At 36.7% G+C, this 491,193-nt stretch overlaps 21 protein-coding genes, 3 long non-coding RNA genes and 3 pseudogenes across 45 annotated transcripts; 13 read left to right on the top strand and 14 right to left on the bottom strand.

Moving 5' to 3' along the window:
* Window positions 1-1,700: 1,700 nt before the first annotated feature.
* Window positions 1,701-2,674, bottom strand: LOC113095761 (acetyl-coenzyme A synthetase 2-like, mitochondrial; annotated as a pseudogene).
* Window positions 2,675-4,971: 2,297 nt separating this feature from the next.
* LOC113095760 (protein-cysteine N-palmitoyltransferase HHAT-like) lies at window positions 4,972-34,943 on the top strand. Its single transcript, XM_026261128.1, has 10 exons — window positions 4,972-5,065; window positions 7,661-7,728; window positions 7,964-8,009; window positions 10,827-11,086; window positions 11,172-11,334; window positions 12,562-12,712; window positions 18,339-18,374; window positions 26,351-26,546; window positions 26,670-26,805; window positions 34,809-34,943. The coding sequence occupies exons 1-10, from the start codon at window positions 4,993-4,995 to the stop codon at window positions 34,886-34,888; spliced, it is 1,209 nt and encodes a 402-aa protein (XP_026116913.1). The 5' UTR covers window positions 4,972-4,992; the 3' UTR covers window positions 34,889-34,943.
* A 4,732-nt stretch (window positions 34,944-39,675) lies between these two features.
* LOC113095767 (potassium voltage-gated channel subfamily H member 1-like) lies at window positions 39,676-82,848 on the bottom strand. Its single transcript, XM_026261134.1, has 12 exons — window positions 82,623-82,848; window positions 77,840-77,963; window positions 77,073-77,179; window positions 76,770-76,898; window positions 76,556-76,674; window positions 74,828-75,220; window positions 62,643-63,072; window positions 54,267-54,466; window positions 52,662-52,914; window positions 49,696-49,892; window positions 41,586-42,441; window positions 39,676-41,299 (listed from the first exon to the last, which is right to left on the bottom strand). Exons 1-11 carry the CDS (start codon window positions 82,693-82,695, stop codon window positions 41,596-41,598), a joined length of 2,871 nt encoding a protein of 956 aa, XP_026116919.1. The 5' UTR covers window positions 82,696-82,848; the 3' UTR covers window positions 39,676-41,299; window positions 41,586-41,595.
* Window positions 82,849-85,987: 3,139 nt separating this feature from the next.
* LOC113095747 (phospholipase B1, membrane-associated-like) lies at window positions 85,988-101,695 on the top strand. Its single transcript, XM_026261108.1, has 42 exons — window positions 85,988-86,123; window positions 86,482-86,541; window positions 86,644-86,707; window positions 87,032-87,066; window positions 88,957-89,008; window positions 89,095-89,146; window positions 89,228-89,284; window positions 89,394-89,462; window positions 89,546-89,598; window positions 89,687-89,768; window positions 89,895-89,999; window positions 90,374-90,442; window positions 90,718-90,786; window positions 91,089-91,178; window positions 91,259-91,319; window positions 91,411-91,469; window positions 91,962-92,035; window positions 92,188-92,231; window positions 92,623-92,731; window positions 93,680-93,731; window positions 93,979-94,059; window positions 94,169-94,234; window positions 94,773-94,873; window positions 94,997-95,078; window positions 95,286-95,390; window positions 95,491-95,586; window positions 95,937-96,008; window positions 96,087-96,164; window positions 96,265-96,325; window positions 98,490-98,548; window positions 98,629-98,696; window positions 98,783-98,826; window positions 98,966-99,065; window positions 99,146-99,197; window positions 99,610-99,690; window positions 99,907-99,972; window positions 100,313-100,407; window positions 100,508-100,589; window positions 100,693-100,797; window positions 101,002-101,097; window positions 101,184-101,258; window positions 101,348-101,695. Exons 1-42 carry the CDS (start codon window positions 86,045-86,047, stop codon window positions 101,600-101,602), a joined length of 3,255 nt encoding a protein of 1,084 aa, XP_026116893.1. The 5' UTR covers window positions 85,988-86,044; the 3' UTR covers window positions 101,603-101,695.
* Window positions 101,696-102,178: 483 nt separating this feature from the next.
* On the top strand, window positions 102,179-103,516 carry LOC113095784 (phospholipase B1, membrane-associated-like). The gene is made up of 6 exons (XM_026261160.1): window positions 102,179-102,200; window positions 102,301-102,382; window positions 102,486-102,590; window positions 102,795-102,890; window positions 102,977-103,051; window positions 103,141-103,516. The coding sequence occupies exons 2-6, from the start codon at window positions 102,356-102,358 to the stop codon at window positions 103,393-103,395; spliced, it is 558 nt and encodes a 185-aa protein (XP_026116945.1). The 5' UTR covers window positions 102,179-102,200; window positions 102,301-102,355; the 3' UTR covers window positions 103,396-103,516.
* Window positions 103,517-104,435: 919 nt separating this feature from the next.
* LOC113095793 (serine/threonine-protein phosphatase PP1-beta catalytic subunit-like) lies at window positions 104,436-111,730 on the top strand. Its single transcript, XM_026261168.1, has 8 exons — window positions 104,436-104,560; window positions 108,402-108,533; window positions 108,854-109,084; window positions 109,213-109,317; window positions 109,453-109,524; window positions 109,928-110,079; window positions 110,206-110,340; window positions 110,418-111,730. Exons 1-8 carry the CDS (start codon window positions 104,440-104,442, stop codon window positions 110,520-110,522), a joined length of 1,053 nt encoding a protein of 350 aa, XP_026116953.1. The 5' UTR covers window positions 104,436-104,439; the 3' UTR covers window positions 110,523-111,730.
* Window positions 111,731-112,492: 762 nt separating this feature from the next.
* Window positions 112,493-114,128, bottom strand: LOC113095792 (uncharacterized). Of its 2 annotated transcripts, none has more exons than XR_003288414.1 (3): window positions 114,074-114,128; window positions 112,945-113,068; window positions 112,493-112,869 (listed from the first exon to the last, which is right to left on the bottom strand). It is a non-coding gene; the product is annotated as an uncharacterized LOC113095792 (long non-coding RNA). The 2 variants fall into 2 exon arrangements; XR_003288413.1 differs by having other exon boundaries at window positions 112,945-113,071; window positions 114,074-114,116.
* Window positions 114,129-114,317: 189 nt separating this feature from the next.
* LOC113095764 (rab3 GTPase-activating protein non-catalytic subunit-like) lies at window positions 114,318-126,717 on the top strand. Of its 2 annotated transcripts, none has more exons than XM_026261132.1 (35): window positions 114,318-114,637; window positions 115,490-115,563; window positions 115,782-115,899; window positions 115,988-116,069; window positions 116,334-116,381; window positions 117,097-117,172; window positions 117,337-117,438; window positions 117,594-117,693; window positions 117,818-117,916; window positions 118,263-118,411; window positions 118,532-118,611; window positions 118,732-118,821; window positions 118,940-119,079; window positions 119,628-119,823; window positions 119,914-120,057; window positions 120,163-120,245; window positions 120,413-120,477; window positions 120,561-120,651; window positions 120,744-120,865; window positions 120,956-121,160; window positions 121,450-121,547; window positions 121,643-121,748; window positions 121,835-121,995; window positions 122,088-122,262; window positions 122,594-122,734; window positions 123,199-123,305; window positions 123,542-123,608; window positions 123,718-123,788; window positions 123,871-123,906; window positions 124,034-124,108; window positions 124,285-124,500; window positions 124,744-124,833; window positions 125,062-125,262; window positions 125,595-125,759; window positions 125,839-126,717. In XM_026261132.1, exons 1-35 carry the CDS (start codon window positions 114,331-114,333, stop codon window positions 125,989-125,991), a joined length of 4,233 nt encoding a protein of 1,410 aa, XP_026116917.1. In that variant the 5' UTR covers window positions 114,318-114,330; the 3' UTR covers window positions 125,992-126,717. The 2 variants fall into 2 exon arrangements, with proteins under 2 accessions (XP_026116917.1, XP_026116916.1); XM_026261131.1 differs by having other exon boundaries at window positions 124,034-124,153.
* A 792-nt stretch (window positions 126,718-127,509) lies between these two features.
* Window positions 127,510-135,718, bottom strand: LOC113095766 (isoleucine--tRNA ligase, mitochondrial-like). Its single transcript, XM_026261133.1, has 23 exons — window positions 135,548-135,718; window positions 135,237-135,359; window positions 134,246-134,399; window positions 133,934-134,082; window positions 133,485-133,534; window positions 133,261-133,370; window positions 133,056-133,146; window positions 132,852-132,967; window positions 132,597-132,766; window positions 132,420-132,510; window positions 132,140-132,291; window positions 131,732-131,892; window positions 131,555-131,657; window positions 131,336-131,429; window positions 131,083-131,191; window positions 130,911-131,013; window positions 130,708-130,833; window positions 130,095-130,226; window positions 129,893-129,999; window positions 129,639-129,784; window positions 129,359-129,549; window positions 128,707-128,851; window positions 127,510-128,463 (listed from the first exon to the last, which is right to left on the bottom strand). Exons 1-23 carry the CDS (start codon window positions 135,716-135,718, stop codon window positions 128,318-128,320), a joined length of 2,940 nt encoding a protein of 979 aa, XP_026116918.1. The 3' UTR covers window positions 127,510-128,317.
* Window positions 135,719-137,439: 1,721 nt separating this feature from the next.
* LOC113095776 (uncharacterized) lies at window positions 137,440-138,721 on the top strand. The gene is made up of 2 exons (XR_003288411.1): window positions 137,440-137,594; window positions 138,198-138,721. It is a non-coding gene; the product is annotated as an uncharacterized LOC113095776 (long non-coding RNA).
* A 10,789-nt stretch (window positions 138,722-149,510) lies between these two features.
* Window positions 149,511-155,616, top strand: LOC113095786 (reticulon-4-interacting protein 1 homolog, mitochondrial-like; annotated as a pseudogene).
* A 52-nt stretch (window positions 155,617-155,668) lies between these two features.
* Window positions 155,669-202,927, bottom strand: LOC113095785 (beta/gamma crystallin domain-containing protein 1). 2 transcript variants are annotated; one of them, XM_026261161.1, is made up of 22 exons: window positions 202,241-202,927; window positions 179,864-180,011; window positions 172,925-174,096; window positions 167,006-171,107; window positions 166,161-166,199; window positions 165,843-165,961; window positions 165,576-165,750; window positions 165,299-165,438; window positions 164,523-164,649; window positions 164,399-164,434; window positions 163,449-163,627; window positions 163,124-163,250; window positions 162,771-162,916; window positions 161,994-162,120; window positions 161,836-161,865; window positions 161,391-161,503; window positions 161,135-161,267; window positions 160,358-160,497; window positions 160,084-160,207; window positions 159,252-159,410; window positions 158,774-158,936; window positions 155,669-157,147 (listed from the first exon to the last, which is right to left on the bottom strand). In XM_026261161.1, exons 1-22 carry the CDS (start codon window positions 202,531-202,533, stop codon window positions 157,059-157,061), a joined length of 7,881 nt encoding a protein of 2,626 aa, XP_026116946.1. In that variant the 5' UTR covers window positions 202,534-202,927; the 3' UTR covers window positions 155,669-157,058. The 2 variants fall into 2 exon arrangements, with proteins under 2 accessions (XP_026116946.1, XP_026116947.1); XM_026261162.1 differs by lacking the exons at window positions 179,864-180,011; window positions 202,241-202,927 and adding an exon at window positions 175,346-175,778 and having other exon boundaries at window positions 155,671-157,147.
* Window positions 187,477-189,053, top strand: LOC113095787 (uncharacterized). Its single transcript, XR_003288412.1, has 3 exons — window positions 187,477-187,545; window positions 187,643-187,743; window positions 188,964-189,053. It is a non-coding gene; the product is annotated as an uncharacterized LOC113095787 (long non-coding RNA).
* A 979-nt stretch (window positions 202,928-203,906) lies between the features above and the next one.
* Window positions 203,907-225,631, bottom strand: LOC113095762 (chloride intracellular channel protein 4). Its single transcript, XM_026261129.1, has 6 exons — window positions 225,257-225,631; window positions 209,785-209,894; window positions 208,469-208,594; window positions 207,805-207,911; window positions 206,531-206,712; window positions 203,907-205,983 (listed from the first exon to the last, which is right to left on the bottom strand). The coding sequence occupies exons 1-6, from the start codon at window positions 225,323-225,325 to the stop codon at window positions 205,819-205,821; spliced, it is 759 nt and encodes a 252-aa protein (XP_026116914.1). The 5' UTR covers window positions 225,326-225,631; the 3' UTR covers window positions 203,907-205,818.
* Window positions 225,632-226,811: 1,180 nt separating this feature from the next.
* Window positions 226,812-239,221, bottom strand: LOC113095737 (serine/arginine repetitive matrix protein 1-like). 3 transcript variants are annotated; one of them, XM_026261092.1, is made up of 17 exons: window positions 239,106-239,221; window positions 238,314-238,403; window positions 237,643-237,765; window positions 235,033-235,203; window positions 234,781-234,875; window positions 234,461-234,649; window positions 234,056-234,247; window positions 233,830-233,946; window positions 233,076-233,251; window positions 232,816-232,890; window positions 232,407-232,493; window positions 232,080-232,221; window positions 231,062-231,154; window positions 230,234-230,974; window positions 229,965-230,148; window positions 229,563-229,739; window positions 226,812-227,623 (listed from the first exon to the last, which is right to left on the bottom strand). In XM_026261092.1, exons 1-17 carry the CDS (start codon window positions 239,124-239,126, stop codon window positions 227,513-227,515), a joined length of 2,784 nt encoding a protein of 927 aa, XP_026116877.1. In that variant the 5' UTR covers window positions 239,127-239,221; the 3' UTR covers window positions 226,812-227,512. The 3 variants fall into 3 exon arrangements, with proteins under 3 accessions (XP_026116877.1, XP_026116878.1, XP_026116879.1); XM_026261093.1 differs by having other exon boundaries at window positions 226,812-227,616; XM_026261094.1 differs by lacking the exons at window positions 237,643-237,765; window positions 238,314-238,403; window positions 239,106-239,221 and adding an exon at window positions 237,210-237,567.
* Window positions 239,222-239,717: 496 nt separating this feature from the next.
* On the bottom strand, window positions 239,718-246,102 carry LOC113095743 (L-threonine 3-dehydrogenase, mitochondrial). 2 transcript variants are annotated; one of them, XM_026261104.1, is made up of 9 exons: window positions 245,673-246,102; window positions 245,349-245,493; window positions 244,603-244,645; window positions 244,287-244,357; window positions 243,437-243,586; window positions 243,098-243,270; window positions 242,366-242,456; window positions 241,968-242,237; window positions 239,718-241,268 (listed from the first exon to the last, which is right to left on the bottom strand). In XM_026261104.1, exons 2-9 carry the CDS (start codon window positions 245,482-245,484, stop codon window positions 241,123-241,125), a joined length of 1,080 nt encoding a protein of 359 aa, XP_026116889.1. In that variant the 5' UTR covers window positions 245,485-245,493; window positions 245,673-246,102; the 3' UTR covers window positions 239,718-241,122. The 2 variants fall into 2 exon arrangements, with proteins under 2 accessions (XP_026116889.1, XP_026116890.1); XM_026261105.1 differs by lacking the exons at window positions 245,349-245,493; window positions 245,673-246,102 and adding an exon at window positions 245,132-245,319.
* A 149-nt stretch (window positions 246,103-246,251) lies between these two features.
* Window positions 246,252-255,142, bottom strand: LOC113095742 (myotubularin-related protein 9-like). Of its 4 annotated transcripts, XM_026261099.1 has the most exons (11): window positions 254,588-255,137; window positions 253,834-253,860; window positions 253,085-253,193; window positions 252,563-252,688; window positions 251,697-251,870; window positions 251,278-251,495; window positions 251,012-251,173; window positions 250,325-250,466; window positions 249,946-250,166; window positions 247,690-247,841; window positions 246,257-247,493 (listed from the first exon to the last, which is right to left on the bottom strand). In XM_026261099.1, exons 1-11 carry the CDS (start codon window positions 254,770-254,772, stop codon window positions 247,312-247,314), a joined length of 1,698 nt encoding a protein of 565 aa, XP_026116884.1. In that variant the 5' UTR covers window positions 254,773-255,137; the 3' UTR covers window positions 246,257-247,311. The 4 variants fall into 4 exon arrangements, with proteins under 4 accessions (XP_026116888.1, XP_026116884.1, XP_026116886.1 ...); XM_026261103.1 differs by lacking the exon at window positions 251,012-251,173 and having other exon boundaries at window positions 246,252-247,493; window positions 254,588-255,142; XM_026261101.1 differs by lacking the exon at window positions 253,834-253,860 and having other exon boundaries at window positions 246,258-247,493; window positions 254,557-255,132.
* A 3,742-nt stretch (window positions 255,143-258,884) lies between these two features.
* LOC113095756 (protein FAM167B-like) lies at window positions 258,885-261,645 on the top strand. The gene is made up of 2 exons (XM_026261124.1): window positions 258,885-259,391; window positions 259,978-261,645. The coding sequence occupies exons 1-2, from the start codon at window positions 258,969-258,971 to the stop codon at window positions 260,239-260,241; spliced, it is 687 nt and encodes a 228-aa protein (XP_026116909.1). The 5' UTR covers window positions 258,885-258,968; the 3' UTR covers window positions 260,242-261,645.
* A 2,501-nt stretch (window positions 261,646-264,146) lies between these two features.
* Window positions 264,147-284,750, top strand: LOC113095739 (tyrosine-protein kinase Lck). 2 transcript variants are annotated; one of them, XM_026261095.1, is made up of 14 exons: window positions 264,147-264,450; window positions 267,090-267,193; window positions 268,864-268,927; window positions 269,013-269,103; window positions 269,321-269,422; window positions 269,852-269,955; window positions 270,297-270,446; window positions 270,594-270,746; window positions 273,919-274,014; window positions 274,440-274,540; window positions 274,795-274,957; window positions 275,083-275,195; window positions 275,288-275,498; window positions 275,808-276,287. In XM_026261095.1, exons 2-14 carry the CDS (start codon window positions 267,095-267,097, stop codon window positions 275,915-275,917), a joined length of 1,557 nt encoding a protein of 518 aa, XP_026116880.1. In that variant the 5' UTR covers window positions 264,147-264,450; window positions 267,090-267,094; the 3' UTR covers window positions 275,918-276,287. The 2 variants fall into 2 exon arrangements, with proteins under 2 accessions (XP_026116880.1, XP_026116881.1); XM_026261096.1 differs by lacking the exons at window positions 273,919-274,014; window positions 274,440-274,540; window positions 274,795-274,957; ... (1 more) ...; window positions 275,288-275,498; window positions 275,808-276,287 and adding exons at window positions 277,331-277,510; window positions 280,559-280,635; window positions 283,159-283,312; window positions 283,454-283,585; window positions 283,721-284,750 and having other exon boundaries at window positions 264,149-264,450.
* A 1,657-nt stretch (window positions 284,751-286,407) lies between these two features.
* LOC113095774 (transmembrane protein 54) lies at window positions 286,408-291,012 on the bottom strand. Its single transcript, XM_026261146.1, has 6 exons — window positions 290,829-291,012; window positions 288,679-288,875; window positions 288,417-288,476; window positions 288,065-288,256; window positions 287,158-287,286; window positions 286,408-286,905 (listed from the first exon to the last, which is right to left on the bottom strand). The coding sequence occupies exons 1-6, from the start codon at window positions 290,839-290,841 to the stop codon at window positions 286,780-286,782; spliced, it is 717 nt and encodes a 238-aa protein (XP_026116931.1). The 5' UTR covers window positions 290,842-291,012; the 3' UTR covers window positions 286,408-286,779.
* Window positions 291,013-291,587: 575 nt separating this feature from the next.
* LOC113095791 (uncharacterized) lies at window positions 291,588-293,843 on the top strand. 2 transcript variants are annotated; one of them, XM_026261166.1, is made up of 7 exons: window positions 291,588-291,921; window positions 292,000-292,171; window positions 292,245-292,341; window positions 292,413-292,498; window positions 292,574-292,659; window positions 292,739-293,666; window positions 293,742-293,843. In XM_026261166.1, exons 1-7 carry the CDS (start codon window positions 291,684-291,686, stop codon window positions 293,758-293,760), a joined length of 1,626 nt encoding a protein of 541 aa, XP_026116951.1. In that variant the 5' UTR covers window positions 291,588-291,683; the 3' UTR covers window positions 293,761-293,843. The 2 variants fall into 2 exon arrangements, with proteins under 2 accessions (XP_026116951.1, XP_026116950.1); XM_026261165.1 differs by having other exon boundaries at window positions 293,739-293,843.
* Window positions 293,844-295,373: 1,530 nt separating this feature from the next.
* Window positions 295,374-305,527, top strand: LOC113095777 (polyadenylate-binding protein 4-like; annotated as a pseudogene).
* An 810-nt stretch (window positions 305,528-306,337) lies between these two features.
* LOC113095734 (peptidyl-prolyl cis-trans isomerase E) lies at window positions 306,338-308,879 on the top strand. Its single transcript, XM_026261087.1, has 10 exons — window positions 306,338-306,431; window positions 306,644-306,742; window positions 306,875-306,918; window positions 307,050-307,076; window positions 307,173-307,254; window positions 307,379-307,482; window positions 307,642-307,765; window positions 307,934-308,119; window positions 308,262-308,404; window positions 308,734-308,879. Exons 1-10 carry the CDS (start codon window positions 306,401-306,403, stop codon window positions 308,800-308,802), a joined length of 909 nt encoding a protein of 302 aa, XP_026116872.1. The 5' UTR covers window positions 306,338-306,400; the 3' UTR covers window positions 308,803-308,879.
* A 330-nt stretch (window positions 308,880-309,209) lies between these two features.
* LOC113095733 (kelch repeat and BTB domain-containing protein 11-like) lies at window positions 309,210-314,734 on the bottom strand. 4 transcript variants are annotated; one of them, XM_026261084.1, is made up of 2 exons: window positions 314,144-314,734; window positions 309,210-313,600 (listed from the first exon to the last, which is right to left on the bottom strand). In XM_026261084.1, the coding sequence occupies exon 2, from the start codon at window positions 313,270-313,272 to the stop codon at window positions 311,158-311,160; it is 2,115 nt and encodes a 704-aa protein (XP_026116869.1). In that variant the 5' UTR covers window positions 313,273-313,600; window positions 314,144-314,734; the 3' UTR covers window positions 309,210-311,157. The 4 variants fall into 4 exon arrangements, with proteins under 4 accessions (XP_026116869.1, XP_026116868.1, XP_026116870.1 ...); XM_026261083.1 differs by having other exon boundaries at window positions 309,210-313,597; XM_026261085.1 differs by lacking the exon at window positions 314,144-314,734 and adding an exon at window positions 313,698-314,116.
* Window positions 314,735-315,690: 956 nt separating this feature from the next.
* On the bottom strand, window positions 315,691-352,860 carry arhgef10 (Rho guanine nucleotide exchange factor (GEF) 10). 5 transcript variants are annotated; one of them, XM_026261140.1, is made up of 29 exons: window positions 352,694-352,860; window positions 345,482-345,585; window positions 342,476-342,817; window positions 341,424-341,711; window positions 340,896-340,932; window positions 340,505-340,605; window positions 340,181-340,237; window positions 339,562-339,749; window positions 338,595-338,711; window positions 337,345-337,456; window positions 337,129-337,238; window positions 336,489-336,566; window positions 336,156-336,335; window positions 335,680-335,796; window positions 335,397-335,489; window positions 334,920-335,090; window positions 334,100-334,245; window positions 333,749-333,939; window positions 331,166-331,281; window positions 330,923-331,050; window positions 329,780-329,880; window positions 329,323-329,441; window positions 329,156-329,242; window positions 328,511-328,722; window positions 328,217-328,374; window positions 325,884-326,026; window positions 323,583-323,757; window positions 318,205-318,327; window positions 315,691-317,529 (listed from the first exon to the last, which is right to left on the bottom strand). In XM_026261140.1, exons 2-29 carry the CDS (start codon window positions 345,531-345,533, stop codon window positions 317,036-317,038), a joined length of 4,236 nt encoding a protein of 1,411 aa, XP_026116925.1. In that variant the 5' UTR covers window positions 345,534-345,585; window positions 352,694-352,860; the 3' UTR covers window positions 315,691-317,035. The 5 variants fall into 5 exon arrangements, with proteins under 5 accessions (XP_026116925.1, XP_026116926.1, XP_026116927.1 ...); XM_026261141.1 differs by having other exon boundaries at window positions 317,036-317,529; window positions 340,505-340,593; XM_026261142.1 differs by lacking the exon at window positions 338,595-338,711 and having other exon boundaries at window positions 317,036-317,529.
* A 3,438-nt stretch (window positions 352,861-356,298) lies between these two features.
* LOC113095775 (protein CLN8-like) lies at window positions 356,299-360,722 on the bottom strand. Its single transcript, XM_026261147.1, has 4 exons — window positions 360,553-360,722; window positions 359,995-360,266; window positions 358,425-358,784; window positions 356,299-356,770 (listed from the first exon to the last, which is right to left on the bottom strand). Exons 2-4 carry the CDS (start codon window positions 360,130-360,132, stop codon window positions 356,450-356,452), a joined length of 819 nt encoding a protein of 272 aa, XP_026116932.1. The 5' UTR covers window positions 360,133-360,266; window positions 360,553-360,722; the 3' UTR covers window positions 356,299-356,449.
* Window positions 360,723-361,865: 1,143 nt separating this feature from the next.
* LOC113095751 (disks large-associated protein 2-like) lies at window positions 361,866-461,712 on the bottom strand. Of its 4 annotated transcripts, XM_026261113.1 has the most exons (16): window positions 461,185-461,700; window positions 432,318-432,350; window positions 407,626-407,697; window positions 404,577-405,763; window positions 392,023-392,216; window positions 386,296-386,364; window positions 385,545-385,704; window positions 384,530-384,749; window positions 376,563-376,622; window positions 374,085-374,237; window positions 373,220-373,458; window positions 369,335-369,420; window positions 368,757-369,211; window positions 366,536-366,627; window positions 365,689-365,841; window positions 361,866-365,324 (listed from the first exon to the last, which is right to left on the bottom strand). In XM_026261113.1, exons 3-16 carry the CDS (start codon window positions 407,627-407,629, stop codon window positions 365,124-365,126), a joined length of 3,273 nt encoding a protein of 1,090 aa, XP_026116898.1. In that variant the 5' UTR covers window positions 407,630-407,697; window positions 432,318-432,350; window positions 461,185-461,700; the 3' UTR covers window positions 361,866-365,123. The 4 variants fall into 4 exon arrangements, with proteins under 4 accessions (XP_026116898.1, XP_026116896.1, XP_026116897.1 ...); XM_026261111.1 differs by lacking the exons at window positions 361,866-365,324; window positions 365,689-365,841; window positions 366,536-366,627; ... (3 more) ...; window positions 374,085-374,237; window positions 376,563-376,622 and adding an exon at window positions 378,997-382,294 and having other exon boundaries at window positions 461,185-461,712; XM_026261112.1 differs by lacking the exons at window positions 361,866-365,324; window positions 365,689-365,841; window positions 366,536-366,627; ... (3 more) ...; window positions 374,085-374,237; window positions 376,563-376,622 and adding an exon at window positions 378,997-382,294 and having other exon boundaries at window positions 385,545-385,677; window positions 461,185-461,712.
* Window positions 461,713-491,193: the final 29,481 nt, after the last annotated feature.

Below are 491,193 nucleotides of genomic sequence, written 5' to 3'. Positions count from 1 at the left end.
TTTAAGACGTGTTGCCCCTTTAAGATGTGTTGCCCTTTTAAGTCTTATCGCCATTTTACCATTGCGCAGCAGTTGAAGAGAAGAGACATTTAGCCGATCCAATACAAGCATAATATGTGTGCGTGCATCCTAAAAGTGAGTTGTTCTTGGTAAATTATGTTTAGTATTGAGATTAAGTTATAATCTTGCAGGCATTTGCAGATATGATAATTATTTTCGATAGATTGTGCGTGCATAACCAGCGTTTGTTTACAAGCACGTTATGTATATCTGCCGTGATATTTTACAATTGCTTTATCTCTACTGTTCTCATGTTCTACATTGAGATAGATTGTCTTTAGTTAATCGGTCTGCTGTAAATTGCAAGTATAAGTGTGTTAATGAGGATTATGTGGTAAAATTACCTATTCAGATGCTAATATGCCAATCCATTGAGCTGTAGCATTTCACTTATATTCAGTAATATTGCTAGTAATGTTAATTTGTTGGGTTTAAAATCTGTATTATTCACCTTTTTGTATTTGTTATTTTTATACAGACCACACCTGTTATATGCTAAATGGGAAAGTAAAGTCCTCAAAGAAAGAACTGTTGTTGACTGAGTTCCTGGGCTCTGACCGGCCTACCAGTGCAAGTGATCCCTTCCACAGTCTTTTGATAACTCACATTCCAAATCCTACAAACATATTATTATGCCATATTGTGTCTGAAGAAACTGTTAATCAGGATCTTGGGTCATAAATGAGAAACAGAAATGTCTAAACTGTGAGACCAGGAACAAAAACAGTATCACTTTCATACTAATGCACATCAATGTCTTTTGACTTCCTGTTCACCCATGAAAGCAGAAAGTGACATGCACATGTGCACTTCTAAAGGTGTCATTTTTACACACATGACTGCTTGTGCAATCGAACTTCTTCTTCACAAAATCTTTACATTTCTGCCATAAAAGATGAGAAATAGTTCATTTTCGAGGTTCGGTGTGCAGGCTAGATGAGAGAAAACAGCCTGCCAGGAATATTCAATCTTTATTTCAAGCACTAAAGAGTTGGAGGCACACATTCCATCACAGGACCCTCAAAACCTGCCTTTGTTCTCCATAAGAAAGCGCATGTGAAGGAACTCCCCCCAAACTCTTCAGTAGTGTGCATGTTATCTGTGTCAATCCCAGCAAGGCCAGGATTTCTAATCTATTACAATATTATGGAGAATGGTATGAAAACTGATATTCAATTTGAGATTACATTTCGCAGTGTTATTAAATTATTAATGTTTTTAAAGATTAATTTGAGGTGAGCATTACATGACTGCAAAGGTAATCTAAATGAAAACCTACAATCCTAGTCTTAGGCAGAATTCATAAGGGAAATAATGCTATTAGATCTCAATCCAGCTGGAACAACAACTTGCATTGTTGATACTGTTTATAGAAACTATTTAAAACATTTTCATTAACTTAAAAATAAATTAAATGTAAATATTAGTTGAAGAAAATAGACAAATGAAAAAATTACTGACAGAAAGCAGACATACTAAAATCACTAAAACTTAAATTTTATATTTAAGCTAAACAGAAAATACTGAAAAACGTAAACTAATCAAAAGGAAAAGTGCATAAAAAAATTACTAAAACATTATAGATAAAAAGCTAATTATACAAAATAGATACTGTAATATGAATACATACAACTAAATAAATCATATAGTATTATATAAATAATTGTAAAATGTAACTGCTACATTTTTACTATTGGCAATGACAACAAGTATGTAATCAGGAGGCAGTACTGACTAACTGATTATTACCAGTCACTAGTCGAATAAATTATTTAGTGGCAAATCTAAAATAACAGCATCATGAAAGTAGTTCCTAGTTATTTTAAAGAGACACACACTGCTTGCTATGACCCCTGTGTGTTGAAAATTACAATGTAAGTCTGGGGGTGGATGAGGTTGGGGGTGTGATAAAGAGCCACATGTGAATTTCTCAGGACCTACAAATGTACCTGTATGTGATCCTTTCTTCTGTGCCAGGTTCATCTTTCTCCCAAATCAAGGCTACTCTGTCTGGATCCTTTGCCACGTGTACATCCAAACAGTTCACTGTCGATCAATGCAATATAAAATTACTACTAGCTCACTGTAGACAAGATAGAAAGTTGCTATTTGTGGATTTATAAAGCAGCGTGAGAAAATGTATTACCATCTCAGCTAAAATAAAACCTTTTTGTTCTGATAGATAAAAATATTTGATCTAGCATATCGGCCAGTGGAGGTTTATCAGCGATCAACACGATAAAGTATTAAAGAAGAAAGGTGCCACTCACCAGAGACGTTCAGCTGCCCTCCAAGAAACCAGTTGATTTTCCCGCTGGTGAGATCGCAGTCCGTCACTTGATCGAAAGGTTTGGTCCATGTCAGCCTTTCCCTGGCGATGGATCCCCAGAACGTTTCTGGATCTTTGACTGACAGTTCATATAAATCTGAGTAGGTCTTTCCAGCGAGATGCGAGCTGAGGTCCGGTTGAACCGTGCTGATGCTGGACAGAGACCTGGCGTGACACCGTGAGATCAACACAACACGTTTACTTTTGCGCACACATTCTGGTTCCTAAATATTACATTTCCCCTGGCCAAAGCTTCAGCAAACTTATGCACATACGTCCAGCCATTATTCCGCCCAGTCCTGTGCTTGAGGTGAAGTTTGCTCAGGTTTCCACAGCGCGTGGCCCCGTAACCGTTCCTCACAAGAGAGGGAGGAGGACACTTGTTGACAAAGGAGCCCGCGTGAAGAAAAACTCAAACCGCATCCTAAATCAGCTTCTTATAACCCAACCATGCTATGAACTGAACCACAGGCGCTGCTTTGGCTTTCACCGCCGATTCCAAACTCTTTATTGATCGGGATTTTTGGATGTTACGTAAAATTGGATTGTTACAGTCATAATGCACTTACACAACTATCAGAAAATTTACAGACTTTCAACGGTTTCAGATTAAGACGCGACAATATGTTTTGTTTTACATATTCCCTGTGAAAATAAAATCGTTTCAAAGCAGCCACATATGTTGCATATCATCACGTGAACAGTCTTTCTGTCACAAGTGGTAAAGTGATAAATTTATAATCGCGCTTGAATCAAACGGTTTCACTTTTCGGTTTCTAAAATTGGATCATAAGTGCGACACGTTGTTCTCAATCTCAACTACCCCAAACTCTTTCTGCCCCCTAGTGGAGGAGGGGATAGATAGATAGATAGATAGATAGATAGATAGATAGATAGATAGATAGATAGATAGATAGATAGATAGATAGATAGATAGATAGATAGATAGATAGATAGATTAGATAGATAGATACAAGGATAGTGCACCAGTTTGTGTGTGTGTGTGTGTGTGTGAGAGAGAGAGAGAGAGAGAGAGAGAGAGAGAGAGAGAGAGAGACTGTGGTATCATATTCTAAGATGTTGTAAGTTCCATTACTGTGATGTTCATTAATTATTATTAGTGTTATCATTTTTTTCTATATATGTACACAAAGCTTTGGCAATATTGTATCATTTACATTCATGCCAATAAAGCATTATTGAATTTAATTTAATTTAATTGAAGAGAATGTGGGGCAATGAGCTGCACTGTATAGACACACCGTCTGAAAATCTTGTTCTTTTGGGTCTCTGAGCAGATCAAAATGTGCTGCTCAGTGTGGACTGAGAAAAGCGATAATGTTTATTTAAATTTGTGGTATTTACGGGTTTCCCCGGTTCACCTGTAAATAATTTATATGTAAGCAAATCGTGGGCGTGTTTGTTTACATTTATTCTTAACCTAAGATAATGAGCGATTTATTCACTGAATTAAGTAACTTACTGAGCCATTGTTCATTAAAGTTAAAACAACGGTTTTCCAGTGGTAACGAAAAGTTAATGTATTTTGATCAATTATTAAGCTACATCTTACCGTAATTTGCAGTAAAATGCCCGCCAAAAGTAATTAAGCCACTCGCGGGTGTTAAAATACTGTGAAAGGACATAGAGGTCGGGTTAGCCAATCAGGCTGCAGGGGCGTGGCAAATCTAGGAAGCATAGGGCGGAAGCTTCACTGCGGCGTTGAGCGTTTAGCTGGCACAATAGTTTTTTTTTTTTTTTTTATTAAATGAAAATAATTACAAACATACAAGGCATTAACCAGTTAAGCATATTCTCGTATATTACAGTAAAGATTGAGCAGAATCAGCAATAACAATACCATACAAACATACCTAAGATTATAGATACAGCTACAAAACAAAACAAAAGCAGTAAAAAATAAAATAAAATAAAAAATAATAATAAAAAAAAAAACCTGGCACAAGAGTTTATGTTGATTCAAAAACTGAAACAAGTATGCAAATATTATAGTTCGGCCAATTGTTGCAATATGATCATTCAATGAGGAAGCTTTTGTAAAGAAATCATTTCATATGTTTAATGACGTGAATGACTGTCTTGAGCATATTAAAAAAAGTCTTGATGCACTTCACGTCCTGATTGAACTAAAATTGATTGTCATTAAAACATACCCCAAGCTCCTCATATTTCTTTGATATATAATATTTATATATAATTGATATATTCCTTAATATGTAATTAAGGATTTGTAGAATGCGTTGTGAAATGGTGATAAAGTAGCCTAATTCATAAAACGTATTTGTTGAATTTATTCATATTAAAGAGAATGGCATCTTTGATATGTTAATAATCTGTAAATTAGAATATGCATGATTTTTATCTATGAGACCGCGTTGGTAAAATCCTCTAAAATGCAGTTTAAGCTTACTTTTAATCCAGTATCTTATGCTGCTTAATTTGGAAATCAAGTTGTCTGCAGAACAAGAACATGATGACCACTGACACATTGCAGGTTGAAGACTAACTAGTAAGTGTGTAACATCTTAACCTGCCAGTTTCATGGCTCCAAATAGGAGCTGGTATCTCTACCTCGATGGGAGATGACGGCATACTGGATTCTTTCCTTCTCCTCCCATCTCTGTTCTTTCTACCAGTTGCACAGGTTTTCTAAAGGTGAGCTGCTGTCTGCCCAGAATAAAATGCAATTCTCCAGCTTATAAGTAATGATATAGTAATGTAAAATCAATTTCACAGTATTTAAAGATTCAAATCCCAAACCTAACATACTTAAAGAATAAACTAAACAAAATTTCAACAGAACAAAATACATATTGCATAACCATTAGACAGCCACCATCCCACAAATTTGGCAGCTAGACATAAACCGTTCGATCAAATTTGCTTGATCATTTATTTGGATGAAAATATCCAAAAGTAATATAAAATAGATGTTTTTGCTGCATTTTTTGTGCACTTATGGGCTTTACTCTATGACGTGTTCGTTTAAAAAGGGCTGCTGTGGTGTGGTGTAACATTCCTGTCGTGTTAAATGCTGACTCTAAGGGCTCTGAAAAGGTTGTGCTGTCATTTTGAGGGACGCTGGGATCTCAGGTCAGCAAAAGGCAACACGGAGCACCATTTTTATCTGTTTCAACCAAAACATGCCAGTCAAGAAAGTACAAAAATAAAGCTTCAAAATGGGTCCTCATGCACAGAGAAAACACTGCATAAATAGTAACAGTGGGTGAAAGTCCTGATATATTTAAACCTACATTTTTTTTTTAGCAAGCACACAAACAGCATTTTTATACAACACCATCTAGTCGACTAAGTTGCATTGTCTCCGATAAATCATTTTGAATAAAGCTGAACTGAATTCTTAAGATCTTAGGCCAAACATGAACTTGATATATTTGTGAATAGTAAATTGAAAGAAATCAGTCAATCAGTGTTCTTAAGTTTTATTCACAGGTTGAACATGGCAAACTGGTTCATTTTTATCTTTAATATTGCCTTTTGTTTCTAATTGCTTGGCTAGGTCTGACATTTTTTGATCTTGAAGATACTTTAAACACCATTAATCACATTATCTCTGACGTCATTCAATATACAAAATGTAACTCCTGGCCAGTGTCACTTGAGATCTATATCAGTCTATGATCTATACTCACAGCAAACATGCACGTGAAAACTTTGTACCGTCTTTGTGTTCCAACACAGTGCAACCATCAGATGGCACTGTGTTCTCACTTCTATTTCCGTGTACAATTTTATTTCCAGTAAAAGTGTGCGTGTTTATGATAGTGTGGATAAATCCCTGCCTGCCAGTGCACCCTGCAGGAAAACCGTCTGTCGAAGTGATGAGAGGTCCGTCCTGAGAAACTGGTTGAAGAAAGAGAGGAGTGGAGAGAGAGAGAGGGGCGGGGTGGAGAAAACAATACCAAACTCACACTGCATTGCAGAGGAGAAAGAATAGAGTTAATGCATGTGTGCAGAGAATATGCAAGTGATCTTAACCTTCATCTAAAACTTCCAACTACGAGATCCAATCTTCTGAATTTTTTCATCCATTTTGCAACACGTGCCTTGGAGTTCTTGTGTTCTTTGTAGTGACACAGCTGATTTGAAGGGATTTTCTCCTGAAAATGAAAATTCTGTCATCATTTCAAACCTGTATGACTTGCTTTCTTCTGTGGGAAAACCAAGGAGAGGTTTAGCAGAATGTCAGAGCTGCTTTAACCCTGAGTTCGCTTTTATTGTAATAACTTGGATGTTCTGCCAAACTTTCCTTTGAAAACCATGCAGGTTTGCTGGTTGCAAAAATAGTAATTTTGGGTGAACTATCTCTTCACAAGATATGGTGCTTTGAAAACTGTCATGCGATATAGTCTCTGTATCATTGAATTCACCCCCTCAACAACTGCATTAAAAAAAACATAGATATATGGAGAGGCCTAACTCTAAAAGTGTGATTTCTATGCCAGAAAAGTCATATAAGTTAATAAAATCATAAACTTTATAGACATGTATGTGTGTGTGTATATATATATATACATACAGGTGCTGGTCATATAATTAGAATATCATCAAAAAGTTTATTTATTTCACTAATTCCATTCAAAAAGTATATTATAAAACCTTTGTATATTATATTAATTAATTACAAATAGATTTATTTTAATTTTGATGATTATAACTGACAACTAAAGAAAATCACAAAATCAGTGTCTCAGAAAATTAGAATATTGTGAAAAGGTTCAATATTGAAGACACCTGATGCCACACTCTAATCAGCTAATTAACTCAAAACACGTGCAAAGGCCTTTAAATGGTCTCTCAGTCTAGTTCTGTAGACTACACAATCATGGGAAAGACTGCTGTCTTGACAGTTGTCCAAAAGACAACCATTGACACCTTGCACAAGGAGGGCAAGATACAAAAGGTCATTGCAAAAGAGGCTGGCTGTTCACAGAGCTCTGTGTCCAAGCATATTAATAGAGAGGCGAAGGGAAGGAAAAGATGTGGTAAAAAAAAAAAATGTTTAATCTTTTAAAGTCTTTAATGTTTATTATGTGTTGTATAGTTATTTTGAATTAGATTTTGGGAACCCCAAAATACATTCGCCAAATAAACTTCAACAAGGTGTATACTCACTTGGCCAGTAAACACAATTCAGATTTTTGTTAGCCAAAATAGTCCTGTGTGTGGACTTTGTTTACCTCCTGAATAGTGTGTGGGAAATGTGTTTACTTTTTGTGTGATTGACAGAGCATGAGGTCATCCTGGACAGAGAGGTGCAGCTGGAGAGAGGATTCCTTATATGGGGATTCAAGAAGGTGAGAGAACACATGGTGATTGTATTAGTGACTTTAATAAGGCTGACACATTTGGCTGATGTACAGTACCCCACCAACCCCAATTTTCTGTTTCCCTCTCAATCAATTTCCTTTAATACAGAAATGCAAACACACACACACACACACACACACACACACACACACACACACACACACACACACACATTGTGTGTATGCATTTGTATATGTGTGTGTTTTTCTGTCTGTTTTTTAGGATCCTACTGACTTTGAGTATTTTTTTCCTTTAAAAATGCATGAAAGTGTCCAATTTAAAGGGTTTGTTCACCCAAAAATTGAAAGTCTGTCCTCATTTACTCACTTTCATTTTGTTGTTTTTTTCTTCACTTTTCACTTTTCAAGTCGTTATGGCTTTTTTTATTTCTTTCTTGGAAATATTTAAATGATGTGCTGGTTGCTTTTTCTAGCCTGAGTCATGGCTAGATTTTTCAGGCTTAAAAAAGGATGCAAAACCACATAAATGTATCATAAAACTGTCAAAAAAATTACCATATGACTCATGCACTATATTCTAAGGGCTGCTATCATATGTGAGAGACGTCCCAGGAGAGGAGGGATGTCTGCAGTTTTCTTCATTTAAATTTAGATTTTAACAAGTGTATGTTATTTAAATATCTCTGTGTAGCTTTAATTTGATTTAATTTTCAGTTTGATTTGTAATAGTTTTAGTACTTAAGCTTAATTTATTTTCATTGAATTGCCCAGATAACATTTCTAATTGTCAAGTTTTCCATGTAATATTTATATTGTTTTTAATTTCCATAACAAAATGTTATTATTTTATTCATAATAACAAAAAAAATGTTGAATAGTTTGAACTTTTTTTTTTTTTTTTTTGCAATCACAAATGGTTGATTTGGTTGTGAAAACCATTATGAATGATTTATGCATAAATCACACTGATTCATTCAACTAACTTATGTTAAAAGCTCTCAGGAGGTATAAATTATTAGTGAATAGCTTCAATTTTGGCCTGTTAGTCACACAAATTTGTTTTATGACTTCAGGACGCTTGACATATAGAACATGAATCACTTGGAGCAGTTCTGTGCCCTTTTTATGAACATTAAAAACTTAAATTGCCATTTATTGTAATTGCATGGAAAAGAGTGACCAGCACAATCTTCAGGATTTCTCCTTTTGTGTTCCACAAAGTAAGACATATGGCTTTGGTGAATGATGACAGAAATGATTGGGTATTTGGATGAACCACCTGTATCCCTTTAAAGCCATCTGTATTGATGGGGTGGGGTGTGAAGGACAGAATGAGGGATTTGTCTGGTTCAAGATCAAGTCCAGCAGAGTCTGTGCTGTCTCCAAGACTATCAGAGCACATCTGCAGAGCTCCGCCGAGAGAATGGAGATGAGACTGAAACAAGCCTGCATTAAATGTCACCATTCTCTTCACACAAGCACAGTTGCATACACTCGCATGCAAACATTCAAAGTCAAACATTTACATGCACAACAGTGCTTGTGTATTTCCTTTTTTCCCCACACAATAGATGTTATAACAGCACAACAAAAAGAGCCAGCTGTCTCCCAGAAGGTCTTGTTTTTTTTTTCTTTATCTGCTTAGTCACTTAACACAGTGAATGATTGATTGACAGCTGTCATTAGATATCTAACTGAAGGGGTTAAGCAACGAGTTCAGCAAGCTCATGCAGATGGAGAGGAGGAAAGAGACCGAGGGAATATTGATCTGAGTGACAAATGAGTTCCCTCTTTGCCTCGAGTTTCTCCTTGATTAATTGTGACACAGGGCCAAAGCTGCCCCTCTTAATTAAACCTTCATTATATTATTATTTATTACTCAAAGCAATCATTAACACACCCATCTGAAGAACAAACAACTGTAATTTCATCTATTGTGATTATTCACTTTTAATGATCTTTTTTTTCCCAGTTCATCTCTGTTTACCTCCGTTTCTTTTGAGCTGTGAAAAACCCTCAGCAAGACAGCAATACCCATGCAGCCACCGCTGAGATCGCCATAATGACAAACAAAGAAAAAACTAGCCAGCATCAGCCAGCGACTAATTTCAGAACGCTGCCCTGTCAATTAGTGTAATTCAGAGGTAGTTATAGCTTTATTTTTGAGTGGTGATAATGATTTTTTAAAGTGGCTGCTGCTGTGTCTCCTGGCTGGATGCCAGCTGTCATCTTCTGAGCATGCTCAGTAGATCATGAGAGTTTGGTTACGCCACAGAGGATCAGTAGATGCTGGTCTGAGGTGGAGTGTTCTGGAAAGATGGAGCTGTGGTTTACAGCGGTGATTCATCACTTACACAGTAGCCTAGCGAACACTACTCTGTCGCTGTAATATTGTTAAGAAGCTGTCGTTGCCCTTGTTATGACATACAAAGAACTAACTGGACACATTTGGACACTTAAGTTGCACTTAAAATCTCAGAGTAACATTGCATTGGATATAACATATCAAACATTGTAATTCAGAAGTTGTAAGCTTCAAAAAGTATCATACACCATAACAGTTTCATAAAACTGCCTTAAAAGTAAAAGTTATTGTTTAAGTTCTTTATAGTTTTATAAATATTTGAAGTGTGTCCTTTCTGTCTCACTGATGACACTAAGCATAACTGGAAAAATAATGACCGTTTTGAAACCAGAAGCCCACAGAACCCATGAAGGTTGTAATCCTGAGTAAACTAAATGTATTTTTACTTGGGGGCTTTGGCAGAATTAGCAGAGGGTGACCGGGTGCTATTTGGGGAATGGGATCTGAATACATTGGAGCAAACTTTTTTCGTGCCTTCTGTTTGTGATTTTCTTTTTCTATGAATTTTGTAGATTGTGGTCCTGCTTCAACAGTTCTGACAAGATTGTGTCGCCCTCTATTTCGTTAATTTTTGAGGGGACACCAATGGCACTCCAGACTGACCTTATAATAATATTAATAATATATTACAAATTATTAAATAAAAAGTGACAAAACAAAGTCTCCCTGATGCTACCTAAGAGGCACATTCATCCATTATTGCAGGTTTGCAGGTTAATTTAAATGTTTTTCCCACCCCTGTGTTTCTATTTGTCTCTAGCGTGGTTGGTACACACCTCTGAGGACCAGTACTACCTCTTGATCTTCAGTACTGCTGTTTGTAGTTTGCGCTGCATCAGCTTTTGTCTGGAGTTGTGCTGGCATCCTCTGCAGGCTGGAGGACCAAACCACTGCCCCCTTTTAGAGGTTAAAGGACTGAAGACACTCATTTTTCAGTTCTACAAGCTCACTGCTTTCTGTTTCTATCACCCTCTGTTTTACAATGGACCCATTGTGACCTACAGAGACTTCAGTGAACAGGTAGAAGAAAATGAAATTCATTAAAAGGCTGCTGGGTCTCTTCTTTATCCAGATGTACTGGGAATATCTTTCTGTATCTCTGCAGATAGACAAGCCGGTGTGTAAAGTCTCTGCGGTGTTTGTGTTGAGCGGAATACTGCGCGTGTGTGTCTGGTGGTGTTTAGCCAAATTCATGATCCACGTCATGTACATGCACGCCATCCAGAGCAACGAAAGCTACTTGGAGATGCTGCCGCCCTGGGCACTGGGTAAGTTTGTAGTTGCAAATGAATTCATGAACTTTCATAGTATATACTGAATTTGATGAAGAACGTCTTTAGAGATGCACGTTTGTAGTATGAATGCATTTCCAGACATACTACATCTGCCATGTTGGCCTTGTACTTTTGAAGGTTTTTTTTGTGTGTGTGTGTGTGTGTTTTTTTAACGTGCTAACAACCACCACAAATACAATCTACTTGGGTGTCAAATAAGTACACATTCAAAAGCTTAGGGTTGGTAAGATTTGTTGGGATATTTTGAAAGAAGTCTTTTAGGTTTCATTTATTTGATGAAAAATGCAGTATAAACTGTAACATTGTGAAATATTAGAATAATATGAAATAAAAGAATAATATGAAAAAATATTTTAACATGGCATTTATTTATGTCATTGCAAAGCTGAATTTTCAGGAGCTGTCTTCAGTGTCACTTAAATGAAACATTTATTATTATTATCAGTGTTTAAAAAAAAACTTAATATTTTTGTGGAAACTGTGATACACTTTATGTCTTCCCATTTATGTCTTTCAGAATCGATACAGTTTGTCACCGCATAACTTCTGTTTTCTTTGATGCGTAAGTATTTATTACAATATTATCTTGCACTGATGTTCACAGCAAACACACACACACACACACACTTTCAGCTGTGTGCAGCATCTTAACTTCTGCACCTGCTGTCTATTGATCTGTGGAAGTTGCTGATTTGTGCTGCATGAACTTTGATTCAAAAACACAGACTCTGCAAGAGAGAGCAGTGTGGAAAGGGTCTATACAGCAGGAACATCAAGCCATTATCACCACTTTGTACCTAATTTGTACAGAAAGGGCTTGCAGAAATTCTGTCCTATTTTTTTTTACAAGCTTTTAGCTCTGTAACAGTGGGATATAGGAAAACAGACCCTATTTTCAGTTTCCACTGATACACAAAAAGAAAGAAGTGAAGAGGGAGAAATAACCAGAGAGGATGAGGATGATATAACTAAATTATGAAACAGTTCAGAATTAAACTGAAATATGATTTGAATCATCATATCTGACGTTCTTCTCAGCCAGAGTGGGATGAAGAGACGAAATGAGGTTCACAAAACTGTTGCATCTGATGTATTGTCATTCCTGTATTTTTAAAGGGCAAATGTCTGTGTGAGATCAAGCACATAGTTGCTTTACTTTTTAATGTTATCTACCACTCTCTCTCTCTTTTTCACCTGCAGGTGGTTTGGCTCTTGCATTGGTCCAGTTTTTCTATGTCAACTATCTGGTTTTGTTTGGAGTGGTGTCTCTGCTTGTCAGATTGGATGGGCTTGAGCCGCCCAAGTTACCACGCTGTGTCAGCATCATGTACAGCTTCACTGGGATGTGGGGGTAAATATACACACACTTCTGTGTTCTGTCAAACTTCAAACTTTCTGACTTTTGACTTTAAAGAGCTGGATTGGAATGATTTTGAAGCGATTCTGTCATCACCTGCAGTACTTCTGTGTAACTGCAGGGGGCAGATCTGTACTGCATTCACTATAATTGATTCAGCCATGAAACGAGTGGCACGAGGCTATAAGACTCACTTACACCCATCTACAAGCACATTACAGGAGCATAACAAGATCCATGCTTTCTGTTTAGTGTCTCAAACATCTTGCCTCAAACATATGGAATTGAGCGTCCGGCTTCTGTGATGAAGTTTAGCATTTCGATGTCTCATGAGACAATGTAGAACAGGCTGATACATGCAGGCTTCCCGCAAGATGATTGGATTTTAATGTAAAAGCTTGAAAGCTTGATAAAGATTCACAGCATTTCTACTTCAATAGTCTGGAATGGTCTCCTAGGCAACCACCAGTCTGGAAACAGCAGAGTTTTAGATTTCCTGATATTTTTTTTGTTTCTGTTTTTTTCATCACATTCTTTAAACTAAGGTAGAATATGCAAATTTGTACTAATGTATTTGCTTACTTTCATAAATCCATAATGCAGTGTACAAAGGACTCAAATCAAATAATTATAACAATAACTACTGAAATACCACTAAAAAAGTAGGGTCTGTAAGTTTTTTTATTTTTTATGCAGTACCAAGGCTGCATTTATTTGATCAGAAATACAGTAAAAATTACTAAAATTACATTACTATTGTGTCACATTATTACAATTTGAAATAACTATTTTTATTTTGAATGTGTATTAAAATGTGATTTATTCCTGTGACCATAAAGATGAGTTTCAGCAGCCATTACCCCAGTGTCACATGATCCTTCAGAAATATTCCTAATATGATGATTTTCTGTATTTCTTGTTATTATCAATGTTGAAAATAGTTATGTTTCTTAATGTTTTTGTGGAAACCGTTTGACTTAAGTCTTTTTTCATGAATAGAAAGTTCAATGAAATAGAAATCTTTTGTAGAATATTGTATTTATATATAAATATATATGTATGAATGTAATTTTGTATTCTATACTATAATATTAACCATCACTGCCAAAAAAAAAAAAATTAAACATCATGACACAAACATTCTGAAAGCCTATTTTTAGATTCCATGTTCATTTAAAATTATTTTAAATGGTCTTAATTTATTTTACAGTAGTAAAAACAACAACTAACTGTAATAACTTAATGATCTACCTCACTATACCAGTGATTATCAGTTAATTTTCATTCAACGTCACATAGATAGAGTGACACTATCTTCTGTTTCCTGTGTAATCGTGCATGTTTTGTGTATATCAGCAGATCTGCACTGCAGACAGCTGCTGAAGCTCTGAGAGCCAGGAAGGTTAAACACCAGTGTGTCTGTGTCTGTGTCTAAGTGGTGTTGAAGGTGATGGAGTTTAGAGTGTGATAAATGAGAGCTGTAAGGAAACAGACGCATCTCAGAGACTTTAGCAGGACCTGCTGTAAGACCCCGTCTGGCTTCAATCCCACACAGAGAGACAGAACTCGGCTCCTCTGGACCCGACGGAGCGCAAGCACACACACTTTTTCTAACAGATCAGCATAGCCTTAACACACTTGCACACACTGATATACTTCTAAACCCCACTCACATGCTCTCCTCTGTGTTTAATGGCCCGGTACCAACGGCTTCAACATACCACTTGGAGACACTACCCCTAAGACAGCAAAGTCTCTGATTACAGTGCAGCTGTCCTACAGGGAGTTGACGAGATTGAGAACAACAGAGAAAGAGAGGCTGAGATGTTGCACTTGGCTGTAGTTAAATCTGGAGATTGCTTTGTCTGTGTGCGTGCATGTGTCTGCACACATGTGCATGAATGTGTGAGTATTGCTGTGTGTGCAATGCATGTGTGTGATTTAGTGTGGTCACTATCATTGTCTGAGTTTACAATGGTAGAAAGGTTTATGGGTTGTTATAAAACACTGTTTGTTTAGTCTAGCACCGACACACACACACTCTGCCTATAGCTATCTGATCACTCTCAAAGGATCTATTGTATTCATTGGTCAATGGCACAAGGCTATTATTTAAAATTTGGCATTAAATCTAAATTTGTTGTCTTAATGCATGTTTTTGGTTTTATTCTGAACAATTAAAACTGAGAATTTTTTTAAATAACATTTCTTTGACTTTGTACTTGTTTACTTTGACCTAAGCCAAAATGTCATAACTGTTTGATTGCCATTTAATTTGAAAGTGAAATTTATTTTGAGAATTTTTTGAGGGAAGGTATAAAGTCAAACATGTCAGGATTATACATCTGTCCTGATACCATGATGACGAAAAAAAGTATCATTAAAAGAAATCCTTCAGTAGTTTAGCACAATTAAAACAGGAATGATGTCACATAGAGAACATTGCAGACTATATGTCAAGGACAATAAGTCTCTTTAAATGTCTAATAATTTGACCTTCAGTATTTATGACAAGCCTATTTCATGTGGTGTGACTTGCTAAAAACATTTATGAATTAACAATTCAAAACAAAAAAAATTATATATGTAATTGTGTGTGTATATATATATATATAATGTGCTTCTTGCATTGGGAAAATATATTTTTAAATGTTTTTACACACTCTCACGTATTTTAAGTGTAGGGAAATATGCCGTTACTTGAATTAAATGGTTTTTTTTTTCTTGAAAAATTAATATTAATTTTTCATACCAAAACCATATGAAACCAACATGAATACTCCATTTCTGAAAACCTAATCTCTAGATCTCTACAAAAACAGCATTTCAAAAGATTTTTTTTCCTTCTTTTTTCTTTATTGTGGATCTTTATTGTTATTGATCCTTATAGCAAGCTAATAAATTATGTTTTCTGTCCTTTGTCCCTAAACAGCTCTCAACGATTTTATTATTTTCATTAGAACATTATTTACAATGTTTATTGACACATTTTCCTCATGGGGACAATTAGCTTGTCTTTTACAGCCCTTTTTACTACCCTTGTGAGGACATTGGGTCTCCACAATGTAGGCAAAACCTGGCTCACTCTCTCACACACACACATATACACACAGAGAGAACGAGGCCAGGCTTAAGCTGATCTCTGTTCTGTTCATCAGCTCACTAATAGTTTAGTGGAATCATGAGGAAAACACTGTCTGAGCTGTGAGAAGTGTTTCGTTTCCTTTAGGCCTGCTTTGTCAGATGATGTCTGAAGTTGAGAGGCCCTATCTGAAGGAAACGGCAGGGTATTGAGTGAATCTGTTCCTATGTGTATCTCACCTTCAGCTTCATGACTCACCATCATTCATGAGACCATGCATCTAGTGGAGTGTGTGTGTGTATTTATGTTCACTCTTAGCAGAACGTTTACTATACTTGTACTGTATTTTAACTTTAATAATGATTTAATGATAATAATACATGACATGAGTTGGTTAAATAATTCTGGTTTGGTGTTCATATAGAACTTGAGCCCAAATGATTCTAATGAGGAAACTTAAAACAGTAATTGTATTATTCATCTGTAAAATTATGTAAAACAAATGCATTGGCCAAACATTTGTGTTTTTTATTTTTGGACTTAACTACTAGAGACAAGCACAACTGCATGTCTCCACATAATGTTTTATTAATATAAAGTGAAATTACTTCTGCTTTATCTGTTCTCCTAGCCTTCCCGGATGACTTTATTTCCCCAGAGCTGAAGCAGATTTCATCAATAGTTGCTAATGAATGCTGGGAATTGCTGGAATGAATCAACAATCCTGGACAAACTGATTTAGGGGTCATTATGTAGATGTAGGCACTAAAGATTTTGATAGTTTCTGTTGGCTCATGAAAACTTCATGTCAGGGCTTTCTGTCATGTTAGCAGCCATCTGCTTGCACGTGTCTGTTTCTCCTCATACAGGCCTGTTTTTAGAAGCAAGCAGTTCCAGATCTTTACTGCTGTCTCTGGGGTCTGGGTGTATTTGGACAGACTGGACTATGAAAGCTTTATGGCCTGTTGGTGTCCAATTCAGATTGTGTGTTTGCTCTAATTGGATGAGATGATGGAGATATCCATGTTACTGTCCACTTACCCATCCATTTAAACCTTAATCCATTTTTCACTGTGACTTGTAAAGGGAAAATCTTGACCTGTCTTTCCATTCACCCAACAGCCGATCGATAGCAAATAGCATTTTGTCAGTTCGAATGAAGAGGGATGAAATGTGGATAGATGGATGACTAGAAGTAAAGTGAGGATAACAATAGTGATGATCTGAGGACATCTGTTTGCACCTGCTCAGAGGAACAGGAAGAAGAAAGAATCCTGCAGAGAAACCAATTGAGTCACAAATGACCAACTCAATATTTTTGCTGTCACGATGGTTTGATACGAGCTACATGTCAAAGGGCACTTTATATTGTTTGTTAGAAAATTACAGAGAAAATTGGAGATCCAGACCTGATTTTCTTGTTTTTTCTACATATCCAGATTTTATATATAAATAAATATATATACATATATATATATATATATATATATATATATATATATATATATATGTATGTATGTATATGTGTGTGTGTGTGTATATATATGTATGTATGTATATGTGTGTGTGTGTGTGTGTGTGTATATATATATATATATATATATATATATATATGTATGTATATATATATATAAATTTCATGAATTTCAGCCGTTCAACATGATTTATTTTATTTTTACATTTTTATTTTTGATATTGTATATTTATTATTTATATTTATGTTTTATACTTTAAAAAAAACTTTTATTTATTTTACACACACACACACACACACACACGCACACACACACACACACACACATATATATATATATATATATATATATATATATATATATATATATATTTTTTTTTATAAGGATCGTGAATTCATTCATAATTCATAAATGTTATGTTTTAACATATAATTGTAAATTCTAATATTTTATTCATATTTTATATTTATTTTTGAAACTACAGTGTTTTGTTTTTTAATTTAGAAGAAAAGAGCTATCTAGTGACCAGAATATCATATAGACTTGCGGATGCACTCTGGCCAGTAGAAATCCTCTTGCAGCCTTCCAAAAGCTACCACATGGCAACATCCTGACAACCACCTGACCTGTGACATTGTGGTTGCAGGTGTTGCATGGGCAAGTTTGTTCTCTTCTCTCCCTCACATTTCCTTTAGAAAATGAGCAAATACAGTTTCTATTGACTGCATGAATATTGTGTATGCCTACCAGATCAGTAAGTTTGTTTTTGTGTGTCCTAAACCTGCCACAAAGTCCAGCGTTAGACTGCAGCTCAACTAGACAAATGGCAAAAAAAAATTGCAATCAGCCACTTTGAGAAAATGTCTCCCCTAATGCCAGCGTTTGTCCCAAGAGATTCATTAAAATGGTTTCTTCAAGCATCTCATGTATGCAGATTCTCATTTCTTTTTGTCTGTTCTGATTAAACACGTTTGTGTTGTGTTGTGTTCTGAAATGTGTGTGTTACCTCAAACCATCTGTGTTTAACCCCTGATCTCATTCATTACTGTCTTTTGCTTTTCAGACACTTTGACATGGGGCTTGACAAATGGCTCATCAGGTATGATTCCTCTGTTTCTTCTTATTTTGTATGGGTTTGTGAGAAAGAGGGGGATGTTTTGCACTGTTATGGACACGGTTATCTCTTGTCGCAGATTGAAAAGCACATGCATAATAATCATAATCAAAAACCATAATCACTAGAACAATTACACACGTTTCAGATCACCATTCTGGCACAATAAACTGGCAGTCTTGCATCTATTTTCTTTTGTTCTCGCTAGATTTGAATATTTTTTGTGTTTTTTTTTTCCTACTCCCTCTACTTCTGTGATTTGATTTACACTCTGACAATAGGCGGAATATGATGAATATTGCAATTTTGGATGGATTTAGCCTTGCTAAAAACAATTTTAGAGTTGAGGCACTTGAAATACAGCTGCTGAATGTTTCCACAAAATACCTGATACCTCAGAATAGCTGTTTTTCAGTAAAATGTTTTTAATGTCTGTTGAATAGGAATGTAGTTGCATATATTCCCCAATACATATGTGTGTAACATTACAGAATTTATTATGCAATATATTATATATAAACAAAACCCTCTTGAGGTCCTGGTCTGCTCAACTGTTGCATTTCCTGACACAGTTATTCATATTCTAATGTCCTCCAGCTGTATGGAGAGATCATTGTGGAGGTTTTGGAGAGAGAGCTCGGGGTGTGTTTTCGTCCTGGGTTTGGTATTGTCAGTCTTTGGCAGGGCTGCGATCTCCACAGACAAAAGATGTTTGATCAGGGTTGTATTAGCATGTATTTAGCACGATGAGCATCTTATTCTATCTCATGCTGGAAACTCGCCAGTTTGTGTGAATATGTACTTTGGAAATGTAATGTTACGTGTGATGTTTCCCGGGTCAATAACACAAACCAAAAAGCCCATAAATTATTTAATATTTCTTATTTATTTTTAGAACATCAAGGCAAATGACAAGACACTATGTGTCTTATGCAGATTTCCATGATGTTTACAAAGAAAGACAGTCCAAGAAAATGAGTTCATATTATCAGCCTGAGACCAATTCTGGCCCATCACAGCACGCAGAAAATATTCATGCACAATGTGCATCACACATCTATAATAGGGATGCGTGTTATATTTTGAATAATTTTTATTTTTATTTTAGGACATTATGAAATGTTTTATATTTTTCTCAAGTTCTGTGATTTTTGGTTTAATTTTTCTGGATTTATTTTTAATGATTTAATTAAATTTTGATAATAAAAACGGATGCTTGCTCTTGGTAGATTTAGATATTTTTCTTCACTTATTTTCTGCTAATTTAAGTTCTGCTAATTTCTTCTATTTTCACTTTTATATTAAGTCTTCTCATATTCACCTAAAGTCATTTTTTTTAATCCCTAATAATTTGTCAAAATCAGTGCTAAATGTAATCTTTAGCAAATTTCAAAATGCATATCGATTTTTCTACTTTACATTCTGTTGCAATTCCTAAATTCATGTAACATTGAACTTTTTAGTGTTTTATTTGTAATATATTAAGACAAAATAGTAAATACGTTTTTTTTTATTATTTTTTTTATTACCGGCTATAACATTAAAATAATTATTGCTTTATAAGTATCAATCAAAATCTCTATAGTAGTACATCTTTACACAATAAATGTTCAGCATTATGTTCAAAATAAATACATTCAAAAACCCATCTTTTAGGGTGGGTGACAGGAAACTATATTAAAACTAAATATATTTCACTATATTATAATTTTTTGCCCCAAAATTTTATTTACTAATTTGATTGATTTAACTATAAAGTTTTATTATCTATATAAATATCCATAGGTCCTAGTTTGGCATATAGAAGAACTGTGAGAAGACTCATTTTCAGACAGATGGGAATACAGCACAGAGAGCTGCATTATATATTTCCCGCCAAAATGGGAATGTCCCATTAGTCCCTGAATCCCACCAATCAGAAGCTGAGAGTAAACACTCCCATACTTTTCAAGCGGGAACACTGTGTTTGAATTTGAGTATGTTGAGTAACCCCTTCATTGTGAACAGAAAACCAAAAACATTTCCATCTCCTCCTGACCAAATCTTCTCCATCTTTCTCTCTGTTAAAATGTGTAGTGATTGCAGTGTGGCAAAGAGAGTTGATCTGCATAATTGGAGTGTGAATGTGGGCTGTGTGTGTGTGTGTGTACATGTTTTTCTATCTCTGTGAGGACTTAAACCCAAATGGTGTTGGGTGATAAAATATACAGTTGATACAATATAAAAATCATTACGCCTATGGAGAGTCCCCACAGTGATGGTAAACCAGATGTGTGTGTGTGTGTGTGTGTGTGTGAGAGAGAGAGAGAGAGTAAAGTGCATTTGGAGAGATCTTAATGTGTTTTTAAATGTGCAGTAATTGTGAAGAGCTGAGTTTTGGAGTGTGGAGGAGATGTGGGAGAGAATGGTTGGTGTGACTCACCGCTGATCTTAAAGCATCCACAGACACATGCCGCGCACCCCTCCTGTCGCACTATTGTCTGCTTGAACGCCTCGCTTTCAGCCTGTTGAGTGTCATCTCCTGTCTATTGAAATGTGCTCACAACAATCAAATCACAGGCACAGTTCATATGAGCTTATATAAGGGTGAGAGAGGGCTCAGATTATACTGCGGTGGCCACTGAAACAGAACAAGACCTTATTGTTTCTGTTCATAATGAAAATGTGCTCATAAACACTTTTCTCAGCAGGGCAACGTCTACACTTGGGCTTTAAAAAGCACATGAACAAAAGAAACAGAAACCAAAAGATCCAGTAGGATTGCAAGGTAAATCTGTACTAAAGTACTATGGTGACCATGTAACTACAGATTTCATTGACTGCCTTACCAGATGATAATGTGTTCAGTTCAGGAATCATGACATGAATTAAAAGTTAATGTGATTCATTAAATGGGTTCTAAGTTTGACATTAGAATGGTTTCATTATGAAATTTATTTGTTAATCACATCCAAATGGGATGTTTAGCAAAAGAAACATTACTTGCACTTTTTTTTTGTGACAGAACATAATTATCATGAAATCCTAATAAATCTGAAATTATTTATTTTTGTAGAAAAAATAATATAAAGACTATGAGACCATTTTATTAAATATATAATTAAGTAAAGTTTGGGGGAACATGTTATATTATTTATTGCAGATTTGCATTTCCCAGGTGTACACTCTAAAAACTGCTGGGTTGAAAACAACCCAATTTGGGTTATTTTGACAACCCAGCGCTGGGTCAAAAAGGGACGAACCCAGCGCTGGGTTGTTTTAACCCAACCAGTTGGGTTATCATATTTAACCCAGCCTGCTGGGTTGCCTTTTTTTATGGTTTAAAATGACTATATTGCAGGGTTTAAAAAAACAGAGCGGGTGTTTTTTTATCACTATTTCAGAAGGAAAACTACTGTATTTAGAAAATGTTCGATATCATTTCGCATGTGCTTGATAAGGCAGCGTTTGTGAGCTCAGCACGGCTCTGCAGCCGTTACCGGAGAAACCTACCTCTCCCGCTCTTAGCGCCTCCTGCTGGCAGAAAATAAACTCGCAGAGTGCAGCCATATGGGGAAACAATGCATTTCTAGATTAAAATTAACCCAAATTGAGCTAGGCATTAAACCTACAAATGTTATTCATTTTAAATATCACTTTTACACACAAATAATAATTACCAAAAGGAAAATATTTATTAAAAACAAGAGAAAAAAGTCAAAAAGTAACATGTTAGAAGAAATGCAGAAAAGGATGGCATTAACAGCTACAGAGTTCATAAACAAAGCATTGAACATTTGATGAATATAACTTAAGATCAAATTGGACTTTGTTCAATTGTATATATTGTATAAAAATATACGAAAACACATACAATAAATTTACAATTAGTTAGGTTTTTTCCCAACTATTCTGGCATGACAGTACACAAATAAATCACAACATTAACTTTGATATTATAGCATTTAACAGACGCATGTGTGTGTGTGTGTGTGTGTGTGTGTGTGAAAGAATGTGAGCAGGTGTATGAATGACAGAGTGTAAACTCTTCTACTAAACAACACAGAAAAAGCATTTAACTTTTTTTTTTTTTTTTTACAAATTATACACTTACAGTTTGTTTCATAGTCCATGCATACAGATCATGCATCACGGTCAATTTTCATGATCTCTTTAGCATAACTGATGTTATCATGAAGAAACCCCATCAGCACAGCATGTGACATCTTCTACATCATCCAGGGCAGCGTCCTCCTTTAAAACCACTGCTGTTTAGGGGAAAGAAGATTCTCCTCTCTGACCAGGATTCATCCAGTCACCGCCTGCTCTTTATCAGTGGCCTAAGAGAAACACATTTGAAAAAATTAAACATTTAATTAAACTATCCATTTTCAGGTAGAGGTGTATTCACATCCGTAAGGATAGGTAAATAATCGGTTTTAAAGTTTCAACACTTTGTGCGGTTGTTTAATGTCTCAGTCCACCACAGCGCTCCAGGAGGCTATAATGGCAGCACTAGTGTGAGGACATGCAATACTGTTTGATATATAAATATCAGAATTTACTTCTACAATAACTCTATATTTATGAAGCTTGAAAATACTGATTATCTAAACTATAAATGGATTAACAAATATTATGAGAAAACTAAAAATATATTAATTTATGTTTTAAAGACAGACAAAAGTCTTATAGGTTTGGAATGACTTGAGGGCAAGTAAATGATTTTTTGTGTGAACTTCACCTCTAAGAGCGAAGACCAAGAATAATGACTCTCCAAATCAGACAACTCCAAAGTTGGTTTGAGTTCTGCAATGAAAAACACAGACATCAATGGTTTTAATGAAATGAGCACGTAATCACACTGTTGTTGCATCAAAATGTGAAGTAAACTGGCAGGAGACAACAGAAAAATTTATTTTCTAAAAATAACTTACAGAAAATCTCAAAGGAATGATGCTCTCCCATGTCTCTTGCTTTTAACATCTACAAAAACAAAAAACAAACATTATTTTACTCTTAGTAAAAAAACAACAACTGATAACATGAAATTATGAAGTTTACTTGCCTTAAACGATCTTTCCCTCTCTTCAGAAGAAGCTGAGAAAACCACCTCCTCACACAAGCAGACTTGTGTGTCCTTAACTCCAGTTAGTTTGAGTTCTGCAATGGTTTCAATAAAATATTAACATATACATACATACATATACATACATACATATATATATATATATATATATATATATATATATATATATATATATATATATATATATATATATATATATATAAAATCACACTGTTTTTGCATCAAAATGTGAAGTTAACAGGCAGGACACAACAGAAACATTAATTTTCTAAAAAAAAAGTAATAATAATTTAACTTACATCAGTCTCAAAAGAATGAAGTTATCTTGCCTCTGGATTTCAACATCTAAAAAAAACACACACATTATTTTAGTCTTAGTAAAAATAAAGATAACTTGATGTTATTCTTTAGTTTACTCTCCTTAAACCGTCTGTCCCTCTCTTCAGAAGAACACCTCCTCCTCATCCTCACACAGGTCTGTGACTCCTCACACAAACAGCTTCTGTGCCTTTAACTCTCAGCGCGAGGACAATGAAGACAGGAGCTGGACAAGTCTGAAATATTACATGTAAAACATACTTTTAACAGTTACCACTTCAACAGCCTCAAAATAATTATGCTAGTCTTTACTACACAATGCCGTTTCCTTTAGGAGACAAACATACATTCAGTTTAACCGCGAAAAAAAAGACAAATTCACATGAGCGTAACCGTGACCATAACCGTCTGTTTACGCCTCAAAGAGAACAGATAATGTAAAATCTTATGTAAATATGACAAAATACATTCACAGACGTTATATTAAAAGTACATCCTCCGTTCAGAAACGTTACATGAGGCAGTTAAGACCTCCGTGTCCGAGGCGAAAACCGCGTCCGTTTTATATATATATATATATATATATATATATATATATATATATATATATATATATATATATATATAACGCTAAGCTCCTTTGTTTCCGCCTTTCATAAAACCTTCCGCCTTTCATACAACCGGGTAAACAATAAAAGATAACTTTACATTTTGAATATTTAACGTTACTTACCATAGTCTTTCACTCGCTTCTCGCTTCTATCACGCTGAGAAAATGGCGGCTGCTCGCACTGGAGACGTACGATTTTGACGTGACGTGCGTGCTCTCCTTCACGTCCGCGTCCTCAACCCACCCCGCTGGGTTAAAAAAGAGAGTTATTTTCAACCCAAACTTGGGTTAAAACATCCCAAAGTCCTATCCAACGGCCTCAACCCAGCAGTTGGGTTGAAAAAACAACCCAGCGTTTTTTAGAGTGTATTGATAGTGCTTGTGAAACAGAATGTATCCGAGCGCTGCTGCAGAAATACAGCTCTTTCAGATGTCTATAAACCATATGTATTATGCATAATGTTATTTTGTATATATATATATATATATATATATATATATATATGTGTGTGTGTGTGTATATGTGTGTGTGTGTGTGTGTGTGTGTGTGTACATAAGCATACACATAATATTAATTGTAAGTGTCAGTTCATCCGTCATTGCTCATTGCTGTTCAGGTGTTTAGGTGTCGTCCAAAGTATTTATTTAGTCAAAATGCTGAGGTGCCAAAGGCATCTATCGCACCAAATTCTTATTTTGGTATCAGCCCAACCCCACTGAAGAGTCGAATCATTTGCATGATGTCAAAACTTTTTTTTTTTATATTATATTGATATATGACTAACAGATTATTTAAGATTTTAACTGTTAGATAAGTCGTCTGTTCACAGGTTTTTGAGCTTTTAGAGTGATGAGTTATATACATGCATTGGGATATTATTGCAAACTCAGAGACACATTTGCCTTCACACTCTAGTTTTTAGTTTTGTCATCAAATCTAAAGGGGCGGTCACACTGCACTTTCTGTTCCATTGACTTCTACTGGTACACATGCACGTTTTTCACATCTCATTGTGTTCCAAAGTTCAAGTTTAGTAAACTTTAACCTGTGAATTCATATCACATGAAGATGTGTGACGAACAGAATATTGATGCATCACAGTGTGACCTCATAGCTTTGCCAGATCCTAATTCGTCGGTCACCGACGTGATGTCGAGAGTGACCGACTGAACGGGAACTCTTTTTTTTTTTTTTTGCATAATTTTGCTTCCTTCCGATTAGATGACAGTGTGCCCTAATGAGCCCTATCAATAAACCATCAGTAACACCAGACAAAAACCCATCGATCCTATTAGGCATCCTATGGGGAGAAACAGACACATGAATGTTGAAGAATAAAAATAGAAGAGCAGAGATTTTTTTTTTAAGTGAGATAAACTAAAGCACAGTTGATCGTCTTTTCTTGATCTCTACACACGCTGTCAGCTGGAGCTGTGGTCAGGGGCTGATCTTATCCTCTTCACTATCTCCCTCACACACACACACACACACACACACACACACACACACAGATGAGTCAAGTCCTCCACTATCCCAACAGCCTCATTAGAACAGATTGGTGCTCTCTCAGCCCTGAAATGGAAACTCTACCATACTGCCGTGGAGAGAGATCGGGTTCAGTCCAGAATTCTCTCTCTCTGCTGTATGTTATCACTGTGAAGTGAACGGTGGCCGTTTTACAGACAGTATATCATCTGAAGACACTTTTTTCCTCTTTTTTTTTTCAAACATTTATCTAACAGACAGTCATGGTCCATGCGATAGAAATGGCTTAATAAACAATGTCTTAATCCAATTGTAAAAATGCTAAAAGTTGTTTTGTAGGATGTAAAATATTATCTAAATATTAACATTGCAACAAAAAAAAAATTGTCACATTACGCTTAAAAGAAAACAGCAACTCTTGTGTTCCACACACAGTTGTCATATTTTTTTGCTGAGCGTGTGTATTTGTATGTTTTTAGGTACGTGCCACTGGGAGTCTCTCGTCACGGTGTGTTCCGGAAACTCATCTCCACGGCGCTTGCGTTTGGGTTTGTGTGTTTCTGGCATGGTTGCCATGACTACCTGCAGTACTGGGCCTTGCTGAACTGGATAGGGGTGTTGGTGGAGAACGTTCTCGCACTCCTCGTCTCCTCTCGTTCTCTTCATCACATTATTGTGAGTTTACACAAACCCTCTCCTCTTAAGTTATCAGCATTGAATAAAGTTCAGTGTAAGAGCACTAATAAATCCCACATAACACGTCATAAAAAATACCTTGCTCTTTTGATCTCATCGTAGGTAAGCCGTCTGTCACCTCGGATGCAGAGGCGTGGCCTAGCACTTATCTCCGCCCTCTCCACTGCTTTTCTGATTCTGTCCAATCTGGGAGGGATCCATGTGGGCAGAATCTTCTGGAAGAGGCTGTTTGTCCAAGGTGGGTCGTTTAAATATATGGTCTTTCTTACATACCCTTGTGAAAAAGAAGTACACTGTAGCATACTTAAAAAAAAAAAAAAAATTAAATATATATATATATATATATATATTATATATATATATATATATATATATATATATATATATATATATATATATATATATATATATATATATATATATATATATATATATATATATATATATATATATATTTATATATATATTAAATATATTATTTGGTGTTTATTGAATAATGTTTTCAGACACTGAATTTCTGAATGATTTGCTGAAAACTTGTCCACCATCAGGCCATCCAAGATGTTTGTTTGTTTAATGGAATATATCTGGAGATATTTAGCATTGCATCCTCCTTAGTAAAACTCTTTAACACTTTTCAAAAGTGTTTTAAAGAAACATGAAAGTGACACTTAATTGTACTTAATATTTTTTGTTGCATTGATCTTATATTATCTGCAAGTACTTAAAAAAAAGTGCACATTCAGTACAATTAATACCACGACTGAGGTGCTCTTGAGCAAGGCACGAACCCCAAATTTTCCCCCGGGCGCTACTGTAATAAATGCCTGCCCACTGCTCCAGGTGTGTGTGTGTGTTCACTGCTGTGTGTGTGCACTTTGGAAGGGTAAAATACAGAGCACGAATTCAGAGAATGGTTCACCATACTCGGCTGTATGTCACGTCACTTTCACTGTCACTGTCACTTTTTTTAAGCACTTTTTTAGGGAAGAGAGACATTCAAATGTCATCAGTCAGATTTGTTTCCCTCTATCCATAACTGCTGACAAGTCAACCACAGCTGCTGACAGCGTGTTTTTAAACTCTCTGGGAATGTGAAAGTTTTCAACCCTTTATCTTTTTGTGGGTCATGTTGAGGCAGCAATTCAGAAAGAAAGCTGTAATGATTTGGTTCTGTAATGTAATGATGTGAGACTGCGTGTCATTTCATCCCAGATCAGACACAAACGTGAGGAAATTAATTCATTCTGAAGTGCTCCGAACACATTTTGTGTTGAAGGAAACCGAGTCTCTGTTTTGTGGTGCATATGAGATGTTACAAATGATTTTGTAAGATTGTTTGTAGGATTATAATTATATTTTTAAAAAAAATTGTGATTGAAAATCAAACTTAAACAATTGTAGAATTTTGATGAAAACTAAAACCAAGAAATGTTATACTTTAATATAAAATTAAGGTCAATTGTAATATAAAATAATAGATATTCAAGATTCTGCACCATTTCTTGGTCACTTATCAAAAAGAGTCTTCACAAACTGCTTCAGGATCTTGCTGGTAGCTCCTAAGCAACATTTAATGTCAAATGAAGCACCAGTGGTCATCTGGGCATTTATCAATGAAGAGTTATAGAGAGAGAGAGATCAAATAAAGGCAGGTGAATGTCTGTCTGGAAATTTCTAGAAGCTGATATTCATCCATTTGCCACCGGGTAGCATAAACACCACAGAGTCTTAACAACGGTCACCATGGTATCATTCATTCTTGGCATCTCTGAGAGGTGGCCATGCTGATCACAAGCACCCCCTACAGCAGCTGTCATTCAGACGCTGAAGGAGAGGTTTTGTGCCGCTCAGGAGCTGCGGGGTACAGTAAAGCTCAGAGAGAGACCTGCTGGGCACAGAGACTCACAGGATCCTGAAGTTATTCATTCATTTATACATTTAATTCTAAATGTTTATTATAGGAACCATATCCTACTACTTTAGTTACATTTAATTTGTTTCCTTAAGTCAGTTTTGTTAGTAAATTTGTAATAATTGACTAGTTTACATCTGGTTTACATTAAATGTAAAGTACATGACAATTTAAATTTTAAAGCCCAAGACTAGTTGTCAACTGAAGCTAAGCAGGGCTGAGCCTGGTCAAATGGGAGACCTGGGAGAACTAGGTTGGTGTTGGAAGAGGTTCTAGTGAGGACAGCAGGGGGTGCTCACCTGTGGTCTGTGTGGGTCCTAGTGCCCCAGTATAGTGATGAGGACACTATACTGTCAACAAGCACCGTCCTTCAGATGAGACGTTAAACCGAGGTCCTGACTCTATGTGGTCATTAAAAATCCCATGACACTTCTTGTAAAGATTAGGGGTGTAACTCCGGGTTTCCGGGCCAGATTCCCTCCACTGGGCATTGTTAATCACTGCCTCCTAATAATCCCCATTCACTTGATTGGCTCTATGCCTCTCTCTCCTCTCCACCTGTAGCTGGTGTGAGGTTGTCCTGTGGCTGCTGTCACATCATCAGTGGATGCTGCACACTCGCGGTGTTTGAGAAGAGATCGCCAAGAGATTTGGGTGTACAGCAATACACAATAAAGTGCTATACAAATGCATCATTCATTCATTCGTAATCAGTTTCTGATTAACTTGCTCAATGCACTATGTGATTTTTGCCCTGATTTTCTGCTGATTTACTGTCTGGAGAAGTTGACGCTAGTCAGAGCCAGTCTGCAGTTTTGAATTGATAGATTTCATAGAAAATTACACGTACAATGGCGTGTCATGTGTCTCCTAGTAACAAGGCACACGTTTCTGCATGAGTTTGTTAATAATAACACAAATAGTGTTCGATCCTCAGTCATTTAGTCTATGAAAGCCTGATTTTTTTCTCTGTGACTATTACAAAGTCAGTAAGTATATGATTCCCAGTATTTTAAGATCTGTTCAGTTTTTAAAAGTAGTGTATTCCAGCCTCAACAGTTTCTATATATACTACAACAGTTCTTACTGGTTCTCGAATCTGATTGGATGTGAGCATTTTCCAGGTGTGCGATATTTTATTGAAATATTATTTTTATATATATTGGCTTATTGGTCAGTTATGTTAATCAAACTTTTCTTTTACTTTTTTAACATTCAATTTGAAGTTTCAAATAGTTCAGGTCTTACATTTCAGTTCCGTAGCATGTCACCAAATTAAACAATAATATAGAAAAAAGAATATTATGAATTTTACCTGTTTAGAATTTCAAACTTTTTCTGTTTTGGATTTGTTGTGCTCTATATGCAAGTTTGAGAAACAGATAGATAGATAGATAGATAGATAGATAGATAGATAGATAGATAGATAGATAGATAGATAGATAGATAGATAGATAGATAGATAGATAGATAGATAGATAGATAGATAGATAGATAGATAGATAGAGAAAATAGTTAAACATTTTATAATACCAGTTTTTGGCAATAACTTTAAAATAATTTTCACCTCATTGGTACAAGCCAATGTGGCTACATTTATTAACTATGTCCTATGTGTCTTTTCACACATAGAAGGTCCGTGTTTATTTGAATTTTTGTTTTTAAGCAAGTGTTTTGGAAGAGTGTCCTTTTGATATAATAATATTCTGTTCTCCGTCTTGCCTCTGTAAGTGTGTGTTGACGTGTATCTGATCCGTATTTAATGCAGGTGGGTTTGGTGTGACGCAGGTTGAGTCATGTTGAGAGGGTTTGTGTGTCACTGGATGAGGACAAAGTTCAGAAAGCAGATCTGTAGTCTTTTACTCAAAATAAGACACAACTCACGCACTGCCTCTGAGCCTCTTTTCCATCTCACTTTTTTGTAGCCTTTCTGTTCATTGCAGTTTTGTGCCTGTTGTTGGAAAATGCATTAATTGGCTGTGACTCCAGCACCTGAAGGACAATGAGGTGAAACCAAATGTAATCAGCACCCTCCTTTTTTTCATTTACTCTCATTTTCTTTCTGCTCCATCCTTCTTTTCTTGTCCCTGATGCAACAAGGCAGGTCCTTTTAATGATCCCACCAGAGACAAACACACACACCTGTCTGGTGGGGCTATTAGTGCACATGCTTAGGGGGAACTGTGATTTTGAGTGTTTCCTTATGTACAGTATATAAAACATTGACTAATAATAATGTGGATATATATATATATATATATATATATATATAATACCTCAACAGTAATGTGAAAATAACATTCAATAACAGTTATGCATGTTTATGCATCTGTTTTTATCAAAAGCCACAAATGAGAGTAACACAAAGAGAAGCAATTAATCCAAGGGATAATGTAATCCAAATATTACTGCCATAACACAAATCCATAAGCACTTGAAAGGAGCAGATATATAAGTGTATTAAGTGAAGCGCTCCGGGAAAAGATGTGTCTTCAGGCGTTTTGAGGATTATAATAGATCCTGCTGTTCAGGTGAAGGTTTGGAGGTTATTGTATAAAAGTTTTAAAAAGTGAACTTGTGCCACATTTTGAGGGCACCACTGCACAATTGTTCATTAACTGACTGCAGGGGGCAAAAGAGAATGTAAATGAGTGAACACATCCCTGTAGTCTAATAAAATTTCACGTTATATCTGTTAATCTGTGTGAAGATATAAATCAGAGCTCACATGGGGGTAATTATCACTGGATGCTGCAGGGAACTTCTAGTAAGCATAGCTAGCTATTCTGTACAGGAAAGCACCAGGCTTCAGTGTTTTGTGTATTTAAGTGTTGAAATTTCAGGGCTCTTGACTGAGATTAAAATTATATTGAATGTGGCCAAAAACCATCACCAATGCTTTGTAATGCTGCACCAGTCATAAGTCAAGTCAAGTCACCTTTATTTGTATAGCGCTTTAAACAAAATACATTGAGTCAAAGCAACTGAACAACATTCATTAGGAAAACAGTGTGTCAATGACAGTTAAAGGCAGTTCATCATTGAATTCAGTGATGTCATCTCTGTTCAGTTAAATAGTGTCTGTGCATTTATTTGCAATCAAAGTCAACGATATCGCTGTAGATGAAGTGACCCCAACTAAGCAAGCCAGAGGTGACGGCGGCAAGGAACCGAAACTCCATCGGTGACAGAATGGAGAAAAAACCTTGGGAGAAACCAGGCTCAGTTGGGGGGCCAGTTCTCCTCTGACCAGACAGGTTGCAGCAAAGTCAGATGTGCAGAAGAATCATCTGTTTCCTGTGGTCTCGTCCTGGTGGTCCTCTGAGTCAAGGTCTTTTTCAGCGGATCTGTATCTGGGGCTCTAGTTGTCCTGGTCTCTGCTGTCTTTCAGGGCGGTAGAGGTCCTTTCTAGGAGCTGATCCACCATCTGGTCTGGATACGTACTGGATCCGGATGACTGCAGTGATCCTTTGATCTGGATACAGACTGGATATGGTGGCTACGCTGACCTCGGAATAAGAGAGAAACAGATATTATTAGCGTAAATGCCATTCTTCTAATGATGTAGCAAGCACATCGGGTGGTATGGCGAGTGTTCCCGGTTTGGGAAGTGTTCCAGTTTAGAGAACGTAGCGGACGTAGAGGATTATAATGTAAAAGGAGCTCATTCAAATACTGAGGTGCTAAACCATTCAGGGCTTTATAAGTAATAAGCAATATTTTAAAATCTATACGATGTTTGATAGGGAGCCAGTGCAGTGTTGACAGGACCGGGCTAATATGGTCATACATACTTCCTGGTTCTAGTAAGAACTCTTACTGCTGCATTTTGGACTAGCTGTTTGTTTACTAATCATGCAGAACAACCACCCAATAAAGCTTTACAATTATCTAACCTTGAGGTCATAAATGCATGGATTAACATTTCTGCATTTGACATTGAGAGCATATAGATATATTTTAGAGATGGAAAAAATGCAGTTTTACAAATACAGTATTGTTCAAAATAATAGCAGTACAATGTGACTAACCAGAATAATCAAGGTTTTTAGTATATTTTTTATTGCTACGTGGCAAACAAGTTACCAGTAGGTTCAGTAGATTGTCAGAAAACAAACAAGACCCAGCATTCATGATATGCACGCTCTTAAGGCTGTGCAATTGGGCAATTAGTTGAAAGGGGTGTGTTCAAAAAAATAGCAGTGTCTACCTTTGACTGTACAAACTCAAAACTATTTTGTACAAACATTTTTTTTTTCCTGGGATTTAGCAATCCTGTGAATCTCTAAACTAATATTTAGTTGTATGACCACAGTTTTTTAAAACTGCATGACATCTGTGTGGCATGGAGTCAACCAACTTGTGGCACCTCTCAGCTGTTATTCCACTCCATGATTCTTTAACAACATTCCACAATTCATTCACATTTCTTGGTTTTGCTTCAGAAACAGCATTTTTGATATCACCCCACAAGTTCTCAATTGGATTAAGGTCTGGAGATTGGGCTGGCCACTCCATAACATTAATTTTGTTGGTTTGGAACCAAGACTTTGCCCGTTTACTAGTGTGTTTTGGGTCATTGTCTTGTTGAAACAACCATTTCAAGGGCATGTCCTCTTCAGCATAGGGCAACATGACCTCTTCAAGTATTTTAACATATGCAAACTGATCCATGATCCCTGGTATGCGATAAATAGGCCCAACACCATAGTAGGAGAAACATGCCCATATCATGATGCTTGCACCTCCATGCTTCACTGTCTTCACTGTGTACTGTGGCTTGAATTCAGAGTTTGGGGGTCGTCTCACAAACTGCCTGTGGCCCTTGGACCCAAAAAGAACAATTTTACTCTCATCAGTCCACAAAATGTTCCTCCATTTCTCTTTAGGCCAGTTGATGTGTTCTTTGGCAAATTGTAACCTCTTCTGCACATGCCTTTTTTTTAACAGAGGGACTTTGCGGGGGATTCTTGAAAATAGATTAGCTTCACACAGACGTCTTCTAACTGTCACAGTACTTACAGGTAACTCCAGACTGTCTTTGATCATCCTGGAGGTGATCATTGGCTGAGCCTTTGCCATTCTGGTTATTCTTCTATCCATTTTGATGGTTGTCTTCCGTTTTCTTCCACGTCTCTCTGGTTTTGCTCTCCATTTTAAGGCATTGGAGATCATTTTAGCTGAACAGCCTATCATTTTTTGCACCTCTTTATAGGTTTTCCCCTCTCTAATCAACTTTTTAATCAAAGTACGCTGTTCTTCTGAACAATGTCTTGAACGACCCATTTTCCTCAGCTTTCAAATGCATGTTCAACAAGTGTTGGCTTCATCCTTAAATAGGGGCCACCTGATTCACACCTGTTTCTTCACAAAATTGATGACCTCAGTGATTGAATGCCACACTGCTATTTTTTTTAACACATCCCTTTCAACTAATTCAACTAATTGCCCAATTGCACAGCCTTAAGAGCGTGCATATCATGAATGCTGGGTCTCATTTGTTTTCTGACAATCTACTGAACCTACTGGTAACTTGTTTGCCACGTAGCAATAAAAAAATATACGAAAAACCTTGATTATTCTGGTTAGTCACATTGTACTGCTATTATTTTGAACAATACTGTAACAACATTGACAAGCAACCAAATAATGAGTTAATAAACTGAAAAGCCTTCATGTATACATTTCAAACAATCCACAGTTGAACTGAATTGTTGAAAGGGATGGTTTTGATCTGAAGATATCAGATAAATAGAAAAAATAGAAAATAATGTGAACTCGAATCCGATTCTTCAAAAATGCTTTGCACACATGTACAGTGCTGTAATGCATATGTTTACATATATCTTACATGTATGTGTAAGAATTGGTCAGTGGAGGATATTTGTCATCCAGGCAAATGCATCAATTAGGATTCAGTATAGAATCTGAAAATGTATTGGATTCATTTGGATTGGCAAAAATTTGTCAAGTAAAACACATCAAGATAATATATCAACATAACTTTTCTGTACTAAAGAATAAACACAGCGTGAGTCGTAATGTCTGATTTGTGAACAAACGACTCATAAATGGAACTTTTAAATGAATTTCCACTTAAATTAACCCTTGGAATCACACAAAAACAACACACACAAAAAGGGAATCGTTAAGAGCCATTACTGATTTGACAGCCGACACTCTCAAAGAATTGTGAGTTGTTTATGAGTCATGTCTGATTTATATGGGAACCATTGCTGTGACATTAGGTTCATGAAACTTACAGTATGCTTTCTTCATAGCTTTTATTGTGTATTTTAAATCTCTCTTCTCTGTTTCTTCAACAGGCTGGTCATCTGTAGCCGTTCCAGTGGTTGCTTTTCTCTATTGCTTTGCTCAAGTTGGTATTGAGTGGGACATGAGATGACAACACGCCTCAGAGCAGAATGATGGGAAGACAACGTTTCTCGCAGAAAACACAGTGATATTTAAAGTTTTACCATCATTTGGACCAGTCGCAATGTGGCTAACCAACATTCCTATCAACTTCTACAATATCATGTGTTTGTATAGTAGTTATGTTGTATTTGGAGTTTGTGCGTGTGTGGAAATGAAATGGTGTGAGTTTGATGGTTAATCCTGTCGCTGCTTTATTTATGAGTTTGTCTGAACACTGATGGTGCCAGGATACAGCCTGACCATTGCTCATTCTCATTCATTTTGTCCCTCTGATCTTCCTTGTCCTGATCTCTCCATCTCAACTCATTTTTTATATCCATCATTCTCTCTTTCTTGAGTCTACCTACTTCTATCTTCTTACTAACAGCACAAGGTGCTCTATGTGCTTAATTAGATCAGTGATCTTCTAGCCTGGAGTTTCTCCTTTATTAGAGAGAGGTAAGACGTGTGTGTTTCGGTGGTAGGGAGATTACACTTTAAAGAGCTTTATCTGTGCTACGTACCTTTATCAGCATCAGCTAAATCATTCATAATCCCTTCACAAAAACCTCTCTCTCTGTTTTAAGTTTAGTGTGCTATTACTGGCAAGATAAAACTGCAAATTTGCAAAACCATACAAATAAAAACTGGAAAATTACTATTTCAAAATGAAAGCAATGAGAAATGGGGTAATGCAAAATAATAGTGCAAATTAAAAATAGGTCTAAATTAAATATTTCTGTAATTCAGTTATTATTAATAATATATATTAATGAAAGTAATGAAATGTGCACTTAGTATTTTTATTATTACATATCAATTATATTATATCTCTCTCTCTCTGTTTCTTCTCTATGATATGATGTTATTTTAGAAGATGGTGTGGCAGAGGTCATTACCCTTTCTCTGAGTCATACTGAAATTGCTTACTGTCATCACTTTACACAGGTCCTTGATGTGCATGTGTGTGTTTTTCTCAACACCGGTCACTCTGCTATTAATGAATGTTGATTCATTGTTATGTAACATTACACAATCTTAAAATTGTAGGTAATGCAGTTCAAAATGTAACAAGTTCAGTCTTTCTCTCTGCTTAAAGTCAGCATGAATTGCCATTTACACCCTGTAATGTGGTGTATTTTTTTGTGAAATTGAATAGTTAATGAGAGAAAATATATGGTGGGAGTTGGATTGGACGATGTAAAGTGGACATTACTTACTATAATGGAGCTAGAAATTAAAGCAATTTTGCTAAAGCAGTGTGTAAATAGCTATTGGTCCTCATCAAATAGTCTGTTTTAAATAGTATGGACAATTTTATGTTTTGAATTGCATTAAATTGGGCCAGATTTGATTTCATGCTGACTTTAAAGGTAATGTGCTTTCATAAGTATCTTTAATGTGCTCAAACAAAGAGAAATAGATAAATTGACAGCAAGATAGAACAAGTGAAAATATGTATAGAAAATATTTTATTCTCATAAATAATATTTTACAGCAATTTTACAAATTTTATCTTTGTGCTTTACAGTAGTAGCAATTTCCATGTGAAGAAATGATTTAAGTGAGGATGTTTCAGTCAGTGGATAATGACTATGATGTCTGCTGAGTACATCTGAAATAGGTTTAATTAGGGCTGTTTTTATAGAACGACCCTTAGAATGACCTTCAGATGTGTCTGTTCTTCCAAACCCTTCAGTGTGATAGAACTGCACAGCTTCATTTGAACTTCACTATCAGTATTAAGGACTTAAAAATACTCCCTGTTCTCCAGATTTCTGTACTGTGCATGTCAAGATTTGTATTCAAACACTTACATGCACCAACACACATGAATATATGTGTGTGTGCAATAGCGTGTTTGGGTGAATCACACAGAATCTGTCCTAAACATTTATTTCACCCCAAATTCAAAAGAAAAAAAAATATTTTGCATAAAATATGTGCTTATGTTCAGGTTTTGTATTTTTTTTTTTCAATCAATTCTCAGTGCTCTAATGCAAAAATATATATATATATATTTTTTTTTTTTTTTTTTTTTTTTACAAATTGTTAAAATTCATATAATAGTTTTTATTGTACCAAAATAATTTTTACATTTTTTTTCTGTAATTCAATTTTTTCCAATTTGTATACAATTATGTAATACAGTTATCAATTCAATCTTGTGATGCAAGAATAAATATAATTGCTTGATAATATTTCAAATTAAATATCAGATTTTATGTTTAATTACATTAATTTATATTTTCTTTTAATATCATGATAAAATGTTTTTTAAATGGCATCATTTACATTATACAAAACATAATTTTTTCTTTAGATTTTGGTATTAAATGGGGAATTTCCTCATTTTTCAGGGTATTTCCTCATTTTGTCATGGACTGGTCTCTAGTCTTCAATCATGTAGTGGACCTGGAACTTTGGTTCTCAAGTCTGAAAAGCTATGCAAACACCCTTAAGCCAGTCTAAGATCTGCAAGGATTCATTTCCTCCTACTAAATGCAAATTTGAACTCGCTCACCAAGAGTCTGCTAACAGGAGGGAATCCATTAGCTCTATGGGGTAAGAGGCAAGAGATTAAATGCTCGTGCAGTAGAGGTGGATTTTCTTTATAATGGTAATTTATTCCATTTTTCTTTGTATTTGCCATGCATGTCTTAACCATATTTTAAGTTTAAATCAAGCCATGCTGCTGGCGTATATGATCACATCAGTCACGATCAGATTGTAACTAATCTCCGCAAGTAAACCATGCTAGTGTCTAAAAGAGGATTATTTCTCCTTAAAGGAATCAACTCTGTACAATCCTCATTCTCATTCTCTCTCACGGTGAAAAAGTGCATTCTCTGATTATTATGACTCTTATTGCTGTGTTGCAGAGGCATGCGGTGACATCAGGGCTGTGTTTGTTATATTATGTTGTTAACTCTGTGGTTCAGGTGAAACATTACATCTGGGCTAGAAAAGCGTGGTGGGAATAATCTGTGTGAAATACAGCAGCAATGATTATTGCTTCAGAATCAGCTCAGGCTGATGCGTTACATTCCAGTTTACTTGGATTTGCATTTGAGTATGTTATTATTGTTACTGTAACATTCATATGTCTTATTTAAAAATCAGTTCTGGGTTTCACAGGCCAGGGTACAAATGCTAACCCTTTTCCAATTTCTGCTCAGTGTTTGGAGTATAAGCAAAAGACCCATAATATTGAAGCTAATTGAGATTATTGTAAAACATGCTCTAAAACATAAAACAACCTTAATGCGAATTATACCATTTAATATTGTTTCTCTGATGTCTTGCTGACAGAATGAGATAATCATATCTCTCATATATATATATATATATATATATATATATATATATATATATATATATATATAATTTTTAAGAATCTAGGATGTTTTCGCCATACAAAATCTCCATACTGTACAAAAAGTAATTTTTTTTGTAACCGAAATAAATCTTCATGTACTTCGAACAGAGTTTGGAGCTTCTTTTCTTTCTTTCTCCAACAAAGTCTATTTTCCTCACACAAAGGGGTTTATATTAAATGCATGATATGTCTGATATGACCTTGGTTGCGTTTTGGTTAAGTCATTCTTCTGAGTCCAGTTTTTCTCTCGCTCTGCTCTCAGGTAGTGGAGAAGCAGGTGACACTTCTCCTGTGGACCTGATAATGAACTCTCGAACCTGAGAATAATACACAGCATGCTAACATGTTCCATAACCACTCACAGTATGTTCATAACAACAACTCGCAACATGCTCATCTGAGTTTGTCAATCTCTCACTAGAGATGTGTGTCTCAGAAAATATACATACAAGTTCATATATTCTATGATGTAGACAAAGATAATCAGGTTTGTTGGTGGTGTTCTGAATAGAAGGGCCAATGCATGAGAGTCAATCTCTGTGTTCCCCCCTGGATCTCATGGAAATCAAGGTGGAGCTGATATGGAGGAGGGACACTGAAAAAAAAAGAGTGAAATAAACAGCTATTTATATCTAAGCAAAGTGATTAACTGAACAGTCTCCTCCCAGACTTGCATTAGGAGCTTTATTTAATATAATAATAGAGGAGACTGGGACTAGCTGTCAACAACTTCAGTGAATATTTCTCAAGGTTGTTTTATTTTTACAAGGCCATTTCTTTATAGACACATACCTTACAGTTTTGGTTACTGATTTCACAGTTGACAGAGTGGGTATTAAATATATATATATATATATATTAGGCTGTTGACACCAAAGCCCAGTCTCTCCTATTGAACAACTGAAAGATTAGGATTTGTGCAGACATCACACCAGGCCTGGTGAGGTAATAATGCCACATCTTTAGTATTTAATATGTAAAAGCATCCAGGAAAGGGGTCGGAATGAGCTCTCTTAAACCATCAATTTTCTTCATTCATGAGTTTCTTTGTGATTAGATGTTTGCTGTAATTCTGAAAGTTCTTCACAGCTGTGTTATGTACTGTGGTGTTGTGACAAATCATGTGTATTGATTACATCCATCAATTCATTTTGTAAAACACAGCTAAACTGCACTAGCTATCTGAATAATAATAGTGCACCCATGGTAATATGTTTTCTGGAAGACCCAATTGTTCACTAGGTCTTCCACTGTTGTTTTATAAAGCTTGGGTACTGCAGTCCAACAAGTCACTCATGAACTGAGGAGAAGATCCTTTCACATGACTTGCATCAACATCTACGAATTGAAGCTCATGCTACAGTGTTAACCTCACGCTGCAACCCAATGCTCAAAGTGACGAAACATGCTCTATAGAGCAGTTTGTCCGTTTAGGGCTACTGTAGAAACATGGTGGCGACTTCCATATAAGGGGACCCGCGGTGTATGTAGAGAGAAATAGCTCAATCTAAGGTAATAAAAACATAACGGTTCATTAAGAAAGATCTTTATACACCTCTGAAAACATAGTTATGTATATTATATTGTATTTCTGTAAATAGATAGTTGCAAATATTACACACTGCACCTTGAATGAATTAAAAATAAAAGCTCAAATCAATCCTTTTGAATGCTAAAAGTTAATTAAGGCATCACAACATTTATAATGTATAGTATGTAAAATAGATATTATGGTGGTAACCTTCATTTTCGAAGAAAATGTCCCCAAAAAAAAAAAAAAAACGGAAAAGTCCTGTACTTTGTGTTTACACTATTTTACTTCGTACTGCCTCACAAACGAAGGTCAGTACAGTGCTGCAGTTGTGCAAAGATTGCTTCTGAAAGAGGAATCAATGCCAACGCTTTGTGCACAAACATCCTGACTCCAGACAAAGTAAGCATCACGCATTATATTTAGTTTGAACTTCATAGCTCTCTGTAAGGCTAATGTTGCTAAAGCTAACATTGTCTCTGCCTGTTTTCACTAACGCTGCCTTCACAAGCTACCAGAATGATCCTGAATAGGAATGTGGTAGTTAAAAATTGTGTTTGGAAGCAATGTGAGGTCGATCACCACCAGTTATAACATAATAACAGTGATATGCCCGCGAGCATGAGCTCTTGAAGCTCTGCTCCGCACTTGTCTGAAAAGGGAGGTGGGAGCACCAGCTCATTTTCATTTAAAGTGGATATACACATAAACTGCACGTTTTTGCTCATACCCTAAAAGTGGAAATTTCAACAAGCAATAAAAAATTATCTGTTGGGTATTTTGAGATAAAACCTCACATACACATTCTGGGGACATCAGAGAACAATTTAAAATATTGTATCAGTGCATTTTATGGCACCTTTAAATATTCAACATTGGCTGATATATATCCAATAAATCTGTAAGCCGATATATAGTGCATCCCTAAAACTGTACAATGCCATTGTTGTTTGGTTTTATTTTTGATTCTGTTGAGATGTGCATTGATGCAAGTCATGGCAAAGGACCTTAACAGCTGTCACACTTTAAAACCCCTGTAGAGCTCATTAGTTTCTCCAGTAACGCGTACAACTCTTGGGATAGTAGTGATTTGTCATTGTACAAACACGTTTGTCTAAAGTAATTCACCAAAGCTGCCTGGGGTTTTTATGGTTCCATAGCTTCTCCAGTCTTTTGTCAAGCAACTTATCTCCACACCACCATGTGTTTGGGTAAGACGCTTAGCTCTGTGATTCCTGATAAAGGCTCGTGTTTGAGGGCGAGTTGACCAATAGGAAGGAGCGCAACAGATCCCTATACCAGGAAGACTGTAGAGCACAAACAGCAGTGTGTGTGTGTCTGTGTGTGTGAGTGAGTGACAGAGAGAGGGGAAGACTTGCTACATGAGTGGGATCTTGAAGGGCCCGAACTTGAAGTTGGGGACGGTGCATTGCCATGACAACCATCAGTCGGAGTAGGCCCTGCGGCAAGAGCTCTCACTGTCTGTCAGCCTTGCAGGACGAAAACAGAGAGCAGTTCGACATAAAGAGTGTCTGCGTGACAACTAACACAACTTCACTTTGGTATCACAGATGCTCTGCCATGGGATAAGACATCCTCTTTTTCGTTCCAGTGTCTTATTTCATCCTTTCCCTCACTCATTCTCTCTCACACACACACTCTCTCAGAGAGTCTGTCATGCTTTTTGCTAGCACAATGGGTTCCATTTTTTCGTTTTTTATCCTTTCACAAAGAAAGTCTCTCAGTCATTTCCCTTTCGAGATGAAAGATGCTTACCTCATTTTCTTTAAGGGAACATGTCCTCCTTGTCTGTGTCTGGTGATGTAGGCCGTGAGATCTGGAAGAGTGACATGGGAGAGGTCGGAGTCTTTCTGCTCCTTAGCAACCTCAACACCTCAGCAACCTGTGTCTCCAAGGCAACCATTCGGTTACCGAGTGCAGACAGCTCCTCTTTAAGTTCAGTCCGGAGTTCCAGGAGCGAGGCGTGCAGCGTGTGTTCGGGAATTGGTGGGATCGGGGGAGATTTTCCGTCGGGCTGGACCGGGCTTCGGTCTACAGGGGTGAGGGCACCACCTTCGTCCAGCCGGAGGTCGCTTTTGGTGATGCCACTGTCACAGGAATCGGTCTTCTTCAGTCCACTGGGCTCCGAAATCTTTCTAGAATCGCTTCGCTCTGGCAAAGTCTCCATTGATTCTGCTTTAGGAACGTTTCCCCAGCTTTCTGGCTTTGCCATGCTCTCCCTAAACCTCGCCCATCCTCGTGCACGTGGCTCTGCTGTCCGAGGGACATTTGGGGCAGGGGCGCTAAGCTTGGCCTGGTCAAATGGACCCATGGTACGGTTTTTGCTCTGGTGGGACGGGATAGGTGTGGCAGGGATCTCGGTTACCGTGATGATGCTTGTGGTGGCAACTACATCTTGGCTGATGACTTCGTGGTGGATTTGGCCCTTCTCGAGATCAGAGTCATTGGTATTGGGACGCCCAGCGGCGAGACGTGCTTCCTTCTGCTGGCGGAATCGCTGGAACAGACGGCGGACGGGATGATCAGGGGGGAGGTTCAGCGGGGCCTCATTCTTCCTCCTCAGCCTTTCCTCTTCCTCACGCTTCACATCACTGATCTTTCTGAACACAAGCTGAAAAGTCACAGAGAATTAGTTAGACATATGCATGCACTCAGGCAACCATTAAACAAGCACATCAAAACAGAAGAATTTTATGCTATAATTTAGATTCTTTTGTCCAAACAACCTGCGTTGCATTCAGTGTATGCATCTTTCAGTTTGTGCATTCCCTGGGAAATAAACCTATGTGTTGCTAGCACTGTGCTCTACAATTCGAATTACAGAAAGGCTCCAGCATAACACAATTATAAAGCATAACATTTAATAAAATATATAAAATCTAAAATATTAGATATTAAATATTAGATGTTAATAGTCCAAGGTCTGGCAGTGCAAGATTATGCAATATATAGACTTCAGCGGGTCTAGACCACTTACAACCACTCCGGGTGTATTGTTTATAGAGACCACACTCACTGTCCTGGAGACCCTGCTTTCGGTGTCATGAATTTTGCAAGATATTCTAAGTTCTAAGTTATTTATTGGAGCTCATGTATATTTCAGAGTTCAAGACTTTTCTTGAGCAGATTCCCAAAGTGTTTGCCTAAAATCTCAGTGTGTGTGTGGGGGGTCTGGAGGGAAGCGTTTATATGCTGCACACTGGTCAGAGATTGAAGGCATGTATTTCTCTCACACACGTACTGGCATTCAGTTTTGACTGGCTGATGGGATGTTTTAATAATTACAATGGTAAAAACGCTTATTAAAAGAAGACGGTCTGTGTGTGTTTGAAATTACTGGGAACAGAAAAACCCACACATGCTGATGATAGTGCTTTAGTGCTGTGGAAGCTTGATTATTATGCGCCATGAACAATTTCGCAATTTTATTTACCTTCATGTGTTTATTGTTATTGTTTAATATAATTAAACTGATACATTTCATCTGAAAAGAAAAGTTGAAGACCTATAATCATTTTTTTTTCTGTGAAGGTTTTGAAAAGGCTGTGTAAATGTTGTGTATGTGTGAACAGGCCATCAAAGGGTGTTTGTGAAAAGTTATAAACATCAAAATTAAAGAAATAAACATTTGAAATATATCAGTCTGTGTGTATTGAATGAATATAATATACAAGTTTCACTTTCTGAATGGAATTAGTGAAATAAATCAACTCTTTGATGATATTCTAATTATATGACCAGCACCTATATATTACAAATTGATTTTAAATATCGATTTTTGACTTCATATATCAGAGTTCTGACTTTATATCCCCAGTTTGACATCTCCCAATTCTGTCTTTATATCTCACAGTATATATCTCATCTTACAATTGAACCTGATTTCCTATTTTAACCTTAATCTCAATTAAATTTATTTTCATAATGATGCTGATCATTTTTTTTTTGTTTTAAAAAGTACATCAATGAATGTATAACAGGAGTGGGAGCATATTTGTTTCACTTTTGTGATTTCACTAGAATAAATAGCAAGCCGGTTAAAGGGAGGTTGAGCACATGTCTGAGAGCACCGTCCTGCAAATGGTGGCTATGCACACAATCCCATTATTTTCCATATTTGAGTTTAGACACCAAAAAATGATCCTTAAGCGATGTGTATTACTGCGAGAAACTGAGCATATTAGGCATTTGGCCATGATGTCTCGCATAAAAATTGTTTCATTTGGGCTTTAATGTGCTCAGATTTGTAATATTGCCACTTTTCATCCGAATGTAATGTTTCTTTGTAATTAAACTCTAAATAACTCATCGTGTTTGGCAGCAGGTGGAGAAATATATTACCTCCGCTCCCTCTGAGAATCCAGGCTAAAAACTCAGTCAGACAGATAGACAGCCTCAGTAGATTGCCGTTTCTGAATGACGTCAAGGGCCTTGTTTCTCTCTGCTTTACAGAGATGATGGACAGTAATAACTACACCACTGCCTTCCCATTCAGCCGTTCACATTCTGGACACAGACACACACAGGCCCTTCCACTAACCGTAAATAAATACACCCACAGTATCATTACACACGTTTGTATCCAGCTTTAGCGCAGACAATAATACCAAAGGTCATTTGGGGGGGAATTATCTCTTTAAATAATACTTCAATCAACAGCATCTGTGATGTCATTTTTATATCCACAAAATCATCTCTCAGTTTGTTAGAGTAGAAAAAAAATAATAATAATTTGATTATTTAAAGCAATAAAAATATAAAAAAATGTATATGGAGCATACTTCATCCTCAGGTATTACATTAATACACAAAATCATATATATTTCATATAATTTTGCTTTAGCAAACCTAAAAGCTTCATATTTGTGTTGTTAAACCCACTGGTAACAAGTTCCTTATAGACTTCTATTGTAAGTGCATCACTTTTGCTGTGCTGAAAATCATTTTAATAATCCTAATTTAGTGTTCTCAGTCAATAACAAGTCTTTAAAAAAAATGCATGTAAATCTCTCATTATACTTTAATATCACCAAATATTGGAATCATTTTTAGTCAGGTAGCGTTCTTTCAGCTAGCACAGGTTTTGTGTTTCTTTTTGCTTATGAACCTCAGTTTACCTACAATAAATTGTTAAGACTTTTTTTGTTTTTTTTTTTGGTAGTTGTTTTGCATGGTTCATTAACTAGAACTAGAAAAGAAAAGAAAACATGGGAGTGAAACACACTTTATTCTTTTCACAAATGATATTCTGACACTTAAAATTGTATTTATATTAAAAATATTCTTTTAAATCACAACAAACCTCAGCGCTCAAGCTGACAGAAACAGAGGGCTGCCATTGTTTCTGGTGTTTTATAAACCCTTGCCCTTGAAAGATACACAAGGCAGAGAAAGGACAGACATGCAGAGAAGGATTACGGAGCAAAAGCTAAAGCATTACACAAAGGTGTGTGTGTCTGCATGTAGAAGGAGGGTGGTATTATTTGCTCACGCAGAGATTTCTAATGGTGTATTGTTATAATCCTTCTGTTGCCATGCGTCCCTCGCACTCCCACGCATGCACAGCCCTCTTGTGTATTCTGCTATTGCTTTTCTTCCCCTAAGTTTATCATCATCAAACAGGGAAACTCATTCTGCAGCTCTCAAAGTGTTCAAAATGTGTGTGTGGTGTTGAAGGTGTTAGTCTGCAGATAGAACGGTAAAAAGGAGGGGACAGTGAGAGAAAGTGAGGCAAGAGGGAGCACTCCCATCCCCACTGTTTCATAATTCAAACTAAAAGCTGACTGTGTGCACAATGAAGCAGAAACAAAATCCCATAACACTGTAATACTCTGAAATGAAAGCATACACATACCTATCTTACTTTCTCTACCTCTACCATACACTGTTCTGATTTACTTTTCTCTTATAGCGATCGCTTAACCTACAGTCTACAGTAAGTTACAATTTCATGTTTAATTCATGCATGAATTAAGACAATATGCCATTGTTTATCATTTAAATATGCTGCATACTTTGTATTTCAGTGACTGCTCTTTAAATTTGACTTCGCTGTTTGTTATGATGTTATGAAGTTTGATGAACAACATCACATTGTGTATTTAAAGGGTTAGTTCACCCAATAATCAAAATGATGTCATTAATAACTCACCCTCATGTCTTTCCAGGTTTTTATGATTATCCCTGTAATTTTATTGTAGTTGAGTGTGATAATCATCAGATAAGTCACGTTTTTTACAAAAAATATATTGCGGCAACTGTTTTTTAACATTAAAAATAAATGTTTCTTTAGCACCTTTAGCATGTTTTCTAAAGGGTCATGTAAGACTTAATACTGGAGTAATAGCTGCTGAAAATTCACCTTTGCCATCTCAGGAATAAATAAACATTTTAAATATACTCAAATAGAATTTTTTTTTTTTAAATTACAATCATTTGTCACAATATTTCTGTTTTGACTGTATTTTTGGTCAAATAAACAAGGCCTTGTTGAGCATAAGATACTTTCAAAAACATTAGAAGTCATTACAGTGACATATACGCGCTAATATTAATAACACTGTGTATCTTGTGCTTTTACTGTGTGCCTCATGCTGACTGAATGGTTTTGTCACTGATCTAAGATCAGATTTACCACACTCATCACGACCTCAGAGAATCTGATCCCTCAGCGACGACTGATTCACTCACACCTGCCGAACACACACACAGATCACAGGGTCATGAAGGGACATATTGAGTAAATGACCGTGTCAAACCAGTGACCTTTTACCACTGGTGAATTTTGACAGCAATTCAATCTCAGCAACAAACACAGGCATTCCTCTTTGCATGCATGTTGATGCATCTTGAAGGGTGAGAGAATGTCTTTTGTACAGGTTTGTGTGCATGAATTTGTGTTTTACCCATTACAGCTGCATAAACGGTAACCTTAATCAAAGCTAAGATAACTCTTGACACAGCAGCGTTGAGATGAAGAGGATTTTGCAGTGTTACCCTGGCAACCACAAACACGCATAGAAACAAATTGGATGAACCATTTAAGCACTTATTTATGCAGCTGTGACCGAAGACTTGTTCAGATTTCACATAGAAAGATTGCAACACTGGCACTATCCACGCTGTTGTGTAATAACTCAGAAGATTGTTAATTTACATGAACGTACTTTATCAGAATATTTTCATTTTAGGAACTTTTACTCCACTACATTCCAAAGCTTAATATATAATTATTTATTCTGGTACATTTCATATATATATATATATATTTGTTCCTTGTTATTTAAACTGAGGGAAATCAAAACACTCTCCTAAACTCAACGCAATTTGTGAACAAATTCAACACACTGTTTTGAGTTGATTCTTTTCAGTGAACCTGATGAATCAGTTCACAACAAGCACTGAATGATTCATTGGCGATTTTGACTGATCTGATTACAGCTGTTTGAGCAATTAAGTTAAGTATGACTGCACAAAATTAATAAACAATGGTCTATCAACCATCACATTTACTTTAGATTTTTATAATACTATTTTTAATGTACTGAAGTAAAATATTACTCATAAAATAAGCATTATAATTAAAATGTAAAATTTAGAATTTTTACTAAAGTCAAATTCAAAAGGAGTACTTTCCTTGGAATATTTGTACTTTAATTTCATTTCATGATTTGTGTTCTTAAATGTTGATTACCACAGTAAATATGAAACATTTTGATTCATGCTTTGAAAAGAGAGTAAGAGTAGTGCGAACTGTTTTTGTACTATTTTTGACTTTGTTTAATGACAAGAATCATTATCAAACAAATGTTGTTGATTCATTTGTTAATTTAATTTGAGCTTAAATTGAACCCAGAATATTTCTTTAAGGTTTTGGAAGAAGTGACTTTCCTGAACACTCTCAACATTGTATTTTGGGAGTTGTGTCTTTAGGAATGAGGACACACGCATACATTAAATGCAGGAAAATGCAATATGCACTATGTATGTCGCTGCTGCTGATGCTGTATCTAGGCCAAAATGGCCTATTTGACCACTGTATAAAGTCTACTTTTGAAAACGGAATTTGTCCATAAATAAAACATATGTAGTCTTTCTATGACATTTCTTTCCATGTTTAACAAGTTTTTCTATCTGGGTCACAATCAAATGACATCATGATTAACTCATGGAGACATGAGCTTATTAAAGGCTCCCTCTTGGCATTAAGATAACCATAATTTGCGTCTTCACATTTCAATGTATTGTTTAAGAGAATGGACTGTTATAGCTAACAAAACCATCGTGTTGAGGTAAAGATCCAGCTATTTTTCGAACAAGTGATGCAAACATGACAAAAGTCTTTTACAAACAAGTGTAGGCGTGAAGAGCTCATAAGAGAGACAATTCACTGAAGCTCTCACCTCTGCCATTATCGGTGAAAAGCTGTTAAACACTATATATTTATGTAGCAGATGGATTATGTAAATGAATTTAGTCCTGGCTCCAATATGAAAGTGTTTGCTGAGTTATAGTTAAATTTAACCCATATGGATATATATAACTGTACAGTGTAAGCTGTTCCAATAAAGAGGCAGACACTCGCTGAGCTATTATTAGCCTTCGCCTCAGACCCAGTTCCCTGAGAAATCAAGCAGGGCAGAGATCCAAAATTTAGACACACTGAGGGTCATTTTTTTCACACTGACAGCTGTCTTTATTATGAACTAGGAAATCATTTATGGGTAGGATAATTGCTACACTTCAAGATCTGGTTTAAGGAGTGTTACAGTTCATTTGAATGTGATTTGATATGAAAAATGAGAACGCGAGTCAACGTTTTTCTCCAAAAAGAAAAAAAAAATGGGGGACAGTCAGGAATGTGGCCTGGCAGTTGATGTGTGCAATCTCTGGTTTGTATACAGGCAAACATTTTCTTTCATTTCCTGTCACATCTACCCTATCCTCTCCAATTAAAGCCCATAGAAAAAAAGAAAAGAAAAACAGGGATTAGAAAGAACCTGCATTTCCTTTATTCCCTTAATCCACTTTTCTGTCATTTCTAGCCAATTAAACAAGTCAGTTTAGTGTTGCTTGTGTTTCTGATCAGACCATTTCTCTCTTTTTCTGTCTCCATTTGTCTTTCTTTCTGATTGAATGGTAAAGCAGCTCTACTGATCTCTTTCGTTTTCTGAGGCACCCTCATGTCATTCCAAACTTGTATGACTTTCTTTCTTTGGAGGAGCATAAAAGAAGATATTTCGAAGAATGTTGGTAAGCAAGCAGTTTTGGTTCCCATTGCCTTCCACAGTATAGACAACAAATACAATGAAAGTCTATGGGAACTGAAACTATATGATTAAGAACGTTCTTCAAAATAACTTTCTTTTGTGTTTTGCAGAAAAAAAGAAAGTCCTACAGGTTTGGAACAACATGAGGGTGAACAATTTAGATTTTTGGGTGAACTGTCCTTTTAAGTTGCTATAATGCCACCTACTATGTTGAAATATCATCCAGATGTTTACTGGATTAAATACAATGCTATTGTATGTTTAGTATTAAAAATAAAATAAATAAAAAGATTTCAATACCTAAAGCCCAAAGTGTAGATATTAAACTGCCTAAATCATCTGGATTTACTCTGATTTACTAAATAAAAAGTTTTCACTATATGCTGTGATGTATGTGAGTATGTTGATAAAGAGCTTTAGGAGCTGTATTTATATTTTCCCATGAATTCAGCATGCTACAATCTACTTCAGGCTGTGCTCATGCTGTGCACCTGTTAATGTGGGTGCTGAGATATTCTGCTTGCATATGCAGTTTGACATGGGCCAGTGGAAAATGAAAGCGTACTGAAAGAAAACGGCAGACAGTATTTACTCACCCGTTTGCGCAGGTTGTACGTAAGCAGGAGGTTTCGTGAAAAGTGGTTGGAGAAGGCGGTGTAGAATTCTAAGACTTTCTGAAGCGCGTCCCGTTTGATCACATGCAGGTCACAGTATGTTAGCGCTCTCACATTAGCACACGCCTGAGCTAGAGTCACCTCCTTCCAGAACACGTCCCCAAACACATCACCTTTACCTGAGGAGAAACACACAGACACAAACAGGCCTGATTGGTACATTTATGTCTAAATAATGTGACACTGAACACTGGTGTAATTCAGATTTGCAATAAAATATAGAAAACAGTTATTTTAAATGAAAATAATATTTCACAGTATTACAGTTTTGGCATTTTTTTTTTTTTTAATGCAGCCTTGGGTCTTACCACCTGGTAATGTATTATGAACTTGTTTTCATTGAATATAAGTGCACAATGTCTTCCATTTTCATTAGTTTGAAAATTAAACCATGTTAAGTTAATTTATTTCTTATTTCCTTACACTTTTTCTACAGCAAAAATACTGCAAATGATACAAATATTCAGTTTTGTCTCTCCTCTCTGTCTCAGATTGCAGTAGAAAGATCATGTTAACTGATTTCATTGGTGTTAAATTCAACTTGTGTAAAATTCCATCAAAAACACACGTCAGATCAGATGATTTAAGCAGTTGAAAGCATTGTTAAAATCTGACAAAACAACATTCTCACATAAAAACACACTTCATTATGACTCACTTAGGATATAGCTCTACTGTATCATAAGCATTTCTGACAGAGGAGAAATGAGATGATCCACTCCAATCCATTACTGAAATGAACAAATGTACTAGGATGAACAGGGTTACAGAGCCAAAATGTCAGCTCGGATCAATTTTTGTACGGTTCTTTTGTGTCTCAGTAAATGTTCTAGAATCCAGACTCTTTTCCGTGGGTGGAGAGAGATATGTCAACACCTTTAGTAATATCTAAAGTATTGCATTTGATTATGCAACATCAAGAATCAGTGGTGGTTGATATTCATTGATGCATCTTGATAAAGAATCCTGAATTTTTTTTTAGCACAGTTTCCACTAAAATAGTAAACATTGATAATAACATGAAATGTTTCTTTGGCACTAAATCTGATGATCTCTGAAGGATCATGTGACACTGACTGAAGACTGGAGTAATTGCTGCTGAAAATACAGCTATGCCATTGCATGAATAAATTAGTTCATAAAATATATATAATGAAATACAGTCATTCTGGAGCTGTGCTAATTTTACAATATTGCAGTCTTAATGTAGTTTTGATCAAATAAATGCATTCCTTTGTGAGCATAAGAGACGTTTAAACATTTTACCAACCCCAAACTTTTAAATGGTAGTGTGTGCAAGATATGGGAAGAGTTTATGTATAATAACTTAATAACAATTTAGCAATTTTCTGCCAAACATCATCTTCTGTGCTCCACAGAATAAAGTAAGTCATAACATATGGGTGACTAAATATATAAGGGATAAATTATTAAAGAATTTTCATTTTAAATACATTTATCTGTATAACATTAGACAATCAAAGACATATAAAAAAAATAAAAGAAAGCATACTGGTGCAGTGTGTGAAACTGAATGATTGTTTTGGACTGCACTCAGTATCACTTCTTTTCTTTTTACTTTTAAGTGAGAGTGAATGAACAGAGGGAGTCTATAGTGTATGCTGTATAGCAGCAGTGCCATTATAGTTATTTAGGTTACAGTGTAACACACCACTCTAATGAGCCTTCAGATGCATGCATACTGACCTCTGACCCAAAGTTTTGCTCAATCCACCCACTCGAGATACAAGTGGTCAGATCGATAAACCTTTTTATTCTGTCTTCATAGTCTGATCTGTGTGTGTGTGTGTTCAAATTCTAGAAGCAAGAGAGAACATTTGTGACCTTTCAGACTGATCCTAAATCATTTCATAGCCGTGGCAGACAGTTATATTTAGCAAAGCATTGTTAGTTAACAGGAAAATACAGACATTAGATGCTCAGCTGGCTTCACGAGGCAAAGCAGCCTAATCTTGTGTTGTGAGACAGACAGATGTTAGAAATAACAGATACTACAATACATCATGGGCTGTATACATCCATGAGTCACATGTCTGACCTAAGATCACTGTTTGCCATTTTTATTTCTTTTTTAGGGATGATGGGTTGATACTAAAAAAGGATAAACTAATACTAATCTCAGCAGTGACGACAGGCGGGACAATGAAATCAGATCCTACAGTAATATCAGATCTATGCATTTAAAGCTTTCTGTGGTATAAACCCTCATAGTTCAGTGTGCGACAGATATTACTGCCAGAAAAGGATGAACTGATACTTATATTACTTTTCAAATATCTTTTTATTGTTACTTTTTAATCTCAGTTTAGGCAATATTTGCATAATTTAACATGCTTTATGTTCAAAATTTCAAATTTTCCTCTACATTTTATTTTATTATTGTTCTCTGAATGCTTTTCGCACAGAGGAAGAGAAAGAGTAGGACACATTATTCAAAGAAGATACAGGGTGCAGGATGTGGGAATAAACAAAAGGGAGAGTGATAGCACAGTGCGGAGGAGTGGGTGTCATAGTCTGTGTGTCAGTCGAGATATATGATCACATAGAAGCTCTGTGGATGCAAATAATCTTCCCATTGGGAACTAAACCCAAGACAGAGGGATGCTTCTTCTTCATGTCAGTGAGTCTGTAGAGGAAATTAGTTTTGAATACAGTAACAGCTGAAGCAGGCCTAAGCCATGTGGTGTCAAAATTCTCTAACAGTTTGCACCGCTGCTACAAATATACCAAATAAAATAATCGAAAACTACTTGACCTCACTAATCCAGTCAGATGTTGGACGGCTAGTCAACAATAATGATCCATACCTAGTCAATATTCATTCATTCAGACCTGGATCTATTTCCCTGTCTCTGTTTTCCTCTCACCTAGAATGGCAACCACCTCGTCGTCTTGGATGACCTCCAGTGACCCTGACACCACAAAACAGAGGCTGTCCACGCTTTCGCCCGCATGGTAAATAAGATCTCCTGGAGCGCAGTGGATGGTCTGGAACTCCATGGCTAAAGCTCGCAAACAGCCGTCACTGGCTAAACGGAAAGCAGGATGTTCCTTAAAAACCTTCCTGTTCAGGTGCACACATATATCAGCACGCATGTCTTTAGGACAGATCTGTAAAACCTGTAATAGGAGAGAAATAACAGACATAAGTGGTTACTCTGCTGTAACTTCCTTGATCTTAAATGAGCTCAATGTACTATGAAAACACACTGTAACTTTCATACTTACAAATGGCAACAAACAAGAGACTAGATTAAAAGCAACAGCATCTCTTCAATATCTAATTTAACAATTTCTTAGCTGCATACATACAATTCTATCAAATTTGTTGACTATCAAATGAATGTCAAAATTTAAATTAGTTAATGAAACTCTAGACAGGCCTTTTTACTCTATATCACAAGCTGATAGGCCTTTGTTGATCTGTTGAGATTTAAGTAGCCTAGTTCAGTGTTCGCTGTAAGATGGTCCTGTCAGAATTCCTCTGAAACCCTCCACCTCCCCCAGTTCCACCTGTTTAGATATATTATGTTATTTATGTATACCTATTCTTGAAGTAGCGGCAAACCATAAACCCTCGCAGCAGCATGTATGTGGAGTTACGGTTAGCTGCTTGCTAGCAGTAGTCTGTTACATTTCAGTACATAAAATTTCAAATACCACATAAACAGGGTAAGGAAAGATGACTGATAGGACAAAAGGCGAATGATTTGCAGATCCTGAGCATCGGGGAACAGTTGGGGGTTCGTTGGGTGTCTTGTTTAAGGGCACCTAAGTCGTGGTATGGCCGGCCCGAGACTCAAACCCACAACCCTAGGGTTAGGATTCAAACTCTGTAACCAATATTATTAAATTAATAAAAATTAGCATTTTTCTTTTTTTATAAACACTCTCTCACACCATCAAATGTATGTTTACTGTCATGCCAGTGAAGCATACTGAGAGGCCGACACAGAGAGACAGAGGTACAGGACACCTGTGCCGGCATGCATGTTTGCATCGGAGCGCATTAGTGTGTGACATGTCCCTGAGCTGCCATTTCCAGCAGCCGCTCACTTTTCCAGAGCATCTCCCTTTCTGCATGTGGTTGTCACGGGGAAGAACAGTGTGAGTCTGTGTGATGAGACAGCTAAATCACGAGAAAAAAAGAGAGAGAAGAGGAGGCATCTGGAGCATACTGAAAATGTCCTCCCAACGGGGACTTCATATCCACAGAGTCATGCTGTTTCCCCCCTGTGGTTTAAGCATAAACGACAGGACGAGTCGAAACACATAGCGTGAGAAAGCATCTTGCTAAAGAATCACACTAATGTTTAAAAATACTTAGCCAGACACACTCACATAAACATTTCAGAGCAGGAGTGAATAACACACACACACACACACACACACAAACAGACAGGAGGATGGCTACTGAAGGGTGTCCAGAGTTGCATGCTGGGTAATTGGAATTGGGCGTACTGGGTGTTCACCTTTTCGGTGTCAATACCGTGGGACATGGACCACGTGGAGGCGATGTAATCCATAACCCTCTCGCTCAGGCCTTTGGGCACCTGGTACAGCTTCAGGAAGTCCCGCACACTGTTCAGCATCTCATGATAGCGGTTCGTGTTAGCATACATCTGCTGGAAGATAGTTGTCACATTACCGAAGATGGTAGCATAGAGGAGAGCTGTGGGGAAGGGAAAGAGAGGGAGAAAGAAACATTGAATTAAATGACAACACAGAGGAACAGAATGATGTAAATAAATCACAAACAATGTATTATGTACTGTATATACTTAATGTTCCAAAAAATCAATTATTATTTAAATATTTTACTATAAAATATATATATATATTATTTTTTTTGCATAAGAGACTTCTTTCAAACATTATTTACAAAATCTTAACAGTACAAACTTTTGAGTAGTACTGTATATATACAGTAGACATACTGTGTTTAGCTAGCAGTTAGAAAAGCTACATGGAAAAAATATTATTTCATAAGTTACCAGCTCCAGAAGAGAGGGAGACCGAGATGACGATAATAATAAATGACAAAGTGAATTGTTAATGAGTGAAAGCACAGGACAGAAAGAAGAAGATTCAATAAAGGCAAGAGATTGTCTCGTTTAAACTGATTTAGCCTGCCTGTAATGGCTGTGCACACAGAAGAAAATCTAATTACGCATGTATGGACTCTAGGTGTGTGTGTGTGTGTGTGTGAATCCCTTCCTAAATACCTTCAGATAAGAATTATGAGCTGCCATTACTCTACATGCCTGTCTCATGAACACAGGATACACTGCCAAGATATATTTAAGGGATAATTCACATAAAAATCTTCTGTCATCATGTACTCAGCCTCATGTCAGTCAGAACCTGTATGCTGTTATTTTTTTTTCTGTACAACAGTGTGCAGTGACCATGCCTGTGACTGTCTGTGGTGCATATGATTCATGCTCTACTCTCTATTCCAAATCTTAAAGACACTTCTTAAAGTTTTGTATGAGAAAAAGAAAGTCATTATTTCATTCTGATGATACGGAGATTTGTGCACACAAACTTTATTGAAGATGTTGATTTAAAAAAAAAAAAGGTTCAACGCTTCTCAGTATTTGTCAACTACCCAACTGCAGTTTCCTGGGACCCCAGCTATTATTATTGAAGTGTAATATGTGAGAGAGCAGTGATGTACAGATATGCATTGTGACAGTCATTGCTGATCTGGGGACAGATTTGGCTCTAGGGTGACAAGAACATGGAACAGAGCTGACAGGGACTGTCCTACTGAACACAAGCACACAGACAAACACACACACACACACACACACACGCACGCACACACACACACACACACACACACACAAACAAACACATACACAAACAAACACACACACAAGACACACGTTCTAGAAAATCTGACACCTCACATAGGACACAAACACATACAGATGTATCAATGTGTGAGGTCACAGAGTGGGCATTTGTTCACCCTGCGAACTTTAACTGCTTTCACAGTTCAATGTGAACTGTCCTGTCGAATCAAGCACACACACACACACACACACACACACACACACACACACACACTAGCTCACATCTGTTTTTTCATTACAGCGATGGGTGAATGTTTATTAACAAATGAGCAAATAGGTGAGCCAGGCAGCTCATTACACTCCCTCCTCTTACATTAACAAAGCTGATGTACACTCTTTAATCGTGTGAGTGTGATAGAGAGAGAGAGAGACTGTGTGTGTTAGTATTTCTTGAGGGAGTCTTTATTTTGTTCTTTGACATTGAATGGATTGTCTAGGCAGCTCCTGAAGTTTTCAAATGTGCTGTCAATTGGATTCAACCATCATTTAATCAAATAAACTAAATTTCCCCCAATCACATTTTTAGTATATTCAATTTAGAAAATGTTATATCTATAATATGTTTAAATATATTTATATTTAATTTAATTGACAGATTTATTGATTTATTATTGATTCTATACCTTTTGGTATAGAAAAGAATCACCCTCTTTAAAATAACCACATTTTGTTGCTTTGCAGCCAGAAATGAAGACGGACACAATTTCTGTTTTATCAAGCTGTATTTACTCAGCGCTTATAGCATCCAAGTAAAAAATATATGATATAACACCAACATATCAGAAAAAAATAAAAAAACTGAATCACTGAGTTGGAGAAAAGACCCCCCCCCCCCACACACACACTCCTAAAAACGACTTTTAAACTCAATCAGGTGTAACTAATCACCTTCTCATTGGCACACAAAGCCATTTGACTTTCAACTGTAGTCAGCCGGTCATTTTGACCATATCTCAGCATTAAAAGAGCTTTCCTGGAGCATCTCAGTTCTTGGTAGTGCAACTGAAACAAACAATCAACTATGGGTGGCAAGGCACTGTAAGAAGATCTCCAGGATTAATTTGTGGACAGACACAAGTCAGGAGATGAATACAAAAAAAATCCTAGAAGCACAGAGAAGTCTATTATTAAGAAGTGGAAGGTATTTGGTACAACACAGACTCTCACCAGATCAAGACGTCGCTTCAAACTGGATAAAAAAAAGAGAAGGAAACTGGTCAGAGAGGTGACCAAGAGGCTTACAGCAACTCTGAAGCAGCTGCACGAATTTATGCCAAACAGTAATCATTGTGTGAAAAAATGGATGGGACAAAATTCCATCAAATTCTTGAGGAAAATCTGCTGCCCTCTGCCAGAAAGTTGTCACTGGGAAAAATGTTTACCTTCCAACATGACAATGACCCAAAGCACACAGAAAAACTGACCTCACAGTGGTTGAAAGAGAAAAAAAGGTTAACATCCTTGCATGCCCTAGACAGAGCCCAGACAGATCTGTGGAATAAGTGCAGGGTGATTCTTTCCTAAACCCAATGTATATATAGAAGGATATATAGCATTAATAAGAAAATTTAACAGAACAAAATAACATATCACTGGGATCAGACCGCTGACTGAGAACCAGATCAGTTCAAATCTGTTTTCAACTGATTCAACACTGACTCAACCAAATCAATTGAGAAGATTTGACTCAAAAGAATGTTTCATTCACAAATTAGACATGGCTACTTCTGTAATAAAAGCATTCATCAATATGGAAATAAGATCTGTTGTAGTTTTTCAGTGAATATTGTTTAATGAATATTGATCATTTTGTCCAACGAAGACTATGAAGCCTTTGAAATTGTGTGGACTTTTTATAATACTTTTATTGTGTTTTGTTATTTTAAAGCTTGACAGCCACAGTCTTTATTCACTTTTAGAATGACATGAGGTGTAAGTAAATGGTGACAGAATTTACATTTTTGGATGATGTATCCCTTTAAGGTTTACAGTGTGGAGAGAGTTTTTACTGTTTTTTATCTTGTGCAGATCTCAAGGCAGTACAGTTTTATGTAATCTTTCACTATGATAGTGAAAATTGTAATTGAATATGTTACCGGACACTAAAATGGTCACTAAAGCTATGTGACTGACACATTAAAGTGCCTCCTTTCACTTTCTGTCCCTCTTTCTTTCACTCTCTCATTTACAGTTCCCCTTAGCACAACTAAAGCTGAGGTTTCATAAATGTAACATCTTTTCTAAAAATAGTCACATTCAGGTTATTCTGTTCCTTCTGAAGTACACGACACCTCAAATGAGGAAATGGCATATCAAGCATGCGATTTAGTGTGGAAACAATGTATGGACTCTAGGTGAACCACATTAATCTTACTTGCATTCATATAAGAGCCTTAAATCCACCAAACACCAGTTTCCATGTGCTCGGTTTAAAACGTGCAAGCACACACGTGCGAGTTCAAGTCTTTGAAAGAGGAGCAAAATCAACACTAAACCCCAGGGGGGCTGTCCTGCGACTGTACTGTAAAGCAGGACTCATTAGTGGAAACGTATACATTTTTCTCAAAGTTTTATAGATCTCATGTTTGTACATTTTCTCTGTTCATTAGAAAAGTGCAGTGGCAATTGTCTCGGCATGGCACAATCACAACACTGTTTCACAAAAACACGCGCACATCACACCGTCTGCTTGAGCTGGGCTGCTGCCAGAGATAGAGAGAGAGAATGAGCGGTAGAACAAGGAAAAACATGGGGTGGATGGAGATAAGCCTGTGTTAGTGTAATTTGATTAGAGCAGACGATTAACTGTACTGTCAGCAGAATACTTGGGCTCTTCCCTCCATCTCTTCCCTCCATCTCTTCCCCTCTCTTTCTCTTTATCATCCCATTGCTTTGCCAATACATTATATACATTTCTTTATATAAAGTCAGTTTGTGAACTTCATGATCTCTCGAATTAACTGGAAAATACCAGTGCTTTAATGGTAGAATTATAATAGTGTTAAAAGCTTTAGTCTTGAAATGCTCTATCATTTTACTGTGGTGACAATCAGCACTTGTGTTTTTTCAGTCAGCTTCACACAAAAACACACACACACACCTGAACAACGTCAACATCTTCAGGATGACTAAGGCTACAGGCAGGTGAGGGTTAGAACTGAACTCTGCAGGACTGTGGCTCTCTAGGGCTGAACTTTCCTACCCTTGCCTTAGGGTGTACCTTTCATGTAAAAAAGAAAGCTTTAATATTAATCTTTTCATAAGTAATTCAAATGTAATTATCTAGTCTTCAGTAATTCAAAAGAAAATATCTCATTATTGAAATCTCTTGTCTTCCAGTCAGCCATTACTAACTCATCCATTGCCATGATTGATAGCATCATTTAATCTGTTCGTTCAGAAGCACCAATTATCCTCATTAGGTACCACACTCATAAATAAGAGCCACAGCACATCTTGTGGCTAAATGGACAGTTTATTTGTGCTCAACTAGTATTGCAATTTAATACATATCATATTCATTATATGTATATATAATGATATATATATACACACCCTCAGAAGAAAAGGTACAAAATCTGTCACTGGGGCGCTACCCTTTCAACGGGCAAACTTTTGTAGCTAAACAGTCCATATCCATATCGGTACCTTAAAGGTTCATATAAATACCTGAAGTGTACTTATTAGTACCTAAAAGTGTACCTGGTACAATTTGTAGTTTTTCAAAAGGTACCACACCAGTGACAGATTTTGTACCTTTTTTGTACCAGATTTTGTAGAGTGCATAATATACATATACATATACATATATATATATATATATAATTTCTGTTGCGATCTGTTATGTGTTCAGGGTGTATGTGTGTCTTTTTTTATCTGTGGTGTTTGTTCTTTGGTTATGTCTGAAAATGAGAAAGGGGTAAAAGAGAGAGAATGAAAAAGGGAAAGAAAGTGCATCTGATCAGATGAAACGAGTCCTTTTCAAAAGATTCCCCGTGGCTGTGACTCCATTACAGGAGCATGTGACAGAATATTTTATATCTTGACATCTCTGCTTCCGATTGAACTTGCATCATTGCCTACAAAGGGCCATGTGACGGCAGGGTGAGCGAAAGCTCTTTCTGCTCTACGTTTGCAAACACTGTAAATCTGTTTCATTGTCAGTTGAAAGATTATAGGATGCCAGGGAATTTGGCCAAATTGATTAAGCACCAAATCTACTGGAAAACAAGCACTAGAAAAAATACAAATAAAGGACAGATCAGCCATTCAGGTACTTCATACTAGAGGTCTACACGGAGGACCAGAGACCTGAGGACCCGGGTCCCGACCTGGGATCCGTAGGTTCAGGGTTATATTTTAAATGGTCTGCCGGGTCCCAATCTATTACTTCAGGTCCTAGGTCTGTTTGACATTGTGTGTAATAACCGAGTTGATCGGCCTCGGAGAACACCCAGCCGTTATCAGAGTCAGTCTGTGCTGTGCGTGTGTTGTAAAATTAGGATGAGAAAAGTGTGAGTCGGTAATTTAAAATAATGTGGGGGGGGGGGGGGTACACGATGCAATGACTTTACCTTTGACAACTGGCTTTTTATTTAGAAGGCGGGACTTATTCCGTCATAATGCGCGAGCTTTGCAGTTTCTCCAATTTTAATAATAATATTATGAATGAACCGTCTTGTTGTTATATCTAAATTTTTGGGCTCAGAGAGCACAGAGAGGATCGCAAATAAGTAAAGCAAACGTCAGCAGCCATGGCACTGGACGAGCAATCGCTATTATAATCCAAATGGGCTAACAGTCTAAATTATTCTGCAAGTTGACTCGAGATACAAAAAATGCAAAACTGCAAAGTCGCATTTGTCATCGTCAGCGTGACAACAAGTGGAGGAGGAATACACTAACATTTCACAGTGTTGAGATGAATTTGCATATACCTGCCTCATAAACACATCTAATATGTATGAAGTCATTAGCTGACAAAAACTCTGCTGAAAGCTGCTTTATTTTTGTCACTGGGTCTCAAAGACCTCTGCATGTGTACATCAGCACACGTACACAGGCCAGCTTCAGAAAGGTATATGGGAGAAAACCATTCATGTATGTCTCTACCCTTTTAGTCTGTCAGAGTCGGATTTACATTTCCTATCAATCGTTAAACTAGTGCCCCAAGTTAGTGGTTGCCATGGCAACAGAACAGGCATTCCAGCACCTGCTGCCAGCAACCCATGAAATCAGCATCTGCACTTCTGGTTTTGTTTCAAAAGAAGAGCCTTATTTTGCTCACAAGTTCTCTAGATTGTGGAATAAAGCCCTTGAGAATTATGCAAACGGTGCTCCAATTAAGTGTTTACACTATGATTTAAACTGTTACTATGAAACATCAGCGGACTTCAGAAATTCTGAAATGCACTTTAAGTTCACATAGCCTTGAATTACATTTTCATTAACTGTTGTTAAATGAGCATAAAACATGACTTATAGACTATTTTGTAATGCAACGTGACATGAGCTACAAGAACAGTTTGCCACTTGAACTGATACTTCATAGCTCAAAAGAAATGCCTGCGAGCTTAATTGCTTCATGTATTTAAATCAAATTAAAATTAAATGAAAATTACATTTATGCATTTAGCAGACGCTTTTATCAAAAGCAACTTACAGTGCATTCAGGCTATCAATTTTTTACCTATCATGTGTTCCCGGGGAATCGAACCCCCAACCGCTTGATGGCACAGTGCTCTACCAATTGAGCTACAGGAACACTTTGTATTTACATTTAAAAAAAAATTATTTATGTGTAATTATGTGATATTATTTCCTTGCAGATAATCTGTACGTCATAATTATAGAAATAATATGATTCCACAGAAATCAAACTGACCCCTCAACATTTTTCCAGTCTGGATATTGCGAATTATTAAAATTCCATACTACTGTGTCTAAATATTTGATAACACTTTATAAATAAGGTCCCTTTAGTTAATGGGAAATAAATTAACATTATATAACAATAATACTGTATAGTTTATTTAAAGTGAATCGCAACATTGATTATACGGTACAGTATGAAAAATGGATATTCATTTTAACATTTGCTAATGATTACATTTAAATGATCAGTGTTTTTAAAGACTTACTATGTGAAGTTGAATGATGGTGAAAGTCATTTAAATGAACATATACAAGAAATTAGCATGTACAATGAATGATCCAAATCAATCTAGACTATCCTTTCTTGTGACGAAATGGCCTCATACTACTTTAAAAAGTTTTAGGTATTTAATTTCAATTGTTCTGCCAATCTCACACACAAATAATTCTAGATCCCAACTCTGAACCTAGAAATGTTCTGTACTGTATGATTGTTTGCCCAGAAACAAATGTATGTTTACTCAGAAAATAAGCCTCTTATGAGGGAGTTCCACCATATAAATAACAGCGTGTTGGCAGCTGGTCATGTTTAATAGCACATATAATGGAACTGACTCATTTTCCTGTGAGTGGTGAATCACAGCTCAATGGCAGTGTGATCTGCGAGAGTCCCGCCATGGATGACCCCGCAGGCATCATCTCTAGAGTCAACGCTCCATTATGTCTTTGTAACTAATCACTGATCACTAACAGATCCAAATGAAAGGTAGCTGCCTAAGTCACAAATTAATCAAAACACAATCGAGGGGGTAATGTGATCAGAAATGGGGGGCAACATGCTTTTTGACCTGTAGCTAAAAACTTTTTCTATATTAGCCCGTTTCAAAAAAAGTTTCAAATGTTGTCAAGCAGATTTTGCACCCAAATGTCACAGAAAAAAAAGCATGCTTACATTTGCAAGGAATAAACATGCATGCAAATAATCAAAAAATGTAGAAAGTTCTGTCAGCTGGCCTAAAACACTGTTATTGCAGAGGCCTGAACTTGCTTGCTGACTTAGTTGTACAGTTTTTTTCACTCTAGTGTGGAAATAAATAAAGCTTTTCAACTCACATCCAATCATCATCATGGCCACGGCGAAGATCTTCTCCCCATCTGTGGTGGGAGCAATGTTTCCAAAGCCAATACTGGTCAGGCTGGTCATGGTGAAGTACAGAGACGTAATGTAGACAGAATCTTTTGTAGGTCCCCCTTCCCATCTTCCTGTCCCGCTGGCGTTGAAGCGATAGGGTGACCCGATGGTCTCACCCAGCATATAAAGCCAGCTGTCCGTACGTATTGTGTTATGATCCTCATCAATCACCTCATAGTCTCCAATACTGTACCAGATGCAGGCCAGCCAATGGGCCGCCAGCCCAAACACACAAACTAGCAGAACCAAAACAGCCGCACCGTATTCAATGTAGTGATCTAGTTTGCGAGCCACCCGGCCCAGACGCAACAACCGAACCACCTTCAGCGAACTAAACAAGCTACTGATACCCTGAAGGAGAGACAGAGAGATAGAGAGAGTTATACATACAGCATAATCATTCAAACGTGTGTTGATATGATTTTGTCCATCCATCCATCAAATATAAACATTATAGCCCGAAGTAATTCTACAAACACTTTTATTTGAGTCTTAACAAAGTGCATCGTCTGTCTTAGCACAGATTCTCTGCATTTATAAATATGCACAGGTGTCTGCCAAGCCAGCCGTCTGAAATCAACAATACAGAGAGCTGCAACAGCACCTGAGCAGCCAGAAAATAGAACTCCTCAGATCTGAACAAACATGCCGGAATAGATTTAAAAATAACCTAAGTGGACAATCTTAAACGTGTACTTCTGTGTTGTCAAAGCATGGCTTTTCTCTATTTTCTTTCCCCTATTATTTATTGTCACCAGAGTTACTGCAATCATTATTCTGAGAAACAGAACAGGAGATGAGCCACCACTAGTTGTACTGATGACTGAATTTTGAAATGTGGTTGAATTATTCCTTTATATATTATATATTCTTTACTGGGTGAACTATGAGTGCATGTTCATAAATAAAACCGCTTTCTTGAGTGCACTGCACGCCAATCAAACATACTATACACAAGAACATCAATACACATTACACTAGAGACTTGCTTTAGGAGAATGGCCACAACAATAATATTAAATATGTATAATATCGGTTTTAAATATTCAAGCCAAAATAAATGTATAGTATTTGTGCTGCTGCTTTGTGATATTACAGTAATTCCAGTCAGTGTGCATGAAATCTTTATTAAAGGGATAGTTATTACAAAAATGAAAATTCTGTCAATATTTACTCACCCTCATGTCATCCCAAACCTGTATGCTGTTGTTTACTTTAGAGTTTACATGCATTATTATTTTAAGTTCAGAAATTACCAAAAACCATTTGACTTCAGATGACCTGTAATAAATAATATGGACTACTTTTATGGTGCTTTTTGGTCTATGTCATGCTTAACAGATGATTTCACCATTAAGTATGTATAAAACGGAGTGGCGGGAAAAGAAAAATTATATTTGTGTTCCACTGACAGCAAGAGATTGCAAATAGGGTTGGAACAACAAGAGAGTGAGTAAATATCTTTATTTCCTTTTTTCTTTTTTCTTTTATTTGTTTATATCTGAGTGAAATATTCCTTTAAACATCCTTACAAACCAATCAACATATCCATTGAGTTACAAACACTGTCACACACACACACACAGACGATAGTTTAATACACACCAAACAAATGACAAAAATTCATAAAAAGATTGGGTAGAATGATTTGATTAGAAACATGATATAATAAACCAAGGTGTAATACTGTTTTGGTTTACATCAATGTCTTATTGATGCCCTGAGGCACAGTATATATCAAATACCGAGTTTTGAGATGAAAGGCCTACTTGAGTGACAGCTCGATGATTCCAGTTCTTCATTGGCCCACAACAAACACAGGCAGTGCAAGGGACATGCAAAAAGAAAGAGGGATGAGGAGGAAAAAACAAAAGAGAATGACAATGGTCAACAGAAGAATATGTGAACAGTTACTGCAAACAAAAGCATGGCGCTTTGAATCAAGAGTGAAAAAGCAGAGCCTGGACTGTTAGTGAGATCACAAGCATCGCAGACATTAATAATCAAGCTTCCCCTGCAAAGGCAATGCGAAACAATGACAGATGTCTCTGTGAAATCAGACAAGGGTTATGCAACGTAAGATAATTATGCAAACGAAAGTTTTGAAATGAAACACCTGAGGAGGATTTTGATTATTACAAACCACACAGCTCTCCCTGTGGGCCATAACAATATGCACCTGTTCCAGCTAACGGAACAGAGCAATGTGTGTGTTCATGTAAGCCTGGTCCTTGTGTTTGTCCTTTGAGAGAAAGAAATAGTGCTTGCATTTCAATTTGCATTATCTTATTCTAAAAGTATATCCTGTGCGTCATTTGCCAATGGAAATGGACAATGGACAGTATGTAATACGATAAAATGATAAGATAATATGCCATAGTGTTTTTGGCATAGTTTGAGACATTGTTAACTTAAAGGTACAGGTTGTAGGACCTGCCACTAGAGGGCACACTACCAAAACAATAACAATCGTGTGGTTTGATGACGCTAAGAAGGAGCGTGGAATGATGGGATTTGTTGTGTTTTACCCAACCGCTGACGGCCATCAATTAGACGAAAAGATAAATCATGGATTTAACACGAGTTTAATGATTTACGTGAGTAGATTACATACAAAGTCAATGCAAAGATGTGATCAGACTATGGATCAGACACGTCCTTGCGTGGGTCTAGAGATGTGATCCCCCGTGTTTGGCGTGTATGCCCCATAGTGCTAATCTTGTTGATCGTTATAATACAATACGTTTTCTGTAAAGATACGAATCAAAACAACTCACCTGTCGAGTACACACATTGAGATCGGCATCTCTTTCTAGTTGAAGTTTGTCATGAAGCTACTTCCGCATTTGTCCACAACACTGTTGTTGTGTGGTTTCTACGTCAGTAAAGGCGGTAACAAAGGGTAACTAACGTCATTGACAGGCGACTGCACTGCCCCGTGTCACCGTTTAGAATGGGAATTTTCTCATAATTTACAAGTAGTTGAAAACATTAGAGATATTGTTAGTAATCAGCTGGACAGAATAAATAACACTAGTCTAGTGGTTTTTGGGATATTTTACTGCTAATATTTTACAAATTGTACCTTTAAACATAGATGCACACTTCCCATCCAAGCAATTTCAGCATACAATGATCTGGAAAGCACTAATGCTGCCTTTAGGATATGTTGAAATAATGATGTATTTATGAACAATCATTAATGGCACCACAATATCATAATAACCCATGAGAAGCTGTGGATTTTCTTAAAGCGTTGGTGGCATGTTAATTAAAGAATTATGCTCAATTAATTTTGTTCATAATAAGATTGTGATAATGACTATTCTGCTCATTGAGGCATTTTATGAGGTGATAGACTTGTTTGGCAAAACTACATTTCCCATCATTCCCTATGGCAGCACAAAAACACAAAATACATGAACTATCATTTAAAAGTTTAGGGTCAGTTACATTTATTTATTTAGAAAGAAAGAAATTCATAGTTTGTATTCAGTAAAGATGCATAAAATTGATCAACAGTGAGGGTAAGGATATTTTATATTGTTACAAAATAATATATTTCAATTAAATTCTGTTCTTTTATACTTTCTATTCATCTAAGAATCCTGAAAAAAAATGTATCATGGTTTGTACAAAAGTATTAAGCAACTGTTTTTAACATTGACAATAATAAGAAATGTTTCTTAAGCATATTAGAATGATTTCTGAATTATCATGTGACACTGAAGACTGTAATAATGACTACTGAAAATTCAGCTTTGCCATCTCAGAAATAAATGACATTTCAAAAATATATTAAAACAGAACTCCGTTTTTTGTATTTATTTCACATATTACTGTTTTAAAGGTATTTTAATCAAATAAATACAGCCTTAGTGAGCATAGAGCCTTCTTTCAATAACATGACAAATCAACCCCAAAGCCTTGATCAATAGTGTTGATCAGTTATAATCAAATGTAAATTTTTGCATTTCATTTTCTTAAGCTAATGCAAAACATCCTCTTTTTGTCTTTATCAGGAAATGAAAACTATAAAAAAGTTCAACTGATACAAAATTGTCCAATGCTCCTTTTTTATTCTAACCACCCAAATGTTGTATTTGCCTTTTTTTTATGCTTTCTTGCTGTAAAGTAACAAACGTCTTGTTAAGGTTCACCTTAATCTAGTGTGTGTCCTGCACGCTTTCAAATACAACTCAAGAAAGCAAATACCAGACAGCGAGCATTATTCTCAATCAGAAGGTTGTCACCTCAAGATCTAATTCGCCTTGTGTTGCATAATCTCTAAAGGATGCTGTTATTTGTGTTGGTGCTCTGCTCTTTGGGCTGGTTCTGCTGAGCCCAAAGTCCGGCAGTGTGCACAGACTGATCTGATGAGCTTGATGTAGCTGATCACGGTAAACTGCCGCTGACAGCCCCTCTGGAAAGCCATATGCCCAGGGGCAAGATGAAAGCTCGGATCCTGCATATGTGCAAGTGTTTTTGTGCACAGCACAAGGGAAGTGGGGAGGAAGAATGTCTGAGTGGATGAATGTGCTGATATCATATTCATTTGTAACTTGACTTACAGTGTGCAAGTGTGTGTGTGTTTCACAGGGAATCACAGCAAATATATATATATATATATATATATATATATATATATATATATATATATATATATATATATATATATATATATATATAACCTATTTAAATTGTTAAATTGTTAAATTATTTACTCAACCTCATATTGTTCCAAAAATCTATGACTTTCTTTTCAGATTTAAAAACATATTTCACCTGGTTTTATCCAAAAAATTTAAGTCAGTGTGGTTCAAAACAACACGAAAGCAACAAAAGCAACAGATATGTGCTGTATTTTATTTATCATCAGCTAATTTTAAATTCAAAGACCGCAAGTGTAGAGAGCGCGGCTGGTAAACACTGGTAAGAAAAGTTAGTCTCACTACTTTTAGTGTAGATGATTGTTTGTTAATCGTCTGCTACCTTTCAGTTCCATTTGCAGCTGTTAGCGATGCTAAAAATGCATCTCAAACAGTTAGAATATCATGGAAAAGGTCTTTATGTTTGTAATTTAATTCAAAAAAGCAAACTTTCTTATATTCTAGGTTCATTGCACACAATATTAAAATTTTAATTCTTAGGAAGCTTAGGAAAATAAAAAATTCAGTTTCTCAAAAAAAGTTAATATTCAATTTTGAGCTTGATTAGTTTGATTAATTTTGAGTATAAATACTGGGTACCTCTTGGGCTAGTTTAGAACATGAAACCACAATTATGGGAAAGACTACTGACTTGACAGTTGTCCAAAAGACAATCATCAACATTCCTTAAGCAACAGAAGGTAATTCCTGAAAGGACTGGCTGTTCACAGAGTGCTGTATCAAAATATATTCATAGAAAGTTGACTGGAATGAAAAAGTGTGGTAAAAAAAGGTGCACAAGCAACAGGAATGACCACAGCCTTGGGTTTGTCAGAAAAAGCTGATCCAAGGTCAAGGTCAAGGTATCTTTATTTCATACTGGTAGGTAAATTTGTTTTGCAGATAAAAGAAGAATTCGGTCATCCAAAATAAAACATAGAAAACATAAAACAGACATAAAACAGGCTGCACCATGACACATACAGTACACATCCTCTATCCAAATTAACTATCAAATACTAAAACATCCATCTTACTATCTTACACATATTATTTGAAATTTCAATTGCCACTGGAACAAAAGTATTTCTCTACCGTCTAATCGTCCATCTCAAGGCCACAAACAGACGACCAGAGGGAAGTAACTGAAAGTCATTTCTTAAGGGATGCCACCGATCATTCAAGACAACACTTGTTGCCTTGATACAGCTTGATATAGCTTACAGCTGATTTGTTGATCCATTGATTTACTCCAATTATCCTACTCGCCCATTTAACAATTTGGTTTAAGGAGTTCTTATTCTTCACTGACTGGCTTCCACACGGCAAAATATATATATATATATATATATATATATATATATATATATAAATGCCTACATGTCATAATGGATAGTCATCACATGTATCAGAATTAGTCTATCTATTTGCTCGCACACGAGCAGCTCTGTTTCATCTTGGAGACGCGTTCTGTCTTTGCACATGCCAAATTCCACCATGTAAATAGCAAATCCGTCATGGCACGAGCGTAACTGGCTCTTAAAGAGAATGGAAGATGAGAATCTGATTGGTTTATTGCACGTAACACCCAAAAAACACCCATTACTCATTAAGAGAATATGGAAAACCCGTTTAGACCATGCGCCCGGGCGCGCCAACCGATTCTCCATCATTAAAATAGCAAAAGTGGATCTGGACATGCCCTGAGTGCACCTGCGCCGTGCGCTTTACACTTTGCGTTTAGATCGATAAAATAGGGCCCTATGACTGTGCCAAGATATTTATAACTCTCTGCACGATCCACAAACTGTTCTTTGATAGTAGTAGTGACGTGATCAACAGTGTGTGTTCTAAAATCAATGATCATGTCTTTTGTTTTAGTAATATTAAACTTTAGATAAGAATCATCACACCAGGTCACAAAATCATCCACAACTGGACCGTGACCAGACTTTTCCCCCGTAGCAGGCTCACTATCACTGTGTCATCAGCAAACTTAATAAATATCCTGTTTTCATGTAAGCTTAGATACATATTGTTGTGCAAAATATATAGTAATGGTGAAATAACACAGCCTTGAGGGGATCCTGTGGATAAACATAATACATCTGAAAAGTTACCATTCACTTTTTTTTACCCACTGCATTCTGTTAGTTAAAAAGTCCAGTATCCATCCCACTAAGTTGTGGTTCAACTTGTAATACTCTAGCAATCTTCTGGCTAGAATATGAGTTTTACTCAATATCTCAGACTTCACCAATTTCTCAAATGATTTCATTACTAAGGAGGTGAGGGCAACTGGTCTCAGATCATTTAACACTTTAGGGTTATTGCATTTGGGAACAGGAGTAATAGTAGACTTTCCACAGGCTAGGTACCTTCTGTTCTCGTAGTGACCAATTAAAAATATCAGAAAATATTGAAGGTAATTGCTTTTGACAGTGCTTTAATATTCTCCCACATATGTAATCTGGAACAGGACTCTTATTCATTTTAGTGGAGAGAAAGATTTCCTGCACTACTGCCTGTTCTAAGACTATGTGGTAATCATCCTTACACAGGCATCGCAATTCTTCTACTTCATCTTTAAAATCAAAACTTTCAAATCTTGAATAAAACCTATTAAGAGCATTTGAAAGGAGATCATTTGATCAAAAACCATCAATACACAAAGTGCTCTTTTTCACATTATGCTGTAATCACAAAATTTTCTTCATACCACACCAGGCTGAGCCTAAATTATTGTCTGCCAAATTATTTTCTAACTTAACTTTGTATAATTGATTAGCTTTAAGGATCTCCATTCTAACCTCCTTCCTCGCTATTGCCCTCTCTAAACCTTGCCCCTGCTTGTAGGCTAGCTTTTTGTTCTGCAAACTTGTTTTGACTGATTTTGACATCAATGGTTTAGTATTTGGGAAAACCTTAAATTTATATGCAAGCACAATCATAACATCACAAAAAGTTATATAGGAACATACAACATAAGTCAGTTGGTCAATATGTTCACAAGAGTCTTTGAACACCTCCCAATCCGTACAATCGAAGCACCCTTGCAGACGGGCGATAAAGTCTTCAGACCACATTATGACTTCTCTCATCTGAGGTTTGTCTCTCTTGAATAAGGGTCTATATATAGGAAGAAGCTGCACACAATTGTGGTCAGCGGATCTTAGTGCTGACAATGGTACAGACTTATATGCCCCCTTTATATTCCCATAACAGAGATCCAGCATGTTATTTTGACTTCTTGGGCATGTGATGTATTGATAGAACTTTGGCGAGGTCTTTTTAAGTGACACATGATTAAAATCTCCCAAAAATAAAATTTGCCACCTCTGGTGAAATATTCTGAAGTCCTTGAACAACATCAGATAGAGTGTTCGATGCAATGACATCGTTAGCTTTAGGATGAATGTACACAACGGTTATAAAAAATTTAGGAAATTCCCAAATAAAATGGATGAAGGGAAACTGACAATAATTCAGTGTCGGGTGTACAGATTTTCTCCCGAATAGTCACCGCAGTACAATAGCGCTTGTTGAAATAGAGGCACAAACCCCCACCGCGAGATTTACCTGTGATTTCTGCACTCCTGTCCAAGCAAAATGCAATGCCAAAACTATCAATACACAGGCCATTATCCAAGACCTCCTCGGTTAGCCAGGATTCTGTGAGTGCTATGACACAACTGTTTCTGTATTCCTGAAGAAAACGAACATTTCCATGAATTCAAGAACTTGGTAAGCTTCACAAGGAGTGGACTGAAGCTGGAGTCAGCACATCAAGAGTCACCACACTCAGACGTCTTCAGGAAAAGGGCTACAGTTGTCACATTCCTAGAACCAAGCCACTCCTGAACCAGAAAATACAGAAGCATTTCACATCGTTCTTCACAAAAGAACTGGACTGTTGCTCAGTGGTGCACAGTCCTCTTTTCAGATGAAAGTAAATTTAGCATTTCATTTGGAAATCAAGGTCTGGAGTCTGGAGGAGGACTGGAGAGGCACAGAATCCAAAGTCCAGTGTGAAGTTTCTGAAGTCAGAGATGATTTGGGTCGCGTGACCTCTGCTGATGTTGCTCCATTGTATTTTATCAAGTCCAAAGTCAATGCAGCCATCTACCAGGAGATTTTGGAGCAATTTATGCTTCCATCTGCTGACAAGCTTTATGGAGATGCTGATTTCCTTTTCCAGTAGGACTTATACACCTGCCCACATTGCCAAAACCACTTCCAAGTGGTTTGATGACCATGATATTACTGTGCTTGATTGGCCAGTCAACTCACCTGACCTGAACCTCACAGAGAATCTATTGAGAAAAAGAAAAGAAGTAACATCTGACAAACAATACAGAGGAGCTGAAGGCCACTATCAAAGCAACCTGGGCTTCAATAACGCCTCAGCAGTGCCACAGGCTGATCACATCCATGCCAGGACACACTGAAGCAGTAATTCGTGCAAAAGGAGCCCCAACCAAGTATTGAGTGCATAATTAAACCTGCTTTGGAGATCTTGAACATTTCTGTTTTGTAAATCTTTTTTTGATTGATCTTTGAGAAAATATTCACATTTTTTGAGATACTGATTTTTTTTTCTTCTAAGCTGTAAGTCATAACCATCAGAATTAAAACAAACAACTCTTGAAATATTTCAGTTTGTGTGCAATGAATCTAGAATATAAGAAAGTTTGCTTTTTTAAATGAAATAAAAAAAATAAAGATATTTTCCATGGTATTCAAATTTTTTTAGATTCACCTGTATATATGATCTATACATGTCATATAGCCTATAACACACACTCACACATTTATTTATTTATTTTAACATTTTGGGAGGAATAAAACATACTGTATGTGGTTTCAACAACCTGATGCATTTACACTTGTCCAGTTTCGTCTGGAAAGCAGACCACCTTCTGAAGTGGTTTGACACTTTGAAACGAAAACGCCTTTTTAAAATGTTGAACCAATTTTAATTTTCAGGTGAACTATCCCTTGAAGTACAATTAATAGTTAAATGCTGTGGAATGCAGGTGTGGAGTGTGACGGCAGTTAACATTGGGGGGGAGATTGTGGTTATCCTCTGTGCAGTGACGGAAATTGATTGTGAGTTCAATTAAATGCAGACGGACAGCTCAGTTTAAATCGTTATACGGTCAGCGATTGATCCAGACCAAAAGCATCATCCAGTACACCAACTCCAACCTCACCAGCACAGAGAATCACGCACCATCGATTCAGTCAGTTCCCAACTTTACTATACTATCACCCATATCCAGCAAGCAAAAGAGACGGACACACAGAGAATTAAAGTGAGGTGCACAAATAAAGATCTAACTTCAACTCAAAAGCACTCAAATGCTTTAAATAAAAAATCTAAGTGTAAATATGATAGCATGGAAATGAACTCTTAACCCGAGATCAATGAAAGGGTTTGTGTGCTTCACTCTCACACCCCCCGATCAATATTAATTAGCACCAAAGATTTGCTCCATTACAAGCTCAAATACTATCCCTCACACAAAGTACTCAGACAAATTATCAGTTTGATGTTTCAGGGCTCTTATACTGCCACTTGTAAAAATACACACAGGTTTAATAGCCATTCTCTACAGGTGTTTTGAGGTAAATATAGAACAATCAAGTCTCATCACAAAGAGTGCCTACTATATGTATAAATACTATTGGATTTAGCTTTATTTATTTTTTTCCTGTCTTTCCCCTTGGTGCAATTAAAATAATATCTAAAGATAGTTACGAGCAGACCCTAAATATAGATCTCCACTAGACTAGTGAGTTGTAACATTAATGCTAGCTAGGTTTCTCTGTAATGAGAGCCAGCAAAGCAGTTTTTCTGTTTTTAATTGCATCATTCATGTCTATTACCAGGCCCACATCGGACAAAAATGTTTTCCACTTCACCTGTCCTTAAAGGGGGGGTGAAATGCTCGTTTTCACTCAATATCCTGTTAATCTTGAGTACCTATAGAGTAGTACTGCATCCTTCATAACTCCAAAAAGTCTTTAGTTTTATTATATTCATAAGAGAAAGATAGTCTGTACCGATTTTTCCCGGAAAAACACGACCGGCGGGAGGCGTGACGTGTGGGCGGAGCTAAAGAATCACGAGCGCGAGTAAGCTTTTGCATTGAGAGCGTTTGGAAGCTGTGAAATTACCGTGAGGGAAAAAAAAACATCATCCAAAACAAACCATGGCTAACAGTCAGATTCAGCCATTTATTTATTATCCAGAATCAGATCCCGAGGCTGAAACTGAACGAGAGCAGCAGCAGCAACGACTCGCTCCGAGCGGGGCTCGAACCCGGGTCTCCGGCATGGGAGGGGACGCACTAACAAGAAGGCAGAGATATTTTAAGCAGTTTTACTCACCGCATGCGGTTCCAACACACGATCGTGACCCTTTTTCGTTGGGACTGCATCATCCTTAAGAAATAAACGATACGCAAATCCGGCGTCAAACTGGGCCTTGTTTGTAAAACAAGCATTTTAGAAATGCAGGGAACAAACACAAACACTTGCACAACTCTGTTGATGCTCTTTAACAATAAACTCCGTCCACTGGTCCCTTAATGCTGTTTCTCTTTTGGTAATCTGTGCAGGGTTGTCTTGCCCTGGCAACCAAAAACACACTCCTTTTGTGACATTTCGCGACGCTCTCGCTCTGATCAGTGATTGTCTGTGCTCAGCCTCTCAGTGCTCTGCTATACGGGAGCGTGCGCTCTTCCGGCAGAAGTGCCCTCAGGACCCTTATAAGGAAATTCCGCTCCATCTAACGTCACACAGAGCCATACTCGAAAAAAACTTTCCGAAACTTGTGACAAACCGGAAGGAGTATTTTTTTATTTTTGGAACAGAAATACTCCTTCAAACGTACAACTTAATTTTTTTTAACTTTGTCCATGTTTAGCATGGGAATCCAACTCTTTAACAGTGTAAAAAACTCAGTATGCATGAAATAGCATTTCACCCCCCCTTTAACATGTTTTTGATTGTAAAATATTTTGTCTGTTCTGATAATGCATTCATGTCCCCATGCTAGGTGATGCTAATATCCAGGTTGCAACTGCACTGTAATGCTATTATACTATGTGGTACTATAGAGTAACAAAATAACACATTTCACCTTGGCTATATTTGTAATATCTAAAAAATTATCTTTGTTCCCTTGCAAACTCCTTAACTTGGCACATCTTACAGAAAGTATATATTCCTCTCTCTGAAATTATTGTAGTCTGCTGCTTTATTTTAACACTTCCTATTTATACTAATTTTCTTACTTTAAACATTGTAATAAACTTCAGCAAACTGGAAAACCAGAATAAAAACAATGCCATAACACACATTTTCGATCTGATAATAGATTATGAATCGTTTTTCATGTGTGTGTGTGTGTGTGTGTGTGTGTGTGTGTAAATAAACTTGATTGTACTTGCCTCATCCACGTTCTCAAAGGCGTTGATGACATCATAAGGCAGACAGGACAACAGGTCAATCACAAACCAGGTTTTCAAGTAATTCATGCGAATCAGTTTCGGGTCTGATATCACTTCCCCGGCTGGGCCCACGAATGTGGTGTGGAAATTCAGTACAATGTCTACCAAAAAGATCACATCCACAATGCTGTCCACAACCAGCCAGGTGATGTTGTTCTGCTTGGTTTTGAAAGAGACATTGTAGGGGACCATGATGGCGGTGTAGAAGGTGAGAATGAGGATGACCCAGTCCCAGGTGGTCTTAAAGGCACAGTAGTGCAGGATGATGTGAGGAGGGGTCTTGGGCGTCTCTTGTTTGTACTGGGGCAGGATTTCTGAGCCCAGCTGGAGAACCTGTGTGAGAGAGAGAGAGAGAGAGAGAGAGAGAGAGACAGAGAGAGAGAAGCAGGGGATGGCTGTTTATCTGAGTGGAGAGGAAGAGCAATGACCCGTCTCGGCTTACAGGAGACTCACCTCAAAGAAAAATCCCATCCTGTTAAACATCTCATCTTGTCTGTTTAACAGACATAGACGAAGCCTTGTCACTGACTACAATAGATTTTTAATAGACATTTTTGATAAACCATCCTAGAATAAATGTATATTACCATTACATATGAATGAAGAATGAATGGACACATACACTGCAAAAAATTAATAGATAGATAGATAGATAGATAGATAGATAGATAGATAGATAGATAGATAGATAGATAGATAGATAGATAGATAGATAGATAGATAGATAGATAGATAGATAGAAAGATAGATAGATAGATTACCTTGAGGAATTAGTTTCACAAAACTAAAAATACTTTCAATTAAATAAATAATGTGTTGAATAAAAATCTTAATTTATATGTATTTGTACTGTAAAATTTAGGTCCAGATACCACAAAGAAAAATTCCCAAACACTTAAGTTTATGAATTTATTTTAAATAAATGTATATCAATATATGAACTTAATTCATATTAAATAATTTAAATACATGTTAAATTTATTTAATTTAACCATTTACATGTGACCATTATTATTATTATTATTATTATTATTTACATATAATTTATTAGTACATGACTCTGGAATACAGAACATTTTAAATAACTCTTATTTATTTATGTAGTCATCTGAAACACTGGACTGTACATTCTCCCTTTACATATTTATTGCAAATGATTAGCTGGAGCAGATTATATACAGTGTATGCAGTCAGTTTATGTTGTTCATATTATATTGTTATTTTTTGTCTACTGTCACCATGGATTAAATAACTAATACAGAACTAATGTAGCAGCTCCATTGCATGACAGCTTTTATGTGATATTGGTATAATTAGTTAGGCCTAAAATAGAATGAAACAAAATGTATCATTTGTTACAGATTAATTCATTATGGGGCACATTTGGCACCACTTTTAAATTTCTGGGTCTTTTCACATTTGGTGGCACTTTTGTCACAGTCCTGTTAATTCCTGACCTTGGTTGTAAAACTATTCAAAAACACCCCATATATCGTATTAATCTCCCTGCAGGAGGACTGGAAACATACAGTGTGAAGGGATAGCCTTCCTGGTGTTAGTTTGATCTTTGACACGGATGGAAGCAAACACTTGCTGATGCACACCAGAATCACTCACAGGCATGAAATGAAATGTATCAGACTGACTCACACACAGAGAGAGACGTACCTCAGCAAGGCGCGAGTGTTTATGTACATTCTCTCCTTTATGTACAGTGGGCTGCAGTTGTTGCAAGACCCCTCTACTGCTAGTCAGAGCCCTAGTCAGACGAGCAAACTTCCCCCATCCTGAACACAGAGATTAAACATTCACTCTTACTTGCACTGATATACAGTACACTAACATGTAATATATTAATAAAATACATCTGCATAAAATGTACCTTTGGAGGAGTCATCTTCAATTGGTTGTTTGAATGCTGTGATGTCACTAAATGTACACAGGAAGAGCACAACCTTCTCCTGTTCATTTCGTATAGGCGCTATTTTCACAAAAAACCAAACCGGCGTTCCTGAAAAAACAAAACCATGCACATTTGAACTTGCTGTAAATCTGTATTTAACATTGCCTGTTTTACTCATTAAGATATTAGCATAACAAATGTATGCACCGGGACTCCTGTGTTTCTGCTCCCAGTTCTTACAGCTCAGTTGTGTGTGTGTGTGTGTGTGTGTACAGTGCTCACTGTTTTTCTTGTACATCAAGATCTCAAATGAGTTCATTTCATAGTTCTCAAAAGTCAGCCGAACTTTCTCACATGTGTCCTTATCTGAGAGCTCTCCATACATGAAGCTGAGAAAGAAAAGAAATGTAAATCACAGTCAGATACAGACAGTTTTCAAGCAGTCTTTGAGAATTTCATTTGACTTTATTTTAAAGGTTGACAAAAAAAAAAAGAATTATGTCATCATTAACTCATGTTATTCTAAATCCATTGACTTTGAGTCCATTGAGTATATATTACATTTGAAAAATAAATATTTAGTAGCAGTTTAAATGTCTTTACTGTCACTTTTAATGTTTTAATGCATCCTTACTAGTATATATATATATATATATATATATATATATATATATATATATATATATATATATATATATATATAATTAAATTATTTTACACTCTTACGTCCCCACATTCAACTCTACATAGTCCATAGTGTAGTACAATATACTCTGCTGTATTATATTGCATATTGTAAGACAATATTTTACTGAACGTATACTGAGTTGTATTGTGGGCATACTTCATTACAAACAATATTATACTATATTGTATATTGTGCTGTCTAATGCGGTATTTAATACTATAAATGGTAAATTGCATGTCTACTGAATTCAAGCGCCTTTCTACAAGAACTTGCAATTCTCTCTCTGCCATCCTCTCTCTTAGAAAGAAAATATGATCAATATGATGAGAAATAAAAACCATCTCTGCATGAAGTCTGATACCTGCAAGTGCTGCTTTTCTGCATGACCTCAGCACGGTGGTAGCCGGACAGCTTACAAAAGCCATCATTACTGTAAACGATGGGCCAGTCTACGATCTGGGCATTTCCCAACACAAAGTTTGTGTCTGTGGAAAGAGCACAGGAGGGTATGGGGAGGAAACAGGTGAGAGGAACCAGGCACAAGGTCAATGGTAAGAAACCTAGAGGTCATCTCTGGTAATGGATGGGTGGACATTGTCACACCAGCTGAAAGCCACTGATCTGACATGTTTTTTAAAACACTGAGTATTTCAGCTTCTTAATTTATCAGCCGGTACCTGAGATGGTTATGCACAGTAGTGTTGCTTCAGCACATGAACCACCCTCAGATTATCCTACAACCCCATTCAAACTAAAAAAACAAGTTTATCTCTATGTTTCTTCTGAGATCTTCTTTTCCAGATACAGTTCCCTGCCTTATAGGGTTTTTTATTGTAAAGTTGAGCAAAAAGAAACATGGTAGTCCTGCAAAGTGGCTGAAACGGGTGGATTTTGAAATTCCTAGTTGCGCGGGTAGTAGCGTGGATGAAAAATATGTGCAATATTTGTATGTCTAAATTACCATTAAACATACGCAACAACGATATGACATTTGACCCATCATGTCACCACCACTGCGACAGTGCTGCGCAGCTTTTCCACAGCTGGATTTGTAATTCAAGAATGGAGAACGCAACTTAAACCTGGGACTATGGACGATATCCTTTTCCTGCACAGTAACCTTAAGGGAAAACAAAGTGCACTTTGGTTTCATTAGCACATCAATGACACTGTCGTGATGTTGAGAGAGGTGCGAGATAAAAAATAAAGCACTTTAATTGGAATGATTTTGGCGTGTGTGATTTATCGCGGGCGCGGATCAGGTAACGGGTCAAATATTAAAGGGTCTGGGCGGGTGCGGATTTAATTTTTATATTATCATGGGTGACGGGTCGGATCTGGTGCTGAACTTTGCAGGTACGGGCGGGCACTGGTCTCCAAAAATGGACCCGTGCAGGATTCTAATCCATATTGGATGAAGAATTGAAAAGATCTGGCTGCAAAAAGTTTGTTTAAATATAATTTACATGGTTTCTCTTAAATTACTGGAAGTCAGGGTTCATAGGTTTGTGTTTGCAAGTCTAGGAAATAATAATTGCTGAATTTGCCAAAGTTTGCTGGGTTGTAGTATCAAATCTTTTCAAAATATTCAACAATTTTGTTTGAGATACTTATAAGCTAGTAAATGAGAATTGCTTGATCACACCTGTGTATTCCACCTAAACTATCACTGTTACATCAGTTTTGAAGCAAAAATAAATAAATAAATAAATTCCCACCAAAACAAATTGTTGTGGTTGGTCATACACATGTTTCCCGTCCCTGTTTGGTTTTTGGACAGTATAAGCTTAAATTTTAAATTTTAAATAATGAAAGATTATGTTTTACATTACACTATGTTCAAAATTTGGGGTCATAAATTAAAAAGTTTAATCAGCAAGGACACATTCAATTGATCAGAAGTCACACAAAAAATATGGTACAAAATGTTACAAAACAAAATTAACTTTCTATTAAGAAGTTGTGACAGTATCCACAAAAGTATTAAGCACAACCATTTTTAGCATTGGTAATAATAGTAAAAGTTTATTGAGCACCAAATCAGCAAATTAGAATAATTTCTGAAGGATCATGTGATACTGAGATAATGGTTGCTAAAAATAAAAACACATATTACTGGTTTGACAGCATTTTAGATCAAATGCAGCTTTGGTGATCAAAATAGACTTCTTACAAAAACAGTTTAAAAATCTAACTGACCCCAAACTTTTGAACAGTAATGTACAAAATGGGGAAGTTGTGGCCTAATGGTTAGAGGGTTGGACTCCCAATCGAAGGGTTGTGGGTTCTAGTCTCGGGCCGGACGGAATTGTGGGTGGGGGGAGTGCATGAATAGCTCTCTCTCCACCTTCAATACCACGACTTAGGTGCCCTTGAGCAAGGCATCGAACCCCCAACTGCTCCCCGGGCGCCGCAGCATAAATGGCTGCCCACTGCTCCGGGTGTGTGCTCACAGTGTGTGTGTGTGTTCACTGCTCTGTGTGTGTGTATTTCGGATGGGTTAAATGCAGAGCACAAATTCTGAGTATGGGTCACCATACTTGGCTGAATGTCACTTCACTTTCACTTTCACTTACATAGTACCCAAAATTATTCTCTGACACCCATAAAACTGTGAGAGAGTAACTAAAACACACAACCCGATACCTTTAACATCTTCACAAAACTTTCAGGCACTCTGCTATGTCTCTTATAAATCTTTTCATTGTCCAAATGCACAACAGGTGTCTTTGCACACAGAGTCAGTTTGTGTTCTTCTGGAGAATCACAGCCATTTTTAGTTATACCTGAACTTTTAGTCCTGTGTGTGTCTTCCAAATGTCTGTGTTGAAAACTCTCTGTACCAGCGTCATCTGTAATAGGCTTCATCTCTGTAACCTTGCTTTAACCTTTCATCTGATGTCTGTCAATGTTAGTGTGTTAGTGGCTAGTGTGTTAAGCAGGCTATCAGGCTGATTAGCTGACAATAGTGATTTAACGGCTGCTGAGTAAGCCAGTAGCACTTTTAACAAAGTGTATCTCAAAGATTGAGCAAGCTCACGGTAACACTATACAACCTGTAATCTGATATAAAAGAATTAGAAACTAAAGTCTGTCACGAATGAGGTACAGTGAAGACCTTTCCAGTATTTAAAAGCAAGAAATTGCCTTTATATAAGCATTGTCCTCATGTAATATGTACATTGTAAACAGTATCATGACTTTTATCAGTCTCACAGCCTTTATTTGCATATTTACATACAGTAGGGTTCATAAAATTAAGGATTTTGTGTGATCAGTCACAGATTTGTTTTTTTGTTTACATAAAAATAGTATGAAAACTCATTTCACATTAATTTTTTTTAATTATAATTAATTATATTTTATTAATTATATTTCCTGTTAATATTCCTGTTTATTTCAAGGTTTACTTTTTTTTTCAAGATTTATAATCCCAGACTTCTGACCACCACTGTATGCTCTTTAAATTCAGATTTTTTTTTCTTTTTTTTTCATAATAAAATATCTCCTTTACCTCATTCAGACATAACATAAATTGCAAAATCTTTCACTTTGATTGCACACATGATGGAAACACAGACAGACATTTAATCTTTCTATGGCTAATGAGATGAGCAAATGTGGAAGGACAGCATCAGAATCAGAAGTGAAGGAAAACTCAGATCTATGATATCAATTGATTTAAGAGCATGGTGGTGGATTTGCCACAAAGCACAGTTCTCCTCTACTGAGCATAAACACGGGAAGTTCACTCCACACACTGAAACAAACACACACACACATGTGGACTCACACGCACCACAATGGAGGAAAAACGTTCCATGCCAACATTTGTTATTTTACAGCAAGTGCTGTCAGCGCTGAATGAGGCAACATCTGCATAATTTTCACCATAACTAAGCAGCTTTGAAATATCAACAGCACTGTTAAACCACTTTAACACTAAACCACAAAAGAGTTTAATAAAGCTTTACATATAAATTCAGACTATTAAATTAAATGAACAAAAATTGTTATAGAACATTATTAAATGTCGAAAGGGAACTAGAAAGGGAGGGGGGAGGGAAGGAAAGAGAAAGCAAAAGATAGAGAAAGAGAGATAATGGAGGGATGGAATAGGTTAAAGCACAAGCGTTCTGCTCGGTGAAGGTTTATACCTGTGTGTCTATGTGATAATGTCCAAACTGGAAGTTAAAGAAAACAGAAATAGAGTTAAAATAATACACAAACACCATAGAGGAAGAGGAATTCATCCTCCTGTTCTTCTCCAAGACGGCTAGTGACCCTACATGACCAAGCAGGTCATACAGACATCAATGTTTTCAAAGGTTAATAGAAGTCCTAATGAAAACGTACATCTTTTTGATATTTTTAAAGCTGAGAGATCTCTCTACTAGGGTTCAATGCTCAAAAAGATAGACAGAGGTGGTTTCAAGTAGACATCTGGTGTTCGATTAGTTTAAAATGGCCATATGCATGCAGCAAAACTGCATGAATAAGAAAAGCAGGACTAATGGATAAACATCAATAAAAGGGATCTTGGATTCTATTTTAAGGACCTTACAGAGGGTGCAAGAACACAGTCTGATCTCACAGATAGTGCTGGTGAAGATCCTCAGCCACTTTTCAACCTTTCAGCACTCTTAAATATTAATTGCTATGAAATATTAATTTAACCTAAAGTTGTTCTCTATCCCACAATGCATGCTGATGGAAGGATGTATGAGAACAACTTAAATGGTGAAAGAGCAGCAGTTGCTGTCACACAGCGAATACAGAATAGTTCCTGCAGCCCATATAAGTATTTTTTTCAGAATTATTATAATACAACAATACATTTATAAAATCTAGAAAATAATTGCATTGATAAAACGTAAATTCAAGTAAGAAAAAAAACAAATAAATTATCTACTATAAAACATTCACTAGAATGCACCTGCATGGGGTTTACCAGACACCTTTAACTAGTTTGTGTAGTTGTTGAAGTATATAGTCAAAAAAATGCTGTCTTTCTGTAAATGTTTCCTCTAAGTTAAGTCTCTTGCGTACCTAAAGTTTTTTCTTTCTTTTCTTTATCTGCGACACTACCGCTGATATCTACTCGTTTTTAAGTGCGCTGCTTTGGATGTGGCGGTGCGTCTTACCGTTAGACCTTCGGACAATATTTTCCAGAAAAGTGTTTTGTGGGGCCACTAGTCCTCTGCGTCCCCCGGCCATCACGGCGGGTCCTGCGCTCCTATGAGAGGCCGGCCGTCAGCATAAAGTCCCCGCACACGTCTCCGGTGTGTCTGTCGTCCACATGCCGCTGCCGCATCCAGTGATGTGTGGACCCGGGGCTCTCCTCACGCTCTCATCTCTCCTCCACCCCATTGAGCCTCCGCCATCGGCTTAAACTGGCGACACAGCGCCATCTATTGGCGTGTGAGGCAGCAGGTGTTCCGAGGTGAATCAATGGATGGCGCTGAATCGTCACAGTAGACGTTTGCAGTGCTACTAACACTAAGTGCTACTAAAGTCTACTAATTCCAGTCTTTTATCGTCATCTACTGGTGGATGTGTATTATTTCTCCTTTCGTCTTCGTAATCTACTGTAGGAAGAGATTGTCCACGTCCAAAAATAGTTCATTTAAGAATTTTATTTAATGAGATGTAATGTCTCCATTTTCATTTTTTATTATAAGTGCATTTTTTCCCCTGTCATTATGGGGAGTCTCTCAGTCATAAAAGCAGAATGGTACCTGTACCTACTCTATAAATTAATTGTTCCTAACTCTCTCTTGTTTGTCCCAACTGGTGGATTTTTGGAAGATGAGTAGGCCAGACTTCAAATTCAAACCCATGTTGTACAAGAACCCAATTTGCTGCTGATTTGGATGACAACCACAACATTTTCAAACAACACTTGACAGAGTTAACTCTTTGGAGATTTGCGTTTTATGATATTTATTGTTTTCATGATAGATTTTCCTGTTATGGGACCGAACTTAAATAAACTGATACTCCTTTGAAATGTAATACAATTTCAATTACATTTTAAAAGTAAAAAAAAAAATGTCTTGCGAATTACATACATATTTCTAAACTTTTACATTTATGACTGATTATAGAATCACATTATGGTGTGTTGTTAAATGTATAATTTGTTCCAACTGATTAATTCAACAGCTTGTCATATAATCACAATTTAGTTCACATTCTGAGACAAAACATTCATACTTTTGCAATAAGGCTTAACAGGAATCCAAACTGGCACCTTAGTGCAGTCACAAGAAAAATAACTATTGCTACTTTAATCATATATTAACCATAACCAAATATAGTGGTTAAACTCATTATTATAAAGCACTGCATAGTGCTTATCATTTGGAAGTTTCTGAAAATTTACATTCAGCATTTCAGATTTTTTTACATTTCAGCCATCAATAATCTCATTCATGTCAATCATTTTGAGTTGTAGATGCATGTGCATTGTTACACAAATGAGTTATCGTCTATCTGCCAGTGTTTAGTAACCTCAGGGTGATATGTTTATCTTGTCAATCACAGAAGAAGTCTTCATAAATTTTAATTACTTTACTCATTCTCAGCATTTCTAATCATATCTAATCAGATTCAATACCTGCACTCCTGAATCTCCAAATACAAACACTAATTATTCACTTTGGCACTGGGATAATTAGCATGGAAATTAAAGTTTTCAGTCAAAACTAATTTAAGATAAAATAAAATGTTCTGTTCAATTTACAGGTGCATCTCATTAAATTATAACATTGTGGAAAAGTTCATTTGTTTCACTAATTCAACTCACATTGTGGAACTCATGCATTAAATAAATACAATGCACACAGATTGAAGTAGTTTGGTTCTTTTAATTTTAATGATTTTGGCTAACATTTAACAAAAACCCTCCAATTCGCTATCTCAACAAAGCAGAGTACTTTGTAAGACTAATAAGACAAACATTTTTCATGTTGGCCTTCTGGAAAGTATTCATTTACTAAACATGTACTCAATACTTGGTAGGGACTGATTTTGCTTTAATTACTTCCTCAATTCAGCATGGCATGGAGATTTATACATTTAGCAGACGCAGTGCATTCAGGCTATCAATTTTTTTTTTACATGTGTTCCCAGGGAGTCGAGCCCCCAACCTTGCGCGTGATAGTGCAACGCTCTACCAATTGAGCAACAGGAACACTAGTTGATCAGTTTGTGGCACTGCTGAGGTGGTGTGGAAGCCCAGGTTTATTTGACAGTGGCCTTCAGCTCATCTGCATCTCTTGTTCCTCATTTTCCTCTTGACAATACCCCATAGCTTCTCAGTGGGGCTCAGGTCTGGTGAGTTTGCTGTTCAGTCAAGCACACCAACACCATGGTCATTTAACCAACTTTTGGTGCTTTTGGCAGTGTGGGCAGGTGCCAAATCCTGCTGGAAAATTAAATCAGCATCTTCAAAAAGCTGGTCAGCAGAAGGAAGCATGAAGTGCTCCAAAATCTCTTGCTAAAAAGGTGCAGTGATTTTGGTTTTCAAAAAACACAATGGACCAACAACAGCAGATGACATTGCACCCCAAATCATCACTTACTGTGGAAACTTAACTCTGGACTTCAAGCAACTTGGGCTATGAGCTTCTCCACCCTTCCTCCAGACTCTAGGACCTTGGTTTCCAAATGAAATACAGAATTTGCTTTCATCTGAAAAGAGGACTTTGGACCAGTCCAGTTCTTCTTCTCCTTAGCCCAGGTAAGAGTCCTCTGATGTTGTCTGTGGTTCAGCAAATTCTTTGACACTTCTGTGTGTGGTGGCTCTTGATGCCTTGACCCCAGCCTCAGTCCATTCCTTGTGAAGTTCTCTCAAATTCTTGAATCAATTTTGCTTGACAATCCTCATAAGTCTGTGGTTCTCTCAGTTGGTTGTGCATCTTTTTCTTCCACACTTTTTCCTTCCACTCAACTCTCTGTTAACATGCTTAGATACAGCACTCTGTGAACAGCCAGCTTTTTTGTCAATGAATGTTTGTAGCTTACCCTCCTTGTGAAGGCTTTTTTGTTAAATGTGAGCCAAAATCATCACAATTAAAAGAACCAAAGACTTAAACTACTTCAGTCTGTATGCACTGAATTTATTTAATACACAAGTTTTACAATATAATTTAAGTCTTAAGGGTGTGTGAATTCCCAGCATACTTTGGATTAATAAATGATGTGGTTATTATAAGATTATTGTTTTGCTGTTTGCAGACTTTTTTACGTAATTAATATAAAATGTATGGCCAGTCTCAAAGAAGAAGAAAAATTAGATGCCTTGTAAGACCAGTGTAAGCAATTTATGCAACCAGCCACAGGACTATAGACCTAGCCAATATCTCACCAATAAACACCTTGATAAGATCAATAAAAAATAAATTCCATGCCATCTACCTTGAAACATGCAAACTAACAGGAGGCGTGTCTGAGTGATTGAGGAGGATTACAGTCATATATTAGAGCAGGTGTCGCTAAACGTTTCAGCAGTTTAGTTTCAGAACTGCTCTCTACACCACGTTTCTCCAGACAGATTTCCATCATGGGAATAAAAGATAAAACTTTCTCTTCCTGTGCACAGATTATGATCCTGGCACTTCTAGCATGCAGGTGTTCAGCAGGTATTTAATCATTTTTGATATTCCACCACTCTGCTTCCAATTTAATGCATAAAGCTTCCTTAGATTATTTTCCTGACATTTACATGACTGGTTTGATAGCACTTTAGAAATGATTTCCCTTTTTAGCCCACTGAGAGGTTAATAATTACTCTGTCATGGAGCAGATGTGAGACTGTATGCGTTATACACTTTCTATTTGTCTTCTTAGTCTTTTAATTCTAAATCATCTAGTGCAATGTAGGTAATGCATTCACAGAAATTTATTTGTCACTCCAAAGTTGTGCTTCCATGTCAATACACTGAGTCAAGTTTGTTGATGTGTGCTAGTGTTGTATCAGGGTTTATTTTGTTTCTGCAGTTAAATCTGGTCCCCTGTATTGTGCTGCTTCATCTGCTTCACCCAGCACTCCAGTTTCTGGTAAATGAATCTAAAAGAATCTTGTGAATAAGACATAGAGAAAAGAAATTAACATCTATACTTGATTTCATTGTATAAACTGTCCTATCATCCTTATCATAGTCCATTCTCTGAGGCCAGCTGACGTGTCTGTGATATCTGCACTGGTTTTGTCTGATGTGGAGAGGTATGGCCAAATTATCAGAAGTGCATTAAAATATCAGTTAAGCTTCACTGGAGTTAAGGAAGAAATGTAAGGTCGGAAAACATAACTAACATAGACCAGCACATTAGTTTAACTCAAGTTAATTTATACCTCAATTCAGGTCATGTTCTTATTTTAATAGAGAGTTTTGTTTTTCCATATTCAACAGAATTATTTAATAATCAGAACATGCATATTATAATTAGCATAGCATTCATTCACATTTTTAGAGTTAATTAATTAATTTCCTTACTTCACTATTATTATGCCACTCAAAATGATTAAGCTTTGTGTTTTTTATGCCAGATCTGATGAAATTAGAGCCCTGAACATGCTATCTGGTAAGGCTTCAATCTTATTCTATAGAAATAAACAGACACATAATACCATTCCCTGCATTTAGTATTGTGCTCCAACTGCATTAGAATGTCATTGTTGAATCTGCACGGCTTTTACTTACCCCTTTTTTATTAAGTTAAAAGTTAACACATTGATTTAGCTCACAAAGACCAATTACATGTTTCTGTGTGATTGTCAGACTTGATTAAACCAGATCTTTGTATAAAGGTTCTGGAAAGATTACAGTTTTTCTCAGTCACTTTGGTGCATTTTTCAAAACAGAAATGAAATTCTCAAAACTACTTGTACAACCTCCAAATCATCTAGCCATTAATACACATCATAAAACCAGTTTCTCATTCTTTTGAACAAGTTGCGATTGCTTTTGTACATTCATGCAATTGATTATGCATGTTTATCGGCAGTTTCCTACATTATCAGTTGCTCATGTCATGTTGCTCAAAATGTATTGCATAGTTTTCTGTGCAACAGTCTTACCCTTCAAAACATCTAGTCTTTAGTTCATCATATAAGTCATTAAATGCAAAATGGTTAATCTAGTTGTCAAAAACTGCCTAGCACACTTTTTATATTTATTTTTACACATTATTATTAGACTTTTTGTACATTTGGCATGAATTGTCCAAGTGAATCTTTACTAATGAAGAGAATGTAGATGATAAACCAATGATAAACCCTTTCTCTGAAATAGCTCAAAGGTTCATCTCATGAATCTTCAGTTGAAAAGCTTATACTGTGTAGACAGAGGACAACACAAGAGTTACACATTCTGAAAATGGACTTATTTTCATATTTGTGTCCATATTTGTTTTTCCTTTTCTATATCACAATGACATTGTAAAGGTTTTTTTTTTTGGTCAGACTTTGTAAAAGTGTAACTGGGAATTCTATCCAGTCTCTTTCAGTCAATATCCCACATACAGTAATGTGTAAATGTGTACGTTTGAAATGGATATGGCATACATAAGCATATGGCATATTGTTCAATACAGAGGTTTACATCAGATCATCCCTCCAGAGTAAACTGTTATATTGACAACATGACTAAGCAATTTGACTGTCTTATCCGTACACTATGACACAAGGACTTGTCATTCTGATGGCACTGATATGTTCATTGACACAGATATTTATTTTTGAGAGATGAACTAAGGATTTTGAGCAGGAGACTGGCTTTTGCTGGTAATCCATGGTGTTTTGCTATTTGTACGGGTTGTTTTGAGAAATGCACTTTATGTTTTGCAAATTGTGAGTTTGATTCAAGAAATGTACCAAAGCGACTGAGAAAAACTGTAAGCCTAAGACCTTGAAATGAAAGTCATGGCCAGAGGAAAGATATCTGAACAAACAACACTCAGATGTTTCAAATGTTAATTTTCTGAGATAAACGATACATGACATGACAAGAAAAAAAAGGATATGTATATACCATTGATATATATATAGAGAGAGAGAGAGGGGGGGGGGGGAGAATTATTATTTTTTTTTTACAAGAAGGAAATCCTTCAAAAATGTCCCTAATCTCAATCAAATGTGATAATATTGTCTTATCTTGCACACTTAAGTACTTTGTTTTGGGTTTTGCATCAGTTGGCCTGATACAATTGATGTGTTAACTACTGTTTTCGATAGAGTTATCGACAGTCGGCTTCTCTGATCTCTATCTTTATTTCTCCTCTTGCAACATTGTTAAGTGTTTCAGCCAATTCTGTTAAAGTTGATTTTGAGGAGTTAAGATATATATATATATATATATATATATATATATATATATATATATATATATATATATATATATATATATATATATATACACACACACACAGTCATTTTTAAATACAAAATAACATCTTTTCACTTTTCTGCCTTAGAAATAATGTTCACCTTTAATCCGGATGTGTCAACTGTTCTACCTGAACAAAGGTATCATAGAAAGAAATTAATATTCACTATTTGATTACAGACACTACATTTTCTGTATGTTTACAATGACTATCTTTGTGTGACAGAAGCTTGATTGATAAAGCAGAGTACATTATGGAGTCACTCAGCCCTGCTCAGGTAAACACAGTCAGGCCTTTCCTTAAGTTAGATCCGGTGTTGTGCTGAATTCATTAAAGAGGTCTTGCCCTGTCATTTCAGTGGAAGTTGCTCTTGCTCTTCATACCAGTCGATGAGCTCTCTGTGTGTACAGACCAGGTCAGACATTTGTCTACAAATCCTATCAATCTCTATTAAATACTACATGGGACTTAGGAAATAATCAAAATACAGCTTTAATTCTGTATTATTCTGTACTGGTCCTTAGGACTTCAGTGCAACCATTGATGCAACAGTGAATAGAGTGGAACAGACACTGGACTCTCTTCATAAGAAGGTGAAGACAGTCAATATCCGTCAGACAACAGCTTGAATCATTAATAGAAATTCTTTATTACAAGAGCTTTCATTTTTCTCTAGTTGAAACTTACACTAGTTCATGTTGTTGTTTGGAGTGGACTTTCACGTGAGCGGTCAGTATCAGAAAACATTCTTCAAAGCCTATTTCTGATCATATTCTACAATGAACAGTTTAATTTAAATGGTGTCTACGTATTTTAGAGTGTGTCAGTTCAACTGTGAGGAAGGATACGATGAAAACAGACGCAGGTTGGATACAATAGTGCTCATGGCTTCATTGCAGGTACAGTAAATGTAATTTGTATTAAAAACACAAACACACACATACTGACACCTTTATACATGTGTGACTGTGCTAAATCTGTGCTAAAATAGTTTGGCATTGTCAAACATGATGCTTATTCAACAGGAATCAATCAGTGCTCTTCTAGAGAGAAGAGGCTGGTTCAGTGACCGAGAAGATTTCAGCGTATTGCTTCAGTCCAGTCCAGTGCACACGGATCTGTCAAACTCAGTGAGTCTTTAACACCCAGAGATCATTTGAAACAGGCCACTAGATAGATAGATAGATAGATAGATAGATAGATAGATAGATAGATAGATAGATAGATAGATAGATAGATAGATAGATAGATAGATAGATAGATAGATAGATAGATAGATAGATAGATAGATAGATAGATAGATAGATAACCTTTCTAATGCTTCACTTAGTCAGACTTGTAAGGAGACTTAAAAGTATTATTAGTTTTTTAATCAATCTGCTCTTCTAAAACCATAGATACTGTATGACTCACGCTGTGCAACAGAAACAAGCCTGCTATAGCAAGTTTATACGGATCATTTGAAATGTTATTATGCAAAGTTGTACTTTTCTCTTGTTTTCAGATGAAAGCTTCAATGTCTGACTCCTCACGTGACATAAGCATGCTGACTTTACAACTCTGGAATAATTTGGTAAGTTAATATTAATGGAGTCAACACGTGTACGTTGTTCCTATAGACAAGGTAGAGGTGAAGTCCTGGACACTTTCAAGTTATAAAAGTTCAAAGTGTTAAAAGGCCCTGGGGTGACTGATAACAAGTAGACTGATAATCAGCTCCCGTGATAACATCTAATCTGAAACCTATTCAGCACAGAAACCCATCTAGAACCACCTATCTAATCTTGCCTTTATATGTCGAAGAGCTGGAGCCTTCTTTCTGACCAATCCTAATTATTCTCTTTCCAGCTGCAGCCAATGACAGACAAGACTGAGATGGATGGGCGGGGCATATTCACCATTCCGTGCCCCTCCGAGGTGAGGGAGATATTTGATTTATGATCTACTTAGCAAGCATAATGCGAGTTGCTGAATCAGAGTGGGTTCATAAATATGCCTTTATCTCCCCGATCTGGTGAAAACTATGTTTTATGCAAGTTTTTGCAGTGAAGTGTATTTCTATTCCATTTCATTTATGTAGCACTCATGTTGTCCTATATATTTGCACGGTCGAGACATACAATGTTCATAATGTGTATGTTCAAGTCTGGATGATTTTCTTTTTCTAAACAGACATAAACATTCACATATGCTTTACTGAACCTGTTGTTCTGTCCCAGGAAAAGCCGTTTTTGCGAACGCAGAAAAACTCGTACTCACCTGAGTTCAGTATCTCTCAAACAGAGGACCACTCTCCACTTCTCAACAACGTGAGTCCATTCTTACCATAAATTCGCCCTGTTGCTTTGACTTACAGTATGTCTCACTTGTGCTGCATCTGACCTTTCAGGTGATGGGGAGTGAGCTCACCTGTGAGGACCGGTCTCCATCTCCCAGCATACCTACCTCAGGTAAGTTAAACAGGGACCTTACACTTGTAGCACACCCTGGCTGGAAACTCTAGGAGTTTTTTAAGCTTGTTTCTCTCTGTCTCTTCTGTAGTCCATGCCTTACGGCCAGCAGACATCAAAGTGGTGGCAGCGATGGGTGATTCTTTGACGGTGAGGTGACAAACATCAAACTTTTAATTTATTGATGATATTTGCTAATACTGATCCTTTTCTTAAATATGCTCAACCATTGTGATTTTTTTTATGTTTTAAGAGAAGTCTCTTATGCTCACCAAGGCTGCATTTATTTTATGAAAAATACAGTGAGAACAGTGATATTGTAAAAAGTTTTTACAGTTTAAAATAACTGTTCTATTTGAATATATTGGTGATGGCAAAGATAATTTGTCAGCAGTCATTACTCCCTTTGAGATTGTCACCTGATCATATAGAAATTATTCTAATATGCTGATTTGGTGCTCCTTTGGTACTTATTATTTTTGTGGAAACCATTTTTTTCTGGATTCTAGATGTATTCATCTATTTTTTTTTTCAGACACTTTATTTAAAGTAGTAATATTTTGTAAAATAATGCATCTTTACTGACCATTTTAATGCATGGTTGCTAAATAAAAGTATTGACCTCTCCCTCCAAAAAATCAGGCAGCCAATGGGGTGGGTGCTGCACAAAACAATCTCCTGGGAGTGCTCACACAGTATCGCGGCCTGTCGTGGAGGTGAGTGTTTACCCTGATCGCTCTGTAAACCCTCTGTTAATTGCACACATATGTTGCTGGATTAGTTTTATCCATATGCTTTACAGGATTCAATTCTTATCCAAATGATCTCATGAAGCACAAGACAGATATATTCAATTTTTTGTTCTCAGCATCGGTGGAGATGAGAACCTAACAACTATAACCACTTTACCAAGTATGTGCAATGTGCATGTTCCTGTCATGCTCTTATTATTATGTACTGTAGATTTATGATTAATCATTAATCAGGAATATAATCAACTCAGAAATAATTGTAGTCATTAAGTGTTTTAAACCATATAATAGCTGATCATGACGCAAGAGTTTATAGAGTAAAAAGCAGCTTTTTAATCTCTATTATGTACTACATAACTTGAAGCAGTCCAAGGGTGAAGTTAGAAGAGATATTATACTTATTATAAGATATTATTGACTATTATTCTTGCAAGCCAAATATGTTTACCCTTACCAAGCTCTTTATCTTTTTCACTTTCATGGATTAGATTAAAATGGGAATCAGATTTAGAGTGATTGTGTGTATAAGATAATGTTTGTTTGTCATTTAGATATATTGAGAGAGTTTAACCCTTCACTCACTGGCTATTCATTGGGAAAAGGAAGTGAGAATTCTGAACGGAGTTTTCTGAACCAAGCAGTACCAGGAGCCAAATCTGAGTGAGTAGCTTTCTCATCTTATAAACCAGTGACTGAATAAATGATTGATTATGAAGCATTGTTTTTTTTTGTTTTTTTTTTTACATTAATACACACACATATGTACTGTACTAATAACTAATATAAATTGATATCAATGGGGGCCAAGCTGATTTATTTTTAGTAGTCATTATACTCCAGTCTTCAGTGTCATATGGTCCTTCACAAAAAAAAAAATGCTGATCTGATGCTCAAGACACAGTACTTATTATTATTATTATTATTAGTAGTAGTGTTTTTATAGAAACCCTGATAATTGTTTTCAGCACGCTTTAGTAAATAGAAGTTTCAAAAGAACAGCATTTATTAGAAAAAATTGTAATTGTCTTTACTGTCAATTTTGATCAATTAAATGAATCCTTCCTGAATAAAGTATTTCTATCATGTATAACTCTCAGAAGATTGCAGTTTGATAATGAATATGACATAATATGATGTTAATGTATGCTGCTGCTGAATTGCTGCTGCAGTTGGTTATTGCTGTTGTTGTAGATTATTGCAAAGCAAGTACAGAAACTTTCTACTGGCAATACATGTGCCGATATGGTGCTGAGAGTATTTGAAACATACTGCTTCTGCACAGATAGCATTTAAAATAACCCATAGCAGATCTAGACAGGTGGAGCTGGGGAAGGTGGAGTGTTTAAGAGGAAATCTGAAAGCACGCTGCTAAAAGTTCTAGTCTAGCAAATACTAACCAGACATATAAATGTAAAGCATTAAGCTCATTGGCTGCGTATGCAACATGAACCAATCAGTTTGTGCCAAGTAGTTTAAAGCTGTGAATATCACGTTATTGACCCACCACCCTGTGCCATCTAGAGTTTCATGACAGAACTTGTCATTCATTTCTTTAAAAAAAAAATGTAATACTGTAAAATTACTAAAATGTGATTTTTCATTTTGCAGTGATATGGTCACACAAGCTCATGCTGTCATCAAAAGAATGAAAGACGACAAGGTTAGTCATTCTCAAAATCTCAAACATACACACTTTTGCTTTTCTTTCGTCGTTGAAAAAGTTTTCATAATGTTTTAATGATATTTCCATTCCTCATATTTTCGTGAAGTTATTGTTTAGTTTGTATTTTTAGTTGTGTTTCTATTGTTTTGAGAGATATTTATTCTCCAAAAGTAGTCAAAATCTGACACATTGTGCTGAATCTGATCCTCATTCAGACTGTCTGAAAATTTCTGTCTCTTTTCAGGGAATTGATTTCCAGAATGACTGGAAGATTATCACAGTCTTCATTGGAGGAAATGACATGTGTGCCCACTGCTCTGATACTGTACGCTGATATTAATAGAGCTTGTTTTATTTATTATCAGAGTTTCTGTAATAGACCTGCAATTAATGTCTCTATCTTTATCACTCTCTCTCTTTCTCTCTTTCCTCAGCGGTACTATTCTCCTGATAACATTGTGAAGTATATTCGTGAGGGTCTGGACATATTGCATAATGAGGTGAGGCAGTTTTAGCTAAGGTTTTTAAAAATCAGGTATTCAAATCTTGAAATGAAGTTTTAAGATTTTGAAAAATGTGAAACAAATAAACCAAAAAAAAAAAGAATATACTGTGATGTGTCCCAATATTGACGATTTTTTTTTTTTTTGAGGATATTTATGTCTGTGAAATCTAGTGTCTGAAAAATAAAAACTTAATCAAAAAAAAAAAATTTAATAAATTAAGATTCTGCACTATTTCATTAATCGGGTATGCAAATTTCATTCATTTTGTTATGATGGAAAATATAATTTGTAAAGAAAAAATGGTATCGAATCAGGAAAAATAAAACAATTATAGATAAAATAGATTGGTTTCAGACTTTTGGAGCCCACTATATATTTCTCTTTATATATCTTATTTATTTTAAACCTATTTAATGTTTTTATGATAGGACTGCACTGTAGCAAAAACAATGGTCAAAACCAGATTATTGGTAACCAAACGCCATTGTAAATCCCTGCTGCCTTATGGAGTTAATCATGTCTCCTTCTCCAGGTCCCTCGTGCCCTGGTGAACCTAGTGGAGGTTCTGGATCTAATGCCACTGCGCCGTCTCCATCAGGACCCCACTCTTGGATGCCCTACCTGGCTGGTCAAGTGTGTTTTGCCTTATATACTGGTTCTCCTGATTTCGGCTTGATTCAGGTCGAAGAACTGAATTCTAAAGTTTTTGGTACATGCTAGTCTTGCATTATATTGCTTTGTGTTTTATTTTATCAGCATGCTGTGTCGCTGTGTTCTGAAACCTAAAGATGAATCTCATGAATTCCAGAAGTTGCAGGAGTTCAACCAAGCCTATCAGGTACACAAATTTTGACATGAAAATGAATTCATTTTTGTGTAAACATCTGTATATAAATATTTATTGTGAGTGCTATTTATTATTGATATTACAAAGCAATTGTACACATTAATATGTTTATATTATTGATATTAATTTGATTCTAAAATGCAGCTGTGCTAAAGTGCATATTAATATTTAATGTATGCTGTTGTGTTTTATTCTCAGCGTGGTATGAGCGAGCTGGTGGAGTCTGGGAGATATGACACACATGATAACTTCACCGTGGTCATACAGCCATTCTTCAGAAATGTGTTTCTCCCTGTGTTGGAGGTGCACAGCAATCTTACATCATTTAGTACACGAGCTATCCTTTCATGAACTATTTGTAGGCTACTCATTATCTTTGACATTTTTTCCTATGCTCTTTTAGGATGGGAGGCCTGACCGTTCCTATTTCTCTCCGGACTGTTTTCATCTCAGTCAGAAAGCTCACACGCACATGGCTCGGGCTCTCTGGAATAACTTGGTGAGCATATGAGTTCAAATGATTAGATACGTTAACATATAAGCCTGATAATATTTTATTAATATATTGTATGTAATTAGTTTTACAAGCATGTTGTATGCTCGAGTGATTTTATTATTTAAATTTGAAATATTTTATTTACTGTGAATGACTGAATGCTGTTCAGCAGTATCCACTTTGTAGAGGTGTAATTGAATTGTGTTCATTTAACATACAATTCAACAGGAAAAAGTACATTTCCATAGATTTTCTTAATATGTTTTAATTTCACCGCATCTAAACTCTCAAAAAGGATTTCCAATTTCATTCATTTGTTCTCTCTCTCTCTCTCTCTCTCCCACATACTGTAGATGGAGCCTTTAGGTAATAAGACAAATAGTGAGGATTTTAATCCAGCTGTCCCTCTTAAGTGCCCAGAAAAAGTGAGTTAAATCTCTGCGATCCTTCTGTAAACTCTATAATTCTGTCTCATTGTAATACATTCTCATATATTTCATTAGTTGTCACCCTATTTGAGGACTTATCACAACAGCAATTACACATACAACACACCTCCTCCTACTCCTCCACCCACAACTGTAAGTCACATAAATATATTACATACAGTATTAATGAAATACAATGCAACCTTAAAGTGATCAAAATTCATTATGAACTGGTTTCTCCCTTTCAATTCAGAATTGGGGAAGTGATTTCACATGTGTGGACACAGCATCCTCTGACACTGTGCCAACATCTGGTAAGAAAGAGAGAGGAGAGAAATTAGTTTGCTAAAATTTTGCCATAACAAATCTTTGTTTTATCTTTTACAGCAAGTATTACAGCATTAAAGTAATTAAAATTCAAATGTTTTTACTAAATTTTATTTTGGTGTTTAATTAACAGAGATATATTATATGTAAACAACACACACAAACGGTAAATGCATATTCTGTCAATGAAATTGCAAAATGTTAAAATGTTGCTTGGATTTTAAGAAATTAAATGCTGTAATACTTAAAAAAATATTAAGGAGGACAAAATTTGTGATAGATACAAATTACTAGAAAAATTAGATATACTGTACTTATGATGTACATACTGTAGGTTTATGGATAGAGACAAAGACTTAAGACAGCAAGTCTTTCAGATATCTTGCCGTTGTTTGTTATCGTTTTAGGTACAAGAAGCGCTGCATTGATGCTTTGTTGTTGTGTTTAGGTGTCCAGGTAATCACGGTTGAGATATAGTTTAGATACAGGACTGTTATGTATTAACAAAACCCCACATATGCTTCCGTCTATCTGCTGCTGCTCTCTGTTTTTGTTTTGGTTTGTTTTGCCATTTTGGATTATACCTTTTGGACATTGTGTTCAATTTTATCACCCTTTATCAGAGGATTACATTCTACGTGTTTCATGGAATGAGTGAATGCTGATCTCTGTCTGTCTGAAATTCTTTTACTCCGTCATGTAGCTGGGTTTCAGGGGTCTGTGCTGGAGTGATTTGCCTCTTACCTCAAGGAGAGAACTTTTTCTATTAATTTAGGTGAATGTTTCTCATCTTGTGCACAAATCTCTGATGGTGTTCCGCAGGGTTCCATTTGGGGTCCTTTTCTTTTTGAATTATATGCTTCTGCTAAGTCATATTATTCAGAGACACAACTTATCTTATCAGTTCTACGCTGACGACACTAAGCTTTATCTTCCTGTTAAAGATAACAGCTGTTCTGTTTCCATTTTTTTTTTTTTTTTGATTGTCTGTGTGACATAACAAGCTGAATGCATATGATTTTTTTTTTTTACAGCATAACAATGACAAAACTGAAACAATTATCTTTGGCCCATCAGTTCTGACCTCTGAAATTGTCAATCCCCTTGGTCCCATCTCTTCCAATGTACAAGTCTGTGTCAAATACCTTGCTGTTACATTTGGTCCCACCTGTGCTTTAGCATGATTAGCACTGTTGTCAAAAGCAATTTCTTTCAGTTAAGATCTATTTCTAGACTCAAGATGATGATTCCTAAGCAGGAACTGAAAACCATTATTTATTTTTTTCTAACATCAGAAATGGACTACTGTAATTCTCTCTACCTGGGTTTGCCTAAATCAGCTTAAGATCGCTTACAAATGGTTTAAAATGTGAGCACATTACACCTGTGCTGTTCTGTACAGTTCTGTGCTGTTTTTAAAATGTTGCTCCTTGTTTTTAAAGCTTTGCATGGACTTGCACCTCATTAACATTTATGATCTTCTCTGTATACTGCTTCAAGACCCATTTGATCATTTAGTCAATTACTACTCTCAGTTCCTCGTTCTCATTTTAAAGTTAAAGGTGATAAGGCTTCCTTGGTGGCTGCCCCTAGTGTTCCTCTCAATATTAGGTCTACTCTTTCTATTTCTATGTTCAAATCATCTTTGAAGATGATTATTATGTGTGTTTTAATTCTTCCTGAGAGTGTAAATTCTCATTTGTCAGTTTGTTTGTGTTTACTGTCTAGATTTATTATGTTTTAATCCTGTTGTATATTTCTTGTGGAACACTTTCAACACCTGTTGTTTTCAAATGTGCTCTATAAATCCATAAACTAAACTAAACTATAATATTTTACTAATATATTGCATGTAATGAGATTTGCAAATTTTTTACAAATATTTTATATATTATTTATTTTATTTTAATATGTCTGTTTATTTTATTTTGTGTAAATGACTAAATGTTTAAATAAAGATTAATAACAGATAAAAAAAAAATACAAGAAAGAGGAGCAATAGTGAATATGTACATAGGATGATTGATATAGACGAGCAGGCAAGACTCCTGCCATGATATATAATTCTTTTAGGTTGAAGTAGCACTGCACAGTTGCTTTGTTGTTGTATTTGGGCATCCAGGTAGTCACATAATCACATTTCTTTCTCAGTTCACAGGCTGCGTCCAGGTGACATTAAAGTGGTAGCATCTTTGGGAGATTCACTTACTGTAAGTGTGTGTGCATATTTGTGTATGTTACGATGTTTTGTCATGCTGTAATTACAATTCTCTTTCTCTGATTCTGTCAGGCCGGCTTAGGTGCAAAAGCTGAAAACCTTCTGGAATTGTTGGATGAGGAGCGAGGAGTTGCATGGAGGTCAGTTTGTGTCAGTCTACCGTATGCCTATAGAATTCTTTTGTTCTGCATGTTTTCTAAGTGTCTGTGTTTCATTTGATTGACAGCATTGGTGGGGATGAAACTTTGGAGACTGTTACCACATTGCCAAGTGTGTATAAGCTTACGCAACCCTTCATGTCATTTTATTGGTTGTTATTAGCAGTATAGTTATACTTTTAATATACTTTGTTATACTTTGTTTAATAACATGATGATCATGAGTGCCTTGTGTCATTATTTGGTATCAGACATTCTTAAGAAGTTCAATCCAGATGTTTTCGGCTTCTCAAAGGGGAAAAGTAAGCGGCCAAATGGCCTCAATATGGCAGTGACTGGTGCCAAAGCAAGGTAAGCAACCCACATAGATATATACATACAAACACAATTACAGTATCCTCTCAGCTAATGATTTCATCATCTCTCTTCAGTAATATACCAGAACAAGTGAGGGATCTTATCACAACTTTAAAGGATAGCACGGTCAGTATGCTTATTTAATCTATTAAAGTCACAGAAAAAAAACAAAATAGTGGTTTGCTAGTAAATTTGACAAACAATTACAAAGAAATGACAAGTCACCCATTGAATTAAATGTGAAATTTTAGAGTAGAAAAACTGAAATAGCATTTTCTTGAAATATGTACTCCAATAATCTTCATTTTAATCACAACTTTGAAAAAAAAAGTTTTTACAGTGTTGCTCTGAATCATTTTGTGATGGATAAATAAAAAATACATACAAATGACAATGTTTGCTGTCTTCTGTCATTTATAAAGTTATTGTAAAATATGCATGTGCCAACTCTTTGCTACACAAAGCTAATTCCACCAATTATTGTAGGGCAATAAAGAATTTGACTTATTCAAAGATTTTTGTTTTTTGTTTTTTTCAGGAAGTGGACTTTGAGAAGGATTGGAAACTGGTGACACTGTTCATTGGGGGAAATGACCTTTGCCAGTACTGTCATGACCGGGTGAGCGGATGATTCTTAATAAAAGCTCTCAGCTCCACATCACAAATAGTTTCTTCTTGCATAAGCAGCAGTGACCTTCAAGCAGCTAAAATCCATTCTGATACTAAAAGACAAGACACGGTGTCTTAAAAATGTTGTTTTTCGTATCTAAGACCAGTAAATAACAAATACATTTTGCTGGGGGAAAAAATGTGTGTTGTGTTTTTCTCTACTCAGGCTTCTCTGTCTCCTTCTAAGTACATCAGTCACATCAGAGACAGTCTGGACGTACTGTACAATGAGGTGAGAGAGATGCATTTACTATAAGAAACTATAAGAAATTTAATTTTTATTAGTAGGAAATCATTCATTTTGCATAAAAAATTAAGAGCTTTTGCAGTGAAATCATTTTCATGACAATTACACATTTTCACTTATATTTTATTTATATGTGAAATTATTTAACAAGATTATAAATCGTATAGAATGAGATTTAGAACATCTAAAATAGCAGTAAGTTTTCTTTGAGGGGTATGCTTAGGGTAAGGGGATAGAAAGTATAAATCCATTACACATATGGAATGTTCCTATAAAATGTATGAAAACCCAGTGTGTGTGTGTGTGTGTGTGTGTGTGTGTGCAGGTTCCCAGAGTGCTGGTAAATTTTGTGGGAATATTAGAGATCGAGGATCTGCGAATGATAAAGAGGGACACATTGGGCTGCAGCCTCCTGCAAGAGTAAGTCAATCAATAAATAAACGGTTTAATCTAAAAATCTGTGTACATTTTCATGTTCTTATGTAAACCAACAGCATTTTCACAACTGTGTGTGTGACAGGAACATTTGTCCATGTTTTCTGGAACCTCGTGAGAACTCTCCAGAAATAAATGAAATGAAGAAGGTTAACAGAGATCTGCAGGTCTGTAGCCAATTAAGTTGTCAGTTCATTGATGACTGATTTAGCTGAGTGGGCATTAGATGATCTTGTTCTTCAATAATAGAAGTGCTCTTTTCTGTGTTAGATGGAGACTGAAAGGCTGGTGTATGGGGGACGGTATGACGGAAGACAGGACTTTGCAGTAGTGCTGCAGCCTTTCTTCGAGAACTCTGCTGTTGCAATGGTCGAAGTCAGCACCCTTAAAATACTTCTCTCTCTAAAGTGCCCATTGAGATCACATTTAAACAATACATTCAGATATAAACTGTTTAAATGTGTATATAAATATGTTAGGCTAATGTAATGCGTTTAGAGATTGGATTTGAACTCACACTATAACAGTTTAAACATAGTTTCAGTATTTTTAAGAGGTGAATATCTCTTTCTGCTTTAGGATGGCACACCAGACCTGACTTTCTTCTCTGTGGATTGTTTTCATTTCTCTGAACGTGGACAGGCAGAGATGGCAATTGCGCTCTGGAACAACATGGTAAATATACATACATACATACATACACACAATCTCACAGCAGGTTTATTGGATTTGACTACAAATGTCCTGTGTTTTGGTTTTAGCTGGAGCCTGTGGGCAGTAAACAAAACTACAATAATTTCACATATGACCGCAGTAAGATCCAGTGTCCCACAAAGGTAAGTAAATATCCAATGGAAACCACTATCAGGACAACTTAACCAAGCATGGTCTTTCAATTAGTAATCTCTCTTCATATCTTCTCTAGGAGCAACCCTTCATCTTTACAATAATAAATAGTGTCTCTGATGTTCTTACAACTGCCGTACCCACCACAGTTGCACCAGGCACCCCTCTCCCCGCAGATTGCTCCAGTGATTCTATACCGGCCTGGGCAGCTGCTGTTCTGGCTGTAGGAGGCTTGATTATTGGTTGGATTGTAACTTGGATCATCTTCTACTACAGAGAACGAAAGAACAGAAAGAAAAACCAAAGCACAGAAATGAATGGAACTAAGTTCTAATAAGATTTTTTTTAAACACAGATATATAAATATATAATTGTATAATATAAACTAAACCCACCCCTAAGCTTTCCCTTTTTGCATTTTTTAAATTAAAATCATATTTATTTCATAATGTTTTATTTATGAACTGATTTTCCAATTGAGAACATTTTTTTTTAATTCCAACCCTAGATAAATAAACACTCACTCACAAAATCACAAACAAAAACATTTTGAAACAAGATTAAGTGTTTAGATGTCAATTAATAAATGTATTGATGTAATTTATTTAAATGATTAATAATTAGTAATACTTGTGTAGACAGTTGTATACTTAATTTTTTTTTTTCATTGTAATAAAATAGTGAAATAAAAATAGTATTTTAGTTGATTGTTGTTTAATTAATTGTTGTTTAATTAAAGTGCAATCTGGTCAACAGTATTTTTATAATAATTTTGTTATAAAGTTTTTTAAAGATTTATAGTAACTTTGCATGTAGGTTATATATTATTTAGTATCCCCGAGGCTTCGCTGTGTTAGTAGTTAGTGCACAAATTTAATATATATATATATATAATATTCAAAGTACACATTGGGCTGCAGCCTCCTGCAAGAGTAAGTCAATCAATAAATAAACGGTTTAATCTAAAAATCTGTGTACATTTTCATGTTCTTATGTAAACCAACAGCATTTTCACAACTGTGTGTGTGACAGGAACATTTGTCCATGTTTTCTGGAACCTCGTGAGAACTCTCCAGAAATAAATGAAATGAAGAAGGTTAACAGAGATCTGCAGGTCTGTAGCCAATTAAGTTGTCAGTTCATTGATGACTGATTTAGCTGAGTGGGCATTAGATGATCTTGTTCTTCAATAATAGAAGTGCTCTTTTCTGTGTTAGATGGAGACTGAAAGGCTGGTGTATGGGGGACGGTATGACGGAAGACAGGACTTTGCAGTAGTGCTGCAGCCTTTCTTCGAGAACTCTGCTGTTGCAATGGTCGAAGTCAGCACCCTTAAAATACTTCTCTCTCTAAAGTGCCCATTGAGATCACATTTAAACAATACATTCAGATATAAACTGTTTAAATGTGTATATAAATATGTTAGGCTAATGTAATGCGTTTAGAGATTGGATTTGAACTCACACTATAACAGTTTAAACATAGTTTCAGTATTTTTAAGAGGTGAATATCTCTTTCTGCTTTAGGATGGCACACCAGACCTGACTTTCTTCTCTGTGGATTGTTTTCATTTCTCTGAACGTGGACAGGCAGAGATGGCAATTGCGCTCTGGAACAACATGGTAAATATACATACATACATACATACACACAATCTCACAGCAGGTTTATTGGATTTGACTACAAATGTCCTGTGTTTTGGTTTTAGCTGGAGCCTGTGGGCAGTAAACAAAACTACAATAATTTCACATATGACCGCAGTAAGATCCAGTGTCCCACAAAGGTAAGTAAATATCCAATGGAAACCACTATCAGGACAACTTAACCAAGCATGGTCTTTCAATTAGTAATCTCTCTTCATATCTTCTCTAGGAGCAACCCTTCATCTTTACAATAATAAATAGTGTCTCTGATGTTCTTACAACTGCCGTACCCACCACAGTTGCACCAGGCACCCCTCTCCCCGCAGATTGCTCCAGTGATTCTATACCGGCCTGGGCAGCTGCTGTTCTGGCTGTAGGAGGCTTGATTATTGGTTGGATTGTAACTTGGATCATCTTCTACTACAGAGAACGAAAGAACAGAAAGAAAAACCAAAGCACAGAAATGAATGGAACTAAGTTCTAATAAGATTTTTTTTAAACACAGATATATAAATATATAATTGTATAATATAAACTAAACCCACCCCTAAGCTTTCCCTTTTTGCATTTTTTAAATTAAAATCATATTTATTTCATAATGTTTTATTTATGAACTGATTTTCCAATTGAGAACATTTTTTTTTAATTCCAACCCTAGATAAATAAACACTCACTCACAAAATCACAAACAAAAACATTTTGAAACAAGATTAAGTGTTTAGATGTCAATTAATAAATGTATTGATGTAATTTATTTAAATGATTAATAATTAGTAATACTTGTGTAGACAGTTGTATACTTAATTTTTTTTTTTCATTGTAATAAAATAGTGAAATAAAAATAGTATTTTAGTTGATTGTTGTTTAATTAATTGTTGTTTAATTAAAGTGCAATCTGGTCAACAGTATTTTTATAATAATTTTGTTATAAAGTTTTTTAAAGATTTATAGATTATCATTTCCCTGTATTTGGGAAGAATAAGATCATTGCAACTTTGAATATTATATATATATATATATTAAATTTGTGCACTAACTACTAACACAGCGAAGCCTCGGGGATACTAAATAATATATAACCTACATGCAAAGTTACTATAAATTTAGTTACGATAAATGATATTTAAATTTGTTATGTTTAGGACCATTTTGTTACACAGGCACAGTAAACTGAGGCCTGCAAAAAATACTATAAACAAAATTTTACTCACAGAACACACTGTAATCCGACCACTGATCTATATATATATATATAACTATATTATAGATCAGTGAATCCGACTCTATCTTTATAAATGATTACTGATTACATGTAAACTATAGCCTAGGTGAAAAACTGATATAAAAGGGAAGGTAAACCAGATACACAAATCGCGTAAAACAATAGAAAATACCATTAACAATTAAGTTGCTTTCAATGGGTCAAAAGCATCGACTGTATAAAAACGGGTCAAATGTTGGCCTTCAAAGCGATTAAATATTCACGAAAAGATCCGTGATATTGACGTAACCGCGTGTTGCTAAGTGAATGACGTCATTGCGAGCGCCACCTGGTGCCCGTTGCTGGAAGCGCTGCATGCAGAACTCGGCTCTGAAGATGGCGGAGGGGGAATTAAACGTTGATAGTCTCATTTCTCGGCTTCTTGAAGGTAAGCTGTAAGGATGTAAAGGCATTTTAACGTTCAGAAAAACATACCCGGTAATTAGCTACTTGTCGTGATCTGTTTTTCTGCTGGTGAATGGTAATTGTGCGCGTAGAGAGAGGGCTACAAACGATGTTTACAAACACGTCACTGGCCCTGGGGTTTGGACAGCCTTTATATTAGCAATGGGAGTTTCAGATTAGAGCTAACCTTGACTTTATCTAGCGAAGCAGGGACAAGAAGTGAATGCCTGTAATTTTTATTTTATTTTTATAAAGCAGTTCTGAAATAAAAGAGAAAATGTGAGAGAGGGCAGGGCGATGCAGTGTCCGCTGCGTCGTTGACTTCAGGCGAATGTAGCCGACGTAATTCTGATTCTCCATTCGACTTTCCTCATAATGTATTCACTATACAAGGTTACCGTGTGTTTACTCTTAATTAATGTTACAAGTGTGTTTTCTAAATCCTCCTATTAGCGTTACACTCTATGTGTTGTAATATTGCGCCGAATCTTACGCATAATGGTACACAGAATGTTTACAGCGTTACTCTACTCCCTTATCGCACGGTTTTTTTTTCTCTCTTAGCAACGTGTAACTTTAATTGTTTTCAGTTCTTACATTTATATTACACGGAGTTTTACACTGAATCCTCTTCATAATGAACCAATAAATATTCGTTACCTTTTATGGCTTAACCCTCTTTTCTTCTTATGTTACATGTAACATATAGCGTTCATTATTATTATTATTATGAAGATGATTCAGTGTAACATTGCTAAGGAGAATACAAATTATGTTATAACGGGAATATAGCACAACCTTACCAAAATAACACAGTGTAACTATGAAAAGAATAGTGTTTTATTATATAGTGGGTTCAGTTAATGTTATATTTTAATAATGTTGCATTGATATTTTATCCCCTTTTATACAATCTCTCAGTGACATTACTTTGTATTCTCTTCAGTAATGTCACACAGTATTTGTGTCATAATAATGCACACCAAATATTCTCTCCATGGCATTACACTATATTCTCTTAGTAATGTTACACATTATTTTCTCGTAAAGTAACTTTGCTCTGTGACTTTGCTAAAGTTCGCTTTGTTTTCAGTGTGTCAGAAGTGAATAATTAATGAATGGAATGGTAATTATGTTCTCTGTTACAGTGTATCATCTTCCTGCCGTAAAATAGCTTTCAATCCGAACATCACATTCTATTTAACATGAATAATCTTTATAGTAATTTATTATATATAAATAATATTATAATCTTCTGCCATCTGGTTTGGCCGCTTGGCTCTGTGAAGCTTCCTGTACTGTAGACTGGATTGTTGGCTTTAATATATACAATATATTTTAGTATATCAAATATTAGAGAGATTTGTAAGTAGTAAAAAGACAAATGTTTCTGTCTCTTTATCCTTGGTTATTTCTGTCCATCTCTGTGGCTTCTGTTACTACACAAACTTTTGCTGTTCAGATACTTTTGATAAAGACAAGTGCTGTGGATTATCGCACCACTTTAATAACCGATATGGCCTCGTGCCCGTCCATCTGTCCCAACACTCTCCTGCTGACCCTCACTCAATGCCATCTGTGATTCTGTGTGACCCTAACGTCCCATTTTTCACTTCTTCACACCTCGATTCTCATGGTCTCACAGACACATCTCTGTATGTTTCTCTCATATTCCATCTGTGTCTCTCAGTCAAGTGTCCTGCTGTCCCACGGTGGTCGTCTAATGGCTGCCCGTCAGGACTTGGATAATCTTGTGGATTGCTGTAAAATGCTTTAGTGGGAAAGTGGATACGTTTATCTTGTCTGTTTCATTTCATTTTTATGTATTGTTATGTAATGTGACCCTAACATGATAGGAATAAGAGCGATGCATTAGTTTTTACGAATTGAAGTCGATTGCTACTTTGAACAAGTTGTTTCTGGCAAGATCATAATCTAGCTCAGACTGGTCTGGACTGTGTCTTGTGAAACATCCACACACACACACACACACAATCAGATTTTTCTTGTGTTTAGTCATGTTGCCATAACAGGGACATTTTATCAGTTCATAGACTTATACACATTTATACACATACACTTCAATCTGTACAAATGGCACCATGCTTGCAATCTCTTAAAGTGCTCTTCACTTACTTATATACACACACACACACACACACACACACACAGTAGTTGGGGTTACAGATTTCTTTTCAAAGAGTTTTCAACATTTCTGGTTTGTGTGGGATATTGTGAGGGTGGACAGCCTGAAGACTAAAATGGTTAGTGCTTTTATATAACCCTAATCATGGCTGTAAGAAAAGAGCACAACTTTTCCTTCTCTGTGACACTTATACTGTCTCTCGTATATTCTGAGAAGTATTTAGACAAACTGCTCTGCAGAATGGTTGTCTCGACTGTGCTTGCCAAGGCGGGAACATTCCTGCAGAATTCCAGTCACTCTCAAGATTCCCACTCTCTCTTACACTCACTAAGGTTGCTCTTTTTAACAAAAAAATATCGAAAAACTGTAATATTGTGAAATAGTATTACAATTTAAAATAACTGTTTTCTATTTTGTAATTGTATGTAATTTAAAATTTCATAAAAATAGTATAAAAATATTTTCACGTTCTAGTGAACCATGTATTTGTATTCTGTCTCATCTGGTGAGATAAGAGGATTGTCACACCCCTAGCGTCGAAAACCAGTGATATAGCGCATCATTTTCCAAGAGTATGACATTTCATTCTTCATGTTAACTATAAATTAATGAAAAAGAAAATCAGTTTAAATAAAGAAAGCAATAACTTTGCCATAGTGTCCTTTCAAATGTTAAAGTTTTCACAGTCATTGCATGCTCTGCATATGTTGCCACGCCCCCTGGAAAAAAAGTTCAGGCTCAGGAATTTTTTATTTTTTTTACTTAAACCCCGTGTTTAATATTTTTGTGGAAAACGTCGTAAAGTGGAGTGCAGTGCAGTGCAGTGCCACAAACTCATCACCTCTATACCACGCTGAATTGAGGGAGTAATTAAAGCAAAAGCAGTCCCTACCAAGTATTGAGTACAGTAAATGAACATACTTTCCAGAAGGCCAAGAATTAACTAAAAATGTTTTTTTATTGGTCTTATGAACTATTCTAATTTGTTGAGATAAGTGAATGGGTGGGTTTTTGTTAAATGTGAGCCAAAATCATCATAATTAGATAAGAACCAAAGACTTAAACTTCTTCAGTGTGTGTGCACTGAATTTATTTAATACATGAATTACCGAAATAAATGAACTTTTCCACAACATTCTAATTTATTGAGATTCAATTGTATATTTATATTTGTCACATTAGACCCTGATTGGATAAAGTCACAGTAAGACGTTTGACTATTGACACAGTCCACTTTGCAGCCTGTTCTGGCCCAATTAGACAGGAAGAGACCTGTCTGATAAACGTGTATTTACCGATTCTTCTCATAGATATCTATCCTACCGAGTATAACTGAATTTCCTCCAAAGATTTCATGTCACAATTCAGCCTTTAGCAAATCTAGTGTTTAGTTCGTCTTCCAAAGCACTCATGCAGCTCCTTATTAATATGCCATTATTTCCAGGCATTAAAAAGCTGATCAATCAGATCAGAGCCAGACCAGTTTGCCAGATTGTAAAAGTCTATTTTTGTGTGCAATATGTTTGAGTAAATGACTGTGTGATAAGTGGGCCAATATGACCATTGAGTGATTAGAAAATCCCACATTTGACCCAGTTATTGAGGCTGCAATGAAGTTATCACACTTAGGAAATGATGTTAACCAGATATTAAAAAATGTTGATGTCTGTTGTTCCAGTGCGAGGATGTCGTCCAGGAAAGATCGTTCAGATGACGGAAGCAGAAGTTCGAGGACTCTGCATTAAATCTCGAGAGATCTTTCTCAGTCAGCCCATCTTGCTGGAGCTGGAGGCTCCACTTAAAATCTGTGGTAGGTTCGATACTCCCCTTTTCCAGAGCGGAGAACATCTCCACTGTTTTAATTACATTCCTTCATCTCCATTTCTCAAGGTTTATGAAATCAGTGTGTATGTAGAGCAGGTTATAAATATGAACATAATGAGGATAGGTTTGAGGTCATTTCTCTTCTCTCTGTGGCACACCTCAGACCCCTGTGTGTGTGTGTGTGTACGCGCGCCATAGCCATTGACCTGAATTTTTAGACTCTTTTCTTTTCTGAATTGTACTCTGATAAAATAACCAAATAACTTTATTGATTTATGTCAGTTTTATAACTCCCTCTGTCTCTAGGTGACATCCATGGCCAGTATACAGATTTGTTGAGGTTGTTTGAATACGGCGGTTTTCCACCGGAGGCAAACTATCTCTTTCTGGGTGATTATGTTGACCGAGGGAAACAATCTTTGGAGACCATCTGCCTCCTACTGGCCTATAAGATCAAATACCCTGAGAACTTCTTCCTCTTGAGGGGGAACCACGAGTGCGCCTCCATCAACCGGATCTATGGCTTCTATGATGAGTGTGAGCATCGGAGTACATTCAAATATAAATACACCACACCAAACAATCTGAAATCATATTGATTTCTCACCCACTAAACAAACTTTCAGATCATACTTTATTTTTATATGCACATTATTCTCTTGCAGGCAAGCGCAGGTTCAACATAAAACTCTGGAAGACATTCACAGACTGCTTCAACTGCCTCCCTATTGCTGCCATCATAGATGAGAAGATTTTCTGTTGCCATGGAGGTGAGATCGGGTGCATGAAAGATGGTTTTATAGAAATGACTCTTGGCCTGATGAAATAAGTCTAAAAATATTAATGCATGCTCTTTGTAACACTTTCTCTGTGTGATGACTTGTCTCTTTATGTCTGTCTTCTAGGTCTCTCTCCTGATCTCCAGTCAATGGAACAGATACGTCGGATTATGCGACCAACTGATGTCCCAGATACAGGTGTGTATGCACATGCATTATAAAAACTAAAACTTGTTTTGGGTCGATAAATCACTAATGTCTCCATTGGAAAATCTGACAACCTTTGACATTTTCTTTATTAAAAATATTTCCTTCAATTAAATTGTATTTTATAATTAGATCTTCTACATTTTTATTTTAGTAGTATATGTGTTATAGCTTTTATTTATTAAATTAGCTTTTATTTTTAGATTTTCAATTTGAGTTGAGTTTAGTTTAGTTTAGTTTTAGTTTTCATTTATTTCCAACTAAAAATTGGCTTTAGTTAGTCACCTAGTATAACATAACATTTACATTTAATATTGGTTGACCACTAATAAAAACATTTTGATGTAATGAAATATTGTCAGAGATACATATTCTCTGTCTCTCTGTCTTGCAGGGTTGTTGTGTGATTTGCTGTGGTCGGACCCAGATAAGGACGTTCAGGGATGGGGGGAGAATGATCGTGGCGTGTCATTCACTTTCGGTGCCGACGTAGTCAGCAAATTCCTCAACCGCCACGATCTGGACCTAATCTGCAGGGCACATCAGGTACTAATTCATTTTAACCAGTCAGGATCCACTAGCCATGTCATAACTTGGAATAATTGTGGTTAAGTATGCCTCTATATGTAGATTGTGTTTTAGTTTATGCAGTGAGTGTGTCGTGTTTCGCAGGTGGTTGAAGATGGTTATGAGTTCTTTGCCAAGCGGCAATTGGTCACTCTGTTCTCTGCACCAAACTACTGCGGGGAGTTTGACAATGCCGGTGGAATGATGAGTGTGGATGAGTCACTCATGTGCTCTTTTCAGGTGTGTTATCATCCACACACACACATACACATGCATTGCTCTCATAATATATTCACACACTCTGTTTTCTTCCTCAGATCCTGAAGCCATCAGAAAAGAAGGCAAAGTATCAGTACAGCGGGGTGAACTCAGGGCGGCCTGTGACCCCGCCCCGTACGGCTCAAGCCCCCAAGAAGAGGTGAGCGACTCGCCACCCAGAACTACACCCTCCATCCCCCAACCTTCAGCAAACTAGCCCATCTGGGGCAGCTTTACCCTCCAAAATCTCTTACTTGCCCTGCCAAACTTCTTTCTCTTTTCTTAAAATTTGTGTACAGAAATTTTGCTGTGACCAGTCGGATTCTCTTTTCTTTTGCTCTGCTTGTTTGTTTATTGGTATTTTAATAACATAAATAATAATAACAAAACTTCTTTGGGAAGCAACTGCTGAGATGAAAAAACCCAGAGCAAAACACACACTCATTCAACTCACGCAAAAGATCTCTGTAGTGTCCTGATGTATAAGCATTGTATTAAACTTTTCTTCAGTATTCTTTGATTGTTGAACATTAATGTTGATTCATAAAGAAAGAGTGACGATTGTAAGTATTTGAAGGTTGTCGTGTATTTCGCTACACTCTGAAGTTTCAAGAGGCTTTCACGCACACACACAAACTCATACTTTAACTCTGTCGGGGTGCTTGATCACAGGTCAGCAGATACTTTACATGAATACAGACACGATCCGTTGTCGATAAACTAGTTCAGTGTGGACGAAGCTAGAAAAGGGATTTTAACTCGGATAACGTGACACACATTTTCACAGCTGCATTTACCAACGGCATTGCATGTTCTTAATACCTCTGGGATTTACAGTGAAACTCTATACACCTCTGTTTAATGTGCTGTTTTTATGTCTTACGATAGTAATAATTCAGGAGAAAAGTGTCGCAGCATAACACTTAAGACTTGCATGACCCTTGTACACGTCAGTAATAACCCGTCTGAAACAATGTAGTCCCCCAGCCATTTTTTCATTGGATAACAAAACAGCTGACACAAATAGAGCCTCCAAGTGTTTGTTCAATATTAAAGAAATGTACTTGTTTGAAGCTCCCCAACATCATTTAGAAGGTTAAAACTGAATCTATTGGATTTAAGAGCTTTTTGCCTAAAAGCGTAGCACATGTGACTAAACAATGCCTTTTTGTGAGGGATGCATTTCCTCATATTCCTGATATTCACCTGTTATAATTCATTCTTTTGAAATGGTTTTATTTGTGTGTGTTGCTGTTTACTTCTTCTCCTTAATTTATTTCCAAATGTTGGGAAAGCTATCAGAGTGTTCTAAAAGCAGTTCATGAGTTTTGTATAAGTGGGCTTCAATCTTAATAAATGGAAGAAAACTCTCTTTTGCCTCCTCTGTGTTTGTGTCTCTTAGCAACTGCATAAATACCAGGCTAATTAAAGTGGCAGAGACCATAGCTCTGGATGCTGTTCAGCAGAATTTTTCCAAGTGTTTTAGGGATGCACGATATTGGATTTTGCCCGATATTCGATATGCCGATATTTTCAAAATAATTTTGGCCGATGCCGATACCGATATCGATATATATACAAATATATACTGATATATTTAAACTTTAATTTTACTGAAGAGAAATCCATGTATCTCTTCTGTACTGATTCTACCATAAATTTATTATTTTACAAATGTAGACAGACATTCACATCTGAAAAACAGGTCAATTATTTCACTTGGAGAATATCGGTTTGGCTCATCGGCAGAAATATTCATATCGGCCGATACGATAATGGTCATTTTAAGCTTTTATCGGCCGATACCGATATTGTGCCGATATTATCGTGCATCCCTAAAGTGTTTCATTAAATAAGCAGCTCAGTAACTCGCCAGTGCTGGAAATTGTGCACGAGGACAATCTGTGGTCTGTTGTCATGGCTACTCCGTCCATGCAGGGTCAGGCTCTGTTTCAATGCAGCCAAAAGCAGACAATGAGCTAAAAACTGTGTTCAGTTCATTGAAGCAGTTATATAGGATTGATTTGTCTTCATTGTTCCCTTAATATTTATCAAAATTTGTCACATCTGGTCCATGTTTCTTTCTCCAAGCAATGATAAATCTGACCGCACCTACAGTAATATTACATTATGATTAAAAATTCCTGTTTAATATAATTAGCAAACTCAAGGGGGACTTTAGTGTAGTTAATCATTAGTGTCTGATCATAAGGTTATGACCTTGTTCCATCAGTGTGCAGCGTGCGTCTTCACCACTTTAGCTCTTACAGAAGCTGTAATCCAGTTCCAGGCTGTGTTCACTGCCCTCCTGAGTGGCTCATCACAGAGGCATCCACACAGAAGGAGGCAGGGCAGGACTACGTGCAGTTCTGCCAGGAGCCAGACAAACAGCAGGAAGAGGCCGGCTGTCAGCAGCTGGAGTGCGACAGTATCTGCACAGATCTCACTCAGCCAACAACCTAGCTTGCTGTTTTTCAGCAACTGAACCAGCCTGCAGTCTCTGACCATGTTCTGTGAGGTGAAGGAGACTGATAAGCGACAGGCAGGCCCAGTCTGCACAGCTTCTAAGGTGTGTTTCTTTATTACCTGTTGGTCTTGAGTTGAAAGCTGAGATCTGTTCGATGTCTTCATGCAGACCTCATTGTCTCCCGGTGAAATTCTTCTCTTGGCACAATCTGTTCTTATGCGAAATCTCTTCTCCATGATCAGGCTTCTTGCAAAGAACATTTTATCTCATTAGTAAATCTATTTACAGCTGTGTTCTTATAAAGTTAAGCACTAATGCACATGAATGCTACTGTTACTAGAATCTTATATTTGCTAAAACTTCTGGGTAAGTGAACAATAAGATCACTGGCAAACATTTAGACAAAAGTATTTTAATTAAAAACGTATTTTTTAACTGTTCTCAGGATCATTTATTCATGTGTGTGTGTGTATATTCAGTACTGTATAAAAGTCTTTAGTTATTTTTATGTTTGGCTGTAGTGTGTTAGTAGGACATATCGGTTTACATTTCCCAACATAATTTTTGCCATTAATTGTAATAATCCAGTGAGATTTTTGTTTGCACCAAAATAATATATACATACATATTACAACATAAACACATAACTAAAACTAATTTAACTTTGTTATATATATTTATATTTTTACAGTCAAACCAAAATGTATTCTGACAACTTTAACATTTCACACATTATCACAGTTTATTCGCTATAGTTTAGAAAATGGTAATAACAGGACAAGAATTCAGAGTTAAACTGTGTCAGAACAAATTCATCTTGATAATGTCAAAAAAATAAAACAGACTAAACATGGTCAGGTCAAAGTGTCTGAATAATTTTTTGGTCACAATTGTATTTATTATTTATTTTTTTAAATCTAATTTTACTGGTAGTTCATTGTATGAAGAATTTTTTGGTATAATATGTGACAGTTTACCTATTTTGCTATCCTCACTTACATAAATCAACTATTCCGTCTTGCACCCACTAGTAAAAGAAAAACATCAAAAATTATATCTGGTCTGAAGAAATTTTGGTTTGACTGTATATATATATATATATATAGTAGTCAACATTTGAAGTGTATCAAAACCTTTCATAAAAGTTTTCCTAAAACCAAATTGTGTTCTTATCTCAGGAAAACTTTTTTGATCCACTTCAAATGTTGATTACTTGCATACCCAAACGAAAGGATCTGTTATCTTTACCTCTTCAGGAAGTTGCTGTCTTAATCAGGAAAGAAACAGTTTTTCACAGTTTAAATGAAAACAGTTATTTACACTGACGCTCTTCGTTTATTATATTATATTATATTATATTATATTATATTATATTATATTATATTATATTATATTATATTATATTATATTATATTATATTATAGAAAATACACTTTATAGTATTAAAAACTGCGTTTCCTCCAGGTCAGCAGGGGGCAACAGCGCGATTAGCTTGTCTATAGCGGATGTGTATGTGTCATGCCAAACTCACAGCACAACAACATACTGACACCTCAGCTGCATATTCTGACAAAAAAACACTCTACACTCTCACAAACTTCACTGACAGGCTCATAAACACAATAAGAGGTGGTTCGCGCACTGGGCGGAGGGTTTATGTCATAGAATCCTCAGGTTTTGGGTCCGGTTCCGCCCGAAACATGTCCTGCTGTCTGCTGGATTTTGGCCGGGTCCAGGAGCTCAGACAGGTTCGAGACTTTCTCTTCCCAAAGCACAACAGCGCCGGACTCGAGGAAGAGAAAACACGAGCAGGTAACGTTTCTGCTGTAGTTTGTATGTCTGTGTATGTAAAGTCCAGTTTCATGATGGTTCTCCTGATTTATGGGTGTCAGTCCGGGTGTGTGAGGTTTGGCCTGGATGGTTGGTAGCGCTGAAAAAAGATTTTTTTTAATAGGTAAAAGCAGAATAACACAGTCCTTACCAGAACTGACAGGCTGTGTGTGTTGTGTTTTATTTGCATACATTACAGAAACTACAATTTCAGTTGTCAACTGATTAAATAATGTTTTTAATTAAAATATATAAATGCAGAAATTTGCTTGAGGCTTAGATTTAGAGATAAAATATATCAAATAAACTGTTTTTATATTGAGCTAATAATAAACAAATTGCATGTGTGTTTTTTGGAAAAAGAAGCAATTTTTAGAAAGTAAATTGTCTGACTGTGATGCAGAATAATGTGTTCACACCCTGCAGTAAGAAAGAGAGAGAGAGAGGGAGATGTAGGGAAGAAGGGAGGTGTATTTGCCCTTGGTGAATGAGTCATCCTGCAGAAAGGTCCTGAAGCACATGACTGCGTTAGAAACGGTGAATGAGCGAAAGACGAAAAGAAAACAAAACAGGAAAGGGTATATTAAGAGTTTGTAAGTAAGCTAAATCTTGCATTCTTGATTTTGTTCGGGGCGATTGGCAGGGATTTTTGACGAAACACTTGACTTTAGAGATTTAAGAGACAAATGAGCATGCATGGGATGAAAAAGAGAAAGTGTGTTTGAATGCTCACAGAGGTTGAAGGACACAAGTTGAAGCTGAGTGACTGTTTAATGTGAATACATTCGTCCTTGCTTACCACATTATTTACAGCACATCCTTTTCTCTTTGTAGAGAATGAGTTAACGTGGGATGACTCCGACTGGGGCTCTTGGGAAAATCCGGGTGGTAAAGAGGATGGAGCTCAGGTACACCAAAAAATTAAAATGAATGTCATTATTTACTCAACGAAATGTCATTCTAAACCTGTATGCTATTATTTTTCTGTGGAAGACACAAGTTGAAATTTTAAAGAATCGCTGCACTCCTCTTTTCCATAGACTGTTCATAATGACCACAAAATAACATAAATGCACAATAAAAAAAATAATGTTTTTCCTCTGAATTCTGCATGTTGTTCTCTAAGGCTGAGGAGGAGGAGCAGCAGCAGAGCGCCCCCTGGCTACAGGACTGTGTGCTGTCTCTCTCACCCTGCTCAGATCTGCTGGTCATCGCTCGGGAGCAAAAAGCTACATTTCTCTCTGGTACACACACATACACACAGCAGTGATTACTCTCTTTTTTATTGGTGATTGATTGGCATAACTTGTATGTGAATTGAATTATTTGCAGCTAAATGGCGGACAGAGGAGAGTGGGCAGGAGGAGATGACCCTCACTGTGACCTGGAGTGGAACGCTGAGCGCTGAGGAGGGGTGAGAGACAGAAGAGGAGAGGGGAGGGTCAGGATTGGATGGTTTTATGGGAAATGACATGAAGGGATTTAATCCCTCAAACAAGAAAGAATGAGTTACAAGACAGAAATGAAGGACTGAGCTATATTATGTGTAATGGAGTTTGTAAATGTTTTTTAAAAACATATGTCTACTATAAGGAGGACTGTAAAAAGTGAGAGAAGTTTTTTTTTTTTTTTTTTTTTTTCCACTGGTTTTCAATTTTTTTGTCTGTTCTTTCCACAGGGAGTGTATCAGTAGTGTTATCTGTATTCCACTGTCCAGCCAGAAGAGGTAAGAACATCATATACACGCTCCTGTATACAGTGACCTTAAAGCCTTTTACTTTGTTTCAATAATTATATTGTGACAAAATAAATGCTTCTTTCTGTTCATCTAAGAATCCTAAAAAAATTAAAAAGTGAAAGTAACGTGACATACAGCCAAGTATGGTGATCCATACTCAGAATTCGTGCTCTGCATTTAACCCATCCAAAGTGCACACACACAGCAGTGAACACACACACACACCCAGAGCAGTGGGCAGCCATTTATGTTGCGGCATCCGGGGAGCAGTTGCTCAAGGGTTTCACAGTCGTGGTACTGCCAGCCCAAGACTCGAACCTACAAACTTAGGCTTAGGAGTCAAACTCTCTAACTATCTCGGCCAGGCCACAACTTCCCTTCTAGAAAAAATATTAAGCAGCGCAACTGTTTTCCAAATTAAAAATAATGAGAAATGTTCCCTGAGCACCAAATCTGCATATTAGAAAGATTTCTGAAGGATCATGTGACACTGAAGGCTGGAGTAATGCTTTAAAATAGAAAACAGTTGTTTCATTTATAATCATATTTCACAATATTACTATTTGTTGCTGTAATTTGGATAAAATAAATGCAGACTTGTTGAGCATAAGAGTTATTTTAAAAAAACATTTGAAAACATTTTAAAAGATCTTACCGACCTCAAATGGTAATCTCTGTGCTCGTAATGTGTTTATGTGTTCAGGAGCTCTACTGGCCGGCCTGATTGGACCTGTGTTGTGGTTGGATTCAGCTCAGGTTATGTCCGTTTCTACACCGAGGTACCGTGATGTTTTCAGACCTATGAGCGCACCAGCTCAATTCAGACTCTAATGCATTGATATGTTTAATAAAAAAGTCATATTTAATCAAAACCAGACCAATATCAGCAGAGCAGACAATCCACTGCTGGTTTAATCCACCGTGTGTGTGTGTGTGTGTACAGAGTGGTGTTCTTCTGTTGGCCCAGTTGTTGCATGAAGATCCTGTGCTGCAACTGAAGTGTCGCACCTATGAGATTCCACGTCACCCTGGAGTAACAGAACAGGTACAGATGCCTCTCACGCTGACATGACAAAGCCTGTGTTAAGCAATTGTTAGCAAGATTAAACATGACATCTTAGCTTAAACAGTGGCCCAAACTCAGTCCGCCTACTCTGATGACGCTCTGATCAGATGTTGAAATGTCTGTTTCTCTATCAGCATGAGGAGCTCAGTATTTTGTACCCAGCAGCCCTTGTCACCATCGATGGCTTTAGTCTCTTCCAGTCTTTACGTGCCTGTCGAAACCAGGTTGCCAGAGGTAGGAGAGAGAGAGATGTTGACAGGTTATCATGTGACCAGTAGGCCTAACCTATTTTTAATTTAGTCTCATGTTATTTGTTTTCACCCGGTGTATTCCCTGCATCTATTTCTTTACCTTTCAGCTGCAGCAGCAGGAAGTGATGTCATCCAGCCTCCACCACTGACCTATAAGAAGTGGGGCCTGCAAGACATGGACAAAATTACAGACCATTCCAGCATAGGTAAAAGAGTTCTTAACTCTTATGTTTTTTTCTTTTTTATCCTTCAGAAATCATTCTAATATGCTTATTTGGTGATAAATAATTTTTTTTCTTAGTATTACCAGTGTTAAAACTGTAGTGCTGCTCAGTATTTCTTGTGGAAAATGTGATAAATGTTTTTTAGGATTTTTTGATGAATAGAAAGTTCAAAAGAACAAAATTTGAAGTAGAAATCTTTTGATATATTAGAAATGTTTTTTTTTCTGTCACAGTTAATCAGTTTAAAGCATCATTGCTTATTATTTTCTTTCAAATAATAATTACTGATGCTAAACTTTTGAATTGCAGTGTAAGGTTTCTCTTTCAGGTATTACTACTCTCAGTGTGTTCGATCAGATGAAAAATGCATCTATGCTTGGAGGATTTCATGCTTCGGTTAAAGGAAGCCCTCCTGCTATGAGTCAGTATATCACAGTGGGAGGTGGACCCTACACTGGGTTCTACTATGCTATAGAGGTACAAACACACACACACACATATTTTTCTAGGAGTTGTTTGTAGTAGTTCTTGTTGATTATGGCCAATTTTCCCCTCTCTCTCTCTCTCTCTCTCTCTCTCTCTCTCTCTCTCTCTCAGGGTAGTTCTCAGCCTCTTCTCTCCCATGTGGCTCTGGCTGTGGCCAGCAAACTCACATCAGCTCTGTTCAGTGCTGCCAGGTCTGTGTGTCTTGGTTATTTTAAGTCTTGGCTCTTATTAGCACTGACCTGACATGTTTAGTCTCACTCCATGTTTACTCATTCTTGTTCTCAGTCTCTCTCTCTTATCTTCCTCTTTAGTGGCTGGTTGGGATGGAAGAGTAAAAATGAAGAGGAGACTGTGCAGAAACAGAAGCCAAAAGTTGAGCCAGCCACATCCCTTCCTGTTAGGTAAGTTTATTTACAGTAAAACTACCTCCCACCATGCATATCATTGCCTGTTAACTACTAGTAATTATATACACACAATAAAAAAAAAACACATTTAACATTTTTCGTCTTTCTTCAGGTTTGGTCTTCCAGATTCTCGTCGGCATGGCGAATCTATCTGTCTCTCTCCATGTAACACTATGGCTGGAGTCACAGATGACTTTGGCAGAGTTACGCTGCTGGATGTGGCACGTGGCATCGCTATCAGGATGTGGAAGGGTGAGCAGTTTAGCGAGACTAATGTAGTCAGATTTGCGAACAGGCGTCGTATGAACCTGTTCCTATTAAATTGCACAAAACAACATGTGACTCACTGGATTTGAATCAGTGTGATGAAGGCTTCACTTAACAAATGCACACAAAGCATCACAACTGTTACTTAGATCAGTATTATTACGGACGGTTTGTTTATATGACAGGTTTGTATTGAAAAGCTAAAAAATCCTACAAACATTAAAACAGTAAAAAAAAAAAAAAGTATTGTGGTTTCATATTAAGCTGCACAATTTCCTTATAATAAGAAATGTTTCCTGAATTATTTCTGAAAGATCATGTGACACTGAAGACACCACAAAATTCACCTTTATTTATTAAAATAGAAAATAGTAATTTTAAATTGTAATATTTCAGTACATTGCCTTGCTGAGCATGAGAAAAAAAAAAAATATAGAAATTTATATTTGATAAATATTATAAAAAAAAATGTTTTTGAACAGTATATATAAACAATAATGTTTTTCGATAATATCTGTATTATGTCCATGCAGGCTATCGTGACGCTCAGCTCGGATGGGTACAGGTGTCAGAAGCTCGTGGGGAGAGAGATCTAGCCACATCTCCTTCTATGCCCCGCCGGCATGCCCAATTTCTGGTGATTTATGCCCCACGCAGGGGCATTTTAGAGGTGTGGGGAACTCAACATGGACCACGAGTAGGGGCTTTTACTGTGGGCAAACACTGCAGGTACATACTCGCACACAAAAACTAAAAACCACTCTCCTGATTGCTGCCGTCAAAAAAAAAAGCATATTCATTCAGGTTTCTCTCTTTCAGGTTGCTGTACGCAGGTCACAGGTTAATGGGTGTGAACAGTGTAACCAGTCAGGGCTGGCAAATCCACACACAACAAGTCTGTCTGTTTGATCCAGTTAATGGAGCCCTGAGAGCCATCACCATACCATTCCACCTGGCACTCAGGTACACAATCACACATAAATATTCATGAAGGTGTGCACATTAATATTCACAAACACACACACACAATGCAGGTTAGTGCAAATGTGTCTGTTCTGTGTTGGTCAGTGATAAAAAGAGCGAGCGCGCTAAAGACATGCACCTGCTGAGGAGACTCACCACTCTTCTGAGGAGCCGGGAGGTGGAGCCAGGTCAGACCTACCTCATTAATATTCATGATAGACCATGCATATACGTGAAACACCTTCAAGTTGTCATCCATAACATTTTTAAAGAACCACTACTCAATGTTGTCTTTTAGTTCTATTGCACAAATGTGTTAACATGTTTGAGTTGACCTGTAAAGTTTTATTGACAGCTCTGCTTGAGAGTGAAGCCCAAAGTGTGTTACTGGACATTAAACATCCAGCTATTAAGAAACAGGTTTGTAAGACATATACAAACATAAATGTGTTATACAGCATATGTTAACAAATTCTTTAATAAAATATCTGATTGATTGACAGGCTCTGGAGTCACTTCTGTCCAATAAGAATCCACCAGTGTCCTGTTTGACCAATGTTACTCGTGCGTTATTGGCTAGCCTGAAAGAACAAGGTAACACCCTCAGTCCTCACTGGGCATTGTGTATTCTTTCATATTTAAACACTTATGTCAATGTTTAATCTGTTTTTCTGTGTATGTTTTAGATCCTGAAGCAGTGGACAAATCGTTGCTGCAGTTTTGTTCATCCCAGCTCAGACTTCTCCAGCTCTACACCAACGTTCAATTACTGCACACACCAGATACATCACCCACTGAGCCTGAACATGTGAGTAAAGCAGACACTATCTAGTTTACCTGAACTAATGTATTATCGTCACACTAGGATTTGAACTAAAGGCTTCTCCTTTCCATACAGTCGTCGTTTTCTGGCATTAAGGAGGATCTTGCTCGTGTCGGCCCAGTACTGCAGCGATACACAGAGATGAACTTTCGGCCTTGCGTCTCATTTGCTCAAGACTCAAGTGGACCGCTGCCAGTCCGAACATTTCTGTCTCAATTGGAGTGGGTGAATGGAGAGCTCAGAGTGATTAAACAACCTGACACCGATTGGACCCAACTGGGTAAATCTCGATATTTATCACATAGTGCATTTAATAACACTGTTAATGTACTCTTTAGCCAATCTCAAAATGATTATCAATTTTCATGTTGTATATTATAATGTTAGGCACTCATGTGTAGCATTTCAAATTTAAGTAATGTTTTAGTTTTAATTTATTTAGGCAAAATAAATACTGAAAATAGTGTAGAATTTTCTGTAGTATCAGTTACTGGCAGTAGCAAGAAAATTTGTAACATTTAAATTTTAATATTGGTGCATCACAAATGTGTGTTTTGTATGTATTTCAGGTAGTTTCCTGTTCTGGGGTTGTCTGTCTGGTCAGAGTCCTTTACAAAGAGTTTGTGAGACTCTGCAGGAAAGTGGCATCAGCCCTCAGCAGCTTCTGGTAAGTGATATAAAAAGAAAAAAGGGGTTGGAATGGTTAAAATAGAACATGATTTGCTTAAATGTGTTCTCTGCTTTTTTGTGTCTCTCTGGCAGTCTTTGCTCTTGTCAGTTTGGCTGAACAAAGAGAAGGATGTACTAAAGTACCCAGACGCCGTCTCACACCTGGGCACACTGCTGTCCACCCTCAGCTCCATGAAAGGTCTTTAAACTCATCTGTGAGAGAGATCAACCTGTTTATTTTTATCCAGAATAACAACTTTTTAATTGTGCACATATGGCCATCAGGAGCGGTGGATGAGTCATGGGACGGCCAGTCTGTCTCGCCCTGGTGGCAGCAGGTGCGCACCGCTTGTGTTCAGTCTGAGAGCTCCGCTGCCGCACTACTGGCGGCTCTAGTCGCTCATCGTGTAGCCAAGAATGCCATTACCAGGCTGGCAGAGAGCAAGGTGTGTGTGTGGGGGTGTTTTTCTCTATATCTATAGAGATACAGAGTGCAGTATGTGTGTAACTCTTTCTCTCTGTCTTTCAATCTGTGCAGTTTCAGGAGGAGTGGGAATGTGTTTCTCTGGAGTTGGAGCAGTGGGTGGTGTGTATAAAGCAGTTGGAGGATGTTCTTGCTCTACAAACACTGCTCTGCCTGCCATCTCCTCAGGGCTCTACAGGTGGCGCTGTAACACGCTGCTCGGTCAAAATGCTATTAGAGAGTGGCAGAGGTACAAATTAAACAATAAACTACTGTTCCAAAATTCTTGGATTTTTTTGTTTTGTTTTAATTCTTTTAATTAATACTTTTATTTAGTAAAGATGCATTAAATTGATCAGAAGTTTATATTCTTTAAAAAAAAATTGATTAAATAAAGCAGTATTGGTCAGCGCAAGAATCTTCTTTAGTATTTAATAAATCTTATCGACCCAAAACTTTTGAACAATGGTGTGTACTGCAGCTGTCAGAAACAATTAGATTTAAAATATCTGCTTTCATACCAGCTAAGATAAAATGATATGACTTCAAATGTTTTCTTCTTTGAATTGTTTGTCTTTTAGGTGGTGTAGCAGACTGTGTTTCTAAGCTGATCTTCAGACAGGGTGTGTCTCCAGATCTCCTGAGGGATATTCTACAACAGAGGGAAGAGAATAAGCCCATGGAACAGCAATTACAGCAAGGCGAGGAAAAGAAACTGGAGGGTAACTCTGGAGATTCCTGATCATGTTTCTTACCGTATTTTCCGGACTGTAAGTTTGGCTGGTCCTGTGACTTAGTCAGGTGCGACTTATTTATCAAAATTAATTTGACATGAACTATGAAAAATGAACCAAGAGAAAACATTACCTTCTCCAGCCACGAGAGGGCGCTCTATACTGCGCAGTGCTCCTGTAGTCTACCACTGAGCAGCTTAGAGCGCCCTCTCGCGGCTGTAGACGGTAATGTTTTCTCTCGGTTCTTGGTTCTAAATAAATGCGACTTATATATGTTTTTTTTTCCTCATCATGATGTATTTTTGGACTGATGCGACTTATAGTCCGAAAAATACGGTATATTAGATCATTTAAAATTGTTCCAGGGTGTTTTCCATTTATAATAGTTCTTTAAGCTTTAGTGTGTTCTGTGGTTGACTGAAGCATCTGTGTGTGCGTTTGTGTTGTCGTAGAGCTACTGGAGTGTGTGTGTCAGAGGTTCCCAAATTCTCTGTCTCCTGATGTGCTGATTGCTCACTGTAGCTGGGAAAACATGGTCCAGTGGAACAAAGACCCTGAGGTAAAGACTAAACACTGTCTTAATAGATTTGGTAACTAAGAACAAGTTTGTTAGAATGACCCGAAAAATACCGGACCAAATTAGTTTTGTTTTTGTTCATTCGTTTTGTGAAAGAACTGCATTTATTTATTTCTAAGTGCTTGTTCGTAAAAGTAAAGAAGTATTAAAGGAACTTGAATTCCTTGTAATTTGCTACTGGAGAAACACCAACCAGTCATCTCTCCCTTTCTCTTCAGGTGGGGCAGTACTTAGAGTGGTCAGTGGAGTTTTTAAAGATGATATCCAATCCTCACATTCAGTTCGGTAAGAGATATATGGTGTACATTGATTAGATGAAAGCTCATTGTGTTGGCAGATCAACGGATAGGAAGTTGCCACAGCATATTTCTTCACATCTATGCTCTTCTCTCAGGTGTCTCTGTTATGATGTGGCAGACCTTCATAGTCAAGCGGTTTTCGGCTGCTGCCTTCCTGATGGAAAAGGTTTGTATTTCTGTGTACTGTGGCTCTTCCTCTTTGTGTGTCGTTTAAGATTTAAGAATTGACTGTGCGTGTGTTGATGTAGGTGGGAAAGGCACCTAAAGACCGACTGTGCAGACGGGTAAGAGAAGTCACAAAGCATAAATTCAATTCCGATCTGTTTCATTTGAATTAACCTCTCTCTCTCTCTCTCTCTCTCTCTCTCTCTCTCTCTCTCTCTCTCTGTGTGTGTGTGTGTGTGTATTTAGGATGTAGGAATGGGAGACGCAGCTTTGAGGAGTTTCCTGGGCTCCAGTGTGCAGTTACTGCAAGCCCTGATGGAGGTCTCGTCTTCCTCTATTCTTCCTTCCTTTCCTTTTTTCTCTAGAGTAAGGACTGATTAAACATTGGATGCATGGGCGGAAGCATGTCTTAAGTTACTGTGGATTTTACAATGATTTGCGATGAATGGGTTGAAATAAAAGTGAGACATATATTCGAATCGTCTTGTCTCTCTCAGGCAGATTCAGCGGTGGAGGAAGTGTCTGCTCCAGATGTGCGCGTGGACGAAGTGTGGGGCGGTGCTGAGGGTCCAGTGTCTATAGTGGAGTTAGCTCTGGATCAGAGGTCCGTTCACTATCCTCTCGTTCAGCATCATTGTGTGTTAGCGTCACTGCTGCACGCCGCCATGACCTTCTCTCTGCGCCTGAAACCACTCAGCCTGTTTGACAGCAAGGTAAAAGTACACAATTCTGCATTTATACATGCACACCTCAATCAAAGTTTGGTGCCTTAAAAAAAAGGAATGGTGACATGATTAGCCGTGGTTCTTATGAGTGACACAGCTTCAACTCAACATGTACTGACCTAATATTTACTTCTAAAGTTTTACTCGAATATTCATCACTATAAGGAAGAAAAATGTTATTGAAATGTCTGTTTTATAACTAATTCATGTTGTCTTTTCTGTCATCTACAGGGCAAGAATGCATTTTTTAGAGATTTGTCCTCTATCCAGCTGCTGCCCAGTGGAGATATGGACCACAGTCTGGTGTCTGTGAGACAAGAGGTGAGTCACAGTGCCACTCTCAGCATTGGAGGGAGAACTGCTATCATCAAGATCCATGCAAAATGGCTTTGTTTTATTCCAAAGATTTTATGGTCACATGCATCTTGTACAGTGAAATGAAGACTAAAAGAATCTCAAATAATAAGTCATGAGATGTGTATAGCTTGCCTCTGAATCCAGTGTTGATGTATGACTCTCTTGTGTGTGTGTGTGTGTGTGTGTGTGTAGTTTCTGATGAACGTGTTAACAGGCTGGGTGAAGGTTCTAGCTGAATCTGAGGAGAACGGTGTCAAACACAGCAGCGCTGAAGACATGTGGCCATCTGTGTGTATGGAGCTCTCGTCTGTACTGCAGGTCAATACTGACATCCTGCGCAGACACCTCGTCTGTGAGCTCTACAACCAGGGCCTGGACCTGCGGGCAGAGGAGGTAACACACACACACGTTAAACCTCCCGAGCATATATACAAGAGGGAAATATAGAGATGCTAATGAGCTTTCTGTTTGCTTTTGCTTTTTTTTTAACCTTTTCTTTTGTTCTATTTTTTTTTCATTGTGTAATATTTTTTTATTTTCCTTTTTATTTGTAATTTATTGCTTAATTTTTATTTTTCTTATTTTTTTTTGTATGCATTTTATCTTTCTACTTTTCTCATTTTTCTTTTTGTAATTTTCTTACGTTTTTTTTCTTTTAGTATATATCTTCATCTTTTTTCCTTATTTTTAACTTTCTCTTTGTTCTTTTTATCATTATATGGCAGGTGATGATGGAGGTGCAGGACAAAGATGTTTTGAGCTCTCAGCTGCTGGTGTTGACTGGTCAGAGACTCGCTTTCTCTTTGCTCCACTCCCATTTACAGACCAAACCCAACATGGAGCTGTTGGCCCGTCTGCCGCCCACCCTCTGCACCTGGCTGAAGGCTATGGTGAGATCACACAGACTGCACAGTTTTCAGATCTCTTACCATCTTACACTCATCTGTGTCATGGTTTGTGTGTTGCTAGGACCCCAGTGAGCTGCGCTGTCCCTCAGTCCCTCTGTCTCAGAGCAGTCGACTGATCAACAAAGTCATCGAGATGCTCCCCGAAAACCACGGCCAGTACAGCCTTGCCCTCCACCTGCTGGAGGCCGTGGACTCTTTACATGAAGAGCCCTGATATAAAGAAATGCACAGGAAGAGAGAATGAGAATCATGTGTTTTTTTATATATATATTCTAGACTTTAAAAGATTTCAAGAAGCCCTGAGACCTGGAAAACCACCCAGTCAGTATCTTAAATAAACACATCTTCATCATCATCGTCATCTGTAATCTGCTTAATTTAGCAGACTTGAATTTCTTTTTCACAGCTGCCACTAAAATAAGATATCTAGAACACTAGCACGTCTAGAGGATGTGCTATCCCACAATGCCTGTGCACACTGAACAGGTCACAAATATAGGACCTGGAGTCTCTAGTGTCTAGAGTGTTATTAGGTTAAAAACAATGTAATTCCTGTACAGTAGTCATGTATTAAAAAGAATGGTGTTCTTTACAAGGAAGCTTTAAAATAATATTGTACTGTAAACAGTATAATCAAAATATTACAGTATATTAAAACCACAGGGGTTATATTTTTTATTTCAAATTCTAGATGTTCTTGTTCATTTATTATGCCGATTAAACATGTCTGCAATGTCTCATTTATGCTGCTTATTAGTAAACAAGCACTAAAATGACTTCTGTTATTGTATGTTATTTAAATGTACAAGTTTAGGTGTGGTTGAAAGGGGAAACAAAAGAAAGATTTCTGACCTTTTATGCAGTCCTGTACCAGCTGTGCCTGGCTGCTCATATAAATGCGACGTTAACCATGAAACCAAAAATAAAGAATTTTAGAGAACTGTTGTGAATCTCATTGTACTCAAAATGAAAGGGATAAACTAGCAACAACATTAGAATATAGTTAGAATAAAAGAACCACAAAGACATTTAATTTTTTTTTTTTTTGCACCGAATTATGTGACCCTAGCAGCAGGCCCTGTATTGAGGGTAGGTTTAAGATTAGGATTGAGATTGAGATTGTGTTTATTGGTAGGTTGGATTAGCTCAATACAGCGCCTGCTATGGTCAAAGAACTTGGTTCAACACCGATAGTACTGTCCCTTCGGTGCATATTTGTTTATCTGCAATATGGGGAAAATAGGCAAACACCATCGATTACGAATTACCTCAGGAAATCCATTCGGTGTAACTACTGCAACTTGTAAAAGAGAATTACAGAGACTTTCTTATTTACTTAACATTTTAATCGTTTGTCTGATTCTAAAATGATGCATGTAATTAAGAGACGGTTATCGTACTGTGAAAATCTTATACGTTAGACACGGTATGATAACCGTCTATTTTAATACCGTATTGTGTCGGTTTATCGTCATATAGGAAAAAAGCAACCAGACAGAGAATCTTGCCTGTGTGCATCTTTCCGTCTCCACTGCCTCAGACTCGTCAGTGTGTACCCCACACACACAGTTTTTTTTAATGAGAAACAAAGTCTCAACTTTCAAGTTCTGTCCATTTCCTCATGAAATCCAAACAATAAATGCCGTTTTGTTACTTTTTAATGTGACAGATTTGGCATGTCATTATTTGCTGTATTGGGGGGGTATGTGCATCCAGACTGAGAACTGCCTGTGTGTGTCATCTCTTCTCTTTACTTCTACTTAAAGCAGGACATATACATGAATAAACACAGTGCGGTATATTAGAAGTGTATTAGCTTTCACGTTATCATAGTTTCCTCAGGAAATCCACTTCCAATAGGCTATAGCTCATTAGTCAGCAAGAAAAAACAACTGCAGACATGAGCTCATTTACTTAACCTGTTAGTAATTTACATATGCTTGAGTAACTCTGTCATGAAGACAATATTATAACGGTACATAAATTTGGGAAAGTGAGAACACATGAAGATTCACTTTATCATTCCTATTCTCTTCCCTGTATGTACTGTTTATTGGTTTAGCAATAAAAGTGACTCATAAAGCATCAATTTACAGGTAAACCAAAAAACTAAAATGAACAAACTCTCCTCTCACTGAGCCTCATTAATGAAACAAGCAGAATGAACGTTTAAAGTTTGTAAACCTATTGTTAGATGTCACAATTTAAGACTGGTTTCACTACGGACTTCTGCTTTGGCTTCATGAATAAGTCACACTGACATTACAGAACGTCTTCAGTTTAAATTATCACAATAAAATATACCCCTTCATGACTTGAATATACATACAAATGAACTCCTTCCAAATTCATCCTTATAACAGTTCATCTCCCTGTTTGACCCCTGAGAAACACCATCCCCCTCTCCCACACCTTCAGACACTTTCTGCCCTTTACAATAGCAGCTTCAATCTGGTCCATGTTAGCCCTTGCAATCTTTAGGAGGAGGAGGAGGAGGAGAGCCGGTGGGTGAGCAGTAGTCATAGCAACAGTCCTGGTGATTACTTGGCATTTTCCAGCATGTTCTGGCATCGTGGGCAGAGGCAGTCTGGCTCATCTGATGTGTATCGTCTACATCTCGGACAGCGTGAGAGAGAGGTGGGCATCGCAGCTACGACGTATGCACTCTCCTCCCGGATCAGGCCCCCTACACATCACACAGAGGAGCAGAAGAAAGTGCAGTTCTATCTTGCATAACTGAACAAGTGTTATATACTTTTTTATATTATTTTTCTTAATTGGGATTAATAGGGATTGTTCTGTTTCCCAAGTAAAGATATGTTTAAATGCTTATCCTTCTGACTTGAACCTCACCACCAAAATAAATTATATATATATATATAAAAAGAAAGAAACCTGCTTTCAGATAATTTATATAAGTATATCTTACCTTCCAGGTTGATGAGGAAGGTTCCTGTGCTTGTGATGGCATCCGTTGGCAAATCCCGCGGGAGAGAGTTTGTCAGAGTGGTGCGTGAGGCCATCATGAGCTCTGTCAGCTGGGAGCAGGTGGACGTGGGCTCCTCTTGAAGAGACTGACAGAGAAGAGTGAAAAAAACTTTAGCTGCAAGCAAATGAAGCACAAAATGATGTTAATTTGAATGAACAGATGTTAATGTGTGTGTTCAGACTGACACAAACATTTGCATGCCGTCAATGTCACATTTGTATTTTTTCACGCAGGGTTCTACTTTCTTTCTCAAACAAAACTGGGCAGCAAATAAGATTTAAGCTTTTGTTCACAGGCCCAGGGCCACGGCTGTCACATAAAACCACAACTTCATGGCACTCATAGCGAACACAAAAATCGAAATGGTTCTTTAAACATATGTTCAGGCAGGCTGACTTCCTTTTTTTTAATCTCTGTAACAAACATGTGTCAGAAACAGAAAGTTGCTTAGTGCTTTATGGACTACCTACTGTCAGGTATTGAATTTGCATGTCGATCTTTCATTTTTATGCACTTGTCTGAACAGACACATTAATATGAGCTGTTTCTGGTCCAACATTATAGTGAACAGGCCTTAAAATCAACGATGTACCTCCATGAGCTCAAAGAACAGGCCGGGCTCAATGGAAATGATGAGCTCATATTCCGCAGCGTTACATCCCGGAATAGATGACAGGAAGGAATCTCTGACAGCACACGCTCCCTCCACTGCTTCCTCCAGTCCCGGCCTCCGCCACACTGAACTAGTCTTAATCCAACCGCTACGAAACAAAGTGTCCCCCTCTACAGACAAAGAGGGAGGAGAGAAGCGTTACAGTGGGATAATGAGTCCATGGATGCACAGCATCAGTTTTATACAGAAGTGTGTGTACCATCATGTCCAGGAGCGTGTAGGTACACCTCCTCAGCCAGATGAGGGAGTACAGGAGCGATAGAACGACTTACTCCATCCAGAATCTCTTCTAAAACTGTCTGACACGACCTCCGACCAAGGGAGTCCTCAGGGTCACAATACAGCCTGAGAGTTAGAAAGAGACAGTGAGGATTTTTTTTTTCACTAGAGAATATTAAAAAAATAGCTTAAGGATTTAAAAACAAAAAGTAATGTGTGGTTATGAGTGGTTACCGATCTTTAATGATGCTGAAATAGAAGTTCGACAAATCTCTAGTGATGAAGGACTGCAGCAGACGGATAGCACGGCCATTGTCAAACTCACTGTAAGCATCTGTTACCTTCAGTACACACAAACACACATGACATGATCGACTGCAGTGTAGAGCTGATTTATGCTGTACAAACATTTGAACTGGTTAACACTGAAACCCACCTTCATGCTGAACTCTCTGAGCACGTGCAGCATGTACTGATCTATGTAGTGCATTTGTTTAGGGTCCACGGCCTGGGAACGAGGATCAAAACCCTGGAGATTTCCCAAGAGAAACCGCAGTGTGTTCCTCAGCTGGAGAGAGAGAAGGGCAGTTTGAGAAAGAGACCATTAGCATATAAAACTTTGATTTACACCAGTTTAGGGTAGGCAAGTTTTTTTTTTTTTTTGATAAAACGTTATGCATAATACTGTGAAACATTACAATATAAAATAACAGATTTCTATATGAATGCATTTTTAAATGTAACTTATTCCTGTGATGTCAAAGCTGAATTTTCAGCAGCCATTACTCTTATTTTCAATGTGGAAAACAGTTACATTAACTGAACACTAACGGTGACATTTTTATTTCAGGATTTGAGGAATAGAAATTTCAAAAGAACAGCAACTATTTAAAGTATAAATCTTTTGTAACATTCTAAATGTCTGGGTTTTTTTTTTTTTTTTTTTTATCTACTGCATCCTTGATAAACAAAAGTACTCATGAAAAATTCCTTCAGAATCCAATCTTTTAAAAGTTTAGTTTAGAGGCACTTTAGTTTATAAGCCAGACCTTGTTGATGCTGTCTTGAGCAGCGTTCAGTGCGTTCGGTCCGATCTGAACTTCAGAAAACACGTTTGACTCTGCAACCCACCATCTCAAAACATCAGCACCGTATGGAGGAGAGACAGACAAGTCCTGGGAGAGAAAAACTGATGTCTGAACTCACTGACTGACTGATGATTTCATTCTATTATTGTTTGAGCGTCTCTTACCTTCCCTCCATTAATAATAACATCTGGGTCGATCACGTTGCCTACAGACTTAGACATTTTTTCTCCTCTCTCACTCACAGCAAATCCATGGACCACTAGAGCTCTGAGACACACACAGAATGTCACCAATATGTTTTTTGAATATGTATTTTCATTTGACTATATGACTCACTTGTAAGGGGCTTTATTCCGTACAGCTACACTGGTGAGGAGAGACGACTGAAACCAACCACCGATCTGATCTTTCCCCTCCACATACGAGTCTGCGCGTGGGTCTGATTCTGAAAGATTAGTAAGATTACATTACAACACAACCTAGCTTACAAAAGGACCCAAGACAAGCAGATAAAAAATACTTCTGGAACTAGACAGACACCAAATGCTTTAATGTGGAAATACAATTAAGCACCACTTCGGTTACTCACCTGGGAGCACAGCGGCCCATGATGAACCGCTATCAAACCAGATATCCAGGACATCTTCACCCCGTACATAATCAGAAACAGCACCTGCTTTACTCTGACAATAATTTATAACATATACTGCATCTTCCTTGAGCACCAATTAGAATGATTTCAAGTGACATGAGACTTCTTCAATAATATATATATTTTAAATTCTACGGGCAGTATATGAAAAAGTACCTTCTGAAGAACCTCTGGAGTCAGAAATGTCTCTACTGGCTCCGTCCACCAGCTGTCACTCCCCTTCTCAGAGAAAACTTTAGCGATGTGTGTCACTGAATGTCTGAGGGAGAAAGAGGGAATTACATGTGTAGTTGATGTGTGTTTGAGTGTGTCTATGACGGTGTAAATATGTACTTGTTTAAGAGTGGCTCTCCAGTCTCTTTCTGGTAGAACACAGGGATGGGGACGCCCCAGCTCCTCTGCCGAGATATACACCAGTATGTTCTTCTGTCCAACATTGCCAACAAACTGGACCTCGCCGATTCGGGTATCACACGCACCTTCTGCAGGGCGTCCTATAAAAACACACAACAAGAGATTATTTTCTGCAGATAAGCACTTCTATAACTTGAAACTTATTAGAAATCGGTCACATTTGTTATACTTCTGCATGAGTAACTAAAAACAAACATGCAATTTTTTTCACATTACAGAAATGAGAATTAAGACTTTTTTTTCCAGCATTACAGGATAATTTAATTAAAAAAATAAAAAATAATCACTATGTAAAAAATCTAAACAGTCTTCATTCTATTGTCTCACCTTAGCTTTGTCTTTGAGGCTGGCTGTGTTAATAAACCATTGTTTACTGGCTCGGATCACGACTGGCTGCTTGGTCCTCCAGTCATACGGGTAACTGTGAACACAGTCCTCCTCTTTCACAATGGCACCCGCTGCCTGCAGCACTGAGATTACTGCCCATGCACACAAAACATTAGTTATGATTCCTAGAAAGCGTATTCTTTATTATTTCATATGGTCTGAGCTAGTTCTATTTTTTCTTGTATCAACATGATCTCTTTCCTCCATCGGTCTCTCGCACCTGTGGCATTGCCTTCAGTCATCACCGATTTCTTCTGCAGTTCAGGCCCGGCCAGTTCTGTAAACCTGCCGTCCTCATCCACCATGCACTCCTAGAGAAGAGAGACAGATGATTAAAAGTCATGCCAACAAACCCAAAATTCTTACTTTTTCAGCATACACAGGTGTGGTGACTTACTAATGGCAGATTAAAGTGTGTGGCAACACTGTAGTCCTCCATGCCGTGGGCAGGAGCTGTGTGGACCAATCCCGTTCCCTTAGTCATGGTCACATGATTAGCCGGCAACAAAGGCACTTGTTTGGAAGGGATTGTGGGATGCTGACAGACTCCACCTTCGAGGTCTGAGCCTGGAGATGAATGAAATGCTTTAAAAGGCCAGTTTAAAAGGCATCATGTGAAGTAATTCAGGCCACAAATGAACACTGGATCTACCTGGGAATGTGGCCAAACTTTCTAGATTTGTTTTCAGTATAGAGGCGAGGCTGTTGATGCGCTCTGAGGCCACTAGGAGGAGCTGCTCATTATCAGCTCGCTTCACTACAGAGTACCTGAAGAAGAGGAAAAACATGTGATCACGAACTCCATCAAAACACATCATGTGCATTCCACTCAGAGATGCATGGGTGTGTGACTTACTGTACTTTGGGCATGTAACAAACCGCTTGATTGGCTGGAATTGTCCATGGCTGAGTCGTCCATATCAGAGCAGACACACGACCCCAACTTTCTAAATCACAGGCAAAGATACTGGCATTAGATAAAGCTAAACAATTTTAACTCTGTGTATATGGCCTGTATAAAGAGTGTGTGGCACAGGGACAGAAGGCAAACACACACACACCTGCTTTGGCAGCGACTTCGGCTGGCAGGGTGAGCAGGGGGAAAGTGATGTATAGAGCACGGCTCACATGTTCTGGATTATACTCCAGCTCAGCTTCGGCAAGCGCTGTCCTTCACCGAGACAGAGAATATAGCAGAAATACTGTACAACAGCTAAATACTCAAACACAAAGCTTCATGTCTTTTAAGCTTTATGTGAGACTGCACACACCGAGCTTCTCTCACCTGGATGATGGTGACCAGAAAACAGGCTTGTAGTCCTGATATATTAAACCCTGTACACAAAGATTATTATTTCAAAGAAATACTTGAATTTATTCATCAAAGAATATGGATAAAAATATCACCTATTAACTAACATAACTGTTTTCAACAAATTAGCATATTAGAAGAATTTCTGAAGGACCATATGACACTGAAGACTGGAGCAATGAAGTACATATTTTAAAATATATTCAAATATTAAGAAAAGAGTTTTAAAAAGTATTTTTGATCAAATAAATTCAGCCTTACAATACTGCATTTTTTCCCTCTTTTTTTAAAAGACTCTTTTAAATAACTTTTATAGTAGCATCAACCGTAATACAAATCAAAAAAAATTTTGCAAACTACTCCTTTATATGGAATGAAATCAAACATGTCGAGCTTTGTTTTAGAGGAAAAACTTCTCTCACCTTGCTGTGCATCTCCTGGAAGACTTTCAATTGGGCCGCTTCATATTTCCCATCAAAGGTGTAATAACAGTTCTCCCAATCCGCCATCACACCCCAGCGCTGGAACGCAGCACGCTGCCGAGATATGGCCCTCTCTGCAAACTCCCGCGCTGAATGGAGAGGAACACAGGCAGTTCTTGATTCGCCCAAAAGGCAAAGATCTTAGCAACATCACTTTACTGACAGTTTTTTTTTTTTTCAAATAAACAAGCTTCTAAGATCTAGACAAATTACTAATTTAACCAGAGCGTTCATTGTATGTGACATCCTGACCTTTCTGTCTGATTTGTAGAGGACTCAGCTCATTGGTTCCCAGGTCTCCGAGTGCTTTGAGCTCAATGGGAAGCCCATGGCAGTCCCAACCGGGCACGAAGTGCACTTGTCTTCCCCTCAGGACCTCGAAACGGTTCCGGATGTCTTTGAGGATCTGTGGGAGCAAATGAAGATGCATATTTCCCTTCCTGTAGATTTAGGCATATAACTATACAAGATGTCTTTGAAGTAAAAATACAGGATCTGCTGGATCCAGGAACATCTACTTGTCTCAAAGCTGTACTCACCAGACCTCTGTATATATTTTGGTGTGTAATACAAGTTTTGAAATCATTTCCTAATAACAATACCAACACTTGGATGCTAAAGATATTGCACAATGTATACTTCACACTAGGGGTGCTCCGATCACGATCGGCCGATCGTTAATGCGCATCTCGTCAGTAAAGCCGGTTTCTAATCAGCGGTTAATTCCATCAGGTGCGTGATTTCACATAGAGCAGCTGTTACTACGCAGAGCCGTTGTTAATAGAGAAGATGGGCCAATAAACGCTGAAAATTAACTTGATTTGCGCATCTTCTCTATTAACAACGGCTCTGTGTAGTAACAGCTGCTCTATGAGAAATCACGCACCTGATGGAATTAACCGCTGATTAGAAAACCGGCTTTACTGACAAGATGCGCATTAACGATCGGCCGATCGTGATCGGAGCACCTCTACTCACACATAAGTAGGGATTAAACATTTTTTAGAGGGGCCAGGAATTACTTGCCCCTTTATTATTTATTTCTGTTGTTATTCTTGTACTGCTGTAGATTACCTAAGCCTTACTAAAATCATTTCAACGTACATTTTACTTGTACATATGATAAATTAAACTTGAAACTTTAATTCCCCAAACAAGCTCAGCTATTGGACCCTGGTATTTCTAAAACCCTGAATGTGTGCCATGAACTGTGTAACGTTACTTATGATCTGACAGAATTTACCTTATTGAGAGCATGCCCAACATGAGGGTCTCCGTTGGCATACGGTGGTCCATCATGAAGACAGTACTCCTTTTTAACTTTTTTCTCTCTCTGCCATGTGTACAGCTGGTCAAAACCACATTTCTGTAGAACAACACAGAGAAGTTTCAAAAGACCACTTCATCCGTGATCTCAAGGTGTGTAGCGGTTATGGAAGTAAATTATTACAAGTGATATCATCTTAATGATTAATGAAGTTTCAGAACAGAACCGCTTAATGTTAGATCAGATCCTTCGGTTTTAAGCAGCTATTTTATCTGTTTCACATTTACCTGCTGGATCTGGATCTCTCGCTCCAGTAGGTTCGGCCCGTTCACTTTCATGGGGAAGTCAGTGCGGGGCAGCAGCACCGTGTCCCGGTACCGGCCCCCGGAGCACAGACAGCGCAGTCCCCATCGAGCCACACCGCCGAAACCTACAGCCGAGCGCCGGACCAGCAGCATGAGGACTCTGACAGGTGAGTTTGCGACCAGGACGAGAGTTTGTTGTGGGATGTTGACCTCCTCCTCCGCATGGGCGTCACTCTGTGTCTACCGGAACCGTAATAGACATCTACGGAAGCTTAGAAGAAACAAACCATCAATTTAAACGAAAACGCCTTTTTCATGTTGTGAGTGAGTATTTGAAACGCAAGAGGGCGCTGTGGGCGTCTACTAAGCACTTCGAAGACAGCGATGAGAGCAATTTAGATTGTATACATATATCTATACAATCTTTGAAATGTTTAGTTTTATGATCAAGTCTTTTATGAGGGCAAAACACATAATGCAATACAAAGGAGATTGGAAAAAAATACTGTTGTATCATATTTGATACAAACATGTTTCTTTAGTCCAGTAAATTCTCATCTTAAAATATTACTACAATATAAAATGATTAGTTTGTATCTAGAATGTATTATTCTCTATATTCTAATGTCTCTGGACTCTTGAAAACGCTGGTGTAATCTCATTTCAAGATTATGGAACTTTATTGCATTCTTAAGAGAAAACTGAAAATGGATCCTGGTCTTTTTCTTTTGGGACTGCGGTCCAAAAGAAAGGCAACGGCACTGCCACTGGACATAACAAGGTTACATATGGATAGATAAATTACTTGTGACAAGAAAATGCATCCTTATTAGATGGATAAAAACTCCAAGAGGAATTTATTTGGTTGTACCTGTTTTATTGAGCTTGAAAAACAGCTGCCACAAAACACACCACTGGGCTCTATGTCATGTTTTGCTCCAAAGTCCCTGTTTTAGATCTCTTACTCAATGGCAAGTATTCTTGGAAGAGTTTGTTTCTCCTATGCTCAGGGGCTCGAACCCAGGTCGCCGATGGGAGGCGGACGCACTTATAAGGAGGCAGAGATATTTTAAGCAGTTTTACTCATTGCCTGTGGTTCCAACACACGATCGTGACCCTTTTTCGTTGGGATTGCATCATCCTTAAGAAATAAACGATACGCAAATCCGTCGTCAAACTGGGCCTTGTTTGTAAAATAAGCATCTTCGAAATGCAGGGAACAAACAAAAACACTTGCACAACTCTGTTGATGCTCTGTAAAAATAAACTCCATCCACTGGTTCCTTAATGCTGTTTTTTCTTTGGTAATCTGTGCAGGGTTGTCTTGCCCTGGCAACCAAAAACACACTCCTTTTGTGACATTTCGCTCTCGCTCTGATCAGTGAATGAATGTCTGTGCTGCTCAGCCTCTCAGTGCTCTGCTATACGGTAGCGCGCTCTTCCGGCAGAAGTGCACTTAGGACCCATATAAGGAAATTCCGCTCCATCTAACGTCACACAGAGCCATACTCGAAAAAAACTTTCCGAAACTAGTGACAAACCTGAAGGAGTATTTTTGGAACAGAAATACTCCTTCAAACATACAACTTAATTTTTGAAACTTTGTCCATGTTTAGCATGGGAATCCAACTCTTTAACAGTGTAAAAAACTCAGTATGCATGAAATAGCATTTCACCCCCCCCCCCCCCTTTAAGGTAATAGAGTAGACAATACAGTTACCTTAGACTGAAATTTATCCACAAATGTAGTGTATTTCAAATTAAAAATAGCTTTTATATAGAGATCTTCTCAGATAAGAGGATGTGATACTTTCTAAACCAGGGGGCAGGTGTTTAAACACGTCACACATCAGTAACTGTGAGAATAAAACACCACGCCTGCATCACTGAGCACAGACTCTCTGGGGCACAGAAAACATCTCTGGACGAAAAAGAAGAAGAAGAAGAAGAAGAAGGCATCATCATGAATAAAATACTGGCATTGTGCCTTGGGCTACTGATTATAACCTTAGCCTTTTCATCTACTGCGGTAAACACTGTCATTTCTTTCACTCTTGCCTTATGAGGATTTTTTTTTTTATTGTTTATTTTTTTGCATTTTGCATTTTACATCTTTCTTATTTTTTCTTTAATAATTTTGTTAATTTATTTGTAATAAACTTAGATACCTTTGGTACATAATTATTAATTATTATTATATAACAAAGATGTCATCAATTCTCTGCATACCATGTCATGTGAGTGGATTTTGTCTTCTCTACTACTTAACATGATAGAGTCGAAGTTAATTTTTAAGTCTCAATATACTTTATTAGAATAGTAATAACATCAACAAAGTGCATTTTCAAGCAGCTTCTTAAAATAAACTTTAAATTGACACATACTGTATAAAAAATGGGAGGGAAAACTAAAATGGGCTTTGTGGTAACATCAAAATTAACTAGCTCTAATTAAAAAATATATATATATGGTTTAATATGGCTGTATCAGCCTGACTAAACTAAGTTACAGAAGCGAACATTATTTAACAGTCTGATCAACTGCACATTTCTACTTTTAACAGTGTACTGTACATTATTGTAATGTAAAATATTCTGCATATTTATTCTGATTTTATTTTATGTTGGTGTAGGACGGCTCTACAGATAATAGTACAAATGCAAATTCAAAAAGTTCCAGTGCTGCAGGATTGGGTCCGCTGCACACCGTGCTGTGCCTGCTGATCCCAGCAGCCACCCTGGGCTTCATCCACAGTAGATCCTAAACTGATGGAGAATGTTTAGATGACCAAGAGGAGCAAAGACATGAAGAGCAAACTTTTCCAAAATTCCTGAAGATAGAAGACACAACAAGAACAACTCGATGAGGAGGTGCCACAGCAACTCACATTAGTTATTGACTTTTTTTTTTTGTATAAAATATATGTATTAAGTACCAAGGGTCCTCCAAACCCCGAAAAAACCACACCATTAGGCTCTTTGCTATGTTTTAGTCCTGCTTTCCATTGAACCCTTCAGTTGCAGCATCTTGTGAAAGACTACGAATCTGATCATTGTAATCCACCTTCTCCAAAATATTTTTGTTCTTATTGTGATGAACTATTAATTGTAATAATTAAAAATGTCTCTATATGCAAAATTAAAGTGGATGATTTTATATGATTTGTGTGTGTGTTGTTTTTAATCCAAATTCAAATGTGTTATTTTCAGACATTTTATAATCAGAATTTGACTAATGCGCATAGATTGTAGTATTACACTGGAGTGAAGCTTTATAATTCCTTTAACATTGTCAATATAATGAGTGAATTTGACTTTGAAGCAGTTTATTTGGCACACCTGTGTTCAGAGGAAGGAAGACGGATGTGTGCAGTCTTTCAGTTTAAAAAAACAATCAAGCAGGTTACAATATCTGCCAACTGGATCAGAATAAAATAACAATAGCCCATGCTCTCACACCACTCAGGACAATACAAAAATGACTCAGACCTCCGTTCAGACAGGTTCTCAGATCAGAATCAGTTTGATTTTTCAGGATTTCGTTAATCTGACATTAAAGAAAAACGTTCACATCACATGGATGTGCACTTTTTCTTTTTCTGCTGCCCACATCCTCCATCTCTGGAACAGATGTTTCCTTTCATTCAGTTTCTCTCTTTTTCACTGTCTTCTTTTGTATCTATACTCACTTCATTCACATTTCTTTTCTCTATCCAGACTGAAACATTTTATTCCAAACTAAAACTCTTCCATCTTATTGTATCCCATTACACTTAAAGGAAAAGAAAATTGGCTCATTTTCCAACTCCCCTAGAGTTAAACATTTGAGTTTTACCGTTCTCGAATCCATTCAGCCGATCTCTGGGTCTGGTGGCAGCACTTTTAGCTTAGCTTAGCATAGATCATTGAATCTGGTTAGACCGATATCATCGCACTCAAAAATGACCAAAGAGTTTCAATTTTTTCCATTTTAAAACTTGACTCTTCTGTAGTTACATCATGTACTAAGACGGACAGAAAATGAAAAGTTGTGTTTTTCTAGGCATATACATGTCGACTTGTCTCCATTTAATATTGACTTAATCAGGAAGATATTCGACATTCTCCACCTCACATAGTGACAGTGTCAACCTGTTTGCACATTCACCTCTTGTACATTCCTGGTTATCTTAATATTTAAGACTGCAGTATACTTTCATGCACATTATTTTCTATTCTATATTTAATTCTACAACATACATCATCTTTTTATATTTTATTCTTTTATTTTTATTATTTACTTTTATTTCATTCTTTCGTACCTATATTTATGTAAATTTTCATCTGTGTTGTATTCTTTAATAATTGCACTGTCCATGGTGCGGACCTGAGTCACATTTCATTGCTGGTTATATATGCTCTATATAATCGTGTATGTAATGCAATGCAGTTGTATCATGGGTGATATTACACAGCGCCTGAAAATAGACCCCAGCTAGTTTGTGTAGTTGCAGCAAAAGCAGAGTTGCTGGGGACTATTTTCTGGGGGAGTTGGAAAATGAGCCTATTTGCAAAAAAGTGGAGTGTTCCTTTAAGCTCATTAGAAGCTGGCTTGCAATCTTATAAAAGTTTCTGTATTAAAAAGTATTTTAAGTAATGATGCGTAAACACACTGAATAAACCAAAGTAGAAAGACCAAAAATAGTGATTTCTTGGAAAAAAAAAAATATTTTTAGTACTTCTTCAAAACAGGTTACCTTAAACTGTGTGTAAGGTCACTTTTGAGATGCTGGTGTTTTTGTCCCTCTGATGTTAGAGTGGTATAAGCGGTCAGTTCACCCGAAACTCGAACAGGGAACTTGGTTCATCTATTTTAGGGGTGTTTTGCGAGAAAATGCATTTATCTCTTCGTATTAATTGGACATTTAAACCCTGCAGGGCTAACAGCAGACCTCTCAATGAACATGCAGACAATCGCCAAATATACTAAAAGGTAAAACTTTGGTAGATACTAAAAAAGTATATAATAAATTGTAAAACAACAGATTCTAGATCCCATATTTGAATGCATTTTATGAATAAATAAACCAGAACGATAAGGGTGTTTTGTGTCTGAGCTGAGAGTACAGACCAGCAGCTATATCTTCTGTATCTGACCCTAACCCACTCTCTATCTCTTTGAAGCAATCTTTCAGTCTGTCGTGTAAATGTGAGGGCAGAACACTGTTTGTGTTGACTGAAGTCATCAATAACGGGCCTTGAAAATTTTATTTTCTTTATTCTGTTGAGAACATCACTATATCAGTAGTTCTGCTCATTGTCTAAACAGAGACTGCTTTTTTCTCTCTCTTAATTTATATAACCTCCCTATTTCTGACAAGAAGTGAATGGTTAATGAAAACTGTTGTAGCTCAGTCAGAGAACATCTCAGTTAAGGCCTATTCAAACCAAGGACAATAAATGTAATGTTACCTGAACTTTATTTGTTCTAATTCTATGCGAATAATAAATAATAAATGTATTTATAATGCACTTTTTATTTCAACAAAATCTCAAACTGCTAAAAAAATATAAACATTAACAGTAGTAACGTAAACAGCACAGATTATATCATTTGTTTCTGTTATTAAAAAGCTGATCAAGAGAAATTCCTAATCTATCGTGCTTTAAAGAGCTTGAGAATTTCAGAATAAACAGAATGTTATTGTGCTTTGGTGTGAATTCTATAGAAACTGTACTTCGTGTGAATGGGACACGCATTGTAAAAACAAATATAACCCATTATATAATCAATGATGCTGTCGACAGCAGATGTGCTGCATAGCACCTATTCTATTTCTAACACAATATGCATACTTAATTTAGATCTGACGACAAAACAAATGGATTTGGAACATTCACTATGACGCATCTAGTGTAGATGGCCGTTGCGTAGACTCAACAGACGTGCCTGGTGTAGACACAGCGTTAAAGGTGCAGTAACATTACCACTGATAAAGCTCCGTGTTATTAGAATAGCTAGGTATGGATCACTGGCCACACAGAAGCAGTTTTATATTGGTCAATACGACAAATTAGAATGTTTAAAATCTGTGTGGAGAACATTTTCACCCTCTGTTGAATCTTCCAATCACACAGATTCCTGTTGAAAATGAGGTATTTCACATATGAGAAAATAAATGCCTTTATCCACCTTTATGAAGAGGAGCTCATGCTCTCTAAAAACCTCCCTAGGCTCATCATGGTCATCGTCACTTACTGACATTAATTTTTTTTTTAATAAATTGATCAGCATCTGTTCTAAAGAAAACAGAAGGACACGCTGAAATGTCATATAAAAAACACTGATGTCACTGATGAATGTGGTTTTGTTTTGGCCTGTTGCGAGTTATGTACTAATTTGAGCCTCCCTGAGAAATGAAAAAGGGAGAGACAACTAACTGGTATGAATAACAGTGCATGCCAGTGCTGCAGACAATGAAACTGTTTGTGTTACATGCTAGTGAGAGCAAAAATTAAATTAATATGATAACATCTACATCAACATTAATATACCCCCCCCCCCACCACCACCATCACTGGTTCTTGGTAAATAGTTTTCTGTTTTGAATATGAAGATAATTTAAAGAGATTCATGGTAATTATTCTTTATTAAGTATATTAGTTATATTATTATTATTCTTAAATTGTATTTTGAGAAACCTGTACACTGTAACAAGTATTGTGCCAGTGTGTGTGTGTGTGTGTGTGTGTTTGTGCTGTGGTCAGGTTTTTAGACTGCTATGTGAAGATTGTGTGTGATTTCATATGCACCTCTCAAACTCAGAACAGTTACATTATAAGAGGCAGCAGCCAGAAATGCAGATCCACAAAATATTAAGCAACTGATTTTAACTTTGATAAAAAGACAAAATGTTTCTTGAGCACCAAAATCTGCATATTAGAATGATTTCTGAAGGATCACGTGAGGCTGAAGTCTGGAGTATGGGCTCTTTGCCATCAGAGGAATAAATTACATTTTAATATAAATTAAAATGGAAAGCAGTGATTTTCATAATTGTAATATTTAACAATATTTTATTAATTTTTTTTGATCAAGTAATGCAACCTTGGCAAGCATATCAAAACATGTAAAAAAATAATAATAATTGATGACCAAATTTTTGAACAGTATATATGCAATACATATAATATACTGCATTAATTTTAAAGATTAAATTTTCATACTGTTCTTTTGTACAACTGTATACATTTTTAAAAAGTGACAGAGCTCCAAGATATTAAAACTTGACCCCATGGAATATTATGTAATTTATTTTCTGTCACATGTGTACCAGACATTGTTTATCAGTGTTGAACATGATCATGATTGTGTGGCTGATTATGATCGAAATTAACCATAACTCAAAATGTGATCAATGATTTAAACACAAGAATCTTAAGACAAACAGAAATTAGATGATAAATATATATAATATATATATATATATATATATATATATATATATATATATATATATATATATATATAATATATAAAATTATTGCAACCTGGCTTTTGATGGGAAGACATCAGCTCTCTTTATTCAGTAAAATAAACCTATAAATATGACTTTATATTCTGTACATAACTGAAGCTCATTTCCGATGTAAAAAGCTATTGTCATACGTTAGAAACAGGATGTGTGCACTCTCACAGCGTGGTTAAACTTGCACACAACAAATGCAGTTTTCGTTGCTTGTCATGCAAACTGTGGATTCTGAAATCTACAAGCAGCCTCTCAGTAGACTAATTACTTTCATTCATGTTTTCCCTCCCTGCATTGTTTTCAATGTTTTTTACAATATCTGTACTATGGTGTAAGGTTACAAGGAGGGTCATTTGTCAAGATCACAAGTATATAAACTCAATCAGTTTAACGTCCAGTGACTCCACTTATGCCAATGCTGCAGAATACATGTAAGTTGTATTTTAATCAAATTAAGTAGAATTAATCATACAGACCACCGTCCAAAATGGAGACAGTCTCATATAGATCCAGTGTGCGCTGATACACATTTACACTCACATTCACTCACATTCTCACTCACATTCTCACTTCTTATGTACCTAGACACCAAATTTAACTCTAATTGGTTTCACTTCCTCTGAACTCTACATGTTCGGTCTTTGCATTTTCGATATGATCTTTTTGTGTGTGTCCTTTCTCTGACCGATCGGTCCAGCTTTCTCTCATCGGAGTCTCCATACAAACGGATCATTGGAAAGTTGCCTTGTTGTTCCATCCAGTGGGCTACTTTCAACAGCATCCAGTCCTGTAGTGTCAGCTGCAGGCTGCCATGCTAAACTCCCCGAATAACCTCAGAAAGGTTATTTGGCCTTTCAGATCAGGTGATACAAATCACATTTGCACAGGTAAACCAGAGGAGCCCTCAAGGACATTCAAAGGATGCACCTCTTAGAATTAAGCGGAGTAATTTCCCTCTCAAATCCACTTCCTGTGCATACCTGCAATGTTAAAAGGCTGGGAGAAGACATCCTCCTGAGCACTGCTCGTTCTGTTGTCTTCCTGTACGAAGTCATCGTATCGTGCCGCATCGTTTAGCATTGTGGGTGTCAGGAGAACCTCAATGCCAGAGCGAAACACATTTTTTGAATCTTCAGTGATAAGACGCCGCATTTGTTGAGCCTCATAGTTTCTGAGAAAAGGAGTGCAATGTGAGGATTCAAAATGCTGATCTCTGTAACACTACCATGAGAACAAGACTCAGCAGCGTAATAACACACAACTTCAATGTACAGTTCACTTTACCGAAACCTTTGCAACATCATAACATTTTATCATGACATAATTTTGTTAAAAAAAAAAAATTATAATAAATAAATACAATACAAAAGAAAGTGCAAACCTAAAGCTATAGCTTCATACTTTGGCATACTGTAATTTGCTTTGTAAGTGATTGACTTTTCTTTTTGGCAGACAATTTCCTCACCCAGATTACAAGAAGAAGTGCATGTCATGTGTTACAATAACTTCTTCGGATATCTAAGGCTCATATCTAAGAGGGGTGAGAACCAGAAGGGTGTAACTTTTTATTTCATACTAAGTATACTACTTATACATTTACGTATTATTTATATTACTTAACTGGTATACTGTCTGCTTAATTGGAACAACTAATTTTGTTCTTAATGCACTTTAATTGTAAGAAAGTAGTGCTTATTACTGTTATGACACTTTCAGCAGCCATTACTCCAGTCTTCACTGTCACGTCAGTTAATCAATGCAATGCATCCTTAATAATGTATTAGTATGTAAAAATGAAATTACTTCCTACTTTTATTTTTTTTATTGTTAGATCATGTTAACTAATGTAGTTAACTAAGGTTAAACAAACGGAAGCTTCAGATCTTACTGAACCTAAACTTTTGAACAGTTGTCTAACTGTGAATACTAACGCAGAAGTAGAAACAAAGTTTTGTTGATAGAAGTGGTCAGAGCTTAAAGGTAAGCAAGGTAAAAGCAGGTAAGTTACTTTACCAAGTTGTGTACATCTTTCAAAATGCTGATCTCTGTAACACTACCATGAGAACAAGACTCAGCAGCGTAATAACACACAACTTCAATGTACAGTTCACTTTACCCCCGAAACCTTTGCAACATCATAACATTTTATCATGACAATTTTGGTATTTTAGTTAACAAAAACAAAAAAATTATAAAAATAAATAAATACAATACAAAAGAGTGCAAACCTAAAGCTATAGCTTCATACTTTGGCATACTGTAATTTGCTTTGTAAGTGACTTTTCTTTTTGGCAGACAATTTCTCACCCAGATTACAAGAAGAAAGTGCATGTCATGTGTTACAATAACTTCTTCGGATATCTAAGGCTCAATATCTAAGAGGGGTGAGAACCAGAAAGGTGTAACTTTACAGGAAGGCATTTTACACACATGGATGACAGTATACTTTACAGATGCCTTCCCTACTGAAAAATAAATATACAATTTATTTCATACTAAGTATACTACTTATACATTTACGTATTATTTATATTACTTAACTGGTATACTGTCTGCTTAATTGGAACAACTAATTTTGTTCTTAATGCACTTTAATTGTAAGAAAGTAGTGCTTATTACTGTTATGACACTTTCAGCAGCCATTACTCCAGTCTTCACTGTCACGTCAGTTAATCAATGCAATGCATCCTTAATAATGTATTAGTATGTAAAATGAAATACTCCTACTTTATTTATTTTTTTTGTTATTTTAATTGTTAGATCATGTTAACTAATGTAGTTAACTAAGGTTAACAAACGGAAGCTTCAGATCTTACTGAACCTAAACTTTTGAACAGTTGTCTAACTGTGAATACTAACGCAGAAGTAGAAACAAAGTTTTGTTGATAGAAGTGGTCAGAGCTTAATGGTAAGCAAGGTAAAAGCAGGTAAGTTACTTTACCAAGTTGTTACATCTTTATATTAAGATTGCGTTTGAGAGAGGCTATAAAGACTTTGAATGAACAAGTTTTAAATGATGGCCTGAGGACAAAAAGGGATATTTTTAGAAACACAGCACTTGAAGCAGATGAAGTTTTATTTTTGTAATTGTAGCTTTAAAATAACACCGACGTTTTAAATCGATCACGTTTGCATGTATGTGCATCATGTGCTATGTGACATGTTTAAGACATGTTTAAGCCTTATGTACTGTATTCAAGCCCATCGAAACGTGCCATGTTGGAATGCAACCTCACAGCAACACAGGACGTGGTAACAGATAAAAGAGTGCTGTGTGTGTGGCAGAGAAACGTCTTGTACCCGCGCCCCTGCCTGCTCAAACATGGCTGCAACTCGACTCCACTGGGTCAGTGTCTGTAGACAGGCCAGGTGCGTGATAATTATAAAATCATACAAACTCTATTGAAATATCATACAAACATAGGTTAATCTTACAATTAAATGTAATTATTTATTTAATATTTCACAAAAAAATCTGAAAAAAGCTATTTTAATGACATTGTGGCGAGTGGGGCGGGCCCGAGAGCCGTGGGAACGGGGCGAGGCCAGTGGAGTGATTGGAGATGAACGACACCTGCTCGACCCACGGGTCTCGAGCGTTCATGGCGGCACACTTCCTCGCCTGCTCGATGGCACCGCGCGGCACCACTGTAACGATAAAACTACCTAATTACGGGAAGAAGGAGGCGGGAAGAGGGAGGCGGGAACCGGCGGACAATCAAATCAAACTTTAATAATCAAAATAACACAAAACAGCGCAGCAGCCCCTCACAGCAGACTGTGGTGCACAAACAAAACCAAAACACAAACTAAAACCCAGGCCTGGTCCTCTCTCGTCCTTCACTGTCGTCGCTCCTCTTTAATATCCTTCCATCTCCTCCGTGATGACATAATTTTTGTATTTTATGACATAATTTTTGTATTTTAGTTGACAAAAATGAAATAATAAATAAATACAATACAAAAGAGTGCAACCCTAAAACTTTAGCTTCATACTTTTGGCATACTGTAATTTGCTTTGTAAGTGATTTACTTTTCTTTTTGGCAGACAATTTCTCACCCAAATTACAAGAAAGTGCATGTACAGTTCACTTTACACCAAAATCTTTGCAAATTGAAGATATCATGCTAAAATTTTGATATTTTAGTTCAAAAATAATAATAAAAATAAATAAATACAATTCAAAAGAGTGCAACCCTAAAGTTTTAGCTTCATACTTTGGCATACTGTAATAGCTGTGTTAGTGATTGAATTATTTTTCTCACCCAGATTACAAGAAGAAAGTGCATGTCATGTGTTACAATAACTTCTTTCGGTATCTAAGGCTCAATATCTAAGAGGGGTGAGAACCAGAAGGGTGTAACTTTACAGGAAGCCCAAAACAAATATTTACTATAGTTTGATCTGACTTTGTGTAGTGATTTCTATTGTTTATAATAAAAACTGTACACACATGGCAAGAAGACAATCATCAACACCCTCCACAAGGAGGGTAAGCCATAGAGGTCATTGCTGAAAGGGCTGGCTGTTCAGGAGTGTAGTGAAGCGCATCAAGAGTGCTGTGGCGTCTGCTGATGTTGCTCCATTGAGTTTTATCAAGTCCAAAGCTAATGCAAGTCATCTAGCACGAGATTTGAACACTATATGCTTCCATCTGTTCACAAGTTTTATGGAGATGCTGATTTCATTTTGCAGCAGGATTTAGCACCTATCCACAGTGCCAATACCAACTTCCAAGTTTGCTGACCATGATATTACTGTGCTTGATTGCCCAGCCAACTCACCTGACCTGAACCTCACAGAGAATCTATAGAGAAGAAGAAGAGAAGTAACATCTGACAAACAATACAGAGTAGCTGAAGGCTGCTATCAAAGCAAACTGGGCCTTCAATAACGCCTCAGCAGTGCCACAGTCCCAGTGGAGAGCAACCCCACAGAGAGAACCAGGGTTTTGTGTAGAACCTCCTGTATCAGATCCCAAAGCTCTAAAAGAAAAGAGCAGACCAGATGTATGTAACATTATCTGAAGCCTTGTGTAATAAGGTTTTTTACATACAGTCCATAACTCAAGGTGTGCACACGAACACCTATTAATCTAATGTAGAGCACTACATTGCTAAGCAAATACATTTTGTTAAATTATACAATAATAAAGGCTCACAAGGACCAAAATGTGAAATGTGTTACTGTATATCTACATCTGTTCTTAAAATAATGCTAAAAATATTGAATTATATGATATGTTATTTCAGATATATAGAGGACTATTCCTGTACCTTCATCTTAGAGCACCTGCTCAAATATATGAACTAAGCTTTACTAGCACGCTTATATTAAAACAAAAGTCCAGGCATATATTGGCTATTAAATATAGCTTGCGTAAGATTCACAGGAAGCTGTTGAGAGATGCCACTGCTGCCTCCTGAAATTCCTCCTGCGATTGCCAAGTCAGAATCTGGATCTGCTGTGCTCTGCCCATGTTATAGGCCTGTTTAGCTCCATGGGTTATGAACCAGACCAAACACCCCATCTGTACTTCCAGCTCTTAAGGAAGACATGCAGACATTAGCATAATCTATTGGTTTAAAAAAATTATTTGCACTACAGATTAAACATTCAGGGTTGGTACCTTTTTTTTTTTATCTTTTAACTACTAAAGAAGTCTGTTATGCAGACCAACGTTGCATTCATTTGATCAAAAATACAGTAAAATACTGTAATATTATTACAGTTTAACATAACATGTTTTTAAACTGAATTTATTTTAAAATGTAATGCATTCCTGTAAATACAAAGCTGAATTTTTTTGCTTCAATGATCTTTCAGAAATCATTCTAATATGCTGATTTGGTGCTCAAGAAACATTTCCTATTATCATCAATATTGAAAACAGTTGTTCTGTTAAATATTTTGTCAAAATTGTAACACAATTCTCAGGGATCTTTGATGAATAGTGAAAGTTCAAAAGAACAGCATTTATTAGAAATATATGTTTAAAACACTATAAATTCCTTTAAGGCCATCATTGATCATCCTTGCTGAATAAAAGTGTTAACATATTTTACTGGCCCCAAACTTTTAAAAAAGTATGTGTGTGAGTCTAAGCCCATAGCAAACTCATCTAAATTAGATTTTCCAACAAGTACTGCTCCTTGATCCAACAGCTTCTGCACAACCCTAGCACTGAATGGAAGAACATAACCTACAAATGCAAACAGACATGACGTTCACAAATCATCCCTGACACAGCAATGGTGTCTATGTTTCAGTCTTGTGTTAGTGTAATTTTAAACCACGTGTCTAGATATTAGACTAAAATATCCATTATAGCCTGCTAAAAAAAACTTTAGGCTGATCTTACTGGTGTCCCAGCCTAAACACGCTGCAAACACTGCGGTGAACCTTTAGTTTTTGGTTAGCCAGACGCTGACATGGCACTTCCCGTTGACGTCCTGTCGTCTCTTCTTTCTGATTGGTTCAGTCAGTCGTGTGAAAGTTCACCGGTTTGTTTTGACTTTCGCAGGGCACGAGATGCGTTTTCGCTGAACCTGATGGTATAAAGCAGTTAGGTGTTTTATTTATAACCAATGACGGGTTTATGACACCGTGAGAGATTCTGAGGAGAAGAGCTTTGGAGTGTTTTAGATTGATCAATCATGTTTATGTGTAGAAGGTGGTTGGTGTGCTAGGTGAGGAGCTTCAGTTTCTCAGCCTCCCTCAGGAATGTAATGCCCGCATGGGTCATCGACAAATACGGGGAAAACGAGGTGTTGAGGTTCACCAAGAACGCTTCCGATCATCAATTATCCCAATGAAGTGACCGTGAAGGTGCACGCTGCGGGTTTAAATCCCCTCGACATCAGCATGAGAGGTAAAGTGACAGGCGTTCAGCCCACATCACTCATATCACTATGTTTATATCTTCCATTTCTCTTGAGTCAAAAATAATGAATGTATGAATCTTACATGGTAAAAAAAACCGTTTCCTACGACAGCGAGTGACATAAGGCCATATTCCATAAAAAAAGGTTGAACTGTCATGCAAACATAATTTGCCTTGTCATCATGAACTGACATTAGTGAAGCTTATTTATGTACTATTTCGATTTTTTTAATATTTTTAATTTTAGTTTAAGCGCCAGTATTATATATATATATATTATTTGTTATATTTTATATCTTTTTCGGTTTAATTTTTACATCTGTTGAGCAATATACAGTACAATATAATAACAGAACCAAGAGAACCATCAGAACCAAGTTTTCTTAAAGGTACTAAACCTCATCCTGAAGTCTTTCACAGGACATGTGCAAAGTATAGTTATTTGACAATTATTTTTATCAAATATTACATATCTTTACTACTGATCAAAATAAGTGGTCTTTACAAACCCTCCTTAAATATACAGAGTGAACCTACATTTGCACCAGTTTGCCTTTATGCAAAGTCATGTAAAAACAAATCACTTGATTGTGCTATTGTGTAAGAATCAAGAGTCACAAGGCATGTTGGGACCGGCCTTACCTGGTCTTTAATGCCATAAATGCTTACAAAAGAGCATGCATTTTTTTTTAATATACATTGAATATTTTAAAACATTTTTGGTAGGAGTTTATAGTATACTTGGGTCTTTCTTTGATCTTTCTTGTAGGTGGTTATGGAGCAGCTGCTATGGCCATGAAACGTGACCCACTGAACATGAAAGAGTCAGGCAGTGAGTTTCCTCTAATCCTGGCGCGTGATGTATCCGGAGAGATCATGGAATGTGGGCTAGATGTGAAGTACTTCAAAGAAGGAGATTAGGTGCCATATTCAGCTATTATTCCATATAACATTGTAACTACATATATATAACGGACACTAATAACCCTAGACCATAAGTCGTCAGTTATTGAGGCCAGTGTCTGCTTGTTCTCTCAGGTGTGGGCCGCTATCCCTCCGTGGAAGCAGGGCAGCCTGGCAGAGTTTGTGGTTCTCAGTGCCAATGAGGTAATATTCAGATGTTTTGTAGGACGAAACATTTAGCACATGGATCATTCACATATATAGATTAAGAGCACAATACAGCTGTTGTCCTTAACGCCGTTTCATTGCCTCTACGTCTAGATGTTTAATGTTCATGTCTGTGATTCAGGTGTCACATAAGCCCAAATCACTGAGGCATGCTGAAGCTGCATCCATCCCGTATGCGGCAGCAACAGCCTGGTCTGCCCTCGTCACTACTGGAGGCCTGAACAAAGACAACTCTTCTCAGAAATGGCAAGGACTGATTTGCAAGTATTTGAGTGATTGTCCCATGTTGTCTGTTGTTCCTGTTGAGTCGAGTATCAGTTCAGGTGTTTAGTTCATTCAGTTCAAGGGGTGATATCGCGTGGAATCAAGCTGAAAAAAACCTGAAGCATTTATTTTACAAATATGCTACGTTATGTAGCAGATTCTTCTTATTTAAAGACAATCATATCATTTTATGCAAGAAATTCTGCTTTTCTTGCTACATAGTGATGTACTCTACTCAGCAACACTTGAACACAACAAGGATGATTTTATATCAGTCTTACTTTATTTTTAGTGGTTAGGATGAATCATATGGATGATGTGGAGTTAATTAAGACTGACTGTAATAGAGCTATCCTTTCCTGATGCAGTGTTCTTATTCTGGGAGGATCAGGAGGAGTGGGAACCTTAGCTATACAGGTGATAATAATGATTGAAAAATAGTTTTTGCATTTTCCTTAAACATTTTACAAAAATGTTGGAGTCACACTTTTTCTATTTCATCTCCTCAATGAGTAATCAAACATAATCATCTGTATGTAATGCCTCTGTATAAGTGACCTTTTTTAATCTAGGTTACTGCTTCTCTACAGATGGTAAAGGCCTGGGGCGCCCATGTGACTGTAACATGTTCCCAGAATGCCGAGCGGCTGGTGAGAGATCTGGGTGCTGATGATGTTGTGGACTACACTGCTGGACCGGTTGAAAAACAACTACAGACATTACAGAAGTAAGTGTTCGAGCAGTTTGTGACTTTTTTTTTTTTTTTTTTTTTACTTGACATTGACTTTGAGTTTATTCCCCTTTCACTATCTCTCCTTCAGGTTTGATTTGATTTTAGATAATATTGGGGGTGAAAGTGAGAAATGGGCACTAGATTTTCTGAAGCCCTGGAATGGTGCTAAATATGTTACTCTAGTAAAACCAGTCCTGCACAACACAGACCGACTGGGCCTCGCAGGTGGAATGATGCAGTCTGGAGTCACCTTAGGATGCAAAGTGCTGAAGGTAGGGACTTTCCTTTTACGTGATGAGAAAGAATAAATGAGTTTCTTCTGCCACAGAGACTGGATCTCCCCTTATGTCTACGGCTTATCTGTTTATAACCACAACCTTGTGTGGGTCTATTAGCAGCATGCATGAATCACTTCAGTGATTCTGTTAATAATATCACCAAGCTGCAGGAAAAAGAAACCAAAGATAAACTGAAAGTAAATGAAGGACTTCCTCCCATCCTCAACTTGATTTTTACTGTCTGATTAGAAGCCAGACCCAAGAAGCAGTTGAAAATAGGGATGATACTGAGTTTATACAATACTTTTGAAAAGTTTGGGATTTGTATGATTTTTTTATGTTTTTGAAAGAAGTTGCTTATGCTAAGCAAGGCTGCATGTATTTGATCAAAAGGACATTAAGAACAGTAATACTTTGAAATATCATTACAATAAATGAACTTCACTTAAACTGAAGGATGCTCAGAATGAATAAATAATAAATAATTTTTCAAACTTGCATTTGCGTGTTGATTTTGTATTGTTTTTATTGTATTGATTATATTGTGTTCAGCGCTTGAAGAAGCTGCTTTTAAAGGCGCTTTATAAAAGAACGTTTATTATTGATCATTTTCTAAATATTAAAAAATATAATTAATTTTTGTGATGGCAAAGCTGATATTTCAGCAAATGCTCAAGAAACATTTCTTATTATTATCAATGTTGAAAAAAGTGCTTCCTAATAGTTTTGTGTAAACCGTGATTTTTTATTTATTTTTTTTTTATTTTTATGATGATTAGAAATTTCAGAAGAACAGCATTGGTTTAAAATCTAAATTTTCTCATTTGATCGATTGAATGCATTCCTGCTGAATAAAAGTATTGTTACATTTTTTTTTTACAGATCTTAAACTTACTGACCCTTTTTGTGCACTGTACTGTAAAGATTGTTTTTTTTTTCTTCTTCTTCTTCTTCTTTTTTTTTTTTTAATGTTCTTTGGTAGTTTGCCAGATCACTCTTCGTGGTTGGTTGTTTGATGTCTTAGCAGGAAACACACCACACCTTTTTTTCTGACATTAAAGCTGCACTCAATAGTGCACTATGCACCTACGTTAATCGCCATAGAAGGAAACATAGAGAAGTGGTTCCGGTTAGAATGTTCTTCCGCGGGATTCGTGCAGTTCTGTTTATTAACCACTAGAGCGCCAAAAGTTAGATAGTGCTGTTTTAAATCGACAAACTCTATTCATAGTAGCTAGTACAGTACAAACATTTTCATTTTGCACATGTATATATGATGTAAATGCTTAGCAAAATCATTAAAATCATTAAAACATTTTAATTAGATTATGAATTCCTGGTGCCATTTTAACATACTGACCCAGTAAATGGCTGAACATTTCATTATCACACTTTAATCAGATTGAATAAGGGTTTTTTTGCACTAAAAATCTTTTTATCTGCAGTTTGTTCACTTCACTGGTTTGCACAGATCTGCCATGTGCCCTGCGGTGCTTTATTTTTCTTTATTATGTCTTTTTTTACATTCCCTTATTGTGTAGTTGTATTTTATATTCTAGTGATTTAATGAGTGTATATACTGATCCTGAATGGGTGAAAGTAGTATGGAAAAAAAGGAAGAAGGGTCAGGAACCTAAACCTGATCTCCTGACATCGTTTCATTGTTTAGTTAGGGAAGTAGAAGTCTTTTGAGTACTAACTCTCTCTCTTTCTCAGCACCTTAGGAAAGGAGTGTACTATCGCTGGGGTTTCTTTGCTCCTAGCGGCCCTACGCTGGACGAGATCAGTGAGATGCTGGAAAGGTACAGAAGTCTGTGTGTGTCTGACATGTCTCTTCGATCTGTCATGATTTTCAGTTTTTGCAGTTTGGGTTGTTCACACGGACAGTGATTTACATAAGTCAATCTATTTTCCCCTGCAGAATCTCGCAGGAAGACAAATGTCTCATCAAAACAGAACGACATCTTATCTTTACCAGCAATACAAAATGTCTGTGATCACACTTCCACATTTACTTGAGCACAGAAACAAGACAGAACAGTCATTATGAACTCGTGTTATTACAGTGCATCAGCTTCATGGTGGGAAAAACAGTGTGAAGTGTAGCTAACCATATGATAAACATCAGGTGTTGCAGATAGCAGACGCACTGTATGCACAAGAAAAACATTTCACTGAAAGAGTAGTTCTGGAGCTGAGATTTCGGTGAATTTAATGTCACACATTATAGAAAAGAAAGAAACCATATGAAAAAGTTAAAGTACTATATTATTTGATTATTTCTGTTTCTATTGTTTGATGTTAAGCAGCATTTAAAGGAGCTTTTCCATAATGGTAAGTAGAAAAACAGAACATCACAGCAGTGCAGCTGGCAGGAAATGTGTCTCATCTCATTTCCTTTAAAGCAGTGTGCTTTTGTGCCTGCAAGTGCTGTGTTTGCTAACCAACTATGTTTATGTTTCCGCTCTTAACTTTAGGACCGTGGTTAATGAGTGTTTTAAGAAGATATACACGAGACTAAAATCTTCAATATTTTAGAACCGTGTTTGGCCAGACTTCTGGTTAACTCCTAACCACGTTGGAAGTCTAAAGTATTGATTTTGTTATTAATGCTTCAGATTGTAGACATTCAGATTCTAATTAATTGACATCTGATAAGGAATGAAATAAATCAGTTCAGCACATCATGTGTTTCCTGAAGACAACAGTACATTTACCACAAAGGTGACTTGACACCCTCTTTACAGGTACAAAGCAAATCCACTACTCCGAGCTTGGTTCTTGTGTGGGTCACATACCTGCAGTTTCTTGTTTACTAGCTCCGAGTTTTAACCACAACACCACACTACTACACCCACAGTATACACCCACTTGACACCCCCACCACTCGAGCACCACCTAATGTATCACAGGCGCACTTTAAAAATGTATATTCAGTGGATTTGGATGAGATTTAACGTGACACAGATGAGTCATCATCACGTTAAACTGCAGGCATTATTCAAGTCCTCTCAGGATGTTCAATTTCACTTCTTATATTTGTGTGTTTTTGTGTCATTGTAGGTCCGTCCCGTGGTGGAGGAAGTGTTCTCTTTTGCTCAGGTGCCTCAAGCCTTTCAGAAAGTAGAGCAGGGTCATGCCCGTGGCAAAACTGTAGTCTCCATCGAGGACCAAAAAGAGTAACTACAGCAACCAAAAATATACCTATGGTGGCACTTTTTTCAGTGTCTGATGAATTAAAAACATTTGTCTAATGGCTAGTGTCTTTATTTTGCATTATAAAATCAGTAGGCAAGCGCTGTTCATTATTTAAAACATATTACTATTTTACATATGATTCATATTCGTAAACAACTTGGAAAGAAAAGAAAAAAAAATCTAAATGTAACAGTATATTTTGGAAATATGGGCATGAACATACAAAAACGCTAAAACAGATTACTAAACAGGTCAGAAAATGTACACAAACATACACACAACAACCAAAATATCAGTATAAAAGAAAACGGAGAGACAGAAAAAGCTAAGAGCAGAACAACAGATCTTTCAAATGTATGTGAGTTTGTGAGCAGGAGTGAACTGATGCCAGAACTGCACAGCTAGGAGGAAATGTTTATAAAAAATTATAATATGTGCAATAGTGCTTTTTATACTTATTTTGCAGAATAATCTGACATACTAAAAAAAAAAAAAACCTTTGTACAGCGACTGTAAAATTGTACGAGTCAATGAGTTCCCATATTTTGCCTTCAGTTGAGTTTGAAAGGCAATAAATGCTGCCTGACATTCAGTGAGGTCTATAATATGTGTTTGTATTCTCATTCATCTGAACAGCTGCTCATTTGGTGCAGGAGCCCTTGGAAGTATGTCATTTAAAATGTACAGTTTTTGCTCATGGGCGCTTAGTTCTGTGGCGAGGTTGTTTTGAGCCATTAATGTGATTAACTACTCTAGAGCCACAAGAAATTAATGTCATGACTGCTGATTGGCTGATGGCACAATAAGATCCACAAGCCCTTTACTAGTGACCATCCGGAGATTTGACATGAAAGGCTGCAGAAAAGAAAACCTTTAGGAGCCCTTAAACTATTAAGGCAATAGTACAAGTAGTACGGTATATGACTGAAGTATCTACAACTTATATATTTCTTGCAAAAAATAATTTAGTCAAAATACACAGCTACTTATAAAACGAAGAAGGTGCTTTTTGCCCCTATAAAGTGTAATTAGGACAGGCAAGGGGTAAACTGGGACATACGGAATTAACCTTGACGCTTTACTGAGACAAAAGTTCACCTAAAGTGCAGCTCCATACAAATCGTTATGCTACTGCGCACTCTTTGGTAATACCAATGCATTGCAAGCAGGACAGTACTTTGTGTTTGTAGGTCAATGTAGAGCAATGACAAAACGAGAACTAACACACAAGATGATGAAACTGGCAGGTATCATTAGGGTCCTTGATGGAGTCGATGAACTTCAGTTGAACGTCTGAAGACAACTGTTATCTAGATTGATGATTTAAAAAGGTTTGGTCTCCCACGCATTCTCATCTCAAGATAAGAATCCCATCAGTGACAGAGACTCATCTGAGCCATTATGAGTTTTTTGATTTAGATAATCTTCTTAGTGCACAACATCTTCAGACATTTTAGGGTTTCTGCTGGATAGCAGGAGTTCTGTTCTGACTCCAGCACTAAAGGATTTCCACAGTCCATCTCTGACTGGGTTTCTGCTCATCGAAGGTGTTGAGAATCACCTGGGTTTTATCATACTGTTGGCCACCTGGATGAAAAATAGATTAAGAAATTCAAATCCTTCTCAAGATTTCAACAGGAAGTAACTTTAAACACACCTCTTTAGATTTAAATTACACTACCATTTAAAAGTTTGGTTTATAGAAACTAATACTTTCCTTCAGCAAGAATGCATTAGGTGACAGAATAGAGATTTATGTTACAAAAGATTGCAATTTCAAGTAAAAGCTGAACTTTCTATTAATCAAAAATGATTTTCTTGCAATAAATCGGCAAATTAAAAATGATTTCTGAAGGATCACATGACATTGAAGACTGGAGTAGCGGCAGCTGAAAATTCAGCTTTGCCATCACAGACATAAATTACATTTTAAAACAGATAAAAGTAGAAAATTGTTACTTTAATGGAAATAATATTTTATAATATTGTTTCACTGTATTTTCTGATCAAATAAATGTAGACAGCCAAGGTGTAATACATTAAGTGGGTACTAGGTGGCATCAAATGTGGGTTTCCACTGAAATGAGTGACATCACAGTGACGCTCAAGTTACACAGAAATTGAACCACAAACAGCCTCATTCTGAATTCAGACCAACAAAAGGAGCCAAACAGCAGTGAGCTTTCATCACAGAGATTATTGTCACAGTTCAAATTAATAATTTAATCTTATCTTACATGTTGTCCCTTATCCCCTGCTTTACATGTGAAAATAATTTTTCAAATGATTCCCTTTCAAAGTGTTTCAGACCATTGAATAGCGCTGGGTGATATATATATATAAAAATTATATCCTGATATTGTCAATTATTTAATATTTTCTATATATATCTAGATATGTTTGCATTTGCATTTAAATAATAAAAAAAACTATAGACCAAGTGATAACTTACTGCTTTTTATTAAATGAACACATGTATATGTAACTCAAGTAGTGCAAAACAAGTACAGAAAGTGCATTCTGTCAACTTTTTTAGTGCATGCAATTCCGATTTACACTGTGCAATTGGAGGAACTAATTCAACTTTTTTTTTTTTTTTTTAGTTTTTAACTAAGAACACAAGTCTGTCTGTCTACTGTCTCTGATTTAAAAGAAGCTCTATTGCATAAAACTATGTTCCCACTGACACTAAAAACCCTCTCAGATGGAGAGCTATTTGCTGAAGCACATAGGTATTTCTTTCTTTCGATTGAGTTTATACACTGCATTTATACAGCGAGCACAATCGCAAACAATACATTCGAGATCTCATGACAGAACACAGACCGGCTCAATGATGCTTTCATTTAAATCACGAAACTCCAGCTTGTTTATTTTTCAGTCTAGAATGTTTTTATTATTTAAATGCAAATGCAAACATCGAGATATATATAGAATATCATAAAAATTTGGACAATATCGAGATATACATTTGTTTTATATATCGCCCAGTTGCCAATAAAAATACCACACAGGTATGATGTGACGTCAGAAAGTGTCATCAGTAAGAGTTTATGAGCTCGTCAGTGGAGGGTGCAGTTTTATGAATGACAGACACACACACCAGATATGCATGTAAATGTTTATATACTGTTCCACTCCAACTATTTGGTTTAATTTCATGTCTTTTCTTTTCACTGTCTTTTCTTTTATTTAAGTGTATGAAGTACTGACCTTTGACCTCCAGCACAAGGTCGGGCTTGAGATTGTTGCGTATGATTCCGTCTCCTGTGATGCTCCAGAACTGATTGTCTTTGCCTAGTTCAGGTGAGATATTCAACCTGCCACCTGCCATCACCACACCTCCAGACGTCTCCACGCAACAGTCCTCGACCATCTGAAGGGAAAATGCGAGAGAGATCATGGTCAGGGTAAGCAGACAGCTACTTGTCTTTTGAAAATCAGCTTGCACAGGTAAACAAAAACAGTTTCCTTCCAACTTAGAAACTGTTTCTGAAGCAGAAAGGCTAGCTCATGCATTCATAACCTCTAGACTGGACTGTTATAACGCACTGCTAGGAGGTGGAGGAGCTGCTTTGCAACAATTTTTATTGTGAATACAAATAAACATGAATTGAATTAAACAGAATCAGAGTCAACATCACAGGTGCACTTGAGTACAGAATTGGATCTGCAAAAATGTCTTGAGTACCTTGCAGTGTAGTAGTCCATTCTCATACACCCATATCTGGTCTGGACCACCAGTTTCCTCCAGCACTTGCACCCGGAGCAGCTTTAAATCATCCAGTGGTCCAGTCAGAGACATCAAGTAGCCCGTTTCAGCACAACGCAGCCGGAAATAAGCACGTTTCTATTGAGAAAGACACAGAAGATACATGATCATTTTTAAATGTTTAAAACTAGCAATACTATTAATGATAGAAACTACTATTGAAAAACTTTAACTCTCTTAACAATGTATTATTATATCATCATGGATATTAACGGTCTCATTCTGGATTTACTGTGCAGATGCTGTGATGGTTTTGCCCTGCCCTTATATGTGCGGTTCCCAAATAATTAACTCTCACACCTACTGTATAAGCAAAACTAGACAAACCCCACTGGATCTGAACACACACACAGTAAAACACAAGTCATTTCACTTAGGACTTTCGCTTGATAACTAGGCATGTGGTGGCATTTAATGCAGAACCTGATTTTACCAAGTGAGACATGTTCATGGGACAACATCTTTGTTGTCCCTGGAACAACATTGTGATTAACCAATCAGATCTGAAGATCCAGTTTATAGATTTTGTGAAGTTTACACTTAAAATCACTGTTTGTTGCTCGTACATCAGTGTCATTCATCTATCATTTCCTCTGATTTTAGGGATTACTCGTGGTTAAGGTTAGGTTTGGGTGTAGGGATATGGTCAAGAATATATTTTTGGAGTAAAATGTTGTTCCAGGGTCAACAAAATATGTTGATCTAGGAACACATCTAACTCAGCAAAATCAGGACATGCGGCATTTAATACCTGTAATAACGGACGCAGAGAGCCAATCTGCTCCCAGCCTTGGAACTTCTGCCAATCACCGATCTCGCTGGGATGGAGCAGGACCTGACGACCATGGAAGTTGCTGTATTCATACAACACCCAGCTGATAATAACAAATAACACAGAGAAAAATCTATTCATTTACAATATTCTCACATCCAAATGAACCATAAAGGAGAACAATAACACTAAATTTGGTGTTCTACACTTACACCAAAATCTGAGCTTTGAATGTGCTTCAGAAACCACTCACATTCCTCCATTGACCAACAGAGAGTTGACCCGCCCATCAATGCCAGCCAGAGACAGATTCAAAACGCCATCGGTCAGAACCACTTTACGTCCTCTGAAGCCAGATTTACAGAAGAGTGTGATGGAGGGCATAGAGAACTCCTGAGCGGACAGAGAAACAGTGAACATGTGTTTATTACAAAATCCAATCATTTAATTATAGAAATCATAGGCTGTGCTTTGAATATGTTGCAGTGTTTTGTACCTTTTTGCCGGCAAAACACTGAAGATGTCAGAAATCTCTCTAGAATTATTTCCTGCCAACATTTTCACTTTTATTTTGCCTCACCACAATCGTGTCAATTATTTTTGGCAACATATTTTGTCAGGAAAAAACATAGCTATAATATAACTACGTGACAGACTACATGAACACACCCCAGTTGAAAGAAATGCTGAAATGTTTTTTTTTTTTAATAAAAAAATATATATATATATTTATTTTTTTCTATTTTTTCTATGTATTTTTTTTTTGATTTTCAGCATTGTCATTCTTGGTTTTACAAAAAATTATCATCCTGTTAAGCCAGATGAATAGTATGTTCAATGCTCTAGTTGTTTAAGTTAACAAGGCTTAAAAATACACCTACATGATTAATGAAAGTAATATGTAGTGCCAAGACAGCACTCATCTGATAGGGCTCAAGAAGAGGGTTCACCCTCAGAGCCTCATTTTCAGTCGGACCAAATGAAATATTCTGAATAGCCTAGGGATCTTTTTCTTCTCTTCAGTACTCACATGTCCTACAGTGTGGACAGAGCTGATTTTGCAGTCGGAGTTGAGTAGGCCCAGAGACTCGGGATTGGGGTATTCTCCTTCTTCCAGTACATACATGTTGTCAGTGAACTGTGGGCCATCGAACACCACCCAGCTTCAAGCAGAGACATACACAATGAGATGCTGATTATTTTGAAACACTCAAATCTTGCTGATCATTCTGAGCAAAGTTTTATTCACATTTAATGTAATTCTGGTTGAAGGCAAAATTGCTCACCTCCCAGCCAAAACCTTGCAGGACATGGGGTAGAAGCCCTCCGGCAGGAACGCCATGTTTTCATCTAAAGCATGCATTGCTCCCTTGAACCCTGGTTCAGCAAACAACTGCACCTGAGAACCAACAAGAGTCAGTGTTTCATTAATGTATCACATGAATGAAGCTTTAATTAAAGGTGCTTCCTGATATAAAATCACTTTGATAATATGCAGAAGAAAAACTGGAATAACTAGATCTTCACTTCAGTTGAAACCACCAATTCCTGAATGCCTGTCATTCACAAAGCTGTACACATCCTGCCTATCATCTTCATGTCCCTAATCTAAGAGTCCTACATAGGACTGTAGTACTCTTAGCTCGTAGCTTTAAATCCATTGCACAGATTTCTCTTTTTAATCAGACTCCAGTTGGGACCATATCATTTGGGCATGTCCTTTAAACTCACCTTATATCTGGACAGTCCTTCAGCCTGTTCCTGAGGCAGAAAAAAAGAGATTATAAGATATGGCAATTCAAACACAATCAAGGTTTTATTGAGTAACAAATAAAATTGAAAAAAATTTCATTGCAAAAATAGGGCAGATATTGTAGACAAATGATTACCAGAACCACAGGCTGAATTGACAAGATCTTGCAGTTGTGTGCTCCCCAGTCCTCTGGACTCCCGTAGAGACCCTTCTCTAAAATGTACAGCTCACCCAAAAAGTGTGCCTTTTCAAACGCTATCCACCTTTTCAGTCAGACATTAAACAGTTAGTCCTTTTAACGCACACACATTTATATAGATATATTCATATACATTCATATACACATACTGTATAGCGCAAATAGTAGAACATAGTGCTACAGTAGCAATGCCAAGATCATGGGGTCAATCCCTAGGGACAGCAAGAACTAACAAAATGTGTGCCTTGAATGCAAAGTCACTTTGAATAAAACCATCTGCAAAATGCATAAATGTAAATGCAAATTTTAAAATGTAATTTATACGGGTGATGGCAAAGCTGAATTTTTATGCATCCTTGCTGAATAAAAGTACTGACTTCCTTAAAAATATGTATATGTTGGTTAGTTTGGTTCATGACTCTGTATTGAGGACTTCCTTTTAATCCTTATGAACAAAATGAATGGAAATATTTTGAGAACTAAGAATACTTATAATATGGGTGGTGACTTCTGCACACTTAAATAATGAGTTAAATAATGACAGAATTATCATTTTTGAGTGAACTACTTCTGATTTTAACTCTGTAAGCAGCTGCCCACAAGGGATATAAACATTTCACTGACAGATTTACGGTGTACCAAGGTTGAAGGTTATGAAAGAAAGGAAGAAAAAGAGAGAATGGTGCCTGGAGGAGTTTACATGCAGACACTCACACGCCAGAGAGGACTTCCACCGACTGTGTCTTTATGCCAAAGCCAGTGGCTTCCATGCTAATAACAGGTTCCAGCAGGTCCACATTCATCCCTCTCTCGCTGAAATCCCGCTCACTGAACATTCTCACATGAGGAGTCATGAATTCCTACAGAAGAACACCAAACCATGAAACGACTTGCAACTTTATTATTCCAAGAAAACAGCAGTGTACATCAGAAAAACACAAAGTTTATGAATGTTTTTCATTTCAAGTCTTCCCAGCATAACTTGCTGTGAGGAGGTTATGCTGTAAATTGTTTATTTAATAATAATCTTGAACTGTTTTATTCAGAAATGGTCTCCGTGTACATACTGCTAATATAGGACGTATAGACAGGAGTCTGTCTTCTAGTCCACCCCAGTCAGTGAAGTCTGCATACTCTCCTTCCTCCAGAAGATACTGGCGACCCTCGAAGTCTGGTGCAGAATATCCTACCCAGCTATATATGAACAGAACAATGACATGAATAACTGCTGGACCCAGCTATAGGCAATAAACCATCAAGAAATAGAGGTATGTATAGATCTACAGTTATTAAGTGACATGTTAAAGGTCTGGATGCCTTTGCAGACTTTGAGACCAAACCAAAAAACCAAAATCCTACCATGTCAGCCGTCCTGTCAAAATATGTACTCACAGGCCGCTCAGGATCTTCAGTGAGCCGACAGAACTCAGCCTCTTTCTCCTGATGCTGTCAGGACTCTCAGTTTCATCTTCTTCATCCTTCTTCTCTTCCTCTCCTTCATCAAATTTGTAAATATCCCGTTCGATCTCTAAGCACTCCCCTTCGAACATTGGTTTTTCAAAGAGTACCGCCTGATTTCACATAGAGAAAAAATACACTTTACAGCTTCCTGACTATTTAGAATAACTTCCTGTCAACTACATTCACACATATTTTTTGAGACACACTAAAACTTCATTCAAATCTAAAATGGGAATCAATACTGAAAGCAACAGAGGTCACAAGAAATTCATTTTCTGCACTGCATCATTATTATTATTAAAGTTTGTACATTTCAATTATTATTAAATAAACAACTTCCATGAAAAAGATGCTTTATTTCATACGGCAAAATTCATGACATGTTCAGTGTTTGACTGCATTATGTGTGCGTACACTTGTGGGATTCTGAATTCTTCCCCCAGTGTCGGTGAGCCTCAGAAAAGAGCCGACTCAAGTCCTGTATACTGCACTCAAAGCCCAGCAGGACATGAGTTCAGGAAGAATGCCAGGAACTAAACTAAGCCAACAAACTAAGCTGACTTCCCTGGTCTGTTATAACCATTTGACTGTTTCATATAAGGGATATTTAATTGTAATTAAAGCATTATCGGTCATATGCCTCTGCTGTAAGAATCATGAACTGAAAAAGTTCTGACTGTATTTATCTTTAGTTTCAAAGTCAGACACAATGCTGGCTCAGGGATAAAAAGAACAAACAGTGGCACGGACAAACCCCGCCTCTGGGCAAGCTCAATCTGGTCCAGACTACCTGCACCAACAGGTACTTGTAATTCCAGGCTGTACAGAATGTCTTTCACCAAATAAATGTGTAAAATTAGTCTTTAAATTGTAAAGCGCACCTTAATTTCATTGGGATTTTCCACTTTTATTGCACCCTGTAAAAAGAAAGAGGAACAGAAAGATGGAAGTTAAAAGATGGAATGAGATGAAATGAGTGTGTGAAAGTGAGTGGTATGAAATTACCATTTTCAAGGGCCGCAGTGATCCTACAAAGGGCATGGGAAAGCCCCAGTCCTGAGGGCAGGTATATACTCCTTCCTCCAAAACAGCTAAAAGACCCTGGAAACCTGGGTCACTATAGACCAGCCATCTACAAACACACAACTACAGTAAGAATAGATCTAAAAGGATTTTAGAACCTGGTAAAAGATAACCTTCATTTTGTAATTTATTGCTTCATGAAGTTTTGGCAAAGAACAAACATGCCAAGGCAGAAAAAATATTTTGGAAATGTCATCTTCATCCAACATGCAACAACAAGAAAACAACATTCCAACTGAAACGCAGTCTCGTTCCCTCTCAGAACCTCTTAACACAAACTCAAAACTTTCCACTTGATCATGCATTGAGGACAAACATGAGGCTCATGTCCTTCATATCGCATTTTAGCTCCTAGATATCTAAGTTTTGCTCCCATGCACTACTGATCATAAGTTTGGGATCAGTAAGATTTTTTGTCCAAAAGTGACATTTATAACATTTCAATTTCAAGGAAAAAAAATTAAATAAAAATAATAATAATAATAATTATAATTATAATGATATAATATGATAATAATAAGAAAAGTTTCTTAAATTTTCATACAATTATTTCTCAAGGATCCTATATATATATATATATATATATATATATATATATATATATATATATATATATATATATAATTGTGTATATTTATTTATTTCATCACTGGGGTAAAACATCATCATAAAGGTGCAAACATCAGAAGTTCACTTACACTCCACTGTCAACCTTAATGGACCCAGTATTCTGAGGAATACCAAATGAACAGGTATCTATGGTGTCATCGCAGAATGAAGACATTCGACCCCTCCCATTCAGCTCTGTGAACAGGTCAATTTTTGGTGTGGTGTAGTCCTGAGAGGAAAATACTAGAGCAAGTTATCAAAGATCAAAGCATGCATGCTAGTGTTTTTTTGTTTGTTTAATTTGATTGATTGATCAGAGGACTGAGGTCAAACACTGAAGTATATGACTCATGATTTTTGACTCACCCTTACTGCAAGCCTAATAGAGCCAATAACCATGGGTGTGGCTGGGAGCAGCTGGTCGTTTGGCTGTATTTCCCCACTGGGCTCTGTCTCCGCCCACTCATTTGCTATCTCTGATGGCCCCTCCTCCAGTGCAATGGACCGGCCCTGGAAGCCTGGCTTTTCATACAGCAGCCAGCTAACAGGACAAACATTAACATTAGCTACCTTGCACTTTAAAATATCACAGGATTAGTCACATTCTAAGTGGAAGTAAGTGACTGTCCTTACCATCCTCTAATGACCCTTATGGAGATGAGTGGACAGAGGTTTAGGGAGGTGGCATCTTCTATGTCTCTGAACACCTCATATGTCTCTCCTTCAAAATTAGGTTGTTGGTATATCACAATCTGCAAGCAATGATATTGAAACATTCTCCATAAATGTGTTCAACTGTTTTTCCTTTCTTATTTCAAGCACTGTAAAAGTGGATAATGAACTGGAAAATAACAATTAACTATCTGCACTAAAATGTATACAAAATAAATGTATGGTAAATTATTATTATGTTCAACTCTGTACAGAATGGTATCCTCAGTTTTGCAATACCTTTCCAGGGCGTCTATGGAAGCCTCGTACACCAGATGTCTAGAAATCAAAAAACATTAGTTAATACTCAAATACTATTTTCATTATAAACTTTTTGACATGAACATTGATTACATTTTCAAAAACTACTTTGCGAGACTGACTGGATATTTGGTTTAAATACAACACAGCTCACTATGGTACTGAGATCAGTGGTACCTATAAAAACAAACTGAAGCCTAGAGGGCTTAACATTCCTCTTGTGTCTTAAAGAAAAGACTGACAAAATTTCCACTGATAATGATTGAACCTGGCAGGTACAGACAACCTAAGCAGTTTCAAAAGTGAAGCAAGACTATAAATTATATAAATTATAAATAAAGGCTTTTGTACACATTAAGCACTAGTGTATGAAGCGCATGCTGTACTAACATAATACAATTACTGTATAAATAATGTTTGTGTAAAATGTGTAAAAGGTATTATGAAATGTAGTTACAATATTGGTGTCAAAATTTAGCCAAAAACATACTTAAGTGAAAGGTGTAACTGAAGTACTCAAAAGTACAAAAACATCTTTAAAGACTGTACTTTGGTGGCTCATGAGATTTCCCTCGACAAGAATGACTACATTTGATTAACCAAATGACTAGAGTAGTGTAGAATTACATTTAATACTGAAAAGGATTTTTTAAATAAATGTGAAGTTTACAATTCACTGGAATGTAATCTGATCTAATCTAAGTAAGAGAGAAAATTTTAATTAGATGATTCATTTTATGTTAACAAAATAATTTGGGGGCTTAATTCTTATGCATTGGAGATTTTTTAAAACAATGGACATTTGGTATTAACATCTTCCTTACCTCTGTGTATGTTGGTGAGAGAGTGCTGGGTGTGGGCAGTGGAATCTGCTGAGTGCTGTTGGATGGGGATGTTACTACCGATATGCCTTGCAGTCCCATGCTTGAATTAAATTGGTTGGAAGTGAGATTCAAATCCAATGAAGGGACAGAGCCAGTGTCAGCCCTTTGCTGGCTCATGGTGTTAGCTTCTTTGCCTTTATTCATTATTTTTTCCAAAAAGTCAGGCAGCTTGACTTCTGAGAAAGTTGGAAGAGGTGGAGGTGTGTTTGGGCTCTTAACTGAATCAACAGGTCCTGCCTTTACATTGCCACAATCTGGCAAATCAGCAAGCCCCTCTTTTGCAGTGGTGATAGCATGGGACAGCGATATGTCTCTCCGATCTCCTAAGGTTGGCACCACCCCTGTTGGCTCAGTTCTGGCTCTGTTTGCGGAGTTCACAAGGTTTGAGATTATTGACATTTTTTCCAACCTTGAGGGCATTTTTCCTGAGCCTTCAGTGTTCTGATTTTCTCCATCATTTTTCTCCTCAGTGACTGTGACCTTTTTGGCTTTGTCTTGTTCCCGTCTAGACGAGAGACCTTTATAAAGAAGGCTTTCCTCACAATGTTTGGACTGTGGGTTGGTTTTTGCCTTTTCATTTTTCTTCTTGATCATCATGGCTGGAGAGGGATCTTTAGGTCCTGCAGTTTTTTTTGTCCCAAACTGGAACTGTTCTGGGTCAAATATCTTCTCAAGGTGATCTTCTTTAATGGCAGGCATGGCAAAAGGAGGTGATGGCATCTTGTTCTGCCCATGTTTTCTTGGTGGTAAAGAGAAAGGGGAACAGTTCTCCTTGATGTTACGTATGAAATCATCAAAGTCACTAGAAGTGTCATGCTGTTTGTCATCACTTGCAGAACAATCCAAACGTCTCTCTGTTTTCTTCTTCTCAAAACTTTGGTCCACGTCTAACCAACTAGATGGTGCCTTGCTATTTTGTGAGAAGCCTTTGGGCTCCAAAGGAAGATTCTGAGAAGTAAACTGGTGAATATTTTGGTCAGTTGGTGGTTTCAGCTTTTGTAAGTTATTAGCTGGTATTTTATCGTTAGGCTTCATAAGATTCTTGACTTTCAGTTTGGACTCTGTATTTTTAACTTGGATTTCACTCTTTCTGTCCACTTTGGAAGTCAGTTTATCTGTTATTTTAACTGAGGTTAGTTGCTGATCTGAAGTCTGATCATCTTTTCGAATGGGTTTAAAAGCAGCCTCTGGAGCCGTGATCACTGCTAATGGTGTCTCATCAACTTGCTTTAATTTATTTAATTCATTCTGTTTGACACACTCTGGGATTGTTTTACACAAGTCTCCAGACTCAACCGGTTGCTTCTCTAATACTTTGCATTTCCCACTTCCTTCTTCACTTGTAACCTTTTCATCTAGTTGTGGAATAGTATTTGGTTGTTTTAAATCTGAATGAACAATATTTTCCACACTTTGCTCTTTAGTCTCAGTCTTTTGGGTTGTCTTAGACGAGTTCTCTGAAATGACCTGAATAATTTGTTCCCTATAAGACTTCTCTGTACCTTTAAAGCTCAGATCAGCTTTCTTCTCAAATCCAGCACTGGACTTCGGTTTGACAACATCTGGCTGCTCATTAGATGCCAGCTGCACGTGTGACTCTGTTGAAACTGGTATATCAGACTCTAGTTGTTGTTTTTCTGAGTGTGAATCATTCTTTTGTGAAAGCAACAGTTTTCCTTTGGTTTCAGAAGCCCCAGATTTTTCACTCTTTATTTCAAAAGTGGCTTTTGATGGTTTGGATTTATTGGCTATTTTGGAAATGTCATCTAACTTAGAAAGGGCACATGTCTCTTTCTCGAATTCAAGATCCTTATCTGGGTGATCATCTGACTGCTTATCTGGCATAATCTGGACATGTGACTCTGATGAATCTGGTATATTTGATTCAGTCGGTGGTATTGTGGACTGCAAATTTTTGTTTTCTGAAAGCGACACATCCAGTTTGACTGTGTTTTCAACAGCACCAGATTTTTCACCCTTTGTTTCAGAAGTGGCTTTTAGTTGTTTGCCAATACCTTGAGTGCTAAGATCACTGGTTGTGTTATGGTCTGTCACATGTATTGAGGAAATTTCATTTTCCTTGGAAAGGTCACATTTCTCTTTCTTGAACTCAGTAAGTGGCTTTTCTGTGACTGATTGCTTATTTGGTATATCCTGGACATTTAGGTTTGATGAATCTGGAAGATCTGACTCTGTCTGCTTTTCTGAGTGTGAATCGGTCTTCTCTGAAGACAAATCCAGTGTGACTTTGGTTTTAGAAGATACAGATTTCTCACCATTTGTTTCAGAAAAGGCATTTGATTGTTTAGCCGTCTTAGATTTTGTGGAAATTTCATCTGTCTTAGAAATATCTGGCAGTTTACCTGACGCAACTTGCACATTTGGGTCTTTAGAAATTGATAGATTTGATTCTGTCTTTCGATTGGTTTGTAAATCATTGTCTTCTGAAAGTGACACAACTGGTGTGACTTTGGTCTCAGCAACATCACAGTTTTCACTTTCAGAAATGGCTTCTGATTGTGTAAAAATATGTTCTACTTTGTCAGATTTCAAAGCAGCTGTGGTTGTGACAGACAAATTTGTCATTTTCTTGCCTTTGTCCATTTTTGAATCTGAAGCTGCTGTTAGGTCCGCCTTCCTAAAATCTTTCTTGGGTTTGAGTTTTTTGGGACTTTTGAGACATGGATTTGCTGACTGTAAATCATCATGCACCTCCTTAATATGGCTTTCCAATTTGAGCTCTGGTGAAACCCTGGCCACAGCATTCCCAGTGGCTTGATCACATTTGGAAGATTTGCCATCAGTAGCAGGACCGTTAACCAGTGATGACTCATTTCTCTCTGGCTTGGTAAGTGGCAGTGAGGCTGGTTCATGTGACTCACTCTCTCCGTGGGCAACTTCTCCATCTGAGGACTGTTTTTGAGGGCTCAGTGGTGTCATTTGAGGCAGCTTCCTTCCTGTTGGTGACACATCAGTCATGAATTTTTTTGGACTCTTTGGCCCACTCGGCTGGGTTTCATTCGCTGGCTTCTCCTTTTCAATGTTCTGCTCTTTTCGGTCCGTGCCAAGTGCTGAGGAAGAAGGTTTTTCCTCGGTTTTGTTGCCAATGTCACCTGATTTGACTTTACTTTTTGTATAAGAAAAACTACTCTTTGATGTTGGACTTCTCTCAGTTGCAACTTTCGGTTGTGTTTTTGACTTTTGGATATCTTGAATTGCTTTGAATTCAGTGTTATGTTTTGTTGAACTAGAGTTCTCCACTGAAGTTGGGGAAGATGGGGATTTATCAGCAGAAAGGGAATGTTTTAGACTTCTTTCTCTTTTAGGCTTTGAAAGATCGACCTGTTCTTTATTGGGCTGAGAAGTTTTTGTCATTTGGGAGGCATCATAAGTCGGTGACATTTTCCGCTCTGGGCTTATTGATGCTGCCTCATTCTGACGTTTGGTGGACATCTGTCTTTCAGCTTCTGAAGAAACACTATACACTGTAACAACCTCCAGTACTTTCTTTGGTTTTGTTTGAATCTCTGGTACCTTTTTCTTGGGAATTGCAGTCTTGATGTCATTTGGTTTGTTAAGTGTAATGGATTTGTCCTTTTCTGTCTGAGATTTAATCTCTTTTTGATCTGTCTGCTTCTGTGAAATCCTCCGTACTGGAGGCACATCCACCTTTGATTCCTCATCTAGACTTTTAACGCGAGACATTACAGCTTTTGTTTTAGGGGCAAGTTGTGGTGAAGGGGTCTTTTCTTTAATTGCCACATTTGGTCCACTGGTGGCTCTGTCCATACGTTTGGATGGCACAGATGAGTTTTGATCACTGGTCATCTTAGTATTCAATGGTACTTTATTAATAGGCATTTCTGGTAAATAAAATTCCTTCCCAAGGTCTGTAGCATCTCTGTTTTCCGTTGAAGGTTCAAAGGAGCAGTCTACATCCTCATCAAGAGGCTGCTCTTGGACAAAAACAGCATTATCTTCTACTGACTCATTCGTCTGTCGTTTAGACTGCTTGACATTCACACTTTTGGGGTTTGGTAATCTATGGAAAGACATAAAAGCATGATGAACGAGATAATCAAATCAAATCATATTACATTGAGACAGCACTTTTACAACATTATGTAACACTCATTTATTTCCACAAAAATATATTAAATATTATATTTATAAAATAAAAATATTACGGTAAATATTAAAAAGCACAATAAAGTTTTCAACACTATTGAAATGTTTACTGAACACCAAATTAGACTATTAGAATGATTTCTGAAGGATCATATGACACTGAAGCCTGGATGGCAACGTACACTCAGCGGTTAGTGAATCACAAACTTATTTTGAAAAGACATTAGTACAAATCCCCCAAAAAATCCCACCTACATGTGAAAATATTAAAATCATTATATTATATTTAATATATATAATCTGCAGTAAACATATACATACAAGGAACACATTCTTGAAATATATTTGATTTAGTTAACAGATAAACAAGGGGGGGGGGGCACGTAACATAGCCTATATATGCTGAGTTTCAGTCCATTATTGTGACAAGCTTAATTTGTGCACAGAAAGAAACCCAAATGGCAAAAAGTGACATCCTATTTGTTTTCTTTATTTTTGTTTTGTTTTTTTGAGTGTACACATATACAAAAGCAGACTTTATACAGTGATGCATTATTAATAAGACATTAAGTGTTTAAAGTTGATTCAGCTGGTGTAAGGAAACATGAATATACAGCCTGTATATCGTCTGCGATTATGAAAGCGATTTTGCATAGTTTGTTAAGTGTACTTTTAATAACTCTTCCTAATAATTGTAATCATCTCTCTCTCTCTGTCCGTATGTATAGTCAAGCCAGATTGAGTTAGCAGAGGAGGAGAGCACCTTTGATCACCAGTGAGTACACTGGTACATGGCACTTAGTTCTTTTGGGAATGGAACAGTAGAAATGCATATCTACAGGGGCCGCAAGGATGGAGTACTGCTAGGTTATGTCCGACTGATTGTGGGGGGCAGGTGTGAGCAAAAATGCCAGGGCCCTGTTTTTTTCCCAGTCCAGCCCTGTATAGGTGCTGGACATATAATTAGAATATCATCCAAAAATTGATTTATTTCACTAATTCCATTCAAAAAGTGAAACTTGTTTATTATATTCATTCATTACACACATACTGATATATTTCAAATGTTTATTTCTTTTAATTTTGATGATTATAACTGACAACTAAGGAAATTCCCAAATTCACTCAGAAAATTTGAATATTACTTAAGACTAATACAATGAAATACAATTTTTATTACAAATCTTGGCCGACTGAAAATTATGAACATGGAACATATCAGCATGTACAGCACTCAATACTCAGTTGGGGCTCCTTTTGCCTGAATTACTGCAGCAATGCGGCATGGCATGGAGTCGATTAGTCTGTGGCACTGCTCAGGTGTTATGAGAGCCCAGGTTGCTCTGATAGTGGCCTTCAGCTCCTCTGCATTGTTGGGTCTGACATATCGCATCTTCCTCTTCACAATACCCCATAGATTTTCTATGGGGTTAAGGTGAGGCGAGTTTGCCAGCCAATTAAGAACAAGGATACCATGGTTTTTAAACCAAGTACTGGTAGCTTATATATATATATATATATATATATATATATATATACACACACACACACACACACACACACACACACACACACACAAAAATCTAAATCTATGGAAAGATCTACGAGTCATTGTTCATCTCGTACTCAAAATCATGGGAATCCAAGTATCACATTGCAGTCTGAACAAAGGACTCGCTGCTCAGTAACCCAACACAGACACACACACACACACAACACAAGAATACTTACATTTTCACCTTAACCTGCTGTACATTCTGCGTTATATCCAAGTTAGTCTCATTTTGTGCCTCTGTTTCAGCTTGTTCTTCCCCCTCTAGGCTTGACTGAGAACCAACAAGCACTCTTTCAGCAAAAGCTTTCTCACTGTTTGACCGTTTCAAGCTTCTGCGCTTCTCTTCATTGCTCTCAGCATGCAGGTGTTTAGGAATGAGGCTGTCTTGAGTTTCCTCCTCTGGTGGTTCAATGCTGTCTTTTGCAGCATTAAAGGTGAAGATGGATGGCTCTGCAGCTTGAGAAGGAGCAGAAGTTTTGCTAGTAGCTGCACTGGGGGCAGAATAACTCTCGGCTGGGCTGGCCAGAGCAGGTTCTGTATTAGAAAGTGAGTCAGTGATGGAGCTCTCACTCTCCTGCTCTGTCACGTGAGTTTCCACCCACAGGGCTTTGTGTACTTGACCAGGTGAGGGAGATGCTTGCACTGACCTCTCCTCTGCCTCAGGTGAAGTGGTGTTCATTGGGGCGAGAAGCTTATTATTGCTTTCTTGATTGCTTCGTTTGGCGCTGTTTTTTTTCTCTATGTCTGTTTCTCCTGGTTCTCCAGGCTGAATATCAGAGGACGATGAATTTCTGGACTGTGATCCCAGAGTCACCCCAACCAATGCGGTGTAATTCCCACCACCTGTGACGGTGGTTTTCAAAACTGTCTTTTTAGTCTCCGTTCTGCCTGAGACCGGGGTGGACTTTGGCGTGTCAGGGGTGTGTATAGGTACGTCTGCACTTTTCTTTATTGTTGAATCTGTTGTTTCTTCCAGGTACACCTTGAGCTTCTTGTTCACCTCCTTCACCAGATTCTCAGTCCTCTTGTCGCTGGAAGTAGCAACCCTGCTCACCTTGATCACTTCCACCTCTTTTACACTCGCTCGTCCACTACTGTCACTGTCAGCAAAAGGCAAGTCTCCTCCATCTGCAACAATAGAGGCTACACTACACACACTGGGACTTCTATTCCCCGGCCCAAACACTGAATCTTCGATCTCTTTGTGTTCTGATCTTGAATACTTGGTTGAGCTGTTTGCCTCCGATGACAAATTTTCATCATTGTCATCTGATGCGGTTCTGTTTTTTTTCTTCCGACTAAAAAAGCTTCCAATACGATTGAGAACCCCACTCTTCTCCTCAGAACTCTGGTACAACAAGAAAGGGAAAAACAGGTAAGAACATCTAAATAAATACAGATCTCAGATATGAAACTATTATTAAACTGGAGCACTTGTGGCCATGCGAGAGGGGTTGGAGACTTGAGTCAGAAATTAAATGTTTTAGTTCCACTGGCTAAATTATATTAAATTATAATGGTAAAATAAAACAGGAGGGCAATATACAAAAAATGAGAGTGCAGTGTCTTTCTGTATTTCAGTCATCACATTTTTTTATTAAAAATATTCAAAGCAAAGAGTCACTGCATTATTTGTGTTTCCAGAATTTTCATATTCACTTCTTTTGCTTCTTTATTCAGCTTCACTATTGGTTGTTTATCTTCATTTCCTCAATAGAAACAGTATCTATGGTAACTGATTTAGACTGAGGTTGTTTCCCCCCACGTGGGAGCAGAATTTCCTGGATGACTATCTATACTGCACAATGCACACAGCTTATCATACTTTACTGCTTCAAGTTCAGTTATTCATGATTTTACTCTTAATTAAAAATAAACTGCATAACATTAGTTTACCGTATTAAGGGATTCAGCATAAGATAGTCACACACAGTCATTTGAGAAATGATGTAATGTCTCAGGACAATTTGAGACAAGTCACAAAACATCCTCTTTATAATTTCAAAAGCTGAATGAGACCAACTCAGACTTGGAGAGCACTCAGAGAATAAGTGCAAGAACATACAGTCACCCGAGAACAAGAGGAAGCACATCAACATAATATTCATGACAACACAAAACTTTATTTTACTCAATAAATTGGCATGACTGAAAGAGAAGAATAATCAAATAGGCATTTAATAGCTGAACTCAAGTAATTTTAAGTAATTAAATGTAAGAGGGCATCCGAATTCCGGCCCATATTTCATTTTAATTGAATAGAAGAACTCATTTTGAAATTGGTGTTTTAAAATCTTTTACTGTCTGAGTGCTGCCTACAGCATTTTGGGCATCATAAACATAAATGTCCAATTTGGGCATCATAATCATAAATGTCCAATTCAGCTCAGCTCGGATTAAGATTCAAACAGCACATTCGGGCAAAAATTGAGCGCGTATCTGAGATTCCTAAACGTGCTTGTATAGGCTTCGATAGGCAGCTCACTATATTTTGGTGGTCAAAACCACTCTGCAAAGCGCCATAAAACAGCGAATACAAACACAGATACTTTCCCTTAACATAGTATTGGCTTTAAACGAAATAGCTTTGTCCTTACCATTTTATTCAGCTTGAAATAAGGATCGAGTTTGTCTCTCTTTCTCTTTTTTGTTTTGTTTTACACATGTACCGACATCAGGACGCAGAAATCATTGCAAGCAATCCAAAGTTGTCAGCCATAAAAACAGAAGAAACACATATCCAGCGGGTATTAATCCAGCTCGGTCCTCGATTACAATCGATATTCCGACTGTCTGTCATTCAATCGCTGTTCAGTCGCACACTGCATGAGCCGGAAAAATGGCAAAACTTTTTGAAGTCGAAATCATGTTCTGTTTACTTTGGTGGCACCGTTTCATGAACATTGCAGGTTATGCCACATGCAAGCGAGCTCCCTTTAGAGCTGTGTTGTGCAACTCAAAGATAAACAGCATTATTCATCCCCTGTCAAAGTATGAAAATCGAGCACATCCAGCCAAACGCCACACCCTTCCTCTCTTACCAGCATGCCTCTCTCAACAGACTACTGGGCATTAATAAGAGCAAATAATGCAACATCTTTATTATGCCATGTCAGATTAGATGATAAATTAGAAGGTCATTTGTAGACAAAAATATCTTAAGTTTTAATATTAAAAAATACCTATAAAAACAGAATTACTTTACTGATTTGTATTGCAGTCAACTTCCATCTTTCACTTGTATATATATAATATAGGCTATATATTAGGGGTGGGACGGTTCACTGAAGAAAATCGAACCGTTCTTCTCATGGGTCGGCACGCGCTGGGACTGCGGATCATCCTAAATCTGACAAACCTGTAATATGGTTCGCTATAAATAACACGTAAAACAAACAGGGTTCACCTAATATTTCTGTTGATGGATGCACATTCGGGCTTCCCAGACCTTACAACAACATCAGCGATGAAGAAAAAAAAGAAAGAAAAAAAAACAAGTGGAAAAACCATTCACTCTTGTTCAATGCGAATGCTGTGTGCTGGAATATGACCAGTCATTAATTCCCCTATTTCCCGGCTGGTGATCGTTGAAATCTGTGGTTAAACTAAACTCATTTAAACTTTGCCAGTTTAAACATTTAAGAGCCGAATGACTCAAGCTCGTGCGCGCAGTGAGAATATTTGTGAGTGCGCTCATCCGCGCGCAATTCCCGAGCCTCAGAACGCGCGCAAATATTAATCTCCCTCTCTAAAGTATTGTGTTTAAATGGACACAAAAATAATGTCAAAATCCCCGTCTTGGTAAGTATCCTACAGGAGACAAAGCCGGCTGAGCGTAGGCCTACTGCATCAGAGCACTGGAAGTGACAGTCTTTATTCGAACAGCATGCAACAACAAAGAAATCACTCACTGCTCTTGATTTAAACGTTTCTGTAGCTTCTGTTTCTATTTTATATCTTTACCTTATTGTATTTATTTGTGCTGCTACTTGTAGTTATAATATTCTTAATAATATATGATAAAAAACATTTTTTGAAAGTATAGCTAGTTTTTCAAAAACATAGCACATACCGAACCGTACCAAGACGGTGACTCTAAAACCGTGAAACAAACCGAACCGTGAAAAAGTTGAACTGCTCCACCCCAAATATATACAATATATAAACAAATGGGGTGCGCAGTCATTTTAATGTTTTTTTTCCTCTTATAGCGCCACCAAGTGGCCAAGCTCCAAATTTTATTTTTCATGTTAACTCAGATTGAGAGTTTTCAAAAAATATGTCCCTCCAAGTTTCAAGTCTCTATGACTTACAGTTTGGTCTACATGATTAGTTTTACGTGCGGATCCTTGGCCATTCTAACAATTACAATAGGGTTTCAGTGCTACACACTTGAACCCCTAAAAATAAAATTACATTGTTACATATGACCAGTGAACTTCACAGTTTGTTTGATCACAGTCTTGCTCTACACGCACTGAGCCTTGAGTATGAGACTGAAGAATAATACTGAATTAATATTCATTCAGTAAAGTATAGGATGAAAATGTTCTTCTAAATAGCATTAAACATAAATCATAAGCAGTTACCATAAGTTATTGCTAATAACTTTTAAAAAGGGAAGGTGTGTTCTTTGTTTGGCATCACATGGCTATACATAGAGGAATAAAACCTTGAAGTTCTCTTTGTTATGGACAACAGCAAGGCCAGCACTCCTTAAGACTGCCATTGAGGTCTTTGTTTGACTTCACTATTGTGGGACTTTGACTTTAGTTTTCTGTCAACTCAGAAGGTCAGCCTGAATAGTTTAATTATATTTTCAACTGTTGTTATGGAAGTCTTTGATAAAGAGACAATCAGCATCTTAGATCTATTGGTAATGAGCAATGTGACTAAAAGAACTAAAAGTGGACTATGCATAAATGGCCACAGAAATATAAAATCTAGGGCGTATATATCTGTTTATCAGTAGCTAATGCATGTTCGGAAAACCGACTTCAAAAAATTTAATATTTGTACAAGAAAAAGTGTACATTTAAGATCCCTGTTACATTGTTGCATTGTTACAAGTCATGGCCTAATGGTTAGAGAGTCAGACTTATAATCCAAAAGGTTGCGAGTTTAGGTCTAGGGCTTGCAGGAACTGTAGGTGGGAGGAGTGAATGTACAGTGCTCTCTCCCGCCTTCAATATCATAACTGAGGTGCCCTTGAGCAAGGCACCGAACCCCCAACTGCTCACCAGGTACCGCAGCATAAATTATGCCCACTGCTCCGGGTGTGTTCAATGTTGTGTGTGCACTTTGGATGGGTTAAATGTAGAGCACGGATTCCAAGTGACCAGCTCGAAGATCTGGCATACAAAATATCCATAGAACTACCGCACAAGACTGTTTATTTTCTATCTGTTCCAATCCAAAAATATTTAGATCATCTCTCGAAACAATAAAACAAAGATATGTGAACAAAAAGCAAGTTTTGGGCCATTAGCAATCCAAATCACCCACAGCAATATTTCAATTACTAAACACAGTGGCACATTCTAAAATGTTTAATGTGAAACACTTAAAGTGCCTTTAAAATGGTGATACTAAAAGATCAAACACTTTATTGATGATGTGTGCTTCATAAAGGCAAGCGGATGAGCCTGGAATGCAATGCGCTTAATGGTTAAGTGTCTTCTTTATAATGGTTCTCTATGGAAAATATTTAATTTTACACAAACTATGCATCATCAATAAGGTGTAAACCAAATTTGGCCTTTAAATATCACTTACTACTAAATGCAAACCTCATAAAAATAACTGGCGGTCAATTGAGGTCAACATGTGGGGGTGCGTTCCTGTGTGACGTCACATGAAAACCATCAGTTGGTAGGTTTAGGAGTAGGTGTGGGGGAGAGGGTAGGATTAGGGGTGGGGTTAGTATTAGGCAATCAGGTAGCGACTTGAACGAGGTGAGTAATAATTTCGCCGGGGGTCAAAATTGGGCACAACAACGAAAGAGGATAATTTTCTTACATTTTCAAGCAAAATTTCTAATTAAAATGTTGAGAATAAACTCATTAAATTAGGAGAAAAAAGTCACTGTGTTTGTAGAAAAAAACATGTAAAATTTCAAGAAAAAATAAGCAAACACACTCTTGTTCATTTTCATTTTCTCTTATTGGACAGTGTTAATCAGCGTCTTTATTCTTGTAATTTTTTATTGAGTTTATTCTCAACATTTTATTTTGACTTTTTTTCTCGAAATATAATGATTTTTTTCTCGAAACACAACAATCTTTATCTCTTAATTTAATAAGCTTATTCTCAACATTTAATTTGGACTGACTTTTCTCGTGTGAAAAAAGTGTTTGTAATGTAACGAGTTTAATCTTGCTTTATAATGACTTTAATTTTGAGTAGGTTTTATTTAATTATTTTATTATTGCTTGGCCCATATACTCTTCAATACATATTAATATATGTTTAATATACTGTATTATTATATATAATGTTTAAATCTTATTAATATCCACATTTTCATGAGCATTTGATATCCATACATATTACAGATCTAGAGTATTAATGTTCTGTTTACCGTGGTAAAGACTGTAGTAGGCTACTATAGACTTGTATTTTTGTGAGCTGTTGTTCACTCAGTTGTTCAGCCTGTGCTGCCCTCTGTAGGCTCATTAAGGAGCTAACAACACAGAGGCTAATAACTGGAGAAACTAAAGCTGAAGAAACTGTTTACTGTATTCTCGGTTTATGAGTCTTTTTTACAAAAACATCTGTGCAGAATTAAAAAAAAAGGACCACATAAAACAAGGAAAACATTTCAGACAGATTTAGCATCTGATAGTATTTTCCTTGTTGTACAGAGAGCTGTGACTGCTGTAATGTGATTCTCTGATGAAAGTAGACTAGCAGCTGCCCAAGGCTAAAGCAAACTATTCTCTGCATCGGAAATCCAGTCTACATTCTCTTCCTTATGGTAAACTTCAGTGATGTAATTAAGATCAGTATGTTTTTAACAGGAAATATCAAAGTAAAGTGAATTTTAATATCTGTATTTTATGTAAGCATGGAAAGACATCACCCAGAGCTACCCGTATCAGAATATTTCCACCTACCTTCCTGTGTTTGCGTTTTGGAGAAGATGGATCTTGAAGTGATGTGAGATCCAGGCTTAGGGTGGAACTAGACAGAGAGCGGACAGGGGTAGGACAGGTGTCGGTCATCACATAATCTGCTGTTTGGATGCTCATCTGATCAAAACTCCTGCAGAAAAGAAAATCAATTGTTACTATAGTTAAGGACAAGTAACGTATCAGTGCAACAGATCATAAGGGACTGTATAAGATTTTGTATTGTCTGTTTTTCAATCCAATTAAAAGACGTTTCACCACTAAATCCTCTCAATGTAACCAGATAAGAACATGTCCAGGTCACATTTTTAGGGAAGCTTGTTTCTAATTGCAATCTCGCAACCCTGTGGAAAAACCAGCATATGCTGGGTAGGTATGTTTTTGAAGCATGGCTGCTTGTTTGAGCTAGTCCTTAGCTGGTTATCAGGTCATGTGCTGGTGCTAAGCAGGAGTCAGTTGCTTAGGACCAGCCCATTACCATCTTAATCCAGCTCATAACCATCTTAAACCAGCAGCCATGCTTCAAAACACACCTAACAAGCAAATGCAATTTATTTATTTTTCTGACAGAATTCAGACTTTTTCTCATAATTAAAAAATATCTATTTTTTTTTTCAGAATTGCACAATATAAACTCACAATTCTGGGAAGAAAAGTCAAAATTGTGATGAATAATTTTGCTATTTCAAGAAAAATAGTCAGAATTATGAGCTAAAAATTGACAGTTACTTTTTTTATTATTCTGCGGTGGACACACAAAAAAATTACTGAATTACAAGATATACAGACAATTCAGGAAAATTACAGAATTTCATGATTTAGTCTTAGTAGAAAAAGTCTAAATTGTGAGATAATATAATTTTAGAATAATATATATATATATATATATATATATATATATGGATAGATAGATAGATAGATAGATAGATAGATAGATAGATAGATAGATAGATAGATAGATAGATTTTTTAACGCTAAAGAGCAATTAAATGTTGCAAAGGTTATACAGAGATGAATTAATTAAGTAAATGTATTGCATATTTCTTGGAGGAATGTGGTGTCATAATTTCAGGTTCAGAATACAGATTAGATTGTTTGTTCACAGATTAGATTAGCTTCCTCCTGGAATAAAGGTCCAATAAAAACTGTCCCAACAAAAGGTTTCTCCATTCAGTGCAGTGTCAGAGCCAGCTCAGTGAGTGTATTCAGTAAAGACAGAAGAATCCTCTCTGGGTATTGTGCAAGTTAACTATTGCGCAATTGAACCTTTTGCAACATGTGACCACCAGAGAGCAGTCTGAGATTCGATTTGCTTAATTGCACAAGTCTGCTACTGCTATAGCCTTTGTCATCCCTTGTTTGTCTTCACTTGCAGGATGACTCTTGTGTGGGACATGGCTCACCTCACCAGAACAGAAAAAAGTACTTCTACAACATTTCTGTGTCCCATTATAAAAATAAAGATCGAATGATTAATGATTAAAGATTATTTCCTTTCACTGCTAAAAATACAAGGGAGGTGCAGAAATTTGTATGCATTCTTTTTTTCCAGAGAACATACAGCATTTAAATAAATAAAGCGATTAAAGCTCCAGACTCAGTCCAAATGACATTCCAGACTTCATAAAAACACTTTACAGCATAAACAAAACTTGAATGCCATTCAGGGGAAATGACAAAAATGTTCTTTGACAGGTTCTGAAGCAAAGGCCTGGCAGATCTTCTGCCTGCAGCGAGTCTGATCGGCAGGTTCTGACCACAATCCAGTGTTCAAGCTTGACTCGTCACATTGAAAGAGTTCAGATGAATTAAACTGTCTGGGTGTCGCATGCAACACATAGCTAATGATATTCTGGTTTCTTAATACTAACTATTTTAGGTTTAGACTTTCCAGGAATATTTTAGTAAATCTTCCTTCTGGTTGTTACTGACACACATTTGTTTAGCTTAGTCTCAAAAAAGGGTTATAACTTCAGTTCCCTCTCTTGACTGTTTGAGCCCTCTGGGCAAAGGTAGAAATACGTGATCTGGCATGCGTGTTTGTAAGGTAAGCCATGATCTCAGGGCTATGGATGCTAACACAAACAACCTGAAACACCTGCGGCTTTTCAGTTCATCTGAATAAGCTCATAAACAAGTTCAAGTTGTTGTTTCATTACAGATATCCATGAGTAGTCATTTCAGTGAATTTTGAATTCTCTTGTTGTTTACGTGACACACAGTAGTGTCAGTTTTCTGTCTTTGCAGTCAACAAGCAAATGTTACAGCATGACCCATTAACACAGATTCTGGATGACAGGAATTGCTGATCTTCAGTACCATGTCTTCATCTGACTCAGACAGATGAGCTGCGGATTCCAATGTACTGTATGTGATTAATAATAATATGAGATGTGTTGACCTGTCACATACAAAATTTTGATTATGTATCATAAAAACATATGATCTGAGCATTCATCCTAACTTATACGTATCCTTAAAAGTATCATTTTGTTATTTATTGCTTACTGATTTAAAACAAGCATCCACCTAATCACATGAGAGCACGTCACATGTGTCTAGTCAGCATTTGTCCCTGTCACAAATAATAGGTGCAATTAAACACCGTACTCAACAACCAGACTGACCGTTCAACCAATCTTTTCAGTCTCACAATCAAATATAACACAATTAAATCTCCATTACTGCTCTCAGGCATGTACTGGCCATCGGGACTACCGGGAGATTCCCGGTGGGCCGCGGTCTGGTTGGGCCGGTGCGTTATGTATTTTGTTTTTAAATCATTATTTATCGCAAATATATTCGTAAGTATATTGTTGTACAGTCCAATTCCGGCCTTACGTGTCTCTTTCATGAAGCTGCAAGATGCTTTTTTTTTTTTTTTACGTTAGTCACAATAATTTATTTAAAACATTACAAAAAGCAGTATAAAGAACAGATAAAACGACGCGTGCGCATGATACTGATGCGAGCTGCGAGACGTGACGTGTTCACTGCTCATTGGCCAATCAGAATCAAGTTATAGCCTTGAAAAGCGGCCCATTACAACTGCGATGAAATTCAATATGTTAAATAATAAAATATCTAAGCGTAAATGAGGGGCCGAAGGTTGAGAGAGAGAAAACGACAAGCACTTGAGGCAGATGCCACCAAATGTGTCAAGATAAATAAATTATTTGCTGGAAGGCAGGGCCGTGCACAGACCTTTTGAGGGGCATGTGCTGAAACTGAAAAAGGGCACCCCCCTCCCTTTTTTATATCAAGATTATTTAGTAAGCCTGCATAACAGGAAGAAATGGCCACATCTTCATGACAAATTCATTAACACAAAATAATAGTCTCAAAAGCTTTAGATTTATTCACGATTAATAACAACCATAATAATAATATTAGATAATTAGATAATATAGATAAACAGGGTTTTAAGGGCTTATTTAAACCTAATTACAACAGCTCTTGTGTACTCCCTCTTTTTTTAAATTGCATTTATAGCGAAAAAAAATACTTGACTCATACATAAACATGTTAAACAAATAATACAAATTAGCTTATAACACCAAACAGAAACCAAAATCTTTTTTTATTGAACTTTATGCACTTTTTTATGAACTTTGCAAAGAAAAAAAAATATATATATATATTCTCTTTTTTAGCTATTCTGTTTGGTTTTATAAGCTAATTTGTATTATTTGGTTAACATGATTATGAATGACATTGAGAAGAGGGGAAGGTGAGCAATGAGTCAAGTATTTTTGACAAACTTTTTTGAAATATAATTTAATTATGTCCAACTCAATTCCAGATTATAAGAAACTATAGCCATACCGTTACTATAACATATCCAACATGTATCCGCCTACCATGTTTTACTACATTTTATACATGTGAGGACAAACGGAGAGTATACCAAAACATGATTAGCCTAAATGTTAATAAATTAAGTGTATCAGCAATCATAAATCAAAGAAGAAATATCTTAGAAATATATTTTATAAATGTTATCTAGGTGACGAGGATCACTCATCGCTTTGTGTAAGTTCCAGTACGAAACAGCGGGGGGCGCACATGTTATGATTTTCCGATGGTAAAAACAAATTATATGTTGTTGTATTAATTATCAATATATAGTTTTTGACCAGCGAATGTGTGCAAATGTGAATTTTTTTTTGTCCGTCATTAAAACGGCGACGGTGCCTGCCGCTGCCGGCATCACATTACACTTTAATCTACAGGTTACAAACTAGTTTTTGTAACGTTAGCTATATAGACGGAGCGCTCGGTTTTTCCTGTGGTAAAATGCATTTGGCCAAAATCGTATTTTATAAAAGATTAAATGCTACTGTATGCACAGGCCATTTAAGTGTTGGCTATGTATTGGCTATGACTAGATGGCAAATGCTAGCCCCCTCTCTCAGGCGACACCCCACATGTCTCAGTGAGTCAGTCAGACATCAAATAAATAAAATACGAGCCTTTATAGACGTAGTGTTTAGTAGTACTTATTCAAACAACAAGATATTTATTTACCCTTCGCAAAACTTTGTTCAGCTCAGCTGTTGTCTACTGTGCAGCTGCTGTGGAACTTCAGTTGATTCAATGGATATAGAGGGGGCGGAGTTATCAGCTTACTGACAGCTTGAGAATCGAATTAGATTTACACAAGCTCGTTTTAAGAACTTTCATTTGCTAAATATTTTTAAAACAGACAGACAGATGTAAAGGGTGACCAATAGCATTGATAAAATTTTTTTAAAAAACACCACCAAAAAAAGGGCACTTCGGAGTGTAAGGGCAAAAAGGGCATGTGCTCTGCACAGGTTGAGCCCTACCTGTGCACGTGCCTGCTGGAAGGCAAAAGACTTAAGTGAAGACGTCAGCAGGGCGGACTTGACTGCTGAGGTGAGACAGAAATGTAATGATACACGTAACGTTAGGCTACTTCATTGTTTTGTTTCAAAAAGTTAGGATATTCCAGCTGTAATATGCCACCACTCACTGATCTATATAAATTGCATTTAAAATTCTCAGCTCTCAAGTTCTGTCTATTTTATTACAAAATTCAGACAATACCGTTTTGGCGTCAGAAAATGTGACATGACAGATCGCTTTAGCGCCTCAGTTCAAGTAAACCGATCATCTGTTACTTTCTGTTTAAAGATACAGTACAACTTACAGAAATTTATATATGCCTCAGAAATAATATTGATCAATTATCAGTCAAAACAGCAGGAGAACAATTATTTCACAGAATGTTACATTTACCTCAAGAAAGCCCTTTAAAGACCATAGCAAGGTTAGTTGAGATTGAAAAATAGCCATAAGAAAGGAGTATTTTGCTAAATATGTGCACTACAGTACATATTTATTATATTTTCACCTTAAGTATTTTACATTTGATTATGCAATATCTGTACCTGAAAACGGTGCTATTTATGATAATTTTTTAACATTTTTATTACTGACTGTTCACTTGTCTTCATTAATGTTTGAACTTAAAAGTTAGTGTTTATTGTGGTATTGAAATTACAATTGTGAAATGAGATTGCAGCTTATTTACAAAGAAAACAATAGCAATTTTATTTTTATCTTTGTTTATGTATTTATTTTTTGGCAGGGCAAGAAAAGTTCTGAACCCTAGCATTGAGCTCTGCATTTGAATAAAGTGAAGTGACATTCAGCCAAGTATGGTGACCCATACTCAGAATTCGTGCTCTTTATTTAACCCATCCAAAGCGCACACACACAGAGCAGTGAACACACACACACACTGTGAACACACACCCGGAGAAGTGGGCAGCCATTTATGCTGCAGCTTTTTAAAGGCCTTTGATTATGTTATGAAAAATTTAAAATAAATCACTACATAACGTTCTTTGTCTTAACTACTCTTTTATTTTATTGTAGATCAGTGGTCTTTATAAATAATGCTTACTATAGTTCAGTGGTCTTAATACTAGCCTACTATAAGCAGCCAACAGGTCAGAGGTAATTAGTGTGAATTAATTTAAAAAAAAAAGTGTTATGTTGCAGCACATGAAATATAGTTACAGCAGAAAATGTGTACCCTAAGCATTAATATTTCTATTAGAATAATAAGAAGCATATAAAATAAGACCTTTAGATATTTAAAATAAAGCCTGATAAAATAATTTAGATTTTCTTTGTTTATTATTGTTAATAGTTTTTTCTTGGTTTTGATAGTAATACATTTTAATCAGTAATTTTACATCCAGATTAATGTATGTATAGACATGTAGTGTGCGTGTGCGTGTGTGTGTGTGTGTGTGCGCGCGCGCATGTTTACATGCATGGTGGGCCGGTCTGGATGAAGTCCAGGGCTGATTTTTTGTCCCAGTCCAGCCCTGCTGCTCTAGCAATCTTTCTTCCAATGAGGATGGAGATCTGCCAGTGTTTTATGTAAACTGAAACGAACAATATTACAAGATGGAAAACCTAAACAAAAATGTTAAAAGATTTGTCTTGGCAATTAACTGAAATAAAACTGAAGTTGTATGTACTAAAATTACTTAAAGGAAACTGAAATAAATATATATAACCAAATAAATCAAACCAGAAAAAAGACAAAGTTACTAAAACCTAAACTAAAATTAAATCATATTTTATTAAATAATATAATGTTTATTTTCTGTTGATCATCTGTATGTAAATGTATATGAGTGTTTACATTATACACGTTTGTGTAGTTATAACAAGTTAATTTTTGTTATGTAAACTCTTATGTAAAGTCAATAATGATATAAAAAAATGACAAAAAAATTGCTTCTACAGCTGACATTTTTTATATTTAGATAAACAAAAATAAACCTTGCTACATTTGGCTAAATTTTGGGGCTTTGGAAGATTTGCAATATTATGCAGATAACAAAACATTTATTCCAAGTGCAGTTTAGTTGTTTCATTACTTTTTTATGTTGACACAACTTGAAGTTACTGAATTTGTTCATTCAACTTAAAATTTTAAGTTTTCACTGTCTTATCTAGTTTGAAAGTTTACTGAACTAGATTATTTGTCCTGTCAACTTAAAAAAATGTGTTGAATCAATTCTATAGCAATATCACATTCTCAACATCACTTATCACGAGATCTCGTCATTCTCGTGAAGGCCATTGAACACAGAATACGGTCGTCAGCTATACTGGTCAGCTTCTTCACAAAGTTTGGACATTTTCTCAGAATACAACTTAATCAAATATTTGTATAATTGCATTGCATTAATTGCATACGTTCAAAACTATAGGTTTTAGAATAACAGTAATAATAGCATAGCTGTATCTTTTATAAATAGCCATACAATAAGGATAAACACAAATGTGCTAAATTTCCTTTTATTTTGTTATAATTCTGTGTTGTGCCATTTAAAAACATTGTCTGGATGGTAAAGTTTGGCTTTCGTAATTAAAACAAACTTGTCAATACATTTGACTTTCTCTGTAAAGATTTATTTATACATTTATAATTATTTTACAGTGTTTTAACATTTTTCTGTATTTTTCATGTTTATGATATTTTGGAATGACTGAAGATCAGTGCAGAATTCAATAATCCTGTGGATGGATTGTAGCAAGTCCTTTTGCAGTTGAATCCATTAAAATGGTATGCAGACATAATGGAAATGACATTCACATTGTAGAGCTTGGACAAAGTTGTAAGTAAATAAATTCACTTTATAAATGCATAATTATTGGAGACTTTTAGCTTTATGATTGTAAGGCACATTTGAATTCCTTTTGTTTTTATTAAAGCACACAGGCTCGGAGCAGGAATTCATCAAGGACATGACTGTTGGGAATACAGTTGAGGATGACCAAACTGAGCACCATCAATCTGCAGTGCTGTGTTTCAGGTAATAGAAGAAGAAATCTTGATGATCTGGGTTTGTAACATGTTGTGGGTTGTGTACTGTGTTAGACTATCTGGGACTTGTCACAGAAAGAAACTCATTCAGGTTTAGAATAACTTGAGGTTTAGTAAATGACCATTTTCTTTCTTTTTTGGGGGGGGGGTAAACCCTTTTAAGAATATGTAGATATTTGCATTGGAAAACAGCTTCATAATTTTTCATTCAGTTTTATTCCTTGAATTCTATATAATTGGTATTTAAAAGGTCTTTATAAAGTATTGAATTTATTTCATAAAACCAGCAGAAACCCTGTTTATGGCACATTGGCCATTAGCAACTTAGCTTAAAGGGTTAGTTCACCCAAAAATGAAAATTAGGCCAAGTTTTACCCATCCTCAAGGCATCCTAGGTGTATATGATTTTCTTTCAGACGAATACAATCTGAGTTAAATAAAAAATTGTCCTGGCTCTTTCCAAGTTCTTTAATGGCGATAGACAGGTGTGTTTTATCTCAACAGTCCAAAAGTAGTCAAATAAAATGCACCCATCTATCCATTAAAAAAAATCACCCCCCTATTGTTATTATAAAGCTTGGAAGAGCAGGGATAATTTTTTTATATAATTAGATTCGTCTGAAAGAAGAAAGTCATACACATCTCCTATGCAATGAGGGTGAGTAAAACATGCATTTTTGGGTTAACTAACCCTTTAAGAGTCATGCTTTCCTCTGGAACATGCAGTGCAACAGACTATCATTTAAAAGGAATAACTCTTTAAACCTATATATTTTTTTGATCATTATTAAAATGGTGGGACAGATTAGACAGTAAAACTAATGTTGCATTGGTTCTGTCACATTTTATGACAATCAGAAATCATGTAGAATACCAGTGAAGAAAATAATTTCCGGAGGTGGGTTCCGGAGGTGTATTCCGCTTATTTTACCATTGTGATTTAAAGTGTTTGTGTTCAGCAGAACAAAGAAATGTAACAGTTTCATACAGGAAGTTACTTTGAATGTTTGTAAACAAAACAGTTGAGGAGCACCATTTACTTTTGACTTTCATGTTTGGTTACAAACATTTTTCAAAATATCTTCCACTTGATGACCATTTTCACTTATTGGTAGCTGTCCTTTTAACAAAACACACAACTTTAATAGTGTATGTACATATGTGGGTTCAGTTGATATAAATTTAATAAATAATGTAATATTTTCCCAGTCATCAGGTGAAATTGAGGATGTTGTGAAAGAAACTGATGAGGACATTCGGATTGTAACTGAGGAGCAGCAATGTGATGTGCTTCCCAAGGAATAACCAACATTGCTCTCATATGGACATCTTGTCATCACTGACATCTCCCATGTCCCCAAGGCATTTGGACTCCTAATGGGTCTGTATGTAGTGAACATCCACTAACTTAAGTGCATGAAATACAAAAACTTGTGAAGAACAGCTACTCCCACCATGTGCTCACTGCTCACCATTGTTGGGAGTGAATGTACAGTGCTCTCTCCCTCCTTCAATACCATGACTGAGGTTGTCACGGTTCTTGAATTCACTGCCTCATCCTCTCTGTGTGTGTTTGGTTGTGTTGGAGGTGTGGCAACTGATTGCCAATCACCTGATCACCACCAACAGCTGCAGTCACTTTCACCGGCCTATGTTCTCATCTCACTTCCTGTCTTTGTCAGATCGTTTGGAGTTTGTTGTGAGTCGTCCTGTCCTGTGGCTGTCTTGTTCTCACGTTATTGTCCTGGTTTCTGTGTTGTCTTCATGGTCGTTCCGTTCCTCGTGTTCCACTGAAGACTGGTTGCCCATCTGTGTCCCTGTGCTGCCAGGAGAGGACCATCATGCACTTGCTTCTATCGGACCCACCGCTACAACTCTTTGCCTTCTCAATAAAGAACTGAGATTTCACTCGCTACTGAATCCTCCTTATTTATCCTGAGAGAGGTGCTCTTGAGCAAGGCACCAAACCCCCAACTGCTCCCTGGGTGCTGCAGCATAAATGGCTGCCCACTGCTCCGGGTGTGTGTTCACAGTGTGTGTGTGCACTTTGGATGGGTTAAATGCAGAGGACGAATTCTGAGTATGGGTCTTTACTTTTACTTTTCAATGTTCATGATGTGTTTATCGGCTCTACAGCAAGTTTTTTCATATAAACTAGGGGTTTTTTTCTTTATTCATTCACTGTATTTTAGAATGCCCATTAAAGTCTCATTTTCCTATACAGTAATGTACACATTTTCCTTCAATTTGACAAGTGCTTTTGCTTTACTTTCTCTGTTTCTTGTTTTAGGAGCACTAAATAGCATTATGATGTGGGAGAGTTTGGAAACTTTCAAGATCCTTCTGATGTTAACACTTATGTCTGGCCATGTTGCGCTATGAAATTTAGAATTTGACGGTTCAGATCTTTGTGCTTCCATGTGCATTTCATTCATATTTTATTATACAGAAGTACAGCACACAGATTTTTTTGTAGCTAAATATGATTGCTTTTGCCTTATCTATACATATAATATCTTGGTTTCTCATTTTGACCAATAAAATATTGTTGGGGGGGTGCATGTAAAGTTGTGCAGGGTTAACATGCAGAGTTTAACCTTCTGATTTTCATATTAAGGTATGAAATTATATAAATATAATAAAGGAATTGAAATGCAACTATTTGTTTCTCAATCCCATGCCAAGGTTATTTATTATACATCACACTTTCAAGTGTCGGTTCAAATCTTTAGACGCATGTGTGTGTGTTTGTATTTTGCAATTTGCCAGGTTATATATGTGTGAGCAATGAAACCCAATGCATCTGTGTACAAGGTCCACATTTAATGTTTATGTTTATGTTATGGTTGTGTCTGAAATTAGTACATAAACACATAAAGCTCTTTTTTTTTTTTACTTTCATGTATAAAGCAACATTGTGAAATACAGATTTAAAGGAACAGTTCACCCAAAAATTACACTTTTGTCATTATTTGCTCATTCTTAAGTTGTTCCAGACTTTATAGCTTTCTTTCTTCTGTGAAACATAAAGCAGACGTGCACCAGTCAATAGTTTGAATTTAATAAAAGTAAATAAAGAGCCAAGCTGTCAAACTTTAAAATATCAAAAAAACTCTATAAAGGGATCATAAATGTTGTCCAGATGACTCGTGCAATGTATTCCAAGCCATACAATGTCTCTATGTAAAGAACAGACCAAAATTCAAGTCATTCATAAAACAAATGAGATTCATATGGACCATTATTAAGTTGTTTTCTATGACAGGATTTATGTGAGTTTTTAAGTTTTTTTTTTGTCATTTTGGATGATAGATCCCATTCACATTCATTATATATATATATATATATATATATATATATATATATATATTTTTTTTTTTTTTTTTTTTTTTTTTTACAAAGAAATTGTGTGTGTGTGTGTGTGTTGCACAGAAGAAAGAAAGACATACAGGTTTGGAATGACATGGTGATTTTCACATTTGGGTGAATTATTCCTTTAAAATAAAAAATATGACTACAAATGAGATTAAGTGTAATTAGGAACAGTAAATGTGACCAGAGACTCAACTTTTGGCATCATAGTACAGGTGTCTAAGAATGTGACAAATTAGACATGATGAGCTGTTGCACATTAGCTGAGCCTCACCCTTCATCACATAAAATGCTCCCATAACCTTTCAGGATGATTTAATTTTACACACAAATGCACACACTCAAAAAACACTGAATATTGTAACGGCATTAAAACAGTGTGACCTGGTCAATTTCACACCTTTTTTTATTTTCTTAAAACATCAAATACATTTTTCTTTTTAAATGATTATTGTCCCAAAGACAGAAATATATTTGTGTGGTAATCGATTGAAGAGCCTTGTTAAATGTAAACTTCCACTGTGGCAAATGCAAACCCATGACAAACGTAATGTGGAAATTACAAAAATAAATATTGTAATTATATGTTATCACTTTATAATAAATACATTTTATTAAAGGTGTGTGTGTGTGTGTGTGTGTGTGTGTGTGTGAGTGAGAGTGACAGAGAGAGAGAGAGAGAGAGAGTGTGTGTTTATTATATAGAAATAAAATATAATCACAATATTTTTGTAATTTCTATCTTATTTGATCATTTACTGGAATATGTAGGAAAGACCAACAGCGTTCCTGTTGCTCAGTGGCAGAGCATTGTGTTAGCAGCACAAAAGGTCATGGGATCAATTCCCAAAGAACACATATACTGATAAAAAAATGAACTGTAAGTCGTTTTAGATAAAAGTGTCTGCTAAATGCTTGAATGTGAATGTAACAGGTTTAGGTCTCTCGTTAAGGAGAGAGATAAGACTCATGTGTTTAAAGGTGAATTGTTGTGATAGAAATACTAATCATAACACTAGTTTTGAGTCTTACTGATTGGGCTGTGAGGAAACCTGTGACATATTTAAATACCATTGCACTGGTATTTATATAGCACTCCAATGTACGTAAAAAGACATTTTGCCACAATTGGTTCTAATGTTTGTTTAACCATGATATTTCAAAACAAAGTCACTCTAGATGTCGCAGGCCTATAGGGTCTAACTCAATCTGACATAATGACATTATTATTAACGTAGCAGAGTTGATTTGCTCTTTTTGTATCAGCAGCCAATGAGCTTGCTGCTCAAAGATTCAAAAGCAAGTCTCGGTACTTGCTCTGTAGTAGCAGACCAAACACCTTGACATTTCCATGTATAATACCATACTAAACTATCATAGAGTTCATGGCAGAACTTCTTTTATTTTAAATCAGAAAAGAAAAAGAAAATAATTATTTTACTTTACTAGTCCCCTTACATGGATGCAGTGCAAAAAACACAGTCAGTCTTCTATTTTATATAAGACTTTTAAAGAAAGTCATTCTGTTACCTTACTAATCCTCTCACAAACAGGCAGTACAAAAAAAAACAGTCAGGAGTCTGAACCATGTCAGATGTATGTATGGTTAAGTTCTTAAGCCAACCAAACTAATTCCTGTAAGTGTTTTTCCTGTCAGCACACGTCTCCCTCTGTCTGCCTTCACCTCCCTGGGATTATGTGTCTCTTATAATGTTTCAATTTTTGGTTTTGAACGTCGCTTTCTCCACTTTAGATGTGGGTTTGATATCCCCACTAAATCCTGATTTAATATAAACTGTGTGGAAAGCAGTACAATGAATCTAAGAATCATGTGACAGACATCTTATAGAGTAAATATGAGTATTTTCCTTCAGGTATTTTGGAAAGCATTTCCGAAAGCATGCCAACATTCAGCCAAACACATTCAAAATGTTGAAAACAAATTTTGTTGTCCTGAACAGGGTTGTCATGAACAGAATTTACAGAAACTAACTAAATGTCTATCCACCCTTGATACACTCTTAAAAATAAGAGTTCCTTTAAGTAGCATCAGTGGTTCATTGAAAAACCTTTACATTCATTGAACTCTTCCGTTCTACACAAGGATATGAGAGTTAGGTTACAAATCTTTTAAGAAATCTGTTGATTTATTATCGTAGATGTACTATAGTTAAATAACTATAAAATTGCTATAATTACCTTTGTATTGAATAACTGTATAATTGCAAGGTATTTTTAGGCGCTGTAAATAGTCTTAGTGCATGATTAGATTCAAGTGAAGCTTACAGAGAATTGTCCCTACTATAAGGGCAAAATTTTATTTGATAGTATGCTGAATTTTTTTTTTATTTACAGTGTTTACACTTCAACCTCTTGGGCTGGATCCCCTAGAGCAGGAACACAATTTGTGCCTCTAATACAGGTGCATCTTAATAAAATAGAATGTCGTGGAGAAGTTAATTTATTTCAGTAATTCAACTCAAATTGTGAAACTTGTGTATTAAATAAATTCAGTGCATACAGACTGAAGTAGTTTAAGTCTTTGGTTCTTTCAATTGTGATGATTTTGGCTTGCATTTAACAAAAAAGCCTTCACAAGGAGGGTAAGCCCCAAACATTCAATGCCAAAGAAGCTGGCAGTTCACAAAGTGCTGTATCCAAGCATGTTAACAGAAAGTTGAGTGGAAGGAAAAAGTGTGGAAGAAAAAGACGCACAACCAACCGATAGAACCGCAGACTTATGAGGATTGTCAAGCAAATTTGATTCAAGGATTTGAGAGAACTTCACAAGGAATGGACTGAGGCTGGGGTCAAGGCATTAAGAGCCACCACACACAGACGTGTCAAAGAATTTGCTGAACCACAGACAACATCAGAGGACTCTTCCCTGGGCTAAGGAGAAGAAAAACTGGACTGTTCCCCAGTGGTCCAAAGTCCTCTCTTCAGATGAGAGCAAGTTTTGTATTTCATTTGGAAACCAAGGTCATAGAGTCTGGAGAAAAGGGTGGATAAGTTCATAGCCCAAGTTGCTTGAAGTCCAGAGTTCAGTTTCCACAGTCTGTGATGATTTGGGGTGCAATGTCATCTGCTGGTGTTGGTCCATTGTGTTTTTTGAAACCAAAGTCACTGCACCTGTTTACCAAGAAATTTTGGAGCACTTCATGCTTCCTTCTGCTGACCAATTTTCTGAAGATGCTGATTTAATTTTCCAGCAGGATTTGGCACCTGTCCACACTGCCAAAAGCACCAAAAGTTGCTTAAATGACCATGGTGTTGGTTTGCTTGACTGACCAGCTGAGCAAACTCACCAGAACTTAACCCCACTGAGAATCTATGGGGTTTTGTCAAGAGGAAAATGAGAAACAAGAGACCAAACAATACAGATGAGCTGAAGGCCACTGTCAAAGAAACCTGGGCTTCCACACCACCTCAGCAGGGCCACAAACTGATCACCTCCATACCATGCTGAATTGAGGGAGTAATTAAAGCAAAAGGAGCCCCTACCAAGTATTGAGTCCATGTACGGTAAATAAACATACTTTCCAGAAGGCCAACAAGTCTGCTTTTTTTTTCTCTGTCTTATCTAATTTGTTTTTGTTCATCACAAAATCATCACCAAAGACAAAAAAACAACTTTAGTCTGTGTACATTGAATTTATTTAATACACAAGTTTCACTATTTAAGTTGAATTACTGAAATAAATTAACTTTTCCAAGACATTCAAATTTACTGAGATGCACCTGTAATTAGAGCCTTTATTCATTCTGATTTCTGTGAGATGTGTCTGGGCCAGTTGAAACATCACTTAGTGATCTCATAACTCCTCTTAACAGATCTAGTTCTGTGTCAGCCTGTGCAAGTGTGCATTTCAGAAACATTATATTGACATAAAGATAAGACGAAAATATGCATGATATGGAAAGAAATTCCCAGATTAAAATATCAGTAGCAAGTTACCAGAGTTTTATCAGTAGACAGATAACTGCAACAAAACGAACCATAAATCACCTTGCAATAGCAAATGTATCAGTTACAAAGTAAAAAATAATTATGACATTATTAAAAATAAAAAAGCATAACTTTTTAATGTCAGTGATATACCAGACAATAAAAAACATACATCATCAATTGAATGAAAGCTGCTTTCCTCATATCTTTAAAAAGATGGCAAAACAACATGAATGGTGTTAACTGTCGTCCTCTGCAGTTAGAGACAATAACTTCCAGTTTTAAAGCCTGCCTTTATTATTATTATTATTATAAAAGGCGCTGATGAATCAGATTTTTAGTAATTCTCCTCAAAAGTCACAGGAAATACAATAACAAACCGTATTCGAAGAATTAAAACAACTTTATAACTGGTTTCCCTAGTTTTATTAGGAAGCTTTATTAAATCACAGCTCAGATCATTGATCAGCGAGAAATACAAACATACGAAAAGCATTGTATTATATAGACTACAATGTGAAGGAGTTTTATTTTGCTCACTGGGTCGTTTCCCAATCACTCTTTGCACATTCCTGCAGCATGAGTCTGTGTGCATATAGGAACATGCAGAGCACCCTAAGACAAAGAGCTTTTCAGACAAATAGTGGGGTGAAAGTCAAGACAGAAACCCTCCAGCTTTAACATTCTGGGTTTGTTTATTCTTGTTTAAATCTGTTTTTGGTCTGTTTTCTTGTCTTGTTCTCTGTTTAGCTCATGTGATCAGTTTTCTAGTTGGTTATTGGTTGGTTCTACTCTCCTTCGTTCTGTGTCTGCCTGTTTGTTTCTATACCTTCTGATCGATCAGAGTCCTTAGTTTTCTGTGTATATAAGCCCTCACTCAGTTAGTTCAGGGCTGAGCTCTGGGGCTGAAGCGGACTCTGAACTGATGTCTGCAACATACTTTGATTATAATTCCTCAGTTGTTGTGTAAATCAACATCCTTTTTACCATGTCAAAAACAGCTATGTACACAGCGACCTGTTTCAGCATGTCTATTTAAATGCTATTTGTAGCATTAGATTTTTAGCAAAACATGCCTTGAATTGTCCCTTGTTCAGAAAGCAGTCTGGAGTAAAATTATTTGCACAGCAGCAGACATAAATTAATTTAGGTGTATTCACTGGCGCATTACCATCAAAAACAAAACTAATCCACTGCGTCCTCAGTGGCTCTGATGTCAGGAGAAATGGAAGACTTCAATGTTCACTTTTACGTCCAATGACAAAACACTAACATTGCTTATGAGTCATTGTTATTGCTACAGCTGTTCAAGCGCAGAGAAAATAGAAGACAAGAGTATAACTAGCTGAGGGCAGAAATATGCTAATACAGGATGGTCCATCAGCAAACAACACCAGAGCCCGAGCAGTATGACATCATTTTGCTCAGAAAGTCAAAACGGATTGATAATTGATACTGTTTAGGTTTTTGGATGATTAAATATTTTTTTAATTGTAGGGTGGTTTTGTCCACACATTGCTAAGATGCAAACCATAAAAGTGTAAACTTTGAAAAGTGAAAAGGTTAATTTTGCATCCGATGTCCCTTTTAACATTAGTTAACAGAATATTATAACAATGCACATTACTTTTACAGTGTTTATTAAACTAGGAATATGTTAATTCTTACATGAATTAATACATATTTTACATAATAGAATAACATTTGCTAATACTCGTAGTCGTTAAAATGCCCCGATACCAAACGCTGATCCCACACAGCATGTGATAAGTGCCATATTTAGACAAAGAAACACTGACAATATATTGGGTTTCTGTACTCAATATTTAAAAAAAATATCGGTATCGACAAGTACCAAAAAGTATTGTATCAGGTAAGTACTGGAAAAAGTGGTATGCGGTGCATGCCTAATTTTAAACAAACATGAATTAAAAATTGACAAAGGTATAATCTTCAAATAAAATAATGTTTTTCATTGTTACTTCATGACAACTAAAGCACTCATTAATGTTAATAAACTTTATTGCAAAGTGTTAACAGTAAAATGTTACTGAGATATAGACAATATGATTTCCCCTTGATTCATTAAAAAAAGTCATCAAAAATGCAACAACAAAAAAAGTCAGGATAATAGTGTGTGCTGTTTGTTTTTTGTGTTGCCTTGGCAGCAGTTAATTTAAAGCAGAAACCTGAGTCATTTATGTCAAATACAGAAAGAAACCCTGAAATGTGTCAACTGAATACAAACACATGGGTTCTTCAGACAAAAAACAAGCAGTAAAATCAATGGAAAAATAAAAGGAAGACGTTCATGCTTAAAACTCCAAACTCATATATGAATGTTCTGAGTGGAACAAATCAATTCTATTTCTGCTTGCACATCCAGATGTTTGCCGACCACAGTGAGTCACTGCTCCTCCAGAGCTTTCTAATATATGCCAGTTTTAGAACAAATCTGGCAATGGTAACAATTACTCTCTGCTGGGATCCTATCCATGCAGGATTTTTGCTTAAACCAAACACACTGTACAGGTTTGGCTTGTGAGAGCCTAAAGTTTTAAACACATAACAAATATAGCCAAAAATCTCAAAAACAGACTTGCAGGTCATCTGCACTTGCCCATTTAAACAGCTCATAAAATCGGCCAAATCACCCTTACAATAAAAAATGTTATGGCCAAATTCTGTATCAAATATTTGCTGCAAACAGTGCAACTTAAACATTTCTTCTTTTTTTTTTTTTTTTGCTTTATGAGCATGTTTTGTTTAAAATCTACTGATATCAATAGGTTCGTGTGATGATTAGGTTTAGGTTTGGGATTAGAAAACATCACCTCTGTATAAAAAATGTCATCTAAGAGCTGTCATCACTATAGTATAACCACCGTTAAGTGTGTGTGTTCTGTAAGTTTGTTTATGTCATGTCATCGAAGCTTCCAGCAATATCAGTCATCATTATGAAGAGCTGGATTTTTCTCAACCCCCACCTGCCTGCAACACACACACACACATGCCCTGCCCTGCCCAAAGGCAACTTTAACCATGAAGCACACACAGTAGCTCCTTCTCATGTCCAACTTCTCATGTCCAACTGATCTGTGTTTCCACACAGTGTTCATAAACCATTTGGCTTGGCTTTTTAATCACCTGCAAAATGCTAATTAACCTATTGTGAGCCACTTTACATTCTCAAACACTTGCCAGGGTTCTAATTGTACACAACAACCACTTGACTTTGTACTGGTTAAATCAACAATAACTGAGCAAATAAGATGATAAATCAATATAATTTGTCATAGTGAATTCAAGCTACTTGTTTCTATAAATAGACAAAACATGCATGTTTTGAAAAACTTGTAATACTCTGTTCTGAAGGCTGTGACTCTTGCCTGAAGTAGCAGGAAATTCTTGCCAGTGTTCTTCATTTGTAGTCACTGATGACTTTACATCCTTTAATATTTGTCTTTAACAAATTATGCATGTTATAACCTATAGTCAAATCAAATTAGGCTTCTGTTTTGTCTCTCTTATATCATCTGTTATGAAAGTGAGGTGATATATGACTTATATCATATCACTTATATACAAGATTAAATAGAAAACAAAGAAGATTAAATAGAAAACAAACTGACAAGTGCAACAGGAAAAAAATTAAAAGTGTCTTGTGATTGAAAGGCATCCAACTGAATCCGTTTCTACTTCCTGCAGCAATGCTAAGTATTATTTTCTTATAATTATAAATTAAGTTTAACAGTCTTAATGACCAAAGTCAGAAACATCTCCAAAATACTAATTAAAATGTCAAATGTACAATTTTTTTTAATTATAGACAATAATTGTTATTTTAGGTCTTATCCAGCGTAAGCTCAGATCAGTCAGTTCAGAAAAATAAATTTAAAATCTGTCCTAATCAATAGAAAATATGTTGATAAAAATATTGAATCAAATATTTGGCAATAATATAGCATAATAAAAGATTTATAAGCAATTTTTTTGTAGACCTATCATTTTTGACTGGGAAGTGTAACAAATTTTTTTATTTTTTTATTTAATTATTTTTATTGTTATACCCTGTGTGAGCAAAGTCAGTAAGCTTCAGTCCAAAGCGTGAACATTAACTAGCATTTCCAGAAAAAGAAAATCCTCTCCAGATTACAACATAAATCGTTTTCATGGTTAACCAAACTTTAAAAGAACATTTGATATTATAATTTTACTATAATTATAATTAACATTTTAGGAGCATTACTTTTCAATGTTCTCTGAAAATTCTGAAACATGTAGAAAATTATTTTTTAAATGTCAAATGAACGTCCAACCAAAACATTTCCGGAAAAAATATCATGAATGATGTATAAATTATGTTTCTGTGCTAATGTTTTAAGAACATTATTAAATTGAAGATAACAAACATTATATTAATGTTACTGAAAAAACATTTGATCATAACTTTGAAAGAAACTTGCCAGAACGTTAGTTCTGCTTGTAAGACCACAGCACATGTGACTAAAGTAAATCCATAAAAAGCATCCAGCTTGTGCAGGAAGAAACCTGCTATCAAAATACAAGGATGTCACATTAAAGGGGGGGTGAAATGCTGAGAAATACTGAGTTTTTTACACTGTTAAAGAGTTGGATTCACATACTAAACATGGACAAAGTTTCAAAAATTAAATTGTACATTTGAAGGAGTATTTTTGTTCCAAAAATACTCCTTCCGGTTTGTCACAAGTTTCGGAAAGTTTTTTTCGAGTATGGCTCTGTGTGACGTTAGATGGAGCGGAATTTCCTTATATGGGTGCTAAGGGCACTTCTCCCGGAAGAGCGCACGCTACCGTAGAGCAGAGCAGAGACGAGACATTCACTGATCAGAGCGAGAGCAAAATGTCACAAAAGAAGTTTTTGTTTTTGGTTGCGAGGGCAAGACAACCCTGCACCGATTACCAAAAAAATAAAAATAAAATCAAGGGACCAGTGGATGGAGTTTATTTTTACAGAGCATCAACGGAGTTGTGCAAGTGTTTTTGTTTGTTCCCTGCATTTCGAAGATGCTTGTTTTACAAACAAGGCCCAGTTTGACGCCGGATTTGCGTATCGTTTATTTCTTGAGGATAATGGAGTCCCAACGAAAAAGGGTCACGATCGTGTGTTGGAACCGCAGGCGGTGAGTAAAACTGCTTCAAATATCTCTGTGTTGTTAACTTAGCTATCGGCGCGTAAGCACATCAAGTAAACCTTGTACACCTTTAAAGAAAAAAAAAGACGACATAAAGTGGAACTTAGTCATTTTCCAAAATCGCTAAGTGTAACGGAGGCCAGCGAGTAGTGCTGTGCAGGTAAACCTCCCCGATCTCAAGAGACGCACTAGCAACAGACGCTAGTGGCTGTAGCCATTTAGCGTCTTTGTTAGAGGAGACCCGGGTTCGAGCCCCGTTCGGAGCGAGTGCGAGGAGCGTCAGAAAGGACCCGGGAGAGAGGGGTTACATAAGCAAATATATACAGTTTCAATACATACCACATAGAGACGCTGTTGTAGTCGTTGCTGCTGCTGCTCTCGTTCAGTTTCAGCCTCGGGATCTGATTCTGGATGATGTTTTTTTTTTCTCACGGTAATGTCACAACTTCCAAACGCTCTCAATGCAAAAGCCTACTCGCGCTCGTGATTCTTTAGCTCCGCCCACAGGTCACGCCTCCAGCGGCTCGTGTTTTTCCGGAAAAAATCGGCACAGACTATTTTTCTCTTATAAATATAATAAAACTAAAGACTTTTTGGAGATATGAAGGTTGCAGTACTACTCTATAGGTACTCAGGAGATTGAGTAAAAATTAGCATTTCACCCCCACTTTAACACAAAGTTGAGGGCCTAAATAAGTCAAGAAAAATCCAATTGAATAGACAGAAGCATGTTTGTCTATTTAACAAAGTTTTAATGTGTTTACACAAAATGAAAATAAATCAAGAGTGGGACTATAATGAACACTGCTGGTTCTTGTCAGATTCTGCTTTTGTGTTCAAGCCTTTGATTGTTCAACACAGGTGAAGCTTTGCTAGAATTGTGGGATTGATTGGGAAGGAATAAAGTCTGTTTTGAACACTGGCTCAGGTAATTAATCTTTGGCAAGTAGGCATATAGTAAGTCTAAAAACAAAAACCCAGAGTCATACAGGCTGATCAGCTCTAAACAGATGCACCATGCTGTGCAGCTCAAACCAATGTCATACTAGCTTTCCATTGTGATCTACTGGAATACAATACTGAAATATGTACAGGATGTCCCACCATTGTCTCCACTGTACAACTGTAAACATACAACATGGCAGTCCGCCATATTACTATTTTTAACAGATAAATCCATGTCACATAAAAATTAAAAAAAAAAAAAAATAGTATAGGCTAGTATCAGATAACTGTTCATGTTCATGTAAATGACATAATCTCACAAAAACATGCAGGTCACATTACACTACAAAATCAAACGGAATACATACACACACACACGTTTGTTTTTGTGAAAAGTGGGACATCCCATAGGCGTAATGGTTTTATACTGTACCAAATGTATATCCTGTATAACTGTATATCATTCTGTACGATTTATAAGCGTTTTGAAAAATGTCACCCAAAGTCACCCTCTCCTTGTAAATACCTCTGTCATACCCATGTCATTAGACAGAGTTGTGTCCTGATATGTCACAAAAACGCCCACACACACACACACACATTCATTTTACACACATCATTATCTTTATGCAAAATATAACTTATTTCGTTTTAATTTAGGTTGAAATATGACAGTTCTTGACAAGTTTTGAGATTAACACAAATATATAAATCCATCAATCAAATTTTAATATGAATCAAGGCGTATCTAAATGTTGCAATACACGAGCAAACCCTGCTAGCTGACCCTGTTTGTTATGACTTATTAAAGAAAGTTACCCTACACTGAAGCGTTACCAATTTATTAATAGCATTAATATTAAACTCCCAGCTGAAGAAAAAAAAAATGGTTTAAGATGGTTTAAGATGGCCCCCCAGTCTGACCAAGTGAAAAGTGCTCAAAACCCCCTATAAAACCTGCCAGAGTAACTTATATTAGGAAGTGTGGAAATAACGAGAGATGTCAGCATAAGGGCTTTAGAAACGAATCGACAGATCACTCACCTGTGGTCGAACAGTTCTCTGTTACTAATAAACTCTTTATTCCTTTTTTTGGACCTCCAGCTCAGGAAACGTTTCTTTTTCTTCTCGCCGGGGCTGGTGGGCAGCGAGTCCGGGTGCGAAGTGAAATCTGTAGGGCTCGACGGTAAAGTCATGACCGAACCTCTGCGACTCTCTCGGTCGTCTTCTGGTGAAGTGACCCACTGACCCTCAGACCTGTCAGCATCCCTGCTTTGCTTCTCGAAACTCTTTGACTTCCCAAACAGTTTCTTAAATTTGGACTTTGGTAGGCTCATGATTAAGTATTTACGACATATACATAGGTGAAGTAGGCTATTCCTTTAGTCTTACGAAAGTGTCAAAGCAGAAAATTTGAAATGCGCAGTTTGTGCGCACGCTTTGTTTGGCGCGCGATGGAGCTTCAGCGTTATTCACGCGCTCCTGAAGCGCGTTGGGCGGAGCGCACAGCTTTGAACTTCACATGTACTTTTTCCCTTGTCTTTATGTTAAAACAAAATCTCTTCTGAGCTGTAAATTCTCACAGGAGTAAATTATTAAAAAATATTAATTATATACTGAACCTGGAATATATACACAAAACTAGTCTGTTCTTAATTTTCTACTCGCCAATTTACAGCGCTTTTTTAAATTAAATCTCCAGTACGTGAATTTGCAGACATCTACTGTAATTTCCTTTGAATGTAAAAAGGTTATAGCGCCTCCTGGTGGTCATGCGTCTTAATTAAAATGAAATGGGAAACACACTAGTAAAAAAGAAAACTGTCATGTTACAATCACAGTGAAGTTAATATTTAAGAAATGTTCTAGATGTTTATCTTTAAAAAATGTTTTCACAATACGGTTTAATTTAATTTCATTACCACTGAATGAAAGTTCTGTTTAATTTCTTAATCATAATATTCAATTCAGCATTGACTGATACATTTTAACAAATCAAAATGTATTAGCATTAGTTAATGCACTGTGAACTAGCTTGAACAACTGTGTTTCTAACTTAAACTAACAATTAACATACATATTTTTATATATATATTTATTCTTTTGTATTTATTCATGCATTTATGCATCAACCAATTTTCACAAATGAGTTTGTTGTAAAGTGTTACAAATGTTCTAAACAAAACATGTTTTCTTAGGAATAGGTTTTTGGAAATTGGAAAACATCTGACATGTTTTTCCTGACTTTTAATTTAACTTTACATTCTCTTCTGTGATATCCTTTTAAATAATGAAAGTGAGTTTCTAAGTGACATTATTAATTTTTTATGGAAAAACAAAAACACAGTATCAGCAATGAGATTGATGAATTCAATGATGTGGTATTCATTAATTTGTTTAACTTTAAACACTAACCCTGTTTTATAAAGTGATAAAAACCAGCATATTAATAACAATGATAGTTAAAGCTGACCACGTGTAACTTTCAATCCCTCATTAAGCAATGGCTAAATGCATTATGTGTTCGTGGTTATTCTTATCATTCAAGACGACAGAATCAGATGTGTCAGGAAGACACAAAGAAGTTGGAGTCTTGCCCTTAAAAACAGAAATCGCTGACTGTCATAAGTATAAAAGTGACAATGCATATTGTCCATTCAATTAGTATGGAATGAATATTTTATACTAAAATCATTAATACTCCAAATTTGTCATAGCTACCAGCAGTTTATTTAATGAGAGTGTGATGGAATATGGCAAACATGCAGTGTTTTTATAGTTAATGTCAAGCCTGTTCCTTGCGTGCACAAACACCGGTCCAATCAGAAACCTACAAACAGCAACACTTTAACATTCAGTTTCTCAAAAAAACGATTAAGGGCTGAATAGTATGGAGGGAGCATCTCTCTCTCAAAAAAAGGCACACTGATGATCCCTTTAAAAGCACAAAACCGAAATTAAAAAAAGTGGCCTTCGCCCAACTTCCTAATAGTGCGCCAATGATGGTCTAGTCTGTGAACTGAATCGCACACAAAAAAACTAAAACATAATTATCCCAACATTTTCACTCAACCATCCACTCCATTAATGGATCAGCTTAACAGGAGAGGAAAAAAGAAAACAAGCCCCTACGCAAACACATTCAAGTTTTCTGTTCCCACAGGGCAGCTGCTCACTCATTTCCGACAGCACAGATATAGGTGTCAGTTCATTTTACTCTCATTTTGTCTATTTTAATGGCTTCTATATTCTATTTGAGTGTTAACTCAAAGCTTAACATTTAATTTTTGCTACCTTGGGAAAATGTGTAAGGCCAAGCGTGTCACTCATTACAAGTCAGTGTCATTCTTCTACATTCAGTTAATGAATGTATATAATTTGCATGTTCATTTCTGAGAACCAAAAACAGTATTTAAAATTCTCAATCACAAAAAGAATTGGAAAAAACATATGGCAACCAGTTTCTTTCATTTATCACTGTCATTAAAATATTTTTCCAAATCAGAAACTACAAGCTTTCATTCAATGCGGTTTCAACATAAAATTCAGTATTTTACTCCGAGTCTTTCATCAAAAATGGTAGACTATCTTGGTAAGGCTATCTCGGTAAGGTCTAAATAGTCATCCTTCTTTTGATAGCACCACATCTTAAAAACAATTCAACTTATTTAAATGAGAAGCTCTTTGTTCATTTAAACCATTTATTTAAAAAGAAAGACAGATAGAAAATCCCATTTGGTACTATTCAAATTGTTAAGGATACTTCATGTGAAGTGCAGGTGAATGTAGTCCTATACACAGGTGATTCATGCCATGGAACGCAGTTATGATGGTGCAGCACTCTTGATGTAAAATAATGAATCTAGAGTGAATAAGGCAGATCTATAGAATCTCTTCATGTATCTAAAGTTGCTTTTTAAGAAGTCTTTCCTTCATCAAAAGGCCACACAGGTGTTGCAAACTGACACGATATATAATGTGCCATTTTGCAAGCAACTGATGACTAATGTGTATGATATGAACTTCATATTTAAGTGTCAGCCTTCTGATATCAATGCAAGTCAATATACACTTCATTTCAAACTTCGATAAAGGGTCTTTTGAGACGTTGTGTGTTCAAAGTGCTTCACTCTCTAAAACTCACTGAAAATAAACACTGGAGCTTTCAACACTGTTCAAATGCATTTAAACAATAACGAAAAAAAAAAACCTCATAGCTGTTGGCTTTGCAAGCTTAGAAGAAGCGTCTTTCATATTTTAAATCCATAATAAAACAAAAAGCTGGTGAACCCACTCTTATTGCTACATAGTGTGGGTGAGAGGAATATAGATGCGTGAGTCACATGCTCACACACTATTAGCCATCGATACACTGACAGTGTCTGGCACCTCCTGCTTTAACTAGAATGAAAAAAAAAAAAAAGTGTGAAAACAGCCTTTTGGCCACACTGAAAATGACTGATATGTCCTGAAGAGCTGTAATGGGGGGGGGGGGCATGCATTGGGGTATTTAATAAAAATAAAAGAGAAGGAAAAAAAGGAGTCCATATCTTGTTTTTTTTTTCTTTCTCATGTGATGAAAATAAACAGTCCCAGCGCAGGGAGTGGAGGAGATTGAGCCATTATTTGACAAGCCGCTTTGCTACATCAGCGTAGGCGATCTCAATCTCCTTGTCGCTGGCACACGTGTTGGTGAACTCCTCACGCTTGTAGGCATTGTTCAGGTACCTCCAGATGCCTGTCATGTCTTTAGGGATCTCAAAGCCTCTGTACTTCTTTGTCACTACCTGCAAGACAAAAGTGAAAAAAAGCTATTGGAAAATCTTTCTACTCAGTTCCTCATGTAATCCAGAGAAGCAAGTGCTTCCCTCTTCTCTTATTGTTAGATTAACAACAAAACTGTAAAGCTTGGATCTAATATAATGTAACACATCAGATGTTTTTCCCCAACAGTTCCCCAAGCGTTCACTTAAGACATACTTGAATACTGTAATTCTCTATATCATGTGCACGCTTTGGATGACAGTCAGCAGGAGAAACGAGCTGAGACAAGGTATTCCTCTCAGAAAACATACAAACAAAGATAATTAAACATCTAAAATTATTATTTGGATCATTGGGATCACTAGACGAGGGCTTAAACTCATTTTTGTGAAAACCTCAAAACAGACCAAAAAATATATATTTTTTGCCTATAGCTCAAAATTAGCCTGTGCGCATTCTGACTCATTTTGCCAGCATGGGGCAAATATTAATAGATCACTTTAAATCCAAAATAATAGTATCAAATTCCAATCTGATGTGTACAGTAGGATGGCCTGTATGGCTTGTTACCTTAACAATGTGGAGTTTGGGCAGCAGGTTGCAGTCAGCCAGGGTCATCTCTTCACCATCCAGGAAACCGCGTGTGGAGGCCTTCACTTCCTCCATACTGTTGTGGTCGATCTCATCTGGCAGAGGAGAGCACAGGTACTCATCCAACTTCTGCAAGGTCTTCAGCAGTCCCCTCTCCAAACCTATGTCAATACCAGTTAAAAAAATAACAAACAAAAAAACACACTTTAATTGTGTTCATGTCACTTTTTTTTTTTTTTTTTTTGCTTATTTATATGAACACTCCAAAAGAAATCTTAAAAGCACAAATTATCCAGATTAAATTTTTAAATAGAAAAATAGAAATATTTCCATTAATAAAATAGTAATAATAATATCAAAATTTCCTTGCAGACTGTCAGCCACTTTAAAACTTTTTTGTTTTTACATCTCACAAAAACTATACTACTTAAAGCTGCAGTAGGTAACTTTTGTAAAAATATATTTATTACCGTTAAAATACATATAATCTGCCCTCTAGAGGGAAACAAAATATAATTGCAGTGTTTGGCTGCACTTCTGCTTAACTGCCACACAAGGGCACAATCACACTCAGGTAAAAATCAGATCCTCACAATTCACCAACTTAGCTCTAAACTTTCAAAAAAAAAAAAAAAAAAAAAATTCCAAGAATTCCCACCAGAACAAAAAGCAAAGGGGAACACTCAGGTGTGCAAACTAAAATGCTAAAGTTTGCTCTCCGTGAGAGGTGGTACATATAGCCTGGCCATGTCTCCTGTATAGAGCGCTGTCTGCTTGCCTTGAGACAATGTTGACAGACTCCAGCTGGAATGAAAACGGCTGTTATCACCCACAGTCAACATTTTACTAGGGTGGAGACTCTTGAAGATAGTTTATGTTCAGGGTCACTGCCAAACTCCTATTGAGTGGAGGAGCCTTTGAGATTGTGCGGCTTTGCATCAAAAGCAAATTCCTAGTGTATTTATCATTTTGACAACAGTTCAACACCTTATGATAAAAGTAAAGGTGCTCTTCTTTCAAAAACTTAATTGCAGGCAACAGTGTCTAGTATGGAATTTGATCTAATTGTGGCACTAAAGCATGTTAATACACAATGTGAGACAAGACAACCATAACCAGGTCTAATCTCTCAAACCAGAGCAATAGAAAGTGTTTGTACTGTTAAACAGCTTATCAAATGTGTGATTATTCCACTGAACAATGTACATTTGGTCTTTTGTATGGAGGTGAAAGAGTGAAATCTTTCTGGTTACCCTCGTTGGCATCAGGTTTGGAATTCTTGATGAAGGCAGAGAACTTGGCAAATATATCCATCCCTGCAGTGTTGGATTCTGGGTGTCTGGCACTAAGTTTAGAGTACCTGAGGATACAAACACACAGCCATCAAATAAAATCTTTTGTTGTGTGACACTTATGTTTTTTTTTCATTGCGAGGTACAACTTGACTCGGCACGGCTCAGTACGGTACAGGACGGTTCGCGTTAACACTGCAGTTTAGTATCTAAGAGTGGGTGGGATTATTCACATAAGAGTCATTGGAGTTTGAATTCATTCCACATCGCCCAATCAAGCTCTCGGTGGATCCACTCCTCTGCTATCAATAAGAGGAATGTCTGTATTTCTTCAACAGTACTTCTTTGCTGGCTGTGCCGATTTAAATCTAGCAGTTTTGTCATGTTTGTGTCACAAGATCAGTGACGCAGGTAGTGACGATTTTCTCCGGCCAATCTGTGATCAGCAGAGTTTACAAGTCACCAGTATGGATCACTTTGAACCTCAGCTGAGGTGGTACTAGAAAAAAATACCAGGTACTGTACCCAGTGGGAAAACCTCCAAAAGTGAACCATACTGAGCCGTACCGTGGCGTACCATGCTTTGGAAAACCACCACTAAATACACAAACACACTTTGACTTACTTTGGAGGGCAGAGGACATCCTCTAGGAACTCTTCAATCTTGTTGACATCAGTCTTGACCTCTCCATTAAAGGTGATAAAGGGAGGGTGCGTTCCTGGGGCCAGATTCTGCAGATCAGCTGGTTTTCTAGAATTATAAAATGATAATTTATAAAATGACAAAAAAAAAAAGTACACCTTAAAACTGCAAAAATGTTTTATAATTGAACTATAACAGGAGGTCAAGCATGGCAGAGCCCAAAGCAATGTAATGATTTTTTTTTTTTTTTAGAATACAAGATGAGCTGCACACTGTGGCACAATACAGGGGGTTTCCAGAGCATTCACAGCCCTTTTAATACTAATCCTCCCCCTAAAAGATTCTTCTACAGGAATAATTTTCCCCCCAAATGAAGATGTTCCTGGATATCCACAAAGGAAGACAGATGTGAAATCTGACAACACTTGAGGGTTCATGTGTCGCATGAGGCTTTGCATTCAGGAACACTCTGATCTTTCAAAACTACAACAACAGGAAATAACCTCACACCTCTGGCATGAGCACCCTATTCCTTTTGGTAGCAAGAAGGAAAGGGTAAGAAATGAGAAAGTAACAGGAAGGCAAGCAAATAAAGCCTGCAAAAAAGAAAAAGCAAGCAAGAAGGAAAGAAAGCAAGCAAGAAAAATAATAGATGACTCAATAGTCACTCAAGTTTCACTTGATTTCATGTTAGGGTCATAAACTGAGCTCATCACTGTCTCTGGTACAGACTCATAAAACACTGACTGAAGACCAGATGTGGATACAGGTGTGGAAGCGCTCTAGAAATAATCATTTAATCTCTCTCTCTCTCTCTCTCTCTCTCGCACACACACACACACATCATGGATTGATGTGAATAGGTTTAAATATTAGAGCATATACTGTGTCAGTAAGATAAAAAAAAAAAAGATAAAAATAAAGGAATCTTGTCAATATTGCCACCTGGGCGCAAGATAAAGCATCATCACTGCTGCCTCACTGTCACACTAGTGTCTTAAATTCCTCAGTGAAATACTTGAACACGCTCACACACACCATCACAGACAACTGCGAATGCCTAAGACTGATAATGAAAATTCATATCTGAGATGACTGAAAATGAGATTCACCAACACACACACACACACACACACACACACACTATGCCCACATTATTTGCCATCTAAAAGACACAAAAGCAAAGTGTTTTGTTTTCCAAACAAAGATCATATTTTATGTCCCCATGTAAGGTTTTGTCAGATTTAAGTCACTTTTAAGGGAAATTCTGCTCACAAACTGTGACCATTCACACAGACCTCTTAAGGTCCACAGTGGTGACATTGAAGACCACTCCCTTCAGCCACAGGATCATGAAGAGACGCTGAGAAAATGGACAGTTGCCGATACTCTCTCCATCACTGCCCGCCTGGAAGAAAAAGAAAAATGTTAGTCTGACTTGAGAAATCAGTAAAACTGTCATCATTCCAACGTTTTCCTCCACAACAGCTGCTAGAAAAGCAGCAAACATTTTGCTATCCCAGGGTTATTACCGTACAACTCTGTACCATCACTGAGAGAGTATATATCAGATTACAGCCAGAGAAAACAACTAAACCACATCTAGAAAGATAACGGACAAAGAATCACTTCTCCTTACTCAGATTTATTTGACAGAAGACTAACATCTCAAATTAACCCAGCTTCAAAACACAAAACCAACATTAAGAGCAGAAGGCCAGCTCTTAAAAACATGTCGGCCATTTCCACTTTCCATAAATCTGTCATATAACCCACTGGGCACTGAAAGCTACAAAAGTGTACATGAACAGTGTTCTTTTAAAGTGCCCCTATTATGCCATTTCCAGTATTGCCTTTCATGCAGTGTTTAATGTATGTGAATGTATACAATCTGCAAAGTTGTAAAGCCAAAAGTGCATTATAAATGGTTATTGTTTCCCAAAATAAAGAATCGACGCTGTACAGCCTAAATGAGTCGAATCCCACTTCCATGACAGCTACACATCACAAAGTAACACATTTGCAGAATTCCCACCCATGTTCTATGTTGGCCGGCTGTGAACAATTTGACCCTGCCCACAAACATGTCTTTACTTTTCCAATCTCTGGGAGTTCACAGTGGGATTCACAAACCGTTTACTCTTGAAAAATGGCTCAGTACCCAGTTTATTTGGACCAGCTGACTCCACTGAATCACAACCTGTTAAGTATGATAAATAATAGATGTTTAAATTGCCTATCGAGTGTTCAAAATACAGAACTATGGCAATGGGAATTTCCAACACGCACTGTACGCGGTACACCAATCACAACAGACTGGGCCATCTGACCAATCTGTGCAAAGTACGCTTACGAAAACGACGGTTTTAGAGAGACTGCTTCGGGTGAATCGTTAGAGAGTCGATGGAAAATTGGGTGATATTAAATGCATATGTTGAGAAAACAAAAAGCGTTTTTTGCATGCAATCCTATTGTAGGAGACTTCCAAAATGGCATTACAGGGAGAATTTAATCCTGAACACCATCCAGAGATCCTGAAAAAAAGTACACAAAACCTGACTATATACATATCTATGTACAGAGCATACATTTATTCAGTTAGTTAAAAATGTACAACAGTGGAGTACTGAAGAGAATGGAATTTGGCTAGCTGTGTGATTTTATGTGAGCCTGTCCTATTATGCATATTTCTTTAATTAGGGAATTGGTGGAGTGCCCCTTTAAAACTTTCAAAGCACGTTTGTATGTTAATTAATTCTTTAGCAATGTAAGCCTTTATAATGCCAGTAAATCTTTCTTTCTGAAGTGCTAGCATAGCAAATGTGTGAACATTTTTTGCAAGACATGAATTCCACAGTGGAGATATCACCATCCTCCTCCACCGCATCTCTCGGCTGAATACCAAACTTAGTGTGAACTCCAACACACCATCTCTCCATTTGCCCTCCACTAATCTCCAGAAACAAGATGCTTATGACTCAGAGAATAACAGAGATGTTCCTGTGCGTTTCAGCTATTTAGATTTAGCTAATTAAGCAATGAGCTGGCAGTGAGACTGACCTGACCAGACAGAAACCGGTGTTCTGTACCAAAACCTATTGAGCTGCCCCATAGGGAGCATGTTAAAGAACGCTTGATGCAAAAATGGACAGACTTCTTTATGCTGCCTTCTAAAACAGCTTGTTTTGGCCAAACTACCATCATTTTTTCAGATGAATAAAAATTATACAAGAAAAGCATTTATATGAGAAAACCCCGTTTACTTAAAAAAAAAAAAATAATAATGTATGCTTAAGCAAACTGCATTATTCTTCTCTATAATGCCTATATTAAAATCATCTGAGAGTCAAGCTTCCTGTGCATTTCGTGTAAAGCGTTACAAATCTCAAATGAAATCTCTTGAGGCAGTTTCCTATTTAGGCAGTAGGCATAGAGGCGGCTTTTGGAACAAAGCTAGGGAGAAAATATCATTATTAAGACAACGATAAGAAAAATCGTTACCTTTTATTGGATGAAACCCATTCTGTACCATTTAAGGAAGGCATTACACAATCATAAACGGTCTGTTCTGGATTCTAGCACATTCTCAGAGTTCAATAAACCTAACAGAGAAGCACTGATATCTGAATCAGCTTTTTTTCCCCTCAGCGGTGCATTGTTGTTAGCTCTCGTGTTATCTGGTTTCGCACACTGAACAGAATCCAGCAGTAAAGAACAGAAGACTTTGTTCTAGAGAGTTCACGCTCTTGTGCTCTTTCATTCTTCCTCCATCTCTCCCCCATCCAGGCACCCTGCTGGGGATCTCTTGTTCATACACTTTCCTCTCTCTCTGTGGTAAACAAAAGCTTTGATATGTGTAGCGGGTCTTTCTGCAGTTGACTCAGGGTTCATTTTCGGTGGCTTCTCTTGTTAAAATGTGCTGGTGCCCCTTTACATAATACATTCATTCACTCACATACTCAAAATAAAACTACGGTCATTCTGGGAAAGAAAATGGGCATTATTCAAGAAGGCCCAGAGAAAGAGTCCGAGATTTAATGAGTCAAGATGATTCAGTGACTTCTGGATTTTACCCAATGAAAGATGGTCACTGTAAGAGGGTGTGGGAAGAGTCTGTCTCACAGGGTCAGGACAACTGTTTCCATAGAGACACACAGATGTAGTGTCTGTCCTGTGGAGTTCAGCCTATTAGTGCTGACAATAGACCACACAAAACAACTTCTGTTACACAAAAACACAGCCAAGAACTGTGAAAAAAAAAAAAAAAAACCTTACAAAATATTGCTTTAAAAAAAAGCTGCTTCGCTTTGTGCTTACAGTGTTTGCCTTAAAACTTCAACAGAAATTAAGCTTTGATTGAAATTAAATCCTTATTTCTCTGCATAATGCATATACGGTCTACAACCCAAACAAATATAAATTATTAAGTCCTTTAATACCAGCTGACAATCAATAACTCAAAGTTGGTTGAGAAAATCTGTAGAGCTGTACTCTAGACAAAGGCTATTTTACAAACCTAAAATTATACAGAAGGCAAAATAAGGAAGGCATAGAAATAGGATTATTACATACAGTTGCTTATATTCATCATCGAGGCTTCATTTAATCAAAAACGGTGATACGGTTTAATTTTATTATAGTTTGTAATAACGGGTTTCCATTTTGATACATCTTTAAATAATCATTCCTGTGATTTTTATTTTTGCTGTTTTCCAGCAGTCATCACTCCAGTCTTCAGTATCACATGATCCTTTTAGACATTTGAATATGCAGATTTGGTGATCAAAAAAAACATTTCTTATTATAAATCAATGTTGAAAACAGAACAGAAAGCTGTGCTGCTAAAGAAGTCTTGTAACATCATAAACATCTTTAAATTGATCGAAAATGACAAGTTCTGAAAAAAATGTATAAAAAAATTATTGATAATATATTTATATATGCCACCCCATTCTCTACATATTACAGGTAAAATATCATTCATAAGCATTCCTGAGTGACTGATCACTGGAGTACTGAGGCTGGAAAATGAGAAAGTAATGGAAAAACTGCTGACTTAGCAATAATCATTCATCATGCTTAAGTGATTTATTTTCTACAAACATCAGAATCATAGGCTCTGTTTGTCTAAAGACAACCCCATTCAAATTTAGAAAAGGTGAAATAAATTGATAAAGCAGAAATGGTTTATCACAGAGGCTACAAACGGAGGATGGTGTTGGAACAGTACTAATAGCCTGCAGGTCACCACAGCTGTGGATTCCCCAGGGTGTTTTTACTCATCTGCGCCATATAGCAGACAGCAAACAGCCTCTTTTTACACAAAGAGGTTTAATAATAAGACCAATTGTTTGTATTAATGAGAGATACAGATAGAAAAACTCAAATCAATTTAAGAGAATATGGATTTAATTATTAACGGATTAGAAACCAACTCAGTTACTTTTTAATCAAATTTTATAAAAGAAGCTTATTTACGGACTACAACTTTATATAGCCTATAGCAAAGCCATAAAACGACAAAAAGTATGACAGGAACACAAGTGTGGCAGCAGCAGGTGGGCTTTCACAGACTAGAGAGGATTCTCTCCGGTTTACATGATAAGCCCCCTTCTTTCTTAATTTCTCCCCTTTTTGTGTTTCTACTCCACTTCTCACTCACGTCCCCCTCTGTAAGGCCTCCGAGGACGGTGGGGAGGGGAGCAGAATATATTCCAGAAATGTCTGGCATGGGGTGTTGAGTGAGGGTTCTGTGACGTCGTCTGAGGGTAAGAATTTCCTCTCAGAGTCAGACAGCTGCTCACATGTCCAGTCTTACATTAAAACCCATTCAATCGGACTAAAATAACTAGCTACACAACACACCACTCAGATCTAAAGACAATGAAACGTCTGTGTGGTGTGTTTTTATCAGCCAATTTTGTACAGAACTGATGTTGTCCCCTTAAAATAGGAAATGACGTTTGAAAGATGCCCACGGTCAAAAAAAAAAAAAAGAACAGCAGCAATGTGTTTGGGAGTCTGTTTTCCATAGATGTTGCCCTCCATACACAACTCTCTATTCAGAGAGAGGTCTCGCATTCGCAGATCCATATGGATGACTCTCCAAACACAAACAGAACGCTTTTGTTGAACACCTCTTAAAAACACACTGGGAGCCTCCAAAAGAAAAAAAGGGAAAAACAGATGGCAGTCTAAAGGAAATGAAGGACAGGATGTGTACCTTATATGGCAATACAGCAACCTCGAAAAAAAAGAAATTTGGAAAACCTATTCCAAAAGAATTACCAAACAGAGTTAAAATATTTGATTCATTTCCAAAATGTTTTTAAACAGTCTGTTGAATGTTTAGTATGATGATTCAGTCCCTGAAAATCTCCCCCCCGATTGAATAAAATGAAAAACAATTGTTAAAACAATTTACAAATGCACATAAAGTACTACATACATTTTGTATATATACGGACAATATTGTTTGTGTATCAATGCATTTACTGATGAAAAAAAATTATATTGTGAAATCTTATTGACGTGTAAAAGAACGGTTTTCTATTTAATATATTTGAAAACGTAGTTTATTCCTGTGATGGCAAAGCTAAATATTCAACAGCCATTACTCCAGTGTTCAGTGTCACATGTTCCTTCAGAAATCATTCTAAAGCTTATTTGGTGCTGGAGAAACATTTGTGACCCGTCTTGGCAAAATGAGTCATTACGCATGGGCTAATTTTGAGTTAAAGGGAAAGAGTGAAATATTTAGATTTTTAGTAGATTTTGAGGTCGTCACAAAAATTAGTTTATTACGCCCTCGTCCAATGCTCCAAACAATAATTTTAAAGGTTTAATTACCTTTATTTACATGTTTCGGAGAGGAGTACCTTTTCTCCACACGCTTTTCACGCTGACGGTTATCCAATGCATAATATACAGAATTACATTATTTAAGTATTCACGCAAACATAATTGGTTATGTCTTAAAGGGGTCATTTAATGCTGCTAAAAATAACTATTTGGTGTATTTGGTGTAATGAAAGGTTTTTTTTTTTTAACCTTAAACTGCATAAACACATTTTCCATATACTGTACATTATTGTTCCTCAATGCCCTGCCTTCTGAAACGTGTCAATCTGTACAAGGCTCATCGGTCTGAAAAGCGCCGTGCGCTCTGATTAGCCAGCTATCCAGTGCGTTGTGATTGGCCAATCAATTTGTGCGGGCTTGAGAATGGGGCGGCCGGCAGATTCTATAAAGGAAAGTCCTTTGGGATTGCGGCAACCACATGTGATGACCCTGGGCTGGACTCGCTTCGTCCACGGTGCAAAGTTGATGTATTTCCTCAGCGACCAGCACAGATCAGCTCAAGGCATGATGAAGCAGATATCGTCCTCTCTTGGAAGGCCAAACAAAGTAGTCTTGCTTTCACCGTGAAACACACAGCGTCTATACGACATGGCGCCGGTGGCAACAACAATACTACAACGAGAATAAAACGTATGCCTTCTTTCTTTGCGTGAACATCTGGGCGGCGTTAAGCAAATCTTCCCACATAGTGACGTAGAGATGTGGGGGCGTTAGAATGAGCCGTTTTGGGAGGTGTGATTGACTCTTAACTTTTATAAAGAATATTTTCTTAGATTTGAGACTTTAGTATTTGCAACTTTACAAATCTTCTTTATGCACCAAGAGCTTGTAACACTCCAAAGAGAAAGGAAAGATTTAAATCGCGTCATATGACTGTTGGGGAAGAACATCTGATGTGTGACATTATATTAGATCCTTGCATTACACTAGGTCTTAATATAGGCCATCTCAATGTTAATCTAACAATAAAAGAGAAGAGGGAATTACTTGCTTCTCTGGATTTAACTACTCTTGTAATTTTAATAAATCAATTTATTTGAAATTGACAGACTAAAGGGATTTTTAAAAGGTGATGCATATTTCTTATATTTGTTTTTTTTTTATTTATTTATAATAAATAATTTATAATAAAATAAAATGGCTATATTGTTATTATTATTAAGAAAAGAACTGGAGGAAAAATGCAACTTTGCTCTGCGATTTTGCTTTGGAGCCTTCAGAAAACTTGACTAGATTTCTCTCAAAATTGACTTTGATGACTATCAACATCAAACGGTTGATAGGTCAATGTTGAAAACAGCTGTGCTGCTTAAAATGTTTTTGCATAACAATCATTTTCAGGATTCTTTGATCAACAGCATTTATTCAAAACAAAAGGTAACTGTCACTTAAACGGTAACTTTATTCAAAAGATAAAATGTATATTTGTTTTAGTTTTGAATGATAGTTTGTAATATAAAAATATAGTTACATTAAACTTAAAATAAAATCCCTATTTAGAAAACATTTTCAAAGCAAATAAATGTAATCAGGGTTTATCTTAAGTATCATTTAAAGGTTTCCAGATAAGTTTGTGAACATGCTGAACAAAGTCACGCTCTTTTATATCAAGCTCAGGTGGACGCAAAGTGTTTTTAATAAACTCTGTGACACTGTCTAGGGCAGATGAAGGATTTTAACTCATACAGCTGTCCAGTAGAGACAGTGAGTCATGGTGCAGTAGCTGCAGAGAATGTCACCATCTACATCTGATCTGTGGTCTCTGTGAGTGATCTCATCTCTTCCAGCAAAGCTCCGAAGACATCACAGAGGGCAACTCAATCTGAATGGATGAAGGTGGAGTCTCTCAAACACACAGTCTCATGGCACAGCAACTCTCACTCCAGCTCTCTTTCAGCCCTCCCTTGTTAGGCCACACTGTGAGATTCCCACAGGACAGACACGTGTGTGTGTGTGTGTGTGTGTGTGTGTGTGTGTGTGTGTGTGTGTGTGTGTGTGTGTGTGTGTGTGAGTGAAGGTGGGGCCGAGGGGTAGTGCCTAGCAGACTAAATTTAGAACTCCAAACAGCCAAACTCTTCACAATCACAACGTGCTCATTCTCCAGCCCCTTTTGCACGATCTGGCCATGATGTTGCCTTATAAGGAAGGAGGGAAAAATAAGGAAGGAGAAAGAGAAAGAATAAGACATACAGACTCAGGGAGAAAGAAGGATATCCCATTTGAAAGAAACAGACTGAAACATTTATTTTTCAAATGACGATCACGTCAGACAATCGATGATTTCATGTATTTCTGTTTTTTTTTTTTAATTGCTTTTAGTCATCACTTCGGCCTGCACGCCGGCTGATACTTCGGCACGATGAGAAGAAACACCACCTAGTCACGTCAAACTACTTCTGTTCTTTTCTTTTCCATTGAGAGTTTCGTGTTCTGAGTTTTGTAACGCAGTGTCTCAGAGTCTGACCTCGAGTGCCCACCTAAAACTACAACCAGCCCACAGCTCCGTGTCTTCAGACAACTTCCAACCACGGGCTTCCCAAGACATCACTTCAACGACTATTGAACTTCCGGCCAATCAGAAACCTCGGGAAACCCCCTTTTCAATGACAAAAAGTGAACCCCCTTTATACAGGCAATTCAAGTAACTGGTGTAGCTATCTAACAATTTTAACCTCATTGAGGAACTCAATACAAGGGTTAATTAAGTGATTGATGGCTGTTCACGCAATTTCAAGTATTGCTGTAAACTTGGGATTTCACATTTTCATTATGTTAAACTCATTCTTTCCTTATTTTTTTTTACCTTCCTGCAACTTGTGTGAATGTGTGAGTGTGTGTTAGATTGGTTTATATGTCTTTATATGTCTATTCATATTGAAAAGAGAAGCATCTTGTGTTTTGTGCATACAAGTTAAGGTCTTAAACTGCCGATCTTGTTACTGTGCTAATTAAGTGTTTTCACTATACTTTGGATATTGATATCCATTGCAGAGTTGATGTTATACAGCTAGTTCAATGAATCGCTGGCCTTCTCAGTGATCAGCCGTAAAATAGTGATTCTGTCCAAATTCCCTATAAAATCTTAAAATGATTCCCTAAATTGACCCGTTTCCCTTACACAACATAGATTATGTTTCCTATGTACCAAATCAGCATATTAAAAGGATTTCTGAAAGACACAGAGCTAGTTTTGACCCTGTATGCACACGGGGTAGAGGATTGGGAAGATCATGTATGATCTATACATTTTAAAGAAATTTTGAATGATATTTGGTGTAATGAAAGGAGTTTACATGGTTTAAGGTTCAAAAAACACATTTTCCACACACTGTACATTTTTGTTGCTTTTTTTTTTTTTTTTTTTTTTTTTTTTAGAAAGGCTAATACTCGTCCATTTTTTTTTTTTAACAAAGCTCATTCTGAAAAGTGTGGTGTGTTCTAATTGGCTAGCTATCTAGTGCGTCCTGATTGGCCAAATTCCTCAAGCGTGTGATGCAAATGTTACACCCCTTACCAGGTTCAGGAGAATATCATCTGTATAATTCACTGCACATAATCAAATATTTGGGTTGTACTGTTTCAGATACATCCATCTTGTCCAACTTTAGACCAACCTCTAATTTATGTCTAAAATTCTGGAAAAAGCAGTGTTAACTCGGATACAAACTTTCCTGAGTTCTAACAATATTTATGAAACTTTTCAATAGTACAGAATCTGCTCTTTTAAAAGCTTTTAATGACATCTTATTGACCACAGATTCTGGAAATGCTGTAGCTTTGATCTCAGCTCAGCCTTTGACCTGATTACAATGTACTCCTCTCACACTTGGAGAATTGTATTGGTCTCTGAGGCACTACTCTTCAATGGTTTTGGTCTTTTTTTAGCCAACCATAAGATCAGTGTATGTATTGGACAAAATACTTCCTCTACCACTCCTCTGTCTTGTGGTGTTCCACAGGGCTCTATTCTTGCTCCAACTCCGTTTGTTATTCATACACTGCCTATAGGTTTGATTTTTCAGAAATATGGAATTTTTCATTTATATGCAGATGATGTTCAGTTGTATCTCACCCCAATATATTTTTTTTTGTATGCACAAACATGCATATATCCAGCTTTCAACTTTCAGAATTGTTTATGGTAATCAAATACATCTTTAATTTGTAATGAACATGAAATAATTATTTTAAAACACATTAAAGAGAGCTGAAAGTACAACACTTTAATAGCATTTGAGCAAAAGCGAGGAAGATATATAGACATTAAAATAAATTGTTGGCATCTGAATTCTGCATGTTCCCAGATGCAGACCTCCTGCATAGCACTGTTTGTGCGAACATTCCTCCTAACACAAAAGCAGACTCCAGACTGCTGACTCACGGCCACGCTTCCAGCCAGTCATTGGTCAACACTCGCACGCTCACATCAATGGACACATGCAGAGTCTTACCTGACCTACACCACAGACTACACAATATGGCACCAGCTGAATAAACAAGTGTTTTTCAAATGAACAAAAAACACAGTTTTTTTTGTTCAGGAGACGAGAGCCAATCAGCTATGATATTCGACAAGACTAAACACACGCAGATCAAGGGCAGAATCTAAGAAGGTTAATACAGCCATAGGAAAATTACTCCTGCTAGCAGAACCTGGTCGAATTTGCCTACATTTAACATTTAAAATGAAATTCAAATGATGGCAATGCTACAGATGTCATCCTACAGTGGCATTCAATGTCATAATGGCAATTGCACATCCACACAATCCTGTTCAAGCCCTGTGAGGAAATCAGACCACGCTGACACAGCTCCATATGCTCTTGGCACATGGATGCAAAAGTTAGTCTCACACAAACAAACTCATAATATCTATTTTAGGTCTCATGTAACTGGCTATTTATGGAAGATTTAACCTATGGTTAATCCAGTTTTGAAAATTTTCCTCTTTATGCATCTGGCCCAAGCTAAACTCCCTCCACATCCACATCTACACATCATGTTATGCATAAATAATATCAAACAAATGCATCCAGTCATGCAGGATCAAGTTACACAGTCTGCAGGCACACAGGTGTGCGGTTTTGTAAATGAGATGCACCCCACAACAACAGAACAACTGAAAATAATTTGCTAGTGCTTCTTCTGCTATCTTTACCTTCTAAATAAATACTGAACAATAAATATTTAATAAGGGTTTATATACATGCATACATACACATATATACATATATATATATATATATATATATATATATATATATACACATGCATACATACACATATATACATATATATATATATATATAAAACTTTGGCTGAATTGTGCAGCCCTACAAATAATTTTTTTTCTTAATATAATATAAACTCTTCCATATAAAATTTATATAGTGATTTAAATATTTAATAATTGATATTTCATAATTCATAGCCACAAAGCTTCTCATTTAATTAAAGTTGAAGGGTGTTCCTGGTGAAAAAATATTTTACACCCAAACATCCTACTGTACTCTACTACAGCAGACAGAATGGGTGACTCAGGAGGGGCACCAGACACAAACTTTTAATTGGTTTGAAAATAAAAGTAATGCCCACACATAAAACCAGACCAAGAGGACACAAAAGAGCACCAAACAAAAGGTTGAAGCTTCACCACGATAGCTCACTATACGAAGATGACTGCATTGCAGCTTTCTGGTCAGATGAGCCGTCAGTGAACGTGACTGGGTGAAGGACGAAAAGAGAGAGGAAAGGAGGGGGTGAGAGAGTTTGTGCATGTCTTTTGTCCTTCAGGCTGTTCAGTAAGGACGGATCTCATGCAGTGAAGGCATTTGACTCTGGTGTCCTAAAAGCCAAGAATGTTTCCATGTCTGTCTGTTGTAATAATCCTATCTCACAGTCTGTATGCAAACAGGAACACACACAAACTTTCTCCAATCCATAAACAAATTCATGGCCATTTCCTCACCAATCTTTGGATGCATAATTGTCTGTGTTTATCTAAGATCCTATTTTGGCAGCTGATTACAGACTGAATTGCATATTTAACACCCTGGAATTGGACTAAAAAAACCTGACCGCTAGTTTGGGTTAAAAATTAAAGCTGTAAGAGATGAAAGGACACTCTGAGCTGTGCCATCATCCTTCTCCAAAGCTCTGTGCTAGTCTCACGGTTTTGACAGACATGATGCTGTTTACAGCACAATTGGTCTTAGCCTATGAACTCCACATGAATATAAAAAAAAAAGATAAAACTAAATATTTCACAAGTCAGCCCATCCTGTTTTTTTGTCAAAGCAGCCAAGAGTTCCTTCAAAAATACATGCAATGCTAAAAAAACAAAACAAAAAAAAAACAAGGCCAAACTATGGCCTCTAATTCATAAGCAGTGATTAAACTATAACTCTGCTGTCCGCAGTGAACAATTGCTAACATTAGCTTAAACAAAAATCAAACTAGAGACAAAACACTGAGGTCATCTGACTCTGCACGCAGCATAAGCAATAATTAATCTAAAGAGCCAATCAAAGCAGAGCAAGGGTTACTGCGGTTGCATCATCAGCACCTGGACTGTGTAAAGCACCTGAGTGACAGTATCCTTCTGCAGAGTAAACATTACCACTGTCACATGGTGATCAGACCTAGTTTTGACCCTGTACTGACACTGAGGTAGAGAATTGGGTAGATCATGAAGGATCTGTACAATTTTAAGAAAATTACTTGCCAAGCCTCTACAAATGTCTGGTCTCAAAACACAACTCTGTCCAACCTTTAAAGGATTTCTTGACAATTTTATATTGTTCCAAGTGAAAATTATAAACCCTCAAGTTGCATGGTCTGAGCATAATTAAAGGCACGTAGCATAAATGCTGAAGAACAAGTTACTCATCAACCTTTAATACCTTGTTTTAATCTCCAACCGTATGCATGAGCAATACGAATAACAATATTTGCCTTTGTAAGTCCTTTTAAATTAGGCTTGCACATATTATAGAATTAAATATCCAGTACTGATAAAAATTCAGCCGATAACCAAATGTATCATGCATTCCATTTCCTACTCTAAATCTCTATGATTAACCACACTTCCAGATTTTGACTTGAATGGGTGCATTTCAGTGAAAAACCAAAATAAGCCTAACATTCAATAACCATGAGAACTGCAAATCCTTGCTCTGCTGCATCATACTCCAGAGAAGTCACATTAATTTAAGAGACAATGATCCCATTAAAGCTCTGAGGCTGATCTCTCAATCTCAAATCCATTAGAGAACATGGAGGATATATGCCTAGCTAAGAGAAACACAAAGACTTCTAAACCAGCAAGTGCTGATCTGATTCAGACACACAGGCATGTTTTCAGACTCTTTTTGAACTGTATCGTACACCAACACAAGTGTAGAGTGCTTTAGCGCAATCAAAGTTAAAATCTAAATCTCCACGTGGTAAAGATGGCCAGCAGGTGCGGCTCTACAGAGGGAGGGAGGGAGGGAGGGAGATGACTGCATTATCAGCCGCCAGCAGGGGCAAGGTTTGCCTGGTTTCGATGGCAACAATGGGGCTGGTCCTGCTGTGATGTTGTGCATGAAGAAAAGGTGGTACACACATGCTGTTAATTATGAATGAGAGAGACATAAAACAACAGAAAGGGAGGGAGAGAGGTCACCATTATCTTTCTGCTGCAGTGTGTGCACTTTCAAACATATAAAATGAACCTCTTTACCCAGGTGCCATAGAAACTAAACGCAAACAGTGCAAGTGTCACTGCAGCTCATCTGATATCAGCGGTGTCTGTCAGAGCTGCAGGAGGGTGACCTGCGCCCTCTCTTCATGCCGTTCCACATCAAAGCCACAACAGCAGGAGAACTCTTTTATTCCTGCTCATGCTCTAATGTTTGATGCTGATTCACTATGTAATGATCAGGCAACACTGCTGGGTGGTCAAACCGAACCTAAAATCACAACCCCAGTAATAAGAGACAATCATTTCCTGACTAACCCATTCATTAAAAACTCATCAACGGAGATCCATATCACTGAGGACTAGATCATGTTACCACACCAACATTCTTCTGCACTTCATACAGTATGCAATCTTAAAAAAGGGCATGAGAAAGACAGAAGGATGGACACTTTATTGTAAAAACCTTGTGAAATAAAAATGAGTTGTGTGCATTTTGAGTATTAATTAGAACCCATCTAAATGTTTCTGTACTTATAAACATTGACAAAATTCCCACAAATGCTCTCTAAAGTGACCATATCCTTATATTCATGGTGTTTATATTTTAACTTAAACATTATTTCATATACATTTTATAATAAAATATGTTTCATATATATATATATATATATATATATATATATATATATATATATATATATATATATATATATATATATATATATATATATATATATATATATATATATATATATATATATATATATATATATATATATATATATATATACACACACACACACACACACACACACACACACACAAATTGAACAATCAATCTGTTCGAAACCAAAGCCCATATTTAAAATACAAGTCTCTTCTAATGTTTTGTAGGGTCACTTCACAACTTCCAAAAAGAGCTGACCTATACAAGTGCCTTCTAACGTGACAAACTGCTGTAATGTTCATTGAATTATTAATTACAGTCCATTTAATACAGCGACGGCATCCTTTAATTAAAGGCTCAGGAATCATACACGCCTGGTCAGCATTTTCAAGCCTGAGGTCCAAAGTCATCCGAGCTTCAATGCACAAGGAGTTTGGTAATCATGTGGGTTGGAGAGGAGAGCTTGTTGCACACTTCCAAAAAGATCTCAGTCCCCAAACATCCACTGTTAGGAGCCCCCTCCTCTTTCTGTAACTCCCTCCCCTCCTCCACTTCCCTTCTCACCCCCCTTTCAGTCTTTTGGGAGTTTTCCCGCTCTGCCTGGCAGAAGGCCTTTGGAGGGAGAGAAAAGAAGAGAAAAGGCAAGAAGACAGAAAGAAAACAGCAGGGTTCCAGCAATGGAAAGGAATTTGAATAATTCCAGATTGATTACTCAAAGATCCAGGGAAGGGCCGGATTCCTTAGCTTCAGTTTATGTTGGAAATGACGAAGAGTTTAATCTTAAGGACCAAACCAACAACAACAACAAAAAAATGTATCCTAACACCATCTCAGGGTTAAGATATAAAACTCTGTTATGTCCTTTCAAAGGGTATCAAATACAACATCCTTTCTTAATAGAAATATCTCTTGCAGAGCACATTTAGGCTCTTTTTGGCTCAGTTTAATGTAACTTAAGTGTGGGTAACTGTATCCTGGACTGGACGGATGTCCCGCAGTCGGGATTGGGAACTGCAGACGTGGGCTACATTGTTGTCGGAAACCTCTTCTTAAACCCGCGTGCTTCGTGCATCTGTCTGAGGGAGTAAAATCTTTCCCTTTATTTTTTGTTCCATTTAAATCATAAGAATATAAAAGGAGCAGCACATAGATATTGGGTAATATTGAGAAAACGCCTCCACCCGTCTGACATTCACATGGACAATGTCATCATTCACTCTTAATGCAAAACACAACGGCTGAATCCAATTTACGACACTGTTTTAGACATACTGCGGGTTGATGTGGTCGCTTTGACTGAATAATTTATTTATAAAGAGAAAATATAATTATGACTCCAATTACAACAGAAGCCTGTAGTTTGGGAGGTGCAGTGTGAACGTTTAGGTCTCGGTCAACATCATTTACTTTTATCGTATTTTTTTTAAACATATATTGAAAGCAAAAGGTGACAATGTGTATCTTTCAGTCAAAATATCGTCCGTTCACAAACGAACGTTATTTTGTGAGCACCATCTCTTTTATATTCTCTTAAATTAGTTTTTAGTCAGGCTCTTACCTTCACAAAAAGCTCGATGACGGGTTCGTTATCCCCCTTTACACCGTTCTGAGGTACCGAGAGAGACATCCCCAACTTCTGCCTTTACACGGACGCGTTCACAACAACAAACCTCGGTTTCTTCACCTTGGCACAAAAAAAGTTTTCCCTTCACGCCTCCCTCTTTCTCGAACCGAGTTCTTCGAGCACAAATACCACTCTGCAGTTTTTCCAAGCACAAACGAAATGCGGAGTCTGTTAAAATAAAAATAAAATGAACGTTTTCTGTCCACGAGGTTCAGCTGACTAGAAAACACATCACTGAAAAAACCCGTCCGCTATTTCTCCTCCTCTACTGCGCTGGACGGCGACGAAAATACGGGAAAATCTATTGGAGTATTTAAGGCGGTGATGTCATGCGCAGAGGGAACGGAACGGAACGGGCGCGAGCGCGAGCCGAACACGTATGGCGCGCGCAGAATCAGTACAGCTTCCTGAATTGTTTTTTACTACTGCTAATTTGTAGAGAAACGTTATGACTCGCATTATTAGTACAGTACGAGTCATGTTATACGGCTACTAAAAATGCGTTTACCCACAGATATATTTACCCCTAAATATTCATAAATATATTTAATCTAATAATTGATCATATTATATAATAGTATAGAATATTTTTGCGGACAACTGGGTGGCTTGGATATTATTTTTATTATTTGTAATGTTTTGATTCATCCCAGTAAATCGAATATCGTTTTCACTGGACCATTCAGTTACCTTTTCTGTATTTTACCATTATGCCAGTAGGTTGGGTGTAAAGTAGCAGGATACAAATGTTAAATAGTTGCTCTCTAAACTGTCCTCTTGTGTGGAAAAAATATATAGCGAGAGAGACATTATATTAATCTAACACACATCGTGAGTTTGATTTGGCTTTTGTCAGTTCCTTGTAGAAACCCAAAATTAAAAAGATTGAGTGTTACTGTTAAGGCCGTTGTTATTAACAATGATCTTCCAGCACACTGCACAGAAAAGCATAGCTGATCCAGAAAGAAAGCTCTCCTAGCTTAGTCTGTCCTCTAGGGACATTGATAAAGACAGACCTCATGTATCTCTTAAACACCTATGTATTCCCACAGCTGCCTGTGGTCAGTTAGGAAGCAGGTGGCACTATAAAATAACAAACAAGGCATAAACAGTGTGGCCTTGGTCAGTTTTTGCAGATCAGTCCTTGTTAATCACACTACACAATAAGGACTCACTGAGCTTTCATCCGTGACTAGTAGTCATTGACTTAAGATTTGTCATTAAGTAAGGCTAAGGTGATGACACAAGATAACATAACACACGTACAGCAGTTGGATCATCATGCGTCATCACCAGACCCGGGACACCACATGCTTTCCACAGAACTTTCCAGACCACAACTGACGAGTAAACATATTTAAAACAACCTGTACGCATCCCTAATGTGATGTATGTAAAGCGGTCTGCATCCAACAATACTGGGTTTGTAATTTAGTCAATTTCGTTTAATTTAAAGGGAATATCAAACTGCATATGTAAAAGGATTTGAGACAATTTTTTTTTTTCATTTTAATGCGACTTTGTTCAAAGCCAGAAATTACTGCAGGGTTCAACAATTTCAAACACAACTTAGGTTACAAAAAATATAAAGCAAAAAAAAAGGATGAAAACAGACTTAACTGATTTGTTCTCATGTGCACATTAGAGCTTAAACACTGCCACAATGCTCAGGTGAACAGAGAGAGCAGCTTTCTGGATTAGCTCTCTGGGCATTTTGGTTTATGGATCATGCACACAAGAGGACAAACACACCAGGGTCTGCTGTCCATGCAAACAAAACTCTCGTAAAAAGTCCTGCTGAAGTGAAGAGAGAATCCATAGGCTAACTTGTACATCATTTACTCAGAACTGCAAGTAAGCTTTTCATTTGTTTCATCGTGACCGTAAAAGCAACACAGGAATTATGAGGGTGGGGTGGGGACTAAAAAAGGTTTGTTTTTGGATAAACGGTTTTTCGACAGTATTTAAGGGTGGAAAAGAGGGCAGAATCTGATGAAGAAACTGCTCAGTCTTTTTCTACATCATAAAACGCCTCAGCAATAAACATGCCCCCCAAAAAAAGTCCAAACAAACAAAAGTCTAGGGAGAATTTTAACAATTTGTACATTCTAAGGCTGAACCAACATCAAACATTTAAAATGCAGAGAGTGGAAGAAAAAGATGGAAATGTGGGATGTGGTGGATATTTCCTCAGGACTGGGATGATGGAGACATCTGGGCCTTCCTCATTGAGCGAAGAGCTTTCTCACGTAGTTGCTTCTCCAGATCATCCAAACTGTCTTCTACTTCACTCTCTGATTCCTTCAGGAAAGGTAGCATTAATTATGTCTGACTCAAGCATAATATTATTTCACAATATAAACACCTTGTAAGATCTTTTCTCTCTAGAGAAGTTCTTCTTGTTAAAGTTGCAGTCAAATGTCTCCAGTCCATTTAGACTACGGTTCAAAACTTTAGGGGTAAACAAAGAAAATCGATCAAAAGTGACAGTAAAGATTTCTAAACAATAGATTTGTTACATTTTGCAAGCGTTTCAAATAAATGCTGTTGTTTCTAACTTTCTGCAAAGAATTCTGAGAAAGTATCACTGTTTCCACAAAAACATTAAACAACACACCTGTTTTCAACATTGATTTAAAATGTTTAAGCACCAAACAAGAATATTAGAATGATTTCTGAATCATGTGACACTGAAGAATGACGTAATGGCCACTGTAAAATGCCATCATAGGAATAAAATACATTTGAAAATAGATTACAATTTATCTTTTCTATTTTAATACCATTTCACAAAATTACTGTTACTACTGTACTTTTGACCAAGTAAATAGCCTTGGTGAGCACTAAAAAAAATAAAAATAAATATGAATTAGAGTTGTTCCGATTCCGATACTAGTATCGGAAATATCTCCGATACCACAACAAATTCTGGCATCGGCATCGGCGAGTACATGAACCCATATACCGATCCGATACCATTTTCTTAAAAAATACCTAGTTATGACCGCAAGCTTTGCCTAACTGCTGCACGGTTCTTCTTCGCTGCTCAAAATGCATTGAAAACACAGGAAGTTGTGCTGTGTTGCCACAAGCAACCCCTGTTTAGAGCAGCGAAGAAGAAATGAAAACGCGTTAGCAGCCCTGATCTATATATGACTGGATCACTCATCACATTCTAAACTGCCAAAAGACAGTGAAGCCGCTTCTATATTATAGATCAGTGGTTAGCAGTATGTCTCTGTAGTACCGGTAGTTACAGACTCTCAAGTATATTCAGTACCGGCAGCTGCGTTCAGTCGCTTCCGTGTAAGTCAAAGCGCAGGGCTCCAGACAGTAGCCGAATATATACTAGTGTCTGTGAATATTAAACTGCAAAATACTATTTAAATATTACTCCCGCAAAATCTACATCTCTGTGGGTGACTGGCACAGATGCGCGAGAGCTCGCTGTTTTGTAGTCTCTGCTGTGTGTCATGAGGACAGGAACGCATAAACCGTCACTTCATGAGAATTTACCGTTTCATTTGAGAATACTGTCATATCATAAACACAGACACTCAAAGATCTTCATGGCAGCCCATTAAAATAAATGTTTGGTTTACATGAGTAAATTGACAATATATAAAGCTACTGTTGTAGCCTACAGTAATAATAATACGTCTCTATAATAATAATAATTATGCCTAGATGGTTGCTTGTTTTTTACTTGTTTTGTTGTAAAGAGATTATCTGATTAATAGATCTTTTTTTATATTCCTAGACTTATTTGTTGCAGTTTTTTTTATACAGTTATATTGTAAAACTTAAATACCTTTTTTAGTTTGCGGTGTTAGATTTTTGGCTGCATTTGAAGTTCTTTTTTGCATATGAAAATAAATACTGTCAAATTCATGTTAGATAATAAAAATACTGTAATAAATACAGTAGTTCACCATGTATTTGTTCATGTTTTATTGAGGGATCTGTCTGAAGCACACCATAAAAAGAATTCTAGCAATTTACACAGGGCTAGTAGTATATACAGCTGTATATACAGATACACACCCAGGTATCGGATCAGTACTCGGTATCGGCCGATACCCTGAGCCCAGGTATCGGAATCGGTATCGGGAAGAGAAAAAGGGTATCGGAACATCTCTAGTATTAATGGATATTAAAAATAGGGATGGATAAAGATACTTTTATATAACCAGACTATTTTATATTGAGTGTTCATACAGCTTTAAAAGTGTAACTTCACCTTTTTCTGGTCAGAGTCTGGCTCTGCTTCCTGTCCGTGTCCTCCTCCTGCCCCTCCACTCTTTTCTTCTCCACTCTTCTCCTTTTTCTGTTTCTTATGCTTCTTGTGCTTCTTCTCTTTCTTGTGTTTCTTTTCTTTCTTCTTTTTCTTCTTCTTACTACCTTCTGCATCAGAGTTCTACAGAACCAACAAAAAGAAAACATTTTGACTTCAAGCTAAATCATTCTATAATCTTAATTATCTTAAATATTTTAATACTGTTTTTAACACCTTTAGCAGTAGTTTTTTCAAAATACAGCTATTTCAATAGAATCCATTTATAAAAAAAATGAACCACTGAACCAAAAACAAATCTAGTTTTAGAAGCTCTCTGGACCCTGGGCTTGGGCTGGTGTGTTGTACCTTGTTAGGTGATGGGCTCGGGGAGACACTGCTGCTCTTTTTGGCAGGTGGAGGTGGAGAACGGCTAGCAGAGCGAGAAGGGGAGACTGAAGCAGGCCGCTTGAGGGCCGTCGGAGCAGGTGGAGGAGAAGCAGATGGTGACCGTGAAACCTGCCTCCTTACTGGTTGGGGGCTCTGAGAACCTCTACAAATTGACCGGAATAGATAGTCATTCAGAGATCATCACTTGTGTTACACAAATAGAGGTGGGGCGCTAAGAGAAAACATACCTCTGAGATTTGCGTGGCTCTGGTGTGCGAGAAACCCTGCGAATGGGTCTGGTACTACTTTGAGACGGGGACGTCTGGCGTCTTTGTCTCTGTGGGGATGAACCAGAGGGGCCGTATCGAGCTGGAGGACTGGAAGACACTCGTGTGCTATGTGCAGAGGGAGAAGAGCGACTATCTCTGCCCCGTTGGGTTGCAGGAGGATTTGGAGAGCTTCTACGGTGGCGGGGTGAAGCAGAGGAGGGTGGAGTACGTCTTTTTCCTGGACTACTGCCACGACTCCGTTTCGGGGATCGAGAGGACCGACGTTTGGCCACAGGAGAGGGAGACCCTCTGCGCTTAGCAACGGGTGAGGGAGACCCTCTGCGCTTAGCAACGGGTGAGGGAGACCCTCTGCGCTTAGCAACGGGTGAGGGAGACCCTCTGCGCTTAGCAACGGGTGAGGGAGACCCTCTGCGCTTAGCAACGGGTGAGGGAGACCCTCTGCGCTTGGACAAAGGTGAAGGAGACCCTCTATGCTTGGACAAAGGTGAAGGAGACCCTCTACGCTTGGACAAAGGTGATGGAGATCCTCTGCGCTTGGACACAGGTGAAGGAGACCCTCTACGCTTGGACACGGGGGATGGAGATCTTCTGCGCTTGGGAGGAGACCCTGATGAGCGTCTCTTTTGAGCTGGGGGAGGGGAGGGACTGTATCGGCGCTGGATTGGGGGAGTGAAGCGCCGGTGAGGTGGAGATGGAGATCTGACACAGGAAGGACAGGAGAAAGGGATTAAGAATGAGTAAAGTCAAAGTCTTCACAACAACAACAAAAACTCAGTTGGACTATACCTGCGTCTTGGGGGAGGAGAGGGTGATCTTCGGCGGCGAACAGGAGAAGGTGAACGATGTCTGCGGCCAGAAGGTGATGGAGAACGCCTCTTTCTGAAAGAAGAGAGAGAGGGAGTCAATCTTTCAGTTGAGAGTGAACGACAGGGCTGGGTATTGATTCTGATTCATAAATTTGCTTACATTTATTGAAATTGATTGAAAATTTAATTATGGAAGGTCACAGAATTTTCCCCATTTTAAATGAATAACAATGTTAATACACATATCAAACAGTGATATGGACTACTGTCTGTGTATATCAAACGGTCAGTGTTTTCAGCCTCTGTCGCCTCATGATGTTAAGATACGAACATGTGTACTTCATCTCCACAACTGCTCAGTCTCTTCATGAGCATTTTACCTTTTGATTTGAGAATAACTATCGTCATATCATATACACAGCAACTGAAAAGTCTTTACAGAAACCCGTCCAAATAGAGGTTCGCTTTAACTTGAAGATATTGTGAAAGAAATAGTTCTGTTGTACATTAGAATGTACATCTCAATGATAATTAAAAAAGACTTTAAAAATAATAATTCCCTATTTTTCTTCCATTTTTTAACTGGTTGTAAGTTCAAGAGTCTTATAATGCAGCCAAATATAAAAATTATTTTTTTGTTTGTTTTTTTTGTTTTTACAAAACCCAAGCAAAGCAATGAGGTTTGTTCTCATAATATAAAGCATGAGCTTCCAACAAACAAACAACAAAAAACAACTTGTTTTTCTGTGTCAAGCAAATCATGTATTACTTCTACAATCTCTATAAGAACTTGTCAGTTTGATTTGACAAACACTGGCATTAAATAAGGGATTATAGGAATCAATAGCGAATACATTTAAGGAATTAATCTGAAAAAATTTGCAAAACAAAATTTGTGCCACTGCCAATACTTTTAGCCACGACTGTAAAGACCTCAGGAGGGTAACCCAATTCAAATGCAAATGTTAAGTACATGCAAATATGATTGATTTTTTTACCTTGGTGATGCATCTCTTTGCCGTCTCCGTGGTGATGCAGGTGAACGGCTCCGCCGCCTTCTGATTTCTCCATTCCTCGCACCTCCCCCCCTATTCGGTCTCCTTGAACCTTCATCTTCAGAGGAAGATGATGAGCCAGAGTCTTAAAGAAAAAAAAAACAACAGTGATTATCAGTTCTAAATCAAACCTCTACTAGAATACATTTTCCACAACCAAAAAGATTCATTATTGCAAGCACAGGTGTGAGAGGAAGTGAAAGAGAGAAGGGAAGGGAAGAAGGGAGGACAAACGTGTGTGTGAGATGGAGCATAAGAAATGGTGGTAACCTGAAGAGGTCTGCTGATTCTGTCTGCGATACTGACGTCGCTGCGGGACAGAATCTGCTGTTGACTCTTTGCCCACCTTCTCCTCCTCTGAAATGCAAAGCAGTGGAGTCCTTCAGTGCCCAAGAAACAGCCATGTGCCCACCATCACACACCCATGATGTGCAAAAACATACAGCGACACACAAACACGCCCATAACATGCACCCTCCCCTCATCGTTTTGATGAACAGAAGAAACTCATGAGCTGCAGAATCTATTACATCAGTTCATCATGTTATTTTTACACACTTCTTGGGCAACACATATTAAAGTATAACAAAAAGCCAGCCAGACAGGGTTCTGTCTAGAAGTCTTGCATATGTATACCTTTCTGACATGCACAAAAACATGTTAAAGAGATAAATCTCACCGGAATCTGATGCATCCGACCGTCTGGGTTTAGGAGAAGGAGAGTCGTTTCTTCCACCAGGCCTGTGCTTCACAGCTGAAATTTTTAGACGCATTACAGTCAGAATCATTTCACTGCCTAATATCCTACAAGCAGCATGGCACTGGAGGAGAACCATTTTTACTTTGATCATAAATAATCAACTATAATCTGAAGTACATTTTAAAATCATCTTTAAATCATTTCAAAAGGCATAACAAAAGTGATTTTGAAAATGTAACCTGAAGGGCTGGTGTCTAGTCCTGAGGGACTACGACCTCGTCTTCTGGAAGGGCTGGAGGGGTCAGAGCGACGTGGAAGTTTTCTGGGTGGGGTAGCTGACCCCCGTTTCCCTGCTCTCTTATGGGGTGAATGAGAGGATGAACTACCAGAGAAGGACCGGGAGCGAGAGCGCCGCCTGATGGACAAACAGGTTCAGGTAAACAACAGTTGACCTAACTTCTAGCAGTTTAAGTGAAAACAGACTGTATCTGTATAAAGTTGAGTAAAAAGAAGAGTAAAAGACATGAGAACATCATTGTGGCTTAACACCACCGTTTACCGTTTTTTTTTTTTTTATACCACCGTTTACCGTTGTAAATGTTTTTAAAAGGCTTATGCTCATCCATCGTGGATTTGATAAAAAAAATACAGTAAAAACCTTAATATTAGGAAACAATTAAAAATTCTCTCTTTTAAACATTTTGAAATGTTATTTATTCCTGTGATGGAAAATCAGTCTCATGATCTTTCAGAAATTATTCTAATATGCTGATTTGGTCCTCAAGAAACATTTCTTATTAGAATCAAGCAGAGCTGCTAAATATTTTCGTGGAAACAGTGATACCTTTTTTTTTTAAATTAACATTCTTCTTCAAAGAACAGCATTTATTTGCAATTTTAACTTCTTGTAACAATTATAAGTCTTAAATGTCAATTTATGCATCGTGGCTACATAAAAGTACTATTTTTATAAAAATAAAAAAAATTCCTGACCTGCGGACAGGTGAACGGCTACGTCTATGCCTAGAGGGCGGTTGCCGTCTAGGAGGGCTCCTACGTCTTGGAGAGATTCGCCTCCTGGGACTAGTTCTGCGACGAGGAGAGAAAGACCTAGAGGCAGAGACATTAGCTTAACTCCTAGTTCGATCACATTAGCAGATAAACAAAAGGAACTAGGATAAGAAATCACATGGCTTTCACCATCAGAGACAAGACTAACCTAGAGCGGGATCGAGGTCGTCTACGAGAACGAGGTGAACGGGAGCGGTGGTGTGGGCGATCTCTACGTCCACCCTTCTCTCTGTCTCGGTCTCTAGGTTTGGGCTTGTCTTCCGATTTGGATATTTTATCTGGAGAAGACTCTTTCACAGCCTCAGACACGGAGTCTGGCTTCATTTCACCCACTAGATCACTGACAAATAGAATGGATCAAAATCAATGAATAAAATACATCCTGCAGAAAGGCAGTTTTATGCACTATTTTCAGTAAAATAAAGTCACTCCTTGAGGCCCAAAATGGAATTTACACGAAAGAACATTTCTGATTTTCTAAACAAAGTTCTTTTATTGTCAAAAGTCTAATATATTAGGAGGCCATTGTGCAACGTCAGGTTTCCACAGTTACCTAGTAGAGGAAGCCTCCTGAACAAGCGGCTCTGGTTTGGAGCTCTCTGATTGGTCCGGTTCTTGCTTTGGTTCTTCTTTATGATTGAGTGGACTGGAAGGCGGCGAGCCAGCCGGGCTCAGTTTTCGGCGAGGAGATCGAGAGGGACTGGGCTTACGGTCACGCTTCACAGGAGAGCGGGACTTCCTCCTGGGAACAATGGTCAACCAGAAAAAAAAAAGCAGTTAAGCACAAGGCCAATTTAAAATATCCTTTATTTACAATGGCAAACGTGCCAAATAGCCATTTCACTCAAGTTTCATGTTGACTGACTAACCAACCTTTTAGGGCTTTTTGACTGAGCTCTTTCTTTGCTCTCCTTCTCTCTTTTATCTTCATCTATTTTTTTCAGAGAGGCAAGTTTCTCCTGTTCGATCTGAACATCAAAGATAAGAAAAACTTAAACACTCAACTTGTAGTATACAAACATGTTGTACACATACAATCATACAAACACAACCACATTAACCCAATCAAAATCCAACCAATAAAACCCAATCACAATCAGTATGCAGCTTCTTGCTCTTCGTCACCTGTCTCTGTTTGATCTCCTCTTTCTTCTGCTCCAGGAAGGCAGATGGAATACCAGCGATGTTCTCCTGGGCGCTTAGCAACAGCGGCCAGAGGTCTTTCATGAACTCTCGAGCGTTCTTCCCATTCAGAAACCCAGTCAAATTAATCTGCATCATCTTTCCATCTGGATTCTGCAACACAAACAGCAGAGAGGAAGAAAGAGGGGAAGAAACCAAGCAGTTAATACTGACACAGAACCATAGTGCTGAGCTCTGAAAGTCTACCTACACCTTCCCTTCCTGAACATAAGTAAACAGCTGCTTTTCATCAAGAGCCCAGTACCAGCGGGCCTCAAAAATGTCTCAAAACCAACAGCTGAATGTTATTCTTACTAATAGACCAACTGTATAAAGGGAACAAAAACACTTCTAAAATGAATAAACTGCCTTTAAAGCATGCATTACATGTATAAATGTTATCATCTGAACTGAGATGTACCCTCCCAGTTCACATTGCCTCGTCAAGGAGCAATAAGACCCTCCCCCACCACTAGGGCTGTCTCTTCCTGTGCAATATCAAACTCCTGAGAGATAGAAACATTACAGTCCACAAACAGAGTGCATCAAAACCCCACAAAGCAAGAACAGTCCCGTTGTCTTCGGTGTGAGTGGCGCAGGCTCTGTGGGCTGGGGGGGGCGGAGAAAGGCGCTCCATTGGCTGGCCTCCGCCTCACTACTGCATCACACTCAATCACCTTGAGTTTAATGCTATATCATTTATCTAAATTGCAAGAAACGAACAAGCAATAATGAGTACACAAGGCATGGAAAACTCTTTATTTACAACAAATGAAGAGGAAAATAAATCTATAAGATCCATGTGCTAAGGACAGGGGTGCTGAGTCACGCTCCTGAAGATGTACGTTATACCAGAGTTTAGACATAAGAATAGGGTTGGACCCTGAATTTTGCAATAAAGTAGATCTCCAAGAGCAGGACTGAGCACCCGGTGTTCTAAAATGATTTAAACAAATGCTTCTGGTCCAATACAGGTTAAGCTCCAATGACAGCATCTGAGGAATAACTTAAGTGCTTTCCATGTTTTTTTAGACCAAGGACTCAAAATAATGATTCGTTTGCATCCTTCAGCATTATATATATATAAAAATACATATACACACATTTTTTTTTTTTTTTTTGGTAAACCCTAAAACAGTGGTTCTCTGTCCAAAGGCCTACCCATATTGGCCATATTAGCGGAGATATTGCCTCTGGTGTCTGTGACTATGACAATGCAGCTTTTTTTCAAACTTTTGAGTTTTTATGTTCAATTAATAAAACTATTAATTTTGTGATTCTATAAGATGTAAAATTCAAAAAAATTTTCTTAAAAATTATTGGAGGAAAGATTTAAATTTACGAATTTATTTTGAGATTTCTTTAAATTTTTTCAATAATTAAGTCATCAAGTGTCCCCTGTGGCAGTTTGCAGAGACCCCGATCCTTTTTGAGAACCTTTGCCCTTAAAGCAAAGTAAAGGATAACTTAATTATTTTTTTAGGAACCTGATATTACTCCACAAATGCTGTTGATCAAAACGTATCCTGTACTGATCCTGAAGAATTACTTTAAGATATTGTATGGCTATGCCATTACAAAAACTGAAAGCACCTCTTTATTTATGAGAATAAAGAAAAACCTTCATCATAAGAATCATTAATAGGAGCAAATACCTCTCTGGAATCCCAGTGAAAGTTTCCTGAAAATAAAATCTTTAGAAACTAAAACAGTGAATAATAAACCGAGCTTAGCTAAACTGATAAAAAACGCAAAATGTCACGTGTCTCTCGTTTTTTTTTTTTTTTTTTTTTGCACAAATGCACAATCATACAAAAAACCTAATGAATAGTTAAATAACTGATAGTACAGCTAGTCACTGAGACGGAGAATAATAACATGTACTGACTAATAAATTCCATTTAAATAAAATAACCATCTTTAACCAAAGTCGTGCTGCGCTGTCATCTCACATGCAATGTAATTTTCTTACTCTTTTTAATCTTTAATGGTTTTATTTCATTTTGGTAATCAAAAAATGGTAATCAGGCCTTTGTGTTTAAAATAAGAAAAGAAAGGCACGAATGATAAAGCTGAAATGACTACCACTGGCACAATGTCAAGCCCTGCTTAAAACTCACCTCAAAAAATAAAGCTCATCATCAAGGGAGAGTTGGATTCAGAGAGACTTTGGGCTCGGGTGAGATCTAATTAGGAGTTGGTGCTATACTTCAGATGCAAGGAATAAGATCCATATTGGTTCAGGCCTTTTAAATCATAAATCACATCAACATTAGAACATTGCTGTTCAGAAGGAATGGTGTCACAAATCATGTCTAAAGAGAGAGAATATCATTTTTACCCGCTTTCCTGTCTTTTTAAAACCAGACAGACACTTAAAGACTGTGATGTTAGATGTTTTCAGCTGTTACATCTACACATGGCAAATGTTTCAAATAACTGTCAGCACTGATCTTCAAACCTTCTCTCATCCTCCCAAAGAACAAAACACATCTAATATATAACTGCAGCATGTGTGAATGGACAATGGGAAAGAGCAGAGCGGGCGTCTACCTTTTCCTCCAGCTGGTTGAAGACAAATTCGATGACAACATCATCCTCAAAGCCAAGGATCTCCGTCACACGCTGGGTTATCCAGGGCTTCACGACCTCCAGGTTGACCTTGGTCATGTCCACCTAATAACGAATTATAAAACAATCATGAACACCTGAATCATGAAGTCCTAATCCTTCTAAACTCTATCATCATTTCTGAGCAGAGGTGCTCTCCTTAAAATTATATTTGGAAACTGGGATAATTGTTCTACAAGGAATCTTTGATGAATAGAACAGCGTTTATTTGAAATAGAAAACTTTTTTAAAAACCGTTATTGTCCCTTTAGAGCAATTTAATGCAAGAGTGATGAATAAAAGTATTGTTTATTTTATTTTAAGTTCCCGTTCAATTTTTGTTTCTTTAATACTGGTTAGACATAAAATAGACATAAAATACACTTAAATACAAAATGCAAGTTAATTTTTAACTTGAAATATTTAATTTGAAATAGAAAACTTTTGCAACAAACTAAACTGACACATTTGAGCAATTTAATGCATGAGTGTTTTTTTTATTTGAAAGAATTTTTTTAATTTTTTTTAATTTAGGGAACCTCAATATGCAGCACATTTATGGTAACAACGTGTTATGAACACATTTGCGCAACAAATATTTCCATATTTTCTACCTTCTTCTCCAGACATTCTGCAAACTTCAGTTGCTTCAAAAGTTTCTTGTGTTTGTTGCTGAAGCGGTTATCCTGCTCCGCACTGGTGCCCTGAAACAAGAAAAATTCACAATTAAAACAATATATTATACAAGAAATTCTAATTTTCTATGGTTAATATATAATTTCCAGTATGAGACAGAAAATAAACTGAATTCCTTCACCATTTGAGTAGGACATTGACACGGGTGTAATATATAACGTACATATTCACACATAAATCTTCTATTCCATTAGTATACCACATTATTATTGAATTTTCTTCCCTTTGTCTTATTTAAATGTTATTTCTCTTCTCAATGTCATACATGTATGAATGGTTGTACTAAGAGTTCCTAAAAAAAATCCATGTGTCTGCACACATTTGGCGAAGAAAGCTCATTCTGACTCTGACGGCTTGCTCTCGTACAAGAACACGGAATTTGTCGGGCTGGTTTTCGGTTTCAGCATGTATTTTAATTCATCTAACTTTACGCAAACCAGAGTACATCATGTTATAGTGGAATTTATCTGTAAGAATAAGAGTGATACTGTGAAATTCAACGCGCTGGGTTCCTTAAATCCGTTGTTCCTGTTTAATCTGTTGAGTATGGTCAGGTCCTCACACGCAGCCGCCATTACAGCCGCACTCCAATAAACATACGAAATACAGCCTTAAAACAACCAACTAATCAACCAACTGATGAATAACGCGTGTAAAACAACGTATTTGACGTTTATATTGCGATAGCTGTAAAAGAATATAATACTTACGCGGAAAAACCCCGCGTCCATTTCTATCGTGTATCAATATGGCACGATGTCCCACAATCCACTGCGGCAGCTTCAACCTCACTTCCGTTCTTCTTCTTCTTTAACGTTTAATGGCGGTTATAAAAACCAGCTTTGGTGCATATTTCGCCACCTACTGGGATGGAGTGTGAGGCATTGATATCAGAAGTAAACAGGAGGGGGGGGGGGATAATAAAAAAAAAAAACTTTGGAAAATAACTTTTTTTGGTATTACTACCACCTACCCTACCTTTCTATATTCTCTTATATAAATTTGGTTGCTTTAAAAAAAAACAAGAGCTTCATGTCCTTTGTAAAAACTATTAAGTATATTCAGCAAAGTTAAAGAATTTATGCCAACAGAAATTAAATAGTTTTTTCCTCACTTCCATTTTCTGTTCAAAGCTAATAAATACTACCTTCAACGTTTGTTTGTTTTTTCTCAGTTTTTTATTTAGTGTCATAATGTTTCATAATATACTGAACTGATCATAATAATATAAAACAAAATGTATTTCATTTTATGTTTGTGAGTTTATTATTTGTGACTACAGCAGAGGTCACAATGAACAGAGACATACATAGACGGTTTGCTGTATTAAAGCCATTTATTTGACATACACTGCAATTTTCCACCAGTTCTTTTTGAGATTCGTTAACAACTTTTGAGGTTAAATGATAAGTAAAAATGAAGGCAATTTCAACTTTTAACACTGAAATCACACTTGCTTTTGGAAGAAAGGTGAGTCATTATATATGTTGTCTTATATATCTTAAACATCTCATATGTTGATTAGTCTTTTTTATTTGTCTGCACCAGTAAACTATACAGAAGGCAGACTAAGATTTTCAGATGGGCCGAAGCCAAATAACACCCCCCTTACTACTGATTTATCCAGTAGTTTTGCTGTTCTGGGTAAACCAAAAATGTGTAAAAAAACTCTTAACAGTGTATAATAATACATCAGCAATGCTGAGTGATTAAGTACTTAATTCACACCACCAAACTATCCATTGTGAACCCAGAGCCCTTTGATAACTGTCTCTAAATAAATAGCCAATACAGACAATAGTGGGTTTAACAGAACCCAAAATTCAGGCACCTGTGATTTCCTCAGCGATCGCAGCTGGGACAAAGGTAATCTTTTGGTTCACACTAAAGGTAGTAGTGGTTTAAAGTATTTTCTGCCCATGGCTGTGTTCAAACTGAGACCATCCCTCTTGTGCACAATATAAGGGGTAGTCAGGAGCACAGAGTGAGGTGTCTATCTTCTTATTGTATTTGTACGAATGGAGCATCTATGGAGTCAAAATTCAACCCTTGCCAAAGAGAATGGTATGTTTGGTTAGGATTAGAAAGCAGTGTTATAACAACTAGTTATAACATCAGATCCCAGAAAGTGTTGAAGGGGAGGTTCGGGACGGGGCAGATTTTTTCTTGGTGCTGACCTTGTTATTTTAATACAGTGCATGGGTTTTTCTGAAATAATTAAATTACAGTTCTAGCTATAATGTGTGCAATGTTCCATGGTGCCGCTATGGTTTCTGAACCCCCTGTTGACTCAGTCTCCCTCCGCAATCGTGTTCCGTGGGGCTTGGGGTCCCCCTTGGTAAAAAATCATGTTCCGGGCTCCCTCTCACTCGTTAGGACCTTGGAATCGTCCTTACCTCCAGCCCCCTTACAGCACCACTGGCAATGCTATTATTTTATTATTATTATACTGTATTCAGCAGCATTTTGTTGTTTCCTTGTTTTTCCCTGTCCTGTGACAACTTAAAAACTATGTAAGAACAGATCACAGAGAAGAAAAGACAGAGTCTCCTGAGTGGTGAGAGAATGTGGGTTTCACTGTTGGTTTACATGTTTTCTTCACAAGCATACTGTTCAGCTGACGGAAGGTCCTGGTCTAAAGAAATAGCAACCAAATTTGAGATCGATGAGTTTGGAATATACTGGAAAGATGCCGGTGATCTGTGTTCCAGTCCCTGAGAAGACCTGCTAGCTGACAGGTAGTCCTGCATTGTTTTTTTTTTCACGGATGGAGGCCAGCATGTCTGTGACCAGCTCTGACAGGCCATACGCAGGCTTCCAGCCCCAGTCCTGACGTGCGTTCGAGTCATCAAACCGCACTGGCCAGCTGTCCGCTATTAATTGAACATTACATTGTATGAGTTTTTCATTTCATTTTTCAAGAAGAACATATACAGATAGACAATGACCAAGATAGGTATTATTTCTACAGTTAACTACGAACATTAATATTAAAGGAATAATTGCTGGAAATATACTCAGCATCAGACCATCCAAGATGTAGATGAGTTTGTTTGTTCAGTTTAATTGATTTGCTAAAATTCAGCATTACATCAATAGGTGCCATCAGAATGAGTTCAAACAGCTGATATAAACATCCCAATAATTTACAAGTAATCCATGTGACTCCCATCCAAATTAATTAATTTCTTGTGAAGTACAACAGTCCTCTATCCAAAATATTGTTTTCTCCAGTGAAAAGTTGATACTTCATGATGGATATGTTTCTTGAAAACAAAAACACAAATGCTTCACAAGACTTTAACTGATAGACTGGAGTCATGTGGATTATTGTGATGTTTTTACCAGATGTTTGGGCTCGTTCTGACGGCACCCATTCACTGCAGAGGATCCACTGGTGAGTAAGTGATGTTAAATCTCTTTAAATATGTTCCAAATAAACAAACAAACTCATCTATATCTTGGATGGCCTGTGGGTGAGAACATTTTCAGAAATGTTTCCATCTTTGGTGATCTATGGTGGTTACAAAATGATTTCAAAAGGACATTCTTTCACTCACTGCTGTTCTTACCAATAGTCTGGCGGATGGTGTCAGGATTGTATGTGACCCTCAAGTTGGGCAGGTGTTTGCGAATCTCCTCCGCCACTTCTTCAGGTGTGAAGCTCATAGCTGCGATGTTGTAAGTGCGCAGGGAAAGTTGGCTTTCAGGGGCCTGCATAAACTCAATGGTGGCCCTGTGGCAGTCAGATATGTGCATCATGGGAAGCCTTGTGTTGGAGCGCAAGTAACATTCATGGTGGCCGGAGCTGAGGGCATCGTGAAATATCTGGACAGCATAATCTGAGGAAAAGAGGGTGTATACAGTAAGGTCAGAATAGTGTGTTGTTTACTGCGAGTAAATGACAAAGCTATGAATGTACAGCTAATGATTGTGTCTTTAAGTGAGAAAATGCAGGATGGCTGGCTACCAGTAGTGCCTCCTCCTGGCTTGCTGTGGGCAGAAACAACTCCTGGGTATCGCAAGCATCGGAAATCCAGGCCATATTTATGGTGGAGATACTGATCCAATCAAAACACAGTTAGGATGTTGGCATTTCAGAATTAGATTGCATGTAAGGGATAAACATTTCTCGTTAAGCTTATGAAGCATATTTACAATAAACGTTTACACAAATTATAATTTTCAATTATTATGATCATACTATTAATATAAATTAATATAGGACTGCTAACAGGATTAAGCACACTACACCAGTCAAAATTTTGGAATGTTTCTCAAAGATGCCTTATATGCACACCAAGGTAATATTGAACTGTTTCTATTCTAACATATTTTAAAAAGCAAAGATAAACCATTACTTCATTGTCACATGATCCCTCAGAAATCATGCTAATATGCTTATATTTATCAAGACACGTTTTATGGCACATTATCAATGTAGAAAACATTTTTGCTGATTGAGACCATCCTGCACGGCCATTTAAATGTTTGGGGTAAGTAAGATTCAAAAAGAAATGAATACTTTAATTCAGCAAGGACATATTAAATTGATCAAAAGTGAGTGTAGACATTTAAAACTTTACAAATTAATGTTGCTCACAGAACTTTCTACTCATCAAAGGCTTCTTTCAAAAACATCCAAATAAGCATGAAAATAATGTCCCCAGAATAGTTAAAACATGAAAACATAAATCTTTACTTCCCCCATCAGCTCTGCATGGACTTTGGAAACCCCATAAATGGTGCGGGGTCTCTGGATACAGAGGTCAGGTGCTGGATCACGGGGAGATGAAGGGCCGAATGCTCCGATGGTACTCGGCACAAACAGTCGCAAGCAGTTCTCCAGAGCCAGATCTAACACATTATGTAGACCTAAAGAAAGAGGAGTGGGGGGAGGAGAAGAGGAGATAAGGACAAGGGCAACAGGAGAAGGACAGAATGTGGGACGTCACGGATATTGGAAACCTTACATTGTAAAAATTATATAGGAAATCATATAACATAAACACGTAAAACATGTTTGACTTAATTTTCCCACCTGTGATATTGATGGTGCGGGCAAGAGCCACGTTAGCTTCCCCGATAGCACTGAGTAATGCGCTGTAATGCACCAGCCAGGTGATTCTGTTATTCACAACCAGCTCCCTCAGGTTTTTATAGTCCAGCACATCAGCATATACAAATGGACCTTTAAGGGGGATCACCAATCAGACATTGGAATTTAAATGAGAGGTTTATTCTACTTCAGAATAGGAGTGAAATGTGACTGAAATGTAGGCAACAATTTAAAATAAATTTCAACTCATTAAAATCAGGAACCAATAAATTTGACAGCATTTTTAGTGTGAATCTAAGTTAATACAGGTTTGTCTATTATTGTTAATTCATAAATATACTATTGCTTATAGTTAAATTTATAGTTTGAAATACAGTTCAAAAGTTGGAGTTGTTACACATTTTTAATTTTTTTATTTTTAAAGTCTCTTATGCTCACCAAGGCTGCATTTATTTGATCAAAAATACAGTACATGAAAATCTGAATTTTCAGCAGCCATTACTCCAATCTTCAGTGTCACATTATCCTCGAGAAACTTTTTGATTCATCTAAAGTATCGTTGCTTAATAAAAAAAGGATTTATTTAAAAAAAGAAAGTAAATGTCATTAGCCGATGTTAACATATGTTAACTTATTGTACACTGTTACCGAAATGTATTTGGAGATTTGAAATACTGTAAGTAAAAATAAATAAATAAAAAACTCGAGTCAGTTTAAATGGCAAAAAAGTCAGTTTATGGCACCACACTCTACATGTGGCTCTATATATGTTGCAAATGATGCAACCGTCTGTCCATATCAGAGCTGTACATCTCTCTCAGTGTCTACATACCCATGTTATAAACTTCAGTGGGAGGCCTCCTAATGTCCGACAGAATGATGTTTTCCTTTCCATACTGCTTCCTGATGTAAAAGGAATTCAATGTTATTAATAATTCAATTAAATAAACAACAAGAGAGAAATTATCTTTCAGTTTTTACAGAATTATAAAGAATCTGCCTCAGAAAATTAAAAAAAAAGCTTACAGCAAACATCTATGCAAAGACCAGGCAAATATCCAATCTATGCAAAGTTGCAAAAACTGTGTGTTCTGGAGTCCGATTTCAAATTTCTCCCATGCAACTCATTTTTTCAGCTGTTCACTAACCTCAGCATTTGAGCTAGTCCAACTCCAAGCTGTCCCAAGCCACCTTTAACAGGAGAAAAACACTATGGAATTAAACACACCACAGCAGCAAACATTTAACAACCAGAAACTTCCCCACTCACAAAGCCGCAAATGAGCACCAAGTAAGCTGAATAAATTCCCTAAATCTAAATATGAATTAAAAATGTTACTGCATTATTATTAAAATGAAAACACCTATACTGGAGGACAGAGGTACAGTAAATGCACAATAAAAGAAAAACATGATACCATACATAATGCGTGATCAACTCCAGTAGACAACTAAAAAAAGCATAGAATATTGTACAGTAATTTGGTTACGCACTCAGGACTCATATGACACCGTTTGTAGTGTGTCTGCAAATCAGTGCACATGCAAATGAAGTAAGCACGCAAAAATGACAGTGGCAGTTTCGAAAACAGGCCTAAGTCATTTTAAATAAGCTCCGTGATTGCTGTTGTCTAGACATTTTTCAGCTCCACTTCGACCGACAATCTATTTACTCACTCTGTTGCACAAGCATAAAACAGCCGCGCGCTCCATTGTGAGCACGCGGGGCGCTTTTAACGCTGTTTATTCCCAACCTATTGTCATGGCGATCAATAGGATTGTCTCTTACTAGGCACGGAAAACAAACACAGAAGACGTGACGCAAGAGAGATATTTACACCAAAACACTACAGTTTGTCACACGTTATTTAAGCAGCTGGGAAGCAGATGGCACCTGTGATGAGGACTCGAGGACAGTCCGTGGGAGGCTCGGAGGACTCGTTGCTCGGCCATCGGTTGATCTGACGCGGCGATAAACTCATGCCGCGAACCGAAAAACCTTTGCACAACGAGCGGACACCTGACAGCATGTCATTTATCTGTCAGTGAATAAACATATCAGTTTATTCAGATATTCAGAAAGAACACATCATAACAATTGTACTTTTTAGTTTTCGCTAAACTGAGGGCCAAGTCATTATTTCATCTTTAAAAGTGAATTGACTGATACACGAAAAATATGTAAAGCAGTAGCTCAGGAAAAAGCGCATTATCTCACCTTGAGCTTGTCAAAACTTGAAATCCGTGACGATGTGAACCCCTTGTCTTGCACCAAAATCACAACATTGCTGTGGTGTATCCGGAAGTGGACAATTAAGTAAATAAGTGCTGATAAAAGGGATTTTCATGGTATTTAACCGTTAGAATTAAGAGATTACGGTCCGATTGGTTGCCAGAAAAGCGCATCGAATGACCATTGGATAAACACGCTACCGGAGCAGAGAATGCTGGGAAATGTAGTTTTATCTTGCGGTGTCCATTAGCGCTACAAGAGGGCAAACTTGCTGACGGGTTGCCCACTCCGGATATATATTGTGTAGGTGAGTTTAGCTGAGCTGGGGCTTTACCCTAATGGCTTCAATGGCTGGTGAAATGTTATTGTTTGTATGTGCGCGTGCGCAGATAGCACTTTTTAATAACCAAATTTCATATTGAAAATGTAAGTATTTAAATATAATGTCAAACATTTCAAATAACAAATATAATCTCCAAATAGGAAAAGTATGGTCGCAAAATAAATGTAAATTCTAAAATTGAAACAAAATCAAAATATAAAAACAAATACAAACCTCTGCTTGGACACATTATAAACATTTATTGATACTAATTTAATAATAACTGACTGGCCCCATGTTATATTATACAACTCACTACTGTATAAATGGTAGCAGATTAAAAACACCACAGCAATGTTGTGATTTTGGTGCAAGACACGTGTTTCAAATTGTCACAGATTCCAAAGATATTCATTACATGATCATTTTTTGACCACAAATTTTGAATGCCGGTCTATAGAATTGGTGCTCCAGTTTATTTCTGACCCTGCTCAGAAACATCAAGTAAGTAGGAATATGTACAGTAATGTTGTATCATCTCCAAGGCATTTATTTCCTGAGTATGAAGGAGTATGTATAATATAAAGAAATAATCTGAAGAATGTGGTTAACCAAATCATTGGCTTCTTATTTTTATACTATGGACCAGAAACTCTTTGGTTACCCACATTTTTCAAAATGTCTGTTTTGTGTTCAGCAGAAGAAAGGATTTCAATTTGAATGTAAGTAAAACAATTTGAAAACATTTGAGGGTAAGTAAATAATGACAGTATTTTTTTTTTTTGAGAGGTGAACCTTTAATGCTAAATCCGGTGATTAACCAATCAGAATCAAGAATTCCAGAGAGCAGTTCATGTTCCAATTGCAAAAGCTGTTTTTAACTTCTCAAACTTGTTTAAGAATCACCTTCTGGTAGGTCATGAATTTTTCACATTCATCCCATTCAACATTCAGCTTTCTGTAACCGTGTGAAAAACATTTACAATAAAACATCATGACTGATGCTGTCTCGTGAAACCACAGTAAATTCCAAAAAACAAACTAATCAAACACAATACAATAAACACACATTTTCCCTATTTGGGACTGTTTACAATAGCATTTTTCTTAAAGGTCAAGACAGAAGGATGTAATGCCAGTACGTCTGATTATTATTCTATAATGAAAGCTTTCGTAAATTACTTTATACCTAAAAGCTCATTAATTGACGGTATATCTGATTGGCGGTGACACTAATTTCATCAGACTTGCCAAGAAAGGCACAGTAATAACAGGCTCTACAATGTCCTTTCTACCATGAGGTCACAAGATAGTCAGTTCATCCATGAGGTTCTCAAATGGGGTCAAGGTGTCACAGTGTGTACTAAGCATGTTATTGGTCCGGTCAGGTCCAGCTTGTTCACGGTGCTCTTTCACAATGCTCCACACCTCTTCTCGAGCTTCCTCCATGTTCTGAGCATACTCAGTCCACCTGAGGAACAGGCCTACCACAAGGTAAGCCCATACAAAGATAATGAGGAATCTGTGACATTAAGGATGGAAGTATATGTTTTTATATTTTGCTCAAAATCCATGGAGCTGAATTTACATACCAATAATACAGAGAAATTTCAAAAACTGAATGGAATTTCTAAAATTTTTAACTTACAGTAGTTTTATCACATTATAGGGGTAACTCACCTGTCCATAGCTGTAAGGACTGAGGATGTACTGAGGGCCAAATGACCAAATCAGTGGGTTCGTACAGTGGGTTGAGGTACTGCTCCTCAATATCAGGCCTTAATAGGGACTGAAACAAACAGTGTGTGTTCTCCTTCACTCCTGCAGCACATCTAGCCCAGCAAAAATTAAAATAAATACATTTTAAATAAATTAATAAATAATAATAAACAAAAAATATCTATCTATCTATCTATCTATCTATCTATCTATCTATCTATCTATCTATCTATCTATCTATATATATATATATATATATACTGTATATAGGTGCAATGTGTCCAAAGTTGCCAGACCAGGTCCCCTCGAGCCAACACTCCAAGAAGGTGTTAATTGATGAAAATAATAATTAAAAAAACCTAAAGACTTTTGTTGTTACAAATAATTAATATTTCTGATAAATGCAGTTCTTTTTAACTTTATATTAATCAAACAATCCAGAAAACAAACATGTATTGCAGTTACCAAAAAACAACAACAAAAAAACCCATCATGACAGTTTACAGTACTGATAATAATACATACCCGATTTCATATACATACCCGAAAAGTTGGGACACTGTACAAATTATGAATAAAAACAGAATGCAATGATGTGGTTTGCAAAGTGCAAACCACATCATGCAAAGTTTCAAATTTCTATATTTTATTCAGAATACAACATATATGACATATCAAATGTTTAAACTGAGAAAAAAATATATTTTAAGCAAAAAATAAGTTGATTTTAAATTTCATGGCATCAACACATCTCAAAAAAGTTGGGACAAGGCCATGTTTACCACTGTGTGGCATCCCCTCTTCTTTTTATAACAGTCTGCAAACGTCTGGGGACTGAGGTTGAAGTTGCTCAAGTTTAGGAAAAGGAATGTTGTCCCATTCTTGTCTAATACAGGTTTCTAGTTGCTCAACTGTCTTAGGTCTTCATTGTCGCATCTTCCTCTTTATGATGCGCCAAATGTTTTCTATGGGTGTAAGATCTTGACAGGAGGCTGGCCATTTCAGTACCTGGGTCCTTCTTCTACGCAGCCATGATGTTGTAATTGATGCAGTATGTGGTCTGGCATTGTCATGTTGGAAAATGCAAGATCTTCTCTGAAAGAGACGACGTCTGGATGGGAGCATATGTTTTTCTAGAACTTGGATATACCTTTCAGCATTGATGGTGCCTTTCCAGATGTGTAAGCTGCCCATGCCACACGCACTCATGCAATCCCATACCATCAGAGATGCAGTCTTCTGAACTGAGCACTGTTAACAACTTGGGTTGTCCTTGTCCTCTTTAGTCCGGATAACATGTTTTTTTTTTATTTGTCTGTATTCCACTTTGCCACAGTCCATTTTAAATGAGCCTTGTCCCAGTGAAAACACCTGCGCTTCTGGATCATGTTTAGATATGGCTTCTTTTTTGCCTATAGAGTTTTAGCCGGCAATGGTGAATGACACAGTGAATTTTATTGTTTTCTGGAAGTATTCCTGAGCCCATGTTGTGATTTCCATTACAGTAGCACTCCTGTATGTGATGCAGTGCCGTCTAAGGACCCGAAGATCACAGGCATCCAGTATGGTTTTCCGGCCTTGACCCTTACGTGCAGAGATTGTTCCAGATTCTCTGAATTCTCATGTTGCCAATTGAACTAATAAGTTGCAAACTGGTCCTCCAGCTGTTCCTTATATGTACATTTAACTTTTCCGGCCTTTTATTGCTACCTGTCCCAACGTTTTTTGTAATGTGTAGCTCTCATGAAATCCAAGATGAGCCAATATTTGGCATGACATTTTAAAATGTCTCACATTCAACATTGATATGTTATCTATATTCTATTTTGAATAAAATATAAGTTTATGAAATTTGTATATTATTCCATTCCTTTTTTACTCACAATTTGTAAAGTGTCCCTTCCAAAACTTGGAATCGGGTTTGTATGAAATGCTTCATAAGCACCAAAACAGAATATTAAAATGATTTCTAAAGGACCATGTGACACTGAAGACTGGTGTATCACAGGAAAACATTTGATTTTAAAATATATTAAGCCAGAACGTAGCTATTTTAATTTAGATAATATTGCACAATATAACTATTTTTCTGTGTTTTTCATCAAATAAATGTAGCTTTGGTATGAATTAGAGACTTATTACAAAAAAAAATGTAAAATTACATTGAACTTTTGAATGTTAGCGTATGAGTGTCATATAGAGGTAATCTGTGCCCACCTCTCCTGCTCGCTGTTACACAGGAAGGTTCCATAGTTAGAAGCGTAAACCTCTTGTGCCAGTCGCAGCAGCAGAGCCTCACTAAATTCCAGTGCCAGAGGAAACTGCCGCCACACCTGCCACACACAGTCAAGCAGCAGAAGGAAGGATGGGCACTCCTGCTTCAGACGGGCATGAGAGTACGCCGAATGAGCACAGCGCTGCTGGAATGGGTGTCCAGCCTGAGAAACAACAAGCACACAGCTCATCAACTTTCTGCAAACAGATCTGAGACTATTATTGGGTATAGTAGTTTAGAAAGAAAGTTATTTTTTAGCTTTAACAAAATTTACCACACACATACCTAATCACAAATTATGTCACACAAACACACATTCACCTGTATCCATTCCCTCTCAAGCAGGCAGAGGAAGCCAGTGACAGTTCTAGATGCGGGGTCTAGGATAAGTTGAGCCAATGAGCTCACCAGCAGCGTGTTGTCTGTCCCTTCAGAGCCATGCACAAGCACAGAGTGACCGTCCCTGCAAAAAACAGACCACAAACCAGAGCGATACATCTTAAAGTAATGCATCGTCCTGCAGTAACCACCCTTCCAAAACAGACCATATGCCAGAACAACACATGCCCGAGCCATGCATAAAACACAGGTTGAAAAAAAAACTGATTAAAGCAACAGATCTGACAGTAATGCGGCGATACTAATATTTATAAGTATAATTATAAGTTACCTTATAAAATCTTAATAATCCTAAATTTTAGAACTGTTGTGTACTGTGTGTGTCACAACACATAATACATAACACAAACTGATATTTTAGCCACACAAAAGCATTGAACAAAATAATAAGACAGAGAATGTTAAGTACACTAACAAGAGTTTCCCTTAAATTTTTCATTAAAAAACATCTGTGTCAGCCGTGTCCCTGCCTTATTCTGGAACACTATGGAAAGCCTACCTACACTAATTTAATAAAACTGTATTTTTATAAATGCACCACAGATGGCAACAGAGAGCACATCGTTTTGTAGTGTACCTTTAAAAGCCTAAAGTAAAACATCTTCCCACCTCTCCACACACTCTACCACCAGGCCTGCAGTGCACAGCGCACTGTGAACATGAGAAAGCCATTTGGAGTTCTCCAATTTACTGAGCCAGCGGTCCACACTGTGAGACGGATCACTGCATGCTTCCACCAGCTTAATAAGACTCTCCTGCACAACTTTACCCCTGTAAACACGCATGATTACACGCAAAATCGAAGCCAAAATGGCTTCCAAAGTCTGATCAGTAATGTTTTCAGACTATTAAATATTACTACTGTTCCGTCTCACCTTTCATGGTGTCTATGGAATCTTTTCCAGTCGCTATAACAGGATTTAGACTCAAAACCTCCTCCTGTCATACGGGCCTGCTGGGCTTGCTGGGCAGAACGCAGATCGATGATGTAACCCAGCTTTGACCCATCAATCACAGCCCGGAGAAGGAGCTCATCCTCCTTACAACTCTTCTTATTGGCTCCTGTCAAAGGCTGGCTACTTCGCATAATCACCTAGTCAATGGATTCAAATAATTTTTTATTTGGATATTTTGATGCATTGTATATTATGCATTTTTCACTTTAACGAGAAACATATTATTTAACGCTGAAGACAGTGTTACACCTTTGTACTGTTTTAATGTTGCAATGTTCTTATACACCATTTACAATGACACTTATATTTGAGATTTGAGAGAAACATCCTACACTCACCATTCCATTCCTATGGTGACAGTAGGAGAGCACAGGAAATCTGCCGCCCTGTCTGAACCTGGCTGAGCGGATCAGCATGTCATCGTCCACCTCACGCGGCACAATGACCGCAGATGGATACGATAGACATACAGAGTAATCTGAGTTGACTGTACTGATTCTCCACCTGTCCCACTGCTCACACACACATGCACATATTATGAACACACACAAACATACACATGTATACAGTTATACATAAGTTATAAACATATATTACTGTTAATTAGCAAAAAAGAATCAAATAGAAATTACATAAATTAAATCTAAACAGTAAAATTTAAAAACTAATAAAAATAACAAAGCACATAATAAAATATAAGAAAATGCATATAAATATAAAATTATAAACAACTTTACATAAAAAAGACACTATAAAACTGGGGGGAAAAAGAGTGACAAAAACACTGTAATATGATACAAGTACAGTACATAAGGGGATAGAAATAAACATCTACAGCTATGAAAAAACAAGAAAGAAAGGCCACAGCTGCTAGATGACAATGGGTGGTAATGAATTCTACGGAGACAAACAAGGCATAGAAAAGAAGTCTAGCTACAGAGAAAGAATAGACACTGCTTTATTTCCTGTGATTTTAACAGTCGCCATTAGTTTCCTGTGGCAAATAAAGTGCTTCCTGCTTGTCTTCCTTTCAGGAAATTAGACAATAGTTTATATATTAAGTCAAATTTGACCTTAGAGTAGCATCATTTATTTGGGTTTGTCCGTGTCTGTGGTTCTCAAAGCAAGATAAACACAGAGTGACAGTAACTGAAGAAAAGGAAAGTAAAAGAAGAAAAATACATTTAAAGCGTGTTTAGCTCACCAGCCTTTCTGTTTGTTTGTAATATTGCTCCATTGAGGACAGGCCCCATGGGCCGCTCAGAGTAAGGTGTGAGGGTCTGTAGAAGAAGGGATACATCTCTGTCACGCTCTCCAGAGATGAAAGAGCCTGCAGAGACATGAGATGATATCAGTCCACTCTTACTCACAGCCATAACAAGAAAAGGTAGACATTTAATATTGGTGCATCCCTAATTGTATTGTATTATTGTATAGTATTGTTCACAAATGAATCAAAAGATCAATCACACTCCTCTCTTAAACAAACTGCTTGATCGGTTGTTTAAATTATATTTTATAATATATTAAAATAGTTAACAGTTATATAAAATTTTAATAATATTTCACAATGTTACTGTTTTGCTGTATTTCTTATCAAATAAATTCAGCCTTGGTGATCACAAGAGACTTCTTTCAAAACTTTTGAAAAGGAGTCTAATCCTAAATATGAGCAATATTACTAATCCTATTAACAAGAATGGCTAGTGATAACTATATTTAGTACCTCTATAGAGCTGGCTATGTTTAGACATTCCTCCATTCCAGGAATTTCCAACTGAAGAACCAGCAGGTCCTTACATTTAATGGTGATAGTCCCCGAGGATCCCACAGCCCTGTATCAGACACACGTACAAACACCCCCACCCATGATTAAGTACATTCCTCCATGTTTTCTCACATTCTCAAATTCCATACAGTCATCTCCATTGGGGCCTCAGAAGAGACGGAAGCAGGAAGCAAAAACAAGCCATGAGCGTAAGGCTAGCAGAAACAGTGAGATCAATTACAGGGGTATGACTGAGCTCTAAATACATTTTTAATAGTGTGTAAGCTAACAGTCTCTCTTGTTGTATATCTCCATATTAGGACATTATATTACAAAACAAAATATTTATAAATAGCACTACATGTACATACATACAGCGGCTTTGCATGTAATCAAACACAGAAAGCATGTAAGAGAGATATATGTTGCGTAATAAAATACTCATTGCAAAGCACAAAGATCTTTCAAAATACACTTTTGTCTGTTTTATTCTCTGCCTTAAGCTACGAGTATATTGCCAAGCAGCTCATTTTAGAAGATGCCTTCTTATTCGGGCACAAGATGCTGCCCACCGCCACTTCTCTCCTCATTTTTAACTTTACAGAATAAATGAAGTAGCAGATCCCAGATCAGAATAAAATGACAGCTTCAATCAGAAATAATAGTCAGTCCACAAATCAAACATTGGGCCTGCTTTAGAAGTGTACCTGGGGTATCCGAAAAGAATCTCGACACTGACACAGAGGAAAAGTGATTGGAGAAATTAGAAAGAGAGAATTAGTTTATTATTACAGAATCAGGTCAATTCAGGGATCAAAAACACACACAATTGTCTCTAACCTTATTTGGTAATTATGACCCAAATGAGATTCAAAAAGTAGACTCATGGAGGAATGCATTTAAAAAGGGCTTGTGAACTAATTAAATGTTGAACATGTTTCAGCATTGATCAACAATATACACATCAATTAAAAAAAAAAAATATGACTGATATGGTAAAATCTAAATTAACTGTCAAAAATATAATTTAACACCACTGAATCTACTTAAATACATTTGGTTACACAAACAAAACTAATTTAATTTTAATTTAAAACTAATGTAATTAGTAGTAATAGTAATTTAGCTCAGGTACAAAAAGCTCTGTAGAGCAACAACTGCATGTCAAAACTATTTAAAATGTGATTTAAGCTGGTCTTAATTAGTTTAGCCTTGGTTCCTCTGCTGACCTGCATGAGCTTCTGGGTGACCAGCTTAAACCAGCTAGCTTGGCCATGCTGGAAGACCATATTAAACCAGATAAAACCAACAAACCATCTTAGGCTGGTTTCTTACGTTTTTCCTAGCAGGGTATAATTACGTTCTCCTATTACAGCACACACACACACACACACACACACACACACACACACGCAGTGGTCAAACCTGACCTCCAGCTGATGAGAACAGCTGTCTCTCTACCTTTTCTCAATGGCATCGATGTTCTTGAGGAGAATGAGGAGTTGCCAGGAAGCTTCATCCTTTCCGTCTGAGAACAGAAGGTGGTGGCTGGTAACGCACAGGGTTCCTCTGAGCGCTGGATGGAAAGGTCTTCTCAGGGTAACATCTTCAACATTAGCGGTCTTGATGTGCTCTGACAACTCCATTTCACAACGACAACAACCACCATCTGCTACTTCTCTAGCTGAGTTTAGACAGCTAGTGGGCGATTCACTCGAGTCTCTGTCTTCCGCTGATGTTATAAGTAATCTCTCTACAAAACTGTCCCACACCTTGATGTAAATTTAGGATGTTATAAAACTCATCGGCAGCTGGCAAATAAATAAAAAACGCCGATAAGCGACTCTGCGCGAGGGACTAGACGTCTGCTCGCGCGACTGCAGCATTTTTTGTTTGGCTTCTCTATACTTTCGTTTCCGTTCACACTATTGAAGTGCCACCCCCCTTCTCTATTTTTTGTGTGATTTTTTTTGTTTGCTTATTGTTGTGCCTGTTTTTTTTCTCTCCATATCCTTTCGTTATTACTTTTCCTGACATTTCAGAGTATTAGAATGACAAAATATAGGCCAGAAGGTGTCTGCTTTAGCCTGTTCAGGTTACACATGGGATAGCATTGATCAACAATATACACATCAATTAAAAAAAATATATGACTGATATTGTAAAATCTAAATTAACTGTCAAAAATATTATTTAACAACACTGAATCAACTTAAATACATTTGGTTACACAAACAAAACTAATTTAATTTTAATTTAAAACTAATGTAATTTTTAGCTCAGGTACAAAAAGCTCTGTAGAGCATGATATATATATATATATATGAAGAAGAAGAAATAGACTGTACAGTCATGGCTAAAATATAGCTTCTGGGCCAAATCTTGACTGATGACGACCCATACTTGCCTTATTAGTTTTCAGAGTTGATCACAATTTGTGGGCTTCTGCTTGTCCACTCACCTTTTGAGGACTGACCTCAGGTTCTCTATGGGAATGAGAGCTGATGAGATGCCTGGCCATGAATCCAAAATGTCTAATGATCGTCAAGACACTTCTTCGTCACTCTTGCTTTCTGATAAGGTTTCTGATACAGAATTTCAGTATGTCCTTGATGTTTTTCTTGGAGAGAAGTGGCTTCTTTGCTGCCCTTCTTGACACCAGGCCTTTGTCCAAAAGTCTTGTCCTCACTCTGCATGCAGATGCTCTCACACCAACCTGCTGTCATTCTTTAGCAAGCTCTTCACTGCTGGAGACATGATTCTGTATAGCTGACTCCTCAGGAGGAGACAGTCCTGGTGCTTGCTGGACACTCTGGGACGTCCTGAAGGCTTCTTCACTGCAGTCAAACCAGTAAATGGTTCTTTCAAGTGCAATATTCTTCGTAGCAATTTCCTTGCATGTGAAGCCATTTTGATGCAAAGCGATGATGGCTGCACCTGTTTCTTTGGAGGTAACCTTTGTTAACAAGAACACAATGATTGGAAGCACTTTTACCCTCCTTTTATAGCAATCAGTCTGCTTTTACAATCTATTTACTATGATAGTGATTCATTAACACTTTCACATGTGCTGCTGATATGATTAGTCAATTAATGTTAGGTGGTCATTTTGTGTCAGGATAAAAAACAACAACAACAACAACAACAGCAACAAAAACAAAACAAACAACAAACAAACAGTGAAATTAGTTTTTTAGTGAAAAGATTATATTTTGGCCATGAAGCTTTTAGCAATAATTTAAAATGCATCTGATCACTCTACACAATAAATGTAATTTATTAATAAGGTTCCCCATTCCCGAGCTCGGAGCCCTTCCCCAGACAGCACGCCAAATATGCATACCATACCTCAGCTAATTATATGTAAGCGTGAACTAGTGAATCTACTGTATATACTGTAGATATTTGTTTTACATTTAATGGCCTAGTTTTTCGATGCCACAAACCCTCAAATATAAAAAGTCTCTTGCGAGGGACCTCCCGCAGGCAGCATTTTCATGTAAACATGAATTTATTCTGTAAAAAAATATAATATCTGGAATACATTTTTTTAAATAGCTATATATATTCAGTAGATTCAAATATTTTTATCAATAAACTTTATGATGATGATGATTAGATTTGTTTAAAATATTATTTTATGTTTTTCTTTCTTTCTTTCTTCCTTTCTCTCTTCTTATTTATTTATTTAAATTTTGCCAGGTTTAAGCAGTTTTATTTAAAATAAATTCATAAAAATTTGTTTTACATAATGTAAATCTTAAAAAGTTATGTTAAAAAAAGACCCTCAAATATAGGCTTGACATCCTTGCGAGGGACCTCCTTTCTAATATAGGCTTACAGACCATCCATTTGATGCAAGATTCATTTGAAAAATCTACCACATGAAAAAACTAATATCTAGAAAAAGGTTTAGACTACTTTCTGTTAAGTTTGTCTATTGTGTTTTTTATCTTTCAATAGAATAAATCTTTGATTATCAAACTTTATTATGATTATGATATCAATAATATTTAAAATATAATTTTTTTAATTATTTTAAAAACCTTGGTAATTATTCTAGTAGTTGAACTCCCATTAATATCTTACTGGTTCTAATGTTTCGTTTTAATTGCTTGCTAAAAGGATTCTCACTGCAATTCCTCGACATCTGCAGCAGATGGAGACGTTCTGTCACAAAACAGTAAACAATCACAAAGATTTACTGTGAACTCGCGCTCAGAAAAGCAGTGTGAGCGAGTTTTGGGCCACAGGGTAGCCGACATTAATTAAATGTTTACTTTGTTATTCCTTAGTTGGCTTTGTGAAAACAAATAGTCGGATAAAAACTGTCTGCCCTGAACTTATTTAGTATATGTGTGGTTTTCAGTTCATGTGAGGTATTGGTTAAGGGTGTTAAGTGACCCTGTAGGGGAGAGTGGGGACAGTTGCAACGTGTGGCAGTTGCAACATTGCTGATTTTTCCAATCAGGAATGAGCTGGAGTCATGACACTTCTACTGCACATGCTCAATATGCCCTTCCTTCTTTCTGGAAGTTAACAGCCACACGTGAAACTACCTTATGGGAGAACTGAAATTCAAGGCAAAAAAGTAACTTTTTTTACAACTAGATTTTTTGTCATAATGTCTAAACTGATTAAGCATTGGTCTTTATAGTTTTATAATTTGAATGTGCAGTTTCTTAGCTCTTAACAGACCTAGGTACAATGTGTTCAAGTTAATTTGTTAGGCTGGCATCACAGTTTTAAAATGGCTGCCAGGAGGTGGGACAGTTGCAACGCATTGTTGCAACTGTCCCTCATGGCAATAATAATGACAATTAGATACATTTTTTATATAAAAGGCAAATGGAACACCAGGCAATGTGCAGAATGGCTTTAGCAGCACTGAAATGTGGCCTTATAACCAAGATAAATTCAAAGACAGTGACTTTGCACCATCTTTGGTGACGGACCAGCCGCCACCACCAGTCCTTCCAGAGCAAGCTGTGACATCTGCTCCTTTGGAAGTCTCTCCAGTGCACACAGGGACTTCTGCCTCTTCTGTAGTTCCTCCAGTGCAAGCTGAGTTGTCATGCAAGTCTGTTAGACCTCACCCCAGAGCAGGACCACAGAAGATAACGAAAGCAAACGGTATAGGAAAAAATGCTAACTGGCCATCTTGACAGACACCCCCGGAAAGGGGGCTTTGGAGAGGGAGCAAGCAAAAGTTAAGAGAAAGCCAACACAAGTTAAGAGAAAACTGACAAAAAACACACTGGAAACAAGCCAACAAACCAAACCAAACCATTATGAAATTGTTAAGGCCTACATAAATCAGTTTGTGAGATTTACAAAGGTGTTACATGGTTGTGTACTTGTTTTTTTAACTTTAATAAGTTAACTCTGTGAACTCTTGTCTCAAATAAACTAAAAAAGATAAATAATATTTCAGATAAACTGAAAAATGATGCCAAAGTATGAGTTTTATTACATCTAAATGACTGTTGCAACTGCCCCTCGGTATTGTTGCAACTGTCCCCACATATGGGGACAGTTGCAACATTTTTCAGGGTCCATTTAAGTACAAATTACTTTCATATTATCACATGTACACATGTTGCAACAGTATGGGCAGGTAGGTGATATATATGGGTTTAATATATATATATTTTGTCTTTCTAATACAAACAGTCGCTGAGAAACTGAAGGAAATGTAAAAAGTGTTGCAACCGCCCCCACTCTCCCCTACCACCTGAATAAGTACCACATGAATTCACGAAATGTCGCGTTTGGCTGCAACATGCAATTTCAGATTATCTAAAGTTCTCTTGATACTCTTGTCATTAGGCTGCCGCCGAACATGGGCGGTCACTTTTCTGTCTATATAAACATTAGCCCAGCACAGCTCTTGAGAAGAACCGTCGGCTCGCGCACATGGTCAGTCACAGTCTCGCCTGTCTGGAATGAAAGCAGCTCAGTGATGGAGTTCAGAGAGCTGGGAGCAGACGACAGTTCTGAGGGCGACATGGAGGATCTGGACAGTGTAAAAGCCCTGACAGAGAAACTCAAACTCCAAACGCGCAGACCGTCGTATCTAGAATGGAAGGAGCGACTGCAGGCTCGCCCGTGGACCGATGCCACTCACGGTTCAAATGTCAGCAGCCCAGGATCTGTAGAGAAGGACACTCAGCTATCCGACGTCTGGAAAGATGGGATGCCTTATAAGAATATATGCGGCTTTGATACTATAGACGACGCGTTAGAATGGCTCAGAAACGAACTGGTATAGTGTATTCATAAGCTTTATATATTTTATTAATAAATAATATTTATTAAACGTTTGACTAATTTTAGAAATGGTCATTGTGTATAGAATCAAGAATCTATCTATCTATCTATCTATCTATCTATCTATCTATCTATCTATCTATCTATCTATCTATCTATCTATCTATCTATCTATCTATCTATCTATCTATCTATCTATCTGCCTATCTATCTGACAGCACACAACCCCATCAGTGGTTTTGGGATTTTTACGTTTCTACTGTCTTTGGGTCATGATGGTCAAGATACACCACTGTTAAAATGATAAGGTTGAGATAGACTGTTGTAAAGTGAGATACATGTCATCTTCGGCATAGTACAACACTGGTGGGATGACTCTAGTCTCTTGGCATATCGCACTTAAATGCCACACAGGTGCAGAAATTTGAGTGGGTGTTTGGGAAAAAAAGGTGTGCTCAGTGCCCTGTATATGTGCCTGCTCTTCCCAATCCATCTTATAATTACTGCCGGTTATCAAAGACTTGTGTGACTTGAGACTTGAGCTATAAAACCATTCTCCTCTCTTTCTCATTTCTCCTCAGAGGGAGATGCAGATGCAGGATAACCGTCTCGCACGGCAGTTGATTCGCTTACGGGTGGAGATCCACAGGTTGAAGGTGGAGCAGGTGTGTCACCGTCACAAAGAGATGCTGGATGATGCCACCTATGAGCTGGAGGAGTGCGAGGAGGACTCAGACCTGCTGTGTGACATCCCCATGAAAGCTGCCTTCACTCTGTCCACCACTCTCAAACATATAGGTCTCACCAGGATGAACCTCAACTCCAGACGATTCTCGCTCTGTTGAGAGGCACGGCGATGAGAGATGCCCCTCAAGAACTTTTCTTTTACTTTTGCAGACACTGGAAACCAAAGTTTTGATTCAATTCAGTGTTAAAATTGGACCATAGAAAAAACAAAACAAAACAAAAAAACAAATAAAAAATCACTTTCATTTTTTTTCACTTTGTTTGACTTGACCACAGGTGGTCATATCTGAAAATGCAGTAACCAGCACTATACCACTTGTGACAGCGGACTCACCACAGGACTGAGAAAGTCTCCAGAGTTGGAAAAAAGTTTTATTTACATTTGAAAATAGCTGAACTGATCTAAAAAATCAAAAAGGAACCTGCTTCTGTGTCAAAAGGCGTACGATTGGCACGTGAGATGAGTGCTCCTGACAGCAGCCTTACAGGAAGTGTGAGTTTGTGTTCAGGCATTTTGTCACCTTTTGTCTCTTAAAACCTAAAACAACCCCCCCCCCCTCTTCATCTCACAGCTGCAACAACTGTTAATCTCAGTCCTCTGTTCAGTCAACTGTAGGTTGGTCTTTAATATGTTGAGAGTATGTTTTTGAGTCTTGTGCTTGGGTAATGTTCATTTACACAGTCAGTTTTTTATAGTGTCCTTTGTACGTCCACTGAACCCATTTAAGTTTAGAAGCACTTGAAATGTAACACTGCGTTTGTGCATGGATACTGTATGTGCTTATGTCTAAAGCTCTGTGATAAAATTAAATTATATCACAGAGGACCTTTATATTTTGACAAATTACATTCAAATGAATGTGTGTTAACAATTTTTTAATAGATTTTATATTTATGAAGTGATTACTTCTGTTCGGCAAGAATGCATTGAATTGATCAAAAGTGAAAGAAAAGATTTTTGCTTTTTCCATTTACAAAAAATGAAGCATCTTGAGTCATTGAAGACAGGAGCAATGGCTGAAAATTCAGTTTTGCCGTCACAGGAATTAAGCACATTTTAAAATATAATAAAATAGAAGACAGGTCTTTTAAAATTTAGTAATATTTATCAATATTACAGGTTTATACAGCTGTGATTTTGATCAAATACATGCAGATTTAGTGAGCATTAGAGACTTCTTTCAAAAATATCACAAACAATCTTTGAACGGTAGAGTTAATAATATTATTTTAAATAATAAAATGTTTGATGTACAAATGTTTAGTGCACTGTTAAAGGTATAAACCATGCTTTTGCTTTCAATCAAACCTGTTTACTGAAATCAAACACAATGACTGAATATTTGCCTTAAAAATGCCTTAGAAGATAAATTGTGATTGATATTGTAATTTAGAAAAAAGGTGAAAAACATTGCTCATTCACTGGTACTCATGTACTATAATAAGAATTCATGAATTTTATGTTTGTAAATTACATTAAAACCCTATTTTGGTGATCAAATTTCTTCGCAGTATTGTGTTGATGTATGTATTTGTGTAATTGTGCAAACTGTTTCTCAAAACTGAATCTAGCTTTGCTCAGATTCTTGCGTCTCATTCACCCTCACATGAATAAACCCTAAGGGTTTTTATGCAGTGTTAACACACAAACAAAATTAGTTTATATTTATCAGAATAGGCTGCACTTATCAGTAAATTTATCAAGCAATGGACCAACTGCTTTATAGACTGTAACTGCAGTAAGGGCACTGACTGACATTGACAACACTGAGTCATGTGATGCATGCCAAGAAATAATCTCATGCTAGATAAATATATGGAGGGAGAGAGAAAGAGTGAGAGATCTGACACAGAAAGCCATCTTTCCTAAAGCTGTTCCCAACACTAATATTGCAAGCTTTTGAAGTTTTTATATCATTAACCCAGTGGCATTAGGGCAAGTATACCTTCACTGAACAGTTCACATGAGGGCTGCTTTAGATTCCTCCTTCAAACAGAAACATGAACTATTTAGTTCACCTGAGAAGGCACAAAAGGTGTTTAGCTGGGTTCCAGATACAGATTCCCTCGAGGCCTATAAGAAAACAAATACTGTGCCATGAAAATGTCACTATGCTTTGTACAGTAGAGCTTAAATGAAACCATCATGATAACCGTACTTTGAACCTGAGTGCAAATGTGATAAAGGAAAAAGGTGTTTTGTTCATACAGCGTTTTCACTGAAACCTAAATTATTCATCAATTTATTTGAAGTGAATTCAAAATGTTGTATTTGTCTGTTATATAAAAATTATATAATAAAAAAGTTTATATAAAAAGTTATAATAAAATTAAAATATATTTGCATCTGAAAAATGGGATGATAAAACATCTATTTCCTGGAAATAATTTGGTTGATATAAAGCTGAATGATCCTGCTATATAAATGGTTTTCAAAAGTTTTAAGGCCAAGGACTCACATGTATGAAGATCCATTTGTTAGGAGCCCCTTATCTAAAATATAGTCAGTACAGTTAAAAAATGATTGAAACAAAATAATTAAATATATTTTGTTAACATATATTTTGTTTTCAACCCATAATCAAAATTAATAAATTAATTAATATTGTTCCAAAACATGCAGCTTTAAAGAAAATAAGTGCACAAGCTAAAGCCAACAAGGGTAAAGAAATTCTATGTAGAAAAGGACAAAAAAAAAAAAAAAAAAAATATATATATATATATATATATATATATATATATATATATATATATATATATATATATATATATATATATATATACACACACAGTATGTTTATGTGTGTGTGTGTGTGTTGGAAGGAAGAAAAGATTAATCTGTCACAAAATTATATTCATATATGCACATTGAATATATGTAATCTGTAAAAATTTCCCCTGTTAAAATTTTATCTCAAAGCATCAAAAGAACATTTGCTCTTACAAGAGATGAAACTGTGTATAGTTGTCTGTTAAGATGATCTGCCCCACTCAACATCGCCTCTCAATCAACACCCCCCCCCCAACCACAATACCACCAAAGAATGGAAAAAAAACAAATAAGCCATTGTGTCAAGCAAGCGTTCACTCAAACTGACAGCTACAAACAAGAAGAGATCCAGCCAGAATACGACTTTAGCAAAAATCACCCCAATGTGGTCCATCTTGCGAAGGGATCTGATTGATTAATACAATTATAAATGAGTGACCTTTTCACCATATAACACCCCCCACCCCACCCCCAAACTGAAACCACAATGAAACACCCATTTCTGCTGTGATCAGTGGACTCACCACATGAAATGCCTGGTCAGAAGTCTCAGTTGCCTTAGACGACACATATCAAACTAAATGTAAGTGACAGAGCAGACTAAAGTGTAAATGTCTAAATTAAGATGAGTGTTCCTGCAGCAGAAAACTTAAGAATGTACCTCATTTCCTTTGAATGTTTGGGCTGTGGCTTCCTGCAAGAGCATGCTCTATTTGCAGACTGATGCCACAACAAAAGTGTGTGGTCTGCTGAGAGAGAATGAGAAGCAGAGAGAGAAAGACCGAATGATAAGAGACACGAGCGTCATATCCAAGTATAATTTACCTCAAAAAGTCCTATTGCATATTAGTTTAATTTTCTGGTGTGTGGGTTTGCACATGTATATCCACACACATGAATTAATAAAACAGTGCTTCTAGAGAGGCCTATAGTTTAGGCTTAAATGTTCGGATGCTAGACATAAATTCCTCATATAATAGCAATGTATGTGTAATACTTTTAAGCATGAAGATTCAAATCTAAAGTTTTGTGGCTGCTTTTGGTTCAAGCACAAGCCAGAAACCTATGAGTGCCGTTAAAGTTTCCACTCTTTGACATCATGGTGCCACAAAAGCAGGTTACAAGCGGAGACCTGACCCAGAATCCTTCACTCCAGTGACACCAGCCGCTGAGAGCAGTGTGCACCTGCTGAAAAATGTTAAATATCAGCTCAAACACCTCAACGACAGGAAGCTCTATCATCAGTTTGCTCTGCACCACAGTGGTGCGCGCGTGTGAGTGATGCCTTTGCAAATGATGTGCCTTTGTTAAGGTGGGAAGTCAAACTGTGACGTGACTGACACAGCCTTGACACTTTAGCAGCACATGTCTTTTGACACACACAAAAGCTTTTTTCAGATCCTGTCAGTTTGTCTGTAATGTTGGTTTAGTTGCACTGTGGCAAAATGTGTTCGTCGTAAAATATAAAGCTAAAGACATGACAATGCCTGCTGAACTGGCCCATCACTGATATCAGCATCTTCTGTCAACAGAAAAGGTACGTTTTACCAACTGGGATCTACTTTTTATGTACTTAAAACAAGCCAAGATGAGTTTTAATGAGAACAGGTTATCAGAGTGGTAAAGGTATTCTCAGACAGTTTATTTTAAATCAATAAGTGTTTTATTGGATGAAACTTTACAAGCTTGAGACAGTCTGAGATGGAGTGGAGGAAATCTTAAAAAAGATTTTTCTAAGGCTTAAGATATAAAAAAGGAAAGAAGTTAAATCAAAAAGTGTTTTAAACTGAAATTATATTATTTTCTAAATAGTAAAAAATTCAAGCTTTCATTTACTTCAAAATATTTATCAGCAAAATATTTATGCATGCTCATAATATAGTCTAAAAATCTTGCAAATCTGAAGTAGAAAAGCAGAAGTGAAAGTGTGTTAAGTTTGAAATCATATCTATAAATATGTGCACTGTTTAAACTGAAATTTCTAGAACATTATTACACTGTCGGCTCCTTAGCATTCAAAATTCATTACATTTTTTTATGTAACTTGCAAAGTAATTCACAAAGGAAATATTAAAGCGATAATATCATGTATATAACATCACTGCATGTGCTGTATCGTATTACAGCTCAAGATCAGTCAATGAAAATCTCATGATTTTAAATATAAATGCATTTTGCCTGTGTACTTGAATATTTAATAAGTAAAATATTTCTTCTAGAGTCACAGAAAAAAAATTCTCATGAATGAACAGTGGTGATTTATTTTTTTAAATAGGGGGAATTTCATAAACATTAGGTCGGAAAAACCCTGTGTTCTTCCGATATACTGCCTTCTTGCTAGTTTGACTGCCACTCATTTAATGTTTATTCCTAATCCAAATAAAACTTCCATGATCATTTATTTGTTTATTTATTTGGGTAGGTGTCAGCCATAAATAGTCATTTTTTTCTAAACATTCTGATAATGTAATTTAAAATAATGTAAAACACAACAGTTCAGTATATAATAGGCCTACAGACAGTAAAATCTAAATCTATATTTTTTGGCTTAGTTTGGTGTGAATCAGTGAAGTTTATCCCTCATGTCTCAGTCTCTTGACTTCTGTTTGCTCTCAAGCACAATGTTGGTTTAGTGCAAAAGACTTGTGATTGTATCGGTGGGATTCGCAGAGGCATTTGATCTGTTTGGCTTCATTTCAACCTATACAAACACACGTCCTCTGTAACAGAAGAAAGTGAAGGCCTGGATGAACATAAATCCATCTCTCATCATTTACTCACCTTCATTTAATTCCAAACCTGTATGACTAACTTTCTCCTGCATAACACTAAAGATATTTTGAAGAAAACGTGTTTTTTGTCTATATAGTAAAAGTTAAAACAATATAGGACCCCACTAACAAGTCTATGAATAACTGTGTCACAAAAAAATTAACTATGCTTCGTACTTCAGCAACCATTTGACCATGGCGTGCATCTCTCGAGACTCGTTTGCGCTGATACTGTTAGGGTCAGGTACAGGCCAGAGGTCAGAGGAAAGTCTTGACTCTGTTTAGAGATCCTGTTTTGATTTGGGCTGTTCTCCCAAACAGTCCCAGGAGCTCACAGTGTTCTGTTTGACCCAGTGGGTTGAGCTTCTTTGACCCAACAACATAGTTTCTCACGGGTCCAAACCCCACAGAGACATACACATTGAGTTAGCACATTATTTGTTTGCATAATGGGAATGAAAATGATGTGGTCTTGTGTGTTACATATTTACAGGTTTACAAATACAATAGAGTTCACCCTTACTTACAAACACTTGAAGGGTTTTTGTCATAATGCAAAACACAACTTGTTCAAGTCCAATGAAAAACACACACACGTGCATTCGGATCACTGTAATCCAAATCCCTTCATTTTTTTAAAAAAACAGTCTGAAACTCAGTATTTGAGTTGCAAAAAGTGTGCAAAGAATTCATAAAGAGGATTAACCTCCCTTACAGATCTAGTCCAGAACAGATGTTTTTGTTCTGTTTTTTAAAAAGATAGAACTGTTTATTCTACCCTACGGACACATTAAATATTAGGCCTAAATATGAACCGAATGATAAATCAGGAAATATGAAAAACTCCAGTGTTAGCAGACTTATACAGAATATTCAGTGTAACTACAGTAATAAAACTCAGAGAGAGTACATATCAAATAGTGACACACAAAATAATATAAAAACATATTTATTGCAAATATAAATTAATTAATTTACTTTTTTGTTTATTTGTTTTTTGTTCGCTAGGACCTAGATCGATAGCACGTTTGACAGTACATATACATCATGGAGATGTCTATTTAACATCTGCATTTACATCTGTATGACATTTTTTGAGTGTTTGCTCATCTGCAATGCATACTAAATGTCAAATGTCATTCACAAGATGTCTTTAAGATGTTTACGATTTAAAATATCTGTAAAACTGACATTTTAAAGGGGACTATCAGATGTTTGTACACAGCAGATGCTTTCCAGATGAAGCATTCTTTATATATATATATATATATATATATATATATATATATATATATATATATATATATATATATATATATATATATATATATATATATATATATATATATATATATACACATACATGTAAATGGTTATAGTTGTCACTGTTTTCTCTCATGCTTAGTAAATATGGGGAACTGCGGCTCCTTTGATCCTGAGGATGAATTCTCCTACCATCCAGATGAATGGTGCGATCAATGCAACTGTCCAAAGCCTCCTGCTAGTCAGGTATGTGTGTGTGTGTGTGTGTGTGTGTGTATGTGTGTGTTTGTGTGTGTGTACATCTGCAGAAGATAATAGTGTCACAATCAGCTACACGTAATGTTTCTTTTTCCATTTTACATGCAAGTAAATTACAACATAAAACCAGTAACCACAAAGTCAGATAAGTCAGGGTGAGCTAAACAGACTCTGGTGAAAAGAAATATTTTATCAAGCAAGTATCCTTAGCAACCGTGACGTAGGCTGCTCAAGCATTTAGTATCAGATTCAAAGCAAAGGGAAAGAAGTATCGGAAGGTATTTCGACAAAGCTACTCTAATTAGTGTTTTCCTACATCCCACCCCACCCACCAAAAAAATATATATATTATAGATTTCACAGATACATATTAAAACTCTGTTGTGTTTAGTGGTTTGTTTCCTAGACGTATTTAAGATTCTTAAAGAGTTAAAGAACTAAGATCTTTTTGCCTCACGAATCCTGTAGAGACCTCCATGGAAGTCACTGAATAATTCACACAATGAGCATCTCAACATTAAAAAAGTGAGAGTGATTTTTTTTTTTATATATCATACAATATCAGAATTTTGAGAATTTTGAAAAAAGGCAGATTGTAATGTGAGATGGTGAGAGAGAAGTCACTAAAGAGGCTTTGTGAGGAGAAGACAGAGAAAGGAAGTGGTAGAGCCATTCTCATACACTAAAGAGATGCATTACAAATCTCTGTGGTTTATAACACAAGACAAAACAAGGTCTCACAAAGTGCTACACAAAGCATTTTTAGAATTTTTTTTTTTGAAATGGAATATATGTGATTCATGTGAAAATCCTTAATGCTAAGCAAGACCGACAATCTCAGTAGATCTTTTAAAGATGGTTGAGCACTGGCTCCACACTCTTAAAACTCACACTCTTGTTGAAAATAGCATGACTTGTTTTCTTTTTTACTTAATCTATGTGTCTAGATATGGCACATCTTATGTTACTTTTTAACTTAGCCAGTGTATAAACTCTTTTAACACATAAAATGTGTTCTTTTACATGCTAATGTGTTATAATGACAGGATTTGTGTCAGCTGTGCTATTTCTTGAACAAAAAGCAATACGTAACTGATTTCAAGTGAACTCTTAATCTGAAATTGCATGATGTTTAATTTAGTTGAGTTTAAAAATGTGGGAAATTATTTTTTTTTCAATGTATTATTCTAATTTAATTTGGGCACAAATGCTTGGTGGCTAAAACACCTCAACATAATAATAATAATAGTAATAATAATAATTTGATCTGCTCTTACCATCGACCATCTGCATTGATCTCATTCTTCAGACAGGTCATCCCACTAAAGGTTACATCATTTGAAGGAAATGAGCCTTTGTTTTGGTATTTAACTGTGTACTAAAACTTCTAGCCAAATTTGAGACACATTTACTTCTGATTTTATTTAATTTAAGTAGATTAGAAATGAGAGAGAACAGCACGTTGTTTATGGCATAATAAGGATGATGGAATGCTTGCTTTTACTGTTGTAGCTGTTTCATAACAGTCTGTGAAAGCAGAAAATAAGAACGACTCCACCCTGTTTAGGGAAGTGGTTTCGTTTGATTTTACAGTCATTGTTTTGTAGCTCTAACCATACTTTTACTTTTGACATTGTTTTCTGCCCTCTCTCACACAGAACTATGATCCTCTGATTCCGTATCCCTCCCAGTACACACCTCCACCGTCATCTCCTCTTCCAGGTGAGATGACACATTCAACACGTCCTACAGAAATCCTCTTAATGGGTCTTTCAGATAGCTCACTGTTGTCATCTGTGTATTCCAGAGAACCTGGTGGTTGCTTTATACAAATATGAGCCGTGCCACAGCGATGACCTTGGGTTTGAGAAAGGGGAGAAGCTGAAAATCCTAAATATGTAAGCAAGGGCTACATTAAAACAGTCTGACAATCTCGGTAGATCCTCAAAACATGGTTGACCACTGATCTCCACCGACTCAAGTTGGGTTTTGAGAAGCTGAACTGAATTGAATGTGACTTAGTGAGGGTTTCCCTGTTTCATTTTTTGTGCAGTTTTAAGAGGAGACACTGTCGTGGTTTAAACTCTAATGTGTGTGTATGTGTGTGTGCTTTAGCGATGATCCTGAATGGTTCATGGCAGAGTCTCTGTTTACCGGGCAGAAGGGATACATACCACAGAATTTTGTAGCAAAACTGAACAGCATGGAGACAGAACCGTAAGTAGCACAATGAACACACTCACGCATACGCAAATAAATCCACACAAGCACAGTTAAATATGCAGATCAACTGCTGTGGGCTTCTGAACAGAGAAGATAAATCTGGGAAATACCGCCCCAAATAAGACTGAAAGTTTGATTAATTTACTCCTTGCTGCTTATGGCAGATGATTACGTGTGACAGTAATGGAAAGAGTAGAAAAAAAAATACTCCCACAAATCACACAGGTTTTTGAGTATCACAACTCCATTGTCTGCTGATGCAACATTTCTGTGTAACTTTCGGTGTCTTTCTTCTGATCGTGGGAGGAATGAGACACCCCAACATCCTGTATCTTTTAAACAATTGAAATGCCAAAATATGATCCAAACGAGATAATTAATGAGTCAACTCCCTAAGAAACTGATGATAATACTGTGTTGTAGGTGGTTCTTTAAAAATCTCTCCAGAAACGATGCCATGAGACAATTACTAGCCCCCGGTAACACGCAGGGCTCCTTCCTCATCAGAGAGAGTGAGACCACACCAGGTATGAAACGATGCATTTCTCCCCACATAACACCAAAAACCAACACAGAACCATAAGGGCACAATCAGACAGTGATGTCACATTACAATACTGCCTCAGAACTTCTTCTTTAGTTTCACTTTAAAAAGTGAAAAAATCAAAATAAATATATAAATAAAAATTAAATAAGTGACAGGAAAGGGAGAATTAAAGAACATTTTCCTCGTCTGATAAACTGTAAAATGACTCTAAACTCCAGTGTAGAAATTCTCAGTGTTATGAAGGCGTATAGATATGTGACTGAATGTGCTATTGGCAGCCTCTGACTTTGGATGTTCCCGTTGTTCTGGTTGTTCCCTCAGGTAGTTTCTCCCTATCCGTGAGAGACCTGGACCACACAATGGGTGACATCATCAAGCACTACAGAATCCGCAACCTGGACGAAGGCGGATTCTACATCACCACCAAGATCTCCTTCAGTTCCCTTTCAGAGCTGGTCAAACATTATTCACGTATGTTCGAGTTATCATATGTGCTTTACATAAATCTATCAGGTTATTCATAAAAGACATAAGAACAGTTCAGTCAACACTGTTAATAAGAGCTCAAATGTAGTGTGGTTGAAAAGTGACACCATTTGTTTATTTTTCCCTGAGCAGGAGAGGCTGATGGACTGTGCACTCGCCTGGTGAAGCCATGCCAAACCCGAGCCCCTCAGAAGCCCTGGTGGCAGGATGAGTGGGAAGTGCCCCGTGAGTCTCTCAAACTGGAGCGCAGACTGGGGCAGGGACAGTTCGGTGAAGTATGGATGGGTAAGAAGTGTTTTATATCCACATATTCTGTTTTATTTCAGAGTTGAGTCTATTTTTTTTTTTAAAGTTGAGATTCATGGTGAACGACTTCAAGTATAGGTACAAAGTTCTTTAGATGAATAAATATAAAGTGAAAGTGATGTGACACACACAGCACACACACAGCAGTGAACACACACACACACACACACACAGCTGGAGCAGCCATTTATGCAGCAGCACCTGGGGGTTTGGTGCCTTGCTCAAGGGCACCTAAGGCGTGGTATTGCTGAACCAAGATTCGAACCCACAACGCTAGGGTTAGGAATCAAACTCTCTAACCACTAGGCCACAACTTCCCCACAAAGCATATTTGCACATATTTCTTATGGATATAAATGTTTTTATTTAAAGTGCATGTCACACTATTTGGAACACCAGCATAAGAATAAACAAGCAAAACAAATGTATTTGAGCATCCAGGTGTTATGCCTGGCCAGATCTGCCTGTACTGGTCTGGAAATGTTTGCAAATGCAAGCAAACATTGTGCACTGGACCATCATGAATGGGTATAGATAAAAACATGTATTACAGGCTTATATATGCTGCTCATACAAGAATACACTAATGAATTTGGCTTGACAGAACTGTAAATACAGTAAGCTTGTTCAAACATTTGACTAATGTGTACCATTGATAATGGTCATAGTGTTGTAAATGAGCAGAATCAGCATTTTGATGGTCTCATTCTGTGACACACAGACACACACACACACACACACACACACACACACACACACACACACTTACAGTATAACTAAGAACATATAACTCACTCTTACACATTACAACAGCCATTCAGAACTCACTTTAAGTGACGCTGAATTTTGGGTGTTGGTCGTTTTTCAATTGATCTATCTAGAGCGGTGGTTTTAGAAGTTTTAAGAACCACTGATGTAGAATATTAAGTATATGAATTATGTTACATATTTTTGTTTAGATACCAACAGGATTACAGTAACATCAACATTTATGGCCTAAACTCTTGTTTTATGTTTGTATGTCAAGATGCTTTTTCTTCTTTAAATGTGCCTGGTTTTCAAACATAAACTGCAGCAGAGAAATCATGCTCATCTTGTCTGGACCCTAAAATAGAACGTTACAAGTTTGAACCACTTCCTGTCCCTGGTAACCATAGCAACCGGCATGTTTCCCTCACTGCCTGTCAACCCCATGACTGCAAGGGCCCGCATCATAGATGGCATTTATGTTTTTTTTGTTTTTTTTTTGCAGTGAATGACTTTCCTCGTTCAAATGAAAGAACCGTTTCATGTAGTGAACTGTTCCATTCATTAAACCTCAGTCATTTTCATTTGTGATAACATCACCCAAATTAACCCCACAGGAATGACATTATCAAGGAGTCAAACAATGTGGAGCCAAAGAAATTTGGTGAAGGAAAACACTGTGAATTTCTCACAAATCAAAGTGTATAAAAACACCCTTATACAAAAACATTCCCATGGTAATAAGGAAATTACCATGTATAGCCATATTGATAGATATAAAATATATATTTATAGCTTTATTGAAACACTCATTAACACATGGGTTTACATAAATTAAATGTCTCAAAAACACATTCACAATATGCCTACAAAAGTTCCTAATTCTATACAGATTCAGACAAATTAACTTCTACAAAAAATTATTTAACAGACGATTTTATTCAAAGCGACTTAAATGAGGACAATAGCAATCAAACAAACAAAAGAGCAATCATCAGAAAAATTTGACAATAAAACAAAATCATATAGATGCATTAAATATAGACAGGTAATTAAACAATGTTGAAAATAAAGAGCTTTACCAGATGATTCCAATTGTTTTAGAGAAGGCAGCTATGGAATTGTGCTAGTTATCTATTGTGAGATGTATGAACAATGACATTGTTGCAAGTAACAGGCGGGTGAACAGACCATGACGAATTTTAATTTATGTGAGCTGATACTCTAAAGTTCAATAATTCATCAACTTCAGCTCTGATTAATAATACACCATCATTTAACTGTAGACCACACAGCTGAAACTTACAGAGACTTCTGCTCCTGACACACTTCGTTTTCCACTGAATGGAGTCCAAGCTTCAGATTCATCATCAGTTATCTGAACAGAGGGTTACAAAAAGACATGCCCATACACAAAATAACCTTCATGTGACCAAATTTACCATGAGAACTAAACATTAGGTTAGTTACAAAGATTCTTTAAAATGTCTTCCTTGGTGTTCAACGAAAAAAAAAAAAAAATCATTTATACAACTTTAACTCAAGCTGAGGGTTAGTAACTGGAGAGAGAGTGAAGGTTTAACTTTATATTTACATATTCTAAAGTTAATGACTGGATTCTGATATGGATTCCATATGTTGGATTGACTGATCTATCTATCTATCCATCCATCCATCCATCCATCCATCCATCGGGGGTTCTAAAATGACAGACACAGAGTGAGACTAAAAATAGAGCTTAAAAAGGTTGTACTCGAGTACAGAATCACGAAGCTTATTTTATATAACTTATAAAACGTATTTTTTCCATCGGTTTGTTCTCTCTGGAATTTCTGTTTTATCAGAACCATGGAAAATATATTTTCTTTTCAATCGGTCCATTCTTCCCCTGGAACATGCCAGTAGTTGAACTTGAGACTTGTGAGCGCGAGAAATCTATTAATTTATGGACATGTTTTAGACCGGGGTGCCCAAACTTGGAACCTGGAGGCCCAATGTCCTGCAAAGTTTAACTCCAACCTGCCTCAACACATCTGCCTGGAGGTTTCTAGTATAGAAAAGAGCTTGATTAGCTGGTTCATATGTCTAATTGGGGATAGATCTAAAGTCTGCAGGACACTGGCCTTCCAGGACCGAGCTTTAGCACCCCTGTTTCAGACCAATGAGCAATAGGCAATCACAGCATACTAGGGCGGGACAGGGCAATGCACTCATGCACGCGAAAAGAGGCCCTGGGTTTGGAGGAAAATACCACTTACAGTAAAAGGAAATAAACAACAATTAAATTTCAACTTAGATTTTTTAAGTAAAATGTCTTAATATCGATATGCGATTGTTTCTTGGACAAGGAGACCAGACAAAGATGCTGTTAGTATCGTACCAACAATTGACTTTGACCCAGCAGATACTTCCAGAACATATCTTGTGGAATGTCGAATTGCTAACACCAAGAAGCGTGTCAACGGATGGCAAGTTGAGCATGCAGTGTTGCAGTTTGCAGGCAAGTTATCCTTATTTAACTGTGATCATGACATAAATTAGAAACATTTTTCTAATGCCGCACAGAATGTGTTTTTTTTTGTACCATTGCAATGCTTTTGGATTTTTTTTTAAAGTGTTCTTGGTGTCGAGACACACTTGACATGGCAGTCTAAAAATGAGATGCTGAAGTTATATTTGAAAAGTGTATGTATATATATATATATATATATATATATATATATATATATATATATATATATATATATAATTTATTATTTTTATTATTGTGATTTGGCCATAGGCCAGAGGTGACAATTTTAATATACTGTGTTTTGTAGCTTGTAATGATGTTATACATTCAGTAATACATTAAAACATCTGTCTACATTAATGTAGAAAAAGACTCTAAAATGAAATCTGCTAAGCACAACCTTTTAAAAACAGACACGCCGAAAGACCCCAAGAGACACAGGAAACCCAGTCGACGGTTCACTGAAGATGAGGATTCAACTCCTGGATACACAAACTGCCATATTCCAAGGAAGGTAATTGAACAGCTACACAGTGCACTAGGAAGGGAAACTGAAGTGATGAGACTAAAGACAGCACTACCATGCACTATTCTGTCATTTAGATACTGCATTGCTTAGCACTGCTTTGAAACACAATATATTTTGTGTGTGTGTTTGTATTAGAGTTCACTAACATGATTACCTTTTGCTACATTAGAAATTAATAATAACCTCGGAAACTTGTACTGGTTCATCTATAAAGAAAAGTGAATATCTTCACCCTCTAGAAAAAACTCAAAGAGATTCTATTTGAAGACAACCAACTTACCCCAATCCAGAGTACAGGAGAATCTACAATAAATGAGAATGCTGCCCGAATCATAGAACTTGAGAAGCAGGTCAAGGCTTTGCAGAAGCAAAACTGCAGATTGCACAAGATGCTAGTTCAAGGCAAGTATCTTAGATTGAATGATAATATGTGTCTTCTCATCCTCCTTTGGTTTAATATACAGCCACTGTGGTTGCCACTTCTATAATTCTGTTGCACTTTTTATTTTATGAAATTCATTTTCCAGAAATTCCAGCCTTGTTAGTGGACATGAGACAAATTCTTAACAACAAAAATCCTACAAAAGATGTATGTGAGATTGAAAGTGAGGACAAAAATGCACCTATCAAATCATCCAAAGTAAGTATTTTGAAAATTGATACATTCTGAGTAGAAATTAAAAACATAATATGTAACATTATGTTGTTTGTGGTTTTTATACAACTGTTAAGGTGAAACTTGGAGCTTCTACTGTCTCCGCTCATTGTTGGGCGACTGCAAAAGCTCAGTCTACAGCCAGTGGGATGGCACGAGTGCTGCTGATGGGCCTCTTCAGTGTGGATGATCTACTCAAGTCCAATCTCACTGGAGGGATCACCAAATTCAATCCCACTGCAGAGCTACACCACATTCTTGATCAGGAAAAACTGCAAGCTTTATTTGGTAAAGATTTTCTGATATTTTTTAAGAAGTAAATTTGAATAGGTATTCTAAATATGACACAACAAAACTCCCAATGTCTAAATTATTACAAAAAAGAACTATTTGGAGACACATCATATGGATTAAGCAAATACCATCTTGATATTAGGGTGTTGTTTAAATACCACAGGCCAAAGTTTACAAACCCCCATTCTTCACTGTTTGCATTCCTGCAGTATTTAACAAAACAGCTCATGATTTAATGCAGATATTATGAAAATGATCATTTCTGCTGTCTTTTGTGAATTTCTAATTGTTTTTCTTCTATAGATGCTGTTGTGAAACAACATCCAGGGACCAGGGTATCTGATATACGAAAAACAATCAACATAAAAATTTGTGAATTAAGGCAACAACATAAGCAAGGAAACATGCCTTAAATGTTGTTAGGCCCTTTCTTTCTTGCTTTATTTCCTTTTTCATACCTTGCTCATTTCCGTGTTTCGTTATTTCCTTGTTTTTGTATTTTTCATGAATGATTATTTCATGTTTAAAGCTGGATGGCTGAAGACCAAAGTTAGACAACATGAATTTGAGATGCTGTATTGAAGTTATCCATGAATGAAGAATAAGATTTCTTTTAATTATTAATTCTTTTAAATAAAAAAAAAAAAAAAAAGAATTAAAGATTTTTTTTTTCTGATTGACTTCTCAGTCTGTTCCTTGGAATTAAAACAAAATGAGCCCCTACCAAGTATTGGGTACATGTACAGTAAATGAAATTTTTTGCAGAAGGCCAACAATTCACTAAAAATGTTTTTTTTTAAATTATTATTATTGGTCTTATGAAGTATTCTAATTTGTTGAGATTGAATTGGTGTGTTTTTGTTAAATGTGAGCCAAAATCATCACAAATAAAAGAACCAAAGACTTAAACTTCTTCAGTCTGTGTGGATTGAATTTATTTAAAGGTTACACGAGTTTCACAATTTGAGTTGAATTACTAAAACAAATGAACTTTTCCATGACATTCTAATTTATTGAGATGCACCTGTATATAAATATAGTACAAATGTATTTTCACATACATTTAATAGATATTAAAATATTAAATTGACTATGTATTAATATACACACACACACAAATATAGTCATATATTACAGGAATATACATACATATATTGACATATATTACTCGTTCACATCCTTCTCTTCACTCTCTGAGACCAAAGTCTCCAAATTCATCCTTTCTAATCATCCTTCTACTTGTTTACTTGATCCCATTCAATTTCATCTCCTTCAAGCCATTTCTATTATATATATTTATATATATTTAAAAATATATAATTCCATATATAAAAATATATAAAAATAAATATTTACCCATATAAATGTGATTATATGAGCACCATATCTGTTGAAAGTGGCAATTCCTTATGTATTATTCAGTATATTGTAATATATTACCACAATGGATTATTATATATAATTACCAATACACTGAAATTGTTTTAATATACTGACTAATATACTAAAATATACTAAAATATTTTCTTTCTGCAAGGGCTTAAAGGGATAGCTCATCCATAAAAACAAAATAATTATGTCATCATTTACTCACTCTCATATCATTTCTAAACAATGTGATTTTTTTCTTCTGTGGAAGACAAAAGAAAAAATTGGAGGACTGTTTTGTTAGCAGCATTGTTCTTTTGCATTGTTCCACAGAAGAAAGCAAGTCATAAAGGTATATAAAGACATGATTTGATGACAGAATTTTAATTAGGGGTGAACTAACCCTTTAAAATGAGACATAAACCATTTCTCCTCTCTCTCTCTCTCTCTGTTTTTAGGGTTGTATAACAACAACCGTCGGGTGGCTATCAAGAGTCTTAAGACAGGTACCATGTCCATTGCTGCTTTCCTGGCTGAGGCGAACCTGATGAAGACCCTGCAGCACCCTCGACTGGTGCGACTATTCGCTGTGGTGACACAGGAGCCCATTTATATCATCACTGAGTACATGGAGAACGGTGAGACACACAGATGTACTTAAACACTTTTGTGGAAAAGGGAGGAGAGACTTCAATGGAATGACAAACCTTCATGTCTAATACTAAATGATTCATTGCTGCGTCCCACCTGAACTTCCTTAACAAAACACAGACACATTCATTGAGTAAATTTCCATTTAAACTTTCATCAGGGTTTCATTATCGAACAGGTCTGGGTAGTATCAGGACCGTGAGCACTGTTCGAGTTTTGTTTGTGTGTGTTAAGCCCACAGCAGGTCCTCGCTGGGGTCCGCTCTATGAAAACAAAGCTTTCTCGTGGCTTTGAAGATACGGAAGGCATCTCGATATGCATCCCTCACTCACCTGAATGATTCTCAGCAGAGCAACCTCAAACCCTCTTTGACTGTGCAGGAGTATTTTTGATGGGCAACTTTTTTCAGTCTCTTTCATTGACTGCAGTGTTTTTATATTTACATTTTAAATATGATCACACGCACACATCTTTTTTTAGCATACAACACATTTATTCATAATATTGAGATTTATCAACAATATACACTACTGTTCAAAAGTATGGGGGTTGGTAAGATTTGTTAATGTTTTTCAAAAGAAGTCTCTTATCCTTATGCTCACTAAGGATGCATGTATTTGAGAAAAAAAAAGAATACAGTAAAAAAAAAACATTAATATTGTGTAACAAAACAGGAATATTATTACAATAAAATCGCTTTATTCTATTTTTATATATTTTAGAACGTAATAAAAAATAAACAAATCATGTTTATATGGTTTAGTGTAAAGGTTCAAGATTATGGAGTGGCCAAATATAAAACTTATATTGATTCTATGGTAGTCACAGCCCTGATGTTTATTCTTTCCTAATGTCTGGTGTTTGATCAAATAAGCTGCCTGTCATTGTTCTATAAGAGGCTTTGACGTCTCTCTTGTGAATGGCATGCAGTGCATGTGTTTCATATCCTGCGTTCCCCTTGAGTGTTCTAGAACACAAAATGACCCACTTCAAGTCCTTGTGTTTTTGTCTCACGTCATTCTGTTTTAGTTTAGTTTAGTTCCAGGTCTGATGCACAATTCAGAAGTCCCATTTTTTCATAACATACACATTTTTAAATCTCTGTTATCACTCCTTCTCTCCAAAGGATTAGTTCACCCAAAAATGAAAATCTGTTATCATTTACTCACCCTCATGCCATTGCAAACCAATGTGACTTTCTTTCTTCTGTGGAACAAAAAAGATGTTTAACAGAATTTTAACTATGAGTTGTCAAGCATTAAAGCATAAAACGACTTCACATGAAATGGAAAATGTTGCACTAGTCCTAAGGACTATGATTTGCTTTTTGATGTTTTTTGGAGCTTGACAGCTATGGGTCTACACTGACTTTCATTGCATTGAAAGTATGAATCTTCCTAAAAATGCTCCTTCAGAGAAATGTGTTCCACTGAAGAATGAAAACCATACAGGTTTGAAGTGACATGATAGCACAGTTTTAATTCTAGATGAATGATTCCTCTAAAGACTTAAGATGCTATAATATTTTTGGGCTTTTGCTTTTTGGGCATTTTGTTTTTGTTCGCGATTTTAATCCTGAGAAACAACCTTACAGCAGTTTGTTTCAGAGAGGCTAAAGATCTTAATAGCTGCAGCTCTGTTGCATAATGTTTCTCTAACCACTAATACATAATAAACCCCACTTCTCACTGCAACCTACTTAGAAAAATGTGCTGCAAAACCGCACTTCACATTGAAAGCATGTTAACAGTTAGATCACACTGGAAAGCAGAGGGACAGAGGAAGAGAAGGAAGAGGAATCACTGTGTAATATATAGAAAGAAGGTCTTTGTTCCATAGGCTAGTATCAGGAATGCTTTCTTATTTAGACCCAACCACCCAGAAACTCTCTACAACAAATGGTAAACCATGGTCACAGGTGATCACAAAAAAAGACCTCCACACCCTATCTTTTCTCTTTTGAACTAAACAATGGCACCTTAGGTCGTCATCGCAGGTGTATTCTGATGTGCGTTATTCCATGTGAAACCCAGTATGGTTTGTTTGTGTGGTTTGTCAGTCTCATTGCATCTAAGAGGATTGTCGGGCCTCCAGAATGTCATATTGACGCCAATGGGAATAAAAGACTCTAAGGGGAACAGCCAAAAACACTGTCAGCGCGCTGGTGGCCAGCTCCTGAATGGTTCCGCTTTGTGCTCCTCTTAAAGGAAACTGATGGAACATTACGCTCAGTCTGTAAATCTTCCAATTCTTTGTTCAGGATCCATGTGATCTTTTTTTAAAGCACAATTGTTGTCTGTGTTGTTATTTTAAAGAAGACATTGATGTGCCCTTTTTCCACCCCTCTGTCGTTTTGACAATGGAGACATTGAAAGAATGATTCAAAACACAGGAACTTCATCTAAACTTAACCACGACCTTGAATTTTACACCCTAATACGACCTGAGATGAAAGGAGTGTGTATGCTGATACATAGTTACTTGAGTTCCTAAAGGGGCATTTTCCGCTGCACCTTTGTGGGAATTTCCTTCAGGGTCAGTCGGTTCTTCTTTCTTCCAACACAGCCTGTTGTCTCAAAAGCAACAACTTTGGCCTTTAACACCAAACATCTCAGTGACTCATCCAAACTGGCTGCGCTAATTTCCTGCAGTTGTTATGTTCTAGTTCTTGGATCTGATCTGCATGCTGTTATTTGGGTTTCTCATAAACTCTGAGAAGAGCATTTTAGCACCAAAAACAACAGCATTCATCGATCTGCTGCTTCCTTTTGCTTTTGAACTAAAATGAGTGATGCTTCCGGTAACATTCAGTTGTGGTTGAAGAATGTTTAAAAAAAGACTGCTGAAGACAAGACAGAAGACTTACGAACTGTAAATAAAGTGTTGAAATATCAAAGCTTTTTTTTTTTTCCATCCAGTGTATTATATTTAACCTTTTACAGTTTACAGTGCATAGTTACTAAATTCTTTGACAGCTTGTTTTGCTCTATATAAAATACATGCATGTTAAAATGTCATGTTGACTCTAATTTTAGGCAGCCTGGTGGATTTTTTGAAGACTCCAGAAGGAAGTGCTTTAACCATCAATACGCTGATCGATATGGCTGCCCAGGTACGCTGCACCTGACCATATTAATTCGCTGATGTATTTATTTTGTCTGAAATGCACTGAAGACACCAGGTGTGAGACATTTGTACCCCGCAGGAAACAAACTGACCCAAATGTGTGCGTGCTACAACCTCAAGTCATTACAGACCCCTTCCTTGCATGTTGTGTTTATTACTCATTCCTCTATTTGACCACTGTCTCTAAGCTTGTGACGGCAGCATAACTCAGCAGCTGCTCTGCTTCCTAATCTCATGGTTTACAATGAGCATGACTGTGTGTGCTGGAACGAGTCTAGACACCTTAACACAACAACAACAAAGGTACTGCTACCCAAGCCAAACTGCAATCTGTCTAGACGAGCATGCAATATAAATGTCTTCATACCCCACGCTCGGTTTCTTACTGAGATCATATTTACATTCACTGACCAAACATACAGTTTGTTTGCTCACAAATATAAAGGTCATACAAAGGTCTGATTTGTCTAAGCAATTCTTGACCTAAATAATGACCCTCCATGCTTCGTTGAGAACATCTAATTATTATAGGAACAGCTAAGACGCTAGAGTAAGATCTGATGGTATTTCCATGAACTATTCACAAACAGTGATTTCTGAGTAGAAGGTTTGTGTTTTGATTCAGCTCTGGGTTTTCTTGGTGATCAGGTTAAAAATCAGATGATCTTGATCACTCAAGGCATGAACGTCTTTAACAGGGAGTGTGTGCTTCTTCACTCAGTGTGTAAGTGAATGGAGCATAAAGATGAGAAAACTGATGTAATTGAGTAGCATTGCTAGAGGGGTGCATGTCAGAGGGTCACATAAATCATGTTATGTGATAGGTGTAAGGAGATGTTCTCGTTTGTGAAGAAAAGATGCTATCGTTTTTCAACAGGATTTTCAATGAAATGCTAGCAGAGAAAAGATAAGAGAGAAAGTGAGAGACAGGATGTTTTTGCAGCAGCATTAAAAAGAGATTTTGCTGAGGAGACATCGGCTTAGATGCTGTGTGATATCTTTCAGCTATTCTTCTCCATAAAGTAAGTGTGCTTTGTTTAGGGCTTTTGTTACGTCTTGGTGAAATTAATACAGTACATGGAAGTTGTTGCCTCTTCTCAACTCACACAAAAGAGTTGCATGCCCACACATTTATGCTAACCTGTCATTTCAGAGGCAAAACTGTCAAGCTTGCTCACATCAAACTGATACATTTTTGATCTATGACTGTCTGCATAGCACTTCCTTGAACAATGCATGGTGTTATAGTGCAACATCCTCTATAAAAAGCACAACAAAATCACACTGCCATCATGCATCACCTATAATAGCACATCTGCACACACACACACATACAAAGAAACTATCTGACCACAGATATCATAGTTTAATTTCGTGTGAAAGAGACAATAAAGGAACACTAAAGAGATGGTCTGGAAGAACTTTTGTACTTAATTCTCACACTGATTGTGGTGCTGATTCAGAAATAGCAGACTTCTGAGAAGTTCAGCTATCTACTTTACTGTTCTGAGATCTTGAAACTTAAAGATGGGGAATATAAGAAAAATGACACATTAGACATCAGAAAGTAGCAAACTAACCTTCTTTGTGTGAAACCTGTGGTTTCTGCTGGGTGGAGTGGAGCAGCGGGGGTTAAAAGTTAAATCAAGGGGAATCAGGAACTGACCTCTGTGTGTGCAACATGGTTTATGGTCAGAATGAAATGCAAGCCTACTGCGTAGTGTTTTGTAAAATCAGTTTGTGAAACACATATGCATGATTGTTCAAAAATAGTAGGCAACATTGTTGTCACATGACTTCATCATGTTGCACATTGCATTATTTTCTGTTAAATATATACTATATATATTTCTATAGAAATCCAAAAAATGAAAGTGAAGATATTGATAATAGTACTTAAGATTTCCATTTCAAATAAATGCTCTTCTTTAAAACTTTCCATTCATCAAAGAATCCTGAAAAAAGTATCATGGCTGTGAAAAATTCAGTTTTGCCATCACTGAAATTAAATACATTTAAGAGAAATGCAATATCTGAAAACAATATTTGAAATTGTAATATTTTTAAATATTACTGATTTTATTGTACTTTTGCTCAAACAGATGCAAACAAATTGGTGACCATCTGGGGCTTTTTCAAAACCATAAAAAAATCAATTTGAAAAACTGAATGCCATTGTAATTAAAGTAAAATGTATTTTAAAGTCATTTGACAGTTTGATTATAATAATTAATCAAGTACGAGATACATTTTTTTTTAAATAAATAATTCCAGCAAGTATTCATGTAAATATTACTTGCAGTTAATTTTTACATTGGAAATAGGTGGATTCAGTGAAATACAGTATCTAGCGCAGTATTCTTTGCTATAGTAATCTCAGTACTTCATATATACTTAGCACAGTATACATATTGTATATACTGCAGAAATTAAAGCATGGCAGTATGTTACTGTGAACACAGCCATTGTCACACACACAGCCTTATTAACACTGCACTGCCCCCTGCAGGTCGCTGATGGAATGGCTTACATAGAGCAGAAGAACTATATCCATAGAGACCTGAGAGCTGCCAACATTTTGGTGTCTCAAGAGCTCATCTGCAAGATTGCTGACTTTGGCCTTGCCCGTCTCATTGAAAATAATGAATACACTGCCAGAGAAGGTAAGGCAGCATCTATGCATCATGCTCTGTTCTGTCCTGTCAATACACATTAGGATTAGATCACTGGAGAACCTGTACAGTAAATGCAAGAAAGTTTGACTGCAACACCAAAGATCTAAAAAGATGCCTTAAATCACACAGGTGCAAAGTTTCCAATCAAATGGACGGCACCTGAGGCCATAAACTACGGCACATTTTCAATCAAATCAGATGTTTGGTCGTTTGGAGTACTGCTGACAGAGATTGTTACCCATGGAAGAATCCCATATCCAGGTAATAAACAAGCTCCATATGCTTCCTGTATGGGCTCTTTTTTTTTTTAATACTGTAGCATCAATGGGAAACGCATTATGGAATAGTTTTGCTACGTCTCAGATATTTTTTTCACAGTTACTCTTGATCTTTCAGGAATGACAAACCCAGAGGTGATTGCAAACCTTGAGAGAGGGTACCGCATGCCTTGCCCTGATAACTGCCCCGAGGGACTATATGATGTCATGAAACGCTGCTGGACAGAGAACCCAGACAGTCGACCCACATTTGAGTATCTGCGCAGTGTTCTAGAGGACTTTTTTACCGCCACAGAGGGACAGTACCAGGAGCAGCCCTGCTGAAAAGATTTAGCTTAGTAGACCGACAGTCCATTGGGTCACATTAAAGACTTGTTTTGAAAAAAAAAAAAATCAACATAATAATCAAAATTGAGTTAAAGTTAAAAACAAAGAAAAAAAAACAGATTTTGTCTTCTAATTCAAATATTTTCAGTAATCATGATTAACAGTTCAAACATGGATTTTGCCATAGCTTTGTACACAGAATTTCTGATGTGTACCAGGTGCATGTATAGTTTTTTTAGCAGATGGATTTATTTTTTCCTTGGATACATTTGTGCTTTCGATGAATGAGTGAACACCCTGCTTTGTGTTTTCCTTTGAGCTTTTTGCTCCTAGATTTGTTGATATATATTTTTTAATATAAGCTTATTACACGACTCTGTGGAATACTTGATTCTGATTGGTCAGTAGCGATATTCCGAGATATGTTATCCCTCATTATTACATGGCTCTGTAGAATACTTGATTCTGATTGGTCAGTGGCAACATTCCGAGATATGTTGTTCCCCATTATTACACGGCTCAGTGGAATACTTGATTCTGATTGGTCAGTGGCAACATTCCGAGATATGTTGTCCCCCATTATTACACGGCTCGGTGGAATACTTGATTCTGATTGGTCAGTGGCAACATTCCGAGATATGTTATCCCTCGTTATTACACGGCTCTGTGGAATACTTGATTCTGATTGGTCAGTCGCAACATTCCGAGCTATGGCTCATCCGAGTAACAGCAGTCGGCGCTGTACTCTTGCTTGAACTATTTTTTCTTGGTGGAATCTTTGAGATTGTTTAGCTAATAAAATATTAAAACTCGATTAAAAATGGTGTACAGTTATTTATGTCATCCTGGTATCGCGGACTCGCTCTAGTTTCATACAAACGCAGCTGCTGCTATTTTGATACGATTGTTTTGCACGCTGTAATGGATTATAAGAGAACTAACAAACTGATAAGGGTTTAAAAACATTTTGGGGTTTATTCTGAGAGAACAAGCGGCTGGTTATACATTGTCCCTTACATATCTAACTGCATCATGAAATACTGAAATAAAACAGTCCAAGAGTTAAATAGACCTAATTCTGTCTCATTTCATCTGTTTCGACAAGTCACTTGTCCACTTGACCAAATCTATTAAATATCTACATCTTCCTGTAAATCGAACTTAGTGTTTACACGTTATCTAAACACAGTCATGAAACTTACGTGATAGCATGTGATATTTTTAAAGTAAAAAAATGTAAAAAATAATAAAAGTTGCTTGCCTTATTAGAAGTCAGCATACCATAAGAATAATTTTGAAGCCAAGGACTTTCTCATACTTTGGGAAAACTAACAAATATATTTTTGATCATCAGCCCTTATCCAAATATTTTGCACAAATAATGTATGGACAGTGTTTAAGCATATGTGATGAATAAAACTTATAGAAAACAGGACAATAGACAAGATACTTACAGACATATATAGATATATGATACACACATAATATATATACAGTACAGACCAAAAGTTTGGAAACATTAATATTTTTAATATTTTTGAAAGAAATTTCTTCTGCTCATCAAGCCTGCATTTATTTGATCAAAAATACAGAAAAAAACAGTAATATTGTGAAATATTATTACAACTTAAAATAATAGTTTTCTATTTGAATATAGTTTTAAAAAATAATTTATTCCTATGAGGCAAAGCTGAATTTTCAGCATCATTACTCCAGCCTTCTGTGTCACATGTAACATCCAGTCTATCACATGATCATTTAGAAATTATTCTAATATTCTGATTTATTATGAGTGTTGGAAACAGTTCTGCTGTCTAATATATTTGATGAATAAAATGTTAAAAAGAACTGCATTTATTTTAAAAAAAATAACTCTAATAATATATTTTCTTTACAATCTTTTTTTTTAGCAATTTAACACATCCTTGCTGAATAAAAGTATTGATATTATTAAAAAAAAGAAAAAGAAAAAATTACTGACCAGTAGTGTATAGTTATTACAAAATATTTATATTTAAAAAACATAAGCTTTTTTTTTTTTTTACTTTTTATTCATCAAAGTATCTTAAAAAAAGTATCACATGTTCTGAAAAAATATTAAGCAGCAGAACGGTTTCCAACTTTGTTAATGAATCATCATATTAGAATGATTTCTAAAGGATCATGTGATAATGATCCTAAAAATTCAACTTTGCATCACAGAAATAAATCATAATTTAAAGTATAATACATTTAAAAACTATTATTTTAAGTTGTAATAATATATCACAATATTACATTTTTTTTCTGTATTTTTGATAAATGCAGGCTTGATGAGCAGAAAAAACTTCTTTCAAAAACATTAAAAATAGTAATGTTTCCATACTTTTGGTCTGTACTGTATGTCTAATATATATATATATATATATATATATATATATATAAATTTATTTATTTTTTGACCCGTCATTCCTATATGGAGCAATTTCAGAAACTCGGTTTTAAATAGTAAAATATTTTATATAAATGCATTGTAACAAGGAATTCCATCACTGAAGAAAATATGTAACAAACATAAAACAAGCACATCATACATGTTCATGATGATAATATATAAAACATTGAGCACTTTACAGTGTGAAATCAATAGTATTTGCCTTGGTAACACAGTCTGACTCTTTAAAACTAAGGAATAAAACAAAACATTAGTGCTGAAATAAGGCAGAGCTGTCAGTGCACAACTTCTCTTCAGCTGCTAGCCACTTTAGCGGGCAGTAGTTTTTATGTGCATTGGCACTTGGTATTTCTTGCTCCACTGTCATATTGGAATTCCAAAAATCATCTATCGTTCATGTGATGTATACCTATGAATTATAAACAACTAGTCTCCACAGCAACGGAGTCTTTGTCAAGTAGTTCGTTCTGTTCTGTTGGCTCCTCATCGTTTGGATCTTCTAATGGTGGCATTGCGGTCTCTTCTGGCAACTGGATACGCACCTAAACCCAAAAATGTACATCACATTCAGAGAACACAAAAGGTTTATTAGTCTTTATGAGGACCTGACATGCAAAATTACCCTTAAAATGTAACCTGGAACCCAAAATGTTTTCAAATCAAATCTAGATTTGTATCTTGAATGCACTTAATTCAAATGTAAGTAAAACTTAATAGCTATGTTCATGCTGTCGTGCAAGAACAAGTATATCCTTTAGAAATTATAAATAATCATTGCATGTAGTTCTGTTTACCCTGACATTTCTCCTCCATGGGCAGTGCAACCGGAGGAAAGAAGTGCAAGCCAAGAAACAGCGGCAGGAGAACACAACCTCCACCACTGACATCAGAATCAATGGAAACCATAGGATTAATGTAGTACCCTGGAGGGAGAAATATATTTTTTGTTTGTTCATTTGAGTATTTCCATTAACTTGCTTATTTTGCATCATGACCAATAGGGTTCCCACTACTTTTCACCAATGAATTTACATGACTTTTGCACGACACTCCCACGCATTTGAGATTACTGGATTTTTAAATATCATTTTGAATAAGCTAGCAATTTTAGCCAATTAATTAAATTGATTTTAAAAACTAAGAAAAAAAAAGAGAAAATAAATAAGTCTTTCAGAATTTTAAAATTCCATGATGCAATTTTTCTATTACCATGGGAATCCTGGGCCTAGACTGAATGATCCTAAACTTGAGTATACGATATACAGTTTCTGAAATGTTCCTACTTCTTAATAACAACTTTTAAATTAGCTTGTACTTAAATTAAATCATAAAAAAAAATGCATCCTTTCTTATAAATTGCAGTTCATCCTAAATTCTAACAATATGAACAAGTGTAGCAATTCATCCTAAATAAATGATATATTACTTTAATCACTACTATATGAGAGTGCACAAAGTTCGTACACATGCTCTCAAGACAACGCATTTGTTTTTGCCTTTATAAATTCTGATTTGTTCCTCACTTTTGTCATAGGATGAAATGAACCATGATTTTATTTGCTATAGTTTGGGTATGCTCAAATGCACTCGAATGCATCTCAATGGCAAAAGAACTATAACAAAATTCATTTATGAGGCTCATATCATTCATTTGCATTTGATTACACAAGGATCCATCAGACTGGAGATTCACTGACTCACATAGACGCGTGTGGGGTCAAAGGGGCATTCATTTGTGATGCTGTAGTAGGTCATGTTGGCAGGCAGGTTGCAGTGGGTAAACAGAGTGTTTCCTTCCCAAATTATAGCCCTCACTGAGGCAACGGTGATTCCCACTGCAGAGGCAGCACCCAAGAGAGCAGCCAAGACACTCACAACTAGAAGAAACCAACTCTGCAACAAGCAGAAAATGCATTCAGAAATTAATAATACATGAATACTCAGTTTTGTTCTATAGAATTTAAAGTGCAAGATTTTCAATGGCACCAAATAAATGGCAAAAACAAAGAGGAAATGCAATCATTACGAAAAACACAGTATCCTGTGTACTCACCAGAAGCTGGTTTTTCTTGTTCTTTGAGAGAACAATAGCTGAGATTCCACCTATAATTGCCTGCAGGTTATGACATGGTCAGGTGTATAACTTACAGAGTGGACTCATTCAGTGTAAAAGGGTAGTTTGAAGCTTGAACTAACACACCTGATTTTTAATGCAAGATTTTTAACCACTACACTTTATGCCTCAACTCCCATGTCACTTGATCATAATCATAAACATACTAAGAAATACATTCGAATTTTGGAGACAGACAAACCATAAGTCCTGCCACAAGAGCGATGACATTGGAGATGGGGTAGACAAGTTTCTTGTTCCAAGTGAACACTTTAATGTGTCTGAGGACAGCTCCGTGTACCAGTGCCCCCAACAAGAAGTTCACATGACCCACAAGCACCAGTCCCAAACCCATCTTCATCAGGATCTTATCATCCTTCAGACTGCCACAACAAATACCTACAGGAAACACACACAATATCAACCATAACCCTAGAATTGAAGACACCAGATCATCAGATGAACGAGATACAATGAGTCGAGGAACTATGTGCTAATCCTGATGAATTTGGTACTACATGCAAAAAGTTTTCTTGAGCTATGACCTCACTGAAAGCAAGCTATTATGAGGTGATGAGGGACTGTCAGATAAAGAGACAAACATGATAATAGCAGTACACAAGTACAAAAACACTGCTTTTTTTCAATCAGGTATGCATTTTCTCTCATTTTCTCAGTTTGGTTTCACATAAAATAACTTGTAATTGGTTATGGAATATGACAATCATCATCAGCTGGGATGGAAAATCCTCATTTAACGATACCGCCTTACAATTAAAAGAGCCAGTCGCATTGTTGATACAGGATTGGATGTCCAAACTTAACCAATAGCTTATTTGTTTACTGTCGTTAAACCTGCAGGCATTGGGTGAGCATGAAAAGATAAGATAGGATTATAAGATTTTATTGCTGATAACGTGTTATTGTGTGGTTTCTAGTAAATATTTTATATATATTTTAGCGTTTCAAGTAAATTATTTATACTTTCATTGCTGTAATTTGCAAGCTCGCCACCAAGGTGGGGTTTAGTTTGGTCTGGAATTCAGATAGATTGTGTGATTTGGACAAACCCCTGCTGGATAAAAAAACATCTTAAACCAGCCTAAGCTGGTAATTGCTGGTCAGCAGGCTGGTTTTAGAGAGGTTTTGACAACTTCTTTAGCTGGTCAGCTTAAATATCGGTTTCTCAAATAAAACGTATGGCTTCAGAAGATCTGACATGTGTGGACATGTATGGACTACTTTTATGGTGCTCTTGCATTAAATTAAATGCTCGACATTTTCAGTCAAAAGAACTAAAGTCACAATAGTAAAGACATGATGATGAGTAAATGAGAAAAGAGACGGGGTTCAATCTTCAGCTGGATGGCAGGACCTGCCACCTTCCACTCCAGCAACACAACTACTGTTTGAAGACAGCTCTGCCTATTTGGAAGTCATTTGGTTTTTATTTATTTGAATAAATGAATATATTTATTTGTATTCATGTCTTCCTCTGACAGCTTTCTCTAGCCAGCCTTTATTAAGCTATGAGTATGCCTAGGCGAAGCATTCCCTACCACTCCTGCTGCAAGGAAATGAATAATTGCATCATTGTGAATATGTTCTTTGAAACAACTCTTTAATATGATATATGTTTTAAGCTGGTTAACTCAAATTTAAGTAGTCTAATGGCGTGATCCCAACTGGTTGGTTAGCTTCAGTGCATCACTCGTGTTCCACATCACTCCATAAAACATTATCATTTAAAAGAATAAAGTCATATGAACAGATGTATAATAAAAAAAATAAAAAATTAATAATAATAGTATTCCCAGAGCTAGAGTGGAAGGAGAGCAAAACACATACATCTGCCCTAAATCAATGGCCCTCGTGACAGTTGACTGCCAGCCGCCACCAACCACTGGCAGGTCACGTGACCTGGTGCTGCACGCCAGTTAGAGATTGAACCCACAATGTGAGAAAATGAAACATTTTCGTTAAAACACATTATAAGAATCACAAAGGATGTATTCAACAAATGCATAGCTGAGATCTAGCTACGTATGTCTCAGAAAGACATCTGGTTCGAAATTAACATTAAAAAGTCCCTTATGTCGTACTTAATGTAAAGTACTTCCACTGCACCATGAAATGAAATTCCGCCAGTTACTAGACTCACTAGAGACTTCATTCAGCCTGTATGACAGACGAGGATTTTATAGAGCAACAAATGGGCTATTTCCGTGATGTATTATCAAGATAAACATGATAACCGCACCCAAACCACGTTCGCGAGCCTGTTCATATAACGTAACTCCCTCCCACCCCCAAAAATGCACGGTTTAGTTATTTAAACAAAGTCCAACTCACCCGAATTCACCATCCTGAAGTCCTTCTTTCAGATTAAGTCATAATTAAGGGTTTGAGATGTTCGAAGAGCTTCTCCTCTTTCCGTGTTTCTCAGGCTGTCTTCCTCTTCCCCGTTCACCTGCGTGCATGGCCACTCCCTGAGCGCACGCGCACCTGTCCTGACCACCCTGCAGGCGTCGCTGTATACCGGGAAGAGCAGCCTTCAACCTACATGGATTTTATTTTATTTTATTAAGACACTTTTCTTGTAATTTCAGCCTTAGATGTACTTTGTATTTTTTATTATACAAAAAAAAAAAAAAAACGTAACAATTATAAGTCGGTACAAAACAAAATGTTACAAAAATAAATGTTAATTTACTTTTATACATTTTAGGACTGAAAAATAATGACCAATAACATTTAAAAAAAAAAAAAAAAAAGCAAAATCATGTTTAGTTTTAATTCAAAATTTTATGACAAAATTGGTAATAACCTCTGGAAATGCTCTCTAATATATATATATATATATATATATATATATATATATATATATATATATATATATATATATATATATATATATATATACTAGATTACATAAATCTGTTTTGTTGCTAAAAAAAAAAAGCTAAATAAAAAAAAAACATCACCTTAATTAGTGTCAGCCAGTCTCCCTACTGTTAATCACAGCCAGTTGATTAAGTAAATCTGAACACCTGGACCTAATCACCTGACTCTTATTAATGTGTTAATCTGTGCAATTTAAACCTCCTCACAGCCTGAGCTTTTAGGAAGTTCTACAAGACTGAAAAAGAGTTGCTGTGTAAATTTTTCTTCACTGGTTCTCTCTAGGGTCAAAGCTGTAGGATAGGGATGGCATTGGGTTTTGTTGTCTTTTGTGGCACTATAGTGTCTCTAGTGCTACCTGTTACAGCTAACGGGGATTATTTTGATGGGCACTTTGCAGCGTACTCACCAGGATTCATTTATGATGTCTGGCATATTCCTCAGCCTCACAATTTTGATGGATTTGAACCCATGTTCCCAATGCCATATGATACTCAGCCCCTGTCGAGAAAAGGAAAACACTTTTCATTAAGGATCATGAATTGTACGTCATTAAAATGCTGCTTCCCAGACAAAGTTGATATCTAATACTTGCTTTTTTTAACTGTTAATCTTTCTCTAGCATCTTGGAGTGGTCCAGCAGATACTAATGTCTTCCACAAAGGAGAGCAATTGTATCTGCAGGTGTCAGCCTCACCTGCACCTGGTCAACAGCTTTATGTCCAGTCCTGCCATGCCTCGTCTTCTCCAAACCATGCTGACAAACCTGATGTCGCCCTTATCATTAACAAAGGGTAGATCTACTCCACAAACACCATTTGAGTGCACTTGCTCCCTGGAATAACTTCACCTTCGTCTGTTTCGCAGATGTGTGGCCTCCAAAGAGTCTTTGGTGAAGTTTGTTTTGCAACAGCGTGACCGAGTAAATTTGATGGTCTGTACGTCCAGCTTAAAGTCTTCTGAGGTGAGCATTCATTAAGTTATGCTGACTGTGGTCATACAAAAGTCTTCTAATGCTCTCCTGTTTTCTTTTAGAGTTATATTCACTGCAGAGTTTATCTTACTGATTTGGGTCTGACCTCCACCACTAAATTCTGCAACTATAACAAGCTTAAGTCCAGGTAAGTGTTTATCTCTTACTCCTTATAAGATCTTTGTCCTAAAAGGCTTTTGAAACTTAAACGGTTTGTTTTCAGATGGGTTGACCTGGGTGGCCAAACCTCAGTATGTGATTGTTGTGGGAGAAGGTGCAAAAGCTCAAAAGAGCATGCAGAGCTGCCTGGTTAGTGACTTTATTTGGGGCTGGGGGTTTCCTGGAATAAGAGAAATCTGTATTAGAACTTATTCTCCATCTGTTACAGTTTCTCTAGACCTGACTGCAGTAGTAAGCACCGGCCCGCTGATTATCGAAGATAAACTGTCTGCTCCACAGGCCACACCGCTGGCACCATCAGACTACAGCACAAAGTCCAGCTCTACAGCCGGAGCCAGACCTGATAAAAACTGGATCGTAGCAAGTGACTCCTTCTCTAAGGGCTCAATGCAAAATGTTGGCAATGTCTCCCCCTGGCCTGTTCAGCGTGGCTTTGGAGGAGATGTGATGGTTGTCAGCCAGGGCCTGGGAGGTGAATTGTCAATGTGGCTACCAGAGATCTTGGAGCTGGTGTTAAACCCCGTGGTGCAGATGGCGATTGGTTATCCAGGAGATCCCACTGATCTAACCTTTCTAGATGAACCCTTTAGAAAGCTGAAACCAGATGAGACTTCTGAGAAGAGTCCAGTAGTTGCTCTGGAAGGACAAGCTTCTGTAGAAGCTGTGAAATCGCATGATGTTGTAAAGGATGGGTACATGTGGCAACTTGATGATGCTGACCGCTTGTATAAGATTCAGGAAAAACCTGATGTGACCGAAGCAGATCACCTAGAGCAGCTTAAGCTGAGTCTTGAATCCGATTTTGATTTCGCTCCAAATGACCAGCCACTGATCAGCCCTACTCCAGACAAGCTCTCTGAGAGTGCCGAGGATGAGGGAGAAGTTGTTTACAGACAGTCTGAGATGGTCTTTAAGAGTGCTAAAGGAGCTAAACCATCAGAGCCCATTATTTACTCTAAACTGAGTCTGAATCGAGCTGTAAATGGATCCACTTTTCTTAATTATGAAGAACAGAAGAGGCCCAGCATGAACAAACCGGACCACGAGCAGAATGCGGAGAAAAGTCAAAAGGATGAGCCGATGGAGGGTACCTCTAAAATTAAAGACCTGGTTTCATCCCTACTGGATCAACTGAGGTTGGTTGACTACTGGTTGTGAATTCTATTAAAGGTCTGTTATTAATCTGTACCCGTTTCATTTGACCCTAGAAGACTGTGGACCGTGCAGTGACCTCTTCATCATGGCTTGGTTTGAAGTGATTTATGTCTTTTGGAATTTCAACCTAAATAAAAGTTTGATTTAAATTGTCTCCATTACCTGTATCCAGGACATTTTTAGGGCTTTACATGAAAAGCAACATCTAAAAGGTTGTCATGAGGGGGGCTTGCTAATGTTGTCAAATGTTGCTTGTTTTTAAATTCCACTTAAACATAAACTGTTTTGATTATTTGGGGGAGACTGGGTATGGTTGTAACTTTTCAAGGTTTACATTGAGTGCCTTTTGTTACAATCTACCCACTACTGCAGTAGGCTGTAACATGTACTGGGGAGTTGTAACTATCAGACAAAAGCAAAAACCGCAGCCACCTCAAAAGATTATCTAAAACGAGGTCACCCTTTATAGCCACAGCTCCAATCCATTTTCTGTTTGATGTGGGAGTGTGTAAATTAGACTAGTAGAATAAACTTCCTTAACTGCTTCCTGATCACTGAACTCCAGTGTGTTGAAGTAAATGGTATGTGGATCTAACAAAACCATGTAAATCTGTGTGTGGATTTGTAACTACACTTTTTTTTTTTTTTTTTTTTTTTTTTTGTCACAATGGTGACAATCCTAATGTTTTTAACCAGTGCAGACTTTGTGTATCCAGAAACTGCATAAGGCACATTTTATCCACATTTCCTTTGGCTTTGAGCTTTCCAAAAGCTGCATATAGGCACTTAAGTTTGATGTAAGGGAATGCTAAAATGTGTTACAACTTCGCACACCCCATCATCCAGTGTGTGTGTGTTTTTTTTTATTTTATTTTATTTTTTATTTTTTTTTGTGGCCGTTTTAGCATTATGGGTTGAAATTAGCAGTTTAATAATGCATCACATTTTGCCAAAAATTCTGTAATTTATTCTAATGTAAGTTATGAGTTTATCTGCATCTGTTTCAGTACTAAGTAAAATTTGAACTTTGGACAAAAAGAAGTTAGATTTTCACATCAAAATTTTTTCTCTTTATAAAATCTGTATATATCTACTTACAGCCTTGACAACCATTCATATAAGATCAGAGTGAAAGTGGGTAAATAAAATTATCACAGTACTCCTAGCTTATCCCCGATAGGTGGAAATGGTATTGTTACAATACAATACTCTCCTCATGTTACAACCTGTTCTCCCCTTATTAAAATATTTATTATAGAGGGCAACTTGACGAAGTGTCCACTGAGTGTAAAACGATACTTATCAAGTCAAGGAATTATGTCCCATATATATATATATATATATATATAGTGGTTTTGGAAATATCTTTAAGTCTTTATGACTCGGTGGGTGTTCATCACTGTATTTGAGAGTGACCCATGTTACTGTAGTAGAAGCCTTGCGCACCCAGATGACGCTGTTGGATATTGTTTTGTCTAAATGTGTTGCCATGTACACCGCATGCTCGAAGCGGGGTGTTTTCTTAGTTGTTGGTTTTTTCTCTCTCTCTATGTTATTCGGAGGGTGACCCTAGCTTCTATTTCCTCCGCTCGAGCTATAAAGTGCCCATGTATTTCCCACGCACCCTCTTTTCTCGGTCAACACACCGTGAGTTTATAACTCACTGTTCTTCAGTACCTTTAAAAAAAACATTAAAAAAATTACTAAATAACGAAAATCTAAAAAAAAAAAAAAACCTACTTTAAACCAAACAAATATATTAGATTATTTTATTTTATTTTTTATAAAGGGCAAACTTTGTTTTTTAAAAGACAAAGTCTCGATCTCTCCAGACGTTTCTGAAGCCAGTTCCTCGCGAGCGGACTCCATATGCTGTAGCTGTCATTGCTGCCGGCATCGTTTATTTGCAGAGTAGCGTAAAAGTTTCATAGAGGATTAAGAGACTCATTTGTTCCTCTGGTTCTAGGACACTCTTTACGCATTGTCATTTCAGCTCTGGAAAATCACGAGCTCAAAGGCTTGAGCGACCCCGAGACATGAACGCAGCGACGGCGGGGAGTTATCCGATGGCTTCTCTCTATGTGGGCGACCTGCACCCTGATATCACGGAGGCTATGCTGTATGAGAAATTCAGTCCGGCCGGCCCGGTGCTGTCCATCCGCGTGTGTCGGGATATGATCACGCGGCGCTCGCTGGGCTATGCCTACGTCAACTTCCAGCAGCCTGCGGACGGTAAGAAATGACCGACCCTGTCGTCCTGCGTGTAACTTTAAACGTGATGCACATAGCTGTCAGAGTAACGGCAATAATGTGTCGTGCGCCCACCGTCGGGCTCTCTGTTTCTCCTGTGTGCTGTCACATTTATTTCTGAGTTAACCACATCAAGCTGGTCTTCTCTCATCGCTACTAAAACCATCTTCAACAAACCGCTTTATTCTCCTAATATGGCCCCTATTTTGAGAAAGTCAGGGTTTACTGACTCACTAGCCGTGTTTCCACTATCGAGCTAAGACCACATTATGTCCAGCCAATATGGCAAGCTGCTTTAACATGCAAAACGAGCTAATATTTCAGCTACTGGCTATTTACTTTTAATTAACATTAATTAAAACTATATTTTTTTGTTCTGTTTTTAAAATTGTTTTAATCTACTTAATCTGTCTCTTATTCAGATGCTACTACTAATTCATACTAGTCACAATTTCAATTGACAATAACTTTTTCCATTGTTATTAGGGAAAAAATTGCCATTGAAATCTATGGGGATCATAGTTACTAGTACTTTTTTTAGTTACTAGTAACTGTACCAGTAGTTTGAACTATTTATTCCAATTTTGTGTTACTAGTTTTGTACTTTTTAGTAGGCGAACTGTTTAAAAATAAAGTACTAGCAACTGTCTGTTGTTATTTTTTCTTAGTACTAGTTCTAATTTATGTTACTAGTATTACTAGAAATTTTACTTGTTAGTATTATTTAAAAAGTAAAAATAATTTTTAGCAATTATTTAAGTTTCTTAGTATTTCTTAGTAACTATGCCAATAGTTTTTATGAATGTCTACATAGCTCAAGCATGGTGCAAGTAGTGGCAAGATCATAGGTCTGATTCCCAGGTTTGATACCTTGAATGCAATCTAGGATGTTTTGAAAAAAAGGTATTCTAAATGTATTCCTGTTTTATTAATCAGTAGCCTAATATTAACATAAAATTGATACTGTTTAATTTCAACATCTTAACATATAAGGTAGTTTTGTTCCGATTATCCAGCTTGGTTTGCTCACGCAGGGACTTGTGGCACTTACAATGTGTTGTGAAAACACCATAAAAATACATAGCATTTCAAAGTTACAAATGTTAAATTATATTAAAAATCAGCTTGGTGTACAAATACATGCTTTATCATTTCACCTGTTCTGAAATGATATATTCACTTAGTGATACAAAGTTGAGTATTCAGCATGGCATGTTTGTACTGTATGAATCTGATGCCATGCACCCTGCTGAGGGTTGATATTTTGTTCTGTAGAGCTTGCCTTTTCTCCATTCCTGAAACACATTAAGAGTTAGATGAAAAACATTCACACATTCTTTACATATTCTGTCGGAAAAAAATAAATATAAAAACCTCAACACTCAATAGAGCCAAGCAGTCTAAATTATAAAGTTTATAATCAGATTAAAGAACAAGATTAGAATTGAATGTACTGCTTGACCCACATATAGCCGAAGTGTCCTACATCTATCATAAACCTTGATAAGAGACATTCTACACAGAAGCAAACCTGATCATTAGGATAATTTCCATGTTGTAGTTGTCTACTCTAAAGAACAGGTATATATCAAGGGGAACAGTGCTTGTGTGTGTGTGTCTGATTTTGGTCACATTTTGCAACCTGGCATGACCTATTTGTGCTATTTAAAGTGTCATGAGGGGATAATGCCATTGTGAAGCACCTTCAGCTTTGTTTCTATAAATCTAATGATTCAATCTAATAATTCAAATGAGACAGTAAGGGTTAATCTGTTTGGTTTTGTTCTATATTACATACATTTTCAAGTAATCTGCACAGGTTTACAACTTTTAAGCCTCATACTAAATATGTTAGTTCATTCGTTGCCGAATTCATCATTTATTTTAGTCATTATGGTAAATATTTGTTCGTTCAACCAGAACCAATTATGTAATACATAATGAACAAATGTATACTACCGTTCAAAAGTGTGGAATCGGTATGTTTTTTAAGGTTTTTGAAAGAAGTCTCTTATGCTTTAAGAAGGCTGCATTTATTTGATCAGAAATTCAGTAAAAACACTAATATTGTGAAATATTACAGTTTAGAATAACTCTCATATACGTATTTGAAATATAATTTGTTCAAAAGTGAGGTGATTCAAAAATATCTTTCTCCTAAGCGAAATGCTTCATGCTCGATTCTGCCCTCCACTTTCACAGCTCAAAGGTTAAAAGGTCAGAGATGAACTCGCTCACCTCCATTTAGTAACTCAGAATGGCAACTGATAGTCAACATGTTTATATACAAGTCAAAAGTGGTTGGTGACCACTGTAGGATGTACATCTGGAAGTGTAACTAGGCTTTAGGTTGTTTTATGCATGTTTTTGCACATTGTGTCAGTACAATAGTAGTTTACAGCACGCATATGCTCAGCAAAATATATGCTCACATGGTTTGGTTTTCGGCATGTAACTGCAACTGTAGCTGTATTTGTAAACATTTGCAGGCACTGGTAAGCTTCAGCCACACACATTCCAGTGTCTTAGCCCCATCAATGGACACAGAGCCTTGAATGCATGCGGCCTGCCAGCACAGTGCTCAAAGGACCCAATACTGCTAAATATAGAGTCAGCGAGGGCTGCCTGCACTGTGCCTGTCTTTTCTGAAAGGTGTGTTAAAATTCATAGGGCAGCCACGCCATGCATCTGCTTAATCAGTGATGACGGCCTACTTCTGAATTACTTTAGATTGTCTTTTATTTTTGACAGCTATATGCTGTCAGTGCATGAATTAAAATATAAATAAACATTTAGCTTCAAACCAAAAACCGCTACATTGATGGTAAAAAGGTTGTGTATACTGTCCTGTGCTGGCTGAAAGTTGTTATTTGCATTGGTCTGTCTCTCGCGCTTTCACTTTGGGTGATCCCACCAGCTCTGAGCTCCATGTTGAAATAATCACACTGCAAACTGCTGTGGGCAGCAAACACAAGGCTGCTCCATTTCATTCACCAGACATTTTTAGTGTGTGTGTGTGTGTGTGTGTGTGTATGCTGGGGATGGGGGGGGGGGGGTCTGAGGTTTAAAAAAGAGGGAGAGACCCATCATAATGTATTACAATAGGAAACTTGTCCCTCTTATGCCATCAATTTGATTAGAAAGTAATTTTAGAAAGCTTCTGACAAACCTTAAACCTAATATTCATCTGTTTCAGTCTTCAGACTTAACTAGATATACATATATATTTGATTCACAATCACCATATATAGCGACAGCATACAGAGCACTGGTAAGTCTATAGAGAGATGGATTGTGGATTAAATGTATATAGGGTTGAACTAAAGTGCTATTTTGAGGTCTGAAAAATGTTTTCTGAGACCTGGAATAGATAAAATCTGACAATATGACCCTGGACTGGAGTCCTGCTTCGTTCTACTGCCAGTTCATACAAATAATGAAAGACATTTAGCTTAAATGCTAACTGTTTTGTGTGTGTGTGTTTCAGTCAAGTGTTAAAACAAGGACATTCTTATATATCTACTGATCTAATCATCTTAAAATATCTGGGCAGTAGACCTTAACATGTAATGTTTACATGTAACCTCAACAGCACACGTATGTCTGCAAGGTCACTTCATCTGGAAAGCATCTGCTTTGTACAATCATCTGATTGTACAAAGACATCTTTCAGACATCAGTATTACATGCATTCTAAATCATAAACATCTTAAAGACATCTTCTAAACATCTGTCTGACATCTGATTGGAAACGTCCTATGGAGATATTGCAGATGAGCAAACACTCTAAAAAATATGTATCTTGTAGATGTAAATGCAGATGTCAAATAGAAGATGATGTGATATCAGGGAATATTGGAGTACAGTTTCAAGGGCTTTCTAGTTTCAAGTTTCAAGCTTGTTGTGGTTAATATGAAAATGCTCACTCTATGGATTTAAAAATATTGTTAATCAATAGACATATGTTGGTTATGGCAGGTTTTAATGCTCTAGTAATTGCTAGTAATTTAGGTTCTGAGATGTCTTATGTCACATGTTTTTGTGGTTTCAGCGGAGAGAGCTTTGGACACAATGAACTTTGATGTGGTCAAAGGAAAGCCGATCAGAATCATGTGGTCACAGAGAGATCCGTCACTTAGGAAATCTGGGGTTGGAAATGTCTTCATCAAAAATCTGGACAAGTCCATTGACAACAAGGCCCTGTACGACACCTTCTCTGCTTTCGGAAACATCCTGTCCTGCAAGGTGAGAAGTGACTTTAAGATCTTCAGAAGCTGAAATGAACACAAGAATTTTTATTGTATTTTATTATTATTAATGATTATTATTATTTTATTTATGCACTGGGCTGCCCTCCAAAGGCAAAAAAAAAAAAAAGTAAAAAGAAAAGTAAAAATTTTCTTTGAACAAATTATTGAAATTTCTGCAATAACAAAATGAATTATAGTTCATAATTATTAGCAATTTTGCCAATTTCTGTTAATAAAGATAAAGTCAGAAAGGTCTTAGCCTTATATTTGGCTTTTGCCAAGTTGTGTAACTATTTGGATATTTATTTGTTTCTTAAAGGCAAAAGATGATTTTCTGTGTCATTAGTGGCAACAAACATATAAAAAAATTATGCAAAAGTAATAATGCTGTTCAAAAAAGCTGTCTGAAATAACAATTATATATAGTCATGGTTACTCTATTCAGTCAATAAATCCTGGATTAGTTTATTAACGCATATTTCATACATCAGAGAAGCTGTGATAGTTCAGATGCATAAGAAAAACTTTCTGTAATCCGATTCTTGATGCCATCTCAACAGGTGGTGTGTGACGAGAACGGATCCAAGGGTTACGCCTTTGTGCATTTTGAAACTCAGGACGCAGCCGACCGTGCCATCGAGAAGATGAATGGCATGTTGCTGAATGACCGCAAGGTGTGAGTGTCCAAGCAGGGTCATGTGACGGGAAAGGAGCTCTAATGATTTGATTATTAATAAGGACAGTGTGTAGTTTCTAATCACTAATGTTACAGAGAAGAACTTTTGGGTGAAACTTTGTTAACCAAGTTTTTTGTAGGTTTGTGGGGCATTTCAAGTCCAGGAAGGAGAGGGAAGCAGAGATGGGTGCCAAAGCCAAAGAATTCACAAATGTTTACATCAAGAACTTTGGCGAGAACATGGATGATCAGAGACTGAAGGAGCTCTTTGATAAATATGGTACGTTTGAGAGAATGTAGTGGTGGTAGCCTTGCAGTCGGGACTTTTTATCTGAAGATTTTGTTTTGACCTGCAGGTAAAACTCTGAGCGTGAAGGTCATGACTGACCCCACTGGGAAATCTCGTGGATTTGGGTTTATAAGCTACGAGAAGCATGAGGATGCTAACAAGGTACAATGGATTTATACTATGATTTGCTCTTGTTTAAAGTCAGCATGGAAATGACTGTAGTGATACACTGACATTGCCATTGAAGTTTCGTTGAACTAGATAGATGGATGGACTGACGGATAAAGAGGTGAACAGAAAGGTGATTTATCGTGATGATATTTCTGTCTCAGGCTGTGGAGGAGATGAATGGGACGGAGCTCAGTGGTAAGACGGTGTTTGTTGGCCGAGCACAGAAAAAGATGGAGAGACAAGCAGAACTCAAGAGGAAGTTTGAACAGCTCAAACAGGAAAGAATCAGCAGATATCAGGTAATGAACTGCCCCGTTGTGTCTTTGTGCGTGTGTATTTAGTTAAAAAAAATAGTAAAAATTTGTTTCAATTTGTGTGTATATTTGTGTTTACAGGGAGTAAACTTGTATATCAAGAATCTTGATGACACCATTGATGATGAAAAACTTTGTAAAGAGTTCTCTCCTTTCGGCTCCATTACCAGTACCAAGGTGGGTCAAAGGGAGACTGTTTAGTCTTTTTCTGTTTGAGCACTTTGGGCAAATTCCAAACAACATTTTTGCACCATTGAAGGGCACAGTGAGAAGGGGATGGTATTTGAAGGGCTTTTCCACCCTCCCACAAGGTCATTAAGAAACGCTATATGCGTAGGTCACTTTAGGAAGAATTTTGTTAATGTTTTTTTTGCTGTTTATAATAAAATGATTCTGGGTGGCACATTCTCACGATTAATTAAGAAAAAACTGAAAAATAGTTTAATTGAGATATTACCTGGGATTTAAACACATTTAAACCCAACTAGCAATATTCCTCGCACATTTGTATTTTTACATACATTGTCATATTTGTTTGTTTTTAGAAGACACCACATGAATAGACTGTACTCCAGTTGAAATCAGTTTGAAGACGCGGATAGGCTATATTTGATCCAGTTATATAGTGTTCTGCTTCTGTGGGATTTTATTTGGACTTAAACTGATGGAAGAACGAGGTGAGATCTTATTTGGTTTATATCTTGCTGTAGGTGATGCTGGAGGACGGCCGGTCCAAAGGTTTTGGCTTTGTGTGTTTCTCTTCACCTGAAGAGGCCACAAAGGCCGTGACAGAGATGAACGGGCGTATTGTGGGCTCTAAACCACTGTACGTGGCCCTGGCCCAACGCAAAGAAGAACGCAAAGCTCATCTGACCAACCAGTACATGCAGCGTATCGCTGGTATGAGGGCCATGCCTGCCAATGCTATCATCAACCAGTTCCAGCCTGCCGGTGGTTACTTCATGCCAGCTGTGCCACAGGTGGGTGAGATCCAAAAGTCTATAAGGCAACAAAACATGGGATTTCAATCCTATTTAAACCTGGATTATAGTTCATAAAAAAAGACAAAAAGAAAAAAAGACCTCGCTGTATATTATGGAAGGTCATTTACACCATAGAAGAAAAAAATCATCTTTGGTAAATCGTAATTATGACATAAAGAAATAAAAACATTATGAGATACCCAGTCAAAATTATTATGCTAAATCAAAATAATGACATTGAAAATCATAATTATAGCATATTAATTCATAATCACAAAAGTAGAAGTAGTCCATTAAACAATTAATACATTTTCGGATTATATATTTTTATTTTCTTCTCATGCATCACAGGCCCAGAACAGAACAACATACTATGCACCAAACCAGCTCACCCAGATGCGTCCGAACCCTCGCTGGCAGCAGCAGGGTGGCAGAGGTCAGGGTGGCTTCCAGGGCATGCCCAGCTCCTTGCGCCAACCAGGGCCCCGGGCCAAAATACGCCACCTGGCTCCCAGCGCTTCCACCCAAGGCCCACGCGGGATCCCTACAGGTGCACAGAGAGTGGGTGAGAAAACCCACCCAGTGCTGATGGGATGCCCTGTTGTGACAAACTTTGACCTGTTTTCCAGACCCAGACACCTAAAAAATTTATAACCTCTACAAACTTCACATTTACTGATAACAACTAATGAGTTTGGTGATCATTCTGTCATGGCCATAGCTTTAATATTATTAACCTCTTTCCACAAACAGGAGGCAGTAGCCAACCAATGGGTCCCCGCCCTGCCATGGGGGTGACGACCCCACGTGCCATGCCCCCATACAAGTACGCCACTGCCATATGAAACACTCAGCCTCAGGTCGTGCAGCCTATTACTCTGCAACAGGTAATATGCAGTCATATATTAATCATACAGTGTTCCTGTAGCTCAATTAGTAGAGCATTGCGCTATCAAGCTCAAGGTTGGGGGTTCGATTCCCTGGGAACACATGATAGGTAAAAATTGATAGCCTGAATAAGCTGAATAATATTTATGAATGATAAAGTATCGGGGGAAAGTCGTGGCCGAATGGTTAGAGAATCAGACTCACAATCAAAGGTTGTGAGTTTGAGTCTCGGGCTGGCAGGAATTGTAGGTGGGGGAGTGCATGTACAGTGCCCTCTCCACCTTCAATACCACGACTTAGGTGCACTTGAGCAAGGCACTGAACCCCCAACTGCTCCCCGGGCGCCGCAGCATAAATGGCTGCCCACTGCTCCGGGTGTGTGTTCACAGTGTGCGTGTGTGTGTTCACTGGTCTGTGTTTGTGCACTTCGGATGGGTTAAATACAGAGCACAAATTGTGAGTATGGATCACCATACTTGGCTGAATGTCATGTCACTTTCACTTTTTAAAATATTTTTTGGATAAAAGCGTCTGCCAAATGCATAAATGTAATTTTTAAAAAATTTTATTTATATATGCACGTAAAAAATACACTTTTGACTCAGTAATTCTAGTTGTCCGGTTGTTCTATTTCTGATATTATGGATTGTATATTTAATTCACTGATACATATTTAATCACAAAGGTTAAATGTGTCTATTTTTTAGCTATAAACAGGAATAGAATGCATTTTTTGCCATAAAATATTGGCATTGTCATATGGGTAAGGTTCAAAGCTATGTTAGAGAGCATGGTCAATTAAGTAGGGTTGCACAATATATACATATCTCATATCTTTAAAAACACAAATAATTTAACACTTAACATATGACAAATCTCAAAATTATCAATTTTTCATTCTGTACATTACAATGTTGATTTAGTTTTTTTGGTATTTTATTAAAAAAAACTTGTTGATTCAAAATGATAAAGAATTTGAATACTGCCAATTAATCAGTTATCAGAAAACCAGAACATGGACTTTTCCAGAACATGAAACTATTGACTTTTCCAAACAAAATATTAATATTGTGCACTGCTAGAATTAAGATACAGATTTGAAAAACACAATCACATTGACACGTTGTGGTTTACTGTGTTGTGCAGGCTCAGCCAGCGGTTCACGTGCAGGGTCAGGAGCCTCTCACTGCCTCCATGTTAGCTGCTGCTCCTCCTCAGGAACAGAAACAGATGCTTGGTGAGATGAGGAGGCTGTAAGCATGTTCAGCCTTTCTAAACATATTCTTATACTCCCAGGACATTTTTGTGCATTGTGCATTCCCTTAGGTGAGCGGTTGTTTCCTCTCATCCAGGCAATGCACCCCAGTCTAGCCGGGAAGATCACAGGAATGCTGCTAGAGATCGACAACTCCGAGCTGCTGCACATGCTGGAGTCCCATGAGTCTCTGCGCTCCAAGGTGACGGCCGTTAACTATGATAAAATCCTCCAGTTACAGACACTAGCTCTGCTGTTTTGTGCAATAATTTGTAAAGAGTGACAAGCTTTTAACAATGCAAAGCCTATTGACTGGACCAGGGACATAATAAAAATTGTGCACTCATTTATTAGGATTTATGCTTTGCATAGCAAAGACTCTTCCTGAGATGTAATTTAAACAGTAAATCATAATGGCGTTTTAGAAGTTAACTGAATATTAGAGACATGAATCTGTGTGGTGAAGATGGTTTGGGGTTTGCAGGACTGATGATTTGTCTCTGTTGTCAGGTGGAGGAGGCTGTCGCAGTGCTTCAGGCTCACCAGGCCAAGAAAGATGCCACACAGAAAGTGGGAGTCACCGCTGTGGCTGTAGCTGCAACATCATGACAAGTAACTTTTCTTATTATCAGTAGTTTTAGAATTGCATACATTATTATGAAAAACTTAGCATTTGAAATTGTTTTCTGCAGGGTGAAGCAGAAAGAGATTGTGTCATCTGGTGGCAACCAATAAGAACACAAAAAACAAAACATGAAAAAAAAAAGAAAAATACAAAATAATACTGGAGCATAAAGAATACAAATCTGTTGCAGGGCTTATATTTTTAACTCTGTAATAATTTTTACCACTTGAAGTTAATTTTAAAAAGCGGCAGTTCTGTGAAAGGAAGAGCCTCTGTATTCTGGACACGACTGACTTTTTCTATGAGGAAGTGGGACACTTGATTCTTCAGTGAGCTTCAGTGTGTTTGCTGATTTGATTGGACCTCACTTGTCCCATGACAATAACCTGAGTGGTGTGGCAGGCTAAATAAAGGGAAACTATTTGAAATGAAATATACTGTAGTCGTCTTCTTCTTCTTCATTTTTAAGTAGAGACAAAGGTCATTTTACAGACACTCTTTATCCAAAGTGACTTGCAGTACAGGAACAGTCCCGTTATAGGTTACATTTTTTCCTCAAGGGCACAATAATAACGGAAGTATTCATAACATCCCATTTCACCTTTACCTGACACTAGTCGCATGACCAAACCTATTTAATTCCATTTTGCATCCTCTTCAATGCTCTATAAAAGCTCTTACAAATACAGCTACCATATTTAATTGGTCTATTGCATTATCAAGATATAAATCATGAGCACACGAAAGGTCCTATTTAAGTAGGATATACATTGGTCCCACCGTTTACAACAGTGACTGGAAATTAAACACAAATGGAAATGTTTTACATAGCTATCCAAAGGAGTAAAATATATCTGTTCACTTAGTAGGGAAAATACACCTGACTTACAGTTCAGCTGATAATTCTCCGCTGAGCAAAGGATTTACGTTTTTTTTGTGATGTTATTTTTCCTCCGCAACACTAGAGGCTGACATGCCGTCTCGAGGTGGCGAAGAAGATAGTCAAAAGACAAGATGGCGGCAACCAAACGTGTTCTTTATGTCGGTAAGAAAAACAACCAAATTATAGTTTAAAATAACAACCGTTTCGTTCTCAAAGTCCAATAAATTAATCCCATATGCATGGCAGAGATGCGGTTACAGTTACCAGCTGTAGTCGGGAAAACACCAGAAGATGAAATATGAGCTTGCCTTGAACGTTCCGTGCTTTGAAAATAAAATATAAAAAGACAAATCTGCGGTCCTGTTTTTTTTCAGGTGGTCTCGCGGAGGAGGTGGACGAGAAAGTGTTGCACGCTGCGTTCATTCCCTTTGGTGACATCACCGATATTCAGATCCCGCTGGATTATGAGACAGGTGACAAACGCACATAAATATACACAAAATACATTCTCTCATCATCATAACTCAAAAGCACACTTTAAAACAGAAACTGTTTTACGGCTTTAACAAAATAACGTTATTGTGTCTGACTCTTTCTTTCCACAGAGAAGCACAGGGGCTTTGCATTCATCGAGTTTGAACTGGCAGAGGTGAATATCTGCTAAAACCCTCTTTAATTCAAATAGAATATACCGGTATCATCGACTTGATTAAAATGCTCCTCATTAGCTCCCTATACTCACTAGCTCCCAATGTAAACTACTTTCTGCTTTTTCTCCAGGATGCAGCTGCTGCCATCGATAACATGGTAGGTGACCGAACCACTGACTTCTGTTGTCTCATAAAATCCAAAACACAGCTAAATTAGTCCTGGGTCATGTCTGTTTGGTTTTGTGTTGTGCAGAATGAGTCGGAGCTGTTCGGCAGAACCATCCGGGTGAACATTGCCAAACCCATGAGAATTAAAGAGGGTTCCTCTCGACCAGGTGAAGGATTTTTTTGGTTTCAATAAATCTCCCGCTTGTGTTTCTGTTACTATTTGTGATTTTAACTCAATACTTGCATGCCCATGAAAAGTGAATGTATGTTTCGTTGCTGTTCTGCTCATAGTGTGGTCTGAAGATGACTGGCTGAAGAAGTTCTCAGGGAAGACTGTTGAGGAGAGCGAGGAGGCGGAGTCAGCCGCAGAACCAGCCAGTACAAATACACAGGAGGTGGGAATGTTGAAATATAATTGGTTGGTTTTAGTATAAAATAATAGTGTGTGATAAATTGTCATTCTGTATAGCTGTTTATAAATATTTCTGCTCCATGTCTGATGTTCTGTTTTAGATTTGATTTTCTTAGATTGAGCATTTTGTGTTCCCGAGCAGGGAGAACCTCCAGCGAAAAAAGGCAGAAATAACCCACAGGTCTATATGGACATCAAGATCGGCAACAAACCTGCAGGCCGGCTGCGCTTCCTCCTGCGAGCGGACGTCGTGCCCATGACTGCAGGTCAGAATCAGTAAACCAGCTTTAGAGGCTCTTTCTTTTTCCTTTTTCGAGAATCTGTTTTACTCGGGTGTACTTCACAATCTGGAAGGAAATATTTGCCGCTACTTTTGTTTCAGTGCGACATGTCTCAGGACGTCACAGCTGTTTTGTTCGTTTGTTCTCCTGTAGAAAATTTCCGTTGTTTATGCACGCACGAGAAAGGCTTTGGATTCAAGGGCAGCAGCTTCCACCGAATCATTCCTCAGTTTATGTGCCAAGGTGGAGATTTTACCAACCACAACGGCACCGGGGGGAAGTCCATATATGGACACAAGTTTGACGATGAGAACTTTGTCCTCAAGCACACTGAACCAGGTGAGACCAATCTTCATTTTGAGAAGTTGTGTGTGTGTGTTTTTTCTGTAAGATTGTTTCAACTGAAGGATCAGTAAGTGTATTTGTTGAGGTTGATCTGAAATGAAGACTGGTCTCGTGTTGTTTTGCTGTGTGCTCATAGGTCAGCTGTCGATGGCAAACTCTGGTCCCAATTCTAACGGCTCGCAGTTCTTCATCACTGTCGATAAAACAGACTGGCTGGATGGCAAACATGTGGTGTTCGGAGAGCTCATAGAGGGCATGGATGTACTCCGGGCCATGGAGGTGAGTTACTGATTGAGGGAGATTAGATTTTCAATCACATGACCTTAAGTCTCTTATCCTCACCAAGGCTCTATGTATTTGATATTTGGAAATATCCTTTAAAATTTTAAATAACTTTTTTCTATTTATATTTAAAATGGTATTAGTCCTGATTGCAAAACTGAATTTTCAGCAGTCATTACTGTGGTCTTCAGTGTCTCATGATCCTACAGAAATCTTTGCAATATGCTTAATTGCTGTTCAAGAAACATTTATTCTTATTTATTTAGTGATTCGTTAAGACAGTAGTCCTGTTTTCTAATTTCTTTGTATCTGTACTGTTTCCTCAGGCTCAGGGAACAAAAGATGGCAAAACCAAACAGAAAGTCATCATTTCCAACTGTGGAGAGTATGTGTGAATTCAACATATTGTGTGTGTGTGAGAGAGAGAGTGTTTCTGTTTTATAATAAAACTTTATTCTATTTCCAAAGAAAATGTTTATACATATTTTCTTTTTTTTTTTCCGTTAAATGGTGGTTTGTATACAAGTTTTCTTTTTTAGGTCAGTAATTCAATAACAATTATTTTATTCATTTTCAAGTCATATGTGATGACATGCATATATTTGTTGGATTTAAACTGGGCATCTGCTTCTCATGTTTGAACCTAAGTGTAAAATGTGTTACTGACTCCATCCTCTAGATGGCATTAGTGCTCCAGGAAAACCTCTGCAGCCATGTCACACACTAAAGAACAGAAACTTGTTCTGTTTCCTCAGATCATAGAGCCGTATTTACACACAAATCTTTAAAAAAGCTACAATAATGAACCAGGAAACAAAAGATCCTTTATTGTAAACACAGAAACATTAATTTGTGAGATGTTAAACTGACATAAAGCCACTGAAAATGTGAAGCCATCAAGTCATTTGTTTTAAAAGCATCTTAGCTTTATACACATAAGCAAGCAATACCACCCATATGACCAGTATTATATACACTTTCATTCAATGTTTGAAGAGTTTTCCAATCACCAGATTATTTAAAAACATATTTAAAAAATGCTAGACAAAAGTTGTTACGGTTTAAATGTGTAGGGAACCATTGCAAAGTTGGAGAGATTGATGATTAATTTATCAGTGAATACATTTTTAAATGTTTACTGGAATTGTGTTGTTTGTCCAGGTTCATTAAACATGATTAAAGCACATGGGGTTGATTTAAAAAAAGCTAATAAAACATTCACATTCAAGTTCATAATCATACCAACATTCATATTCAAATTCCCATTAGTTTATTTCAAAAGAACTACACTAAAGACACATTTATAAAATCCATATCCTCGAACTATTACTCATCTCACATTCTCCATCAGCTCATAAATGTCTAGGGGAATACTGAAGCGTGAACAATTACATCTCAGTAAAATACTCCTGGACACTTAATATCACAGGGTGTCTACACAGATTGCAACATCCAAGTTATAATGACATTATAATACCTCATTGCATGCTATGGATACCATATGAATGTTTTGAGTTTTGTGACTGTCTGTTTCTCTTTGATAGGTTCATCCTAAATTCATGTAAGACAACAGCATAAAGACAATATTTTCTCCCTAGCTGTTGAAGATCTCAGGTGTCTGAGAATCTGAAGTGTTTATTATGGATAAAAGTTATTCTACTAAATGGTAATTGTAGTCTTCATTAACAACAGTTTGATCTTAAATCCTAAAACGCTGATGAATGATATTTCAAACAAAAAATGTATTGCTCATAAGTAATTTAAATGAAATTGTGTCTGCCTGCAAAATATCAACTTTTAACTTTGGCAATGATTCAGAAATAAGGAACATACACCTTTTCTTTTGCCTTCTGGTCTTTCCCCAAAGAAAGTGCTAAAATCTCTCCTAGAAGAGTCTCCGAGACAATGAGCTGCTGAGTGTGCGGTCATAAGAATGCACTGGTTTGAACATCTGCGATCCAGTAATATTAGAGTAGCAGCAATTACAGAAGTCAAGTGCTTTGTGCTCTTTAAGTTTCCTTTGTTACTCCAATGTCATTCAAAGTTATGGCTTCTCCTTCAGCTGCTCCAGGACATCTGTTAGCTGACCCCTGCTGTATCAAAGTTCTAGAACTGAGAGCTATTTTTTGCTATGTAGTTCAAAAAGTGTATAATTTTTACTTCAAAATCTATTTGCATAGAATCTGTTGCTAGGAAACAGGGTCACATTATTACATCATGTGCTTCAATTGTTCTTTTGTGCTCTTCATTGCCATTTTAAGGTTAATTCCCACTGCACTGACGGAAGCCGAACAACAGCAACAGAAGTGTGTTGGGTTCAGTCGGATCAGTGTGTTAACCCTGAGTTGGTCAGAGGTTGTATTCTGATACTGAATGTTTAATTGTATTAATCGGGTCGTGGAATTTTTGGCGATTTTTGCTGTTGGTCAGGGCTGTTGGTGCAATTAACTAGCCTTTACAAATGAATGGATTTTTAGGTTCAGCCTAAATTAATATCTTATACTAAGTGCACAAAAAAAAGGAAAAGACTGCACAAATGAGCTATAAATGTATGACTGACTTCATCTAAAGTTGAATAGTGGAGTTGTGATTTTACCATGCAAAGAAACACATTCCAGTTTCAAGCACTACGTGCTGGCTCTTTGAACTTCTCTGGAGATGATGTTTAATCTATAAATATTGACCAGGCATTCTCTTTCTCCATGTTTGGAGTGACTCCGAAGTGTCATCCGAGGGATGAAATATCCTACTCAAGCAATTCTTCCACCTCTCTCAGGCAAGCTGAGAACAAAGGGAAATAAGATGCCTTTGGCCTCCACAGGCGCTTTCAGAGACTCGTCTTTGAATCGACCTCCATCCTCTTCTACAATGAATTGAAGAGTCTGAGATTTATTCACACAGTAGATGCAGTTATCGATGACAGCGCATCGAAATGGCAGTGTGCAGCCCTGCTGCTGGGAGGCACAGTCATGCCACATCTTCACGATGGTGTTGTATTTAAAGACACTGATGCCCTGTTCACGGTTTACATCAAATCGGTAGATGAAGCTCTTGAGAGCCACCATGTCTGTGGATTTTTTCCTGCTGTTGTTGTATGGGCACTCCTGCCATTCGTCTCTCTTTGGGTCATATTTCAGCAACCGATAGAACAGAGATCCTCCTGAGACGTACAACTCGCCGTTACACGTCGTGGCTTCGTGAGCCACAGCAAATGCTCCTTTAGGTAGAGGAGCCACCGCCATCCAGCGGTCCATTCGAGGATCGTACTTCTCCACGGTGAAAAGACATTCACCGCCAATGGCGTACAGGTTCCCATCCATGGAGACGAGTTTGAGCTGCGATCGTGCTTGGTTCATGGGTCGGACTTCGCTCCAGCGGTCTGTGATGGGATTGTAGCAGAATACTTTGTCAGAGACTTTGCTTTTCTCCCCAGTTCCCCTGATCCCGCCAGCCACAAACAAGTAGTTGTACATAGTACAGATACCGCAGCCCCTGGTGTTGATGTCTTCTGGCATGACGGTCAGGGTGTGCCAGTCCTTACTGCTTTTATTGTAGTAGTAGATCATGTGATTGTCCTCAAAAGAGGTGATGGAGAGAGGACTCTGGGGACGGCTGCTGTTTCTGCTGGGCGGTCTGCTTCCTACACGCTCAAACACGTCGTTGATCTCCGCTACCATCAGACACTGGCGGCTCTCCATCCGTTTGCGCAGTATGAGGTCTCTCTCTGAGCCCGTGAGGCGCCCGTAGACAGCGGGATCTCTCAGAACCTGGAGAAAGTTGTCACTCATGAACCGATAGGCCGTTTCTTTCAGTTCGTTTAGTCGCTGCTTTTTGGCGATCATCAGGATCTCATAGCAGTTCTCAGGAGTGATCTGTGCGGAGATGGTGTCGATAGCAGCTTGTACCGCACAGGGCATCTGCAGGATCTTTGCTCCTGTGATGACATCCACAATATTGTCTTTACTTACGTTCATCTGGGAGGAGTAAACGTAATCTACGAGCACTAATAAGGTCTTGTAGCTCATTCCTTTTACCTTCAGGATGTCTCGAGAAAGCCTGGCCTTAAAATAATCACTTTTCTCAGCTAATACTGATTTGTGTGCTTGTATTTGCTGTCCGCCCACCTCTATGATTAAATTCGGCTCTTCTTTTGCAGATAGAGCTTCTCTTACTGCAGATCCACTTTGCTTTAGCCCTTGGCTCGATTCCTGCCCAGTCTGTCCAAGCGATGTTCTGTAGCGGGTCTGATCTGCTCCTTCAGAGGAACTTAGAAAGCATCCCAGGGTTTTTTCAAGTGACCTCATTTTCTGAGAGCTTGAATAGGAATTATTTTTGGCCTCCGATGTGGAGGAGACATTTTTAATGTCAAACTGACTCCGAGCCACCTCACCGTCTCTTAGGACATTGGATAATGTGTCAGTTTCCTCCTTGTTCCCTGGTCTGAAGCACAGAGAGGGTGCCAAACTGGAAGCTACCTTTGTTCCATTCGTTTCTTCTCTAATATTTCCCTGACTTGGAGCCTCACTCATATTTCTCAAACTGAGGTCCAGATTTTGTGCTTTAGATGAGTCCAGAGGCTGTATGTGCTCTTGAAATCCACTGTCACTAGAGACGGCATCTTGTGTGTATTCTGCACCTGTTACAGCGCCATAGTTTCCCAAAATACTATTGTCAGTTGATTCTGATGTATCCCATGTCCCCGGGAGACCCTGCAGTATTTCCATGCCTGTTTTCCCCATAGCGCTGACATTGTTGTTGTTCCCTTCAGCTGAGATAGGTGATTCTGGAGAGTCACGGTTTGCCGCGTGAAATATAACGTCTGCTTGTACTGTAAACATGTTTCTGTCTTGCAGAGTGTTGTTCATCTTTCTGTAGTTGTAGTAAACCTTAGGTCACTCATGTAGTGCTTTCAGAACAACAGGGTTAGAAAAACAACTCAGAAGTTCCTCCTTTCCCAACAGTAGAGTAATATTAATCTCAGTGAGCCTCAGGACTGGCAAATCCAATAAAAAATGATTGGGGGAATGATCTTTCAGAGTCAGCATTGCTGAGATTGTCCAAGCTGGAAAGGTTTGCTGTTTGTTCCATCAATGTATATTTTCATCCAGATAAACATTAAAAAATTAACACACTTTTCCTATATCAAGGGAAGCTCCATGTGTCTCTGTGTTCTCAGCTCTGGGTCCAAACCTTCTGAGAAAAGAGTATGTTATTAATTCATATAATTACAATTGTATTACCCAAATTCATATCACTCAAATAATCTCATGCAATACAAAAATTTAAACACCTTCTGATGTGAACTAATAGTGGTGCTCTTTTGGGGTGGGGGGGGTTGGAACTCTTATTTATTCATTTCAGCAAGGCAAGTAATTTGTCTGCTGCAGTGACGGTAGATCATGAGCATCACCCTCCCTGATCAGCGCTGAAATGCTCCATTTAAGACACACTAATGCGCATGCGCACTACTCACAAACCCACTGACAGCTTTATGGATTGAATCTTAAACAGATCGTGAGATTTGATTAAATTACACCGTTTGTTAATGTTCTGTCACTATAGTTGTTGAATCACCCATTCTAATAGACCTACAAAAAATGTAGAGCGGACAGAAGCCAAAGAGAGATATTATTGATAAGGCTGAGGAAAGGATGAGGCATTTTCAGTCAGATAAAGCGGTATTTAAAATAATCACATTGAACAGATTCTAAATGATTAAATAAACCCAGTACTTACGCGTTAAACGGCGGGGTTTCTTTGCGCAATTCCTTTACGCAGAGCAATCTTATGTAAGTCAGTGACTGTAACGTGGATCTAAATACACCGCGCTGCAGTGAATCTACACATAGTCTATCGAGGAGCTGAGTTTTTTGTTTTGGTTTAGTTTTCTTCACAAATTTAGACCACCTAACCATTCACAGAAATGTACCATTTATCCCATTCTGTAAAAAAAAGAGCAGTTCAATGAGAACTTCTCTTCCTTCTCCTCATCCTCGACCAACTGTATGCGTCTGAAAGCCTCGACTGCAGAACCGGCGTCCACAACATGTCATTATCTCAAAGAAGCGATTAAAACGAAATATATTCCACAGAAGCGACCCTGTGCTCCGGATCTGATCCACCTGATCTGCCCTCGGAGTGCTTTGCAGTATTTTTTATTTAATTGTATGCTGAGGTAGTTATTGATCTAAACCACACCCCCGTTTTGTGTTCACCCTCTACACATCAGAACTGCTGATTAAATCCACGGCGAGCGCGACGTTCCCGCACACTCGACGCGCAGCACGCGCCCAAATGAAGGATGTTGCACAACGCTCAAAAGGGAACTCCCAAAGCTCAGCGCATTGTAACGTTTATTGCTTCAAATGCAAAATTATTTTATGTGTTAAATAATCTTATTATACAGTGATAAAAGGTGTTAGTGATTTTCTAAAGCACAGAAACTAGCGCAATCCGTGAAGAACGGGGATTTGATATTTGATATTCTTGACAAACTACATTAAAAGAAAAAAAAATGCATGTCTATATACATGACTACTATATAAAAAGTTTACAAATGTCAAGTTATATCCTACTCAGTAAAGCTTCATAAATGGTCAAAAGCAGCACGACTTCACGTGGCTTCCTCAAGTGAGATGAAGTTTTAGGAGCACATTAAGGAAGACCGTTACTCTCCATGCTAATATTATGGGCTACACCGCCCTTTAAGAGTGTTACCAGGGTAACCTCATGATTTCAGAGATCAACACACCAGAGTTGAGACTATCTGTCAGCCTGACAGCACATGGTCAGACTGAGATGTCACTATTAGTCCTTTAACTACACACACCGGCTTGTCTGTGTCTGAGGGGACTCACAAAGATCCCTGAGCCCACAAAGTCTGAAAGCATTGCATTTATTAGTGTGGCCTCCTGCAGGATAACTACATCTCACCCATCAGTTTATCTGGAGGAGGCATAATGCTTTTACAGCACTCTTAAGTTTGTATCTCAAACATCAAAAGTTTTATACACTTTATGACAAACAGATTTCAGAGCAAAACACTGAGATTTTATCAAACACTGAGATATCAGATATTATCTCAAAAACTCCAAATACAATAATTATAAGAACTATTTATTTAGCATTTTGTTAAAAGATTATTTTAAGGGTGTATTCTATTATTGTATTGATATGTAAAAAAAACTAAAATTATCCATATTTATATAAATATTAATATTCTCTCTCCGTGAGTTGATCCAAGTTAGAATATCTAAAAATCCAATGATTATCAATAGTCACAGTTAAGATATAAATATGACCTTTTTTATTTCCCTTTTAGGCAGTTACCTTGCGAAATCATTTATTTCAAGACCAATTTCTTTTCTGAAATGCATCACACTGAAACAACAATGACAAACTTTGCATTTTCATTTTTTAAATTACATTTCTTTCCTTCCTTTTATCCATGCCCAGGTACATTTTTACTGTAAGCTCTAAAATCAGTGTTGCCGTTGGTAAAGTGCATTTCACAGAAATCCATTCAACCTCTGTTCAGCTTCAAATTCAATGTTCTTCAAGGGTCATTCCCTTGTATATGAGCTGGCTGTTATAGTCCATCAAAAGCAAAAGAAATTAAAATGGACAGAAAATAAAAAGATCCAGTTGAAAACAAATCATAGCAAACAAAATCACATGTGGTTATGGTTACACTTGCACAGATATACAAAGAACACTGGTTAAAATGATATATTTGAGAAATATATATCACAATATGTCAATATTAAGCCTTTTCCATACCTTTTAATACTGATAAGCATCAACTTTAAATTAGAATTATGGAGGAATGCCTTTTTTTTTTTTTGGACATCACTGGACACCAACTTCACTATAGAACCCAAACAGAATCTCTGGCCCGCCAGAGAATCCCATACAAATCAGTCATAGTATGTAGCCATTCACAGAGGCCAATCTAAAGGCTATAAACCTCAAATAAAACCGGATTCAACAATTGTGTTAGGACTGCTTTAAAATAACAAACATTCCTGGAAGCAAACATTTTGAGATGTCATGTCGATTCATGAAATGTTCTTTAAAGAAAAGCACATGTAATTAAAGAGCAGAAGAGATGCAGGTAAGCATGTTTAAAATGTGACAAAAGATAGCATGAGTTCTGCTGTTTGCTAGATATGTTCTTCTTTTTTTGTGAAATGTAATTATTTAGTAGTTCAAAACGTTACATGTATATCACCACAATTAGACCTGAATATTATCACACTGCAGTGGTACTGACATTTTCACAAATGCACTTTTTAATTTAGGCCGAATGTGTCGAGTGGTAAAACACATTTCTCTGATGCATGACCGAGCACTTGGTAGTTTAGCTCATTCCTGGAACACATTCTTTTTTTCCCTTCATTCATTAATCTTTTTTTCCTTGTCCCATGACTGAATGCAGGGACAGTCTAAGAAACTGATCTTTATGACGTGCAATGGCCTATAATGAAGACATACAGTAAAAAAAATCATTAGATGAGTAAAAGAAAAGAAAAAAGAAAAAAAGTGACACATAGACACTGGTGTTTGTGCAGCTGCATCCAGACTAAAACCTGATCCTCACTGCTCTCTGAAATCCTCAATTGTTTGCCCTCACAGGCTGGGCAGTGGTATTTGCCACACCATAATGGTGGACACCATCTCCTCATGCTTAGACGGTTTTGTTTTTCTGTTGATTCTGCGGTGTCCCAGTCCTCCAGACACCACCAACACTGAGCTCACATTCACTTTCTCAGTCTGCTTGGCCTTCTGGAAGTGCGCTGGCTCATTCAGCAGGTCGTATATTGCCCCGTCCTCTGGGCCGTGCTCTAAAGAGCCCTGAGACAGAGCCAGAGAGCCACATGAGGAGGACAGGGAGTCCTGGAGAACTGGAGCATGTGAGGGAGAGCTGGTGCTGCTGCGCCCCAGCCCGGAGCAGTTCTCGTCCACTTGGGTTCCCTCCTCCTCATGGGCCCCAGGCTGGCACTGGCTGGGTGTGCTGGAGGTGAGAGTTGCCATTGTAGCTTGGGAGACATTACACACTGCTGCTGCCATGGTGAGGAACTTGACTGGGCCATGGTGAGCATGAAAAGAGACCATTCCTCGACCTGGAGCGAGACAACGAGGAAGAGGAATGACAAAGACGTTAAAAAGTTTGCTCAAGCAGTAGAAAACAAAAAATAGATAAAGTCCACACACATACACAAAAACAGAACAGAATACAATAATGAGATATATAAGGGAAGTAAAAATATATTTCTCATCAAAACAACATTTTTGTATGATAATTTTTAAAAAACTTTCTCTGAAAACTGATGTCATAAAAGTTTTATTTGAGCATTATTTATATGTTTATATTTATTATTTATTATCATTTTCCCTTAATATTTCTATTTAAATGTATTTTTATTTCATTGCAGTACTTCAACTTTAAATTTCAAGTTTTTTATAGTTAAATTTTTTTTCATCTAATATTTAATACTTATTTCATCAACTTTTATTCAGCTTTATTCTTGTAGTTTTAGTTAACAGTGCTCATTAACGGTCTGTAAAAATGAAAGTGGTGTCAAAAGTTCAGGCAGCTTTTTTCATTGTTGGGTGTGGTTTGTTCCTAAACTTGTGCAGAGTTGCATTATATGAAAGTGCTTCAGACTTAAAATTACCCACAGGGCACTGGGCAGCAAACAAACCTCTGCCATTAGCACAATTCCACAGCAATACACATCAAAAACTGTTTTTCTGGATCTCTATGTCCTACACATGACAGAATGGATAATACACACCTGTGACTTTTGGGATGCCCTGCAGTCTGGGCACGGACAGGGCCACTGTGACCCCGAGATTGGTCCCCACCAACAGCAGTCCATGACACACTAACAGACTGCTCACAGAGACTCTCTGCTGTCCTGAAAGGGACCAGTTAATTTGCTTTAATTACTTGTACTGTAAACTAAATCAGAGAAAATCACATACTATAAAACACTTGTGGCAAGCACTCATGACTTGAGGTACTTGGTGAAATGTTCACCCAGTGGAATAATAACATCATCCACACATGCTAGGCTGTGTGGGCAGGAACCTGACAGCATGTGTGGGTCGGTTACTATGGGGATGATACTGAACAGTAGTTGGTTTCCAAAGAAACCTGACACGAGGTGCACTCAGAAATGGTAGGGAGGCCTCATTAGCAAGAAAAGAATGGCAAATGTTCAGACATTGGGTTAAACAAACAACTCTAAATCTGTACATCATGAACTGTACGTTAAATTGAATAATTTAAAATGAAAAACAAAATTATAAATCCACACAGTTCTTTGAATGATATTCAATCTATGTCATCTTGTTGATTAAATAAAATCATAAACACTTTCTGTCATTTTTGACCCATTATTGCTAAAGAATAAGCTACAGATTGTCACTGTGAAGAACATCACAAAAACACCATAAAAGCACATTCTTAGAGAATATTTAAAGTATGTTACTCCAATTATATAACAAATATAGTATAGATTAGAATATAAACTTTGGGACCTGTTTTAGTAGGATTTTAAAGGATTTTATGCACTACACTTTTCAGAAACTTTTATCTAAACAATAAAAATGTGCTTGTAATTTTTAATAGTGTGACAGAAGGAAGAATGTCATCGTTCATCTTCTGTCACTTATTACACACGAGCAAACAGAACAGCAGATAAAAAGGAACAACACTGTTATAAAAAATAAAAATCTGTACAAGGTGTATTTAAAGTGTTTTAAACAAGCTAAGCTGTTGTGATCAGTTGATATTGTAGCTGATGTCTTTGCACTACCATCAAAAGACTGACACACTTTGTTGTAAATGATGTCACTAACTATCAAGACTGATTTGTCAATGAGACACTCAGAAAATGTGACATTGTGCAATTTTTCAGACATTAAGAGAAAAAATCTATCCAACCACTAACCACTAATGGAGCTAAAAGAGTTCCTGAAGTAACATCCTTTTAATTTAAAATTAAACATATTGTCCATACATAATTGATGTGATAATGAAGAGCTAACTGAACCCCAAGAGTCAGTGCAGCTGTTTTGTGGTGGCGGCTCTGTTTGTGCCATTACTGCACACGTGAGTGAATATTTGGGTCACAGGAGACAAAGCCATCGGAGACAAAGACCACAGCCTCTATTAACACATACAAGCACACACTGATATCAGTCTAATAATAATAATAATAATCCATAAAGGCCATAATATGCATTTCAAGACCTTCGTTCCACCCTTGATAGAGGATGACTTCTGAAACTCATAAAAAAGAAGGTTATACATATTACAGTGACAAACGGATTCAAAGAGCTTCTGAACATTTGTAATATAACAGACAAACAACAGCACATATGGAACACAAACAATCTGTTCAGCAGATCTTTTAGCAGTTGTAAAATCCATTACCAAGCGAAGGGATCATGACCATGTCTGCCAGTCATTTCAGCAAATGTTACAAATAACACTGTTGTACAGACAAAGTGATCTGTGACATTGTGACAAGGTCAGGACACAAGACAAAGGAATTACACTACCAATAATTCATCCTAAAATCTGCTCTTGTGTTACTGAACATAAATCAAACTTAAAAGGGTTTCAGGTTCTCTCTGTCTGAAGTAACTGCGAGCTATGCAAAAATATTGTATTCAACTGTACTGAAGTGAAACTCAACAACTGCAGAAATATGATACAGACGAATTTCCCTCCTTTGGTAGTTCAGACCATTCTTTATTGTGAGAAAAAAAGTGTTCAGGTAAAAAAATGCTTTGTAGGGTCAACACCTTGTTAAATAAATCTTTTTTTTTCAGGCTGAGGGTTGAAACTGAATGGATTTCCATTAAGTGTCAGCAATAAACGTTTCTCGTCCTTCAAAGTTATTCAAGCTTCACATCATTCCCTTGATAAGCCACTGATCTGCCAACAGAAAGAAAGAAAATACCCTAAAATCCCAAGAAACACCTCAGAGACAAGTAATGACACAACACGGCAAAGGAGGTGACCAGCACTGCCTTTCATGAACCAAATCCTGCCTTGACAAATAAGCCCCAGAGCTTAAGGAATAGCCGGGCATGATCTGACATACTCAGCACAACCAGGCTTGAAGGATTCTGCAGGGCAGCCAGAGGCAAAATGGTGCTGAAATTTAAAAAGACAACCTGCATTTGAGTTAAAGTTACTTCTGTTCAAAACCAGTTTGATGCATTCAATAATGCCATATGACATTACAAAGCAATCCTGATGGTAATCAATGCATACTTAGGTTTATAACATAAAATGTTTAAAAAAGTGACCAACTAAAGCTTGATGGAAAGTTTGTAGGCACTTCCAATAAACATATTTCTGCAGGGAATTGAACAGTAAGCTGGCAGGTCCACACCCTTTTAAAGATGAGTCAAATCCAGCTCAGTAGGTACCAACAGTCCTTATTATTGTCAGGCAACAAATCTAGGAAATTATCCTAACAACAGTATTTAAAGACATATGCCAAAAGATTATTGAGATCTGACCAATCAGATTGAAGGAAACTTAAGCAGGACTCATCTTGTCCAAAGTGTTGTGTTATATGTTGAATTAGTAAGTGTGAATTAAAATGTATTTATTGAATTATTAAGCAGTCATATGGAAATTAGTAACCTCTAAAACCAAAATATTAGAGGTCCTAAACTTAGATAAAATAAAAAATCCATGATTTATTCAAGCACTGTTATAAGCAGCAGTTTATCAGCTTGAGGGAACTAAAACTGCAGTCAGAGACACACCCTGATACTCTCACACAGGAAGTCCTCTTTGTGGCCAGTGTCTCCATGCAGACAGTTTCCTGTGTGGCAAACTTCTGCACAAGCTCATGGTGAGGGATCGCTGAACTCTACTCAACCTCACCACATTATCCTTCAAACATTTGATCTCAGAAAAACAAAACCTCCCCATCCAAACAAAACACTGTGATAGAGCTGACAGAGCGATTTCCTCTTCTAATGAAGGTCATGGGGAATAATACTAGCATGCACTGACTGTTAGAAACAAATCCTTGATGTATCTAATAATAGATTAGAAAAACATTGTTCTGCAGCTGCACAGAAGCACCGCATCTAAATGAGGTCTTTTGCAATGTTTCTAACTTCCTACAGAGCATACAGTGTGTCGTGGGGAGTTATACAGCCAGGGTTACACAAGGCCATTTCAGATCAGGGCTGCTTGATTTGGATTCTCTTGGAATTTAAAAATAAATAAAGAATTGCAATAGCAATTTAAGATGCAATTTTTTAAAGCCCCAAGTTTGGTGTGCTTGTTTGTAGGGCTTGATTATATATCCATATAAGTGGTATTAAAATAATAAACAAAATAAGTAGTATTACTACTATGATATTTGCCTGTAAAATGACAGAAGTATTTTAGAAAAAGTTAGGAAAAATTATATAAATGAGCTCAAACTAACAATCCTTCCCATTTCCAGGTCTAGAACAACATGCATAAGGAGAAAAATATATTCAGTGAGGAACCCCCAACACACAGTGAGCGCGTGCCTGGACTCCCCTGTCACTGTTGAGAGTTAAATAAAGCTTCTTTATTCAGCCCTGGAGAATAAAGAAACAGCCCTCTCATTAACAGTGCACATGTGCAGTGAGTGACTCAAACCTTATCTACAAATTTAACACATCTGATTCATTTATAGACAGGTTTTCATACTAAAACACACCTCTACAAGACAGAAGACATTGTTATATGTTGTTGCAATGAAAAGTGCTAGAAATAGCACACCATTTCAGAGTGCCACAAAACTGGGCTTTTCTACTATTTCTACTACTATTCTGTTAACTCTTTCAGATGAACCTGCCCCCAAAATGGCACATAAATATAAACTGTGATTAGTTGCTTAAAATGATGGTCAGAGGGTCTCTTCCTGTCCAAGTAGGTGGTTCTTGGCAAGAATAATGTGCAATATGGACCAAATCTCATGCGGTTTTATCTGGCTATGCAAGACTAAATTCCTTAGACTGCATTTTACCAATCACTCAAGAAAAGACATTTTGGCAGAGATTACAGTTCAAGAAGATTACAGCCCCAGTCCTAAACCCAGCTGGTGTTTAAGAGGCCAACATGCCTGTTGCCCGACCGACACTGTTTATTTTGGGAATATTTGGTGAGGATTATTAAGGCCCAATGTGGACATTTAATCACTGAGATCTGAGCATTTGAACATTTGAACCAATCCCTCACACACACACACACACACACACACACACACAATTTGTTTTTGTGAAAAAGGGGGACATCCTGTAGGCGTAATGGTTTTTATAGTGTACAAACAGCCCTAACACCAACCCTAACACTAACCCTCACAGGAAACTTTGTGCATTTTTACTTTCTCAAAAAAACTAATTCTGTATGATTTATAAGAGTTTTGAAAAATGGGGACATGGGTTATGTCCTTATAAGTCACCCTCTCCTTGTAATATCTGTGTCATACCCATGTCATTATACAGAGTTGTGTCCTGATATCTCACAAAAACAAGAGCACACACACACAAATATTAAATCTATTATGTAGCCACCATTAAAAGCAGAAAGACAGAACAAAAATCAATGGTGAGGTCATTTCTAGTATAATCGCTCTCTGAATGGCTTCCTGAACACACTGGTTTGTGTTGAGCTGCACAAACGGCCCATTCAGAACAACAAATGCTGGATGAAATCCAAACAACACAATGAGTAGAAATGTGAAATGCTGCCCCACTAAGGAGACTCGGACCCGGATATCCCCTAAAAAGCTTTTCTATAAATAAGGTTGCTTCAATTCAATAATGCCAAAAACAGAACATTTATTTGTTTTGCTTTAAGGACAAACAAAAGCAGACCAAAAAGACCTTATCGGAGTACAAAAATGAACAAGATCTGTTTTTAAAGTGTTAAATGAGGTATCGGAGTCTAAATGAAAGAAATCACACGACAAAGCAACATATCCACTCATGATGTCATATTGTCATATAAACAGAGAGCTGTAAATCACCTGTAATCTTTCACTGTCCGAGTACTACGTACAAATGACAGGGAACACTTCCCAAGGGCTTATCTTTGAGAATCATAGTGTAGAATATATAGGTGAGAATTTTTGTGTTGACGTATTGTAGTGTACTGTACCTGGGAGTATGTTGTTGACGGCTGTGGCGATGTTGATGTCTTGCAGGTGGTCGAGAGTCTCGGTGTGGAAGAGTCGGAGGGTGGAGCCGGTGCTGAAGGATATCCAGATCCCGACCCCGGCCACCACCATGTGGGACACGACCATTCCCTCTTCCTGATGGGCTTCAAAGTGACGCTGTTAACATACACACTTTTCATTAATACACAAGCATCCAAATTCAAATATACTTCTATGCAACAGATACTAGGCTTGGCTGGACTGGAAAGCACTGGTCTGACTTTGCTTGGCTTAATTTCTGGAAAATTCGGCCTGTGCAACCTGCCGAACTGAGGAATGAGGTAACTCAAAAGAAGCTCCAGAGTAGGAAAAAGAGATTGTGATTTGACCCACTTCACTCAGAGAGGGGGAGAATGACATTTAGATTCTGATATACGACAGCTTGATGTCCTGGTTTGAACAAACAAAATAATAGGGAACTGCAATGGGAAATTTTACAGGATTTGACAAATATATGTCCCATAAGCACATCAGAACCACCACATTATTAGAAAAAGAGAATATGGCTCTTGCGTTTCTGCATATCAGAATCTGTTACATTCATCTCATTCAAGATGATCTCAAATACCACTTTCTATTTGCATCACTGATATTTCTTTCTTTCTACCACACCTCTCACATATTCATCCCTCACTCGCTCTTCCATTCCAGCCAATCGTTTAACAGTAAGCAGAGCTGTTGAAGGGTAATGAGCTTAGAGAAGCTGGCTGGACAGGTCAGTGTGTCATTGTCTGCATGTTAGAGAGAGAACACATGGCTCCAATATTCTGAGATCTCGTGCTGTGAGAATCAATTAAATTAGGGCTGTCAGTCGATTAAAACGTTCAATCTAATTCATTACATGATGTGACGATTAATTAATTAATAGCAAATACAATTTTACAAATAATTTAAATTCATTATTGTGTTAAATGAGAAAATTATCAAGTAGATATTACAAAAAATAGCTTTAGAAAGAAATATTTTATTTGATTCAACATATATTAAACAAACGTTTAGGCTACGACGGCCTAACATAAACTATAAAAGAAGATAATGTGAGAAACATCAGTATTTTTTTATTGATACAATGATCAGCTTGGTTACCAACATTCTTCATTATTTTATTTTATGTTCCATATGAGAAAGTAAGTGATACAGGTTTGAAACAACATAAGGGTGAATAAATGATGACAAAATGTTGTCTTTTTGGGTGAACTATCACTTTATTTATTTATTTAAATTACACACACACACAAATATATATCATCTTTTTTTTTTTACTGAAATAATACTCTAAATAAGAAACTAAAACTGCCAGTAGGTTATGGTTAATGTCAGAAAAGAAGTAAATGACTCTCTTTATGAATGGGCCATGATTGAATCATTGGTTCACCTGATTCGTTCAAATGTGGATTCATTCAGAATTGAATCACTGCTCTATGTTGCTAAGAGACGCAACAGTTCTGCTGTGGCTTTATAGGTAATATATTCTTAGGCAAAATTGAGCAAAACAATATTTTGACCTATATAAAATATAGCACAATATATAGCTGAACTGTTAAAATCACATTTGCACTCGTGCTATTCAGGACAAAAACAGCACTTATGTGATATCACTCTTGCTGTTCATGTGATGTGGCATTATATAAATACATATTATCATATTATACAAATATGAGACAAAAAGTCACACAGGTAAATTTTTTGCCCCAATATCTTACATTTTAAAGACATATAACTGCATTTATTGACTACATTACGCAGTTGTTGCCCTGCATCATGTTTGTCAACAGTCAACTGTATGAAATGTAAGATTACGTACTGGTCTTGGGCTGAGCATTAAAATAAAAAAAATAAAAATAAAAAAAGAGGTCCTTTTTAATTAAATAAAAAAATATTTTAATCACATTATTTTCTGTAACTAATGAATTAAATTAACACGCTAAAACAACAGCCCTAATTTCCATATGCATAAAGTCTAAAGTCTCTTGCCATGCAGAACACTTGCAATATTCTGTTAGTTGGGTTTATTGCAACAAACTTTTTATAAGAATTAATGAATTGAGAGTGTAGGCAAAAACATCTTATTTTATTCTGAAGTCAAAACATATACGTATATACATGTTTTATAATGTTAATATTATTGAGATTTTATAGTAATAAACAGATGTTTGAAAAGTGTAACACTATTTGCTAAACTAAAACCTGGTTATTTCAGTAGTAAATCAGTGCAGAAATGTGTGAGAAAAGTGCTGTACTACCTCCACAGTGTGTGTATGTGTGCTGAGGATGAAGATCTGCCCTCCTGATGAGGCCCAGACGTGTTCACCCACCACCAGCAGGGCTTTAACCGGCAACACCCCCAGCTTCAGCACACGGGCCCCTGACTCGACCCAGGAGCCGTCTGTGAAGGAGAGAAAGACATGGAGACAATCTGAATCTCAGAGTGGATACGGGTTTGTCAACACTGAGTGTGAAAGATTTCTTGTGAGAGAAATTAGGTTAAAGGTTACATATGATGTTGTCCCACAGAGGGTAGGGCCGATACTACATCCTGTGCTTCTCACCCACACTGTGTGTGTGGGTTTCCTGCAAAAATATAGTGACCTCATAGGATTCAGAGAGAAGAATGGAGGCGTGTTGAGTGTTTAAGTCACAAAGGCATTATTGAAGAGAGAGACCTGAAAATCGAGGTTAAAGAACACTTCTCATGGTGGAAATACTAGAAAACCAGAAAAATGTTGGATCTCATCCTGGAGCTGGTGTTCTGACTGGGTATCAGCAAACCTCTTTCAGCATCAGCTGAATGTTGAACTGAACGATTCTGCTGAGGTCTAATTTTTTGAGAACACATTCTGACATTTAAAGTAATTTGATTCAGGAGCAGGTGCTTCTTTTAATGCAATGGACTTAAATATACAATGAATAAAATAATGGCAAATCAATTAACACATTAGATATTTGTACGTTTAACCATTTTATAAAAGACAGATTAGGAAAAATGTGGAATGTGACACACGATCAAAAATTATGAGGTTTTTTTTTTTCACCAAGGCTGGATTTATTTGAACAAAAACTAAATCATTTCAATTTAAAATAACTTTTTTTAATTTGAATATATTTAAAATGTTATTTATACCTGTAATGGCGAAGCTGAATAAAATATTTAGATAAATATACTGTGTTAACCTAACTGAGACTTGTTATAGCACTTATATCATTGCTCTTTTTGTTGTTTTTGCTTCCACTGTCCTCATCTGTAAGTCGCTTTGGATAAAAGCATCTGCTAAATGAATAAATGTAAATGCAAATGTAAATGTTTTACAACATGTTTAATAAGATTTAAAGTGAATAATCTTCACAAATCACTGATAGCCTGCATCTGTTTCTGCCTGCACCGTCCACCCTCCAGCGTATTTGAGCGGATCTTTATTCAGTCTGTTTGCCTCAAGAGGCTCTGATTACATAACAACAGCGCCTACACAGCATTCCCATACCCTCTCTCTTCGTCTCCTGCTCTGATTCAAACAGACTTGTGATGAGCACAGTTTTAATGAAGACCCACGTTTTACTGATTAAATGTCAATCTTTACATTAGCACTAAAGATGTTCTGTATTTCAGATTTAGATTCAGAACACAAGGTTCATGATCTGATAATGCTACAACATGATGAAAATCTCAAAGTGCTGTTGCATTTATCTGGAACTGTGCAGCATTTCTCAAATGGCTCATTCTATAAGTATCACTAAAAGTTAAGTATTACATTACATGAATACTAAGAGAAGAACACTGGAAAAAGTATTAGAACATAGTTCTACAAACTAACAGCTAAAGTCTGGGTTCATTTTTTATTTCGAGAATTTTGGTTCTTTATTTGATCACAAAATACAGTAAAACTATAACTATAAAAAAAGCAAAACACCTTATTATTATTTTAATTTTATTCAGATGCCCAATTACAGATATTTACTTCCAGTCCTGGCAGAAAAAATAAGTTTTAATGATTCGATGTTACACTTGATTAAATCTAGAATTTTGAGAGATGTTGAATGTGCCAGCTCAAATTTGGGTATAAAAATGCAAATTTTAAAAGACTATTTAGTTGTGTCAGTTTTTTTATATTTTTTATTGCAGTAATAATTCTGAGTAATCAATTAAGCTCATTCAGCATATTAAATTATATCCCAAAATTATTTACTAAATATCTGTGGCAGCAGAAAACTGGAGCGAGAGTGAAATGGGATATGAGCGTCCCATAGAGAAAAGCAGATGTGGAAAGAATTAATGAGAGACAGGGAAAAATATGTTTAAACGTCTCACTTTCCAGAGCACTCCCTGCTGAAACCTGCTCAGACCAGTGTGAATTCTGAAGGCTAGTCTATGCTGGTTACTTAAGATCATAGTCATATGCAAAACTTTGCTTTGACTGGTTGAAATCTGGAAGGAAATCTTGCTGGTTAAGCTAGTCAAGAAGCACACCAGCATCCCATTCTGTTTTTTTTTCAGCACTTTTCCGAGTATCAAAAAATCAAAAGCATTCAACCAAATCAAACCCTTAGCAAGATTCATACAGTAGAAAAAAAACCTTCTTACCATCAGCCCTGGAGTGGACAACCAGAGAACCACTGACCAGGCCTGCGTACAGACAGCCACTCTTGTACACCAGACATGTGACGCTAGACTTATCAGGGGAGAAGAATTGCTGCAGACGAACCTTCTTAGACCGTTGGCTGCTTTTATACACAGATATACTGAAAAATAAAACATCAATTCATCAGATTAGACTCCGGTTAATAGACCAAGAATCACTAGACAAACAAATGGAAGACATCGCTCTCTCCTCTTCATCTATAAGGTGTCTGTGGATGTGCTGGTTGATGTACACACCTGCCTTCCTCCATTCCCAGACACACAGTCGGTGTCTCACTGGCTTTCTGGTATTCAGGTTTTATCTCGGCATTTTCCAATGGTTCACCCACGGGCACGTACGTCATGCAAAGAATACGAGACTCCACATTGAAACACTCGGTCACTTTGGGATTTGAGTTCTGCAGTGCCACAATGGAGATCTGACCCATGTGATTGGTGCAGCTGGCCACCTGAAAAGAAAGAGAGGATTTCAGAATCTACACACCGATAAAAACATCTCAACAGAACTGATTTGAGTACTAAAGTCTGAGGCTTTTTTCCAAAGGTGATGTCTCAGATCGATGGTACACATGCTGAGTGCTCTCAAAGGAATGTAGCCCATCAGTGCAGGCTCTTAGATGTTTCACAGAGGAAAGTTATTTTATGACCTTCTATACCGTAAATACAGCATAAAAGCCTTTAATGCAACCTTATACTCACACTGTCCACACAGAACAGTGTTTAATGATGCTTTTAGAGCTCAAAAGAGCTTCGAAAATGATCAAATGCTATTTCAGGTCAAGTGCAATTTGGCAACAAAGATTCACACACCAGACTGACAGATACGTCCCATGTCGGACTGAACTAATGTAATATAAAAGCATTTGAATTTTCCAGACTCACCCACACACATCCGTGACCCACAACAGGCAGATCTGCAGTGCTGTCAGTGTTCACATGAGGCTCAGGGTTGTGAACTGCACACTCCACCTAACACAAATACACATTGGTTATTTTTGCTATTATAAACAAATAACGATAATGAGGACGCGAGACGTTCGCTTTGTCACCTTGAACTCCTGCAGTTTGGACATGACCACAGCCATCTGCTTGAGTAAGAGAGGATGGTTCTGCTTCCTCATCTGATTATCATCTTCAGCACAAAACCAACCTTGGATGTTGTCTTCGACTGTAAAAACACACCACATTAGTGAAGCTTTCCTCAGATTCTACAAACCAATGGTATTCCCAAATGTGTCCTCCTGCTGCCAGTATTATAATCCATTTGCTTGCACCAAACTTTTAGTTCTGGCTAAGCTGAGCGATGATTCACACACTAAACAATATGAATCCAGCAGGGGCAATTCTTTTTTCAATGTATTACAAACATGTTTATTTAGAAAATAAGCTGGGAACATCATATTAAGGTGTTTAAATGTGTTTGCGTGCTTTTAATTAAGTCCTACATCTCTAATCATACACGACAAGACAGGATATGGAAACAGGAGAACATTACATGACACATACGTAGAGCCAATTTAGCCATCTGCAGATTACTGATCCAAGCTTGCTTGATAGATGGACTGAAAGTGTTGAAGACTGCAGTGAAGAATGTGGGTCTACCGTTCCTTAAAAAGACAAAAACAGTACAGATTCTTCTCTGCAAATGCATAAACAATAGAAACAATACACATTGTCTGAATTCAGTTAAGTGCATCAGGTGGTATACAAATCTCTTGGGTAGTATAATTATCTCAGCACGGGCTCAGATGGTCTGGCAAAAGGTCAGACACCTGGAGAAACAGACAAGGTCCCATCCTGTTTATCAGTGACTCTGCAGGATATGATTTCAATACTAGTGAGCACAGACATGATAACTTTTCTACACTGTTGAATTTGGTAATGCTTAGTATTTTTAGGACTTGAAAGGGCTCTAAACTTTCATTTTGCAGAATTATAATGACCAGAACGAAAATAGTGACTTCTCCCACCACTAACTAAAAAAAAATCAACAGCATACGTTTTCCAAAAGTCACAGTGTGTGAGAGAGATTGTTATCAGAGGAATTAGTTTGACAGCTGAGAGGCTAAAGATACTCCTATAATCCAGACATGAAAATGAAAGCAAACAGTCGCAAATAATTGGTGTGTGCGTATGTTTTTGACAACTGCACACTCCAAAGCCCCTGAGATCCACAGGAGGAGGATAAAAACAGCACAAGACAGTCTTGGGTCATTCTTTAAGCACTGAGTCACATAAACACAGACATGGAAGTTTTATCATTTGAAAGCCTGATTTTTAAGACATTTAAATCATTTAAATCAAATTTCTGCTCTCAAATAAATTATAATAATACTAAAAACAAATTAACTACAATTAAGAGTTTAATTACAATGAAATATGTAAATATATGTAAAGCCCTCAAAACTGGATCAACATGATTTCTTAATAAAGAAATTATAATTTTTTTCACCAATGATGCATTAAATTTATCAAAAGTAACAGTAAAGGCATTTATAACTTGACAAAAGATCACATTTCAAACAAAGGCAGTTCTTTTTAAATTTCTATTCATCAATGAATCCTGAAAAAATAGCATCAAGGTTTCCACAAAAATATGAATCAGCACAACTGTTTTTAACATTGATAATAATAAGAAATGTCACATACTTGTCTTGTTTCCCTGGTAACTGTAGTTGTATCCTACAGCGATCAGCTGCGCGAATCTCCTCCTCTTTCTTTAAAATCAGGCGCTGGAGACCTGAAACCCAATCCTGAGCCACTGACCCATTAACATTCTGGAAAGAGAGAGTGTAAATCAGAATTTGAGTGGTAAGAACTGTGTGCACCCTGGTTCAAAGATCGATCCTAAAGTGTTTCAGCATAACAGTGAATGTGATATTAACATCTCACCTGATAATTCCCCTTCAGACTGCTGATCATTGTGGAGATCTGGTTCACCAAACCCAGGTCATGGATCAGGTTCTGTAGATCCTGGTAAAGCTGCCCTGGACCCATATACAATTTATCTGCAAATGAGACACGGCCGATTAAAGTAATAACAATTCTTACGTTTAAAAAGCTTAAATAATTCCAACAAATACAATGATGTTAGTTTATTTTGGGGCCATTCAAATTTCCCTTCTTCACTAGCTATAAGGATTACAGCTGAAACTGAATCATATTATACAGTGAATCATTAAATGCTGGTTCAGATGAGTCATTATGAGACTGTGCTGTCCGTTTTCCAAATACTGTTCCACACAATAGACTGCTTTGTGCTACTCTGCTCGTCTGAGATAGAGAGAGAGACAGAAATGAAGAGTAGAGAGTGAGGGGGAAAAAGAGATAGAGAGAAAGAGAGACAAAAGGAGAAAGAATGTATTTTCTTCTACTCAGAGCTGAAGTAAAATGAGAGTCTCTCTCTCTCTCTCTCTCTCACACACACACACACACACACACACACAGATAAACCAAAGGAAAATGCCAAACATGAGGCTCGGAAGGGAGAGTCAGCCATAGGCCAAATAGCTGAAATACGTTCAAGTACTAAAGTTACTAAAACTGAAATAAAAAATTAATTACAGCTGTGAGGAAATATAAAAAGCAATAAAATTACTAAAATATGAATTACAATTAAAACTATGAAAATATAAAAATACAATCAAATACAAAATATTAACAAATACTAACAATAATATTATAATACTAATAGTACATAAATTAAATATACAATGACACAGACCAAGATGGTAATTCAGCACAAAGTTTCTAACTAAATGTAACAGAAAAACTACATAGAAAATTTAGACACCATTAAGTTTGAGCAAAACTAATAAATGTAACTAAATAAATGAACTTCTCCAGAACCTTTTCACAGAATCTGTACCAGTGACATCACCTTCCCTCCTGGTAGCTTTTATTATTCATGGCTAATTAGTTTTGGAAAAGTAAAACGAGAGCGAATAGAGAAAGAAAGAGGCTTGGAATGCAAGAGCTCTAGATTGAATCAGACTTGCTCTTGCACACAGACTGTGTTTTCAGTAACCATAGAGACAGAGACGTTCTTTTTCAAATGCGCTGAAAAAAGGGTATGGTGTGTTTCATCTGTGTCTAAAACTGTAAAAGCTTAAACAAGCATCCAATTGCCTACAGACCTACAGTGTTGTACTTCTACAGTGTGGGTTTTTGCATAATGTCTTGTAAAAATCCCACCGGAATCCCTTTTTTTGTCACCTCAGCTGTGCTAAATAGAGCACACGCGAAATGAAACAGGAAAAACAGTCGTTCCTCTTTTGTTCAGCTTCGTGAGTCAGTCTGACCCGTTCTCTCCAAACCACAAAAACGGAGCAGACAGCCTCCGACGGGAGAAAAGACATCCTCAACGGCAGATGATTTTGAAAAGAGATGTCGCAGCATTAGGGGTCAAGCACTGAAGGGCTGTTTTATTTTTATTCTGTTTTTTTCTGCACTGGCATCTATGAGAGCTGAAAGAACTGCAGAATCCAAGAGATTATATATTATACATATTATATATACACAACATTATAAATATTCATCAGGCATTGCATTAAAACCAATATTTACAAATGCACTGGAAAAGCAGGAGGTGGGACAGCAGCCTTTTTAAAAACAACCCTTTAACTAAAATCCCTGAGGAAACAAGCAATCCAGGAGAGATTACTTTTAGTGGACTAGCACAGCGGTAAGCGAACACTTCAAAGCATCTTGTTTTGCTTGGTATGATGAAGAGAAATGTTGTGTGTTTAACTTCTGCGCTTTAAGCAGAAAGCTTTTTAGTTCTATCCCTTTTCCTTTCCCTGTCCCCATCTCTCTTTAGTTTTCGGTCTTTGCCATTTTTCCTGACATGTTTCCATCAATAATTTATTTTTAGGATGTTACATTAAAATCCAGACTTCAGTCATGATTTTGTCAGACATGTCAAAATGTCTGGGACTCTGGAAAAGCACAGTGAACTGTGTCTTACGCCAGTATCTTCAGAGTCGTATTTTCCACAGAACAACATGGAATAATCTATGACATCTTTATCTGAATGTGTCTGAAATCTGACCATGTTTTTTTCATAAATGTCACATCTCTGCATATTAAATATAACATACGTGCATTGTTGCTAAACGGTGGTGCAGAATTTTCACTCTCTAAGCATTCTCCTATTGCTACAATCAAATAAGCTTTTTGATTATTTTTTAAATAAAGCTGAAATTTCTATCCAAAACAACTTTATTACGTCTGGAAAAGCCTCATTCAAGGAAATAGTTGTGATCTCTTTAATTCATGGACCAGCCAGTGCTTGAATGGGAAAAGATTGGGATTTCAACCCAGAACCTGAACCACCATTTGACCTTGACCTCCAGTAATACATGAAACTGACTCCGTAATAAGATTCAGTCAGACTTTGAGTTAACTACAGAAATTTGCCACAATGTAGATGTGTTTACAATTGCATACATATTTGTCTGTATAACAGGAACTTACTAGGTTTAGCATTAATGACGACTTTATCTCCTGAGTGCGAGGGGGGAAATCGGGAGTCGCCCAACTCCTCACTCGAGCCAAACTCTACGACCTCAACCAAACTCAAAGGCACGCTCCACTTGAGCAGGAAGCGCTGCCCTGAGGGAACACCTTCACCTCCGGGTCCCACACTCACACCATCCTGAGAGGGGCTGAAAGAGAGAAAGGCTAATTTACTCAGACGGGGGAGAGATTTATGTGGAGAAATAAATGTTACTGTAAAAACTTAGATATTAAAATGTGTTCTGGAGTGAGGCTGTGCTAAATAGTTGACAGTTATTACAGATAATGGATGTGTGTAATGGGTCATACCGCCAGTTGGGGGTGGCACACATGAGCACATCATTCAGAAGAAAGACGCGCCGTTCTTTTGTCTTAATGATCTCCCCGCGATCGTTATAAACGGTTTCCACAACGTCATCAGAACGAATCAGATAACGGCTGCCACTGCTCAGCAGCTGAGAGACAGACAAAGAGAGAGAAGCACAAACAGCAATAAAAAGGACTGAGCTGGGAATTAAAAATGTAAGGGTCCTACTTTGTCACAGTCATTCATCAGTTGACCCTGGAGACACACACACACACACACACACACACACACATACACACACTCGTCCAAAACGGTCTGAGGGTTGATTTGAGGGGAAAAAAAAGAATATTTAGTATAATATTCTAAAAACATTAACATTTATTTATTACATCATTTTTAAATAATGAAAATATTCTATTGTTAGCCTAAACAGACCACAGAAGTTAAAAGCTAAAATGTGTTTCATACCTTTTGTTTGACTTAATTCAGATGGAATAAAACACACCTATCCATCCACAAGAAAGAGCAAGCAGTCACAGAGTCAAAGTTTAGCAAAATATATCAGAGCCCCAGATGGTGTGGAGCGTTCAAGCTGGTTCTGTTTACAGGATTGGCTCGGTACTGACTTCATATGAGTGACAGCAGGCATTCACTAAAACTAAACACACTCTGGGTTTAACCACACAATCTGAAACTACATAACAAATTTGACTAACCTCCCACACACATACACATTCAGATTTATTTTTTTTCAAGTGTACTACTGTGATCAGTCTGAGGACAGGTTCTCACTCAGCTCTTGGAGCAGAGGGGCTGCAGTACCTTGTTGAGGTAATGTTCATTCATAGCCTTAGAGATGTGTCTGATCTCACAGCGCTGATCTGCCTCTCTTTTTCTCTCAGTTAATTTTTCGGCAAGTGTTTCCAGTTCAGTGAGAGCCATCTGAAGAGGAAGACGGTCGGGATGACCCACCGGCGTGTTTTTTAGCATGTCCTACAAAGAGATGTAAAAGATCAATGAGTTTTAAAGTAGCCTGGGAAACTACGACAACAGAAAAACTGATATAACAGAAAAAACCTAAGCAAGCATGAAACAGTTCTGCCTCTTATGTGAGTTCACAAACTACATGAAAGTGACTCCATATCAGAGAGACTATTGATGTGATGCTGATCAGAAACAAAGAGGCGCCCTCTTCTGGAGATGTTTTAATATTGAAGTATACTGGAGCACATGTATTATTATTTTTTTAATAGTAAAAGAACTGAAAGTTTGAGTGTGTTTGTGTGAGATAAGACACACTTGCAGCAGCAGTATGAACTGGGGGAACCGCTGAATAGGCTTCATCATCAGTCCATAGAGGGTCAGATGATCTTTACTGGTTTCCTGACGATGCTATGGAAACAACACAAACAGCAAAGCTCAAGAATGAATTATGAACAAAAACATACACTACCATTCAAAGGTTTGGATTAGATCACCAAAGCCTTGAAAGCTGTGATTTACATAGCAGAACAATGTAGAACTGGTTGACATGTAATTACAGAACCACAGGAACATTCTGGGCTCTTTTGGGATATCTAACCTTGAGGAAGTCAAGGAAACTGGGCTTAGCGGCACACGCCTTCCTCACCACTCCCATCGCCAAGCTGAAGTTATTCACATATTCACTGTAAGCGTCCAACACCATGGACTTAGAAAACTGCAAAAGAGATAGAGAGAGTGGTGATGGCACAGAAATGACATGATGCTTTTTTTTCAAGATTGTTCCCTCATGAACTAAAGGAGTTTTTACTGATGCAGATACATTTTAGACACACACACACACACACACTTGACAACAGGTAAAGGGTGGAGAAAGTTTGTACATGTAGAAACTTCGATGGAGGGTGTGGTGTGTGCTATAAGTGCTACGTTAATGTAGTTTGTTTTACATAGAAAAACACATAATGTAATAAAATGCTGATAAAAAAAATCAGTCTCTGAGATGATCAGTGCTGTACATTTTTACACCAGAGCTCCCACAACAAATTATTTCAATCACAAAATCAGGTATCTCACCGATGCTACAAACACATCTCCGATCATCTCCAGCTCATCCCAGTCGGACACACGGCTGGCCAATGCCATCTGGAACAGGGCATGGCACTGTAGGATCTCACGTATCCGGTAAAACACCACCTTACTCTTGCGGTCACTCAGTAAGCGAGGCTCAATCTCAGCCAGGGACTTCTCATATTGCTGTTATGTGCAAAGCATGTAAACATAATTTACATTATTGGATGATTGATGTGTGCAGAAACTAAAATAAAGGTTTTACATTATAATGCATTTAAAAAAAGAAGCTAATTTTCCACTGCAATGTAAAGCATCACAGACAAAAATAGTAAAAACCTCTAAAATTCTCTTCAGAGCTTCCAGATAATTCTTCTCACTCTCTAGAATGGTCTCCAGAATGCACCTCCTCATCACCTGTTAAAATGATCATGCACACATGGTAACATAGAGCTACACTTAAGTCACAAGCAGAAAATGTTTTTATTTCAAAGAAATGACTTCATTCACTATCAGTAAGATGGTGTTGCTTTATCTGATCAAAAATACAGAAACAACAATAACACTGCAAAATATTATCACGATTTAAAATACTTTTTTTTCTATTATATTTTAAATCAAAATGTATTCCAGTGACGGCAAAACTAAATTTCCTGCATGCCATTACTCCAGTGTCGCATGATCTTTCAGAAACCATTATTGCTGATTTGATGCTTAAGAGACCGTTCTTCCTATTATCAGTGTTGAAAACAGTTGTGGTGCTTAGTATTTCTGTGGAAACCATTATATATTTATCAAACCATTATATATTAACCATTATATATATTTATAAATAGATTAGTTTATAAATAAGACAGTTCAAACTGTCACTTCTGACTAATGCATGTTGCTGAATAAATATTAATAATAATAAAAAAAGACTGACCACAAACATTTGACCAGTGATGTATATCAAAAAAAGGCTGTTGTGAGACAGTACCTGGTGTTGAGAGAGCCCATCAGGTGCAGGTCCCAGCACAGGGTCCACATTAAAACACTCCACCTCAATGAACAGATCTGACTCTTCATCAAAACAGCTGGTTTTCTTCTCTAAGGAAATAATGAATCAAATGAATATAACAGGAGAAGGCATTTAATCAAGACGACAGTCATTTGTGAATTTTTTAAGATGGAAGATGTACTAATGTGCTCTTACCATGACCGAGAGATCTGGTGCGGATGAAAGATCGTCCCTTTCTGACCGCAGCTTTGGTTTTCTGCAGACCATCTTTAGTTCCATCTTTGGCTGCTTTTACGAGCCGCTGCATCTGTAGCACATGCAACATCATTCAGCAGTGAGTTCTGAATTACAATCACTTAAAAAAACAAGGGGGAATACACTAAAAATTTAGTTTAAGAAATTATGCAAATCAGGTAACAATACACAAAAAAATTAAAGAAACCTATACACACACTGCAATTCCTACCGTATTTTCCGGACTATAAGTCACACTTTTTTTTCATAGTTTGACTGGTCCTGCGACTTATAGTCAGGTGCGATTTACTTATCAAAATTAATTTGACATGAACCGAGAGAAATGAACCAAGTGAAAACATTACAGTCTATAGCCACGAGATGGCACTCTGCTGCTCAGTGCTCCTGTAGTCTAAACTGAAAACATAGAGCGCCCTCTCGTGGCTGTAGACGGTAATGTTTTCTCTTGGTTTTGGATAAATGCGACTTATATATGTTTTTTTTCCTCATCATGACATATTTTTGGACTGATGCGACTTATACTCAGGTGCGATTTATAGTCCGAAAAATACGGTAATTTATTTTAGCAAAGTTAGCTTCAGGAATGCCGCACACAAAAGCGTCGCAACACTTCAGTGAATTCACCCCTGAGATTTCAGATCATTTTAACAGGCGTTAACAAGATGAACCCACCACTGTGGAGAATAACTATTCAACTTGAACATAAGATCTCAACTAAACATGCATCTAAACATACGATGAAAAGATCGACACTGACACCAGATGAGTAAAAGGAAGGACGACAGAACATGAAGACCGATGGATAAAAAAAAGAAACAGCGACTGCAACTGCAGCTCCAAAACTGCAAATCTGCAGAACTTTTGCAAAAAGCAGTCCCATTATTCAAATATTTAATAAAATGTTTGCCCTGCTGTGGCAGTCACTGAAGGGGAAAATCATATACCAACAATGTTTTCAAACACAGAACGACATGCGAAGCCACACATGAAGGGAGCATGAATGAGAGGTAAAACTGTGAACAACATACACTCTCCACAGATGACAACAGCTACATCAGTGGAGACACAAACAGATGTTTAGTGGGGATGACGGAGGTCTAGGGATGGCACAGAGGAAGCCCACCACCAGGACGACTAGCAGAGACGGAGAGCTGTCAGTCAGGCTGACATACGTATTCTTGTTCTTTTACCTTTTGTTCGTGTTTGTGTTTGAGCTGCTGTAGCTCTACTGTCCCCACTGTGTTTACCATGAGATCTCGCATCTTTCTCTCATAGTGCTCTTTCAAACGCACCAGATCTTCAGACAGCTGAACAAGGGGCAGAGAACGAGTTACTGCCATCACTTCATTTCCTCATTCTATTCAGAATCTCATTCCAGTAATAATGTCTACATCACATTCTGTTGTTTACTATTGACTGAAAATAAAATCCCATAATATTTCAATAATTTGATCATTTATATTAATGTTTTTATGATAAGTATTTTCTGTAATGCCTGACAATCAACATTATAAACACTTAAAAAAAAATACACAAAAATGAAAATCGAATTAATTCTGAAATAATTCTTAAATACATGATTACTTATTTTATATAAAAACAAAATTATTGTTGGTTATAAATGGAATGTTAGAGATTACAATTCAGAAATATTACTTAAAAAAAAAATTTTTTTAGGCACTTTCTCATAAATTAATCTTATACCTCACACACACACACACAGACACACACACTCTTAAACAAACTCCCATAAATCTCTCTCTCACCGGAAAAAATTATGACTCAATTTGTTCCATCAGTTCAGAAATAAACCAATGCCTTGGTTAGACTTTTAAATAAACACACACACACACACACACACACACAGTGTTGGCTCAAATAAACCTCTTCTATTGGATCAGTACTAACACACACAAACAAAACCAAAACCATTACAAGCAGTCTTTTCCCATTGTTTCTAAATATTAGTGTGGGCAAATGTGAAAAACCTATGATCTAGGCACCAGATCTCATTATACTCACAGACACCTCTAAATATCTTGCACACTTTATCTCTGCTGCTCAAGCCAAAGAAACAGTCGAATTATAGACAGCAGAGGGAAAAAAAGAGAAATAATATGAGAAAGAGGGAGAGATGGTATGAGTGTGAATACACACGTGTGTTTTCTTGCTGGGTGCACGGCCCCTGACAAACGCATCGGGGAGGCCGTTCTCTCCATGTCCATTCTCTGTGTCACTGGCTTCCTCATAGCTTTCAAACTCACTGGAGCTCCAGCCGTTGTCCAGAGAGCTGCTGCCGCCCTCTTCCCCGAGCTCAACATCATCATAGATCATCTCATCTGGGTCTGACATGCACACAGTTTTCACATTGTTCAAAAACAGTCCCCATTCAGTCCCTCGTGTCTGTCATCAACTGTAACATCAGAGCTGTCAGTCACATGACACTTTCTTATCGCTGAGTAGGCACATTTTACTCTCAGTTTTCATATCTCTCACATTTTCATAGCCAGGCTACAGGGGTGGAAAAACAATTCATTTATAGATGCATCAATTCTCTCAAACAATTCTGAATCAGTCAACTAATCTGAATTAGAATCGAATTATTAATAACTGTAGTAATTGAAAACCATATGGAGGATAAAACAGATACAAAATGTGCAATGTGGTGTGCAATCACAACATGATTGTATTCCAGCTGTTACCAGAAAGATTAATAAACATGAACAAATACATCATAAAATAAGTTCAGATAAAGAAAAAGACCAGATGAACACACCTGTAGTGGATCCAGAGTTCTCTCTCGGTACATCATCATAAATCACTTCATCAGGACCTAAAGCAAACAGAAATATGCCAACAAATACACAAGGCTCATTTTCTCATGTCCAGCCAAACCAAAGCAGTGGGTCTTAGAGTATGCATACAGTATGTGTTAACAAATCCTGAGAAGGAGGCTGAGCAGTTCCTCAGTGAGAAGGAAGGAAATGTCTGAGATTCTCTTCAAAAACAGGAAACACAGCCAAACAAGGCTTCATGTGTACAGTACATTCACATGTAAATCTAAGCATTTTTTCGGCTTAAAAAAATGCTAAGAACTTACTCTCCATCCAAGCCGTGTTCGCTGGGTCTGACACCCACTTAGCAAGAGCATCTTCCTCTCTGATGACTGGACACTCTTCACTGAAAACACTGGACATACCACTTGGAATTAGCACACACACACACAAACTTCACTTTAAATATCCATCTGTGTTTGCACTGCAGTGTTTAAATATTATTATGAGAACATGAAGTCCAAACTATTTTGTACATTATCATGCAATTACAAAACTGCCACACAAATATAGAAAGAAATGCACTAAAATAGAACAAAAAATATAAATAAAAATAATTGTCATACAGCAGAAAGAAAATTAATATGCATCCGTCATCTCAGACTCAGATATAATGTTATAGCACACATAATGTTGCATCTGTGCGGTCTGACTCACCTGTCCACTGGAGTATGTCCTGCTCCCACCACAGTCACTGCAGGACACAACAAAATAATTCATGCATTAACAGAATAGCACAGATAAACACATTCAAACATGCCTCATAAAATTCTTAAAATCACATAAAGCCAAGTTCAGACCATGTCAAAACCGAAAAATTTTCAGTTTGAATCAGGTTTACAGTTCGAACACCTTTAAACCACAAGGGGACAGCAATGTGCTGTTGTGTGTCTACCTACAGACAAGTCTAGATGATCATGTAAAATTGAGTTACACTTAAGAGAAAACAGAAAACTTCATCACAGCCAAGGCCACTGCTAAAATTATCCCCAACTTCTTCGTGGCAAAACTTAATAATAAAAAATAAAAAAAAAATAGAGATGGATAGCAAGAGAGAAATTAGTTGAGCGCAAGGAAAGAGAAAAGAGAGAGGATATGTATGGGGATGGTGAACCCCTATTCCAACCGGACCAATGGAGAGAACAAATTAAATGGAAACAGGTAGGAATAATCTCTCTTTTTTACCATCTTCATCCATAGAGAAGTGTCGGATGATAACTGGGGTGGTGTAGGTTGGTGGGATCAACGGCACACTTGAGGGCGTTGCATAACCACATGGCACTGGCACTGAATACCCAGAGGACAACCCAGGGCTACTGGGTACATCCCGAATGTCTCTTTCGCTCTCATTGGCTGAGGGAGAGGAGGGAGTGCCGCTCTGCTCTGACAGCAGCTGCTGCTGGATAGGGCCGATGTCAATCACAGAGTAGGGGCTGACTTTGAGCCTGGAGTTGGACCCAGCACCTCTGTTCACTATTGATCAGAAAGTACAGTGACTTATCAGGACAGTGTGAGACTGCAAGTCTTCTAGGAAATTGAAAACTACATTTCCATTGGAAAATACAGTTTCTGCAGCTATTCTAGTGAATAATCATTGCTAATTCACATTATCATATGTGGGAGGGATTCCTGAGACGAATATCTACATTAACAACAGTTAGAGAGAAAGAGAAAGAGACAGATGTATCCTCAGAAACCATGTAAGAAAAAAAAAAGTGGTGTAGGCTGATTTTTCAACTGAATTGGTGTCATGCTCACAAAAGGAAGTGGTTAAACTGCATAAAACTCATTGTAGTCACCACAAACCATCACAACGAAATACCATAGAACAGGGGTTTCAAAATGTTTAATAGCAAGGATTTCTAAATATGATGGTCTCCTGTGAGAGACCCCCTTCATTATATCTATATATTTTCATGCATAAAACCCCCATTTTTTTTTAATATGATGTGTAATATTGTACAGAAAACAAAATAAAACATTCCAAAATTAATTGTCTTTTATATTTTTATTGTAGATCAATAAAATGATTTTAAAAAAAATTACATGGCACATATATACTTTGTTTATTAAGCTTATCTGAAGCATATCTGAGATTAAGACTTTTTTCCTAAAAATTATAGTTCTGTCAATAGAATAATCATACTCTTGTGATTTCTAAAGCAGAATTAACTAAATAATTGTAAAACAAATTTCACAGATGAAATCAATCATCTTAATATGTACTGTAAACTTACTGTCCTGCTCGCTGTCAACAGCAGCTCCTGTAGCGCCCTCCGGTGGCCCTCGCTCTAGTTCTACAGGAGGAGGGGGTAGATCACACTGTGGGAAGGGTGCAAGAGCCAAAGGGCTGTTATTAGTGAGGCAGTCCTGAGGTGGAGGGGGCAGATCAGCCTCTGCGGTGAGTAAGTTCTCCGGGTTTGGACTTGTTCTATTTACGGGTGCGCCCCCAGCTGCTGATGAGCAGGGGGGAGGCACGGGGATTCCCTCAGGTTCAGGGGGTGGCCGATCTGCCTCGGGGGCTTCATCACCACTGTCATCAAACTCAAACCTCTCACCCTCATCTTCCTCATCCAACACTAAAGAGAGAGAAAAATATGTTTTTACTGATGTTGAGTATGGTACAAACTATAAATAAGAAATGGCTCAAGATACTCTGTGAATGGAGTATTTTGTGGTTGAGGTTTGTTCACGCCTTCCTCTCTGCCCAGCCAAGGTTTACAAAGACACATTTTCAGACTTTTAATAGCAAATTCTAATTTAAGGGTATGTACAAGAACCCTCTCCACAAACTGCCTCTCAGAGTTACAAATGGCACAAAGTTGTACGGAAACAGTGAAGCAAAATCAAACACTAAAACTGGGGTACAGGAAGCACACATATGCTGAAAGGAAACAGGGTCAAATAAACCCACTGCTTATTTTCCACAGGGCTGACGTGTTAAAGAGGAAACAAGTCTACTGGGACCAAAGAACAAAAGACAGAGGGGAAAAAAGAAAGAAAAAATAAATCGGAAAGCCACTGTAAGTCTTAAAAATGAGCATTTTTGTGTAAGATGAAAACGTACTGGTTTGGAACAGCATGAAGTGAAGCATAAATGACAGTATTTACATTTTGGGAGAACCGTCCCTTTAAGGAACGTTTTGTCTGAGTTGGTCTCTTTCCATCAGTCTTTAAAGATTCTGCATCAGCAAAAAACTGAAGAAAAAAAAATGCCAGCTTTACAGTATGGATGAAAGATATCCAAGATTGGAGGACAGAGGAATAAGAGAAGAGACAGGGAGGGAGCCCTTGACGGTGTGAGGCCATTATGAAGCAAACCCTTGGCAGTTCATGGATTCTCTTGACCCAGTGACTCACTCTTTAAAAATGTGAGTAATGTGAGAGTTCTTTTCCTCCATTCAGCTCTGGATCCCCCTGTCCAATCTCGGCCTCCCTCACAGGGCAGAAGTGCACACACACAGTGGCCATTATACTACACTACAGTAATTAAGCCCATTACAGAGTTTTACAGACAGTTTATTTACAAAACAAGAATGTGTATGCAGACATCTTTAAACCACTAAAATGAATTACATGGAGTTTTAAATGTTTTTTTACTCTCACAGGGATAATGAGGAGTGGTAAAACTGAAAGACTCTGGACCTCTGCCCAGGAAACCATGTTTCCGCTGATGGAAACAGTTATCTCTTCAAGTTGATAAATCCACCATTTTCCACTAGTATGAGTTTGCTCAGTGGAATAGCAGAGATTCCAAACATAGTGAAAACATGCTTTCCTCCCCCCTTCAGACGGAGTCCAAAATCAACCCTGTTAGACCAATTTCCTCTGCTGACCTCCATATGTAAAGAATATCTCATTTTAAGGCACTTAAAGCCAGGTGCACACGTCTTGGTTTTTGACCACAAATTTTTTTACATATTAAATAACCCCCCCTACTGCTGGGCTTTTTTTTTTTTAACAATAATACTTTCATTTATCAGGGCCACATTATACACAATATCCTAAGAAAAAAAAAGTACATCGAACACTGGCTTGTACCAAAGGTCTCACTGGGCTCATATCATACAATCTGACAGGCAACAATTTTAAATTATAAAAATAAACAGTCGAGTGTGAACCCATCTTAAAGTAGTTTGGTTTACCACTGTTACTTGTTGACAGATGGGATGTCATCTTTATTCACTGTGAGCTGGCAGGAGCGGCGTCCCTGCATGCCTTACATCTACACATGACAGTCGGCATGCAAACAGAAACAATCTCCATGTACCCATCAACATGACATTCAGTACTGTGAATGAACGGTTTACAATGAAACAAACAGGAAAATCTGACTCCGTGTTAAAACAGCATCAAAGCTTAAACTAAAGGTCAAACTAGGACCTCAAGGATCACTCATCACGGTGAGACACTGAGCACCTGGTGTGGAAGTACAGGGCAGAACACGCATGCAGATCTCCACTTGGCCATATCTTTCAAGGGAAATGTCAAAGGTTAAGAGTTCAGGAAAGGTGGAGGGGCTTCCGATTAGTTAGCTTTCTTCACAGTGATGAGAAAAAATACTAGTCTAAAGAAAGTACCCGAGGCATGAACACAGAGAGCTGATAAAGCCACTTTCAGGTCTCTCTGTGATAATTAATGGAGGAAGAGGGAGATAAAGTAAGAGCTTTAAAATAATGTGGAAAGTGTGCAGTTTTGGTTTAAACTTTAACACCAGCTGATCACCTCAAATGTGTCTCATTCCTTACAATTGCTGATCCTTGGTTAGCTGTTTTTGGCAAAGACCTCAGAGCTACAGGCAGTGTAAAATCATAAAGTGAATACCAATTTGCTGACTAAAAACGAATCCTTCTCTCTCATCTGTCATTCTCTCTGCATCAAGAAAGAGCTATGTTCTCGGGCTGCTTTTTTTCACCTCCCCTGCATTCATTCTGGCGTTCCTCCATTCTTCAGCCCACACGCTCCTTAGTGGCTGAGCAATGGAATGTGTTTACACTGTTCATTCTCTTCTCTCTATCCTTCGGGCTCCTGTAAGCATGATTTTCCAATGCATTCGACACAGTGAGAGCGACTATGACCAAGATACTGGTCAGTAAAACTTTTGTTGCTTTTAAATGCTTTAAACATCAACAGTTTCATTTGTGCCAGAATTTTCAAACCCATATATGCATTTACATACTGTCCGCTTGTCAGTGTAAACACAGTGTGTGTGCTGAGAGCTGTGAGAGAACAGAGCTGCTTACTGTCAGGGGGAGGAGGGGGGAAATCCTCCATGTCCATGCTGAACACGCTCATCTGAGACACACACTGATGATCAGGGAAAGATCCTTCACCAACTCTGACAAACCTACAGGAGCAGAGAGACAGCGGTTAGCCACAGAGACAGAGATCACCCACACAAACACTCACAAGAATGACCTCACAGCTAAAGCAACAGTTCATCCAAAAATACTATTATGTCATAGTTTATTCATCCTCATGTTGTTAAAATCCCATAAAATGTTATACTTTCCAGGAAAAAAGTTGTTATTTCTTAAATAATTGTTAAACCGTTCTTTCCATTCAGTGGTAGTTCACAGTCATGATCAGGGCCCAACAAGCTCTTAAAGGACCATTAAAAATGTCCATATTATTACTGTGTGCATATTTACATTTATATAAATATTTGGAGACAATATCACCACAAAAAATAAGCAATTCAAAGAGATAAGGAGAGAAAGCATGTTAATATATACTACATTTGTATTTTCTAGAAAGGCAAAAATCATTGCCCTCGACACGCAGTCATAGGGGTTTGCAGGAGTCCCCTTTTTTTTCCTCTGTATGTTGGTTGCACCACAAGCTTTTGTAAAAGTTAATAGAAAGTAGCAGCAGTATTATAAAACTATTGTTCTTCTATAAAATTATAAAAGATTATGCCAAACTTGTTAAAGTCATCAAGAAATATCTATTCACCCTATATTGTAAATGCATGTTTAGTTCTTTTTTCTTTTCTGTTTTTTTTCACCTTGTAATTTTTTTTATCAAATTGTTCGATCTCGATCTTCTAGTGAAACTGACTCCTCTGGTGAAATACGCCAGACTCCTCCAATCATTTCATCTGCTTCAAACATGCCTTTTTCTTACAATCAATTTGTATTCATTTTCAAGTGCAATGCCCACATCTCCTAATCCAGTTAACAATTACCTCCCCGAGTCCCCGACACAGAAATACCGAGTTGTCCGGTGGTGTGAGTTAAGGGCAAATCATCTCGACCTCCTCACAATTCAGCAACCGAATCACATCTGCGCTGATTTACCTCAGTCATATTCAACCCTGATGCCTCTCATTATCTTGCATCTATTTGCACTGATATGATTTGTATTATTGCTGGAAAGTACTCCACCAGGAAATACTGGGCTAACAATTCCCCACCACCCTTTCAGCAAACTATGCTGTACAACATGTCAAAGTCAGATATGTAATCAAATGTCACATGATTCAGTGGAGTGGCAGCTCACTGTTGGCCCAATTATTACATCCAAACTGCAAACGCACATTCATGCACAGGCATGAGCGTCCCCCCTCCTATCTGTGACAGTGAGGGATAGAAAAACCCTTTATCTCTTTCTGTATCTCTCTCTCACTCAGACACAGACACAACAGTGTTTTCCTCTTAACTGTGTTCCCAGATGAGGGTTAGTGGAACAGTGAAGTCATTCTGTGGAACAGAAGGGTTTCTCATGAGGCTGCTTTGTGCGAGACCCTCAGGGTCAGCAAGAGACGAGGCGGACTGACTGACGCACGACTATATTATCACAGACAATAAGATCCTGGCACAGGCACGCAAACTGTCCTCCCACTTTTACAGCACTTAATACATTCTACACGCAATGACTCATGAGTCAAACATGACAAGACGAAAATCTGTTTTGCTGACGGCCGTTTGAAATGGAACGACAGCAATAAGTCACTGCCTACCGTTACAACAGCACTAGTTCCACAAAAAGATTAAGCAGCACAACTGTTTTCAACATTGATAATAATAAATGTTTCTTGAGCACCAAATCAGCATATTAGAAAGGTTTCTTAAATTGACAGTGAAGACTGGAGTAACGGTGCTGAAAATTTGCCATCACAGGAATAATTTACATTTTACAATATATTCAATTATATAATGCAATAATTTTTCACAATATTTTTTATCAAATAAATGCAGCCTTGTAAGCATAAGAGACAAAGAGCAGTGCAATAATCTTAATTAATCCAAACTTTTGACCGTTAGTGTACATGTATTTCTCTGTGGAGAAATAAATGGCATTTTTTCTTCCAGAACTTGAGTGTTGCACACACTGTAATTACAGCTGATACTCATGACACAGTCTGTCAGTGGTCTACAAATAAGACAGGATGCTGACTGCTTGTTTAGTCTACACACTCTTTAAAGCTTATCTTGCTTTCTCTCACCCCAAAGACTCCGTACGTCATAACAATGTAGATGAGATATTAGAGAAACAAGAACAGATGTCTACCCAGCTTTGGGTAGGAAAATCAGACATATATTCTGTTTGTTAAGTTGACATAGTTATTGCAATCTATGAGTTTGATTTGATTTGTCCCCAGAGGTCGATTATATCTGTCAAAACTTCTCTTTATAGACATTTGTGATAAAAAAAACTACTCATGAATAAATAAAATAATTGTTATATTAAAATTAAAATAATGATATAAATGTGTGGTATGTCCCCATTTTATAACATTGCGTGTGAAGCTGGTAATAACAACTCACCTGTACAGAACAACACAAACATTACAGGTACATACGCAGAAACACTAACTGATGGATCAAACACTAACACAGAGCATTTGCCTTCAGAGCACCATGACAATATATCACTCAAATGACAGGTAGTAAACAAGACAGAGCTTTCAATGACACGTTCCAGAGGTCTGTGGCTTTAGAAAAGGCCGCAATGGGATATAAATTCATTCCTACATGACAGTCTTAGATTTCTTTCTCTGTTCTGATGAAACAACAGACTGTAAATCGTTCAGACCACACTACCTCTGATGTCAATCAATCAACACTGAAACAGCCATTTATTACTGCTGAAAAGGATATTTTAAAAAAATTATATTAATTTTCCCTGAAAATTGTGTGTATTATTATTATTATTTTTTTAAGAAACTGGGAACTGAGCGGGAACTGATTTATTTTATTACTGCACATGTGTGTGTGTGTGTGTGAGAGAGTGTGTCAGCATTGACCATGATGAGCTGATCAATGTTCAGTTTGAGCTTGACCACTGGGTGTGTAATTGTACAAGCGAGGAAAAAACACTGCTGTCTAAATGAAGCTGCAGGGCTTCTGCTAGTCTGCAGTGTCCTGTATCAATCCAGACACGTCTGAGAGAAATAAGTCACTTTGTTCATTTCCAGTGATATCGTTGACTTACAATTTAATCACAGATACAATTTAAACTGAACTGAGCTGGATGGTCACATCACTGAATTCAATGATGAACTGCCTTTAACTGAAAATTTAGTGTTTACTATTGTCATTTTGCATTACTGACACACTATTTTCCTAAATAATGCTGTACAGTTGCTTTGACAATCTGTATTGTTAAATGCACTATATAAATAAAGGTGACTTGACTTGTTAATGGAATATACATCGACATGCTTTATTGAGCACATTTCATTAGAAGACAAATCAATGGAATTTGGGAGACCAGACCTTCATAATTTTACAATGCCACACAATAGTAATTAATACAGTAAATAGCATTCTAAATGGCTAAAGTAAATAAATATTAATCAACATTAGCAGTGATATACAGAGCAAAATTTAAAGTGGAGAGTTAATGCCATGTGATGCATTCTGACTTATTTACAATGTTACAGAGTTGGAGTCTCATAATAAACATGACCAAAATTTCAACAAGTTGGATGTATGATGGAGTATTACTGTGCCAAATACTCTCTTCGAGGGTTTGTATAAATTATGGAACGTTTTTTTTTTTTTTTTGAGTATGGCCCTGTATGACATCATAAAGGGTGGAATTCTTTTTAAAGGGTGCTCGAGACTCTATAGCTCCGCCCACGGCATGCCTAGAGGAGCTTGACTGATTTCAGCAAGATGTGTAAAGCCGTATCTGTCTTTTGTAAATCTGATAAAAGTAAAAACTCTTCAGGGATATGAGAAAGAAGCAATACTACCCTATAAGTATTCAAGATTAACATGAGATTGTCAGAAACTGTCTGTAATGTCTCCTTTAAGTCACAGTTCACTGCTAATCTTCTTTTACAGTGAGCTAGGAAATGCTGCGATGTGAGCAGATTTCCATATTTTCTATATTTTCCATATTGTGACGTATTAAAGTTAAACTGATTAACGAGGGGAAAGAACAAGATGTGACTTGATTCAATCCAAATGGTTGTTGATTAGATGGAGTCTGATCTGAATGTGAGCTTATGATAATTTGTAAGAAAGATGCATGGAAGAACAAGTTATGATATTTTGTATTAAAATTATGGCTCAAACATTTTTTTTTAATTAGATCACAAAGACCAAAAACATGCATTTCGAAAATGGGATGAATTTCTGTTTCATGACAATATTAAAAAATGAATGCTAAAGGAACATGTAAACCCTCTCACATAACATTGTATCATAATAAATATCTTAAAGTCTTAGAATAAACAAATTAATTAATTAATTAAATTCTTAGAATAAATAATTATGTCTGAAAAGATGTTTAGGCTGCTGTTCAGGGTCAAAAGTTTAATTCACAGCAGACTTACAGAAGTCCATTTTACAAACCACTAAATAATGACCTGGAAGAGTAAAGACCACATGCCATCCATCTATTTTAAGACAGCTTGAAATGTGTTACATATGCATCTAAAGCAAACTCTGTGACCTCATGTAACATACCCAATAAGAACACACACGCACACAGGCAGGTCAAAGCCAGTCTAAATCCTGCTGGGTTAGACATTTAAGACAAAGGATGAGGAGACGCTAACTTAAGTTCGATGATGAACCCTAACATATCAGCCATAATATCCTGTTATCTGAGTGTCACCATGGTAACAAAAGCACTTCAAAACAGCCCCATGAAGGCTAAATGATGATTAGATTCACCTGATTATACACAGTATGTTCATTTGAGTTCTACTGATGAATAAAACTAATTTAGGTTTGGAATGACAAAAGGGTGAGTAAATGACAGAATTTTCATTTTGGAGTAGGCGTTCAGGGAAGGCAAATTTATAGTGCTTAACTGAAATACCTTTTTAGAAGTAGCATCACTTCTGGCAAATCTGATATTTCCTTGGACTCTCCACGGATTTCAGTAATCCTTCACAGAAAACACAATCACATACATGGACATGGGAGCTGTAACAATTAACAAACATAGATCCCAAGCGTATTGTATGACCACAATGTTTCATGACCCAACAAAACACCATCTGCACCAACCCTGTTAGCACAACAAAACAACCCAATGAATATCAAGCAAACAAAGAGTTTTTCTCGCACTTTTGTCTCTTTCTCTCACTGGGTCAAAGAAAGTCCCCTGTCATAAATTCCATTTTCCCTGCAGATTCCTTCAGGAAAGGTTTGCCACTCCACATCAAATCTAGGATATCATTCACCCCTAAAGAGCTCTACTGTATACCAACCTCTGTGCATCTGGAGCACTACTAAATAAAAACAAGGAAATGATGATTGGCTACAAAAAGAAATGCTTGCTTGGATGTGGACTGAACCAGTGAGCTTCAGGCTATGTTCAGCAACCTTGAAAAGCTTGTAATCCACAGCCTTTATTTACGGAGCAGATCACTGTGGGTGGAGAAGCCCCCTGTTCCAGTGGTGTGGCTATTTGCTAAGCAAATTGCCAGCAATCTGAGCAAATCCTGTCCTATTTTGCGCTCTGATGCAAAGTGAGTCGGACAAGCATGGAGTCAAACAATGCAGTCGCACATGAGAGAGCTCTTCCACCGTATCACACGCACTCATCTAGGAAAAGGCCAGAGGGCCCCAGATTCCTAAAAGCACTGCAGCGCCCGGGGAAGGAAACGATGAAGTAAAACTGAGAGGAAGTGGAAAGTTTTATGAATTAAAAAGAGCATTCCTTAAATGTTTCCAACCATTTGATACATATTTAACTGGGATGTATGGAGCTCAGAACTGTGTGACCCACTGTCTGCATGAAAGCTTAGATCTTTAGAAGGGCTGTGGGAACTATTCAGCAACCTTCTTGTCTACAATCACAGAAGAATTTAACCTTCAGCCCTAGTACAGAATGTCAAAACTGTGAAGGACAAAAACAGTACATTTCAAGAATGAGTCAAACTGTTTTCATATTGAAAAACACAGCAGCATTGAAATATATATATATATTTTTTTAACATTGAACTACAATAAATTAATTGTTTAAATGATTTTTTAACGACTTTGTGATTACTGGATTCTTAAATACCATATCAACCAGCCACAATGTTAACTGAGTGCACCTTTACTCAGTTTTCTGTATTTTCTACATCTCATACAACAAACATCCATATAATGGATATCCTTGGATTCAATCCTAACAGATTTTTGTGTGAATTCTTAGTTGCTTTAGAAGGTAGTTATTGTTTGGACATTTGGACAGTTTCAGCTACTGAATGTATTATAAGTAGATATAGAGTGATTATTTCTGACATTAGTCAATTGCATGACAGAGCTGGTCATGTGATGTCAACATGTCAGCAGCTACTCCATTTTTAATAAAATATATTTTTTTTTCTAGAGGGCTCAGGGCTGATAGGATTATGATTGATCTCACATGAGCCTAACTCATATTAGCCATATTAATTGTACAGTTAATTTCTTTATGTGTTCTTTATATTAATGTTTTTAATATGTAAAAAAAAAACTACTACTGAGTGTATAATTACATTAAAACATAGGGCCATTTCTAGCTGATCAAAATTTATATTTATAATAAATTCTAAGATTTTAAAAGAATTAACTAATATCACGGCCTGGAAATCACAATTTTAAAATTCCCTAATACTTCTAGTTGTCTTGTCTACAAGTTTTAGATTAGATTATACCAGCCTTATGAATTAAGTAGTTACTGTGAAAGCTCAATGCTTATAAATACAGAAGTGTAAAGATTTTTAATAAAATCTGACATGACTGTGAGCTGTTGTCACTTGCCACGTAAAGAGGAATCCAGCAGGAAAAGAGCAGCTGTCCCATCAAGCACAGATGTTGAAAACTTTAAGTTATTAAAATATATCATCATTGCGACAGTGCTCAGGCAATACACTTCATAATAGGGTGCAAACGGCAACAAATACATCAATATTATGCTGAACGTGAGCGTTACAAATTACAAACTTATTTCAAACATAATAGACTTGCAGTGGATTCTAAAGAGTTTGGGAATTTCATACGCATGATTTATAAACTCACCATCTTTCTGGATCTTTGTGGAAGAAAATGAAGTATAAATTCCGTCTATGTTGCCACAAAACCGGTTATGTGAAAAACAGACTAAACACCAAAAATATTCTCTGCATAATTGTTTTAACGACTGTAGACAACTTTTCCTCTGCTTTTCCCAAACGCGCAAGTCCCAAACACTCCATGGCCCCACCCTCAGCCGTAGCCGTAGCCTCATTGGTGGAGAGTTTGTTGCCGGTCTCTAATTGGTTTCAAGACACGTCAATCAAATTCCCTGCGTTTCTCCGTGCAGATGGACAAACGCGTTCCAATCTGTGTCACGTGAAGTGTGAGAACCGCTCCACTGAACCTCAGGGCTCTCTCACATTCAGTTATACATGAGTTGATATAATTCTAAAATTAGCTGGAAAATCTTACATAGTTCGTTATAATAAACACGTGAAATAAACATGTTAAATGTTAAATACAATATCAAAGCATTTCACATAAATACTTGTTTTCCTCAAGCTTTATAATAAAATGAAAATCCCAAAAATAATTTTGAATTAGGTTGTAATTTAATGTAACATTACTTTCACAAATGTGCAAATTCTAGCAAATGGTTGCAGTGTATTTGCAGCGTTGTACTGCACTCTAGTGGTCATACACTCGATGAATGTTTTCAAAATTTAATCCATTAGCGCCGACATGTATTCATTTAGATTTGTGTGGGCCGGGGGATCAAATGTAATTTCTGCACTTTAATAATAATAATAATAATAATAATAATGTATTACGTAACTGGATCAGTCAAGAATATATAAAGGGTTCATAAGATACTTTTTACTGTACTATTTTGAGACACCATGAATATGAACTAAAATGTGCTTTAAAAAAAATGTATTTAGCTACCACTTGAGTATACTAGTGAATGGAAGATGGATTCAAGTGTACTACAAGTGGTTACTAAATACAAATTTTAAATGCAAAGATGCTAAAAGCACATTTTAGTTCATATTCATGGTTTCTCAAAATAGCACAGTGGAGTACACTTCTGATCTGACCTTAAGCTTTTCTTAAGTACTAAAGGATAATTTTTTGTATATTAAGTACAAAATCAGTGCGTGAAAATAGAGCACTTTTAAGTACATTGTGGAAGTGCACTTGTTTGTCACCTGGGTAAACAGTTAAATGGGTATTTCTTAGAAATGAAAGAATTTTTTTTTTCCAGAGAAAACAAACAAACATATTTTGGGGGGAAAATCTTTAATAGCTCTCCTTTTTTATAAGAAAACCCCTTAAATACAGGAGAGCATCCACAGTAGCTTTCAAGCTTTGAATCTTGAATTTTAGGCCTATATTTAAACATATGCAGTTCCCTGTGAGTGATCATTTCAATTGAAATGTGCACCCAATAATGCTAATTAATATTTAAATATACAACGGATTTCCAGAAAACATACTGAAGACAGCTGTGGAAACACAAGCAGTAGTTTGTTACAGTATTAAATTAATTATTTTAAATTAACCATGAAATGTAACAAGAAAATACATGCATGCATTTTGATATCCATAGCAGTATATACGAAAAAAAAAAATGGTTTCAAGGTTAGTCACATTTCGTGTTATTTCCTTCCCTCTCATTAGAAATAATGAATGGTGTCTGTGAGCGGTTTAAATATAATTTAGCCTGCTATACATGTATGACGTTATCACACAGTTTACAGAAACCTACAGTTCTGACTCTCACATTGCGAAAGAACAGGCTGTCAAAAGCTGAAATGCTCTTTAAAAAAAAACAAAAAAAAAAACACTGAAAAAAAAAAAACAAGAGCAACTAAAACCAAGGTATTTTAGCAGCTGGTGATAGCAGTTAATTTGCCCCTTTGTGACTATTACATATAAATAAGTTCTGTCATAAATAAATTCCTTAATATTTATTCCCAACTTTTTTTCACCTGTTGCTATCAGATAATACTGCACATCCTCTCAAAATACCGAGCTGTACAAAGGTCAAGCATTAATTTGTACAAATTTGTAATTTGGTACATTAAGGTTTTGTATTGTCTGTTATATTTGGCTTAAATGCAACACCATCAATGTGAATTTTCTTTTTTGCTTTTTGACTTCTTTTAAAGAATCTATATAAATCATGAGAAAAAGAGGAAGCATTTGGTGTAACACACAAACACAGAGGAACTCTAATTCGATCTAGTTCTCGAGACGAAACAATTTTAGATAAAACAACTTCCTTACCATACCTTATCCCTCCCTGGTGCGCACGCGCTCGCACACACACACACTCTTTTCTACAGAGATTAGTCAGTCTCTGTCAGAACAAACCCTATTTATGCAGAACACAAAGGGTTTAGTCAAACATCCATAAAAATAAAAAATTCCTATATCCATTGACCACCAATACACAACTTCTGTAAAAGAAAAATCCTTCGTAAATTGAAACAAAAACCAGGTCTGATGGCTTTGAGCTGAAGTTTCCAAAACAGATTGAGTGACATTTAGTGAACTAGAGTGTGGCTGAGATGACAGACCATGCTCAGTCATAAAGCAGTCAGGGTTTTCTTTGTCACAAGACAAAGAGTCACAGTGGGAATAACAAACATGACCCCATCAGATAAAAACCTAAGTAAAAAACAAGGATTTCCCAGCTTGAGAGATTCTTTTTGACTGCCAATGTGCAAAGAGAAATGAGACTCAAACAGCCACTCCTGAAACACCGAAACACACATAAACGGCACATAAAAGGGTTTTCAGGACACCCAAGTCAACTAAGCAAGCTGCATAAAATAGATCTCATGATTTTTGTAGTCTCAAAGAAGACTTCCTGAAACACACATCCGACTTCTAATCATATACTGTACTCTATAGATAGAAATACTTGGAGATAGTACACCTAAAATAAAAATTCTGCTATAATTTACTCACCCTCATGTCATTCCAAATGTTTCATGACATTCATTCTTCAGTAAAACACAATAGATAATATATATATATATACATATATTTTAAAATAATATTTTGGTCCATATAATGAAAGTCATGAGTTAGAAGTCAAGTGTTTTGGACCCCATTGATATTCAGTTTATGGACAAAAACTAAAATAAATTAACAAAACAACATAAGGGTGAGTAAATGAAGATACAATTTTCATTTTTGGGTGAACAGATTCTTGAAATACAGCAAGTAGTAGTAGTTAGTGCTAAACTTAAAGCTCTTAAACGGTTAGTCCACCCAAAAATGAAAATTATGTCATTAATGACTCATGTTGTTCCAAACCCATAAGACGTTCATCTTCAGGACACAGTTTAAGATATTTTAGATTTACTCAGAGAGCTTTCTGTCCCTCCATTGAAACTGTTTGCACGGTATACTGTCCATGTCCAGAAAGGTAAGAAAAACATCAGAGGGTCAGTTAGAAGAGAAGACAATGCTGAATAAAGTCATAGTTTTTGTTATTTTTGGACCAAAATGTATTTTCGATGCTTCAAAAAATTCAAACTGACCCTCTGATGTCACATGGACTACTTTGATGATGTTTTTCTTACCTTTCTGTACATGTACAGTATACCGTACACACAGCTTCAATGGAGGGACTGAAAGCTCTCGGACTAAATCTAAAATATATTAAACTATGTTCCGAAGATGAACGGAGGTTTTATGGGTTTGGAACGACACGAGGGCGAGTCATTAATGACATAATTTTCATTTTTGGGTGAACTAACCCTTTTATAGACTGTATTTCCTATAAGAACTTGATGTTAGTATTAATCAGCTGGCATGGGGCTTGTGTTGAGCCTGGTCTCGGATCGGTCCGTTCTCTGCTGCAGGTCTGTTATCAAAGTTCCAGTCCACAGGATTGAGAAGCTGCAGGGTTTTCTTATGCGTCCAAATGGGGTTGAGGAAGAAAGTGAGCAGGAAGAGGCCTGTGAAGAACAGAAGTCTCTGAACCAATGGGATGTGAGTGTTCATCTCCTCCCAATGATTCCAAATCACCCACCACATGTAGTAGCACAAAACCATCCGGCAGTGGAACATGTGGATCATCATCCATTGGTTAGCTTTCCAGAACGGAGTCTTAGACCAGCCCGCCTTAGAAAAGAAGGAATGTAATACCAAGTTCAAAAACAGGGTTGCAGGGTCCAGCTATAGACAGACTCTAAAATCTGCCAGAGCTGAGCATATCCACAAGCTTACAGAAAATAACCAAAACAATCCAAGGATTTTATCTAAATATTCCCACACAGTTTAATAGGAATGACTTCATGAATTTCTTCACTGATAAAATAGATAACATCAGAAATACAATAGCAAATGTAGATTCTATAGCATCTAATACTTCGATAAAATATGAAGTGCCACGAGGATCTGTCCTAGGTCCTCTGCTATTTTCAATATACCGGTTACCCCTTGGTAATATTATTAGAAAACACAGGATTAGTTTCCACTGTTAAGCTAATAATACTCAACTATATATCTCAACTAGACCCGATGAAACTATTAAATTATATAAGCTAACAGAGTGTGTTCAAAATGTAAAAGATTGGAAGACCAATAATTTTCTCATTTTAAATTTGGATAAGAGAGATATTACTTATTGGACCAAAAAACAATACACAGAATACTCTTGGATTACAATTTGCAACTAGACAGATGTACTCTTACTTCCTCTGCAGTCAAAAATCAGACACCAACTTGTATTTTGAAAATCATATTTCCCATGTTACTAAAACAGCATTCTTCCATCTTAGAAACATTGCCGAGCTACTAAACATGTTACCTGTTTCTGACGCAGAATAGTTAGATCTGCATTTATGACCTCTATACTGGACTATTTATGCACTGCTAGGTGGCTGATCTGCAGCTTCAATAAACAAGCTACAAGTAGTCTAAAATGCAGCAGCTAGAGTTCTTGCCTGCTCAAGAAAATATGATTAATAATACCCCAATTTTACAGTCTCTTCACTGGCTACCTATTAAGTTCAGTATCAGTAACAAAATATATAATGACTTACCTACAAGGCCCTCAATGGTTTAGCTCCTTTAACTAGTCTTCTACCATGCTACAATCCATCACGCTCCCTAAGGTCACAAAACTCTGGACTTTTGGTAGTACCTAGAATTGCAAATTCTGCTAAAGGAGGCAGAGCTTTGAAGCATTTGGCTCCTTAACTCTGGAATAGCCTTCCTGATAAAGTTCAAGGTTCAGACACACTCTCTCTTTTTAATTATAGATTAAAGACACATCACTTAGGCCAGGCATTCAAATAAGGCATCTCATAATCTTGGACTGTGGTAATGTCTGATCAAACGAGCATTATAATTCCTTAGCTTGGGTTAAACAAATTAATTTTACTTGGTTAGAACAGCAGCTACACTAATTATGTCTCAATTTGTTTCTCGGTTTTCTAGGATTTACTAGAATCAAATGTTGCTCCATCATGACAAGAGTTGACCTGAAAAAGAAAACTTTTTTTCTTTTAAGTTGAACTTCTAAAAGACGTTGAAAAGGTTTAACCTTAGTGAAAAAGTTGCTCTTTCTAAGAATAAATATAGCATAAAGAGTTCTCAGCTTTAAAACATGATAAACTGTTGAACTGAGGAAGAAAACATGTTTTTGCCATGGCAAAATAGAAGTGAAACTGGCCGGCAGAAGAGAAATCAAAAGCGTTTCATAAGCTCACAAGACAAACTGTTTATTTGCAGCTTTGACTATAAAGCTTCTCCTTTGACCTTTGCGTCTCACCTTAAGCAGCATCCAGGAGATGCAGGTGAAAGGTGTGCTCATCTCTAGCATCAAAGTCACCATAGGGAAGAAGTGACCCAGCCAGTTCCACACAACGGCCCCGGCGAACCCCGCAAGGGCGAAGAAGTGATGCACAGCTAACGGCAGGTCGAAGGACCGGAATGCCACATTGGACGCATGAAGGGCCACATTTTCGAACAGGAAGAATCCCGTAGCAGTCAGCACGTTGAACCAGGACCAGTCCTCTTGCCCAAGAATCTTATCAGAGTACATGGCTGAGTCCTCCATGAGCACCCGAAGCCCTGCCACCGTGCTCTGGATGCCAAACACAGCCCGTGTTGCAGTCAAATCCCAGAAGACCTTGAAGGAAAGATAGAGATAGTTATTTTAGGTATATTATCTAGGCACAAAAATGTCACTGTCATATTTAAGTTCATGCAAAAATGAAAATTTGCTGAAAACTGACTTACCCTCAGAGCATTTAATATGTAGATGAGTTAGATTTTTCATCAAAACAGATTTGGAGAAATTTAGCATTACATTGCTTGTTCACCAATGAATCCTCTGCAGTGAATGGGTGCCATCAGAATGAGAGTCCAAACAGCTGATAAAAGCATTAGAAAAATCCTCAAGTAATCAATGCAACTCCAGCTCAATTAACGTGTTTATAATAAATTCTTTCTTAACTTCAAGCCATTGCTTTCTCCAGTGAAAAAGCCGTCTTGTCTGATTTAGGAGAGAAATATACAAATCAAACACTGTTTACAAGTGAAAACTGTGCATAACAGTTCTAAATAAATATGTCAGCAGATTCAGATGTGAAAAGACAACAGGGGATAGACTTTTTCGCTGGATGAAGCATTATTATGGATTATGGACATTTAAAGTTGAAACAATGACAGATTTAAAAAATATATATATTATTTTTGCTTCAGAAGACATTAATCGGATTATTATGATGTTTTTAATCAGCTGTTTGAACTCTCGTTCTGACAGCACCCATTCATTGCAGAGGACCCATCAATGAGCAAGTGATGTAATGTTAAATCGCTCAAAATCTGCTCTGTTAAAAAAAACGGACCCACTTTATATTAAGTGGCCTTAACTACTAAGTACTTACATTTTAATTAATAATTTAGTACAATGTACTTATTGTGTACATACATGTTTTTAAATTGTACTTAAATAAAAAAAAAACTACATGTAATTACATCTGTATTTAATTTCTGTAATTACATTTATAATTACACTGTTTACCGATACTTTACACCTTAACCCACCCTTAAACTTACCCATACCTCCAACCCTCTCCCTAACCTTACCCCTATCCCACCTCAATAGCAGCAAAAGTGTTTTACAATACAATATGAACACAATAAGTACATTGTACTTATTTTTGTATGTAAGTACATAGTAGTTAAGGCCACCTAATATAAAGTGGGACCAAAAAAACAAACTTCTACATCTTGGATGACCTAAGGATGAGTGAATTTTCAGCAAATTTAAATTTGTTTTTTATTCAATTTAAAAACAAACAAACAAACAAACATTCAACCATATTGATGGGCACCTTTTCTTTGGCTGGCAGTGAGCAGTAGATGTGAAACAGCAGGCTAGATAGGATGTGAGAGAGGAGGAAGATAAAGGAGTAGAAGATGAAGCCCAGGCTGATGATTTTCAGGTGACAGTCCTGGGAGGAGTAGTCCATGCTGATTTTGTGGCCCGAGGACAGTGTTAAATGATCTGGTTGGGAGGACACTGCTCAGATCTCCGAAAAAATGTCAGACTGCAGTGTCCTTTGGTAATACACCAAAGTCAGCTCCCATGAAACCAATTACCAGTCTAGAACAAGAGAGACACTCATTATATCATACAGACATACCCTCTGGCCCATTCATCACTGAGAAAATACTCTGCCCTTTACTACAGTGTTAAAAACACAATTTCTTACTTTAAACAAGATGAGAAGTAAAAAGAAACTGCAATCTAAATCTCATCATCCATATACTCAGTCAGATCCTGTATATGCTTCCTCCTTCTCATTAACTAGTAAGTTACTATAAATATATATAATTTCTACATGATACAAGTTTCTGTTTTTTTTTTAGTTTGTTGTCATTGTTCTTACCTCTTGTAGACGAAATAACGTCCACGAAACAGATTCCTAATACCTTTGCGCATTAAAGACATAAACTATTACGTCTTTTGATGTGAGCTCGACAATAATATTGCTTAAACTCCTTCACCGGCGCGAAGCCGAAGCGAACAACTGCACAGTTAACCCATCACCAGAGACATCACGTGATCTCATCCAATCACATGACCAGGTCTATGGTTAATATGTAAACCCTAGTCTGTCACCCCCTGCTGACAAAAAGGATGTAGAATTTAGAAGGGATAGCGAGAAGGGTCTGTAGTCTGTCCGCAGACATATGCTCTTGGGGAAAGCAGCAAATGTAATTTTTAATAATATGCTTTATTTTCCAGTATGATTGTAGGCAACCCCCCCCCCCCACATATATATATAACATCTTTATAATATATATATATATATATATATATATATATATATATATATATATATATATATATTATAAAGATGTTACCCAGAAACACTTAATTAGTAATCAATGTTTCAGTGCTACTCACAGAAACTTTTCATTTTGATTTAATTTTATTGAATAACTATTATATATTTAAACAAATTCAATACATTCAAATTTAAAATTTTATATTTGTATAAATGTATCTGGTTACCAATGTGGTGGGTATTTTGTAGAGCTGTAAATCAAAACTAAAATCTGTTTTGATGAATGTGTTTCGTTTTGAGCTTTAGTCAATGTTTAGCCAGACTATCAAAATGTCCTCAGATCAGGGTTTCAGGCACAGTTAGCCACAAATGAACACATTTGTTTGCTGGTGCTGGACTAGTGAAACAAATGCGAGACAACTGTTGGGGAAAGTTAAAATCATTGTGTTGTTAATGATGTGCAAAGACAATCCCCCCAAAAATATTTCCTTCAAAAATTTAATGACTGAATTATTTACAATATATGATCATAGCAATAATCAATTCATGAAAAGAAACACAAATAATCCAGATGAAAAAAAAAGAAGTCAAATTTGAAATACAAATTTAGAACACAATTTAAACATTTTATGAATACATAAAAATAAACAAAACTGATAAGTTTAACAATAAACAACATTCAAAAAAACTGATTTGGAAAAGCAATGAAGCAGGAAAACCCACATTCAGCATCAGAATGGTGCATGCCCCCCCCCCCCACACACACACACCAATAACCAAAAATAAAAATACAAATAAGAAAGAGTAGAGAAAGAGTTTGGCTTCAACCAAGGAACAATTATGTATTTATATTATATATATCTTTATATATAACTATTTATATTTATATAATTCTGTACAAATAATGAATATTTGGTATTATATTCACCTTTCAGATAGATATGGTACAGTATATTAAATTAAAATATTCTCAGCTAAACAACTACCTTTTTAATTTTTTCATTTCACTAAAATTGTATAATCTTTTCACATTCTGAGATCCAGGATTAATCCAGTCCCAAGATGAAGCTAACAGGCGCATCTGTGTCTGCACAGGTACCAGCGGCCTGCTGGCTGTTTTCAAATACTGTGGTCCGGAGGGTTAACCATTTTCAATTAATCATTTCTTTTGCAATGATTTATTTTGATGGAAATAAATGTACATATGAATAGAGTAAATGCACATGGTGTTTATGAAAGCATATGTAAAAAAAAAAAAAAAAAACTCAGTGCAACCCTGCTGATAAGAATATGCCAATCCTACAAACAAATCAACATTTGAAAACTGATTCCACTTTTCTAAAAGTTGGCAAGAGCATTTGTTCTTCCAGATGTTTGTTTAGATGTCATGTTGAAATGATATGATGAAGCATGGGGAAGACAAAGCGCATGAAGGTCTGTGAACAGCAAAAGCTGTGGCACATAAACATATTTGGCACATAAACACTGCCTGCATTACTGGCATGTTTGCATATTGATAATTAAGCAGGTTAATCAGAAAGAACAGCTGCCACATTTCAGGACCGCATAGTCACAAACACATCTTTGCCATGTGGGAGGGGGAAACGTATAAACAAAACTTGATTAAAATAATGTTCATTATAAATATTTAAATTTGCCATAATTAAAAATGAATATCACATAATCAGCTGGTAGCACTTACAAAAATGTTCCAGTTAACATGAACAAACAATGAACGACTTCATTATTTTATTAACATTAACAAAGATTAATTCTGCAAAAAATATATTGTTCATTGTTAGTTCAGGTTAATCAATGCATTAACTAATGTTAACAAATGAGACCTTACTGTAAAATGTTACCCATCGAGTGTGTATTTATTTGATATTTTTCAACAGTCTGACTAGTTGGTAAGGCCAGGAGGGTGTCAGTAATGACCTGTGGATTTCTGTAAACCCTGAAGCCCACGACTAGCAATACAAAACTATAAATTGCCCAGAACTTGTTCTGTATTGTGACTTTAGGCACAATTTACAGCAGAAATGCTGTTTTGAAAAAATACCCACAAAATTTCCTCTAGCTTGAAGCCAGTTTCATCGATTACAAGCCTCTCTTAGATGAAATGCTGTAATTGTGTTTGAACAATGACTTAAGCAAAAAAAAAAAAAAAAAAAACAGCACTGGGAAATTAAAAGAAAATATTTGCTTCTAACGACAAGCTCTTCTCAAGGGCATCTCACGAAGGAAATTGAGAATATAAAGCTACAAGGAAGTCAAGTGGAAGTGACAAAACTAATCTCCTCTAATCTCTGGCTTCCTCTCCTTCAATGATGCAGAGGCAAAAACAGGGCAGTCTCAACAGAACGTGGCGAAATAGTTAGACTTTTGAAATTAAACGTGACCTTGTATGATAGATAGGGATAAAAGTGGATAAAATATGGCATTTTTAAATAATATGGTATAAAGTAAGTCTTTGTGAAGGTTTTTGAGACTGTCGGCAGTGATACTTCAGTGGCCGTGAGAGTCAACATAAGTGGTCATGCATTTATGCTTCCTATTAACAAAACATCAAACTCTTTTATCTGAAGTGTTAGAGCTGGACTGCTGCATGTTTAAGCTGAAATCTCTCTCTGGAACAGAACGTGGGTCCCTTCAGTGATATATTCTTAATGAAGCATGCATTTAAAAAAAAAAAAATTATGATTGTATAACAATCTAAAACAACACTGACTTTTTGGGTTTTGATAATCTACTATAATAAACCGTTCTGTGTACTGCCTGTTCGGACAAATGCCATCAAATAGACTCAAGAACAGTTTGATTGTATAGTTAAATCATTCTGCACGTTCCGTTCTCACAGATGTGTGGTATATGGACTGCATGCAGCCCTAAATCTATCACCATCCGCCAAGTCATCTAGATAATAATGGGAACACCCAAAGTCTCCTTCATTCGAGACAGAATCATTGATTCTCTTTGTCAAGACACACAGAAAAGACGTAAAAAGCTGTTTTTTTTCTTTCTTTTTTGTGGAGAACATGGGCCAGATGCTTGATAACAGCAGATGGAGTGGAAAATGGTTCAATAAAAATAAATAAAACTGATAAATGACTAGGTGAGGCTGAAGGAATGAAACATTCAGAGACATGAAATGATAAATCGATAGTCACACAATACCTTGCAATTCAACTGCAACGATATCTTTTAGAACTTCATTTCCCTTGGAAATACATACAAACATACATTTAGAAGAAGAAAGTGCAAGAATGCATTTTTGAACCTTTACATCGTTGAATTAAGGTTTTTAAGCAACTGCACCCAAAAACCTACTACAATTCCTCTAAAATAACATCAAGTATGAAGCAATGTGACAGCTGTATATTTGATATCAGTAAGTAGGTGAATGAATATAAACTCATCTTCAATCCGCCAATGTGAACCCTCAAGCTGAGATTTACATTTTCCCGAACAACAACGTTTTTTTAAAAGGCTATGACTGTCCGCTCTGGCCAACGGATTCAGGCTAAAATGTATGATTGAGGTATTTCAACACTGGCACTTACATAAATGCTCACAAGAGAGTTCATGAGAAAAATAGGAATTACTTCACTGTGGAGCGAGACAGAAAGAAAGAGAAGAAAGGAAAACACAAAAACAAAGACAAAGAGAGAGATAAATGAATTGTAAGAATGGAAATACAAAGCTAGAGAACTTAAAAGAATGGAACCAGATGGAACCAGAACTAAATACTTATTTTCAGGGTTTTTAATGTAATGAAAACCAATGAATTGTTTAAATTTGAGGCCTCAAAAATGTCAATTTTTATATTTTGAAAGTGCTCAACAGATGTCATAAAGACACTCAGATATTTCATCAGATTGACTGTGATTAAAGCTTATATGTAAAGTTTTGATTGGTCAGGCAACATAAAGTGGGTCTACAATTGCGATATGTTGTGCAATTTTGGTGAAGTATGTCTCCCTAAACAGGGAGAACTTCATATGGATGTTACAGGCAGTTCTGAAAGGTACAAAACCCTTCTGACAGGAATGAAACTCTTTTGTTTCAGATGATTTGTTTGATGAATGTATCGTGGTATTTCGTAGGATCAGGCTGTGCCACTGAGAGTGATGATGGTGATGGTGTGATAAAGGTGTTCCCTGTGATTCTCAGAGCCGCGTTTGGGCCTCTGGTATATAGATCTCGATGCTGTCGGCCCGCTCTGATGCTGAGTTTTGGCGGAATGAAGCTGCACGTTTGGCTGCCATGAGGCGCCGTCGTGCCTCCTGTCTCTGACGGTCAGGGAGGTCCAGAGATTTTTCCCTTGTCACACTCTTACGCAATGTCTTCTTTGGTACTGGCGGCGGGAGCTGGAACCATGACAAATAATATACAAACACAAGATATGAATGTACAAATATTGTGTTAATATTTTCATTAAATATTTTTTTTTTTAATTGTAATTTATTCTTGTGATGGCAAAGCTGAAAACATAACAGAAAATAGTTTTTGTAACATTTTTGTGGGGACTGTGGTTCTTTTTTTTCAGGATTCTTTGATGAATAGACAGTTCAAAAGAACAGATTTTTTTTGCAACGTGATGAATGTCTTTACTGTATTGATTTCTTTAAAAAATCTTAATGGACCAAAACTTTTACAGCACAGCCTCGAGCATCAGATTAGCTTTGATGTCTAATACAACCCAGACAAAATCTCTAACCATTCAGCTCTCACCTTCTTCACAGGACTTTCAATAAGTCTCCAGTCATTGGATTTAATCTTCTGCAGCTCATTGAATTTGGAGGTAACATCATCGATGGACAGCTGCAGCAGGTCCCAGAACCCGGCCAGGTCCTGAGAGGTGGGCCGAGGCATGGCGCTGGGGTCCTGCAACACAATGAAGATTTAAGACACTACACTCTAAAAATGTAAAAAAAAAAAAAACACACAAATCGACATTTATTGTTATCTGTAACTTTATTTTTTTTTTAACAGATTAAAAAAAGTTATATTAATTTTTCAAATAGTGATTTAGTTATTTACATTTTAAATTCTGAATTAAATGCAATCATAATTGATTTCTTCATTTTATTTTTAAGTGGCACTCCTAATCCTCCAAAGGATGCACATCTTTATAAAAGACTGTATTGAAGTCGAAAGCTGAAGTGTAACCATATTTATTTGATGCAGTAACTATATTTTTATCATTTGTTGTTAATTCTTAAATCTGTATGTAGCCAAATTACCACTGTGAGTGTTTCTCATTGAACAGAGGAGTATTTTATTCATGAGGATTTAGGTTGTTTACTAAAACATCGCTCTACTGTGCATGCCACAGTACTTGGTCATTTGCGTTCTCTGCATGCCTGGCTCAGATTGAACTGATGTGCTGCTGTGTATCATATTTAATGAATGTGACAGCAGAACAAAAGGCCATCAACTACACCACAATAATTACTCCAGCACAGACAACCCCCATTGAAGTTAGGCATAGTATAAAGCATAGCACAATAACAATAACATAAATAGGACACACATACTCGTGCACAAATTGGCATATGTGCACTCTGATGTTACCTACTAGATTCTGCTGGCAAAGCCAATAAAATTGCTGGAATTTCTGGGACATCAGGAGCTGTGCGCTTCCTACAGCACTCCGGATCTTCCCTAGGACTAACACACAAACAGGGAAAAAGTGATATATGTTTAATAACCATGAGAGCTATTGAACTCACACGTTTATTTAGTACATATTTAACTGTTTATGCAGTTAATAAATACACTCATATACCTGTGAATTTGCACATGAAAATGCAGATGCATTTCTTTACTTTATGTTACAAAGTATTATGTGAAATCATTAAGATGTCCAAATATTACTAAGTTTCTACAAAAATATTAAACAGTTCTCAACACTGACCTTTTTTTAAAGGGGGGGTGAAATGCTATTTCATGCATACTGAGTGTTTTACACTGTTAAAGAGTTGGATTCCCATGCTAAACATGGACAAAGTTTCAAAAATTTAAAAAATACTCCTTCCGGTTTGTCACAAGTTTCGGAAAGTTTTTTTCGAGTATGGCTCTGTGTGACGTTAGATGGAGCGGAATTTCCTTATAAGGGCACTTCTGCCGGAAGAGCGCGCGCTCCGTATAGCAGAGCAATGAGAGCACAGGCATTCACTGATCAGAGCGAGAGCGAAATGTCACAAAAGAAGTGTGTTTTTGGTTGCCAGGGCAAGACAACCCTGCACAGATTACCAAAGAAAAAACAGCATTAAGGGACCAGTGGATGGAGTTTATTTTACAGAGCATCAACGGAGTTGTGCAAGTGTTTTTGTTTGTTCCCTGCATTTCGAAGATGCTTGTTTTACAAACAAGGCCCAGTTTGACGACGGATTTGGGTATCGTTTATTTCTCAAGGATAATGCAGTCCCAGCGAAAAAGGCTCACGATCGTGTGTTGGAACCGCATGCGGTGAGTAAAACTGCTTAAAATATCTCTGCCTCCTTGTTAGTGCGTCCACCTCCCATCGGAGACCTGGGTTCGAGCCCCGCTCGGAGCAAGTCATTGCTGCTGCTGCTCTCGTTCAGTTTCAGCCTTCACAGCTGTCACAGCTTCCAAACACTCTCAACAAAAAGCCTACTGGCGCTCGTGAATCTTTAGCTCCGCCCACACGTCACGCCTCCAGCCGGTCGTGTTTTTCCGGGAAAAATCGGTACAGACTATCTTTCTCTTATGAATATAATAAAACTAAAGACTTTTTGGAGTTATGAAGGATGCAGTACTACTCTATAGGTACTCAAGATTAACAGGATATTGAGTGAAAACGAGCATTTCACCCCCCCTTTAACATTAGTATATTTGGATGATTTGGAAGATGTGACACTGAAGACTGGAGTACAAATTCAGCTTTGCCATCACTGGAATAAATGACATTTTAAAATATACTAAAGCAGCAAACGGTTGTATTTTAAGTCATAATAATATTTCACAATATTACAGTTTTTTACTGTAATTTTATCAAATAAATGCAACCTTTCTGAGCATAAAAGTCGATCAAAAACCTCAAAAATTCTTTCCAACCAATAACCATTTGAATGATTGTGAATTGTGGAAACTTTTGGGACTATCCCATAATATATGTCCATTCTTTTGAAATTCAAGTGCTAAGTAGGTACTAAGAAATGTGTTGTTTATGGTGAAATTGTACTTAACATCCAAAAAATGTTTATGTTTCTTAACTTAATTTGTTGGCGCTATCTGGTCTTGTAGTCTATATTCATAGGGGTCTTGGGTACTTTTTTTAGCTGCAAAACAGCAGCTGGAAGACAAACTTAAGACTTCTAAGAACAGCAGACCAGCTTTTTCAGCCGGGTCAAAAAACAATGGCAACATTGCAGATGCAGTATTTTATATGTGTCTGTCAAAGTTAGTATATTATCTGAGAGTATGTGAATGTGGTCATATGCATACTTGCACACTCAACACTTTCATATTGTTATGCATTCTCACATCCGTTTCTGTGCATCATCTCCCTCAGTCTGTCATTCAGAGCCTCAGTGCTGCTCTAAGCTCTTTGCCATGGAAACCTGACAGATGTTGACAGATGTAATTGCTCACATGGCAGCACTCTCAGCGTGAGCCTCTAATAACCTGGAGCTCTGCGTGCATTTCACCGTTAAATGCGACACTTCTTTGGATTCATACCTGACACTTTTAAATCTGGAGCCAAACTCTCCACCAAACAAATATCATAATATAAAGATTTAACAGCTCATGAAACCAGAGCTCTGTTAACTCACTTTCCTCTGACAGATCGTTCTCTTCTGCCTCTCCCTCCAGCTCTTTGCACCATCCCTCCATCTTTTTTGTCTCTGTGTGCAGCAATTGCATGAACCAGCTTCCGTCCCTCCTGCACGAGGGCGACGCTCTTCCTGAATCCGTGGGTTGGGGCGGCGTCACTGTAACCGCCACGGTGGCGATGGGTTCCCGTGGTGAGGGCTCCAGCCAGGGCTCAGGGCTTCGCTGGGGACTTGGGGGCTCTGTGGGGGTGCGGTAGTCCTCGCGGTAGCTGAAGAGACCCTGTGTGCGGACCGTCCTAACGGCGCCGTACTGCGTAGGGGTGCTGGGCTCGCTGTGACGCTGGAAACCTCCGCCAAACTGAAGACCTTTATCCTCCATTAAAGGGAAACCCTCCAACTCCAGATCAGCCTGAACAGCAGCAGTGACACTGTTGGACCGCTTAAACCGGCCCTGTCTGTATGAGAGAGAAAGATCTCAAATGAGAACAACAATATTTCACATTCAGCTGGTACTTCAGCAAATCGCGCTTCTCAAGCCCTTCACACATTGAGATAAAAAAGAGGTGCTGGGTATCTACCGTCTCTCGTCTTCCACTTGAATCCCAACAGAATGATACTCTCGAGAGCCTTTGCTTTCACACTCAGAATCAGTGGCTGCTTCCACCTGCAATGACAACACATAGCTTTAACTGATGATTTCTGACCATGTACATACTTCTGATACTTGCATAATTATAAATTATATGATTGGCATTACAACCCGGAAATTGTGCAGAATCAGAAATATTTCTTTGTGTTACATCATAACTGTTTCATTGTTTCAAACTCCTGTCCACGTCAAAGTTTATATGTAAAAAAGATTTAACCGTCAATAGACCATAACTTTTTTGGTGGTGTTGTTTCAAAATACTAAAACTTATTTCAAAGTTTATATCAAATTTTCAATTATGCATTTTCACTAGGGGTGCTAAAAGTTCAGTGTGAGATTCTAGTCCACAAGTGTATAAAATACAGTGTGCTATCCCAACATTTCAAAAGAGGAATATAATAACTGTATTCAGTAATCTGGCAATTTAATCTGGTAATTCCTTTCTCAATTTCCAAGTAAAAAACTAAAAACAAACAAGTGACAAACTTCCATGCCTGATCAAGAGCAAATGAGGAAACTCAAGCCTGGAGTTCATAAACACTGAGAGATGCATAAAGTAAACTTAAGAGAAATGACCACACTGTTTAGTCAAGCCAACTGCAGCTCTACACAACTGACATTTTACCTTTATGTTATACAATTATGCATTTTTAAATATAACATACAATAAAAAAATCATGTATAATGATAACCCTGACCCTTAAGCTTAACACTATATATCTGGAAGGATGCATTAAATTGATCAAAAGTGACAGTAAGTGACAATAAAGTCTTTACATTTAAAAGCTGTGCTTTTGAGATTTCTTTCCATCAAAGAATCCTAAATCATGTATCATAATTAGGAAAAAAATATTAATACAACTGTTTTCAACATTAACACTAATAAAAAAGGTTTCTTGAGCAGCAAATCAGCATATTAGAATGATTTCTGAAGGATCATGTGACACTGAAGACTGGAATACATTTACTTTAAATAATGAAGCTGCTATTTTTAACAATTATTACTATTAAAAGTGAAAGTAGCAAAGCAGTTATAATTTATTCATGAGATGATAAATACACTCAGTGAGCTAAAATACATTCTGTAATAACTTAAAGTTCATTCTGAATACATTGTGAATAACTGTAATAACGGACTGAAGGTCAATCTTTCAGGTATATCAAAAAAGATGTCTGTCGCTTAGAAAAGACCGTGACAGCTAAGAACATCAAACCATCTGAAGAAAGTGTGACTCACACAAGTGTTGGTGAAGGACAGGATGAGGAAGAATGACCTTAGAATCAGAGAACTAGATGATTCTCATCACAGATCAGACAAATCAGCTGTCCCTGATCTATCGCTCTGACCGAACATCAAGAAGCAGAAAGGCTGAGCACAGGAATTCTGTTTGATTGAGTCAGACATGAAAGAATGAAGGCCAGGGTAAGAGGTTTCTTTAGACACAAGTCAGTCCAGAAGTATTACAGCTACAGATGAACAGTGCTGTCCTTCACTGTTTGATAATGTGTATTCTGTGTGATACAAAATAGTACCTTCGACTGCAGTACTCTAAGCCTAGGGTAACTGAGGTAAAAAACATGCCACCTTATTAATTCGGTCACATTTTACCAAATCTCAAAACTGGTTTGGGTGAAGGTGCAGAGGGTGGGCAGCAGATAGTGACCAGGGGTTATCAAAACAACAAAAACAAAAAAGCACAGATAACTTAAGTGTTATATTCAACGTCTTCTGAATTTAATTACACACATTTACAAAATAGATAAGAAGACTTTACATTTTCTTATCCGATTTATTTATTTATTTATTTATATTTTTACTAATTATTAAACAATTCATTAATTAAACATACTGTTTACACAGATGTGATGGGAAAATAACACAAGAACTTAACAGAACACTAACAATATTTTTATTTAATGTATAAAATGCTTAATTATGCATTTTGTGGCAACTAAAAGTATATCCTATGTTGGAGTCAGATATAGAGTAAAACTTCCTAAAATGAATTAATGACAAAGAAACTTTGACAAAATCTAAAGCCTATTTTCCATTAAAAGTTAATGTGGAAAAAAAAGAAAGAAAGAAAAAATATTTATTTACAATATGTATTGTGAAAAGCACTATACAAATAAATGAGAAATGGAAAAAAAAATGTTACACAAAAAAGGAACAGTACATTGGTTTGGAACAAAAGGTTGAAATAATGTAAATAATGACTAATGACTAGATGACCTATTCCTTTACTAAACGTTCACGACAAGTCACAGCAAAGTGAATTCTGAATATATTGGATGATTTCCAAGCTGTCGAACACGGCTCACAAAATACAACCACTCTGCATCTACCTGACAAGCTTTCACCTCTGCACAAGCTGAAAAAAATCACAAATGATTTAATTTTAGTGTGTTATTTCTGAACAAGTCTATCGTTAGTCATTCAGCCAAACAGGCAGTCATGCTTCAAATTGATTGATTAAATGCTGCTATGTCAAGTCCCTTTACCAATTTAACCATGGTGACTACAACAACTATTTTCAGGATAAAACCACCACACTTTTCCTAGTTGTTGTCCAGAACTCATATATAATGTGGTAACACATTATATGGAATATTCCTCCCATTAAGCTGCCAAAAAAAAAAAAAAAAGTGTTTTTTCATAGGAGATTCTTATTCATTAAGAGATAGAGACTGGCTGCAGAGAGACCTGTGTTGTTTGTCACTAATATGCTAGAAAAACCTTAATCTAAATAACTGCCATCTTTGGGGCAAACATATTTTGTTTAAAAAAATAATGCTACAAAATTCTATTTCATGTCTGGTAACTCAATTCATCTCCATTGTGCTCCCTGTGCATAACCTCTAGGGGTCAGTGTGGAAAATGAATGCAGAACACATGACCTAAATGGCTGAGGGGGCAAACCCATTTAACATTATTTGAACATGATCTCAACAGATATACACAAGGCAAAGACAGATAACTGCTGGCAAGAAACAGCAAGAGAGAGGGACGGAGGACGAATAGAGGAGATGGGGAAAGAGGGAGATTAAGGGAAGGAGAGAGAGGGAGAGCCCATTCAGTGCAGCCTGAGTTGAATGTTAATTAATAGATTGCGGTATGATGACTCACAGGAAGCTATTTTTAGCATAACAACACAGACTAGAGGTCTATGGGTTTGTATATACTTTTGTGTTTGGACTCCAAAATAGGCTACATTGCTTTGGTTAGGTAAGATTCAGTTTGCATGAGTGCCTGTAGGTTGTATTTATCACTAGTCAGCACTTTGTTCAGAAATATTTTGTTTACAGCAGACAGACAGGAGCTCAAAACAGGAGGGAAGTGGAAAAAAAGGCAGATTTCTATTCAAGCTAGTCAAAGTGGAAGTTTCAGCAGAACTGAAAGAAAAAAAACAGAAGAGAGAAAAAAATGGGGACTGTTTGCAAATAGTTTTCCTCAAACACTTTGTCCGTTTCCCATTGGTCAGCCAAACGGTTAGCCCCACCCTAAAACCCACATCATATACTATATACTTACAGTTGTCGCATATTAAACATGAAAAGGGGTATTTAAAAAGATAAATACTTTTTTAGGGGAAAAAAAGTTGTAAAAAAATTCCAATGGTAAATGAAAGTTCCCAATCTGTTTTAACTTCTTTGGAACACAAAAGAAGATGCTTTGAAATTGTCTCAGTTATTGTTTTGTCCATACAATGAAAGTTATTTTGGACCCCACTGACAATCATTGTACAGACAAAAACAGCTGAAACATTCTTTTAAGTGGTGATGCAGGTTCTTAGATTAAACTATTGAACTTCACCTGTATTCCTATCGAAGACCTTGGTGTTTTTAGGTACTCTTCCGCTTTGGACACCAGCACAGCTTTATCACAGGTCATCACTGAGCTATGGCTGTCTGTGGAGGGGTGTCTCTTTCCTGCCATTGCCATGGCAGCTGCTTCCATGGCGATAGTGACGGCCTTGGCACTGTCCAGACTGTCAGTGGAGTTATAAAGCGCTCGACCCAAACTCAGACTCAACCCATCAGAGCCCCAGATGCCTTTGGGACAAGCATAAAGAGAATCTGGTGTCATTTTAACCACAAATGAGAATATAGTGTGGTTATAAATTATGCAATTTTCAGAATTAAAGAAATATTCTGTTACAGGTTAAGCTTAATCAACAGCACAATTAAAAAAATTTTTTTAATCCTATCCCTTCTTTTATTTTAAACATTTACTGCATATTAACATGATTTTAAGTTAAGTTTTAAGTTACATTCAAAAATGTAATTAATTATGTTCTGTCTTTTCATTGTCAGAAGTATGGAAGAAACAAATAATGTTATTTAAAGCAGTGTTGTTATTGTAAACTAAAACTATTAAAATTATTTTTGCAATTGAAATGCTGAAGTTAAATAAAATCTAAATATTAGATAAAAACGTAAACATAAAAAAACTTGTTTTGGCAGTTAAACTGTAATAAATTAGTTTAATAAGTACTAAAATGAGCAAAACTAAAACTGAAATAAAAATGTAAAATATTAAATATAAAACAACTGAATATAAATGACAAAACCACACACCAAAAATACTAAAACAAAAAATAATAATAATGTGAATTCAAAATATGGGTAAGTACTATAATCATTTATAAATCTAACTAAAATAACACTGGTTTACATACCCCCTCTGGCCAGTTGTCCCTCATGGTAGGCGTCCTGTGTGGACTCTGTGCTGCTCTGCGCTGTGATGGAGATGAGAGGTTTGGAGGTGGAACGAGGGGGCACAGGTGGAGGGGTCCTCTTATAGGTGGGTGTACTGGGTGTGTAGGTGACCGCTGTTAGAAAGGGAAAGGTGTCAAATATCTCCAGTGCATCAACATGACGCTACCAAATATTCAAGAATGCAGGGGGACCAAATGTAAACATAAAAAAATGGCCAAAACTACAATATTAACTCTCTTCTAAATATTGAGAGGGACAAGTAGCACCCTCAAAATGAACAAATATATAAAAAATGTGCCTGCTGATTGCAAGTTATATATACAAACTCCCTCTTCATTAATAAAGGTGAAAAAAGTGCTCTGATGTTCTTGTAAACAGACTGTGAAGCCTGTCATGCATTCTGATGAGCAAAAGGTTATCTGCAGATCTCTTGCTCTAATCCACACAGCTGGACCAGGCAGGTAAATGGATCTGTGATTTGGATGTGTCCTCTTATTTTGTATATGTTTTTAGATTTCTGGGGATGAAAAGTTTGAAGGTCACTTTTTTGTTTGAAGTTTGAAGGTTTTTTGAAAGGTATTGAATATTTAGATATTTACAATAATTTTAGTGACAGAAAAGATGGTCACTGTAAGGGATCTATTATGACCTACAGTAGACCAAATGAAAGGAATAACCATGTTTGCAGTGTAGTATAGTTATTTTTGAGTGAGTCACAAGTTGAAGCCCTAGGGTCTAAAAGTTACATTGAAAATCTGCGATTCAAAATCTAATTTCAACCTTTAAAGAAAAAGAAAGTTGGGAAAAAAAAGAAATGCTATGTTGTAAAAAATTAATAAAAACCATTTCAGATTCAACACCATTTTTAGGTCACTGATGTGAGACTGATTATGTGATGCTTCAGATGCTCTTGGTTACATCATCTCAAATCATACTGGAAAACACATTTATCAGGATTTATAAAAAAAATATATAAAAAGTTAATGTGACTTGGGTGCAAAGTATTGTAGTGGAAGTACTGGAAGTATCAGTTGGGCTTTTCACTCCAGTTGCCATAATGATGATCATATTATGCATAACAGAAGCACAAAACTTAGTGTTCTCAAACTTTAATACCCTACTGTTTGTCTTAAATCAAACCCTCCTAAACCACCTCTCACCACATCAGCCAGCTTTAAAACCTTACTGAAAGGTCATGTGTACAACTCAATCAGAAAGACTGATTGAATGAAAGAGAGATAAAGAGAGATTAAAAGACAAAGATGGATCGTAACAAATAGGGAGTGGGGGAGAGAGTGAGAGACACTGAATAGCCAAGAATGAACAGGAGAGGAGAAGAAAGGACTGAGCAGAGTGATTCAGCACTGGTACAAAAATAGATGTTACAGCCAAACAAATAATGCAACAGGGACTCATAACTCTCTCTGTGCTGCCTGTTTTATCAAATGAGTTAAGAGTGATGACACTGTGCTTTCATCGTTATGAAGAGAGAAGAAGTGAGGAATGGGGAAGGAGTTTGTGGGAGTGCATTACAATGAAAGGACATACTAGTGCTTACAATGCTGCAAAATAATAGTGTTACATTTTATCATGACACTTTGTAGAGTGAGCTTCAAAGCTGATAATCAATGGTATATTCTTTTGTTGAAGCCATTCAGGCCGCATTATAACAACTTATAAAACATTTTTATGAATACAACTTCACACATCTTTTTGTCTGATTTTCAAATACTTCATTTTTTAAATCTTAAAGTTTAAAGTTTTTTAAAATGTTTTGATTCACCTTGTAGTTGGCTGGTTTGGTTCATGGCTGACAACTTAAAAAATGAATGGGAATATACTTTTGGAACCAAGCCCACTGAAAAAAGTGGGTGGGCAGACTGGGCACTAATGCACTCTATAGGATATTTCATCTTCATTCTAATGTTTGTCTTACATTTTTGTAAATACTGCACTTTTAAAGAGAGAGAGAGAGGGGGGGGGGGGTAAACTGAAACCATCCGTAAAACAGTTTGAACATTAAGTGGTTGAGCTGAATTAACTGCAGAAGTTTAATAAGTGTTCATTTACAATATTACAACCATAATATCTAAGAATGTTAAACAAAGTGCTGCCTTGCAGACACATAAAATACAGAAGAAGAGATGAAAAGGAGAAAAACGTGGCTTCCATGGCATCTGTAAAGATCTGTGAGTAAGAAGGAGGTAGAGGTGAAAGGGTCAAAGAAATGTCAGAGAGGTGTAGAAGGGTCTGTCAGCATGTTTCAATACACTATAGCCAGAAGAGTCATTCCGCTAAAGGGAAATTGCTCAGAATCAAAACCAAACATTAGCAATAATTATCATACTGGGAATATACACTATTAGATTATTTTAATGCAGGTACTGGAACATGAACATTAGTTTGGATGAATTTGCCAAGTTAAAGCTATAATTTACCTGGTGGTTGCTGGGAAGGACGGTCCACACTGCCTGAAGAAGGGAGATGGAACTGAATTCCTAGAAGCAAACATACGCATAAACGTTTTGAAGCCCGACCACACTCACACAGACACAAACATACAACCACACGTCATTCTGAGCTCAGTACACATACATTAAAGCGTCACATTTTGCATCATTGGCTTTGATTTCAAGTAGTCACGAGTTTACAGCAAGAAAATAAAAATAAGTACAGAAACACCTGATGAAAAGTGCTCAACCATTTAAATAAACCAAAAACATAATCATTCTTCCACTGTGTATTTGAGAGACCACACACCACAGAAAAAAAAATCTAACAATTTCAGAGTTGAAATCATAATGAAAAAAACGGAATCTCTTGAAAAATACACATCAGTTCAGTGCTGCTTTGCACAACCTTCTGATCACATTGCGCTTTTGTGTAATATCACACAGGATTATTTGCAATGAGATCTAAAGTGTTACTGCTTGTTGGAATTTGCTCATCTATAAACTTAATCAACAACAGGAAATGAATATTATTATAGGAAATTATTGTAGCAGAACAAGAATTATAATGTGGCTTACCAGTACAGAGAAAACTAAAGGATGCGTACATGTGTGTGTGTGTAGAGAAAGGAGAAGAGAGATTTACTGTAGCTTACAACAGTGTTTAAAAATACTCCTAGTTCAGAGACCACCATGCAACGGTCTACAACAGTTGAGGTTCTGATGTAAAAGTTCTCATTTTATTATTTAATGAAATAAATAACATTCACTTAGACACAGATCATAAGACTGCAGACATTTAAGATGATCTCAGAAAAACCAACAATCAGCTGACAGATATTTTCACATTATTTTCAGGCTTCAGATCTCTGTGATTAATATTTTAAATTTTACAGTCAAAGTGCTTTCGTTCTGAAATTCTGAAGCCATTAAGAAAAAAATCAAACAAAATCACAGTGGCACAACAATATTGAGGCTGAGTGGTTAAACGCCCACATTCATGAGCCAGACAAGGCACACGATGCACAAGCAGCCAGTGATAATATACAGAACCAGGAAACCCCTCTGCCCAGAGAAACACTGCTTTTACTACACTTAAATTATGTATAAGGATCTGTCAGGTATTTCCTGCTCACTGAAATGATTTGCAATGACTTAATAGAGTGGGGATGGGACCAATGAGAATCTTAATGTGTTTATTTGTTTTGCTACAGTCAGATATGTCCTGCACTTTAAAGCACCTGTGGGTCTGATCTAGATATGTACGTAAAACCCACTTTTATTACTCAGCAAATAGCTCTCCAGCACAGCAGAGGGCAAAATGTGGACAATGTTGTAAAATAAGGCCTGAGAGCTCTGTTATGAAGAAAGGAAGACCTGTTAGCAATGGCTAAATCCCAATACGCATGCTATTCATATTATAGTATATCAGATAAGGATAAGAGTCTCAAATGGCACTAAATGAAAATAGTATGTCAACAATGCAAACTATTTCTAGTGAATGTTTTAAATATGCATCTGTCTGTGCTTTTTAGGTTAATAATTCCTACAACCTCTACATGAGAATATCATGATCATTGTTTGTAATGGCTCTTTGATGCTGAAATAAGACCATTTAATGACTACACGTACAATGCTAGTGGCATGCGAACTGGGAATTAGCAAACTTTTCCATTCTAACACTAAACATTTACAGATTAAAGATATGTTGCCAGGTTTAATTTCTAGGGAAACACATTTAAAGTCTTCAAAAGCTCGTAAAACTATCCAATGTTTGCACTATTCAAAAATTGCACTGTAGGTGTCTGTCAGTTGGATGGCTGACTAACAAAAAAGCAGAAAGCGCTGAAGGTCCAGGTTTTAAATAAATAAACAAGAACACATCTACACACATCTAAACATAATTAGATGCATTAGCTTGATAAACCACTTGATAAAATACATTCACTGCTATTAATAATAGGTTAACCTACAAACTCAACTACAGTAACTACTTTAGAATGTTTTAGTCTGTCACATCAATTAAATGTAAACTGTTGCTAATAATTCAAATGCAATCACTGTATCTGGTTTAAAAATTTCCTCTGATTGTCGGATATAAGGCCATGGCACTGTATTTCTTGATACATACCAAATCATAACTGTTAGAGATAGCCAGAGCATTTTCTTTATATTTTTAGTTATTTAAATATTTCTTTAGTATTCCCTCGTATGTATGTACATGAAGTGGACAATAATACATACACACTGCTGATGTGACATCAAATATCTTCAGTAAACCTACCGACACAAATGAACTGGCATCTCATTTTAAAGATCGGGAGCGGTTAATGAGAGTTGTGCGTGTAATGTTATTCATTTTTGCAGAGGGGGGGGGGGGGGGATCACAGTATACAATAGTCTTTAAATTTACAACAATTTAGAGAATCATTGGGGAATATTTTATATGTAGATATCAAGGATAACTGTATATTAACAGTATCTTGTACTGTATCTCACTTATATTAATAAGTGTGAATTTGCAAGATTAGTATGGATTTATAAGTGTGCATGATCAATTTGGTTTTAAAGGTAACTGTTAACTATAAAAATAGTGGCCAGTTACCTTATTGGTAACATTTACACCATTTAGTTTTTAATTCCTAAACCATATGCAGTTTTGTGGCCTGTTGATCTACATTCCATATTTAAATAAGCTTCAAAATGACCCACATGCTCAGTGTATGTTCATGTGACCCCAGAAAACAGTGATTCAAACCTCTAAAACCAAATTCCTTAAAAGTAATCTTAAGAAATATCCATTTAATATTAATATCTGATACATTTCCATATATTAATTTAACCAGAAAAATATCACATTCAACGTTTTCATCCAATTTCCCTCCAGATCTTATCAAGATTTGGGCAAAAAAGGAGAAAAAGAAACAGCAGTCTCTTCACAGAGTATCATAACATAGCCGTTGCGCCTTTGAAAATTTCACAGAACTACATTTTCCTCCACTTTTACAGTGAGACTTTGGCTCTGAAGACATTGAGTATAATGGAATAAAGGATTCCATCATTTACACCAGAGAAACAACCATTATATTACATTCAGAGAAAAAAGATTATCAAAATCCATAAAATATATCCAAGCGATATGCAGTTGTTTCAGGTAGTCTTTGGTCAACATCCAGTTCATAGTCTGACTTGTTCCATCCGAAAAAGGATTCTCCCTAACACCCACCCTCAGACAGCATGACCAAGGTACAAATTTCTGGTTGATCCGAGACCAGTTCGTACAGATATATATTTTACAGTTTACTCTGTAGTTTCTAAAGTTCATTGGAGAGAGTCTTGACTGTCTTCATTCTCTGCCAAAAAAAAATCACAGTATACATCTGAGTCCCTGTAAAGCCAGAGAGTGTCCCTAGAGAGGAGTGAAGTTCAAGGTGACTCACGAGTTTTGCAGTGTAAATAGATGCTTAATGTCTGAAGTACACTAATGCAGTGCCATTACTGTCATCAGACTGCTTTTAGCTACAACCTCTCTCATAACCTCATCCATGCCTCAAATGTAACAATCTCTCACCCCTTTATAATTTCCCTGTTCACACTATTTACTTCTCATTCTCTCTTATATAATCACACACACACTGGAGAGACATAAACCTGTAAACATCTTGCTACATGACCTAACAGTCTTCTATTCTGCCTGTAAATATTACATAGGATTATCTATTGCACATCCCGTGTAGCTTCATGCACTTTTCAGAGAGCTCAGAGTGACAGTGACATATAGGACATCTCTGAATTGTTTGAGTATTTCTTGTGGAAAATTTCCATACTGGCACTCCGTGACATCAGCTGCCGTCCACGTGCTTTCCGCTGCCACCGAATCCAAAGGAAATCCCTAGCGGATGGTGAATGAGAAGGGCTGCTTATGGCTGCTGTTCCCTTTGGTGACCCATTATCGCTTGTTTCACTCTTAGATACATCTAAGGCAGACTGGAGCTCTAACAGGGATAAATTGAAGGGGTGCACAGTTGCTGGGTCTATGGTAGCAAGTCCAGGTGGGTTCAGCTCCTGTGACATTGGTTCATCTATGCTAGTAACTTCAGGATCTAAGCTATCTGACTCAACTGAGCACAGAATAGCTGAGAAGAGAGTCTCAGACTCCAGGGGAGCTGAGTCCACAGTGTCTGGCTGGACTGGGAAATTTAAAATGGGGGCAGAAGAATCAAAAATCTGGCCAATATCTTCTTCGAAGTAGGACTCTGGGATGTTCATGGCACCACCTTCTTCTGCACAGCGCATGAATGTTTCCTTTTTTGACCACAAAACAAGAGAATGAGTGTCTAGTTCATGTGCTGCTGGCTTTTGACAAGTAGGAATATGAGATTCAGGACTTGATGGGTTTGATATGTCAAATTCTGTTCGGGATAGAGGCTCTGGAGTTGCTGGTTGGAGATAAATGGTGTCCAGTAGTTCTGGAAGGGGTGGTTCTTGTACTGTGGCTTCACAGGAACACTCATACACAGTTTCTGGCGTTGGAGGGTTTGGCAGGGCTAGATCTATAGGACACGGGCTTTGAGAGCCAGAAACATTGAGCTCAAGAGATTCTACACTTGGCCATTTTAACTCTTGAAGATTCATAGAATCTGGGGTCACTGGACTCAGGCCAAAGGAGTCCATTTCTAATGAAGTGAAGTCCATAGGTTCTTCATCTGGATGACTCAGCAAAAACATCTGCATGGATTCTAGAACCGACTGTTCCTGTGTAGTCATGCAACCATGGTCTGGTGTATTTGTACCAGGTTCTTCCGGAGATTCTTGAGAGGGACGATCAAGAAATTCTTGGGGTAGAGTACCAGTATCATCCGGATCCAGTTTAGGCCAATGCAAACTGGCCAAGTTCACTAGTTCTACATTTGTGAAGTCTAAAACAACTGATTCCACGTGCCCAGGAGTGGATGACTTCGTAAAGCAATACGGTTCTACCTCTGGCACTGGTTCTGGGGTATCTGGAGGAGTCATGGAGTCTGAATCTAGATCAGGCCAACAAAGCGACGCCACATCAATAGGATCTGGAGGGGTAAGATTTGCAAAGGTAGGATCATCAATGTCTACAAATTCAGAGTTGGGGTCAGTTTGAAAAAATGTTGAAGAGGTAGAGACTTGCAGGACATTTTTATCTGCATGTTCTGAAGGAGACATGGATAAAACATTGGGATCAACCGGTGAGGGGCAGTTAACCGCTGCATCTGCTGTGTTCTGTCGTACCAGGGTCTTGCTTCCTGCCTGGGTGCTGACGGACACTTGAGGAGCAGCTGTCTGGGTTTCCCTTACCCATCTCGGTGACCAGGTGCTGTAATGTTGCGTAAAGGTGGAAAAGTTCCTGTTGAAAGCTCTGAGCTCAGTGCACAGATCTTTCCTGAGCTCGGCTAACTCTTTACGCATGGCTGACACATCCTCTCTCCACTGCTGGCTGATGGCCAGGGCCAGATCCGCTGTCTCCTGGACACTTGACTGAACAGGTCGTGGCCTGATGGGTGCGCTCGTTTTCAGCGGGGGTAATGAGGGAGTCGTGGTAGGTGAGCTATTACCATAAAGGCTGCTGGATTCATCTCCTCTCCCATGGAGCCCCGTATTCCCACGGGCCATGTAGGTTAAGTCTGGCCCCTCGCTGGGTAAATTGTCCTCATTAAGAAAACCAATGCCCTCCAGCACATCATTTCCCTCTGGAAGAAAGATATAAAAATGCCATTGTATATAATGTGCCCAGTGGTGAGGCCAGCTGGGGATTTGTGCTGTTTGCCGGCTTCATTTAGAGTTCAACCACATATATGTGAGCCAAAATAAGTTTTAGGCCAGATTAGAATTCAATCTTTTTTTGTGTGTGAATGACGTCATCACACAAGTCATGTGAAAATGTTAACAATGCATTGAAGGAATATAGAGAAGAATGTGCACAATTTAAATTAAAGGACTTTGTAAAATCGTACAAATTGTTTTGAGTTTTGCTCATTATGCAACAAACGCAATCTTGGCTCCCTGTGCTTTAGGTGATGGGAGCTAGTTATTTTGAGTTATTGTGATCATGCTAGCAAACAGATCCCATTTTGACTCACAGCGTTTTTCTCCGTTATTACTCTGCCTTCTCACTCCATCCTTTATTTGCATATATTCATCTCTCAAAGCACAAAACAGAGAACTGAAGCCTGAGGACACCTACAGGGGATAATAACAACGGAATCCCATAGAGCATCATCAGGTCCCTCTGACAGAGCAGGTCTGTGCTTTGTGCCTTGAAAGGAGGCAACTGCGAGCAAAAGCTTTCAGTCTCTTTTTTTGTGTGTGTGTGTCTCAGCAAAGCAGGTATGAACCCTATTGAACATGAGAGGTCCACTTTGACCCATCACTGACCAGGTCTTTCCTGGGGGAATTATTGTCTTCAAACCGGTACCTTGACACAAAAAAAAAAAAAAAAAATAGCTCATTACTTTAGCAATAGTTTAACACATGCAATTTTTATGATCAGTGATTGTATTCTTTGAAATGTTCCTTGCCCAGTCACTGTAGTAAAATACATGGGACTTACTATAATGGATTTAGTCATATTTAGCTCTAAATCAAGTGTTTTTAAAGAGACTCCCTTTGTGAGAAAGCCAATATTGCTCATTATTCTGCAAGCATTTTTCAGTGAGAAGGCAGTGCAAAAAACGCCAGAGTATATTTACTGTCTATCTTTGTCTAACCTTTGATTTTTGGCTTTAATTCACACATTTCCAGGGATTGGACTCTGATACTCTTAATTACATCTATTTAGGTTGCCTGTATCACCACTGACCCTTAAACAGTCTGAAAACTCAAACCCTCAAGCGCAGCTTCAGTTGGGGACCCTGTGGGAGAGAGAACTCAAAACTGATGCGTTTAAAACCAGCTTCACTCCCCAAAGAGAAAGTGAGAGAGGCAGAGAGAGAGAGAGAGACTAGGAGATCTGCGAGAGTGAGAAAAAGAAAGCCCACAGAGTGACAATCATCCAGCTGGGAAACATTTTGGGATCGCAATACACACCACCTCATGTGTCCATCACTGCTTTTCACCCCCTCCCTGTCTGTTAGCCATGAGTCAACTGAGGCAGAAAATAGGACAAGGTAGAGATCCAAATTGAAAATCTTGAGAGACAAAACACACAGTGGAAGAATAAAAAGGTAATATTTTAATTTGGACACAATATTTATATATTAAAAAAAATTATAATAAAAAAAATCACTTTTCACCATTTTATTGTTTGCCAAAAAATTTAGGGATTGAATTCAATAGGGTTCATATTCTTCTGAGGCACACCAGCACTTACCTTCTATGCGGTTATGAAGCCGTACACAAATCAGTCACTCGGCTGTAAGCAGTTCACATGCATGCATGCCATGCTACATGTAATATGATGCATTCATTCAAAAATAATCATCTGGATGAACAGCTTTGCCTCTGATCTAAATCTAATTTACAAATCCTTGACTCTTCAATGGTTTCTGCATGATTCAGCATTTACACTCTCAACAATTAAGTCATGCAAATCTCAAATTTGTTTTTATTTAAATTGCTTATTCATTGTTTTAAAGTTTACAAAACTGACTCAGGTATGCCCTAAGGCCTCTAAGATCCAAATCAGACTAAGCTCCAAAAGAGAGTTAAAACTGACCTTGGCAATAAAATAAAATGCAGTTAATTGCCAGTTGGGTCAAACTGTCAACAAATATGTTTCAAGGCCAGTAGAAAACATGAATTCACTACATAACTCAGCATTCACAGCTGTGGTTAATTTTGGCTTGAAGGCATACCTTAAGACAGTTGTAATAAAAAAGTAAGTAAGTTCATTCATTGAAATCTTTCCGGAACTTCTACTCTGAGATAACAACAAGCCGAGACCAGACACAGAGTTGCATGGTTATTCACAAGGAAAGCCCACTTACCTGTGGTTGACCTGATGGTGGAGGTGACAGTGGATGAGGTCATGGAGGGGACGCAGTCATCGTCCTGTGAGAATCCGGCCTGGATGGCTCGTACGTAACTGTGGCTGCGTGTCCTGAAGCAGCCCGGCAGGTCCAAAGCATCCATGGCCTGAGACTCCACCTCGCTGAACACAGATTCACACACCGACTCAAACTGCCCATTAACCTCAGTCTCACTCACCTGAAAAAAAAAACAGAAAATCCAAGACAATATATATATGTTTTTTCTAACCATCCTCTCTTCGTTTTTTCCCCTCTGGCTGCTTTCTTCAATTTTCTTGGCTTTATTTGCTGTTTTGCTGGCCTATATTTCTTCCTCAATTCCAGTGTGCAGTCTAATCTTATCTACGAAGACTGTAGATAAAAATTGCGATATGGGCACGACAGAATCTCTGTGGATAAAACATTAAGTCTTCCATCAGAAATCTGAGGAAATGAAATGCTTTCGTTGAATCCTTCCCCTTCCTGAGCAATACCTTCTTAAATCGGTTTGAAAAATCTGAGATGAGCATCTCTGTGAGAAAGCGATATCTGTCTAGTCAAGTTGAACTTGTCTGATAGGATTCTTACTACCCATCAGATTCCAATTTAGCAATCTCTAAAATCCGAGATTGCCATCGCGTTCCATTGAAAGGGAATTATCCTCTAATGACCACAGCAAGCCACTGATGACGCTTAGAAAGCGAGAGTGGCCGTGTGCAAAATGAGGGTTCGGAGAATAAAAACCATGTTGTAAGACCTCAAGCCAAATCAATAAAACCCCTATTACTTTACTTTAAGAGAGAGATTTAGATGTTAGAGGCTGATAAATCTGACAATTTAAAAACAGACAAACACAACAACTACATTGTAGATAAATGGCAAAAACGGGCGCTAAATCCTCTGTATGTGTTGTGGTTTTTTGCACTGTGATGGGTGTGAAAAAAAAACCTGGATTACCTTGAGCTTTGTGAAGCCGGGCACATGTGACTCTCACCTGGCTGACCTGGCTGACGCAGCTGGCCTGACTCAGGGTGCTGACCGCTCTCATGTAGCTCTGGTTCCTGGAGCGGAACTTCGGCGAGCTGTAGTTGGGAGACGGTTCCAGTGTAATGCTGGGATGGATTTCCCTAGAGGTATGAAGATGGTAGCTTTGACTACACAGTGAGACATGCAGTGAGGGCGACAGTGAAAGGAGGGTAAGTTAATAAGTAAGTAGAAAGATCTGTCTATAATCAATCTATCTATTTATCTGTTATTAAGGGTTATAAGATAAAGGATTGTGTAACATTTTTTTTTAAATCATGTATCCATTTCCTTTACAGCCTTCCTCTCTTTCTTTTTCTCCAGATTTATCAATGCATGCTAAAAATGGCATTTCGATTGGCTGTGCTGACGCATTAATGCAGGAAAATGAAGCACAATTAAAATCAGAGGTTAATTAATGAGCCACTGTGCTTGTGCATTCAATAGATCCTATAAATACAACACAGGACTCCACAAAAAAAGAAAGAGGGACGAAGGAAAGAAAGTAACAGAGAAAGAAAAAGAATAATGCTATTTTACAAAAGTCATTCTTCAAAATAACCTTGAAGAGATATTAAAATCTGAAAATTGTTCAAATGGGAGTTGACTAAAAGATTCAGAGAAGTTTAGAAGATTAATTTTACTTACTACTCGTGCAACAAAGTCTAGATTATCTTTAAAAAGTTTCAAGCAGCTAAGTGTGTTTGTTTGCTCATGTTCACCTTAAATCTGCAGTGATATTGGTGAGGTATTTGACCATGTCTCGGCTTGACTTGTCCAAACGATATGAGCTGTGAACAGAGACAAGATACTTTTTGGGATCAAAATAAATATTTTACATTTCAATCACATCTGTAATGATGCTCTAAGCCATCTTAACTCCACCATTTTCCTATGGGATGTCATTTGAATTCATGTGCAATGCCTCAAACTTGCAAATGTACATTTTTACAGTTGTTCAAAGACAAAAATGATACAACTTTAATTGTAATATACACACTTATCAAACATCAAATAAAACTAAAAATAAACTATATATATATATATATATATATATATATATATATATATATATATATATATATTCTTATATTAAATAAATGAATAATAAAGTATGCTACATACAGTACAATGTATGCAACTGACTGTTTAAATATGATCCAAAAAGGTGAATAATTCATCATGCACATATGTAATAATATTAATAAAAATAATAATACCTTTGATTAAAATGAAAATCTAAATAAAAAATGATTGACTCTTAAATTTTGAAAAATATTTCTCAATATTATTCTACATTTAACAGAGTCTTTTAATACAGGTGCCAGATCTAAGAAAAAACTATGTTGGAAAGAATCTTTGATAAATGGTAAACGTCGGGTTTAAAGGTTAGTAAAATAGTTTCAAACTTTGGGCATGTATGTAGGAGTTTGGGATTAGCTGGATACATTTTCCTGGAGTTTTAGCACTGCATCTAGTCCCCTCCAGGAAAATAATCACACTTTCTCCTTCACCAGTCTCCTGAGATCTGCAGAAATGTGCACACAAACACATTCCTGAACGCCTTGTGTAGATCGTGGTGACATTTCTGCTGTGAGATTCTGCTGGGCAAGTAAGAAACAGACCATCCGAGCACAGCTCAAAGAATAAGCATTCAACTATATATTTTTTATAGTTGCTGGAGAGCCACCAGACAAAACCAAGGCTCATTCTAATCTGAGATCTGAGGAAGAAAGCAGATTGGAGTGTTTGCTGATGAAGTTACAGAGCGTGACGAGACTCTTCAGGACGCAGGGACAGATTTGATGCTGCAGTTGGTGATTCCTGAGCTCTGAGCTCTAAAAGATGTGTCTCCCTCGGTTTGCACGGTGTGCGTCTTTCTCTGCTGCTGCGGGGGGGATTTCTAAGGCTCTGCCTCATGCTGTAACTACAATATACTCTGAACCACAGCTAAACTGCAGAGGGTAGATGTTCAGCATGTGTATGCTCATCGCTGCAGGGAGCTTCATTAGAACTGTATCATGTATTAAATTATTTTGAATCTTTTCAGAACAGTGAAGGAAAACATGGTGCATTCGTCTGCCAACAGACAGAACACAGAGGGCAATTAAATGAACTTTTCTCAATTTTCCCAGCAGGTTGTTAAAAATCTAAGCACATTACAAATATACTAAGATAATGCAAAGGACTCTAAAGCAATTATGAGTGGGTTGCTCTCATGTCCTGGTGCCATTCAAATGTCTGGGTTGTCTAAACCACTGCACTCTAAGGTGGTGTATTGAACTAATGATCTTCAATAACACTGATTGGTGACAAGTCCCTCCAAAGGTCATTGTTTCTCATCATTCTGTGGAGCTGCTGCTGGATGTGTGGAATCAGCAGCCTCTTGCAGTCTTCCTGCATTCTCTGAGGATTTCCATCAGCGGGCCTTGGTCATGCAGAGATGTTTGTTTACAGCGGCAGCCAAGGAAACAATGTTTAATTGCTTTTCAAGCACCACCTGCTGGTAGAGAGTGAATCTGCATTCTAATTCAGTATGTCTGGTGTATTGTTTCGTGCAGATGCTATTCGGATGTAGCCTCTTTGTTAGGACTCTGTTGTGTTTAGCATACTGTGGTTGGCTCTAATTTTAATTTGAAAAAAAGCACAGACAAAGCCTTGTTTTTATATGAGATTTATTTAATTTATAGTTATTCATTTGATTGATTAGGGTTTCAGATTTCAGTTTTATAAAGCAGCATTTTGTCTGACAATTAATAAATGGACACCTTTTAATTTCAATTTTTTCTTACTTTTTTTTTTAAATCATATTGTGAAATCAGAATTTTAAAAACAATTTAGCCTCAATAACTAGCTGAAAGAATAGTACAAAGATTGAGATGTGACTTGGACACTTTAAAGACTCAAGACTTGACTTGGACCTTACAGACTTGTGAACATGTCTGGTCTTGAATGATCAGCTTGCATGCACTCTAAAAGCTTACCGTGCTTTGATATGTTGTCACTACATCATGATCCGCACTGTTCCATCAGAATGTACTGCTGTTCTTTCCTTAATGATAAATGTAACATCACTCTGTTCCAAAAGTGAGCCTACATTTTAAGACTGCATAACGCAAACTTTTAAGCCGGCAAAGGTTTTTTCAAAAGGCAAAGATATTGCTAAATTGTACAATTATTAAAATAGAATAAAAACAAATTAAAAACTAATTAATTTATAATTATATAAATAAAATAAATAAATTATTTTGTATTTGTATATATTTACCTAATATTATTACAATATTGTTTGTGTGTTAGTGGTCTGTAACTTTTGTTGCTTTTGAAAGAATTCTCATTGTCACCAAGACTGCTTTTATTGATAAAAAAAATAAGTAAAATGATAGTATGAAAAAATATTATTACTGAAAACATATTATTAATATTTTAAAATATCTTAAAATGTCATTTGTTCCTGCGATGGCAAAATTATTTTAGAAGCCATTACTCCAGTTTTCAGTGTCACATGATCCTTCAGAAATCAACCTAATATGCTAATTTGGGGCTCATTAAACATTTGTTTATTGAAACATGTTGAAAATGGTTGTGATACTTAATATTTTTGTGGAAACTGTGATACATTTACTTGTCTTTGTTTTATTTTTGTAAGAATCATTGTAAGAATCAAGAATCAAGAGCCATTGTGTTTTCAGCATGTCAGTAATGTTCAATTGGTAAGGGCAATCATAAATGTTTAAGCATTCATGACACAAGATGGAATAGCCACAAGAGCATATTTAGGCAGATTACTGATCAGATGGCCTGTTTGAATCTTAAGCCTGTGTTCTCAAGACTGATTTTCATAACAGAAGGCAACAGTGGTGAACCATTTCCTCTAGATTCAATAGCTTGAACGGGATCAACAAAAAGTGTCGGTACATGGTCCAATATTTGGTTTGAATTGTGTGCAGAAGCATCTCTAGAGTGACTGCTGGGATGAGGACCACATTGAGTCTCCAAAAGAATAGTCAAGATGAATATTTTATTTATACGTGCTAAAGTTCCTGCTGCTATTTGGTGGTGCAGGCCATAACCCTTACCTAACAAAACATTTGGGGCAGACTTAACATGACATATTTTGGCTAGATTGTAGTGTAAAATATTATATTTCCTTTTGCCAACAGGTGTCACTATAATCAATAACTGAATTAAAAAAACACTACCGTTTTTCCTTTTTCCACTATGTTCTTCCCTCAACTTAGATGAGTTGATATGTACCTCTCCCGTCTTAGTGCATGCACTCAATCAATGTAGCGCGCCGTGCCACAATGCTAGCGTTTAGCTTAGCACCAAACAGGGAGGAATTTAGAAGCTACCAAACACCCCCATGTTTTCCCTATTTAAAAGAAGGTTACGTGAGTAGTTACATGAGTAAGTATGATGACAGTGGCGATTTCCTGTTGTGCGAGTTGTGTGACAGGCATCCGAGCCAATTTATTTTGTCTTTCAAAAGTAGTTCCTGCTTCTCTTAAAGGCATTTGGCTTTTGTCTATGCATGACAAAGATGTAGAGTTTAACATTTATTCTCCTTGGTATAGATTACATTTCAACATGTTTTAACATACAGTAAATCGCAGTCATGTACTCAAGACAGATTTTAGTAACACTTTTTGTACTGCGGTTAGATCTTTAACCCCTATAGACATTGACTGATGCGTTTCTCCTTTTCTTAAAGTAACAGCAAAAAAAAAAAAAAAAAAATTATTTGGAGAATGCATGTGATCTACTTTACTTAAAGGAATAGTTCATTTAAAAATTTAAATTTTTAAGTGAATTTCACCCTCAGGCCGTAATAATGCTGCTTCCAGAGAAAAAAAAGTCCACTGTTGTCCTCTCACATCAAAATCCACCGACACATTCATATAGAACTGTTTTGGAATGTTTTCACTTGTACAGTAAATGGTGCTTGATCTGTGCATATTTCTCTTCGGATTCAGATGAAACAACTTTTTCTCTGGAAATAGGCTATATTATAGATTGAGGATTGGTATTTTGGCCGGAAACAATGATTTGATGTTTGTCTTGATTGATTTGTTTATTAAAAAACAAAGCTTTTTACTTCACATTATATTAAATGATGATTTACTTGTAGATTATTTAGATGTTTTTTATGAGCTCTTTTGGACTTTCATTCTAACGGCACACATCAGAGAATTGAGTTGTGAGCAAATTATGTAATGCTAAATGTCTCCAAATATATTCCACTGAAGAAACAAACTTTTCTACATCTTGGATGGCCTGAGGGTTAGTAAATTTTGGGCACATTTTCATTTTTGGGAAAATTATTCCTTTAAAGGGCCTATGGACTTCTCAAAAGCAGCCAGTGCAAACTGTTACCTGAATGAGATGCTAACTTAAACTGTAACTATACTTAATGGGACACAACTTCTTGTGGAATCCCTGCCACCATACAATCATACTACTGTATAAATATACCTTTTCATAATAAGCACTGAATGCACTGTTCCATGCACCTACTCAGGGGAAGAGCTCATTTGATGTGCAACAATCTCTTTCATTAGATGTACTTTGAGAGAGGCAGTCTTGTCAAATTTATAACATTATGTTTCAGAGCTTTGCATAATGGTGTACAGCCCATGTAATACGGAGCAGAAAGTAATCCTCTCTGGGAGAGAACAAATGCACCAGGTGGTATTGTGTGAGAAAATGGGTGCAGTGTAACAGGAATATCCCAAAATACAATGCTGGCTGAATATGGAAAAATATCTGTAATGTTTACAAAGAATGGGAGAAAATATATAAAAGTGTCACTTCTTAGTAGGCTTGAAATCTCTAAACGTGAAACAAAACTTCTTTGTTGCAGATATTACTGAAGGTTTAGCCTTTTTATGTGACATATTTGGTATTCAGCATTCAATATTCAGTGCATGACATGATCAGCAGACTGTAGAAGGCTCTTGCCCTAGTCATACATGCCTGACTCACAGGCACTTTCTATAACAGACAGCATTGTTTTTTGATAAACAAATGCAGTAAGTTCAGTTGCAGCAGGTGTCAGAGTGTATTGAATCATTTTCAGTAGCTTGTCTCTAAGATTATGTGTTTGTCATCTTAATTGCAAAAAAATTTCACTCAAATTTACTGGTACAACTAAACACCAGTTTCAAATGTTAATCCAGGGTTTCCCCACTTTTAACAAGAGAGTCTTTAATGTACAATCTGTGATGTGACTGCAGATGTTTCATGATGGCTCATAACGAGATCAAAAAGGCATTTGCATATTCAACAAAAAGGATCCCACATGTCACAGAATGTGGGCCTCTGTGATTATGGATAAATGATTGCATGCCTGTTTTCTACTTTATGACTTTGTGCATTAATCACTCTAACCTCTGATTAGATTGGGCTTCTAATGAAATGATCAACCACTGGCTGATCAAAAATCCTACCTCTGATCTGAAAGTTGTCTCTGCAGCACGGATCTGACAAGAGCATTGGGTCGCACACTTTTCTGTGGGGAGTTTTTGGGACTGCCATCAGAGTCTCCACTGTCCTGATCACCCATGGCTTTAACATAACTGCTGCTCCGCATCCTTCTGCATGGGATCTCCTCATCTCTCCCTCCCCATTCATCCTGAGGGACCTGCATATAGATATCAAAGATACAATTGTTAGAAAAGCTGATGTCTCCACCATCCTGAAAATATGACAGCTTTTCTTGTTTGCAAACCAAAAGAATCTATTTGATTTCCGTGAAATTTGTTTGTTACCTTACCTTAAGGCATGAAAGCTGTCTTAATTTTGACAGGCATTTTTGATTCAGTCTTGGTCTTTGTCTTGAGATGAAAATGCTTAATAGTCTTAGTCACAATTTAGTCATTTGAGTCTTCATAGTTTAAGTCTTGTTTTAGTTGACGAAAAGTCATGCATTTTGTCAACTTTTAGTCATTACTTTTAGTTATTGTTTTAGTCAAACTGTAGTTACCAACATTTATTTTGGTAGCCATTTTATTTGTAGTTTTCAGACAAAAATAGTAATTCATTCTTCTATTTTTACACCAAATCAAATAAGCGTATCTCTTTAACAGTAGTGAAAAGGGAGCAACTTATAAAATTGATAGTTATTTATTTATAATATAGATAATAAAAAATTTGGACTGGGTCAGTTAATGTGTTATTATCGCATTAATGCATTAATTGATTAACGTTGATAATTATTTTATCACGTGTCAATGCAAGTTTTTTTATTATTATGAAAGTTCGTTGAAAAAATTACCAGAGCAGTATGTGTGTTCCCTGGGAGTCGAACACATAACCTTTTGTGCTGTTTACACAATACAAACCCTAATCAAACTCACCCAAAGCAACTAATTAAGGTATTCAGGCTCTACACAATAGACATTTGGACTGCCATGTGTGTATTTGAGCCCTGAGAACTGATCACGTTCTGTACATGAGAACTGAGTTGGTGGAGCATGCATGAGAGAGAGCACTTCTATCAGCACGAGTCCGTCACCCTTTAAGTTAATTGACAAACTGTGACTCTCTGGAAAAACGGGACGTCTGGTCACCTTATCCCTACCCCTTTGGATGCTGAGGCCATTGTTTCAGATTGCTGGTTTGTGTTTTGGTAGTCTATCCTTCCACTGCGGCTGCCATACTGAGACTAGATATGCAAACGATATCCAATGACAGGGACCCACATTTCTTAGGACAAGACAATAGCCTATAGGATGTATTATTAGTCTTCAAATAACATTATAGTAGTCCCGTTGTTTTTTTATCATAATATATTACTTTTAGCTTGTCAACGTCAATGTTTTATAAAAAAAATGTTTGTTAATGAATATTTTCCGTCGTCTTCATTGACGAAATTAACACTGCATAAAAGCACACAAATCTCTCTCTCTCTTTTTTTTTTTTTTTTTTGCCGTGATAACATTTTGGTTGTGGTTTCCCAAACATTGTTTTCATAATGCAAGGCACAACGTGATGTAAACAAACAATGCTTTTTACAATTTCGCATCTTCTTGTTATGTCAGACCTTTCAGACATATTTGCATTACATTGACTCACTCACCAGTGGTGTTATGTAAGATATTTTATGTTCACCTGTGAATAAAATATGCTTACCTGCTTTTAACAAGACGCTAAATCTAGTCACCAATCTGAACGATCGCACTAGTGCTGCTTCCTCAAGAAAGTTTTGTTTTGTCAGATTAAACATTAAAGTGTTTTAAGCCATTCAAGCAAGAGACACTGGGTTATATCATAGTTAATTATAAAACTATTAATTATAACAATTTAAGGAGAGACTGTTTATGATTTATTGGGATTATAAAATAGTAGTGGGTGGATTTTTACCATTATAGTGTAGTTGTTTACACACACTGGATAAACATCAAAAACATTATAACAGTGAATTTTTTGTCAAACATACATATATTTCTAAAATAAAGAAAAAAGTTTTACATTGGAAATTGAAAACTATTATTTGAAAACTTATAGAAAATCATTAGAAAATAAAACATCTAGTATGAGGTTTGATTATCAGCATTTGAATGTCAAGTAAAAAAAAAACGTTTTATTAAAATAAAATGTTTAAAGAAATTCAGAATTCCAATTAGATTTTATGTAAGTTGCTAGAAGAGTGACTGAGTGAAAAATAAAGTGTTTCTTTAAGAGGTTGAAAAAAAAATACACCTGTTTACTAAGCAGTCAGCAAAACCAAGAAAATAAGAACAGCATATGCAGGTAAACAGCCGGATGCTCATTTAAACAGACTCCTCAACACAATTTATTGCCAACACCGCTGACACAGTGACATTATCACGACTGTTATCCATCACCTATACCAGCTGACATTTACTTCTTGCCAATCTCCAAAAACAGCTTCACAGAAATCACTTATTACAGACTATCTTTATTTGTGGACAGTGACTGAGTAATATTACCGTTGTTGTCATGATCTTGAAGGCTTAATGAATTCTCTTCTTGTGAATGAACAATGTTTCACTCAGATCTGATACCTGACTGAGGGATCACATGACAGGAACAAGGCACTGACATATTTATGACGTGTTCTCCTTTCACACTAGCGGAGACCAATTTTGTCACCTAGCAACTGTACGTCCTCATCCTCATAACCTTCAGAACACTACTTTACATCAGTACTCAGAAAAAACATCCTCTCACAGCAACACATCACTACAGTTCTATAGGCCAAAAGATGTATTCATTATAAAATAGTGAGAAAAGAACTGAACTATACTTTCTTTCTTCTGTGGAACATAAAAGGAGGGTTTTACAGAACCTGGCTGGTTGCTCTTTTCCAAAATTAACCCAAAATCATCATAAATTGATCTATTTGAGGTTCCATGCTATATAAAATCATATGATAGCTTTGCGTGAAAAGCTACATTAAATTTACGTCATTATTCACTGAAGATCTTCTTGTAACATTCATGATATTTCAACTTCAAACAACTTATTATTTTTAATAAGCTGGTTGATATATACTACCATTCATAAGTGTGGGGTCAATAAATATTAAACTGATCAAGCATGACAGTAAAGACATTTATTAATATCTATAAACACTTTGCCGCCACAGTAATAAATTGTATTTAATATTTTATTATATAAAATTTGTAAAAAAAATGTAAATTTGTAAAAAAAAAACAATATTTCAAAATATGATCAAATAAACTTAGCCCCAGTTTGTAAGCATAAGAGGCTTTTTTTTCCTAAAAAACAAAACAAAAAAACAATAAAAACTACACTTCTTAAAGGGGGGGTGAAATGCTATTTCATGCATACTGAGTTTTTTACACTGTTAAAGAGTTGGATTCCCATGCTAAACATGGACAAAGTTTCAAAAATTAAGTTGTACGTTTGAAGGAGTATTTCTGTTCCAAAAATACTCCTTTCGGTTTGTCACAAGTTTCGGAAAGTTTTTTTCGAGTATGGCTCTGTGTGACGTTAGATGGAGTGGAATTTCCTTATATGGGTCCTGAGGCACTTCTCCCGGAAGAGCGCGCGCTCCCGTAGAGCGAGGCTGAGCACAGACTTTTCACTGATCAGAGCGATTCACTGATCAGAGCGAGAGACCGAAATCTCACAAAAGAAGTGTGTTTTTGGTTGATTTGGCACAGATTACCAAAAAAAAAAACAGCATTAAGGGACCAGTGGATGGAGTTTATTTTTACAGATCATCAACGGAGTTGTGCAAGTGTTTTTGTTTGTTCCCTGCATTTCGAAGATGCTTGTTTTACAAACAAGGCCCAGTTTGATGCCGGATTTACACATTGTTTATTTCTTAAGGATGATGCAATCCCAATGAAAAAGGCATAATCAATCAGGGCATAAGCACATCAAGTAAACAACATGCAATGTTGTCATCAAACTGCACTTTCCACATGTACAGCTTAAAAAAAATAAAATAAATAAAAAAAAGACGACATAAAGTGAAACTTAGTCTTTTTTCCAAAACCGCTAAGCAAATATACAGTTTCAATACGTACTAGGGCTGTGCAAAAAATCGAATGTGATTTTCATGCATCTCTCATCAGTAAAGATGCTCTTGTAATTAGAAGTATATCTCCAGCATGTGCGTTCAGAACAGGGTTGCCAGGTTTTCACAACAAATCCTGCCCAGTTGCTTCTTAAAACTAATCCAAAACTAGCCCAATCGCGTTTCCGGGAGGTTCCCCGATAAAAAATTGCTTCCCGGGGTTAAAATAGAAATTTTTGAGAAGGGTTTCCCTGGAAAATTACCATTTTAGGGGCTAAATATCACATTATTGGTATTGGGATTGCTTCAAACCGCGGACATGAAAAACAACTGTTGCCAAGTCTGTGGTGGTTGTTTTTCATGTCCGCTGGTCACAGCGACCCCAATACAAATAAAGTGATATTTAGCCCCTAAAATGCGAATTTTACCAAGGCAACCCTGCTAAAAAACATATATTTTAACCCCGGGAAGCAATGTTTTATCGGGGAACCTTCTGGAAGCGGGATTTGGCTAGTTTTGAGAAGCAACTGGGCAGGATTTATTGTGAAAACCTGGCAACCCTGATCTAAACACACGTGCTGGAGATATACTTCTAATTACAGGAGCATCTTTACTGATGAGATGTACATGAAAATCGCATTCGATTTTTTGCACAGCCTTAACATAGAAACGTTGTTGCTGATGCTGCTCTTGTTAAATTTCAGCCTCTGGATCTGATTCTGGATCATAAATATACGCTGAATCTGACTGTTAGCCATGGTTTGTTTCGGTTGGTTTTGTCCTCAAGCTTCCAAACGCTCTCAACACAAAAGCCTACTCGCACTCGTGATTCTTTAGCTCCGCCCACACGTCACGCCTCCAGGCGCTTGTGTTTTTCCTGGAAAAATCGGTACAGACTATCTTTCTCTTATAAATATAATAAAACTAAAGACTTTTTGGAGTTATGAAGGATGCAGTACTTCTCTATAGGTACTTAAGATTAACAGGATATTGAGTGAAAACGAGCATTTCACCCCCCCTTTAACTCTGTTTCTTTGGTTTTCTGCTTACTGAAATATGATCTGCTGGAGGTGAAGATTATTGTTTAATAGTGACTTAAATTTTGGTTGACCAGCATGAGTAACAAATGACATATATAAATATAATTTCTTTTTTTTGATAAATTATTTTAATATTTAAAAGACATTTCAGTGTTCCAAAGTACACAAGTGTTAGGCTTTGCAACATAATTCATTAAGGATTTGAATCAACTGAACCACAGTAGATGACATTTAATATCAAACAGCTTGATTAACTCTGTGTCCTTTTACCAAAGCCTTTTGTTTATCAGACAGCCTCTCGTCCAGGTGACAAGGGGCACATTTCAGCAGCCTCGTGGGTCTTTAGCATTCTACACGAAGAACGATTCTGATCCAGGAGTCCCAGGAGTCAATGAAAATGAGTAAATGTCATGGACACCTTTGTACAACACATGCACATTCACACATAATCCATAGAAGTCTTTAGGTTAATTAAGTCTTGAAGGAGTTTGATATTTTTAGACATTTAATTAACCAAAAACGCCAGAGGACACACACAATCTGTGGTCTAAAACTCTTGATAAATCACTGAGATCCGAGTCCCCTCCCCAGTATGACTGTATAATACTGTGTGATAGTGTATCAACTGTTGAAGGTTTTGCTATTCAGTTTATACATAGTCTAGATATGTTTTACAAAGAAACATGGATTAATGCAAAAACACAAAGCATGCTGTGTTCTTCTTGTATGATGCATGGGCATAGGTTTATGTATATCATGTTTTTTATGACAACTACTGTAGCTCATTAAATCAGAATTTATTGCTCTAGCTTTCCATACTATAATGTTATTTAAAAAAATTTATTAACTGTAGACTACAGAATGTGAAGCTATTGCTGCACTGATGCCAGGTTACTTCATTTTTGAAGTATTTAATTCACTGGATTTATATAATACAAACAAATAATAGTATTTTATTACTTTTTTATGACTTTCTCCTATAGGGAAAAAATGTATGACAGTTTACACAAAAATATTAAGCAGTACAAATCTAAACAGAAAGAAACAAGTAATAAGAAGTGTTTATTGAGGGCCAAATTAGAAACATATTAGAAAGATTTCTGAAGGACCATGTGAGAATGAAGACTGGATTAATGGCATCTAAAAAAATTCAGCTTTGCCATCACAGAGATAAATTGCATTTTCAAATACTGTTTGAACAGAAAAGCATTATTTCACACTATTACTGTTTTTATGCATTTTTGATCAAATAAATGCAGCCTTAGTGAGCATTGGAAACTTTCAAAAATATTAAAATCTTACTGACACTAAACTTATTCTCAAAGCATGATATAATGTTGTTTAATATCATGGAAAAAATATATTAGAGTGATGAAAGGGAAGCACTGAATATTAATGATCCGTGACACTTATTTATTCATATATTTTCCTAATTTAACCAATTTGAGTAAGTTTAAGCTATTTGGACAAATTCAATATTAAAGCTAATTTACATGTTTGTTTTTGAACAAGTGTCTGTGATAATCTCCTCTGAAAGACCAAACATGTTCAAGTTCATTTTGGGGACAAACAGTGACAGAAATAACTTCTGCTGTCACCAACATTCCCTTACCATCTTCACACACTCACACACCCAGCTGTGTCTGACCTCTTTAGTTGTCTGACTCACAGTTTATTGAGTTGTTGTCAAGACAGAGTCTCTTTGTGTCCGTATGTCCTGCTGGCTTGTAAACAGTCTTATTAATTGGTTATTAGATTCACCTTCACTGACCTATCAGAAAATCTATTAAAATGCAATCCTCTCTTCTTGTAGCCTTTAGATTAAGGTGAAGAATACAGAGAGAAAGAGCATGGTAGAATCATAAAGAGAATGGTAAACTCTGTGTAAGAGTGTGAAAGAGTTTGCGGTTAGACACTGCAAGGGCCGGCAAGAGAGGTCTGTTCCTTTAAAACTCTTCCCTTGATCCTTTATCATTCAGGGAGTGAATATTTCTGATGTTCTAAGTGCAGTGGACTAAACCCAGCGATGTTTGCCAACCTCTACTGAAATGTCAAAGTCTTAATGTTTGAATAATTCATTTCTGACTTTCAGTGCTACTCTTAAGGACATTCACACTGTTGAGAAAAGTTGAAGTTTATATAGGGTGTGATGCGGTGTCAACCAAAGTGACTGAAAACAGAAGTCATTTGTCTCCTCCTGTAGCTGAGGTTAGGAAATACAGAGGAGACGTTATGTAATGAGCAGTTTAACTGCTTTACGTGATTATGTTTGCAGAATTATCATCAAAAATTAGGCATGAAAAAACATATTCAGGTTTTGTATGTGCTTCATTAAATATGAAGCTGTCAAAAGACCTTCAAAGGAGCTACCAAAGATGAGCATGACCGATGTCCATTGTAGAAGCAGACTGATATCTAAAAGTTTTATTCTTCTCGCCAACATTCAGATAATAATTTGAATAAAATGTCAACAGTTAAATAACTAGATAGGTTAGCTGGTTACCTTAAAAGTGCATAGATTACACAAACAACTCATTCTGCTGTTAACACTTTTTTTCTGACAAGCGGATGCATTGAGATATATGTTTTCCTGTTTGTTTATGCAATGTTTAGCATAAAGCCTATTATCGTCATCCAAAGTGAGTTTATAATTAGGATCGTTCATCTTCATGATATGATGTACTGTGATGTACTTACAATTTATATACAAACACATTCTCAATCAGAATGATAATTTTTATGTAGAAATGACATCTTATTTTTATAAGAACATCTAATCTATGAGCAGTTTTTTTAAAAGAGATTGGCAATTACAGAGCCCAACAGCAATATTAAGGAATTCAGCAGCGGAAACACTTAGTAGCTGACCAATAATAACATCAACAGGTGGACCTTCACACTGCTAAATCATTTCTGTTTTCTTTTTCTTTCTCTCTTGAAGAAGACATTGTAAACAAGAAAAGCGTAAAACAAGAAAAATACAAGACAATATTTTTTTTCTTGCTTAAAACAAGAAAAGATAATTTGCCATTTGGGTTTTAAGGATATTTAAGGATACTGATAAAGAAATACTTATGAAGAAAATGACTTTCTTTTTTGCATTATGTGTGAATGGGCCATTACACTTTAATCAGGACAGCCCTTCACCCAGACTGCTATCACCATAAAAGTCATGTTGAAATATTTAAATTGTTACATCAGACAGTTAAATCAGTCTCTATGCATTTTAAAAAAGCATCCATAGTTTATAGGCAACAAAAAGCTTTAATGTAAACACCTCAATGGGGAAGAAATAATCAAATATTGAAAGAGAGATCTCCCAGTTTAGAGTAAATGATATGCAGAAAAACGTTTTTTCAATCTAAAATTATCAAGTAACTTAAAGATATTTTATATAAATGAAAATAGGAAGATATTAGGAAGCAGCATTCAAAATCTACTCGAATCAACTTAAAAATTTTAGGGGCCAGATTGAACTCTTCTGCTTCTGCCCCTAATGAAGTGAACTGCTGTCCTCCTCATAACATGATCAATGATTATGTAAGAAGTATTGAAATGTAGAGGAAACCCTTGCTAAAAGATACATCATATACCATTAAGCATTGATTTTGATCCAAATCCCAATCTCAACTAATGATTCAATCTACTCACGATGATGACCGTCATGATAAACACACACTAAAAATAGCTGTTTTATTGCTACTGCTCAGAATGCAGTGCTCAGGACACCCGACCATTACAATGAAGGGGCACACGTCCCTCCCGGAGAGATTGCGTCACAGCAGGCTGCATCGATAACAGCAGCCAAAAATAGCACTGGCTTGATAGACGGCACAGACTATTTTTGTTGGGGTTGAGAGGACCTATTAAATGCCTGACCCTGAGATGCATCACAGTCATTGACTGCTGGACCGTTTCTGTTCTTTTTCTGCAGGCTGATGTTTAATCCATTTGGACATATTTGAAATACAAGCACACTTAAGATAATTGCTTTGCTCAGAAAGACAGATGGGAAGAGGTTGTTTTCATCCCTCAGTGAAAGTCTAAATTTACATGTTTGAGCTGAAATTAGAATTAGGATTGATTACAGAGAAAAATCTACTGGCCTTTAAAAAAAAATTGATGCTGAAAGTGGTTTTGCACTTTTGCTGAAAGAAAAAATGTGTTTGTTTTATAAGTTGAAACAATCTTGTATGACCTGTAAAGGTACAATTTTGTCTTCATATGAAGCTTGTCATGAATCATTAGTGGGCAAAGACACAATCCTATCCATAACAAGCTTTACCACAATGTTGTTATGAAGACAAACTGGATCTAGAAGAGACATATGGACTTTAGGACGTCTAGATGAAGGTTGGCACAATTTCTGAGCATTAACCAACAAACTTTCTGGTTTTTACCATCACAACCTACACTCTCAGAAAAAAAGATACAAAAGTTGCCACTGGTTGCTTGTAGGGAAGCCCCGATCCGTCTTTTCCCCCTCTGAAATCTAGGGTTTGGTATTGGCCAATACAGATAACGATCCGATACCAGTGAAGTTATTTTTCCCCCATTTGAATAAATGTAGAATTTCTAATTTCTATCTGTGTGTGGAACTGATACCAATTCTTTCACAATCTACTAGATACAGACTACTTCATTATAACGATAAATAAAATAAACAATAGATATTAAAAAATATAGGCCTATGTATATTTATAATTAATGACAAAAATTGATCATAAATTAGGTTAGTGGATAATTCTGCAGCAAAAGTTATTCTAGAAAAATCAGTGCAATAATTTTAATTCTAATAATTTTAGAAATCCAAATATTTAGTGGAAAACTATATTTTGTAGGGAAAAAAAAGTATTGCACTAAATAATGGTAAAATTTTCAAATATTATTAAAAAATCAATTAAGTAAAAACATTTAAGAATGCTATATATATAAGTAGTATAAAATTAAAAAACGTTTCTTTTAAATGTATAGCATGTATAGCAGTTTTATGCCCGTGGGTTGAAATGACCCCAATAACGTGATATTTAGCCCCTCGAATGTGAATTTTACTGGAGGATCCCCAGTGAAAAACGTGTATTTTACCCCCTGGAATGTGATTTTTACCGTGGAGCCCCCTCAAAATGCAACTGACAGTGAAAAGTGAAAGTGAAGTGACATACAGCCAAGTATGGTGACCCATACTCAGAATTCGTGCTCTGTATTTAACCCCCCCAAAGTGTACACACACACTGTGAACACACAACTGGAGCAGTGGGCAGCCATTTATGCTGCAGCGCCCGGGGAGCATTTGGGGGTTCGGTGCGGGTTAGGAGTCAAACTGTATAACCACTAAGCCACGACTTCCCCTTTTGGGCTAGTTTTGTTGCAAAAACCTGGCAACCCTGTTGTTTTTCAAGTCTTTGGGTTTAAATGACCCCGATAACGTGATATTTAGCCCCTAAAATGTTAATTTAACTAGGGGAATCCGACAAAAAATGTGTATTTTATCTCACTGCAATGTGTTTTTTACCGGGGGATCCCCCTCAAAATGTGATTGGGCTTGTTTTGGGCTCATTTTGAGTAGAAATTTGATTTGTTGTGAAAACCTGGCAACCCTGGTGCAAGGCACAAAGGGAAGAAAAATGAATGCTTAGTGTATTAAGCCTTGCAACTGTTATTGAGCCTTTCTTTTAAAAGTTTTAAATTTCAGTTACTGTGCACGTTAAAAACTATTTATAGTTTTCACTACGACCTGTGTTTTGTTCTCACAGACACCTGGTAGCAATTAACAAAACAACATTAAACTTCGGCAAGAAGGTAAAGTACTATTTGCAAATTCATAGATATATATTTACAAATCAAGTATAATAATGGGAACATTTGATGACCTTGGAGAGAGCTTTACCGAACACGACCAAGGTTTAAAGGCTGAATGAATGACTGAAAGCCACAGTGCAGAAAAGAGTTTTATGTGAACTTTAATGAAAAAACTTAAACAATCATATGTAGCTCAAATTAAGCTGTCATATGGCTTCAGAAGTAAGACAGAATAATATGCACAATCTTGGATTTGGAATGGCCCTCTTTGATTGATATCCGATCTGACTAAAAATGGCAGTATCAGAGCTGGTACCCGATATGAATACCGGACCAGCACATCCCTAGTTGCCAGCTGTCTAAGTTGACTCAGTGGGACCCGAAAGAGGTATTCACAAGCCTCTAAAATGTAAAACTTAATATTGATTTAGGTTCTCTTTCTCTGTGGATTCTTTCTTTCCCTGAGGAAACACTCAGATCCATCCATTCATTAATTATCTCAATGGGGCGATCAGCCTCACTGCTTCTGCTGTGCTATTGCATAAGTCCAGGACTAGTGGAGGCTGCTATGTCAGCAGATGTTTACTGAGAATGTTTTTTCATTGTACCTGCTGATCTAAATGCTCAAGTCAGACATCTGCAATACTAACTAGTTCTGACAGACCAGCATATGTTGTGTTTTGGATGCTTGCCTATTTAGAGATGTTGGTCTCTACACCTGGCTCCTTAACTAACCAGTAAGGCTACAGTACAGGTCAATCAGATTCACCAGCTTTTTTAAGGAACCAGTTCTGAAGAAGAACAGTCATATTCTAAAACAAGACTGAATTAACTAAAGCAATATTAGTGTCTTCTTTAAAGTAGGTCTAGTATTATTAAAAAGATGACATGGGGATGTACTAAAACACAATAATGATCCCATCAGGACAAGCAGTATCAAGAAGTATTCGCATAGCAGCTGTACTCTACTGTGACAGATATGTGAATCATTTCAGCAATTTTAGAAAGCGATTGCATTTTGCTCCAATGCTAACCTGTGACAATTCAGCATCTGTATATAGGATAAAGAGGCCTAATTGTACAAATTAACTAGAAAACAGGAAGAAGCTATTATGCAGTGGTCTAACAGTACCATGAATAATGCATCCCGATGAAATGTGATGCATTTGGAAAATCATACGGTATCACAGAAAGATCAGTGCTAATCAATATGACTCATTGTTTGCAATAATTCCGTACATAAACAACAGGAACAAACTAGTCTAGTCGTAGAGGCAATTTAGCACATTAGCACCTCACAACAGCAACAACACACATATTTCAATCAAGCTATATTCTTCACCAGCGTAAACAACATATTCCCGCCTTTGTAACAACCCTTTCAGTGGACTATTACTTTCGACTCTTTTGGGAACCCTCTGGATCCTGAATAACAATCTACAGGCACCAATAAGCCATGGATCAGAAAGCAGCCACACAGAGTTTTGTTTTGAAAATGAATAGCATGACTTAATATTTACGCCCCTCACGTACACAAACATTCAAGAATTAATCTTGACGTCCCTTAAGGCTGCTGAGGCCCCCTGGTTGAAAACCACTGTCTTACAGCACAACATCTTCAGCAGTTACATCTTCATGAATGAGATCTCACCTGCAAATAATTACAAGGCCTCATGGAGGACTTCAGATCTTGAGGCATGGTTGGTTTCTCCAGGTTGAGGGAAGATTTGCGGTAGGCTTCTTTAGCCTGGCTGACAGTCAGCGTCGACCAGGAGCTGCGCTTCATAAATTTGCCCTCAGGGGCCATAGAGATGCTATCGCATGCCGAACATTTTACATCGTTGTTGCTCTTGGAGGTCTTGAGTGAAAGGTCACCAAAGTGGCCATGGCCTGTGTCCGGGTAACAGTGAGTGATATGATCTCCGTGGTGGCGGCTCATGATGCTGGGAGTCCGGTAGGTGCTGTCACTGTCCAGGTTGTCATCAGAACTCCACCAGCCTGCTATCCCTGAGCGTTGCTTGGAGTCTGACTTGCGTTCCTTGCTCTTACTCCGTTTGCTGTGTTTGTGGTTCCCATGGTGATGGCCGTGATGGTGGTGGTGGTGTCCGCTGTCTGAGCGAGAGTCTCCCTTGGTGCCGTTCATTTTGGACGATCCCTCGAGTGAGTGGGATTTGGTGAAGAGCTTCTGGACGGAGTGCACCAGGTGGCGGATACGCCCGGGACTCTCGTTGCGCTGCTCGTTGCTTGTGGTGGTTGCGGACGTGCGCTGGTACTGCAGCGTGTGAAAACCATCTCTATGAATCGGCAACTGCTTCTCGAACTGGTCCAGGAGGTTCGCAGGAATACGATTCATCTTCCCAGAACCACTGCCCCCACCGCCACCTCCGATCCCTCCACTGCCACCTCCGCTGCCGCCGCCACCGCCCCCGCCACCGCCGCCGCCGCCGCTGCCGCTGCCGTGAGGAGTGGAGCCTTCGTCTCTCGAGCCATCGTGGTGTGAACTGTAGTGCATTCTGGGAAAGGTGCTGCTGGAAACATAGTCAGATGCCATAGAAACTGGAATCACCATGCACTCCGAGTGGATGGAGCTGCGGGGCGAGCAGCGGTGTGGATCCAGAGGGTAGCTCTCCGTCGGACTGAGCAAGTAGGGAGTGCGGGAATCAGAGCCGACATGCTGCAAGTGGTCAAGGGACTGATCGCAGTCTGGCAGCCCACAGATGTGACCTGATGTGAACGTGAGCTGAGGACGACCGCTTGATAAACCTTTCATATTCCTGGGAAGGGGGAGGTAGCTGTCTTCATCGAAGTATGGCGGCGGAGACCATGAATCTAGCTGATCTATGAAAGACAAAGAGAGGAAAAGAGAGCGGAGAGAATTACTGAGTTTGATTCATTTTTACTTTGGCATTCTGCATCAGTTTAGACCTCGTTCAGTCTTTCTGCAAACTAGACTTTGGGGCATTTTCCCCATGGGTGTGTAGGCAGTGTTAATAAAGATGTTTGAAAAACAGTCTGCCATGATTCAAACAAGCTGATTACAAAATCACTGTGTTTTTTGTGAATTCAAACGATCATGCGGCAGCCTCTCAGCTGCACAGTCATGGAAAACACGATGCTTCAATTCGTGAATGGAACAAAATCATGTTGTCTGGACAAAAGCACATCCCACAGCCCTCTGCCGATCCTCCCCATCTGATCATACCAGGCATTACGAGGACAGAGTTGCAAGCCTTGCCATTTATCCAATGCAAAGTAAAATAATAGCCTATCATCTCGGAATCGCTGGGCCATCCGTCAAAGCCGGCCCCAGAGAGAGAGGGAGCACTTCGAGGTGCTTCAGCAGTTGTCCTTGAGAGACATTGCTCAGAGATTAAAAACCACATTCACTGTGATCTTTCATCACAGCCACATATGGGCAGCCTGTCACTATCTTCATCAGAGCTCAAAGATGCTGTTTTTTCACATCCAACTGTTTGCCCTTTCTGACATAACTATTTCATGCTGCTGGATCATATGTCATTTCACACTGGTGATTAATGTGAATTTTCACTGGTGAAAGTACAGGGTAATTCATATTAACAAAAAGGTCATTTTTCAATTGTTGGAGAGAGAAAAATAAACATGTTAGTTTTAGTGAGTTTTTCAGTGTCAAAAGTGAGGCCTTGTTTAAACCCATTCTTTTTTAATCTCAAAGGTATTCAAGTGAAAACACATAGTTTGGAATACAGTATATTAACATTCCAAAAATATGACTATTTAGAGTATTTAAACTCCTATAGTATTTCATCTATGTAGGAATTAAAGCTGTTAAAGAATAGGCCATTTAAACCTGGAAATTTTCAATTTTTTTGTGTTACATGCTGGCACAGACCTCTGATGACTTGAATTTGACTACATACTAAAACAAGCCAAACATGGCACCAATACCAAAGTCAAACCACGAGGCACAAAACACATTACTAGACATAGTCAGACTGAAGATTATTTTCTGTCTTTATTTTTCTCTTGTCATGGCCAATAACTTCTGTTAACTTAATATAACTTAATTATATTAAGCTTATTATAAATAGATAATTTTAGTAGCTGAAAACTTTTGTATGTAGCTGTAAGGTATCAGTATATAAGACAGCTGCCAAATTAAAAATGACTGACAATGCATTTTCATCTGTGTGAAAAATTAATGGAAAGGCAAGAATTCACTACTGTCGAAAAGTCAGTAAGTCAGTTTTTTAACTAATACTTTTATTAAGCAGTGACAGAAAAAGACGTCTATAATTCCACATAAAAATTTAGCAGTACAACTGTTTTCAACATTGACATTAAGAAATCATATTCATATCATATTCATACTGAGCACCAAATCAGCAAATCTTGAGTAATGGCTGCTGAACATTAGCCTTGCTATCACAGCAATAAACTACATTTTAAAATATAGCACATTTTTTTGAAAGTGTAACAATGTTTCACAATACTACTGTTTTACTGTACTTTTGATCAAATGAATGAGTTTTGAACCATAGTGTATTTCTGAAAAAAAAACAGAGGGGCCAGAAAAGAATAAAACACATTTATCTGATTCACGCTGGTAGCAAATAACTGGACTGAAGACATAAGCAAAAACATCTTGGTTTGAATTTGGAAAGAAACCAATTCAAACCCTCCCTTGTGTTTAATTAGAGCACAAACAGTAGAGTACTGACCCATAAGGAGATCTTTAGCTCAGGTCAGCACACACCATAATGATCCCCATGTCCATCTTGATTGAAGAAGACCTGAAGGAGAATGTCAAGTTCGTTTATTCTGAGCATGTAAAAGAATATTCTAGAGTGATAGAAAATCACAAAAAGGCACTTCATTAAAATTCAACTTTGTGAAAGGCTGAACAACACAGAATCACATTAAAGCACATCCTGAACAAATGGTCCAACTATGATCACCATCTGTAAACACTGGCCAATACAGGCATTAGTTTACGTTCATTCAAAGGTTAAAAGCAAGGAACCTTCATGGAATCAGGGTTGTTCATCAGAAAAATCGAAGAGATGCGATTGTGTCCTTAATTCCCAGAAGGCACTGCAATAAACCACAATGTTACATTTCTAAATCTGAGAGGATGGATGAAACTGAAAGGACCAGAATGGTACTGTTCTCATTGGAGATGTAAAAGTCTTACAACAACCTGTCATTGGTTATTTCTCCTTCATCGAAATCCAACACAACAGCAGTGAAATATCTGGAGACAACAACAGAGGAAAGGCACAGATTGCAGACTGAAATTAAAAGCATTATCTTTTACACTTTGGTTTTAAAAAAGACAACTGAGCATTTCTAAACCTAGTCAACTGAGATCTTCAAAACCCAGTGGACTAAATCAGCCACAAGAAAATCACCTTGAGAGAAGCAGACCTATAATTCACTGCAGGGAGCAGAGAAACGTACACTATATCAATCCAGCTGCTGACGACATATGCCATGTTTGAGGCTATTACATCTTACAGCCTGAATTCTCAAACATATTAGAGAAAATTACAAAAATAATATATATATTGTATATGTATAATGTATAGCATTTAAACATTTATTTTGTTAATTGTTATCAAGAACAATAATAATGAATAAAGTAATTTATAATATACTCCAGCCTTTGGTGTCACATGATCCATCAGAAATAATAATATGCTCTAAAGTCTAATTACCATCTATTACAACAAAACGCAGACACACTTTAAGAACAACTTAATGGTATAACAGTTTATGTGAAGTCATACAGTATATGACCAGAGCTAGTGTATTCAGTAATATCTCTGACTAATTCAGTGAGTGAACCAATTTAGTCACGGACACATTCTGGAGTTGTTTTGATCAATTCATTAAAAAAGAACCAGCTCATAAGAATCATTTGTATATGAATCTGACTACACTGTTGGCGCGGCATATTTGTTGGTTGATGAGAACTAGTTCTCAATTCTGAACCCTACAAATACATTTTTTCTATAGCATAAATTTCAGTGTAATTGGATGCTGCATATTTAAAAACAATATTTACTGGGGTTTACTGTTTTCTGATGGTCTCCCTCCTGTGGTGGATGGAGAGGGCCTTTGGTCTTAGTACGAATTCAAAGGAGGTCATCTAAGGCTCTAGAGATTTGTTTGAGTGTTATGGCACTCCTCTACAGCCTGAAGCACATCCTGTCACCTCATTTTATGATTTCAGCATTCATACCCTGGAACATTGCTGCTGAATAAATAAGGCTCACTGCAGCAACCCGCATACTAACAGCATGATTGCAATCAGCTACAGGTGCCTTCACATCTCCACTGCTTTTCTTGGCTCTCTGCAGGGGGCAGCAGGTAGAGGCTTTATTTTGCTGACTCTGTCGCTACAGCAGTGCTAGTGAAGACAAACGATCCATCCACCACATTAACACCAGAGAAAGGTGGCAGTGAGACCTGATGGAACTGCTATATATATATATATATATATATATATATATATATATATATATATATATATATATATATATGAAATTATATAATATTCTGAATACAATGCATTCAGGAATGCTGTCTTAGAATAAGCATAAAACAAGACTCAGAAGGCAGCATAATTGTGTGTAAAAAAAATCAAAGCAGGAGATATCGCACTTTTGTCCCTCCAACATGCTTCATTCCCACAATATTCTACATTGTTCCAACTTGACAATTATTCCTCCAATTAATCACCCCACTAAAAAGTGATTGCCACAGCAGTCCTTTTCTTTTCTCTCTAACAATCTCTCTTCATTTTATAAACTCACTTTTACAGAGTAAGGACAGAGAGAGAGAGAGAGAGAGAGAGAGATTCCTGGAGTCCGATAAGCCTAGTGAGTTCCTTATCGTAAAGGAGTGCATTAGCAATGCAGTGATGAGGGCTATTATCTGTGCCTGGTTCTTCTCAGCGTGGTAAACCATGCTTATTCCTGCAGTCTAAAGACAAATATTTGTCATAAAGATGGATTTATTATGGAATAGAAAGATGATAGAAAAGTTTAAAACACCATTTATAAATATTACTTAAGGAGTGTTCCAACTGACAGCGATTTGCAGTGACAAAGCAACTTCATGTCATTCATTTTCACTTAAAGTTGCTGATTTGTGGCAAAATGAGTGACTTATAATATACTGATATATGCAATTTATGAGATTAATGCATAAAATATTTGTAATTGCTTTTACATCAATTGCTGAATAAAAATGCACAAACATTTTAAATGTGTCTTTGTAAAGTCCTGTGTAGCATTGCATTTCTTAATATCGCTGCAGAATCTGGGAGGTAAAATGTGTTTCATAAATCATGACGTTAAACCTGCAGCTGGTGGGTCAGTACAATGAAGCTGGCCTGAAAGTGTCTGAACACAGAACTAGGCAGAAAGAACACAGCCTAGCGTGCTATATGAAATCCTTCAGGAGGAGCCTGTTTATGTAAGGCCTGGTTCACACGGGACAATTTTTAAATTGTCGGCCGATTTTCCAAACCTGAGAGACCCCACACACGGCGATAAAAAATCACGGGTCTAACAGTTTTGGGCGTTCAGTGTGTGGTGTGCAGCCACACGGCAATATCAACACATCACACACGAACCGATTTGTCTCCCGAGCATTCCCAGGTAAGACGGGAAATCTCGCAAAATCCCTCGAGATCAAACGTGACTTCAGAGTAAACAATCATGGCAGACGAAGAGGATGGAGTGGCCATAGTTTGTGCTTTGTTTTTAACGGAAAAAAAACATAAGAAAAACAAGAAAAGGCGATGGTCAAAGAGGTGGAGACGACGCGAGCATGGACTATACTTGCTATATCATGATATGGAGGAAAGTTGTTGTTTTATCTCATAGAAATGTTGTTACGTACTACACAGATTAATAACCGTTGAAATAAACATTCATATATCCGTTTCCATGTACTCTGGTGAACTGCAGTTGTGGATATAATTATGCCCATCGACTTTATTTGTATTTGTTATATTTGTTATATTATATACGCCCGCTGTTTTGATTTTTGATCACCGCCTCGTCACCTCACTTTCTGATTGGATACACACCACAGTCCACAGGCTGCGTGATTGTTTGTCCTCGGGGGACACCACACACGAGAAGAAATCGGGCCAAATTAATCCAACATGTTGGATATCCCCGATTTGAGATCGGAGCGGTCCCAGCATTCTTCCGAGCAGAGGAGAGCAGTCTTAACACACCACACACGGCAGGAATATTTGATCAGATTATTTTACGATAATCGGAGCATCCTAAGATTGTCGGAAAGGGGTGAATCAGGGCTAAAATCGGCCCAATTATCCTGCCGTGTGAACCAGCCTTAACATTCAAAAACAGACTCACAGTAAGTCTTTTAAAAAATAAAAAATAAAAATAAAATTTACAGTTGCCACAGTAACTGGTACTTAATGTGTCTTCAGCTGTGTCAGAAACAGTTTAAGATCTTTGCAGAAATGCCATAAATTCATAAAGTATTAAAGACATGATGATAGTAAAGTCAGAACCCAAAAGAGGGATGATTTACAGCTTCACAAAAGTCACCTATTGTACCATATAGAATATTAGTTTCAACCCAAAAAGTAAAAAAAACTTGCAAACACTCCCTATCTCAGCTGCTGAGGTATTTACTGTATCATAATATTAATGAATGCTGATAATCATGTCAATATGCCACAGCTTGGAATGCCACCAATTCACACGTACAAGTTGACTCTAAACCTTACTATAAGGTCATGGTCTAATTCCCAATAGTAATTGACATGAAAATTCACCACTTAAATTGTAAACACATCCAAATCATGTAAGAAAACTATTTATATTGCTGAAAATAAACATTAAAGCTATATAAAAGGTATTATATTGTGCTAGACCTTTTCAGGACCACGGACAGCTCCTTAATTTTCAGGCTTTTTCCACAACCACCAATTCAAATAACTCTGTTGAACATAATTCAATTACAATATACTGTAGTGTGCTACAGCCATGACATCAAAACCCAAATGACTAATTCACCACCGTGACAACTATATTTTCTACTCTAATGGACATCAACTGTCTATTATAAACTTAGGCTGCATTTATGTGGCCTAATGCTTTAAATGCATTTTCTCGGCCAGGTGAATTCAAATTTGGCTTCTGATTGGAAAACTGTTGAGAAAGTGATTCTAATTATATAGTTTCTCTTTGTCAATATTGTTACAGTTGTGATGTGGACTTCCTTTGAATTAGAACAGTTACTGAAAATGTATTGTTATTGTTATTATCATCATATCAGTGTTTATATATATATATCGGCTACTTTTTTACGGACATGAATGGAGAAAATAAGAAGGTGTAGTCATTGTTGATCGACACCATGCTTATAAACCAAACCTTGAGACCTTGAGCAAAAAAACTAATTCATTGCTTCTGCAGTTGTGAAGAGAAAAGAGATCAAAAGGTCAAAGGATATTCATGCCAACATCATCTGTTTGTGTGCCTGCTGGATTCATGTGCATACTTAAATACAGACGCACAAATAAAGGTAAACAAGCAAACAACACACATACTAACAAACAAGGGTGCACATCAGCAAACAGGGAAAAGTAAACACACACACACTATAATAGAGTTTATATTTGTACCTGGATGTAATGTGAAATCTTGTTAGATTAAGTGCCTTGTCTGTTTTACTGCCTGTTTACTGACACAAATATCAAGACAACACAATTGACCTTAACCTCAGAACGACACTAAAACAATCACAACAAAGAGAATTTACAACCTAAACCAATCATTAAAAAAAAAAAAAAAAATGAACACCAAATCCACAAATGCAAAGAGACTCTCCAGCATTCAACACCAGAGTACAAACTCTGCTTTATCTAAGCTGTGCAAAGGCAAAGGACTCTCAGTAAACCATACTGAATTTATCTGTGTAAATTTAGATTTCTAGATCCAGCAACCTTTTTATTAAGGCTCCCAAAGGATAAAAACAACCACCATAACACAGAACTGATGATTTACCAAGCACTTTGGAGCAACCTTATGACGCTTCTTATTAAAATGAAACTTTAATTCATTATTTATTAAAACACACACACAACAAAGTTGCACAACAAAGTTGCACACACTCTTTAAAGCAAATGTACTTGTTTTATCTGGTATGTTGTGGTTCCTGCAGAGGAAACTGTCATAACATTGTGTGCGATACAAAAGCAGTTTAGCTGTATTTTTAAGGGTGCTGAAGATGAGAGCAATATCCACTTTCACTCAACTTCAATAACAATTTTTGTACAACTTTTAATAAGAGAAGATACGTTTTTTTTTTTGGTTTCCACGACCCCTACAAACACAAAAGTAAATAAAAATGCAAACACACTTTTCACTATTGTTGTAGTACACAAAACCGATCTTGGTCTTAAGAAAATATTTTGAAGATCTTGGTCTTGCCCACATTTGTACTCGGCCTTGTCTTAACAAGACAATAACAATATTAAATTTAATATTAAATGTTAAATTAATTTGATTTATACCAGTGGATCTCAACATTTTTGACCTCAAGTCCCTCATTTTGTCAACACAAAAACAATGTTTGAAGGCCCCCCTCCACCCACACAAAATATTTTAGTTGTTTCAGTACATTTTAATGCTTATTTGGTATTATTTTAAATAACTTCAAGTTATCTTGAGGACTCCTTGGAAATCTGTTGAGGCATCCTACTGGGACCCCGGCCCCTGGCTGTGAATCAATAAATTATACTGTTATGCCTGGTCAGAAATTAACGAGTAAATATGTCAAAAATGTCAAGAAAATTTATACAAATACCCACAAAAGTCAAGATGTTGCAAAAAATTACTTTTATGAGATCTGGATTTTTATTATAACATAAGCAATATCACAAGAGCAAAAGAGCAAGTTTATAATAAAATTATATTGCTTTTATACAAACATTCAATAATCAAAACAGTATTTTTAAAACATTACTCTCAACATTATTTATGCATTTGTAGTTGTACCAATTCAGTTTCTTATTATTATAACTGTATTTATTTATTAAATATTCGATTTTTACTGGCAGTAAATGTGGATGTTTAAGAGGAATTTGAGCAGTATTGGATTGGTCTTGGTCTCTTTTTTGGTTTCGTTTTTTTTCTTGGTCTCGGGTCAGATGTCCTTGACTACAACACTACTTTTCACTTCACAAAAGGTTAACTGATGAATTGGAGTCATGTGGATTACTTGTGGATTATTGTGATGTTTTTATCAGTTGTTTGGACTCTCATTGTGACGGCACCCATTCACTGCAGAAGATCCATTGGAGAGCAAGTGATGTGAAACTACACTTGTCCAAATCTGTTCTGTTGAAGAAACAAACTCATCTACATCTTAGATGGCAGGGGATGCGTACATCTTTAGCAAATTTTCATTTTTGGATGGATTAATTATTCCTTTAAATAGAATAACAAGATAAAGTTCAGTCAAACATTTCATTGTCCCTCCCACATAAAAATGTATTAAGAAAACTGGTATAAGTATATGACTCTTTTTATCACTAACTTTTATCACTAACACTATCACTAACTAACAACCATTTTAATGGCTTTACCATGTAAGCATCAAAACAAAGTATGTTAATACATTAATATGGTACTAGACTGGGCTTAAAATGCAACACTCAATTACACACAATATGCAACAGGATCCCTTCTCTAAAGCTTTAGCCATGGGGATCATTGAAAAGCTTGACAAAAGGTGAAGACCCTGTATTATAAATTTAGTGTGGTTCAGTTAATAATTGACATGCTTGAGTGACCACGACTCTAGACGCCCCCACACATTAAACTCAATACAGACACACAATTTTCCTGTGCACTCTGTCATTAGTTATCCGTTTGAATAAAGGCCAAATAAAAGGAAAAGGCTGATGAGACTCAGTGAACATCCTCTCAGAGAGTGAGAGTCACTATAATGAGGCAGCATCACACATCTGAATCTTTTCTGACAGTGTGCCTATCTGGTTCAGGTTGAATTTAGATGTCATTTGCTGACTTTAGTAATTACAAAACATCTGCTGGCTTCTACCAGGCTGATTAAAGTTTTCACCTTCATTTGCATTTTTAACACCAAGGCCAACTGGGAACCCGGTGACCTCACTTCCTATCTAATTATATTCACCCTTCAAATCTATCTATCCCACTGTTCAGAAGTTTGGGTTCAGTACGATTTTTTGAAAGGGGGGGGGGGTGATTTATTAAGCAAGGATGCATTAAATTCACCAGAAGTGACAGTGAAGAAATATTTTCCATTCATCAAAGAATCCTGAAAAAATGTGTCATGGTTTCCAAAAATATTAAGCAACACAACTGCTTTCAACATTTATAATAATAACAAATATTTCTTGAACACCAAATCTGCATATTAGAATGATTTCTGAAGTATCGTGTGATGCTGAAAACCGGAGTAATGTCTGCTGAAAATTCAGCTTTGTCATCTCATGAATGAACTACATTTTAAAATATATTATTAATAGAATTTGAATGTTTCAAAATGTAATAAAATTTCCCATAATTACAAACTTTACAATTTTTTTTCTTAAATAAATGCATAATTGATAAGTAAATGTTACGTGGAGGGGTTGGGATGAACTCAGATGCAGACAGGAAGTACCAAACACAGGATTTATTGAATACAAAAGGGGAAAACAAAACCCACGAGGGGGAAAACGACTTGGGCTGAGACTAAACGATTTAACAAGACTTTGTCAACACAATAAACAAAGACTCTTAACACAAAAACACTAACTTCAGATACACAGACACAGGACTCACAACGTCGTCTTCTTCTAGGATACAGAAACATATAGAGACACTCACGATATGGTAAACAATCACATATATGGAATAATGAACCGACGAAAGACAGAGCACACTAGGGGACCTAAATAGGGGAACTAATTAAGACACAACAGGTGGCACAGATAAGGCAATCACGACAAGACTAGGATAACAAGGGGGCAGGGCAAGGGGACAAGACAAGACAAGCACATGGCCCAAAGACAAGGCCATGTGCTTGTACACAAAACACGGGTCTGTCATTATCCTGCCTCAAGACTAGAGAAAAGTCAGGACATGAAGGCAGAATCATGACAGTATAAACATTTTTTTTTTTTAAATTTATCAACCCCAAATATTCAATATATCTATCAATCCATCCACTTACAAAAGTCCTACAGGATGCAACATTGTGTTAAATGCAATTTTTTAATTCAAATTAATTACTAGAAATGAATTTAACATATTTAAAAGCTATAAAATGAATGTAAATAAGTATCTATGAAAATCAGGAATTTAACCTTTGATTTTTTATATATATATATATATATATATATATATATATATGTATTATCATTCATAACTTCTGGGATAAGTAATGGATATAAGGATCTAGCACTACAGAAGCATCTAGTACTGATTACTGGTTGTGTACTGGTAGTGTACTTGAATTATCAGCAAATACATAAAGCATGACTCCCCCCACAGTCAAATTAACACAATTTAATACTTAATTATGTCTGTCCTGTCATATTTTATGCTGAGTGAATCTGAACACTGGATGCTAAAACTTAAATTGATACTGGTTTGTGTGAAGTCACTGAAAACACCTTTTGCCTTGTTTTTCGTTTTTGTTTTTTCTTTTGGCTTTTTAGAGGAAGAGCGACAGGAAATCACAGAGAGAGACAGCAGTGAGAGACAGACTCTCTACACCTCACCTGCTCATCGCAGCTCTCTTATCATACATAGATTCTCATAAATGGTGAGCTCTGTATCTGTGAAGCCCTGATAGCACAGACAGAAAACAGATGATTTCATACAGACAATAATACATGGCTTCATCTTCCATTATCAAAGGCATATGATTGCATCGGCTGCACCTAAATATACTGTGTACAATATATGGCCTTATTATTGACTGCGTGTGTTCATGCTGATGACTTTATCTCTCATAGTCGGCCTGTGTTTTGCGGTTCAGGTCCCACAGGGGACAAACACTCTAAGGGGCCTTTGGGTCAGACAATGCACACACACACACACAAAATAAAGCCTTACATGTATAAACACACACACTTAGAAGGCCCTAGTCTGTTTTTACAGTTGGATATTTTCTGTGCTCAGCACACTTAGTCTTTGATAATCTGGCTGACAGCAAAATGCTGAAAGCAAAATGCAGAGGTCAGGCAAAGGAGGAAAACACAGATAAACTCACAAGTGCTAAATTTAAAAACATTTAAGTTCATTTCAGAGGGCTGTGAAATGTCTTGGAACAAACACAGATTAATTTGACCAATTTCATTGTTTTTAAGGGCCAACAAATAGTAAAAAAAAAAAGCAAAGAAAGAAAAAGAAATAAAATAAATAAGCAAGTCCAAAACGACTTCATTCAAAGATAGTTCTTCATTCCCTCCCAAGAGAGAGTTAACTAATGTTTATGAGTCTAAGCATTGAGATAACTAGAACAATTTGCATTCAGTGAGAAAGAAAGTTTTATAAAGAGATGTAGATACATATAGGTATGTAATATTAGAAGTCTGGTCGAAACTGATGAGCTGAATGTTATTGCTGAAAACCGATTAAATGTCTGATATTGAAAGACAAAAATAATAAACACGAAAAAATGAATGGAAATCAGTCGTGTTAAATGCCTGAAAGTGAATTTAGGCATCACATTATTATTATTTTATTCTGAGATTTGCTAAAGTTGAGTCTCAACAGTGTTATTAAATTATATTTTTTTTTTAAGATTAACTTGAAGTGATTAAAGTGTTAAAGTAAATATAATCTAAATGTAAAAAATAGAGGAAATATGCATGACAGTTCATATCCAATATCAAACAATACCAATAGAAGTCCAAAAACCTCACTGATATATTGCGCATTCCTAGTTATGTTTGTTAATGAAAATCATTTTTAAATGAACTACCGATTATTGAGGCTCTAGCTCTCAAACCATATGAGTGGGATATGGAACACGAGAGGAGACTATCGGGCTAGAAAAGATGGAGAGAAACAAGAGCGAGAGCAGATAAAGAGCAGTGACCTTTCTGAGCAACGAGAAATATTTTTCATTTTATCCAAGTGACTTAGTCCATTTGTAATACAGGGCAGATCTCTCTAGACCAACCCAGGGTTAACTGCCTTGCTCGGAGGCACTTTGGTGATATTATCAATGTTTCATGAATCTCCTCTTATAGAGTCTGAACCTACAGTATACAATCCTTGATTTATCTTTAACCACAAAGCCATAGTAATGTATATGTGTTTTTAAGAACCTCTTGTATATGTATAGACACCTACCACAGTTCCCTTTCCCTTGTCTCTGGGACAGTTTGAAATAACTGTATCTTTAGAAATGACTGGTGGAAATTTATTCTGTGGGCACCCAATTGTTGAGAAGCATAGCCTGTATGTCCCTCAGGAGACAGTGAAAAAAATGAAATGTGTATTCCAAGACGAGAAGAAGTGGAGCATGGGCAAAGTCTGTCTGTGTGGGTGAGTGCAGACTGTTGGACATCATCGCTCAAATAAACCTATCCAACAGTTTCCACATGTCCTGATGATTTCCAAAACTCTTCTACATTTAAAGTACCAATATAAGCAATATCTCAACAATCTGTCATAAAAAGATGCCAACAAGGTACAACAAGGCACCTTAAAATAACAATGTATAAAGTAATTCTTGTTTTATTTGATCGAAAATACAATAAAAACACTATACAATACAATAAAACACAATATTCTGAAAAATGATTACAATTTAAAATCTATTTCTATTTTAATATGCTTTAAAATATCATTAATTTTTGTGATAACAAAGCTCAATTTTACTCCAGCTTGCCGATCTTTCAGAAAGCAATGCAATATGCTGAAACACTTCTTATCATCAATGTTGAAAACAGTAACAATTTCTGTGGAAAGAGATATACATTTTTTCAGGATTCTTGAATGAATATATTAATAGAAAGTTTAAAGGAATAGCATTTATTTAAAACCGACAATGTTACTTGACAGCCTTTACTGTCACTTTAATGTGTTATTTTTGAATAAAGTTCTACATTTCTTTTTGAAAAATGTTACTGACCGCAAACTTTTGAATGGTAGCAAACACGCGCACACACACATGCACACACACACACACACAGACAAAGTTATTATTAGCTATAGTTATTAGGAGTTCTGAATTTTGAGCATTGCCTGTGGAGCTGAAATCATTGTTGCAGAACTGTTGATGGAGGCCCTGTATGAGCAGAACTCTGAGTGTGTTCTGCAGCCAGGACTTATTAGAGTAATTGGCTCTCTGTATCTGAATATCTAACGGGATCCTGTGTGATCCCCATTGGGCTCCAGAAAAGCACAGGGTTCCTATTCACCATTAAAAATCAGTTTAGACAGCCAACAATACTGTACCAATGTCTATACAACATCAAACATATATCCATCAGAATCAAAAACAGAGTCATATATGTCACAATGTTCAAGTCTACTAAGAGACTCCAAAAGCACTATCCGAGCTAAACAACGAAGCTGATCTGGTATTTCCCCCCAATTCTGTCAACTGGGTTTTGTCAGCAACAGAAAAACATAACAGTTGCCAAAAATAAACCGATTATGGGTTTCAATAACGTCCTTATGTCATAAAAATGTGTATGACCATCAGTCATTTTACACAGTAATTAACTGGGATTATTCTTCCGCCCTCTTTTTTCTCCTTGGTAAACAAGATTGACTCACATGTCAAAACACTAAAGAATATGCTACTTGCAGTCAGCAATGACAAATTTATCCCATGAGCAAAAGTAATCAATAACAGCAGGCTTACAACATACAACGAATAGTATTCAACAGGTAATGTGATCCGACCCACTCTATCTAAAATAATAATAATATAATAATATAATATAAATAATAATTTCTTTGAAAAAACTTTTACATGAGAAAAAAATTACAGTGTACCTTTAAAAAAAAATTAAATAAACTGTAGACAAAAATAAAAAAAGTGTATCCAAATAAGGCTATATCAAAAATCACTGCCTCAAGTTACTACCAGTGCTTTTGACCAAACAGATTTTTAATGCTGACCGCTATACTCAAGGAAAGTTAATCTGCCATCAACACTTAAAACATGTCCCATCAGGCATTGCTCTTTGTGGACAGCAAACATAATTTGGATGGTGCCCCCTGTGTGACATTAGTGTCAGTGGCACTGCAAAACTGATTGCATTGGGGATCTCAGAACTGTCCTGGTCCAGACTTTGAAAATAGCAGCAGAAAACCCTGGAGGGGAAACTAAACATTTGGAGTAACTGGTAAATATGTGCTTGTGCAGGAAATTTGGGGTCACATTCAAAACTAGAGCAAAAGCATAACATAGCATAAGACAACATAAGAAAACATAAAACAAGATAACATAACATAACATAACATAACCAGTGTTGGGGGTAATGCATTACAAGTAATGGGAGTTTTGTAATCAGATTACTTTTTTCAAGTAACTAAGTAATGCATGACTTTTTCATTTACAGGAAAATATCTGAGATACTTTTCAAAAAAGTAACGGCCATTTCCCATTTACTGACTGTCAAATCTCCTGTTCCCCTACTGGGAGAAATCGGAAGTACAGATGTGTGGTGTGTACTGTGTCAACATGATGTAGTTCTAGACTAAATGAGAATGTGCATTAATTCATCCCACTTGCAAAAAACAGATTTAGTTGTATTCATCAAAATGAATTAAAACAGTGAAATGCAAATTCAGAAAATGATGCAAACCTGCAATAATTAAATATGTTAAATAACACAAATGTATCTAATCCCATTATATTAAACAGTGTCTTTGTTGTTGACCTCTGATGATCCAGTTCAACCATACTGATAAGCAAAAATGACTTTAGATAAACTAACAATTGCGCTTCATTGTTTGTTTATTGCTGAAGAGTATTGAACTTTCTTCTCCTGCGTTCTACTATACAGGCGTGAATTTCCTTTTCCTTTTATAGGGCTTTTACATTTGCTATAAATAAAACCTCTTATATTAAAAAACAATCAAGCCCTGCTCATAATTAAAAAGTAACGTGAAAGTAACACAAAAGTACTGTAATGCATTACTTTTCATGAAAAGTAACTAAGTAACGTAATTAGTTACTTTTTTAGAGAGTAACACAATATTGAACTGCATTACTTTTAAAAGTAACCTTCCCCATCACTGAACATAGCATAACACAACACAACATATAACACAACATAATAATTTAGAAATATAATATATATTTACTTAAAAAATGTAACTATAATAACTTTGTAATAGTTATTTTTAATCTATATGCAATTTCCATTTTATGTATATTTACAGGCGCACTATGGTGTCACGTCTCATTATAATTCCACCTAAAATTAATGTTCATTCTTGTTCGATAGAGCATAAATCTAATAAAAGTTCCAGGGGTGAGTTTCTCAGAAGGATCCTTGAAGCTGCATGTCTCTTAGGACCGAGATAGCGTCAACTGTCTCTCTACAACACATCACCTTCAGTTGGCCTCAAAAACAAACCTCAATCCCCTCATGCAGGCATGTCAAGCAGCAATGGAGGGGCGGAGAGATCGATGTCTGAGATGCATCTGTAATCTTCATCTCTCCATGTGGGACAGAAATGTCTCAGCAGAGTAGAGAGTTGGAGAGATTCAATTACAGGAGTAGCGCTGAGAAAAAACAGCTATCTGGCTAGTATTGGCCAAATCTGGTTAAATACCATTAGACAGCACCACGGGAAAGGGCACTGATGGTATTAGAGAACGTTTTCAATATCTGATGTATTATAGAGTGAAAAATGCAACATGAGAAGAAAATGTTTATAAACAATAGGTTATAAACAATGACCAATAAATGGTTGCTATTAAATTCTACACTACTTTGACAAAAAAAAAACTATATAAATATATATAGTATATATATATATATATGTATAGCTAAATTAAACGTTTCATAATGAACGAACTTTACACAGCTGAACTGTACCAGCAATGAACTGACTGGAGTTAAATACTGACAATATTTTCTTGCCACAGCTGCTTTACAGCAGAATTTTGATTCACCACATATTTAAGTTTGTATCTTTGATTTGGTTATTTTCCTGTTTAATACTCTTTGGAAACAATCTCTATAAAGGTAACTTGACTTTACTTGAATGTAGGTATAACAACATTATAATGTACAGTATAAAAACGATATTAATTTGCTAAGGATTACATCTCCAGTATTAACCATGCCAACATGGTCTATATGTATAGAGAATCATTAGTTGCAGTGATCTAATACAATGCTTCTTTCAGAGCACAAGGTGCGTTTATCTGGACAATATTTGGTTCCATCAGAATTAATTCATTTTTATTGATGAATCCGATAGTAGTGTTTAAATGAATGCTAAATAAAGTGATCGGGTTGATGTCACAAGCTATCTACTTCGGATTTTAATTAGGCGATGACCAGCACTTGAACAGTTGTGCAGTGCTGCTTACTTTTAAAAAAAAGTGCAAAGCATACAATGACTGTGACAACTTCAACATTTGAAAGGATACTATGGCAAAGTTATTGCTTTCTTTATTCAAACAGTTTTTTTGTTTGTTTGTTTTTTTCATGAATATATGGTTGACATGAAGAATGAAAGCTGCATCATACACTTGGAAAAATTAAGAGCTATATCACTGCTTATTGACACTATAGGTGTGAAAATACACTTAGCTGACAAGATGAGACAAAACACAGATACTAGATTCACTAGAACGTGATGATACTGTTTTTAATATTTTCAAATGACAAAATATTAGTCTTTTAAGTAAAAAAAGTAAAACAATGCATTTGTATTTAGAAATATTTTAACTAATTTAGGTTTGTAACTAATGATTATTTTGGTAATCAAGTAATCTACTGATTATTTTGACACTGAGTAATTTGATATTTTTATGTAACAAACAGACCTAAGTTAAATAAATAAGGCTTTAGTATGACTATTTATATATAAACTAATGATGAGGCAATAATAATTTGCTCAAATAAATATCAAAACCAAGGAATGACATGACTGTATTGAAAAACACTGTTAAAAATTCTATAAATGAGGCTAAAAAGGTATTTTCATTCTATGATTCTTTCTCATGTTAATTATTATCTGACAAGTTGATCTAATACACATGCAATAGTTCTAAAACCACTGGAATTATTGTACAAACAAGCAATTACAATTTTAGCTAAAAAAACATTGTCATATCTTAAATACATATAACCTGCTTAGCTGGGAAAACATCACATTTAATCACATCAAGTTTATAAATGTTTGTTTAGTTCATAAGATTATGCATGGTTTAGCTTCTCCTCCTCTAGTTACAGAGTAAATATTCCACATAGAAGAACCTTGTTTGGTCAAGCTGTTTTTTCCATTCAGAGAATCAAATCAGTGGAATTCAATACCACAGTTAATCAGAGAATGTACACAATTTTACTAATTTAAGCATCATTTTAAGAGATGGCTTCTTCATAACCAACAATGTGAACATTAACGTTGCATATATGTTAATAAGCTGCACTTTATTTTAATTGTTTTAATACTTTTTTTCTCTTTTTTTTATCGGATTGTATCATTTGTTATTTCAATTTAGGTTGAATTTCGTTGTTATTGTGTTTTCTATTTTGGTTATTTTTTGTTATTTGTTGTGGTTATCTTGGCCTAATAACATCTGGCAAAGGGTACATTTACATTCAATAATGTTGATTAATGTACACTGTCCCTTTTTTGTTAAAAATTTTTTTTAATAAAAATACAATTCATAATGTAATTTACTTATACATAATATGAACATTACCAATTTAAGTACATTATGTAAAATAAATACCTACAGAGGGTGAAAACACAGCCTGGTGATGTTTCACTTTTCAGCGTGATTAAACAATGTTTAAATCCACTTAATTTTAATATTTGTATATTTTATACCTTTATTTTGAAATTGCGATGTACAATACATGGCATATTTAGACATAGGTTGATGAATTCTCCTGTGTTGGCAAAGATTTGTAAATGATTTACGTAACAAATCTAGAACATTAATTCAAATTCACAGCATATGCAAAGAGTTTAGCCCCTTTCACACATACAGTAACTGGTAAATTACCTGTAAGTTACCATTAATAGATCAATGTGTGAACAGGACCTTTTCAAAAATCCTTGCAAATTTGTTGTGGCTGTCACATTGTTTTATGTAAATATGCGCTAGATGGACATCTTTGGCCATTGCACCTTACAGCTTTTTGTTGCGCTTCTCCATTCATCATGGCTGCGACTCCAAAGTTGGATACTATTATGTGCGTCTCATGTTTATAAAATTGTCTAGTAATGTTAGTTTGGTGGAGAGTGAAAGCTGTGCTCCTCTCATTCTATTGACTCGAAAGTGATATCAATCAACAAGATTTTTTTTATTATTATTTTTTTATTATTTAGGACTATTTATTTTCTGCAGCCAAACTCTGCATGCCAGAAATCCGGCACGGTGCCAGAGAACTTTAAGCCCTGCACTAGTTCTACATTCTACTAGTTTCCAATTTAGGTTTTCAATCTGAAAGTGTTTCAGTCTGAGTGTTTACATGTCCTCTCGCTCGGAATACAGAAGGAATGAACCACTCCTTACAATTCGATCTAAATTTTAGTCGGATCTGGCCAATTCAATCCGACTGACATGTTTGCATATGACTTTTTTTTATTCTGATTGTACTTCTAGTCCTATTACGCTCAGATTAGTAAGGTCCATGTAAACGCAGCTACAGATTCAGATCTCAGTCAGAGTGAAGACGTTTCATGAGGGCATCCCTAACAACACAAATGATAATCCCTTGGTGTATGAGCTACATGTGGGTGGCCTTCAGCCATCATCAGTTTCCATGGCAATGGAGTACCGGTGGGCAAAAATCTAAATCAGATCTCAAGGAAATAGAGATAGCTTGAAGTGAGTGAAAGAAAAGTATGGCTGATGTCGCATGGACATGCCACTTGCATCCCAGACTGCTGTAAGAACTCAGCCAACATGAATACAACTAGCAGAAGCATGTACTTACTCATTTTTGACTTGTCACAGGATTTCAGCAAGTTTTACTTCTTCTTGCTTTTGAAGCCAAATTTAACTTTCTCAGCTTTATATGTGGCATTTTAGCATTATGTCTGGTTCAATATAAATATGCCTTGATGAATTAAAAAATGATGACAGATTTTATCATTTTGTGTGTAGCGTCAGTGAACAGAGTGTGGGTGGTCAGATGCTCAGACTATTGCAAGTGACATAATATCGGCACTTTATTAAATACATATTTTGAAATATAAAAAAATGGCCAAAAACATAACATATATTTTAGATTAATTTTTATCAGTTTTATTGTACATATACAGTATATGTAACATATTTTGGCATTTGAAGGTTTAAACGTTGGTTTGGTTGTGTGGAATATTGGTACAAAAAAGTACAGGTACCACAAATGTAAATTAGGCTGATAATATTATGCAATTTTCAGCACCTGACAACATTGTGCGGCTCTTTAGCACAGTTCTGTAAGCAAAGGTATGGATCTAAGCTGTACATGTATCAAGCCAGTCCTATAAAGATCATAAATGCAAATGTGTTGTCAATTCAAATGAATAAAAAAAAATTTAATCAAAACAAGAGATCAGAGCAGCTTAATTACATATAGCAAGAGAGACTTTCAGTGACATTTTACAGAGGTGACTTTGCTTCTACTCAGACATGCTCCAACCTTTAATGATCTGTGAACACTCTCTATACTGCTCCTGGAATCACATCCATATTCTAGAGATATTCCCATCTTTTCATTTTCATTCTCATGTGCAATGCATGGAAACTGTGACTCTAAACTGTAGGAAATTAATAAAATAAGAACACAGGTGAACCTACAGTATAACAATATGATATACAACCAAGTATGGTGGCCCATACTCAGAATTTTGTGCTCTGCATTTAACCCATCCAAAGTGCACACACACAGACCAGTGAACACACAACCGGGGAGCAGTTGGGGGTTCAATGCCTCGCTTAAGGGCACCTAAGTCGTGGTATTTGAAGGTGGAGAGTGAACTGTACATGCACTCCCCCCACCTACAATTCCTGCCAGCCGAGACACAAACTCACAACCTTTCAAATGCGAGTCCGACTCTCTAACCATTAGGCCATGACTTCCCATGGCTGTATGCGCATTGTTATAAAACTGATATTCAAACATGTATCTCTGTCTCTCTCCGACCTTACACACTCAAACTGTGACATTCAAGCATACAGGCAAATTTGTTTGCAAATCATTTCAAAACAGAAAAAACAAGCAATCACACTTTCTCATCACATACAAATTTTGATGATAGCAACAGTATTTTCAGCTGCTTGTAATCAACAATGTTATGTTTCATATACAGCATTCTTTATAATACCTATTTTATCACGTCTTCTGATTTTGTGAACGTACGTACTTTAATGATTCTAACAAATCTTTTAATGACATCTATTATTCATATGTTTGCTCATTGTCTGCTTGATTCTACTTGTATCAGTACCACAGCTCAACAGGAGTGCAGAGATTGACAGATCTCCCAGAGGCTACAGACAAAGCACTATACAGAATATAAACCTCTTAAATAGATTAGTAAAAGTCAAGGTCTGCTGTAAAAGCTGTTCCATAAGACAAATCTCAGCCTACAAGCACATGTGTTTATGGTCAGATGTATTCCAGATCTTGATTTTAGTCTCTAGATGTCTTTGGCAGACATCCTGTCCATCTCCCCTCTAATCAATGTAAATGGATTTTTGAAATTAAAAATCTATGTTGCCCAATTCCATGTGAGTTGATGTATCTCCCCACAGAGGGACTGTGCATTAGCACGTAATGCCATTACAGATAGCTGTGGGGCAGGAACAGACTGACGGGACCTGCTCAGATATCATGCGAGGACAGACTGAGGACAGGACAGACAACAGACCTCTCTCCGCCTCCTTATTATTGTTTGCATGGTGACTAATGAGAATGCCAGGTTTGATCCTCATCACGGGGGAGTCACCAGGTTATGACAAGATACTAATGTCCATTACTGCCTACTGTCCACTGAGGAAGACTGGACATTTGACAGCCTGTGTGGTTTAATTATGTGGAATATAACTTTTAACACCACATGAGTAAGGGGCTGTTTAAATAGAAGTTTTTGCATTCCAACTGCTTTTTCATTGTTTTTATGTAAACATGCACTTGCACCGATTTGTCCCTCGAGTTGAACAGGGTTCATTTTTAAAATATGTGCATGGAAAACTTCATTTGTTATGTGCAATGCTTATTGTCTTTTTTGGGCATACTGAAATCGTTTAGATGGGAATATCTGTGCAATGATAGTAACTGATCCATCACAAAATATATATTCCTTATGTACGTATTTATGCAGAAAATATTAAACATGAAAATATATTTGGTATTAATATCAGAAATGCACATAAATGGATTAAAATGTCCTGTTATGCATGTTTAATTATTTATTAATTTAACCAGCACTTACATCATTACCTGCTTCAATATGAATGCTGTTGAAGAAATCATTATTGAAACATTTGCAGTTAGCCTACTCAGCTCGTCTCCAAACTACATGCGTCAGCTTCTTAAACTTCCTTAATGAATCAGTCATTTTGCACAAATCTGTTGAGTCAATGATTCAGTGACTCACTCGTGAAAACTGTCACGTTTCTTTCCTGAGTGAAGATATTCGATGTTCTTTCAAACGTTCAATGACTGATTCAATAACTCATTCATAAATAAAAAGACCTTTTCACTACTGACAAATCAGTTGAATCAGTGAATGATGAATACAGTCACTTGTCACCATCTACTGATGTAACCTGCAAAAATAGTCAGAAAAATCCCAATCAGAGCACAAATACACAACAAGCGTACAAGCATACAATGTTGCCAATCGAATAAAAAAGACAATTTTACTGTTTATTTTACAATTAACTGTTTAAAAATTTTTATCGAAATGTTGCTATATTTGCAGGGTTTTTGCATGCAAGACAAAAAACAAAAAATCATATCAGGAAAAAGTTAGTGTCAAGCCTTGAGTGCCAACTTGTTTTCCTGCCAATAAATTCAATAAATGGCCCTGAGGATCACACGCACAGAGAGTGTGAACCAGTTTTGGAGCAGGGTCAGGATAAAAACCTTTTTTAAAGTATAGACACTCAGCAACACAGCGGGCAAGAATTCTGCCAACACAACAAAAAAGCAGTGAGGAGACACTTCAAGAGCTCATAAATAAAAAAAGATGAAAAAATAAGACTCTATGACTTTAATTTAGTTCTTTCTCTCGCACACAAACACACACACACACACACACACACACATGGCCATGGCATCACACAAGCCCTCTTTCTCAGTAAATGATTCTATTTTCCTCTTAATATTCTAAAATCGCTCAAGCATAAGCCTCTATGAAATCTAGTCAGACTCTTGTGAATCGATTTCAAACATGATGCTCACTGAAGTGAATAAACATTTCATATACAGACATTAGCTGATGTGTCTCTCTCATACTGTGTTTGATCACGGTATTGTAAACAAAGGAAAACAATTTCCATCAGAGAACATTAAGTAACGACACTGCGGACCAGTAACAAGTTCATTTAAATATTTAATTCTCATGTAGCAAGTCTAATTTCCTTTCTGATTGCTCTCTGTGGATCATCAAGAAGCAATACAGGATGTAATCATGTACATTTAACAGCACTGCACTTCTAATGCGACTGTAGTGCCAACGGGTCAAATTCAAGAAGACTGTATACAAGAGAGTGGTCAGGAATGCGGGATCAAATGGAGTCTGTCTGCCATTCTAATTAGATTGTGGTGTGTGATGTGAAAATAATAATGTCAGTGGCTCTGTATAATTTCAATTGATATTACTAAATAAATAGGGAAAAGTCTGTGCTCTTACCTCATAAAATGAAGCTGGGTGGGTTACAATATACAGTGGGGATTTTTCCAACTCAGTTTTTTTTTTTTTTTTTTTTTTGGGACATGTTGGTATTATATCTTTCACTTGGATGTTATAAGTTGTACTGAGTAAATACAGCTGGATAATACAAAAATTGTGTCCATCTTCATTTCAGACTGAAAGCAACAAAATGTGATTATTTTAAAGGGGGTGATTCTAATCTATACCCACTGTATTATCCTGAGCCAGTGGTGAAATGAAACTCAGGGCTGTCAATATCATAATAACGTCAGTCTGATTCCATAATAAAATGTCACGTTAACATATTAAATTCAAGACCACTTAGTGATTCTGTTTCTGATCCGTAAACATGAGAAATGCAAACACTGAACTGTAACGCGAACCGGTGATTATTTAAAAACAACTTTCCTAATAGTTAAATCCTAAAATGTAAGAAAAATATGTTCCTGCTGTTGTCTACATCAGTGTTTGTACAAAAATACAAGTAATTAATATTCAGAAAGATGCATTATTTGTCTACTTACAGTACAGACATTCATGATGTCACAAAACGTGTTCTATTTCAAATTAATGCAGTTCTTTAGAACTTTCTATTCATAAAAGAATTATAAAAATAATCACGTTTTTTTACAAACATTTTATAAGCAGCATTTATTACTGATAAGAAATGTTTCTATAACAGAATATCAGGATATCAAATTTCTGAAGGATCATGTGACACTGAAGAGTGGAGTAATAGCTGTAAGTTCAGCTTTGCTATCACAGGACTAAATTAAATGTTAAAATTTATTGAAATAGCAAACAGCTATTATAAATTGTAGTTATATTTCACATCATTACTGTTTTAGTGTTTTTCAGCTCATCAGCATAAGATACTTTTTTTCAAACACATACAAAGAATCAACCAACCCCAGACTTTTAACGTTAGGGCATATAAAAAAAATCACTTGAATTTGATTTATGCATAGTTTACAGGATAAAAGTTATCACATATTGTAAATGCACGAAAACTATCAAATATGGCAGCCTATGCTGATGATCACCAGAACCTAAAAGTTTTTACTGCTACTGCTGACTATGTGTGTCAGTTAATAATCCTGTATTTTTTAAGTAACCAACTCAATGATCAATTCAGACTAACGTAAAGGTCACAAACTTGCTGAAGTCAATTTTTCTCATTGCCAGATTGTTCTCTTTGCCATCCTATCAGACTGTAGTACACTAAGATGCAGTGTTATGTCTGTGTGTTTTCTGTGTTTCTGAAGTAATAGATTTCTTCCAGCTGTTTAACTCTGACCCATGCAGGCCGTATCCTCGCCACCAGCCTCCAAAACATCTCTGCTGCCACTTGGACGAAGTGCAGGTTTTGATGACTGTTTGGATTCAAAGAGGTTGTGGCCTCCAGCTTTGCAACTGTCATCCTGTATCTCTGTCCTTTTGTGTTTTTAGAATAATCCAATTCTTTTTCACTATCATCTTTTTCACTTCTCTTTCCTCTTTCTTGAGAGGCTCCAAATTCACAATATATTTACGATGATTTGCTAGTGATATATTTTTCTTATTTTTGTTTTGTCATTATTTGTAACTCAAAAATATGAAATCATTTTTCATATAATACACATATAATATATTATATATATTAAATGATTTAGTAAAAATATGTGTAAAAAAAATGTAAATATTGCTAATTGATGGCAATTCATTTAGATTATTTCAGTGCAAAGAGGTGATCAAAAGGATTTAGAAAATGCTGAAAATATTTCAGCCAGGCCCTCCAATTCAAATTAAAGTCCAGTTTTGTCTTTTTTAGTTGCTGACGTGCAATATTAGTTATACAAGTAAAAACTCGAGAATGAACCGTGGGAAAAGCACACTAAAGAGAAAATGTATTTTCTCGAACCTCAATATATTGCAGCGACAATTGCAGCCCTTAGATCTGCCTCTCCACAGCAGTAATGGAAACTCCTGACTCTGCATCCTTACTGTGCTGAGGCCACATGATTTATCTTGTAAATGGCTGTACATATTAATTGAAAATGTGCAGCTAATAAAGGTATGTGGGTATGCATGTAAACATGGCTAAATTCAGAATGGAACACTAGCTTCTAGCAACTACAAATGGTGGTATTACTGTATGTTTTGTCATAATTTCATCAAATTGCATGGTTAAGAATTTTTTTTTTTTTTTTACTGTTTTATGAAATCAGCTGTGGAACCAAATAAATAACAAACATAAAACGTTATTAGCAAATCCAATAAGAAAGCTCGGAGGCATGGCGTACACCTTGACGTAAACTAAAATAAATAAAATACACAAAGTTAAAATAAAATAAAAATCAATAAACACTCTGAAATAATGAATAAGAAATGAATGTTTTAAAAAAACTTCCACTTTAGATAAACGGCAAAAGTCAACATGATTTTCAAAATCCAAAATATTACCAAATAGGCCCTTTGCATTTTGTTTTCGAAATGAAATCTTCATGGAAACTCACTCTTCTTGTCAGTCAGCACAACTCAATCCTACTGTATAGCCTATATGATGACAACAGTTTTTTTTTTTTTTTCAGTCAGATGCTCATAATGTAAATTCTCAGAGCACATTGGAGATGAAGTTTAGGTGTTCATGTCCTCATATAGTGAGACGGCAGATGATGAAAGCACCACAAGCATCACACACGCTTGAGTATGTGCAGGAGACAAAACCATGCCATTCATTCGCATCAGAGACACACAGAAATCAAAGCACTCAGATTAATTTGATGACAATTTACATCAGATAAATATCTGTGGAAGTGGTGAATAAATTAGTTGTTTTGACAGTAATTTTACTCCTGGTAAAGCCAAACACTGCCAAATCACCACTGATTCAAATTCACAATGTCTGAATAAGGATCCTCAGACTAAAATGAAGCACAGAAAGATATCAAACATTAGCACTAACATTGAGATAAAGTTTGAAAAGAAATGAAAGAAAAGGAAAGGAATGTGAACAATGACAGCAGATTTAGCGTCACTCCTGCTCTGTGTGTTTTATGTAACAGTCACGTTAGCAGAGCAGAAAAAGCAGTGGGTGAAGCAAAGAGAGACGTAGCCTGGTTCGTGCTGAAGGAAGCAAGCTGTGATGATGCAAGCAGTGAGGAATCACAACACAATGATATCATGATGAATTTAAGCATTATAAGCAGATGAGTGCATGTGCTTTCTGAACTCCCCACTGTGTCATTAGAGCAAACAAACACAGTCTGGGTTGAGTGTTAACAACCACACACAGTTCTGGAGATGAGGAACACACTCACCTTTGGTCTCACCACACAATGTGCACTGTGACTCTACAGAATCAGAAAAAAAAACAAGAAAGAGAGAACTGTCAGCAAACATTTACATACAAAGTACATTACGAGGACAGTCACCCCAAAATGTACAAAACATTTTTTCATGACTGGGTGTTTTTTTTGACCTCAGAATTTGTTTCTTTATCAGAACAGTTTAGAGATATTTAGCAGTTTGATGGACTGGAGTCGTGTGGATTATTATGCATTATTGTGATGCTTTTATCAGATGTTTGGACTCTCATTCTAATGGCCTCCTTTTCCAGAGGATCCATTGGTGAGCAAGTGATGTAATGCTACATTTCCCTGAATCTGTTCCAATGAAGAAACAAACTCATCAAAAACAGCCTGAGAATGAGAACATTTTCAGTAAATTGTAATTATTGGGTGAACTATTTGGTGAACCTTCAGTACAGAACACACATAGAATCTGATTTCATATTTTTATATTGATTCAATAAAAATATAAACCAGATTATTGTACAAACAATGCATGAATTAATCTATAAATTAATAAATAAAATACAAAAGTTATATGAAAGCCACGAACACCACTATAACACTCAACCTTTTCCCATGCTTTATCAAGGTCATATTATCTATCAACTTCCACATATCTTCATGCAACACTTTAAATGTCCAAATGCATCATAAAATATAAATGATTAAATTGATCATTTATTAAATTATTAAACAGTGAAATCACTCTTAATCAAAAAAGTAGTGTTATTGAATTGCCTGAGATACGAAACATGTTTTGAAGAAAATAAGCATGTAAAGTATATGCACACATACTGTATTTCAGTGAGAGAGTAAAAGTGTGTTTACTAAGATTTTTAAAGTGCCTATGGTTTAAATAATAAACACCTGATTATTTATACAGCAAGTAACAATAATTCCACTCAAGCATCTGTTTTGTTAGTCCCACCTGCATTAGTTTGTCATTGATTTCTCTTCTATCAAATTTCAAAGTATTTTGGTAAAACATTTTGTACTTCAGAATTATTTAAACTGTGGCCTCAATATGCAAAAATCATAAACAGATACTTTTAGGTCCAATTAAACACACAAGCTTGCACACACAGACACACATTTGCAGCCAAAATGCACACAAACACACAAACACACAAACTAAAGCAAGACTTGAATATAGTGCATGGAATTTCCAATTTATGAAAAACATTACAGTCATATAATTTTTTTTTTAATCAAAATATGAATCTATGTTCAAGAAAACAATTCTATTCATCTGTAAAACATGGGATCTTCACAAGACTACATTGTAAAAAAATTCTAACACTGTACAAATTCTGTCAATGGCCATTAATTAGAACCGCTTTTCTATAAAAGACATGGCAGTGATACAGCAGTGTTTTAAATTGTCATTCTGCTGTATTGAATGGATGATTCAGTGAGTATCTGATTAGTACTCATTATATAGCGCTGTCTATGTAAGTCATTTCCATGCCCCTAATTAAGAAACGATTGATATTTGTTCATAATCATGTTGAGAGATGTGAACAGGCAACAAATTCAAAAGATCAATCAACTCATCAAGTGTCTTGTGTGTCTGGCAGATTCCAAATATACAAAAGTCCAATCCAAACATCATAAATGAAGCTTAAACTGGGAACATGATGTAATACCATTCCAAACAGAAAATACATTTCTGATCCCTTTAACTCCCTCTCTGAAAGTAAACCAACAAAATTTTAGACAGTGACAGCACCTAACTTCTGTTACTCCTCCAAAGTTTTGGAATGTTCAGTTAGAACTAAATAATTTTGGGGGGTGAATTCGTGGTCTAAATGGCTGCCCACTGCTCCAGGTGTGTGTTCACGGTGTGTGTGTGTGTGAGCTGGACAGCCACATCCATATTCATAAAGCTATTTACACTAAAAGATAAATGCAGATACTGATCCAAGACCTCATCCCTGGCCAATAAACCAAAAGTTCATATTTAAGTATCAGTTTGATTTGTATCCCATTTGAGTTTTTTAAGTCAAAAGCCCCTATAGAAACCCAGAAAGAAACACATCCACACACATTTTGGATGCAACATGCACATGGACTACTTGTATCAGCTGCATGTGACTGAGCAATCGTCTTGTGTTTCGCCAAAATAAGAAGCGCTAACTGGCTCTGCCTAAATTGCACATGAAAATAGCGTTTAAATTTATTCCACAACTAAGGATTCCATAATTAACACCAATATTTGCAGATTAGCCTTGTGTGCTCACACTCTCTGCTTTAGTTGGCATAGTGTTAGCGGTGGGAGAGCCAGTGGTGATAACTAGCTTTTCTTTTCTGGTCTTTTTTCACAGGCACACAGAGGCTTTTTTTCTGCTCTGTGAAGCAACGGTGTGTTAATTCCGGATTATATCATTATAGAACAATTCTACATACTATTTTTGTGAACATCGTCTCTCATTTGTTAAGGTTATAAGAAACAAATTGACTAACAAGAGCAGAATCATGTACAGAAATAAACGAGTCAACCTATAGTTAATGGAGGTCAGTTCAAAGATGATCAGTGCAGATACAATATATCGACATGCTTCCTGGCCTGTGTAAACACACAGAAACGTGTGTTACTCTATTTAGATTACTATTGATTTCAGTTTCCGCACTCCAAAATAATCCCTCTTGTGCTTGTCTAACTGCTCCTGCAGGAGCTGACAAAGCACTTCTGTACTTTCAGATTGTATCAGACTTTATGAAGACTGTTAGCATTCGGTCTATCATAAGCACTCTGCTTGTAAGAGCTCTCTTGGTCCCCAAGAGTAAGAAAGATAACAACATACCAAGGCTGCAAAGGAATATACGGCAGCCTTGCTAACATTCAGACCAAACAACAGGTGCATGTGTGATTTCTTTTTATATATATTAAATCATTTTTGAGAAACTTACTTTTTAAAGTAAGTTCTGCTAAAATATAGCTCCAAACAAAACCACAGCAAAAGTGTCACAGCTTACAGTTGCTCTTAACAACACAAAATAATGTTTTTTGTTGAATGAATCGGTTGAAAGAATGATTCAGTGACTCCTGAATTCCATGCTTTGTATGAGTTGTATGCAGGTGTATGGAGCAGATGCAGGTTGTAACCAGCTTTTTGTAATATTTGCCAACTTGACCCCATGTGAAGCTGCTATTTCAATGGCGTCTTTTGCATTGGATTGTAAAAAGCTATGTCTATAACAGTGGTCCCCAAACTGGGGGCGAAGCAAAGCTGAGGGATAGTGTACAGTCAACAGATTATTTTGCAAAAGAAACCTCTGCAGTGTGATAAAGACTACACTACAGTAAATCATGCAGCCACTTGACAAACGTGCAAAAGCAAATAGAACCCAGTGATGTTCTCTGCTGTGAATGTGGCATGACGCAACACAACAAATCCATGACAGTAAACTGACCCCCGTTCTATTTCTGACAAACTACAGCATAAAGAGATTCGTGAAAAAATAGTTTCCTCAAAAATATGAAGCAGCACAACTGTTTTCAGCATTGAAATAATCAGAAATGGTTACTGAGCAGCAAATCAGCATATTAGAATGATTTCTAAAGGAAGTGAAAATGAAGACTATACTGATTGTACAGTATTGATGCTGAAAATTCAGCTTTTTATCCAAAGCAACTTACACTGCACTCAGGCAACACATTTTTTATTTCAGTATGTGTGTTCCCTCGAAACTGAATCCACAACCTTTTGCACTGCCAACACAATGCTCTACCACTGAGCCACAGGAACATATTACATATCAAAATATTACAGTGTTAACTTCCCCCACCTCCAAAAAAAAATGGGTCTTGAAAATATTTTTCTCTACAAAATGGGGCTCAGCAAAAAATGTTTGGCTTGCTGAAGAGCTGAACTGTACAAACGGAGTGACGCATGCAGCCTTTGCCCACATCGTCATGTGTCATTGCCCTTTCAGGTGTGAAATAAAGGTGTCCTCAGCAAATGGCGCAAGAGCGCGATACCCCATAGTCATGTATCTCGTTTCCCTCCTTCCGGGAAGAGTATTTATATGCATTAACATTTTTTTCATGAACGAATCGGTGCTTTTTAATAAATCGGTTAATCAAATGATTCAATGACTCATTCTTGTTTCCTCAATGAATCAACTGTTTTGAACTAATTGGTGGATTCAATTATACTAAAGTCACTTAATGACAATTACTGCCGTATAATGTAACCTTTTGTAGTATAATTTCTCTCATTACATGCCACACTCATATGATAAATTATTTTAAAGGTGATATTTCACCCAAAAAGTAACATTTATTTACTCACCCTCAAGCTATCCTAGGTGTATTTGACTTTCTTCTTCCTGGCGAATACTATCAAAGTCATATTTAAAAATGTCCTTGCTCTTCCATGCTTTATAATGGCAGTGAATTGGTGATACTCAATAGTCCAACAGAAGTTAAATAAACTGCGTCCATCCATCATAAAAAGTCGTCCTCATGGCTCTGCAGGGTTAATAAAGGGCTCCTGAAGCAAATCAATGAGTTTTTGTAAGAAAAATATGCATATTTCAAACTTTTTAAACTTCAATCTCTAGCTTCCGATAACTGTCGAACATACTTTTGAGAGAGTTTATTGGACTTCTATTGGACAATTGAATATCACCCATTCACCGCCATTATAAAGCTTGGAAGAGCCAGTATATTTTTAAATATAACTCTGATTAGTCTGAAAGAAGAAAGTCATACAGTGTATACACCTAGGATAGCTTGAGAGTAAATGATGGGGTAATTTTAATTTTCGTGTAAACTAACCCTTTAATCTCAAATTATTCAGCCATGTCTAGGGTTATTTTGTGGTTATTATAAGCTGACTGTGCATTATATCTTACTGTAAAGTTTTAATTTTGAAGTACATCTGCATTTCTGCTGTTGCTGCAGACCCAGCAGCACAAGCATCTCATATTTATCTCAGTATTTCCTCTGAGACAAAAATGCTCGAGATCAGCATGAAGGCCCAATGTAAAGGATCCCAGAGGTGTCATTAACTGCTAGTCTACAAGACTGAATCATTCAAAGTGCCTGGCAATACAGATCGATTGCAGAAGAGCCGTGTGTTCAATAAGGCCCAGCTCAGTATGGGACTATCTTTTGAAAGATCGAAAGAGCACTTTTGATAAAGCTGTATACTAAGTGACTTAACAAGGGACATACTATCATATAATTACACCACTAGATCTCTAGACTGAGGACTTGCCAGTTTCTTCAAGAGGAAAAGCTGGAAAATCTGAATATCTGTTCTTAGCCCAATTTTTTTTTTAACACAGCATATATTTACCCATGCAAAGCTAACTAAGTCTTTTACATTGTTACTAAGCTGCTGCTGGCAGATTAACAGCTGAACATCATGAATCTACTAATAAGCCAAGTAAAAATTATTTAAATCTCTATGATTTTTTGTGCATTCAAATGGCACTTTATCAAAGATTTTTATGACAGAATTTTATCCTTGAGAAAATGCTGTAAATGGAAATTCTTTGCCATCTCAAACTTTGTTTCAGATGTTTATTTTTAATTAAAACTAAATGTTTTTAAAACATGGAGCAGTTCAAACTTTGCAAGGACAGTCCGGTGCTTCTTACTCACAGTCTGTAAGTACATTTACATACTTAAAGAATTTGCCACTGATAATTAAAACGGGAGTATTAAGCAGTGTAGAATAGTGCTTGTTATTTATCTTTTCTCAGATCACAAATGTTTTATGTTTGCTTGGCGCAATATGCAACGCAACACGTAAAAAGACAGTATAAATCATTATAATCAGTAATTCTGTCCCCACTGGATGCAACAAATGACTCATTTTTTTAATGGGTCAGCCAATCACAACGCACTAGATAGCTGGCTAATCAGCTTTTCAGAAAGATAAGTGTTGTAAAAATCAATGTTTTTTTTTAGAAATGCGGGGTATAGAGGAGCAACAATAATATTAAATGTAATAATGTAAAAATTATATTTTTTGTTTTTTGAACCTTAAACCGCATAAACACATTGCATTACACCAAATACACAAAATAATGTTCTTTTCAGCAATGCCATATGAACCCTTTAAGGATATTTAGCATATGGGAAATGCTAGCTATAAAATAAGCATTACCAAGACAAAGGAATCTGGTATTTCATTCCTAAATATTTCCTTAACATCACAGAATGCTATTAAACAATGTATTTATAAACCAATATTAAAACAACTGATCATTGACGAATGTGCTGTACTATATTAAAAATAATTTATTTATTTAAACCATAAGTTCAAATGTGCCCAAAATGGCCAAAATAGCCAAATATCCAGCATTAGCTGTCTGTATGAAAGCCCATGGTGAGCAGGTCTGTTCTTCTTTGCAGATGACAGACTCTATCTGTTTATTCCCTCTTAATGTAGTCGCACCCAATCAGAGAGCTGAGAAATGTGGGCGAGTGAGCCCAAAGTAAAAGCCTCATCTCTTACATTAGAGCAGACGCGAGTCCTTGACTGGACTGTTCTTTTTTTTTCATTATCCATTTGTCTTAAAACATAGTGCGACAAGAACAGAACAAATTCATTCTCTCTCACAGAAGACAGAACTATTAAATAAGTTCTAAAATAGAGAAGTGTGAGTGTTTGTGTGTGTGTGTGTGTGTGTGTGTGCATTTTGAAAGTGTGAGGGAAGGGTGTTAGACTGTTGATTATTTTTGGTTCTTTATATTTTTTCCATGCTCTAATAGGCACAGAACAGACTTTTCATAAAATACCGAACATCCAGCATTTTAAAATAAACTTGGAAAAACCATATAATACAAAGAAAAGCACACAGAGACCTGAACACAGTGAAAGTTGTTGTGCATGTGACCTTTTTAGTGTACTCTAAAGGTAAACAGTCATCAAGTGTTGTTATCCGCCTTACAGGGCTCATGCATTTGGGTATGTTTCAGGATTTGAATTAGTTTAAAAGCTTCCAGTATTTACCCCAATCTCTATTTAGTCTCAGTTGCAGGGTATCCAGCTAGTTAAGTAAATGCTGTTTTAGATGATGCTAAAGATTCTCTACATTCTCACGTCTTCAAAAGATATCCTGTAATGGACCTCTGTTCCATCTAACCTCTTTGATAATGTAACAAGTCTGAGATGCAGACAAAAAGCAAAAGCCTGAAAAGCAAAACATTAAACATAGCACTTAGAAAAAGGTACCATATCCATAAGTATAAGTATTCCAACATACTGCAAAGAATACCATTGTACTTGCTTTTTTGTTATATAAACTATGGTAAATATATTTATTTGTAAAAAATAAAAAGTATTATAATAATACAAAATATTTATATTTATTTCTAAAAAAGAAAAAAAAAATTGTAGTGCCTTTTATAAGTAGTCTGGTTCAGTTGATTTGATGTAACCTCATGCAAAACATGGCTGAACATATAAAAAGTGCAGTCTTAACTTTCCTTGAAAAATTCTCTTTAAACTGTTTTAGCAGCTCCATCCAGATCCTCAGAACACTGTATACTTCCCTACAATGTAATAGGATAAAAATAGTATGTCAAAAGAGTAGTTTATCCAAATTCACAGTATTCATATCTGGATGATCTATTGCTTCTTTTAGGATCTGAAGTGTGCATCCAATGGACACTTTAACTATCAACACTTTTATAAATTAGTTAACTGTATCAGCTGTAATTGTAATCTCATTTATTTATTGGTTGACCTTGCATGATGTTATGCATTGTGAGTAACTGGATGAAGTACAGCTGTAGTCTTGAGGAATGCTGGGAATTGGAGGACTGATGAAATTCTTCACGGACGAACAGCCTCATGTATTATAAGAGAATCTTTCATGAAGCGTTAGTTCTGCGGCCTCTCCTTTCTACAGCCCTTAATGATGTTCTCTCAGTGCACTCCTCCTCTCCTCTCTTCCTGTGGCCTTCCCTTTCTCTCTTTTCTCTCTCACTGTCTCCATTTCACCCTTTCTTCTTTACTTCCTTGCTCCCCCTCTCTCTGTCTTCATGAATAGGCTCACTGAGGCGTCAAGTGCAGGACTAGGTCTGTGCAGACCTCAAAGACAGTACACGAGAGATGACAGATGAGGAGGAGGAGAGTTTGGGTTGACATGAAGGGTCATTGCAGTGCTTTCCTCTGAACTGTGAACATTCAGTGCTGATGGCAATGACAAAGTGGCATAGTTCATAACACTGTATGAACATCTGGAAAGGGCATTTCTTGTTTCGAGGTTATTGGCTTGTGATTTGACTCTTATAACCTTGTATCAGTCAGAGGATCAGTGGTGCTACTTTAAGGATGTAAATGAAGGAGAATTAATAAGTTAATTAATGTTTTCAAATATATTAAAACCTATTATAATAAATGGCAAGTTTTATATGATTTTCTATATTAATATATATGATTGTCTTTTGAGAAGAAGGAAAAAAATGTTTCAAATGTTTTGGTCCATACAATTAAAGACCAAGGATCCAAAACAACCACAATGAAATTCAATGTATGGAGAAAATCGAAATATTCTTTAAAAAAAAAAAAAAATGCAAACCGGTTTGGAACAAGACATGGTTGAGTAAATGATTAAAGAATTTAATGATCTATTTAATTGGGAATGATGAAGAACACATTAGTCAACATTTGAACTGGATCCAAACCTTTCATCAAAGTTGTCCTAAAACAAAAATGTGTTATTGTCTTAGGACAACTTTGATTAACTTTTTTGATCCAATCCAAGTGTTGACTATTGTAGTCTATTGTTTATATAGTTCTTAAGAATATTTGAATCTTTTAGTTCAAAGACAATAATAAGACTTTATTTTTTATTTTTTTAAAAGAAGAAAAAAAAGAATTGTGAACAAATTATTTATTCAAATCTTTTCAATGAATCGCTAGATCTGATTCACCAAACTTGTCCCGTTCTCAAGTTCCACTCTGTGACTCTGAAGGGGTTAATTAACATCTCACTGTAGAACAACATGAGGTTGAATACATGATGAAGCAATTGTCATTTTTGGGTCAGCTGTCCTTTTAACTGGAAATGATGGAGAATATTCTCTCATTGTTTACTCTTGTGTTGTTCCAAACCAAGATTGTAAGAATGGCTGAGAAATGTATCAGCTGATCTTTTTGAAACTTGAAACTATGAAACTTTTTTTTTTTTTTTTTAAATGAACAAATGTCAAATTTGTGATCAAATTACATTTATTTTCTGTGAATCATTTGACCTGATTCACAAAACCAGTTTAACTCACTGGCTCACAGCAATTCTGAAGTTAATTCTTTACCCATCATTAACAGAATTTTTGGTTATTTGGGAGACATCATTTTCCCTCCATTAATGGAATTTTCCAGGCTTTCCATGTTTTCACTGTTATACGGTAGGGGGTGCCTTTACACATCTTCCGAAACAGCGCAGAATGTACAGATCAAAACACAGATGAGCAATGATAAACATGTAAAGTATGTAAGCAGATGCATAAGTAAAATTACATGACCATCAAATATTGATTAAAAAAATCTAAATAATGCATGAAGCAAAAATGTATTTTTGTTTCTTTGTTTGTTTTAAAAAAAGCAGAGGCTCTGTTTTTTTGTTTTTTTTTTCATAAAATAAATATATGCTGGCAGGGAAAGAGTTAGTAGATCCAGTGGATCAACACCAGGGTAAATAAATTACAGAAAAAAAAAAAAATTCGAGTGAACTATCGCTTTAAGAAAGTTTTGTAACAGGAAATAAAAATGTGCTGCTTTTATTTACTCCAACAGGTGAAGTGCAAAAACACCATTAAACAAAGTAAAGTAACATGAGCTCTGGATAACTGGAACTGTGCATAGCTGCTACAAAGCATCTTGGTTCTGATTCCTAAAAATATCCGCACTCTATATTGACATGTAACTAGTGACTGGCTGGGCTTAACTCACAATGTGTCAAAATGGTGAGTGAAAAGCCTAACAGGAAATGACAATGAGGAATGCCATCTGTGCAGCGCCACCTCAAGCTGCTGGTGTTGCATCAGTCGTGCTGTACAGGTGACACATTACTAACAAAGAGTACAGCAAGACTGTAGCCCGGCAAATCAACTGCTGCCATGGATACAGAGACTTCTGTAATCTCAGCCAGACAGTTATCTAAGACTGGCGTTTATATGATTCCCTGGTATGGTTTTATAAAGAGAGAGGGAGAAAGAGGGAGAGAGAGAGCAGATGCTTGTCCACAGTGAAATATGGCTTACTGTCCCCCACAGGTACAATCTGTCTCTAACTTGCTATCAGTCTCACATTCCCCCTCAATGTTTTGAGCTAGCGTTCTGGTTCAGTCACACACACACACTCAGACAGCTGCAGGCATGTGTGTGTGTGTGTGTGTGTGTGTCAGCTTAATGTCTGTCATTTATTTAATACGTTTCTGGTGATTATGAGAGAGACCCATGAGAAAACTGACAGGAAGGAGGATGCTGTTCTTCCTCAAAACCTGAGAGTTACAGGAACACTCAAGATGAATAAAGACACACATCTTTTCTGCTCTGTACTTGTGTGTTTGTGACGGTGTGCTAGATATCAAATTAAATGAGGTGCAAAAGAAAAAAAGATGGGAAGGATGATGATGAAAAGCTTTTCTTTCTTGTCCATACATATTTTTGTCTAAGTAGCCACAGTATGTTGTATAGCGTACAATCACATGGTGAGTAATGTAAAATAACATAAATCAATTTAGGGTGATATAAGACCTCATGACTATGTGAATATGAATTATTTTGTGAAAACAAGCCCTTCCAGTACATTATGACCGCTACTACTGTATTCAGCTATTATCCATGGCAATATACCAATGCTACTTTCACGTCTTCAAAATGATAAAGTACTTATAGTACTTTATCATTTTGATAATATAAACTTATATTATGTTTTACTTGTAGTAAAAAAGGCATTTAAACCCTAAATAAATGGCTCAGGAATTCTAAGCTAAAAAAATTAAAACAGTGATCAGAAGAACAAGAACTGATCTGACATACAAAAAGGTTAAAATAGAGGAAAATGAAACTTGCAGCTAAAAATGATATAGTCCATACAAAAAGTTACTTATTGCAGATAAAATAATACATACCATTCAAAAGTTTTGCAGTCGTTAAGTTGTTAAAGGTTTTTTTTTTTTAAAACTTTCTTATGCTCACCAAGATGGCATTTATATGATAAAAAAGGCAATATTGTGAAAAAAAAAATTAATTACTGTTTTTTCTAAGTATAGTATAGTATAGTTTTCTGAGTATAAGTATAGTTTTCTGAGTATAAGTCGCATCAGTCCAAAAATACGTCATGACATGGAAAAAAAACATATATAAGTCGCACTGGAGTACTTATTTATTTTGGAGTATTCACATTTATTTAGAACCAAGAACCAAGAGAAAACATTACCTTCTACAGCCGCGAGAGGGCGCTCTATGTCTTCAGTGTAGACTACAGGAGCACTGAGCAGCATAGAGCGCCCTCTGGCGGCTGTAGAATGTAATGTTTTCTATTGGTTCATTTCTCTTGGTTCATTTCTCACGGTTCATGTCAAATTAATTTTGATAAATAAGTCGCACCTGACTATAAGTCGCAGGACCAGCCAAACAATGAAAAAAAGTGTGACTTATAGTCCGGAAAAAACTGTGTTACAATATGTAGTTTATTCCTGTGATGGCAATGCTGAATTTTCAACATAATTACTCTAGTCTTCTGTGTCACATGATCCTTCAGAAATCATTCTAATATGCTGATTTTCTGCTCAAGAAACATTTCCAAGTAATTGTGCTGCTTAATATTTTTGTGGAAACTAGGTTCTTTGATGAATAGACAGTTCAAGAGAAGAGCATTTATTTAAAATGGAAAGATCGGCAACCTTATCAATGCCTTTAATGTTGCTTTTAAACAATTTATTGGGTCTTTGCTGAATAAAAGTATTGATTTCTTTCAAATAATATATATATATTTTTTTAATTTTGAAATATTGCTGGGTCTTGCTGCTAGACAGACAGGACTATTACTATTTTGTTTTTGTTTTATGGGATGATTGAAGCAATTCTACAACAAAAATAAAATAATCCATTACATATTTAACATGCCCTAAAGAAGAATGTTGAGAAACGTCCCAAAAATGTCAATTACCTCCATTAAATATGCAGCACCTCTGGTAAGGCAGCATCAACAGCAGGAGTTCAGACAACCATCAATAGATTTTGATCCTTCATCTGCTCACAAACATACACATACTGCTCTCTCTGAACACCGTCCACTCACTCAGATACTCTTAATAATTAGCAATTGGCAGAGCACACTCACCAGACCCTCAGCTAATGCACCTGCTTCCCCTGACTGTGTCAGAAAGAAAGAGCAACGGGCACCAGATGTGAAGGCTGCATCCACCCCAAGCCACAGCGTCACTTTAGACTGACCTAATTTCAGTGTTTAACTGTAATTGCTGGTAGAATAGAAATTGATCACATCCAAAGAAAGATGAGTCATCAATGATTATTATTTGCTGTCTGAGAGAATGGATGTGTCTTAAAGCCCAACATCTGAACTGATCTGAATGTTCCCGCACTATTTATTGATTAGAAATGAAATAAAACCCACTGAAAAAAATGTGAAACAAACATTGTTTAGTGATGTTCAGTTGCCAAGCAACAACTCCTACAGTACATGTATCAGCACCATCATAATAAAAGTGGCATGTATTATAAAAAAAAAAAATCAGATTTAAAATTTGGAGTTACCCATACAATTTTCTCAATATTTTCTCACCCTAATGTAATTCCAAACCAGTATGCTTTTATTATTTTATGCTAATATTTTTTGCAACAGTTTTGTAAATAGAGAAAATAATCAGTGAATAATGATTTAAGTTTCAGTCTGGGCCACTTAAAGCTACAGCATCAAAAGGTGTGAAAAGATTTGAAATAAAACACATTAACTGTACCCTTTTTATCAGAGTATACAGTAGATAAAACTTGTACACGTAAGTTCACCTAGAGAATATTTGACATAAAAATAAGTAAGTACATAAAAAAATGGGATTAACTTTTTTCACAGCAAAGTTAACACCAAAATGTTGTCATTATTTATTCACCATCATGTCAATTCAAACCTGTAAAACTGTTGTGTGGAACACAATAATTTATTTATTATTTTTTTCATAAAATGAAAATCAAAGGGGTTAAGCATAGCTTTGGACAACACTGACTTTCATTGTATGGACAAAACTATTCTTCAAAATATCTTCTTTTGTGCTGCACAGAAGAAAGAAAGATGATGATGGGTAAACAATGACTAAATTGAACTACTATCCCTTTAATAGAATGTCATTCTATTTAATAGAAAGTTATTCACAGTTAACTGCTTATAAATGAATGTAGATTTGTTCATAGCTCTTGCAGGTTTGTGTTTGTACTCAGGGGAGTTTTTATTTTATTTTATTTTTTTGAGAACTCTCAACCATCACTAATTGCACACTCCTCTGAGCCTTTCTGCAGCTTTTAAACAAGCAAACATCACAAGCAAAGTTTCCAGAAAACAGGCCAGAGGCAGAAGATGGGGAATGTGTGTGTTCTCCTCACAAATCTCAATTTATCAGCCTTGTGAGCCACGATGTCAGTCCCCTGCCTACGTTCAGTGTTCATCTGGACGAGGACTTTCAGGTTTTATTGGGATCCAGCAGGGCGTCAATAAAGAGCTCTAAAGTGCTCTCTCACCTAATAACAGACTCTATGTTAAACAAGGGTAGAACATCCATCTGAGACTCTCTCAGTCCTTAGTAACCTAGCAACCAACGCCAACACAGTTTGCATCTCCGACCAATGCGTGAAGCTCATGGAAGTCCTTAAGCCATTTGTAGGAGAGGGGAACTGTGTCTCAATACCTCAGGCGAACAATGAGATGTGTAACCTGAAAGCATGTTTGCGTAAGTGCTTACCTTTCACATGAATGGGTTAAGATGCAAACAGAATAGACCAACACAAAAAAGCTTTGAAATGACCGTTTCTGATGTAGTTGCCATGGTGATATTCAGAGATGAGGTGTCCCCGAGTGTGTTAGCATCTCCCATTGCATATGCTAATTTAATATGATAACACACAAACACTAAATGCTAATCTCTCAAAAGAAGCCTCACAAAGCTGACCTGAATCCTGCATGTTAAATAAAAGATCTCTTCATCTTCTCGGATCACTGTTTGTGCCAAAGATCTTCATGCCTGAGGGAGCTGGACCTGAGCCAGAGGTTAAACTGAACCTGTGTTAGGCTGCCATTACAAGAAACATAAAAGTGAAGTTCAGCTAACAGCCAGCGGCAACTGGATTTGCACAGCACTGTACTGCTCCATCAAACAATTCAGAAGAGATCCACAACACGGCATGCAGAGGAGCAGCTGGAGAAGCTTCAGGGAGGGATTTGCCAGGACAGGAGGCGTTTTTATCTGGCACTGTGCAAGAAAGATAAGCTCAATGTATATTGTACATTTAAGGAATATACTGTATATACAGTTTAGTAGCGGGGTGTGTGTGTGTTAAAGCTGTTTGGCTCAAACTGTTTGGCTTGGAATCAAAAATGTAAGCCAATCAGAAACACCAGTCCAGAGCTGTCACACTCTGGACTGTTCAGGCAATCTCAAACTCTTGTTATCTACTTGGACCAAGGAGTCTGGGTTTGGCTGGTTAGCACTGTCCAGTTTGCAGCACTGTGCAAAATTCAGACTTGAAGATTTGACTGTTAGTCACGACTTGATTTGTAATGTGAATTAAATAGACTGGAAGTCAGTTTATGGAAGTTAAAAAATCTCATTCATGTTCTCCCAAGGGGAACGATAACCAATAAAGCTTTAAAGACAAACCTACTATGAGCTAAGAGGTTGTTAATCAATGATAAATGCTTTGTTGAAGCCATTGGCCAGCATTTTTTTTCACCTTATTCTTAAAAAGATCATACTCAACAGGAAGTCCAAATGAGAAATTACTGTATTTTACCCATGATTCTGCAAAAAACAATCCACCAGTCAAAGAATCAAAATAAGCAAACGGAGCCAAAAACAACAACAATAACACAAGGTTCGAATGCAGGAGAGGAAAAATGTAAGGTCATGTATGGAAGCTGTGCACGTCACTGCATTCTAAAGTTCAAGATTGAACTCAGAACTCTGACCTGTGAATTCATATCACATGAAGCTGTGTGAGGCATGACCTAGCAGTTGAATTGAAAGAACATACATTTAAAACTACAGTGCTGTAGGAAAGTGGAGTAAATAGTGTGTTTATACATTTTGGATTCATCATTATTTGTTATGCGTGCAAATGTACGTTTTTAAAAAGATGTTGCAGAGCGCGACGTGACATCATGACCATTACAGTGTCTGAAGAAATTTCACATGCTCAAAGTCTAGTGTGACTGGGGTTTTAAGCACCTGTCTATTCCTGTTAAGCACTGCAAATACCACAATAGTTAGTCTTCCTAGACAGCACATTTTGCATTTGCATTAAAATGTTATTTCTATTTTCAAATCAGCATGTTTAATTTAAAATATTTATCTGTCATTTTATAATTAAATTATTTCATGCTTCATTGGATTGTAGTTCTGTAAATCAAGGCCACTGAAAAAGTGGGCGGGCACTGTTGCACTCTTTTGGCCACACCCCACAGGAAGTTGAATTGGAATGACAAGATGAATTTACTGAACAATAATCAAAAACGTTACACGAGTAATGCATTCTGGGAAATGTAGTGTTCTTCCATGAACTGCAAATCATTTGAATTCATATAAATTGAATAGAATTTTGCAAGTGAATTGCACATGTGTAAAATTGATCTTCTGCTCACACACTGGCTACTATAGTGGCTATAGGGCAGAATTCAGATTGCGTACTTCTGGGAAGCCTGTCCAAGCTGTGCAAGTGCCATTCAGATTCATGGTAATGCTAACGAATATCTTTCCCCTGATATTATAGACCTCCTTGGTTTATACGAACACACTATGAATGCTTTAGTAAATCAATCCCACATGATACTGTAGAGTAGTGTATAGCACTGATGAGAGCCCTTCAAACCCAGCACATCCACAGCTCTGTGATATGTCTCCTGCTGTCTGTACAGATGTTTAACATGCTGATATCAGTGAGCCCTGTGGATACACAGCTGCAGTGAGCCATACATTCCCCTAGTTGACCTTAATCCACCACCTACATAAACACACATGTGTAAGCAAGTAAATATCAAATACCAATATGCTTTCTAATACACCCAGGTGCATGAAGAAATACTTGCATATTAACTCAGGCTGCATAGAAATGGCCGGTATATGAAACATATATCCAGTATTTATAAATACTGCTTAAACCTAGGTTAGCATATCCAGACTTTCAGACTGACGGTCTGTGAACCAAGGCTGCTTTGAATGGCCAAGGACTGCCCCAAAAAGCCATATGATTGTCAGGTACATGTAAACCAACCAATCATGTTTTGTTTTGTGCCGCATCATGTTTATGAGCTTGGAAATGTCCCCACATTAAACAGACAGGTGTGTAAAACTCATGGATGTATTTTAAAGAGTCTATGCCGGAAACTTTACATGTTTCACATACTTCCAGCAATTAGTTGATTCTAGTAAGTGATTCTCATCGTCAGCGTCAGCTGTCTTCTTCCATGAGGGGGTTTGGCATCACAACATAATTTCCAGACAGAATGTTAAACAATGCGAAACACACGTCTCCCGGAAATCCTGTAGAATTCAACCACATAAGGACTTCGAAACTCCTAGATAATTTCTATTTTGTGTGGCATATGCATCAGACATTAAACCAACAGTCTGTAGGCATGACGTCTGAGGCTGGGATTTCACATTTGGTAACAAACGAAGCTGTGAGGTATGGAAGTATAGTTCAATGACATGTTCTGGCTGCTTCACACTGCCACAACAAACTTCTTAAACCTCTTTTATTTCTTAAAAAATATATATATATATATCTAATCCAAAATAAACTAATTATTTACTCTCCCACATGTTCTAAACTCAAATGCGGTCATTTTTGTTCATTTTTTTGAAGAAGAAGAGGAACAATTATTGCAGTTTTTGCCATAAATTAACATTTTATCTGAATACTTTAAAATTTTACAGATTAATCGTGCTCTCTTCAAATATAATGCCGGAAAACTTTCAGATCTACCCCGTGCTATGATATTAGCTGCAAACCTGTCAAGTGTAAAAGCATCCATTAGCCTGGGCCCTGCAGTGGTTCTGGTAAAAAGGCAGCATCTGTGTGTGCTCAGACATATCCAAGAGGCTGTGGAGAGATTAGCAGTCTTTGCTCTGATATGATTAGTGCTAACAGCCATGTAGCTGCACACAAGGCTAGCATCTGTTCCTTACAATGGCAATCAATTCGGCATCAGCTGGATTCATTAAAAAGGGTTTCTTCATCGTTTACTCTGGCCCGAGAATCAAAAGCTTTTCTGGTAACCTAATTCGACTATGACTCTGTTAGAAAGTGTTGGCTTTCTGCAGACCAAATCGCTCAGCATCAAAATAGGGGAAAGTGATGTAAGAGGAGGGTGAAGTCAGTTTGATATTAAATATGAAGTGTCGGTTTCTATGGGAAACAGAGCCATAATCCCTTGATGTGGTTTGATAAGATGATTTAAAGCCTTTAACTGTGGGAGTGAACCAGGAGTCAATATATCTTTTCAAAGACCATTTGGTGTAGTTTGAGCCAGGTGAACGACATTCATTTTCCATTTGAAAGGGTAAAAAAACTGTGAAAAACATTTCAATCTACTATAAAGAGAGAGCAAAACTAGAGAGCAGCACAGGATTACAGGCACCCAAGTGCTTCCATCACAGTTTTAAAGAAATTTGTGAATCACTGGCAAAATCATATAGACTCTTTTCATCTTTTGACTAATAGTTATAGGTAGAGGTGCAATGATATTACAATTTTGGAAGGTTCCAATAAGATAATAATTATTTACATATGTTACATATATATGTATGTATTTATGTATATATATATATATATATATATATATATATATATATATATATATATATATACAAACACACACACACATGTAGTTTATTTAGAAACAATATAGAATGTTAATTTTGAAAAACATTAGCTGTAACATGCAAATAATTATTGTCTTATTGAAACCATCCAAATTATATTATATATAATAACGAAATAAATAAAATACTTTAAACCAATAAATTACTGATATTAATATGTAATAAAAATTATATTAAATGTATGCATTTAACAGATTTATGCATTTAACAGACGCTTTTAATTTTTTATTAAAGATTTTTATTAAAGTTTTATTAATTTTTAGTGTTTTAAAGATGATGGCAAAGGTTATTGAAAAGAAAATACAGGAAAATTTTGTTTGAAATAAATAAATACTGTACCTTATGGTCTGATTCTGTAATTCAATCAGTCAATCAAACAAAAAGAAAACTGGCCAATTAGCAGTAATGCACAAAATATCATTCAGCCCTAATGTAGCCTTAGCTCTCTGCGCACACAGACACACACACACACACACACACACACACACACACACACAGAAAAATGGTTCCTTATTCTACATATTAAAGTCTTGACTGGTGGATAATATAATCAATTTCAGAAATAATACCAAATAAAATATAACACATTTATTGATAAAACAGCATTGTTTCAGCTGGTTCTTCCTGCAACGACTGACATGGCACATTTTCACAGTGGCTTTCCTACAATCTCAATTAAGACTCCAAGGAAGTTCCTCACTGCACCAAAGTCGTCATAGCTCAAACAGCTCCTCAAGGAGCTCATGCCACCCTCTCGGTGGCCACATGTTATGGGAGGCAATTCAGAGTGAATAAATTATCTTCATGCTTCAGCACTGTGCTAGATTTCATTAAAGACTGACACATCTTTGTTCAATTATAAGGAACAAACAAGACAGGAGCTTTATAAACGCACCACACAGCTGTCTTCTGCCTTTTATAAGTTACATAAATGAATACAGTTCAAATTTTGCACAAGGTATTTCAGAGCAAAACATTTTTATCTTAATAATATATATTAACATAAATATATTTTAAATCAAGCCACTGACATTCTTTTCAACACAATACACCATTCTATATAATTTGGAGATAGAGATGCAATAAAAAAAAAAAATCTGGCTTAATCAATAAGATAATAATTATTTTCATTATATATCCCATAAACAATAAATGGCCAATATTGAAAGTCTATATTTTTGTCTAAATAATTACACATAAAGCTTTAATAATAACACAAAGACTTAGTATAAGAAATTGTATATATGAAGAGTTTAAATGCAAAAGCCTCTAAGTGCTGTCATCAAATTTTCAGATTTTTTTTAATCAGGCTCCTATGTTTAGATTCAGTAATTTTACTTTAATGGCAATGCATAGGTCCTTTCCTATGCTATTAAAGTGAAATAATCGAACATAAATATAAGTTCCTGATAAAAATGCTAATTTTAGATGAGCACTCTAGACACTTAGAGTTTAGAGTTCATCTAAACTCTTCATATATTTAAATATAAAAATAAAAACAAATCAATACAAATTTAAACCAACAGTTGGCTAAGAGAGAATTTTGGCATCACAACTACAATTATAGCAACAACTGGTATTTATTTTGATTTTTAACAGTGTAATTAAAATAATTTGTGCTTTTTTAAGATCAACTTTTGTTAGATGATGGTAAATTACATGCGAAAATTTGAAAAGAACTGATACGATTAAATTCAGTTATAGTAACAACATATTTTACACCCCTAATTAGGCTCGTTTTAGATTCATAGTTCAGTGATTTCCAATTTGTTCAGTTCCAAAAAGTCCAGTGCCAACCAAACAACCAATACAACTGTAGACACAAGTGGAGTACTAAGACAGAGATATTAAACTTTAGTCACGAAATGTCATTATGTAAACAGCAGTGAGCAAACTGAGTGCTGTTAGAGGAATTATTTGGCCACCCCATAAGCAGGTTATTTTAGTAGGTTAGTAAGTTGATCTCAAATATTTAAGCCTTCTTTTAACTGTCATTGTGTAACTAGTGTTCTGTCGGTTCTGAAAATGTAGCCAAGCACACAGCGAATCAGTCACTCTCATTTTTGACAGAGAAGGAGATTAGAAAGAAGGTGGGATGACACAAATGAGTGGTTTTTGAATCACAAAGGCTCCATGCTGAATTACAGATTGAACTGCAGGTGAAAAAAAAATTTAAATAAAAAGTTTCATCTTAACGGAAGAACGTCCTTAAGTTGTGACAGGTTTGTCTCCAGCCGAGCTGAAAGCGGTGAGATATTTTCCCCCATACTGGAAGGGACATGGAGCAGAAGTGTGTCAGATTATGTCAAAATCCTACTGTGCCTTTTACCAGAACTTTTCCAACAGACTTTTCCCTAGAGTCACACAACCATCCAGTAGACACAGAACAGCCCACAGTCAGGTCACACACACACATCACCAAATCAGCATCTGAAAAGAGGCGAAAATAAGGTAATCGGAAATTGCTTTATTTATACACAAGAATCCTACCACACTGTCAAACACTAGCTGAACTTTTTTTGAAGTGTTTCTGAAAGATCAGGCTGATTTAATGGTATAATCAGCACTGTTGAAAATGACACATGCAATAAACTAAAGAGCTATTCACTCTATCAGGCTTTTCCGAGGATCTAATACAATCTATTTGGCCCTTGCAAGGTCAACAGAAAGCTGTCATCCACAGAGCCCTAGAGCCCTGATAAATGTCTCAATTTGTCAGTCTTCAGCGTAACTGTGTGGGTGTGTATGTGCTCTCTGGAAGGCTGCAAGCTGCTGCTTCTCTGCATCCCTTAGTCTCATAAACATGGCCATGTGGCTCTCACTGTGCTGCTGCCGCCCCACTCGGCTAACCACTCAGCCTCTTATTTCCCAGCATGCATCTGGCAGACGTCACAAACTATCTCAGTGAGGGGGGCTCTGAGAGAGATGCCAGAATGCGAGCCAACTTGCTTGTCCTCCTGAATTTCAGAGATACGTTTACTGTATATATTTATGTTGCTAAAGCACACAAAGTAAGTAATATTGACTGAAAGGTGTGAGATGATGATTATTTGAAATCTAAATATTTTGTAAAATTATAAATGTCCTTTTTTATCAACTTATTTAATCCTTGATGAATAAAAGTACTAATTTCTTTCAGAGAAAAAGGTACTGATTGCATTGAAATACCTCTAAAATAAAATGCAAAGTTATAGTGCAAACAAAGTATAACTTCTGCCTGACAGTATTAACATGCAGGTCTTACACACAAATTCATTCATTCATACGTAGTTAATGAATGAGACCCAGTGAGAGCGGATCTATCGTAGCTGTTGATGTCTTCAAAAAACAAATCAGAACAGAATCAAATGTGAGGTGCCCTGAGACAAATGACATGATAGAATAAAAACATAAATTAATCTTGAGAGTAGTACTGACAGAGAGCAAAATATCCAAAATATCCCTTCATGTGAGGGAAAGTCGATATTTAAATAAAATAAAAGATTTGTCAGTTTGACTAATTAGAAAAAAAAAGGAAGACATGGTTTAGTTGGGCTCCTGCAGCTTTTATTGGCTTTCTTGTCTGCACAACAATTGTGGGACGATTTTCTTTCTTACTCTAAAGCATGTCAAATAACTCTTTTCTTGCAACCGGAGTTTACACTGACAGAAGATAAATTGTTTTTCACATAACAGCAGCCGGACTCTGAGTGTGACAAAGAACATTTCCAGGAAAAACTATGAGAGGGAGATGCCATTTATTTTAATCTTACTCTTGAGGTGTCAAACAGGGATCGTTCTTGTCTGAACATTTCATTGTACTAGAGGAAGTGTATATCACTGTGGTCTAAAATGTAGCTCATTGTCCAAAAATGCTAGGGTCAGATTACCAGTATAATGCCAAGACCATTACAGCCACATCGACTGCTTTTACAGCCCTTACATGAATATGGTATTTGACTCTAGTTACAGTACGTCTCACTAGCCTTATGTAATCAGCCAGTGTTTGTGTGTTAAAAACTATTTGGAGTCCTTTGGGGGAATGGGACACTTGTGTCTACTGTAAATGGATTTTCAAACATCAATCATGTGTTGTCTGGAACATATGTTAGTACCTGCACCACTGCCAGTAAATCTATTATATCCATCAGTATGTCCAAATACTATGAGTTACCATTAAACTCCAGATCATAATAAAGTTGGTCTTTAGTGTATTGTAATTACAACAATCTTAGTGTAGCATTCTAAGCCAACGGGCTAACGGACAGATAATTGGTATAATATCAACTCGTTAAGCTCAGATCTCATTAAACATCTAAACGTCTCCAAATCATTAAAGATGTATTTCCTATTGAAACAAAAGGTTGGGATGGAAAATTGAAGGAGAGATATTTTCATAATTTAATTTAATAATAAAAATACTAAAATAAAAATGTTGACATGCCTGTTCTTCAGGGGGCCATTCAAATTTCAATTTAATAGTAATATTGTTCAACTAGAAAAGCAAAGTTTGTCAAAATAAACCTTGAATGTTGCTTTCATGTGCCTTGTTTGAAAGTTTTGAGGGGAAAATGCAACAAAATACATAGAAAGATAGACCAAACAAAAGAACAACAGAAAGAACAATTGCTAGTTAGTTAGCTAGCTAGCTAGCAAGACAGACAAATTTACTAAGTCAAATTCACTCATCAGGATATTTAGTCTGCTTTCCTGAAAGGGAAATACGTTACATTTCAAATGTTTATACTGCTATGACAAGTATACTCTAGTACATGGATGACCTCAAAGCTCAACTAAAAATGGAATAAAAGGCTCTTTTGCGCTTGCATTATTGTGATGACTGAAAGTGAATGATAATCTGAGGCTAAAAGCAGTAATGTCTGTGCTCTATTTAAACGTACAATCACAACAGCATAAAACACTGCATTGTGAGAGAGAAAAACTCATGTAAAATAAGAGCTCTAACACAGATTCATTTGTGAGTCAAAAAAGCCCTCCAAATGCATCAGAATATTTATCACAGCATGTTAAGTTCACTGATTTTCAGACAGTCAGAGTGCTTCTGGCACTCACAAACGAAATGTATAGCAATTAAGCTCCCAAATACATAAAGATACTGAAGTCCTGCTTACGACAAGTCCAAATCTTTGATAATTCAACAAAAGAACATCCTCCAAACTGCAGTGAATGCCCTCTTCAATGCCCTATCATCCTTTACCCTCTGGGTGCTGTCTGGTGGATTCGCAGTGTGGCAGTGAGAGGCTAAAGAGAGCACAGGGGGCGAATAAGAGTTAGCATATCACAGCAGTACTCGGTGTGGGCAGCAAAGAGTGTCTGTAAATAAAACAGTAGAGTCTAGAGTCAGACCAGTCCAGTTTCGTGTCACTTTACTCACTTTTAAACATACATGTGACCAGCTCCATCATTTTGAATCATTTTTGCCCATAATCTAATTTTCAGTTTAAGGCACTGAAGTTTGTTTTGTAATGGCATTCCCTGTATATTATGGTTTTGTTGTCAAGATATAATCATTTAAATGGTGGCTGTCATAAAGATGTTTCAGTTGTTTGATTTATTTTATTTGACAGCATTATATTTATTCAAACATATACTGTTCAAAAGTTTGGGGTCAGTAAATCTTTTTCATGTTTTTATAAAGAAGTCTCTTTTGTTCAGCAAGGCTGCATTTAGTTAATCAAAAAATAAAGTAAAAATTGTAATATTTTGACCTACTGTATTACAATTGAAAACTGTTTTCTATTTGAATATGTTTTACAATGTAATTTATTTTCTGTGATGGCAAATCTGAATTTATAGTAGCTCCAGGCTTCAATTACTCCAGGCTTCAGTGTCACATGATCCTTCAGAAATCATTCTAATATGTTGATTTAGTGCTGATTTCAATATTATCAATATTGAAAACATTTAAGTTGCTTATTATTTTTGAGGAAACCATGATAAATCTTTTTTCAGGATTGTTTAATGAATAGAGAGTTCATAAGAACTGTATTTATTTGAAATTATGTAACAATGTAAAAGTATTCACTGTCACTTTAAATCAACATAATGCATCTTTTCTGTTTCAAAAAAATAAATAAAAAATTTTAACTGACCCCAAACCTCTGAACTTTTTAAATTCATAATATTTTTACTTATCAGACCATATATGTAACGATATAATTTAGAATTTTAGCAATATGCTCTCGGAAGTTTAAAACCTAAAAGCTTTTTTTTTAAAAAAGAAAAAAAAAAAGAAAATTGACCAAAACTCAATTTTTTCCAAAACAGGCCCATTGCAACTTTTTATTTATATAGTAATAGTTAATATGTGATGTGCACTGTCAGAATAACATATATATATGTTTTATATATATTATTCTGACAGTGCACATCACATATTAACTATTACTACATCTTGCTTTACATAACCTGCTTTCATTGTTGTATTACATAATCAGAAACATCCTGCACATTCAAACAGTGAGCATTACCATTTATCTGCTATTTAATCTTTTCTTTCAAGCTGAAAAGAAATATGAGGTCACGTCACGGTGTTGTCAAGCTGATGCTAATGCTAATGCTAGAGGGAGAATGAGAGATTTTCCTGCTTCATTAGTCGCCCCGTAAGACCAAGAGATTATACACAGAAAAACAAGCTCCTGTCTCCGCGCACACCCACCCACACACAGCTCTCTCCCTCTCTGCTCCAATGTGCACAAGGATGTGTGACTTTCCCACCCACTCTTTCGCTCTGTCTCTCTGACACCTCCTCTCCTCTCTGTATGGAAGATGTAGAGTTTGTCTTTTGCTCCCTCTCTTGGCTTACAGTACCTCTCAGATGCACATACAGCACATGCTGATACACACACACATGCATCTAGAGAAACCCACTCTTCTGCCCTGCTCATGCACACACCCACACACACCAGTGTGTGGTAAGTCCTAAGAAGTAGCATCACCGCTCGGCACGTATGCAGAACCATGCGAGAATCACAGACTCCGCTGCCTGGCTACGTCTCCATGGCAACAAGAGCAGCACAGCCCCGTTGTAGCACTGTCAAATAACAGGAATGTAATCCTCGCTAGAAAGAGAGAGAGAAAGTAAGATAAAAAAAAAAATAAGATGTGTTTTTCCATATCTATGAGAGGAGCAGAACTGATTAACCAGCCACTCTCATTTCTGAAGGATTGTGAGACAGGCCTGTCCTAACCGGTCCCCTTTTCCTCTGTAACATGCATACTCCTTCATGCCCTCTCTTTCTTTCTTTTTCTGACTCTATTCACTCTTTAACTCACTTTCTCGCAGCACAGTTACAGTAGAGTGACGTCCTTGAGGAGGCAGATTTCATCAACTCTTAAACGGAGGCTCAAAAAGAGCTTTTTCAGACAACATTCTGTTCCCACAGCTCTCGAGTGCGTCAGAACTTCGACTCATCATCTGCTTTTGGTCAAAGTCTCTTCCTCCTCTCAGCATTTCTGCAGAAGAAGTCTGCGGGAGCCTGAGCGAGTTTGGGCGTATTTTTCTTTTAAACCATCAAAGCGTCCTGCTGTGCTTCTGTTGTCTCAGAGCCTTGATTTTAAAGACATAGTTCAGCCAAAAATGAAAATTCTGTCATCATTTACTCAACATTTACTCATTATGTCACTCAAAACCTGTCTGACTTAAACATTTCTGTGGAGCATAAAAGGAAAAATGCTAAAAGAGTGTATTTTCCACTATATGTTGCAAGAGAGAAAGGCGAAAAAAAAGACACTATATTCCAATTTCATTTAATTTTTTAATATAATTATTCTAGGCATTCACCGATATAAAAATTCTGGTCAAAACCAATAAGCCAATAATTATTTTAACGTTATGACTGATAACTGAAATTAGCTTTATTGTGGCTAATGTACAGTATGAATAAGGGATTTTCATTTTGAGTTTTGCTAAATATTACATTTGACAGTGTTATTAAATAATTCATGTTTTTAAAGATTGACTGTAACTAAGCATCCAATGATGGCAAAAGTAAACTTAAGGTAAAAATAAGAAAAATGAGGATAAAAAAAATTATAAATCGAATATTGGCTGATAGTGATACAATTTAAAGAAAAAAAATCTAATATTGACATTTAAGACATTTTTACTTTGGTGTTCCACAGAAGAAAGTAAGTCACACAAGTTTTTCAGACATGAGGAAGAGTAAACAAATGAATAAAATGATTTTTTTAATTGGGGGTGTAAACGATCCTTTTAACATTGTTATGTCATGTTGTGGTCCAAATGAAAATATATTTGGGGTTTAAACATGTTTGATAGAGTATAAACAAACAAAACAACATTAAAATTTCAATAAAATGGGGTTAATCCCATGATCTTATGATACATCACTTTTTAATTAGTCCTCATAAAGTCCAATTCCTCCATGCATTGTTGAGATTGGATGGCATGTGCAACACCTTATTGATAATGAATACATTGTACAGGCAAACAGATTAACGCAGAATATAAAAGCAATGTGCAAAGTTTAAGAAGAAGCTTAACCATTCAGTGCATTGCACTCATATTCCGGGCTCATTTGCTTTCCTGCATAAAGCACGCATCATCAATAAGGTGTGTACTAATTTCATCTTTTAATATCAATGTTTTAAAGGCACTTTAAGTGTTTTCACACTAAGCGTTTTAGATTGTAAAGCTGTTTTTAGTGATTTAAGTATTGTAAAAGCTGCTTTACATGGATTGGTAATGAATAAAACTAGCATTTTGTTCACATATCTTTTTTTTATTCTTTTGAGAGATAATCCAAATACTTTGGATTGGAACAGATAGAAAATTTACAGTCTTGTGCTGCAGTTCTATTGATGTTTTGCCTGCCAGGTCTTCGAAATCAGTCACATGACTAAAAATCATCAATTAATAGTGATGTGCTCGAGGACACTGGATATAAACACTACGTGAATGCATGTGTGCAAAAATGTCCAGTAAATCCATTGTTCTTTTTTTAAACATACTGTAAATCTCCCTAAATTTTGTTCATGTAGAAAACAAGAAAAAAAAACTGTGCCAAAGACACATAAAATAATTCAGTTTTTCAAAAAATTCTAGTGATGAAGACACTGACTTGTCTTTGCCACTTGTTTAAATTTGTGACAACTCTCACTGAGACAAGTCTAAGTTCCCAGGTCTCATATCTATGTTTGAGTGACAGGACTACAGTGACCATATATATAACCTGTACCTTGTATCGTTTATATTAAAGTGTGAATGAAAGTACGAGACTGCAATGTCAGCTCATTAGTAGAGACTTTAAGACCTGAAGTGAGTCAGAAAAGGTAAAGAGCTGTGAGAAAATATGATGCGTGTCAGATCCACGTCATGTTCAGCAGTGGCAGGCAAAAAAACCTAATAACCCAGCTGCTGTGATGTCCGTTATTCAAAAGAACCAAAGTGGAAATCAATAACTTTTGTAGCTCTAACAATTTCATCTATACTTAATTTAGAATTTAGTGTTCAATAACTTTATACATTTCTGTATATTTAATTTTCTACTTGCTGAAGGACACAGGTAGCTAAATATGAAATTTATTATAATGGGTTTATGTGAATATTGTTTTAAGTTAACTTAAATTAGTTAAAGTTATTTTTCAAAGTCTAAAAAATGTTATAATTGATAACTCTCATTTATACTATAATGTTCAATGGCTACAGTCAATGGTTAAATATTTTGGGGGAAAACTATTTCCTAGAGACATCAGTATTATTGATATCAGTGATACTCAACTTCAGTCTTAAAAAAAGATGTCATTAAACATAATTAAAATATATACTGTCTTTATGCTGTTTCTACATTAATTTAAAGATTGAATGAAATTATTGCAATACAAAAGTATTTTTAAATGTACTTATTTTATATATGTATGTATGTGTTTGGAGGGGTGGCAGTGTGTGTGGATGTGTGGGTAAGTGCGTGAGTGTGCGTGACACCTAAAGAGAGAGGAGAGGAGGGGGAATGCACTGCAGGAGCAAGTATGTAGACCTGCAGTGCTTCCTCTTTCATTCTCTCTCTGTCTCTCTGCTGATATATATGGTAGGGCAGTGACAGAAAGTGCAGTAAATCCACTGAAGGCAATAGCCAGAAGCACACACACACACACAAACAGACTCACATATACAATAAATGCACATTTTGAGTGGGGTTCATCTCTGGTTGTTAACATAGATCCACTTGATATGTATCAGTAATTGGAGAAACAGACCGTCTTATGAAATATCTCTCATATTTCATAAACATGCATACACACAAACAAAAAAATTAGCTTCCCAGTGTTCATTCACCCCCCCCCCCACACACACACACACACACATGGATGAAGTCTGATAACCAAGTATATATAAATAAACTCCTCACCCACGGCTCAGAGTATATTTCACGACCCTGTGGAGGATGTCCTTCTTTCACAAGCAAAAGCTTCTTATATAAAGTCACCAAACCCACTCCCCAAAATATAAGTGTAAAAGCAGTACAATTTCACATTCAAAAAAGTTAAATTATACTATTTTCAGATCAAATGGGGTATGGGGAACAGAAACAGCAGCACTTCCTTTTGAAATAAAAGCCATTCACATCACAAGTCCTGTTTCTGAACATCTACTGTCCCAAACAAGCTGCCCACCAACCCTACAAGTCCTGAACCTGTTCATAACGAGGAAGTTTTCTGAGCGAGTGTGAGCGTTTCGGAGTTCCTGCTGTCTGAACGTGAGATTAGGTTTAGGGACCCCACGTCTGCCTACCTGTCAGGTGATGAACGAGTCCGTTTGGCTGTGTCTAACTCGATCACAAACAGGCACACGGTCATGGGTGTGGAGAGCTCTCACTCTTTTCTGTTTGACTCACTGCAGCACGCTTTGCTCTTCTGTCACACACATAGTCTCGTCCTTTGCCCCTCAATCCGTCCGCTTTCATTCAGGCACTCCAAGCATGATTTAAAAAAACGTGAGAAAAGAAAAACTAAAAAAAGGCACGGAGGATGCAATGCCCTCCACAGAGAAGTAGCATTTGGCTGAGCGAAGGGCTCTCTACTGCAGCACAGCGCAGGAGACACACACACACACACGCTCTGACTGATCTACTGAAACACAGCCACACTGAAAACCTGGAGAAGGAGTATAGAAATGCTGAACAGGATCTATGGTTCTCGTTGAATGTGATTTGCTTTCTCCCCTCCTATCTTTCTCTTTCTGTTAGACAGCAGTATAATTTATGCCCACTGAAGAGGAAAAACCTGTCTCACTCTTTTTTTTTTTTTGACACTCAAATGTGACCGTCTCTTCTGAGAGGAAACCACAAGAGACATTGCTTCCATCCTGGTCCAAACATGGGCAACTTCCTAAACTTGGGAGTCATGATAACATTCAGAAAGGGGGCGTTTTGAGAAAGAAAGAGAGATAGAGAAAGAGAGAGAGTTGCAGCCTGTAGCTGTGCCACTGAACATGAAAGTCAAAAACAGCTGAACGGAGACAGACATTTAGACCGGATTTGGTGTCCGTCAGTTTACCGTATGTGTGGCCAGTCGCATGAAGATGACAAACACTGAAAAGCTGCATTTCTAAACGTCTTTTAAACAAGTAAATGTAATGTTTTTAAAAAGGAAATGCCATTGCATGAAATAAAGAAGAAATAATTAGCCTTAAATTGCTAACATTCAATTGCTATTCAGTTACAAACAAAAAAACAAATTTTTTAATCTGTACAAATTATTTGTATAATTATTACAATTATTTGAAAATCTACAAGTGAATTTAGGTATCAAAAGATTATAAAGTACAGATTGAAATATAGATGAAATTTGTTATTATAGATTACTGATTATTATATTATTATTTAAAGATTAACTGACAAAGGTGAAGGTATCTAGATGTAAAATGGAGGAAATAAGGATGAACAATTATCCAGTATGTATTAAAAATAAAAAATAAAAAATCTTTTTCAGCTGATAATGGTATTACAATGGTAAAAAGTAAAAGTTTGTGAGTTCATGTAGAGTGAAAACGGGACATATCCCATACAAATATATTCTGAACTTTTTACTTAAGTGTTATGATGACAATATCATTTTAATGCCAACCAATGTATATTAAGTAAAAGAAAAGTCAAAATAGAAGCATTATCACTAGCAGTCTCAGACTTTTTGACCCTACTGTACATGGACCACACATTGCTTTCAACATTGTGTAAGCCCCATTAATTCAAAACACACATGCACACACACATACACACACACTCAAGAGTTCCTTTCATGATTAAAAGTGAGTGATAATGAAAATGACTGACGACCTGCCAATCTAAACATGCACTCAGGCCAAGAGAAGCAGTGTGTGTTCTTAACATGCAAATGTAGCAGCACAGGCCATATTTTCAATCTGAATATGCACTCAGAATTATTTTAAGTGTGTTGAGTTTTGTTCAGAGATCAAAAGTATGACCTGTATCAGACAGCTACTTGTCATCAGTGACTGAACATCTAAATACATTGATGATAACACTGTCAGCATTGTTCACTATCAATAAGCTGATGTATTTATTTTTATTTAGAGTATGAACACTCACTAATAGTATGGGTTGGTTGGACTTGATCCAATTCGACAGTATTCTACTGTATCATGATGACGTGGATCATGTGACACCTCTACAGTCTTCTCTCCCATCATTGTTCATTTTCATAAAGTTAAACTCTACTTAGCTCAATAGTTTAAAGGGATACTACATCCCAAAATGAAAATGTTGTCATCATTCACTTACCCCCATGTCGTTCCAAACCCGTAAAAGATTTGTTCGTCTTCAGAACACAATTTAAGATATTTTGGATATAAACCAGTAGGCTTGAGACTGTCCCATAGGATGCCAAAAAAATATCAGTGTCCAGGTCCATGAAAATATGAAAAGCATTGTTAGAGTTGTCCATCTGCCATCAGTGATTCAACTGTAACGTTATGAAGTGACGTGAATACTTTTTGAACATGAAGAAAACAAAAATAACGACTTTATTCAACAATTCCTTTCCTCTGTGTCTCTCCAAATCAGCGCAGCACCATTTTGGCAAATCTGAGCTGTACGCAGATGGCGTATGCTCTTCTGTATCAGACTCACCACAAGGATATGTTTTTTTTACATGTATTTATGCTTTGGAAAGCAAACAGTGCATCTGCACAGCGCAGAGTGCGTACGCCTTCTGCATACATGGGGGCAAGTGATTAATGACAAAATGTTCATTTTGGGGTTGGATTAACCCTTTAAGTAAAACAGTAGTGCTGGTCAATAGACCCATGTTAATAGAGGAGTGGTGATACAGGATCATTGGTAGAGATGCTTCATTAGAGAAGCATTATTTGAGGAGTGACGATATTGTACTACTAACCTACTTTTCCTAGGATTTGCAACCGTAATTGAATTTAATTAATTTAAATAATCGTTCATTAATCAAAGGGAATTTGTGCATGCGACTGTGGCCCCGTCCACACGGAGACGGAGCTTACCCCAATCCGATCTTTTTTTACGTCCAGACGAAAACGCAAAGACGGCGTTTTCAAATTTATCGACTCTGGGACCCGGTTTCAAAAATAGCGTTTTCACCTTGCGAAAATGCCGGATCCGTGTGGACGAAACGCCTATCCGATAAAAAATGTGTGCGTATTCACAGAAACGCGTCTCCGTGTGGACGGGGCCTGTCTGTCAGAGGGTGAGCATTAACAGCCCCGCCAACTCAATTCCCTGCTGAGTTAATGGCCCAACCAACTCTCTTCACAGTCTCAAGAACAACGAAGCACTTCTGTTTGCCATTCAGAACTGAACTGTAAATGTTTTTTAAGTTACAATTCAATTCCTGAATTCGCATTGAATTCCCTTTTGAATTCCCTTTTAGGCCTTTGTGGAAAAAGCCAGGGCTTAATTTGTGCATGTGCAACGCGCCTGAATTTTACGTACCGTAAACTCTAGTGTAAAGGCAAACAACTCGCCATCGGTTTGTCTCACACAAATGCAGGGAGAGAGAGAGAGAGAGAGAGAGAGAGAGAGAGAATCGATTTGCTATATGTAAACAACATTCTTTGTTATATTTTCCTGTCCAAATAACGGCATTCCTTTGGAATTACTCAGCTTTTAAATACTGCCAGGTTCAGATGTTCAGTCGCTCACCTATTATCGTCCGTTTACATTTCGGCAAATCATTACTAGTGAATGCACAAAACCTGATTAATATTCATGAATCCAGCTGCTCACTAATCCTTAGTAATCCTTAGTGCATTTTATAGTTCTTATTAGTAGAATTCGTATCATTACGAATCATTTTACAGAAACACTGAATGACCAAAATAGCACCACCACCAATCCAGTTAAAATGTACAGTTAAAATAACTAATATGCATTCAAGCATGGTTATCAAGTTTATTTCTATTACTAAAGTTCTATTATTAAATATTACTTTATTATAATGCTTGACTGACTGATGTTAAGAGTGTACTTTCAGATTTAATGTGGCGAGTAAACAAAAAAATTTACATTGGTCTGTAGAGGGTTAACTTTAGATAATAGTAACAAAATATGAGTTAACAAATTCATCTTGATAATACCACATAACTTTGATAGAAAAGCACTATTCGGACGGGACTAGTTTATAAACTACGTTTCAGTTTCGATTCTTACCACCTGACGTCTGTGTTTTCATGTACCAATTCGGACGGGACTAGTATCTCCGTGTTTATTACAAAGGTGGGAGGGTCTGATTTGTGCATCTGGGCATCACAGAGATCACGCGCTCTGTATGCGTGCATTGCATTCATTCAGAATGATTGCCTTAGTATTATTATTACACAATAAATACTAAATGGCTAGTATAGCAAAACCATGTTAATGTGTGGTTCCTTTAGTTTAACTTGTTTTACTTTTTTTTTTTGTTATTAAATGTAATTAAAACATTATGTAACTGAGTACATAAATGAACATGAGTAATCTTATCTGATGCTGATATTAATAGCTGGTATTAACAGTTTACGTGATCTTGCTCTTGATTTTATTATATGTATTATTATTTATTTGCCTCTAAGCAAATATATCAAACATCCGCGCGGTAAGAGCATCTACGGTAATTCACGTTGGCCAAAACACACAAGGAAACGCGTTGTGAAATAAAATATCACCGGCAATCACAGACATTCGCATTCGGATGGGATTAGTTTTCTCAGAGGATCACTGAGTTTAATGAAAAATGGTAGGTAATTTGCTCTGGAATTATAACAGAGGTTGTGTGAGAAAAACACAGACGTGGCAGATTCGGACGGGATTAAAATCACCAAGTACGTCTGTGAAACGCAGATTTCTCTAACGACCCCCTGTAAAACTAGTCCCGTCCGAATAGGGCTAAAGATTTGTAATGTATTACAAACTGTTAGACAACTGTTGGTATGAAAATAATTACACTACTATCAATACTTTGTTGACCAATTACCAAGCAATTCTTAATTTTGTTCAGTCTGTGGTGTAAAAAGGTTGCATTAGCAATTAAAGAAAAAACACTGCAAAACATGGTCAGGTCAAAGTGTCAGAATAAATTTTGGTCCCAATTTTTTTAAATCTATTTCACATCCACTGTAAGAAGATTATTTGGGTACATTTACTACTTCAGTTAACTTGAGTGAAAATGAAACAGGTAGCTTGAGTGACTGAGGGGAGGCGGAGACTAATTTGCATATTCATGGTTCTTTGTATACCAATTAAATTTAAGGTGTAGAGTTATATTCAAGCCATTTCCATGGAGAAAACATTAAACTATGTAATTCTGATACTCAAATGATGAATATTAAGGGACAAAATTGGTGACTGCAAAGGGACTTAAATTTTGAATTCTGCACAACCTAACAACCAAGTCAGAATTTGACCTCTATTTCAAACGGCACAACCACAAACCACAAACTCCATCATCTATTAATCCATCATGGAATCATTTTGCTGGGTTTCATTTGAATAAAATAATCAATAAATGACAAATCAAATCAGAACAAAAAGACTGAACAGTCAGTGTCAATTGAGTACATATTTTTCACATTGTAGATGACAAGTGTTCCTGCATGAAAAACATTTTCTGTGGCAAGCCCTGAAGGGACAAATGCTCATCACACACCTTCAGAGCAAAGTCACTGCATGAATTGCATCCTAATTCAGTCTAACACAATACTTCATGTTTGCATAGCACAGCTGCTCAAAGTTTCACAAATCTGTCAAATAAATTCAGTGACAACATTTGATTAGTCTGGCTTTGCTTTGCTTTTGTGGCAAATGCATTTCAGTCTGAATGGTTAGATTGGATTTTTAGGTATTATCATCAAATATTATCATTTAGGATGCAATGTGACTTGAAAACATTAATAAAAAAGTAACACAGTGACTACTGTACATTTGAGTATTAATTTTCTCATTCACTCACATGTTGCATTCAGTATGTACTAAATGGTGAATGAGTAAGCAAGTAGTTTCAGGCTCAAAATATGCATGCATTCTAGGGTCTCAAGATGCATTTCTATTTGATACTAGATATACTTTGAATTTATTGCTTAAAAATCAGGTTCTCATGGTGCAAACCACCCCCCCCCCCCAAAAAAAAATAAAAAAACACAACTTATTCACAATTTATCACAATTTAAAGAAAGCACAGATGGAATGTTTTGTACCAATTTACTAACTTTTAATTAGTATTTTTATAATATATTTAATGCCAAAATTATGTAATGTCTTTTAATTAAGTTATTAACAGTAAAACAGTTTTCCATGGTTATTTTCCACAACAAAAAAGAAGCAACTAATCTAGATAAACCAGACATTGACTAGACACTATCTCAACAAATGGATTCATCACTTGCAAGATAACAGCTACACAACCAAACTTGTGCTTTAGCTCATGATATCTTTTTGGGAAGAATGAATGATTTAGGATTTAGGAATGGATTTATCCATTTCAGTCATTCTTACAGTGGATCTTTTCTATCGTCCTTCACAATTTACAGAGTATTTCAAAATGAAGCCTAAGATTAAAGAGATGGATATTGAAATAGACTGTGATGGATGACACACTGAAATTACATCTCTGGACTACCAAAATATAGGAGAAGGGAATTGGAATAATCTGCATGTGATTGGTTAGCACATTGGTGGGCCAACAGAATAACTTTGGGGCTCAGCACAAGAATTGTGTGTGGCTCGTCTGACGCTCGCCCACTGAGACAGTCATTAGGAGGCTTATGATAAGAGATTCTGCTGTCCATGAGTCAACACATGCAGCACTCACAATAAAATAAAATAAAATAACTGTGGTAAATGTGTGCAAAAAAAAAAAAAAAAAAAAAAAAGGAATACACAGGCAATTTTCGAATGGCTGTAAATCCGAAAAGAACAAGATGGTTTGTCACTCATTGTTACACATCCCGGTCACAGTTTTTCTTTAGTTTCAGAGTAAGTACACAGTAAACATGAGTGGACATGAGTAACAACCCTCCTATAATTGTCTAGGTAGAATACTACAAATTCACTAAGAAACTTTGACACATCTTTTGTAATACAGTATATACACAAAAGAACAACAATGGAAATGGCTCTCAAAAAAAGAATGGAATTCAAGAATAATCGAGTGCAAGGGATATCATAAATTGTTCCTTCACCCAGTAATAATCAACTCTCAGGAAATTCCATTGATGCTGCGGTTCACCACTTATCTTTTTAGTCACTACTGTGAACTCCTATTCTTGTTGGTTCAGTCTCCTGTGATTGTGTGGACCCCAGAAACAAACCTAACGATTATTTACTGTACTTCCAATCCACTGCTGGCTGGCATTTTTCATAGTCTTGTGGCATGGCCGCATAATGGGAATGATTCCAGCGGAGAGGACAGAACAGTACGAACAACAGAAAATGGAGGCCTTAGGCCTAATGACAAAAAGGAAAGTATGACTGCTCCACATGAATGAGCAAGCACACAGACAGCAGCAATTCAATTCAGCATGTTTTAATTTCAAGGCGTATTACCCTTAAGTTTAAAATGTGATGCTTAATAACTTGTATGCATCTATAAAGACATGCAAGTTTTGTATAATATCCTGGACTGACACAAGCTCCTCCTGCCTCTGTGAAAATCTGTATGAACCTGATGTGCCGATGTGCGGTTCAAAACCGCTATCCTCACCTCAGTAGAGTGTTATTTCAGTATCTGTGTATCCGGCTAACCTTTTTAAAGAGCCTTGTAAACAGTTCTCCTTTTTCAAATGGCAACCAGGCTTTCAGCTTGAATTACTTTTCCCATTCATATACCAAATCTCTGTCAGCACCACATTGTAGGCGGCTAATTCACACATGCCTCAAAGCGGACACTGATATAAAACTGTGACATATGACATCAAGGGCTAGTTTGACACGTTTTCCCACACACATTATGTACAGATTTAAACTAGTACTTGTAGTGCTATGAATACTGATTTGAACCAGACACGTTCTCTTTAAGTCTGCCTTAAACACATTTATTTATCTATTTATTTAATTAGCAAGATATCACTCTCTCTGCTGAAAGTCACCTTAATGAGAGGGGTAAATTGAAATCCGTTACAAATTTTCTTCATGGTTAACAATGCAAGAAATTAGCGAATGCAATTACTTTCAAGCACAATTTGATTACAGGGAAATAAATGGATAGTGAATACCAACATATTCACACAAACTCCTGTCAGGAGGACACCGTGCTGGTGATTCACAACTGAAGGGCCTTCGCTATATCTAAAAATCCAATGCACAGCAACAAGAAAAAAATCAATACATTAAAATGATTGTGTTAAAGACAGTGATCCTGAGTTCAGACGATGTTTGAGGCTTTAACTCACAAAGGGAGCTTAAGATTAATGAACATCCAACAGAACGGCTCCTCTGACTTCATTAGGGAGTCTGTGATGCAGCAAACAGCATCGTTTTATGATATTTACCCCCACATCTGGTGCCATGACAGCCTGATGGATTGTGGTTAGTGTGTTTATGCTGGGGACAGGGGACATTAAAACGAGAGTTTATTAGTTTATTTGGCACTGGCCTAAATCTTTTTTTGTGTTTGTACATAGGATCGACCGGTCTTACGGAATCATGTTATTTCAGTTCACTGCAGGACTTTCACTTCAGCTCAATGGTGCTCAATCTGTCTGACTTCAAGGCCCGCGGCTGTCCAATACAATAAATATTTTTATAACAATTTATTCATTTAAATCGTTTCTAAATTCATTTAAAATATAATAAAGAAATCTGGTTAAGAACACTGCTCTGGCATTTTTTCTAAAAAAAAAAAAGTTTGAAGAAAAAAGCCAACAAACATCATAACACATGATGTAGCCTTTAAAACATAAAATTATGCAACTTACCGAATAAAGAACCTACAGAGGATTCATAAAAATCAACCAAACTATAAAGTGTGGAATAGAAATTAAAGGGTTCCTCTATTGCATCAGCAATCGTCTCAAAGTCTTCTTCTTTGAAATCACTTCATTTTCTAAAACCTTAGTTCCTTAAAGAAAAGAGTGTATTTGTGTGTCTGCCCAGATTAAAATTAAAATGTTTGTGAGTATATTGTTTTAGTTCAGGACCCACACAGGACTGACATTTGTTTGCTCCAGTGAGGCAAACTCTCTAAAGTTCATAGAGAGTATTGACCTTCATAACTCTAGGAAAGAGGTATGCTGCTTGAATGCAAAGCTACATTCATCTTCTTGATCCTTCCTGCCTATATTTGTTCAAGCCTATTATCACTTCTTACAAGGATAATTGCTGAACTACACATGCCATGCATGGTTTCATCCACAATATAAAAAAAATCGACATGCATTGAAATTCAACTAGCATGGTTGAGAATCTTCTCCATTCATCTGGCGCCACCATCAGATTTTCTGTCAGCTCAGAAGACGATACTGACTCACTCTCTAGGGGTCAACTAGGATGGAAAAAGTAATTATGTTAAAGTCATTTTAGATGATTTCTTTAGAGAGTTTCTTACTAAACTCTGTCCTCATATTTCCAGACTTTGAATTAAAATGTAAGAATTGCAACAATAATTCAAAGTCTATGGTCTGAACAACTTTTTTCATGAGATATCATCTCCCGAGGTGCCATTAGTTAATTACATCTTTAGAGTGAGTGTCATTTTCAGCATGCAATATTGATTTGTTGCTATGGGTATCCTATAAATTGCTAAATCAAGTATGGGCTATTACAGGTAAACATGACAAAAACATTCAAATATTCAACAACAAAAATGATTAGTCACTGTCTGGCTTAATGAGCTCCAATTGTAAGGCTGAATCGAAGAGAAACTTTGTTTGAGGAAAGACGTAGGTAGGTGACACTGTATTCATAATAAACACAATATTTGACTTCTTTCAGTGAGCATACATTCTTACAAAACACACTGACAATTATAAATGCACTAATACAGTACTTAGCTAATGTAAATCTACATCTAAATATACATAAAAAAACATATAACTACAATCAGGATCACAATGACAGCATCAAATAGGAACAAAAAAAAAAGTATCTTCGGTCATCACCATCACTAACCTCAATGTTTTAAATCAATGGTGGCCTATTGTATAACATATTTTGCTGTGCATCTGGAGAATCAAACTTGTTTTCTATGACAACAGGTACACAAATTCTCCCCTGGTGAACAACACAAATGGGTAGAGATGTTATATGCTGGTTATTATCTAGAGAAAAAGATTTGATTATGCAGTAAAAGATGAGGTTAAGAAGTTATTGTTAAAAAATCCAAGTGAACATATAAGCATGGAAAAAATATCTTCTACATGCACTTTTGTTTTAATGTGAAAATTAAAGCTTTCAGTCCATGAGAACCAGACTAAAAAAGAAAACCTTTAAAATGATTGAATTATATAGCTGTGATGGACTGTTACAGATAGCTCTTGAGGATGTGTTGTGTGTGCTTTTCACCTAATTTGACATTAAATAGATAATACGAGTCTATAGCACCATCTAACGGTATTAGTGGCCCTCACAGGGCACAGCAGCTGTCAGTATTCTGCAGTTTATGAGCAATGCTCCTCCGTTCAATCAATGAGTATCTCGAGTTTATGATGATACTCCATACAAACAAGATACACATACAAACAAGATCTGGACCTTTATCTTTTTTAAACCGTTTTAATACATATCAATTAACAGGAAATTTATTTATATCACTTAATTAAGACAGCAATCTAACAGTCAGCCTCACGTTGTTCCTTTTGGCAGCATGAAAAACAAAACAGTTATTCAACTTTTGAATAAATTAGGTGAGCAACACTCCCATCTCATCTATAATCACTGGAGCCTGAAAGTCCATGTGGTTTGAGTCTCAGTTCAGCATGAACTGAGCAGAGTTCTGGACTCCACACTAAAATAAATGAAGTCATCTAGACTCTTATTTACACACCATCAATGCCTTGTTAATTATTATGGTAGTTTTGTCACATCACCCACTTGCAGTGTATATTGGGCAAAAGGTGCAACATCTGGCCAATTAGCTGCAGTCATAATCATAAGTAATTGTGCAACTCTGACTTTGTTTACCTTCTCATTGTAAGCAGTTCATTAGTGAACGTTATTGTACTACAAACCCACAAAAAATAAATAAATAAATGTATTTGTAGTCTTAAATCAAAACATGGTCACTTGCTTTCCCTATTCTCTTTCATCTGATGTCGTCCACCACTGAAGTTGGTTCTCTAGTTTTTGGTTTGAATTTTTTTTCCTTTGGGGATAGATTTTAAATAACATTTAAAAATCCTACAGACCCTTTGCCCGGTATTGAAACATCACATCATCAAATGTAAGATTAGCCGTCTGTAGGATTTTTAAGTCTCTCACCATGGCTGCATTTATCTAATCAAAAGTACAGTATAAACAGTAATATTGTGAAGTATTATTACAATCTTTTATTTTAATCTATTTTAAAAAGTAATGTGATGGCAATGCTATATTTTCAGCAGCCGTTACTCTAATCATCAATTTCTAATATGCTCATTAATTTTATGCTTTAGTAACATTTCTCATTATTAGCAATGTTGAAAATAATTGTGCTGCTTAATAGTTTTGGGGAAACTGTTAAGATTTTTTCAGGATCCTTTGATTAAAAGAATTGTTATTAATATGCACTTTTTTACCAGCAGACTAACAGCACTAGTTTCAAGAAGAATAAAATATCTTTATTCTAAAACAAAGAAGCCAAATCATATTCAAATAGAGGTTATTTGTATAGTATGAACAGAAGCAACTATATGTGCACACCTGTGTTTGTTTTTGTGCATAGGTGAGTGTGTCTCTGTGTGAAATCCTCCACAAACGTTTGTGCATCTGCTTGAAATTTTGGCCACAGCTGAAGCAGGTGTGAGCAAAATCCCACCATTGTATTTTCTAATGAGTTTGGGGTCTGTGACAGGCAGTGTCTGAGGTGGAATCCAGCGCTCTCCGGGCCTTGCACCCTCTAATAACAGCCATCTGTCTCCACAACTGTCTGCTCTACAGGCTCAAGGGAAGGAGGAGAGAGGAAGAAGAGATGGGAGGATACACTTTCAAAAAGTTTTACAGCAATATTTGTATTGTCTTTATAATGGTCAAAGTAGAAAAAGAGCAGGATGATTATACATGATGCAGATTTTTTTTATTACTAAACTCCGCACTGTGCAAGGGCTCAACAATATGTTATTTTTTTCTGCAGTTACATTCAGATTTGGAGTTATTTTCAATTTCTCTATAACCTCTATTCATATGATGACTACAAATTCTTAGACAAATTTCAATTTTATCATGAATGATTCAAGGAATTTAAACATGTATACCACTACCAACCAAAAGTTTGGTGTCAGTAAGATTTATTTCCCTTCCCATCTGTGAGCAGCTCTCGGGGGTCAGATCAGCAGTGTGATGAGCTGTGTGATGGGGTCCTGAGCTCTCTCATCATGCTGTTCAAGGTCAGATCAGGTCAGAGCACTGACTCAAGAACCATTTCAGGCTTTAAAGTCCTGTGTATCACAGTGATTTCATCTTCCTCTCACCCTATCCTCTTTGTGTAGGTGAGTAGTGTCACCCACATCCCCTCTCAGCATGTTTTATGCATAGATTCGATTAACATCACTAGAGAAGAAGATGAGTAATAGACAGCAAACTTCACATTTTAAAGCAGTAGTTTCTATAAAAATCACCAAATATGTTTTCTAATCACAAAAGAAATGAATGGGGAAAGTTGCAATGAAAATAATCAGGGAAAGATGCTGACTAAGTTTCACAATAGAAAAAGCAATTTAGATAACCTTCTAAATATATTTTTTTGTGCTTCACATGATAAAAGAGTAATTTGAGTTCTGAAGGAATGACATGAGGATCAGTAAATGATGAAATTTTATTTTTGCAAAAACTATTCTGAAGACAGAAGACAAGAATTGAGCCAAACAAGTTATATACTAGGCAATCACAAAGAGAAAAAGTGTGATGAAATAAAAAAGGAAGATCAGGGTGCAGGTTAAATGCACAATCAGCCACATACACCCAGTGTCATTGGCTTTAATTTCCCAAGCACTGTGACCCAGTGAGTGTCACTTCATGCACACCATTCTGTCTTCACCTCTTCACCTCAATATAATGTTCTCATTCACCTATCAAATCAGAGGAATCAACCACTCCTCAGGCAATGCACTTCTTCTTACCCTTCACGTCTCATTGTATTTACTCTTTCTCAGAAAGTACTCAGACCGGCTTCTGTAAGTTGGCTGAGCATTTCATACACGGAAAACTACACTGAATTAATTTCTGAGGCCATCTTTATGCCATCGTTCTACTAACAACTGGCAAAAACTTATCACATATTATTTTTTTATTTGAAATTGACAGATTTAACTACTGTAAATCAGTAAATTAAGTGCTCCTCAAATTTAGACAGCTAAGACACAAACAGTATACAAACACATTAACGTTAGATGTAGAATTGCATTTTATGCTTTTCGATTAAGATGTGAATATTTGAACCTAAATATGATGATTTGTAAGTCTTTGGCTTTAAATGTACATGTAAATGTCTCAATCTGAAGAAACAATACGTCTGTTATTGTTTTAAATCATTTGAATTGTAAATGGCTGAAACACAAGAATTAACTAAAGATATGTAACTATGATTTGCAAAAACTAACCCAAACACTGTTAATGAAAAAGCAGATAACTAAAATTATATATACTCAAAAATTCAGTATTTTGCTCTGAATAAGCAGATTTTTGCTAAAATATATATATATATTTTTTTTTACCATATTTTTACAAAATGTTAAAAAGTTATTGAAATGTGTCTAATGGTGCTCTGAATTTACCACAGTATTCACAATGTTGCTTCATTTTTAAAGCATGCAAAATCATCATAAACATATTCATTTGTATCATTCAGCCCTACTTTGGAGGCATTTCAAGAGCGCCTTTTGGGGGGGGGGGGTGACCTTGGTCATTATATACAGGACAGACTTTTCATTAGCCTAGGACTCCCACTACATACTGATGAAACACTAACACTGCACACTGATCTCCAAAAATCTGAATAGCCACTACATAGAGGGGAGAGGAAGCAAGAAGAGGGTTCTCTCTGTCAACTGCAATCTGTATATCAGGCAGAAAATGAAAGAGAGAGAGAGAGAGCACAATTCATACAGGGACTGAAAAATCGATACGAACACTATTCTAAGAATGCAAAGCAGGGCCACATGTCATGAAAAGTTTTGTGGAACATCAGCAATTCAAAAAAAGTTTGCGTCCTGCAGCCTATCAAAATATTAGCATTTATAAGAAAGTCATTTACAAGAACAAATGTAAAATTATTTTTGAAAGACTTTCTGTCGCTAAATATACAAAATACATTTTGCTTGGCTTCCTTCAAACCACCTTAAGTCAAACCAGTGGAAAGTAAAATATGGAAACACAATGCTAAAATATTAACATGGTTATTAAGAGCAGAGTATGGCGCGCACACACACACACACACACACACACATATACACAAACACACCTTGAATCATTTACTAGTCTGAGGGCAAAAGGAGCCTCAGGCGTACAGCGTATTTCAAGAACAAATGAGACTAAGGGGTCACACAACCAGAAAATAAGTCTCTTAAAATCATGAGTAAAGCAAGTGGGTTTTCTCCAAGGAAAATTTGGAAAAAATAAATAAATAACTAAATGAATAAAACTAAAGAAATATAATAAATTATGAGACAGAGTAATGTATAAATCACTTTTTATAGTGTTTTTCGTTCTTTCTTTTTTTTCAGCTCATTGTGTGGCATTTTTCATACTTTAAAGTTAAGGTTTTTTATAAAAGGTTATTATACTTAACTAAGACTAAAATACTGAAAAACTAAATACTGAAATAAAACATAAAAATACATTTTAATATTGACAACATTTTAATAGCATCTCAAATTCTCCATTATAGCAAAATAACCGTGTACAATTTTACCGTAGTTTTTACTGAGTATTTTAAGAGCAATGATCCAAAAGGAAAATGACTATCAATAATTATGGATGGACAGATAGTGATAATAAATAAAAGCAATGCTCGGAAATGGTATGTAAATATACATTTGATTAAATACTACATGCTAAATAATACTTGTAAAAAATAATCAAAGTTATACTGATAATACTTAAGCTAAAAGCTAAATGTATTTAATGTATTACAGATTTTTTTTAAAGAAATTTATAATATATATAAACTAGTTGAGACATCAACATGAATTAAAAAAAAAAAACAGTATGTAAATTTAAACACAAAAATATTATGGTACTCAGTATTTGTTGAAAGTGTGAAGTAAATGAAGGTTTTAACACAAAAACTGTGTAAACATCAATGGAACTGAAATATGAATTTACACTGGAAAAAAAGGGAGTTTTGGCTCTTCAGTTCAGAAGTTCATCATACGCCACTGATGAAAAGTGTTTACGTCTCACTCCTCATGACATGATGATACTGTAGCTGACTATAACAGCCATCCGCTGCTGTAGCTGAACCAGAAGAGTCGTGTGGGTGGCTGTTGTTAGCTGTCACGCTTTTCGTGCTTCACTTTTTCTTCACTCTCAAAGGCTTTACAGCACATTTATTACTGAATCTTACTCACTGAGTCTTGAGTTCATGTTTTTTACTGAATTGTTAACACGTTGCCAGAAGCAAGTGTATTTTCTTGCTCATCATCAAAAGCTGCTACATATAGCCAAACATCTGTCTCTCCTTTCATATTGCAGCAACGGAGAGCAGCCAGTGTCTTTGTACTCTTTGTCTTTCTGTGTCTTTCTGCCTTACAACAGGTTTATACAAAGCTGAGGGAGAGGAACATCAGTGACACCAATTTGCAAAATGAGGGGTAGTTCTGTGGTGGCCACCTCCAGTATTTAGAGTTTCAGCTCAGCTCTGACGCAAGGGCAAACCTGAAATTCAGCCGATGCCTGCGAATGGGACGTGTTAAGGTGAAATGGCTTTCAGATGGATATAAAATGATGGTAGGCATTGAAAATTAACCTTATACTGACATGATCTGCATTGTCTCCATAGAAACAGGATGAAACCATGGTCACAGCACTGGTGCAAATACTACCAATTCATTCAGACTCTACACCCACTGGGAATACAAACTACCAACTTCCAAACTTGGTAACACGGTTTAATACAAATGCCCACTGGATGCAGAAGAGTCAGTAATTTCTGCATTTCCAAGGCTCTATAGTGTAAAACTGAAATTCAACTCTCACAAAACATTTTTTTTTTAATCCATACAGCAACTGGCATCCTCTTCTGCAATTCTCTCATGAAAACATGCACCACTAGGTCTGGGTCAGTCTGTGAACTCATTCTGTCATTGAAAAAAACACATGGCATATTATTTAAAAATTATGCACGCTTGTTTATCAGGCTTTGTTTTGACAAATGCCCTTGCTGTCATAGTCATCTTCACACACAGTACAGGAATGTGTTATGAGCAAAAGAATGTTTCATATTTATCCAGATACTTAATCTTTGTGAGAATAGAGATGGTTATGTGATCATCGGCAGTGTGGATTCTCTTGAGGCTGCATTAATGCATCTCCTGTCAGGTTGCTAGTTTGTCATGATTGTGTTAGATTAGGAAACAGGGATCCTCAAACTGTAGTATAAGTGCTCCACATTTACTTCCTTTATTTTCTTTCCACTGCATTCTCTTAAACATTTAAGAAAACATGGGAATTCAGATTTTTCATTGTATGTATATATATATATATATATATATATATATACATACATATATATATATATATATATATATATATATATATATATATATATATATATATATATATATATATATATATATATATATATAATAATTTTTTTTAGATTTCTTTTCTTCTTAGTTAACTAGATTAAAATGAAAAATCATACTTTTATTTATTATCGTTTACAAACATTAATATATACTGAAACAAATGTATTGTTCATTGCTAGTTAAAGTTAGTTAATGCATTAATAAATGTTAACTAATGGACCTTGTTGTAGTTACCATAAGCGTTACCATAATATTTCATATACTCAGAACTGCAATATATAAACTCAGAATTTCAGGATATATACCCAAAATTGCCAGATACTGTATAATCTCTTCAGAAAAAAAGTCAGAATTGAGAAATAAAAATGACTAAAATTACTTTTTTATATATATATATATATATATATATATATATATATATATATATATATATATATATATATATTATGCTATGGTGGAAACAGGCTTCAAAACAAATGAGCACAAGAGCATACAAATGAAAAGAAAGGCACAATGTTAACTTACTGTTCATCAAAAAAAATTTAATTGGTCACTATTCTAGCTTCACTAAAAATGGCAAGAAAACCCGATTGTAGCAGTATGCAGTAAAACAAATATGTTCCATTTTTCGCTGTTAAAGTCCTCCAGTTCATCTGTTATACTTTCACAAATGCTGGGCTTAATTATCGCAAATAAGTGTTAATGGTTACCATCAAATTGGTGAAACTGCAAGAGCAAGAAGCTCAGATACAATCCATACACACTCAGTCATCAAATATGTCCCTTCTCTACAGTAAACCTTTACTCAGAATCAATTTATGTTCCGGGTTTTGCTCCAAATGTTGATTTTTAAACCCAAAATATATTTTTTTGTGTTCTATTTTGAGCCCTATATGTGAAGCTGGATCCACATACTGTAAGAAGACCAATACTAGCCGAGTCAGACTCTTTGGAGCAAATGAACAGCGAGTACCTCAGTAAATCAATGCATTCAGGCCGGTCTAACACACACAAGGCTCATAGATCAGTATCGGTTTCTGTCGACAAACCTTTTGAAAAAATATAAAGGCCTTGGGTTCCGGGCCTAAATGTAATGTTGCATTTTAATGACAGGTATGTGCTTTTACCTGTGTTCCTGTCTGGGAGGATACAGCAACGTGGTCGCACTAAGCCCAGCAGCACCTATCAAGTAAAAAGAAAGATAGAGGCATCAGGAAAGGAGGATGAGAAACATAGAAATAAAATGAAAATGAGAACAAGCATGCATGAATGCACATGCAGTCTAAACAGCCATTAATTACAGACAGGGGCTGTCAGGTTTAGAAAGCACTAAGTGGCCTCCAGGTTTCCCTGCTGTGTATGTACGAAGCAGGAATGGCTGCGTGGGTGAATAATTTTATACTGAGAATCTCTTTACATGGTTGTTAGCGGGAGAAAGAAGCCAAAACAGGAGATTAGAGAACAAATTTGTTCACTGAGAAAAAACAGAGGCGTCTCTATACAAAAAAGGCTCAAATCCGACACCATCAGCACGTACATGAGATGAGGAACGTGTGTATTATAGTAGAGTACTGGGATAACTCTCTCATTCATGCTGAACCAGATGTTACTCGACCATGCCTGTTCCATAATATCTTCATAAATCCAGCGTTCTCTCTGACTTCCAGGTGTTTCTGGAAGTTCACATTTGCATCTCTTCAAGGCCACCACTGAACAGTACTCAAGTAAACTGGCAATAATAGTGTTCTATATAATAATTATATGCAGATGAAACACAGTATATGACTTTGAAAAGTTCTGAAGATCAGATTTTATGTGCATGTATCCTTCACACTCTGAGCCTTTTACATTGCTCATATTTTACATTTATGCTGAACTGAACATATTAAACCATAAATCAATCTATATATAACTGCATTTCACATCTGCAGTCGAGCAAAACCAATTTACCCTTCAAAAGCATAATAGAATGACGCTGCCATCTAGTGGCTCGGTGGTATCTGGACTAGACTTTTCACTGTGTGTGTGTCAGGAGAGAAGGTATCAATGCAGCATTTTCACAATACAACTTATAGCATAAAGTGGAAAACATTACTGATGAACTGATTCTAATTTTGAACTATTAGAATAGAATAGAATAGAATAGTCTTTGGTCATGCTGAGCTTATGAAAATTCACACTGGAGGATTCAGGTGTGCAGAGGCTCTAAACAAAAGTGCACAAAAGAATAAGTTATTAACCAATCATTTGAAAAATTTGTTGTGTTAGCAGAAATAAAATAAAGTAGACAGAGGACTATTGGGTTTAGTGTGAGAGAGTTAGAGTGGGATAGAAAGAGAGTGAAATTAAGTGTGTACAATGTGAATGAAAGGAAAAGGATGAAATGTATAAATAAAAATAAAAATAATTATGCCATCAGTGTAGGCTAAATATAGTGCAATAAAACCATATCACCCTTAAAGGCAGTGAAACAGAATCTCAGGTGCACTCAGAGTTCAGCATTTGCTCAAGACTCTAGAGCTCAAGCTTCCTGTCCAAACTCTGCATCCTCAAGACTACATCCTCAGAATGCTAATCAAGCTGTGGAACCTGCACTTCCAATTCAGGTGAGCCATCAGAGAGTGAGCGATAGAAACCGAATTGAAAGTGAAATCAAGAGGAGAGAGAGAGAAATTTCATGCAAGAGCAATTCCAAGGTCCCCCAGCACAGAAAAGACATCACACACTGCATCCTGAACTAAAGCTTAAAAGTCAAATCAAACTCAAAGCAGCCAGAGAGAAACTTCTGACCAGTCTCTGTGCACATGGACACACAGGAGCCCAGCTGATATTGACCAACATGGCCTTGCACTCATTCACATTTCAAGAGGAAAGACTTTTAAGCAGATCTGCTATATTCTGCTGACTGAGTTACTCTTTTTTTTCTTTTCTTTTTTATCGTGTAACATTATTAATAGCAAATGTTGAACATTTTTATAATCTTAATATTTTTGTGGAAAGGTAATGACAGAATAAAATAACACATTACTATAGTTAAATGTTATATTAATTAACAGAACATTTTACATGGTTACTTTTACGCATAACAATCCTCACCATGAGGTTTGAGAAAGAAACTGGTCTAAGTGAATATAATGGCTTATGAGGGGAAATGTGTGGAGAAAAAAATGATCAAAAATATTTCACATTGAAAATTCTCACCAGTCTGATGCATCACTTCTTTAAATAAACCTAATTTCAACACCTCAGATAAAAACTGTGAGATTTTCTATTGTATTCTTATGTCACATCTGAAAACGTTTGTTTGGATTGGGGTTGCTTTTAGAGCGAGAATATCTCAGCAGGACCAAAGATGATGTTAACTTTATCAACACAGCAACCTAAGCTCTCATAGAGACAGCCAAGTAATGAAGAAATGAGGTTGGTGTTTTGTGGGTAGCTGTGCTGGTATCATATGGCACAGAATGAAATTTACTGTTTTCTTTAAAGTTAATGAACCTCCATGCTCCCGGTGCAGGGAGCTGAGACAGAGGAGCTGGCAACCCAGAGCTCATTTTTCTGCCCAAACTAAAGTGCACTGTCACGTTCAATGTTCTGCTTAGTTGCTTGTGACAAGAATAAAGTGAGAAGGTACAAAAAAAAAAAATCAGACTCATAAACCCAAGGGCATCTCAGATAACACACAGGAGTTCACCCAACAAAAACAAATAAAAAGCTAATTAAAGGGATAATAAGACCTTTATTCATCTTTTGAACACAAATTAAGATATTTTTGATGAAATCCGAAAGCTTTCTAACCCTGCATAGACAGCAACAGAGCTATCAAATTCAAGGCCCAGAAACATAGGAAAGACTTTATTGAAATAGTCCATGTGACATCAGTAGTTCAACCATAATTGTATGAATCAACAATAATACTTATTGTGTGCAAGAAAACAAAAATAACGACATTATTGAACAATTCTTCTCTTGCATGTCAGTCTCTGCCGCGATTAACAACAGTACCACGACACATGTGTGTGCATTCCTCTGCTTGTAAACAAGGCTCAGCACATGCATGTTCTACGGTACATCAGAATGACAGCTCCTGCGTAGGCAGCATCACACGCATGCATTACTCTCATGAATGGAGACTGATGCGGAAGAGAAGAATTGTTCAATAAAGTCATTATTTTTGTTTTGTTTTTTTGTGCACAAAAAGCATTGTCGTAGCATTATAAAATTATGGTTAAACCACTAATGTCACATGGACTATTTTTCCCAATGTCCTGTTTCTGGGACTTGAATGAGATAGTTCCACTGCTGTCTATGCAGGGTCAGTAAGATCTCGAATTTTATCAAAAATATCTTAATTGGTGTTCCGAAGATGAACAAAGGTCTTAAAGGTTTGAAACAACATGGGTGAGTAATTAATGAAAGAACTTTAATTTTTGGGTGAACTATCCTTTTAAAACTCATCTAACCACTTGAGACACTGAGCAGATGTCATTAGAAACATGCATGAGTGCAAGTTACTGATGAAAATCTTCGGATTGTGATGTGTTGTGTTGTATGGGGGAATGTTGGGACTTCTTTTTCCAGCAGCAGGTGGTCATTGTCTTTGCTTCTAAGTCCCACCTTAAAAATATAACTGAACAATCCTACTGTACCTTAACAACTGATGCTATTTTTTCAGACAAGTTTTAGCTCTTGTTATTTGCAAAACTGCATATTTGGAATTATTTACTTTAATTTGGAATTGGACGTTTTTATATTCAGTTGGAATCTGTGTAACTGAAAGAAGTTTATAATAATTTAACGGAAATAATCCACAAATATTGTTTAGACATTGTTGCTGGGTATTGTGAAAGTACTGTAAAAACATTTAGATCAGTTCTGTTCAAAGTTAAACAGCTGTAAATAAAGTTATCAGCTGTAAATACTTTCAAATGAGACTTCTCACTTTTTAGTTGACTATGGAGTTTATTATGCAATTTAACAATTTCTTAAAGAAAAGTGACAGATAAAATGCTTTGAAAAGGCCCCATAATAATCATAGTGAATAATTTTTTTTTCCACTTTATGTGTACAAATTGCACTGTTTTTAGTGTCTAGTGTGACAAATACTGTGGTTTGTGTGCATCTTATTTGGGGGAAAAAGCAACAACTGTAAAACACATATTCATGCATCTTGCTACAATCTAATATATCATAATATATTAAATATATTGTGCGATGGAGAATCCATCATTGCCCTAGCTGACCCTGTTAACACAGGACAGCAACAGGCTCATCTGATAGAATGTGTGTGAAATCTCTGTATAATCAGTGTGTATACACTTACTGTGTGCTTAATCAGTGTGTATATAATCAGTGAGTGTCTAATTACAGCTCTCTAAATTACTAAATAGCTCCAACTGTCACAATCAAGGGGAAAAAAACACCCTACTGTATAAGCAGACACTCTCAGGGGTTGTTCCATGTGCGTGCATGTATGTGCACTTCTTCCAGAACTCACACTTTTTTTCGGGTACCTCTTAATTCCCAGAGTAACTGGGGGAAGGGGGAACTCTGAGACAGCAGCACTTATTACATTGCTTTCTCAAGGAATGTTTCAAAATAAAATAACTTGTTTTAAATAATTTAAGTGAATTAAGGCATCACAATATTCACAGTATCAAAAATGGACATTTATTCTGAGATAACTGAAATTATATTTAATGATAGTTTTTTTTGTGTGTGTTATGAAATTATTAGCATTTTTAAAGGTTAACAGTATTAATGACGCACTAAATAATCTAAACTTAAATTGGAGGAAATGAGCATGAACCATTTAATATATCGACTGATAACAATAAATACAAAAATTCTACTTTAGTTAACATGAATTAAGCAAGAACGGTCATTCTACAGCATTTCATTAATCTTAGATAATGTTAATTTCAACATTTACTAATGCATTATTCAAATCAAAAGTTGTGCTTGTTAACATCAGTTAATGCACTGTGAATTAGCATGAACTAACAAAAATAACTGTATTTTCATTAACTAAGATTAATAAATACAGTGCTAAATATTGTTCATTGTTTGTTCATGTTAATTAACACATTAACCAACATTAACTAATGGAACCTTATTAACCAGTATGGTACCAATATATTGTGCATTCCATTCTATTAATGTCAACCTATTAATTCAATGTTACTTGAAGTATATTTTTAAGATAATCTCTGAGACCCCAAAAAGAACATGAGGGTAACACACAATGGGGTTAACAAGGATGTTTCATAGTGCAACACAGCAAAGGAACATGTTTGTGGATAAAGGCTACATTTAAACTAGCAACCCTGTCACATTAATTCATTCATTTGTTCAGTCAAGAAGCACTAACAAATGCCTTACAGACACAAACAGACAGCTGCCATTCAAGCTGATGACGCAAACACACATTCAAAACATGAAAAGCATCTTATGACTTTATGTCCATGAGTTCTCCTGTCATAATTAATTTTTTTAGTTCCAGATATGAGCTAAAAATAAAGGCAATCCCATGGAGTGTTTTATTCAATTGGCTTTACTTCCAAAACAACAAAAAGAACAATAAAGGATCCTGCATTATGAACAACATAATACACTGTAGTAGGGACTGACTATTAAAGTATGGTCAAATATATATGCAGATTAGTGCTCATTATACAAAAAATATATAATAATAATAATAATATTGCCTGCATAAATTGCAACTGACCAATTAAACCAACATAAAATTCTGATCTAGATTTTTGTGAATTGAGGCATGAAACATGATACACATACACACAGTACAGACCAAAAGTTTGGACACACCTCCTCATTCAAAGAGTTTTCTTTATTTTCATGACTATGAAAATTGTAGAGTCACACTGAAGGCATCAAGGGCTATTTGACCAAGAAGGAGAGTGATGGGGTGCTGCGCCAGATGACCTGCCCTCCACAGTCACCGGACCTGAACCCAATCGAGATGGTTTAGGGGTGAGCTGGACCGCAGACGGAAGACAAAAAGGGCCAACAAGTGCTAAGCATCTCTCGGGGAACTCCTTCAAGACTGTTGGAAGACCATTTCCGGTGACTACCTCTTGAAGCTCATCAAGAGAAGGCCAAGAGTGTGCAAAGCAGTAACCAAAGCAAAAGGTGGCTACTTTGAAGAACCTACAATATGACATATTTTCAGTTGTTTCACACTTTTTTTTAATGTATATAATTCCATATATAATTACACATGTGTTAATTCATAGTTTTGATGCCTTCAGTGTGAATCAACAATTTTCATAGTCATTAAAATAAAGAAAACTCGGTCACACTTTATTTTAGGGTCCAATTCTCACTATTAACTAACCATTAACTATGACTTTTGCCTCAATTAACTCCTTATTTGCTGCTTATTAGTAGTTTATAAGGTAGTTGTTAAGTTTAGGGTATTGGGTAGGATTATGGATGTCATGCATTATATGTACTTTATAAGCACTAATAAACAGCCAATATGTTAATAATAGACATGCTAATAAGCAACTAGTTATTAGTGTGAATTGGACCCTAAACTAAAGTGTTACCGAAAACTCTTTGAATAAGAAGGTGTGTCCAAACTTTTGGTCTGTACTGTATATATATATATATATATATATATATATATATATATATACACACACACGCTGTATATACTATATAACGGCTGGACAACTGTATCCTTTGAAAGCTGACTAACAAAAACAACAGTCTACTGTACTGTAAAAAATAAACTGATATTATATTCGTCCAATTTTTGGACTGATGCCTCTAATTAAACTAAAATTCAAAAATTGCTATTATTAATATTAAATAATGGTGAAATGGTCATCATTATTTGAACAAATGCTATTATATATTTTCCAATCACTGATTGCATTCCAAGTAAGAACAAAATTCCACAGCTGTGTTAAACTGATTTGAAGTCAAGTCACTTTACTAAAGCAGCTATATAAGAAGCTTTAATAAACTCTCAGCATGGACCACAGAACCCTTCAGATCCCCAGTTAAACGCTTTGCCTATCAGCATAAGTGCAAGATACAGAGAAGGCTGATTCTGCCCGTCTGAGTTATTTCTGTAGAGCCGGTGTTTGAAACTGCAAATGAATGCTGCACCCTGCACTTACATTGACAGACAGCTGCATCTGTGAAGCTTTGTACTGCATCTGCTGCTGGCTTGTGTAATATTTTTAAAATTGGTATCTTAGAGTCATTTTAGAGAACAGCTTAGATAATGGATGCATATTTTGTCAAATTTGCTCTGTCACAGTCACACACACAGATTTGTACTGTAGGACAGGAAGCAGTCTTTGAATACTTATGCTTTTTAGCAATATACATAGCCACAGCCTTCCAATGTTGACCCAACAACAGCATCAATTATTTCTCATCTGGACTAAGGTGTAAATGCCATCTAAACTCACACAACAAATGTGACTTTTTCTTTACAAAACTGATTGATTGTAATTGGTTAGCCCTGGTTGTGACTATTCTATTTTATCTAAATAAATGTAAAAATAAAATACTATAACTAAAATTAATTGTTTTAAGTGTTACAAGTGAATTTAGGCTTCACAACATTATACTGCATGTAATACAAAATGTATATTAATTTTGAGATTTGCATAAGATAACTTTTAACATTTTTATTAAAGTCTCTGTGTTTTTAAAGATTAACTTTGTGTGTTAGATGATGGCAAAGGTAATCTGCATGTACAATTAAATATCCCACATCATCTGATAAATTAAAAAAATATATATATTTGAATAGTTATTTACAATTTTATATCTTCCCAACATTGAGTAATTGCAACATTCAGAAATATGTCAGGCCAAATATTCAGATTAATTGTCGATCAATTAAACTGTTTCAATGATCAATTCTCAGAATTTGGACTATACGCATATGAATCCAATACTGGATGACTATAAACGGTATCAGTGCAGTTTGCACATGAGTCTATTCTACAAAATGTTGTTTGAGATATGCATAATAAGATTAGGAATTAGGAATTTTATAAATTGCAATACAATTTGATAATAAAAGTTACATTTATGTCAAACATAGATAAGCAAATGTACGGAATTTGTAGGCTATAGAATCCACTGGAAATATGACAGGTGAATGTGTCACGCCTTTTTTGGCAGGTAAGTAATGTAATGCCGAGCTCTGCATCCTGCACGCTGCCACACACAGGCTCGTGAGAGTAGAGCAGACTTTAGATTTCTTCTGCAGGTTTCAAGAAACAAGCATGCACAATTTGCTGAACGTACCTTCTTCCACGCTGACATTCTAGGTATTCTTTGTGCTTGCGGCTACATGGTGAGGATGGCAGCGAAGTTTTGAGAGTGCAGTGCATGTATTTAGCAGTCGCCTCCCCACGGGTTCATTTGAGCTGCTGTAGCGCTTGTCCACGCCGCTGGATGGCGGAGTTTAGGACGCTGCGGCCCGCTCAGCCGCCATCATGAAGAGGTCAGATAGAAGCAGCACGACGGGATTTTCTTTACGGTTTAATGTCATATATGTGCGATTTCTTGCTCCTTTTCTTATATGTGCTATATTATAAATCCTGAATTCATATTAAATGTTTAAAATAGTCAGAATTTCTAGACTGATAACTTGAGCTATGTCTTATTATTCCGTATATTCTGTAAAACACTCTGGTCAACTATTTTAATTTGTTTACAATTCCCGCGTGCTGGAGAACCTTGCACGTGCTTTTTGTTGACATTCCTATACTCATGTTCTTTCGACTATAAACTTCATTAATTTTGCTGCCATGTTTGGAATACAAAACGTTTGACGAAATTTCTAGTTTGGTGCATCAAGAAATGTCTGGTACATATATGCATGTTCTAAATTAGTATTCCAGACAGTCCAAGGTCCTGCAACTGGTTCTTGCAGCCCAAAAGCAGTGTGTGCTGCAACCTGCTGCCCAGGAGCTGAGCATACTTGCACCTGTTTCACCTGTAGAAAGCACACCCAATAAGTCAGGTCAAGTTTAAATCGTACTTGCTTAAATCATTAAAAGAATAGATTACCCCAAAACATGAAAAACTGAAAATGCACTCACTCTCTGGCCATCCAAGATGTAGATGAGCTTTGGAATTAGCATTACATTGCTTTCTCACCAATGGATCCTTTGCAGTGATTACTTGTGGTTTATTTGGTTTTTATCTGCTCTTTGAAATCTCATTCTGATGGAACTCATTCACTGCAGAGGATCCATTGTTAAGCAAATGATGTAATGCTAAATTTCTCCAAATCTTTTTTGATGGATAAACAAACTCATCTACATCTTGAGGTTGAGTGCATTTTTAGCACATTTTCATTTTGGGGGGGCAAAGTATTTCTTTGAAGTGTTAACAAAGGGAATTATATGCTCTTTCTTTCTCAGCTGTAAAAGAGAAAAAACCCTACATTGTTCTCCCTCCTCCTGAAGGCTACATCATTAATAGTGAGGAGGATTTGGTCCAATCACCATCCAATCCAGATCCTATTGACTCAAGAGGACACCCCAGCCGGTGAGTTGTTAAATTTCATACAGAACAAGCACATACAGTGCCCTCCATAAGTATTGGAACACTAAAGACAAAATTGTTCTGTTTGCTGTGGAGTCTGTAAATATGATTAAAAGATGAAAATGAGACAAAAATACAGAATATCACATTTTATTTTTGGGTGATTCAACACAAAGATTTTTTACAAGCTATGAAGATCAGCACTTTTAGAGTTTCATCTCCCTATCTGATGTGAGCATAAGTATTGGAACAGTTGCCTCACAGGTCTGTCTAAGTGTTCAGCTGTGTCCGGTTGCATTAATCCTTCAGATATTAAAAGCAGGGAATGTGTATTATCAGTTACGATGAAACACACAAACCAGGATGAAGACGAGGAAGCCGACTCTGAAAGAAAAGCAAGCAATTTGGATGTTAAAAGAAAAGAGGAAATCAATTAGAACTATAGGAAAAACAAAGGGCATGGAAAAATCATCAGCAACTAATGACAACCTGATCGGCTGAGAAGAACAACAGTAGTTGATGACAGACAAATCATAAAATCTGTGAAAATGAACCCTAAAATACATGTCTGTAAAATCACCAACAACCTCCAGAAAGCTGGGGTGATGCTCTGTCAATCTACAGTCAGCAGGAGAATTTGACACAGAATTACAAAAGCTACACAGCAAGATGCAAACCTCTGATCAGTACCAAAAATAGAAAGGCAAGATTCTTCATAAATGTGAACCATTCATCGAGATGATGGACCGATGAGACAACTAACCAAGTGATTGGAAAGCAAAATTGTGGCGAAAAAAAGGGAACTGCAAAAGATCCTAAGCATACAACCTCATCTGTAAAGCTTAGTGGAGGTGGTGTCATGGCATGGGCATGCATGGCTGTCTCTAGAACAGGATCTCTTCATTTTAATGGTGGCATCAGCAGAATGAATCTGGAAGAGTACAAAATCATCTTTGCTACCAATACTCAAGAAAATGCCACCAAACTCATTAGAAATGATGTAGTTTTGTCACATATTCATCTTTAATCATATTTGCAAATGTCTTGACTCCACAGTATAGAAAGCAATTTTTTCTTTACTGTTCCAGTACTAATGGAGGGCACTGTATTTCCAAAAAGGATGTTGAACAGACTCTCATTTTGTTAAACTCTTGATTCAGCTCATCCTGTCCATATCGATACAAAAGGAAAAGCAGGAAAGAGTCAATGATCAGAGCAATTCTAAAACAGCCTGATTACCTTTTTTTTCAATATCTGTGGTTGAACGTACAAATTATTAACTTTGTGTCTTTTTCTAGATTGAGAAATTCAAACCGTTTTTGAATAAGGTTATTAATTTAGTTTTTATTCTGGGTGCTTTGTCGTAATACTATGCTCCACTGAATCGAATGATTTGATCATTTGGATCCACAACAAGAGATGCAAAATTAAAATAAACAGAAAAATCACCCAAACTTGAAAAACAGCTGATTAGTCTAAATAATTCAAAATAAAAACATAAAACAGGATATCACTATACAGTTGCAGAATGGCTAATATTATCCACAGAGACTAATAATTTGTCAGGATTATTTGCAGGCATTACTAGGATCACTTCACCACAACTACTGATATCCATTTTCTGCTAGAGAGTGAGTGAAAGAAATAAAAAATGAATGGTGATGATTTTAATTAATTAAGATCAAGTGTTATTAATCAGATTCCACAGGGTTGTTAATTTTAATGACAACCAATTTTTTTCATGGTCACTATTTTTTTTTTTACACATTACTCATCCAACAGTCATAAATCTTTTAATTCAGGTGCAGTGTTGTGGTTTGGCTCAGTGTCTATGTTGTACTCCTCTCCTATTTCGATAAAAAGCTCTGCAGATTTCCTCCTCTTACTGTCTTTTTGTTGCTATTGATCTGAATGAACCTCAATGGATCTAAGGAGTAGCAATAACTTCGCTCGAAACTCTCCCACACATGCAGAGACACACTGTCCATGTTATTGAGGCTTCACTCATCCCTCCTTTATTACAAACTGGTCTCATTGTATGAGCTGTATGCTGATGAGCTGGATCTTTGCTTCCTGCAGTGTGTTGCTCAGATGTGCGGTCAGTTTCTCGGTTCTGAATACAGATGAAAAAAATCAATAGCTCAGTGCATCTCAGTGCGTTTGTATAGTCCTGAAGAGCTTGAAAAGCCTGCAGAAAATCATTGAAAGGGCAAAGGGATATGTGTGTGTGCACTATCCACTCTTGTAATTGCCTCACACTAAAAAATGTTGGGTTAAAAATAACCCAACTATGGGTTGGTATAGCACCTTCCCATCTATGGGTTATTTCAACCCAACCCATTGGGTTAAAATCCTGTTGGGTTAAAAGTTACCCAACAGTTGAGTTAATTATTTATATTAATTAACATCAGTATTTTTATAAAAAATTACTTAATACAACCATATTTTGAAACTACTTTTGTTGTAAATTACAAATTTTATTTTAATATGCAAATAACACATTTACAAATATATTTTAAAATATTTTATTTAAATGTACAAGAACGTGTAAAAATACAACTGACATTTTCAAGATGTACAAATGTGTCAATTCATATTCATATCAAAACACAAATGTGCAAATACAGTTCACAGCTGTGGCCTTATGGTTAGAGAGTTGGACCTGTAACCTGAAAGTCGCAGGTTTGAGTCTCGGTGCTGGCAGGAGATGTAGGGGGGGTGGATGAACAGCGCTCTCCTTCACCCTCAATACCCATGGCTGAAGTGCCCTTGAGCAAAGCACAGAACCCTCAGTGGCTCCCTGGGCACTGGATCTATAGCTGCCCACTGCTCTGTGGGGGTGTGTTCACTTCTCACTGC

Source organism: Carassius auratus, unplaced genomic scaffold, assembly GCF_003368295.1.
Source record: "Carassius auratus strain Wakin unplaced genomic scaffold, ASM336829v1 scaf_tig00215781, whole genome shotgun sequence".
Lineage (NCBI taxonomy): Eukaryota > Metazoa > Chordata > Actinopteri > Cypriniformes > Cyprinidae > Carassius > Carassius auratus.
The sequence above is the reverse complement of the archived record's forward strand: the minus strand, read 5'-3'. Positions and strand labels throughout refer to the sequence as shown.

Excerpts from the sequence above, each read along its gene's own strand:
- LOC113095760 (XM_026261128.1), top strand. The coding sequence starts at position 4,993 with ATGACGGCATACTGGATTCTTTCCTTCTCCTCCCATCTCTGTTCTTTC. Across the intron at positions 5,066-7,660 it reads GTTGCACAGGTTTTCTAAAG|AGCATGAGGTCATCCTGGAC; the intron begins GTGAGCTGCTGT and ends TGTGATTGACAG. Across the intron at positions 18,375-26,350 it reads CTTGACAAATGGCTCATCAG|GTACGTGCCACTGGGAGTCT; the intron begins GTATGATTCCTC and ends GTATGTTTTTAG.
- LOC113095767 (XM_026261134.1), bottom strand. The coding sequence starts at position 82,695 with ATGGCCGGGGGACGCAGAGGACTAGTGGCCCCACAAAACACTTTTCTG. Across the intron at positions 75,221-76,555 it reads AACACTCGCGCCTTGCTGAG|GTTCTCCAGCTGGGCTCAGA; the intron begins GTACGTCTCTCT and ends TCTCTCACACAG. Across the intron at positions 54,467-62,642 it reads GGCCATGATGATGATTGGAT|CTCTCCTCTATGCTACCATC; the intron begins GTGAGTTGAAAA and ends CCTTCCCCACAG.
- LOC113095747 (XM_026261108.1), top strand. The coding sequence starts at position 86,045 with ATGGGAATAAAAGATAAAACTTTCTCTTCCTGTGCACAGATTATGATC. Across the intron at positions 89,769-89,894 it reads TGCTCATGGCTTCATTGCAG|GAATCAATCAGTGCTCTTCT; the intron begins GTACAGTAAATG and ends CTTATTCAACAG. Across the intron at positions 95,391-95,490 it reads TGTTTCTCCCTGTGTTGGAG|GATGGGAGGCCTGACCGTTC; the intron begins GTGCACAGCAAT and ends ATGCTCTTTTAG.
- LOC113095784 (XM_026261160.1), top strand. The coding sequence starts at position 102,356 with ATGAAGAAGGTTAACAGAGATCTGCAG. Across the intron at positions 102,591-102,794 it reads CTGCTGTTGCAATGGTCGAA|GATGGCACACCAGACCTGAC; the intron begins GTCAGCACCCTT and ends TTTCTGCTTTAG. Across the intron at positions 102,891-102,976 it reads TTGCGCTCTGGAACAACATG|CTGGAGCCTGTGGGCAGTAA; the intron begins GTAAATATACAT and ends TTTTGGTTTTAG.
- LOC113095793 (XM_026261168.1), top strand. The coding sequence starts at position 104,440 with ATGACGTCATTGCGAGCGCCACCTGGTGCCCGTTGCTGGAAGCGCTGC. Across the intron at positions 109,525-109,927 it reads AACTGATGTCCCAGATACAG|GGTTGTTGTGTGATTTGCTG; the intron begins GTGTGTATGCAC and ends TCTGTCTTGCAG. Across the intron at positions 110,341-110,417 it reads CACTCATGTGCTCTTTTCAG|ATCCTGAAGCCATCAGAAAA; the intron begins GTGTGTTATCAT and ends TTTCTTCCTCAG.
- LOC113095764 (XM_026261131.1), top strand. The coding sequence starts at position 114,331 with ATGTGTATGTGTCATGCCAAACTCACAGCACAACAACATACTGACACC. Across the intron at positions 121,749-121,834 it reads CACCCTCAGCTCCATGAAAG|GAGCGGTGGATGAGTCATGG; the intron begins GTCTTTAAACTC and ends TATGGCCATCAG. Across the intron at positions 124,154-124,284 it reads CCTTTCCTTTTTTCTCTAGA|GCAGATTCAGCGGTGGAGGA; the intron begins GTAAGGACTGAT and ends TGTCTCTCTCAG.
- LOC113095766 (XM_026261133.1), bottom strand. The coding sequence starts at position 135,718 with ATGCTGCTGGTCCGGCGCTCGGCTGTAGGTTTCGGCGGTGTGGCTCGA. Across the intron at positions 132,968-133,055 it reads TGTTACATGCCCAAAGTACA|GTACTCTGTAGTGAAGCGAG; the intron begins GTAAGTCACACA and ends CCTCTTCTTCAG. Across the intron at positions 129,785-129,892 it reads TTCAGCATCATTAAAGATCG|GCTGTATTGTGACCCTGAGG; the intron begins GTAACCACTCAT and ends TCTAACTCTCAG.
- LOC113095785 (XM_026261161.1), bottom strand. The coding sequence starts at position 202,533 with ATGAGCCTACCAAAGTCCAAATTTAAGAAACTGTTTGGGAAGTCAAAG. Across the intron at positions 165,751-165,842 it reads ATAAGGGTCATTAGAGGATG|CTGGCTGCTGTATGAAAAGC; the intron begins GTAAGGACAGTC and ends TTGTCCTGTTAG. Across the intron at positions 161,268-161,390 it reads TGCAAGGTTTTGGCTGGGAG|CTGGGTGGTGTTCGATGGCC; the intron begins GTGAGCAATTTT and ends CTCTGCTTGAAG.
- LOC113095762 (XM_026261129.1), bottom strand. The coding sequence starts at position 225,325 with ATGTCTCTCTCGGTACCTCAGAACGGTGTAAAGGGGGATAACGAACCC. Across the intron at positions 208,595-209,784 it reads ACCACTGTGGACCTTAAGAG|AAAACCAGCTGATCTGCAGA; the intron begins GTCTGTGTGAAT and ends TTATAATTCTAG. Across the intron at positions 207,912-208,468 it reads GATGTCCTCTGCCCTCCAAA|GTACTCTAAACTTAGTGCCA; the intron begins GTAAGTCAAAGT and ends TTGTATCCTCAG.
- LOC113095737 (XM_026261092.1), bottom strand. The coding sequence starts at position 239,126 with ATGGACGCGGGGTTTTTCCGC. Across the intron at positions 235,204-237,642 it reads TCAACCAGCTGGAGGAAAAG|AATCCAGATGGAAAGATGAT; the intron begins GTAGACGCCCGC and ends TTTGTGTTGCAG. Across the intron at positions 234,248-234,460 it reads CAGGAGGCTTCCTCTACTAG|TGATCTAGTGGGTGAAATGA; the intron begins GTAACTGTGGAA and ends TCTATTTGTCAG.
- LOC113095743 (XM_026261104.1), bottom strand. The coding sequence starts at position 245,484 with ATGCTGTCAGGTGTCCGCTCGTTGTGCAAAGGTTTTTCGGTTCGCGGC. Across the intron at positions 243,587-244,286 it reads CACTGAAGTTTATAACATGG|GTCCATTTGTATATGCTGAT; the intron begins GTATGTAGACAC and ends TCCCCCTTAAAG. Across the intron at positions 242,457-243,097 it reads ATGCAGAGCTGATGGGGGAA|TATCTCCACCATAAATATGG; the intron begins GTAAAGATTTAT and ends TGATTGGATCAG.
- LOC113095742 (XM_026261099.1), bottom strand. The coding sequence starts at position 254,772 with ATGGAGTTGTCAGAGCACATCAAGACCGCTAATGTTGAAGATGTTACC. Across the intron at positions 251,871-252,562 it reads ACAAACAAACAGAAAGGCTG|TGGGACAGGTGGAGAATCAG; the intron begins GTGAGCTAAACA and ends GTGTGTGAGCAG. Across the intron at positions 251,174-251,277 it reads TTCCATAGACACCATGAAAG|GGGTAAAGTTGTGCAGGAGA; the intron begins GTGAGACGGAAC and ends GCGTGTTTACAG.
- LOC113095756 (XM_026261124.1), top strand. The coding sequence starts at position 258,969 with ATGGGCGGTCACTTTTCTGTCTATATAAACATTAGCCCAGCACAGCTC. Across the intron at positions 259,392-259,977 it reads AATGGCTCAGAAACGAACTG|AGGGAGATGCAGATGCAGGA; the intron begins GTATAGTGTATT and ends ATTTCTCCTCAG.
- LOC113095739 (XM_026261095.1), top strand. The coding sequence starts at position 267,095 with ATGGGGAACTGCGGCTCCTTTGATCCTGAGGATGAATTCTCCTACCAT. Across the intron at positions 274,541-274,794 it reads ACTGCCATATTCCAAGGAAG|AAAAAACTCAAAGAGATTCT; the intron begins GTAATTGAACAG and ends TTCACCCTCTAG. Across the intron at positions 275,499-275,807 it reads AAAACTGCAAGCTTTATTTG|ATGCTGTTGTGAAACAACAT; the intron begins GTAAAGATTTTC and ends TTTCTTCTATAG.
- LOC113095774 (XM_026261146.1), bottom strand. Across the intron at positions 287,287-288,064 it reads TTGACCCCACACGCGTCTAT|GGTACTACATTAATCCTATG; the intron begins GTGAGTCAGTGA and ends TTCTCCCTCCAG. Across the intron at positions 286,906-287,157 it reads CATGGAGGAGAAATGTCAGG|GTGCGTATCCAGTTGCCAGA; the intron begins GTAAACAGAACT and ends TTTTGGGTTTAG.
- LOC113095791 (XM_026261165.1), top strand. The coding sequence starts at position 291,684 with ATGGCATTGGGTTTTGTTGTCTTTTGTGGCACTATAGTGTCTCTAGTG. Across the intron at positions 291,922-291,999 it reads TTCATTAAGGATCATGAATT|CATCTTGGAGTGGTCCAGCA; the intron begins GTACGTCATTAA and ends ATCTTTCTCTAG. Across the intron at positions 292,342-292,412 it reads CCAGCTTAAAGTCTTCTGAG|AGTTATATTCACTGCAGAGT; the intron begins GTGAGCATTCAT and ends GTTTTCTTTTAG.
- LOC113095734 (XM_026261087.1), top strand. The coding sequence starts at position 306,401 with ATGGCGGCAACCAAACGTGTTCTTTATGTCG. Across the intron at positions 306,432-306,643 it reads CAAACGTGTTCTTTATGTCG|GTGGTCTCGCGGAGGAGGTG; the intron begins GTAAGAAAAACA and ends GTTTTTTTTCAG. Across the intron at positions 307,255-307,378 it reads AGAGGGTTCCTCTCGACCAG|TGTGGTCTGAAGATGACTGG; the intron begins GTGAAGGATTTT and ends TTCTGCTCATAG.
- LOC113095733 (XM_026261084.1), bottom strand. The coding sequence starts at position 313,272 with ATGAACAACACTCTGCAAGACAGAAACATGTTTACAGTACAAGCAGAC.
- arhgef10 (XM_026261140.1), bottom strand. The coding sequence starts at position 345,533 with ATGAGCGTGTTCAGCATGGACATGGAGGATTTCCCCCCTCCTCCCCCT. Across the intron at positions 333,940-334,099 it reads TGTGCCACCCCCAACTGGCG|CCCCTCTCAGGATGGTGTGA; the intron begins GTATGACCCATT and ends TCTCTCTTTCAG. Across the intron at positions 328,375-328,510 it reads CTGGGAATGGAGGAAGGCAG|TATATCTGTGTATAAAAGCA; the intron begins GTGTGTACATCA and ends TTTATTTTTCAG.
- LOC113095775 (XM_026261147.1), bottom strand. The coding sequence starts at position 360,132 with ATGGACTACTCCTCCCAGGACTGTCACCTGAAAATCATCAGCCTGGGC. Across the intron at positions 358,785-359,994 it reads CACTGCCAGCCAAAGAAAAG|GTCTTCTGGGATTTGACTGC; the intron begins GTGCCCATCAAT and ends CTTTCCTTCAAG. Across the intron at positions 356,771-358,424 it reads TCTCCTGGATGCTGCTTAAG|GCGGGCTGGTCTAAGACTCC; the intron begins GTGAGACGCAAA and ends TTCTTTTCTAAG.
- LOC113095751 (XM_026261111.1), bottom strand. Across the intron at positions 386,365-392,022 it reads AGACAACTTTCAGATCAGAG|CTCATATCGTTTGGACAAGT; the intron begins GTAGGATTTTTG and ends CTCTGTTCACAG. Across the intron at positions 385,705-386,295 it reads AATATCACTGCAGATTTAAG|TCAAAGCTACCATCTTCATA; the intron begins GTGAACATGAGC and ends CTCACTGTGTAG.